This window comes from Anguilla rostrata, chromosome 1 (genome assembly GCF_018555375.3).
Source record: "Anguilla rostrata isolate EN2019 chromosome 1, ASM1855537v3, whole genome shotgun sequence".
NCBI classification, from domain to species: Eukaryota; Metazoa; Chordata; class Actinopteri; order Anguilliformes; family Anguillidae; genus Anguilla; species Anguilla rostrata.
Window position 1 is genome coordinate 37,068,298 of NC_057933.1, and position 576,716 is coordinate 37,645,013.

The window sequence follows — 576,716 nt, forward strand, 5'->3', positions numbered from 1 at the left end:
ATTCAATTAGTTATAAAATGTGGAACAATGACTTTTTGACCCAGGCTGATAACTGCATACCTTGTTAAGGAAATAGTTATTTGTTTAATTTTAGTGCAATGTCTTTTTCCAATGTATTGCTTGTTTCTGGACTGGACCAAGTATGCAGACATGAGTAGAATATAACACTGCTTAGAACTGTATTCTGACATTATCTGGCTGAAGATGTTCCATGATCAGTTGGTTAGGTATTGTCTATTAATTTTACAGACTTCCAACCAGTGGAAAAGGGCAGTTGTCTTGATCACACTACCTCAAAGAAGATGTGTCCAGATTTCACAAGAATGTGCAGGTATATTTTATTTCCTTTTCTGTTTCTGTTAAAGTCTGTGGATCCTTAAAGTCTTAAAATGTCTTAAATTCAGTTTTACAAATATTAGGCCTTAAGTCATTAAATTGTCTTAAATTTGAATGGATGAGGCCTTAATTTCAAAAAACATTTATCTATTTATTCATTTATTTCTTTTTGTCAGAATTAGTCGAGTTCTTCTGCAGCAGAATCTAATGTTTTGATGGTCTATAAAACCATTTACCTATTCTAGATAAACCCATACTTAGCTGTCATACCTGTAGAGAGACCACTAGCACCGGCCTCGATCTCTGAGATTAAAGGTGTGGTTCCCTCCGGACAGATACCGGACAGTCTCAACTGCACTCTCAGAGGGGTTGAGACGTGTACCACCGTGGGACCCAGGCACCCGGGTTTAGTATCAGCACTTATCAGACTCTGCTTTCAGGGCTGGAATTTATGAGCCTAGGCTATGCACCTGGCTAGTACTGGTAATTTATTTATTCCCCATGGGCACATGCCAAATCTGGCCAATCCTTGCCCATTTAGGGGGTACTCTATTTAAAGCTTTATAACTCCAGATGTGAACACCACAGAGACTTGAAAAATGGCTTAAATGAAGCAGGACATTTGTACCATTGACAATACTAGCTTAGATTACTTCATATTCATAATTTTGGAAGAAATAAAGTGCTACAAATGCAATTGTTTAGGCGTAAATCTAAAATGAATTTGCTCTTTTTTAGTTTGCAATGAAATACTGAGAGATTGCACATATACAGCAGGTTAAGCTATACATGTCCTTGATCAAAAAAGTCTTGATCACAAGTTCATAAAATCTAAGGGTGGATATGTAGAACTTCTAAAGCTCTATGAAGCAAAAACTAAGCAGTGTACCCAGCATCTGAATGCAGGACGGAGTGTGGCACAGTGGGTAAGGAACGGTTCGAATCCCGGGTAAGGACACTGCCGTTGTACCCTTGAGCAAGGTACTTAACCTGCATTGCTTCAGTATATATCCTGCTGTATAAATGGATACAATGTAAAGTGCTATGTAAAAGTTGTGTAAGTCGCTCTGGATAAGAGCGTCTGCTAAATGCCTATAATGTAATGTAATGTATCTCCAAATCTACCCAAAATGTCTAAATTATGCATTGTTGTAAATCACAACATATTCACATATTTCACTACAAATCAACTGTTTTTACTTAAGAAACTCACTGTTGCATCATTTTCTAGTGGTAATTGCAAGCTTTCCATCAGTACAGTGGTCTAAAATAGCTAGGGGTCCAGAAACATATCCAAAATCTCTCCAAAAAGGAATATAATGCTTTTTGTCCATTGTAAAACACATAAATGAGCCCATTATGAAGGTATAAGATGAAACATTGATATCCGATTTAAAAATAATGAAAAAATATTGTCACAATGCTGTACGGTACCTAAATGTGTAATAATTAACTTGTGTGTATTTCTATACTCTGTACTCTCGTATGTTTTCTTGTATGGGGATGGGATGACATGAAAACAATTTTCAACCTTTCACCACGTTTTGGCAATGTTCCAACTCTCACGTAGTCACTGTTGCATGCAAACTACTAGACTACCAACAAAGGCTTACATTTCAGTGTGAAATATCCTCATTATAAAATACCACTAACCTATTTAAAGACACCTAATTTAAAAAATAACGTATATAACCGAAATACTTTGAGCAGTAATACTTACATAGCAATGATTAAATCTTATCTGTCTTCAGTAGATAGAGTCAGAGACAGTAAATCAATGTTGAAGTTATATCCGCTTCTGTCTTACACCAGAAAACGATGTCAGCTACATATGGCTTAGCTATGCTCAGACGTCCTCAATAATAATAGTATTTTCCAAGAAATTACGAAAAATCGTTGACAAGGTTTCGTTAGGTGCAGCGTCTTTTACTGCTATCACAGAGTGAATTCTTGAATTCTTGACAGAGTGAATGTGATGATAAGAACATTTTCGGTACGCTGACATATAAAATGCTATTCCAAAAGCAAAATTAGACATGTTATACATCGTTAGAAAGCTTATACTCTCATCTACTGAATAAATGAACTGTCAGTCAAGCCAGACTACTAAAAAGGGCGACAAAGCCATAAACAACACGTGTGGTTTTACGCACAGCTATTTTGGAAGATACCCAGGCATCACAGATGCGCGTATATTTCACAAATGGATTGTCCAAGACAATATGACCTCTCGGTCTCAAAAGGGACATCTCTACGCGTAAAACCAATGGTAAGGTTGTATATTTATTCAATATTTAGTCCTAGATATTGATTGTAGGATGACATGGTATCGTTTATTTCCTTATTCAGTGAGCAGCGTTTTCACAGCTGTAGTGGCATATCTTAATGCTATTGTCGGGTTTATCTTGTTGCTATGATGGAATACGATTTTTGAGTGGTGAAAGAATATTGCGTGTTAAATGAACAACCAGAGCGACAATGGTGGCGCTGCAAAACTTCGTATTCGGCATAGTTGTCGTGTATCGTCTACTAATGAAACTAAAACAACACGTTTCTGTTTTTAACTCATACTTTGGTTGCAGTACCACTGAATGTCTGAGTTCAGTACTCAGTAATTCAGTAAACCACTAAGGGCTTTGTGCTAAGAGGTTAACCTTGTTACTGCACTCAGAGGTGTTTAGGTTAAGGACTAAAGCCTTTAAACTTGTTACTAGCCTTGTACTTAGAGGTTTTTATATTAAGGACTAAAGCCTTTAAACTTGTTACTAGACTTGTACTCAGAGGTTTTTATATTAAGGACTAAAGCCTTTTTGTACCGAGGTAATCAGTTCCGAGGCTCAAGAACACTTACGGCAGTGCCCTGGGACACCGCACCTCAGCCTGTATGCACTGATATTAGTGGGTTAGCATATGGCCGGTTATTATGTGGACAAAGTGAGGTTATTCACAAAATTATGGATCATACTGAAAACATAGTGGTTTATTGTCACAATATATGGAAAGTAGAAACATAAGTCTTCACACACATGTAAGTTCTAACATAGATACATTCTAATGAACACACATATGTCACAATGTAACAAAATGAAATGAGAGCAACATCCCGAGATGTTTCCGTACGGACAAGACTATGGTACCCAGAGGCTTCTCCCAGATCTGCATCTTTGCTCCCCTTAAATTTCATCCCGCCCACACCTCCCAAACTCCACGTTTCCCTCAATTTGCCCAAATAAGGCCGAACAAAAGTAGCACTGTGGCTCCACCAACCAGAGATCCTGTTCCTGTTTGTGGTTGAAAGAGCGAGGAGTTCGAAAAACTTTGTTACAGGCTAATATCGTGCTTTCAAGTGTGTATTGACACTATCTTGGGCTTTTGTGTTTAAACAAAACCTAAGTAAGCATCATATACTACTTTCTCAGGATTACTCGCCAGAGTAAATTGTAAATCGAACGAAGCGAACAACTAAAGAAAATACGGTAAGAGCGCATCATGGCTTCCATTCCCTGCACAGTTTGTTGCATGTTTAGTCTTAGCTCTGCTGCCAATTTTACGAGTAATGGTACTTGTACTAAGTGTCAGCTTAATTTAGAATTGGCACAGAAAATAGCTGAGTTAGAGACGCGCATCTGGACTTTATATCAGATTCAGGAGAGTGAGACTTTCTTAGACTCCCTTTTACCCGAGCCGGATGCTAGTTTAGATGCGAGTGTTTCTTCGCCGCCAGTGTCCTCGCTGCAGGACGATTTTATCACGGTACCAAAGAAACATAGTTGTCGGCCCAGGACCGCCAAGCACCACCCAACTCGCGTTTCCAACTGATATTCCCCACTCAGTAACACACCTACTGAGAAAGCCCTGATCATAGGGGATAGTATTTTGAGAAACGTGAGATTAGAGACACCAGGGACCATAGTACAGTGTATCCCTGGTGCCAGAGCCACGGACATTGAGGCAAATTTAAAAGTGCTGGCTAAAAGTAAACGTAAATACTTTAGGATTGTTATCCACGTCGGCACAAACGACATCCGATTGAGGCAATCGGAGGTCACCAAAAATAATATTATATCGGTGTGTGCAGTGGCTAAAAAGATGTGTCGGGAAGTAATTTGCTCTAGCCCGCTTCCAGCTCGTAGGAGCGATGAGGTCTACAGTAGGCTATCTTCGCTAAATCTCTGGCTGTCGGAGTGGTGCTCATCTAGTGACATAGGCTTTATTAATAATTGGCCTGATTTGTGGGGAAGGCCTGGCCTACTGAAGAGAGACGGACTCCACCCGAGCTGGAGAGGTTCTCGTGTCCTATCGAACAACATAGCTGCTAGTCTTAGTAAGGCCAGATCCTGACACTCCATCAGGGTGCCGGCCAGGCTGCAGGCTTCTAACCCTATGTGTTTGCCTGCTCGTTTCTTTATACCTGTGTCCCAGACATATGGCCATATGCCTCTGTCTGCAAGGTGCGTTTCAGAGCTAGCCAACAGAAATAGTATTTCAAAAGCCCCTTTAACTAATACTTTTAAACTAGAATCTAATATCTGTTATATTGAGACTGTGTCTGTTCCACACATCTATGCCAAACGTAAAGCTAACCGTGGTATTGATGTGGATAACATAATCGTCATAAAAACACGGCACGTTGCTACTAATCATAGTGAACCATCCTTAAAAATTGGACTATTAAATGTTAGATCAATCGCTCCAAAAGCAGATCTTGTCAACGAATTGATAATAGACCATAATCTCAATGTATTATGTTTGACTGAAACTTGGCTAAGACCTGATGAATATGTTGCGATTAATGAAGCGTCTCCTGTGGGTTTCATAGGTGCTCAGGTGTCACGTCCATCAGGCAGAGGGGGAGGCGTTGCAGCTATCTATCAGTCCTTATTGAGTCTAGCGCCTAAGCATGGATAGTTCTCCTCTTTTGAAGTTCTTATTACTAACTGTGTACAGCCCGATCTAGCTAATAAAAGTGCTAGCGGGCAGTCCTTTTTTCTTGTGTCTGTTTACAGGCCACCTGGGCCTTATTCTGATTTCTTAAGGGAATTTGCTGAGTTTTTATCACACCTTGCAATTTCAGCAGATAAGGTCATAATTGTTGGTGATTTCAACATACATGTGGATAAAAACGGTGACCCCCTAGGAACAGCTTTTGCCTCTATTATTGATTCCATTGGTTTTGTACAGAATGTTTGTGAGCCTACTCACTACCGTGGCCATACTTTAGACTTAGTTCTGTCCCATGGTATTAGTGTGGTAAATCTTACCATCGCACCTCATAACCCTATACTATCAGATAATTTCCTCATTACGTTTAATATTAAGGCATCCAATCCTCCTGTATCAGAGCCTAGACATTACTACAGCCGATCAGTAAACCCTGAGGTTATTCCAAAGTTTATAAATATGCTTCCGGAGTCATTCCTCTCCACAGAAGAAAAGGCTGATGAAAATGCTGATGAAGCTACACTGGACCAATTGACTAACCAGCTAACCCTTACCCTCAGGAACACTTGTTACCCCCCTTAAAAGAAGAAACCCTAGTCTGAAAAAGGACACTCCATGGTACAACGATACCACCCGGGCCCTGAAGCAGTCTACTAGACAATTAGAGTGAAAATGGCGGTCAATAAAGCTAGAAGTATTTCATCTTGCATGGAAAAACAGCTTTCTTCAGTATAAGCAAGCTCTTGCTTCTGCTAGATCTGCTTTTTTCTCAAAACTAATTGAACAAAACAGACATAATCCAAAATTTCTATTTAGTACTGTGGATAAATTAACTAAAAAACAATCATCAGAGTTTTCAACTTATCCCTCCAATCTTAGCAGCATTGACTTCATGAACTTTTTTGATCAGAAAATTGAGGCTATTAGAGACCAGATTTCCAAACTGTCTCCATCATGCACTTCCCCTGTTCATGTTAATAAACAGCCCCGCACCTGGTTACAACAGGAAGATTTACAGACAGCGGTACTAAACTGTTTTACGCCCATTAGCATGGTCGAGTTATCCGAATTAGTTGTGTCCTCAAAACCGACGACCTGTCTACTCAATCCTATTCCTTCAAATTGGATTAAAGAACTATTTCCAGTACTAGGCCAGCATATACTAAAAATCATTAACACATCCCTAGTCACAGGATACCTACCTGAGTCACTAAAAGTGGCAGTTATTAAGCCATTATTGAAGAAACCAAACCTAGAACCTGATAAATTGGAAAATTATAGACCTATTTCAAACCTTCCATTTCTATCAAAATTATTGGAGAAAACTGTTGCTAAGCAACTAAGTGCATACCTTAGCTCTAACAGTATCCTTGAAGTATTCCAATCAGGGTTTAGACCCCACCACAGCACAGAAACCGCACTTATCAAGGTTATAAATTATTTACTACTGTCAGCCGACCGTAACTGTGTCGGTTCTTGTGCTCTTCGACCTGAGTGCAGCTTTTGACACAATTGATCATGGAATTCTACTGGACAGACTCCAGGCCTGTGTTGGACTTCATGGACAGGCACTCGCATGGTTTGGATCATACCTATGTGACAGGAAACAGTTTGTCAAATTAAAAGAAGAAGAGTCCAGCTCCTCAATAATGAAATGCAGTATTCCACAAGGATCAGTACTAGGACCATTACTCTTAAACTGTGATGGTTGTTTGGCTAAACCTAATATGGTCGTTAAAGACCTTGGTGTCACCATTGATCCTGATCTATCTTTTGACACCCATATAAAAAACATATCCAGAATTGCCTTCTTTCAGCTACACAACATAGCTAAAATTAGACATTTCCTGTCAGTTGGGGATGCTGAAAAATTGATCCATGCATTTGTTACGTCTAGGTTAGATTACTGTAACGCCCTGCTTTCTGGCTGCCCTAATAACTCGTTAAAGAGTCTCCAGCTTGTGCAGAATGCAGCTGCTCGTATCTTGACCAGAACTAAGAAGTATGAGCACATTACACCAGTACTAGCGTCGCTTCACTGGCTACCGATTAAGCATAGGATAGATTTTGAGGTTTTGCTCCTGTCTTTTAAAGCTCTGCATGGACGTGCACCTGTGTACATATCTAACCTGCTCCTACCTTATAAGCCCACAAGGTCACTCCGATCCCAAGACACAGGCTACTTGGCAGTCCCAAGAATTTCCAAAAACCTAAAAGGTGGTAGGGCTTTCTCCTACAGGGCCCCACTACTGTGGAACCAGCTTCCAAAATTTATAAAGGAGTCAGAATCAGTCTCAATATTTAAATCTAGATTAAAAACGCACCTCTATGCTCAGGCTTATAATCAGTTGTAGTCTGGAGACAGGGTGCGAGAAGCCTGTAGTTATAGAGCTTTGTAGGTGGCAATCCTTTCCTTACTGTCACTTGTCAATCAGCTGTGACCCGACTTTACATGGGCTGGCTCTTGATAGGCGGGTATGGTTGTCTACCCCTCATGACTGCATGGGCTCTCCATCCCTGTCCTAGTAGCTATGCAGCCATATACTATTCCTGGCGGGGTCCCTCCAATATATACTACTACCACTTTACCCACTGTCTGCTATATTGCAAATTCCCTAATTGCCATTTCTACCCTCTTCCCCACGCTGCCGGCGGGGCTCTTGCCCCAACCCTTGAAAGTGCTTTGAGAGTCGTCTGGTCTCCCCCACCTCTGCGGTCCAGCCCCTCTTTCGTCATTGCCTTCACCCTGCCCACATCTGTCGCCACCTGCTGTTCCACATCACCGCCACCCGGCCCCACCCATCATCTGAGCCACATCATAAACCTTATAAAACTGACTGACATGTTGGTCACCGGTCGGCACCCTGAGCCGACCAGAGGAGGATGGGTTTCCCCCTCGAGCCTGGTTCCTTCCAAGGTTTCTTCCCATCTGCCACAGGGAGTTTTTCCTTGCCACTGTTGCCTTAGGTTTGCTCTTGTGGGGGTTTAGGCCAGGGTTGTCTGTAAAGCGTATTGTGACAACTGCTGTAAAATACGCTATACAAATAAAATTTGATTTGATTTGATTTGAGATCCCCTCCCCCCCCTTCTTCCCCTGTAGATGCAGGGGAGTCATTACAAATCCAGATGACAGTATTAAGATAATTTGTACGACGGCGCATGATCTTAAGATTATTTCTATGATACTTTTTGATACCTTTCTTTTGTGGAGGCCCCAGGTGGTGGTTCTTCTATGATCCAATCACTTATGTAGGCAAATTCATCTCGCTCACTCCTCAATCCTCCTTCAAACACCTTAATTCCTATCGTCTTTTCCATATTACCATAAGACCCACATCCAACCAAGCCTCTTCCACCTAATTACATTTTACATGTTTTAATAAAAGCTCATATTGTATTTAACTACAGAACATGTCATGCCCCAGAGTTATTTAGGATTCTGGTTGAGGGTTACCTGGCCCAATGACGCCATATGGAGGCACTGTGGCAGTGTCCGTGGGTGGTGTCCAGCCTCGCCTTGTACGCCTGGCATGTCCAAGCGGCAGGGGGGTGAGCTGTATGTCCACTGATCCCCAAGTTGGTATGTCCATAGCCCTATCTTCAAATATCTTCAATATTTATTCAATTTTGATATAGTTGCATAATTATTTAGCAATGCAAGAAAGGTGGATATACTTTGTACCCCGACCATCGTTGTGAGTATTAAAATATACCCACACCAAACATGATTACTTTAGGTTCAGGTTACGAGAAGATGAAGTATTATTTCTAAGTCGTGCAGGCTAGGGAACTCAGAAACGTGATACTGTAGTATTCTAATAGTCTGCACTCACTTTGAGTTTCTTAGACCTGTTGGATATTGTAATTGTATTTGCTAATTATTCAGTTAGACTTTCCTCGCTGGTGTGAATAGAGCGGCCTTGAAATACTGATGGTGCCCGCTAGTCGCCGATGGTGCTCTATAGGGATACGCAGCAGTTATCTAGGCGCTGAGTTGGCGCAGTCCCGAGATATCACACCGTGGGGGGTTCACACCGCAAGCATGGTTAACAGCGAATGAACATTTGTTACTATGCCTCCTCTACGTGCAAGGAGGTTGTTAATCCCCCCCAGTGTCATCTATAGCTTTGATTTTAGAATTATGAGTATCTGGCATGAGGGGTCTGGCGATCCTGAAGGGAAGTGGAAGATAGTATTGGAATGTTGAAAGTGACAGACACAGGCTCATTTGGGAACTTATGCAGAAATAAAGCATTTGAGCCCTCAGAGAGAGGACTGCAGAGAAACAACTTACTCAAAGTCAAAAGAAACTCTCGATCTTACAGATTTATGATTTATTTAGATTTATGATGTTAACAATTATCCCGTTTCTGCTTTTTTATTCCTGCTGAGGTACACAGCCATCTTAGCCTGTCCTAGCAAGAAATTAACAATGCAGCCCACTTTTTTTCTTGCTGCTTTGAATACCAAAAATAAACCTCAGAACTCTGAACACTACCCCAATCGCACCCACCAACAAGCAAACCATGTTTTTTGCCATTTTCTCCCCAATTTAGTCGTTATACCAATTCCCTGTGTGTATCACAGTCCTGGTCGATGCGCTATCCTCTGTCAGTTTGGGGAGGGTGTAGACTACCACATACCTTCTCCGATACATGTGGAGTCGCCAGCCGCTTCTTTTCACCTGACAGCGAGGAGTTTCACCGGGAGAGTGTAACACGCGTGGAGGTTCACCAGTAGGAGTCGCTAATGCAAGATCAGGACTCATACCCTCACCGGCTTCCCACCCGCAAACAGCCAATTGTGTTTGTAGGAACGTCTGACCAAGCCGGAAGTACCGCTGCCTGGGATTGAACCCGGTGCTCTGCGGTGGTAGGCGAGTGCTTATACCTGTACACTACCCAGACGGCCCAAGCAAAAAAAAAAGAGGACCAAGCCGAACACGGTCATTAAGAAAGTGGCACCTGACACTATATAAAAGGTAACCACTTGCCCACTGTGAGTCAAATGCATTGACTGGTACAACGCCATGGACAACTCTTCACTGCAAGTCCCATCCATCTATCAAGTTAATGGTCCTTTCCCAAGCTATTGTTATTTTCTGTGTTTCGTGCAGCCATCGTTGTCAATTCTGTGTTTTCCGAGCACAACCGCAGAACCTGAATCTGCTCTCTCCAGGTTGTGATGGGAAATTTTGTTCCTTTTCGTGAGCCGCCTCTGTTGGGTAAAGGTCAAGATTCTTAAATGATAAGGTCGTGGACTCCGAATGTCTCGTGCAAATTATATAGGTTACATCACAGCAGTATTATTACTTAACACAAATACTAAAGTCAGCTGCGGATAGTGATAATAAACATTTTATATTTCATAGCTTAATTTCAGGGTATATATCAAAATGATGAGAAGTTGTCAAAGTTTTTATCAGTCAAATATTTCAAATGTTCCAAGATTTCAATATATAAAGAATGTAAAATGGATATCAAGTGAGGAAATAAAGCATTTAGTATTACAATTAAGATAATATTTGATATACATTCTATTCCTTTGAGACAATTGTAAGAAATTCAAGTCAGTACCTTAAAAAAACATGATACAAGTATTCCGTCATAGCAACAAGATAAACCCGACAATAGCCCTAAGATATACAGCAGTGTAAACGCTGCTCATTGAATAACGAAATAAACAAGACAAAGTTTTTAAAAAATGATACCATGTCATTCTACAGTCAATATCTGGGACTAAATATTGAATAAATATACAAACTTACCATTGGTTTTATGCGTAGATATGTCGCTTTTGAGACTGAGTGGTCATATATTGTCTTGGACAATCAGTTTGTGAAATATATGCACATTTGTGATGCCTGAGTACCTTCCAAAATAGCTGTGTGTAATACTACACATTTTGTTTACGGCATTGTCGCCCTTTCTAGTATCATCTAGCTTGATTGACAATTAATCGATTCCAATAGGTGACAGAATAAGCTTTCTAACAATGTATAACATGTCTAATTTTGTTTTTGGAATAGCGTTTTATAGCTCAGCCTAACCGAAAGTTTTCTCATAATCGCATTCACTTACGTATTCACTCTGTGGTAGTAGTAAAAGACATTGCACCCGATGAAACGCTATCAATGATTTTTGTAATTTATTGGAAAATATTATTATTATTGAGGACTTATGAGCATAGCTAAGGCATATGTTTGCTGATAGACCTAGCTGACATCGTTATCTGGAGTAAGACATGTAGGGAAAAATACGTTTCTTGATTCAGTGTTTTTGGATGGTCATCTAACACAATCAACCTAATTCAATGATCAAGGGGGGGTTAGGATCAAAGCCTTGTGATGACTGTACCACCAGGGTGAGGCCAGAGTAATCAATGGGCGTGAGACAGGAGGTCTCGGTGACAATGACCATTTGGTTTCCTTCCACACCACATACATATGTAACAGGCATTCGTTTGCCTGTCACCCAATCAGGGACAGGAACCTGCATTTTATTTCAGTATTCTATTTCAGGTGTGTGCATAAAAGCTTGTACCCACGCATCACTATGGTGTGATTGAACTGTCTTGCTTTCACCCGGTATGCTGCATGCTGTATTAAAGACTATTTTTGCTTTGTTAATAAATTGTTATTGACCTGAACTCGGAGTTGTACTTTTCAAAGGACCAAATTCCTACAAACAGAACGGAGAGAACTGTATCATTGATTTACTGTCTCTGTCTCTATCGACTGAACACAGATAAAATTTCATCACTATGTTATATTACTGCTCAAAATATTTCATTTATGTACGTTATTTTTGAAGTTGAGTGTCTTTAAATTGGTTAGTGGTATTTTATAATGAGGATATTTCAATGTAAGTAAAAATAAAGCAGCAGGCCCTGATGGGATGTACCCTTGGGTATATAAGTATTTTTAGACAGTCTTTAGAAACTGGAGAAATGCCGAATGACTGGAAACAGGGTATTGTAATTGTCAGGGTCAGGAGCAGCCCCAGCTGACTTCCGCCACCTAACAATGCTTTTTTTGTACAGGAACCCACCCACCTCAAGGAGATCAGGACAAGGCAGGTAAAAGGCAGACTTATTTGTTTTTAATTCATAAAAACAGAGCACGCCACAATCTTGCACCAACCCCGCCCTTCCTACTTCCCCCCGGCTTCTTTTGTTACTCACCAACTCCGGGCCTCCCCTTCCCTTCCACGGATCCCCAACTCAGGTAGGAGCGTACACGCCCCTCACACACCACACACTCCTAAGCCACTGGGGTTACCCCTCACACGTGCCCACACTCAGCATACAAAGTGTACACACTCTGGCTCCCGTGTGCCTCAGCCCCGCCTCCGGAGGGGGGGAGACCTCACCTTGCCGTCTAACAGGGGAGTCACTAACACAGGCGGGGTCTCACACACACTCGCACCTCACACTCCCACACACACACCACAGACAAAATAATAATAGTCTGGCTCTGCACCCCTCCGCTCCTCCCAGAATCCCACGTTTTCCAACTCAGTCCGGGTGCAACTCGCTCCCCGTGGCTCCAGTGCAGCGTCACTCACGTCCGGGACTGCCAGCCAGCCACCGCCAGAACGGGAGACAGCTCAAACAAAAAAACAGAAATAGCATTAACAAAAAAACAAACAATCACAACAAAACCAAACTAACTAAAGCTAAAAATCCTTGTCTGAGGAACCCAATATTCAACCCTGACGTCTCTCGCGTTCTCCCTCTCACCTGCCTCCTTAACCCTGCAAGCTCGTTAGGGCAAACACGAAACAGCTGCGCCACGCCCCCAACTCCCGCAACTGGCGAATCGGCCCCCCGATCTGCATGTGCACCCAGACTCCAATAATCAATCCCCCAGCGAATCCGGCACAGCTGTCAGGCTACGTCCTGACATAATACCAATATATACAGTACTGTGCAAAAGTCTTAGGCACCCTAGATTTTTAAATATAATATATAGTATATATTTGGTCTTAGGTGTTCATTTTTTGTTTTCTGCATTAGTGTGTCAGTAGAAAAGAGCAAATTTGAGATTTCCAAACATGAATTTTCCAAAAAATGAAATTTTACAGATACATTTTTATATTTTGTTAGATAAAGTAATATTTTAAGTAATAGACTACTTTTCAGATAAAAACTTGATCAAGGGTCTCTGGGATTACCTGGAAAGCCAGAAGCAAGTGAAACAGCCAAAATCTGCAGAAGAACTGTGGCAAGTTCTCCAAAATGCTTGGAACAACTTACCAGCTGATTTTCTTATAAAACTGCCGGACAGTGTACCTAAGAGAATTGATGTAGTTTTAAGGTGAAGGATGGTCATACCAAACATTGATTTTATTTTGTTTTTAACTATTTACTGCTCTTTATATTATTTTTTCGATATTTATAACCTTTCGTTATTTTTGAAAGCATCTTAGCTGTACAGAATTTTTTTTACAGGTGCCTAAGACTTTTGCGCAGTACTGTAAGAAAGGGGACCGTACTGATCCAGGAAACTACAGGCCTGTCAGTTTAAGTTGCATCACATGTAAAATACTTGAATCTATCATTAGAGACAAACTAGAATTATTATTTGAAAATAATAACATCCTAAGGGATAGCCAACATGGTTTTTGCAAGGGAAGGTCATGCCTGACAAACCTTTTGACATTCTTTGAGGAAGCTACCAAGTGTATGGATGGGAGCAGGGCTTATGATATCATATACTTGGATTTCCAAAAAGCATTTGATAAGGTACCACATGACAAACTCATTATCAAAATGAGGACAGTAGGAATTACAGGAGGCGTTTCAGAGTGGGTTCGGAACTGGTTACGAGATAGAACACAAAGGGTAGTAGTAGGAGGGATCTTATCTGATCTTATCTATTGTGGGAAGTGGAGTTCCACAGGGATCGGTGCTGGGTCCACTGCTCTTCCTCATTTACATAAATGACCTTGACACGAATATTGAAAGTACACTAGTTAAATTTGCAGATGATACAAAACTGGGAGGTTTAGCCAACAATTTGGAATCTACTAAAGTAATCCAAGAAGATTTAAACAGAATCCAGAAGTGGGAAGAAAGCTGGTAAATTAAATTCAATATAACTAAATGTAACCTTCTACATGTGGGGAATAAAAACATAGGGCAGGATTACTTTGTGCACATGTAGAAAAAGACTTGGGAGTAATAAGCCGCGTTTCCACCGCAGGAACTTTACCCCGGAACTAGGAACCTTTTGAGGAACTCAGTGCGCTTCCTCCACAGGAACTAGGGTCTAAATTTAGTTCCTGGGGCTTTATTTTACCTCCCAAAAAGTTCCTGCTCGGGGGGTAGTACTTTCCAAAAGTACAGGAACCTTTTGGGTGGAGCTTGCAGCGCTGAACATTTCTGATTGGTCGAGTACTCGCAGCATTTTTTTGTATTTATTTTCAACCGCCATGTTTGAAAATATGCAGCCGCAAACCAATTTATTTTCATCATAACTTCAAATCAAACTTGTATGTTATGCGGCGCAGTAGTCTAGTTTTGGTTATAGCCTGCCAACGTCTTGGAATTATAACGTGTGCTCTTCTGTTCTTTTCTTGCTTTAGTATTCGTTTTATAAAATGCTAAGCATTCGTGCTGGGACAGCATATTACGTAGGCTACCAAAACATTCAAACGGATTAATTCGGTTGCTGAATATTTTCTTCCGTATTTTCTTTGTTAGCCCGTTGTAATTGACTCAAAACGTTTGATACAGTTATGTGAGGTATGCGGTAGTTCTGCGTAATTCACATTGGTGATACAGTAAAAGCAAACTGGAAATCACCTAATCGTCCCTTTAGCTTTTTCAGATTGCCGTAATTTTACTCCATTTTACTGCCATTCTTCAATTCCACGAAAAGACCAGGAAGACTATGGACTAATTTATGGTGCATGGTTCACATCTGGAGGGCACACTTCGCTGCTCGGCTAGCAGTAACTTCGAAGGAAAGCAAACGGTGGCTGTACCACTACTAATTTAAATTTTCACGCAAGTCCGAGTTTTCGTTCTATTCTTGTCATTTTGCGATTAGCCTATATGGACGATGAGAAAGTAATCAAATAGCAAATTGTTTACAACGTGTGCATGTTTTTTGCTGTTGTTGCCAGTTATATTGGAAATGTGAATGCATTCTGTCGCATCGGATGTCAAGACATGAAAGCGAATGTTCGCATAAAAACATAATGAATGTGTTTGAGAGGATATATAAAACAGTTACAATCTGACTATTGGCCTGTTATATACTATTTGTTGCATAACAACGGTCCAAGTTCAACTACCAACAACATTTTTGCTTGACAACGGTAAAATATGCCCAAACGGCTGCAGAAGAATATTTCAATTCCAGGTGATTAAATCGATAAAAATCAATAAATACAAAAGTAACCATATACAGTCATTGTTGGTAGCCCGTTGTATATAAGTGGAATAAACCCCTCCGGGCTGTCCCGGTTATTAGAAAATAATGTAGGCTACTTCGGTGGTAGTATGGGGTTACAGAAGAAATCATAGGACAGATGGACCGACGACAACGTCGCTTTTTCATACGTCAGTGGGCTAATTTGCCTAATCTTCACGGGACTTTAGACCGCGGTGGAAACGCAGACAACCATGGGCTGAAGGAACCTTTTAGTTCCTTGAAAAGTAGTAATTTTGGTGGAAACGCGGCTATAGTTGATCAAAGCCTATCAGGGTCTGGTCAATGTGCTGTAGCAGTAAAAAAAAAAAAACCCAACAGGATGCTGGGATACATAGCCATGAGTATTGAGTATAAATCTAAGGAGATCATACTCACCCTATACAATACCCTTGTCAGACCACACTTAAGTATTGTGTGCAGTTCTGGGGACCGTACTACAAGAAAGATATAGAGGCGCTGGAAAAGGTCCAAAGACGGTGTCGGACAAGCAAGGATTAATTAACCTCTTAGCGCAAAGCCCCTAGTGGTCGGCACGCCAGCATGCCAATATTACTAAACTCAGACATTCCGAAAATGTTCTTATCATCGCATTCAATTACGCATTATCTGTGGTAGCAGTAAAACAAAGACGCTGCTAACAAAACGTTGTCAACGATTTTTTGTAAATTCTTGGAAAATACTATTATTATTGAGGACTTCTAAGCATAGATAAGCTATAAGTTTGCTGATATACCTAGATGACATTGTTATCTGGAGCAAAACAGAAGCGAATAGAACAGTATCATTTATTTACTGTCTCTGTCTCCGTCTACCGAACATAGATAAGATTTAATTCATTGCTATGTAAGTATTACTTCACAAAATACTTCGGTTATATACATCATTTTTGAAATTGAGAGTTTTTAAATAGGTTCGTGGTATTATATAATGTGGATATTTCACACTGTAGTGTAAGAGTTAGTTAGGGCTGTAGTGTTCGTGAAGCATGCAACAGTGATGACGTAAGAGTTGGAACATTGCCAAAACATGGTGGACGGTTGTTTTCATGTTGTCCCATCTCCATACAAGAAAACATACGAGAGCACAGAGTATAGAAATACATACAAGAGTTAATTATTGCACATTTAGGTACTGTACCGCATTGTTTGACAATATTTTTGCATTATTTTTTAATCTGATAGCAATGTTTCATCTTAAACCTTCATAAGGGGCTCATTTATATGCTTTATAATTAACAAAAAGCATTTTATTCAAATTTTGGAGAGATTTTGGATATGTTTCTGGACCCCTAGATATTTTAGACAACTGTATTGACTGAAAGCTGATTTTCTTGAGTCAAAACAGTTGATTTGTAGTGAAATACGTGAATATGTTGTGATTTACAGCAATGCATAATTTAGACATTTTGGATAGATTTGGAGACGCTGGGTACACTGCTTAGTTTTTGCTTCATACATCTATAGTAGTTCTACATATCCACCCTTAGATTTTATGAACTTGTGGTCAAGAAGCTTTTGATCTAGAACACGTATTGTTTAACCTGCTGTATATATGCAATCTCTCAGTATTTCATTGCAAACTTTTTTTGTCAAAACAATTGCATTTGTGGCACTTTATTTCTTCCAAAATTATGAATATAAACTAATCTGCATTAGTATTGTAAATTGTACAAATGTCTTGCTTCATTTAAGCCATTTCTCAAGTCTCTGTGGTGTTCACATCTGGAGTTATAAAGCTTTAAATAGGGTACCCCCTAAATGGGCAAGGATTGGCAAGATTTGGCTTGTGCACCAAGGGGTTAAGAATATGTTTCTTTTCTGAATCCAGCGGTTCCAACCGACAATGTCCTTGTTAAAATTTTCAGCACTCTGAATACTGAACCAAGTGATATTGCATGCTAGAACCCCTCACTTAAAATATATTTAACATGTAGGTTATGTGATTTAATTTAATAATTATTATTTAAAATGAGAATTATCAATTAAATCGCCAAATGCATCGATAGATCAGTCTACAGTGCACTGAGGGAATCAACCAACAAGTCAAAACAAGCTGTATATCAGGTTTTCAGATTAAATAATTGAATTCAATAAGAAGCAGTCAATTAATGAATAGAAAACATACATTCTTTATTGAATGCAGGCACACTACTTCTAAATTACACAAGAGACATACAGCAAAACATTAAACAACTATCCTAGAAATACCAGAAAATAGAGAGAGAGAGATGGATTACAGAGAAACAGATCAGCCAGACCTTGCCGTTAGTATCACCCACTTCCAGTATACGCGCCACAAGGAAACCAGCTACAAACACACAACCAAGGAACCACCACCAAAATAAAAAGAGGAAAACTCTTTGTGGCAAACACGCCTGCCACAGGCCACCAAAGTGACTTTCCTAGTGGCCCTCCAGCACAGAGACACAGGGAGATGATGTTCCAGCAGTCCAGATTTATTTACAAGGGTGGCAAGATGGTACAGCCAAATGAGCAGATGTAAACCAGTCATGACCGAGGCTCTTTTGTGTGGGTGGGGATGGCAGATTTAACCTGTGCGCACTGATTGCCTCACTACGCACAGGTGCAGCCACCCCTGTTCCTGGGTCCAATCAGCCTGGCCAATTATCCAATTCCTAACCAATTAGATAACTAGCCAGGTCTAATTAGCTTGACCCAGGACAGGTGTGGCTGCTTAAACCAGCCATCCCCACACCACACTCTTCTTCTTCCAGGCTCCAAAACCAAACGCAACACAACACTTTTTCCTGTGGCAATCTTAAATACCTTACCCAGCGTGGCTTGAGGATGTTTGCCCTGTTTGGGTGATGCCGGGTTAAGGTTTAGGAGAGAAGGGAAGGGGGGTCATACTAATTTATGGCAAGGACTGGCCTACCTAAAGATTGCATTCAAACTTAAAGAGGACATGGGAAAGGGAAATGGTAGGCATGTAGGGTCTCCGACCCCCGATATGGTGTTCTGTGTCATCTGGTTTGTCTCTTCAGAGGGGGTGAGACCCATAGATTGTCTGCCTTGATTAGGGTGTCAGTGGATTTTATATTTCCCCAATCACATTTGCTTTGATGCTTGTGACGGGGAGGCCAGGCCACATTCTTATTCACTGATTCCCTCTCTAAGGCCAAAATCTAAACACTACATATCCTACAACGGGCAACCAGATTGATTCCTGTTATAAAAGATAAGTGTTATGAGGAAAGGCTTGAGATGCTTGGACTTCAAGCTTAGTAAAATGAGACTTAGGGGAGATTTGATTGAGGCTTTTAAATTTATTAAAGGGATTAACAAAGTGAACTACAGGAAATTATTAAAGTTGAGTTCGGTTAGCAGAACAAGGGGGCATAAATGGAAACTGGCAAAGGGTAAATTTCACACAGACATTAGGAAATATTTTTTCACACAGAGAGTGATCAATGTGTGGAATAGCTTGCCTGGACATGTAGTGGAGGCAGAAACACTGGGGGTATTCAAGGCCCGTGTTGATAGTATTAGATACTATATAGCTTTTAGGTAAACTAAGCATTAAAGTTATAATCTCGAAGATTTTAATTAAAATAAATGTCTGTTAAGTCACTATCTATTGCCGAATTAGGTAACACAATGGTGATTGAGCCTATTATTATATTAATTTATATTATTATTATTATTATAATTTATGATTAAAGAACTGGGTGTCTCTGGCGACATTCCTGGGAAAAAATCACAAGCAGCGCATAGTTAGTGACGCGTTTTCCATCACCCATCAGTGGTTGGTCCGCCAGAGAGGGTAGGTGGAGCTAACGCAACAGGCTCGCTCTTCAACTCACTTGTGTGTGAGGAGCATACTGTTTTTTCCGGTGTCTGCTAGCGTTACAATAACAGAGAAGGGGGGCGGGGGGGTGGGGGTTATGGAACCCTAAAAAGTTTTTGTGTAATATGAGAGGTCATATTATTTGTTGATGTAGATTTCGTATTACATTTGATGACATAGCTATTTGCACAGCTAACGCTAGCTACCGGACCATGTCAAGAAAGGCAACATCACTAGTTTAGACAACGTTGCACACCGTATTCGTCTCTCATATCATCAGGTAACGTTGTGTTAGCTAGCTAGCTAATGTAATTAACACAATCTAATGTCAACTAACAATTATAAAAAACGCTAGCTAACGCTACCGACCGGTACCGACCTCGCAAACCGTCTCTCGAATGTAATGCTACCTTGCTGCAACGTTGCAATGTAGCTAACTAAATCAATAATAAGCTATCAATGATTCGCAACGAGACTGGATGCAACTTGCAAAATTTCAAGACATCTGATTGTAAACGTTATAAAACTGCACTTGGCGATTTGACAAGGTGGGTCTTTTGAGACCCCAGGCAACGGCTTCAGACGTTCTGCAACTAACCAATTCACACCGCTGAAATTTTCTCTGCAACATTCTAAAACCGCTTCGTCTCGTTGCGAATCATTGATCTGAACTGGCCTTAACGTTACCATTATTTACATTGCCATCACGTTCATCAATATATTATAACGATCGGAATAAAGCCGGGGTAAGCTGGAGCAGAGCAGAGTCTGATTTCTGTGTGAAGTCAATGTCAAGCCGGAGAAAACTAAATAAAACAATACGGCAGTATGGATTAGCGCTGTTATTATTTTATTACGCTTCCTCATATGTTCCTTCAGCCTTGATGCTCTTTTTTGATGAAATCTCCTTTGTTTTTGTTTTATTCTTCTTGTTCTGATTGCTAATTTAACACCCAGCTCAGCTTTATTCTCGAACATTTTAGCTAGCAAAACCAGAAACACCAGGGGTAACATTTTGCAAGGCAGTTGTTTAAAAAAAAATCACACAACAATCATTCACGAAAAAGACTGTTTATTGTGCATGAGATACATAATTGCACGAGCCACAGCGAATCCCGCGAATTCTTCTCTGCAGTGTAAAGATGTTCATACCGGGCAAAAGGTGGATAAAGAGCGTTTGTGGAAATTGATCATCACTAATTCTACCCCAGGTCTGCTACAGCATTTTAACCCGGCTCGGCAGTGTAAAGACAGCTTAAGTTAGCCTAATGTTAGACAATGAATGAATATGTACATAACGTTAGTTTTATAACAATCACTTTTTATTCAGTAAATAGTAAGTGTTATAGTTGGCATGGCCCAGGTGCCAACTGACTGACATCACACAGGTGACACTGGTTGGATCCGGTTGGATCTATGGGAAGTGAGGTCCAAAAACACACCTGCAATTGCCGCTTCTCGCCATTGGTACCGCCAAAGAGAACGAAACGGAAATTTTTGAGATTGTAACTTTAACTACAGTTTAGTGGTAGGAATAGACGAGCAGTGTTGGTCTGAATGGCCTGTTCCCGTCTTGCATTATGTTATGTTGTGTTAAGTGTTCATTAGTAGCTTAGTAGTTTTTGTGCTACTGTATAATGAAATTACAGTATCGCCTTCAAATTGTGATACTCTTAGGTCCCCCGTCCTTCTACTTAATTTGGAGGGCTGGGTTTCAGATATTTTTACAGTTGGAACAATCTTCAGAAATATCTTGAACTTGACAAATTACTTTCAATTCCTGACTTCAAACATGTAATTCGTGACTGTGTGACTGAAATATGCTCCTGTTTTTAACTTCTGCACTGATTTTAACAACTGTTAAAGACTGCTGTCTCTTTCACAATTTGATGTCTGTAACTTGTTTGTCTACTGTCTTGTGTAATATTGTAACTTTGTGTTTTACGTCAGGTCCCCCTTGCAAGAGATTTCAATCTCAATGGGGTTTTTCCTAGTTAAATAAATGTTAAATAAGGGGCGATATAGCTCAGGAGGTAAGACCGATTGTCTGGCAGTCGGAGGGTTGCCGGTTCAAACCCCGCCCTGGGCATGTCGAAGTGTCCTTGAGCAAGACACCTAACCCCTAACCTCTAACTGCTCTGGCGAATGAGAGGCATCAATTGTAAAGCGCTTTGGATAAAAGCGCTATATAAATGCAGTCCATTTACCATTTAAATAAAAAACTATTTAAAATTGAATAAAAATGTGAAAATTGGAGATAAGGAAGTATAGTTTTGTGCAGTATATTGTAGTTATGTATAGGTATGTGCAGCCCCGTAAGAATCCCCATATTTTGAGGGGGAAATTTTCAACATCTTGAAAACTGAGATTAGCCATTTCCAGGCCCAGAAGAAATGTGCTGCTATTGGTGGTGATTTTAATGCCAAAACAGGCACAGAACCAGGCTGTGATGACACAGGAAACAGCCACATTTTCAGGCAGAACCCCCTATACATCACAACAGCATCCATTAAATGAAACAACCCAGTTGCTATAGTTAATTAAAATGGTAGGGTTAGTGCAGCTCTGCAAAGCCATTTTCCTGTACATTCATAATGGCAGGATCAGAGGGGACTCTTTAGAGTGGTTCACATATTGTTCAGTTCTTGGGACAAATTTAGTTTATTATGCAGTCACTGACACCAATCCCTTCTATATCAGTTCATTCACCATCAGGCAACATCCCATTTCAGATCATAACCAAATTAATGTCTCTGAATGCAACTGGGAAGCCATAAACAGTCAGGCACAGCCTGGTAAGCTGTTCCACTTGAAAGAATCATACAGGTGGGCTCCGAAAACAGACTTTAATAAAAACAGTTTTACATGGATTGCAAGTACATATGAAAATAACTTATAGCATTATCAACCAAACAGCCCTAAATATTGCGTAACTCTTTCAAATTACAAACGTTGAAACTGGGAGAAAAATAAAAGCACATGTACAAAACACTCAAGGAATAAATTGATAAAAATCAGTTATGGGAATTGTGAAATACATCAAGCACAATAAAATCTCAAGAATTGGTCATATACAATGGAGAAATTTGTGGGAAAATATTTTGAAGGCATGTATAATATAACCCCAAAAAACAAGATAAAATTCAGCCAAAAATATATTCTAGATTAACTGAATATTTAAAAATCTGACTTTTAAATGAACCAAAACCCACTAGATAGTCCAATCACAATGCATGAATTAACATCAAAACTCCAGTCTCTAAAAAAATTGAGTAGCATATCAGCATGGCAGCATCATGATGCTTAAAAACAACCCCCCTGGCACAATAGTGACAGTCCCTATATAAGTCAAGTTTTAAAAATATAACTTCATAAAATTAAAAAACATAAACAATGATACTGAAATCACTCTTTCTACAGTAAATGTATAAATCAGTGTTGGGACCAATGAAATGGACTACAATTCCCAGTAAGAGAAACCCCTCTGTCTACGTCATTGGTGACGTAATCGGTGCTGCCTTCTTTTGGTGACCTAATCGTTGCTGGCCCTTTACCGTAATTTCAACTGGACAATAGAGGGTATGCACATGACGTCACAGCAAGTGGAAGTCACTGCGGTTACACCCACTGAGTGGCAGAAAGACTGCTGAGTGGCAGCGTTAGCATTCAGCTTGAATGCCGTGAAAACACAAAAAACACATCTAAAATGGGAAAGAGCTGTTGTGCGATTGACTGTACAAATAGATTCAACAATAAATCGGAGCTGTCTTTTTACAGACTGCCGAAAGCTAAAGAAAAGAGAAGCAAATGAATTGCTGCAATTTGCAGAAACAACTGGAATCCAGGCACCGAAACATGGATTTGCGGTTGTCATTTTGTGTCAGGTATGTTGGATTTTTGGGTAAAATCATACCTTAAGTTAGGTAGCTACTGTATTGACTACTCATCAGTTAAATATTTAGCATCTTTCATTTATGTTATGTTTAACTGTAAAGTTTTTGTCAACATTTATTAAAAAACATCTATGATGATGAGCCTTGTGTTCTACAAACAAATGGGGGATGGTTACATAGTGTTTGCTAGCATATAAATTATATAAATAATTCAAATATTTCAAATATTGGTCTACGTCCAAGAGGGGTCATAGTCAGACGTCCAGATACTGAACCTGATTTGCACGTCGTGCAGACATACAGATATGGTCCTGGACCAACCGATGAAATATAGCCCCTTTTCCACCATAGGGCCGAACGGCCGAGCATGGAGAGGAACGGTTCCAATGGTGTTTCCAACTGGAACGGTTTGGCGCGGAACGCTTACAAACCATGCCCAGCATGATATTTTCGGCATGGTTAGACAACCATGCTCAGTGCAGCAGAACCGTTCGGGTGGGCGGGCTTAATGACGTAGGTATTCACTGATTGGTTTCACATCAGTTTTGTGACACCGCATACGGTCTCTTCACATCCTCTTTCGTAAGCTAGGTTGATAGAGAAGCTATTATAAATAAAAATGCCACTCAAAAATTGTATTCCGTCATAGCAACAAGATAAACCCGACAATCGCCCTAAGATAAGCCAATACAGCAGTGAAAACGCTGCTCACTGAATAAGGACATAAACGAGACAAATTTTTAAAAAGTGATGCCATGTCATTCTACAGTCTGGGACTAAACATTGAATAAATACATAACCTTACCATTGGTTTTACACGTAGAGATGTCCCTTTTGAGTCTGAGTGGTCATATATTGTCTTGGACAATCCGTTTGTGAAATATACGCGCATTTGTGATGCCTGGGTACCTTCCAAAATAGCTGTGCGTAATACCACACGTTTCATTTACGGCGTTGTCACAGCTTGGCTTGATTGACAATTCATTTATTCAGTAGGTGAGAGTATAAGCTTTCTAACGATGTATAATATGTCTAATTTTGCTTTTGGAATAGTGTTTTATAGGTCAGCGTAACCGAAAGGTTTCTTATCGCATTCACTTTACTCTGTGGTAGCACTAAAAGACGCTGCATCTAACAAAACGTTGTTAACAATTTTTCATAATTTCTTGGAAAATACTATTATTATTGAGGACTTCTGGGCATAGCTAATCCATATATTGCTAATAGACCTGTCTGACACAGAAGTGGATTGAACTGTATCATTGATTTACTGTCTCTGTCTCCATCTACTGAACACAGATAAAATTTCATCATTGCTGTGTAAGTATTACTGCTCAACATATTTCGGTTATACACATTATTTTGAAATTGAGTGTTTTCAAATAGGTTAGTGGTATTATATAATATGGATATTTCACACTGTAATATGAGCGTTAGTTAGTAGTGTAATAGTTTTTGTGATTCATGCAACAGTGATGGTCCATGGAGGATACGCTAAAAAGAAAAACCAAAAACAGACCAAAATACACAGAATCCTCATCCATATCGTCAGCCAACGAAACATAACATACCATAAAACAAAACAGAAAGGGGAGCGACGACAACAACTGGCGCATATTTATTACATACACAACGGGACGCCGTCGCTGATCCACTTGCTGTTGCCACTAGTTTTTCTTAGATACTTCCTAGTCCTGGTTTTAGCAGCCCGACAGATGGAAACAAAAAAAGTAACCGTTCCCACGAATCCTGAGCAGCGCGGAATGACATGGAGCGGCCCTGGTAACAGTTCGGCACCTACGGTGGAAAAGCGCTTATGATTGCTGGGTAGTGGCGTTTTGGAGACCTCTAGTCCCCTCTGGTGACTTTTTTGTGACTTCTAATGAGCTTTTTGTGACCATGTGACCTCTGGTGACCATTTGGTGACCTGGTGATCTTTAGTGGCCTCTGGTGACCTTTTGGTGACCTCTGGTTATCTCTAGTGACCTCTGGTTATCTTTGGCAAGTGCTGGTAACCTCTGGTGACCTATGATGACCTCCTGTAACCTTTTGATGACCTCTTATGACCTTTCTGTGAACTCTGGTGACCTTTTTGTGACTTCTGGTGGCCATTTTATGACCGCCAGTGACCTTCGATGACCTTGTTGTGACCTCTAGTCACCTCTGGTGACCTTTTTGTGACCACCAATGTTGACGTCCACAGGACCTCTGTACAAGGTTAAAAATTAGTTCAAAATGTAGCCTTGACCTGGAAACAAACCTGGTGATATTTTTGTGAACTCCTGTGATTTTTGGTGACCACTGGTAACCTTTTTTTGACATCTGGTGACCTTTTTGAGACCTCTTGTGACTTCTGGTGACCTCATGTGAACTCATGTGACCTCTGGTGACCATTTGGTGACCTATGTTGACCGCTAATGACCTCTGGTGACATTTTTCTGACCTCCAGATACCCCTGGTGTCCTTTTTGTGACCTCTGGTGACCTTTTTGTAAACTCTGGTGAATGCTGGTGACCTCAGTGACCATTCGGTGGCCTCTGGTGACCTCTGATGACCACTGGTGAGCTTTTTGTACACTCTGGTGACTTCTGGTGACCTTAAGTGACCACAGGTGACCTTTTGTGACATGTGGTGCTCTCTGGTGACCTTTTTGTGAACTCTGGTGACCTTTTTGTACATTCTGGTGACTTCTGGTGACCTTAGGTGACCACAGGTGACCATTTTGTGACCTCTGATGACCACTGGTGACGTTTTTCTGAAATCTGGTGACTTCTGGTGACCTCTGGTAACCTTTTTCTGAACTTTAGTGACCTTTTGGTGACCTCTGGTGGTCTTCTTGTGATCTCTGGTGATTGCTGGTCATCTTTTTGTGTGATCTCTGTTGATCTCTGGTTACCACTGATGACCTCTGGTAACATCTGGTGATTTCTGGTCACCTCTGATGACCTCTAGTCACATTTAGATACCTCAAGTGACCCTAGGAGACCTCTCTGACTTCTTGTGACTTCTGGTAACCACTGGTAAAATAAGTCATAGTGGTCACCAGACATCACCAAAAGGTTATCAGAGGTCAGTTCACAAAAAGATCAGCAGAGGTCCCTATAGGTCACCGGTGGTCAACAGAAGTACCCAGAGGTCTAAAACAGTTCAGAAATGTCACTAAATGGTAATTAGAGGTCAGTTTACAAAAAAGTTCACCAAACATCACCAGAAGTCAAGAGAGGACTAAAATATGTCAACCAGATGTCACCAGATATCACCAGAGATCATTTCACAAGAAGGGCACCAGAAATCCCAGTAGGTCACCGGTGGTCACCAAATGTCCCTATAGGTCTTTAAAAGTTCACAATGGTCACAAAACACGTCACGAGAGGTCAGTTTACAAAAATGTGACCAGAGGTCACCAGCAGTCACGGGAGGACTAAAACACGTCACCAGAGGTTTCAAAATGGTCACTAGAGGTCAGTTCACAAAAAGGTCTACTGATGTCAGTTTATAAAAATGTCACCAGAAATCTCCAGATTTCACCAGACATCACGAGAGAACTAAAACACATCACCTACTTGAATAGCCATTCTATTATTTCTGATATGGAATCCAGTTTTTGTCCTAAGCATGGGTGCCCCTCTGCAATCTTGAAAGTCTTGAATGACATCCTCACTGCCCTTGATCGTAGAGAGGTATGCATGGCCGCCTTTACTGATCTTGCAAAAGCCTTTGACCCTGTGAATCATCATTACATTACATTACATTATAGGCATTTGGCAGACGCTCTTATCCAGAGCGACGTACAACAAAGTGTATAACCATAACCAGGAACAAGTATGATGAAACCCCTAGAGAGAAGTACCGGTCCAAGTACAGGGAACAACCGCATAGTTCAACTTGGACCCTGATGGTTAAACTGATTAACACTAACAACAAGAACGGCAACAACGCAATCTATGGAAAAATAAAGATAAATAAAAATACAAGTAGTCGTTAAGACAGTTGATGCGCCTAAGTCACCTATGAAACAGCTGCCTAGTTACAACCCTAAGTTTAGTCATTTACAGGGGGGAAGGGAGGGATGGGGAGAGGTGCAGCCTGAAGAGGTGGGTCTTCAGTCGTCGTTTGAAATGGGTCACAGTCTCAGTTGTTCTGACCTCCACAGGGAGGTCATTCCACCATCGTGGGGCCAGAACAGACAGGAGACGTGTTCTGGAAGTGCAGGTGCGAAGAGGGGGAGGTGCTAGGCGTCCTGAGGTAGCAGAACGGAGGGATCTGGCTGGCATGTAGGGTTTGAAAATCTTGTGAAGGTATGCTGGGGCTGATCCCTTGACTGCCTGGTATGCTAGGACCAATGTTTTGAATTTGATGCGAGCTATAACAGGCAGCCAGTGGAGGGTAGTGAGCAGGGGAGTTACGTGGGAGTGTCTGGGGAGGTTGAAGACCAGACGAGCCGCAGCATTCTGAATGAGCTGCAGGGGTCTGGTGGCAGATGCCGGTAGTCCAGCCAGAAGAGAGTTGCAGTAGTCCAGGCGGGATAGAACCATTGCTTGGACCAGGAGCTGGGTTGAGTAGGTGGTGAGAAAGAGGCGGATTCTGCGAATGTTGTATAGGAAAAATCTGCATGCCCGGGTTACTGCTGCAATGTTGTTGGAGAGGGACAGCCTGTTGTTCATCATCACTCCGAGATTCTTGGCGCAGGGTGATGATGTCACTACGGTGTCCCCTAAGGAAATGGAAAAGTCGAGGAGGGGAGAGGTTAGAGCAGGAATAAAGATTAGCTCCGTCTTTCCCGGGTTGAGCTTCAGGTGGTGATTGTCCATCCAGCTCTGTATGTCCCTCAGGCAAGCGGAGATGCGGGCAGGGACCTGTGTGTCCGATGGGGAGAAGGAGAGAAAGAGTTGCGTGTCGTCGGCATAGGAATGATAGGACAAGCCATGGGCAGATATTACAGGGCCAAGGGATCTGGTGTACATGGAGAAGAGAAGGGGACCAAGGACTGAGCCCTGGGGAACTCCGGTGGTGAGGGGACGGGGTGGTGATACCTTACCCGCCCAGGCAACCTGGAAGGAGCGGTCAGAGAGGTAGGACTCAATCCAGTCAAGGACTGTGCCGCGGATCCCTGTTGCTGCCAGGGAGGACAGGAGGGTAGAGTGGTCCACAGTGTCAAATGCAGCGGAGAGGTCTAGAAGAATCAGGACAGAGGAGAGGGAGGCTGCTCGTGCGGCATGGAGTGACTCACTGACCGAGAGGAGTGCAGTCTCAGTCGAGTGGCCAGGCCTGAAGCCAGACTGGTGGGGATCAAGCAGGTTGTTCTCAGAGAAGAAAGCAGAGAGCTGGTTAGATGCAGCACGTTCAAGTGTTTTGGATAGGAAAGGGAGGAGAGATACCGGGCGGTAGTTCTGAATGACTGAAGGATCTAGTGTGGGTTTCTTCAGCAGCGGGGTGATGTGGGCCTTCTTGAAGGATGAGGGGAAACATCCAGAAGATAGGGATGAGTTCACGAGGGAGGCGACAAAAGGGAGGATGTCTGGTGTGATTGCTTGAAGGAGAGATGAGGGGATAGAGTCGAGGGCGCAGGTGGTAGGGCGGTGGGTGAGCAGAAGCTGGGAGACTTAAGTGTCTGAGAGGATCACATCTTACTGCAATGGCTGTGTAATGTGGGTACTTCCCAACAAACCTTGGCATGGTTCTCCAGCTTTTTGTGTTCGCGCATGAAGTGCGTCAAGGCTGAAAACATACTTTCCCAACCTCTTCCTATTCCTATAGGTGTGCCCCAGGGCTCGACTTTAGGTGCTACACTCAACGGGGGCTTTCTGAGATTGCAAGGGGGCGCTGGAAGCACAATGGATGAATGAGGGGCATTGAGGCCATTTCGGCGTTGGGGGGCGTTTGCCCAATATTAATGTTCAAAGAGCATATTGCAGGTTGGAGACCCCAGTGAATCAATGTGTAGGAAAATGATGTAGGAACTAGATATTCATGAAACATATACTTATATATACACTACACTACAGTGACTTCCGGAATAGTTTTTGTGAGAAAACTTTACTTCCGCATCTAAAAACGCCAAACCGGAAGTGACGTAACAGAAGGGAGAGTGGTCAAGTTGAACAATAAAGAAGAATGGATCTCAAGGATAGAATTTGACACTGAAGAGGTTGTAAATGTTTATGAAAACGCATATGACGGACCACAGCCTTATAATTATGAACCTGCTAGGCATCCAAGAGACTGGGAACAGACCTGGGTTAGAAGGAATAATGATCAGAGGAGAGAAATTGAGTTGTGGTGTGAGGAGAACCAGTGGAGAACTGGGCAGGTGTCTTGGTGAGTGACCAGCGTTAGCTTATAGGTACAGTGAGCACCATAATTCATTGGACAGTGACACATTTTTTGTTATTTTGGTTCTGTACTCTAGCACTTTGAGTTTGAAAAGATACAATGGCAATGAGGTTGACGTGCAGACTGTCAGCTTTAATTTGAGGGTATTTTCATACATATCGGATGAACCGTTTAGAGATTATAGAACCTTTTGTACATAGTCCCCCTATTTTCGGACATCAAAAAATATTTAACAGTTTAACATAATGTAGAATAAAGTAATCATTTTAATATTTGGTTGCATATCCATTGCATGCAATGACTGCTTGACAACTGAGCCCGTTCCACTGGCAGCCATACAGGCCCAAGCCATAACACCCCCTCCACCATGTTTCACAGATGAGGTGGTATGCTTTGGATCATGGGCATTTCCTTTTTTTCTCCACAAATTCCTCTTTCCATCACTCTGGTACATGTTAATCTTTGTCTCATCTGTCCACAAGACTTTGTTCCAGAACTCTTGGGGCTCTTTTAGGTGCTTTTTAGCAAACCGTAATCTCGTCTTTCTGTTCTTCAGGCTTATCAGTGGTTTGTATCTTGTAGTGTACCCTCTGTAGTCCTGCTGGTGTAGTCTTCTACGTATGGTAGACTTTGACACATCTACATCTGCATCCAGGAGAGTGTTTTTGATCTGTTGGGCTGTTGTCAGGGGGGTTTTCTTCACCATAGAGAGTATTCTCCGGTCATCCACTACAGTGGTCTTCCTCGGTCTACCGGATCTTTTGACATAATTGAGTTCACCAGTTGTTTTTTCTTGTAATGATGAACCAAACTGTTGACTTGGGCATGGCCAGGGTTTTTGCAATGTTCCTGATTGATTGATTTTCATTTCTGAGCCTTATGATGGCCATCTTAATTTGTATCGACGCTGCTGTCTTCCTCATGTTGTCACACCCCAACAACAATCTCCAAATTCAATTGCAAAGTCTAGAATCAAGACTAGATATCAACAGCTCTCTTCTGCATGCACTAACGACACAAATGAATACACCTGCCTAACGAAACGCATCTGTGAAGCCAATTCAACAAATACTTGTAGTACCTTAAAATGGGGGCACTATGTACAAAAGGTACTGTCATTTCTAAACGGTTCATCTGATGTGGATGAAAATACCCTCAAATTAAAGCTGACAGTCAGCACTTCAACTTCAATGTATCCTTTCAAACTCAAAGTGCTAAAGTACAGAACCAAAATAACAAAAAATGTGTCACTGTCCAATGAATGATGCTGCTCACTGTATATCCACATTATATAATACCACTAACCTATTTAAAGACACTCAATTTAAAAAATAACGTATATAACTGAAATATTTTGAGCAGTAATACTTAAATAGCAATGGTGAAATCTTATGTTTTCAGTAGATAGAGACAGAGACAGTAAATCAATGATACAATTCTATCTGCTTCTGTCTTCCTCCAGAAAATGATGTCAGCTAGGTCTATCAGCAAACAAATGGCTTAGCTATTCCCAGAAGTCCTCAATAATAATAGTATTTTCCAAGAAATTACGAAAAATTGTTGATAATGTTTCGTTAGGTGCAGCGTCTTTTACTGCTATCACAGAGTAAGTGAATGCCAGCAGCCATACCACCACGCACCACCTCTGCTCCTGCCGATTTGCTGAAGCTAAGCAAGTGTGGGCTTGGTTAGTACTTGGATGGGAGACCACCAGGGAATACTGAGTTGCAGCTGGAAGTGGTGTTGGTGGGCCAGCAGGGGGCAATCTTCCCTCTGGTCAAATAAACCCCAATGCCCCAGTGCAGTGACGGGGACACTGGGCTGTAGGAGATGCCGTCTTTCGGATGAGACGTTAAACCGAGGTCCTGACTCACTGTGGTCATTAAAGATCCCATGACACTATTCGCAAAGAGTAGGGGGTTCCCCGGTGTCCTGGCTAAAATCCCAGATCTGGCTCTCGCAAAAACTTGCCACCCAATCATCCCCTGACTTAATTGGCTAAAAAAAAGATCTATTCCTCCAGTGGAGCTACTCAGTGGCCAACAATAGAGGATTGTGATTGTACTGGGCAGCTCCCAGGTGTGAATGTGTATGAGAGTGAAGCAGGGCGTTGCTGCGAAAGAGCATCCGTGCTCAGCGAACCTACCCTGGGTAAATAAAGGTTAAATGAAAAAAAAAATTTTAAATGTGATGATGAGAAATTTTTGGTAGTGCTGACCTATGAAATGCTATTCCAAAAGCAAAATTAGACATGTTATACATCGTTAGAAAGCTTATACTCTCACCTGCTGAATAAATGAATTGTCAATCAAGCCAGACCGTACTAAAAAGGACGACATTGCCGTAATCAACACGTGTGGTATTACACACAGCTATTTTGGAAGGTACCCAGGCGTCACAAATGCGCTTATATTTCACAAAGAGATTGTCCAAGACGTCCAAGCATATGACCGCTCAGTCTCAAAAGGGACATCTTTACGCATAAAACCAACTGTGAGGTTGTATATTTATTCAATATTTAGTCACAGATATTGACTGTAGAATGACATGGTATAATTCTGTAAAATGTTTTTAAATTGTTTATTTCATTATTCAGTGAGCAGCGTTTTCACTGCTGTATTGGCATATCTTAGTGCCAGGGCTGGGGAACAATAGTTTACTTCAGGGGGGGAAGACTGAAAAATGGAGGGAAGAAGAAAAATGAAGGAAACAAAAGGAAAAGAAGAGGAAAAATGAAGAAAGAAAAAGAGTTTTATTTATTTATTTATTTATTTACAGTGGTGGACAAAGTACACAACTCCATTACTTGAGTCAAAGTATAGATACCCCTGGTCAAATGTTACTCCACTACAAGTGAAAGTTGTTCAGTCAAATTTTTACTTGAGTTAAAGTACTGGAGTACTTGCTTTTAAAAATACTTAAGTATTCAGAAGTACATTTTATTTTTAATGTCAACGCACTGTTGTATTGTTTCTACGATGCATTTACAGAAGCTCATTTACAGATGCATTTTTACTGTTATTAGATAGCAACACATGATAGACAGGTGTTAAATTGGGATTTGGGAGGTGGGTGGACCCTGAGATCTGGTGGGAGGTGGGTGAAAAAAGGTACAAACCAATGAATGTCTCAGCTCAAAATAGTTTTATCTTTAATGTATTGTGCACATAATGGTAATTAAGGAAAACAATGTTTTAAAAAGAATGTATACTACTGATGCAATATATTAAGTATGAGTGTCATTAATGCTGAGAATTTTTTTTACCCACGAAAATAATCGGTCATCTTTCTCTTGTCCAGACCTTTTCCTCCTTTATCCATCTTTCTTAAACTGGTGAGGCGCAAAACTTTCCTTTAAACTAATCATTGATCTCAAACGGTTTTAATTAATTTTCAGTGAATAACAAGCATGCAAACATCTGACTAATCAAATGGAAAGGGAAACAGCTTCTTCGCATTGTGTTAGGGAGATTAAATGATAAATGCGATTTAGAAAAATCAGTTTTAATCGCTAAGCAGTGGCGGAATCTTCCCCTGATTTTCCGTGAGTATCAATACAATTAATCCACAAAATTCAGCGAGTAGCCTAGGCCGTATATCCTACATTTATTTTCATTTGCAGTACAAAATTGTGCACATTTTTAATCAACATTATTTGAGGACACACTTCTTTCTCCGCACTCGTATTCATGGCAAATATCTGCAACGCGTAGGCTAGATTGTAAACACATTTGAAGTGCAGGTTTTGTTTTCGCTGATTATTCTGAGAGCTAACATAGTAGATAACAGACTGGTGTATCTTATAAGTGTAGACTACTTGGTGATTAAAACAGATTTTTAACGGATAAATTGAATTGATGATTTAATCCCCCCTAAAACGGTATGAAGACACTGTGTGTTAGGCTACTTGTCATTTGATTAATCCGATCATTGGCACGCTTGATTATAAAGGAAAATTACTAATGAAAACAGGTTGAGATCAATGATTAGTTTAAAGTAAAGTTTTGCGCCCTACCAATTTTCAGCTCACCAGTCGCCGCTGAATAAAACGTTATATGTGGGAAATATTCAATCCTAGCTTAGCTGCTGACCAGCAACCTGCTGATTTTGCTTAAGCAAAATTGCCGTTAATAATAGCCAGCGTTCGTGGGGGCTGTTTATTTACCTCTCTTTAAAATGTTGCACAGATGAAATTACATGTTAATGAAACTACCTACCGCATCTGCTTCTAATCAATCAAGGCAATCAACGATATTTGTCTTTTTGTGCTGTCTATATAACGACTGTTCCTCCTGAGTTTTTTTTTCTTCAGATTTTTGTTTGGTTGAGCGAGTAACTGGCTAGAGGGAACACATGGACTGGAGCCTAAATGGACTGGATTGTCATAGTTATTTGTAAAACTGCCGGTCAAAATTATTTATGTATTTACCAAAGGTGGGTGGACGCCGTCCACCCCAAATTTAACCCCTGATGATAGATAGCATTGCTTGACATGTGAAACAGTTGGATGACCCTTTGCTCAAATTCCATGAAATTTCATCTGACCAATCCTAGCATAAAAACTGCAACCACTACAGGCTCTGACAATATCATAATTAGCAAACGGGCTACTGTTAGCTAATGTTTACATACTTCAACATGCTTTTTCAGATTGGACAGCGAGTTTTTGAATGCAGCAATGTAGTTCATGCGCGGTAAGCAGAGAAAACATTTAAAACAATATGAATCTTTTTGAATTTCAGAAATCTCTAACATGGACTTGAGATATGGCCATGGGTGCTCTGGTGGCGAAGAATCATCCTTATCTTCTGCCGTTGCCATAATTACCGCCGCCAAGTTCAAATTGAACTGTTCAATCACTGGTGCAACAAGCAAGCACTTTGAACTTGACCGACAGCGTATTAGGAGTAGGCTACTGTGATTGGTTTTTCTCCTGTGAGGAACACAGCGTGTGGCCAATCGCATTTTAGAAAATAAAAACATATTCAACTGTTGACTTCAAAGCTATGCTTCAAAGTAACGAGTAACGACAACCTTCATAGAAATGTAGTGATAGTGAGTCAAAAGTACAATATTTATCTTTCAAATGTAGTGGAGTAAAAGTCATAAGTTTCCAAAAAAATAAATACTCAAGTAAAGTACAGATACTCGAAAAATGTACTTAAGTACTGTACTCAAGTAAATGTACTTCGTTACTGTCCACCCCTGTTTATTTATTATCCTTTATTTAACCAGGAAGGTCCCATTGAGATACAATATATTTTCTGCCAGGGAGTCCTGGTCAAGATAGCAGCAGAAAAATAAAAGTTTCATATTAAAAACATACCAAAAAACAAAAAAAAACAGAACAGACATACCAGGATCAGGACCTAAAGGCACTTGTTGCTAAAAGTAATATCATTGTTCAGTTAAAACTGATTTTAACATATTTTTAAACATGAAAAGAGAGGGTAAGGATTTCAGATTAAGAATGCCTTGTAACTCAATCCAGACATGTGGAGCATGAAAGGAAAAGGCAGATTTACCCAGTTCTGTTCGAGTACTTGGGAGGATGAGGAGAATTTAGAGGATCTAGTGTTATGGTTACTGGAGTAATATTTCAGTAAGCCGGATATGTACTGCGGTAGTTTACCCAGTAAAGCTTTTAAAATAAAAATTAACATATGGGTTTTTCTCCTTGAATACAATGAAGTCCATTGAAACATTTCATATAAGTTACAATTGTGTGTATGTACACTTGCACAAGTTACAAACCGCAGGGCAGCGTGATAGACTACATCCAGTTTTTTCAACAGAGATGAAGATGTATGCATATAAATTTCATCACCATAGTCTAATACTGACAAAAAAGTACTTTGAACTAATCTTTTCTAGCAGTAAAAGGAAAACATTTCTTTAAACGAAAATAAAAACCTAACTTTGGTCTACGTTTTTTTTAGAAGGCTATCAATATGGACGCTAAAGGTCATCTTGTCATCAATCCAGATGCCGAGATATTTGTAAGCGGTAACCCTCTCTAGCTGAGTGCCATCTAGTGTTAAAACCATACAGTGAGTTGGTGATGAACGGGAACGTGAAAAAATCATAAATTTAGTCTTTTTATAATTTAAAACCAATTTTAAATTAACAAGTGACAGCTGCAATAAATTAAAAGCAGTCTGTAGGGAATCCATTGCCACTTTTAAAGATGGCGCTATAGTATAAATAATTGTGTCATCTGCATAAAGGTGTACCTTTGCTGGATTTAATCCTACCCCAAGATCATTTATATGAATAGAAAATAAAATTGGTCCCAAAGTAGATCCTTGCGGAACATCCGTCTTTACGGTTAGAGGTACAGAATTATAATTGTCAATAGACACACACTGAGTTCTCTCTGTCAGATAATTTGAAAACCAATTTAGCACAGGGTTACTAAATCCTATACAATTGAGTCTTTGCAGGAGAAGACCATGATCCACTGAGTCAAACGCTTTGGATAGATCAATAAAAAGCGCAGCACATGATTTTTTATCATCCAGAGCAGTAATAATATAATTTGTGACTGATATGGCTGCAGCTATAGTGCTATGCCCTTGTCTAAAACCTGACTGAGTTTGACTTAAAATATTATTATCAGACAAAAAGTGTTTTAGCTGTTAGTTTACTAGGGATTCAAATACTTTAGCTATAATGGATAGTCTGGAAATAGGGCGATAATTATCCAGAACAGAGGGATCTCCTCCTTTTAATAAAGGAAGGACAAACGCTGACTTCCAGGAGCTGGGGATCAAACCGCTGGTTAGACTAAGATTAAAAATGGAGGCAATGGGTCTCGCAATCAGATCTGCTGCTGTTTTTTTTAAAATAATGTTCAATTTGGTCAGGACCAGCAGACTTCTTACAATCAAGACTTGATAGAGCTTTATCAACTTGAGTGGGAGAAATAGGAGAAAAATTAAAACTATTTCCCGGGCAACTTTCCAGGGTGGTGGCTACACTGTCTTTAGCATCTGCAGGGAGATTTGAGAGAGTGGCTAAGCCTGCATTGATAAAATGCTTATTAAATGCATCTGCTACATTATGCGTACCCTTTATTTCATTTTGATTTACCTTTAAAAGATCAGGAAGAGTAGAGGGTGTCATAGATTTAATCAACTGCCATAATTTACTTGGATCATTAAGGTTTTCATTTATTAAATGAAAGTAGTAATCACTTTTTGTATTTTTTATCAGTTTTGTGCATTTTTTTCTTAATGCTCTATACTGAACCCAGTCACTGGCATCATTACTTCTTTTAGCCTTGGCCCAGGCCTTATCTCTCTCTCTAATAGAAGATGAGATGGATTCATTAAACCATGGGTTGTCTTTACCACCAACTCTAAATCTTCTCAGAGGTGCATGCTTATTAATTAGGGCCAAGAAAGTTGTTTTAAAATAATCCCACGCCAAGTCACCGTCCGCCATTATACAGACAAGGTCCAAGTCATTATTATACAAATCATGCGCAAAGGCTTGTTCATTCAGATGTTTATAATTTCTTTTAAAAATTAAATGCGGCTTAGTCTTGGGTAGTTTGCAGTTTCTAACACAGGCAACTGTACAGTGATCACAGACGTCATTACTGAATATTCCAACTGCAGAGTATTTATGTGGAGAATTTGTGAGAATAACATCAAGCAATGTAGACTTATCCATGTTTTTGGAGTTTAACCGAGTTGGAGAGTTAATTAATTGTGACAGATTTACAGTGTCGCAGATGTCCTTTAGTGAATTTGAGGTCGTCGAGAGCCAGTCCCAATTTAAATCTCCCAATGAAACATACTCTTTGTCAGAAAACGTATGTAGGAATTCTGAGAGCAGTCTTACAGCTTCATGTGACGCTGATGGTGGGCGATAGCATCCTACTACTGTAAGATCAGCACCATTAGGAAGATGTAACTTAATTACAGACAGTTCGAAGCACTTTGGTTTACTGATCGATTCGACACAGGAGCAGTTCAACATTGCTTTTGCATAGACCGCTACTCCCCCTCCTTTGTTAGCGCGATCTGTCCTGTAGATATTATATCCATCAATGTGTATCATATTGTTCGTAATCGAGGGTTTCAGCCACGTTTCTGACAAAACTATAATGTCGCAGTCAGTCAGCTTTGTCCAGAGACGAATTACGTCTATTTTGTTTATTAAACTGCGAACATTTAGGTGAATGAAACATAATCCATTGCAGTTTTTAAGATCATCCGGATTTTCAAGCTGTGTCAGTTCAGGGCCTGGATTGAGGTGGGTGTTACCTGATAGAAGAAGTATGAAAATCATCCAGACCTTCTTCGCTGGACCAATTCTCCGACTGTGTCTGCGCACAACCGATGAGGCAAACCAGGCCGAAATCACCGTCCCGGTCCGCCGCTGTGTGTGCCGCAGGTGCAGGTCATCACACTCAAACAATCCAACGAGACACCCCGCTGTAATTCAGTGGTTTGTTGTAAATGGAGCAACATCCGAATGGGGCATGGTTACAGTGCGTGAGGAGGTAATCCACAGTGAAACATCCGATCCATTGTCATCCTATTAATCACTGGAGATGATAGCGCAATGCTACTCAACAGGTAGAGCAGCCCGGCTGGCCACACTGTTGAAGAGGGTTAAGTCAGTTTTGATTAATATTGTATTGTTTAACAGTCTATCAACTGCCGGTTGCTAGTAGCACTGATCAAATCGCGATTAAAAGCAATTTTTAAGACACAAAAAAGGCACTAAGAGGAGGACAACGTTAAAACAACTGTCCCGCCATCTTGATGCATGACTTGAGTTTAGGGTTCTTCTGCATGTGTTTTCATGTAGCAATTTTCTAAAAATGTGGGGCATTATTGAAAATCACTACATTTCTTTTTTTAGGGGAACATTGGTAGGGATGCAGAGGTCATGAGTTTGATCCCCACTTGTGACATATAGAAATCTGATTTTATTGATCATACAAACTCTTTCTTTTTTGTTATTTTATACTTTATTATTTTTATCTATGGTAAACAAACTAATTTTATGTGTATTGTGTAATAAAGTAGCCCAAATGTGTTCCCTTTGATTAAACAATTTGTGTTCCCTTTTCAATAAACAATTAATATCTATCAACTATTATAATAAGTTCAACACTTTTATTTAAATAACTTTGAAAAAATAAATGAGAAAACACAGTACAGCTATTAAACAAATTACAACCACAAATATATAACTATACAAAAATATGGCATGAGCAGATCTTACAAAATTTCACTAAGTATCAATATGAAGGATTCATTTTAAACTATTCACAAGATTAACTTGTGATTTAAAAAAAATGTTATATCCATCCATCCATTATCTATACCCGCTTATCCTGAGCAGGGTCGCGGGGGGTGATGGAGCTTATCCCAGTGTGCATTGGGCGAGAGGCAGGAATACACCCTGGAGAGGTCGCAATCTATCACAGGGCACACACACCATTCACTCACACTCATACCTAAGGGCAATTTAGAGTCTCCAATTAGCCTACCTGCATGTCTTTGGACTGTGGGAGGAAACCGGAGTACCCGGAGGAAACCCACGCGGACACAGGGAGAATATGCAAACTCCACACAGAAAGGCCCCAAGCTGAGATTCGAACCACTGTGCCGCCCCATGTTATATCCAAAAGATTTAATAAAATATTATTTTACTATAATATTATTTACAAAAGGGTAAAAACAAGTTATATTTTTTACATTGTCCTCTAGCCACTTTGGCATGGTCTCTGTGTTTGGGCAGTATAGTGTGCCTTTGTACTGGCTGTACCATGTTGCGTCAGTTCTGAATTGCTCACACTTTCTGTGTGAATTTACAGTTGTGGTCTTACTGAATAACTGGTGGGTTACTCTGCAGCCAGTGCACCTGAGGGTAATCATAAGGTAGTATTGACGGATGTTCAGGACCTGCCACACCTCTTATGACTACCACACCCAGGTAGCTGCTGGCCACACACTGGACTGTGTAACCTGACATTCCACTGGTGGTAGGGCATCCACACCAGGAGCCTGTGGATGAGGAAGTGCTCTGGTATTCTCACAGTGAACCTGCAATCGTCTTCTGGTCTGCCAACGGTATGTCTTGCCTTGTCACTGTGGGGATTGAGCCAGAGGATCAGCTGAAGCAGGCAGGACGGCACAGGGAGTGATCACAGGCAGGACAGCACAGGGACTGATTACAGTGCTGGTGGGAGCAGGTGCAAGACCAGCTGCAGCAGATCCACTCTGATAGTACAGGGCATATGTAGACTGTGACACACACACATATACATGCACGAACACACACACACAAGCACTGTCAGTTGAAAAATAATCCAGGTGGACTGGAAACAGGAGTAAGGAGTAAAAAGGCATACAAATACAATCACACAAAAGACAGCAGCTAAAGTCATTTCATAATATGTCACAATGGCTTCAATTATTATATATAAATGAATCAATATATGATCCAAAGATTAATTGCATTTAATACTAAACTATGTAATTAAATCACGTGTGCTCCAACAAACCTGACCGGCCTTTTTGGCCAAATTAAGGTTTGGCATTGCAGCAGCATTACATGTCCCACCAGGTCGAGCTTTTACAAACTGGGAGAGAATGACGTGAGAATATGGGGAAATATATATTTTTTTTTTACCCGAAAAGAACCATTCCAAATAAAACATAAAACATTCTTCATAAAACATAAAACAAGTTTGTTTTTGTGGTAAAAAAAAATTAAAAAGTAAAGAGATCAGCAGTAGGAAACTTAAAAGATGGTAGGCCATTACTATCACTAAATTCAGTGTTGGCTGTCGGGAGGATATGTGTGAGGTCACTGCAGTGGGGACAGAAGGAGCAGGAGCTGCAGCAGGTGATCTGACTTGATTTGTATTCAACTCATGTCAACTTAACAGGGAATCACCATCAGTGCAAGGAATTTTATCAGTCTATGTTTACTATATAATGCAACTACAATTTATATGACTATGTCATTGCTATGTCATTGCTCCACAGAACATCATAATAATAGCTAACACATTGATAATTACATCATGTAGCTAATTTACCTGATCTTTCAGGTAAATTTCCGTTAGCTACCTAGTCCAGCTAAATTGCTATCAGAGACGGCAGAATAAAAGTATATTGTCTCTGCTACTATCAAACGCTTGGTTTTCCTCTTGACCATTTAATGATTTAATAAAATTTTTTACCTTGAGAATAACGCAATATCCCGCTGCATTCTTGAATGCTGTCGCTTCCATCGGATTCTACCGCGATGCGTTTAAACGCTGTGTTGCTGCATTTGATTGGCAAGAAATGGATGAGCACGACGAGTCCCGATTGGTAAGAAATGGAGCTGCAGAAAAGGGGAGATTTGATTGGTAAGAAATGGACGGGCTGAACGAGACCCAATTGGTAAGAAATGGACCGGAGAGATGGGGAGATAGGATTGGTAAGAAATGGATGGGGCAGAGTGTGCGATTGGAAAGAAATGGAAGCGAAAATGGAACTGGGACCACGCCATTGATTTTCGGGAGCTAGACTCTCCTGCTCTCGGTAGCACCATTGTTGGGTTTATCTTGTTGTCATGACGGAATACGATTTTTGTGTGGTGAAAGAATATTTTTATGAATGCCCAGATAGACAATATTTTCCATTATGATATGGGTGGGGGTCTAAAATGAGCGCCACACATGACCGTGTTTTTTGTAACAGATGCAGCAGTGAAGTCCCGTCTCTTCACCTGCACAAAACTCACCCAGGCACGAAAGCTAGCACCGTTCCTTTTCCTGTCAGGAAAATTGTGTACTCGATGTCCTGTTGTGTAACCTGCACAAACACAATAATTTACGATTTTTGGGTGGTGAAAGAATATTTTTATGAATGCCCAGATAGATAATATTGTCCATTATGAAGTTCAGACCCTCCCCTCACTGATAAAAACTAGACCCAACATTTTACTTAGTTGCGTCGCCATGGACGTCTTCTAGCCGCTTGCTGTAAAGGAGTTCACTAGATGTCGTAAAACTTTAGATTTGGAGCTACAGCTCTTCTGCACCGCAACTAATAGAAAAGTCTAAATGGCGGGCAAACAATATGGCGGACATAGGTGGTCCCAATAGCAAAGTTGTAGAGCACATTCAGATGCATCGGTTGATTAAGTTTTGTGTTGATCTGACTTGTGGTGTGGGAGTTATAGCCTTTTACGCATGACCCTTTGTTATAGCACCACCATCTGGCCGACATAAGTGATTTGTAGTGCCTGAGTAGTGGGGGGGCCATAGGAACCCACCTACCAAATTTGGTTGGTCTACAACTTATGGTTGCTGAGCCTCAGACATTTTAGCGGAGAAAGCTTCCACGCCCCAACTAAAAAGTCAAAATGGCGGGGAAACAATATGGCGGACATAGGTGGTCCCAATAGCAAAGGTGTAGAACACGTTCAGATGCATAGGTCGATGAAGTTTTGTGCTGATCTGACTTATGGTGTGGGAGTTATGGCCTTTTATGTATGACCCTTTGTTATAGTGCCACCATCTGGCCGACGTAGGTGATTTGTAGTGCCTGAGAAGTGGGGGGCCATAGGAACCCACCTAACAAATTTGGTTATTCCAGGACTTATCCATACGTGATTTTTAGTGCCTGAGTAGTGGGGGTCCATAGGAACCCACCTGCCAAATTTGGTTGCTCCAGAACTTATGGTTGCTGAGCCTCAGACACTTTTAGCGGAAAAAAATAATAATAAGAATAATTAAAGCCGCAAGCGGCGTTGGGAGGGGTCCAAGCATTGGCACCATCGCGCCCCCTATGGAGCGCTTTTAAAAAGGCTTTGTCCTCATAATCATATGCCTTCACCCAACATATCTACTGAATATCATGATGAACAATGGATTGGAATATGTCTGAGGTAGTAAAATATTGATGACTTGTGGCCAAATTTGTGCTAAGACCTGCTGTCTGATGACTTAGTTGCGTCACCATAGATGTGTCCTGGCCGCTTCACATGAAGGCCTTTACTAGGGGGTTATTTTCAGTGCCTGAGTAGTGGGGGGCCATAGGAACCCACCTGCAAAATTTGGTTGCTGTAGGACGTATGGTTGCTGAGCCTCAGACACTTTTAGCGGAGAAAAATAATAATAATAATAATAATAATAATCTTAACAGATACAATAGGGTTCCACCAGCTTCGCTGCTTGGATCCCTAATAAAATATTTCCAAAATGGAACAGCTATTGCTACTGAAGTGAACTGAGTCAAAGCTTGCGCTGTATCAAAGAGCTGTGTACACAAGCGCAAGTCACCTCACTTGGCAACCTTAGTTGCTACTGCCATCTAGCGAAGATTCTGACAAATTACACTTTTCATCCTCTCAATCGGTAATGCGGGAGACACTTTTCCCTGGCTTTTACATTTGACGCAAAACTACGGAACGTCGGAAAATTCTTTTTTTTTTAAGTACCGAAAAAGTGCTGAAGTTTCGGTGTACCGTGCAACACTACATCAGACACAAACGTATACCAATCCATGGCTCATCTAAGCAGAGAATGCACATTTCAGAGCGCCTTAGAGACAGATAGAATAATAACACATAAATACACATTTCAAATAATAAATACGACATTGAGAAAAAACGAAGCAAAAGACGAGATATCAAGTCGCGACCGACGCGCAGAGCAGCCTATCGTTTTATTTATTTAGACATTGGCAGATGAGAAAATATTCGGTTACGCTGACCTATAAAACGCTATTCCAAAAGCAAAATCAGACATGTTATACATCGTTAGAAAGCTTATACTCTCACCTACGGAATGAATTAATTGTCAGTCAAGCCAAAGTGCACTAAAAAGGGCGACAACGCCGTAAGCAACAGGTGTGGTATTACGTACAGCTGTTATTGAAGATAGCCGACCAATCCGTCACAGATGCGCATATAACGGATTGTCCAAGACAATATATGACCACTCATTCGCAAAAGGGACATCTCTACGCGTAAAACCAATGGTAAGATTGTATATTTATTCAATGTTTAGTCCCAGATATTGTCCTATCCTATCCGCTTCTGTTTTGCGTCAGAAAACGATGTCAGATAGGTCTATCAGCAAAAAAATGACTTAGCTATGCCCCGAAGTCCTCAATAATAATAGTACTCTCCAAGAAATTATGAAAATCGTTGACAGCGTTTCGTTAAGTGCATCGTCTTTAATGCTACGCCACAGTGAATGCGCAAGTGAATGCAATAAGAAAACATTCTGTTACGCTGAACTATAAAACGCCATTCCAAATGAAAAATCAGACATGTTATACATCGTTAGAAAGCTTATACTCTCACCTACTGAATAAATGAACTGTCAGTCAAGCCAAATTGTACTAAAAACGGCGACAACGCCGTAAGCAACAGGAATCACAAACGGATTGTCCAAGACAATATATGACCACTCAGTCGCAAAAGGGACATCTCTACGCGTGAAACCAGTGGTAAGATTGTATATGTATTCAATGGTTAGTCCCAGATATTGACTGTAGAATGACATGGTATAATTAAAGAAAAATTGTCTCGTTTATGTCGTTATTCAGTGAGCAGCGTTGTCGCTGCTGTATTGGCATATTTTAGGGCTAATGTCGGGTTTATCTTGTTGCTACGAAATATTACATTACATTACATTACAGGCATTTGGCTGGCGCTCTTATCCAGAGCGACGTACAACAAAGTGTATAACCATAACCAGGAACAAGTGTGTCGAAAACCCTAGAGGGCAGTAGCCTACCGTTCCAAGTGCAGGGAACAACCGCATAGTTCAACTTGGACCCAGTTGGTTAAACTGCTTAACGCTAACACAAACAAGAACAGCAACAACGCAGTATATGCAAAAATAGAAGCAATAGTTAAGACGAGTTAAGACTAAGTCACCTATGAAACAACTGCCTAGTTACAACCCTAAGGTTACAGTCAATGTAGAGATTAAATTGAGAATACGATTTCTCAGCACAATGACGGATTTAAAGACTAAACGAACTCACCCGATATTGTCTTCAAATGGACCGTATTATTTATTTAGACATTGGCAGACTACAGCGTAAAATGCGTCTTTTGTTTATATTCAATATTAGTAATTGCAGCGAGAAACTGCAGCTGTAGGTCGTTATGTTATGGTAGCAACGGAACGAAGCGGACTATATATGTATTAGGTTACCGTCATTGTTTCATTATACCAGCGTGTTTTCGCGCGTTTGCACAGAAACTCAGAACCTATCAATAAAATGGTTTAGCTGTTTCTCAGCATAATGACAGATTTAAAGACTTAACGAACTCACCCGATACTGTCTTCAAATGGATCCATGCCAAAGAAAAGTAATTATTCATCCTCTCAAAGCTTTACCGTAGCGTATTATTTATTTAGACATTGGCAGAGTACAGCATAAATTGCGTTTTTTGTGAATATTCAATGTTAGAAATTGCAGCGAGAACTGCAGCTGTAGACATAAGATAGTCTGTTATGTTATGGTAGCAACGGAACGAAGCGGACTATATATGTATTAGGCTACCGTCATTGTTTTATTATACCAGCGTGTTTTCGCGCGTGTGATTTGGAGCTCCAGCTTTTCCGCACCCCACCTAATGAAAAAGTCCAAATGGTGTGCAAACCATATGGCGGACATAGGTGCTCCCAATAGGGAAGTTGTAGAGCACATTCAGATGCATCAGTTGATGACGTTTTGTGTTGATCTGACTTACGGTGTGGGAGTTATGACCTTTTAAAGTATGATCCTTTGTTATAGCGCCACCATCTGGCCGACATAGGTGATTTTTAGTGCCTGAGTAGTGGAGGACCATAGGAACCCACCTACCACATTTGGTTGGTGTACAACTTATGGTTGCTGAGCCTCAGACATTTTAGCGGAGAAAACTGCCACGCCCCAACTAAAAAGTCTAAATGGCGGGCAAACAATATGGCGGACATAGGTGGGGCCAATGGCAAAGTTGTAGAGCACGTTCAGATGCATAGGTCGATGAAGTTTTGTGTTGATCTAACTCATGGTGTGGGAGTTATGGGCTTTTACGCAAAACCCTGTGTTATAGCGCCAACATCTGGCTGACATACGTGATTTTTAGTGCCTGAGTAGTGGGGGGCCATAGGAACCCACCTGCCAAATTTGGTTGCTCTAGGACTTATGGTTGCTGAGCCTCAGACACTTTCAGCAGAGAAAAATAATAAGAATAATCCTAACAAAAACAATAGGGTTCCACCAGCTTCGCTGCTTGGACCCCTAATAATCCTAACAGATACAATAGGGTTCCACCAGCTTCGCTGCTTGGACCCCTAATAATCCTAACAGATACAATAGGGTTCCACCAGCTTCGCTGCTTGGACCCCTAATAATAATCCTAACAGATACAATAGGGTTCCACCAGCTTCGCTGTTTGGACCCCTAATAAGCGCGATTACAACGACCACAGCTAGCAAATGTAAGGCACTGAATACAAAAGATTAAACAAGACATAATTTGCTCATATGACACATAGCTAAAATAAAGTTCTTGTCTGAAAATTAAACAGCATAGGTAGGCTTGTTTGATTAAAAGAAAAATAACATAATATCACGAACATCAACAAATAACCTACATTTGGGGCTGATAATTAAATTTTTGTTTTTTGGGGGGCGGGGGTGGTGGGACTTGAACATTCGATAGGGGGGCGTTGGTCTACAAAAGGTTGAGAACCCCCAATCTACATAAATAACATTGCACAATTTACTGGTAATGCTCAAATACATCTGTATGCTGATGATACCATACTATATTGCTCCCATACTTCACTACACTCGGCACTCACCAACCTTCAATCATCCTTCCTTGATATACAGAAAGCTTTCACCGATTTACTCCTCAAACTTAAAGTTACAATCTCGAAGATGTCAGTTTCGTTCTCTTTGGCGGTACCAATGGCGAGAAGCGGTAATTGCAGGTGTGTTTTTGGACCTCACTTCCCATAGATCCAACCGGATCCAACCAGTGTCGCCTGTGTGACGTCAGTCAGTTGGCACCTGGGCCACGCCAACTATTACACTTATTATTTACTGAATAAAAAATGGTTGTTATACAAGTAACGTTATGTACATACTCATTCATTGTCTAACATTAGGCTAACTTAAGCTATCTTTACACTGCCAAGCTGGGTTAAAATGCTATAGCAGACCTGGGGTAGAATTAGTGATGATCAATTTCCACAAAGTTCTTTATCCACCTTTTGCTCGGTATGAACATCTTTACAGTGCAGAGAAGAATTCACGGGATTCCCTGTGGCTCGTGCAATTATGTATCTCGTGCATCATCATCGTGAATGATTGTTGTGTGATATTTTTGAAACAACAACTGCCTTGTTTCTGGTTTAGCTAGCAAAACTGTTCGAGAATAAAGCTGAGCTGGGTGTTAAATTAGCAATCAGAACAAGAATAATAAAACAAAAACAAAGGAGATTTCATCAAAAAAGGGCATCAAGGCTGAAGGAACATATGAGGAAGCGTAATAAAATAATAACAGCGCTAATCCATACTGCCGTATTGTTTTATTTAGTTTTCTCTGGCTTGACATCTTTACATAGAAATCAGACCCGGCTCTGCTCCACCTATACCCCGGCTTATATATTGATGAACTTGGTGGCAATGTAAATAACAATAACAATAATAATCTAAAATAACAATCTAATGTCAGCTAACAATTAGAAAAAATGCTAGGTAACGCTACCGACCGGTACCGACCTCGCAAACCGTCTCTCAAATGCAATGCTACCTTGTTGCAGAGTTGCATTTGCAAATCATTGATCTGAACTAAAGGCCAGTTAAGATCAATGATTCGCAACGAGACGAAGCGGTTTTAGAATGTTGCAGAGAAAATTGCAGCGGTGTGAACTGGTTAGTTGCAGAGCCTCTGAAGCCGTTGCCTGGGGTCTCAAAAGCCCCACCTTGTCAAATCGCCAAGTGCAGTTTTAGAATGTTTACAATCAGACATCTTGGAATTTTGCAAGTTGCATCCAGTCTCGTTGCAAATCATTGATCTGAACTGGCCTTTAGTTCAGATCAATGATTTGCAAATGCAACTCTGCAACAAGGTAGCATTGCATTTGAGAGACGGTTTGCGAGGTCGGTACCGGTCGGTAGCGTTACCTAGCATTTTTTCTAATTGTTAGCTGACATTAGATTGTGTTAATTACATTAGCTAGCTAGCTAACGCAACGTTACCTGATATGAGAGATGGATACTCTGCGCAACGTTGTCTAAACTAATGTTGCCTTTATTGACATGGTCCGGTAGCTAGAGTTAGCTGTGCAAATAGCTATGTAATTTAGTAACGTTACATTGTCATCAAATGTAATACGAAATCTACATCAACAAATAATATGACCTCTCATGTTACACAAAAACTTATTAGGGTTCCATAACCCCCCCACCTTTAACGCTAGCAGACACCGGAAAAAACAGTACGCTGCTCACACACAAGTGAGTTGAAGAGCAAGCCTGTTGCGTTAGCTTCGCCTACCCTCTCTGGCGGACCAACCACTGGTGGGTGATGGAAAACGCGTCACTCTCTATGCGCTGCTTGTGATTTTTTCCCGGGAATGTCCCCACAGACACCCAGTTCTTTAATCATAAATAATAATAATAATAATAATATAAATTAATATAATAATCAATCACCATTGTGTTACCTAATTCAGCGATAGATAGTGACTTAACAGACATTTATTTTAATGAAAATCTTTGAGATTATTACTTTAACACTAAGAAAACCAAATGCACAGTCTTTACCAAAACGAAATACACTCTGGACAACATCCATAAAATCACCACCATGGATAACTCATCCCTGAAATTTGTTACCTCATATAAATATCTTGGACTTTGGTTAGATTCTTCCCTCACATTTCAAACTCACATTACATTACATTACATTCATTTGGCAGACGCTTTTATCCGAAGCGACGTACAAAAAAGTGCATTTCATGATCGTAGACAACTGCTGAACACGGGTTCAGTAAGGTACAATTACTTATTTTGTACAGCTATTTCTAGCCGAGAACAATGAACACTATTCTGGTCTAACATCTGCAAAGCCAACTAGGCAGAAGAATAAGCTACAGTATTAGGACAAATACAAATTACCAAGAAGTGCAGGGATGGGGCAACATGTAACAAGTGACAGGAAAAAGGGTTTTGTTTTTTTTGTTTTTTAGTTTTTTAAAATTTTATTATTATACAGCGTGGTGGTGGTTAGTCTAGGTATAGTCTGAAGAGATGAGTCTTCAGGCCACGGCGGAAGATGGATAGTGAGGGGGAGGTTCGGAGAGGGACGGGGAGTTCGTTCCACCACTGGGGAGTTAGGGTGGAGAAGCTCTGTGATCCCTTTGGGCGGGTGGGAGGGGTTACAAGGCGCCCTGCTGCCGCAGAGCGGAGTGGTCGAGCAGGCACATAGAATTGAGTCATGTCCTGCAAGTAGATGAGGGCTGTCCTGTTGGCGGCAGTGTAGGCAAGGGTCAGGGCTTTGAACCGGATCCTGGCAGCGACCGGTAGCCAGTGAAGTGATCGCGGCAGAGGAGTGACGTGGGAGAATTTGGGGAGGTTGTAGATGAGTCGGGCAGCGGCATTCTGAATCATCTGTAGTGGCTGTATGGCACAAGCTGGCAGGCTTGCAAGGAGAAAGTTGCAGTAATCAAGGCGAGAGGTCACCGTAGCCTGGACGAGCAGCTGGGTGGAGTGCGTCGTCAGGTATGGTCGAATCCTCCTGATGTTGTACAGGAGGAATCTGCAGGACCGTGATGTTGCCTTGATGTGCTCCTTGAGGTCCAGTTGGTCATCCAGGACCACCCCCAAGCTCTTGGCAGAGTGAGAGGCAGTCACTGTGGTGCCGTCAACCGTGATTGAGAGTTCACGAAGCAAGGAGGTCTTGCACGGGAAGAAGAGCAGCTCAGTTTTGTTGAGGTTGAGCTTCAGATGGTGGCTGGCCATCCAGGTGGAGATGTCAGCCAGGCAGGAAGAGATCTTATCATTGACCTGTGTGGCCGAGGGGGGGAAAGAAAAGAAGAGTTGTGTGTCATCTGCATAACAATGATAGGAAAAGCCATGTGAATTAATGACTGAACCAAGAGATCTGGTGTATAAGGAGAACAGCAGAGGACCCAGTACAGATCCCTGCGGCACTCCCGTAACAAGTGGATGAGAAGCAGAGGCAGACCCCTTCCAGGTGACCTGGTAGGTCACATCAGTACATTACGAGACAAAGTTATGCCAGACTCGGATTCCTCTACTGTAACAAAACGTCCTTCACCTACACTGCTAAACTTACACTGGTCAAGATGTCAATACTTCAATACAAAAATACCCATTTTTGATTACTGTGATGTTGTTTACTGGACTGCTTCAAATACATTGCTGAGCAAACTCAATATACATTATCACTGTGCTATCCGTTTTTTTACTAATGCTCCTTTCACTACACACCACTGCACTTTATACTCCCTTAGCTGGTCATCCCTCCACTCCAGAAGGCTCATTCATTATTTACAGATCACTCATACACATCACACCTGCCTACCTCTCAAATCTTCTGCAAATCTTCCCATTACTCTTACAACGTTAGATCAATAAATTTTATCACCCTAGTCGTCCCCAAAACCTCAAAAATGTTTGGTCGAAATTCCTTTCGTTTCTCTTCTGCGCATGACTTTAACACTCTACAATCCATTCTCAAACTCCCCAATCTTAAACATCCTTATCCTCTTTTGAAAGACTTTTACAAAGCACATTTACTGATAACTGCACATGCTAATCCCCATCTCTTTGCTACTGCTGACTGCTCTGAACCTAAATGAATGCAATTTTCTGTCTTTTTATTTTTTGTTTTATCTCTGTAAATGTATTGTTGTTAACTTGGTTTTTTAAGTAATGTTTGTATGTTTTGATTGACACGTGCCTTCTTGGCCAGGTCAATGTTGTGAGAATTTGTTCTCAATCACTTTTTATCTGGTTAAATAAAGGTTAAATAAATAAGAATAAGGAGATTACAAAAAGATCACTAGAGGTCAGATCACAAAAAGGTCACAAAACCTTTTGTCTAAAGAGGTCTAAAACAGTTCACCAAATGTCACACAACGGGCACTATAGGCCAGATCACTAAGAGGTCACCAGAGACCTGTTCACTAAAAGTTCAGCAAGGGACACCAGAGGTCACGAGATATTACTACAGGTAACAAAAAGGTCACCAGACGTCACGACAGAACTAAAACATGTCACCAGAGGTCAGTTCACAAAATGGGCACCAGAGGTCCCAACAGGTCAACGGTGGTCACCAGATGTCGCCAGAGGCTTGAAAAAATTCACAATGGTCACAAAACGGTCACTAGATATCAGTTTACAAAAATGTGACCAGAGGTCACCGGAAGTCACAAGGGGACTGAAATACATCACCAGAGATTACAAAAGAGATAACATCCCCACCATTGGATTGATCTTGGACTTCCTGTTTGTGGTGGAAAGAGTGACGAGTGTTTGAAAAAGTTTGTTACAGGATTATATTGTGCTTTCAAGTGTATATTTGATATTATTTTGGGCTTTTTGTACAAACAAAACCCCCATATCACAAGTAAGTTGAAAGGTGAAGAGGATTGATATCCGTGAGCACCGTGTTTATTCAGCTAATTCTACCTAATCAGCCAGATAAAACATAAGTAATTTATGAGGTCTAATGGCTGTTTTCTGCCCTTCAGTATCCCCTCTTTCTCAACCTCTCTCTCCCTCTTGGGCTGTCTCCTGCTCTGTGTGCGATATGTTTAGTTATTCTTTCTCCACCGTTAACAATAGCTTTACCTGTGATAAGTGTAGGTTAAATGCTGGGCTGACGGAGAAGATTGCTGAATTGGAAACTTGCATCTGTACCCTACATGAAATTCGAGATAGTGAGAAGTTTATAGAATCCTTCTCGGTTCCGGATGCACCAGCTAGTCTGTCTACAGTTAGCACCCTGGCTGAGCCTTGCAGGTATTCCTCCAGGACTGGAAAGACAGTCTACTAATTTATAAACATGCCCTCTCCACAGCACGTTCCTCATACTTCTCTACTGATAGATGAAAGTAGAAACAATCCTAGGCACCTGTTGAACACTGTTGCCAGACTGACCAAGAATCAAGTTGATCCATGTGTCTCAATATCATTTGGTTGCAATGACTTTATGAATTTCTTTGATGACTAAATTATAAAAATCAGGGACAAAATTCAAAGTTCTCCTACCACCACTTATATAGGGTCGGCCCTTCCATCCGCTTAACGCATGGATGCAGAATCTTCAGAAGAATCTTCAAAAAGATGGGCGGCCTATCTGAACTCTTTTGCTCCAATATATCTCATGGAGTTTAATGCCATAGTTAATTCCTCAAAATCTTCTACTTGTCTTCTAGACCCTATCCCTAAGAAGCTTTTCAAGGAGCTACTACCAGTGATTGGAACACCAATGTTACATATTGTCAATGCGTCTTTAGCATCTGGACACATACCACAGACTCTTAAACTTGCAGTCATCAAACCCCTTCTTAAGAAGCCGAACTTGGATGTGAATGACTTGTCTAACTTCAGACCTATTTCCTTTTTAAAATACTAGAAAGGCCATTTCAAAACAACTTGGTTCATTTTTGCACTCCAATCATATATTGGAAGTTTTTCAATCTGGTTTTAGACCCTCTCATAGCACTGAAGCAGCCCTGGTCAAAGTACTCAATTACCTACTCCTCGCTTCAGGCAATGGCTGCATCTCTGTACTTGTGCTTTTAGATTTAAGTGCAGCATTTGACACAGTTGATCACTTCATCCTTCTGGATAGACTTGAAAATCTTGTAGGCCTCCTTGGACAGGCACTCTCTTGGTTCAGATCATACCTATCAGACCGATATCAATTTGTGCATTTTAATAATGATTCCTCCATCAATCCAGGGTTAGATATGGAGTACCACAAGGATCTGTGCTTGGGCCTTTGTTCTTCTCTCTTTATATGCTCCCCCTGGGGCAAGATATTTGCAAACACGGCATTAATTTCCACTGCTATGCAGATGACACCCAGTTGTATCTATCAGTTAAACCTGATGCAGTTGTCCAGCTGTCAACAATCAAAGCCTGTCTTATAGACATAAAGGAATGGATGACCCAAAATGTTCTCTTGCTAAACTCCAATAAGACCAAGATAATGGTAGTGGTATATCACTTGAGAAATATCTCGAAAATTCTGAAAATACTGTCCTTACATGATGCAGAAAAGCTAGTTCATGCTTTTGTTAATAGTGTTGGTAGTTGGTAGTGCTATGTTAAGCTGAACCGGTCATGGTCTGGTGATTACTGTCTCAAGCCTGCCCTCATGGCTGTGTTTGCCCCTGCCTCTGTTTCCCTTAGCTATGCTGCCATAGCCTTATTCTGCCGGGGTTTGCCTTGTCGCATGTAGGTACCTCTGTCTCTTCTGCTCTGCTTGCTAATCTACCTTTTGAACCCCCTAACAATGTTTTTTTTTCCTCCTTTTCCTCGGCTCTGGGCACCTGCCCGGAGCTCTAGCCCAAGTTTGCTGAGCACTCTCCCGGCCCGGAGTTCCAGCCCTAGACCAGCTAGACCAGCTGGACACCCCCGCCTCCTGCCACTGTTGATTTTTCATAACAAACCGGTGCCTGCCCACGGCAGATGGGTTCCCCCTCTGAGTCCGGTTCTGCTCAAGGTTTCTTCCTTTATCAGTCAGGGAGTTTTTCCTTTCCACTGTTGCCCTAGGCTTACTCTTTGGGGCCGGTTCTCGGTAAAGCTGCTTTGTGACAAAGCTCCTTTGTTAGAAGTGCTATACAAATAAAAATTTGTTGATTGATTGAAAATGGTCACCAAAGGTCAGTTCACAAAAAGGTCACCAGACGTCACCAGATGTCACCACAGGTCAGCAGAAGTTAGTTCACAGAAAAAGACAACAGCGTTCCCAATAAGTTACTGGTGGTCACCAGAGGTCTTAAATAGTTCACAAATGTCACAAAACGGTCACTATAGGTCAGTTTACAAAAAGGTCACCGGAGCTCACTAGAGGTCATGAGAGGACTAAAACATGTCACCAGATGTTACACAAAGGTCACCAGAGGTCACAAGATGCCACTACAGGTAACAAAGGTTAGTTCACTAAAAAGACAGAAAACGTCACCAGAGTTCACAACAGGTTTAAAACAGATCACCAGAAAGTCACCAGAGGTCCCTAGATGTCACCGGTGGTCACAAGAAGATCACTAGACATCACAAAACTGTCAGTAGAGGCCAGTTCACAAAAAGGTCAACAGAGGTCACAAAATTCCAACCATGTCACAAAAGTCATAGGGGCCACCAGACGTCACCAAAAGGTCACCAGAAGTCAGTTCACAAAAAGATCAGCAGAGGACCCAATAGGTCACCAGTGGTCAACAGTAGTACCCAGAGGTCTTAAACAGTTCACAAATGTACCAGAGGTCACCAGAAGTCTAAAACAGATCGCTAGACCAGTGGTCATGAGAGTACTAAAACACGTCACAAAACGGTCACCAGAGGTCAGTTCACAAAAAGGACAACAGAGGTCAGTTCACAAAGAAATCAGCAGAGGTCTCAATAAGGTCAGCGGTGGTCAACAGAGGTACCCAGAGGTCTAAAACAGTTCAGAAATGTCACAAAACGGTAATTAGAGGTCAGTTTACAAAAAGTTCACCGGACATCACCAGAAGTCAAGAGAGGACTAAAATACTTCAACCAGATGTCACCATATATCACCAGAGATCAGTTTACCAAAAGGGCACCAGAAATCCCAATAGGCCACTGGTGGTCACCAAATGTCCCTAGAGGTCTAGAAAAGTTCACAATGGTCACAAAACAGTCACAAGAGGTCAGTTCACAAAAAGGTCACCAGAATTTACGTAATTTCAGTGAGATTGTTAGGGCAGAGTAGAACCAGGTGAAACTATTCAATCAGCAAGACAATTAAACAGCAAGCTATTAAACAGTACCACGTGATTACATACACTGTGTAAATAACGCACAATTGTGTTCTCTAACTAACAACAGCTGAGACCAATTAAAGAGAGATTCTGAACTAACACACAACTATGTTCTCTAAGAGCAGCAGGAACAAATTAAGCAAAGCTACGCTTATCTGAAACACGTAGTAGTAACCGATGACATAATCAGATGCACACTTGATAAATCATGGGTTAGCAACACTTAAATAGCACCAGGTCAAACTACTTAATTAGAAAGACAATACAGGCCTATTTAACAGTACCACATGATTCCATACACTGTTACATTACATTACATTACAGGCATTTAGCAGACGCTCTTATCCAGAGCGACTTGCACAACTGTTACATATAGGCATATGTTTGATGCTTGTTGTTTTTGACACCTGTTCGTGTTTTGAGAAAGTACAGGTTAACCAGGATGTGATTGACATAAGAGTTCAAGGCCCTGTGTGTATATATATATATATATATATATATATATATATATATATATATATATATATATATATATATAAGCGCATACGCAGGATCAGTTGTCTTGTACAATAATAAAGCTACCGACTGAAACATGGTGTCAGAAGCGGTTTAGCTCAGTCAAAGAAAACCACGCCATGGCGAGTAACAGTATTCCAACGCCCGAGGGCATGCAAATGTCCGGGGATTTAGCAAAGAATTGGGAGGTTTTTCAGGCAGAGTTCGAGGACGTTTTGCAACAGGTCTGCACAAGAAGTTGAAGGAAGTTCAGGCAGCCTCGCTGAGATGGCTAATGGGTAACGAGTGCCGTCATATTTACATGCACAGCCTCACATTGACCGAGGAACAAAAGAAAGACCCAGTTGCTACCTTGAATGTTTTGGGGGGTTACCTCAAGCTGGCAAAAAATGTGATCTATGAGAGATACATGTTCGGGTGTTGCAAACAAGAAACTGATGTACCAGTTTTCTGATGAGGCTAAGGGAAAGAGCATCATCATGTGAGTACCGAGAGCTTACGGATGAACTGATTTGAGACAGGCTCATGCTAGGCGTTGCAAGTAAGGACACCAGACAGCGCTTGCTGCACGAACGAGACCTGATGTTACCTGCGGCAGTCGAAATCTGTCAGCTTGCATAACTGACAGAGAAACACATGAGAATCATTGAGGGTTCACAAGCGCAGACAGACAGTGTGAATGCCGTGGACAGGCAAAGCAAGAAGTGCAAAATTCAAGAAAAAATGGTGGGGAGAAACGGCCACCAGAGGGGCAGAGAGCAATGCCCAGCCTACGGTAAGATATGCTGAGCATGCGGCATTTCAAATCACTTTGCCAAAGTATGTCAGGCCAGTAGCAAGTCCGACAAAATAAAAAAGTGAATGTGCTTGAAGATGCTGAGCAAGGGGAAGGGGACTCAGATACTGACTATAGACAGTTTCTAGCCACTGAATGTGTTAGTACTGTGGCATCCCCTGGGCAAAAATAGTTTGTGCACATGCATCAGAATAATAAAAGGCAGACATGCCAGCTAGATACAGGCTCCACTTGCAATGTTATGAGCCACAAGATCAAAGGCTATCACCCGGAACAGCATTACACCCAAGCACAACCAAGAACTGTATTCCGGAGAAATTATGCCATCACTTGGGAATTTCCACACACAATGTGTCATTCAGGTAGAAAAGCACAACCTCATCTTTGAGATCATTGAAAGAAAATTGAGAAAGAGTGCTTGAGCATAGTTTTCGCCTACCAGAGATTCCAGCAATACTTATATGGCAGGGAAACAGTCACTGCAGAAACGGACCACAAATCGTTAATCGCTATCTTCAAAAAGCCCCTCCTGAGCGCACAAAAACGTCTCCAGGGCGTGTTGCTGCAGCTGCAAAGTTACAATCTCAATGTTGTTTACAAGCCAGGGCCCGAAATATGTCAGTGATACTTTAAGCAGGGCTGCTCCACCATGCCACGGGTCTGACACCCCAGTCGTGCAACATGCGGTGTGTACCATGGACAGCACTCAGACTGAGTACTCGCAGTTGGACCAAGCACAGCACCTGGATGTGACAACTTTCAGATTCCGCCAAATTGCGCAGCACACAGAAACAGATGATGTACTTCTAGAGCTAAAATCTGTGATCCTCTGTGGGTGGCCTGATTTCAAGGAGGACACCCCCTTGGCAGTGCAGGAATACAGGCCCTTTAGGGATGATCTGAATGTTCAAAACGGGGTGCTGTACAGAGGGCAGTGCATGGATGTCTTTTCATATGCTGGCAAAGACTTTCTCATCCTTGTAGACCACTACTTGGATTTCTGGGAAATTGACCATCTGCCAGATCTATCCGCTAACACACTCATCACGCGCTGCAATGCCCAGTTTGCGCGTTATGGACAGCCAGGCAGAGTGACCACTGACAATGGCCCACAATTTGCTTGTGAACAATTCAGGAGATTTGCAGCGAGCTGGGGATTTACCCATGTCACATCTTCACCCCGACATCCAAAATTGAATGGCAAAGCCGAGTTGGCCGTTAAAATAGTAAAATCACTCTGCAGGTGGGCAAAATTAGATGGCACGGATACATAGATGGCCATCCTTCACTGGTGCAACACACCTACAGAGGGGTTAGACAGCTGCCCAGCCCAACGTCTAATGTCACGCAGGCTCAAAACTTCACTGCCGGTCACAGACAGTTTGCTTCTACCACATGTAGTGGACGGAGTGACAGAGAAGTTGCGGTGGAAACGGGGGATTGCGAAATCAACCTACGACACCTCTGCCAGGGACCTCCTGGAGCTGAATGTTGGAGATCATATAAGAATGAGGCCTGTTCCAGGTGATCGCACAGGACGGTGGCGACTGGGCCAATGCCTTCAGAAAGTCACTCCTCGTTCATACGTGGTGGATGTTGACGGTACACTTTACAGATGCAACCGTGTGGATCTGCCTGTTGCAGAGCGCTCAGCCCAAACACAGCAGTTGGGAATTCCAGATCAGAGCAATCCTGACCAGGGTCATGTCACTGGAGAGACAGCCTCAGTCGAGACAAGGAATGTCTGAAGTCAGGATGAAGCAGGAAAAGTGGAACCTCCTCACACCCCAGGTGCACTGGCGCAAGAACAGTGCTTGACACCGGGAAAATCTGTATGTACAACAGACCATGCCGTCTACTCGTGTAATGGCTGCCTGTCACGGCCACCACAAAGACTGAACTTGTGACTTTTTGAAAAAAAAAAAAAATGGTGAGACATATAGGCACAAGGCTGTAAGCGGATTGCTGCACTTACAAAAGCCCACACACATACACATTTCCAGTATACATACAAAGAAAACATTTACAGAAGACTGCTGGACTGCTCCTTTATACATTGTGAAAGGACAGAGATGATCTGTAAAATAGGCTATACTATGCATTTTGTAAATTGTGAAATGTTTGCATGCACTTTAGAGAAGTTAAAGGGAATAGCCTATTGGTTAAGCATGTTTATATTTGTCAGGAGTCGCACACACTAGCTCATGACACCCAACAGTAACCAGGTTTTTTTTTTTCCCCCCCCAAAGGAACCCACCCACCACAAGGAAACCAGGACGAGGTAGGTAAAAGGCAAATTCTTTATTCCATTATACAAATTGTACAAGTAGGGTACGCCACGATCTCGCACTAACCCCTGCCCTTACTGCTTTCCCCCCACCCACTCCTATACCCCGCTACCTGCCAATGGCCCCCCTTCCCTCCCACGGAGCCCCAGCATAGGTAAGAGCACACCCCCCTCACACAGCACACACACGTAGGCCACTACAGGTTTCCCCCTCACACGTGTTCACTCCACGTGGGGGGGGGAATTACCAACACCAAAAGGGGTTCTCACACATGCTCCACAAATCTCACTCCCACACACATACCATGAATACACATTAAACAATAACAAAAAGAAAGAAAGATGGGTTGTAGTCCGCCTTTATGCCTTCCGACATCCCAAAAAATAAAAACGAAACCACAACGAAAACACGCTGCCTCCCGCCCATCCACACTTCATCTCTAGGCTTCTGGGCTGCGTCCCGGAACACTCTGCTGCACGCTGTGTTCCAACCTGGTCTCAGAGGCTGCCATGCGAGGATCTCGCTGCACCCCACACTGCTCAGGAGGGAGCAGGCACTGGTTCCAGTCCTGGTCCACTTTCGCCTATATCCCGGACTGCACCGCCGCACCCTGCACTCTGGCCCGGTCTCGATCGTGGGTACTGCCAAGCTGGGGGAATCGCTGCCTTCACCACCCTCTTCAGGGCCACTGCAGCGTCACCCCTCACGGGACCAGCGCAGCATCTTTGCTCATGGGACCAGTGTAGCGTCTCCCTTCACAGGGACAGTGCAGCGTTCCTCCCCCTCCGGGACCAAGCCACCGCTAGACGGACGAGAGACAACACACTCATACAAAAATAACAAACATCAAAGAAAGCAAAACCAAAAAAAAGAAGCTAAAAATCCTCTCACGAGGAAACCCATTCATTCATCTGGCATCTCTCCTGTGTTCTGCCTCTTATCTCCCCTCTTTATAACCACACAAACCACTAATTACGTACGGGAATCAGCTGCGCCACTCCCCCACCAGTGCAACCCGAATCAGCCAATTACCCCGGTGTGCATTCCACACGCGGATCCCAATTAACTAATTCCCCAGTGATTCCAGCACAGCGAAGCCGGCGGCTTGTCAGGCTCACCTCCTGACATATTCCAACAGCTAAAGGAAAGGAGAGGGTACATATAGGCATGTTTGATGCTTGTTGTTTGGTGACACCTATTGGTGTTTTGAGAAAGTACAGGTTAACCAGGATGTGATTGACATAAGGCCCAACGTATATATATGTATATATATATATATAGATATATATATACGCCAGTGTTTCCCACAGGTCTGAAATATACTTGTGGTGGTAGCCGGAGAAAAGGGCCGGCATTACAAGCCGGCACAAAAATGGTCTACTACATGTGACAAACAACAAATACATGTGACCTTTAACACAATATTTTGATTTATTGAATATTTTTCTAATTATTTCACATAATATATTTAACAGATCCTACCCCCCCCCCCCCCCCCCCCCCTCCATCTACCGACATGGGAAGAGTAAGACAAAGTTTAAAAAATTAAGAATAAAACACTCTTTAGTGTGCCCAAAGATGGCACTGTTTGTCAGAGCACATAATCTTTCCAGGTTTTTCAGAAGAGCTCCAACGCCTATGCATATGGGAACACCTCTGAAAAACAGACACCTGGAATTGTGAACAAGCTTGAATCTAGTTTGGTCTCTGCATTTCATCTCACTGTTGACTGCAATTGTAATTTCACGTCAAATGAACAGACACATGTAATTATAGAGGGTATGCACATGACGTCACAGTAAGTGGAAGTCACTGCGGTTACACCCACTGAGTGGCAGAAAGATTACTGAGTGTCGGCGTTAGCGTTCAGCTTGAATGCCGCGAAAACACAAAAAACACATCTAAAATGGGAAATAGCTGTTGTGCTATTGACTACAAAGCTGACTGCCGAAAGCAAAAGAAAAGAGAAGCACATGGATCGCTGCAATTCGTAGAAACAACTGGAATCCAGGCACCGAAACGTGGATTTGCGGTTGTCATTTTGTGTCAGGTACGTTGGATTTTTGGGTAAAATCATACCTTAAGTTATGTACTGTATTGACTACTCATCAATTAAATATTTAGCATCTTTCATTTATATTCTGTGTAACTGTAAAGTTTTTGTCAGCATTTATTAAAAAACATCCACGATGATGAGCCTTGTGTTCTACAAACAAAGGGGGGATGGTTAGATAGTGTTAGCTAGCCAAACATAAATTATTAAGATATGATTTTACCCAAAAATCCAACATACCTGACACAAAATAACAACCGCAAATCCACGTTTCGGTGCCTGGATTCGAGTTGTTTCTGCGAATTGCAGCGATGCATTTGCTTCTCTTTTCTTTAGCTTTCGGCAGTCTGTAAAAAGATAGCTCCGATTTCTTGTTGAATGTCCATGGACCACTGGTTCTTTGGTAAGTTGTAAGGATCACTGTCGAGTCCAACTGCCTTTAATTTAAGCAGATAATCGTTTGTTTTACTCCCGGTTTTGCAGTTTCCTCTACTAAAGGCAGCCATGTCGCAGCATGTTTTGCCACTCAGTCCCGACTGAGGGGGCGTATTCCGGTGGGAAAGTGACGTCAATGCATACCCTCTATTGAGGCATTTTATTGCAATTTCACGCTAAATGCTAACGTTGGCTAAGTTACCTGTGGTGCTATTCGTCTCTCTTCCTCATCCTCGCGCCGTATTACATTACATTACATTCATTTGGCAGACGCTTTTATCCAAAGCGACGTACAAAAAAGTGCATTTCATGGTCGTAGACAACATTAAAAGTATTCTCTTAAAATATTTTTGAATACTCATATCTGCTGGGTAAATACATGAAAAATTAGTAGTCCAACCTTAGCTAAAGTTAGTCTGTATCTTTCTAACTGCCATAGCCCGAAGAGAAAAATTATAATCTTTCTTAACACGGCGGCACAATTATATCGAGAAATACCATCTTTGAGAAAAAACGCTATATTCTGTGAATGCATTTGGATCAAACTTAGGCTATGTATAAAAACATAAAAACGCTCGTCAATCACCCACTTCTATTTATACCCTTATGCCATCATAGCATCAAATGCTCATAGATTCTGATCTTGGGGGCACGGCTTTAGCTGCTTCACACTCTGTGGTTGTTTTTAGTTGTTTGTAAATTATGTTGTAAATATCTCAATCCACTTTGATATACGTTCGTTTTGTGTTTTTGTACTTCGGCTGGAAACATGGAACTTTCAAAAAAATTGATTATGCTCTGTCTTACGCTCCTCCTGCTCTCGGTGAGTTTTGGAATAGTCAGGTGTCATGGGACGCTAACCTACACAAAGGAACACCTGTTGTCCCTCCAGTCCGGTGCCGGAGCTCTGGAACTTCAGCTACCAAAAGACTTCTTGGACTTATTAAGAAACATAAAGTGGAATACAAGGAATAAGCCAAAGAAATGCGGCTCAAGAGGTGGAGTACGGCAGAGGTTAATGAGACGCGGTTCCCGTTTTCCCTTACTGACAATCCAACGTACGCTCTGTCAATAATAAAATGGACGAATTAAACATAATATTGTGGCATGAAGAGGCCTTTAAGGGAAGCAATCTGTTATGCTTAACAGAAACTTGGTGAAACAGGAGACTGACATCTCTCTAAAGGGCTAGGCTATACAATCATGAAGCAGACAGATGAAGCAAAGTCACGTAAATCTATTGGAGGAGGTTTGTGTATATGTGTTGATAACAGGTAGGCAACACAGTGGCATATCCATAAGCAGGTATGCACGCCCGACTTCGAAATATTATCCGTATCGTTTAGACCTTTTTATTTGCCTCGAGAATTCGGGCAGATTACAATCATTTTAACATACGTGCTCGGACCTAATAACAACGAGGCAGCAGACTGTTTAGCTGAGAGTTTTAACAGCGCTCTCTCACATTCTGCTGACCAGCCAGTTTTTATCCTTGGTGATTTCAATACCTGCAATATCTCCGGTCACCTCCCAACATATCAGCAGTATATTGTCTGCCCTACGCGTCATACGCGAATTCTTGACCAACGTTTTGGCAATGTGCCCGATGCTTATAAAACAGTGTGCTGACCACCAAGTTTTATAGCAGATTTGATCCTGGAGGCTATGATATTGCTTGTGACAATGTATGCAGTGCTTTTACTGATTATAATTCTATTGAGTTTAATGAGAGTGAGGTTGCTGCCAGGCTGGGGTTTCCTTGTTTCCTAAAAAGGCTGGGGTTTCCTTGTTAAATGATTACAGACCAGTTGCCCTGACCAGCATTTTGAGCAAGTGTATGGAGAGAGTCATAGTTAGTCATCTAACAGCAGCTATAGGCAACCGTCTTGACCCGCTCCAGTTTGCCTATAAATGTGGTCGGGGCACTGGAGATGCTACTCTTACAGTAGTCAACACAATTACTAAACATCTACAGCTGTCTAAAAGCTATGTTAGAGTTTTATTTATAGATTTTAGTTCAGCATTTAATATGATGAAAACACACATTTTACTGCAGAGGCTTTTAAATATTGGTATTAATGTTGGCCTTATACTATGGATCAAAGTCTTTCTCTTTAATCGACCTCAGAGAGTCTCTGTTAATGGCATCTTGTCAGAGCAGACCATGTGCTCCCCAGGGTTGCGTCTTGTCACCAATATTATTTTCTATCTCTACTAATGAAATGCGAATTCAGGATTCTAATTTTTATTTATACAAATATTCTAATGACATGGCTTTGATTGGGCTACTGCAGGAGCTTGATACTGAGAGGGAAGAGTCATACTTTAATCATATTGGTGACTTGCTCAACTGGTGTGTAGGCAGTGCCCTGATCATTAATACAAACAAAACCAATCAGCTGGTTATCAGCTGTAACAGTAGTCTGCTCCACCCAAGCCAACCAGTTAAAATGGATGGCCAGACTGTAGAAATGGTAGAGAATTAAAAATATTTAGGCACTTTCCTGGATAACACACTGAGCTTCACAGCTAACACAGAATATATTTTTAAAAAGGCAATGCAACGTTTGTATCTTTTGAGAAAGTTAAATAGTTTTGGTGTATGCAGGGACATTTTAGAGCTGGTATACAGAAGTCTCATTGAAAGTGTTCTGACCTTTGACATTTAAACTTGGTACGCCAATCTTGGGAGCAATAACAGGAGTAAACTGGCAAAGATTGTAAACACGCCCAGTAAAATTACAGAGAAGCCACAGAGACAACTGTCTGGGATCTATGTGTTCCAGAACAGGTACAAAGCTCAGCAAATCTTGGCTGATCCTTCACATCCACTTCATAATGAGTTTGACGTGCTTCCCTCTGGGAGGCGCTGTAGAGTACCCAGAGCCTCAAAAAACATATTTAAGAAGTCTTTCATTCCACATGCCATTGCTTTGACAAATACTTAATATTTTGACCATAGCACGCTAATGTACTGGGAAGGTACTTAAAGCTCTGTTGTGTTGTACTGTCTATGTACTGGGTTGTTTGTGGCCTGTGTTGTCTAAACCTATATTGTTAATATTGTGTTGTTTGTAGCCTGTATTGTGTGACTGCTTGTTTTTATTGTAACTATGGTGAAGCCAAAGGCAAATTTCCATAAAAGAGGACAATAAAGTATCTATCTATCTATCTATCTAGCGCGGAGTGTTTAAAACCATAAAACCACTCCTTACCAAAAATTAAATTAAATTAAATCAATACTGTAGGGTACACATTTAACGTTAAATATAGACCAACTAGTCTGACTTTGACAACTTTGGGAGTAAGCTGGCTCTCGTTTTAGTTAATAACACTAAAAGTGAATTAAACATCCACTGAGCGCTAGTGACTTACTACTAGTTAAGTATTTTAATATTATTTCTGCAGCCTACTTGAGAATATTTGGTGTACTAAAGGTTGCAAAGAAATTAATGTGTAAACTTAAGTATATTTTTCTGATGTGTATACATGTCCCGAAGTGAACCAAGTAGACTTTCTTATTTTAAGAAAAGTATGCTATATTAGTGTGGTTATAAAACTATATTGGGTCCATATTTTCAAAGTTCCCTTCAGTGTAAAACTGGCTATTCAAGTAGTATAGTAGGATAATAGGAAAGCACCTTACTCCCAAATTCCCCTCCTCAGACAATGAGAATTCTTTTAAGAGCCCCAATCCTATAGACAAAATCAACAATGCATTATGTTATATCCTCCACTTGCTTAGACTTTAGTGGATATTCCGAGGCCCACTTTGTATTTCAGTCAATCATATGTACACATTGCCTCTTGGAGTTCCTGTCAGTTTCCCTGCAAGATCCATCCTGACCAGTAAAAATGGTTCAGACACCTGAGCAGTTCCAAAAGATTTAGGAGTGGACAATGACGTATTGGTAACTTTATGTACAAAGAGGCGTGAATACATGAAGCTTACTTAAACTGGGATTCATTTTTGGGTTGCCTGATGTTCTTCTTGGGTCAATGAAACTGTCTGCACAGGCAAACGTTATTATTGAGAAATCATTGAAAATGCATGGAAATAGGACAACCTTATTCCTGAACTCCCCTCATTGACTCAAGAACATGGCTGGTGTTCACTTAACTTTTCTTATGCACTAACTACAGATTAATTATGCTTGAACTTATTTACAACTTTTAGTACATCAAGTATAGCTACTCATGTAGGCTCCAGAAAATGATACTAAATTACTGAACTAGTAGGCTATTATGCTGCTAGTTCTGACTGGATGTTTAATCAAGTTACTTTTGAATTTTATTAACTAAAACATGAGCTAGTTTAGGCCCAAAGTTGTCAAGGTCAGACTAGTGGGTTTATATTTTAAATGTAGCCAGTTTACAGTTTAGAAAGTGCTGCGACGGAAACAGCGATAGATTTACTCACTAGCCACATCTGTCCAAAATGTAAAGAAGTCAGGCAGTTTTCGGGAAAAATTTTATGACAACGTGTGCTGAATACACTCTTGAGTCTTGTAGCTACCAACGCAGCATAGTTGCCGCTTTCTTTCATAGAATTTGAAGCTACTACCAAAGTCAGAGAACAATTACACAATAAAGCTACTAATAGCTTCATACTTTCCGCGTCCGCAAGTGTCCACTTTGGTCCATGTGACGTAAATGTCGTCATCCGCTCATGTCCGTGAGGGTCCGTGTGGACGTCTGCACACAGCCCAAAATTTGTGACCGTGCGGACTGTACGTATGGCAAGTGCGGTGACTGCGCATGCTCCAGATTACAAAATGGATGCTTGTTTTAAAGAGAGGTTGTGCGAGGAGATCCGCCGTTACCCACATTTATATAATTAGTCTTTGAAAGAATACAAAGTGCCTACATACCTCCCATTATTTCCATGTTAGGCCGACGCAGACCCTAATTGTAGTATGAATGGAACCGCGTGCGCATGCACGTCCGCGTGACCAGTACAAGTCCGCAGCTGTCTGTGGAAGCGGAATGCGGAATGTATGTCCGAGCCTTAAGATGAAAAGGAGTTGCGTCCGCGTCTTCTAACGTAATACCAGAGAACGTCTCTCTCTCTCTGTTTCTCTGCAGAGCATGTGCAATTGTCAGTAGACCCTTCTCGCGATAGCAGAACAAACAGGTACGGGAGGGGTAGAGCAAGGGGAGATTGTCCACTAGTTAATCAATCGCGGATGGCGTCGTTCTTTTGGACAGATAAAAAAAATAAAAAATAAAAATGCTAAAACGGGTCGCCAGATATACTTTGGTGGCCGTTAATATACCTGGGCGGCCCGCCAAAGTAAAGTCTATGTGTGGGAAAACACTGTATAGGCGCATGCGCAGGATCAGTTGTCTTGTGCAATAATAAAGCTACCGACTGAAACATACGCTGTTTAAATAACGCACAATTGTGTTCTCTAACTAGCAACAGCTGAGACAAATTAAAGAGAGATTCTGAACTAACGCACAACTATGTTCTCTAACTAACAGCAGCAGGACAAATGAAGCAAAGATATGCTTATCTGAAACACGTTGTAGTAACCGATGACACAATCAGATGCACACTCGATAAAACGCGGGTTAGCAACACTTAAATAGCACCAGGTGAAACTACTCAATTAGCAAGACAATACAGGGATATTTAACAGTACCATGTGATTACATGCACTATGTAAATAACGCACAATTGTGTTTTCTAACTAGCAAAAGCTGAGATCAATTAAAGAGAGAGATTCTGAACTAACACTTCGCTAACTAACAGCACCAGGAACAAATTAAGCAAAGATACACTTATTTGAAATGCGTAGTACTAACCAATGACACAATGAGATGCACACTTGATAAATCACATGATAGCACGACTTAAATATCACCAGGTGAAACTACATTGACCTCTGGTGTCATCTGGTGACATGTGACCTTTGGTGACCTCTGATGATTTTGACCTCTGGTGGCCTTTTGGCAATAATAATAATAAAATAATAATAATAACTTTATTTATATAGCACCTTTCATACAAAGTATGTGCTTTGACAGATCAACACAGTCATATATGGTGACCTCTGTTGACCTTTGATGTCCTTTTTGTTACCTCTGGTGATATCCAGTAACCTTTTTGGGACCTCAGGTAACCTGTGGTGAACTCTAGTGACCTTTTTATGACCTCGGGTGAACTCCGGTGACCATTTTGAGAGTTTTGGTGAGGTCTGATGACCTTTTTTGACCTCTGGTGACCTTTCAATGAACTCTGATGACCTCTCGAGACCTTTTTGTGACCTTTGGTGACCTCTGGTGACCTTTCAATGAACTCTGATGACCTCTCGAGACCTTTTTGTGACATCTGGTGACCTTTTTGTGACCACTGGTGACATCCAGTTACCTTTTTGTGACCTTTAGTGGCTTCTGCTGACCTTTTTGTGACCTCTGGGGACATTTGGTGACCACCTTTTTTGACCATTGAATGACTTATGGTGACCATTTTGTGACCTCCGATGACCTCTAGTGACCTTTTTGTGACCTCTGGAGATGTCTGGTGACCTTTTCATGACCTTTGGAGAAACCTGGTGACCTCTGGTGACCTTTTTGGGATCTATGGTGACCTCTGGTGACCTTTTTGTTATGTTTGGTGACCTCCAGTGACCTTTATTGGATCTCAGGTGACCTCTGGTGATTTTTAGTGACCTTTTTGTGACCTTTGGTGACCTTTGATGTCGTGACCTCTGGGAACTTCCAGTGACCTTTTTGTGACCTCCGGTGACCTCTGGTGGCCTCTAGTTACCTCAGTTAACCTTGTGTTCACCTCTGGTGACATTGTGACATTTTTTTGACCTTCGGTGACCTTTGGTGACTTCTACTGACCTTTTGTGACCTCTGGTGACCTCCAGTGATGTTTTGTGAGCTTTTTATGACCTCAGGTGACCCCTGATGACCTTATAATGACCTCTGGTGATCTCTTATAGTCTCTTTGTAACCTCAGGTAACCACTGATGACCTTTTTGTGACCATTGTTTACTTTTTTTTACTTTTGGTGACCTCTTATGACGGTTTTCTGACCCTTTTGACCATTTGGTTTTCTCTGGTGACCCCTGGTGACCTTATTTTGACCCTTAGTCAATTCTGGTGACCTCCAGTGACTTTTTTGTGACCTCCAGTGACCTCTAATGATTTTTTGTGACCTCTGGTTATGTCTTGTGACTTTTTGTAATCTTTGGTGACCTCTGGTGACCTTATTGTGAACTCTGGTGACTTCTCCTGACCATTCTGGGACCTCTGGTGACTATTGTGAAATTTTGTGGTTTTTTATGACATCAGGTGACCATTTTGTGACTTCTGGTGACCTTTTTTGACTTCTGTGACCTTTTTGTGACTTTTGCTGACCTCAGATGACCTTTTCTGACTTCTGGTGACCTTTTGGTGACCTCTGGTAACTTACCGTGACCTTTTTGTGACTTCCAGGTCACCGGTGGTCAACGGAAATCACGAAATGATCACTGGAGGTCACCAGACGTCTTAAAAAGGTCACCAGAGGTCACAAAAAGGTCAACAAAGGTCACCAGATCTCAATATAAACTTAATAGAAGTTACTAGAATTCACAAAAAGGTCACCAGAAGTCACCAGATATCACAAAATGGTCAATAGAAGTCACCAAAGGTCACCAGAGTTCACAGAAAGGTCACTAGAAGTCACCAGAGGTCACTAGATGTCACATAAAGGTCACAAAAAAATCACTGGAGATCCCCAGAGGTCATAAAAGGTCACCAGTGGTCACTAAAAGGTCACCAGAGGTCACCAGAGATCATAAAAGGTCACCAGACCTCACCAAATGTTCCAAAATGGCTACCAGAAGTCACCAGAGGTCACCATAAGGTCACTAGAGGTCAAAAAAGGGCATCATTGGTCACCAAAGGTCACAAAAAGGTTACCAGAGGTTCTCAGAGGTCACAAAAAAGTCACCAGAGGTCACAGAACGTCACAAGAAGGTCATCAGAGGTCACCAAAGGTCACAAAAAGGTCACCAGAAGTCACAAAAAGGTTACTGGGAGTCCCAGAGGTCACGAAATGGTCATCAGAGGTCACCAGAGGTCAACAAAAGGTCAACAGAGGTCAAAAAAGTTTATCAGAGGTCACGAAAGGTCATGAAAAAGTCACCAGAGGTCACAAAAAGGCAGCAGTGTAGTGTAATGGTTAAGGAATTGGTGTTGTAACCTAATGGTCGCAGGTTCGATTCCCCAGTAGGACACTGCCGTTGTACCCTTGAGCAAAGTACTTAACCTGCATTGCTCCAGTATATATCCAGTTGTATAATTGCATACAATGTAACTCGCTGTGGATGAGAGCGTCCGCTGCATGCTTCTAAACTAAACTAAACTAAACTAAACAAAACAAAAAGGTCACCAAAAGTCACAAAAAATCACCAAAGGTCACCCGAGGTTACAAAATGGTCAGTAGAGGTCACCAGATGTCACAAACAGATCAGTAGAAGTCACCAGAGGTCAACTGAGATCCCAAAAAAGTCACCAGAATTATTTTATTTTGAGCTCTGGGCTGCGTCTGATTAGTCAAAAAAATCACGTCCTTTGTCTTTTCTTAAATACGTTTCTTTGACCTCAATGGAAAACGTCATGAGGTTAAGGAAAGATGTGAAGGAGAATTCATAAGGACTTAGGGAAAAGACAACCGCGGTGCTATTAGAATCAGACTGCACATACACTAGCCTAAGTAATTATGCGACAGCGGATGTTATTGACGTGGGTCTTCCGTGGCGAAACTACAATGTTCCGAAGATGGACTACTAAAAGCGCATCTTAGCTACTTCGCCCCATGCGTTCTTACCATGTTGTTTCATGCAGGCTATATAAACGTGGACAACCCGGTGAAAAATATTACTTCATTACCAAGGTTGTAATTGAAATAAAAGAAAGGAATATGGGCTACCAGTCACAAAAGTGAAACGAAATGGTTGTCACATTGAGAATGGTTTCTCACACTCACCCTCCTGCCCTCTCATATTTATCGACATGAATCCCAATTAGTATGATTGTATGAAAATAATTGTTAAATTTAATGCAAGATTTAATGCATAAAATGTTAGGCCTACAAATCTGCTACTGTACATATCATCATTCTTAAGTTTCAAACATGTTGAATTAAAAACATTATCTGGCTAAAAAATGTCTCATATCCTTTTTTCTTGAAAGACAGACTTCTGTGTTATGGTTAATATGCTGATTGTGATCTGATTATAATCCTATGCATATAATAGCTTAAGAAACACCACACAACTCAGTCATGTTGATCGTTCGTTTTTGTGAGTGGCCGAATGGTGCGCTTTAAATGTTGCTGCCGCAAGGAATTGCGGGACGGCATTATCTCTTTTCCTTTTGAAAAGAACGGTCCAGTGTGCCCTATGCTAAAGGAGATAAGAAAGGAAGCATTGAAGCACCTTTCCTTAGCATTTAGAGAATTCGACCAACTCTTATCATGGCTGCCACTTAGATACTTCTGGGTTATTTCACTCAGTAACCTTCCTAAGCAAAAAAGACTATTCAGTCGCAGCCCTGGTAACTTCTAGTAACCTTCTTGTGAGTTCTTGTGACTTCTGGTGACCTTTTTGTTATTGTTGGTGACCTTCGATGACCTTTTATGACCTCTGGTGACCTCTGGTGACCTTTTTGTGACCTGTGATGACTTCTATTGATATTATTTTTAGCTCTGGTAACCTCTGGTGACTTTTTCGTGACCTCTGGTGACCATTTTGTGCCCTTTTGGTAACCTCTGGTGACCCCTGATTACCACTGTTGATCTTTTGGTGACCTTTGTTGACCTCTAGAGATCTCCAGTGACTTCTGGTGACCATTTGGTGACCTCTTGTGACCTCTGGTGACTACTTTGTGACCTCTGGTTGACTCTGGTGACCATTTGGTGACATCTAGTGACCTTTCTTGACTACTGGTTACCATTTGGTGACCTCTGGTGACCTTTTGTGACCACTGGTGATCTGTAGTGACCACTGGTGATCTTTTGGTGACCTCTAGTGACTTCTGGTGACCATTTGGTCATTTGTAGTGACTTCTGTATACCTTTTTGTAACCTCTGTTCACCTCTGTAGATTTTTTTGGTGACCTCTGGTTACCTTTTTGTGACCTCTGGTGATCTTTTAGTGACCTCTAGTGGCTTTTGGTGACCTTTAGCGACCTCTGGATACCTTTTGTTACCCCAGGCTCTGTAGACCGTTTTGTGACCTCTGGTGACCTTTTTGTGATCACTGGTGATCTCTAGAGACCTCTGTTGATCTTTTAATGACTTCTGGTAACCTCTGCTGATCTTATGGAAATTTCTGGTGAACATTGGTGAAATCTTTGTGACTTTTGGTGACCTCTGGTTACCTCTGCTGACCTTTCTATGGCCTCTGGTTACCTCTGGCGACCTTTTGGTTATATCTAGTGATCTCCAGTGACCTCTGGTGATCTTCTAGTGACCTCTGGTGACTTCTGAAAAGTCACCAGAGGTCTCCAGATGCTACCAGATTTCACCAGAGGTCACCAAACAAGTCACCAGAGGTCGACAGATGTCACCTGAAATTACCAGAAGTCACCAAAACTCACCAGAGATCACCAGAGGTACCCAGAGGTCACCTGACACCTCCAGAAGGCACCAGACCTCACCAGAGGACAGAACAGGTCACCAGAGTTCAAAAACGGTCACAAAAGTTCACCAGAACACCAGAACAAAAATATTTTTTTATTTATGGTATATAGTTCTTGGGAATTAGTTATATATATATTTTGTATTTCAATTGTGCTTTTGGAATAAAAACATATTTCTATCAACCTTTTTAGGTCTAGTGTCTTTTCTGGTACAAGGCTCAGGCGCCAGGCTCAACATGTACATAATGCCACATTGTGAAGCAATGGCAAGTTCAATTGACATGATATTTGGTGTGGGTACTACATACACCCTGGACTTACATTGCAGCATGTTTTCATTGTGGTAAGACATGTACTTTTGAAAATACATTACAAAAAACATATTTTTTCATAAAATGTAATTTTTTTTTTGCTTTGAACTGCTATTTTTGATTATCTAACTCATAGAAGTAGAATTTTTTGGTAGATTTGGGTTGCCAAGAGACTTCTGATAAAACTGGTATGTAATAGTCTACTAGGGGCTTCTTCTTAATTACCATGACTGTGTCTCCTTAGCGCTACGTAAGGTATACCTTAAGGTCTTCCATTAGGTCTCGAGCTGTTTCCCAGCGCCTCCTTAGCGAAGGTATACCTTCTGAAAGGTGGTCTGAGGCACTTGTAAGCTGTCCCTTAGCGATGCGCTCCGCTCATCCTGTCACCGTAGTAGTCTTATTATGCCAATATTTTGCTTTTCAAATCGACAGTTGTACTACAGTGCGCATCTAGTAGCACATCTGCTTGCAAAAATGACATAGTTTAATATTAACTTTACAAAAATGAATTATCCAATCAACGTTTCTGTGCATAGCACGTCAGAATGTTGTCGTTTCACCTGTCTATTCCCATCATGATGGTAATTAAGTATAATACTAATCCAATTTGTGAAAAAAAAAGTTTTTTTTATTTATACGTAGTGGAACTAACTGAGGATATGGCTTTTCTGACAGCACACCATGTAGAAATGAGTTTGTTTGTGTGTGAGTCAATGATCATACTGACTTGGAACAAACCGTTGGTTTATTAAGAATATAAATCCTGTGTGAGCAAAGCCGACGTTGAGTGAGTCTACTTGCATGACCGAACTAGAGCATGTTGATTGGCCTAGCCATAAATAGACATACAGGTACAGTGGCTCATTATGAACAAACATAGCCAAATTATCTACATCCCCTTCCTTTAGCTCACACCGCCTATATAAAACAAAATATCACTGGGTAAATATCAACATTACAGAACATTTCTTTCTTACTATGTTGTTTTACAATTTTCGGTAAACAACCCAATAATGATGTTCTTGGTTAAACTTAAGATTATCCAACAGCAAATCAAGGTGGATGAACATATCACTTTAACAGGTAGGCCTATTCATAAGGCATACCCGGTATAGAATTAATCATGATCAATTTCCACAGACGCGCTTTTGCCTTTCATCTACGATCATTTTTGCACTGCAGAGAAAAGTCAGCGGGAATCAGTGGGTATGCCGCTACAGTTGTCTATATATTGTGTGACAAAAACAAATTAACATTAGACCTTTGTTTCAATAAGAACAAAATAATTCACCCATATGTAGCCTATATCCTTTTTCCTGGGCTTCCACAAAATCTCAGACTATGGCTTATATGTCCCGATTGATGCTCTTTATTTTATCTTTTGTAGCCTATATGTACGTATTTATTGAAACTATCACAAGGTCTCGTCTTGACTCTTAAAGAGATTAGCAGATGATCTTTAGTAGGCATAGCTTCCTCTTCTGCAATATTAGATTGATGTAAAATGATTATGACAACACTTGTTATATTAAAACGTCATTCATAAGCCTTTACAAGTGAGACAATCGATTTGCTTGGCATCGATTGATAAACTTTTCTGCACCACAGTGAAGGACAGCTCCAACTTACAACGTACCTTTGGAAGAGTCCCTTAAGGCAACTGTTAAGGTATAGTCTGGGAAACACTCGTAAAAAAGCGGTTTCCCTTTGAAAGGTATACCTTAGAAACCTTCGTAAAACATTAAGGTACATCGAAACTCAGAAACGCAGCCCATGTAGACAAGACTAGGTCAAAACCTAGTATATGGCTGGTCCAGCCGACCAATGGTGTAACTTCATAACTCGGCAGACCAATGGTGTAACTTCATCACTTACTCAGTCACAGACATTCGCGTTTGTAGGGCTGGCCCTGCTGTTGCGGTCCAGCCAAAAACGGTAAAATAATGAAGATAGTGAAAAATGGCCAAAAGCCATTTCAAGTCCTAGAGGTTAATGCCACCACCTCTTTGGCAGTGTTTCAGACCATAGTCGGTAACAGCAGGGAAACATCGGCGCTAATTTAGCCAACTTGGTAACTTTCTGCAGCATTAAGTGGAAACCGGACGGCGGGGATCCAATCAAGCAGTAGTATTTATTTGGCGCAATATATATTCCATAGCAACTTTGCAATTAATCAAAACAACAATCTGCAGAGCCATAAATAAACAGACTGAGTTGTAAACTTTGTGTGATTTTTTTTTTAAGCTTAAAAACTGATACCATGATATACGGAAAATCGTGATATTGAGTAGTACGATTATCATACCGTGAAATTTTCATACCGTCACATCCCTACACCAGACATCACAAAAAACAGCACCAGAGGCCACCAGATGTCACTAAAGGTCACAAGAATTCACCAGAACACACCAGAGGTCAAGAGAGATCACCAGAAGTCACCAGGAATCACCAGAGATCATTAGAGGTCACCAGAGCTCACCAGAGCTAACCAGAGATTACAAAAAGGTCATCAGAGCTTACCAGAAGTCACCAGAGGCCACAAGAAGGTCACCAGAGGTCACTAACGGTAACTAGAGGTCACCAGAAGTCACCAGAGACCATTAGAGGTTACAAGGCATCACCAGAGGTCATCAATAGTCACCATAAGTCACCAGAAGTCATCAGAGATCACCAAAAGTCACAAGAAGTCACCAGTGGTCACAGAGGTCACCAGAATTCACCAGAACACACCAGAGGCCACGAGACATCACCAGATGTCACCAGTAGTCACCAGCGGTCACCAGAAGTCACTAGAAGTCACTAGAAGTCACCAGTGCTCACCAGAGCTAACCGAAAAAGATTACAAAAAAGGTCACCAGAGGCCACAAAAAGGTCACCAGAGGTCACTAACAGTAACTAGAGGTCACCGGAAGTCACTAGAGGTCACCAAAGGTCGCCAGAGATCATTAGAGGTTACAAGGCATCACCAGAGTTTAATAGAGGTCACTAATAGTCACCAGAGGTCACCAGAGGTCACCAGAAGTCATCAGAGATCACCAGAAATCACCAGATGTCACCAGAGATCACCAGAGCTCACCAGAGGCCGCAAAAATGTCACCAGAGGTCATCAGAGGTAACCAAAGGTTACCAGAGGTCACTTGAGATTACTAAAGGTAACTCCAGGTCATGAAAGATCACCAGAGCTTACCAAAGCTAACCAGAGATCGCCAAAAGGTCACAAGATGTCACCAAAGGTCACCAGAGGTCACAAAAAAGGTCACCAGAGGTCATCAGAGATCACTAGAAGTCGCTAGAGGTTACCAGAGGTCACTAGAGGTCATTAGAGCTCACCGGAGGTAACCAGAAATAACAAAAATGTCACTAGAGGTCACCAGAGGTCACCAGTGGACAGCGGTGACCACAAAAACATCACCAGAAATCACCAAAGGTCACCACAGATCACTGGAGGTCAGTAGAAGTCAGCAGACGTCACCAGAGGTCACAGAAAAGGCCATCAAAGTCTCCAGAGATCACCAGAGATCACAAGACGTCACCAGAAGTCACAAGAAGTCACCCGAAGTCAGCAGAAGTCACCAAAGGTCCCCAGAGATGACACACCCACCTGCGGCTGATTGCAGGAGTGTCTTCGGTCACTGTGGAGTTTAATCGTCCCTGTTATTCGCCCCGGGCCATTATAAAGTCCTTAAATACAAGGCTACTTGTTGACAATACACCTCCTAGACCACTGTAGTTCATAGAATGAATGTCTTTTTTATTAGTCATAGTGCTTTTGGTAGATTATTGGCGAATTTAGCGTAATAAACATCTTTACTGGCGATATGCAAGCGGACTGCTTTTCCCTAACAGTGCTGTGTTAAACCCCGCACCTCCGACTTATTAATACATTCACCAGCGACTGTTTGTGGCAGGGCAGGTCCACGCAATCTAATCGGAGGATGTGTCCCACATGTATATTGTTCCCAATTCCACAAAGTTCGTTTTAGAAGGACTGATTAATTATTTCTATGTCGAGAATTTTGAAATACGCAATTGCTATATGCGTAACAAACTGTTTTTAAAACAGATGACGCACCCACCTGCAGCGGATTGCAGGAGTGTCTTCGGTCACGAGAGTGTTCGTCCATTATGCCGGCATTAAAGTCTTAAGTTAGGTGACGACAGCCCGTTTGGTGCCATTTTTCTCCCAGGAATACTGAACATTAGGCTACTGATGCCAACTGTCTTCACACTGAATCCGGGTAAGGAGCTGGAAACCGCCGGCCTCGAGACCGTGATTTTAATCTGTCACCTACCATAAGTACAAAGCTGCGGTCCACAATACACCTCGAGACGCGTAGATCATAGAATTATGTCGTTTTATTAGTCAGCGGTTTTGGTGATTATGGCTAATTTAGCATATACCTTAGCGCACATGCAATTGACAACTGTCATTTCTTCTTTACCAAGGAGAAGACGACACTGTGCTAATAAAATTCAAAGTAAAGATATGTGTGTCATATGTCTACATTGCTACAATTTCTCTTTTACTAAACTGCTACAATTTCTCTTTTACTAAAACCCGATAAAGACCCGACCTCCCCATCAAGCTATCGCCCCCTTTCTCTCATTAACACAGACACAAAAATCATTAGCAAAGCTCTGGCATCACGTATCGATCAAGTATCACAGTTACTTAATTTATCATCCACTCAGACCAAACTGGCTTTATTAAAGGAAGACACTCATCTAACAACCTATGTAGAATATTTAACCTAATCCATTACACATCTCACACAAACTCACCAACAGCCATAGTCTCACTGGACGCAGAAAAAGCATTTGATAAAGTAAAGTTGGAATTTTTATTTTCTACACTAAAAAAATTTGGTTTTAGTGAATCATTTATCCACTGGGTGAGGATTTGTACACATCACCAATGGCCACGATCACCACCAATGGACTAATATCACAACGCTTTACTTTGCACAGGGGCACTAGGCAAGGATGCCCACTCTCCCCATCTTTATTTGCCATATTCATTGAACCACTTGCAGCAGCTATCCGTCAAAAAGTAAACATCACAGGAATCAAAACAAAAAGTATACACCATGAGATCAGTCTTTACGCAGATGACATTCTACTCTACCTTCCTCTTCATTACCTGATACCATCCGCCTCATAAACACTTTCTCTAAAATCTCAGACTACACTATCAACTGGTCTAAATCCACCATTCTCTCACTCAGCCCTAATAGCTGGGATGTGGCAGTCCAAACACCACCTCTTACTCTGCGCACTGGTAATATCACATATTTAGGAGTCAACATTTCCCCTAGGCTGTCAGAGTTATTTAACCTCAACTTCAACCCACTTTTCAAAACAGTAGAGGACAACCTTCAGCGCTGGATGAATCTACCAATATTCCTCATAGGCAGAATTGCCACAATCAAAATGACCATACTACCCATGATAAGCTACCTATTCTCAATGATCCCCATCAAGCCCCCACCATCCTGGTTCAAATCCATAGACTCCATCATCGCAGAATTCTACTGGAAAAACAAAATACCTAGAATCAAACTAGCCACTTTACAAAAATCCAAAACCAAGGGAGGTCTGGATGCACAAAATTTTCTCTATTACTTCATTGCCCACCAACTCCAATACATTCATAAATGGACCAATCAAAATCAATCCGACAACTCCGGGACAGACATAGAACAAACATTATGTAATGAAATCCATATATCAGACTTACCATTCATAAGCCGCTCCATTGCACACCATCCTTGTTTCATAAACCCTACCATAGCTACAACTCTGGCAGCCTGGTGGAAATTTCACCAAATAACTAACATCACATTCTCACCCACCAAACACACTCCCATCTGGAACAATCCTGATATTTTAGTTAACAGAAAACCACTAAACATCTCTTCTGGATTAGTAAAGGTATCATGCACCTCAAACATATCTTCCATAATAACACTCTGGTCTCATTCTCTCATTTGGTCCAGAAGTACAGAATTAGGCAGAATCACTTTTTTTTCTCCAGATTAAATCTTCTATTCAGACCAAAATCAACATTAATTCATCTAACTTAGATCTTCCCCCATTAACATCAGATCTGATCAACATCACTACTAATAAAAAACTACTATCCAAAATCTACAAGATAATTTCCACATAACAATATTCATCCCTTCAAATAAATGGGAACAAGACCTACAGATCATCCCCGGTGCCGATTTCTGGATGCTAATCTGCAAAAACATCTTCTCTATATCCACCAACACAAACATACAATTCATACAATACAAGATTATTCATAGAGTACATTACACAGGGAAAAGGATGTTTAAAATGGGCTTTATAGATTCTGAAATTTGTCCGCACTGCACACAAAACACCACAGATGGCTATATGCATGCCACATGGGACTGCACCCCAATCAAACAATTCTGGCGGCACATCACTGACAACCTCTCTCTTCTTTTAGGCTGCCACATCCCACTACCCCCTCCACTCTGCTTACTAGGAGACACATCCAACATCAACCTAAACAACACATCCAGTAGAATACTCCCCATAGCCCTAATCATCGCCAGGAAAACTATCCTCATGAACTGGAAATCAAGGAAAAAAAGCAATATAGCACTTTGGAAAAATCTACTAATCGAATACATATCAATGGAAAAATTAATTGCCTCCATTAAAAAACAAACCGCTGACAGTGACATAATCTGGAATCCATTCATTAATACCCTAAATTCTTAATTCCCGCACCAACTTCACTCATCACCCATTTTTGCCTGTCCACCATCTACAATAAACATGCTCACCGTCGTTCACATACACATATCCGCTATTATACCTACACCACGATCCCTACCAAATTTATAATCTGACATACACTTGCACACACACAGGCATCACACACCTACACCCAACAAACATATACACATTCAGACCCCTCCCAGCATTCTCTAATCTATCACTTCCCTCTTTCTTTTTTTTTTGTTGTCCTCATGCACTTTCCCTTTAACCTGCTCTTATCACTTCTTGTAACAATATCATTATTACTTATTATTTGTACTGTTGTTGCTGTTGTTGTTACTTTTGTTGCTATTATTGTTATTACTTTCATTACTATTTTGTTGTTATCAAGAGTTTTGGAGGACATGGCAATGGTGGTCGTGGGTGCTGCAGGTGCGTGCGCCTGCCGGGCGTTCCCTCTCCCTCTCGCTCGCTCGCTCGGCATCTTCCTCCCCCTTCTAAGTATCTCCTTGTGATATGCAGATGGAACCACGATCTAGTGAATAACGCGCCAGTCATCCTGAACTGAAGCGTCTGCAGGTCTCCACTTACGCATAAGTACGTCACCCTTTAAGAGGTATGCCGTCGGCACTAAAGCAACTTCCTCTTCGGGAATTGCCTTTTCAAAGAGAGAAGAAAGCTCTGAGTCTTTCTTCTGCTCCTCAACAAGCTGCTCCCGGGCTAGAGACAGCTTTCCAAACCCCTCAATACATTCAACCCTTTTCTCCCACACCGCAGCGAGAAGGGGAGGCTGCACATCGGGTTCTGGCTTCACAGCGAACAAATCACTTAAAGAGATCGCTGGCTACCCAATCTGTCGCCGGCTCACAGCTAGCCGTAGCGGAGTCAGGGCTACCCGCCAGTCACTTAGACATGGCACGAGTGACGGCACACGTAGGAAATACGTCAGGGTATTTCCGTGCGAGCTCATCAGGGCGATCGACAATAGGTACAGGCCTCACCTCAGGGCTAACCGAAACACGGCCATCAGCTAGGTCATTCCACCGGAAGACTGGGTCACATGCCCACCACGATGCAACCCGTCACTAGGTCGGACTTCAAACAAACAGCATGCAGTTGCATGTTAGTAAAGCCCATTTCTAAACCCTGCACAAGAACACTGGTGCCTAAGGAGGATTCTTCAGACAGGCGGCAAGATATCCTCCAAAATAAAAGACAGGCCACACCAGTATCCCCCAATATCTTAACTAGCCTCTGAGAACCAGGCTCACCAGTTAAAAACACAAAACCATCCCGAAGAGCACTACCCTTCTCAAGTGGTGAAGTCTAATCGAGCCCAAGCAAAGACGTTTTCACCAGGGAGACTCCTTTTGAGGAGTTATTCTTCCTCTTCAGGGCCAAACAGGTAGCCATAATATGGCCAGCCTTCTTGCAAAAGTGGCACACCACCCTTCCTTTGTTTCCCCACGCCTCCTGCCCCGCACCAGAAGCGGGACTACTGGCCTTTAACGGATCGACCGAGCTGTTAGGGAACTCCCTCCAAGGAGTGACGTCATTATGACATAGCAGAGGTTTCCCAGCAGACGAGCTTGTATGTGTGAGTGTAAACGTGTCCGCTAAAACTGCAGCCTGTGTGACCTGAGTCACCTTCTGCTTGTTCAGATAGGTGGCGACACGTTCAGGCAAACAGTTTTTAACTCCTCCATGATCATTAGAGCACAGAGTTGCTCAAAAAGTTTAACCCCCTGTGCAGTGCACCAGCGGTCGAACAAACTCTCCTTCTCGTGGGGAACTTGACAAAAGTCTGGCTGTCGGCTTTCCGAAAGCACCTAAACTTCTGGCGGTAAGCCAGACTCGTATGCCCTGAGCACAGCAGCTTTCGCTTCCTCATAGTCAAGGCATTGCTCCAAGGGCAATGATGAATAAGCATCCTGGGCTTTACCCATGAGCACGCACTGTAACAGCAGCGGCCAGGCGTCTTTGGGCCACTTGAGCGTGATAGCAACCCGTTCAAACAGGGAAAAGTACTTTTCCACCTCTGTCTCACGAAAGGGGGGGACTATCCTGATGTGCCTACTAAGATCAAATTTGGTTTGTTGCATTCTGCAACCGCCACTTACCCAAATGGTTTCCAACTCCATCTCTCTCAAACGCAAATTCATTTCCATCTCCTTCAGTCCTAAGCATTTCATCTCCAACTCGAATTGCTGTTGAACCACAGTGTCGGGGCACTCGGTCTTAACAGGGGACGACTCAACCTTACTAAGGGTCGATTCCTCGGTGTCAGCACCCACAGGCAGCACCTGCCATTCCGGCAGCACCTCCGTCACCTTGGCTTTAATAGCCTGTTTCGTCCCAGAGCGGACTACATCAATGTTAAAGTAGTCCACGACCAATAGGAGGTCAGCTTTCCTGCAGCTGTCCAGCTGTTCTAAGGTAGGACCATCAATGAACCTCTCGAGATTAAATTCCTTGGTAACTATCGCCCAAAGCGCTAAATTCGAACGCCAAGAAAGAAAACAGAGCTCTCCCACTGACGCGGTTGCCACGGCAACGTCAACACTCAACTTGTACAAGTGGTAGGTGGTAGGCAATCGCTACAAAGTAACACAAAGTAACTATCCGAAATGACACAAAACTAATGCTACAGGCAGGACGCAATGTGGTAACCAGCAATGAAGTAACATGGTAACGAACGACAAGGCAAGCACTACGTACTACACAAGGTAACATAACACAAAGTAGCGCTAAGCAACAAATCAACCGTGTGTCAAAACAACCCGTGCAATGTTATTATGCGTAAGTTGAAGCTAGCACCACATAGCCCCCAATGTAGCAAAAGCACGAAGCAGAAACAATATGTGGTTTGATCCCGGAAGAGCCCCCAACTTGTTACAGTGTTGCAGTGTTGCAATAACATAGAGGGCGGAATTGGTCGTAACATTAAACCACCACAACCACAACACCAAGACGCAATCGGTGCGCAGAGGTTTAAAAAGAGAAAATGATTATATATTAATACAGAGCTGAGAAGGGTTTCCTAAACTAGCATTGTCAGTCTCTAATTAAATAGTCATTGATGCGCGTTTTGTAGAGCCTCACCGGGTAGCTAATACAGCAGTCCGAGTACCCTCTGAGGTCGGTCCTCCACCAAGTCCAACAGCAGGGGTCCCGTGATGTTTTAGCGTCCCCTGCTGCTAGCTTCTGAACTGCCGGTTACAGCGTGCGCCTAATCTAACTTAGAGACTCTAAGAGGGTAGAGGGTATCTTTGGAAAAGAGCGAAAACGGTCGTGGCTTCCAGCGGCAGGTGGATTGTCGGTTATCTAAACGATGATGGCGTCCAGCTGTTTTATAGGTCAGCATCATTCTCCTATGCATTGCTCCGCAACAGTCCCCGGCATCCCCAGATACGGCCGCATCTGGTCCGGTCTCCATGCGACGACAACGGCGTCCCCATCTCCACGCATCCTCCAAGTCGGTTCCTCCGCAACAGTCGTCGGTGCGTCCTTTCCTACAGCATCCTCCAAGTCAGGTCACCCGGGAACAGGATGCATGCTCACCTCCACCTGTATAGGGGAACACAAACAAACACAGCAGTACTCAGTGAAAAACCCCAAAACAGCAACAGCCTTTAAAATAATAATAACTTATAACACACTGGGACGCAACATTAACATTTTCACTGAAGGGCCGGGGGGAGGGGGGGGGCACACACTGAGAGTTGGAATTTTCTCTCAATTCTCTCTTGCTCACTCTCTCTCGTTTTTTCATCCAATGCTTTGGGCCCTTTACCGCTATGGGCTCATGGGCTCAAGCCCCGGTAAGCCCCTTCGGTAAAACGGTCCTGGTTTTAGAGCCTGGGTCCTGAGTCTTACCCAGAAAGGTCCAGTGTGGGAGCACACACCTGATTCTACTAATCAACCACTCTTTTTTAAGCACATTGATTAGTAGAATCAGGTGTGTACACCCTCACTGGCAAGTTTTAGACTAAAGGGAACTTTGACATTATGGACCCTAAAATGTTTTATAAGCACAATAGCATGCATTCTTAAAATAAGAAAGTCTACTTGATTCACTTTTGGACATGTATAATACACACCAGGCAAATATACTTAAGCTTACACTGGAATTTCTTTGCAACCTTTAGTACACCAGGTATTCTCAAGTAGGCTGCAGAAATAATATTAAGATACTTAACTAGTAGTAAGTCACTAGTGCTCAGTGGATGTTTAAGTTGCTTTTGAGTGTTATTAACTAAGACGAGAGGCAGTTCTTTCCCAAAGTTATCAAGGTCAGACTAGTGGGTCTAGGCTATATTTAACGTCAACGTGTAACCTACAGTTTTTATTGAATTTTATTTTTGGTAAGGGGGTGGTTTTATGGTTTTAACACTCAAACTATGATGGCATTATAAATAGGTAAAATGGGTGATTGATGAGCGTTTTTATGTTTTTATGCATGGTAGGTTTGATACAAATGCATTTACAGAATATAGTGTTTTCTCCCCAAAGATGGTATTTCTTGATATAACTTTTCCGCGGTGTTAACACATTACTACGGTTGCAGGTCAGGCACTCTTCACGGTAAGAAGTTTTAGGATAGTGCTTCTGATATTGCTTGTGTCGAAAGTGCTGCGATGGAAGCAACGATAGATTTACTCAGGAGCCACATCTACCCAAAATGTAAACAAGTCAGGCAGTTTTCATGGTCGGGAAAATTTGGGAAAAAGCTTGCTGCAGGCAGACCCTTCTCGGTATATACGGCATTGATGGCGCAAGCTAAATGGTTACCAGGCTTAAGCCACTTAGTTTACGTTAGTCAGGCGAGCCGGCATAGTTGGTAATTAAAATAACGTTAGCTAGCAACACATAATTAACGACTGGTTTCGTTGCTAGCATTAACTGTGCAAACTGAGTGCAAGTGGCTGCGTATGTGGTCAGCTAAAAGCTTTTATTTTCTCTTTCATCATCTCGTTTCGAGATCCACCTATGGGGAATGACATCCGGTCATGACTCCTCAGAAGCATCCAATTGCACCAAGTCTGGCTCTGACAGACAGTAGCGCGTTCAATGCTACAGGAGGCTCTGCCCTCCTGTAAGAGCATATAGGACGCTGCAGTGCTACTACTCATCAGTTGACATTCGCTTCTCACGATCATCCGAACTGAGCTCACAGCCTCAACCTTGCATCTCACAAGAACCTTTTCACTTAACTGTCCGCAGGAGGACATATCCTCGGATCAGCCTCTGCCGGACATGAAAGGCTCGAGAGTTTGGTCAGTGCTGATAAGCTCGCTATCTTGCTGCCCTCACTCGCTAGCTCCCTTCTGTATCGGGCAGCCCACGCCTTAGATACACCTCCCTGCTCGTGCTAACACTGAACAGGACTGCTAGCTAACCACGCTAGCCTGTTAGTACTTAAAGCCAGCCGCCCACACTGCCTTTATTCGCTTAGCCAGCCTACTAGCTCCCCGCTACATGACTCTTTCTAAGCATGTCTCTCCAATTCTCCGAAGCCGCTTGCGGTGCTCTCATCGCCGCCAAAGATACCCATCCTCTCTGTATCATGTGCTTGGGTTTTCAACATGCCCAGGAGGCCCTTGACACTCCGGAGAGTTGCAGCCACTCCCTGGCTTTGCCCAGGAGGCTGCGGTGGTGGAGACTAAAAATCGCTGCTACCCACGGCAACAACCTCGGTCAGGAGGACTTTGATAAAGAGGACGATAGCACTACAGCTCCTTGGCCCCCACAAGGCCCTCCGACCCTGAGCTGGGCTGACCAGTCCGACCCAGACATGTTGGGCCTTCCCGTCTCCCTCTCCGGTACCCCTATTCTGGAGGAAAAGGCGCCTGAGTCGGAGCACAAAGACACGCCAGTTGCGTGTGATGACTCAGGTAAGGAGGACGCCATTCCTTCCGCCCAGTTAGCACCGGCTATGGGGATGGCTAACGGCTAACCCCATGCTGTGCTTCTGGAGGTGTGTGAGGGGGCCACCGCCCACCTACTCTCGGTTTACCAAGCCAAGCTGATTGAGGAGATAGGGAAACAGCTTGAGAAGGAAAGCCCTTCCCCCATACTGTGGCAAGCGATTGTCACTATTAACGACCTAGTTCTGTGCAATGCTCACCAGTGTGTCCAGGCCTGTGGTCTCTCTATGGCCCTAGCTGTTGCTGGTGAGCACAACCTGTGGCTTAATCTCTCTGGTCTGCCCGACTAGGTGCCCTAGTTGAGCCAGGACAGCCTCTTTATGGCAGCGGTGCGATGATAAAAAGAAAGAGGATGAGGCCATCAAACTCTGCCTCCCCTGCAGAGCTTCACCCTCAGCAGAAGCGGCCTGCCTGACCGGCTTCCCCGCTGGGGGGCTAAGTCCACGTTCTGGCGCGACCAGCCCTGTGGACACGTTTGTCTCTTCTCTCCAAGAAGAGGAGACTTCAAGTTCAGGGGGACGGCCCCTCTCCCCCTGGGGGTTCCCACCCCCATGTTCGCTATGTTCAGGGCACCAGTTCCCATGTCCCCCAGCCTTAGTCCCCCCTATCAATGCCCTGAGAGAGAGACGCTGTTCTAGCCACACAGGTAGTGTTACCCACATTCAGTGTGCAGAACAACACCAGGCCATTTCTAATAAAGGTTTCCGCCCTGAAAGGCCAAAAAATTAAAAACTGTGTGAAAAGATTCCCTTTAAAACACACGAGGTTTCCCTTGGTTTCGCCACTAGGTGAAGCGCCAACACCATTATTCGATTTGGCCTCACCCGGCTGGCCTAGGGTTTTACCCTGGGGCTTGGCTCTCCCCTGGCCCGGTTGGGCACGGCGGTTCACAGCCACGTGGAAGGTGGCGGCTGAGGCATAGCTCTGCGGGGGAGGCAGAGTTTGAAGGCCTCATCCTCTTTCTTTTTATCATTGCACCGGTGCTGCATGAGTCAGCGCAGGGCCGTAAAGAGGCTGGCCTGTGTTCCTTTATGCGTTTCCTCCCCTTGCCCTCATCTCTCCCACTCCTAGCCAGAGTGAGAGAACAGAGCTTGACACTGATCCTGATAGCACCCAGGTGGCCAAAATCATTGTGGCTGGCAGAGATTATCCCTCTCCTTAATGCACAGCCATGCGCACTCCCGTTACGCACGGACCTAATGTCTCAGGTGAACGGGGAAATACACCACCCCCACCCGGAGCGAATAGCTCTTTGGGCTTGGCCCGTGAGAGGTATAACCGTATTGCGTTAGGGGTCCCCTCTCGTGTGACTGCTACCATCCAATGCGCCTTCTACCTGGTCACTTTATGAAAATAAGTGGCAGGTATTTGAAGGATGGTGTGCCTCTCGTCAGTCAGTGCCTTACCAGTGCTCTGTTATTGACGTGCTGCGCTTTTTACAGGACCTTATGGATAAAGAGAAATCCTTTTCAACCATTAAGGTCTACCTGGCAGCTCTCACTGCTTGTCATGTTGGTTTCAAAGAGTATGCAGTGGGGCAACACCCCCTGATTGGCAGGTTTATGAAGGGGGCTCGCCATTCTCTGCCTGTTGCTAAAAAGCACATCCTTTCTTGGGATTTATCACTGGTGCTGGAGGCTCTGTCTCTAAGGCCATTCAAGCCTATAAATGAGATCAAGTTAAAATTGCTGCTCGCTCTAGCTTCAGCTAAGTGAGTCAGTGACCTCCATGCGCTCTCAGTGGCAAATTGTGGTCACTCACTGAGAGATGTTTAGTAGGACGGTGCTTCGTTTAGTAGGACGCATGTGCAGGTGCATCTCCCAAAATCATCACTTCGAACAGCACAAGATTTTTAAGCACAGCTTTATCACCTAACGTTAATCTAGCTAACCCTAACATGTTAGCGTTTTGCCTACTTTAGTTAACCTAGTTAGCACGTACCACCGATACAGATGTATGGACACGTGGAGGACAACAAATAATGTTACATAGGTGAGGACATGCTCAGCTAGCTGGCTATATGGTTAGCCATGTTTTACTCATGACACTTTGTACAGGTGCACCGTGGGTCTGGACGGTTTCATGCTTGTTTGATCTTACCATCGCACAATTTCATCATTCAAACTTTGTGCCACATCATAGTGTCAAATAACTAAAATTGCCTCATGCAAGACATTTAAATAAATGTACAAAACTGCTGGTGAATACCTACAAAAAGCTTATTCCTCCAGAAAAGATGTTTATACTTGGTTGTGAAGTTAATTTTACTAAATGTACAAGTTCTTGGATATTTGCTACTTACAATAAATACTGAATGTACAATAAATATTGTACATACATAGAATACTTCATGGGGACATTTCCCTCACAGCATGTAACATTCACATTTACAAACAGACAATTATACCAAGAAACATACAATAATTCACGTAACAGAAAGGCTGGGCAACTAAATACATACATACAGATAAAAACTGGACATATTAAGGCCTATTAAATCCATCTTGAGTCTCACAAACCTATCCACACATATCTTTGGCCTGTTAATGTACTGTATGCTTGTACACACAGGGACAAGTGACTTGACACAATTTCGGAAACATTGGGTAGCATTTGGAATACAGCTTGTTTAATTGCTGTGAGGCAAGATAGCCCATATTGTTTGTAGTACAGTAAATTGGCGTCATTTTGATATCAATACTTTTAATGGCAGGCCTAGTATGAATGAATGACTTGTAGACAGTGCTTTGTATGTGTGAGTAACTTGGCATTTTTGTACATTGAAAATGTGTTTTTCATAAGATTGGGATGGCAGGCATGCCATCCCGCCACGTTACGCCTTGGCGGGGAGGCATGCCCCATACCTATACAGCACCGAGAATTTGGCACTTTTCAACAGACAGAATTCATGCTAAGTTCACATGTCCACACAGTAAAGCCCCAAGCATTTCCTGCCAGAAATGCTCCTAGACCACAAAGAATATGTCTCCCCATTGGTAATTTTATGTACACCAGCCAATCCTTAACCAACACCAGCCAATCAAAATGTTGCATACACATGCAAAATGGACATCTTTTTACCCAAGAAAACTGCCAGCCACTACAGCTAGTCCCTTTGTGGCTGTGGTAATGTCAGTCTATGGATCGTTCAGTCACAGGTTCAAGCCCTATTTGAACTGAATTTCTTATACATGCTTATTTGCTCACTAATAATTGTCTTTCATTTCTCAACTCTTGCTTTTGCACCACATCTACCCACCATTCACTGAACGTATCTGCATTATGACATACAATCTGCAGGTTCACTTAACCTCCTACAATATCGCCAGGCCATATGGATACAACCGGAGCTCAGCTATGCTTACTGATCTGTCTTCTTTTATAAAACCACAGACACATTTGACCAAAAAATTCACGCTTTCACCTGACGGTGGCGCACTGCCAAAGTAAATGACTGCGAAGCGCAAGGTCGGACGAGCGAATCCTGCCTCGCCCAGAGGGAAAGATCTTTTCGCATCTTAAACTAGCATTTGCTTACACTCATATTGCTAACTAATAATTGTCTGTTGCTTTTGCACTTATCAAAATATCAGAATCTTCAATGCAGATGTTTACCTAAAGCCACTCGCGGCCAGCCAAATGCATTTCATTAAAAAGCTACACCAGCTGACCTGTGCCGTTTCTACTAACTACATTTCTTCACTTGGCTACTGTAGAAAACGTTCTTATCATATCAGCAATCAACAGTTACCTTGCCCTGTTTTCTATGTACCCGCATACAAACAATTACAACATATGAACTGTCCGAACACCCCATTAAAACATTACATTTTAAAAACATGACTCATTCATAATTATAACCACTAGTGCCGAATGTCAGAAAAGTACATTTATACTACAGTAGAACAGTGCAATTTCACACATTGCTTCAACAACTAATTCAACGTGTAACTAATACAGTTTGTTTTACATTCAATAATCGTCACTTTATTTTATTTGCACTATAATCTGTGATCATGTCAGACTTCACCTACGTGCCCATTCTGCTAACAACATATTGTTTCAACTACTCAATTTCATCATTTCCTCTCATTTCTCTCGTAGTACTGTTCTAATATGCAAAGATTACTGGGACATGCGTGTGCTGCTATTCTCCCATCTAGCTAAGGAAAACAGCGAACAGCTAAGCCTATCAAAATGCCGTATAACCCATTGATACACTGAAAGTGCATCTCGATGAAATAACAGAAAACGGAGCAGGACAGAAGGGTACACAAGTTGCGACCTACGGAGCCCGAATTCTATGAGCTCGCTGATAATTTTGTCAATCAATGCTTGTTGCATCGCCGTCAGACGAGTGAGTAGCCTACATACACTGGGGATATTTCTGTTCATTTTCTAATGGTGCAAGCTTTCTTTTTATACTTACACCACCGCACCCTTTGTCAGCCACTGTTTTAGCAAAGTGAAAGTACTAAACGGTACACGTTCATCAGACTGTACAAATTCACACAAGGACAGCCATAATCCACAACCGTTTCTTAAAGGGTTACTTCGCATTTTTACACCCAGTAAGTGTTGTGTCGTTGGGTGAACGAAGTGTACTGAATCACTTTGTGAAACGATTCGTTCGCAAACGTGAACTGGTAGTTAACTGACTGACTATCGTTCGCAGTTCCGTGATTCGTTCACTGAACGTACTGTGCCTGCCCCGAATCGTTCGTGAACGACAGTACACTTGCACGAATCGTCCGCGAACGACAGTACACTTGCACAAATCGTTCGCGAACGACACAACAATAGTTCGTTCCTCTTGCTGTAGCGAATGAGGAGTCTCTGGCGAGGAAAGTGAGTATGGAAATATGGATAATAAATTGATAATAATCGAACATCACTGTCAAGTGTGCTGTTTATTTTCAATGAAATAACAAGCCTTTTTTTTAAAAAAAAAACATGTCTCAAAGTAGGCTAGCCAAGGCTACTATTGTATCGACTACATTTTATGAGAAAACGATAGCCTATATCTACTTAGCCAACGTATATCAGCGCTTTCTCTTTCAAGCAGCCGTTAGAACAAGTCACGGTAAAGAAATCAGCATCTAGGGCTAAAACAACACATTTTGGGAAATTTAGTAAAATAAAATGGCCATATCAAACACATTTTTTCAAACTAAATTTTTTAGAATAAAATCGAAAACAAAATTTTATTAAAAATGTTCGGTAGGCTACTAACCGTCAGCTGTTTTCGGTACGATTTATCGGTACACTAGAACCCCCCCCCCCCCCCGTTCGTCGTCCACATCGAAGGGCATGTATCTGTGTATGCATAATTCTCATCGTCTACATTTGTATGCATTACTGTTCTCACTTTCTTATAATGAACACCTTGCAAAAAGAAATTATATCTCATAAAAAACATGTTTTCAACGTACAAAAATGCCAAGTTACTCACATACAAAGCACTGTCAAAAACTAATTAATTAAAACTGGCTAAATCAAGGCCTGCCATTAAAAGTATTGATATCAAAATGACGGCAAGTTACTGTACTACAAACTATATAGGCTATCTTGCCTCACCAAAATTAAAGAAGCTGTATTTCAAAGCAATGTTATCCCAATGTTATCTAAATTGTTTTAAGTCGCTTAGCCCTGTGTTTTTTCATTTTACCATCTTAAGCCCTATTCGCACGGGACTAGGATTACCTGGGGACCTCTAGTAACTTGTAATAATTGCGGAGGTCGTCTGTGATCTCAATCCCTTGTTAATCTGCCATGTCCGTAATTTGTAAAGTAAAAATTACACCGCAAATTACCTACCATATTTTGCCAAACACAGAGGTCAAGTGATAATATTAGTCCTGTCATGCCCCCGTGTTTCGGTTGTCATGTGGATTTCCTTGTGTTCCTGTTATTTATGTTCCTTGTGCTTTTGTGTTCCTCACCACGTCTTTGCTTTTCCCCACAGGGTGGGCGTGACCTTTCCCCATGCACTCCCTAATGACTTCCAGCCTTCAGCCATTTTCTCACTCGTTCAGGTCGCATTCCTCACACCCTCCCTTATTAGTTCTAATTAGTACCAGATTATAAAGTCACACTTTTTGTTTCGCCCCTTGCCAGATCGTTGATTTGTCGCCTAGCTTCGCACCACGCAATCCGCGTATAACCCAAGCCTAGTTCTATTTTCCGTACCCTGATTCTCTGCACCTCCTTTGTTTCCCTTACATTGCACTGTTCTTTTGGCCACTGAGTTCGGTTCATGCACTTTGTTTCAGTGTTCCCCTGTCTGTCGAACCTACGTGGTTGTCTTCGTCGCGTCTCGTTTCGTGTTCCCTTGTTCTCCCCAGTTTACCTCCCCAGCTCCAACCTCCCGGTCCAGCCCGTCCTTCGCCGGCCTCCCAGTCCCCAGTCCAGCTCCGCTGCCGAAACCGGGGGAATCCCGTCCAGCGCCACGCCCAGCCAGATCCCGGACCACCTCCTCACAAACCCTCACGGTCCCTGCTCCAAGCCTGCCCGGGTTTCTACCGTATCCCGTTCAGCGCCACGCCAAGCCGGATCCTGGACCTCCTCACCAACCCTCACAGTCCCTGTCCGAAGTCTGCCCTGGTCCCTACCGCCCTCTGCCCGTGTACTCAATAAAACCCCTTTCCTGAATTCCATCAAACTGCTGTCTCTGAGTCCTGCATTTGGGTCCAGGCCGAGCACGGCTCCTAACAGAACGATCTGGCCACAGATGGATCCAGCGGACCCTGAGCAGCTGAGAGCGGCCCTCTCCAGGCAAGGGGCTCTTGTGGGACAACATGACCAGTCCCTCCGGGATCTCTCAGAACAGCTACAGCTCCTGGTTCACAGCGTGAGTACTATGGGAGATCGGCTATCACAGCTAACGGCTCATTTCACTCCTCCAGCCCCTCCAACTCCTCCAGTTCCTGAACCGCCTGCCCCTGTCTTCCATGTGAGGGAACCTTACCTACCTGCCCCAGAGCGCTACGCGGGAGCCTTGGGGAAATGTAAGGCTTTCCTGATGCAATGCGACCAGGTTTTTTCTTTACAGCCCCTGACCTACCAAGATGATCGGGCCAAGATTGCATATGTCAGGAGCCTTCTCACTGGATCTGCTCTGGCCTGGGCATCAGCCCTCTGGGGAACGGCCTCGCCCGTTAACGTTGACTTTTCTGTTTTTATCTCTGAGTTCAGAAAGGTGTTCGACCACCCGGTGTGCGGCAGGAAGGCTCAACAACGCCTCCTATCCCTGCGGCAAGGATACCGTAGTGTGTCCGAGTTTGCGGTGGAGTTCCGAACCCTGGCGGCAGAAACGGAGCATAATGACTCCGTCCTCCAGTCCATCTTCTACAGCGGCCTCAACGAGAACATCAAGGACGAACTAGCAGTCCGGGATGATACCACAAACCTTGACGCCCTGGTATCCCTAGCCTCCTGGCTGGACAACCGGGAGTCCAGCCTCTAGGCCCAGTGCACCCCCTAGGTCTCCAAGCCCAAGCCCAGACTCCGAAGAACCCATGGAAATGGGGAGAGCCCGTGTTACGCCCGGCGAATGCTCCCGGAGGGAGAGGGAGGGCCTCTGTTTCTATTGTGGTCAGGCTGGTCACCTCCGGGCTTCCTGTCCCCTTCGGCCAAAAGATCAGGCTCGCCAGTAAGCGTGGGGGTCCTGACGAGCCGTATCACCACCTCACCCTCCACCTCCTCCTGCCTTCAGCTCGATGCCACTCTGCAGAAGGGTCAGGGTGGCCACTGACTCAGAGCTTTAGTGGACTCCGGCGCAGGTGCGAACTTCCTGGACGCCACCCTGGTATACCGACTGGGGATTTCTACCCGTCCACTCGAGGTCCCCTTGCACACCCATGCCCTGGATGGAAGTGCCCTCTGTAAGGTAACTCGCGTCACTGAACCCCTCAACCTCATCATTTCAGGCAACCACCATGAAACCATTGAATTTCACGTCATGCCATCCCCCAATAATCCGATCGTTCTCGGTCTACCCTGGCTAAAGCTCCATAACCCACAAATAGACTGGACCAATAGCAAGCTGCTAGGCTGGAGTACTGGTTGCCACTCATCTTGTCTCAAGTCTGCTCTTGCACCCACAGAGGTCACTGTTCCTCCACCTGTTCCAGAGCCTCCTGACCTGACTTCAGTTCCCTCTGTCTACCACGACCTGGGGGAAGTGTTCAGTAAGCACCGTGCTCTATCACTGCCCCCCCACCGTCCCTACGATTGTGCCATCAACCTGCTTCCTGGAGCTCCCCTGCCTTCCAGCCGTCTGTTTAATTTGTCACGCCCCGAGAGAAAAGCCATGGAAACCTACATCCACGATTCACTATCCGCCGGGATAATAAGACCCTCCTCCTGTCCTATGGGCGCTGGATTCTTCTTCGTGTCCAAGAACGATCCGTCTCTGCGTCCCTGCATCGACTATCGGGCCCTGAATGACATCATGGTAAGGAACAAATACCCATTGCCCCTAATTAATTCCCTTTTTGAACCCCTCCAGAAAGCCTCCATATTTTCTAAGCTGGATCTGCGAAATGCTTACCACCTGGTTCGGATCCGGGAGGGCGATGAGTGGAAGACGGCCTTCAACACGCCCCTGGGACACTTCGAGTACAGGGTAATGCCCTTCGGACTCATGAACGCACCTGCCGTCTTCCAGGCCCTGGTCAATGACGTTCTCCGCGATCTACTCAACCGATCTGTCGTTGTCTACCTGGATGACATCTTGATCTTCTCCCGGAACCCTCAGGAACATGTGATTCACGTAAGACAAGTTCTCCAGCGGCTGCTGGAGAACAAGCTCTTCGTAAAGGTGGAGAAATGTGAATTTCATGTGTCCTCTGTAAGATTCTTAGGGTTCATCATTGAAGAGGGGCAAGTGAGTATGGACCCAGAGAAGGTCAAGGCGGCAATTGAGCGGCCCACACCAGCCACCCTTAAACAACTCCAGCGATTTCTGGGTTTTGCACATTTTTATAGGTGATTCATCCGGGACTACAGCCGTGTGGTTGCTCCCCTCACCCACCTTACCTCGTCCTCCATTGCCTTTGCCTGGACCCCCGAAGCTGACACTGCCTTCACCGACCTCAAGAGGCGCTTTTCGTCAGCCCCCATCTTAATCCACCCAGATCCAGCCCGCCAGTTTGTAGTAGAAGTGGATGCTTCTGAAACTGGTGGGGGGGCCATCCTCTCCCAAAGGTCAGTGTCTGACAATAAACTGCATCCCTGTGCCTTCTTCTCTAGGAAATTTTCGCCTGCAGAATGTAATTATGATGTCGGGAACCGGGAGCTGTTGGCAATCAAGATGGCACTCGAAGAGTGGCGGCACTGGCTCGAGGGAGCGGAACAAACCTTTCTGGTCTGGACCGACCACAAGAACCTGGCCTACCTCCAGTTAGCCAAAAAAAGGTTAAACTCCCGCCAAGCTCGTTGGGCACTTTTCTTTGGGCGTTTCAATTTTACCATCTCTTATCGTCCCGGTTCTAAGAACACCAAGCCAGACGCCCTGTCCCGGCAGTTCTCCAAGGAGGAACGTCCGGCTGAACCCGAACCCATCCTGCCCTCAGCGTGTGTGGTCGCGGCGGTCACATGGGAGATCGAGGAGGCCATTAAGAGGGCTCAGCAGGACCAGCCTGATCCACGTCCTGACCCTAACAGCGCTATATTTGTGCCTGAGTCTGTTCGCTCTCAGGTCTTGCAGTGGGCCTATTCCTCACGCCTCGCCTGTCATCCGGGCATCCGGCGCACCCTATCCCTCCTAAAGCGCAGCTTCTGGTGGGAATCCATGGAGGCGGATGCCCGGGCCTTCATCCTCGCCTGCACCGACTGCGCCCGCAGCAAATCTTCCCACCAAGCTCCGGCCGGCCTTCTTCGTCCCCTGCCTGTCCCGGGTCAGCCGTGGAGCCACATTGGGATGGATTTTGTGACCGGTCTCCCCCCCTCGGAAGGTAACAGTCATCCTCACGATTGTGGACCGCTTTTCGAAAGCAGTTCACTTCGTGTCGCTCCCTAAACTTCCCACAGCCCGTGAAACTGCAGACCTGCTGGTGGCACAGGTAGTGCGCCTCCACAGGATCCCCGCAGACATCGTCTCAGACCGGGGCCCTCAGTTTGCGTTCCAGGTCTGGAAGACCTTCTGCTATGCCTTGGGGGCGTCGGTGAGTCTGTCTTCTGTGTACCATCCCCAGACTAATGGGCAAACAGAGAGGGCAAATCAAGACCTGGGCACGGGCCTGCGATGTATGACCAGCCGCAACCCATCCTCTTGGAGTAAGTTTTTACCGTGGGTAGAATATGCCCACAATTCGCTCACCTGTTCTGCTACCGGCCTATCCCCTTTCGAGGTCTCCCTAGGGTACCAGCCACCACTGTTCCTGGCCCAGGAGGAGGAGGTTGCTGTCCCGTCCGTCCAAGCCCACATACACAGATGCCACAAGGTCTGGAAGAACACCCGCGCCGCCCTGCTTCGCTCCTCCAAACATAACCAACGCTTAGCTGACCGTCGCCGGACCCCCGCTCCGGACTACCAACCGGGTCAGGAGGTCTGGCTTTCTACCCGGGACATCCCACTGCAGGTGGAATCCAAAAAACTCCAGCCCCGCTACATAGGACCTTTCAAGATCTCACGCATCATCAACCCTTCCGCAGTCCAGGTGAGACTACCACCATCCCTAAAGATTCACAACACCTTCCATGTCTCCCAACTGAAGCCTGTGTCCAGCAGCAGTCTGTGCCCTCCAGCTGTTCCCCCCCCACCCCCTCGAGTTATCGATGGCCACCTTGCCTACACAGTCCAACGGCTACTGGATGTGCGCCGCAGGGGCCGAGGCTACCAGTATCTGGTGGACTGGGAAGGCTACGGTCCGGAGGAACGGAGCTGGATCTCCCCTCGACTTATCCTTGATCCCTCCCTCATTCGGGACTTCCATCGTACCCACCCTGACAAGCCTTGTGGGCCGCCAGGAGGCGTCCGTTGAGGGGGGGGTACTGTCATGCCCCCGTGTTTCGGTTGTCATGTTGATTTCCTTGTGTTCCTGTTATTTATGTTCCTTGTGCTTTTGTGTTCCTCACCATGTCTTTGCTTTTCCCCACAGGGTGGGCGTGACCTTTCCCCATGCACTCCCTAATGACTTCCAGCCTTCAGCCATTTTCTCACTCGTTCAGGTCGCATTCATCACACCCTCACTTATTAGTTCTAATTAGTACCAGATTATAAAGTCATGCTTTTTGTTTCGCCCCTTGCCAGATCATTGATTTGTCGCCTAGCTTCGCACCACGCAATCCGCGTATAACCCAAGCCTAGTTCTATTTTCCGTACCCTGATTCTCTGCACCTCCTTCGTTTCCCTTACATTGCACTGTTCTTTCGGCCACTGAGTTCGGTTCATGCACTTTGTTCAGTGTTCCCCTGTCTGTCGAACCTACGTGGTTGTCTTCGTCGCATCTCGTTTTGTGTTCCCTTGTTCTCCCCAGTTTACCTCCCCAGCTCCAACCTCCCGGTCCAGCCCGTCCTTCGCCGGCCTCCCAGTCCCCAGTCCAGCTCCGCCGCCGAAACCGGAGGAATCCCGTCCAGCGCCACGCCCAGCCAGATCCCGGACCACCACCTCACAAACCCTCACGGTCCCTGCTCCAAGCCTGCCCTGGTTTCTACCGCATCCCGTTCAGCGCCACGCCAAGCCGGATCCCGGACCTCCTCACCAACCCTCACGGTCCCTGTCCCAAGTCTGCCCTGGTCCCTACCGCCCTCTGCCGTGTACTCAATAAACCCCTTTCCTGAATTCCATCAAACTGCTGTCTCTGAGTCCTGCATTTGGGTCCAGGCCGAGCACGGCTCCTAACAAGTCTCATGCGAATCAGCATCTCGGTGATTTGGGGTAGTATTTTACTGTTACGCAGAGCAGAGCCTTGACATTTTCAATCATATCAGGGGGGATAATGTCAATAAATTCGAGTAAAATACAGACTTCGCTTATCCCGTGCGAATGCGCCGCACGAAACTCAGACGTGCGGGGGTTGGGGGGGGGGTGGGGTGGGTTAATTTCTAAATAACATGAGGTCCCCAGGTAATACTAGTCCCGTGCGAATAGGGCTTTACAATGTAATTTATACTTTGTCACATCAAAGTGTCACATACCTCAAATTGCCTCATGCAAGGCATTTAAATGAATGTACAAAACTGCTGGTGAACACCTACAGAATGCATATTCCTCTAGAAAACATATCTTTATACTTGGTTGTCAAGCTGATTTTAGTAAATGTACTAATTAGCTACTTACAATAAATACTGCATGTAAAATAAATATTGTACATACCGTTGAAGTACATACAGTTGAAAATTCCAGAAAATGATGTCATGGCTTTAGAAACTTCTGATAGGCTAATTGACATTATTTGAGTCAATTGGAGGTACCTGTGGATGTAATTTAAGGCCGACCTTCAAACTCAGTGCCTGTTTGCTTGACACTATGGGAAAATCAAAATAAATCAGCCAAGACCTCAGAAAGAAAATTGTGGACTTCCACAAGTCTGGTTCATCCTTGGGAGCAATTTCCAAACGCCTGAAGGTACCACGTTCGTCTGTACAAACATTAAATGTCAGGAATTGTGAAAAACTGAGTTTAAATGGATTTGGCTAAGGTGTATGTAAACTTTTGACTTCAACTGTACATTCATACAATACTTCATTATCTCCATGGGGACACGTCTCTCGCAGCATGTAACATTCACATTTACGAACAGATATTTAGACCAAGAAAAATACAATCATTCACACAACAGAAAAGCTGGGCAGCTAAATACATACTGATACAAATTTCACATATTCAAGCCTATTCAATCAATCTTGACTCTTACAAACCCGTCCACACATATATTTGGCCTGTTCATGTACTATATGCTTATACACACAAGGCCAAGTGACTTGAAACAATTTAGAAAACATTAGGTAGCATTGATTTGGAATACAGCTTATTTAATTTAGGTGAGGCAAGATAGCCTATATAGTTTGTAGCACAGTAACTTGGCATCATTTTGATATAATGGCAGGCCTAGATTTAGCCAGTTTGAATGAATGAGTTTTAGATTTTTATGAGATTCTGATTTACTCTGTGCTGATATGTGTTCGATTAATGTAAAATATCCCTTGGGGTGATTGTAATAGTAAGATATAATCCCATTATTGAAGATAAAAAAAATGCCAAAATTTAAAATAAATAAATACTCAAGAAATTCGGATTTATTTATTGATTAATTCATTTCATTACATTACATTACATTTATTTGTCAGACGCTTTTATCCAAAGTGACGTACAAAAAGTGCATTTCATGGTCATAGACAACTACTAAACACAGGTTCGATAAGGTACAATACTTATTTTGTACAGCTATTTCTAGCCAAGAACACAGTTTAGTTCACACAGTGAACACTATTCAGGCCTAACATCTGCAAAGCCAACTAGGCAGAAGAACAAGCTACAGTATTAGGACAAATACAAATTACCAAAAAGTGCTGGGATGGGGCAGCATGTAACAAGTGTCATGGAAGGGGGGGGGGGGATTTAGAGTGAAATATACAGCGTGGTGGTAGTTAGTCCAGGTATAGTCTGAAGAGATGAGTCTTCAGGCCACAGCGGAAGATGGGTAGTGAGGGGGAGGTTCGAAGAGGGATGGGGAGTTCGTTCCACCACTGGGGAGCTAGGGTGGAGAAGCTCTGTGATCCCTTTGGTCGGGTGGGAGGGGGTACAAGGTGCCCTGCTACTGCAGAGCGGAGTGGTAGAGCAGGCACATAGGATCGAATCATGTCCTGCAAGTGGATGGGGGCTGTCCTGTTGTCTGCAGTGTAGGCAAGGGTCAGGGCTTATATTTACATATTTATTTATTTCTATGTATTTGATTACTTAATTAATATTTTTCCGTATTCATTTATTTTTGTATGTATGTATGTTTTTTTTTTTTTTTTTGGTCCTCCATATTTTTTTCCTCAGCGTGTGCCGTTGAGGTTGTTTCCAATCTCATTTTGCGCTTCACCATTTTGGCTCCTCCCGCCCTCTCGGTCCTATCCATAGACCGTACAAATAGGTCCTATCACAGTACTCGGGTCCTCTTTATGGTTGCGTCACGTGCAGCATTTTGTAAGAACAAACCAATCGCGGTGAAAGGAGTGAGTTTAAAACCAGGACACAGCAAGACACGCTTTATCTGTGTTTGTCGCCGTGAACTGTACACGATTGAACATTTCAAACCATATCATCGCCAAAATGTCCATGGTTTTGGATTCCTTTGGAGACGAATTAGTTTTCTTTGTGAATGGGAAGAAGGTACGCGCTTGTATTCCATCGGTTTGATTTGAATACCCTATATATAACTGTTCTGTTAACTTAATCTATTTAACCATGTAGGTAGCGTACGTGCTTATTTTATTATATGCAACATAACGGGAAAACTAATCTTATGCAACATGAACTAAACCGGTATCGTTTTTTTACTTTACGTACCTTTTATTGTACTTAACTGTGATATGAGGACTGATGCGATGTTTTCCTCCATTTGTGGATTGGTGCAATTGGCGTAGATCCACTGCCTTTGATAGCGACGTAGGCTAACAACTGGTTATAACATTGACGTTATTTATTGTAGTTTTCAGTTTTAGGTACTGTGCCGTTTCCATGTCTGTCTGATGTGTAACTATTGGCGGACACTACTCTTCAAAACGTACAGAACGATGCGATCTCATGTGCATATTATTCTTTACATTTTTCCGTGTGTGCTTCCCGCGATGTGCGATTGAGATGATTCTTTGTGCTTCTGCCATCAGAAAGACCAACGCTTAAAAGTGGTCATAAACAAGTCTTTCATTGAAGTAGTTTATTTCTTTTCAGATTGTGGAGAGAAATGCGGAGCCAGAGATGACTCTCCTGACATACCTCAGAAGAACATGTATCCTATTCTTTTTTTATTCCCAAGGGGGCTGATGGAAACTGGTTTTAGGGTATTTGAGAGAAATTCAGTGGATATACCTAGTGCTTTATTCTAGAATGTATATCTTTCTGGTCAAGTTAATCGTTGATCAAAGTTTATTCAAATTTACTTGAGGGGGTAAGGAAACTCTCTGCTTGCTCTGTTGTAGGACAGGCAAGGGCTTTTAAAATTTCACCAAACATGATTTAGGACTTTTACCCGTGGGCATTATGGCGTATGTTGTACTTTGTCCTGTTTGCTTAAATGTATTTACATTGCCTTCAAAATGTGTTGACATGTCCTGTAACAACTTTTTTTTTTTTTTTTTTTGCTAAATACTTGAAAAAAGTATTTTTTTGCAATACATTGATATTCTTTCTACTTTGCTCCAGTTTGTTTACCCAAGGTAAAGCTTTAAAAAAAGGCTTGGCCATATGATGGTGAGGCAATATCAATATTAATCATCTGGGCTGAATAAGGAACACCCTATTGATATTTGTGTCCTGCTTTACGGCTTCATATCATAAGCATAACTCAATTTATCTGCTCTTGTATCAGTAGCTTGTCTTGCGGGTAGTTTAGTGGTAATGGCCACAGAGAATTCTTCCCTGTTAATTTCTGTGTTTAGCTCTTTGTTAGAAATGCATACTTCACGAAAGTCAAAAGCCTAGTAGTTAAGTGGGCGGCAGTGTAGTATAATTGGTAAGGAACTGCTACTGTAACCCTAAAGGTCTCAGGTTAGATTCTCAGGTAGGACACTGCCATTTTACCCCTGAGCAAGGTACTTAACCTGCATTGCTTCAGTATATATTCAGCTGTATAAATGGATGCAATGTAAACGCTATGTAAGAGTTGTGTAAGTTGCTCTGGATAAGAGCATCTGCTAAATGGCTGTAATGTTAAGTTTAAAGGGAGGCATGCCAAATGACGCTGGACTGCTTTTAATCTCATTTAACATGTTGACCATTACCTCATTGCATGCACCCATTTGTAATCATTTCTAAACAATGGTTATAATGGCTTTCTTTTGTTTGAGTCACACTAGCTGCAAAACGCTGAGCGTTAGATAAGTTTAAACAAAAACGGAATGTCATTTGAAATTTGTAGTGTATATAATCTGAAACAATTTTGTACTCTGCTGTTCCTTAAACTGTCTTTCTCACAAGATCAGACATCCACTTTTAATCCAGGTCAACGGCCTTGCGGTCTGTTTAATTATCTTTGGGGGTTGCAGCAGCTATGACTCAATCCTGCTTCAGCAGCATTTATTCTGGTTAAAGATTATTGAAGTTTGGCTTTAGCAGTAAAGATGATAGTATGCTTTTATTTTCACACATTTTCAGATATTTTGTTCTCATATGTTTGTGTTTTGAATGATACAAACTTCCTCCTGCTAGAGACTTTGCATTGCTTTATATTATAAATGAGTTTCACAAGTCAATATCTTTAACATCCTGATTATCAGTGGGTCTTACCGGAACTAAGCTCGGGTGTGCAGAAGGTGGCTGTGGGGCCTGTACTGTGATGGTGTCCAAGTTTCACCGATGCCAGAACCGGATTGTGTATCCTTCAACAAACTGTGTAGTGCAGCGCAAGATTCTTCACCAAACTAAACCAGAACAATAATCTAGGCTTCTTGGATTTCTCCCTGTCCCACCATAAAAAAATCATAACATCAAATTTGGGGTAGGATTAAGTGCACGGCCATCAGTTGCCATATTTATTTACAAGTAGAAGAATTGTGGTGTTTTCCTCTTATTTGGGGAAACATGTTTGAAGTTCTGTACATTGTACATTCACACAGTTGAGTATTTATTAAAGAAGTTCAAGTTAAATACCTTTTTTATAGGTATAATAGAAGAAAGGACCGCTATAAACTTGGAAGTTGGAAACTCCTCAGGCATTCCCATATTTCTTATTCTGAATGTCAGATGAAATGGCTAGTATCTTTATTACGATTTATCCTGAATATACACTTCTTTTAACAAGATCATGGGAAAATCTTAATGTAAAGCATACCAATCACCACATGGTTATGAATAAAGCTCAAGCAGTTAGTGGAATAACCAAGGCCTTCCATGTGCATCCAGCCTTGTAAATCCAAAAGCATGACTTTTAAATGGAAAATGATGCATTTTTCCGTCAAACTAATTCTATGCCTCAGCAAAGCAGGTCAGAATCTCTGTTCTCTATGGTGTGGATTTTCAACACCCCTGAATGCCATTAGTGGCATGTAATCAGTTATATGCCCTTGTGTGTAGCTTTATATAATCTGCAGTTAAACTGTCTGCTGCTTGGTTTCAAGTCCTTAATAACCTCATTTCAGTCACCACTCTGTAAATGCCTGTCTGGCTCCAATCTGTTCCCTCCACCACTGTGCTGTTACGACTGTTGAGGGCATTGGGAGTGTGGCCACTAAGCTTCACCCAGTTCAGGTGATAACTGTGATCATAGAACCTCCCCCTCATGCTCTGAACAGCAGTTGAAGTAATTACTTGATATTTGGAAAAGTTTTGGTCAAATGATTATTTGTCATATTTGTTCCAGCGCTTTCCAACCTCAGTCTTGAGGATCCCGTGTATGCTGGTTTTTGTTCTAACCACAGTTGCAATCTCGGAATTTTAACAAGCTGTGCTCTAGGGCCACATTGTCAGAAATGGCTATGGATGCCATGGAAAATAAAAATCCTATGTGCATATTGTGCTTATAGCAAACAATTATATAATGGGTAACTCAAATTGATCAAATTAAATTCTGAGGTGAATCAACAGGCTCCTAATTAGGTTGTTGAACACATTTTTTTAAGCTCTTACATCGTTTTTTCTGTAACTCATTAAAACCTACTTAAAACCAGGACATTTTGTAGAATCCCCACTGTCTTAAACTCTTATCTCCAAAATTATATACAGTACATATGTAGTTCAAAGCTGGAAATAAAGAGAATGTTTGTACCAATATGACCAAATCCCTTGATCATACGGGAGTCTCGCTTGGATTTCTTTTTCAAATTATCATAAGAATAACCCGAAGGTATGCCGATACAGTGGTGAATCTTTCCACTAGGGCTGCCCCCTGAAAGTCGACGATTCGAATTATCTGCCAGAGACCCCTCAGTCGACTGAGATTCTTTGAGTCGAGCAGTCAGTTTAAAAAAAAAAAAAAAAAAAAATTTTTTAAGACCGTCAATTTGAATTACAATACTGGAATACATCATTATAGAATCTTACAAAAATGGACAGTGGTTATATTACAATATTGAATTATAAACAAAATAAAGGGAATTATAAATTTAGTGTTTATATTCTTGCAACCTGCGCGTGCTTGAAATTTCACGTGATAACATGCGCGGAAAACTGGAGGGAGAAGCCGAAACCTGAAGAACACTGCATAGCTTGGGGAAAGTAAGACCACTCTCATTAAATCATTCATTTTATAGGCCTATTATTTATTTTGTTGTGTCGGAAAAGCCTGAATACTAACGTTTGCTTTTTCATCTTAAGTAATTATAGGCTAATCCAAATTTGTGTTTAATTTGATTATTTAGGCTCTTACACTTGGTTTAGATTTATTAGTTATTTTTAGGCTGTGTTTAAAGGGAAATGGCCTACAGAAATAGAATATTCTTTTGAGGAGATGTCAGTTATTTCAGAGCGGACAATGCCGTGAATTTATTTAAACCGTTTGCATTCATTTTCATCTAAAATAAGTCTAATCTTAAATTGCTTAGTTTGTTAATTTATTATTTTACACGTGTATTTAGATTTATATATTACTTTTTTGTATTTAAGAGAGAGAGTCTTGTTGAATTTCAAGGCTGACAATACCGTTTATTTAAACTGTTGTATACAAACACATTATTTTAAACTAAAATAATTCAAATCTTAAATTGCTTCATTTGTTAATTTATTTTACATGTTTGTTTAGATGTGTAGGCCTATTTAGGCTTCTTATATTTAAAGAGAAATAAAGAAGTAGCCTAGGCCCCTATCCTGTTGAAGAAGATATGTCAGTTATTTCAAAGCGCACAATACCATGAATTTATTTAAACCGTTTCATTTGTTTGTTCATTTTTAATGTTTAAAGCAAAATAAAGAAGTTATAAGAGCTAGGTTTAACCAGAAATACCTGTGTACTGTCTCATTATTCCGACACATGATTCCGACAAATCCGCACGCAGGCTAATGCATTGTCGGCAATTCAGATCAGCCATCTGGCGTCATATACAGTTGTCTTAATGGATTTATTGATTTTTAAATGCTCAAAAAGATGTTCATATGACTCTGTTGCACTTGACTATATTAACGTGGTCTAAATCAGCACTGAATGTAGGCCTACTATTTTTCCAGAAAGTCTGATGGACCTTTATATATAAAACAAATCGTCATATTGAACTGCCGAATCCGATTCGACAGCCCTACTTTCCACTAATTTCATACGTGGAGATGTCTCTTAAGATCGATCATTTATTGTCTTGAGTTTGAAAAATAAATGCGCAAAAAGAAAGCAGGGGTAGGTATATACAATGTCCATGTGCAAAACACCACTAGCAGTTTAGGCCCAGTGTAACTCTGTTCATTTCCTTCTGGTTTGATTAATACCTCTTTTGTCCAGTGCAGGACAGTATAAACTTTCCAACAGCGTTTCACATGTCACATTTTATTTATTTACATTTTTTAGACTGGCTCAGACCCACGTGCATCTCATTTTATTTATTCTTTTTAATTTTTTAGACGGACTCAGCCCCACGCTTTTGAACTGTTGCTTCATCAGTGTTGTGCAGTAAGCTGTAACATTATGCAGAAATATACAAGCACTCGTTGCAAGATAATCGTTTATTTCCTTTGATTGTTTGATTTTACTCGTTTTGCCAACTTCTCTGCATAGCTAAAGCAAATTCTCTGGGGAGTGGGTCTAAAGACGAGGAAGCATGAGGTCTAGCCAGGATGCATATGACAATGTCTGTATTACTACTTGTAAGATTTCAGTTATTCGTCATTTTTGATATTGTTACATTTGCATTGGCCGTAAGAGACAACAGTTAGCCTTTGCTAATAATGCTCAAAACTTTTGAATTGGGGGCTAACTAACAGGCCTAGCTGTTTGTATAGTGGTATCATTAGCGTACACTGTGCAGTGTCAATGCAGTGTAATGGCCTGCTTTGTTAGATCTCATACCACTCACAATGAAATTTAAGAGGTTTGTGCTATTCTCTAATGCAGGGATTTCACGTGCTGTAATGTAGGTGTTCATAGGTGGCTCAGTGATGTTATATTTGCACTGATTTTCTGTGAAGCCCAAAAATCCCAAACCTATTTCTGATGGCGGAATATTATTTTACTGTATATAACGTGGGATATTAGTATCTCCATGGGCTATAACTGGCACTTAGGGCATGGGAAATACTCATTAAAACTTATTGTGTGCTAGGTGAATGTGAAATTTCCCTTGTGATAATAAATGGTAATATTTGTAAAATGTTGTCCCATCTCCATGCAACGAAAGATTACATACTGTAGAGTACAGAAAAACATACCTAAATATGTAATAATTCACTATTGTAAGTGTAACACTGTGTAGTCACAATTCGTGAATTATTTTTATGTGATTTAATGTTTCATCTTAAAGCATCATAATGGCCAAATTTATATGCTTTATAATGGACAAAAAGCATTTTATTAATTTTTGGAGCGGTGTTTAGACCCCTAGATATTTTAGACCCCTATACTTATAAAATGATGGTAATTCCCACTTGAATATGATACAAAAGTGAATTTCATAAGTCAAAGCAGTTGAATTGTTGTGAAATGATTATGCTATGTATTACAGAAATGCTCAATTTAGACATTTTGGATTAGTGGTGTGTCATTTGTGAATGATTCTTTCCTTTTGAACAAATCTTTTTAGTGAACGGAAGGAACTGACTTGCCTCCATCTAAGGATTTGTTCTTTTTGTTGAGCTCTCACTAAGTTAAATTTGGATTTTGCCATTTTCTGAAACTGCAGCTACTCCTATGTTTAACCATTTTTCACCATTGGGCTCTGTTGTCTGTAGTAGCCTATGACAGTATTGATCTGCTTGAGTGGGGCATGCTTTGTTCTGAGCCCCTCCCATTGGTGTGACCAAAGCAACAACAGTCCAGTTCCTGAGCTTACTTTTTACTTCAGTAGTTTTGCATATCACCCTCAGGTTTTGCACACTTGTGGTCAAGGAGTTTAAGATCCAGGATGTGTTTAGTTCTACGTGTTGTGTACATGATCTGTCAGTATTTAATTTCAAATTAAATACTGACAGATCAGTATATTTTTTGTATTTTCACCAAGATAATGTTATTTTTATTTAGGTAGAAATAATCAAATGTTGTAGTATTGTAACTGATACAAGTGGCTTGCGCCATTTTCCAAGTCTCTGTGATGCTCATGTCCAGTTATAAAGCCTTAAATAGGGGATTGCCCAGATTTGGCATATGCACAAAGGGGTTAAGAGGGTAAATAATCCTTCTAAATATGAAAAGTACCTAATTAAGAAAAAATTACAGTTTAAAATTTTGGGATTGTGACTGGTTGGTACGAAAACCAGCACTCAGAGGTGCCCCAGGAGTTTGGGAACCCCTGGTGTTTAGGTGAAATTCAAAGAATGAGATGTCACACGGGCTATGCTATTCCACAATTGAAAGTGGGAAAATTTTAGGTTTATCCTATGAAAACAATTTCTTCAGAGTGCGCTCTGGCAATTGAAACTAAATATAAATAAAATTAATCAAAGACCTCTTTGATTATGGGTGAAACCAAACACACTTAATTAGGCCCATTCATAAAGCACATTTGAAACTCAGCACTGAGGAAAATAGCCCAATATAGGTTTGCAAATACAGGGCGGAACACACTTATGTTCATTTTGGGGAAATGTGCAGGCTATATGTACCCCGCTTGCTGGAAGGTCCCTGAACTCCACTTTAAAAAAAAATAAAATAAAAAACATTTCAGCTACTGTCTGATTTACACTTCCAATTGCTCATTCAAGGCTGCGCACACATTGATGCATGAATAACTTCATGATTTATCGTGAAGTTAGTTGTAGTAATGTCCAAATCGATGAGGAAAGCTGCTTTATTTGTTTCTTGCCACACAGGTAAACTATTATAAAGCAAATGTACTGCCCCACAGTCCAATCTGGTGTCAGGGAGGTTGAACGTTCTGCCTGCAATGTAATCACAATGGGAGTTTCACACACAAAATTGGCTTCAAGGCTCACTTTAACAGGTCATTTAACAAGGAAATATACAAAATTGGAGTTGATAGAGCTATTTAAAAAAAAAGAAAAAAAAAAAAATTTTCACTTTAGAAGTCAGCAGTTATTATGCAAACCTGACTTAATGCTTCACTAAAATCAGTGGGTCATTAAAAAAAATCTAACCACATTGAAGGCATTATTACTCATTTCACAAGAAAAATTAAATGTGAAGTGTTTCAGATGTCAATTGGTTATTTATTGATACGTTCGTATATTTAGACGTCTTAAAAACTGGTAATGCTGCCAGTGTCCTGGGGGACTTCTACAGCTGTTTCAGAAGCGATATGGCACCAAAAAAAACTGGTGCTCGTTCTTGTTCAAAATAACCCCAGAAGGGATTTGGAATTGCTGAAATGAAATGTTATTCAAATTGTAGCTAACCCCTGTCTTGACATCATCCTGATTGTTCAATTCTGATTCGTCCAAGTTGTGCCAGGGAAGAGGCCCTTTAGGTTTTCTGACATAGCTAGACGGCTAAACGATTGAACAAGAAATTTTTTGCATGTATTTCTTCGCCAAGATCTTGTCTACAGTGAGGTATAAAGCATTTCAATTTTACGCTGGGTGTTTTTTTATTTTTATTAGGGTCAAAAAGGGGACATGAGCCTGGTCGATTCCAGTTCCCAACCTCAATGGAATTTTGAGACATTTTGGCATGTATTGCCTTTGAGAGTACACCTTTCATTAAATGTTGCATCCCATAACAATACATACCAGTAAATGCATACAGTATATTAGCTGCACTGTACGAATAACACAAAATATTGGTTCATGTTGTTGAAGAAAAACCGATAGCCCCACCCTAAAAGTCGCATAGGCGACGATTCGTTTCTCTCCAACGACAGTGAAGTGAAGTGGCTGATTTAAAAAATTGTATTAAAGCAAACGGTTATATTTTGGCAAGTTAGGAATTTATGTTATTTGATTATACTATAGAATTCATGAGATTAGGCATGAAGAATAAACTGTCAAAACATGTTTTCTGAAAGATGGCCAAAACGGTGTGTTTGTACTGGTGTGTGTTTGTTATAAATGCCTGGCCTGTGACCAGGTCACTGTTTCTTTTCCTTTAGTCACTTAGCATTATCTTCAGGATTGGTCCATGTCGAAACAGCAATCAAATTAGCTCAACTGTAACCTGTTTAACGCATTCTATTTGCTGTGATAGATCCCTTGTAGAATTTCTGATAAATTCCATTCCTCTCCGTTTGAGGGTTTGCTCCCCACTGGGAGTTTTTAAAATTATTTTTACCTCATGTACATGCTATTTTGGGGATCAGTCCTGGTGTTTGCTCATTTTGCTCAGTCTCTTGCCTTGCTACGCTGGAAAGTGTCTTTGTGACAGCTCTCTGTAAAAAGCACTATACAAATAGAATTGAATTGAATTAGCTAAATACATTTAACATTAGACATTCCAAAGTCTAACATTGATGGGTATAATTTATTTTGTAAATATTTAATATTATTACATTATTTATTAAACTAGTATATTTAATAATTTAATAAATATTAAACACCATTTAAAATGCCTAAGGTTTTCCAAAAGGAACAACAAATGAAGATGGTTTTAAACAGTGTCCCTAATCTCCAAATCTGAATGGTAAATGGGCTTCATTTGTGTAGTGCATTTCCCAGCAACTACTGCACAAAGCACACTTGCGCACTTACTGAGGCTGCAAGGCCGGTAGCAGTTGGTTAGTGTCCTATGTGAAACTGACATGGATAGTATAGACTGAGGAGGAGACTTCTTTGATTGTGAACTAAATATAACTGCAAGCGGTAATTAATTGGCTCCAAGCAGAGTGCAGTAATTAGGGCTCCAAGCAGCGAAGCTGGTGGAACCCTATTGTATTTGTTAGGATTATTATTATTATGGGTCCAAGCAGCAAAGCTGGTGGAACCCTATTGTATCTGTTCGGATTATTATTATTATTAGGGGTCCAAGCAGCGAAGCTGGTGGAACCCTATTATATCTGTTCGGATTATTATTATTATTATTATTATTATTATTCTTATTTTTCTCCGCTAAAACCAAGCAGCGAAGCTGGTGGAACCCTATTGTATCTGTTCGGATTATTATTAGGGGTCCAAGCAGCAAAGCTGGTGGAACCCTATTGTATCTGTTAGGATTATTATTATTATTAGGGGTCCAAGCAGCGAAGCTGGTGGAACCCTATTGTATCTGTTAGGATTATTATTATTATTAGGGGTCCAAGCAGCGAAGCTGGTGGAACCCTATTGTATCTGTTCGGATTATTATTATTATTATTATTATTATTATTCTTATTTTTCTCCGCTAAAACCAAGCAGCGAAGCTGGTGGAACCCTATTGTATCTGTTCGGATTATTATTAGGGGTCCAAGCAGCAAAGCTGGTGGAACCCTATTGTATCTGTTAGGATTATTATTATTATTAGGGGTCCAAGCAGCGAAGCTGTTGGAACCCTATTGTATCTGTTAGGATTATTATTATTATTCTTATTATTATTTTTCTCCGCTAAAAGTGTCTGAGGCTCAGCAACCATAAGTCCTAGAGCAACTAAATTTGGTCGGTGGGTTCCTATGGCCCCCCACTACTCAGGCAGTACAAATCACCTATGTTGGCCAGATGGTGGCGCTATAGCAAAGGGTAATGCGTAAAAGGCCATAACTCCCACACCATAAGTTAGATCAACACAAAACTTCATCGACCTATGCATCTGAACGTGCTCTACAACTTTGCCATTGGCACCACCTATGTCCACCATATTGTTTGCCCACCACTTAGACTTTTTAGTTGGGGCGTGGAAGTTTTCTCCGCTAAAAGGTCTGAGGCTCAGCAACCATAAGTCCTAGAGCAACCAAATTTGGTAGGTGGGTTCCTATGGCCCCCCACTACTCAGGCACGAAAAATCACCTATGTCGACCAGATGGTGGCGCTATGACCGATGCATCTGAATGTGCTCTACAACTTTGCTTTTGGGAGCACCTATGTCCGCCATATTATTTGCCCGCCATTTGGACGTTTTTATTAGGTGGGGTGCGGAAGAGCTGGAGCTCCAAATCTAAGTGTTACGACATCTAGTAAACTTCTTTACGGCAAGCGACATCCATGGCGACGCAAGTAATCCGACACCGTAGGGTCTAGTTTTTATCAGTGAGGGGAGGGTCTGACCGTCGGGGAAGGAATGGAAGACAGTTCCACCCAGAGTGCATGTATAATTACTTTTCTTGAGCATGGATCCATTTGAAGACAGTATTGGTTGAGTTTGTTTAGTCTTTGAATCTGTCATTATGCTGAGAAATGGCTAAACCATTTTATTGATAGGTTCTGAGTTTCTGTGCAAATGCGCGAAAACACGCTGGTATAATGAAACAATGACGGTAGCCTAATACATATATAGTCCGCTTCGTTCCGTTGCTACCATAACATAATGACCTACAGCTGCAGTTTCTCGCTGCAATTACTAATATTGAATATAAACAAAAGACGCAATTTATGCTGTACTCTGCCAATGTCTAAATAAATAATACGGTCAATTTGAAGACAATATCGGGTGAGTTCGTTTAGTCTTTAAATCCGTCATGCTGAGAGAAACCGTATTCTCAATTTAATCTCTAAATTGACTGTAAGCTTAGGGTTGTAACTAGGTAGTTGTTTCGTAGGTGACTTAGTCTTAACTCGTCTTAACTACTGCTTGTATTTTTGCATAGACTGCGTTGTTGCTGTTCTTGTTTGTGTTAGTGTTAATCAGTTTAACCTACAGGGTCCAAGTTGAACTATGCGGTTGTTCCCTGCACTTGGAACTGTACTTCTCTCTAAGGTTTTCGACACACATGTTCCTGGATAAGAGCGTCTGCCAAATGCTTGTAATGTAATGTTATGTAATATTTCGTAGCTACAAGATAAACCCGACATTAGCCGTTACAGCAGTGACAACGCTGCTCACTGAATAACGAAATAAACGAGACAATTATTTTTTTAATTATACCATGTCATTCTACAGTCAATATCTGGGACTAAACATTGAATAAATATACAATCTTACCATTGGTTTTACGCGTAGAGATGTCCCTTTTACGACTGAGTGGTCACACATTGTCTTGGACAATCCGTTTGTGAAATATACATGCATTTGTGATGCCTGGGTAGGCTACCTTCAAAAATAGCTGTGCGTAATACCACACCTGTTGCTTACAGCGTTGTCTCCCTTTTTAGTAGGCTACAATTTGGCTTAATTGACAATTCATTTATTCAGGAGGTGAGAGTAGGCCTATAAGCTTTCTAACGATGTATAACATGTCTTTTTTTGCTTTTGGAATAGCGTTTTATAGGTCAGCGTAACCCAAAATTTTCTCATCTGCCAATGTCTAAATGAGTAATACGGTAGGCTACTCTGCGCGCAGCACGCAGGTCGCGAGTTGATATTTCATCTTGTTTCGTTTTTTCTCAATGTCATATTTCTTATTTGAAATGTGTAGGCTATTTATGTGTTATTATTCTATCTGTCTCTGAGGCGCTCTGAAATGTGCATTCTCTGCTAAGCTGAGCAGTGGATTGGAATATGTGTCTGACGCCTATTTTAGTTGCGGCGCGGAAGCACTGCAGCTCTACATACACGCCGGACCATCTAAATGCTGTTTTATACTTTTCTGTAGTCTGCATAGTTTCCGTTGTGTCCGGCACTCATGAAGGGCCAAATCATTTGTGCGGCATATTGCACAGGTTGCGCATGCCACGTAATTTAGATTTTGTTACTGACCGTTATAGTTCAAAAGACAACACCTTCATTCATATTTTCAAACCTACTAAATACTGCACCAATGACCACAAAAATGCTCAGCTAGATGTGACTTGTTGCAACGACGACATTCACCTGACAAAAGCGCTTTTAGTTGCATATTTAATGTTACCTATCAGTTTTGTGAATCAAATGTTATAACCTGTTAGTCAGAGCCGTATACCAGTGACCTCATGTCAGCAGTCAACCAATCATCTTCTTTACGGCGTATGCGGGCACTGGTTACTAACTACATGCTTTTAATTTCTTGAGGAGGTCTGCGTCTGCAACACGGCCGTGGTCTGCAATCGTCGCACATGCCGCACAACCCCTACTCAGATCCATTTTTACGTGTACTATGCAGAAGTATAAAACAGCCTTTAGTGTTACGACACAGTAAAGGCCTTTATGCCAAGTGGCTAGGAGACATCCATGGCGATGCAGTAGATATGTTGGGTGAAAGTATATGATCCTGAGGACAAAACCATTTTGAAATCACTCCATAGGGGGCGCAATAGTGCCAATGCTTGTACCCCTCCCAACGCCGCCTGCGGCTTTAATTAGTAGTGATGTTGATCAAGTCTGATGTTAATTGGGGAAGATCTAAGTTAGATGATTTAATGTTGATTTTGGTCTGAATAGAAGATATAATCTGGAGATATTCTAAAAAGTGATTCTGCCCAAAGCTGTACTTCTGGATCAAATGAGAGAATGAGACCAGAGTATTATTATGGAAGATATGTTTGAGGTGCATGATACCTTTACTAACCCAGAATGAAAAGTTTAGTGGTTTTCTGTTAACTAGGATATCAGGATTGTTCCAGATGGGAGTGTGTTTGGTGGGTGAGAATGATGTTAGTTATTTGGTGAAATTTCCATCAGGCTTTCAGAGTTGTAGGGTAGGGTTGGTAGGGTTTTTGAAACAAGGATGGTGTGCGATGGAGCAGTTTATGAACAGTAAGTCTGATATATGGATTTCATTACATAATGTTAGTTCTATGTCTGTCCAGGAGTTGTCGGATTGATTTGGATTGGTCCATTTATGAATGTATTGGAGTTGGTGGGCAATGGAGAAATTTGGTGCTTCCGGACCTTCTTTGGTTTTGGATTTTTGTAAAGTGGCTAGTTTGATTCTAGGTATTTTGTTTTTCCAGTAGAATTTTGTGATGATGGAGTCTAGGGATTTGAACCAGGGGGGTGGAGGCTTGATGGGGATCATTGAGAATAGGTAGTTTATCATGGGTAGTATGGTCATTTTGATTGAGGCAATTCTGCCTATGAGGGATATTGGTAGATTCATCCAACGCTGAAGGTTGTCCTCTACTGTTTTGAAAAGTGGGTTGAAGTTGAGATTAACTAACTCTGACAGCCTAGGGGAAATGTTGACTCCTAAATATGTGATATTACCAGTGCGCAGAGGAAGAGGTGGTGTTTGGACTGCCACATCCCAGCTATTAGGGCTGAATAGGATAATGGTGGGTTTAGACCAGTCTGAGATTTTAGAGAAAGTGTTTATGAGGTGGATGGTTTTGGGTAATGAAGAGGAAGGATTTTGTAGGTAGAGTAGAATGCCATCTGCATCTTATGGTGTATATTTTTTGTTTGGATTCCTGTGATGTTTATTTTTTGACGGATCGCTGCTGCAAGTGGTTCAATGAAGATGGCAAATAAAGATGGGGAGAGTGGGCATCCTTGCCTAGTGCCCCTGTGCAAAGTAAAGCGTTGTGATATTAGTCCATTGGTGGTGATCGTGGCCATTGGTGATGTGTACAAAATCCTCACCCAGTGGATAAATGATTCAGAAAAACAAAATTTTTTTTAGTGTAGAAAATAAAAATTCCAAATTTACTTTATAAAATGCTTTTTCTGCGTCCAGTGAGACTATGGCTGTTGGTGAGTTTGTGTGAGATGTGTAATGGATTAGGTTAAATAGTCTACATAGGTTGTTAGATGAGTGTCTTCCTTTAATAAAGCCAGTTTGGTCTGAGTGGATGATAGATGAAGTAACTGTGTCGATATGTGATGCCAGAGCTTCGCTAATGATTTTTGTGTCTGTGTTAATGAGAGAAGGGGGGCGATAGCTTGATGGGGAGGTGGGTTTTTTATCGGATTTTAGTAAAAGAGAAATTGTAGCAGTGTTCATGTCTATGGGAATTTTGGATTTTTGTTTAATTTCAGCAGTTAGTCTGTTGAAAACAGGAGCTAGAATATTCCAAAAGTGTTTATAGAACTCAGCAGGGAAACCATCAGGTCCTGGTGATCTATTGTTAGGCACGAGTTTGAGTGCATTGTGGAATTTTGTTATTGTAAACAGTTTCTCAAGTGCATTTGCTTGGTCTTCAGTAAATTGTGGTAAATCAATATTGGTTAGGAATGTGTCAATTTCTTCTTGGCTTGGTTTATGTGTTGATGAGTATAAGTTGGTATAAAAATCTTGGAAAGTCTTATTTCCTCAGGTGTCTGCACGTTCTTCCCTGCTGAGTTCACAATCGTTTAGATTGTTTCGCTTGATTTGATTGGCCAGGTGTTTTCCAGATTTATTACTATGTTTGTGTCTGAGTCTTTGTAGGAGGATTTGAATTCTTCTATTTGTGTGTTCATTTTACTGTAAATTGTATTTCCGTAGGTCATTCTGGATTTGTGCTCTGTGATTATTTGCGTTGATGTTCTCTAGTTCTTTAATCTTTTGTTCTAAGTACGTGTCTTGTTCATTGTCTTTCTTTTTCTTGTGAGTGGAATATGATATGATTTTTCCTCTTAATACCGCTTTCCCTGTTTCCCAAAGTTAGTGATGATGGTATTTCCGGTGAATCATTTATTTCAAGGAAGAAAGCCCACTCTCTTTTAATATAATTATCAAAGTCGGTCGGGTCATCAAGTAAGGATGTATTAAATTGCCATCTGTTGGATGGTTTGTGAGAATGATTGATATTCCAGGTGAGTGAGACGGGTGCATGATCGCTAATGGCAATGGGGTGTATTAGTATGTCTGATATTTTGGAAATAATTGAGTTACTGGTTAAAAAGAATGCGAAAGTAGGAGTGATGAACTGGTGAAAAGAATGAAAATTCTCTATCAGTCGGGTGTTTTAATCGCCAACCATCGCCAAGACCAAAATCACTCATGAACTGTTTAATTGTTTCTATGGATTGGCAGTTATGTGTACTGTTTGAATTGTTAGATCTGTCTAAAGATGGGTTCAAGACTGTATTGAAATCTCCGATTATTATTGGGGAGTCAGACATATTGGAGAGAGATGTAAAAAAGGATGAGTCGTCTTTATTTGGGCCATAGATACATGCAATAGTGGTTGGGCTGCTGTGTATTGTGATATTTATTATGATAAATCGTCCTTCAGGATCTGTGATGGCGTTATAAATAAATGAAATGTTTTTGTGTGTTAAAATGGCTACCCCTCTTTGCCTGGAGTTGAAATGGGCGGAGAAGATTTGATTAAATTGTGGTGTTCTTAATTTATGATAGATTCAGATGTATGAGTTTCTTGTATCTGCTTGTAATTTGTTTATGTGGTTGAGTACCTTAAGTCTTTTTTCCTGTGAACCAATTCCACGGATGTTCCAAGTTGCAAATTTAAGTGAATTTATGGTGCCAGGATGTGGGAATCTGTTGTTTGAATGGTTCTTGTGTTTTGTGCATGTCTGTGTGTGTGTATGGGCATATGCACATGTGTGTCTGGGTATGTTTGTGGGTAGATGTGTGGGCAAGTGTTCTTCCATAAGTGTGGAGCATGAGTGAAGTGTGTGTGTGTGTGTGTGTGCATGTACATGCACGTGAGAGAAAGGGTAGATATGGGCCCTCTCAGAGATATAGTACATGGGTGTGTTTTGGATGATTTTATGAAGAAAAGAAGAGAGACAAAGAAAACGGAGAGTAAACAAAAAAATGGAAACATAAAATACAAGGACATAAACTGTAAAAATTTCACATGACAAAGGGAAGAAAAAGAAGAAAACAAAAAAACCGTTCAAGTGCAAAGGTGTCTGGTGAAACCAAGGTGCATTTTTATAAATACAAATCAGCATCGTTAAGTGACCAGAGAGGAAGTAAGCTGGCAGTATACTCAGTAAGAAGAAAGAACTTCAGGATTGAGAACCACCGGTGAGCATGTCCACGAACACTGTTGTCGGTATACTCAGTGAGAACACCGCACTGTTTAAAGTCACTCCACGCCGCTGGGGCGTGAATAATTATGAATAATAACGAGGCAGCTATTAACCGGGTCTGGAATCTCAGCTAGACCTCCGTCTCGCGGCTGCGCCATGGTTGTATAAAGAGAAGGGCTACGCGAGATCACACCACAAAACAAAAAGTTTAAAGTGGCTTTAGTTTATGTAGCTATGCAAAAGAAGAAAAAAGGGCGAAAAAGATGGTACGTTCGCCCTCTAAATCAGAGTAGGACGGAGAATGTAGAGTTTTGTCTGTACATTCGGCATATGCGAGTTTAGATGAGGGGGTCCACTTTCTCTTATTTCCGAATGTGTGCTAGGCGTTTTGATGACTTGCTGAAACGAGTAGCACCATTCATCAAACATGTGGGAACTCACAGAATTCCCATCTCTACAGAAGAGAGATTGGCATTGACTCTCCGTACATTAGCATGTGAATTCAGCCCTCCGAACTCAACCGTGACGTAACCAACTATGTGATATTTGGGCCAATAGCTGAGAGGGAGAAGTCGGAGAACAAGAAAGAACTTTTCGAAAGGTTCTCCCTGGAGGCCGTCGCACACTGCACAGAATACTCCAAGTGTGGTGTAACAAATGTATTGTATAAGATAAGTATAACTTCCTTTGATTTATACTAAATATACGATATATGTCCCAGCATCCTGTTGGTCTTTTTTCTGATAGAACCTGAAAGATTTGATTAACCATTACTCTCAAGTCTTTTTTGTAGGGGACATGCCGCTACTTCTCATAGTGGGGCACCAAACTGTAGAAGATATACGTCAATATCCTCACAGATGGTGCCTGCATTTTATGATCAGTCTCATTAATTAAATATACAAACTATACATTGGCAATTTAAATTAATAATTAAATTAATTATTATTAAAATTACACATTAATAGTCAATCTTAACCAAATCATAATATCATGCATTCAGCTAATACTAAATTAATATAAATGATTTAGCTAAGACGTGAAGGTATTCTAACAAGTTCTTTTGATTAGCAGCGACTGACTCAATTCAACGCAAGAGTAATATCAGTGCAGACAGCCTTGCAAATATAATTAAGTTTATTAAATACGAAGTACTGAAAAGTGCAGATCACAATTTTCTACAATGATGTATAATAAACTATGTGAGTGGCATGTGTGTGTGGATGTTGTGTGTGCGTGCATGCGTAGGGGCTGTGTACCACGGACACGTGTTCACAGAGAACAAAGGAACAAATGGAGTGTGTGAATGAAGAGGTTTTTGAAACTAGACAAAGCTAGTGAAAAAACACTGGTGCATGAAGCGTACCCAACAGATACAGGGTAACTGAATAGCTATCTATGTGTGTTTTTTGAGATCATGTCGTGTTATGACCAGTTAATAATAGATCACATGCGGGATCTGTTCTGTGCGTGATATATGAAAACTAACGCAGCACGGTGGATGGCTTAGAGCCAACCGAACATACAGAACATTTACATTAATCATTAAACACAATAACCGTCACAGTTACATACATCCAATCATAAATATGGGTACATTCGGTCCGTCTCTAATTATACTATGCCCAGAGTTACAGCTTTGACTCCTTTTGCTTTGGTTCCGTTGTTGGACATGATTCCTTGTTTCCAGTGTGAAGTCTGTGGGAGTTGTCGTGAAGAAGGGGAAGCTGTTCCCCCTTTTCTGGTTCCAAAACATGCAGCCTGATCCTTGTCACAGGTTTCTTGCCTCGTGGCAATTGCTCTGCAGGATGCGTTGGTCGTGCATGGCTCTCCTGGTTTTTTGACCACTGCTAATCACAACACAAGATATTGTGTATTTCTATACTCTGTACTCTCGTATGTTTTCTTGTATGGGGATGGGACAACATGAAAACAATTTTCAACCGTCCACCACGTTTTGGCAATGTTCCAACTCTGACGTCATCACTGTTGCATGCTTCACAAAAACTATTACACTACCATATAACACTTACATTACAGTGTGAAATATTCACATTATATAACACCACTAACCTATTTAAAGATACTCAATTTAAAAAATAACGTATATAACCGAAATATTTTGAGCAGTAATACTTACATAGCAATGATGAAATCTCCTCTAAGTTCAGTAGATGGAGACAGAGACTATCAATGATACTGTTCTATTCGCTTCTGTTTTACTCCAGAAAACGATGTCAGCTAGGTCTATCAGCAAACATATGGCTTAGCTATGTCCAGAAGTCTTTAATAATAATTGTATTTTCCAAGAAATTATGAGATATCGTTGACCACGTTTCGTTAGGTGTAGCATATTTTCTGCTAACATAGAGTGAATGCGTAAGTGAATGCGATGCTAAGAATATTTTCTGTTACGCTGACCTATTAAACTATAAAACGCTATTCCAAAAGCAGAATTAGACATGTTATACATTGTTAGAAAGCTTATACTCTCACCTACTGAATAAATGAATTGTTAATCAAGCCAGTCTGTACTAGAAAGGGCGATGATGCCATAAACAGCAGGTGTGGTATTACGTTGTCCAAGACAATATATGACCACGCAGTCTCAAAAGGGACATATCTACACGTAAAACCAACGGTAAGATTGTATATTTATTCAATATTTAGTCCCAGATATTGACTGTAGAAAGATGGTATCATTTAAAAAAAACTTTTTCTCGTTTATTTTGTTATTCAGTGAGCAGCGTTTTCACTGCTGTATAGGCATATCTTAGGGCTATTGTCGGGTTTATCTTGTTGCTATGACGGAGTATGATTTTTTAGTGGTGAAAGAATATTTTTATGAATGCCAAGATAGACAATATTGTCCATTATGTTAAGGGTGGGGGGTGTTTTTTAGATGAGACTGCAGGGTGGGGGTGCGTGTTAAATGAACGACCAGAGCGACAATGGTGGGGCTGCGAAACTCAGTTTTCAGCATAGTTGTCATGTATCGTCTACTAATGAAACTAAAACAACTCGTTTCTGTTTTTATCTCACACTTTGGTTGCAGTAGCACCGAATGTTTGAGTTTAGTAATCTCGGCACGCTGGCGTGCCGACCACTAGGGGCTGTGCGCTAAGAGGTTAAGGAATCGGTAATCTTTATTCTGAGAAAGCAATGCTCCTTTTTCATTCCTTAGGCACTTAATGTCCTCTTTGCCATTCCTTTTCCGTCTACAGTATTGAAAGAAACGTTTAGGATTACTTTTTGCATTTTGGGCAATTTGCCTTTCAAAGAGCCTCTTTGCTTCCTGTAGTTCTTCTTTAACCTTAGCATGCATAATACAATATTCATCCTTATTACTCTCACTGCTGTAATTTTTATAGAATTTGTGATGATAAATTTCCACAAACGTTATTTATTCACCTTTTGCTCGGTATGAACATCTTTACACTGCCGAGAAGAATTTGCGGGATTCGCTGTGGCTCGTGCAATTATGTATCTTGTGCATCATCATTGTGAATGATTGTTGTGTGATATTTTTGAAACAACTGCCTTGTTTCTGGTTTTGCTAGCTAAACTGTTCAAGAATAAAGCTGAGCTGGGTGTTAAATTGGCAATCAAAATAAGAATAAAACAAAAACAAAGGAGATTTCATCAAAAAAGGGCATCAAGGCTGAAGGAACATATGAGGAAGTGTAATAAAATAATAACAATGCTAATCCCTACTGCCGTATTCTTTTATTTAGTTTTCTCTGGCTTCACATATTTACACAGAAATCAGACCCGGCTCTGCTCCACCTGTACCCCGGCTTATATATTGATGAACTTGATGGCAATGTAAATAACAGTAACGTTAAAGCAAGTTAAGATCAATGATTCGCAACAAGTCAAAATGGTTTTAGAATGTTGCAGAGAAAATTGCAGCGGTGTGAACTGGTTAATTGCAGAGCCTCTGAAGCCGTTGCCTAGGGTCTCAAAAGACCCACCTTGTCAAATTGCCAAGTGCAGTTTTAGAACGTTTACAATCAGACGTCTTGGAATTTTGCAAGTTGCATCCAGTCTCGTTATGAATCATTGATCGTTGTGAACGCGTCACTATCTATGCGCCGCTTGTGATTTTTTCCCGGGAATGTCGCCACAGACACCCAATTCTTTAATCATAAATAATAATAATATAAATTAATATAATAATAGGCTCAATCACCATTGTGTTACCTAATTCAGCGATAGATAGTGACTTAACAGACATTTATTTTAATGAAAATCTTTGAGATTATTACTTTAAATTTTCTCACATCTTGTTGAAATTGGCTTGTCTAAAATTTAAAATTCTGGCCATAGAAGAGGCTTTGTTAATTTGCTATGATACATAAAATCTAACTGCAGAATGATTGCTAGTCGCAAGTGGCTCAGTTACCTCTATGCTACAGATTCTGTCCGGATCATTACATGGCAGCAGATCCAGAACTGATTTCACTCTTGTAGGCTGACTGATTTGTGTGAGCTAAAAAAAAATTGGAATACGGTATGTTAAACTTGTGTGAGCTAAGAGAGCCAATATTGTTTCTTGTAACTTGGTGTAATTTTGATATCAATACTTTTAATGGCAAGCCTATATCTGAATGAATGACTTCTAGACAGTGCTTTGTGTGTCTGAGTAACTTTGCTTTTTTGTACTTTGAAAATGTTTTTCATCAGATAATGTATTAAAATACATACAATTTTAATTCATTTTTAAGTTCTACTTTCAAGTTAGCTATGTTTTGGATGGATGGATCATTCAGCCTGATGTTTAAGCTGTGAAAGTCTTTTGGGATGACTTCCTTCAGATCCTGGAGATGCTTTGTTTTTGACCAGAAATCTGCTAGTGAACAGTGGGCATACTATGTTGCCAGCTGGATTTCTGAGGTTGTTCGAGGCTGTTCTATGGAAATGTAACCGAGTTGTCCTGCTGCTGAAGCTTGGATTCCATTGTCCCATCAGTGGAATACCTACACACACAATAACCAGTGCCTATGGTTATCAGCCTTTGGGGCTTTGTGTGGACATGTGAAGCTGTTCGTGAATTCTCCCTGTTTACATGAATAATTTAATGTTGTTATTTGTGGTTATTTCTGTAGGAAATCCTCAAAAGTGCCAAAATCTTGGTGTTGTATAGGTATGGGGAATGCTGCCCCGCCAAGTTGTAACTTGGTGGGATGACATACCTGCAGATGCAGGTATGCCATCCCACCAGGTTACAGTGATACCACTTCAACTGATTGAGCTAGTAAAATCAAACCAGGTCTGGAGAAATGATTTATAGCATAAAGGAATCAAATTAGTACTTTTATTAATTGGGATCAGAAAAATGTGTACTTCCAATGTATGTCCCTTGAGTTCAAGTTTCTGCAACAACCATAAATAACAAGAAAAACAATGAGCCTCTATGTGGAAACTTATAGATATGACAATGCGCAATTATATCTACATATTAGGATTTATTTAATTATCAAGTTCAATTCAGGCATTTACATAAAGAATACACTGGGTGTTTTCATGCAAGTAAGTGATATGGATCCATTAACTGTTAGATAGGAATGTAAAGATAGTATACATATGGCATAGCTCTCCTCATTTGCTTCTTTTCTTCATCTGTTTTGATATAACTTTCAATCCAATGACAATTCTCCAGGATAATGCCACAACTGATATGTTGAAACAATGATGATTTGAAATCAGTTTATTTGCCAAATGTGAAATGTGAAATTATATTGCTTTTGGTTTGCGCCAAAGCTGTAGTGTAATGGTAAGGGTGGGTCTAACTCTTGAGATTAGCAAGGTACTTTGCCTGAACTGCTCCAGTAAATATCCACTTGTATGAATTGGTTGTGTGTGACGAATATAAACTGTAAATTAATCTGGATAAATGCACAGACTGAATGCTTAAATGTAGGTATAGATGATGACTTTCCTAATACACAGTAGAAGCAAGCCATCACTGACAGGCCGACTTGTCTGGTGTAATTCCTGAGTAGGGTCTGAGCTGTATAGGAATTTCCTGTGAAATGATTTTGTAATTTTGTGCCACTGTCCAGGAGCGCATTGCCAAGGCTCATGGCTCGCAGTGTGGGTTCTGTACCCCTGGAATTGTCATGTCCATGTACTCCCTCCTGCGGAACAGCCCACACCCCTCCGTGCTGGACATAGAGGAGGCATTTCAAGGTACCTCACTTCCAACACCCCTTTAGTCATGCAAAAATGCCTGTAATGGTGTAGGAAAATGTTTGAGTTAGGTTCATTAACATTCAAATATAAGCAATACTTTGCTTGGACCCTTCGACATAAGACTGACATAGTATTGTCATACACATACCGTACCAGCTATCACAAGGTGGTATAACTGATGTGAGTTGTGAGTTCTACATAAAGTAACTACATATGTAGTTTATTCTACATAAACTGACGTCATCTGTTATGCTATCTTTTGACAGCAGTTAGTGGGCTCCAGAATTATTGGCACCCTTAATAACAATGAAGGAAAAAAGGCTGCATATAAATGACACAGATAATAATCTATCTGTTATGTTCAAGCATATGGGAAAACTATATACTTTATACTATTTCAATACATTTATTCTCATGCTTTAATGTTTTTTATTAAGTAATCAAATTTTTTCTGAAAACCATAGGTGCCACAATTATTAGCACCCCTAACAATTATTGTAATTAAAATCAAACAAAATGAAATTGGCAATACAATTTTACTTAATGTAGTTCATCTCAGTCTAAAGGAACTATATTGTGTCATTCCATCACTTCCAGTTTCACTAGAGAATAAAAATAAGGTAACAAGCATACAAAATCCCTTTGTCATCCATCAGCATGGGAAAAGCCAAATAACTGTCAATTCAGAAGAGACCAATGGTAATTTACCGTCACAAGTCTGGTAATGGGTACAAAAAAAGACATAAACGGTTAAACATACCACTTAGCATTGTAAGGACAATAATAAAAAGGTGTAAAACATTTTGAATGTTTGAAATTTGCCAGGAAGAGGAAGCAAGTGCATGGTGTCCCCACGGACGGTGAGGAACACTTATGTCATATGACTGAAATCTGTCTGAGCTGACTTTTTTTTTTTGATTTTCCCACACATTTTACTTTACAGGAAATTTGTGCCGGTGCACTGGGTACAGGCCAATACTGGAGGGGTACAAATCCTTCACGAAAGTAAGTCAGTTCCAAATGTTGCACTTTACTTTTCCTCATGAGCACATTGCACATTAATCAATGCCCTGCTCTGCTATATGCTTGACTGTTCTGTCACATCATGAAACCCAGTTATATGAATATTTTGCCCCCCATGAATATCTTTTCCCCTTCATCACTTCCATCATTTTCTGCTCATAGCGTAGCTAGTGAGGCAGTTTGATCTGCAAATGCTGAGTAAAATATTCAATGAGAAAATTAATTCAGCAGACTGCTGCTGAGCAGGTAGTCCTCCCCCCTTCTCCACTCTGATTCCAATTCTCCTCTACCACATCTTCTCCTATCTATCCTATATTTCTCTTCCCCCTCCCCCTCCCAAAAAATAAAAACAGACAAAAAAACATTCCAGTCTTATTTATTGCTACTTGGAATGTTGGTGATTTACAAATGTAAGCCTTTTTGTCCTGGACAAATTGTGAATAAATGTCAGCTAAATGCCTAAAATGTAAACGAAATACATATGTTTGTTATATCATGCTAGTTAGTTACTAGTTGCTAAATCTGGCTACTGATTGTCAAATCTCATCAGTTCACATTATGGTTCCATTTTACACTGGCATAATATACTAAAGTACTAAAATAATAACTACTAAAGTACAGTTCCTCAAGAAACTGTACGGGCTAACTAGTTTTCAGTTGGTCAGTTAGAGCAGACCGTGTAGGTACTGAGCTCGGAATGGCATAGGGGGAAAATGCTACTGAGAATTTTGTATTTTTTAATTAATTTTTTTACATTGATGACAAGAGTGCTGTTTTTTTTTTTTTGTTTTTTTAATGTGGGAGATGAGTTGAGTTTCACAATCTGGAGCTGGTTGCACCAGCTGTGCCTAAGATAGTTATAACGTAAGTGTTTACAAAGTTACGGTGTACATCAGTGGCTGTTAAGGGCAAGACAATTCAGAAAACAGAAAAACAATTCATAAAACACGTGAACAACCAAGAAAACCGAACTTTCATTTAAAAAAATAACATCTGAAACCGCAGTATAAATCCACAAAACACAATTACAACACAGAACACTGTACAACCACTTGGAAACACAATAACATTTCACAAAACAAAATGACAAACCAAAAAATGCATTGCAAAATACATTACGAGTTAGGAAACATTTTGTGAAGCATGCTCACAACTTAGCCCGAGTCTACACCGCCTGGTAAAAATGACCCAATTCAGATTTTTTGCTTACGTGGCACAGATCAGATATGTGCTGTCAACGTGTAGACAGGACAAAAGCCCATGGATTTAAATATTTTCAGATCTGTTTTGGGCCACATTGTGTGGAAATAAATGATATGAATCTGATACCTGCCATTGCGACCAGGGGCGTCATGCAAGCCAAAATTCTGGGGGGGCATAATTAGAGCAGGGGGCATGGGGGTCCTTCCCTGGAAAAAAAGAAAATAATGGTGCAATTTTCTGCAATTTGACATATATATTCCAGGGTTTCCGCCAGTGTATTGCAAGCCCGGCGGGCCGCCGGGCCTAAATTGACCCCCTGCCGGGCCTAAGCATGGGGGATTAAAAAAAAAAAAAGTATTTCTAAGATGTTTTTTAAACTACAGTTACAGCGGGGCGGCTCTGTTGGAAAGTTGACCAGCCACATCTGTTGGTTAAAACGTGAACGCACTATAGGAAAACAGCAGGTCTGAGATCAGTGTTTTTTACCCTCATTGTGCATAGAATGACGTTCAACACTTAGTGCTTCCAACTATCACAAGCTAACGGTACCAAGCAAGGCACCGTTTCTTTATTAGGCTAACTAACCTCGTTACAAACTGTGTTTTCACTTCATCTCATCGGTAAGTACATTCTTTTTATATTAACTGAAGCAGTGTGTAGGTAACGTTAAACTAGTAGCATGAATGTAACGTTCGATACATTGTAACATTACATGATTTATTAATCGCCATCGAAATAACGACTTCACTTGTTTATTAATAACGTTAGCTTGGTGACATTGATGTGCACGACAACGTGGTCATTTAGCTAACTTAGCTAGCTAGCCAAACAGTCAGTAACACAGATACATAGATATTTTGTTGTTGTTGAAATGTGCCCAGCATTCCAAGTCTGTACATTGTTGTAAGATTCAGTAGTCAATGAGTAGGCAGTGTTGTGCATATCCTGCTCTTACAGCTCGTTTCCAGCCCAAACCACTGCAAAGAGAGCAAACTTTTTTTGTGACATTTCCTTCTCACATCTACGATGGCAATCGCAACCACAACATTTATTTTGCCTTTTTGTATAGCTATTTCCATGGATGAGATCGCATTTATTATTATTATTTATTGGTAAAAACACTTACTTCATATCCAGGGAGATAGCCAACTACTTGCACGTTACATGACACGTGTAGCCATTTAGTAATATGATCACATTTCAGGCTAGAAAATAACCCATTAATCCAGAGAAATTGCTGAGTTGTCTTAGAATCTTTATCGCAAAAGAATGCATCAAGGCTGGCAGCCAGGATCAAATTTGTTGTGACAGCTGCCGTCCAAAACAAACACCTGAGAGAGGCTGCCTGTGTGTGTGCCTCCCCCAAGGCGTTACGTCATTGTTTTGCAATGTGCAGCTGTCGTAAAAACATCGATAAGCTCGGAGGCATGACGAGATTTTCCTCTGCATCTTGACCTTGAGATATCAAATGGAATTCAGTGTTTTGCTAACTATAACCTGTGATAGTGGCTCATGGCTCACTGCCATAAGATTCACCCAGCTCTCCTTTACCAATATTAAATAGGATGCTATGCTGTCACAAGTCACGACTAGCTAGCGAGCCAGAAGGCTAGACAGCCAGATTGAGGGATGGCTACTAACTTTAGCTGGTACTAGCCAACTATCTTGCAAAGAAAACTATGGCTATATTTCTCAAATGCAATTAAGTGTGTATGACTAATTGCATTTCATTTTTACATGTTTGAAAAAGGGATTGATGCTCTACTAATCACTTCAGCAACACACTGTTAAGCTGTAGCCTATATCTCCTCCAGCATTGATGCGCAACAGAGTGCTGTGTGTGTGCGTACTGCGTACCTGCTGTTGCAAACCAATTTCATCCTGCAATTTTTGGAAGAAACCAGTACCATAGGGAACGGGGTGTGTGACTTTTTGAGGTATGATCTATGACATAATTAGAAGAATATGTTTGACTCATAATATAAAATTATCATAAATACATATTATAAAAAATAATAGTAATAAAATAAAAAAACCAGATATCAAAAATCTGGTGGGGCATGTGCCCCCCCCCCCCAGCTTGAATGGGAATGACGTGTCTGATTGTGACGCTCCTCTGAATGCACAGATGGGAAATTACCGGTCATTGCGAATTGCACTTCATTCAAAAAAAACTTTTTAACATTTTGTTCTTGTGTGACGTAATGCGCACAACCACTATTTGCCGGGAGCGTTAAATGTTAAAAGAAGTAAAATTTTATTTTATTTATTGGTTTAATTTTCAATAATATATATAATAACGGAACAATCGGAGATGATAATATAGCCCCACGGTGTACTGAAGCAGGCTAATCAATTAATCACCTCTCGGCGGACGCACATTCAACTTTAGTCTACACACAAGCCAACGTTAGACTAACATCCAAATATACATTTATAAACGTGACAGAATAGCCAAAAACCCCAAAATTACGAGAGTCTGAATGTCCAGCAAGCAATAGAAATAATTCAAATACGAATAAAGTTAATCAAGATTGCGATCAAAGTTTGTGACGAAGGAGCGAGAAGCCACCGTTCTAAAAGGCAATCTCACCACTCCGACAAACGAGAAGAAAGCAATCCTTTTGCAACCACCCATATCTTCCGACTGAGAATAATCCACAAGGAAAGTTTATTCCAGCAGCTAAGAATCGTGACAGTTTGCAATTAGATGAGCCTGAACGCCGTGTTCACCTGCATGCGCACACTAATTTTCCCTCATCCCTGGCACTTGGCCTGTGAGGACGTCCTATTCGTGGCACTGTCATGCAAAATAAGATGAAAACACATTATTATACTAATGAAAACACAAAGTTCAAGTATACCTATGATTCTAAAGACCTGCCTTAAATTATCCCCGTACCGATTTTCAAAATTACACATACATGATATATACTTTTTTTTTTCATTTAAAAATAAAAGTGTCACTTTGACGCACTCTCGCCGTAATCCGCCGATGAACCTCGCCACAGTTCTAGTGTTAAATAGGCTATTGGTATGGACACTGTGAGCCCGGCGGCTGTATGAACCCTTGAGTTGTAGAACGTAGGCTATTTGAAAGGTGAACATACAGTTAATGACCCAACACAAATATTCATGTAGGCTTTCATAGATTGAAAACAGCATTGGAATTACGTAAAATGCTATTGGTCCCGAGTATTTAATTAAAGTGCACACTCCTGGGCAAAAAAAAAAAAAAGAAAATGGCCCAAGCCCAAAATGGCAAAATCTTAAGCTTTTAATGGTCTTAACAACAAATCATTGGTCAGAAAATGAGCAAGAATTAAACAAATGCACTCCTGAGACCTCCTGTGCCACCATTTGCTCGTTTACTTTTGCTGCAGTGAACTGTTTGGGGAAAAGCTAGAAATAGGGAAATTCACTTATACAGTAGACAAATTAACACAATGTCAAATAAGAGTCATGTTTTGTATTTGGTTGCATATCATTTGCATGCCATGACTTCCTGATGTCTGTAATCTATCAACATCATCAGTCTGGATATCTTATTTTCAGGTTGTCCTACAAGCGATACAAAAACTCTTTGCATTTGAATAGATCTCTATCGGAATTGGGGGGTGGGACTAGATTCAGCTGTAAATTATGCTGATACATTATGGAACACATTTGTTGGCTAAATGGCTATAAGTCATAAAGGGTCGAAGGTGTCAAATGAGCCTCAAACCACCGTGCTGCTACCAGATATGCAGTAGATACTACAAGCATTGTTTCTCCTGATTAATTTTCCTGTTAAACTCAATGGAAAAAATATTCAGGAGAAACAATGCTTGTAGTATCTACTGCATATCTGGCAGCAGGCGTCGAGGGCTAAGGGCTTGTACACACACTTACTTACACACTTACATGTAAACCTATGTGAAGTGACCACACGGTGGAAAAAAAGTAGCCGCTCTAAAAAGGTGGCGCATCACCCACCTTCCCTAAAAAAAAAAGAAAAATGCTGGACAGTGTGTGTGTACATGCCCTAATGTGGGGGCCTCCCCTGTAACTTGTTTTACAAATTGCAGAGGGGGAATATGCCTCACAGCCGGCGGTGGCTATGGACAAACATGCGTCTTGCCCACCCTATCAAAGGTTCCATCCAACAGACTATTCCCCCCCTCCCCCCCCGGTCGACCGGCCCTGCTTGGCCTGAAAATTTTTTTTTTTTTGCTTTAATCCCTGCCACCAGGGAATACTGAGTTGCTGTTGGAAGTGGTGTTAGTGGACCAGCAGGGGGCAGTCTTCCCTCTGGTCAAATAAACCCCAATGCCCCAGCGCAGTCACTCCACTGGCTACCAGTCGCTGCCAGGATCCGGTTCAAAGCCCTGACCCTTGCCTACACCGCAGCCAACAGGAGAGCCCCCATCTACTTGCAGGACATAATTCGGTCCTATGTGCCTGCTCGACCACTCCGCTCTGGGCGCCTTGTACCCCCTCCCACCTGACCAAAGGGATCACAGAGCTTCTCCACCCTAGCTCCCCAGTGGTGGAACGAACTCCCTGTCCCTCTTCGAACCTCCCCTTCACTACCCATCTTCCATCGTGGCCTGAAGACTCATCTCTTCAGACTATACCTGGACTAACTACCACCACGCTGTATATTTCACTATATTTCATATTTCATCATATTTCATATATCCACCCCCCCCCCTTTTCATGACACTTGTTAAATGTTGCCCCATCCCAGCACTTTTTGGTAATTTGTATTTGTCCTAATACTCTAGCTTATTCTTCTGCCTAGTTGGCTTTGCAGAGTCAGAATAGTGTTCACTGTGTGAACTAAACTTGTGTGTTCTTGGCTAGAAATAGCTGTACAAAGTAAGTATTGTATCTTATTGAACCTGTGTTTAGTAGTTGTCTATGACCATGAAATGCACTTTTTGTACGACACTTTGGATAAAAGCGTCTGCCAAATAAATGTAATGTAGTGACTGGGGACACTGTGCTGTAGGAGATGCCGTCTTTCGGATGAGATGTTAAACCGAGGTCCTGACTCACTGTGGTAATTAAAGATCCCATGACACTTAGTAGTAAGAGTAGGGGGTTCCCTGGTGTCCTAGCTAAGTCCCAGATCTGGCGCTCGCAAACTTGCCACCAAAACCATTCGCAGATTTAATTGTGTAAATAAATGGCCTTCTCTCTCCACCTTCGCTCATGTGTGGTGAGCTTTCTTGTGCAAAATGGCTGCCGTGCATCACCGAGGTGGCTGCTACACATGGTGGGTGAGGTGAGTTCCCCTTCACTGTAAACCACTTTGAGCATTCAGAAAAGTGCTATATAAATTTAAGGATATTATTATTATATTACTAATCAACAGTCAAACTGTAAATGAGCCAGACTTAGCCTGAAAGGCTAGTTTTCATCTGTCCCTGGCCAGATGTTTAAAATGCAACCTAAAATTTTAAATAAAATAGAATTAAAATGCAGGTGTTATAAAGATGAAAAAAAAACAAAATAAATGACTTGAGAGACAATAAAACATGAAAGAACAGATTAGCACACAGTGGCATGTAGACAAAACAAATGCACATATAAGCATAGCGTATATAAGACACTAAAGCAGTGTGGACACAATAACATGGACTATAGCATGCGTCGGACAGAACAAACACCTACAGTAAAAGCGCATATGACACTAAAGCACATAGCATACACATCAGCATGGACAATCGCATGCACTGAACAAGGCAAATGCACATGGTAGAGGCAAGACGAGCAAGCACGACAAGGCTGTTGGCAAGATGTGGGCAGAAGCAGCAGTTGTAGTACTAATTTACACATGTCTGGCTATTAATAAGCCATAATTTAAGCTGCCCTGTGAAGGAATGGTAAGTAGTAAGTTCTCCAATATGCACTGGTACTGAATTTCATTCCTGCAACGCCTTAACTGAAAATGCAGAGTGGCTAAAGGCGCTTTTTCTAATGGGTACAACATAGTCTCCTCGAGTTGAACCTCTGGTTGCCCGGTTAGTATTTGACCTCTGTGTGATGAATGATTGTAGCGGAGGGGGAGCAGTGTTATGCAAAATTTTATGAACAAGGCAAAAATTTGCATATTTAATTAGATTATCCCAACTCAAACGTTTATACTTTCTTAAAATGAGGCAGTAGTGGTAGGTCCTTGACTTCCGGTCCAAAACTTTGAGAGTCTGTTTGTACAATGTTTCAAGTGGCTTAAGTTGTTTTATTAGCTTGTGCCAAACTTGTCAAACAGTATGTGAGGTGTGAGATTATCATTGCATTCATATGTAACTTTGCTGCATCGGTGGTCATTGAATTTCTGATGAATCTGAAGTTAGGTAAGTTAAACTTAACCCTATGACATGAGATTTGAAAGATAGATGTGAGTCAATCAGGATGCCCAGATATTTGAACTCAGAGACAACTTGTAATTTTTCTCCGATAGCATTATGTCTGGTTCTGGAGTGGTACATGTCTTTTTTGGAGAAAAACATGCTGACTGTTTAGTTATATTGAGTTGAAGGCATGATTGATTTAGCCAGGTTGTGATGTGGCCCGGTGCATTGGTGTGTTTTGCTGCAGCCTGTTGTTTTGTGCTGCCATATGCATCGATCACCGTGTCATCAGCGTATAGCTGAATCTCCACATCAGAGCACACGGAGGGTAGATCGTTGACATAAAGGCTAAACAGAAGTGGTCCTAGTACAGATCCTTGTGGGACACCAGCATGGGAATTGAGAGCAGCTGATTGATGGTTATGGACCTTCACACATTGAGGTCTGTCATTTAGATATGACTCTGTCCACTTGAGGGCATCATGGGAGAAGTTAAATGTGGACAATGAGTACCTTATGGTTTACTGTATCAAATGCCTTTCTTAGGTCAAGGAATACAGCCCCAACAGCACCTCCCTTGTCCATCATTGATTTTATCTTTTCTAGAAAGAAGCAGTTAGCGGTGTCTGTAGAGTGATGAGCTCTAAAGCCAAATTGCATGGGATGCAATGAAAAGGGGCTACTGTTTAAATGGAAGATGAGCTGTTCTGCTACCCACTTCTCTGCTACCTTGGACACTACAGGCAACATGCTGATTGGCCTGTAGTTGCAAATAGCCTGAGGATCACCTGACTTAAAAATGGGGGGGGGGGGGGGCTAAAGATTCTTTAAGGCACTTAAGCATAGCTGAGTCCATCCCATAGATATCTTTAGCTGTGGAAGGTTTGAGTGAGTTTATAATCATTTGTACTTTACTCTCTGTAATATAATTAATGTTAAAAGAGGGCAAAGTGATATTCACTGGAGTAAGATTCTCACATGTGTTGGGGAAACATTGTGCAATCTCAGCGACAGAGTCAATAAAGTATTCATTGAAGGCTTTTGCTAATTCCGCTAGATCTTGCAACAGGTTGCCGTTAATTTTTAGTTCTAATTGCTTATTGCACCTAAGATGATCGGTCCCTATCAGCTTCTGAATCTGCTTCCACATTAGTTTTGTGTTGTCTTTAGTCTCACTAATGATACTGATGAAAAAGTTTGCTTTAGATTTTCTTATCTCTTTAGTAACCTTATTCCGCAGCATGATAAATTTGCGTTTATCGTTCACCTGCTTAAATTTTAAGACCCTTTTCAACACAAGATCCACCTCCTTCATCAGTTTCAGTAAATCAAAGATTTCAACCAGGGTAATGACCTCTTGATTTTTTTTGCCTTTGACTATTTTTGTGAATTTATGGGCTATACGCTGAATTTCATGTGTGAATATACTGCCGTCTTCCTCAGCATTTAACCCCGGCAGTAAGTCATTCCAATTTGTTTGCTGTATGGCACTTTCAAAATTTGAGTTCATTTTTAGGGATCCTGAGCTGCTCAGATAGTGTATGACCACTTTGGAACCAATTCTTTGTGAGTTTTCTAGATAGTAATGTCAGGTTGTGGTCCGAGAGCCCAGTGATAAAGTTGAATGTCTTTACTATTCTTTCAGGTCTATTACTAAAGATCAAGTCAATCTGTGTTTGGGAAGAGGTGGTTATTCTAGTTGGTCCATTAATCAATTGAATTAAATCAAAGTTATCTGTGATCTGTTTGAAGGCCCTCCTATTTGTCCTATCTTCCCAATTGATATTGAAATCACCCATCAATATGACTTCTTTCCTAGAATCGCACTCTTTAGCCGCGTTTCCACCGCAGGAACTATACCCCGGAACTAGGAACCTTTTGAGGAACTCGGTGCGTTTCCACCGCAGGAACTAGGGTCTAAATTTAGTTCTGGGGGCTTTGTTTTACCCCCCAAAACGTTCCTGCTCGGGGGGTAGTACTTTCCGAAAGTACAGGAACCTTTTGGGTGGAGCTTGCAGCGCTGAACATTTCTGATTGGTCGAGTACTCGTAGCATTTGTGTTGTATTTATTTTCCGCCATTACCCGCCATGTTTGAAAATATGCAGCGGCAAACCAATTTATTTTCATAATAACTTCAAATCAAACTTGTATGTTATGCGGCGCAGTAGCCTACTTTTGGTTATAGCCTGTCAACGTCTTGGAATTATAACGTGTGCTCTTCTGTTCTTTTCTTGCTTTAGTATTCGTTTTATAAAATGCTAAGCATTCGTGCTGGGACAGCATATTACGTAGGCTACCAAAACATTCAAATGGATTAATTCGGTTGCTGAATATTTTCTTCCGGATTTTCTTTGTTAGCCCGTTGTAATTGACTCAAAACGTTTGATACAGTTATGTGAGGTATGCGGTAGTTCTGCATAATTAACATTGGTGATACAGTACAAGCAAACTGGAAATCACCTTCCGCACTTTTTATCCGGGTAAAATAACAGGTTAATTCTAGTAATCTTCCCTTTAGCTTTTTCAGTTGCCGTAATTTTACTCAATTTTACTGCCATTTTTCAATTCCACGAAAAGACCAGGAAGACTATGGACTCATTTATGGTGCATGGTTCGCATCTGGAGGGCACACTTCGCTGCTCGGCTAGCAGTAACTTCGAAGGAAAGCAAACGGTGGCTGTACCACTACTAATTTACATTTTCACGCAAGTCCGAGTTTTCGTTCTATTCTTGTCATTTTGCGATTAGCCTATATGGAATTGAGGACGAGAAAGTAATAAAACAGCAAATTGTTTACAACGTGTGCATGTTTTCTGCTGTTAATGAATGTGTTTGAGAGGATATATGAAAATCAATAAATACAAAAGTAACCATATATAGTCATTGTTGGTAACCCGTTGTATATAAGTGGAATAAACCCCTCCGGGCTGTCCCGGTTATTAGAAAATAATGTAGGCTACTTCGGTAGTATGGGGTTACAGAAGAAATCATATGACAGATGGACCGACGACAACGTCAGTGGGCTAATTTGCCTAATCTTCGCGGTACTTTAGACCCCGGTGGAAACGCAGACAACCATTGGCTGAAGGAACCTTTTAGTTCCTGGTAAAGTAGTTCCTGGGACTGAAAGTTCCGGGTAATTTTGGTGGAAACGCGGCTTTTGAGCATGTTTTTCAGACTTTCATAGAATCCATTGTTAGAGGAAGGTGGGCGGTACAAAACAACAAGAACAAATGACATTTGAGGTGAGAGAGTTACAGTTAGACCAATGCATTCCAAGTCATTGTCAGATGACCATTTAATTTGATCACAGTGAAAGTTGTCTTTAATATAAATCATCACCCCCACCCCCCTTTCCCTTAGGGGGGGGCTCAAACACCACAGAATCACAACGAACCGTTTCATTTAGGTGCAGTCGTGGCAGAAAGATACACAAAGCCAAGGTAACTGATATCTCTCAGATATTTCTCTGTCGCTAGCTCGCTAGATAGAGCACTAGTTGGCAAGAGAGCTAGACAGTTGGATAGCTAGCGATCTATCTAGCTCTCGCTAGCTAGCGCGAGATGGAGGGATAGATACTGTGCTGTGGAAGTATTTCTCATTTCCTCTGTTATTGCATATTTGTCCCACTGAATGGTTTCAGATCATTAGACAAAATATGATATTAGAAAAGGAAACTGAGCATACATAAATATTTTAAAACACTTTTTATTAAATAATTATTCATTAATATTATTTTAATTATTAATGAGAAGTTATCAAACTCTCATCTGTCACTAGCTAGCTATATCTTTCGCTAGCTAATACATACACAGGAGTAAATAGACATGTATTGATTGTGACAAAGGAAATACTGAGTGTAGGTTATAGGTATTCACAAAATACATACACAGGAGTAAATATGTACCAGTGACAGAGGAATTGTGTGTGACAAAGGAATGACTTGAGTGTAGGCTGTATGTTCTTATACACAATTGTCCAGCTAATGCATAAAGAGGAGTAAATAAATACATATTACGGGCCAGATGTATGTGCACAAAACCCACAGCGCAAATTGTGGCCTGACGCAGTCTGCATTAAATTAATTTCTTATTTACTACGATTATAGTTAATTACGCGATCGTCGAATGGGACTGCCTACTAGTCACATTTTGCATATGAAGCAGAGCTTAAGACAGTTAAAAAAAGAGAAAAACGAACACATGGTGACTCTTTATAAAAATTATTTTGGTAAGCAATTTCAACATTCTGTTTCTAACAATGTTCTGTTAAATGCAAAAAAACATTGTTCTTTCCGTGATGTACCAAAGCGATTAAATGCACCAGCCAGTCAATCCATTAAGCAATTAATTATGAAGATGTGGACACCCATGTTCGGTTTAAGTTCAGGTGAGATCATATTATGCTAATAGCAAACCCCATATCTGCTGACTTAGAGCATTGGTCTAAACCATTCTGAAATGTTGGTGGCATTCGGTTGTCACAAGGAAATATCAAAATTGTTTGCAACAGCTGTTTGTGTAATTGGCTACCAGTGATATTTCTTCAGAAAGCACTTGTGTGCAAAAGGTTCTGTTTCAAACCAAAATTTATGGTTCAAAAGGGAGGTAAGAAAAATGGATTCAGTTCATGTAGGCTGCTTTCCATATATATTTCCAAGCACCAGTCTAACATTTTGTTGATTAACAAATTACTTATAAATTAATTAGGTTGAATGCACCACAAGTCAAAAGTCTTTTTTTAAAACTGTCTGATAATAAGGAGCTTGATATAGTGCAATGAACATAACTGCATTGTAAGTAACGAGGGCCAGTCGCATTTCAAGTGCTGGGACAGTTCTCATCTATGCATGAAAACATACTGGGTATAAAATGAAACTAGATTTCTTCTTTGAAACCATCAACCTACTAAGCACAGCAATCTAAGCGACACAGCTTGAACTAGCACCAAGAAAAAGTAGCAGTCGAACAGTGGTTTATGAAGAAAATGGTTTTGTTATTCCGAATTGTGGTATTCTCGCTAAGTAGGTAATGAACTATGGTGCAGATAGCATTCTGTGGGCTATAGAGCGTTACAGTGATTACATCTTTCTGTAGGCCAACTTGGGAGTTACTTCTGCCATATGTTCCCCCTGCAAATTTCCTATTCATTTTTCCCATAGGCATTTTGTTTTCTGTCGAAAATAAGGTCTGTTGTCAACGTAAGCAAATGTGAGCTTCACATTTTAATTTCTACGAGATAAATTACACCCATTAATAACTCAACTGTGATTTTCAAAACCGTTATGTGCTTTAAAATAGTAAGTTGCTAACAAGTTGCTATATTGAAATGGCCTTTCTACCTGCCTAGGGAATTCATGCCTGTTAATATCACCGCGGTCTATGTTCCTCCACATGCTAACGCTAAGCTACCTCTGAAAGACCTACACAGCTGCATCAATAAACAACAAACAACACACCCAGATGGAGCCTTTATTGTCGCGGGGGACTTTAATAACACAAATGTCAAGACTGTACTCCCGAAATTGTCTTTTGCCCGACAAGAGGTGAGAATACACTGGACCATGTTTATACAAACATTGCAGATGCCTACAAGACCGTTCCCTGCCCCCACCTCGGACAGTCAGACCACCTCTGTTTCTTCCTAGCCCCGTCAAACCATCTGTAAAGTCAGTTAGAGTATGGCCAGAAGGGGCTGTTTCAGTTCTTTGTCTTCTCCGCATGTTCAACGTGTTTCATCAAAATGGTCATCATAAATAAAATATTCGCCTTTGACCCAGGTTTTACTTCCTTCATTGTTACGTATATACATTATAAATGCATAAAAGTCTATAAATAATACATACAGGTGGGGAAAAAAAACATGTTTGTATCACACAACTTGTAACTTTAAGAAAATAATGTTGTTTGCATATGTTTTTGAGGTAATGTACAACACTGTTACAACGTGCCCCCACTACTTGTTCCATTGTGCTCCAGCCATGGGGCACGTGGGAACATTTTCACATCCGCCACTTTCGGCAAAACTGTAAGAAACTGGTAAGTGCTGGAAATCTAGTTTTGGTGTCTATTTGTAGCTAACAGACATGTGTCTACATGTATAGCAAGAATAGTAATAAAACCCAAATCAATTTTCAATAAATAAACTTAATTTAAAAAGTGTTCCAACGTGCCCCGGTCTCCCCTAGTTATTGGACCTCCGTCAAGCTTCATTTGTTGGCTAGTGGGTGTTCACTGTGTGAACTAAACTGTGTTCTTGGCTAGAAATAGCTGTACAAAGTAAGTATTGTATCTTATTGAACCTGTGTTTTGTAGTTGTTCATGACTATGAAATGCACTTTTTGTACGTCGCTTTGGATAAAAGCATCTGCTAAATAAATGTAATGTAATGTAGTTTATTGTGATAATGTTCAAATGATACACTTGGGGAACTCGCAAAAGTGATAAGTTCAAGCGGCCAAAACCAGACTTTTTTGAAGCTCGCTTTCTGGTCTTGTTGAGAGACGTTGCTCACTAGCGCCACTGCAGTTGGCTCCAGTATAAGTGTTTCCATATCCGGTTTCCATGTAAGTCTACGGTACACATGCGGTCAAAATAAAGTCAATAATTTTTTCTCACCAGAACAAATAGTCACTATGTGTATTTTATTCGTCTTATGACTGTCCTTGGGCCGATTTCATGATTTATTGTGTCATTTGGACTGTTATAATATTTGTTGTGGACCAATGAGGTACAGTTTGGAGGACTAAGCTACAGTAGGGGCTACCGTCTATGGTTACTGGGGTGGGAGGTGGCGCCTCTTGGCCTTGACATTGCAGCTCCGACTCATCGTCCACGATCCACCTGTGTGAAGTCAGAAAATGCAGGCATCCCATTTCGTAGCTATTTCATTATGGCGTGTGCTATTTACAGCTGCACTGATCAACCATAAAATAATCCTCCTCTGAAGTTTTTGTCGGTAGCCAAGTCATTTTTACTATTTCCTTTAGCCTACTTAACCAGATAATTAGTTGGCAGAAAGCATAATCAGCTAATGCTTATTTGCTATATTTGGTAGTCCAGTATGCTAAAAAAGTTCGCAACTTCGACTACCAAGCCATTTGACTAGCAAGCTAGCTAGCTAACCCTATCCGGCAAATATTAAATCTGTCAAACATGTTTGATGGCTTGTCAGTCGTGTACATTCCATAATGTCTACCTGGGCCATGCTTCACGGATGTGACAAAGCTACTATAATCCCGATTTTGGGATAAACTGCAGAATCTTCAGTTTCACGAAGCGAATTAAGAGTCTTAAGGTTTATGATTTAATTTGCTGGATAACATACAACACACAGTGAAATCACACACACAGAATTTAACAAAATTAACCATCATTGTAAGACTGGCATTTAGAAAGGAACATGTTTTTAGCATTTAAGAGACCGACAAGAGCATTTAAGCCAGTGGTTCTCAGAATCGATCCTGGGGGCTCCTTGCGTATGTTGGCTTTTCTCCATTGGTTTTGATGATCTACAAGAAAAAATAAATAATTCTAAATTCAATGTACATTATTTTTGTCTTCATGCACCAGGTGGAAAACTCCACAATGTGCGTTGTCATATTTACACACTTGCAGATCAGTTATTAATATACTTGGTAGATTTGTTAATCACCGCTGACAGTGTTAATTTTTATTCGTTTAAAAGCGACTTGCGAACGATCGGTCAGCTAGCATCACCCAGCGAGTGAACGCTACAAACAGCGGTGGAGTCATGGTTATTGGCTCATTAATGGACTGTGATAACTTGCTTGGTTAACAGCAGGTCTGCCAGACAGTTATATGAAAATTAGGCTAGTCAAAAATCACCAGTACACATTTCTGATTGATTGACCATCCGTGTAGTCGATGTTCTTCCCCTGTGGTTCATATTGCTAATGCGTGTGCTAACCACGGATAGCCTACCTAGCTCATTGGCAAGCTGATATGCTAGCTAAGCATATTTGGTGATGTTTTGCTGAGAAACATAAATTGAAGAGAACTGAACATAATTTTATTATTAATGTCATACATATAACATGATTACATGACACAGTACAGTCACAGATGGAAATTAAACTCCGTAAACATTTGATAATATTTTAAAACATAACGACAGACAGTCAGCTTACCTCTAGTTTGTTCTGTAATCGTTCGTTCAGGTTGATGGGCTTTTCTGCACCGGACTGTCAATCACACTGTAAAAATCACTGAACCACTGAACTCTATGGTTTTGGCTCCAAATCGAACATGGTCGCGCCCGCCATTGAGCTTCGAGACCCGCGGAGATTGAATGGGTGACGTCACAGTAGCTTTGTCCATATTTTTTACAGTCTCTGGATAAGTTACTTTTTATCCAAAGAGTTTGGTGGAGGATGTGATTTTCCCATTTCCAAAACCTGAATTAAACTCAGCAAAGTGTAGCCTTACAAATCAAAGCTATATCTGCACCAAAGAAACGTAGCTGTGCCCAACCTCACCATTTTTTCATCACTTCCACCTTTAGAAATATATTTTAACCTCTTAGCACAAAGCCCCTAGTGGTCGGCACACTGGCATGCCAAGATTACTGAACTCAGACATTCAGTGCAACCAAAGTATGAGTTAAAAACAGAAATGCTTTGTTTTAGTTTCATTAGTAGACAATACACGACAACTATGCCGAATACGGAGTTTCGTAGCACGACCATTGTCGCTCTGGTCGTTCATTTAACAGGCACCCCCTCCCTGCAGTCTCATCTGCAACTACAAACCCCACCCATGACATAATGGACAATATTGTCTATCTGGGCATTCATAAAAATATTCTTTCACCACTCATGAATTGTATTCTGTCATAGCAACAAGATAAACCCGACAATAGCCCTAATATTTACAAATACAGCAGAGAAAACACTGCTCAATTAATAACGAAATATCCGAGACAACGTTTTCAAAAATGATACCATGTCATATCTGGGTCTAAATATTGAATAAATACACAACCTTGCCATTGGTTTTACACGTAGAGATGTCCCTTTTGAGACTGAGTGGTCGTATATTGTCTTGGACAATCCGTTTGTGAAATATACACGCATTTGTGATGCCTGGGTACCTTGCAAAATAGCTGTGCGTAATACCTCACGTGTTATGACGTTGTCGCTCTTTTTAGTACAGTCTGGCTTGATTGACAATCTATTCAGTAGGTGAGAGTATAAGCTTTCTAACAATGTATAACATGTCTAATTTTGCTTTTGGAATAGCGTTTTATAGGTCAGCGTAACCAAACGTTTTCTTATCGCATTCACGTACGTATTCACTCTGTGGTAGCAGTAAAAGACGCTGTACCTAATGAAACGTGGTCAATGATTTTTTGTTATTATTTGGAAAATACTGTTATTATTGAGGACTTCTCGCATCAAATTTAAAACATTGGTCCTAGCATACCAGGCAGTCAAGGGATCAGCCCCAGCATACCTCCACAAGATCTTCAAACACTACATGCCACCCAGACCCCTCCGTTCCGCTGCCTCAGGACACCTGGCACCTCCCCCTCTTCGCACTTGTGCGGATAACCCCTAAATGGCAAAGATTGGCCAGATTTGTCATGTGCGCTAAGGGGTTAAAAGAAAGCAAAGGCACAGAGAATCATCACATGCCCCATTTTGAAATGCCTTTTATCAGCCACCAAAATGTCTATATTTATGCAAAACTTGTTTGTTTGTTCTGCCTGCATATTGATTTTGTGTGTGGTATCCTATGAGCTGAAACTCTCCACATAATTAATGATTGAAAATGCACCATCTTACATCTCGGAGAAGTTAACTAATTGCCACGAACGTTCGTGACATTTCTCAACATAAAGCAAAGCCTGTGGCTTTACCTTTTGAAATTCGTATAGCTACGTAAACATGAGTACAGTACAACTGTAAGGCGGAAAACCGAGGTTTACTGTGCTGACAGGGAGTCAGCAGGTGTGATAGAGATGGTGCTCAGTTGCGAAACATCCTACTGGATCAGGGTTATGTACAACTTGGGTTGTCCACAATATAATGTAATCATGTTTTGTATTGTTGGAAAACCAATGTCATCAAATGTCATGGGGAACAAGTTGGTGTCTTTGTTGGTGGGGTGCTGACTAAAGATCTTGATACCTATGGGTCGGCGCCCAGCCAGACACAAAGGTTAACCCAGTGCGGTATGCTTTCAGAGTTAGCACAAGCAGTATCATTAATGTACAATCTTTGTGTCTTTATTTGATGACTTGGTGTTTTGCTTTGATCTTAGAATACAGTGGTTTTTAGGGTTTCATTTGGCGCTGCCCCCATGAGAGATCTTCCTGGTAGAGGCAAATTTGCATATTTTTGGCAGGTCAGTTATAGGACATTTCAGCGCAAATATGAGCGCTGTTATGAGATACCGATCAGGTGTACCTAAATGCAGGACTCAGAGACAGGAAATTATGGGAATGCAAACTGAGCGGTTTATTGGAGACACAATGAATCAGGCAGGGAAATGCAGATGGCAATGCAGATGCAGTAGAGCACGGACAGGAAGGCTGGAACGGGATTGGGTGCTGAAGCGGGTTGGGCTGGCTGGATAGGACCGGACCGGACTGGCAAGACTGGACTGGACTGGGCTGGCAAGACTGGGCAGGGTTGGACTGGCAAGACTGGGTAGGGCTGGACTGGCAGGACCCGGTAGGGCTGGACTGGAAGGACCGGGCAGGGCTGGACTGGCAGGAGGAGCTGGACTGGGAGGCCGGTGTAAGGAATAGGCCGGTAACATCTGCCCCACCAAGAAACCCCCCTACTCCTCCAGAAAGAGAGAAACTGCACTTCCCCCCTACTCTGTAGACAGAGGAGAAGTATCAAAATCCAGTGACAGTAATAAGATACTTTGTACAATGGCACGTGATCCTATGATTTTACCTATCAATTCTCCAAATACTTCTCTATGGGAGTCCATGGTGGTGACCCATCTGTGACCCAGACACTTATGTAGGCATACCTATGTATAAATATACTATACTTTACATACTTGTGATCATAACCCCACATACCATGTCATACCCGTTCAGTTTGCTTGCCTATGTTTGATATTATTCACAGTCCCCCACATTTATCATATCATCCTTAGTTATCTGCATGCAAATACATATGATGCATTCTTTCTGTCCATGGTAGTAGTTTTGTCTGACCCAGGAGAGCCTGGGCCATTGTCCATGAATTTCAGAGCAGCCGTTTATGGCCCCCAATTGAAGTTCTTCTTGACCCTCCACCTGGTATGGCCACAGCTCCAAGAGGGTAATATCCTGTCACCTGATTCCTCCAACTCTTCCAGGAGGATAAGCCATTTGAAGACTGCTTCCCCATGGGTCGAAAAAGACAGGACCATGCAGCTTCCAGCTGCTGTGTCCATCCTGGGGCATTTTATGGCTCCACTCAGCTCCACTCATGTACGGCAGTGGAATTTTTACAACTCCACCAGTGTGCGTGCCATGGAAGAATATGTCCAGTTGTGAGGGGACAACAGAGTTGATTGGGAAAACTGAAATTTTACCTTACAGTCCCCCCTTTGACCACATGGGGCACTAGGCATTACTGACCCAGGGGGTCACAGATGACAAGTTTTCAGTCCATTGTGTAGAGTTGCAGGATCATGATACTTTACATGACAAACTGGAAGTGACGCATTGTTGAAGCCAAGCATGTCCCAGGAGTCTTCCTGGGTTCTGAAGAACTAGCCTGAATGTTCACTTTTCCAGGTTCATCTCTGTATGCCTCGGCATCATGTGATAGTCCATCTTCTGCAGTACAATGTTTGATCAAATGACAGGACGATTAACAGGACAGTTCACTTCACCATAGTTGAAGCATGTAACTTTTCCCTGTGAGACTGACACATTATGTCACAGAAACTTAAGCATATCAATACATGTCAATATGATAAATGTGGAGGTTTATTGAACAATACAGCACACTTTGCAGTTATGTATCTATCTTTATAGCCAGATTAATCCCAAAGTATTAAGGAATGAAGAATTATAGTAGGCTTACTCAGAATTGAAAATAGGGAAGTTGGTATGAAATCCAGAACATTTTTTAATTTATTTTATTTAACCATTATTTAATCAGAAAAAGTCCATTGAGATTGAAATCTCTTTTTCAAGGGGGACCTGACATGAAACACAAAGTTACCCAATAAGACTTACATCTAACAAAGTGTACAAACATCAAGTGGGGCATGAGACAGAGGTATAACAATAATTAAAAGTAGAGAAGAGGTTAAAAGCAAGAGCTTACTTCAGTCACAGAGTCATGAATTGCATGTTTAAAGCCCACAATTGAAATTAATTTATCAAGTTTAAAATTATTTTGCAGATTGTTCCAATTATAAGGTGAAAAATATCTGAAACCTATCTCACCAAATTCAGCAGTGGGACGAGGACTTTAAAGAGCATGACATAATATATATTGAACAATTGCTGTTTTGTACCATTATACCCCTATGTATTACCTGTATTTTGTTGCTAAAACATATAATGACAAGCACATTATTTTTAAATTGTTTAATTGGCATTTTTGTTTTACGTTATCTAATACCATCTTGTTTCTGTAAACCCCAGAATATACAGAAACTCCCATGTTTTGTACAAAGAAACTAAAGCGTTTAAACTTGTTACTAGACTTGTACTCAGAGGTTTTTATATTAAGGTCTAAAGCCTTTAAACTTGTTACTAGACTTGTACTCAGGTTTTTACATGGTCTTGGAATCTATTCACCCGAAATTCATATTATGTGCATTCTAAGATTGTACACACCTACTTGGCAGCAATAGACATTGTCAATCATTCTTTCATACATCTTTTTCAATCCTTCATACTCCACTCTTCCCTACATCCTGTTCACCTTCAAAACTCACTGGCTTTTCACCAGTGCCTCATTTTCTCCTGTATTTGAGCAAGGCTCTCTGCACCTCTGCGCAGTAACAGTAGAATAGTGCCTTGCATAAAAATCCCTTCACTTTCTATGCAATACTTCAATCTTTTACTTGCTTTTACTCATGCTCTAACCCTCTAATTTTTCTATTTCATTAGCTTACACCTCTTTATCATTTTGACCTATAATGCATATTGTTTTTATGACAGTAAAGTAAATAGCCAAGTAACTTTATCATCTTGCCTTGTTTTGCCTTCTTTTGGTTTATGCCAATGGAGAACCAATAATTATTTCATCCTCACCTGCTTCTATCTCCAGACCTCTTTGATTTAATTTTGAGAGTGTGCACTGCAACCTCTCTATTCCACAGATCTAAGAAAACTTTACACTTTTCTCTCTTTCCCTGACTTGCATTGTTCACTAGATACCCCGAAGGGCAGTAATCTGGAATGCGCCTGGTTTCTACAGTCCCAGGCCTATCCGGGATATGTCGATCCCCTAAACAGTGTCTATATGTGGTGAAACAACAAAGACTCTCCCTAGCATATGCTAATATATAGGTGAATTGTGCCACTCACCACACAAAGGATCAAGAAATCAGGGGTTAGAAAACACCAGACACCTCCTGTAAGAGGCATCACATCGCAGTCCAGATATCCCTGTAAGAGGTATCACGTCGGGATCACCAAACTGTAAGGAATTAAATTTAGTCGCAGGGAGGAAAACATGTTTATCTGACTCCATTAACTTCAAATCCTGTAAAGTGAAGACGTATGTGAATACGGGTTCGCATATATGTGCATTGGCTGCTCTGAAAGGAAAAAATTGTTGATTATGACACAATATTACTGTTGGCAATAACCGAAGATAGGCAGTTTCAATGATGGAAAAGGTGAACAATTTATTTTACAAAGCAAGACAAAAGACCGCTATGAAAAGAAAATACATACAAACTAACAAACTAGGACAAAGAAAAGGAACATAAAATGAGTATTGATGAATGCCAAAATATTCTGTACAGCAAAGACTATGGTACCAGGAGAACTGTTAAGCAGATTCTTCCCAAATGTTTCTTTGGACTTCCCTTAAATCCAATCCTGAGAAAGCCCTCCACACCCCACAGCTCCCTGGATTTGCCCAAATAAGGTCTGGACATGAATAGGCCAGTAACATCTGCCCCACTAAGAAACCCCCCTACTCCTCCAGAAAGAGAGAAACTGCACTTCCCCCCTACTCTGTAGACATAGCAGACTGGGAGCACTGGGGAGACAAAGTGAGAGACAGTGGTTAACGAAGAGAAGCACAAAACACTGAAAGGCAACGAGGGAGCAGGCAAGCGAGCTAGGCTACGGGCTAGGAGAATTTCCGAAAGATAAGACGGAATACGTTTCTTTTAACCGGACCGAGTAAAACACGTGACTGAATGAAGTACGATCTGGCAAAGATCTGCGGGCAAACAGAATATAAGCTGGGGAAAAAGCATACGGAATGCAGCGTAACCAGGTGAGGGAAATCAGCTGGGAATTGGTCATTGCAGAGCTGTCACGGCGGCATGCCTACTCTGCAGGGAGAAACAAAGACTGCGGAGAAAACAAGATACACAAGGCGAAGACAAAAAACATGAGGAATGAGAGGAATATCACAAGCGCATTTTCATGCTTGTGTTTAAATTGTTGGGCATGTGACACTTTACAATTGTGCGCCTGTTTTTTTTTTTTTTTTTTTCTTTTTATTGAATTTTCAAAATTTTCTGGTATACATAATACAAGGTCACCATATAATATACAAAATATAAAATCTAAAACCGCCCTCCTTTTCCCCAGTGGTCACTCCCACTCCTCCTCCCAATCCATCCCACCACCCATTCCCACCCCCAGTCCCATCTCAGTAGGCTACAACTGTCAATAATTGATTGAAATAATAGTAACAATGTTGATAATAAAAAATTTTTAAAAATTACACAGAGATGCATGTCTTTCAAAAAAAAAAGGGAAGAAAAGGAAGTCATACATACATACAGCTACACAAAGTGATCTACACGTTCTTGCATTCCTACATAGAGCACTAAGAGTCATTCCAATTTGTTATCCCAGTAACAGTAGTGAAATAGGGATATAAAAGGGGTCCACGTTTTACTGAACTCAGCCTTTTTCCCCCTTAGGGTAAATTTAATCTTTTCTAGTTTTAAATGGAACATGATGTCCTTCAGCCACCTGGCGTGGGAAGGTGGTTTAGGATCTTTCCAGTTAAACAGAATAAGTCTGCAAGCTAGCAAGCAAGGAAAGGCAGCTACATTATAAATATGTCTTGACCAGGTAGCAATCTCTGGTTTCACACTAAAAATGGCAATCAGAGGATCTGGTTCAATTAATATGTTATAGGCTTTGCTCAGGGATTTGAAAATTGAGCTCCAAGATGCATGAAGACAAGGGCATGACCAAAATGTCAATTAAAATTGCTGATGCAGATTTACATTTATCACAGGTGGGGTCCAGATTTGGGTAAATTTTAGCCAATTTGGCTTTTGTAAAGTGAATGCGATGCACAATTTTAAATTGTATGAGCCCATGTCTGTTACAAGGAGATGAAGCGTGTATCTGCTCAAGAATTTCATTCCAAGTTTCGTTTAGAAGAGGAGGGCCTAAATCCTGTTCCCATTGTGTTCTAAGTATATATTTACTGACTGGGGGTTCAGCTCACCAATGATTCCATAAATCCGAGAGATTATACCCTTTTTATCTGCATCTTGATACAGCAAATTATCAACTGGGGTAGCTGGGGGCTTGTTGGGAAAGGAAGTATATTGTTTCTTAACAAAGTTCCTGAACTGTAGATATCGAAAGAAGTGGGTACATGGTAGTTTATATTTTGTTGCTAGCTGTTCGAAGGATGCAAATATTCCATCCATATAAAGATACTCAATAAACTGAATCCCATTCCCATGCCAGGCGCGAAAGGCCATGTCTATCATAGCTGGTGTAAAAAGGTGGTTAGACATAATAGGTGCCTTAACAGACGGGCTTTGCAAACCAAAATTCTTCCTAAATTGCAACCAGATTTTAAGTGTGTGGGTTGTCACAGGATTATTGGCTGAGCTGCCTGTAGAGCTTTGTAATGCAGAGGAGACTAGGGAGTGAATAGGAAGGTTATAAGACTCTGCTGCGACCCAGTCTGGCACATTGTCATCAGAGCGAGCCTTGACCCAAAAGATAACTTTTTGGATAGAACTTGCCCAATACAAGAGATTGGGCATGGCCATTCCTCCCTCCATCTTGTGTCTCTCCAGGAAGCGCCTACTGATGCGTGGCTGTTTATTGTTCCAAATAAATTTTGAGAGAATTGTGTCAATTAGAGCAAATCGTTTCTTTGAGATGAATATTGGGATGTTTTGGAAGAGATATAAAAATCTAGGGACTATGTTCAATTTAATTAAATTGATGTGACCTGCCATTGATAAGGGTAAGGTGTGCCATCGTTCTAAATCTTGTTTGCATTTATCTATCAAAGGTGTTAGATTAAGTTGAAGAAGACCGTTAAAGGATCTGGGAACCACTATGCCAAGGTATTTAAAGTGAGAGCTCACTCTCCTGAAAGGAAAAGCAGAAGAAGGTATATTTTGAGCAGCAGAATTGACAGGGTATAATAACTTTTCTCCAGATTCAATTTGTTGCCAGACAATTTCCCGAAATGATCTAATTTGGACAGGATGGACGATATTGATGACATAGGATTACTGATGAACAAAAGAAGGTCATTTGCATATAACGCTGTCTTATATACAGTATTACCTCAGGTTATCTCCTCAAACGTATGGCACTGTCACAGTGAAATAGCAAGCGGTTCGATTGCAAGATCGAAAAGCAACAGGGAGAGGGGGCACCCCTGTCTGGTCCCTCTTTGTAGAGGGAAATACTTTGATTGCACATCACTTGTGCATACACATACCAAAGGAGCCGCATACAACAGTTTCTCCCAGGAAATAAAATTTTGGCCGAAGTTGAATTTCTCCAGAGTTTTAAGGCGTTTTTAAGGCACCTTTTTCTGCGTCCAAGGACAACACAAATTCAGGGACAGGTCACTGAAGATCAGTGTATATGATGTTAAAAAGCTTGCGAGTATTAAAAAAGGAGTATCCCCCTTGAACGAATCCTGTCTGGTCTGGGCATATTATGCGTGGAACACTTTTTCTAAGCGTTTAGCAAGACATTTTGCCAAAACTTTATAATCTCCATTAAGGAGTGAAATTGGTCTATATGACTCACGGAGCAACAAGTCCTTGCCTTTTTTAGGTAGAAGTCATTGAGGCCTGTCTCAGAGTGGGGGGTAACTGACCTTCTGATAATGCCTCCGAATACATAGCGAGGGGCAAAGGTGCAAGGTCATTTGAAAACATCTTATAAAATTCCACTACAAATTCGGGGGGGCCGGGGGACTTGCCTCTTGACTGCATGCTTCTTATAGCTTCTTGAATCTCCTCAATCGACAAGGGACTATCAAGTTTAGCTATTTCAGCTTCATTTAATTGAGGTAGATTTAGACCTTCAAAAAAGGAATCAGTCATGCTTAAGTTGTTTTCACATTCTGAGGTGTACAGTTTTGTGTAAAATTCAGAGAATGCATCATTAATCTGTACATGGTCTGAGACTGTGGAACCCGAAGAGGTCCTAATTTGCATTATTTGCCTTCAGACAAAGGACTGACGTACCTGATGGGCAAGCAGTTTGCCGGATTTATCACCATGTTCATATATCAGATAGCTTTAAGGATTAGTTGCACTGCTTTAGCTGTAGAGGCCAAATCAAATTTTGTTTGAAGGCTAATTCTTTTTTGATAGAACTCAGGGGTTGGGGATGTAGCATGCTGTCTGTCTACCTCTGCTATACCGTCAGAGAACTCCTTCAGTTTAGCAGCATTCTCTTTTTTTACTATTGGCTCCGTAGCTGATAATATGGCCAAGCAAAAATGCTTTTAGAGTTTCCCATAAAACACACTGGGACATTTCTGGGGAGGCATTAGTCTCAATAAAAAGCTTGATCTGACTGTTCATAAATTTAACAAATGTAGGTTCTGAAAGTAAAAGAGGGCTTAAGCGCCATGATCTAAAATGGGTGGGCTGGTTTAGAAAAATCAATTCAAGAGAAAGGGGGGCATGATCAGATATTACTATGCTGTGGTATGTAACCTGATTAATGAGAGGAATAAATCTAATGTCAATGAGAAAATTATCAATTTGGAAGAATGTATGGTGTACTGAAGAGAAGAAGGAATAAGCCCTACTCTGTGGATATTTGAACCTCCAGGGATCACACAGGCCAAACTGTGCAGTGGAGCTGTTTAAGGCAGTAGCCATTTTTAACGGTTGAGCAGGTCTGGTTGATGAGCGGTCCAGATCAGGATTTAAAGTACAGTTTATATCTCCCCCAATTATAAGCGAGTGGCTGTCCACATTTGGTAGGGTGGAGAACAAGGAATAAATAAAAGCTTCGTCATCCCAGTTGGGAGCATAGATACTTGCCAAAGTCACAGGTTTGTTGAAAAGTTGCCCGGAGGCAATGATATATCTACCATTTGAATCTGCGATAATTTCACTAATTTCAAAGGGAATGTCTTTATGGATAAGTATTGCTGTTCCTCTGGCTCTAGAGTCAAATCTAGAATGGAAGACTTTCCCAACCCAACTCCTATGAATCCTGTTGACATCTGCATTACGAAAATGCGTTTCTTGTAAAAACGCTATGTCTACATTAAGCTGCGAAAGGTGAGCTAAAATCTGGTGCCATTTACGAAGATGGTTTGCCCCTTTCACGTTCCACGATATAAAGGTTACTTTTCTATAATTAAATCTATTCATGAGCAAGAAAAGTGGAATAGTATAAAACAAGTGTCAAGGTTTGCCTCACTGTCTGCTAAAATAAAAAGTGAATGTGAACATTGTGACTGCAGTAAGCAAAAAACATAGTTAAACAAAAAAACAACACTGACAAATGCACCACAAAACACTGATGTACCCATCCCACCCCTCCCTCCCCTGCACTTACCCAAACTAAGTGCAACATAGCCCAACTGTTTACAAAAGCGCAAAAGGCACATTAAACCTCAAACTCACACGCCTTGGCATTCCTCTTTAACTCCAAAGGATAGAGGTATTCATTTAGTAAAGACACTAACAATATTTGTGGAATTACACTCAAAAAAAGTATGCCTAGATAAATAAAAAAAGAAAAATTCAAGTATTTTAAAGGAAACTGAGCATGGCATTATCTGCCCCAAACTATGGGGTTTAAAAGAGTAGAGACAACAGAATATTGCAAAAAAAATGGTATTAATTCACCTTATCAGAAGCGGCTGTAGTCCAAGCATGTGTCTCTCTATCTATTTCCATCCAACAGTCGATGGGGAAAAAAGCCAACTTTTAAACTTGGTTAATTGACCTCCCCGAATGCAGAGCAGCTATGCAAGAAATTTCAGTCAGCATGTTGGCAGAGTCAACTAGTAGAGTCTCACTCCTCCACGGTCACTCCTCCAGTGGAGGCATATCTTCAGGCTCGGTATCCGTTGTGGGAGCTGCTGCTGTGTGTAGCATGTAGCGAGTAATAAAGGCAGATTTTTAAATCTGGGGATTTAAACTCCTGCCTCGATTCATTGAAGGAGAAGCTGAGCGTAGCGGGATGGGCGAGGGAAAACTTCACACCAACCTGATGTAGTTGCTTCTTCACTGGGTTGAATGCAGATCAGGGAAGAAACTGACCTTGTTTCCTCTGTAGGTAAGTTGACCCGCTCGCTCATAAGACAGCTTTAAAACCACCTCCCTCGTCTTGTAGTGATGCAGGCGGGCTATCGTGGCTCTCGGGGGTGCGTTTGGTTGTGGTGGCGGCGGGCGCAGAGTACGATCAACCTCTGGTCTGTGGGGAAAACTGTCCTCTCCAAAAACTTCAAGAAGAACAGATTCCATAAAAATAGTGGGATTGCCTTTTTCAAGTTTTTCTGGAAGTCCCACCACTCTTATGTTCTGACGCCTGGACCTATTTTCCTGGTCATCCATGCGAGCTTGTAAACGTGTTTTCTCGGCTTGCAGCAAGGCTACTGCCCCCCAGAGCTCTGATACCGTAGTATCAAGGGCGGTCAATGTTGTTTCCATCTCCTCAATTTTCTGTTTGTTATTAGACACTTTGGTCTGAAGTTGGGTAATGGAGGTCCGTAGCTCGGCCAAAACCTCTGTGCACATTGCTAAGACATCGGATCGGATACCATCAATCAGTTCTTTCATATAGCCTGGAGTGACCACGTCGGAGCTAGCGTTAGCTTGTGGGCTAATGTTACTTTGGTTAGCTGACTCTTTTGTCTCTTTCGGTTTAGCATTTCTGGAGGGCTTGCTGGCCATCTTTCGACATTGGCGGTGTAAAAAACTTGAACACGTAGTACTTAGATGCTTTAAAAGTGTATTCCTGAGAAGCTACCTCACACTGAAATCATATAAATCGTTCATAATATGAGGAGCACGTGTGGAGACATCCTCACTCCTCCATGACACCGGAAGTCCTCTTGTGCGCCTGTTATTTCCTAAATTAAATCTAGGCATAGCATTTAAAAATGCAGCTAAAAACACAAAAGGCCTACTTCAGCCATTAATAAACCTGTCTGTTTTGAGTATGCACTCTGTAGCTAGGGTGATTAAACAAACAAAAACAACTTCACACTTCTCTCACAAAAGAGGTGATTGTGCTATTGTCATCAGCTGTGTTTTGTTCTGTGGCTGTCTTGGCAGGGTACTGGATCTTTAACCTTTAAAGGACTATGGGTGATACCTATAATTCGGTGTGTCAGAAACTTTTTGTTAGCCTAACCATGTTTGTGATATAGCCTCATTGTGCAATTAATGTGATCAGCCAATGAGCTAGATTTCTGTAACAAAGTGTGATATGCCGATACAGACGCTTATCATTGGGTCACAGCGATATTTCTAAAATAATCGGGTCATGGGGGCTCCCTAAACTGGCTCTGCACCCCCTGTCCTAATACACAAGCTCTGCCATTGTTGTCAAAGAAAATGTGTTTTCACTTGTGCAATGATTTTAAAATGGTAATAAATCTCTTAACCTATCGTGTCTCTTTGCTTTCTTTTTTCGAATCAGTGCCTTTTTTATCACAAAACTCACCAAGCAGTTTCCTTTTGTTTTGAAAATGATTAATTGTAGGTGTAAATTGGACAATCTACCATCAAAGAATTTGATGACGAGTGTTACATTCAGTCATCTATTGCTTGAAGTCATATAGATAGCCTAATCAGGCATGTAGTGTAGTGCCCATTATCTAGGTTTCACCAAGATCTTGTCTACAGTGTGGTGTAAAGCATTTTAGTTTTTACAAGTGAAAAAAATTACGGTGAAAAGGAAGACACATCTTTTTGATTACCAGTTCCCAACCTGCTGCTAGTGTGCCATGATTCAAATCCCTAAGGAGATCAAACCTGTTTTGGCGATTTTTCAGAAAACATATTTTGACTGTTTATTTTTAATGCCTAATGGCATAAATGCTATAGTATAATCAAATAACAATATATAAATCCCTGATTTTCAAGAAAATAACAGTTCAATTTCTTTAATACGATTTTAAAAATTAGCCCCTTCCCTCTGCATGTTATCACTATCATTGGGGGAAACACCATATTCTGTGCTACTTTTGAAGTGTGGTCATCTTTTTTCTGCATTTACTCGTATTGTTATGAGATGGAACATTTAATTATATCATTTTGAGCGTAGGTTACATATTTAAGTGCCAGAACCCCTCAATTTTAATTCTAGCCCAAGGCTTCAAAAATTCCATTGCAGTTGGGGACTCAAACCGACCAGGCTCACGTCTCCTTTTTCACCATAATTTAAAAAACATCCATTCAAAACAAAAATGCTTTATTCCTTGTGGTTGCAAGACCCCTAGCTCGGGAGACCCTTTTTCTGTAGAAGTTCCTCAGGACACTGGCAGCTTAACATTTTAGGACTCCTAAATATATGAAAGCATGAATACATAATAACCAAGTAACATGCAAAACATTTTACAGCGAGTTTAGGTTGTAACAGAAATGTTTAATAATACCTTCAACAAGTTTAGATTTTTTGCAATGACCCAATTGTTTTCGGTGCAGCCTCAACCACTTCACGCAATGCCCCTAGTGGTCGGCACGCTTCAATTCAGACATGATATCAATTCAGACATTCTTTACAACTGCAACTAAATTATGAGTTGAAAACACAAACTCGGTGTTCTAGCTTTATTAGTAGACGATTCAGGACAAGTACGCCAAAGACAGAGTTTATAAGCGCCACCATTGTCACGCTGGTCGTCCATTTACCAAGCACCCCCTCCCTCCAGTCTCATCTGTAACTGCACCCCCCATGCATGACACACTGGACAATAGTGTATATCTGGGCATATATGAAAACATTCTTTTACCACTAAAATTCATACAGACACTACGCGACCACACCATTTAAAAAGAAAGACAGTGTTAGGGAGATTAATTTGATTGACTTATGGTTTCATGCAGTTTTATTAAATAATGTAATGACAAAAATTACCAAAATTGGTGCTAATTGTATGGTGTAAAACGAGAAGGAACAATTTTTTCTTGATAGAATCATTGTTTTCATAGAATTAACGACCAGAGGTTTTTGCTTAACAATGGTGCAAATAGAACTACCAAACAGAGTTTTGCTTGACAACGGTAAAATAATATTCCCAACGCCCGTGGAAGAATATTTCACTTTCAAAAATCAATAAATATAAAAGTAACCATATACAGTGAGCACCATAATTCATTGGACAGTGACACAATTTTTGTTATTTTGGTTCTGTACTCCAGCACTTTGAGTTTGAAAAGATACAATGAAGTTGAAGTACAGACTGTCAGCTTTAATTTGAGGGTATTTTCATCCATATCAGATGAACCGTTCAGAAATGACAGCACCTTTTGTACATGGTCCCCCCATTTTAAGGTACTACAAGTATTTGTTGAATTGGCTTCACAGATGTGTTTCGTTAGGCAGATGTATTCATTTGTGTCGTTAGTGAATGCAGAAGAGAGCTGTTGATGTCTAGTCTTGATTCTAGACTTTGCAATTGCCTTTGGTGATTGTTGTTGGGGTGTGACAACATGAGGAAGACAGCAGCGTCGATACAAATTAAGCTGGCCGTCATAAGGCTCAGAAATGAAAATCAATCAATCAGGAACATTGCAAAAACCCTGGCCATGCCCAAGTCAACAGTTTGGTTCATCATTAACAAGAAAAAACAACTGGTGAAGTCAATTATGTCAAAAGACCCGGTAGACCGAGGAAGATCACTGTAGTGGATGACCGGAGAATACTCTCTATGGTGAAGAAAACCCCCCTGACAACTGCCCAACAGATCAAAAACACTCTCCTGGATGCAGATGTAGATGTGTCAAAGTCTACCATATGTAGAAGACTACACCAGCAGGACTACAGAGGGTACACTACAAGATGCAAATCACTGATAAGCCTGAAGAACAGAAAGGCGAGAATACAGTTTTCTAAAAAGCACCTAAAAGAGCCCCAAGAGTTCTGGAACAAAGTCTTGTGGACAGATGAGACAAAGATTAACATGTACCAGAGTGATGGAAAGAGGAATGTGTGGAGAAAAAAAGGAAATGCCCATGATCCAAAGCATACCACCTCATCTGTGAAACATGGTGGAGGGGGTGTTATGGCTTGGGCCTGTATGGCTGCCAGTGGAACGGGCTCATTTGTCTTCATCGATGATGTGACTGCAGGCAGAAGTAGAACAATGAATTCTGAAGTCCACAGAAATATTTTATCTGCTCAGATAAAACCAAATTCCTCCAAACTCATTGGATGGCACTTCATCATGCAACAAGACAGTGACCTGAAACATACTGCTAGAGCAACAAAGGGGTTTTTGATGGCCAAAAAGTGGAAAATCCTTGAGTGGTCGAGTCAGTCATTGGATCTGAATCCAACTGAACATGCATTTTACATGCTGAAGAGGAGACTGAAGGCAAAAAGTCCCTGAAACAAGCAGGAACTGAAGATGGCTGCAGTACAGGCCTGGCAGAGCATCACCAGGGAAGATACCCAGCGTCTGGTGATGTCTATGCGTCGCAGACTTCAAGCAGTCATTGCATGAAAAGGATATGCGACCAAATATTAAAAATGATTACTTTATTCTACATTATGTTAAACTGTCCAATATGTTATGATGCCTGAAAATGGGGGGGGGGGGGACTATGTACAAAAGGTTCTATAATTTCTAAACGGTTCATCCGATATGTATGAAAATACCCTCAAATTAAAGCTGACAGTCTGCACTTCAACCCCATTGTCATTGTATCCTTTCAAACTCAAAGTGCTAGAGTACAGAACCAAAATAACAAAAAATGTGTCACTGTCCAATGAATTATGGTGCTCACTGTATAATTTTTGTTGGTAACCCGTTGTATAAGTGGAATAAACCCTTCCGGGCTGTCCTGTTATTGGAAAATAATGTACTTTGGGGCTGGTTAAGCAACTCTCGGCTTCGCCTCGGCTGCATCACCACCCCCGTCTTACATTATTTTCCAATAACAGGACAGCCTGTTGTGGTTTATTCCTTGCATATAGTGCACAGAATTCCAAGGACAACTTGGCATAAAAATCGCTAGTTTGCTAGCTGATATAATGTAAGCTTCCTTTTGCTGACAAACAAAAAGTCTGTATCCATCTAAATTTAGCAACTGTACAAACTCACCTTTATATTAGGCTTTTTTCTCTTCCTCTTCCTTTCTCCGTTTTCTCCCCTCTGTCCCTGGCAACTTTGTTCTTTTCATTGTTGTTTTTTATGATATAACGTTAATTACAGACATTTAACAGGTGGGCTTAGCTAGCTATCTCGTCTAATCTGAAGAGGACGGGGATGACGTAACGTCAACGATGCGATCATACGTACTTGGCTCTTCCTCTGAAAAGGGGCTGATTGACGGTGACTGTGTGTGCTGTGTGTATCGTCGTGTGTGATTAGGAGAGAGGAGGGGGCAACCCGGGTGGGCGGCTGTGGGGTGCAATGATTGAATAGGAAGAAGAAGAAAAAATTTCTCCCTCCCGGTTTGCACCCTACCAACGGATGGCGCCCTGGGCGACCGCCCATGTCGCCCATGCCTAAAGCTGGCCCTGAATTCATATTCCATTGTAGCAACAAGATAATAGCCGAAAGTATGCCAGTACAGCTGTGAAAAATGCTGTTCACTGAACACTGAAATAAACAATTTTTCAAAAATTATACCATGTCATTCTTCTGTCAACATTTGCGACTTAATATGGAATAAATATACAACCTTACCATTGGTTTTATGCGTAGAGTCCCTTTCGATACTGAATGGTCAAATTGTCTTGGACAATCCATTTGTGAAATATACGCTCATTTGTGATGCCTGGGTACCTTCCAAAATAGCTGTGCGGAATACCACACGTTATTTATGGTGTTGTCATGCTTTGTAGTACAATCTGGCTTGATCGACAATTAATCGATCCAATAGGTGACAGAATAAGCTTTCTAACGATGTATAATATGTCTTATTTTATTTTTGGAATAGCGTTTTATAGCTCAGCGTAACTGAACGTTTTTGTGTCATTATAGCTGAATTACAAACTGGGAACATTGCCAAAATTTGGTGTACAGTTGAATATTGTTTTAATATCGTCCCATCCCCATACAAGAAAACATCACACACTGTAGAGTACAGAAAAATATATGCGAGTTAATGATTACACATTTAGGTGTTATACCACATAAATGATCTGTTAAAGTGAATATTGTTTTAATGTTAGTGCGTGGAACGCCCATGAACACATTGCGGGCAGAAACTGTTACCTCCCTCTGCAATAGAGTGACTATGCAGGAAGAGGAAAGTGGCTAATTTTTAAAAATGTATTAAACAAAACAGCCGTTATTTTCTGACGAGTTAGGTATGTATATGTTATTTGAGTAGCATTTATGACATAAAAAATAAACTATCAAAATACGTTTTTTGAAAAAATCACCAAAATGGGTTTGACATCCCTATTACAGTCTTACATGAATTTTATGTTGCAAACTGTCATAATATGACAAGAGAGTTACCAGATTCATAAAATGTATTTTAATGGCTTCTATGCTACCAGCCCAATATTAGTTGGTATTAGGACTTCGTTTTTCCCGGATACTAATGTTATCTTCGAATCACAGAGAAAATCATTCATCTTAAGATAGCGAATCAAAATGCAACGTGGTGTGACATCAAGTACAATGCAGAATGATGTAAGCTGTCTTTGTGAGGAAAAAATGACACACTGCTGCTCTCTACTGTCAGAACCCTGCAAGATTTGTCCTCTGGCCGGCAGAACCTCACCCGCAGTGGCAAATGCATCAACTGAAACCTTAAACCACAGTATGTAGAGGGAAAGGTGCAATGGTTCAAGGAAACTTGTCAATATAACCTCCTACGTGCTATTTGCATATAGCCACCTCACTATGCACACTTGTGTCTGTATATGACCATCATTGTACATACTGTAAAATAGACCGCGTTCACATAAACCTTAGACTGTTACTGCTGCACACCTAGGCAGTTTCAGGATCCTAACATTAGCCTAGAACTCAGGATATCTGCACCTCATAGTCACTCACCTATACACTGGTGCCATAGCAAGATACACAATTGTATCTATGCAGGATACACATGCCTGAGGTATGTCTGTGTTTACCACGATAGATAGCGATCAGTATAGAGGCACATTACTGGTAGATCACATGCAGTCTCCTTCTATGCATAACTGTTGGCACAGAAGAAAGGTTAAAACACTAATTTGGTGTCAAATAACCTAGATGACATTAAATTAATCTCGTTCCAGTAGCACTGGGTCAGATTACACACGTTCCTTCACCACTCAGATACTTTTGCGGTTTGCTGTATCTGAGGGGTTTCCTACACAACAAACCTGTGGAAACAACAAATTGCCAGGGGAAATATTGGAAAAATTTGACTTTCATCTTAAATGATTTTCAACTTTTACCCAAGAGACTCATTAGTCTGATCATTTACATTAATCCACCAACACTAAAGTGGATTCAGCACATCTATAAAGTTGCCTACAGTTAATATATAATGTATATTTTCTGTACCTTTAAATTACCATCTTAACTTATCTAGCCTGCTGTACAAGAACAATGCTGTTTCTTTAAATCACTACATTGTCACTAACATTCCATTATCACTCAACTTTGGTAGGCCTATTGAATGCTGTCGCTTGTAAAATATATAAACACGTAACAGATAAGTAGCCTACGCATAGCCAAATGAACTCATCAATGGAATGTTTGTAGTCCGCCCAGTTGGCAGCATACAGACATGGAAACATTGTACTTGTGTTTATCAAACTGTCATCAAATTTTTATTTTAAGGTTTGGCCAGTTGTTTGGTTGTCCATTTTATTTTTTTTAAGGTTTGGCCAGTTAATGTCTCACTGAAGGTAAATAAGGCCTTCCAGAGATGAAACATTCTATAATATTATTGTCATGACAACTAAGCCAGCGATGTGGTCAACGTACAATACAATTTTAAGTTTCCGCTATGGGCAAAATAATGATAGAGACTGTGACAAATCGTCTGTCAATTTAGTATAAACTGAAAGTTCTTGCGATCACCCAGTAAAGTGTGATAATCTCTGGTGGCAACAATACAAGCATACAACGCCAAACTGTAAACTGGCCTTTAGTGATGAGGTGACTGATTCTGAACTATGATCGGTAGGCTTATTTATTTATATTATTTGACCGTCGAGTCTGAATGTCATTACGTATGTAGAGCTTCAGAGGCATAGGCTACTACAGACATTTCTGTCTGCTTCTCTCTTGAAATTTAAGATGCATTATTTCCTAAAATTACTCTATTTTCTTTGGTAGTTTGCATGCTATCATGGTTGAGATAGAAAGCTTGATGGACAGCAACAATGAACAAGGGGGGGTGGGGCTTAGCAAAGGGTTGTCATGTGCAATTGCGGTTCATATATGACTATATATATATGTCGCAAATGCCAGGGTCATTTTTTAAAATCCCATTGCGTCACTACCAATCATCATGAAATTTAACATACATATGCAGTGATTGCCCCTGAGGCAGAATATTAATTTTGGTGGCCTCTTTCCAACAGCTGGCGCTGTAAGATGAAAATAAATTAAAAGTGTCTGACTCCTCAGTTGCTTGACCATTGAATTTGAAACATTCAAGTTGCAGGCTATGCCTTTATGTTAGCTTGTCTCCCATTGGTTGTACAATCTGTACGATCATAAAGTCATGTCTGAAATAATATGACTGCTATCAGTTAATCAGGTGTCAGTGGGCATGTAACGGGCTTAGCAATGGCTTTATCATCATGACTTGTATGTGTATTGACTTCTAAGCTAGCAAGTTTTGGGGCAAAGTTCTTGGCCATTCATCCAATGTGTCTTTACAGCTTAAAAACTCATAATTACCACCTGTTGCTTGGACCTAATTATTTAATTGTCTAATTATTGCTTGTAGTTATATTTTCTTATTGAGGTTCCAAGCAGCAAAACCACATTGCAAATTTTAATGAAATTTTTCACAGTGGTAGATCCTTGAGGACAACAGTTTCACCACAATTGGCCACACTGTGGTGTTATAGTAGAGTATTAAATGCAAAATTTTCAGAACATTATTACATTACATTACATTACATTACAGGCATTTGGCAGACGCTCTTATCCAGAGCGACGTACAACAGTTCATAACGAAAAGTTGACGAACCCTAGAGAGAGTACGTCCAGTACAGGAACAACCGCATAGTCACCTGACCCTGGTGGTTAAACTGATTAACACTAACAACGAGAACGGCAACAACGCAATCTATGGAAAAATAAAAATAAATAAATAAAAATACATTATCGAACTTTCACAATTTTGTTCACTTGAAGTTCCTATAAAAAAGGTGTTTATAATACAAAAAACATGGCCACAGTAAGTATATATATATATAGTATGGCAAGCCAAACAGGAATTATATATTGATCTTTGATATATATGGAATGAACATTAATATATATGGAATGAACATTGATATTTATGGAATGAACATTGATATATATTGAATGAACATGGATATTTATGGAATGAACATTGATATATATTGAATGAACATTGATATATATGGAATGAGCATTGATATATATGGAATGAACATTGATATATATTGAATGAACGCTGATATTTATGGAATGAACATTGATATATATTGAATGAACATTTATAGAATGAACATTGATATATATGGAATGAACATTGATATATATTGAATGACATTGATATATAGAATGAACATTGATATATATTGAATGAACATTGATATGGAATGAACATTTGATAGATAATGATCTTTGATATGTATGGTGAATGATTTATATTTATACAGTCAAAGCATATCAAATATTTATATTGAAAAAATGATTTAAGTATTTAATTGATATTGAATGAAAAAAGTCATATATATACATATACTTTGATTTGCCATTAGGCACTGCTCCGGTCAACTATGCGGGGTCCTCCACTGCTCAGGCCTGTGAGGCGAGCACAACGTGCGAAACATTAAATCTCAGTTATGGCAGAGCAAGCGAGAGAGTTAATGGAAACGCTCATGCAAAACCAGGAATTTATAAACAGTCTGGTGAATGCAGTAAATTGTAATAATGTACAGTCATCGCCAACATTTCAGGCTACAGTGGTCATTGGTTTCAGATGATGCTTCTGCCGTGAGACATCTTCCCAGCAGCAGCAAATTTGCATATATTTTCTTTGTATTTCTACAAGAAACTACTTTTGTTTGCAAAACCACCACCAGGTGGCAAATGTGAGCACTCAAAACCATATCTGGCAGTTAACACTTCAACTGTGGCACTCTCGAGCAATGTAGAACAGTGTTATCACCGCTCTTATTTTAACGGGAAAGGAGAGGAAAGGAAAATACATTTTAAAGATAAGCTGAAAATAGGGACATGCTTGTTTCCCATAACATTTGTTGTGTATTTGAGTGACATTTATGTCTATAAACGGTTATTCAACGAACTTTGTGGTAAGACTGTGAAACTTAATAGTAGTCAGATATTTTTGAGCAGTCTAAAGTCATCCATGTTAGTTTCACTTAGGATATAGGGTAGAGTTTGTATAAATGTAACGCATCATAAATGTAACACGGTAAATAACTTTGTTCACTGCTGCTAGTTGTCATTTGAGACATTTACATTTACATTTGTATATGCACAATTCAGTCCTGTACCAAATGATTAATGGAAAAGAAACAGCATTTATCACACATTTATTATAAGCACACACCAGATTGGTCTGCTTTGGCTATTTGGTTTTGTGTGAATTGTTTTAAATGAGAATGTATTCAAGGCAGATTTCCCGTAGTCGTTTCTCTCCTGCCAGCATCAAGTTCCTCATTTACCGAACAGGGGAATGGACAATTATTGAAATGACTAAATCATTTAAATAAACCATCATTGGTTAACATTTGAGTATTTGCTCATGGTTAAAGGGAAAATGAAGGAAGCACGCGTAGATAATGTCGGTTCATTACCGCTGTCTCTACCTTGGCATTCCCATGATTTGTTTTGTCAGATGTTTTTTTTTTTTTTTTTTGAGGCATTTTTGAGAGAGACTGCCAAAGATGTGCTCCGCGTACATAAGAACTTGAGATGGTAGGAGGGGTCAGGCGGTGAAGCCTAGGTAGTAACGGGGATCGAAACCATCCCTACTGCGCATACTTCTGGGCAAAAGCGCTTGCTGCTCATTGAAGTTAATGTAAAATCCAAGGTGATTTTACAACCAAGGAGAACCTCATCTGTCAATTTTTTTGTGATTATAAATTTCATTATGTGCAGCAGTTTCTGAAACAATGGTTGTTGTGGTTCAGAAGTCTTGGGAAAATGTATCGTCAATTTATCCTCAGTAGCACTGTATCCTACAGAAGCTTACAGTGTGTGTAGGAGCCATTAATTTATGTTGGTTTATAAGAACCCCAAAAAGGTATTATGAAGTTTATTTATTCTGTTCTACATTTAAGTTGAAATCATAATGGAATTTATTATACATTTGTTATTTATTGTTTAGTGTTCATTCATTATTGCATGAATGTGTCCCTCTATAGGAGAAGGGGGAATAAACTATATTTTAGATGGTGCGGTGAGGCGGGCCAGCAGGAGTAGATGGGTGCGAGCGGAAACAGTCATTGACCGTGTTTGCACAACCACACTGGACCTGTGGAATCTGTGAATGAATGGACTTTAAGTTTAATTTTGCGGTTTTATGTTAATTTATTTTGTAAATAAATATAACAAGAGGAACAACAATAATAATGCATTTTTATTTTTATTACAACACGCGTCAGACAATTGCACCCAACTCCCAATGAAGTGGATAAAAGTGGGGAAAGTTTAATGGAACATAGAAAACAAAAGGACAGAAACTTAACCTGTTTTTACCACTACAGTGTGAATATAGTTTATTCCACTGATAATGTTTGATGTTGGATCGTTCAGACACATTCGCACGTCCGCATTCTGTATCAGCACACAGAGCTCTGCAACAGATACATTGATCATCTGATCATCTGCGCTGAGTTGTGGAATTGCGAGGTGGACCAACTGGAATGTAGCCTTTGTAATTTCTTTGGAGCAAATTTCATCCCACTATATATGGTCTGGTGTTGCTGTTTCAATATCATTAAAATCCTTTTTCCTCAAATATATATTTTTTGTGCAAATTTATCGTCAATTTATCCTCGGTAGCATCCTACAGTAGCCTACAGTGTGAATATAGTTTATTCCACTGATAATGTTTGATGTTTGATCGTTCAGTTGCTAAATAGCCTACCAGAGGAGAGACAGTAGCCTACATCCGCATTCCGCATCAACACCTGGCTATTGTCAGGCAGTGGGGGTGTGAAGACAAGCCAAACTCCAGTAAACTGCCCTCAAATTTAAAGTCATCCTGTCAGACTTGGCCTATATTATTGACTTTGTTTGTTTAACACCCATATGTTTACCCAACTGTAAAAAACAAAAATGAAAACGTTGTAATTAGTAGGCTAACTGGCAAGTAATAACTTTCAGTATTAACTAAGTCTCCATTTTCACCGTAGCTTGACTTGTTTCTGATATAGCCTTGCTGCGCGATTGCTGTGGTCTTAGCCATTGAGTTAGATTTCTGTAACAAAGTGTGATGTGCCAATACGCGCCTGTCCTAATATCCAAGCTCTGCCACTGGGCAATGGTTAAAGAAAACATCTTTTCACGTGTGTAGTGATTTTAAAAGGGTAATACCTCCCTTATCGCCTATATAACAAAAACGCTATATTTCAGAAATACAACTATTGGAATTGATCCAGCTGTGTACTTTATTTCAAGAAAATGGTTTTGCAACATAAACTATTGTTTTATAATATGCATGAGCTTGTTGTGGGAAGTAACAGAAGTAATAAAAACGCAGCCTTTTAAATGTTTAACGACCACATATTTGTGTAAAAACCTATAGAAACATTTTTTAATGTTCTATTTGCTCGAAGATTTGTATGAAAGCGAGCAAAATCTCCGTTCGCTCGGCAGGTTCCTTCTGTTTCGCAAATGAGTAATTAGAGGCGTAAATCGGACAGTCTGTCATCAAAGAAATTTACGAAATGTTGGCGATGGCTGTACATTATTATAATTTACTGCATTCGCCAGACTGTTTATAAATTTCTGGTTTTGCATGAGCGTTTCCATTGACTCCCTCGCTCGGCCATAACTGAGATTTAATGTGCTTGCTTCACAGGCCTCTGCAGTGGATTCAATATCAATTAAATACTCAGTATATATAATCATTTTTTCAATATAAATATTTTATATGCTTTCACTGTATAAATATAAATCATTCGTCATATACATATCAAAGATCATCATCTATCAAATGTCCATTCCATATCAATGTTCATTCCATAAATATCAATGTTCGTTCCATATATCAATGTTCATTCCATATATCAATGTTCATTCAATATATATATATATCAGTGTTCATTCTATATATATCAATGTTCATTCCATATATATCAATGTTCATTCAATAAATATCAATGTTCATTCCATAAATATCAATGTTCATTCCATATAATGTTCATTCCATATATATCAAAGATCAATATATAATTCCTGTTTGGCTTGCCATACTATATATATATATATATATATATATATATATACTCACATACACACATCAATGTAGGTGTGGCTTATCACAAAAATTCTAAAAACTCCTAAGCACTTTTACATAAACTGATGAAACTTGGTATCCATATTGGCACTCTCATCCAGAGCAACAACCAAAATTATTGACCCAGTTGAAACACATAGTGGCACTATAGAGCACAGTTTTTTAAAAATTTATTCAGAAAAACACAAAAAAAATCTTTTAGAGATTAAAAGCTCTACTGATGAAGTTCTTCACGTGGAACCATTATCTTTACCTTATTTGTCACCATCTTGGATTGCCATCATTTTGGAAAGGCTATTAGCCATTTTCCTCTGTCCCCAGTTTTGGCCTCACCACACGGCTGAAACATGGAAAGTTAGTAGAACGTACATCCTTATGGTGACCTACTGATTTTAGCACTGATTGACAACTTGATGGCGCTATAACTCATTTGAATTTCCAATATTGAAACAATAGTAACAGGGCACATCAAGAAGGTCCCGGGTGAACTGACCAGGGCCTTTCTGTGTGGAGTTTGCATGTTCTCCCTGTATCCACATGGGTTTTTTTCCGGGTACTTCAGTTTCCTCCCACAGTCCAAAGACATGCAGGTAGGCTAATTGGAGACTCTAAATTACCTACAGGTGTGAGTGTGAGTGAATGGTGTATGAGTGTGCTGCGATAGATTGGCGGTCTGTCCAGGGTGTATTCCTGCCTCTCGCCCAATGTATGATGGGATAGGCTCCAACACCCCCACAACTCTGTATTTCCACAGAAACTTTGGTAGGGGCCAGAAATTACTGTAATATCCAGTGATACATTATTTCTTGCACTACATACTGTAAAGAGATTATTTTTCTATATTATGGAGTGTCTATGCTGAAATGATTTTGTGCTATTGCAGCCTGTTAGTTATGCAAAAGTGTCCTTGAAATGGACAGAGCTGTATGAAAGTTCTACAGCTTTCTCTCTCTCCAGTTCTCTTGTGTGTGTTGCAGGATGGCAGCTGCTGTGGGGGGAAAGGAAAAACAAATTGTTGCTGCATGGATAAGGAGAACAAGGACGAGTACACAAATGTGAGTACAAGCCAGCTTAAAGAATGTTGATTAGTAACTTATGAGCAGTGTTTTTCAAACATTGATAAATAACATTCTGTTCCAAGAACACTTACATCTTAACCAGTTATTACCTCTCTCAAGCCCAATGGTCTGAAGGTTTAGATGTGATATCCAGTTGTTCTTTTTAAACATTAAAGGGAGGATGTCTGAAATTTGGGGAAGTGATTCAAATATCCAATGCATGTGCTTTAGTTACAATGCCCTCCATAATGTTTGGGATGAAGACATTTCTTCCCTTGATTTGGCTCTGTACTCCATAGATTTGTAATCAAACATTTCATATGTGGGTTTTATACATTTTTGTTTCTCTAAATAGAAATTATGCCACTTTATACATAGCCCCAATTTCAGGGCACCATGTTTTGGACAAATGGCTTCACAAGTGTTTCCGATTTGTGTTCAGTTGCTTTCTTAGTGCACATATAAGAGAGTATCAGTATCTAGTCTTGATTCGCATTGGGTGCTGGAGCCTGTCTCAGCGTGCATTGGTCGATAGGCAGGAATACACCCTGGACAGGTCCCTACACACAATTCACTCACACACTCATACATATGCTTCCCCTTTTCCTAACTAAATTGTACCTAGTACTCTGATCACTTACACAGACTTGCCAACCTGCACGCATTTTGTGTACCAACCACGCAATTCTTGGTCAAAATACGCAGGTATGAAATGCCAGCTGGAAAAAAAAAGAAAAAAAAAATTGTAATTTAAATACGGAAAACAACCAATTAATACAAAACAATACCGTACATTTATATGGTATTTAAACTGCATCCCTCGGATTGAACCAGATGCTACGACCTTGTGCTTGTGGTTTTGTAACCCCTCCCCGACCCACTCAACATTCACTGATACGCAGCGGTACTTTATTATCCACCGAGGCGTAACGCGGCATTGCTGAGGTAAAATGGGAAGTGGGGAGTAATAATCAAGCACAAAAATGTGACCGTAATGTTAACATATAAAACGGTAAAACATGTTTGGTAACTTTACGAGATGATGCATTTCAAGGGGGGTTATATCCTAATGAGATAAATTTGTGTATATAGTTAGCCATAGTAGTAGCTCGCATGCGAATTAGCCTCGTTACGAGACGTGTGAATAACTGATGGAGTAACTTAGCTGCAGTAAATCAAACGCTACGGAGACTCCCTGTTCAAACTTTGAATCGCGCACGCTCTGTTGGAGCAAACTGACCATTGCAAAGGTGTTTGACTATAGACTGCTAACGTAGCAAATAATTCTTATTATTGCAGCTGGTCACCCGACCAGCCTTGCAGTTAGAAAATAAATATGACGTCAGATGACGAGGATACTAACAAGGAGAGAGAGAGAGAGCAGCAGACCTACTAAAAAGAAGCGAGTCCATGCCCCCCAGAAGTTCCTCGCAAAATAGCAGGAGCAATGGCCGTGCCTCCGCCCCTCAAAACTTCCGCACCATGCATTTTGCACGTTGTGCTATTATGATTTTGACATTAGCCACTAAGGAGCTTCAGGTAATAATTTGATTAAGCCTCTAGTTACAAAAGCCTACATTCCTAGGTAATTTTTCATTTGAATACTATTTTTTTCATTAGGCCTATATGATGTGTGCCTATGTAAGCTGATTCAATTATTTAATTATTAAATAAAAATGGAAATCATGAACAGAAATTTGGGTTTATTCACAATTGACAGTGTTTTACATCGCAACATAAGCTTTTTTTTTTTTACATTACAACATAATTTTCTGTAAATACTTGAAAATGAAAACATATGTTACAATATACAAGATAAATTATTTCAATTTTTATTAAATAAGTGAATGCAATTCACTTATGGTTATCAGTTTGTATCAGCGCACACATCATATAATTAAATATTAATCATGAACAATTGTTTTAAGCAGGTGTACTCAAACTTTTGACTTGAAAGTATATCATAATATAGCCCAGTGTAATGCAAGTGATATTTTAGAATCAGGTCAAATTATACAATTTTGCCTGATCACTTCTACAGTCAAAACTAGAATTATGAAGAAAGGCTAATGTGTGTGTGTGTGTGTGTGTGTGTGTGTGTGTGTGTGTGTCTCTTGCAGACTGTCGTGTGCAAAGCAAAGTGGTGCGAAAGCATGTGAACTAAGCGTTACACTGACTATTGTGGCACTCAAAATATTTTCCTAAGGTTGGCAGGTCTGCCTACAGGATAAATTGTGTCTAACATTTTATAAAGCCTGGTCTTGAAAATCCCCAGAGATTCAGCTATTCTACACATTGACTACTCTCTGCGTGGGAAAAATGCTTCCTAATGCCCGTGCGAAATTTAAATTTTGCTAATTTCTATCTAGATATCCCCTCATTTTACTAACAGAATTTAACCTTCATTATCTCTTGTAGTTCACTTTGTTAATCCTCTTTATGAATTTAACCCCCGCGTGGCCATGACGCTGGGATTTTGTGATTGTTCAGCTCAGTCTTTCACTGCTCCTGCAACAAACTATGCATTGAAAACACAAATTTTGTGTTTTATCTTTCTTAGTAGACGATGCACAACAACTATGCCGAATACAGAGTTTTTAAGCGCCACCATTGTCGTGCAGGGTGTCCATTTGACAAGCACCCCCTCCCCTGCACTCTCACCTGCAACTACGTCCGCCACGCATGACACACTGGACAATAGAGGGTATGCATTGATGTCACTTTCCCACTGGAATACGCCCCCTCAGTCGGGACTGAGTGGCAAAACATGCTGCCACATGGCTGCCTTTAGTACAGGAAACTGCAAAACCGGGAGTAAAACAAACGATTATTTGCTTCAATTAAAGGCAGTTGGACTCGACAGTAATTCTTACAACTTATCAAAGAACCAGTGGTCCATGGACATTGAACAAAAAATCTGAGCTATCTTTTTACAGACTGCCGAAAGCTAAAGAAAAGAGAAGCGATGCATCGCTGCAATTCGCAAAAACAACTCGAATCCAGGTATGTTGGATTTTTGGGTTAAAATCATACCTTAATAATTTATATGCTTGGTTAGCTAATACTATCTAACCATCCTCTCTTTGTTTGTAGAACACAAGGCTCATCATCATGGATGTTTTTTAATAAATGCTGACAAAAACTTTACGGTTACACAGAATATAAATGAAAGATGCTAAATATTTAATTGATGAGTAGTCAATAACTTACATAACTTAAGGTAATAACCTACATAACTTAAGGTATGATTTTACCCAGAAATCCAACATACCTGACACAAAATGACAACTGCAAATCCACGTTTCGGTGCCTGGATTCCAGTTGTTTCTGCGAATCGCAGTGATCCATTTGCTTCTCTTTTCTTTAGCTTTCGGCAGCCTGTAAAAAAGATAGCTCCGATTTCTTGTTGAATCTATTTGTACAGTCAATCGCACAACAGCTCTTTCCCATTTTAGATGTGTTTTTTGTGTTTTCACAGCATTCAAGCTGAACGCTAACGCTATCACTCAGTAGTTTTTCTGCCACTCAGTGGGTGTAACCGCAGTGACTTCCACCTACTGTGACGTCATGTGCATACCCTCTATAGTGTCTAGCTGGGCATTCATAAAAATATTATTTCACCACCAAAAATTCGGATTCCGTCATAGCAACAAGATAAACCGAACAATAGCCCTAAGATGTCAATACAGTGCTGCAAAACGCTGCTCATTGAATTACGAAATTACAAATTTTTCTAAAATTATACCATATCATTCTACTTTAAATATCTAAATAAGGAATAAATATACAATGTTACCATTGGTTTTATGCATAGAGATGTCTCTTTCAAAAATATTTCCAAATTAGAACACCTATTGCTACTGAAGTGAACTGAGTCAAAGCTTGCATTGTATCAACAAGTGAGTGCACAAGCGCAAGTCACCTCACTTGACAACCTTAGTTGCTACTGCCATCTAGTGAAGATTCTGACAAATTACACCTTTCATCCTCTCAATCAGTAATGCGTGAGACACATTTCCCCGGCTTTTACATTTGACACAAAACTACCGAATGTCGGAAAATTCTAATACTGAACAGTTTCTTTTTTTTAAGCACCGAAAAAGTTCTGAAGTTTCGGTATACCGTGCAACACTACGTCAGACACATATTCCAATCCATTGCTCAGGTTAGCAGAGAATGCACATTTCAGAGCGCCTCAGAGACAGAATAATAATAGGCTACACATTTCAAATAATAGATAGTACATTGAGAAAAAATGAAACAAAAGACGAAATATCAACTCGCGACCTGCGTGCTGCTCGCAGAGTAGCCTACCGTATTATTTATTTAGACACTGGCATATAAGAAAAGTTTTGGTTACGCTGACCGATAAAACGCTATTCCAAAAGCAAAATCAGACATGTTATCGTTAGAAAGCTTATACTCTCACCTACTGAATAAATGAACTGTCACTCAAGCCAATTGTACTAAAAAGGGCGACAACGCCATAAGCAACAGGTGTGGTATTATGCACAGCTATTTTTGAAGGTAGCCGACGCAGGCGTCACAAATGCGCGTATATTTCACAAACGGATTGTCCAAGACGATGTGTGACCACTCAGTCTCAAAAGGGACATCTCTACGCGTAAAACCAATGGTAAGATTGTACATTTATTCAATGTTTAGTCCCAGATATTGACTGTAGAATGACATGGTATAATTTTAAAAAACTTTGTCTCGTTTATTTCGTTATTCAGTGAGCAGCGTTTTCACTGCTGTATTGGCATATTAGGGCTAATGTCGGGTTTATCTTGTTGTTACGGAATATTACATTACATTACAGGCATTTGGCAGATGCTCTTATCCAGAGCGATGTACAACAAAGTGTATAATCATAATCAGGAACAAGTGTGTCGAAAACCCTTGAGAGAAGTACCGTTCCAAGTGCAGGGAACAACCGCATAGTTCAACTTGGAACTTGTAGGTTAAACTGATTAACACTAACACAAACAATAACAGCAACAACGCAGTCTATGCAAAAATACAAGCAATAGTTAAAACGAGTGCATTAACTAAGTCACCTACGAAACAACTACCTAATTACAACCCTAAATTTACAGTCAATTTAGAGATTAAATTGAGAATACGATTTCTCTCAGCATAATGACGGATTCAAAGACTAAACAAACTCACCCGATATTGTCTTCAAATGGATCCATGCCAAAGAAAAGTAATGATTCATCCTCTCAAAAAGCTTTTACTAACAAACTTTTAGTAGCAAAAAACTAAATATCAACTCGCCACCCCTGCTACCTGCGCTCAGAGCACCGTATTATTTATTTAGACATTGGCAGACTACAGCATAAATTGCGTCTTTTGTTTATATTCAATATTATAAATTGCAGCGAGAAACTGCAGCTGTAGACACAAGATAGTTTGTTATGTTATGGTAGCAACGGAACGAAGTGGACTATACATGTATTGCCATCATTGTTTTATTATACCAGCATGTTTTTGCGTGTGTGCACAGAAATTCAAAACCTACCAATAAAATGGTTTAGCTATTTCTCAGCATAATGACAGATTTAAAGACTAAACAAAAACAAAGGAAAGTATTCATCCTCTCAAAAAGCTTTTACTAACAAACCTTTAATAGCCTAGCATGCACTCTGGCTGGCACTGTCTTCCATTGCTTCCCTGACGTTCAGACCCTCCCCTCACTGATAATAACTAGACCCTACGGTGTCGGATTACTTGCGTCGCCATGGATGTCGCTTGCCGTAAAGAAGTTTACTAGATGTTGTAGCACTTAGATTTGGAGCTCCAGCTCTTCCGCACCCCAACTAATAAAGAAGTCCAAATGGCGGGCAAACAATATGGCAGACATAGGTGATGCCAATGGCAAAGTTGTATAGCACATTCAGATGCATCGGTCGATGACGTTTTGTGTTGATCTGACTTACGGTGTGGGAGTTATGACCTTTTAAACATGACCCTTTTGTTATAGCGCCACCATCTGGCCGACATAGGTGATTTGTAGTGCCTGAGTAGTGGGGGGCCATAGGAACTCACCCACCAAATTTGGTTGGTGTACAACTTATGGTTGCTGAGCCTCAGACATTTTAGCGGAGAAAGCTTCCACGCCCCAACGAAAAAGTCAAAATGGCGGGCAAACAATATGGCAGACATAGGTGATGCCAATGGCTAAGTTGTAGAGCACGTTCAGATGCATAGGTCGATTAAGTTTTGTGTTGATCTAACGTATGGTGTGGGAGTTATGGCCTTTTACGCATAACCCTTTGTTATAGCGCCACCATCTGGCTGACATAGGTGATTTTTAGTGCCGGAATAGTGGGGGGCCATAGGAACCCACCTGCCAAATTTGGTTGCTCTAGGACTTATGTTTGCTGAGCCTCAGACACTTTTAGCGGAGAATAATAATAAGAATAATAATCCTAACAAATACAATAGGGTTCCACCAGCTTCGCTGCTTCGACTCCTAATAATCCTAACAAATACAACAGTGTTCCACCAGCTTCGCTGCTTGGACCCCTAATTACGACAGTAAAACTCAGTACTCAATTTTTTCGCGCTTGAGTAGCTAGCAGGCTACACCATACAACTGGCAATGCAGCTAACGTTAAAAAGAGATATCGATAGCTAAAACAAACTTGCAATTTTACAAGATGTGTCCATAACATTACACAAAACATTGGCTAAAACACTAACACTGCAACATGGGGAGTCACATTAATTCCCTGCTTAGCAACCGAGTGCAGCTATCGCCAGGTAGTTTTTTTTACAAGACATAAGGGCGACAATAGCCCTAAGATATGCTAATACAGCATTGAAAGTGCTGCTCACTGAATAACGAAATAAACAATTTAAAAACATTTTACAAAATGATACCATACCATTCTACAGTCAATATCTGTGACTAAATATTGAATAAATAAACAAACTTACCATTGGTTTTACGCGTAGAGATGTCCCTTTTGAGAGTGGTCATATATTGTCTTGGACAATCTGTTAGTGAAATATATGCGCATTTGTGATGCCTGGGTACCTTCCAAAATACCTGTGCGTAATACCACACGTGTTGTTTACAGTGTTGTAGCCCTTTTTAGTACAGTCTGGCTTGATTGACAGTTCATTTATTCAGTAGGTGAAAGTATAAGCTTTCTAACGATGTATAACTAATATGTCTAATTTTGCTTTTGGAATAGCGTTTTATAGGTCAGCGTAACCCAATCATTTCTTGGAAAATACTATTATTATTGAGGACTTCTGAGCATAGCTAAGCCATATGTTTACTGATAGACCTAGCTGACATAGTTTTCTGGTGTAAGACAGGAGCGGATAGAACTTTATCATTGATTTCCTGTCCCTGTCTCTATCTACTGAAAACATAAGATTTCATAATTGCTATGTAAGTATTACTGCTCAAAATATTTAGGTTATATTTGTTGTTTTTGAAATTGAGTGTCTTTAAATAGGTTAGTGGTATTTTATAGTGAAGTTATTTCACACTGTAATGCAAGTACGTGCACAAGGCCGGGCTAAAGTTGTCCGAGCAACAGCCCATTTGCCCTCTTTGGCTGAGCTGCCCCTCTGGAGGAAATAATAATAATAATAATAGTTTTATTTTTGATGGTGTTGCTGTGTCACGCCAATTTTTATCCGGGCTGCCAAAATGGTCCGGGTGACGCAATGACATTCTAAAACACCTGTTATATCCATTGTGACATAGTTAACATTTCGTTACAGCCTCCATTTCTGTTGCAATAAAGATTCTAACACAACTCGGCAATTTCTCTGGTTTAACGGGTTATTTTCCAGCCTGAAATGCAATCGTATTAGTAAACGGCTACACATGCGATCTAACTTTCAAGTAGTTGGTTACCTCCCTGGATATTGAATAAATGTTTTTGCCAATAAATAATAATGCAGTTTTATCCACGGAAGTAGCTATAAAAAAAAGGCAAAATAAATGTCGTGGTCGCGATTGCCGTCGTAGATGTCTGAAGGAAATGTCACTGACTAAAAAAAGAATGTAAAAAAGTCGGCTCTCTCTTTTCCAGCGGAATAAACACCCCGAAGTGAAGCACATTACCTACTGATCATGGATAAGATCGCTGTGAGGTTGCTTTCCATAGCATACTCCCGTATTATCGAAAATGCTGTAGAGGTGGATAGCTCAATATTTAGAACACATGCATCCCCCCCCCCCCCCCCCACCTCCTGCCCAATAAAAACATGAACGAAGCATTTCCACTGTAAATTGATGCAGAAAAGGCACAAATTGGTGCATGAAGGGGGGGGGGGGTTGCCCTTTTTCAGAGGGTTGCCCCTCAAAATGTCTGCGCACGTCCCTGCTGTAATGTAAGCGTTCGTTGGTAGTCAATTAGTTTTTGTGATGCATGCAACAGTGACGATGAGAGTGTTTGAACATTGCCAAAACGTGATGGACGGTTGAAAATTGTTTTCATGTCATCCCATCCCCATACAACAAAACACACAAGGGTACCGTATAGAAATACATACAAGAGTTAATTATTACACATTTAAGTACTGTACATCATTGTGTGACAATATTTTTGCATTAATTCTGATATCAGTGTTTCATCTTAAACCTTCATAAGGGGCTCATTTAAATGCTTTACAATGGACAAAAAGAATTATATTCCTTTTTGGAGAGATTTTGGATATGTTTCTGTACCCCTAACCTATTTTAGACCACTGTACTGATGGAAAGCTTGTAATTCCCACTTGAAAATGATGCAACAGTGAGTTTCTTGAGTAAAAACAGTTGATTTGTAGTGAAATACATGAATATGTTGTGATTTACAGCAATGTATAATTTAGACATTTTGGGTAGATTTGGAGACGCTGGGTACACTGCTTAGTTTTTGCTTCATAGATCTTTAGTAGTTCTACATATCCACCCTTAGATTTTATGAACTTGTGGTCAAGAAGTTTTTGATCCAGGACATGTATACATTAACCTGCTGCATATATGCAATCTCTCAGTACTTTGTTGCAAATTAAAAAAAGAGCGAATTAATTTAGATTTTTTGCCTTGACAATTGCATTTATTCCTTCCAAAAATGTGAATATAAAGTAATCTAAGCTAGTATTTTAAATGGTACAAATGTCTTGCTTCCTTTAACCCTCTGGGGTCTAAGGGTAAAATGAGGCACACTGGTGATTGTGCCATGCTCTGACATTTGTGTAAATTTCATCAACTTTATATGCAGTGATTCCAAAGTGTTTCATATCTCTGTTTCCAGCACAAACTCAGCTACAATAATATGGCAGCAGTAAGTAGGTTACAATCATATGTGGATTGCAAATTGCTCTAAAAACACACAAACTGTAAACAGTAGTTTTGAACATGCACAGGAATGTTGTAATAAAACACACTAAACAATTGTGACTAAGATTTTGGTCACTGAAATGTGTTCATCAAGGTCTTGGGTATCAAAAGATGACAAAATATTTTAGCAAATCCAATGAGCAATATAAAATAAATTGCTAAAGGTTAGCATTGTGACTACTATTTTTCAACACCAGGCGAGAATGGGAGGGCAAATGGCCTTTCTGTAATGAATATGCATTGGGTAGGACTACCTGCCAGCTAAGTAGGCTATTCACACCTGGCCGCATGCCTCCCCACCACTAAGACAAAGACTCAGTGAGCCATTTAGAAGACAGAAACAAAGACATCTTTTGATTTTCAGAACATTTATTGAAGCAAACTATACGCATGGAAGATGAGATGAGACTGGTGTACTCTTGCAACGCTTGCGTGGCCTCTTAGCTAGTGGTGAACTAGGCCGTGTTTCCTGATCAGCATCTCTGTAAATATGATAAACAAAATTGTTAGGAAATGTGACATCAAATCAAACTTTATTTATATAGCACATTTCCTTCAACATGTGAAAATTAAATGTGCTTTACAAAAAAGGGGCAAACCACTAACTAATGAAAACAAAACTTAGGAAATGTGACATGGTTACATCATATACAAACAAAGAACCAAACAAACACAACCAGACGCAGAGAGGTAGCCTATAATTCTGAGAAGCAATGGTTAGAATCGTTCGTAGTGTGGGAATTTACAAGCGCGCATATTAGTGAATATTCCTACAAACACACAGAGAATGTAATACAGCACACATTTACAAATAATGCAAGCTATCAACGAAACAACATTAGCTAAACTAAATATACATTGATATTCCAGCTCAACTACACGCAACTCATCAATAACAATGCCTCAATCTGAAGTAGTCTAGGTCTGTTTAGCTAAGTGGTTATTATATTGCTATTTCCCGAATTTACTTACAGTATGCTAATATCGATTGTGCGAGGACATCAGTTTTAGAATCCTAGCCACGCCACGGGCTATTTATTACCAATATGATCGAAAAACATACAGTCTACCTGGTACTTCTAACACAACCAGACGCAGAGAGCCTAGCCTATAATTTTGAGATGCAATAGTTCGAATCGTTCGTAGTGTGGGAATTTACAAACGCGCATATTGCTGGATATTCCTACAAACACACAGATACGTTGCAATACAGTACACATATTTACCAATATGATCATAAGAAATATACTTACGCATGAAGTTGATCCTCAGCTGGATCAGTTCGCTGTTCGAAATGACACCGCTCTTCATCAGTGTCGGCTTCCGGACGGACCATTTTCCAAAATTAAACGAAATGTTCACCTCAAAAGAAGTGAATCAGGCGACACTTTGACATTCTATCCCGCTTTCGCAGACTTGGCATTTCTCACATGGATCTCGCATTGCTCCTCCTTTAGTCTCCTTCTATGGAGAGTAATTATAATGTTGTTAACATGTGAATGCGATTTGGGCGGACTTCCTGCTGAACGAAATTCACATAGTAATGAGTAAAGTTTAACGAAGCATACATGGTCTAATTAATCAAATTTAAAACTTTTAAAACAATTCATATTATTTGCCAATGGGCGCATTGGAAAGTCGCGATTCTAAGGTTTCTGTCAATGTTTTTGTTGTGTCTGTATGATAACAGCACGTGAAGTTAATCATCCAAGTAGAAATGAAAGTTAATTTCATCTTGTCAAGCTCCGCCGGCAGAGCTCTCGACCCCAGAGGGTTAAGCCATTTTTGAAGTCTCTGTGGTTGAAAAACATGACTAGAGTCCTTCACCATTGCTATCTTAAAATGATGACTTAACTATTTTAATGCTTACCATACATTCATGGTAAAAAGAAAGTACACCCTCCTTCAATTCTATGTTTTTATTTATCAGGGCCTAAATAACAATTGTGTGGTCCTTACCAACTTCTATAAACAAAAAAATAACCTCAGATGACAACAAAAAAAAACAGATTTCAATATGTAGTCATTGTTTCCCAAAGTAAACCAACATTCAGAATCCAGGTGGGGAAAAAATAAGTACCCCCTTCCTACTTCCACAATCATTAAGAGAGTAATTAGCAGCCAGGTGTTACTAATCGAATGCACAAGATTACTTAATCATCAAGAAGTGTGACTACCTCTATAAAAGCATAACTTCTGGCAGTTTGGTGTTCTGTAGCACTCAGGTGTGTGTCTACGTCGTGCCAAGAAAAAAGGACATCAGCCATGACCTCAGCAATTGTTGCTGCTCATCAAACTGGGAAGGGTTATAAAGCCATCTCCAAACAATTTAAAATTCACCATTCTACAGTGAGAAGGATTGTTTACAAATGGAGAGCCTTCAAGACAGTTGCCAATTTTCCCAGGAGTGGGCGTCCCAGCAAATTCAGTCCAAGATCAGCTCGTTTAATGGTCAGAGATATAAAGAAAAACCCAACAGCTACATCACATGACCTACAGGCCTTTGTAAGCACATTAAATGTTTATGTTCATGATAGCACAATTAGAAAAAGACTGAACAAGTATGGCTTTCATGGAAGGGTGGCTAGGAAAAAGCCCCTTCTCTCCAAAAAGAATATGGCAGCACGACTTTGGTTTGCAAAATTGCACCTGAACAAACCATAAAAGTTCTGGAACAGTATCCTTTGGACTGATGAGATGTTTGGTCATCATGCACAGCGCCATGTTTGGTGAAAACCAAACAGTGTATTACCACAAACACCTCATATCAACTGTCAAGCATGGTGGTGGAGGGGTGATGATTTGGGCTTGTTTTGCAGCCACAGGACCTGGGAAACTTTCTGTCATTGAGACAATGATGAACTCCACTTTATACCAGAATATTCTTGAGACAAATGTGAGGCCATCTGTCCAGCAGCTCAAGCTGGGCCGAAATTGGGTCATGCAACAGGACAATGGGCCTCATTCACCAATATCTTCCTAAGTTTTTTCTTAAATTTGTTTGAAAATTCCTAAGAAAAGTCAACGTCAGATTCACGATGTGTTCTTAAACCGCCCTGCCAATCCCCATAAAAGGGCATGATACTGCAGGGCCGTGTGCACACACATAAATCGAAAAGAAAATTTGAGAGCGAACAAAGTCAATAATGCCCGAACGAAAATCTAAAGATGGTGGAGCACCGGACTCCAAACGTAAGAAAAACTTCCATAGTTCTGAAGTGGAGGTTTTGCTGCGGGAAGTGAACAGCAAACGACCTGTCATATTTAGTAGTGTCAGTAGTGGATATAAAATAACACAAAAAAAAATGCATGGGATGATATTACTCGTTCAGTGAACGATGCATCCGGAGAAGGGCGCACAACTGATGAAGTAAAAAAATGGTTTGAAGTCAAATCTGAGGCAAAAAATTTAAAAAAAATACTGGTGGGAGTGGGCACAAGGAATTGCGTGTTATGCATTCAAACGACAAAGCGCTTCTCGTCACATTAATACCGCTAATTAAATCAACCGGCAGTAAACTGCATCGGAGTAAACCCGCCGCTGCACAAAACACTGCACAAAAAATGTATTGCCAGTCATTTTGGTGTCACCCCCTTAGTGATGTTCTCTTCTTCAACATGTCCATGTGTTTAAAAAGTGTTACTTAAGTGCTTAGTTTGTATTCAAAATTTAAACATTTGCTTTTGCAGTATAAACCAAACGTTGCATAATTGAAACCCCCCAAAATAAAAGGTCACTACAATGGTTTGATTTTTATCATTTACTTCCGCTGAGGCAGAACCTGGCACCTTAATGCTTTGTAAAATAATGAAAATAATTATTAAAAAATATTATAAATGATAAAAATATTATTGTAATTTAAATCCTATAATATCATACAACTGTAGAATTGAAGAAAACGCAATAACCAGTTATTTTGCACAAACATGTCAGTACTCAAATGTGCGTAAGTGTGCTCTTGAGTGTGCGTAGATTCTGTTCTTACCTAAGAACAAATCCCAAATAAGAAAACATTGGTGAATGTCAGAATCTTCGTAAAAGCTGCGTAAGTGGGTTTTAAGAAAATTCTTCTTAAGAACGGTTGGTGAATGAGGCCCAATGATCCCAAGCACACCAGCAAATCGACATCTGAATGGTTAAAGAAGAAAAAATCAAGGTGTTGGAATGGCCAAGTCAAAGTCCAGACCTCAACCCCATTGAGATGCTGTGGTGGGATCTTAAGAGAGCTGCGCATAAACAAATGCCCTCAAACATCAAGGAACTGAAGCAATGTTGTAAAGAAAAGTGGGCCAAAATTTCTCCTAAACGATGTGAGAGACTGATAAACTCCTACAGAAAACGTTGGTGCTTCTACATGTTACTGAATTATAGGGTGTACTTATTTTTTCCCACCTGGTTTCTGAATATTGCTTTACTTTTGGAAAACAATGACTACATATTGAAATCTGTTGTGTTTTTTTGTTGTTGTTGTCACCTGAGGTTATTTTTTTGTATATAGAAGTTGGTGAGGACCACACAATTGTTATTTAGGCCCTAATAAATAAAAACATAGAATTGAAGGAGGGTGTACTTTCTTTCTACCATGACTGTACTTTCCTAACTTGCTGATTTACAAAGCATTCTAAAATTAAAGTTTCTGACATGAAATGATTTATTGCTTATTGGTTAACTAGCTAGCTAGTCACAGACTAGGAGAAATGAGTTTCAGTGCTTATTGAAATGCACTCTTGCTACACTTATGGACCATTTATATTTATGTTTTTTATTATTTATTTTTTAATCCCTTTATAAGACTCAGCCTCTGTTAACATCAGTGACAGTCCACAAGTGATAGTACCTCATTTATGAAACATGGTGGTGGGGTTATTATGGTTTGTGCATGTATGGCTTATTTATTTCATCATCTACAAAATAAGGGTCTGCTTTACCTTTTTTTAGTTCTCAACTTTTATTGTTGCCAGCTATTTTATGGCATTTTACAATCTAGACTTGTAGCTTTCCACTGTATAGGCAACCACAGCTACTCACAGTATCTTCGTAATGAAAATAGTCCATGCAAATGACAGGAAGCAGTGGAGATTTTTTATTTGAATGGTTTTTTTAATTAATTAATTAATTATTTTATTCAGAAGGCACTGATGATTTTAGATATGGGAATTGAATTAAGGGAATTGTCTGAGGGAATTACCTGAACATTTATCTTTTTTTAATGGGGATTTTTCTTTTTAAAAAATCCCTAAATTGTTCATTTTTAATTTTTCTGACTTATTTTGGCAGGGGCATTCCATTTCACAGCTGTATGACCCATCTGAATTCATGCCTCTGGACCCAACACAAGAGCTAATATTCCCTCCAGAACTAATGGTAACATTGATGGTTGCTGAAGGCATTACATTTACTGTATAATTCAGATACACACTGACTGTTTCAGAGGGTGAGGATCGAGGCATGCGGTGTGTATTTGTGATCATTGAAATATCGATTTGCACAGCATTGTATATTCCTTTTACAGTCACAGAATAATGTCTGTAAATCCTCCTGTCATATAGGAGTCACTGACATTGATATTGGCCGTGTGTCTTTTCATTTTGCAACCTAATTTGCAACATCTTTTCAAATTGAGTATAAATTGATGTTTTAAAGAAAATAATATAAGTTGGTTGGTTACTGGATGATTGTCACTCTAATAATATTCTCTGCTGCACAGACTTTGGAGAAGAAACCTCTGAGACAGCTGCGGTTCAAAGGGGAAAGAGTCCTGTGGATTCAGCCGACTTCCCTCTCTGAACTCCTGGAGCTCAAGGCACAATACCCCACAGCCAAGTTAGTGGTTGGCAACACAGAAGTCGGTGAGGCATTTGCCTAAGAAAATATCTTTTGACAGTTAAATTGTATTGCTACACTTAAAATATACCAAACATATTTAAGTAAATTTTTATAAGTGAAAAAAATTCAAATATGCAATCTTGTGCATAGGGCTGTAGTGGTAAATCAAAAAATGAATTTAGAAAATTTAGAAAATATAAGAATTGCATGACAATTCTTTCATTATTATTATGTTTCCCAGTGTTGCACTATACCAAAGACGTTAGTGGACGGGCACTAATCGCCAAACCCCCATCAACAGTTTATAATTTACCGCAATGCAGATGCAGTCCCCCACCATTATTCCCCTCAACAACATCAACTTCAACACATAAACACAAAGAAAAAGCCCACAAACATCTTCTGAACTCTTACTTGTATTAAGTAATGAACTGATACTATACAAAGACTAGATAGCGTACATATAGAAATGAAAATGCATATGTGAAATAAAAGTTTATTTTACTGCAGCATATAATTATGAGTTTTCAAGAGAATAATCTGTAGCTGTCCAATTGTTATTTTGTCCATTAAACGTGACTGTATTTCCAAATAAATCTATCCAGAAAATTGTTGTTGCTGTTACTAGCCTGGATGTCACTTCTGGCTGTGGTAACTTATGGGTGCCTGGCAGATATGTACAAAGCATTGATGTAGAGTCAAAGCAAGAAAGATTGGCCTTTACTACCAAACAGAATTAAGCCATCTGTGTTCTGCTTTTGTGGACTGAGTTCATTGAAAGGCATGCCCCAGATTCTGTCTAGAACCTCAAGGCTATTGTACTTTCAAGGCAAGTGATTGTACTGTGTTCTTGATCCTTTGAATGCAATGCATGTTATGGCTATTATGCTGACCACAGATGGCATTCACTTTAGTCAGTGCACCATAAGCATCCAGTACAGCTGAAAATGTCTGAACAGAAATAATGAATTTCAATGTATAGTTGTACTCAGTCGGCCTCATTTATCAGTGTTTTGGTAAAGTTGGGTGTGAATGTTTTTGCAGTGTAAAAATCTAAGTCACACACTTCTATCCATGCAATTAAAATGATATATCCTTTTGAAAATCACCAACATGTTTTGAAGTACACCTTCAGGGTGTATCAATGGTATCTGTGGAAGCCTAAAACACACCTGTAAGCAATCATCTAATTATCCAATAATTAAGTTCAAACTCATATTTAATCTAAAACAGCTAATATAAAAGTTACAATATTACATGGATACCACACATTTCACAAACATCACCGATCTTCAAAATACAAAGTTCCTGCTCACAATACAAAGGACCATGTAATTTATAAGAAATATTTTCATGGAAATTCTTGGCATCTTCCCCACATATTGTCCTATTTTTTCAGGTTAAATCATTATCTAGTAAGAAGTGAAAAAAAATTAGTTAAGACCAAATTTATCAAATCTTACAGTACATTACAAATTTGAAGATCACAATATAGGTCAATACAATCCACATTATGATGATGACATTGCACATTTCAAGTACAAGTCAGTCACATTTTTAATAGATACAGTTGAAGCTGAAAGTTTACATACACCTTAGCCAAATCCATTTAAACTCAGTTTTTCACAATTCCTGACATTTAATCCTAGTAAACATTCCCTGTCTTAGGTCAGTTAGGATCACAACTTTGTTTTAAAGGAGTAACATGGTGGTTATGTTCTGTTTGCACAAGAGGCATTGAAGAAACATGACGAGTAAAGTATTAAATAAGTCCGTTCTTTATTTTTGGAGAAATATGCATTTTTTACATTACATTACATTACAGGCATTTAGCAGACGCTGTTATCCAGAGCAACTTACACAACTTTTACATAGCATAAATTTAAAATTTAAAATTTATCGTCCTATTTTCACCCGGTTGAGAATGTTATCGACTTAGTGCGTCACAAGTACAGTAACCACTTCCCTTTCCATGCCCCGTAAAGAAATATGACTGTACACACCGTCCTGCTACAAGTGTGCTGTGAAGTTTAGGTAGCAAACAACAAGGCTGAATCCTTCTGACGTAATTTACATAGAAACTATACACTAAGATCGCCTAGTTTCACTCACTGTGGCCAAGCGGAATCGATAACGTTTCAGAAAATATATAACTTTAAAAGGTTTAATTCAATCTTCTGCTGGGACTTTTGCCATTTATTGAGGGTGTGAAAGAAAATTTTGGTGCCGCTGACTATAATCGAAAGTTTTTCAGATTTACTGTTCGAATGAGCAAGTATCATTCAAAGTACATTTTTATGGGTTAGTGCTGTCCGATTGTCACGTTTGTCGCCTTTTTTTTTTTAGTTTATTACAGTGGTGATAAAAGTGACAATAATTAAGTGGTGCTGTGCTGTTAGCCTTTACTGATCACCGTACAAGGTTAATGTGAAGTAGTTAGCACAATCGGACAGCACTAACCCATAAAAATGTACTTAAAAATGTGACACTTGCCATTTGTCTTTAGGCAACAACAATACATAATTTTACATAATGCATAATTTTTTTATTATTCAGTCATTTAAATGTATTTTAAAACATATTTTTCTGAGCCTAAATTTCCCACTATAAAAGTTCACCTGAACCGTCTCGGCGTGGTGCCCTCCCTACTGTCAGTCAGATTGCTTTGATAGCTCATTCTAAATCATATTTGGGGACCCATGGATAACTCGTGACCCATAGTTTTTACCGCTGCCTTACAGGCAAGACAATGCAAATATTTGACTAACGTTAGGTTCACTTATTAGAGTGCCTTTTAAGGACTATTAGACTATCTCTGGTTGGTTATATTCATTTATAGCTAGCTAGCTAGCTAACGTTAGCTAGCTAGCTATGTAGTTTGCTTTCATAATGTAATGTTATCGATAACATTAGCTAGCTAATTTGCTTTCATAAGGACGTTATAGTTGTGGTTTTATCTTAACTTGGCTAGCTAGCTAGCAAAAATTATTATTGGATATGTCAACGTCCTTAGCTATCGATACCTGATAAACTAAGTTAGCTAGCTGGTGAAAATTTAGTCTCCCAAGATGAGCGCGTATCATGGAGGAAGCTATGTTCTGTCGATCATAGCTAACTGACAGTTCTCATTACCACGCCGAGACGGTTCAGGTGAACTTTTATAGTGGGAAATTTAGGCTCAGAAAAATATGTTTTAAAATACATTTAAATGACTGAATAATAAAAAAATTATGCATTATGTAAAATTATGTATTGTTGTTGCCTAAAGACAAATGGCAAGTGTCACATTCAGCCACCATGTTACTCCTTTAAGAATGTGAAATGTCAGAATAATAGTAGAGAGAATTATTTTTTTCAGCTTTTATTTCTTTCATCACATTCCCAGTGGGTCAGAAGTTTACATACACTCTGTTTGTATTTGGTAGCATTGCCTTTAAATTGTTTAACTTGGGTCAAACATTTCGGGTAGCCTTCCACAAGCTTCAAACATCAAGTTTATGGAATTTTGGCCCATTCCTCCTGACAGAACTGGTGTAACTGAGTCAGGTTTGTAGGCCTCCTTGCTCGCACACGCTTTTTCAGTTCTGCCCACATTAATTGAGGTCAGGACTTTGTGATGGCCACTCCAATACTTTGACTTTGTTGTCCTTAAGCCATTTTTCCACAACTTTGGAAGTATGCTTTTGGTCATCGTCCATTTGGAAGAACCATTTGCGACCAAGCTTTAACTTCCTGGCTGATGTCTTGAGATGTTGCTTCAATATATTCACATAATTTTCCTTATGAAGTGCACCAGTCCTTCCTGCAGCAAAGCATCCCCACAACATGATGCTGCCACCCCCGTGCTTTATGGTTGGGATGGTGTTCTTCGGCTTGCAAGCCTCACCCTTTTTCCTCCAAACATAACGATGGTCATTATTGCCAAACAGTTCAATTTTTGTTTCATCAGACCAGAGGAAATTTCTCCAAAAAGTAAGATCTTTGTCTCCATGTGCAGTTGCAAACTGGCTTTTTTATGGCAGTTTTGGAGTAGTGGCTTCTTCCTTGCTGAGCAGCCTTTCAGGTTATGTTGATATAGGACTCGTTTTACTGTGGATATAGATACTTTTGTACCTGTTCCCTCCAAGTCCTTTGCTGTTGTTCTGGGATTGGTGCTTTTCGCACCAAAGCACGTTCATCTCTAGGAGACTGAAAGCGTCTCCTTCCTGAGTGGTGTGACGGCTGCATGGTCCCATGGTGTTTATACTTGCGTACTATTGTTTGTACAGACGAACTTGGTACCTTCAGGCGTTTGGAAATTGCTCCCAAGGACAGCAGACTTGTGGAGGTCCACAATTTTCATTCTGAGGTCTTGGCTGATTTCATTTGATTTTCCCATGATGTCAAGCAATCAGGCACTTAGTTTGAAGGTAGGCCTTAAAATACATCCACAGGTACACAATTAACTCAAATAATGTCAATTATCCTATCAGAAGTTTCTAAAGCTATGACATTGTTTTCTGGAATTTTCCAAGCTGTTTAAAGGCACAGTCAATTTAGTGTATGTAAACTTCTGACCCACTGGAATTAAGATAAAGTGAATTAAAAGTGAAATAATCTGTCTGGAAACAATTGTTGGAAGAATTACTTGTCATGCACGAAGTAGATGTCTTAACTGACTTGCCAACACTATAGTTTGCTAACATGAAATCTGTGGAGTGGTTAAAAATGAGGTTTAATGACTTCAACCTAAGTGTATGTAAACTTCCAACTTCAACTGTATTGGCAGTGATCTCTTCAAAAGTTTAACTTTACATGCATATACATGCATAGCCTACAAGTTAAACTGTAGACGATAGACTAACTGTTATGGTTTGGGAAACCTACTGCAGTAATTTAGGTGGGTCAATTTTAGGGCTGCCACTAACGACTGTTTTTCTCTAGATTAATCTATGGACTATTTTACCGATATGTCAATTAATCTAAACGATTAATAATTTTCCTCCAAAAAAATCAAATTGACATTTTAATTTAAGTTCATTTTATTTAGACTACAACAAACTGTATGTGTCATTGTATAATGCAGCACAAAACAAAATGTAAACAAAAGTTTACATATTAAAGTGCAAAACTGTAGGCTTAAACTGGCAACTCCAACATGATAAAAATAAATAAAAAAGGGGGCTTAAATAATAAGTCAGTAGTGCAACTCCAAAATAAATCCAAGTTTCTATTAAACCCCTTATCAAAGTAAAAAAGTTAGGTCTGCATATTAAACAAAGTGCAACATGTTTAGAGTGTAAGAGACAATGGTGTCCAACTCAAAGTCCAACTCAAATATTGGAATCAAATGTCTGTTAGACGTGTGTTGTAATGTCAACATGTCCACATGTTCTGGACTTACAGTAGGCTAGCTCTTTTCTTGGAAACTTTTCACTACTAACAAATGCTTGCGTTACAGTGTGAAATATCCACATTATATAATACTACTAACCTATTTAAAGACAATTTCAAAAATAACGTATATAACCAAAATATTTTGAGCAGCAATACTTACATAGCAATGATGAAATTTTATCTGTGCTTATAGAGACCGAGACAGAACGGTCATTGATTTAGCCTACTATCTGCTTCTGTTTTGCTCGAGAAAACGATGTCAGATAGGTCTATCAGCAAACATATGGTTTAGCTATGCCCAGAAGTCCTCAATAATAATAGTATTTTCCAAGAAATTACAAAAAATCTTTGACGACGTTTTGTTAGGTGCAGCGCCTTTACTGCTACCACAGAGTGAATGCGTAAGTGAATGCGATGATAAGAAAATTTTCAATTAAGCTGACTTATAAAACGCTATTGCAAAATTAGACATGTTATACATTGGATTTTAGGTAGCTAGCTAGATGGCTAATCACTTGTTGGCGAGTTTCGCTTCATCATGGGTAAGGTAGTTAAATCCACGTTACTGAAGTTATGTCTTCCCAAGTATAACAACATTATCAGTGTTGCCTAACGTTATAGATTCTACTTTTGGTACTTTGGTCCTGGAGCTGTCAAAAGAAGGTTCCCCTGTAAACGTTACTTCAATACTACGGCTAGGACTCGGGGAAAAGACTGGAAAAGGTAACACAATGCTTTCAGTTGAAGTTGTAGCTAAATCACAAGCTAGATTCAAAATATGTCTTTTTGTCTCCTCATTGCCATGGTAAAGTTTACTTATAAAGAAATATTTTTCAGTAATGAAACCTTCAACTTATAGTTAACAAAGGGATAAAAGTAAATAATCCAAGCCATAATTTTTTTTCATCAGTTCCCCCTTTCATTTTTATGTGCTGTATGAAGTTTGAATGATAACATTCTCTTCAGATGGTAAGATGAGAACACAGGGCCAAGGCACTTATAATTTAGAAAACATTGTGTAGCACTGCTTTGGAATACTGCTTGTTTAAGTAAGCAAAGATAGCCAATATTGTCTATTTTAACATTTTTGTACCTTGAAAACATATTTTTCTTCAGATTATATGTTAACAGCACAGGAGGTTTCTAGCTAGTGGGCTGTTGTTAACATCCATAGAACAGTGAACTAGGTAGCTACTAGTCTAGTTAAGCAGGTGGCTAGTTAGCCCTCCAGTCCATCATTAATGCCATATATGGCCGTGCTAGATAACTAGCCACTACTCTTCAGTAATGTTAGCAAAAAGCATAAAGGAAACACTTCATTTTTCACTTTAACTGAACTGAGCTGAAATTAGCAAGCTAGCTAGCCATGCAGCTGGTTTAATGAAGCTGTGTTGCTAAGTAGCCAGCCAGCTGTATAAATGAAACAAACATGGCTATGTAGCTGGCTACATCATGTTTCGGTTAACGATTTACAAGGTTACGTAGCTGTAAAAGCAACATTTTTTATTTTTGGGCAATTATTAGTTAGCAAGCAAGCTAGCTTTCAATCCACATAGAACCAAGATGGTGGCCGCTAAGATTTTACAAAAATGCAGCTAAATTCCCAGTGCAGAGAATTATTGATTGTGGTACTGGAGTATTTGTGGTGATATAATTGGCAGGAAAAAGAAGGAACAAACATAAAATCCCTTAAATTTGGGGCTTTATTGTGTGGATGTGTAAACTGGTTTGTGAATTCTGTCTGTTTACATGAGGTGTAGGTACAGAAGTTAATTTTCTGAAGGGCTGAGTTTCTGGTCATTGTGACACGGGGAGAACATGCAAACTCCGCGTGGAAAGGCCCCAAGTCGAGATTCGAACTCCGATCTTCTTGCTGTGAGGCAACAGTGCTACCCACTGCACCACCGTGCCACCCAAATGCCCATGCCTAAAACAACTGATTGACATGTCATGATCAGATGTTTTGCAGCATCAAAATAAATATTAATAACTTTTTTCCCCAGTTACGGTAGGCAAAGCTTAGGTTACGCTCTGTGTAAAATCAACTTTGTAGAAAAAGAAGCAGAAAGTATGCTTTTCGTAAAATTCTAGTATCGGGCTACAGTGAAACTGCACATTCTATCAGTTGCACTGACATTGCTCATACACGGCATCCAAGGTTGTTTTCTCAGCCAAACCTAAAATCACACTATTCGCTAGTCCCTGTTGCACCTCCCGTAACAGACACACCAATAAGGGGCGACATAGCTCAGGAGGTAACAGCGATTGTCTGGCAGTCGGAGGGTTGCCGGTTCAAACCCCACCCTGGGCGTGTCGAAGTGTTCTTGAGCAAGACACCTAACCTCTAACTGCTCTGGCGAATGAGAGGCATCAATTGTAAAGCGCTGTATAAATGCAGTCCATTTTACCATTTTACCAATAAACCAATAATAGTAAACAGTACTTAGCGCCTTGGATTTATTTTCCTCCCCCTTTTTTATTTGACAACATGAGGAGTTGCATGGTCCCTAAAATAAATTTGATGTTTGTGATACAGAACTGGTTTGGGGTTTCCAAAACTGACACGGCGCAAAACAACGTTATTTGCAAAGTTTGCAAAGAAAATGTTTGCACATGGGATGGCAACACGACAAACCTTTTTAATCACCTCAAGAGAAAGCACCCCAAAGAGCATGTGGAAAGCCAAATAATCAGGGGATCTCACGTGAGTGCTTCAGGCACATCCACGCAGCTAGAGGCTAGCGGTAGCGGTACAAACTTAATACTTTGCAGAATTGCACTTGATTAAAATCTGGTACTTTGGCCCAAATGGTCTCTGTTATTCTTTTTCTTTTAGGTTTTGTTTCCTTGAAGGGCAATATTTTCTTAAATAGGGATATTAGTTTGATTGCACTGTTCATTAACTTGCAAAATAGTCTTAAAAACCAACATGAAAAGAATTGTGATAATATTGTGGATTGTGATCATGCCTGAAAAAAATCATGATATGATATTTTTGCCATATCGCCCACCCCTACTTTGAATAAGAAAAAAGTCTCTCCAAAGAGAAATGTGAAATGTGCTATATTCATTATGACCAAACTTTGTATCTCTTTAAGTAAGTCCATTCTATTTTCTGTTTTGTCATGCACATTTTAGTGCTTTTCTCAGTGTTTCTGTGATATGCCTCGATACATTTTCCTGTAGCCTATATATAACAAAACTGCTATAATTCATAAATGAAACGTAGAATTTTTTCAGCTTTTTGTTTCAGACTCATCTAAAAAGAGGCCCATAGCTGGTTTTGCAATTCAAATTGAGTTGTGACCTTTATTTCAAGAAAATAGTTTTGTAATATCTAATTTCATAATCTTTATCAAATCAGGTTGTTACTGGTGCATAAATTGATGCTGTAATCGTTGCTGACATATGCAATTGATACGTCTGACGCCACTGCCAGCTCATGTGCAGGAGCTTGTCTTCCCAAAAATACAACTTGGGGAAGTTTGAGTAAGAGCAATAATAGTCGAAGATGTATTCCACCCAGGGAAGCTTTTTGATGTTTTATTTAAATTATCCAAGTGTATGCAAATCAAGCATAAAGGTGAAGTATGGGTACAACAATGAGGGGAGAAAAAGTATTAACAAACAAAAGTTATTTAGTTAGGAGTTTGTGGTATACAGTAGTTCATAATGAAGATGAGGAGCTATTTTTTTAATTATAAAATTATTTTTTAAGTTTATAATTGACATCAGTGTCCATCAGGTAGGGGTGGTGGTGGAGTTCATGCAGTTCCTGATTTACAGTCCCCTCCAGAAGTATTGGAACAGCGAGGCCAATTCCTTTGTTTTTGCAATACACTGAATACATTTGGGGTTGAGATAAAAAGATGAACATGAGACAAGAGTTCAGAATTTCAGCTTTTATTTCTTGGTATTTACACCTAGATGTGTTGAACTACTTAGAACATAGCACCTTTGGTATCAGACCACCCAATTTTTAGGTGAGCAAAAGTATTGGAAAGGAGAGTATTTAAGTAAATGAAAGCAAATAACACTTAATATAACTGCATCAAGCCTGCGACCCATTGACATCACCAAACTGTTGCATTCTTCTTTTGTGATGCTTTTCCAGGCTTTTACTGCAGCCTCTTAAAGTTGTTGTTTGTTTCGGGGGGGTTTTCCCTTCAATCTCCTCTTCAGGATGTGAAATGCATGCTCAATTGGGTTAAGGCCTGGTGATTGACTTGGCCAGTCTAAAACCTTCCACTTTTTCTCCCTAATGAAGTCCTTTGTTGTTGGCAGTGTGTTTTGGGTCATTGTCTTGCTGCATGATGAAGTTCCTCCCAATTAGTTTGGACGCATTTCTCCGTAAGTTGGCAGACAGAATGTTTTTGTAGACTTCTGAATTCATCCTGCTGCTACCATCATGAGTTACATCATCAATAAAGATTAGTGAGCCCACTCCAGAAGCAGCCATGCAAGCCCAAGCCATGACACTTCCTCCACCGTGCTTCACAGATGAGCTTATATGTTTTGGATCATGAGCAGATCCCTTCTTTCTCCACACTTTGGCCCTTCCATCACTTTGGTAGAGGTTAATCTTGGTCTCATCAGTCCATAAAACTTTGTTCCAGAACTTTTGTGGCTCATCTCTGTACTTCTTTGCAAATTGTAATCTCGTCTTCCGATTCTTACTACTGATGAGTGGTTTGCATATTGTGGTATAGCCTCTATATTGCTGCTCTCTAAGTCTTCTTCGAACGGTTGATTGAGATACCTTCACCCCTGTCCTGTGGAGATTGTTTGTGATGTCACTGACTGATGTTTTGAGGTTTTTCTTCACAGCTTTCACAATGTTTCTGTCATCAACTGCTGTTGTTTTCCTTGGTCGACCTGTTCGATATCTGTTGCTCAGTACGCCAGCGGTTTCTTTCTTTTTCAGGACATTCCAAGTTGTACAAGCTATCCCCAATGCTTGTGCAATGGCTCTGATCGATTTCCCCTTTTTTCTAAGCTTGCTTTTCACCCAAAGACAGCTCTCTGGTCTTCATGTTAGTTTATCTTTTATAACACAAATGCAGTTTTCACAGGCAAAACCCAAGGCTAAAACCAAGAGAAGACATTCAGAACTATTTATTGTTTAACCAATCAATCTAACAGGACACATCTGGGCAACAAGAAACACCTGTCAGTCACATGTTCCAATACTTTTGCTCACCTAACAATTGGGTTGTCTGATACAAAAGGTGATATGTTCTAAGTTGTTGAACAAATCGAGATAAAAATACCAGGAAATAAAAGCTGAAATTCGGATCTGTCATCTCATGTACATCTTTTGACCTCAAACTCAATTGTCTTCAGTGTATAGCAAAAACAAAGGAATTGACCTTGCTGTTCCAATACTTTTGGAGGGGACTGTATATGTTTTGATTTATAAAAACATGTTTTGAACTTGATTTGACGGTGTTATAAAATCCTGGTATGGCTATATAACATAGTTCATTGTTTGTTAAACACAGCTTTAAAAAGCAAATTAACTGTTGTTCAACTGCTTTATCATTGATGTCTCTGGAAAATCATGACTTTAATGCTTTAATATCTCAACAATAGCAGTGCCAAAGATTGTAATGGTAAAAGTCTGGAATTTTTGGCATTTGATACAGCTTTGGGTTAAACTCCACACACTTTCGTTTTTTATCCTAATACAACTGCATCAGTTGGCTTTTGAAAGTCAACGGGCGCATTGGGGCCATCTTTGGAGAAACATCAATTTCAGGAACTCCAGGTTTTATTGGGGACATTGACATGCCACCAGTTGGACAAAATATTTGTCATTTATTGTTGGACTGTGCATAATTTTCATCAAATTCAGGCATGCAATGAAATATTTATTTAAATGACAATATCTTAATCTGTATTTAATCTAAATTGGATTCATTTATGGGAAATGTGATCTAGGCCTATAGCCTCCATCCGAGTCCAAATGAGAAAGTATAACACTGGTGTATGTACATGTCCCCTTTTACGTAACATTTAAACATGCTCAGGAGCTTAACGGGGTGTGAATTGACTGGAGGGAGAAGAGGATTTTCCTACCACTGCTCATGCCATACCACTGCTCTTCTGCTTGATGAATTGTCAACCCCCCCAACACTCCCCTACCCCTTGCTTGCATCTCATTCTGAACGTTTATTACAATAAATCCCAAAAAAAGAGTTCGAAGTTAATGGTTTCATACTTATTGTTTATATTACAATGTTAGCTTTTAGATGTTCAAAAATTACTGTGCCAGTAGGTCAGTTTAGTGAGTTAGCAGAGTCAAATTAGTAATGTAATGTGCTGGTAAACTCATGCTAGACCAGCTGGTACCAGTATGCTGGTCCCCAACATAACCCTTCAGTGATCTAGGCATTCTCAGCAGGATGTGGATTTACATTTCATGTAAACGCGTAAAGAAATATATAGGTATTCACACAACGATGATTATGCACTTAGTATTTATATTACTACATTTTTACCCTTGCTATAACATTGTTGATCTCAGATTGTTTGTTTCAAAGCAAATCAAAGCAAAAATATGTCCGATACCTGTTGAGTGAAAAAATTTTGCACCCTCAATAAATTACAACATTTTAAAAAACTTTGAAAATTTGGTTTATGATTTATTTTATTTGGGCTGAATGGTCTGTTCTCATTATATATTTTATGATGTTCTTATATGCTATGGTAGTATTATTCCAGGCTGATAATATTGTTGTAATTATTGAACTCTCGTCTTTAAGGTATTGAGATGAAATTTAAGAACCTCCTGTATCCCGTGATTCTGGCTCCAGCCTTAATCCCAGAACTGAACAAAGTCCAGCATACAGAGAGTGGTGAGTATAAAGTCATGCAGCAGCGCACAGTAGGGCCACTTTGTCAACTAGGTTCTCTGCCATCACCAACACATCGTAGAGGAAAATAATAGGTGTCTTAAGAGTCAGTAAATGTGATAAGTGGTCCTTCCCTACACTAGAGATTGACTAATATGCATTTATTTTCAAAGGGCCGATGTTTTGACAACGAGTGAGGCGGATAGCCAATATTATGCTGATATATTATTTTATCTGGTACATTGCACAAGTATGTCAAACTTAGTTTATTAAAACACTTTAGCCAAAATGTAGTTGCATGTTCCATGACAATTCCAGTATATCCAACCAAATCTTTACATGAAAAAATGCCTTTCAAAATTGAAAATATGCACAGAAACAGCATTTACATTTTCTTTTAAACGAAACACATGCAAATAAAAAATAAATTAGCGCATAACAAATAAATTTGTAGAAAAAAGAAACTTAACCAGCAATAAGCTTTTCAAGTCCAACATTGTTTTTGTTTTCTGTTTACTCATGTTTAAGAATTTATTCAGGTATTTATTTATTTTTTGTGCTTTGATGCCGACGGCAGATTCAGAATTGAACACCGACTAATGTCATATTGGCTTCACAGACAGCCAGCTAGCAGTGTGGTGTAGTCTTGGGTAACTAGCTACTAAGTATTTATCTAGGTAAATAATGTGAAGCTACCTAACTGGGTGCTATGTTTCATTCGCCCACGCTATCCACTGGTCTGCACTCTCTGTTCATTGGACCTCTCTCATGGGGTTTCAGTCTCTCTCTGAGGGTTTCAATGGCTCTCGCTGGCTAACTGGATTTCTCTCGTGCAAAGGTGGTTTGTTTCCTCTGCACCTCATAAGATGTCAGGCAGTGCATATGCATGTGTTTGGAGGGAATATGCTGTATCAGCCAGGCCGATCGATCAGTCGGTCAATTTCTACCCTACACACTTACGAGACCTCTCTATTTTGCTACCCCTGGGCAGGTTATGTTTCCTGTATGTTCTGGTCTCCCAGATGTGGAATGAGCTTCTCAATGCAGTTAATGGACAGTAGAATCCCTGCCCCTCTTCAACACAGGCTGAAGCCTGACCAGCTCACATTGCACCATGCTCCCCTGCCATTCTTTAGAAATGCTCTTATTCCTCTCTTTCTTTCAAAATTCTTTCAAATTTCTCAAAAACAAGTTCAAGGTAGGCTTTTGCCCCTACCTCGCCTTGAGTTCAAAGACTGCTCTAGCTTGTTTCCTCGCTCCATGGTCATGAACCACTTCAGCCCTGTTCCTCCCCTGCCTATGCGTTGACACAGCCTGGAGCTCTGAAATATCACCCGGCTCCTGTAAACTACACTATAGTGACTATACAATTTTATCTTCCATTATTCTTGTGAGCTATTACCTCAGCTATAACCTGCTTAACACATTTTTATTTGCTATGATGGATCCCTTATCCTTATAGCATTTCTGTTACATTCCATTCTATCGCTACTTTACACCAGGCTGGCCAGTGGAGGTTGGGCCGGGTAGCCTGTAGCCGGGTCCTCCTGGGATTTCTGCCCACTGGGAGTTTTTTTTTTTATTTTTTTATTTTTATTACCTCATGTACTTGCCATTTTGGGGCCTGGTGTTTGCTCTTTTTGCTGTTTCTTGCCTTGCTACTCAGTAAAGTGTATTTGGCATTTCTTTGTGAAAAATGCTATACAAATGAAATTGAATTGAAATAGATTTCTCTGGATTCAGGTATAGCTGTGTAAATATACCATCTATTCATACCTTCTTTTGTTGCAATACAATTAGCTTTTTAGGCTTGCATTACAATTATGGGGCATCATTCACAAAACTTTTCTTAAATCCTTCTTACCTTGTTCTATATGAAAGCTGCTATGAAAAACCAATGGAGGATTCATGAAACATGCACAGACATTTGATTTTGTGCTTATCCCAGGTATATCACATGATGAATGCCAATTGTTCTTAAATTGGACATGCATGCCTGTTCATGTTGATAAGCATAAGGAAACTCTCTAGCAATTCCATAGAAGGCAGGCTGACTTGCAGGATCATGTGCAAACCTGAGCAGTTAATGACTCTCCACAAAAGTATCTGTATGGCCCCTAGAGACACCCTCTCTTCCCAAGGCATGATTAGCCAAGTAATCCAAAATCAGCAAATACACTATTGCTGTGTTTGGTTTGGTTGCATGCTTGTTGGTCTTTATGTCATTATCAATCATCATCATCATCAATCACTTTCATTCATAAAGTAAATTAATTGTATGTGTTCCCATCGAGGTTATTATCATAAACTAAACTTAAAGGGAAAAAACTAGGTGTGGAAGAAAAACATTGTAATCGAAAATGAAAACTAAATTACAAATAGCAAACCTGGTCTTAAAACTGAATAAACTGGAACAAAATAAAAACTATTGAAGAATTTGGGTTTATGTAGATGAGCTATCAGTTAACAACATTAACTAACCTATTTGATATTCATGTAATATAATACAATTATTGTATTTATAAACATTTTGTTGCTGATATGCGGTCTGTAACTACTGAAATTGATTTTTCTTAAATAATAAAACTTTCTCTATGTAGGGACCTCATCTGCATATATGCCTTTTTGCAACGTAGATTTTGATCAAGCCAAAGAACAAAGGTATTAAATTCTTTTTTTATGTTAAGTGCAAAAATATTCATGAATGTTCATAAGCACAGTTAATGATCAAATCTGATCATATGCATGTTTCATGTATGATTAGTAATGGGGCTCTATACCTTCTGAGTGATACCACATTTCTTTATTCCTATACAAAAACACTGATGTTCTACGCTACTGTGTGAATAAAAACATCAGTGGTTGTAATATATTACATTTTTGGTGATAATCATATTCAAGCATTTCAAGGTGTATGAATGTATTTAACAAATTCTACAACAAATTGGACATCATATGCTGCAAAATTAAGTGTTCCGCAAATTCAGTAAGCATTCAGTAAACGGATCTCCTAAAGTGCAAGGATCATCCTAGAAAAGAAGATGAGAGTTAGTTAGCCTAAATGCAGTCTGACCATTGTAGGAGGCTCCTCATTCTTTCAGTATAAGCCTAGCTAGAGGAGCCACTGAGGAGGGTCTTGGTGTAGTCCAGTTGGGAGTCAGGAAGTAACATCAAGAAAGGTAGGACACAATCCAGTTAAACACTGTATTCTCTGTGGAGTTGCCAGCCCTGATGCAGTTTACAATTTAAAATTTACAATTTGGTCACCTAGCAGATGTTTTCAGCAAATGTGGATCAAAAGCAGATCAAGGATAAAGTAAGAATATACACATATGTTATATTCAAATATAACACTCAAAGGTTTTTGGAGAGAAATGGGAGCAAAGATACTGGGTGCTAATTCTGGTAAGAGTGATCAATAGTGGGTTTTTTTCTATGGGGGGGGGGGGACATGTTTTAAGGCATGTTTTTAGGGGTGTTATCCAGGAAGAATTTAAAACATTTATCTTAATAAAGTAAATATACATGAGGTTCTGATTATCAGAAATCATTATTAAGTCCTTGATTATGATAAACAGAATTGACTATATATCCTGGACAGTTTAAAAGTATAGAGGAAGTATATATTTATGGTTGAGAATAAGGTTATTTTGCCAACATCCTTCCTTCCTTCTTTGAAAGTATGTATGTATTGAAATTGATTCATAGTTTTCAAATGCCCTGTAATAAGTGCTGTACATTGTTGTTGTTATTATTACAATCATTATTAATCAAAGTTGTTGTGTGTGTTTTCATAACTACTCATGGGAATGAGGAAACCTTTAGTACAACATTGTTAGGGAAATATCTATAGCATGCCTGCAGTCACACTCATGCCTATAGTTTGTGAATTTTCACCTGATATGTTTGAGGACTGACACTCACCCACATGAACATGAGGAGGCTTCTGTTCCTCACTGTTGCAGGCATTGTGTTTGGAGCTGCCTGCACTCTAACTCTGCTGGCGGATGTGCTTCATGACAGCGTGCGGGACCTCCCTTCTCACCAGACCGAAATTTTCCAGGCAGTGCTGGAGCAGCTGCACTGGTTTGCTGGGCAGCAGATCCGCAATGTCGCTGTAAGTCGGTCGTCAGGCTGTTTTACTTTGTTCTGTGTGTGATCGTTGACTTGTGCATTTATCAGTACTGCAGTGCTATAACTTGCTCAAACAAAAAGTCAGTTGCTAAGTAGAAAGTGGGAACTATTTTCATATAATCCCTCTTGGTAGTTTTTGAAAAGGCCTTCTTGAACTTACTCATTTATTGTTGGCACTAGAGCCTGACCAACATTAGAGGGGGAAAATTGACCAATTACTATATGTTAGTCGAATGTGGTGAATGTTTGAGCTGGAATGCAAATACACCTTTTTTTTTATTTGTGCACTGATTTTGCACCAGTATGACTCAGCAAATGTACTGTTATTTTATTAAATAACATTTTTTTAAATTAATAACCGTAATCTGTGATGAATAAGGCAAATGAGTGGTCATCTGTCTGACAACCAATCCTCCAGCGGGCAGAAGAGCAACCAGTGAGTAAAAATATCAGTGAACCACTGGCTGGTTCCACCATTGGTCTGCTATCTTTGCCTACAGTGGACCACTTGTGACTCACAAAAAGCCTAATTTATGCTTGTTCGCAATATGCTTTTGATTAGTGCAGCTAGACAAAAATGACATTTTCTACTGAAAAATGTGTTGCTCTTTTTCCTCGATGTCTCCTACCTGTTTTTTTTATGGCAGTGGGAACACAGCGAGAGATAACACCAAAATTCATTGTCATAGATTATTCTATTTTTTTTTTTGCTTTACTTCTTTATTTTTGTTTTGACTGCTGTTCATAAACAGGTAGGGGATAGAGGAAAATCCCTGCAATAAGTAACGTTGTCTGTATGATTAAGCTTTGAAAGATTATAAAGTCACCAAAATGTCGGCTAACTCATGGCAAGATATTGCCAAAACTCTTAATATGTCCCTTCTGGAGTACAAATCCAGCTTTGGATTTCTAAGTCCTTTGCTCCCGACAAATAATAACAGATGCAGTGATTGATGCCAGTGCTAATGTAGTGATAAGATAATGGACACATCCTCAGGTGTTGGGTGTAGGGACAGATGTCGATAATGAAGTCATTGAACTGGTTGGCCAATGTTATGACTTTCCAACATGTGCAGGAAGAGATCTATGACATAATGGTCAGGTGAGCGATCAGGTGTGCAGGCTTCTTGGCAGGGCTGTACGCTTACTTTTTTAGGTGGTAGCACTGGTGCTAGTAATCTAAAAATTTCAGTAGCACAAAGAAAAATTTGGTACCACACACAGGTGGCAGTTAAACACATGTTTTATTGGTCAAAAAATTCATTTACTGTTGACTGGCATTTGAACTGCAGTATTTTCAAATCATTCAAGCTTTATTTACATGTGCGCTTTACTTTGTAACAGCAGAGCAGACAGTCTAACAGCTGCTTACTTTTCAACCTGTGGCCACAAATTACAGGATGTCTAGAGGTGTTTCTCTGACATAAACATGTAACCTATTCTTTAGTATGAACTCCAAAGTGTATTAAACGTCACATCTACATGCATACAGACAAAATTAATTGTATAAAACTTTCTTGAAGAGTGTGACATACAGTATTTATGGAACATGAGCTTTTTCCTTTTTTCACAAGCCATCTTAGCTCAAAATACAGGTCTGCTTTACCTCAATCTTATAAAAATCATCAACAAAAACAAACCTTTTACAACCTCAAAGTACATGTAAAACTGATGTTTAGCTGTCACATACTATTGTGAACTCACACAATCATTTTCAGTTGAAGAAAATGTCACAATGCAGCTAATCAAAACATAAACAAAGCCAGCAAAGGGGCCAAAGTGTTTCAACACAGGGGGAGCCTAACAGCAATCATGTAGCCGGCAGGGTGACCTAGTGGTGAGAGCAAATGTCTGAATGTTTCTTTACAAATAAAAAACAAAACAAAAATATTAAATATTAACTACCGAAAAGTACCTTTTCATTTTTGTTGATGTCTGAATAGTTTAATATCTTAACCCCTTAGCGCACATGCCAAATCTGACCAATCCTTGCCCATTTAGGGGGTACCCTATTTAAAGCTTAATAACTCCAGATGTGAGCATCACAGAGACTTGAAAAATGGCTTAAATGAAGCAAGACATTTGTACCATTTACAATACTAACTTAGATTATTTCTTCCTAAATTATGAATATAAACTAAAGTACCACAAATGCAATTGTATTGACAAAAAATCAAAAATCAATTTGCTCTTTTTTAGTTTGCAATGAAATACTGAGAGATTGCAAATATACAGCAGGTTAAACTATACATGTTCTGGATCAAAAACTTCTTGACCACAAGTACATCAAATCGAAGGGTGGATACACAGAACTACTGAAGATCTATGAATCAAAAAGTAAGCAGTGTACTCAGCGTCTCCAAATCTACCCAAAATGTCTAAATTATGCATGCTGTAAATCACAACATAATCATGTATTTCACTACAAATCAACTGTTTGACTGAAGAAACTCACTGTTGCATCATTATCAAGTGGGAATTAGAACTTTTCCGGTCTAAAATAGCTATGGGTCCAGAGACATATCCAAAATCTCTCAAAATTAATAAAATGCTTTTTGTCCATTATAAAGCATATAAATGAGCCCCTTATGAAGGTTTAAGATCAAACATTGCTGTCAGATTAGAAAAGAATCCAAAAATATTGTCACACAATGCTGCACAGTACCTAAATGTGTAATAATTAACTCTTGTATGTATTTCTATACTCTGTACTCTCGTATGTTTTCTTGTATGGGGATGGGAGGACATGAAAACAATTTTCAACCGTCCAACACGTTTTGGCACTGTTCCATCTCTCACATCACTGTTGCATGCATCACAAAAACTGTTACAGTACTAACTAACGCTTATGTTACAGTGTGAAATATCCACATTATATAATACTACTAACCTATTTAAAGACACTCAATTTCAAAAATAACGTTTATATCAGAAATATTTTGAGCAGTAAGACTTACATAGCAATGATGAAATCTTATCTGTGTTCAGTAGATGGAGACAGAGACAGTAAATCAATGATACTGATACTGTCTTATCCGCTTCTATTTTGCTCCAGAAAACGATGTCAGCTAGGTCTATCAGCAAATATATGGCTTAGCTATGCTCAGAAGTCCTCAATAATAATAGGACGTTTTGTCAGGTGCAGTGTCTTTTACTGCTACCAAAGAGTGAATGTGATAATGAGAAAATTTTGGTTACGCTGAGATATAAAACGCTATTCCAAAGCAAAATTAGACATGTTATACATCGTTTAGAAAGCTTATACTCTCACCTATTGAGTAAATGAATTATCAAGCCAGACTGTACTAAAAAGGGTGACATTACCGTAAACAACGTGTGGTATTACGCACAGCTATTTTGGAAGGTACCCAGGCGCCACAAATGTGCGTATATTTAACAAACTGATTGTCCAAGGCAATATATGACCACTCAGTCTCAAAAGGGACATCTCTATGCATAAACCAATAGCAAGGTCGTATATTTCTTCAATATTGAGTCCCAGATTTTGACTGTAAAATGACATGGTATAATTTTTTAAAACTTTGTCATTTTGTTATTCAGTGAGCAGCGTTTTCACTGCTGTATTGGCATATCTTAGGGCTATTGTCAGGTCTATCTTGTTTCTATGACAGAATACAATTGTTTAGTGGTGAAAGAATATTTTTATGAATGTCCAGATAGACAATATTGTCCATTTCATCATGGGTGGGGGGTGTAGTTTCAGATGAGACTGCAGGGAGGGGTGCTTGTTAAATGAATGGCCAGAGCGACAATGGTGGCATTGCGAAACTCCGTATTTGGTATAGTTGTTGTGTATCGTCTACTAATGAAACTAAAACAAAGCGTTTGTTTTTAACTCCTACTTTGGTTGCACTGAATGTCTGAGTTCAGCAATCTTGGCAAGCCGGCGTGCCGACCACTAGGGGCTTTGCGCTAAGAGGTTAAGGTTTCATTTGGTGCTGCGACCTCATGAGATCTTTCAGGCAGATGCAAATTTACTTTTTTTTTTCCCACCGGAACTATTTGTACTCTCAACCACCGCCAGGTGGCAAATGTGATCACTCAAATTCATAGCTGACTGTAAACGCTTTGACTGCAGGACTCCTGAACCTAGAACAGTGGCTTGCAGGCAAATGACCGCTGCTTTTATTTTAACAGGAATGGAGAGGAAAATACATTATAGTGACAAGCTGTAAATAGGGACAGGCTATGTAACAACGCATTATGTAAAAACACTGCATTATGTAATAACTCGACAAAATGCAATACATTTTCACTTCATTATGTAATAACACTAGCCAGGACGGACAGACATTATTGTGTGCCGGGAAACCAGTCGCTTTGAAATCTAGGGTTGATGGCATGGTAAACAAATGTCTGAATGACACCAAGGGATCAGGTGCAAGGAAGCTGAATAAGCGAATAAATGAGCAATACTCTGGAATTAGTGAAAGAAAGGTTCAAAGAATCCTGAACAGCTCCAAACTCTACCAACTCCCCAAGGCTAGATTTGGAAATAAACCCATTCCGAGGCCCATTAGGCATCAGATTGACCTCCTTGGTATGGGGAAATGGAAGATTATACATGGCAGTTTTACATATAGATACATACTCACTGTAGTTGATGTCTTTAGTCGATACACGTGGCTGAGACCATTAAAAGGTAAAGATAGCTCAGAGATTGCAAAACATCTTTATCTATTCTGAACATGGCCCACCTCAAGTTTTGTAGCATGATCAAGAAGGAGAATTTAAAGGAGCAGTGAGAACGCTGATGGAATCAATGCAAGTCAGAATAATTGAGAGTTCACCGTACCATCCCCAAAGCCAAGGAAAGGTAGAGAGGACCCACAGAGTGCTAAGGAAAAAGATCATACATGATCTTTTTCCTTAGCACTTTGTGGGTCCTCTCAATTCCAGAGTATTGCTCATCTAGACTTCAAAGCAACTGGTTTCCCGGCACACAATAATGTCTGTCCATCCTGGCTTAGAGAATAGAGATCTCTATTCCTCCACTGCCTCACTAGAGCATTTTGTTGCGTTCTCGTACGTTCGGCTACAGGAACATTGAACTCTCCCTTTAGTTTCTTAACTATGACATTGTAGACATCCTCACACATTGATTGCTGTTATCCATATCCCATACATAGGGCCCAAAGGGTACAGGTCACAATAATGGTTAACTGTAGATTTGTCAAAAAAAAGTAGTAATTGGATTGAATTGAATATATATCAAAAATTCCATTAAATATATATTGCATGATGATGCTCATACTTAATAAGTTCTAATATGTGGTAACTTAGATATTACCATTGTGGAAATGTGTTCTATTCACTTAATGTTTTCTGTGTTGTGAATAAATTGGTCATTTAACTAGCCAATGTAAACAAAGTGGAGGGGTATAACAGACAGCATCAAGAATGTTGATTGTAATCTTATTATTAATTTCCCTCATTATCACATTGTTTAATTAAATGTATGTAATACTTTCTAACAGGCCTGGTAGCTATTGCTAATGTTCTCTAAAATGCTCAAACTTACAAAAAAAAACATGTCAGCAACTTAGTTTGCACATAAATGAGTCAATAAACATGGAAATTTGTAAAATCTGTGAACTATTCCTATGAATACATTCATATGATGTTAAACAGAGTGAAGGAAAACAAAATATTCCTGTCAAAAACTTTCTAAGACCAATATTATCTGCTAGGTTAGCTAGTGGTTTAATTGCTAACCAGCACATGGTTATTGGCATAAAGGTTTGAGCTTTTATCTTTTATCTGGGTAAAGCATTTACCAGCTTATTCCAGAGTGCTATATGAGGACCCCAAGGAAGTTTTAAACTGGATGTCTCCATTTGAAGTATACTATGGGAGAAAAAGTAATAGGGTAATATGTCTCTTGGCAGGGTCTCCATCCAATGTCAGTAAAGAATCTGTGAACAATCCACAAACTAATTTACCCTCCCTGAAACAGCGACTTAAGTTTGAAGAGAAACGAAGCAGACTGAGAAAAAGCCACTGAGCACTGTAGTAAGCGGATGATCCGGCATGCATCTAAACAAAATCCACCATCTGTGTATCATGTTAATGATGCTGTTTTGGTCAGGGTGAAAGATGGTGCCCATTGAGTTTCAACAAGGTATCGGGTATTGCCTGGTAGAATCCTAAAACGAAATGTAAAGCTTTCAAAATACAAAGTTCAGTTTCAGATTCCTGGTGACCCCAACTTGCAAGAAAAATGGTTCTTTGTGTCTGATGTACAAGTACAACATGACAGCAAGAAAAAATGCGTTCTAAATCTTCAAAGTCTGCGCAACCATTACATCCACTTTTGATGCAGTACACACACAAAGACTGACTGAAGGACTATTAATCTTTGCAGTTGAGTGTACGGCTTGACCCAGCACCAGATGGAAATTGCCAGTTCACTGCCATGGCTGATCAGCTGGCCACACTAGGAATATTCAGATCAGCAGCTTCTCTAAGGGATGAAATTGTTCAAGATCTCAGGTCTAATCCATTTACCGGAAATGGAACACCTTTGTCACACTATGTTGATGGGAATGACTGGGATGCATACTTGGATAGTATGTCACGATGTGGGACCTATGGCGATCACATAACACTACAAAGGGCTGTTGAGATTTTCAATGTTCAATTTCTCATTGTCTCCACACTGGGAATTGATGACTCTTCTATTATATCTCAGTCTAATACTGTGACAGTTTACTATTGTTGGTCCTTGGACACATTGCTGAGGGGCACAGAGAAAATTACTTAAGTCTGGAAGGGTCAGTCCCTTCATTCATTGAAAACATCCTGGAAGCTGAGAGAGAAAGGATATTTCAAAGATATGAGAGTGAATCAGACCAAGAAGATGAACATGAGGAACCCACACTGGACAAAACCACAGGCCATGAACCCCTCCCTGATGGACCCCAAGATGATTCCCTGCTGGATGAACTCCAAGATGATGCCCTGCTGGATGGACCCCAAGATGATGCCCTGCTGGATGGACCCCAAGATGATGCCCTGCTGGATGGACCCCAAGATGATGCCCTGCTGGATGAACCCCAAGATAATGATGGAGATGGAAAACATGACATGCCCATCCTGCTGACAGAATTGCTGTCATTTATTGTGCAGTTGACCCTTGATGCAGACATGTCAATGCTTGGGGTATTCAACTAAGTTTCTCAACTTTTTTGAGACCTTGCGTCACCGTTCCATCCTCAAATCTATCTCAGGGAATCTTTAGCTGAAAGCCTTGACTTGGATTATGACAATGACAGTGTCATTAGTATGATGAGGCTCTACAAATCTGCTGGACATGGTAGTGGTCTTGCAATGAGACTAAGGGAGCTATTCAGCAAAAATAGCAAGTGGATGATGGCCTGGGTCCTGCTTAAGTATGTGGGCTATGGTCAATTTAAAATCAAGGACATCTTGATTTTAAAGAGATAGTATTATCTCTTGTGTTTTGCACTGTTGGTAGTGTGGCAAGGTGAGTGCCACTCTCTCTGCAGCCAGCACACAAACCACGCCCCCCCAACCACAGGTAGATTTTCTTGGTTAAAGCAACTTCGTGTTTGTAGTTTAGATGTAGTTTCCAGATAGTGTATTGTTAGGCTATATGTGTGTATAACATGTAAGCTATGGCCTATTTTAAGTGAAGGACATGGGAAAAGTTCTTTCTATCGTGGCTACTTGATAAGTAGTTTTTGCAAGTTAAAACTGAACTGTTTGTATATTAGAAATCCACTGCAAATCAGTGTTAGGCTATATGCTGTGGTTGTTTTTCACTTAATTACTTAAATACTTAAACATAATTAAAGATAATACTCGGTGGCGGGACGTGTATTTTACACCTAGGCCTTCAGTGCTATCTTCCCGCAATTAAACCGCCTTCGAATAACCTCACCATGACACTAGGGCTATAGGCTATTGTCATTTGATATAACCACCCCATATTCACAGTGACAGTAACCTTTATCAAGTGGAATAAAGTGCTTTAACACGAGGGTCAACACCTATGAGAGTTACAATACACTAATTGCAGAGACATAAGTACATGGTGACTGAAACCATCAAGGATGTACCACTATTACACAGTATGACAGGATGCTGCATCACAAATAGACACCACATAGCCCAAATCAATGTTATTACCAAAGAAACAAGAACAAACTCACAACAATCAGTCACATTTACTCATACGACCACCAAGCAAGCAAAAATGCCGTAAAACACAAATAACACAACCATGATTCAACAGGCTTCCCCACAGATTCCAGCCAAGTTGCTGGGCCTAAACGCACATGCCACCACACACACTCAAAGGCACAACCAGGCCCGGCTAGTAAAGATACATAAAAATCCATCAAACTTACTAAAGCTGCTAATCATTTGAAGACAAAGTCCATCCTCCTTTCTTTCTTTATAAAGAGTTCAATGGTTGTACAGTAAATCGGTGCGTTTCAGTTCCAATAAAAGGTCCTTCTCGATTGCCATGGAGGCCAGTGCTGACAGTCGAGCCTGCCCAGTCTTTCTTGAATACGTTTTAATGTGTTTTAGGGATGAAAATGTCTGCTTGACAGAGGCAGTAGATACTGGGATGGTCACCGCCAAACATGCCAATGTGTAAAGTTGACACATGCTCCCGCATAGATCTTTTTGCTGAAGGAAAGCGAAGAGGTCAGCAGGGCTTTTTCCTTCAAAATCAGTCATGGCATACATTACAGTCAGTTCTGTTTTAAGCCGGGGAAGGTCGAAGAGAGTTCTGTGGCTCTGCATTAAGCTGGAGAAGGCCGCCTCCGGGAATTTTTTCCGGTATGTCTGAAACTGCTGAGGGTCGAGGAGGGAGAGAAACATGACTCTTGTGATCTTTAAACCAGTTCCGTATCTGGGCAAGGATGTTGTCCAAAATGTCGCTTTGGAGTTTCTGGTATCTTGTGCCAATGTCCCCCTGCGCTTGGCCTCTCTGTGTGCTTGGCGCACCTGTTTCATCCACAGTGGACTCATAAATCTCACCAAATCGCTCTCTCTCCCTCTCAATGGTGTCACAAAACTCGTCCATGGAGTGTTTTGTTCTGCTGTATTCAAAAAAGCACATCCGAATACTCAAAAATCACATACAGTGGAAAGCAAAAAACGAAACTCAAAATCATCCAGATGTGCATTGTATCCATCAGCACAGCGCATAGAATCCTCGTCGTACTCATCATGGTGTTCTGCTATGTGCTCAAATAGCTCCTTTAGGCAGGGAGCAATGAGATGAACCTTGCAGGAATATTTCCAAAAAACTGTTTTTGAGCAAGCTATAAGTAAAAATTTGTTCTGGAAGTAATTTTTGCGTATAAGGCTTACCCTTTTTTTTTTTTTTAAACCGCAAATAAAATCAAGCATCATTTAAAGAAGTTACCTGTCTTTGAAAAGTTAGTATGGTTTTTGGAGTGTATTCTAGGGGAAATTTGGTGCTAGGTGACCAAAAAACAATTTTGCTGCCTCCGAGTTGATATAGCAAACAACATGCTTTTTTTTTTTGCTGTTCTATGCTTATAGAATGCAATCTAAAGCGAAAACAAGAGGGTTTTGCACTAGATTTGCTCAGATTTACATTAGGGACAATCGATGGTGCTGAAAACTGTCTACAGTGTTCTTTTAGGAGGCCTTAGGCATTTTAAATGGTGTTTTATTTCAATTCAATGCAATTCAATTTTATTTGTATAACGCTTTTTACAGAGAACTGTCACAAAGATCCTTCACAGAGCAGCAAGGCAAAAACAGGGCAAAAAGTGCAAACACCAGGTCTGAACCCCCAAATAGCAAGTAAATATGGTAAAAAAAATTCCCAGTGGGGAGAAACCCATTATTATTTATTAAAGAAATAGATTTTACTCATCAGCTTGTTTGTTAGTCCAGTGTTTAATGCTGTATGATTTCAGCTAATTTGCTTGCTGCATTAGCTTCAATTTTCTGGATGCTCCAAGTAATTAATGGAAAAGAAACAGCCACCTGGTTATAGGCATTTATAATAAGCACAAAACAGACTGGTCTGTGTGGTTGGCTATTTGCTTTGTCAAAGCTTACGTGGGTGTTAAGAAACAAGCAAAAATAGATTTCTTCATCAAATTTTACGTTACCACAACCCACTTCACGATAGGTTATGAAGTTGCTTGTGCGTCAATGTTTGTGCAGTCTTGTTTTCATGAATAAATTCCCATGCTTCTGTCATAAGGTTGATAGAACTTAGTTGAGTTATCAAATTTAAATTAATTTATATTATTTTATTATTTCAAATTTAATTAGGGGGTCACCCTCAGCTACCCTGTTAATGGCACAGCACTCTGAATACTAAACCCAGAAGAACTGGAGATCACCCTTTATCAACCTCAACACTTAAAATTATTTAGATGGAATTGACCCTTGGCACTTATTAATTCAAATGTCTCTATTTGACTTCGTTGGTGGATCATTCCATCAGCATGAGAGAGGAAACACAAACACACATAAAAAAATATATGCTTTAATGACCATTAATTGTTGTTATACGTTAAGCAGTTTGGTTGTAATATGGGATAGGACACTGGCACAGTATAGCACGATACAATTCAGTACATAATGTAGAATGTAGTGAAGAGTCAGATGTTATAGTATTAGTATTAGGGTTCATAAGCAATACGCTCTCTCAACAAGGTTGCTGGGTATCGCTACACAGATACTCACTATGAATTCACTACCATTTTACGGACATAGCCTATGATTAGTATGAGACAGACAACAATCAACTACGCTCGACTCATAGCAAAAAGTTCTTTAACCATACAATTGGGATGGCAGGTATGCCATCCCGCCAAGTTACGCCTTGGCGGGGGCATGCCCCATACCTATACAGCACCGAGAGTTTGTTTCAACAGACAGAATTCATAAACAACTTCACATGACCACACAATAAAGCCCCAAACTAAGGGGATTTTGCGTTTTCTCCTTCTTCTCTTTCTTCTTCTTCTTCTCATTCTTATTTTTCCTGCCGCCTATCCCACTAACAACATGTCTCACCATTGGACATTTCACTGACACCAGCCAAATCTTCACCTACACGACCCAATCAAAAACGTGCATACACACGCAAAATACCCATACCTTTTTACTCTGAAACATTTCCAGTTTAAACAGCTAGTCCGCCTGTGGCTTAGTGGGCAAGGTTACAGTCTTGGGAACATGGGGTCGTAGGTTCAAGCCCAGCTAGGAACACCTTTCTTTAAAGGAGTACCATGGTGATTTTCACACTTTCTCGGTTTTGTGTGCTATTTGCACAAGAGGCATTGAAGAAACACAGTGAGTAAAGTATTAAATATGTCCGTTCTGTATTTTTGGAAAAATATGCGTTTTAAATTTATCGTCTTATTTTCGACCGGTTGAGAAAGTTCTCAACTTGGTGCCTCATGAACACAGTAACTACTCCCCTTTCCACGCCCCATAAACCCATGGATAACTCGACACCCATAGTTTGCGCCACTGGCTTACGGGAAAGACAATGCAAATATTTCACTAACGTTAGGTTCACTTAAATTAGAGTGCCTTTTAAGGACTATTAGATTATTTCTGGTTATATTCATTTAGCTAGCTAGCTAGCTAGCTAACGTTAGCTAACTAGGTAGTTTGCTTTCATAAGGCAATGTTATCGATAACGTTAGCTAGCTAGTTTGCTTTTATGAGGACGTTATAGTTGTGCTTTTATCTTAACTTGGCTAGCTAGATAGCAAAAATTATAATTGGATATAAGTCAACGTCCTTATCTTAGCATCTATCGATACTTGATATACTACTAAGCTAGCTAGCTTGTGAAAAGTCCCCCAAAAATAGCGCTTATCATGGGGGTAGCTATGGTAACGGGGCACGGTCTGTCAATCATAGCTAACTGACAGTTCTCATTACCACGCCCAGACGGTTCGGGTGAACTTTTATAGTGGGAAATTTAGGCTTAGAAAAATACGTTTTAAAGTACATCGAAATGACTGAATAATAAAAAAATTATGCACATTTGTTTTGTTGTTGCCTAAAGACAACTGGAAAGTGTCACGTTCAACCACCATGTTACTCCTTTAACCTGCTTCGACCCTCACTAATAATTGTCTACTACTTATCAATTATTGCTTTTGCACCATATCTACCCGCCGTTCACTGTTCAGTTATTAAACGGCTACAATATTGCTAAGCCATATGGATTCAACGGGAGCTCTTCTGTGCTTACTGGCCTGTGTTCTTCTTTAAAACCACTGGCAGGTTTGCTAATGATATTTCACGCATTGCATAGCTATGGCATGGTGCTGCACTAACGAAGTCACAGACTGGTAAACCTCCGGTTTAAGGCTTGAATCCCGCCTCGCCCTCAGGCAGATCATTTCCTCTTTTACACTAACGTTTTCTTTCGCTTATATTTGCTTTACCAAAACTCACTCACAGCCACCCATATGCATTTCATGACGGCAAATGTATTCCTTTTATTAACAAGTTACACCAGTTCACCACTGTGCCATTTCTACTAACTATATTTCTTCACTTGGCTACTGTACAAAACCTTCTTATCAGCAAACGGCACGTTTCTACATTCATGTTACCTCGCCCTGTTCTCTATCTAGCCACATACAAACAATGACTACGTATGTACGTTCTGCAACTCCGCATTAAAACATTACATTTAAAATCATGATTCACTCAAATATAACTACTAGCACTGAACATGAGAAAAATACATTAGTGCAATAGATTGCACACGTTATTTAACCCTCCACTTCAACAACTAACGTTTAATACAGACTGTTATATATACCGTTTGATAAGGAAACTAAGCTCGCTCATGATCACTTCATTTACTTCGCACTATAGTCTGTGATCATGTCAACCTTCACCTACATGCCCATTCTGCTAAAAAAATATTGTTTCAACTACGCAGTTTCATCATTTCGCCTAATTTATCTCACACTGTTGTTATTTTCTCATATGCAAAGCCTGCTGGGATATAGGCCTATGCGTCTGCTCCTATTCTCCTACACAAAAAGGCAAAACAGCAGTGGAGTTTCCCTGCAATGATAACAATGGCACAGAATGATTTACATGGTCTTTATAATTTGTAGTTACCGTAATGGCTATCAAGAGACTCGCAGCGCGCCACATTAAAAGATGTAAACAAACCACAATGAACCAACCTATGGCGATGCAAAACTAGGAACAGCAGTCTGCCATCAAGCATGGAAACAGGGTCAATTACCTAGTTAGAATTATAAAATAGTACACGTATCAATAGAGTGAAGTAGCACAAGCACCCACCAGGATTACCGCTGGTAACAGCCTATTGGAGTAGCGAAGGATCTAACAACTGGATTACCAACACATTTCAGTAAATAAAACAAGTGTACCTCGAACGGGAGTCACGTTTACATCTGCCAATCGTTGCAGCTCTGGGAGGCGAAAAACAAGGTTGGCACCTGGACCAAAGTCAAAGCAGGAACTAGCTTCCGGTATGACTATGCTTTCAGGCTATATATACGTGAGTTAGTATTACATTACATTACATTACAGGCATTTAGCAGACGCTCTTATCCAGAGCGACTTACACAACTTTTTACATAGCACTTTACATTGTATCCATTTATACAGCTGGATATATACTGAAGCAATGCAGGTTAAGTACCTTGCTCAAGGGTACAACGGCAGTGTCCTTACCCGGGATTCGAACCTGCGAATTAGAGCAGGGCATGGGGGTCCTTCCCCAGGAAAAGCAATTTTACATATTCAAAGACTTTGGGGGGATTATTTTAAAACTTCACTAAATCAGCTCAGTAATCTCCCACTTTATATTAGGGTAAATACTGTATATTTATTTAGAGATTTTCATGTGCTTTTTGTGCTTTTTTTAAAAGAATGACAAGATTTTCCTCTGCATCTTGACCTTGAGATATCAAATGGAATTCAGTGTTTTGCTAACTATAACCTGTGATAGTGGCTCATGGCTCACTTCCATAAGATTCACACAGCTCTCCTTTACCAGTATTAAATAGGATGCAGTGATATCACAAGTCACGACTAGCTAGCGAGCCAGAAGGCTAAACAACCGGATTGAGGGATGGCTACTTACTTTAGCTGGTACTAGCCAACTATCTTGCAAAGCAAACTATGGCTATATTTTTCAAATGCAATTAATAGCATTTCATTTTCACACATTTGAAAAAGGGATTGATGCTCTACTAACTATTTCAACAACACACCGTCAAGCTGTAGCCTAAATCTCCTCCAGCATTGATGCGCAACAGAGTGCTGTGTGCATGCGTACTGCGTACCTGCTGTTGCAAACCAATTTCATCCTGAAACTTTTGGAAGAAACCAATAGCATAGGCAACGGGGGTGTGTGACTTTTTGAGGTATGATCTATGACATAATTCGAAGAATATGTTTGACTCATAATATAAAATTATCATAACTACATATTATAAAAAATAATAGTAATAAAATAAAAATATAAAAAATCCAGACATCAAAAATCTGGTGGGGCACCTGCCCCCCCAGCTTGAATGGGCATGACGCGTCAGCGAGCAAGGAGGCATAAAAACCTGACTGAGTTAAGGCTGCTTCATAGAGACAGAGCGCAACGCGTCATACTCTGAAAACCATGCCCCCGGAGGGGAAAAGAATCAGGGCCACAATATGCAACCAAGGGCTGAAACGCTAACAAAATCCCTTTAGCTAGCTAAAAACATTAGATTTAAGCATGTCAAAGGATTATTTTAGCACCCTATGTCTACCTGCATTAGTCTAGCTCTAGCTTGCTACTTCAGTGTAGCGACAACATTATAATGGTCTCTGAAAAACGGTATTTGCCTTTGGCTCGGGGGTCTTCTGGTGAAACTGATGCAGAAATTAACCGTAGTTTAAACATGGCAGCTAGAACTTAGCTAACGTTAGCTACTTATTACCTGCAATTTTATTAACGCAGGCAGACGAAAGTGACAAGGAGGCACCTTCACGCAGTACAAAGTCAATGGAGAGCGATGTGGGCGGGACTTAATTGAGCTCTGTCTTTATACTTTTCGCGTCCGCATGTCCGCGAGGGTCCGCGTGACGTAAATGTCGTCATCCGCCCATGTCCGGAGGGTCCACGCGGACCCCTATGCGGACGTCCGCGCAGCCCAAAATTTGTGACCGTGCGGACTGTACCAAGCGGCCAAAACCAGACTTCGTTTTTGAAGCTCATTTCCTGGTGTTGTAGTTCCTGGTTGCTCACTAGCGCCACTACGGATGGCTCCAGTATAGGTGTTTTCATATCCGGTTTCCATGTAAGTCTACGGTACAAATGCGATCAAAATACAAAGTCAATAATTTTTTCTCACAAGAACAAATAGTCATAATAGGTGTATTTTATTGGTCTTATGACTGTCCATGGGTCGATTTCATGATTTATTGCGTCATTTGGGCACAGTGCCAATATTTGTTCTGGACCAATGAGGTACAGCTTGCGTCACTTCCGGATTACTGCAGAGGACTGAGCTACAGTAAGGGCTACAATCTGTGGTCACTGGGGTGGGCGGTGGCGCTTCTTGGCCTTGCCATTGCGGCTCCGGCTACGGTCCGCCTGTGCTAAGTCTGAAAATGCAGGCATCCCATTTCGTGGTGATTTCATTATGGCGTGTGCTATTTACAGCTGCTCTAGACGACCATAAAATAATCCTCCTCTTAAGTTTTTCGGTATCCGAGTCATTTTTACTATTTCCTTTAGCCTACTTAACCAAATAATTACTTGGCAGAAAGCGTAATCAGCTTGCTATATTTGGTAGTCCAGTAGTAGCCTGTGCTAAAACAGTTCGCAACTTCGGCTACCAAGCCATTTGACTAGCTAGCTAACCTTAACCGGCAAACATTCAATCTGTCAAACGTGTTTGGCGGCTTGTCAGTCGTGTACATTCCGTAAATGTCTACCTGGGCCATGCTTCACGCATGTGACAAAGCTACTATAATCCCGATTTTGGGATAAACACTTTTTCAGTTTCACGAAGCGAATTAAGAGTTTCAAGGTTCATTTGCTGAATATACAACACACGGATGAAATCACACACACAGAATTTAACGAAATTAACCATCTTGGCATTTAGAAAGGAACATGTTTTTAGCATTTAAGAGACCGACAAGCTAGGCATTTAAGACAGTGGTTCTCAGAATCGGTTCTGGGGTCTCCTTGCGTATATTGGCTTTTCTCCATTGGTTTAGATGATTTACAAGAAAAAAATAATAGCCTAATAATAATAAAAAATTCAACGTAGGCTACATTATTTTTGTCTTCATGCACCAGGTGGAAAACTTGCCGTACAAAGTGCGTTGTCATATTTACACGCCTGCAGATCAGTTATTAAAATACTTGGTAGATTTGTTAATCACCGCTGAGTGTTAATTTTTGTTCGGTAGAAAGTGATTTGCGAACGATCGGTAAGATAGCGTCACCCAGCAAGTGAACACCACAAACGGCGATGGAGTAGCTAGTAGTAGCAGTTACTGGCTCATTAACTGACTGGCGAAAACCTACGACGATAACTTGCTCGGTTAACAGCAGATCTACCAGACAGTTATACGAAAATTAGCCTAGTCAAATCACCAGTAGCCTACACATCTCCGATTGATTGACCATCAGTGTAGTCAATGTTCTTCCCCTGTGGTTCATATTGCTAATGCGTGAGCTAACCACGGATAGCCTACCTAGCTCACTGGCAAGCTGATATGCTAGTTAAGCATATTCGTTTTGCTGAGAAACATGAATTGAAGATAACTGAACATAGCCTAATTGTATTTTTAATGTCATACATATAACGTGATTACATGACAGTACAGTCACGGATGGAAATTAAACTCCGTAAACATCTGATAATATATTTTAAAACATAACGGCAGACAGTCAGCTAGCCTCGTTCAGGTTGATGGGCTTTTCCGCACCGGACTGTCAATCAAATTGTAAAAATCACAAGACCGCTTAACTCTATGGTTTTGGCTCCAAATCAAGAAAATGGCCGCGCCCGCCATTGAGCTTCAAAACGTGTTTTAGAGACCCACGGAGAGTCAATGGGTGACGTCACAGTAGCTTTGTCCATATTTTTTACAGTCTCTGGACTGTACGCATAGCAAGCGCGCCGACTGCGCATGCTCCAGATAACAAAATTTAATGGATGCTTGTGTAAACACCTCACAGCTAGACCAATGAGGGTTTGTAGCTGGAGGGGAAGGCACCGCGTGTTTTCCCTTGGCTGGTGTGATTCAAAACCGGAGATGTTAGTTATTTTTCCTCTGTTCGTAAGAACAGGGCACAATTATAATTAAGAATGCACTGGTTCCGTTGCCATGGGTTAGATATGAAGGCGTTGCTTCATATCCCGCTTAAGACTGGCCTGAAACGGATCAGTAGCATTCTGGTTACTCTCCGTTCACAAACGGGGCTATGCTGTCATCATATATCTGATCTGTCGCCGGACTGTCAATATTCCAATGGGAGCATCAGAATATTCACAAATGCGTGGAATAACACATCAAATATATCCATGACCACAGCAAGAAAGTGTAACAGTTACTAGGTTTTACCCTCGTGATGATCTGACTCCATATTGAATTATAATTTAAAATTTGGGTTTAACTATACGTGGAACTTGGGAGTGGTTACACTCGACTCTATTTTGTGCCATCATTCCTCAATATATGCTCCCGGGTTTAGCACTATTGTTAAATCTCAGTTCGGTGAAGAATCCAGAGGGTAGGAGGCTGACCACCATAATACATGCCTTCCTTACATGGATAGTGCATCGATAGTTATGAGCCCAGGACGGTGCGTATCTATCAGCCTCCTTAAGGTGAATTTGACAAGAACCAGCGTACAAAGCCCATGGGTCCTCTTAAGTCAAAACACCAGAACCAATACCACCAATCCCGTTAGCAGGCAGATCGTGGTCGCCTATCTAACTTGAAAACCCCACTAAAGACGTTTGCTGTACTAGACCCCTGATCAGTAGGTCCTAGTCATAATTGTCTCCCTGAGTATTTAAGCGGAATTTCGGCTGAAAAGAAGATAAAATGGATTAGAGTCATGAAGACCACGCAAGTTAAAAATAAGAAGAATTTATTTAACAGGCAGGTAGGTCATTAGCTTCAAATTCAAAATCAATTATAAGGTTTAAAAACATAAATACAGAGTAAAAAGTTCTTACCCAGCCTGTTTAGCTACACACAAAATCACAGAGTCTGCGCAGTGTGGGAAGTCGATTGCGATCTTCCTTGTCTATCTACACACAGAGCACAGCGTATGTGCAATGTGGGAAGTCGGTTACGATCTTCCTTGTGCATCTACACACACAACACAGAGTCTGTGTAGTGTGGGAAGTCGATTACGATCTTCCTTGTCTGTCTACACACAGTGCACAGAGTATGTGCACTGTGGGAAGTCGATTACGATCTTCCCCGATTGCTTTGTCTCCCTTTCTTTTAAGCCAAATCCCGCGTTTGGTCTAGGCAGCATTACCATAACTTAACCTGGCCGAATCATAAATCTCGAATTTCGGCCCCCACCATTTGGAGGCTGCTGTTAGAACAATTAGTGGGGAAATGGGGAAAAGGAGATGATTACCAGAGAGGACATTCCATTGTGTTAGTTTTTCCCCGAGTTTCTAAAACTATGTTTTTTCAAATTCTATTTGGTATGAAACATATTTCATTCAATTGCTTAAATTATCTTGAATACGTACATACCAAACATGTCAAGTGGATGTAATATTATGGTGCAGTTGTCATGAAAATACCCTTTTGTTTAACCATTTTACATGCAATCCATGTTATTATTACATAAGGCATAATACAATAATACAATGAAAACATGTGCATGGTTTGTACGGTTTTCCAGGGTTTGTAAATAGGATAAACAGATGGTTTAAAGTCCAGATCCAGAAAAGAAATAAAAAAGTGTAATGGCAGAGGGGCCCACATAAGGGCACTGTGGTGCTGTTAAGCGCAGTTGCCCCACCATCTTGCCAGGGGCCGGGTGATCTTAATGACCCTTAATGACCCCCAACACATACCCCCACAACCATAGACAAAGAGACCAGTTCCCCTTATCTTAGGTGTGTCCAGATGGCAACATTCCAGAGGCCCAATGGCCTGCTCATCCCGGGGAAATCCGAGTAACTTATTGTTTTATCACACGGCTCTGGGTTCTTTGAAGTCCAGTGATGAGTCTCAGCCTGCAGGTTCATTCAAATGCCAGCCTTTTCTGGGTCCCAGTTTGATTTCCCTCTTACACTTGTTTTGAAGAGAGTTGTGCGAGGAGATCCGCCATTACCCACATTTATATTGTCTATCTGGGCATTCATAAAAATATTCTTTCACCGCTCATAAATCGCATTCCCTCCTAGCAACAAGATAAACCTGACAATAGCCCTAAGATATGGCAATACAGCAGTGAAAACGCTGCTGACTGAATAACAAAATAAACGAGACAAAGTTTTAAAAAATGATACCATGTCATTCTACAGTCAATATCTGGGACTAAATATTGAATAAATATACAACCTTCCCATTGGTTTTACACGTAGAGATGTCCCTTTTGAGACTGTGTGGTCATATATTGTCTTGGACAATCCGTTTGAGAAATACACGCGCATTTGTGATGCCTGGGTATAAATAGCTGTGCGTAATACCACACCTATTGTTTACAGCATTGTCGCCCTTTTTAGTACAGTCTAGCTTGATTGACAATTCATTTATTCAGTAGGTGAGAGTATAAACCTTCTAACGATGTATAGCATGTCCAATTTTGCTGTTGGAATAGTGTTTTATAGGTAAGCGTAACCGAAAATTTTCTTATCTTCGCATTCACTAACGCATTCACTCTGTGATAATGGAACTGGAATGGAGTGTAGATCGGGAAATGCGCATGCGGTCTGGAACGCCAGACCGACGCAGACTCTCAATTGTAGTATGAATGGAACCACATGCGCGCCACGCGACTGGTACAAGTCCGCAGCTGTCCGCGGACACGGAACGCGGAAAGTATGAAGCAGCCTTTACACCCGTTCTGTCAGGAGGAATTGGCAAAAATTCAGGCAATGTATTGTGAGAAGCTTGTGGAAAGCCACCCAAGCATTTGATTCAAGTAAAGCAATTAAAAGGCAATGGCACCAAATACTAACAAAGTGTATGTAAACTTTTGACCCACTGAAAATCTAATATAATACATAAAAACTTAAATAAATCTCTTGGATATTATTTTGAAATGACCTCTTATGGAAATAAAGTAGGTACCCTAATTGACTGGTTACATGGATTAGACATGTATGTAAACTTTTGGCCTCGACTGTAAATAAATACAAAAAAATAGAAAACTAGGGGAAAACTAATTGAGTTTAAAAATCAACCCCAGACAAAATGTGTAGTTTGATGTATATAGACACTTCCAGTCATTGCGTTTCTAAAAGGCTTATTTATAAATGCTTCGCACCTGCAGCTACATGCATGTAATTCTGTTGTATTTTTCTGTGGATGAAAGTTAATTGCCTGGTGATGTTGCCTCTGTCTTCACTGTGCTGTTCTTTGTTGTTAGGCTATAGGTGGAAACATAATGACAGCCAGTCCCATTTCTGACCTCAACCCTATGTTCATGGCTGCTGGCTGCAAGCTCACACTACTGAACAAAGGTAAACAGTTTTTGTACTGTGTGCATTGTTGCTTACTCTACTGATTAAAAGGTTAGTCCTTAACCCGTTCTGTATTGCCCTCTTTTTTTAACTGCAAGCCAGAAAATCACATACCCAAAATAAAGTGGTTACTATTTTTGAACCTTATTCACTACAGGCATAATCCTGAATTACTCATTTTTCTGAAAGAAAGTAATAGAAGCTCAAACATAGTGGAAGTGGAAGTTTTTTTCTCACCTAAAAGATTTTTTTTTTTTTTTCCCCGAATGGATACCAATGCTTGTAGGTGTGCCTGGTCAGTTGATCACTATAATATCTCTCCGCTGGCTGTGTACTGGGCACAATATATGGTAAAAGTGAAATAGTGAGTTAGTCAAGTTGTTGCTGGTGCATGGTGGGTCCCATTGGCTACTGAGGGACTGCTTGGCCAGTACTCATCCAAGAAGTATTTAGGTCGGCTCATCTTGAGTGAGTCTATCCAATCCAGAGATAATAACCTTCATATGTACATACAAGACTTTCGGAATTACGAAACAGACAAAAATGTTAATTCCTCAGTAGAACTGCTTAGTAAACAATGGAGATTTTATTAATGCTAATCTGCGTTGGCACGTTTTTTAGACTAAAGATTACTGTTGAATTTAGTTCATAGAATCTTTGTGATAAAAGCGTTGACTTTACCTTTATGGATTTCCGAAACGCATAGAAGGTGAGGACTCCCCAAGCTTGTTTCGCTACCCCACGTTACAAAACAAGGAAGAGTTGTCGCTATAACATTGAACCGTAAAATAGTTTATAAAGATAGAACCGTGAGTTTTAACTCTCAAATGGTATATCTTGTGACCAGACCTAATTGAAAATTTCACCATAAAAATGCTTGAGTGAATAAACCCACTCCGGCCCTGTGCAACATAAGGAGTTAAGTTGGTCAGACTGTGTTGGTCCCAGGGGCATAAGGACAGAGAGGGGAAATAATTAGCCAGGCTGCATTATACTGTATATCATTGCCTTACACTGGAGAAAGGCATAACTTTGTGGATAATAGTTATCCAATCAGCCACCTATCAGTGCAAAACATTTCAAGAATGTTGGAGAACTGGAAATTCATGTAGATTTCCTCTTGATTATGAGAGAAATTGTGTAGTAGTTGAAGTTGTGAAATAATATTAGGATGTGAAAATTTTCCTGCCTTTGGAACAATAAATATATTTCAAGGCTGTATAGGGTATATTTTAATCATTATGTTGAGAATGTTTTCTAAATTCCAGGGAATGTTCTGGAAACCTAAAATTTTTAGCTGCTTTCCAGAATGTTCCCCAAATACTGGAGAGTAGTAGCGCCCTTGCAATAATAAATAATACCACTTCTCAGCTGACCCTGGTTCTTGCTTTTGACAGAGTGAGAAAATTATTGCTTGACTGAGTTGATTATTGCTGGACGTAAAGCATGTTACGGAATGTGTTATGGGAAAAGTTTTCCTTGTTTTCACACATATGTTTCAATTTCAAGTAAGGACATCAAGTGTCATGCACTGTAGTTTTTATGTAATGTAATGTTTTGGTTCCATATTATTGTCCTCATACACACATTGGGACCAATAAAAGATATCACATAAACATCTTTATTGGTATAATTATTTGCCAATGCAGGTAACTAGGAACCACATAGAATGGTACATCGAAGGCAGGAAGGCATTTGCATGAAATCTGAATATAACAATAATATTGAAATAATAAGAATTTTAGTGCTAATAATAAAAGATAATATTAATGAGATTGCTGATAAGAATTTGTGGTCTAGGAGGAAAACGAATTCTTCAGATGGACGACAAATTCTTTCCTGGCTACAGAAGAACCGCTATGAAACCAGATGAGATTTTGCTTTCTGTAGAGCTCCCTTACACAAAGAAGGTGAGTAACTTGGCAAGATTACTGGCATGTCGCAGTAAAGTTCACTATGAAATGCCTAGATTACCTTCCTGTTTATATCCAAGAGAAAACGAAACGGGACTGGAGCATTGGGCTGACTTCTTAGAATGCACTTTTAAGTGTCTCTACTTGTTGGTATTTCACTGCTATGAGTGCTATGAAAATGTTTGGCCAAAGTTTTGGTCCTTGTTCTGTTCCAGGGCCAGTACTTCTCAGCTTTCAAACAGTCCCAACGTCGGGAGGATGACATTGCCATAGTAACCTGTGGAATGAATGTTGTGTTTGAAGAGGACACCAACACTGTGAAAGACCTTCGGCTCAGCTATGGAGGCATGGCACCAACCACTGTGCTGGCCAAGAACACTAGCAACCAGCTGATTGGCAGGTTGGCTTTCACAAAATTGTTAAAAGTACATTTTGCGACATATTTTGGATATAGAAGAAATATTAGTAATTTACCTTGCATTATCATATATGTAAATGAAACATAAGTAACCTAAAACAAAGTTTTCAGTTAATTATACGTCATGAAAATTGTCACACTATTTGAAAGTATACCTCCGGGTAGATGTTGGTCATAATAAGCCAAAAGTCATAATAATTCAAAGTGGTGCTTTTCGAAGCATCTTAGGTTCGCGGCAAACATCCCCTGTTCACTCTGACCCTTCGCCCCACATACTTAAAAGAGTGTAACCTTGGTTTTCGCCACTGGACAGGCCTTCATCCTGTTTAACTTCTTTTAGCATTCACCATTACCAGCGTAGAGTGGTTGTGCACATGATATACGATACGCATCATTTAAATGCGAAAAAAGTATGAGATTGTTGCTTTTTGAATGACGTGCAAATAGGAATGACCGGGAAATTCTGATCTGTACATTTAAATGACAGGCAGATATGTGATTCCTATTGGATTTATTTCCACATAAATGTGGCCCAAAATGGATCTGATAATATCTGATTCCATGTGCTGTGTCCTGGGTACACGTTCATAGTACATTTTTTTTACAGTGGAGCTGCTCAGTGGCCAACAATAGAGGATTGTGGTTGTACTGGGCAGCTCCGAGGTGTGAATGTGTATGAGTGTGAAGCAGGGTGTTGCTGCAAAAGAGCATCCGTGCTCAGCGAACCTACCCTGGGTAAATAAAGGTTAAATAAATAAATAAATAAATAAATAAATAAATAAATAAATAAATTTTGATCTCTGCCACAAATCTGAATTGGATCACTTTTGCCAGGTGGTGTAAACGTAGCCTGATTTGCCAGTTCTCAACAATACGAGCTTTCCTTGCAATCTGCACTAGCCCTCCTGCAATACGCTATGTGACTGTGGTTTGCAGTCAGGTGTATCAGAGGAGTGCAAATGCTTCAGGTCTAGTGCTCTCTGAGTGAGTTTCACTGGCGCATGCAATATAGTAGTGCAAATGGCAATTACAAAATGTGACAGGTGCTGGTGTTTTGGTCCTCAAGTAGGGCAAGGTCATTTTTCAGTTTTTTACAGATTATGAAAGTGATCTGAATGTTGGTACTCCTTTTCACACTTCTCACAGGGAGATAATGGGTGGGAACAATAGCTAGTTAACTCCTCCCCAACCACTCCCCCACTAGAGTACCTGTAAATCCTTGCCCATTTAGGGGTTACCCTATTTAAAGCTTTATAACTCCAGATGTGAACACCACAGAGACTAGAAAAATGTCTTAAATGAAGCAATACATTTGTACCATTTATAATACTAGCTTAGATTACTTTATATTCATAATTTTGTAAGAAATAAAGTGCCACAAATGCAATGGTCAAGGCAAAAAATCTAAAATGAATTTGCTCCTTTTTTAGTTCGCAATGAAATACTGGGAGATTGCGGGTTAAAGTATACATGTCCTGGATCAAAAACTTCTTGACCACAAGCTCATAAAATCTAAGGGTGGATATGTAGAACTACTAAATATCTATGAAGCAAAAACTAAGCAGTGTACCCAGCATCTCCAAATCTACCCAAAATGTCTAAATTATTAACACTGGTCTAAAATAGCTAAGGGTCCAGAAACAAATCCAAAATCTGAATCAAAAAGGAATATAATGCTTTTTGTCCATTGTAAAGCATATGAGCCCCTTATGAAGGTTTAAGATGAAACATAGATATAATTTAAACATAATGCAAAAATATAGTCACACAATGCTGCACAGTACCTAAATGTGTAATAATTAACTCTTGTATGTATTTCTATACTCTGTACACTCCTATGTTTTCTTGTATGGGAATGGGACGATATGAAAACAATTTTCAGCCGTCCACCATGTTTTGGCAATGTTTCAACACTCTCCTCATCACTGTTGTATGCGTCACAAAAACTATTACACTACTAACTAACTTTTACATTACAGTGTGAAATATCCACATTACATAATACCACTAACCTATTTAAAGACACTCAATTTCTAAAATAACGTATATAACCGAAATATTTTGAGCAGTAATACTTACATAGCAATGATGAAATCTTATCTATGTTCAGTAGATGGAGACAGAGACAGTAAATCAATGACAGTTCTATCCGCTTCTGTTTTGCTCCAGAAAACGATGTCAGATAGGTCTATCAGCAAACATATGGCTTAGCTATGCCCAGAAGTCCTCAATAATAATGGTATTTTCCAAGGAATTACGAAAAATCGTTGACGTTTCCTTAGGTGCAACGTCTTTTAATGCTACCATATATAGAGCGAATGCCATGGTAAGAAAATGTTTGGTTACGCTAACCTATAAAATGCTATTCCAAAAGCAAAATTAGACATGTTAACATCGTTAGAAAGCTTATACTCTCACCTACTGATTGAGCGTCCGCCATTGTAGCAACCTCACACAGTAAACAAACATAGGCTACTACCACACGGCTTTATTTATGGGCGGTGGCTTGACCGAAACAAAGTGACAATAGCCAACAAAATCAAACATGCTAATTAAACTGCACCCCCATCACGCCTCCAAAACCCGGCTGTAAGAATCACTAAAACAAGCCGACTTTGCTGACAAATTATAAGTATTTAGTGACCCTAAAAATGTTGTTTATTCTATTGAGTGACTTCTTCAACACTAACTTTCGTAATATGAAAAAAAGGAAAACAGTAAAAAAAAATTTAGCGCGATTTCAAGATTTGCAACTTGCGGACCTTTTCTCCAGCACCTGTCACAAATGGGAAGAAAGGAGGAAAACAGACATCCTTCATATTTAGTATGCTACTGAATTGCGCAATGCCCTTAGCGTTCAGCACACCGGCATGCCTAGATTACTCAATTCAGACATTCTGTGCTCCTGCAACCAAATTATGAGTTGAAAACACAAACTCTCTGTTCTGGCTTCATATATTGTCTTGGACTATCTGTTTGTGAAATATATGCTCATTCGTGACACCTGGGTACCTTCAAAATCGCTGTGCGTAATACTGCACGTTGTTTACGGTGTTGTTGTCTTCTGTAGTCCTTTCATTGACAATTAGTTGATCCAATAGGTGACAGAATAAGCTATCTAACAATGTATAATATGTCTAATTTTACTTTTGGAATAGCGTTTTATAGTTCAGCGTAACCAAATGTTTGTCTCATTATAGCTGCATTACACATTCAGTCTGTGGTAGCAGTAAAAAACACAGCACATGGCAAAGTTTTATCAATGTCTTTTGTCATTTCTTGGAAAATATTATTATTCTTGAGAAATTCTGAGCATGGCTAAGGCATATGTTTGCTGATAGACCTAGCTGATATACTGTTTTCTTGACTAAGTTAACTGAGGAACGGCCACGCTGATTCTGTCTCTCTTTCAATCTACTGAACACAGATAAGATTTAATCATCCAAATGTAAGTCTTACTGCTGAAAATATTTCGGTCATATACATTATTTTTTTTTAATTGAGAGTCTTTAAATAGGTTAATGAGGATCTAATGAGGATACTGTAACATAAGCATTCATTGGTTTAAGTCAAGTCGTGTTTGTGTTTAATGCAACTGATGTGACCTGAACTGGAATATTGCCAAATGTGGTGGACGGTTATAATGTCAAGTCAAGTCACTTTTATTTGTATAGCACATTTAAAAACAACAGGAGTTGCACCAAAGTGCTTTCCCATCCCCATACAAGAAAACATCACATACTGTAGAGTACAGAAAAACATACGAGACTTAATGATTACACATTTAGGTACTGTACCACATTGTGTGATCATGTCTTTGCATTATCTGATATCAATGTTTCATCTTACCCTCTTAGTGCAAAGCCCCTAGTGGTCGGCACGCCGGCGTGCCGAGATTACGAAACTCAGACATTCAGTGCTACTGCGACCAAAGTATGAGTTAAAAACAGAAAAGCGTTGTTTTAGTTTCATTAGTAGACGATACAGGACAACTATGCCGAATATGGAGTTTCGCAGCACCACCATTGTCCCTCTGGTCGTTCATTTAAAACGCAGCCCCTCCCTGCAGTCTCATCTGCAACTACACCCCCCACCCATGACATAATGGACAATATTGTCTATCTAGGCATTTATAAAAATATTTGTTCACCACTCAAAAATTGTATTTTTATTCCTTTTTGGAGAGATTTTGGATATGTTTATGGACCCCTAGCTATTTTAGACCACTGTACTGACGGAAAGCTTGTAATTCCCACTTGAAAATGATGCAACAGTGAGTTTCTTGAGTAAAAACAGTTGATTTGTAGTGAAATACATGAATCTGATGTGATTTGCAGCAATGCATAATTTAGACATTTTGGCTAGATTTGGAGACGCTGGGTACACTGCTTAGTTATTGCTTCATAGATCTTTAGTAGTTCTACATATCCACCATTACATTTTATGAATTTGTGGTCAAGAAGCTTTTGATCCAGGAGATGTATGCTTTAACTTGCTGTATATATGCAATCTCTCAGTATTTCATTGCAAACTAAAAAAAGTGCTCATTTATTTTAGATTTTTTGCCTAGACAGTTGCATTTGTGGCACTTTATTTCTGTCAAAATTATGAATATAAAGTAATCTAAGCTAGTATTCTAAATGGTACAAATGTCTTGCTTCATTTAAGCCATTTTTCAAGTCTCTGTGGTGTTCATATCTGGAGTTATAAAGCTTTAAATAGGGAACCCCCTAATGGGCAAGGATTGAAACTGAGGCTTGCTTACTTTGACCACTGTTAAGCTGTGCTTGAAGCTGTTGTCCTGTGAGCCGCCAATCACTCAATTCTGTTGTGGTTTTGGGTCTGCCAGACCAGAGGTTCCTCCAGTTTCCAAGTGCCTTTCGATGGTGTAGGAAACTGTATTCACTGACACCTAGGCTTTCTTTGCAATTTCTGTAAAGGAAAGACCTACACTTTTAAGGGTTATAATGGTCTGTCTGTCTTCCTTTGTTAATTGCCTTTTTCTCGCCATTATGATAGCAATATACTGCTTCCTGCAGTGCAATATTGTCCAAATCATGCTTCAGAGGGTGTAGTAATACAGTCTGTTCCAACACTGATTTTATACAGACAGAGGGTTTGTAAGTAATCAACAAAAGTTATGACACCTGTAGGAATTGTTTGCATCAACTGTCAAGGCTTAATTTACTTCCATTGCTGCAGAAAAGTTACCCCATTATTTGTTCCCTGAAAAAAGGCCTTTTTTATAACTCTGAAATGTACATTATTTTTCAGTTTTTGATAACCTAAACGTTTTTAACCTCTGGTAGTTTACCACTTACCTTTGTACCATTTCAGGTCATTCACTGGACTTGAAAACGGGGGTGTTCTAAACCTTCTGACCAGTAGTGTACATGATTATGTTGTGATTTACAGCAATGCATAATTTAGACATTTTGGATAGATTTGGAGACACTGGGTACCCTGCTTACTTTTTGCATCATAGATCTTTAGTAGTTCTGCATATCCACCCTTAGATTTTACGCACTTGTGGTCAGAGTTTTTGATCTCTCAGAATTTCATTGCAAACTAAAAAAGAACAAATTCATTTTTGATTTTTTTGCCTAGACAAATTGCATTTGTGGCAGTTCATTTCTTCACAAATTACGAATATAAACTAATCTAAGTTAATATTGTAAATGTCTTGTCTTGGTTCATTTAAGCCATTTTTCAAGTCTCTGTGATGCTCACATCTGGGTACCCCCTATTAAATAGGGTACCCCCTAAATGGGCAGGGATGGGCCAGATTTAGCATGTGCAAAAAGGGGTTAAGTAGTATATTGTGGAACAATAGTCCTCCAAATGAAATAAAGCATTTATCTGCCATCAGCTCAGCTACTTATATCGTGTAGCTCCTGCTTTAAGCTACAGTATGTTAGTTTAAGTTTTTAAACTAAATCTTTTTTCAGGGCTCCACATGGTGTGTAAAATGGTCACCAATGTGACTAAAAAATTCCATTGGCAATTTAATATTTAAGATTAGTTGCCAAATGCAAGCAACCCTGCCGGTCTAAATGGAAGCAGAAGTTTCATTGAACGCCTTATCCAGAATTGTTAAGCTATACTGCTGAATGCTATGCTAAAGCATGTAACCGCATATGGCAACAGCGAGAGCTTCATAAAAGCAAGTTAGGCATTGCATAGTTCTGTAAACACAAAGTTACAAGGCAGGGCTCGACAATAAGGAGTGCCCCCTGGCTCAGGGCCACTGTTGGTGTGGGCCAGATGATTGATCTGTCACTTATACAATTGGGCCAGTACCCTATATCTTATTCAGGTCAAAGAGAAAACGATGTTTCTGCCATCCTGGAATATATGCTACAACTTCCATCATTTCTGTACCAAGGTTTGATTAGCCATAACAAATGTTAAAGTTTGATCATTCCTTCATATCTGTACCAAGGCTTTCTTATGAATAACTTTACAGCTGTTCTTTCTCTATTGAACCTTTGAATCAATAACTAATGTTACAGCTTTATCATTCATTCATTTTTTTATCGAAGCTGCTTAAGTTACCAATAACTAACTTATGCCTTGCAGCTTGATCATTCATTAATATTTGTACCGACTAAAATGTCAATTGGTTGGACATATTTACTCGTAAGGTAAAACGGCTATATAAAGTATAAAAAAGTAACTGTCCAACTCAACTACCTTTATTTATTGCTAGCAAGCTACGCGACTAAGAGAACAAACTAACTAGGCTATGTATTAGCTTGAACATATTATTAGGGGCCAAGCACCGAAGGTGCAGGGCACCTATTGTAATCGTTAGTATTATTAGGGGGCAAGCACCGAAGGTGCAGGGCACCTATTGTAATCGTTAGTATTATTAGGGGCCAAGCACCGAAGGTGCAGGGCACCTATTGTAATTAGGGGCCAAGCACCGAAGGTGCAGGGCACCTATTGTAATCGTTAGTATTATTATACTTTCCGCAATGGGAGTCTATGGCAGCCCATAGAACCCATTGGTAACTTTTTATGAAATTTGGCACATTGATCAAGGATAGGCCAATGTATCCAGGCATCGAATTTGGGGTCAATCCATCGAACTCTGTAGCGCCACCAACAGGCCAAACTTCAAGGTACATTTTTGCTTATAACTTTTGAACCGTTTGTCCTAGAGTTGTGCAGATTGTTTTCCCTGAATCCTTGACCTACTTTTGCGAACTAGTCCTAGGGCGTTGATCCGATCACCACCAAATTCGGACCATATGATCTACAGATGGTCCTGACCAAAAGTTATTCAGAGAATTTGAATAAAGCAATGTAAATGGCCACAATGAGCCAATGAAAATTGAGGAGGGTGTGGCTTGTAACATGAAGGTGTGTAAATTCTGAACGGTTTCTCCGAAGACCATGAAACTTGGTAGGCACATCAGCAGCCATGAGTGGAGGCTAACCCTCGATTTTCGGCCTGATCAAGCGCTAGAGAGCTCATTTTCTGTTTTGGCATAACCGCTATGCCGATGTTTTCGAAACTCAGCACACATGTATTGGGGCACTCTATATGGACAGGGAGGAAATATGTGGCCGATTGGCCAAAAGGTGGCGCTGTCATGAGCAAAAAGGTGTTTTTCTTAGATAATTTGAACAAGCATATCTCCGGCCCCATTTGATCCACAGTCATGAACTTTTGCACATATGTGCAACTCGTCAAGGGTAACAAGTTTCCAATAAGGACCCATAAGCCCCGCCCATTGGATCTTCCGCAAATTAGACATTTTTTGTCCTAGAGCTGTGATCTTCCACAAATTAAACTTTTTTGACAAATGCTTCAATTGCTTTCTGCCATGGAAGTCTATGGCGGCCCCTACAGCCGACTGGTCGGTTTTTACAAAACTTTGTAGAACGGTAGAGGGTTGTGCCGTTCTCCCTGCAACGGACTGGTGTCGTCTTCAGGGGATGCTCCGGTTGCTTGTCGGCCTGGCGCCCCATTCGTGCTTGGCCCCTTCATTGCTGCTCGCAGCTATGTTTACTTTTATAATTGTTTTATCCTCGGTTAAACAACAAGTTCAGAATCTCCAGGCAAAGGAGAAGTCCATGATTTCCAAAACTTCACATGGATTGGTGGAAACTACTCAGAACGATGAAATTCATCCATACTTTAGTGGCACTAATTAGCTTTTTTTAACTAGTGCTGTAGATTGGCACTTTTTAATGAAAACAGTGTGAAAACTCTCCTTATAAAAGTAGTTATTTGACAGCTATGCCAGTGGCAATGTAGCTGGGGCAAATAGAACACAGTAGAACAAATTCTTAATGTTGAGCCCTGCAAGGCTTCACATCAGCAAAATCGATATGTAGATTTTTATTACTTATTGAGAAATGTCATAGTTATGACCAAACTATCAGATATTGTGTGACAAATACAACAGACTCTGATGACGTAATCCATCTTTAGCTGGTATGTCTCAAAACCAATCAAGTACAATCATGCCCTAGGGGTTTTTCTCCCGAAGCTTGATATTGTTTGCAAGTTTCTAGTCTTTGATAGAATACCTCCATAGAATCAAGTCTGAGAAATTGTCCTTGCAATTTAATCAGGCTCTTAAAATAGGGGTGGGTCAGGACAGCGGATCACAACAGACATTCCTGTTGGCGGCATTAGAATGGTTCAATAGAGGAAATTTTGTTGATCTGAAAGGTGAAGCATTATGGGAAACATAGTTTTAGCCTGTCTCAGTGATATAATAACACAAATCTGGTCTTTTTAATGTTTAACCCCTTTGTGCAGATGTCAAATCTGCCCAGTCCTTGCCCATTTAGGGAGTACCTTATTTAAAGCTTTATAACTCCTGTTGGGAGCATCACAGAGACTTGAGAAAATGCCTTAAATTAAGCAGGACATTTGTACCATTTCCAATACTAACTTAGATTCATTCATATTCATAATTTAGTGAGAAATAAAGTGCCACAAATGCAATCATCTTGGCAAAAAGGCTAAAATGAAGTTGTTCTTTTTTAGTTTGCAATGAAATATCATATATAAAACAGGTTAAACTATACATGTCCTGGAAAAAAAACTCCTTGACCACAAGTGCGTAAAATCTAAGAGTGGATAAGCAAAACTACTAAAGATCTATGAAGCAGAAAGTAAGTCGTGTACTCAGTGTCTACAAATCTATCCAAAATGTCTAAATTATGCATTGCTGTAAATAAATAATCATGTATTTCACCACAAATCAACTGTTTTGACTCAAGAAACTCACTGTTCCATCATTTTCAAGTGGGAATTATAAGCTTTCCGTCACTACAGTGGCCTAAAATATCTAGGGGCCCTGAAACATCCAAAATCTTTCCAGCAATGAATAAAATGTTTTTTGTCTGTTTTACAGCATATACATGTGGCCCTTATGAAGGTTTAAGATGAAAAATTGATATCAGATTTTAAAAAATAATGCAAAAACATCACACAATGTGGTGCAGTACCTAAATGTGTAATCATTAACTCTTGTATGTTTTTCTGTGCTATCCATATGTGATGTTTTCTAGTATGGGGATGGGACGATATTAAAACTATGTTCAACTGTCGTGTTGGCAAAATTCCAGTTCAGGTCACATCCGGTGCATTAAGCAAAAACACTACTTAGCTATTAAATGTTACAGTGTGAAATATGCTCATCATAGAATACCACTAACCTATTTAAAGACACTCAATTTAAAAAATAATGTATATAACCAAAATATTTTCTGCACTATATTTGGATGATGAAATCTTATCTGTGTTCAGTAGAGAAACAGAGACAAAATCAATGCTGCCGTTCCTCAGTTCTAACTTAGTCCAGAAAACAGTATATCAGCTAGGTCTATCAGCAAACATATGCCCTAGCCATGCTCAGAATTTCTCAATAATAATATTTTCCAAGAAATGATGAAAGTCATCGATAAAATTTTGCCAGGTGCAGTGTCTTCTACTGCAACCACAGACTAAATGCGTAATGCAGCTATAATGAAACCAAAACTTTCAGTTACGCTGAGCTAAGAATTCAGACCGTTTGCTATGACACTCAAAATTGAGCTCAGGTGCATCCTGTTTCCATTGATCATACTTGAGATGATTCTACAGCTTGATTGGAGTTCACCTGTGGTAAATTCAATTGATTGGGCATGATTTGGAAAGGCACACCTGTCTATTTAAGGTCCCACAGTTGATAGTACATGTCAGAGCAAAAACCAAGCGCTAAAGTCAAAGGAATTGTACGTAGACTTCCGAGACAGGATTATCAAGGTACAGATCTGGGGAAGGGTAGAAAAAAAATTTCTGCAGCATTAAAGATCCTGAAGAACACAGTGGCCTCCATCGTTCTTAAATGGAAGAAGTTTGAAACCACCAGGACTCTTCCTAGAGCTGGCTGCCCGGCCAAACTTAGCAATCGGGGGAGAAGGGCCTTGGTCAGGGAGGTGACCAAGAACCCGATGGCCACTCTGACAGAGCTCCAGAGTTCCTCTGTGGAGATGGGAGAGCCTTCCAGAAGGACAACTATCTCTGCAGCACTCTACCAATCAGGCCTTTACGGTAGAGTGGCCAGACTGAAGCCGCTCCTCAGTAAAAGGCACATGATAGCCCGCTTGGAGTTTGCCAAAAGGCACCTAAAGGACTCTCCAGTCCATGAGAAACAATCCTGATGAAACCAGGCTTGAACTCTTTTACCACAATGCCAAGCGTCTGCAGGAAACCAGGCACCGCTCATCACCTAACTAATACCATCTCAACGGTGAAGCATGGTGGTGGCAGCATCATGCTGTGGTGATATTTTTCAGTGACAGGAAATGGAAGGCTAGTCAGGATCGAGGGAAAGATGAACAGAGAAAAGTACAGAGAGATCCTTGATGAAAACCTGCGCCAGAGCGCTCAGGACCTCAGACTGGGGTGAAGGTTCACCTCCCAACAGGACAATGACCTTAAGCACACAGCCAAGACAACGCGGGAGTGGCTTTGGGACAAGTCTGTGAATGTCTTTGAGTTGCCCAGCCAGAGCCCAGACTTGAACTCGATCAAACAACTCTGGAGAGACCTGAAAATAGCTGTGCCGCAATGCTCTCCATCCAACCTGACAGAGCTTGAAAGGATCTGCAGAGAACAATGGGAGAAATACCCCAAATACAGGTGTGCCAAGCTTGTAGTTTCATACCCAGGAAGACTCGAGGCTGTAATCGCTGCCACAGGTGCCTCAACAAAGTATTGAGTAAAGGGTCTGAATACTTATGTAAATGTGATATTACAGTTTTTTATTTTTAATAAATTGGCAAAAAAATTCTAAAAGCCTGTTTTAGCTTTGTCATTATGGTGTATTGTGTGTATATTGATGAGAATAAAAATGAATTTAATCAATTTTAGAATAAGGCTGTAATGTAACAAAATGTGGAAAAAGTGAAGGGGTCTGAATACTTTCTGAAGGCACTGTAAGAAAGCTTATTCTGTCACCAACTGGATAGATTAATTGTCGATCAAGCCACATTGTACTACTAAGGATAACAACACTGTAAACAACGTGTGGTATTACGCACAGCTGTTTTGGAAGGTACCCAGGCGTCACAAATGCCTGTATATTTCACAAACGGATTGTCCAAGACATAGTATATGACCACTCAGTCTCGAAAGGGACATCTCTTCATGTAAAACAAATGGTAAAGTTGTGTATTTATTCCATATTTAGTCCCAGATGTTGACAGTAGAATGACATGGTATAATTTAAAAAAATTAGTCTTTAATTATTCAGCGAGCAGAGTTTTCACTGCTGTATTGGCATATCTAAGGGCTATTTTTGGGTTTATATTGCTGATATGACGGAATACGATTTTTGAGTGGTGAAAGAATATTTTTATGAATGCCCAGATAGACACTATTGTCCAGTGTGTCATGCGTGGGGGGTGCAGTTGCAGATGAGACTGCAGGGAGGGGGTCTTAGTAAATGGACGACCAGTGAGACATTGATGGCGCTTAGAAACTCCGTCTTCAGTGTAGTTGTCCTGAATTATCTACTAATAAAGCTATAAGACAGAGTTTGTGTTTTCCACTCATAGTTTGGTTATACTGAAAGTCTGAGTTGAACAATCTCAGGACTTGGGCATCATGGCCATTAGGAGGATTGCACATAGGGGTCAAAATGCCCTTGGATTCAGCACGCAGTGACACATTTGAACCCTGAAACATACTTTTCTGAGAAAACTGAAGGCTACATGCAAAACTAATGACCAGTAATCAATGCAGAAATATACTTGTGTGTGCAAAATGAATTAAATATGTTTATGTTTTAACATTTATATTTTTAATGCTAAAGTCATGAAGGGGTTATTGTGATAATTCGTCTAAATCCTCAAGGAGGAGGAAAAAACAGCACTTTCTTTGTAAGAAACCCCTCAGATACACCAAACAGTGGTAGTATCTGAGTGGCAAAGGAACGCATCTTATCCAGTGATACTGGAACGGGATTTATTTAATGATGTCTTGCTTATCTGACTACAAAATAATGTTTTAACCTTTACTCTGTGCTAACAGTTATGCAGAGAGGGAGACCACAAGTGATCTGCCAGTAGTGTGGCTCAATACGGATTGTTATCTATCTTGGTAGAAGCGGACATGTCTCTAGCGTGGGTAGCCTGCATAAATACAGTTGCGTATCTTGCTAGGGGTGCAGTTCTATTTTTATGTTCGGACCCTCAGACTGCCGCAGTAGCAGTCTAAAAGGAATGCCAGGTTAAACAGAATGCAGTTTATTGCACAGTGTGTTCAATAATTGTAATATTCAGTGGTGCAAAAGTGTGTGTAGTAAGATGGCTATATGCAAATGCGTGCAGGATTCTCCCTGCACCATTACACTTTTCCCCTTAATACCCAAAGATGAAAGGAAAACCCGAAGTCATCAAATGAACACGCAATCATGAACAAACTGCATATAAATGATCTTGCTTGCTCCATCTCTGTAAGCATACAACACCACATTAACTTTGGTATCTGGCTGTGCGCTGACCCATAGGTATCTTGTCATTTAGACAGCACCCCACCACCAAAGACTCCCACTTGTTTTCCATAATGTCAACTTTCCAACAATACCAAATACAGTTGCATTGTAATATGGAGAACATAAGATTTACATAATGCTGAGCTCTGACTCCCTGTCAACACAGTAAACACAGTCTATTTTCCTTTGGGGGTCTGATAAGGGGCACATTTCTGCAAACTACCCTACATCTTGTTAGATATATTAGGTAAGAGCTGTTAAAATTATATATATAAAATATATATATATTTTTTTTCCCCACAGCGCGCAGTAACTGGCGCCGTGGGCTATGTGTGGCAAATTGTGGTCACTCACTCACTCACTAACGGACGACCTGAGAGGGACGTTTAGTAGGACGCATGCGCAGGTGCTGCTTCGTTTAGTAGGAGTAGGCAAAACGGGACGCATATGCAGGTGGTGCTTCCTTTAGTCGGAGTAGGCGAAACGCGAACATGTTAGGGTTAGCTAAAGTGACGTTAGGCGATAAAGCCGTGCTTAAAAATGTTGTGCCGTACCACCTGCGGAACGGCACAACATTTTTAAGCACAGCTTCATCGCCTAATGTTACTTTAGCTCTCCCTAACATGTTCGCGTTTCGCCTACTCCGACTAAAGGAAGCACCACCTGCATAGCCTACTTTAGCTAACCTAGTTAGCACGTACGGATCACCTACTTTAGTTAACCTAGTTAGCGGATGCTATCCTGCACGTATCAGTAGGAGCTAAGGACACACAGCGACAACCACCGATACAGATGTATGGACACATGGAGGACAACAAATAATGTTACAGAGATGACGACGTGCCATAGCTAGCTACCTATATAGCACGGAGGGCAAAACAGAGCTTTACAATGTCACCAGCAGTGTATGCGCATGAGCTTGACAACACATTTCTCATAGAAAAGGTAGTTTGTAGCCTTTTTTTGTTCATTACAGTGGTGGTACAAGTGACAAGCAGTAACTGCTACTGTGCTGTTAGCCTTTATTGATCACCGTACAAAGTTCATGTAAAGTAGCTAGCACAGTCTGACAGCACTAACCCATAAAAATGTACTGCGCATGGTACTTGCTCAATCGAACGGTAAATGTGAAGAACTTGCCCTTACAGTGAGCGCCACCGAAATTTTCTGTCACACCCTCAATAAACGGCAAACTCCCAGTAGAACATTGAATTAAATCTTTTGATGTTATATATTTTCTGAAACGTTATTGATTCCGCTTGGCCACAGTGAGTGAAACTACGCAATCTGACCGTATAGTTTCTATGTACATTCTGTCAAAAGGATTCAGCCTTGTTGTTTGCTACCTAAACTTCACAGCACAGTCATTGCTGTTATCATGCTTGTAGCATGAAGTGTCTCTTTTCAAAATCTGTTTCAACCATTCACAAATGACTTGGGACATTGAAGTAAGGTTATATTATAAGGTGGTATCAAGTCTCCAGTGAAAATATTGCCCTGGCTATATCAGTCAGAATTCAAGTTGTGCCGTGGGTCTGGATGGTTCCATGCTTGTTTTTAACTGATCGGGAAATCCATTGGTGATTTTGCCCCCTAAGTCATAGAACTGGCCCCTAACATTTTAAGTTTAGGAGCCATTAGCTCCTGAGTTAATTTTTTTTTTTCAAATTATTTTTATTATAAAAGTCAATAATTTAACCCCTTTGCACAAGCCCCCTAGTGGCCCGTAAGCCAGTATCCTGAGATTGCAGAACTCAGACATTCATTGCTCCTGCAAATAAGTTATGAGTGGAAAAAATCTGTATTTTAGTTTTATTAGTAGACGATACATAACAACCAAATATGGAATTTATATGCTCCACCATTGTTACGCTGTTCGTCCATTTAAAAAGCCCCCCCACCCAGTCTTATCTGCAATTAGCATGACACGTTGGACAATCAAAATATTCTTTCACCCCCAAAAATTTGTACACAAAAATTTGTCATCGCTACAAGGCAAAGCAATAGCCCAAAGTTATGCAAATACACTAGTTAAAAACGCTCCTCACTGAATACAAAAATAAGCATGAGGAATTATTGTGTAATTATACCATCATTCTACTATCAATATCTATAAATAAATATGGAATAAATACACAATCTTACCATTGGTTTACATGTAAATATGTTCGTTTCAAGATTCGGTGGTTCTTTATTGTCTTGAAAATTTGTATGAGAAATAAACTTGCAATTAGAAAGTGGGGGTAGAAATTTACATTGGCCATATGCAAAACCCTATTTGATTTTATGCTGTTGTAACTTTTTTCAGTTTATTTTGGTTTGATTGATAACTCTTTTATACAGTATACAGAGGACAGTATAAGCTTTCCAACAGTGGCATGGATTATTAGAAGTTTATAACAATGATTGAGAACCCTGTGCAACACCATGAATGATTGCTACAGCTCAGTGTTGTTCAGTCAACCAGAACGTTACACTGTAATATACAATCATTTGTAGAGTAATGTTTTTTCCTTCAGGTTTTGGTAGATTTTACTAAATTAGCCAACTCATCAGCATGGCCGAAAGCAAATTTTTGTCATCTTGACATGAATTTAGTGAATGGATCAGAAGAGGAGAAGGAAGCTTGTCTACTGAGGATACATACAAACTTGGCGAAGATTACTGTTTACTGCTTATAACATTTCAGTTATTTATGTTGTCATATTTACATATTGTTATATTCACATTGGTCATAATGGACAACTGTTATCATTGTTGTTATTAATGCTCAGCTTAGAATATTTGTATTGAGGCTGGTAATTCAAACATTGCCCCTATACGAACAGCTATTGTGCTGAACGTAGAGGGGCATTGTTAGCGTACCCTGAGCAGTGCTAGCATAGTGGCTCACGGTGGCCTGCTATGTTAGAATTCATACTACTCACAATGAAATTGAATTGAATCTTTCAAGAGGTTTGTGCTATTCTCTAATTCAGTCAGTTCACATTCTGTAGTATAAGCGTTCATACTGTAGGTAGCTCAGTTGTTATGTTTTGTGCACCGGTTTACCTTGAAGCTAGAACATTTCCAACTATTTTATGATGGTGGACTATTTTATTGTAATCTTATTGTAAATAAAGTTAGGTATTAGTATCTCAATGGACTAGAACTTGTTATGTAGGGTATAAAAATAAATTAACATAAGAATTTCCCTTGGAGTGATCATAAATGGTAACATTTGTAAAATGTTGTACCATCCCCATGCAACAAGATATTACAAACTGTAGAGTATAGAAAAACATACAAGAGATAATGATTCCATATTTGGATATGTGTACCACAGTGTGTCAAAATGTTTTACACTGCTTACTTTTAGCTTCTTAGAACTTTATTTTAGCAGTTTTGCCAAACAAAACAAATCTACCTCAATTATTAATAAAAACTAATCTGCAATACAATAAATTAGCATTGTAAATGGTACAAGTGCTTCATATAAGCCATTTTCTAAGTCTCTGTGATGCTCACATCTGGATTTATAAAGTCTTAAGTACAATACTACCCAAATGGGTGAGGATTAACCAAATCTGGCATCTGTGCAAAGGGGCTAACAATTCCATGCCTGCATCACAATTCTGAACTGTAAGTTAACTGCAGTGGCTGTGAATGAACATTAGGATAAAATTAAATGGATTGGGAAAAAAAGTATTGGAACAGCAAGGCCAATTCCTTTGTTTTTGCAATACATTGAATACATTTGGAGTTGAGATAAAAAGATGAACATGAGACAAGAGTTCAGAATTTCAGATTTTATTTCCTGGTATTTACACCTAGATGTGTTGAAGTACTTAGAACATAGCACCTTTTGGTATCAGACCACCCAATTTTTAGGTGAGCAAAAGTATTGGAACAGAGAGTATTTAAGTAAATGAAAGTAAATAACACTTAATATTTGGTAGCATATCCCTTGCATGCAATAACTGCATCAAGCTTGCGACCCATTGACATCACCAAACTGTTGCATTCTTCTTTTGTGACGCTTTTCCAGACTTTTACTGCAGCCTCTTTCAGTTGATGTTTGTTTTGGGGGGTTAAGGCCTGGTGATTGACTTGACCAGTCTAAAACCTTCCACTTTTTCTCCCTAATGAAGTCCTTTGTTGTGTTGGCAGTGTGTTTTGGGTTATTGTCTTGCTGCATGATGAAGTTCCTCCCAATTAGTTTGGACGCATTTCTCCGTAAGTTGGCAGACAGAATGTTTTTGTAGACTTCTGAATTCATCCTGCTGGTACCATCATGAGTTACATCATCAATAAAAATTAGTGAGCCCACTCCAGAAGCAGCCATGCAAGCCCAAGCAATGACACTTCCTCCACCGTGCTTCACAGATGAGCTTATATGTTTTGGATCATGAGCAGATCCCTTCTTTCTCCACACTTTGGCCTTTCCATCACTTTGGTAGAGGTTAATCTTGGTCTCATCAGCCCATAAAACTTTTGTGGCTCATCTCTGTACTTCTTTGCAAATTTAATCTAGCCTTCCAATTCTTACTACTGATGAGTGGTTTGCATCTTGTGGTATAGCCTCTATATTGCTGCTCTCTAAGTCTTCTTTGAACGGTTGATTGAGATACCTTCACCTCTGCTCTGTGGAGATTGTTTGTGATGTCACTGACTGATGTTTCGGGGTTTTTCTTCACAGCTCTCACAATGTTTCTGTCATCAATTGCTGTTGTTTTCCTTGGTCAACCTGTTCGATGTCTGTTGCTCAGTACGCCAGCGGTTTCTTTCTTTTTCAGGACATTCCAAGTTGTTGTACAAGCTATCCCCAATGCTTGTGCAATGGCTCTGGTCGATTTCCCCTCTTTTCTAAGTTTCAGAATGGCTTGCTTTTCTACCAAAGACAGCTCTCTGGTCTTCATGTCACTTTATCTTTTATAACACAAATGCAGTCTTCACAGGCAAACCCCAAGGCTAAAACCAAGAGTAGACATTCAGAACTATTTATTGTTTAACCAATCAATCTAACAGGACACATCTGGGCAACAAGAAACACCTGTCAGTCACATGTTCCAATACTTTTGCTCACCTAAAAATTGGGTTGTCTGATACAAAAGGTGATATGTTCTAAGTTGTTTAAAAATCTAGATAAAAATACCAAGAAGTAAAAGCTGAAATTCGGATCTGTCATCTCATGTACATCTTTTGACCTCAAACTCAATTGTCTTCAGTGTATAGCAAAAACAAAGGAATTGACCTTGCTGTTCCAATACTTTTGGAGAGGACTGTATCTTAGCTAACATTTAGTTCTATGAGCTGGAAAATAGCCTTATGTTGAGGTCAGCTAATGTTACCTACCTACAGTGAATGCATGCTTTTTACCAACTTTTTTTTCCCACATTTTTATTATTGTGATGTGCTAACAGCTAGCTGTAAAAGATTGAAAATGTCTTAAGCTTGCTGCTTGGCCAACTTAGCTAGCCTAGATACTATTTATGCAATGTTGTGCACATTTAGCAAATGATGGTTTAAAGTACAGGAGTAATAATATTGTAATGCAGTTGTGTACATTTCTTTTGGGTTAAAAGCAGCATTTTACTGTTAGTACTTTCTCCTTATAAATTAGGTCTTTCAAATGCAGTCTTAGGCAAGCCAACTAAAGTTTGTCCTTTTTCTTATTTAAAATTGTATGTATCTAATGAGATCTCACCAGTATCAGGTATTAATGGTTCGATGCTCCTGTATAGGACATGGAGTGAAGAGCTGATGCAAGAAGCCTGTTCGCTATTGGCTGAGGAAATGACCCTTGACCCCTCTGCCCCTGGTGGATTAGTTGTATACAGGTGTACACTGACGATCAGCCTCTTCTTCAAATTCTACCTCACTGTCCAGAACAAGCTTGCAAAGGACCTCAAAACAGAGGTAAGGCCTGGTCAGTTGTGTAGGGCGGAACTGCACACTGGAGTTCAAGTGTCAATACGTCCTTTTGGTTGTACACCTTAGAGCATAAAGAGAAGACATTGAATAGAAAACAGTGGATTGCTTAGAACCCTGCCTACTGAAAAAAATGAAGAACTACATAGGATGGACACTGCAGATGTTTCTCATCCTCTTTAGTTGTTGCCTAGATAAAAAATAAAGAAGAAATGCATTCAGTTTCTCCAAAGATAATTTAAGCCATTTAGCAAGATAATGTTGGGTAGATACTACAGTGTGTCTACCCATTGAAAAGTATCATCTTTCGAGCAATAATGGTACAGGTCTTATTGAAGAATTACAGACTTAGCTGTTCAATTGCTTAGACATAACCCATTTTGTCCAGTATGTCCATTCAATTTTAAATAATGTCCCAAGGAAGAGTTTCTTTTTTATTAAAACATATCTAACAATATGTACATGACAGGAAAAATAAGCTTTGATCTCAGAAGATGAGGATGGGAACATGATGGTAACTAATGCATGCACAATTACCTGAGAGATTTCTACTGCAAAGAATAACATTCCTTTCCACATTGATAACGTTTGCCTCCTTCTCTGAAGGGAATTATTGTGGAAGATTTGAGACCTGCCTATGCCAGTGCTGTCAAGCCCTTCCACAAAGAGCCCCCTTCCAGTGTTCAGATCTACCAGGTACACAGGCCCCTGTCTCAGAAGTCCTTCTGGTTGAATGCATTTCCTTTCTTTCATATGGTTTGGTTGCTCCATGTTATGCCTAGCCCAAGTTTAATTTCCAAAGACTATTTTGAGGTTGAAGACATTATTAATGAGCTTACTTCTTCAATGTATTTTTAAAAAATTGTGTTCTGTTTGGGTAAAATAAGTATGATACTTTTTTTAGGGAAGTGAAATCGCAACAATTAGCCGTAAACGTGTATTATTTACTGTATACTGTTTGAAGAGATAAAGATGATGTACAGTGCCCTCCATAACCTTTGTGACAAATATCAATTTTTTTCTTGATTGGACTGTGTATTCTATTATTTTAGATTTCTAATCAAATAATTTTCATGTGGTTAAAGCACAGATTCTCAGCTTCTAGATATTACCATACCTTTTGTACATAACAACACCCCCCCCTAAATTCAAGGGACCATAATGTAAGTCTGTGACCCTTAGACATCACCAGGTGCTAAATGTCTTCTCTGGTGATGCTCTGCCAAGCCTGCACTCCCGCCATCTTCAGGTCCTGTTTGTTCCTGGGGCTAGTTGCCTTAAATGTTCTTTTCTCCGTATTTAGCGTATGTTCAGTTGCATTCAGATCAGGAGAATGACTTAGCCAGTCATTTTTTTTTTGCGTTTGGAAAACACATTTTTGTTGCATTAGCAGTATGTTTGGGATCATTATTGTTCTGTAGTATTATGAGCTGCCCAATGAGTTTGGAGGCATTTTTTTGAACTTAAGCAGATAAGATGCTTCTGTACACATCCAAATTCATTCTGCTGCTATCACCAGTTAAATGATCAATGATGACATGTGAGCCAGTACCTGTGGCAGCCATACATGCCCAAACCATAAGCCATATTCAGTACTCAGAATGTCTCAGCAGATATTGAGATAGAGGATAAGGAAGTACTGGATAAATTACATAAACTAAAGACAAATAAGACAGCAGGCCATGGTGGTATTCAAAGAGTTAGGTGAGATCATTTTTAAACTACTGGCAGGTATTTTTAGTCAGTCTTTAGAAACTGAAGAAATACCTGGAAACAAGGTAATATATCACCAATATATAAGAAATGGGACTGTACTGATCCAGGGAACTACATGCCTGTCAGTTTAACTTGCTTCACATGTAAAATAGCAGAATCTGTCATTAGACACAAGTTAGAAGTGTTTCTAGAAAATAACATCCTAAGGGATAGTCAGCACGGTTTTCGTAAGGGAAGGGCAAACCTGACAAACCTTCTGGTATTCTTTGAAGAAGCTTCTGTGTGTTTTGACTATAACAAGGCTTACGATATTATCTACTTAGATTTCCTAAAAGCATTTTATAAAGTGCAGACATGAGAGACTTATTAGCAAAATGAAGACCATACGAAATTCAGGAGACATTTCAGAGTGGATTTGGAACTGGCTAACAGAGTAGAATACAGGGTGTTTCTCCGTGTTTGTACTTGTGCGTTCTTGCGGTCTGGTGAACTTTTGAGAGATCATATTTAACAGCCCAAGTCCTGTTCCAAAAGCAAGAACACAGAAGCAAGAACGGTTAAAAATCCCAGAAGTGGTCTTCATTCCCCTCAAATATCGAGTCTGCATCCGATGCATCCTTGCCCAACAAGAATGGACCTAATATCCCACCATTCATTGTGCGATGGCAGACGAGACGGGCTAAGCTCACAATTAAATTTTTTTGTTTTCTCATTTCATTAATAAATGTTACGAAAATCCTTCTAAGAATGAAAATGAGGCGAGAAGTACATGTTATAGTATCTAAATTTCAGCTCATTTTAACGATACAACATATAACTAAAAACATTTAATACAGCTGGACAAACTCGTAGAGTTTAACCGGTTTGTGGAGGGGTGGTGTGGTTAGGGTGGCATCTGCAGGCAGAGAGGGAACAGTTTAGCTGGCCAGTAACCACATCTGTTGGCATTTTTCAGTGATTGCTAATTGTTTATATACTCTGTCTTCAGTGAAACTGGGGCGCTGGAATGAGAGACGCATGCGGGAGCGACGTGCCGTGTAATCCCCTTCCTTACTGTGTCTGTTTCTTTTCGTTTGTATATCCGTGTTTTTGTAACCAGCACACAATAAAGCTTGTGTGCATCCAAGAATGATGGGTGTGTGGTTTGCGGGGAGAAGGACTGCAAAGCCTGTTACACTGTCATCTTAGAGACCAGCTCATAGCCAGAGAATAGTATTACGTATCCAAGCCAAATTAAACTTTTTTAGTTTTCATTACACCAGTAAATGTGACTAAAATCTTCTAAGAACGAAAATTAGGTGAGAAATAGATGTTAAAATAGTTGTATTTTAACTCATTTCAAATGTAGCTTCTGTGAATAAGTATCGGCTTGTTGCCAGTATTAGCCTCTGTTGTAATGTGGGGTGCATCAACGAAGGCAATCGGAGTTGTGTGCTGTAGCAAACGCTGACTGATGTTGTTAGCTGTTACAGAGAGCAATATTTAATGATCGGAATGCCTTGGCTAACTTGTTGTTGGCACTAGCTTGGCTGCATTGAGTTAGCCAAGCCTGCCCTTGTTGCTGTAAGCACTAGGTACATTTTTGTTGGTGTAGAGTGTATTCGTGAATGAAGCAACCGACATGTATTAACTAGCTAGAGAACAGCGGATGAAAGAGATGTTTTGTTCTATTTCATATTTTAAGTAGGCTACAATGAACATTAGTCTACAATTGAAATGAAACTATACCACCAAATCAATGTAGAGCAACCTTTTAAAGAAGAGAAAGAAAGAATACACTGAGGACGGTGACTGTTAGGCAGCATAACCACACGTCACAAGCACGCATGGTATCTCTAATACATATAACAGTATTCTCTATCCTTGTGAGCTTGCAAGTGCAGTCTCCCACAAGAACAGATTTCACAATGTAGGGGACATGCCGCTACTTCTCATAGTGGGGCACCAAACTGTAGAAGATATACATCAATATCCTCACAGGTGGCGCCAGCATGTAATAATCAGTCTCATAATAATTATACAAACTATAAATTAGCAATTCAAATTAATAATTAAATTAATTATTATTAAAATTACACATTATAGTCAATCTTAACCAAATCATAATATAATTCAGCTAATACTAAATGAATATAAATGATTTAGCTAAGGGGTGAAGGTATTAAGTTCTTTGGATTAGCAGCGGCTGACTCAATTCAACACAAGGTAATATAAATACAGACAACCGTGTAAATATAATAAAGTTTATTAAACACAAAGTACTGAAAAGGCAAAGCGCAATTCTCTACAATTATGTATAACAAACTATGTGAGTGCATGTGTGTGTAGGTGTTGTGTGCGTGTGAGTATATGAGTGAGGAATGTTGGATGTTCTCCTACGTGGGGGGTTTGTGTACCGCGGACACGTGTTCACGGAGAACAAAGGAACAAGATGGAGTATGAATGGAGGGGTTTTAGACAAAGCTAGTGAGAAGCATACCATATGAAGCGTACCAAACAGATATAGGGTAACTGAATAGCTATCTATAGATGTTTGATAGAGATCAGCATGTCGTGTTTTGACCAGTTAGTAATTAAAATAGCCCAGAGTTATAGCCTTACTTGAGTGTCCTTTGCTTTGGGTTGGTTGTTAGAAAATGGTTCCTGTGTTCCAGTGCAAAGTCTGTGGAGGTTGTGGTGGAAAGGGGAAGCTGGTCGCCCTTTCTGTCCCAAAACACGCAACCTGATCGTCAGCTAGTCGGTTGCTTCTTGGGACTCGCTCTGCAGGATGCGTCGGTTGTGCGTGGCTCTCCTGGTTCTTCGACCACCTCTAAAAATAGCGCTTCGTAGCGCCTCGTTCCGCCAGCAGCCACCGAGGATATTCGGGCCTGGCTCCGTTGCAGGCCTTGCAAACTGTTCCTGGCGTGTGGACTCACGTGGGAGAGAGACGGGAAATGGGTGGCGAGTCCAGGGAGAGGACAATGGAAGCAAGAGCGGAATGGGAAGGAGAAGAATGGGAAAAAGAGAAGAGAGGAAAAGAGAAAGAGAGAGCGAAATGCCAGCAACCTCAATTTTTATTGAAGGCTGCGCGTTTCGAATTTACAGTGAGCTAATACTGTTACAGGAGAGGTGCGGAAGGGGGCATGGTTACGTGAGTCACTCTGAGGTGGACATATGGGCTTTGTAGTTCACTGTCTTTGTAGGCCATGGCACCTACAACAAGAACGCAAATCCGGAGTTTGTGTTCTTGATATTGAGAAGCAACCACAGCGTAATAGTGGAAGGGATTTTAACTGAGCAGGGAACTGTGGGAGGTGGAGTCCCACAAGGATCAGTACTGGGACCATTGCTTTTCTTCACTTATATTAATGACCTTCACAGGGACCCTTATTTCAATGATCTTGGCTCAGTTTGTTTACTTGTCTGATAGCTGAATTTTTATGACCGAAATTGAAAATGTTGTCCTATTTTTAAAAAACTATTATTATATTATTATATTACTATTATTAACAATTATTGTGATTTAATGAAATCAGTACATACAAAATAACATTGCAGACTGGCTAAATTGGTCTTTCTTTTTATATAATTTGCTGCAAGTGGATTCTCTCTAAGCCATAAAGGAAGCTTGCATGCAACTCTATGGTGTTTTAGCTTCTAGAGAAATAGGTCATGTCTACTCACCAATTTATTTTGCAACACCTGTGCCTTGTGGAAACACCTGAAGTTGACTACACGTATAACAAAGATTATCGTAAAACTCAGCCCATTGTTTCTTCTCACCCACCTTAATTAAATTTATTAGACATGTTAAAAATGACAAACACATAATTCAATCATTGCATTAATTGCATTTCAGCATTATAATAGAGGTAGCATGATCATTAATGGAACTTATCTTGTGATCATATTGTAGAAGCGCCCTTTGCGTAAAAAATGTTTATATGAGAAAGGGTGATCACTATCTGTGTTTCTAGCTGCCGTTGTACTTGACGTCATGCTACATTGCATTTCAGGGTGATTCAAAGACTTCCAACAATGATGTTCTTTCACTGACCTGCCTCAACTCTGAGGGATAACCTCTATTTCCTACCTGGGTTAGAGGGCCCTCTGCTATGATAACAGCCATGAGAACTTCCCTCTTTTTTATGTCTCGACCATGTCTCTATGATTTACTTTGTTTCGTCTATTTTGTTTACTCTTTTCTACTTCAGTTTTAAATTAGTCTGTGTTCTCTGTATGTTCACGTCTGAATACTTGCAGTTTTTCTTTGTAGCCTGGTACTCCGTTGGCCCGAGTCGTGCGCCGCCCCCGCACTGGCTGCCATGTTCACCTCTGAGTCCTCTCCAGAAGCGATTCCGGTTGTGTGATTACTTTTATCATCAATCGCCGGTCCGCTAGGTCCGTTTCGTAGGTTCTCATCCCATCTTCATAGAAGACTCTCAGCCAAGCTGGATACAGGGTCTGGAATCTTATGTTGTTTTCCTTCAGGACCCTCCGTGCCTCCGCGTATTCCCTCCTTCTAACTTGGATTCCCGGAGCATAGTCGTGGTCACGGCTGATTTTGCAGTGTGAAGCCTTTTTTTGCCATGCCAGTTTAAGCACTTCTTCCTTCATTCTGAAACTTAGACTAGAACTTAGAATTAGACTAGAATCGATGTGGGCTGAGCGCTTGTCGGAGGTTGTGGTGCTAACGCCCGGTGAGCTCTTTCTATCTGTAGGTCCTTCGTGTTGGGAATATCATGGTTCTCTCTAAGCAGCTTCTCCACAAAGGGAATCACTGACATGGGTCCACCTTCAGATCCTCCGGTTACTCCGTATATCCTCACGTTTTCCCTCCTTAGGCACCCCTCTTGTTCTGTTAGCTTCGACTAGATCTGCTCTTGTATTTTTAGCATCTCTGCTAATGCCTCTTCCGCGTTTTGCAGCCTCTCCTCATTCCCTACAATCCTCGATTCGGCTTCATCTAGCCTCAAATTATTTTTTGCAATTTCTCCTTTAATGACTTCAGGCTGTTTTTTGTTGTCTTGCCTGAAATTGCATATCTCTCCGAGGATCGGTGTCAGATTCACCGATTCTTCCTCGCCATCCATTTTTTCGCTGTCCTGGCTAGCCGCGGGGGAGCTAGCATCTTCGAGTTGCTGCACCTCGTTGTTTTTATCGGTATTCTGAGCTGTCTTTTTACTCCTATTCTTAGACGCCATTCTCACCCCCTTTCTAAGTATAGTAAAAGTAAACCAATACTTTTATTTTGACTTAGGGGCAGATTTCTTTCACTTCTGTTGAGAGACCTTTCCTTACGCTGCCATCCCTTAGTGACCCAGAACCGGAAGCCCACAATGAAAACAATTTCTACACAATTTAAGTCTTCTAAACAAGGATTTCATTCAAATTGACATATTGCAAGTGATTTCTTGCAACTGATACTGAAGATATATTTTCTGAATACCAAAAAGTCACCTATTTGAGAATTAATAACATTCTTCTGTGACAATACTATTTTGAAATGACATGAAGATTTCACAAGCAAGAACAATTTTATTGCATCATTCAGTGAGACTAGACACCCATTTTCTCAGCTATGGCTTTGGTATGGTTAGATATACTGATTGTGACAAAGACCCTGTTTACACTTGTTTTAAAATGCGTCTTGGTGATCCGAACACAAGTGGACAGCCGAGACACATCGCCGTTCACACCTGTGTCTATCATGCGTCTCAAAGGTGTCCAGCTGACCACTTGTGTTCAGATTTTGTTACTGCCTACATCACTTCTGCTAGAAGGTCAAAGGGCCCCACGCACAGTTATTACGTCAGTCTGTCGCCAGACAAGCGCCAGATTTGTTTCGCACAGGCTAGCTAAGAAAACAAAAATGTTTCAAGAACTAATATACATGTACAGGCTATTCCAACTGTTGAGACTGGCAGGACAAAGTCATTTGCGACTTGCAAAAGAGTGCAGGACAAGACACGCTGTCACCAAAATAACCACCACGTCTTCAATTGATGACATTTTCCTGTTACGTCCTTGTCGGGACGCATCAGGACGCATTAGCGTTTACACTACAAAAGATATGTGGTCAAATGCTTCCCAGACCACCTCGGGAAGTGGTTTGAGTGATCGGATCACAATGCGTCTTGGTGGTCGTTTACACTTGTATTTAGCGCTGTCCACTTGTGATCCGATCGCCGAAGACGCATTTTAAAACCAAGTGTATACAGGGTTAAATACAGTACATGAAAGTGTACAGTAGACCTGCTTTAAGATGTAAGTCTAAATAGCCTGGCCATTGAAGTTTTCTCTTTGCCTGGTTGGTAGTGTTGGGTTTCTATATTTATTTCTTTGGGTATTGTGTTCTATCATGTTCAAACCTTTTGCCAAAGTCAATACTGATAAATCTGAATTGATTGAGAAGCTACAGTTTAAGAATGTTAAAGTATTTATTTGCTTGCCACCAAGTATTTATCCCAAAATGAAAAAGATGGATTCGAAATAATTCTGCAAAGAGCTTAGATATACCCATTTTTCGCAAGTAATTAAGCATTTTAGTCTGAAACCGGTTTTCCGTATAGGATTCGTCTTTCCCTAAATTCAGTGTTATCTGATCTTGCTAGGGTACTTGCTTGGCATATATATATATATATATATTCCAACTGTGATATCCTGACTCATGTGACATGAGTTATTAAAGTCGGACTGAAATTTGAAATACTGTATCATTATTTATATTCTATACCATAGCAAAACTGTTTTTAAATGGTTTTAAAATGTTTGTTTTTTTTTATTATAAAAATTTATACTTCTGGACACACAAAAATGTTACTATCACTTTACTATGGAGGTCGGATACTGCGTGGGCGGGGTTGAGGGTGTACTCCTTGCGTTTTGAATGACAGCTAGTGGGGCCCCACTGTTCTGAAACCCCATCTTGGTTCCGTTTGACAACCCACATCACAGGTGCGTGTCTCGGGCTAGCAGGCGGCATCACTTCGTTTACCAATGAACTACAAAGTTATCAAATTATTAAAAATACATTTTAAAACAACAGAAAAGTAGACAGCTGAAGTCAGCATTCCCTCCCAGTAGCCTAGTACAATGAACTCGGGCAAACTCAAATTACGATGGCGGGAAAAAAATAAAAGTGCGGATGGTGGGAAAATGTTGACTGTGACAGCCATCAAGATAAAATAATAGGGTGACAGGTTACATTTCAGTAGATAGGTAAAGCTAAATGAGTTCTCATATTGCACAAAGTCAACAAATCTCCGTAGCTAGCTAGATAAATAATATCCGGCTTTCCTGAATTGTTGCTTTATATTTTGTGTGATAATTATGTTGATGCTAAGATTGCTTTTCAGCTATGCCAGCTAATGTTAGCGAATGTAGCTGTTAGCTATCCTCTTTGTCAGCCAGCCAGGTAATTCATACACTCAGTACTTATACATCCAAAATATAATAATATAAGAAACTTGCTTTATGGTTATCCTCCGTACTGCTCCGTACTGTGCTTGATCGAATTGTGGGGACTGCTCCAGGGTTCAGTCGCAGTTCTTTGCAAAATCCACTCTGTTTTTGCGCCCAATTCAAAAAGTCGTCTGGTTTAAAGTTTAGTCGGTATGCCATGTTGTGTTTGCCTGTCGGTGACATCAGATACTGGGGTTATTTGTATAGTTAGCAGTTCCATAAAAACAGACTCCGGAGTCAGAATAATCTCATAATTAGAAAGTTAAAAACATGTTTTGTATACGGGTCGGTGAGGGCCTATATCCCGACTGTGAAAATAGGTACTAGAGATGAAATAGTTAACTTTTCACTGAATCTAAGTTTTAATTATATATTTTCACAGTGACAATACAAAAATATTTATTTATACAACTTTAAATATATACTTTATTGTCAAGAAAAGAATATTTCTGTTGCTGATAGCCACAGTATAATGGTAGGCATAGCAGCTACTGGTTAATATTAGGACAGTATGCATAGGACCAACAGAAACATAGGCAGCCTACTGGTAATTATGACTCTGCTTTCTATTAACTACCCTGAAATAAAGTAGTATTAAATATTAAATATTAAATAGTATTAAATAAATCTACTTTATTTAAAGAAAAATTATTTTTTTAAATCATGACTCGTGAAAATAGTAAAAGGAATATCAAATTCCCTTTGCCGTGTCCCCTTTTAAAATTAGACTCCCTTCTATGATGCCATACCCAATTCAGATTGTCTGAATTCAAGGAAAATGGACTTGTATGCCTATCCCTTTAACTTCTCAAAAACTGCTCCTTTCTCACTCACCTGCTAATTCTTGTCTGTCAACATTCTCCTGTGCTCTCTCTCTCTCCATGTATTTGCCCTGCAAACATGACAGCAATTCAGAAAACTAGTGCCTACTGTTAATACACACAAGAAGGCCAAAACAATGATTTTTATAATGGTATTGTCTTAATTTTCAGTATTTTCTCCATTCTTTCTCACCTCCATGACACCTGCTCCTTCTGCCCTGTCACCATCTTCCTGTACTCTCTCTGTCCCTCTCTTTGCCCTACATCCACCAGAACAAGCATGACAGGGAGTCAGAACTAGTACCTACTAATAAGGTGGCCAACGTGAGTCTCCTCATGAGGGTCAGCTATCGATAGCCAAACTAACTACCGTTTATGTAAAGGAAATGCGGCCAGATTAAACATTGTCAGATTAAACACTGTCATTATCTTTGCTATAGCTAAATAGAAAACTGCAGGATTCGATTTTTTTATCCCAGGAACAGACAGCGTTAGCTAGCCTACTATACCGTTAATGCAACTAAAAGGTTTAACGTTAACTTATTGAATTTAATGAACAGCATTGTTTGAAAACATGAAATATAAATGATCGGTTAATGTGACAAAAAATTATTTAATGAGACATCATACATTTATTTAGTTAACATTTAGAAGGAACTTGACTAATAAATTGGTATAGTTACTTACCTAACGTTACGCCTTCTCTGCTTTTGGTGAGACAGAAAGACTCTCGCACAGTTTCCGTTGCACTTCAAAATGTCCTCATGGTTGTCTACTGAACTGGATATCAGATCCTGTACAAATCTGGCTCTGACCCATAGAATTACACCGTCACTGTCCATTCTGTAAGCCTACATAGTGTGACACCCTGTTAATAGGTCTGATAATAGGTCAGGGCCGTGCACAGACATTTTGGGGGGCAGGGGCTCAATTGAAAAAAAAAAAAAAAAGGGCAACCTCCACCCCCCATGCACCATCCCCACTATTTTCATCCTGATATTGCCACACGACACCATGTTCATAATCACACACTATGTTCATAATATGGGCCCTGTTTTGGGTCTTCTGAAACATATTTCCTTAAAGTAATACGTCATTCATTTTTGGACCCAATAAACTTATCCAGACATGTTCATGCTCTACAGATAATATCCCCCACAACACTACAACAGCATCTCACACAGACATCACATACAGTTTAGTCTTCAATGTTTTTTTACCTTTATTCCAGGAACAGGGATAACTAAACACAAAGCACTGTCACAAAGCACATGCAATATTATAAACACATTTCCTTAATCTCTCTTTTCTTGGCATTGCACTGCAACCAGCAGATGAACAAAATTAATTACTTGTATGTTCACCATTAATCGGACCAAAACAGCAGCATAGTATAAAATTTACTGACATGCATAGTGACCTGGAAGCAGTTTTACCTATTTGGCTCACTAAGAATAGAACTTATATTAAAACGTAGACCAATGTTCTTTTTTGTCTTTGTTTACATTTTATAAACTTATGTTTTTTCAAAATGAAAGCAAGTTAATGAAAGTGCACTGTTCTGACCCGGAGCACAAAAAGATTAGGCTAAAATTGAATGGTGACGGAGACGTTGCATTGCAAGCCACCTACATAAATTAAGAGAACGTGATTCAATATCATTTAGCCATTACTTTGTGCAGTCAAAATTAATTTTAGAATATAAGGCAAAAAACTACAAGTGTAACTTTAAATAAGATTAGATAAGCTGTGCCACTCTGAAATGTCTGATTTGAGGATTTCATAACTTCCATCTATTTTCATGTCTTGTCTCATTTTGTTATTCTGAGTATATTTGTGAAATACAGTACAGTTACAGCAGCATGATTTAGTAACATGTTTTGTGCATCACGAGAGGATAAACCACACAGCATGACCACAAACATGCTAATACGGCACGCATTCACTCACACACAGACGCGCAAGCACACACACTTACACAAAGACACACACACACACTCACACTAAACAGACTCATTTTTTACATGTGTTACGTCTATAAATATAAATCTCCAATTTCCCAGTGTATTTAGGTGTATTTGCCCATAATACCGGTGACGCCAAATCCTATTTCCCTTTTGTAAGTTCTGAGTAATCAATAACATGCAAAAGCAGGCTACTGCATTTTCTTTTTTGTTGCATTTTTAAAATTAGCAGCGTGCCACTACCACCCATTTGAAACAACCGGCTAAACAAATGGACTAGCCTACTGTGCGTGGCATTACTAAAGAAAAGGGGACACTTACAACATCACTTATCTTAGCGACATGCTTCAAACATTGCCTGTTTGTAAGTTGTCTTGCTTGACAAAGGGGCTGTCATTATTATTAATTATCGTTAACCATAATTAGCTAGACTAGCTTGATTGTGGGCTAGTAGCCTATAGGATAACTTAACCTCGTCTAAAGTTGGCAAATCCGATATAAACCGGTGTATTCTATTTTGAGCATCGTAAATGTTGTTGTTTCAACTGTGATGTTGTTTTATGACAGTGTAAAAGAGTACACAGTAGGAAATTCACAGTATGGTTGCCTGTTATCTACGGATGTACAGCAGCGTGCATCCATAACAAGTGGGCAACTGTGTCAATCAAGACAAAATAGCAGCGCTCGGTACTGCAGCTGAGGGGTCGCGATTTACGCATGACGCTAAAACTGCGGACCCGTGCATATATATATATATATATATATATAGGTTGGTGGTATTTATAAATTGTATTTTATATACAAGACAAATTATAAATGCCACCGATCAAAAGGGCACTCGTCGAGTGAGAGGGCAAAAGGGCAGGGGCTCAAGCCCCCATTGAGGTCTATCTGTGCACGTGCTTGGTCCGGCTCATATTGAGGGTGTAATAGCAAAAAATAAGTTGGGTATTGTTGAATAAAACTTGCAGTGAAATAGCCCCATCTAGCATATAATTTAGTGAAGCTAAAACGTGTCTTTTCGTCGTTGAACACAATCATAGGTAAACAAAAATAAATCTAAATGATATTTATAAATAATAATATGTGCATAGGCCTATTTTTTAATAAATAAAATATAACCAGTATTAATTTGCAGGAGCATTTAAAGCTGTATTTCCAACCTAAATATTTATTGTAGGTATGTCATGCAAAGTAGCTATTCCAGTCATGTGTTTTCAATAAAACTAAAATTAAATGTGCTGTAATGACTGGGCCATTAGGAAGTGTTATTCAGAGCACCCCAAAAATAAAGTTTTTGTTCAACAAGAAATGATTTCCTAAAAGTTCTTTTCGCAGGACGCAGCCAGGCTTAAAGTTACTGTAGATACCTGCACCCATTGGCGTAGGAACCAGGGGAGGACAGGTGGGACGTGTCCCCCCCAATGTTTGTAAAGAATCGAATTGTCCCCCCCAACCATGACTGATCCCTCTCCCATGTAAAGCTTTCATACAATAAATGCTTCAACAGCAATAAAAGATGACTTCAAAATTATGCGGAAAGGTCTGTACAACCCATAACGTGAATTATTGACTCCCCTCTTCACACAGTAGCAATGGTTTACCCCCATGGCCACGAAAAGTTTGAGCTTACGAAAGCACAAATGGGATATGTAGTCAAGAGTTAGAGGTGATTGCTCAAGCTGATCATACTATGGACTTCACTTCCCATAACCCTTATAGAAATAAAAACGCTAAGAAGAAATTTTAGGATAGTGCTTCCGATTTTGCTTGTGTCGAAAGTTCTGCGACGGAAACAGCAATAGATTTACCCACTAGCATCTATCCAAAATGTAAACAAACCAGGCAGTTTTCACCATAGACATATATACATGTCTATGGTTTTAACGGCCGGGAAAACTTTTATGACAACGTCAGCAAAAGTCAGTTACTCACAGCGGTTGGAAAGAATGATAACGGTAATCTTATATTTGTAGCGTTACCTATCAATATGCCAGCTAACGTCAATGTTAGCTGGCTAGTTGTCAATGAATGAACTATGATATCTGATAGTATGATACGTAGCTAGCTAGTTAATAGCTGTCGGTGCACTGTCTGAATGTGATGTTCACAGAACTTATAAAACTACCTGGCGATAGCTGCACTCGGTTGCTAAGCAGGGAATTAACGTGACTCCCGATGTTGCAGTGTTAGTATTTTAGCCAATGTTTTGTGTAACGTTATGGACACGTCTTGTAAAATCACAAGTTTGTTTTAGCTGTTGATATCTCTTTTTAACGTTAGCTCCCCCTCAATATTTAGAACATGTGCATTTGTCCCCCTGAATTTTGTGTTTTCCTTTACATTTCCACCATAAATTGATGCAGAAAAGGCACAAATTGGTGCATAAAAATTCACCAGAATGCAGGAAATGAAGTGTTTGACGCTCAAAATTTCCTGGGGGAGGACCCACAGACCCCCCGCTTAATGTGTCCCCCCCAAAGCTGTAGCTGCTGGACCCTTCTCCCTTGAGAAAATGGGAATCCGAACATAACACCATCAACTTTAAAATTGAGAGCAAGTAAATTTTTGTAGGCTAATTAAAAATGTAATTTTATGTTTAATATCAGTCAGCAACATGAATAACCAATTGATTCACATTTTTCGATTTCTGTTTTTAAAATGAATATCAAGCACCCATTAATTTCTTGCTTTTTAATGTATATATATATATATATATATATATATAATTTTAAAAATATACTTCTAAAAATTTTACATTTAAATATATGTTGTTATTTGATTATACTGTAGCACACAATACACAAACATACAAAAACTAGCAGCCCTGAAGTGCAGATGCAACATAAGCCGCGTTTCCACCAAAAGTACCCGGAACTTTTAGTCCCAGGAACTACTTTTCAAGGAACTAAAAGGTTCCTTCAGCCCATTGTTGTCTGCGTTTCCACCGTGGTCTAAAGTCCCGCGAAGATTAGGCAAATTAGCCCACTGACGTATGAAAAAGCGACGTTGTCGTCGGTCCATCTGTCCTATGATTTCTTCTGTAACCCCATACTACCACCAAAGTAGCCTACATTATTTTCTAATAACCGGGACAGCCCGGAGGGGTTTATTCCACTTATATACAACGGGTTACCAACAATGACTATATATGGTTACTTTTGTATTTGTTGATTTTTATCGATTTAATCACCTGGAATTGAAATATTCTTCTGCAGCTGTTTGGGCATATTTTACCGTTGTCGAGCAACACTGTCGTTGGTAGTTGAACTTTGATCTATTGCAACAAATAGGATTTAACAGGCCAATAGTCAGATTGTAATTTTTTTTCGTTTTATGCGAACATTCACTTTCATATCTTGACATCCGAGGCGACAGAATGCATTCACATTTCCAATATAACTGGCAACAACAGCAGGAAACATGCACACGTTGTAAACAATTTGCTGTTTGATTACTTTCTCATCGTCAATTCCATATAGGCTAATCGCAAAATGACAAGAATAGAACGAAAACTCGGACTTGCGTGAAAATATAAAAATATGTTGTCCCAGCACGAATGCTTAGCATTTTATAAAACGAATACTAAAGCAAGAAAAGAACAGAAGAGCACACGTTATAATTCCAAGACGTTGGCAGGCTATAACCAAAACTAGGCTACTGCACCGCATAACAAGTTTGATTTGAAGTTATTATGAAAATAAATCGGTTTGCGGGTGCAGATTTTTAAACATGGCGGTTGAAATAAAACACTGCAAGTAGTCGACCAATCAGAAATTTTCAGCGCTTGCGCCCCACCCCAAAGGTTCCGGTACTTTTGGAAAGTACTACTATTGGGGTAAAATAAAGCCCCCAGAACTAAATTTAGACCCTAGTTCCTGTGGTCAAAACGCAGTTTCTCAAAAGGTTCCTAGTTCCGGGGTAAAGTTCCTGCGGTGGAAACGCGGCTATACAAAAACAAAAACTAGTAGCCCCGAAGTGCAAAACAGAAACAAACAAAAACAAGCGGCCCTGCCCTGTCCTTTTTGATTTTGTATGTTGCACCTGCACCTCAGGGCTGCTAGTTTTTGTATGTTTGTGTTTTGCACCTCAGGACCACTCCTTTTTGTTTTTGTATGTTGCATCTGCACCTCAGGGCCAAAAGTTTTTGTCTTTGCATTTTCTTTTTCTTTTTATGTATTGCACTTCAGAGCCACCGTATAATCGGGATAATTTAAGAGGAGTAATTGCAGGAGTGCTGCCAGAAATATCAATGGAGGTCTTAAGGTGGAGGTAAAAGGAGGTAAAGTGGTTGAGGCAAGATGGCTGGGGAAATGAAGAGAAAATAGAGTAGAAAGTATAACAGTCATGCTAGAGTTTGAAGAAAAATTGACAAATTCAGCTAGGACTGATGAACATATCAGCACTGCTTAGATGCTTTAAGTGTCAGAGGATGGGCCATGTTGGTAGTAACTGTAAAGGGCAAATGTGTTGTACAAAATGTGGGGGGGCAACATGAGTATGGGTAATGTGGGGAGAATGTCAAAATAAAGTGTTGCAGTTGTGGTGGCGTACATAGTGCTGCATTTGGGGGGTTAGAGTTAATGTTGTCCGGGGGACTGAATCTTGTTTGGACCTAACATTAGCACCTGCATCATTGGTAGGGAGATGTGAATGGGTTGTAATAAGAGAAACCACAATAGGAAGTGATCACTATCCAGTACCCATGTATAAGATTAATGTGCATATAAGAATACAAAGTAGTGAACCTAACAAGAGATGGTGCTTTGAAAAAGCAAACTGGGAACTATTTAAATACTCGTGCGAACAGGAAGGTCAAAAGCTAATAATGGAGATCTGTAGATATGTGATTCTAAAACATGTATCAAACAATGTGATTGAAGCTGTATTAGAGTTATATAATAAGATTTGGAGGACTGGCCTGTTACCTAGGAGTTGGAAACATGCAGTGGTATTACCATTTACAAAGCCAAGTAAAGGTCCCTTTAGGACAGCCGGGCTAGAGGTCAATTGCACGAACATCTAATTTGTGCAAATTAATGGGAAAAATTATAATGAACAGGTTGATGTATTTTCTGGAAGCTAGGGGATTGATCAGTGATGGACAGAGTGGATTTAGGAAGGGAAGGTCAACTATGGATGCATTGGTGACTATATGTACAGAGATAAATAAGGCTCTGACAATGAAAGAAGTGCTAAGTGTTGTATTCTTTGACATTGAGAAGGCTTATGAAACCATGTGGAGGGTATAGCTGTTAATTAAATTGAATACTACAGGAATTGGAGGTTGTCTGTATAACTGGGTCATGGACTTTCTTTTTGATAGAGGCATTCAAGTAAGGGTGGGGTCAGAATTGTCCCATGTATTTGAAGTGGATAATGGCATTCCCCAGGCAAGTGTAGTCAGTCCAGTATTATTCACAATAATGATAGATGACGTATGTAAGAACATGGGGCAGGGAATGGGCCTTGTATGCAGATGATGGAGCAATATGTAAAAGAGAGGGGAATGTGAAATTTGTGATAAAGAACATGCAAGAAGCTGTTAATTGTGTGGAAGACTGGCCATTGACTTGGGGGTTTAAAATGTCTGTGGCTAAGTAATGTTTTATGATTTACTCCAGAAGGATTAAGGATGTAAAGCTGCTATAAATATATGGACAGGATATAGGAAGAATAGCAGAATTTAAGTATCTTGGTATGTGGCTGGATGAGAGGATTAAATGCAAGGAACATGTGGAGCATATCGAAGCAAAATGTAGTAAGGTGTTACATTTAGTGAGGGCAGTGGCAGGTTATGATTGCGGTGCAAACAGACAAACCTTGTTATGTAGGCCTATTTGTCAGGCATTGATGAGATAAATATTAGATTATGGGTGCTTCCTTTTTAATGAGACTCAAGTATCATGCGAATACACAGAATACAGGCAAGAGCTTTGAAGCTGTGTACTGGGGCCTTTAGGTCAATACCTGTTGAGGCACTGCAAGTTGAAACTGGGTAATGGCCACTGCAAGGCTGAAAGGGAGCTCTGAAAGTCATCCTGCAGTGACAGTGTAGGATATGTAGTGTTTAGATTTTGGCCTTAGAGAAGGAAATAGTGAATAAGAATGTGGCCTGACCTCCCCATCACAAGCATCAAAGCAAATGCGATTGGGGCAATTGTAATTTCCGCTGATACCCTAATCTAGGCTGACAATATATGGGTCTCACCTCCTCAGAAGAGACAAACCAGCTGACATAGGACACCATATCGGGGGTTGGAGACCATGCATGCCTAACATTTCCCATCACTTTTAGTTTGAATGAAATCTTAGGGTAGGCCAGTCCTTGCCATAAATTAGTCTGACCCTTCCCTTCTCTCCTAAGCCTTAACTCGGCATCACCCAATCAGGGCAAACAAGCCATGGGTAAGTTATTTAAGATAACTTAAATACCGGAAAAAGTTTTTGTGTTGCGTTTGGTTTTGGAGCCTTGAAGAAGAAGAGTTTTTATTTTTTATTTTTGGTGGTGGTTCCTTGGTTGTTTGTGTTCTTAGCTGGTTTCCTTTCGTCCTGTGTAGCTTATACTGGAAGACATTTGTACAATTTACAATACTAACACAGATTAGTTTATATTCATAATTTTGGAAGACATAAAGTGCCACAAATGCAATTGTCTTGACAAAAAATCTAAAATGAATTTGCACTTTTTTAGTTTGCAATGAAATACTGAGAGATTGCATATATACAGCAGGTTAAACTGTACATGTGCTGGATCAAAAACGTCTTGACCACAAGTTCATAAAATCTCAGGTGGATATGTAGAACTACTATAGATTTTTGAAGCAAAAATTAAGCAGTTGTACCCAGTGTCTCCAAATCTATCCAAAATGTCTAAATTATGCATTGCTGTAAATCACAACGTATTCACGCATTTCACTACAAATCAACTGTTTTGACCCAAGAAACTCACTGTTGCATCATTTTCAAGTGGGTATTACAAGCTTTCCATCAGTACAGTGGTCTAAAATTTCTAGGGGTCCAGAAACATATTCAAAATCTCTCCAAAAATGAATAAAATGCTTTTTGTCCATTATAAAGGTTTAAGATGAAACATTCATCTTTAAAAATAATGCAAAAATATTATCACACTATGTTGTATAGTACCTAAATGTGTAATAATTAACTTGTATGTATTTCTATACTCCGTACTCTCGTATGTTTTCTTGTATGGGGATGGGACGACATGAAAACAATTTTCAACCGTCCACCACGTTTTGGCAATGTTCCAACTCTCACGTCATCACTGTTGCATGCTTCACAAAAACTATTACATTACAATGTGAAATATCCACGTTATATAATACCACTAACCTATTTAAAGACACTCAATTTCAAAAATAACGTATATAACCGAAGTATTTTGAGCAGTAATACTTATATAGCCATGATGAAATCGTATCTATGTTCAGTAGATGGAGACAGAGACAGTAAATCAATGATACTGTTGTATTCGCTTCTGTTTTGCTCCCGAAAATGATGTCAGCTAGGTCTATCAGCAAACATGTGGCTTGGCTATGCCCAGAAGTTCTCAATAATAGTATTTTCTGAGAAATTACGAAAAATCGTTGACCACGTTTCGTTAGTGTTAGCGTCTTTTACTGCTACCGCAGAGTGAATGCGTAATTGAATGCGATGATAAGAAAAATCTCGGTTACGCTGACCTAAAAAAAGGCTATTCCAAAAGCAAAATTGGACATGTTATACATCGTTAGAAAGCATATACTCTCACCTACTGAATAAATGAATTGTCAATCAAGCCAGATTGTACTAAAAAGGGCGACAACGCCATAAACAACACGTGTGGTATTACGCACAGCTATTTTGGAAGGTACCCAGCCATCACAAATGCACATATATTTCACAAACGGATTGTCCAAGACAATATATGACCACTCAGTCTCAAAAGGGACATCTCTACGCGTAAAACCAATGGTAAGGTTGTATATTTATTCAATATTTAGTCCCAGATATTGACTGTAGAATGACATGGTATCATTTTTAAAAACTTTTTCTCGTTTATTTCGTTATTCAGTGAGCAGCGTTTTCACTGCTGTATTGGCATATCTTAGGGTTATTGTCGGGTTTATCTTGTTGCTATGACAGATACAATTTTTTAGAGGTGAAAGAATATTTTTATGAATACCAAGATAGACAGTATTGTCCATTAAGTCATGGGTGGGGGGTGTAGTTGTAGATGACACTGCATGGAGGGGGTCCGTGTTAAATGAACGGCCAGAGCGACCATGGTGGCGCTGCGAAACTCCGTATTCGGCATAGTTGTCGTGTATCATCTATTAATGAAACTAAAGCAACGTGTTTCTGTTTTTAACTCATACTTTGGTTGCAGTAGCACTGAATGTCTGAGTTCACCACTAGGGGCTTTGCGCTAAGAGGTTAGAACCTGGTATAGAGCTTGTTTTGACTTGTTGGTTGATTCCACCAGTGCACTGTAGACTTATCTATCAATGAATTTGGCGATTTAATTGATAATTCTAATTTTAAACATAATTATTAAATTAAATCAAATAAAATATTTTACATGTAGGTTAAGTGAAATGTTCCACTGTAAGGACTGGGTGCCATTTTAGTGCAAGTCACGTCATGATCACAGGATCACAGACACTGATCACATGGACTGGGTACTTCCTGTTGCTGCCTGTAAAAGATGCCTTTTTTGACTCTTCTTGTACCTTCTGCTCTTTGTTGCCTCACTGAAGAGACGTGCACAAGGCATTCTCTTAGGACACAGGCCTAATGAAAGTTAAGGCCTGTCTGTAAAGGAACACGCGGAGAGACACACTGGCTCTCTCCAGTTATATCCATGACCGGCGTTTATAACTAAAAGTAAACGTTTTAGCTGTACTGCAAGTAGGTTAAGGAAACGGATCCATGAAGGGATGAATTCATTTACTAAACTTTACACTTGCTATCGTTCTGCAACATGGAAACAAGTTAAACGCGTGTAGTCCATGTACTTTCCTCCGACCGCAAGTAAAGTAACTTCCAGCTCCAGGAGGAAAGAGAAGCAGAACGAGGACCAGCTTTTCTACTGACAGCAGAAAAGATTCACAGCAGGTGCTGAAGTCAGTTCCCTTGGACAAGCCAGCACGACACAGAGGCTACGTCCACACTAATACGTTTTCATTTTAAAACGGCTTTTAAAATGAAAACAATCTCCATCCACACAAGCATTTTAGCACCGTTTCACAAATGATCTCCATCCATACTAACACACCTGAAAACGCATATCACACTGGGCATGCGCATGCCGGTGTAAACAGGGAGCAGATTGTCTACTCTGCGGTTGCAGAAAATACTACGAACAGATACAGGAATTGTCGCAAATCGCTTGAATAATAGCTTGTCTCCTGCGCATGTAGGCAGTAGTCGTAGTATTATAAAATGCAGAATTTAACTGCACAACAGCTGCTAGCATAGACAACAAGGTTAGCAATGCCTGTAATTCGTTATCCATGTTGAATTAACCGCTGGTAGTCAAGGCTGATAGTTGTCATTTGTTTTCTTCCGGAAAAGGGTCACGTGATAGGGGCATGACGAATCAGGGAAGGACACGTTGTGACGGATAAGACCCAATCAGTAAGCGAATGTGGGTGTCTGTGTCATCGTTTTCAAAAGTCTCCGTTTCCACCCGTCCACACTAAAATGCAATCCCAGAGCTTTCAAACTAAAACGGGGTCAGCACCGTTTTCAAAAGTCTCCGTTTTAGGGGTTCAAAACGCTGGAGTAGTGTGGACGCTAGGCGTAAACGTAGCGAAACGTATGCGTTTTAAAACGAAAACGTATTACGGTGAAGCCACACTACACGTGGCGACGGCCGCCTGTCGCCGCGCCGCGTCCCCACAATCGGCTGTTTGTGGGCGTGTCACCATTTTTGACAGACAGTTGTGTTTGTTAAATGTTGACCGGGTTTAATATCGTGTTTCATAGGCTATTCATTGTCCTGTCTGAATAAAAATCATTTTTGCAGTAACCTAGATCTGAAAGATGTTAGTCAGCTGCCTAGCTAGGCTGTTTAATATCTAGCTAGTGAGTAACAACCAACAACAAAAATATTGTCTGGCTAATTAGCCAGATAATGCCTTCAAAGTTATATCTGGTCAGTTAGCTAGGTGGCTGGTAGAAACGAACAACTAGCAACTAATACATTAGGAAGATTTTTTTTGTTTGTTATTGTTTGTTGTTACTCGCTATAGCTAGACATTAGACAGCCCAGCTAGGCAGCTTATTAACATTTTTCAGAGCTAGGTTACTGCAAAAATGATTTTTATTCAGACTGGACAGTGATAGTAGCTAACGGCGATAACTACATTGCAGAGCCACCGACAATTTCAGAGACTTTTCTCCACGCTGCGTTCCTCTTATCAATGTCTCTGTAGGAGATTTTATTAAGTTGGGAAACCCGATACGGAAATTACGAGTTTGGTCCTTCATTGTGGAACGATAGAATGTGGAACTAAAATTAGAAAAAAATAGGGACAATTTACTTGACGGATCATTAGATCAAATCAGATTGGTTATCGCGACGCGGCGAGGGGGTCAAAGTTGAATTTTTGCCATCTCCCCGGTGGCCTCGCCGCCTCTCGCCGCGCCGCCGGCAATCCCAACATGCCTTGCGGGGTCTGGCCGCCACCCGCCCCCCCAGCGCGGCAGGGCCGCGTATAGTGTGGCTTCACCATTAGTGTGGACCAGTGGCGGCTAGTGACTCAAAAAATTGGGGAGGACTGGAAGAAAACCAACCCACGGTGTCATGTTATTTTACAATAGTTGGCTATTTATCTCTATTTTCTTATGTTCAAGTTATGTTATGTTATTATGTTCAAATGTAGCAATAATCCAACTAGCAATCTAATGCAAATTTACTATACAACTAAGGTAAGTAATGCACCTGAGGTTTATCCCCATCTTCCATAAGGAACAAATATCATATTATCATTTATACAATGGCTTGGCTGAATACTCGATTCTGATTGGTCCGAGGGTGGGCATTATTTCTCAGTAAAGGGACACCTCGGCCTTTAAACAGTTGTAAAATCAATGCACTACAAAATCCAGCATTCTAACGCAGTTTAAACAGCAACATTATTCTTTTGCTTTTGAATTGTTGTTACATCCCCTTCCCTTTTCAATGTCCAATTTCACAGTTGATGGCAACGTTGACTCACATTTCTAGTTACTGTTGCTAGCTTTATTTACGGTTGCCAGCCATTGCGCAAATCGGAATTGTCCCTTATTTGGACAGTAGAATAGGCATTCCACATTATAACTCATGGCTACGGGACTCATTTTCATCCGTATGTTTGTGAACGATTGCGTTTATAGTAACCGCCGTTTTAAATACAATTCAATAGTCAGTTAGCTAGCTAGCTGGGATGACAAGCATGCCGTGAGACCATTCTGACCTAAAACCAAGAATTTTAATATTGGCTAGGTGACTAGTGACGGCGAACCTGTCATGAAGGTAGCTGGAATTCAAAACCCGTTTCAGAGGGTTATGTCTACATTGCGCGACCACACCATTTAAAAAGAAAGACAGTGTTAGGGAGATGAATTTGATTGACTTATGGTTTCATGCATTTTTATTAAATAATGTAATGACAAAAATGACCAAAATTGGTGCTAACTGTATGGCATAAAACGAGAAGGAACTATTTTTTCTTGATAGAATCATTGTTTTCATAGAATTAACGACCAGAGGTTTTTGCTTAACAACGATGCAAATGGAACTACCAACCAGAGTTTTGCTTGACAACGGTAAAATAATATGCCCAATCGCCTGCGGAAGAATATTTCACTTTCAGCTGATTAAATCGATAAAAATCTATAAATATAAAAGTAACCATATATAGTCATTGTTGGTATAACCCGCTGTATAAGTGGAATAAACCCCTCCGGGCCGTTATTGGAAAATAATGTAGCCTACTTTGGGGCTGGTTAAGCGACCCTACATTATTTTCCAATAACAGGACAGCCCGTTGTGGTTTATTATCATATTACAACACAAAGGATGAATATAAAAAAGGGGCCAGGTGAACGAGAGGGAAAGACACATCTAATCACTGCCGGCTCTGGATGGGAATGAACCTTGTGTGTCTATAATGTGTCACTAGAATTAGCATTTTTGATCATGGTTATCTGTGGAGCTGGTCGTCCAGCAGTCTTGATTCTCACCTGATGCGTAATCCAAACTGTGGAATGGCTGTGACAACAAGTAATCCGTAAGATATTCTTCCCGATCCCACTCTCTGCGTCTGCGTCCATGCCTCTCCGTGACCCCCTCACTCACACTGCCGTTAATTGCCTCGTTAGCAATAGCAGCACGACTCCCCTCAAAATCCATTCTCGCTGTTAGCTCAGTCCCTCAGGGCTGCTACAACAAGCTAACTGTTAGCTAAGCTAGCTACTGCTCGATAAAAAACGGAAACGTAAATCTGAAAAAAGGAAATTTGGACAACCTCCTCTGCCTCTATGGACCAGCCTCCTCTGGTTGAAAAGGCTTAAATAAAATGAATTTTTTTAGTGATGTGTTTTAAAAGTAGTTTGCAATTTGCACGTTATAATACAATACAGTGGTAGAGAATTGAAGATGAAATTTGGAAATTATCTTTGGACTAAGACGATGTCAATATTGTATTCTGGTTGTTGATTGGTTAGGGAGGACGTCCTCCCTTGGAGCATCATTTTGTGTTTTAGCCAATAACAGATTAGCATGAAAAAAATGAAGTACATTAAATTGATATAGGAGATCCCGCCCTAAGGAGGACAGCAGGAGCCCGACCTCCTCTGCCCCCCACCACCACTTCACACAGACTGCCCTTTCCCCTCTTGCCTGCCCTGCAGGTGTCACTGTTAAAGCATTTTAATCAGAATTTCAATAATGGATTTTTTCCAAAGAGAGAAAAAATATTTTATAAATGATACTGAGATTTGGTTATGGTTTATTTCAACCAATTCAACCTTTTTTATATTTTGATCATCCTCTTGCCTCTCAAAAATAGAGGAGGAGCAACCTCCTCTGCCTCTATGGACCAGCCTCCTCTGGTGTGGACATAGCCAGAGTCATCTGCACTTCCCAGTAAGACTGACAAACATCCAGGCATCAAGTAGCTTAGGAAACTTATGTTTGTTCTTTGTTTTTAAGGAATTGTCATTGATTGTATGTATTGTTTGTGTTTAGATTATATTGCATCTCTTAATTAGCTACAGCCACCTAGCCCACAAAGCTAACGTATATACTCTATTACTAACGTTAGCTTACAGTTTGCCATCCTTTTAACCGAGATCTGTGATCTCTCATAAACTAACATATTCAACATGTGGTGTTGTATATTTAGAATTGAAAGGTATGCTGACATTAGGTAGACGTAGCTAACTTCAATAGCCTTTATCCATGCCGTTCCCCTGAATTCCAGGCCAGCTTTTAGCAGCACATGCTAAAAGCTGATTCATAAGTTCACTCCAACAGAGGAGCTTTTGTTCCCTGTCCCACGTGTGCTGGAGTACATGCATGACTAGATGCATGCAAAACAGTTTTTCTTTGATTTCATTTTATATTTGACCTTTAATGATTTTAGTTTGTTGTTTGTTTAATAAATTCTATTTTATTAAACCGTTATTATTCAGATAAATTCTTGAGCCTACCACCTAAAAGAAGTTATGCAAGTTATATCATTGGTTATTGTTTTAATATTTAGTATTTAAATTCATAATCATGATTTGATTAATTTTATGAGACTGATTATACTTTGTGAGGATTATTAAAACGGATATGTTTTCATTACTTGTCCTTACTGATCTACAATTCGCAGAGGTGTTTTTTCCTACACCATCATGGTTTTTTCCAAGACCTAGAGTATATTTAGATTTGATTGATGCCAGGAAAAAATGGGATGAGAGAGAGGATGTAAATAGGTGTGTGGGGAGGTATATAGATGGAAAATACTACTAATTTCTTAAAATATTCACAGACTGGTCTAAGGACCTAGTCAGTGGCAGGGTGGGAGTAGGGGTATACATTCCTGAATTTGACATCAGGCTGAATGCTAGGGTATCAGACTGTGTGTCAGTGTGTATGGCTGAGATGATGGCAGTGATCACAGGATTAAGATGGGTAGAGGAGGTCAAACCACTCAGTAGTGATATGCTCTGATTCTGCTTCAGTGTTGTGCAGTGATTCTGCTTCGGTATCGTAGGTCGGATAGGGGGAATTTGCTTGTGGAAATAATGGTGTTGCTGTTGGTGTTGGAGAGGGTGGGAGTGGTGGTCTGTTTTTGCTGGATACCTGCAATGCTGGGGTGGAAGGCAATGAGAACATGTATGCTGTGGCTAGGACTGCTGTAAAAAGAGAAAGCGTTGATATACAGTTAGCACTGGGATATAGGGAAGTCAAGTCCTTGATGTGTTCATCAGGGATCAATATCTGTCAAATGCAATGGGACAATAGCAGTAAAGGGAGGAATTTTTATAATACATAAATCAGTTAAAGAAGAGGTGGGGAGCTGCATCTGTAGGAGAGAGGAAATTATATGGAGTAGGTTACAAGATTAAATTCATCTCTGAAATTGATTGGTAGACAAAACAGGGTTATATGAGTGCTTAGTGGACGAAACGGTCAAACGTGCTGATGTCTTGCGAATTGTATGATCTAGACAGGGAGAGAATGTTTGAGGGTCAGAGAAACTGGGCGTGGATGGGGTATACGTGAGATAATAGGGGGAGGAAAGGGGGAAGAGGTGGTGGGTAAGGTTCTTTTTAATTTTCTTAGAATAACAGGACTAGGCAGAAGAATCTAATGTCGGTAGACCGTGACTGACCTCACACTCCAGCACAGTAGGTGGCGATGTAAGCAGCAATCCACCAACCAAATGCAAAGAAGAAGAAGATGGTGAGAGAGCAGCGGAGAATTAACTGCTGCAGGATGCCAACAACCCACCGAATGGTTAACTTTGTATTTGTTTTTGTGTTGCCCTACTAAGCTAAATACATGATATGGCCGCTCTGATCACATTGAGTGTTACCCCTCCAGTTAACAGGATTATCAATGTTCTGTACGCCCCAACTTGGTTGGGTAATGTTTGTCGGTGGTGTTGCCTGTGACTGGATAGTTTGACCAGTGTTGGTGGGTGTTCAGTGGCGTACAGCAGCGGAACCCGCCAGTGATACAATTTGTGTAATTGTTGAATTGACGCGGGGAAGAGAGGGCAGAATTCCCTCTGAATATTGCTTATGGGTGTGTGTGGGCATATGTGTACGCATATATGTCTGTAAGGATTGTGCATGTGGGGTCGAGTCAGGTTTAAACCACTTAGCAATGGTATATTGTAGGCTCGTCCTGATTCTCGTCCTACTGGCTTCGGTATTTTATAAACTAGTTAAATGGATGTTAATCCATAGTCTGTTTTGGTGTAGGCCAAAACAGACCATAGTCTGTTTTGGCCTACACTCAGTTCTTCAACCCTGTTCTGAAAGAACCACCTAAACTAGAGGGGGAGTATTTAGCCTGAGGATTGTGAGCTCCAACTTGCTGAAACGCTGCTGTAATTATGGGCATAATATTTAGGTCTCTAGTTTACACTATGCCTACATTTAGGTTAGGGAACAATAGACGCACAATTGTGAAGCGTCACATGCGCAACATGAACAAGTGCGAAAATGTGTTCATATCTGCACTGTGCTGTACTGTAACTGACCTGCTGGTTCTCTCCATTGAACTCTATATCCCAAATAAAAAGAAACTGGAACTGGTAACGTTGGCCTGACCTGACTGGCAACCAGTTAGCAAAAAGATACCCATTTCTGATGGATTGGTAGCTCAGGGTTACCATTAATGTCAAGCCCTGTAATGCATGTTTATGATGTGATGTAACTGCCACCATGCATTGCATGAAGCAATCAATCAATCAATCAAATTTTATTTATATAGCGTATTTTACAACAGTTGTCACAATACGCTTTACAGACAGCCCTAGCCTAAACCCCCACAGGAGCAAGCCTAAGGCAACAGTGGCAAGGAAAAACTCCCTGTGGCAGATGGGGAGAAACCTTGGAAGGAACCAGGCTCAAGGGGGAAACCCATCCTCCTCTGGTCGGCTCAGGGTGCCGACTGGTGACCAGCATGTCAGCCAGTTTATGCAGAAGATATGATAAGTGATGTGGCTCAGATGATGGGTGGGGCCAGGTGGCGGTGATGGGGAACAGCAGGTGGCGGCAGATGTGGGCAGGGTGGAGGCAATGACGAAGGAGGGGCTGGACCGCAGAGGTGGGGGAGACCAGACGACTCTCGAAGCACTCTCGAGGGTTGGGGCAAGAGCCCCGCCGGCAGCGTGGGGAAGAGGGTGGAAACAGCAGTTAAGGGATTTGCAATATACCAGACAGTGAGTAAGTGCCAGTGCTATGTATTGTGGGACGCCGCCAGGAGTAGAATATGGCTGCATATCTACTAGGACAGGGATGGAGAGCCCATGCAGTCATGAGGGGTAGACAACCATACCCGCCTATCAAGAGCCAGCCCATGTAAAGTCGGGTCACAGCTGATTGACAGGTGACAGTAAGGAAAGGATTGCCACCTAGAAAGCTCTATGACTACAGGCTTCTCGCACCCTGTCTCCAGACTATAACTGATTGTAAGCTTGAGCATAGAGGTGCGTTTTTAATCTAGATTTAAATATTGAGACTGTGTCTGACTCCTTTATAAATAATGGAAGCTGGTTCCACAGTAGTGGGGCCCTGTAGGAGAAAGCCCTACCACCTTTTAGGTTCTTGGAAATTCTTGGGACTACCAAGTAGCCTGCGTCTTGAGATCGGAGTGACCTTGTGGGCTTATAAGGTAGGAGCAGGTTCGATATGTACACAGGTGCACGTCCATGCAGAGCTTTAAAAGTCAGGAGCAAAACCTTGAAGTCTATCCTATACTTAATGGGTAGCCAGTGAAGCGACGCTAGTACTGGTGTAATGTGCTCATACTTCTTAGTTCTGCTCAGGATACGAGCAGCTGCATTCTGCACAAGCTGGAGACTCTTTAACGAGTTATTAGGGCAGCCAGAAAGCAGGGCGTTACAGTAGTCTAACCTAGACGTAACAAATGCATGGATCAATTTTTCAGCATCCTCGACTGACAGGAAATGTCTAATTTTAGCTATGTTGCGCAGCTGAAAGAAGGCAATTCTGGATGTGTTTTTTATATGGGTGTCAAAAGATAGATCAGGATCAATGGTGACACCAAGGTCTTTAACGACCATATTAGGTTCAGCCGAACAACCATCACAGTTTAAGGTGAGAGTAGACAATTTCTCCCTTAATATTTTGGGACCTAAAACCAACATTTCAGTCTTGTCTGAATTTAGGAGCAGAAAATTTGAAAGCATCCAAACCTTGATATCTACAATACAGGCCTCTAACCGTGAAAGCGGCAGTGCTTCGCCAGGTTTCATTGAAATATAAATCTGGGTATCGTCCGCATAACAGTGGAACTCTACGCCATGTCCCCGGATAATATTGCCAAGTGGTAGCATATATAGCGAGAAGAGTACTGGTCCTAGTACTGATCCTTGTGGAATACCGTATTTCATTATTGAGGAGCTGGACTCATCTTCTTTTAATTTGACAAACTGTTTCCTGTCACAGAGGTATGAACCAAACCATGCAAGTGCCTGTCCATGAAGTCCAACACAGGCCTGGAGTCTGTCCAGGAGTATTCCATGGTCAATTGTATCAAAGCTGCACTCAGGTCGAGGAGCACAAGAACCGACACAGAGTTACGGTCGGCTGACAGTAGTAAATCATTTGTAACCTTGATAAGTGCGGTTTCTGTGCTGTGGTGGGGTCTAAACCCAGATTGGAATACCTCATGGATACCGTTAGAGCTAAGGTATGCACTTAGTTGCTTAGCAACAATTTTCTCCAATAATTTTGAAAGAAATGGAAGGTTTGAAATAGGTCTATAATTTTCCAATTTATCGGGTTCTAAGTTTGGTTTCTTCAATAATGGCTTAATGACTGCCACTTTTAGTGACTCAGGTACGTATCCTGTGACTAGGGATGTATTAACGATTTTTAGGATATGCTGGCCTAGTACTGGAAATAGTTCTTTAATCCAGTTTGAAGGAATAGGATCGAGTACACAAGTCGTCGGTTTTGAAGACATAACTAATTCGGATAACTCAATCATGCTAATGGGCATAAAACAGCTCAGTACTGCTGTCTGTAAATCTTCCTGTTGTAACCAGGTGCGGGGCTGTTTATTAGCAAGAACAGGAATAGTGCAAGATGGAGACAGTTTGGAAATCTGGTCTCTAATAGCCTCAATTTTCTGATCGAAGAAGTTCATGAAGGCATTGCTGCTAAGGTTGGAAGGATAAGATGAAAACTCTGATGATTGTTTTTTAGTTAATTTATCCACAGTGCTAAATAGGAATTTTGGGTTATGTCTATTTTGTTCAATAAGTTTTGAGAAAAAGGCAGATCTAGCAGAAGCAAGAGCTTGCTTATACTGAAGAAAGCTGTTTTTCCATGCAAGATGAAATACTTCTAGCTTTGTTGATCGCCATTTTCGCTCTAATTTTCTAGTGGACTGCTTCAGGGCCCGGGTGGTATCGTTATACCACGGAGTGTGCTTTTTCTGACTAGGGTTTCTTCTTTTAAGGGGGGCAACGGCATCAAGAGTGTTCCTGAGGGTAAAGGTTAGCTGGTTGGTCAATTGGTCCAGATCGGCTTCATCAGCATTTTCATCAGTCTTTTCTTCTATGGAGAGGAATGACTCCGGAAGCATATTTAAAAACTTTGGAATAACCTCAGGGTTTATTGAGCGGCTGTAGTAATATCTAGGCTGTGATATAGGAGGATTTGATGCCTTAATATTGAACGTAATAAGGAAATGATCTGACAGTATAGGGTTATGAGGTGCGATGGTAAGATTTACCACACTAATACCATGTGACAGAACTAAGTCTAAGGTATGGCCACGGTAGTGAGTAGGCTCACAAACATTCTGGACAAAACCAATGGAATCAATAATAGAGGCAAAAGCTGTTCCTAGGGGTCACCATTTTTATCCACATGTATGTTGAAGTCACCAACAATTATGACCTTATCTGCTGAAATTGCAAGGTGTGATAAAAACTCAGCGAATTCCCTTAAGAAATCAGAATAAGGCCCAGGTGGCCTGTAAACAGACACAAGAAAAAGGACTGCCGGCTAGCACTTTCATTAGCTAGATCGGGCTGTACACAATTTGTAATAAGAGCTTCAAAAGAGGAGAACATATAGCCATGCTTAGGCGCTAGACTCAATAAGGACTGGTAAATAACTGCAACGCCTCCCCTCTCCCTGATGGACGTGACACCTGAGTACCTATGAAACCCACAGGAGACGCTTCATTAATCGCAACATATTCATCAGGTCTTAGCCAAGTTTCAGTCAGACATAGTACACTCAGATTATGGTCTATTATCAATTCGTTGACAAGATCTGCTTTTGGAGTGAGTGATCTAACATTTAATAGTCCAATTTTTAAGGATGGTTCACTATGAATAATAGCAGCGTGCCGTGTTTTAATGACAATTAAGTTATCCTCATCAATTCCACGGTTAGCTTTATGTTTGGCATAGATGCGTGGAACAGACACAGTCTCAATATAACAGATATCAGATTCTAGTTTAAGAGTATTAATTAAAGGGGCTTTTGAAATACTATTTCTATGAACTAACTCTGAAACGCACCTTGCAGACAGAGGCGTGGGGCCATAAGTCTGGGACACAGGGTTGTACAACCAGTTAACTTTAAAAACTAACAAAAAAGCGGTTTGCTTATGAATATTATATGTTTTTAGCCAATCAGCTAGCAAATACGCAAGAAAATTTGTTATAGTTAGTCTACCTGTTTCAAATAATTGATATTGAGTTTGATGATAAAATGCTATCTGTTCAACTGGCCTACTACAAGAAATACACCTCACTGAGGGAGCTATGTCAGTGGAGTTACTTAATCAGTTCTGAGAACTTCTGACAATTCTGAGCCTCTGGGGCTGTTTCTAATGATTTTTCTCTGTATTACAGAACGTTCAGTGCTTATTTGCATTGCATTAACGTTAATCAGTAGCTATTCATTGGTGATCATTCATAAGCCTGCTGCAAAGGCAATTATATGGACCAAACTTGCTTTGAGGCTCCAGGTATGATGTATGCAGTTAGACACGCTCCGAATTGCGGTCCAAACAAAGATTCTGAGAGACGATGTATTTTATAAAGATAAACAACATTTATTTGAAAGCAAAGTACGTTTTGTCACAACAGCCCCAATAACTTGCTGTAACTAGAAACAAACAAACAAAAAACTGTTCTGTAAAATAAGCTGATAAACTGACAATTAAGTGCGGTCAAAAACTGTATGTTACCGCTCTACCTGGGGCCTCCCTGAGCTCTGACTACCTGCCATCTTGTAGGAGTGGTAAAGGGGAAACATTGGGAAAAAAGGGGAGTAGACCCAGGCAAGGCTCTATATTGGATTTCCATAATGAAATATAATAATAAACCCATTTAATAATCCCAAAGCACAAAGAAGTTAATAAACTGAATATCTAATGGGGCAATAAAGATACAATTTTCACCATATTCTGAAATGAGGAATTTGGCTCCTACACCTGCCTTGCTCAGTAAATGAATAACTATTCCCTCATATAAGAGTTGATACAGATATTCTCCACATTTGGAAAAATTGACAAAATATGTTTGTTTTAGGTTAATTCATTGCCATTTTTTGTTGCTTTTCTAAAGAAGACATCACCAGAGAAACACGATCTGCTCTACTTGTCACTTTCATTAAATAAATACTGAAGTATGTGGGTCTGAGAAATCAGTTTGCAGTTCTACTGCCAGTTACAAATTATCACAATATTTACTGTGAAATTTTATTTCAAACAGCTGTGCCATGTCAGTAATCTCCCGTTTCAGTTGCTCATAATTTAATCATGTTGGATAATTTATGCTGGATCTTTATTACCATTACCATAAGTTACTGTTGCCTACATCAAAACTTCCATGTAGCCTATAAGTTATGTCCATTGTTTTACAGCATTGCGAAAGGATGCATTTATCTCATTGACAACAGCTCATTCCATTTTGACCAAGATGCGGTTTTCTGAAAAGTTTGATTAATTTGTCCCCATAGCCTATTTATGCAATAAAAGCAAATAGCAATAGCAGAAGCAAATCGTCTACTATACAGACCAATCTGGTGTGTGCTCATAAATCAAAGCATGTGACCAGTTTCTTTTTAATCATTTCGTATAGGACCGAATTGCGCGTATACAATCTTCAAAGGGCGACTAGCAGCAGTGTACAAAAAGTTTTTGACTGTATTGCATTTATGAAGCATTACATTTATACCAACTCTCCCCTACATCCTAAGTGAAACTAACATGGATGATGTTAGACTATGCTCAAAACTATCTGACTAGGCTATTGTTAAGTTTTACAGCGAAGTTCATTGAATAACAATTTAAATGCGTACATTTCACTCAAATACACACAAAAATGTTACGGGTAACAAGCACATCCCTTTTTACAGCTTGTCACTAAAATGTATTTTTCTCCTTTCCCGTTAAAATAAGAGCAGCGATAATTTGACTCAAGCCACTGTTCCAGTTTGCTTGTGAGTCCCACAATTGAAGTGTTAACTGTTAGAAATGGTTTTGATTGCTCACATGCCAAAACAAATATGCTGATTTGCTGCTCTCTTGCTCGATTGCTTGTGGCTGACACACACTTCCTGTTTGTGGTGGAAAGAGTGAGGAGTGTTTGAAAAAGTTTTTTACAGGACTGTATTGTGCTTTCAAGTGTATATTTGATATTATTTCGGGCTTTTGCTTTAAACAAAACCCCCATAGTAAGGTAAGGTAAGACGGTTTTGGTTCTAAGGTGAAAATCTTTGTCGCCGTTCGGGGACGGGGACCTTTCCACTTTTTTCTCCATTAAGCACTCGGCTAGGAAAACTAGCCGGTTAGATAATTCGGCCTCCTTCTTGCTGAACGCAAGTTTTTTTCTGTGGTTTTTGAACCCCCCAGGAGCAAAATATTATTGTAGTTAGATAGGTTGACCTTATTATTATATGCTAACATTAGCTGTAGTTTATTATAATATTATAATCTGATCCCGGGTAAATTTTAGTTTAGTCTGTTCTGAGATAAACAAAATATTTCCTAGTACAGGGGTTCCTCCAGTCATTACTATTTAGTAAAAAGCTAGCCAAGTTAGTTGATTGTAACCAGAGGGATTCTACTCCGGGTAGTTCTTTTCAGTGTTATTTATTCAACGCTTAACGTTAGATAGTTAAAAGTGCCTTATTTTTATTTATTCTTCGGTTTCTGCTGCTAGATGTCCGGAGCCACCTGCACACTTTTAATTTGAGGGCTTGGTGTCTCTGTCGTGGCATTTTTACATACTAGCATTAGCTGTAGTTTATTATAAATTTATTCCAGTTAAATATTTGGTTGTATTTTGTTCTGGGATATAATTAGAATATTGCCTAATACAAGTGTTCCTTCAGTCATTGCTACTTAGTATAAAGCTAGATAAGTTAGTTTATTATAACTGGAGTGATTCCAGGTAGTTTGTTTTCTTGTTACTTATTCAGCAGTTAACGTTAGATAAAAATGCCTTATTTATTTATTTATTTATTTATTTTTCCTCTTCGGTTTCTGCTGCTTGTCCAGAGCCACCTGCACGTTTTTTAAAGTGTGGTCTTGGTGCTTTCATTTCGGCAGTAACTTACTGTAGACATAGGGAGAGATAGGGTGATAGGGGCAGGGCCGCATTAAGAACACAAAGGGCCCTGGGGCTACACCCAATTAAAGGGCCCCCTCAAAATTATCACGCAATATTTTCAGGCTCTCTCAGGTCTTGGCCTTTTAAATGGAAAACAAACAAAGTGGCTGGGACGGAGCCATACACTATTGCAGCTAATCAAGACGTTGCTTCACTATTTGAGGCTATTAAGCTTAATTATCAACAACCTTTTGCCAGAATCGAGGACTGTACCTTCAATCTGAGTTGAAAACACAACAATATTAAGGAAGATGAGTAGGTATGATTAATTAGTAAACAATTTATTTTGTGGAAACAATTATTTCTAACTTGAGACAAGGACAACATCAAGGCTAAATGTACAGGAAACCACGGCACAACTTGTACATAAAGAAGGCTATATGACTATACAACACAAATTAAATGCTAGGTCCTCACAGGTAACACAACACATGCACACACATTTTACAGTAGCCTGGGCTATTCCATGATAACTACAGAAATTGTTAATAACCAGATGACAGAAACAGTGCAATCAGTCCAAATACTATCAGTACAAAAAAGAAAGGTAAATAGGACAAAAAGTGCGGAACACATTGCTCTTTCATTAATATTATACAATTTTTTATTTTATCAGTTTGACTCAATATAAATAAACAATATGGAATCAAGGTGTTTGAAGTGTATGTGTGAGTGTAACTATTGTAGTCTAGAGAGAGTGTAGATCACTAAAAGGTCTTCTTCCTGGCTTTGCGAAAGAGAAATCTTTTACAATTTCTGTGAAATCTAGTGCTCTAACTATGTCAGACTCAATGGACATGCGAGTGAGGTGGCATAATCTATCCTGTCCCATTGTTGACCGTAAATGATTCTTGATCAGTGATCATTTTGAAAAAGAGCGCTCTCCTGATGCATTGGTGATGGGCAATGTGAGATATATTCGGAGCGCTATGTCGACATTTGGAACAGTTTGCAAGTTGATTTTACGAATTAGTTGAAGAAACTCCCTCGATGATGTTTTTTTCTCGTTTTCGCAAAAGCTTTTGAAATGCACAATCTCGTCAGCAAAATCATCGTGCAAATCACTGGAGTATTTTTCTTGTAATTTCATAGCTGCTGAGCGAAGCTCTTGTCCAGAATGCATTTGGATATTCAAGACAGAAAAGCGCTCACTCACATCCTTGTAGGATGCGTATCTTCGTTCGAGTTCTCCTAATAGCCTGTCATTAATGACATTAAATACGTCCACAATAAATTTTTGCCTGCCGGTCATTGATAACTCGGACTCAGGCCTTTCATCGGCATGTATTTTATGCATACGCGTTCTCTGAGTCTCGTTTTTATATGTCTTGGACCCAGCTGGAGACATACTAAGTTTAGACAATGTGCTGCACAAGGAACCCACTCTGTGAGGGGATTTAACTCACGGATGCGAGACTGTACACCTTTGTATACGCCAGACACATTGCTTGCGTTGTCGTAGCACTGACCACGGTAGTTCTGTAAATTAATGCCCAGTTCCCCCAACACTCCCATCACGGCAATGAAAAGCGATTCCCCCGTGTGGCTTGTTATGGGGAGGAATTCTAGGAAGCATTCTTCTATTACACCCTCTGGAGACACATCACATAATAAATGTCAGCTGATCAACATGGGCCAAGTCTGATGCGGAGTCTACACTAATCGAAAAGTATTTAGAAAGTTTAACTTTATTGACAATCTCAGATAAAACCTTTTCACCCATCAACTGAATGAATATCTTGCATATAGTGCTGGACAAATAGGACAGCTCCCCCCTCCCACTGTTTCCATAACGGACAATGTGTTCCCTCAAGAAGGAATCAAACTGGGCTATCAATTCAAGACTACCCATGTAATTTCCATTGCGGTGACAAGCACTGTTTGTGATGCTCTGATCGCTCATGCTCTACAATAACCCTGTTGGCATGTTTCTAGTCGCTGAACCCACCACTCCCAGAGAATGAAGATGTGCCCCTCCCAAACAGCTTACATGCGAAACAAAATGCCAACCCCTTAGCAGGAGAATATAGAAGCCACTCTCGTGGCACCATCTCACCATTGGCCAAGTCCTGTTGAAGAGACTCTTGGGAAAAGCTCCGCTTCTGGTGTTTATTGTTTTTCAGATGCCGAAAAGTCACTGTTTCTGTTCTGGCATGGCACTGGTCCTTTAGTTGTCCAATAATTTCGGCTATCCTCATCAACGACAGCAGGCCAGCATCCTATGTCTTTGCTACGGAAATCCCCATTCTCTACTGAAACCTTTTTCCCACGGCAAGCAGGAACTGGCGCCGTGGGCTATGCGTGGCAAATTGTGGTCACTCACTCACTCACGGACAACCTTTGAGGGAGGTTTGGTGGGACGCATGCGCAGGTGGTGCTTCATATAGTAGGACGCATGCGCAGGCGGTATGGCACAACATTTTTAAGCACAGCTTTATCGCCTAACGTTACTTTAGCTAACCCTAACATGTTTGCGTTTCACCTACTTTAGCTAACCTAGTTAGCACGTACGGATCGCCTACTTTAGTTAACCTAGTTAGCGTGTACGGATGCTATCCTGCACGCATGAGTAGGAGCTAAAGACACAGCTACAACCACCGATACAGATGTATGGACACACGGAGGACAACAAATAATGTTAGGCTGCTTCACTCCAGGTCAGCTTGCCGCAGGGTTGTGCGGCAGAAACGGCAGTCTTCCCATTCATTTGAATAGGGGGTAGTGCGTTTAGGCTGCGGCAGTGGTTGGCCGCATGGGGTGCCGAAAAAAAACGCAGCGGCCTGCGGCAAGAAAGTTGAACCAGAATCAACTTTTGCCAGAACACAACCCGACGTCACGCTGCAGTAGCCAATCACGAGCAATAAGTTGTTTAAATTACCATGTTAGCAGTCCGCTTTTTACCGAGCAACTGTCAGATGAATTACTGACGCGATTCATTTCCTAAGATTTGATTTTATTATCGTCATCGTGATTTTACAGTACCGGGTAATGGGACGAGTACCGAAACAATAATTAGGCTACTAGCTAAATATCAATTCCGAACGTCGGAATTAAGCTGTATAAAAGATTCGCTATTTAGCAGTTCTTGCATGGTAGTTTATTGTACCTAGCACTATGGAGTTCATGGACCAAACGATGATACTCTCCCAGGTGTGTCCTCGCTTGGTTTATTTCGTGTACCCAGCTTTGACGCCTGCATCTGGCTGGCAGTCTACGCTGCAAAAATAACGATAGCAAGAAGCTTCCTTCGGTTGGCGTTTTTGTCCATTTTTCTTTTTTCTTTTTTTTTTTTGAGTTAGCATTAAAGTTTTGCGCTTGTTTAATCCTACTGCTGGTGCTGCCCTTGGTGCTTCCTCAATCTCACTGCCGAGACCGACCCTCTCTGATGATCCTACCGCTGCAGGTGATGCTCCTGGTGCCTCCTCAAACTCAATGCCAAGGCCCTCATGTTCTATGTCAGACAAGGAATAATTACTCTAAAACAACAACACTTCTTAGGCTACTTGTCTGTCCATCAAGCTAGCTAGATAACTAGATTGATTTTAGATGCCCCAATGCTAACTAGCTACTGAATGCCAGTCGGATATTGCCCTAGCCCAGCTAACTACACATGATGTGATTGATAAACAGAAATGAAGCAAAGTTACATTTTCACACGGACTAATCATGAGGCTGTGGGATGAGATAAAGATGCGCTAATCAATAACCCAGGCGGTTTCGTATAATTACAGTCAAATGCGCATCTAACTGGCAGATATACGATCTTAGTTACCTCGGGGGAGGGAGATATCTGTCCCGACCTCTCCTGTTTGAACAGACACTGGTGCTTCTGCTGTTTTGAGGCTAAAATACTGTGTCAGTCTGGGTATTTTATCTTTCAGCTCCTCTTCTCTTTTATGCTTTTCGGCCTTTAACTTCCTTTTTGTGCATCCACTGTCGCTTTTTTTGGACATTTTATTGGACGTTTAAACGGGAATACAGCTGGCTATACTGAATGTTTGAAATTAGGTGCTGTCACGCTAATTTTTTATCCGGGCTGCAAAAATGGTCCGGGTGACACAATGACATTCTAAAACAGCTGTTACACCCATTGTGACATACTTAAAGTTTTGTTGCAGCATCCGTTGCTATGCTGACGCTGCCAGCCTTGAGAGACAGCGACTGTACCAACCAATCACGTCTGAGCAGCTAAGCAACATTCAACAATCCAAAACAACACATAATAATTCTTGCACCAATGACATTACGTTTACTTGTTCATTGGACCGACTCTGGACTAATCAGGTAGCAATATTCGACAGTCCTAAACAACACATAATAATTTTTGCACCAATGACATGAGGTTTACTTGTTCTTTGGGCTGACTGTAGATCAGTCAGGCTCGCTTGCTCATCAGCTAAAGAAAGTACTGTTTCAGTTCACCCTTAGGCTATTTAACAATTACCTAGCGCTGGCCAGCGCTACGTTACCATTAACACAACGCACCTCAACCTCTATAGCTAGCCACCTCAACAGCATTTTCAGTAATACGGGATTATGCAGCTGAAATCCTCTATGGAAAGCAACCTCACAGCAATCTTATCTATGATCAGTAGGTAATGTTGTGCTTATTCCGCTGGAAAAAAGAGAGAGCCAACTTTTTAAAAAGAATTTAGTCAGTGACATTTCCTTCTGACATATACGACGGCGATCGTGACAACATTTATTTTGCCTTTTTTTATAGCTATTTCCGTGGATAAAATTGCATTTATTATTATTTATTTGGTGAAAACATTTACTTCATATCCAGGGAGGTAGCCAACTACTTGAAAGTTAGATGACATGTGTAGCTGTTTACTAATACGATTGGAATATAACCCGTTAAACCAGAGAAATTTGTTGTCTTTGAATCTTTATCGCAACAGAATGTATCAAGGCTGGCAGCGTTGGCATAGCAACGGACGCTGTAATGAAACTTTAAGTCACAATGGGTATAACAGCTGCTTTAGAATGTCATTCCGTCACCTGGACCATTTTTGCAGCCCGGATAAAAATTGGCGTGACAGTGCAACAACTACACGTCATCACTGAATTTGAGAAGAAGGAATTGTATTGGACCATAAATAAAAACAACCAGACAATTTGTCTAATCATCTCATCGTCTCTTTATATATATCCTACACATGAACAAATAACGGGCTGCAAATTTATAGGCTACCGAACCGATGTAGGGTTACTTCCACTGTCAACCAGGGCCCTGCCAGCCTGCCAGCCCTGGGGCTTAAGCCCCTCTTAGCTCCATTGTAAATCCGGCCCTGGTTAGGGGCTAAAAATGTGGCCAAAGCTGTGTGAGGGTTGCAGGATGATCATGCTTCTGGAAAGCGATTTCCAGGGCAAGTTTGCCACCACCGTTGCCAACTGGTTGAGCACCTTGAGAGCAAGATTCTTGATCTTGAGGGCCAGCTTGCTGGACTCCACAGTTCACAATTATCAGAGTTCCAGGAGGATTTGGTGTGCACGCCACACCTCATAAGGGGGGAGAAGCCAGAGCAGGCAGGGAGAGATAGATGGGTGGCAGTGGGGCGCAGCCGCACGTGCACACCACAAAGAGGGCATGCACACCACAAAGGGGCGTCATCTCCAGAGGTTGAGATATCCAACCGATTCCAACCCTTGCTGGAATTGGATCTGCCTCTTGACCCTGAGAGTGGGAGGACTGAGGAGCCACTGGGCACCCAGATGGCCACATCCTCTCAGAAAAGGGAGTTAGTGATAGTGGGGGATTCAATTATTAGGGAGGTAGACAGCATGGTCTGTTCACATGAAAAGGAGTCTCGTACGGTATGTTGCCTGCCTGGTGCCCAGGTAGGAGATCTCCTGTAGTGTGCGGACAAGCTCCTGGCCATAGTGGGGAGGGATCCAGTGGTCATGGTTCACATAGGAACCAATGACATACAGTAGGTAAAGGTAGGTTTGAGGTTCTGCAGGACAAATTTGTGGAGTTAGCAAAAAAGATTAGGAGCAGAACCTCCACGGTAGTTTTTTTCTGGAATACTACCGGAACCACATGCAAGTAGAGGAAAGCAAAATTTTATTTGGTGGTATAACATGTGGCTACAAACCTGGTGTAGGAAAGAGTGGTACAGGTTTATGGGGCATTGCGACTACTTCTGGGAAAGGGGTGACCTGTACAAGCGTTATGGGCTGCACCTGAATCAGAGGGGTACTGCTGCACTGGGCTAGCGTATGCTTAATGTAGCACAGGATTATTTAAATGAGGGACTTTGGGGGCAGGGAGGTCAGAAAGTGAAAAGGGTAGGGAAGTGCAGACTGCCAGGATGGAAGCTGTCAGGGCTTCCTATAATAGTGTGAACACTGATGAAAGTCTTGTTAAAGCAAAGTTGTAGTAAGGGTGGCATGGGACGGTTGGGGGCGAGGGAACAGGAGAGGATGTGTAGAAGTAATAATCTGAAATGTCTTTGCTTAAATGCTAGAAATATAAAGAAATACATTTTTGGAACTTGAGGCTGCTATTAGGAGGGGTTATGACATAGTTGGGATTACAGAGACATGGCTTGGAGATGAGGATGGGGATGAATATAATATAGAAGGGTACAAACTCATTAGGAATGATAGATCCAGTAAGAGAGTTGGGGGTGTAGCTCTCTATGTAAAATAAAATTTTGATGTGCAGAAAATTCCAGAAATTGACCAGCTTGTGCCTAGTGAAGATATGTGGATAAAGCTCATAGGGGAACATGAAAAGGGCCTTACCTTAGGAGTGTGTTACAGGCCACCAGTTTCAGACAGTAGTGTGAACTCAACGCTCTTTGGAAAAATAAGACAAGCTTGTAAGGATTGTGAGACTATTATTATGGGTAACTTAAACTACCCTGCTATTAATTGGGAAATGATGACAGGACAAGGAAAAGTGAGGGGACAGTTTTTTGGGACAGTATGTCAATCAGCCTAAAAAGAGGGAAATCAATTCTGGATCTGGTGCCATGTAATGATCTGGACAGAATTTATAGCATGGAAGTAATTGAGCCACTTGGGATTAGCGATCATTCTGCAGTTAGATTTGATGTATTATGTAAAATTAACAAGGCCTTCTATATGGCCAGAATTTTTAATTTTAGACAAGCCAATTTCAACAAGGTGCGAGCAAATATAAGTAATACTGACTGGGTGAAACTTCTTAACTGCAAGACTGTGAATGAAAAGCTGGGTAGGTTCAAAAGTGCTATTCTTGAGGCACAAAGTACATTTATTCCAAAGGTTAGAAAAAGTAACCTGAAAAAGTGCTCTCCCCAGTGGATAAACAAAGCCATACAGGAGAGTTTGAGAAAAAAAAAACGAAACCGTATAAGAAATAAAAATAACAGCGCTGAGAGTAATAGGGCTGAATATTGTAATATGCATGCGAAGGTTAAAAAAGATCTACGGGATGCCAAGAGGTTCTTTGAAAGACAAATTGCCGTAGATGCAAAAAGTAATCCTAAATGTTTCTTTCAATACTGTAGTAGGAAAAGAAAAGAAAAGTGAAAGAGAATATCAGGTGCATTAGAAATGAAGAAGGAGCATTGCTTTCTGCGAATGCTCCTTTCTGCGAAGACATAGCTGATGCCTTAAATAGTTATTTTGTTAAGAGTTTTACTGCAGAAGAGGTTACTAACAGACTGGAAGGCATATTCAGTACTCAGAAAGTCTTCTCAGATATTGAAATAGAGGATAAAGAAGTACTACATGAATTAGCCAAATGTAAAGTTTTGCGTGTGGGAAATAAAAATATTAGACAGGATTATTTAATGGGAGTAACAAAATTGGAATGTGCTCAGTTTGAAAAAGACTTGGGAGTAATGGTTGATCAAAGCCTTTTGCAGTAAAAAAGGCCAACAGGATGCTGGGATATATAGCCAAAAGTATTGAGTATAAATCCAAGGGACCGTACTACAAGAAAGATACAGAGGCTCTGGAAAAAGTTCAAAGAAGAGCAACAGAATTTATTCCTGGATTGAAAGATAGCTATGAGGAAATGTTATGGCCCAAGACTGCCAAGTTACAATAACTGGCTGTCAGCCCAAAAACACGTTCAAAACACACCACAACGTTCTTTCGCAAGAATACAAAGTATATATTTATTAAATGACACGAAAACAATACAAACCCACATACAAACAAGTAGACAGGGCAGAGCCAGCATGTCAACCTAATTCTCACAGTCCAGAACCGGACTGAGCTGTCTGAACAGAATATGATTTCTAGACTCACTTGCGCCGAGGAAGGGATAAAAGAAAGAACAAAATTAAAAGAGGAGAAATGGGGAAGTGAGTCTTCCGGACCTCTGCTAGTCTACCCTGGGTAATTACAACAACAAAGGTGCAAAAGAAAAGAAAACCTTACCACATGAATTCTACAACGTAATATTTAGATAAAGATCAATGACAATTAAACAAAAGAACAAAACACAGTAGTTGCAGCTTGTAGTGTCTCTACAAGAACAATAAGAGAGCGCGAGAGAGATCCTGCTGTCCCGAATCGCCATCTTTTATAGGGGAGGCAATTTGGTCATTTGCACCCGGAACCGACCAGTGCACATGCCTGCAGCCTGTGGAGAAAGAGCGACTCCTACTGGAGAAAAGAAGATAAATTACTACAAAACGAATTACAGCAGAAATAATAACTAGGAGCACATAACAGGAAAGACTTAAGATGCTTAACCTCTTCAAGCTTAACAAAAGGAGACTCGGGTGATTGAGGCTTTTAAATTTATAAAGGGGATCAACAAAGTGAACTACAAGAGATTCTTCAGGTTGAGTTCTGTTAGTAGAACAAGGGGACAAATGGAAATTAACAAAAGGTAGATTCCATACACACATTAGGAAGAATTTTTTTCACACAGAGAGTAGTCAATGTGTGGAATAGCCTGCCAGGTCATGTAGTAGAGGCAGAAACTCTGGGGATTTTAAAGACTAGGCTTGATACAGTGTTAGGTACTATCTAGTCTGTAGGTAATCAGAGCACTAATTTAGTTATGAAAATAGCAAGAATTGTTGGACTGAATGGCCTGTTCTCGTCATTATGTTACGTTATGTTATTTGCCACCTGGTGGTGGTTTTGGAAACAACAAGTAGTTCCTGTGGAAATACATGCAAATTTTCCTCTGCCAGGAATATCTCTCACGGCAGCAGCACCACCAAATGAAACCCTAAACCACTCTACAGTCTGAAGATGTCACGTAGTAGTGGCAGAAATGCTAGAATTTCATGACCAGGCTTAATACAGTGTTAGATACTATCTAGCCTGTAGGTAAATGTAGCATTAGGTACAATTTAGTCAGGAAAATGGTGAGAATTGTTGGGCTGAATGGCCTGTTCTCGTCATCATGTTATGTCATGACTCCCCCACCACCATGTTTCACAAATGAGGTGGTTTGCTTTGGATCATGGGCAGTTCCTTTTGGCCCCACACTTTCCTCTTGCCATGACTCTGATACAAGTGAATCTCATCTGTCCACAAGATAGGCTTTTTTGAGAACTCTGCAGGCTCTTATAGGTACTTCTTGGCAAACTGCAACCTGGCCATCCTGTTTTTGTGGCTAACTAGTGGTTTGCATCTTGCTGTGTAGCCTCTGTTGTTCTGCTTGTGAGGTTTTCTGCGGACAGTGGTCACTGGCACATCCATGCCTGCCCCTTGAAGAATGTTTCTAATCTGTTGGACAGATGTTTTTCTTCATTATGGTGAGAATTCTATGGTCATCAACTATAGAGGCCTTGCTTGCTTGCAGGCCCTTTGCATTTACCAGCGCTCTCTTTCTTCTTAATGATGTTTTAGGCAGTTGATTTCTGGTCAGCCTATGGTCTGACCAATGTCTCTGACTGTTCTTTTATCTCAGCCTCATAATGGCTTCCTTGACTGTCATTTTCACAACTCTGGTCCTCATGTTAAGACCAATAACAGACTCTGAAAGCAATCAAGACTAGATATTGAAAGCTCTCTTATACCTGCACTAAGGAAAAAATTGAACACACCTAACAACCTTATGAAGCCAATTGTCCCAAGTGTTATGGTTCCCTGAAATGGGTGGCATGTGTAAGAAGTGCTGTAATTTATACATGGAGAAACCAAAAAAGATGTGAATCTGTACTTAATCACATTTGAAGTGTATTGTTACATATCTAAAATTGTGGAGTACAGAGCCAAATCAAGAAAACCTCATCTTTGTCTCAATCATTATTGAGGGCACTGTATGTTGAGTATGTTTACATAAATTTTATATCTTTATTGCTTTAAAATCCCAATAATGTAATGGGTGCTAATTAGTAGACTAAACACAGGGGTTAAACATGGTAAATGGACTGCATTTATATAGTGCTTTTATCCAAAGCACTTTACAATTGATGCCTCTCATTCGCCAGAGCAGTTAGGGATTAGGTGTCTTGCTCAAGGACACTTCGACACGCCCAGGGCGGGGTTTGAACCGGCAACCCTCCGACTGCCAGACAATCGGTCTTACCTCCTGAGCTATGTTTCCCCGCTATCATCCATTCAGTGGATGAACTCAAATCAAACTTGGCACATGTCTTTGAAACTGAGGACATAGATTTCAAAGTGGCAGTGCTTCCAATACAGTAGTCCAGTCGAGACCACTAGTGTGGATCGATGGACTATAACTAAGAGGAAATATCATACAGTGGGTAAATGTATATGTCCTCCATTACCTTTTGATAGTATATAACATGTGCTACACCCTTAGGTGGTGCCCCCAGGGCAGAGCGAAATTGATGTGGTGGGACGTCCCATAATGCACCTGTCCGCACTGAAGCAGGCCACAGGGGAGGCGGTCTACTGTGATGACATCCCACACTATGAAAATGAGCTTTATTTGGCTCTTGTCACCAGTAGCAAAGCACATGCCTATATCCAGTAAGTGTGATGGTTATACCTTTTCCCCGTAAACAAGTTGCTATTTGTAATGAGTCGTGATGGATGGTGGGTATAATGTGTTTTCTGTGTTTTAAGGGCTGTTGCTGCCCCTCTTTTGGTTAAATATGTCATGATTTTAACATGGTGGTTGAACATGATGAATATGCTCATCATGTTAGATGACTGTGTTAAACTGTACAGTTAAACCTAGTAGTATTTGGCTTTACTGATACTAGACATGCTCATATTTTTTCCTATGAGCACAATGTTATTTGTGGTGGGTTATGATGGATAGTGGTTTACGAAGTTTTTCTTGTGTTCCCTGGGCAGATCTATTGATGAAATGGAGGCTTTGGCTCTTCCTGGAGTGCTCACCTTCCTCTCCGCCAAGGACATTCCCGGCAGCAACATGACGGGACCTGCAGTCTATGATGAGACTGTTTTTGCTGATAAAATGGTGATTTATCAAAATCATGAGAGAATAAAAGAAGGTTCACGTTCAGGATCTTTCCTGGCTCAAAATAGGGGCTTAGGTGGTGACTTTGCGTGTGAGCAACTGTGGTCAGTCCCGCTTTACTGCCACTGTCAACTTGACGTGTCGTCTCCCTATATTTAGAATGTAAATTTATGGTCTTCAGAATAAAATTTTTTAGCAATTTAAATATTTTTTAAAGGGTTACATTGTGCAAATTCCCAGATTGGGAGAAAAATATAGTCTATAGAGGGATTAACATATTGTAAGGGGGCATTCAACAGGAATAGTGGCATTTCTGTCTTGAAACGCATTTCATTTTTGTCACTCAAAGCTTAAGGTACAATATTAATCTTTTACATTAATGAATCAACACAAATGTCATCTTGATGTATTTCGGTTATTTTTATACATTCACTAAAAGAATTGTAGCACCATCCTTTTTGTCATTCTGATAGGCAGCAGTGTAGTATAATGGCTAAGGATTTGGTCTTGTAACCTAAAGGTTGCAGGTTCGGTAGGCCACCGTTGTACCCTTGAGCAAGGTACTTAACCTGCATTGCTCCAGTATATATCCAGCATGTTCTGGATCTGTATAGTTGAATATGATGTAACTCGCTCTGGATAAGAGCGTCTGCTAAGTGGAAAGTAATGTAATGTCATTGGTGTTACTCGTAACTTAAACAACGTTAAAGGCTTTTCAGAATTTTATTCCTTTTATAAATCTGCACATATTGGCATAAACAGTGATGATAATACAGTATAATCCACATAATTGCTTGACAGATTATCGTATAATTTGTATATTTGCGTACAATTGTAAAATCCCAAAACATTTCCCCTTCATTCTATTGTAAAGAGATTTTCATAACTATCACATATTTAGGATGTTTTTATGGAATTAATTCCAATTATATTGCGTAATAATTAGAGCCCGACCGATATATCGGTTTGGCCGATATATCGGCCATTATTTGACTTTTTTGACGACATCGGGATTGGCAGTTATGCAGCCGATGTGTCCCGATGTTTAAATGAGTATAATAAACACAAAAAACATTGATTATTTATCTGTACTTGTCTATTCGAACGTTGTAATTGTTATTTACTAGAATTATCCAGTAGAGGGAGCTCTAATACAAATGTGAACTGCAGCAGCTGACGCGCTACTTCTGTAATAAGACGTTTGTCACTCGTGCCTCATCCAGTATTCTCCACTGTAAGACTTGTCTGCACAGATTTGATTGCCGCAATAAAGGTATGTATATTTAGTGAAAGTTTTTAATTAAATGCGTTTATACGACCACTATGTTTATCAATCCTCATTATCCAGCGAGCGAGCTAGCTAACATATTTGGTTCACTTTAGCAAGCTAGCTGGCTAGCAAGCCTTCATGAAGTGGCAGTGAGCACATAAGCAGCGTAGGATCTACATTTCCAGAGGACATCGCTGTATTCTCAAATAAATAACCACCCAAAATAAAATGGTGATTGAATGCATCACACGTTTGTTTTTTATCTGAGATAATGATATTAGCTACTATATGATGCTGTGTCAATAGCCAACGTGTTATTGCAAGCAAGTGTGTCATCTAGTCACGCCTCATCGTAGCAAGCTAACCAGACAGTAAAAACGCAGATGAAACTCTTCTAACGTGGATCATTTTAAGCCATGTTATTTAGCTTTGTCGTGATAACATGAGAGAAGGATTGCTGTTGGCGAAGTGAATCAACCAACACTTAGCGAAATGGAAACTTAACCTGCACAAAAGCGCATTGTAGTTTTTTTCACCACCGAATTCTTATGGACAAGCCTCACGTTACATATTTCATCCAGTCAATTTAGTTTCATCTAACGTTACACTTGATTCACTCATTAGCTCCGCTAGATAAAGTCTTACTCTTTGAGATCATGTAGTAGGAATAAAATAAGAAAATATAACTCATTTACTGAGAATAGATACTAAGAAATAATAATAACAAATTAATAACAACAACAACAATAAAATAATATTCATAAAAATACATGTTTGAAAGATGGCTGGAAAAGAAAAGAGTAAAAGCAACGTGTGGAGTTATTTTGAATTCACACCACTTAAAGATGGTGTTAATATATATATTTAATTTAATATTATCTTTTACATTTTTTTATCTATCAAAAAGGTGTTTGTGTGTTTATTTTTATTTATTTGTTTGCTTATAAGTTAAATGTTCTCAAATATAGAAACTTTGATAAAATATAAGTTTTTCAAATTGATTTGAAAATGTTGCACTTTTTGACAAAATATCGGTCAAAACATTGGTAATCGGTGGGCTAGGACTCTCCAAAATCGGGATTGGCATTAGACCCAAAAATCTGGCATCGGTCGGGCTCTAGTAATAATCTATAAATTGTCTATACAGTCAATAAAAAGTCAGAAGATGTTGCATACATAAACCAACTATTGCGCTATAATGACACAAAATCGGCAAAATTTATGAAGGTCTATGTTGATAATCACGTCAATAGCGGAACACCCGAGTGGCAGGTGCGGTTGAAATTTTGTTGATGTGAAAGGTGAAGCATTATGGGGGACATAGTTTTAGCGTCAGTGATATAACAGAAATCTGGTCTTTTTAATATTTAATTTAGCATGTAAGGTTGCATGTAAACTTGAAAGTCAACTTGAAAGTCAAAACTTTCAAAAACCTGAAATTCTGTACCAATGCACGGACCATTTCTAATTGTTTTACAGGTGTTTTTTGTGCGATTTCTCCACTGCCTAAAACTTTTAAACACAGGAAAACCCCTGACACGATACATTACATTGAAAAGCTATCAGTAATTAAATAAAAGCCCTTTTTGGAGCAACAAATACGTCTTTTTTTCTCTACAGTGGTCACTGGTTTCAGATGACGCTTCTGCCATGAGAGATCTTCCCGGCAGCAGCACACTTGCATGCATTTTCTTTGTATTTCTACAGGAACTACTTTTGTTTGCAAAACCACCACCAGGTGGCAAATGTGAGCACTCAAAACCATATGTGGCAGTTAACACTTCAACTGTGGCACTCATGAGCAAAGTAGAACAGTGTTATCGCCACTCTTATTTTAACGGGAAAAGAGCGAAAACATTTTAAAGATAAGCTGAAAATAGGGACTTGCTTGTTACCCATAACATTCTTGTGTGTATTTGAGTGACATTTACGTCTATAAACAGTTATTCAACAAACTTTGTGGTCAGAGTGTGAAACTTAATAATAGCCAGATAATTTTGAGCACAGTCTAGAATCATCCATGTTAGTTTCACTTAGGATATAGGGTAGAGTTTGTATTGATGTAACGCATCATAAATGTAACACGGTAAATAACTTTTTATTCACTGCTGCTAGTCATTGAGAATTGTATGTGCACAATTCAGTCCTGTACCAAATGATTAATGGAAAAGAAACAGTATTTATCACACACATGTATTATAAGCACACTTATTATAAGCACATTTTCTATGTTCTATTTGCTAGAAGATCTGTAAGAAAGCAAGTGAAATCTCTGTTCACCCGGCAGGTTCCTTCTGTTTCGCAAATGAGTAATTAGAGGCGTAAATCGGACAGTCTGTCATCAAAAATTGATGACGAGTGTTACATTAGGCCATCTATCGGCCATGGTCATTACGTAGGCTTCACCAAGATCATATCTGCAGTGTGGTATAAAGCATTTTAGTTTTACAAATAGGTGTTTTTTATTTTTATTTTTTAATTTCGATTCCCAGTTACCAACCTGCTGCCAGTGTGTGATGATGCATATTCCTAGGGAGGTCAAACCGATTTTTCAGAAAACAGAGTTTGACAGTTTATTTTTAATCTATAATAGCATAAATGCTACAGTATAATCAAATAATAATATATAAATCGCTGAACAGAACATAAGAAAATAGTTTCCTTTAATACGATGTTAAAAAATTAACTGCTTCCCTCGACAAGTAATAAGAAAAGGATCTGCATACTTTTTTGTCAATCGTTTTCCGTTTAAGGAACAGAAATTAAAAAGCAAGAAATTAATGGGCGTTCGATTTTAACATACATGGTGCCAATGCTTGGACCCCTCCCAACGCCGCTTGCGGCTTTAATTCTTATTATTATTTTTCTCCGCTAAAAGTGTCTGAGGCTCAGCAACCATAAGTTCTAGAGCAACCAAATTTGGCAGGTGGGTTCCTATGGCCCCCCACTACTCAGGCACTAAAAAGCACCTATGTCGGCCAGATGGTGGCGCTATAACAAAGGGTTTTACGTAAAAGGCCATAACTCCCACACCATAAGTTAGATCAACACAAAACTTTATCGACCTATGCATCTGAAGGTGCTCTACAACTTTGAAATTGTCACCACCTATGTCCGCCATATTGTTTGCCCGCCATTTGGACTTTTTTATTAGTTGTGGTGCGGAAGAGCTGGAGCTCCAAATCTAGCTGTTACGACATCTAGTAAACTTCTTTACGGCAAGCCACATCCATGGCGACGCAAGTAATCCGACACCGTAGGGTCTAGTTTTTATCAGTGAGGCGAGGGTCTGAACGTCGGGGAAGCAATGGAAGACAGTGCCAGCCAGAGTGCATGCTAGGCTATTAAAGGTTTGTTAGTAAAAGCTTTTTGAGAGGATGAATAATTACTTTTCTTTGGCATGGATCCATTTGAAGACAGTATCGGGTGAGTTCGTTCAGTCTTTAAATCTGTCATTATGGTGAGAAATAGCTAAACCATTTTATTGGTAGGTTTTGAGTTTCTGTGCAACGCGCGAAAACACGCTGGTATAATAAAACAATGATGGCAATACATGTATAGTCCGCTTCGTTCCATTGCTACCATAACATAACAAACTATCTTGTGTCTACAGCTGCAGTTTCACGCTGCAATTTCTAATATTGAATATAAACAAAAGACGCAATTTATGCTGTAGTCTGCCAATGTCTAAATAAATAATACGGTACTCCGAGCGCAGGTAGCAGGGGTGGCGAGTTGATATTTAGTTTTTTGTTACTAAAAGTTTGTTAGTAAAAGCTTTTTGAGAGGATGAATCATTACTTTTCTTTGGCATGGATCCATTTGAAGACAATATCGGGTGAGTTCGTTTAGTCTTTGAACCCGTCATTATGCTGAGAGAAATCGTATTCTCAATGTAATCTCTAAATTGACTGTAAGCTTAGGGTTGTAACTAGGTAGTTGTTTCGTAGGTGACTTAACTAGTCTTAACTATTGCTTGTATTTTTGCATAGACTGCGTTGTTGCTGTTCTTGTTTGTGTTAGTGTTAATCAGTTTAACCTACAGGGTCCAAGTTGAACTATGCGGTTGTTCCCTGCACTTGGAACGGTACTTCTCTCTAGGGTTTTCGACACACTTGTTCCTGATTATGATTATACACTTTGTTTCACATCGCTCTGGATAAGAGCGTCTGCCAAATGCCTGTAATGTAATGTAATAGTCCATAGCAACAAGATAAACCCGACATTAGCCCTAAAATATGCCAATACAGCAGTGAAAACGCTGCTCACTGAATAACGAAATAAACGAGACAATTAAAAAAAAAATTATACCATGTCATTCAATATCTGGGACTAAACATTTAATAAATATACAATCTTACCATTGGTTTTACGCGTAGATGTCCCTTTTGCGAATGAGTGGTCATATATTGTCTTGGACTATCCGTTTGTGAAAAATACGCGCATCTGTGACGCCTGGGTTGGCTATCTTCATAAATAGCTGTGCGTAATACCACACTTGTTGCTTACGGCGTTGTCGCCCTTTTTAGTGCAATTTGGCTTGATTGACAACTCATTTATTCCGTAGGTGAGAGTATAAGCTTTCTAACGATGTATAACATGTCTGATTTTGCTTTTGGAATAGCGTTTTATAGGTCAGCGTAACCGAAAATTTTCTCATCTGCCAATGTCTAAATAAATAAAACGGTAGGCTGCTCTGCTGCCAGCACGCAGGTCGCGAGTTGATATTTCATCTTTTGTTTCGTTTTTTCTCAATGTCGTCTTTATTATTTGAAATGCGTATTTATGTGTTATTATTCTATCTGTCTCTGAGGCGCTCTGAAATGTGCATTCTCTGCTAAGCTGAGCAATGGATTGGAATATGTGTCTGATGTAGTGTTGCACCGTATACCGAAACTTCAGCACTTTTTCGGTCCGTAAAAAGAAACGGTTCGGTATTAGAATATTCCGACGTTCGGTAGTTTTGAGTCAAATGTAAAAGCCAGGGAAATTTGTCTCCCGCGTTACTGATTGAGAGGATGAAAAGTGTCATTTGTCAGAATCTTCGCTAGATGGTATCAACTAAGGTTGCCAAGTGAGGTGACGTGTACTTGTGCCTTCACTTCGCTGATACAGCGCAGGCTTCGACTCAGTTGACTTCAGTAGCAATAGGTGTTCTAATTTGGAAATATTTTATTATATTATTATAAATATGCTGTTTTTAGATCTATTTTACAGTGTAAGATAATTTACTTTACAATTGTTTAATTTTTGAAGTATATTTAATATAGTTTTCTATGGTTTAGTGTTGTAACACTATAGTCCTATGCTTATTGATATGTTGAACAGGCTTCAACTTAAAGGTTGTTAATAAACCAGGTTTTTAATAAATTGTGAATTCAAAAATGAGATCAACCCTTGTGGACATTACGTTTCTGATCTATTAAGGTAATTTCAGTATCGTTAGGTACCGAGTATTGAATCAGTATCGTTTCAGTATCAATTATCGTGATACTAAACCTGGTATCGGTATCAAAGTAAAAATTTTGGTATCGTGACAACACTAGTGTGACACCTTTTTTAATTGCGGCATGGAAGCGCTGCAGCTGTACATACACGCCGGGCCACATATGTGTTACGACATCCCATCTAAGTGTTACCACATCCCATCTAAGCGTTACGACATAGTAAAGGCCTTTACGGGAAGCGGCCAGGACTATGGCGACGCAACTAAGTCATCCGGCAGCGTCTCTTAGCACAAATTTGGCCATAAGTCATTAATCTTTTATACAATCATCATGATATTCAGTAGATATGTTGGGTGAAGGCATATGATCACGAGGAAAGAGCCATTTTAAAATTGCGCAACGGTGCCAATGTTTGGACCCCTCCCAACGCCGCTTGCGGCTTTAATTTGGAGAGATTTTGGATATGTTTCTGGACCCCTAGCTATTTTAGACCACTGTACTGACGGAAAGCTTGGAATTCCCACTTGAAAATAATGCAACAGTGAGTTTCTTGAGTAAAAACAGTTTATTTGTAATGAAATATGTGAATATGTTGTGATTTATAGCAATGCATAATTTATACATTTTGGGTAGATTTGGAGACGCTGGGGACACTGCTTAATTTTTGCTTCATAGACCTTTAGTAGTTCTACATATCCACCCTTAGATTTTATAAACTTGTGGTCAAGAAGTTTTTGATCCAGGACATGTATAGTTTAATTTGCTGTATATATGCAATCTCTCAGTATTTCATTGCGAACTAAAAAAGAGCAAATTCAGATTTTTTGCCTAGACAATTGAATTTGTGCCACTTTATTTCTTCCAAAATTATGAATATAAAGTAATCTAAGCTAGTATTGTAAATGGTACAAATGTCTTGCTTCATTTAAGCTGTTTTTCAAGTTTCTGTGGTGTTCACATCTGGAGTTATAAAGCTTTAAATAGGGTACCCCCTAAATGGGCAAGGATTGGCCAGATTTGGCTTGTGCGCTAAGGGGTTAAGATTGCGAATCACCCCGAAATGCAACACGGCGTGACGTCACGTACAATACAGAATGGTGGAAGTTGTCCTTATGAGGGAAAATTACACTCTGCTGCCCTCTTCTGTTATAACCCCGCATGCATTTTTTTCTCGCCGGCAGAACTGCCACCACAGAGGCAAACGCGTCATCTGAAACCAGTGAACATTGTAAGTCTCTACAAGCTTGTTACAATGGGATAGTCATTTTTTCCCCCCATTCAATCAAAGTTTCTCATCTAGTCATGAAACCATATACATTATCTCAGTAATATTTTACATGCTTGGCTGTAAACTCCATATGATATTTAACTGATGGCTTTCTCTTACTCTGGGACTGGGATATTGTGGATATATGAACATTGGCTTTCATCTCATAAACTCTTCTTGTCACTCACCGGAATTACAAACTATTTTTCTGCTTGTCTGCCTGCTCAGTTAGACTGCTCTGGAGAAGACTGAGTGGTTGGCTGCACATTATATATAAAAGATACAAATGAGATACTCTGTGTCTTCGAAATATTACTTGTGGCCTTCGTCTGACCTGTTTCTGAACTATGGTGACATTTTGGTCTCGTTCTCTCGGCCTGTTTCAAAAGCTCTTCATGGTTGGTTTGTTGATTTTGTGAGCTTTGGCTTGAAATGCCATATCTGAGAAAAAAGTTATCAATTTACTCTACAGTCAAGATAAACCATTTTGGGTTCACACAGACAGTTAAACCACTTTGTTTTCACACAGACAACATGTTGGCTTTATTGCTTTGGATATTGCTTGCCAGGCTCTGTCATCAAAGTGTTTGAAACCCCAGTTGGCAACAAAATGGGAGATTTTAAAGAAAGGTTAGTGGTTGTCAGGGAGCTGTGAGTGATTCAAACTCAGATAGTGGCTCATAGTATGGGCTTACATCGTTTGCAAATGTGTATGTAATTAGTTTTTCTCCGGGGGAACAGCTTTCAGCATCATGAACCCGTCATGAACTGGGGTATACCTGTAAATTACTTAGGCTGAACTAGTTTTGAGACATTATAAAAGGCCCAGTGGGGAAACGGCTTAACAAGACAAACATATATATATTATATTAATGGAAAAAGGAAAAGAAAAACATACAAAATATGATTGTGTAGTGAACAATGTAGTGAAGAATTTCTGAAAATGGAGCTTAATACAGTCAACCCTAAAAAGTTTTTGGCCGTTTTTCCACTATCTTCATTTTTTTTTTTTTTTTTTTTCTTTTACAGTTTTTTACATGGTAATTAAGAAGAAGCCCCAAGTATTACATACCAGTTTTTTCAGAAGTCTCGTGACAACCCAAATCTACCAAAGAATTCTACTTCTATGAGTTATATAATCAGAAATAGCAGTTCAAAGCAAAAGATTCCATTTAAGTTTTATGAAAAAAATATGTTTTTTGTAATGTATTTCCAAAAGTACATGTCTCACCACAATGAAAACCCCAATGTAAGTCCAGGGTGTATGTAGTACCCACGCCAAATATCATGTCAATTTCATTCCAAAAGCACAATTGAAATATATATATATATATATATATAGTAACTAATACCCAAGAACTATATACCATGAATAAAAATAAATTTATGGTATAAATTTTTTTTCTTTGTTTTCGAACAATAGCAAACTATAAAGAAAACAAAACTACTTACTTTACTATATTATTTTAACTGCTGTTGGAGTTACGGGGGAGGGGAGGGGAGGGGGGCAGTGCATTGATGTGCTGATAGCAGTTCCCTGAGAAAAAAAAGGCGTCAGACATATATTCCAATCCATTGCTCAGCTTAGCAGACAATGCACATTTCAGAGCGCCTCAGAGACAGATAGAATAATAATACATATTTCAAATAATAAATACGACATTGAAAGAAAATGAAATATCAACTCGCCATCCCTGCTACCTGCGTGCTGCGCGCAGAGTACTGCATTATTTATTTAGACATTGGCAGACTACAGCATAAATTGTCTTTTGTTTATATTCAATATTAGTAATTGCAGCTAGAAACTGCAGCTGTAGACACAAGAAAGTTTGTTACATTATGGTAGCAACAGAATGATGCGGATTATATATATATATATATATATATATATATATATATATTATATATATATATATATATATATATATATATATATTTACCATCATTGTTTTATAATACCAGTGTATTTTTGCGCGTTTGCAGAGAAACGCAAATACTATCAATAAAAATGGTTTAGCAATTTCTCAGCATAATGACAGATTCAAAAACTAAACAAACTCACCCGACATTGTTTTCAAATGGATCCATGCCAAAGAAATGTTATTATTCATCCTCTCAAACTAACAAACTTTAGCATGAACTGTGGCACTGTCCTCCATTACTCCCCAATGCGCAAATTTGGGCATTTTTGTTGACACAGTTAAAGCACCATAGATTGCCCTGGAATGGCTAAAGATATATGCCACTCAAAGTTCAGACCCTTTCCTCATTGATAAAATAAAGAAAACCGAGTCAGCTTCAAAAATTATGAAGATCTTTGTTGACGATGAATTGTATAGTGATTTATTTTTATTTAACCTTTATTTACCCAGTGTAGGTTTGCTGAGCACGGAAGCTCTTTTGCAGCAATGCCCTGCTTCTCACTCATACACATTCACACCTGGGAGCTGCCCAGTACAAACACAATCCTCTATTGTTGGCCACTGAGCAGCTCCACTGGAGGGAGAGAACATTTTTTAGCCAATTAAATCAGGGGATGATTGGGTGGCAAGTTTTTGCGAAAGCCAGATCTGGGATTTTAGCCAGGATACCGGGGAACCCCCTACTCTTTGCGGATAGTGTCATGGGATCTTTAACCTCTTAAGGCACAAGCCAAATCTTGCCAATCCCATTTATGGGGTACCCTATTTAAAGCTTTATAACTCCAGATGTGAACACCACAAAGACTTGAAAAATGGCTTAAAAGAAGCAAGACATTTGTACAATTTACAATACTAATGCAGATTAGTTTATATTCATAATTTTGGAAGAAATAAAGTGCCACAAATGCAATTGTTTTGACAAAAAAACAAAAATAAATTTGCACTTTTTAAGTTTGCAATGAAATACTGAGAGATTGCATATATACAGGAGGTTAAACCATACATGTGCTAGGTCAAAAACTTCTTGACCACAAGTTCATAAAATCTAAGGGTGGATATGTAGACCTACTATAGATGTATGAAGCAAAAACTAAGCAGTGTACCCAGCATCTCCAAATCTATCCAAAATGTCTAAATTATGCATTGCTGTAAATCATAACATATCCACGTATTTCACTACAAATCAACTGTTTTGACTCAAGAAAATCACTGTTGCATAATTTTCAAATGGGAATTACAAGCTTTCAGTCAGTACAGTGGTCTAAAATAGCTAGGTGTCCAGAAACATATCCAAAATCTCTCCAAAATTGAATAAAATGCTTTTTGTCCATTATAAAGCATATAAATTAGCCCCTTATGAGGGTTTAAGATGAAACATTGCTATCAGATTAAAAATATTGTCACACAATGCGGTACAGTACCTAAATGTGTAATAATTAACTCGTGTGTATTTCTATACTTTGTACTCTCGTATGTTTTCTTGTATGGGGATGAGACAACATGAAAACAATTTTCACCCGTCCACCACGTTTTGGCAATGTTCCAGCTCTGACGTCATCACTGTTGCATGCTTCACAAAAACTATTACACTTCCATCTAACGCTTACATTACAGTGTGAAATATTTACATTATATAACACCACTAACCTATTTAAAGATACTCAATTTCAAAAATAACGTATATAACCAAAATATTTTGAGCGGTAATACTTACATAGCAATGACGAAATCTCCTCTATGTTCAGTAGATGGAGACAGAGACAGTATCAATGATATTGTTCTATTCGCTTCTGTTTTGCTCCAGAAAACGAAGTCAGCTAGGTCTATCAGCAAACATATGGCTTAGCTATGTTCAGAAGTCCTCAATAATAATTGTATTTTCCAAGAAACTACGACATATCCTTGAACACGTTTCGTTAGGTGCATCGTATTTGTCTGCTAACAGAGTGAACGCGTAAGTGAATGCGGTGCTAATAATATTTTCTGTTACGCTGACCTATAAAACGCTATTCCAAAAGCAGAATTAGACATGTTATACATCGTTAGAAAGCTTATACTCTCGCCTACTGAATAAATGAATTGTCAATCAAGTCAGACTGTACTAAAAAGGGCGACGACGCCGTAAACAACAGGTGTGGTGTTACGCACAGCTATTTTGGAAGATACCCAGGCATCACAGATGCGCGTATATTTCCCAAACGGATTGTCCAAGACAATATATGACCACGCAGTCTCAAAAGGGACATCTCTACACGTAAAACCAACAGTAAGGTTTTATATTTATTCAATATTTAGTCCCAGATATTGACTGTAGAATGACATGGTATCATTTTTAAAAACTTTTTCTCGTTTATTTCGTTATTCAGTGAGCAGCGTTTTCACTGCTGTATAGGCATATCTTAGTGCTATTGTCGGGTTTACCTTGTTGCTATGACGGAATACGATTTTTTAATGGTGAAAGAATATTTTTATGAATGCCAAGATAGACAATATTGTCCATTATGTTAAGGGTGGGGGGTGTTTTTTAGATGAGACTGCAGGGAGGGGTTGCGTGTTAAATGAACGACCGGAGCGACAATGGTGGGGCTGCGAAAGTCTGTTTTCGGCATAGTTGTCATGTATCGTCTACTAATGAAACTGAAACAACGCGTTTCTGTTTTCATCTCACACGTTGGTTGCAGTAGCACCGAATGTTTGACTTTAGTAATCTAGGCACGCGGGCATGCCCACCACTAGGGGCTGTGCGCTAAGAGGTTAATGACCACAGTGAGTCAGGACCTCGGTTTAACGTCTCACCCGAAAGACGGCCAAAAGGCATCATCCGGGTTCATGCATTTAATGAGGACCCAGACGAACATGATCCAACAGACCCCTTACTGATGGTAAACAATTACAATGCACAGTTTACCCTGCCCACAATAGGGTTACTGCAACCTATCCCTGGAGCCAGGCCTGGGGGTGGTGTCTGCAGGTGAGCACCTGGTGGCCAGGCAGCCCATGTATCTCGGCCGGCTCCATCCCGAAAAAGACCATGTGGGACAACTGTGTGGGCCTACCACTCACAAGGTTCAGGGTAGGGGTTATGTACAATGCCCCTCGACCAGGGGGCAGGAACAGGGTAGATCCAGGCATCATCTGCCCAGATGAAGAAAACTGATTCTTGGTATGTGGAACATTACCTCACTGGTGGGGAAGGAGCCAGAGCTGGTGTGTGAGGCTGAGAGGTACCAACTAGGTATAGTTGGGCTCATTTCTACACACAGTGTTGGTTCCAAACTCCTGGATAGGGGGTGGTCTCTCTCCTACTCAGGAGTTGTTCAGGGTGAGAGCCGCCAGGCAGGAGTGGGGATACTCACAAGTCCTCGGCTGGTGGCCACTCAGTTGGAGTTTACTGCAGTGGAGGAGAGGGTTGCCTCAATGTGACTGCGTGTGGCAAAGAGAAAAACTTGCACCTAATAGCAGTTCATTCTAATAGCAGTATTCTGCCTTCTAGAAGAAGGTGGGAGGGGTGCTGGAAAAGGCCGCACCTACTGACTCCATTTTCCTACTGGGTGTCTTCAATGCTCACGCTGACTGGGAAATTTAGAGGAGTGTGATTGGGAGGAACAGCCTCTCTGATCTGAACCCGAGTGGTGTTATGTTATTGGACTTCTGTGCTAGTCATGGTTTGTCCATAACAAACACCATGTTGGAACACAAGTATGTTCATAAGTATACGTGGTATCAGAACACCTTGGGCTAAAGGTCGATGATCGACTTCAGTTGTTTCATCAGACCTGCAGCCATTTGTTTTGAAGAGATAAACAGAGCTGTCAACTGATCACCATCTGATGGTGAGTTGGTTCAGATGGTGGACGAAGCTGTAAGACAGACTAGTTAGGCCCAAAAGTGTAGGGTCTGCTGAGAATACCTGGTAGAAGAGTCTGGAAGGATTTCAACTGTCACCTCTGTTCTTAGCAGGAATGGTGAAACTGACCTCAACTGGGGATGTTGTCGGAAGGTGGAAGGAACACTTTGAGGAACTCTTGAATCTGACAGACACGCCCTTCTTTTTGAGGCTGCGCTGGAGCAATCTGGGGGATCAGAGTCCATTTCTATGGCAGAAGTCACTGGGGTGGTTGGAGAGCTCCTCAGTTGCAGAGCACCAGGGGTGGATGAGATTTGTCCAGACATTTTTTTTTTTTTTTTTTTTTTTACAAGTGAGGGAAAAAGGAATTAGGAGATCAACTGCCGTCTAAGTGCAGTGGCCACAGTAATGCCTCCTGGGCGCCTCACCTGGGAGGTGTTACAGGCGCAGCCACCAGGGAGGAGCCTCATGGGGAGGACTTGGGATATGCTGGAAGAATTATATCCAAAGGTTGGCCTGGGATTGCCTTGGGATCCACCGGGATGAGTTGGCAGAAGTCAAGAAGGGAAGAGGGTTGTCTGGGCTGCTCTGATTGCCTTTTTGCCACTGTGACCCTGATCTGGACTCAGCGGTTAGAAAATAGATGGATGGATGAATGGATGGATGAATGGAGTTTAATGTGGCATAATGGTCTTGAAGTGTGATGTGGAATGTTCTGAAATGCATTTCAGTTGTACTTAGCCATTAAACTGTACTATGCTGAGAAGGACAACTCCAGTTGCAACAGGAAATATTTTTGAAAAATCAACTAAATTTGAAATTGAAAAAAGAAAACTGAGCTTAATGTGGCTTAATGTCCTAAATAAAAATAGGAAAATGTGAATTTAATTCAGCCTTGAGGGGGATGGGATGATGGAGTAAGATTCAAAATTATGGCACCCTTGATAAAGATTTGAAAAGACTAATACACCATTACTGTGATGTATTGTAACTCATAGGGGACAATATTGTACTATTTACAAAACCGCAGGTTTCACATTTGTTGGCACCTTTATGATTGATTCACACTTGGTGCAGCATCTCCTGCCAAAAAAAAGCACAGAGCCATTTCCTGTAATATTTGCAATGGTTGGAGAAAACTTTTGGGGGGATCTTGAACAATTCCATCATGAACCATTCGCCCAGATGGCAGGTCGCCTCACTGCAGCAAAGCAAAGTGGTCAAGCAGGTGCAGACCTGGTGGCTGCAGTGTAGGCCAGGGTCAGGACTTTGAACCTGATCCTGGTGGCGACCGGTAGCCAGTGAAGTGACCTCAGCCGGGGAGCGACATGTGATAACTAAGGAAGGTTGAATGCAAGTTGGGAAACAGCCTTCTGGGTAAGTTGTAGTTGCAGTAATCTAGATGGGAAATTACCATGGCCTGGATGAGTAGCTGGCTGGAGTACGTGGTCAAGTATGGTCGAGTCCTCCTGATGTTGTACAGGAGGAATCTGCAGAACCATGATGTTGCCTTGTTGCGCTCGCTGAAGTCCAACTCGTCATCCCGGACCGCCCCCAGGCTCTTTGCAGAGCCTTTATACTTCAAGGAAAACAAACTGAATGCAGGTTTTTAATCTTTAAAAATAATTTGTGAGAAAATATACTTTACAAACAGGAATGCTTTGTATTCAGATTAATCAGGTCACAATCTGTGTTGGAATTTTATTAAATTAATTATTAATTCAGTTCAAGTTTATTTGTATAATGCTTTTACAGGGAACTAACACAAAGACTTGATATTATATGATGGACAGATGTCCACAAAGGTGCAGGTCCAGGACATATGAAGAAGGGAAAGTGTCCTTATATATGTTTTGCAATGTCAGCATGGAAAAGAAATTGTATACATCTGCGTATACATTTGTAACTTCTAAAAAAGTTACAAATGTATAAAAAAGGCGGTAAAAAAAGACCCAGTGTACAGTTTTTTAATAAAAAAGTTTATGTCTGAAATTGTAGGAGCAAGAATGGAAGCAAATGAGAGTCCAGTCTTTGTCGCTTAGATATTTTTGTAAATCCTTTTCCCCCTTTTTTAGTGCACCTATATTTTAAAGCGTACTTTTGAAGTTCCCTATAAATCATGGAGATACTGTATTGTATGGAGATACTGTATTGATACCGGAATGGTTTAAAAAGATGTCTGTCTTTGAAGATCTTGGTTCTATAAAAGAACCTTGCATTGATTGTATCATATGTCTAACCTGGGAAAAGGACTATAGATGTGTATCAGTTAGTGTATATTTATTTTATAATTCTTAAAGGAGTTGAATGTACGTACTATTATGAAAAAGATGAAATCCTTTCCTAATGCTGTTCTCATACCATTTTCATCATTGAAACTGGGCAGCAGATTAGGATTTCTCCTCTGAGGAGTAAAGGGTGATGGAGCCTTGTCATACCTAAGAGGATTGAGAGAGGTTTTTCATGCCCCTTCAAAATTCCTGGATTTTTAAGAATTTTTGACATCTAATATATGGTACATGTTTAAGTTAATTTGGAAAAGTTACAATGAGATTTTGTTTTTGTCCATGTACATACCTTGTCTCTTAAATATAGCAGTAAATAACAGGGTATCAAAAATAAGAAATTGGTGTAAAATACAAAATAATATATAACTAAGTGCAGTTTTAGTATAATATACAATGTAATTATGAAATATAAAACTATTTAAAAATATATAAAAACAAAACTACAAGGCAATACATTAACCCAGTACTCCATTAAATATCACTTCTGGGAAGTGGACATTACTTAAAAGGGTTTTATTAAAGTTCTGAACTCAGCCAGAGTAACCAAACTGTTCAATTTAAAATCTTGCTGTAGTGCATTCCATTTAATTGATGCAGCACATTTGAAAGCCTTTATACATAGGTCAGAATTAAAAGGAGGAACCTCTTTGGGGAGCCATTCTTGGGACCTTTTATGGCAGACTCTCACTCTGAAGTGTAGTAGGGATGAAATATAAAATGGAAGCTTCCCTAACAAGGCCTTGTAAATAAAAAGTAGGCAGTGATTATTTCTCCAGTCTGTGAGGGACGGCCAGCCAACACTTTGATACCAGGCACAATGATGCATCAAAAATGTATCTCTAGTAATGAATCTTAAGGCACTATGATATGCTGTATCTGTAGCTTCAGTGTAGAGGCTGCCGCATGCATGTAAAGAGTATCCCCGTAGTCCCAAACTGGAATTGTCTCATAATTGGAAAGTAAATAATGTGTTCCATATTGAACACATATAGGATGTGTTCTGTTCAGTATCTTTTAGAATGTCTATCTCATATTCAGAATTTTCATTTGTAGAAGTTGGCTGCCCTACCGTGGCTGCATTTATAGTTAAGCTTCTGTTTTGAATATAATTCAGTGTTAGCTGGTGAGTTAACTGTGAAAACAAACCACGGTGCTGCTGCCAGATATGCAGTAGATACTACAAGCATTGTTTCTCCTGAATATTCTTTCCATTGAGTTCAACAGGAAAATTAATCAGGAGAAACAATGCTTGTAGTATCTACTGCATATCTGGCAGCAGCACAGTGGTTTGAGGCTCATTTGATACCTTGGACCCTTGATGACTTAAAGCCATTTAGCCAACAAATGTGTTCCATACTGTATCAGCATAATTTACAACTGAAACTAGTCCCACCCCCCAATTCCCATAGAGATCCATTCAAATGCAAAGAGTTTTTGCATCGCTTGTAGGACAACCTGAAAATAAGATATCCAGACTCTGGTGATGATGATGATAGGTCACACATCAGGAAGTCATGACATGCAAATGATATGCAACCAAATACAAAACATGACTCTTTTATTTGACATTGTGTTAATTTGTCTACTGTATAAGTGAATTTCCCTGTTTCTAGCTTTTACCCAAACAGTTCACTGCAGCAAAAGTAAACGAGCAAATGGTGGCACAGGAGGTCTCATGAGTGCATTTGTTCAATTCGTGGTAATTTTCTGACCAATGATTTGTTGTAAAGACCATTAAAAGCTTAATATTTTGCCATTTTGGGCTTGGGCCATTTTTTTGCCCAGGGGTGTAGGCTAAAGACTCAGGGGTGTAGCTCAATTTTTCACAACTCCATACATTTCATGTTACCATACATTTCCTGTGTTAAGTCAATTAAGGTATCTACTTTATTTCCATAAGAGATCATTTCAAAATAATAGCTAACAGTGCACCAGTCCCTTTTACAGCTAAATACTCCCACAACATGATGCCGCCACACCCATGCTTCACAGTTGGGATGGTGTTCTTCAGATTAAAAGCCTTACCTATTTTCCTCCATACATAGTGTTGATCATTATGACCAAACAGTTCCATTTTTGTTTCATCTAACCACAGAACACTCCTGCAAAAGGCTAGCTCTTCGTCCGGGTAATCACCTGCAAACTTCATTCTGGCTTTATTACGATTTTATAAACGGTTTGGCCATAATAATCAGCGCTATGTATGGAGGAAAAAGGGTGAGGCTTTTAATCCAAAGAACACCATCCCAACTGTGAAGCATGGTGGTGGCAGCATCATGTTGTGAGGGTGTTTTGCTGAAAAAGGAACTGGTGCACTTCAGAAAATAGATGGCATCATGAGGAAGGAAGATTATCTAGAAATACTGAAGCAACACCTCAAGACATCAAAGTTAAACTGTGTCTTCCAGCAGGACAATGATCCTAAGCATATCTCCAGAGTTGTAACAAAATGGCTTAAAGACAACACAGTGAAAGTATTGGAGTGGCCATCACAAAGCCCTGTCCTGAATCCCATAGAAAATGTGTGGATTGTACTGAAAAAGCATGTCTGAGCAAGGAAGCCCACAAACCTGACTGAGTTACACCAGTTCGGACAGGAGGAATGGGCAAAATTTCTGGTAAAGTATTTTGAGAAGTTTGTGGAAGGCTAGCCCAAGAGTTTGATTCAAGTTAAGCAATTAAAAGGCAATGCCACCAAATACTAACAAAGTGAACTTTTGACCCTCTGAAAAATCTGATATAGTACATAAAAGCTGAAATAAATCTGTCTCTTAGCTGTTATTTTGAAATGACCTCTTAGGGAAATAAAGTAGATACCCTAATTGACATAACACAGGAAATGTATGGTGACATGAAATTTTTGGAGTTGTGAAGAATTGAGTTTGAATGTCTTTAGCGTAGGTATATGTAAACTTTTGGCCTCAACTGTATAGTAGTCTGGTAGCTCTTAGCTTCTCTCAGCTGAGGAATTGTGACATTGACCGGCACTATGCTTGTTCTCCTCCAGGTCACGTGTGTGGGTCACATAGTGGGAGCCATTGTTGCAGACACACGGAGCCACGCACAGAGGGCAGTCAAGGCTGTGAAGATATCCTATAGGGAGCTGAAGCCCATTGTCACAATTCAGGTATGGGTCTTTTCTATCCAAAGTTCAAAAGAGGTTCAGCGAACCTAATAATAATAATAAACATTATTTGAAGTGTTGTTGATTTGCTTGAATGAACTGCTGTGCTGCCAGGCTAAACAAAAGATGCTTTACAAAGACGTTTTACAGAGTAGCAAGTCAAGGAACATAGAAAAAGAGCAAACGGAAAACACCAGGCCTGAACCCCAGAACAGCAAGGACATGAGCTAACAAAAAAAAAACTCTCAGTGGGGAGCAAGCCCTCAAATGGTGGCATGAAAAAACTCTCCAATGGGAAGAAATCTAAGGAGGAAACCAGGGGGAGCCCATCCACCACTGGCCGCCCTGGTGTAAAGTAGCGGTAGAATGGAATGTAACTGACATGCTATAAGGTATCTGTCACAGCAAATAAAACTGGTTAAGCAGGTTACAGTTGAGGTACTCTTTTGTACTCTGTACACTCCTGTGCTTGTACTTGTAGTACTTATAGTTGTGAGAAATACTGACAGCTACACTGCATGGCCAAAAGTATATGGACACCTGACGCACAATCTTGTTTTACTCTGCAACAACTGGTAGGTGACACTTGACACTTAAGAGCCTAGACAGTCTGTGTGATGCCCACTCTTACATAGCGAGATTGTAGTCGGTAAAGCCTTCTATTAGAGAATTATGGAATTTTCACATAACCAGCATCTTGTGAACGTAATCTTGGAGGAGAGTAAGGAATAAGTAACTCAGTAAGATAGTCAGGGGCTAACCCTTTTAGGATGCAGCTGTGACTGAAGCCTTGTGAAGCGTCACTTTTGGAAAACTTGCAGTCAAGTACCAGACAGATAGGAGATGGCATTCCCAGAAATCCATCATTCTATGAATGAATGAATGAGTGAATCATTGTATTTATATAGCACTTTTCCGAGTGCTCAAAGTGATGAGTGGGTACTCACCTCACCCACTACCAATGTGTAGCACCTACCTGGGTGATGCACAGCAGCCAATTTGCGCCACAATGCTCACCACACATTAGCTAAGGTGGAGAGGCAGAGAACGTTTCTTTTAGCCAATTGAATCAGGGGATTATTAGGTGGCAAGTTTGAGAGAGCCAGGTTGGGAATTTAGCCAGGGAAGCAGGGAACCCCCTACTCTTTGCGACAAGTGTTATGGGGTCTGTAATGACCACAGTTAGTCGGTTTAATGTCTCATCTGAAAGACGGCATCTTCTACAGCACAGTGTCGCCGTCACTTTACTGGGGCATTGGGGTTTATTTGACCAAAGGGAAGATCGCCCCCTACTGGCCTACCACCATTCCAGCAACAACTTGGTTTTTCCCAGGTGGTCTCCCATCCAAGTACTAACCAAGCCCATACTTTCTTGACTTAAATGGTAAATGGACTGCATTTATATAGCGCTTTTATCCAAAGCACTTTACAATTGATGCCTCTCATTCACCCATTCACACACACTTACACAACAACGGTGAAAGGCTGCCATGCAAGGTACCAGTCAGCTCGTTGGGAGTAATTAGGGGTTAGGTGTCTTGCTCAGGGACACTTTGACATACCCAGGGTGGGGGATCGAACCAGCAACCCTCCAACTGCCAGACAACCACTCTTACCTCCTGAGCTATGTCACTATGTCTTCAGCCATTCGGCAGGAGCAGGGTGATATTTAATGTCCATTGTTTGCTTAGCAATTCTCCGAAGGAATTATCATTGTTTTCCGTTTTGCCATTGCATACACCCCAAAAGTTCTATGTACATAAATGTTATCTCCCAGCCCCAGTTCTAGACTGCTCTGACTGGGGGTGCAGTCACAGATTATTAAAATGTTTTAACCTTTTATTCAGGGAATAGGCTTTTTTCATCCTGTGTATGCCGCAGTGTTTATAATATACAGTGCTGTCCATAAGTATTTGAGCAGTTACACAAATTTTGTAGTTTTTGCTCTGTACTCCAGCTAATTGGATTTGAAATGAAACAATGAATGTACAGTTAAACTGCAGGCAGATAGCTTTCATTTAAGAGTATTTACATCCAGGATCCATGTAGGAATTACAGTCATATATAGCCCCCCTCCCTTTAATATCCATCCATCCATCCATCCATTATCTATACCCACTTATCCTGAGCAGGGTCGCAGGAGTGCTGGAGCCTGTCCCAGCGTGCATTGGGGGGAGGCAGGAATATACCCTGGATAGGCCACCAATCTATCGCAGGGCACACACACCATTCACTCACACACTCATACCTATGGGCAATTTGGAGTCTCCAGTCGGCCTACCTGCATGTTTTTGGACTGTGGGAGGAAACCGGAGTACCCGGAGGAAACCCACATGGACACGGGGAGAACATGCAAGCTCCATACAGAAAGGACCCCAAGCTGAGATTCGAACCCACGACCTTCTTGCTGTGAGGTGACAGTGCTACCCACTGCACCACTGTGCCACCCCCCACTTTAAATAAAGTCCCCATATTTAGTACTTGGTTGCAAATCTGTTACATTCCATAACTGAATTCAATTCAATTTTATTATAGCACTTTTTACTGCCTGAAGTCTGCCGCCCTCAGGCACCAGATTCATTCATTCATTGCTCAATTAAGTTATGAATGTAATTGAAATGGGTAATGAGTACTGACATGTTAAAGCTGTTTGATGAAAAATTTATAGTGCTAGGCTAAATATTTTTTGAGTAAATGAGCAAAATTCTAAAATTGTTACATTTTATACCGACTCTCCCCTAGTCTATGAGTAAAATGCATTAATAGGCTGGTACACTTAATAGCTTAATTCTGTCCAACATGGAATTAAAGACCATACGGTTTTGCCTTTTATTTAACAAAATTTTTATAGAAATAGAGCATGCTGAAATTGCAATACTAAACTAAACTTGAACATTTGAGAGGGGGCGTTGGTCTACAAAAGGTTGAGAACCTCTGATCTAAATGATTGAAGGGATGGAAATCTTTCACCGAATGTATAGACTGTTATGACATAGACCAGGGGTGCTCAATACGTCGATCGCGATCTACCGGTCGATCGCAAAGGTAGTATTGGTAGATCGCATGACATTAAAAAAAATAGACGTCAGCCTATCATCCATCCCGTCACTTGATTGATATACAGGGCAGCCAATTAGATGACATCTGAATTTTTCTGACACTTAGGTCACTGCGCATGCGCAAACAACGGCGCCAAGTGCAGCAAAACTAACAAGCTAGTCAGCGAGTTACCTCCAATTTTTAGCCCTCGGTTTTTTCTCTTACACTTAAAAAAGGGTATAAAAATGAGTGGGGGAGCTGGACCAAGTAAGAAGACAAAAACTTATCACTTTCATACGGAATGGGAGGAGGATGACATTTTCGAAGTGCGTTTGCCTCATCTGCCAGTCTGTGGCGTTTCTACTGTTTAACACATTTTTTTACGAGGCTAACGTTACCTGCAAACATCTCATTTCTAAATTTATGTTAGCTAGCCCTATTCTCTATCTACCGGCATACAATTACTGTAGTATGTCGTGTCTACAACACCCCATTAAAAACACTTCCATTTAAAAACATGACAATTTCATAACTAGCAGTAGTCTATGTGAAAAAGTACATATGTACAAGAGTTTTTAAATTGCATTTGAGATTCTCGTTAAACATCAGAAAATGTGATCACATCCGTTTTATATAGTGTTCTATAGACAAACTCATCTTGGTGATGGTTAGTATACTTTCTATGTAAAACTGTCTATGATCATGTCAAAGTGCAGAAAACATATTGTTTAAAGTAATAATATCGAAGATTTTCATTAAAATAAATGTCTGTTAAGTCACTATCTATCACAGAATTAGGTAACACAATGGTGATTGAGCCTTATTATTACATTAATTATTATTATTATTATTATTTATAATTAAAGAACTGGGTGTCTGTGGCGACATTCCTGGGAAAAAATCACAAGCGGCGCACAGTTAGTGACACGTTTTACATCACCCATCAGTGGCGTACTGTTTTTTTCCCGGTGTCTGCTAGCGTTACAATAGCGGGGGGGGGGATGGAACCATAAAAGGTTTTTGTGTAACATGAGAGGTCATATTTTTTAATGTAGATTTCATATTACATTTGATGACAATGTAACGTTATTAAATTACATAACTATTTGCACAGCTAACACTAGCTACCGGACCATGTCAAGAAAGGCAACATTAGTTTAGACAACGTTTAGACAAAAGCTTTTTTTATGAAATCTCCTTTGTTTTTGTTTTATTCTTCTCGTTCTGATTGCTAATTTAACACCCAGCTCAGCTTTATTCTCAAACAGTTTTGCTAGCAAAACCAGAAGCACCAGGGGTAACATTTTGCAAGGCAGTTGCACACAACGATCATTCATGAGAAAGACAATGTTTATTGTGCATGAGATACATAATTGCACGAGCCACAGCGAATCCCGCGGATTCTTCTCTGCAGTGTAAAGATGTTCATACCGGGCAGAAGGTGGATAAAGAACGTCTGTGAAAATTTAGCATCACTAATTCTACCCCAGGTCTGCTACAAGCATTTTATCCCGGCTCGGAAGTGTAAAGACAGCTTAAGCCTAATGTTAGACGATGAGTGAGTATGTACATAACGTTACTTTTATAACAACCATTTTTTATTCAGTAAATAGTTGGCGTGGCCCAGGTGCCAACTGTCTGACGTCACACAGGCGACACTGGTTGGATCCAGTTGGATTTCTGGGAAGTGTGGTCCAAAAACACACCTGCAATTATTGCTTCTCGCCATTGGTACCGCCAAAGAGAACGAAACGGAGATCTTTGAGATTGTAACTTTAAACATATTGAATAATTTGTGGTCATTTCACTTGGTACTACTGTTATTTTCTGATATGCAAAGATTGCTGGGAAAATGTCTATGTATGCTATTGTTCAATGTCAAGTGTCTATTTGTCACAACTGTTGGGTATTGTTTTGCCGGTCAAATTGTAAGGTCCGTTAGCTAGCTGATGAAAAGAGCAAAGAGGATTCCTAGCTACAGCTAAGCTTATCATAATGCCGTATGAACAAAAAAAGTGGATCTCAGAAGAGAAAACGGAAAACTGACCAGGAGAGAAGGGTAGACAAGTTGCTTCTCAGATGCCTGACAAATTAGTGAGTACATAAAGTGCTTTTCAAGGGAATTTGTGTTGGGTTTCTCATCATGCCAAACTGTTATAGATTTAATTAGCCCATCATGCTGTTTGTCTCCACAATTGTTTTTTTTATTTATATAGCAAAGCACCAGTGCTAAACGGTAAATCTTGATCATTTCTTAAAGGGGTAGTTCACATTTTTAGACCCTGGTCTAAACCCCCCCCCCCCCCCCCCCCCCCCCCCCCAATCTCTGTCTGCCCCCCCCCCCAATCACAGCAGTTTAGATCCAGGACTGGCTACAGTGTATGTGTGTTTGAATGTATGTATGTGTATGCATGCCTAACCTACATTTATATGCATTACTATTATCAGTTACTCATAAAAAACATAGGGCCAAGTTACTTTAAATAATTTAGGAAAAATTGGGTATCAGCATTGCTTTGAAATATGGCGTGTTAAATTTGTGCGAGCCAATAGCCAATATTGTTTCTTGTAAATTGATCTAATTTTGATATCAGTGCTTTTATTTGGCAGGCCTCGATTTTGCTAGTGTGAATGACTTATCGACAGTGCTTGTATGCACTTTTGTATGTTGAAAATGTGTTTTTCTTCAGATACACTTTATACCAAAGTACAAGCAGCCTGATGTTACATTCATACGACCTTGTCATAATTTGTAACAGCAAAGGAAAACACCGTATAATATGCATATGGCGGTTTTTTGATTGAGTACAATTAATTTCTTTAACAAATATTAAACAACATTTTAAAATGTCAAAGGTCTTTCCAAAAGGGCACTGCAAGTAGGTTTTCACTGCACTGTTGGTTTTCAACACCATCTAGTGTCTCTAATCTCCAAATCTAAAGCTCTCTCCATGACCTCCCTGGGTACTAACCCTCTTGTTTTCTTTTTAATTGGCATTCTGTAAAAATAAAATGCCAAAAAAGCACGTTGGCCGTTGCAAAAAAAGATTTCTAAACCTGTTTTCGCTTTGCCATTATGGGGTATTGTGTGTAGATTGATGAGAATAAAAATGTATTTAGTCAATTTTAGAATAAGGTGAAGGGGTCTGAATACTTTCTGATGGCACTGTATTTAGGGACATTTTTCCCCCCCTTTCTCCCCCCTCACACACTTTGTACCACCCCCTCTCTCTGAACTTATGGAGGCCTTCCCAGTCCACACAGTATTTAGGGTACAGCAGTTCAGTCTCACATCTCACACTAGCTTGCTGGGATTGCTAGCCAGGCAAAAGTGCAGCTAGAAGGGAAGCATGGTCATGTGGTTACATTCAATTTGATTCAATTCGATACTTCCGCATGTGGAAAATGTTTTGATCCGTATGTAGAAAATGTTTTGATCAAGGAAAAATGGAAAATGTTATTGCCTGCTTCTACTGATTACCACAATGTGAGCTTTTGGCACATAATTTGCGATGTAGAACTTTATTGAACTTGCTCCAAGACTCATTGGGGTGGCAGGTATGCCATCCCGCCAAGTTACGCCTTGGCGGGGGCATGCCCCATACCTATACAGCACCGAGAGTTTGGCACTTTCCAGGGTTCCCCACAGAAATAACCACAACATCCACAGACACGCAGTCCTTAAAAACATTAAATTCTGTACATTCTGACCCCATTTCAACAGACAGAATTCATAAACAACTTCACATGTCCACACAATAAAGCCCCAAACTAAGGGGATTTTGCGTTTTCTCCTTCTTCTCTTTCTTCTTCTTCTTCTCATTCTTATTTTTCCTGCCGCCTATCCCACTAACAACAAGTCTCCCCATTGGACATTTTACCGACATCAGCCAAATCCTCACCCTCACGACCCAATCATAAACTCGCATACACACGCAAAATACCCATACCTTCTTACTCTGAAACATTTCCACTTCAAACAGCTAATCTGCCTGTGGAGCTCTTCTGTGCTTACTGGCCTGTGTTCTTCTTTAAAACCACGGACAGGTTTGCTAATGATATTTCAGGCATTGCATAGCTATGTCATGGTGCTGCACTAACAAAGTCACAGACTGGTAAACCTCCGGTTTAAGGATTGAATCCCGCCTCGCCCTCAGGCAGATAATTTCCTCCTTTACACTAACGTTTTCTTACACTTTTATATTTTCTTTACCAAAACTCACTCACGGCCACCCATATGCATTTCATGACGGCAAATGTATTCATTTTATTAAAAAGTTACACCGGTTCACCACTCTGCCATTTCTACTAACTATATTTCTTCACTTGGCTACCGTACAAAACCTTCTTATCAGCAAACGCCACGTTTCTACATTCATGTTACCTTGCTCTGTTCTCTATCTAGCCACATACAAACAATTACTACGTATGTACGTTCTGCGACTCCCCATTAAAACATTACATTTCAAATCATGACTCACTCATAATTATAACTACTACTACGACTGAACATGAGAAAAGCACATCAGTGCAATAAATTTCACACGTTACTTAACCCTCCACTTTAACAACTAATGCTTTATACAGACTGTTATATATACCGTTCGATAAGGAAACTAAGCTCGCTCATGGTCACTTTATTTACTCCGCACTATAGTCTGTGATCATCTCAACCTTCACCTACATACCCATTCTGCTAAAAACATATTGTTTCAACTACGCAATTACATCATTTTGTCCTAATTTCTCTCACACTGTTGTTATTTTCTCATATGCAAAGCCTGCTGGGACATATGCGTCTGCTCCTATTCTCCACTATCAAGTTTTCCGGTTCTAGCTTAGCAAAACAGCAAAGAGGATTCCCACCTGCAGATAAGCCTATCAAAATGCCTTATAAACCTTACAAACACTAAAAGTGCATCTCCACGAAATAACAGACAACGGAACAGGACAGCAGGGTACACAAGTTGCGACCTAGGCAGCTCTAATTCTACGGGCTTGATGATTCTTTTCTCAATCAAGGCTCGTTGGATGGCCGTCAAATCCATGAGTACATACATACACTGTACCTGTGAGCAGGAAGCACATTGACAACATTACAATTGAACTAAAAACGGATCAGAACCAGAACGTAAATTTCCGTTATGGGAAAGTCATAGCAAAGCTGCACTTCAGACCGGTGAAACACCATTATCACAAGTAAAAGATGGCTAGGTCTGGCCTGCACATAGATCCATACATTGATTATTATACGGCGCAAGCGGGTAATGGGTTGCCGGGATTTAGTGGTGGGAGTGTTATGTATGGTGGGGGTCTTGGCAGTATTTTTCGAGGCTTATTCCAAATGGCTTTACCGCTACTAAAGAAAGGATTCAATATAGCCAAGCCCCATTTGTTCCCATCAGCTAAGAACATAGCCAAGGATGTGATCACTAATGTTGTGACAAGTCGTTTGAGCGCGGGCGGTCAGGAAGGATCCAGGCTCATTGTGATGACGCGATGTAGACAGAAAAGACCTCCAGGGGGGCGTGTCTCAAACAGGTCTAAGTCTAAAAAACGGAGGATTTCAAGCATTCAGCGCACAGTTGGTAAAAACAAGAGGAAGGTGAAAAAGCACACAAAGAAGGAGGTTACAAGGAAAAGTAGATCATTTTTTAAAATGGCCTACATACACAACATGTCAGAGGAATGCATGAAGTCGGAACTGGATCTTTTTGCAGTTCCGTATACACAAACAAGCATTGAGAACAACATCTATGTGGAGGTGCCCCCAGTGTCAGCCATTTCAGACACAGGACCTCTAGAGTTCTTTATTGCTGCTAATGGTGAAGATTACATTGACTTGAACAATACACTTTTATACCTTCGCTGTAAGATCACCCATGCGGATGGTAGTAACCTCGCGCAAGCGGACAATGTCGGGCTTATTAATGACCCCCCACTGGTTTCCGCCAGTGTATTGCAAGCCCGGCGCCCCGCCGGGCCTAAATTGACCCCCCGCGGGGCCTAAGCATGCACAGGCGCTATTGACCACTATTGATCGGGTCAGCATGAAGACTTTATCATTAGCCGCAGGTAGTTGATTTTGTAATCAGGAGAATTTGTTTTTGGGGCAGCTACCAAAAACGGTCATTATAGGTTTGGTTGATAACGATGCCTTTACAGGGGTTTACAACAAGAACCCGTTTAATTTCCAACACTATAATGCAGAATTTGTGGCAATGTATGTTGACGGGCAGCAGTTTCCAGCCAAGCCATTTCAACCTGATTATTACAACAGTAGCGCTATTCGAGAGTATTATAGCCGGGAAACATGCAACTGGAAATGAGATTCAGAAACACGCTACCCAGAACCATAAATGTGGTTGTTTATGCGTGTTTTGACAATATCAAGTGAACCAGAGGAGGAACGTGTTGTGTGACTATTATTAATCATGAACGCCAGAGAACTTGCTGCGGTTTTGAGTAACAACCCATCTACAGGAAAATACTTTAAAGGGGTGGTGGCCTGCGATGAGCTACCGGATAATAAACTGCACAATTTCCCCACTTTGTACATTGTGAATACACACCCCCAAAATAAACCTGGAGAACACTGGCTAGCTCTGTATATGTGTGCTGATAAAACGGGTGAATTCTTTCTTTAACCATAGTCTCCAGATTATGGTTATTTCCCCGACAGTATCAATACGTTTCTGCAATAGAACTGCGATTGGATTGTTTACAACACTGTACAAGTGCAAGACCCGCTCAGTGCGACGTGTGGCCAGCATTGTGTATTTTACTTATACCACAGGGCCAAAGGAATCCCTTTTAGCAGAATTATGTCATTATACTCTGATAATGAATGATGCAAAAAAAATTTCATCATTCATTTTTTTTTTTTTAAATGAATGATGCAATGGTTTCAAAAAAATAAAATATAAAAAGATAAAATATACCTGGATAAATGTGTGAAAAATATTCTATCATGTATAGAGACTGTAAACTCCTTTAAAACCTTAAAAAAATGTCATGCTTGTAAGTAAAGAGACAAAAGATCCTATGTAAAATTTAATGTAATTTTATAAAAACAAACACGAATCAAAATTACATTTTTTGTCACAGCGTATCATTTATACTACAGATGTTAAAAATCTAACCATGTTGAACGGTCTAAAACTGAGGATGAAAAAACAGGCTCTGGGATTTCATAGTCTTCTAGACTGTGTCTTCTTTCTTGAGCTTTCAACGGCGATCTGCTTGCTATGGAGGCCTTTGGTGATTTTTTGTGCAAGCTTATCATGCGGCGTACACCAAGATTAGGTATGACAGAAAGAGGCATATTAATTGTAGCTAAAGCCTCAATAAATGTTTGCCACCCCAGGGGTCGTCTAATATCAGCAACCTTGTGAGTCGCTGTAATGTTCTTTACTAGATCCGACACTGCAAACTGCTACAGCTTTACCCTTGAAAACAAACTCTCCTTTGTCGTTCCAAGTTGCAACATTTCTAGATTTAGACATTTTGCCTAAGACGTAGGTGGCATTTTTTTTTTGCTTCTAGATGGAACACTTTGAATAACATCTTGAACCAGTGTGGTATCTTCAGTATTGGTAACACCGCTAGAGGGTTTTTGACCATCTTTGGCTTCTGATTCTGAACCCCCGTCAGACAACATTCTGTGGCACGGTGGACAAAACATGAAATGTGTTTTCCAATATCATTTTCACAAAGACACTTTTACCACAGTTCGATGGTTCTGAGATGATGCATGAAAACGGATGTTGGAGACGGCTGTCAAAACCCTCATCCCCAAACACTGATTTAGAAGCCATATGGTAAGGTTGTGAAATGAGGGAACAGGACCCTTTTGTTGTACACTACTCTGATTTTTTTAGGAACTGAACAGTTGCTGAGTGAGAAGCCTTTCTTACACCTAACAATTTGCTGTGTGCTTGTGACAATTTCGTGGGCTGGCGCTTTTGGATTACGTACATGATGACGCACCAAATCTGTGAGGGATGAAAGATTGACAACCTGTGTGTAAGTACAATGCAGTGTTATACCTTTAGCTTTCATGCAAGATCTACCTAGCAGTGTTCTATAGACGTATGTCTTGGGCCCCCCCCCCCGACACAAATTCAACAATGTGGTCACCTGGGTCCAGTTCGCTTGTCAGCTCCCCCAAAAAGTCCCCCAGAGGAGGTACCCAGTCACCCGGCTGACTCACAAAGATGACAGAATCTGTATCGTGGTACAGAACCCTGTCAGGCAATTTATCCATGACGGAATAAAGCTTGAGCCGGGCATAAGCGGTGGTGAATGCCGCTATGAACACATTGCTGTATTTGGGCCGTTTTGGGAAACCCTTTGCATGTTTCCACTGGACCAGAGCCACGTCTTCTGTAAAAAATGAAAAATGTGAGATGATATACTCATTTGAAAACATGTATTGCAGGAACTGTTTGGAATCCCGGATCAAGCTCGTCTTTGGCTGATTGGTTTTCTGTCGAATTTACCCCAAAGACTATTTAAAAACAGTTTTGATATCTGTCTTTTGGCTTTTTTGACCGAAATATTGTTTGGGTCTAAGCGGATGCCCTCCTTCTCCCAGTAACTTTGGACATATTCCGCCTTTTCATTGTCATTAGACACCCAAGAGGGGTACCCAGAAGCTTCTTGTTTCCCCTTTAAATGCGTCTCAATGTAGTCACTAAAGAGAGAATCAGACCTTTCTGGAAAATGTCAAACTTCAAAAATTTTGTCACTTTTGTAGCCTTTCTAAACAGCCTTAGCCAAATCCGATGGTACACCATACACCTGTGAGAGAACGCAACTCATCAGAATGTCCACAACGACCTTGATACTCAGATTCCGCACAAGTCCTGCAAAGTGAAAATATTAATTTCCCTGAAACCCTGTATGGTAACACTGGTAGGTAAAGCTGTCTAGGGGGGTGCACCCTGGCTTTGACCAGAGCAAAATAGTCTTCGATTTGGTCAAAGTCACAGAAGGTGATGGTATGGTAGGGTGACCTGTCAGGTAAACTTTAGTCTTGTTCACAAAAGGGTATAGACTGGTGAAATCAAAATAATGTATTTGCTCATCTTCTTGATCTTTGTAATGAAGGTTTAATGCATTAGTTTGACCGCCAAACAGAGCATCACGCGGTTACAGACGTTCCGGATAATCAAGATATCGTAGGAACGTCTGTACCTCCACTCTCTCCTGCTTAAGTCTTACCCATTCGTGCTCCCACATTACAACCACATGCAGATTGTAGGTGTTACGCAGAGTATCAACTTTTACTTGAAATTTATTATACATTGCATTTTTGTCAGAGGGTTAACGGTGTTTGGGTCGAAGCATTCCGGACACCCGTGGAAAAAAACAGCCGGCCATTTCATATGCTGTACGCACCCCTTCTGAATCTGAATACCCATCTAGATAATAAGCACCCATCTTAACCTCACCCCGGTTCAGAGCATGCTGAATGAATACATTGTCATGGTGACTCAGATATTCTAACCACTGAATGCCAGGTGTGGAAAATTACTTTTGCTGTTGAATGTAGTTATTGAGCGGTTACAGCAATGGTGTCTTTTGGTAGGAAACTTGTGCAGTACTGCTTCATACATACCGAGGCTCTAGTTACGCACTGGAAAAGGTCTAGACCTGTGCTCCCGAGAACCTCGGTCCGGAAACTTAAGCACGCTTCATGCAAAATGACAACGTTGTTCTGACAGTTTTCTTTTCTAAAGTCAAACACACCTCCAGACACGTTATTATACCACCGCATAAATTCATCCCTCTCCTTTTCCATCATTGTATCGACCCCATAGTACTCGGGTGGTGGGTACGGGAAAATGAAATTCTGGTTACCAATTGTATTCCAGAAATGGGGAAAGTAGTCTTTTTTTTTAATTTTCAAAACCTAGAGCAGCCAGCTTGGCACTCTGCTTCATTGTTAGAAAACAAAGGGAGTCTCAATATACCTCTGGTTAAAAGCCTCGTCAGTAGTTTACTGCCCTGTACAATTAGATGCGGTGTTACACCTTGGTTAATTAAATACTGCATCAGCAGGTAGCTGTTGTACTCCTTTGATTTGTGTGTAATAAACCAGATTTTCAATCATAAAAAAACATCCAAATCAATTTCATCCCCGGTTAACTGCACAGTTAACAGACAGGGAATCCCCCCGCAACTCTAACTGTACAACATCATCGGGACTCGCCAGCTCGTGAACTTTATTCATTAAATGTTCTAGGGTGTTTAAAACATGAACATAAAACTCTGCGTAGTTGTCCACATTGTACAAAGATGCAAAGTTAAACCGTAACCTAATTTCTGTATTGTTGAAACGTGGTCTGCGTATCACCTGCATATCTGTATCGTTAAGACCCCCACCATTTTGGTCACCATCACCATCATCATCATTATCTGTAACCGCATGCACGTTATTGACGACAATGTTAGGTCTTATCTCTGGTTCTACGTTACTACCTAACTCACAGTTTACAGCGTCCAAAGCGCATAGCAGCCCCCCAAACACATCATCATCCCCATGCTCTACAGGTTCAGCCTCTGTATGCGTGTTAATTGAGCCTTGATTAATATAATTAATAATGTGTAACAGGTGAGGGTTAACCGCTCCTTGCTGCTGTTGCAAGTTTAAACTGTTAGTGGCGTGGTTAGTATCATGGTTAGCATCCAACATCCAGTTTTCATCATTGGGTCTTTTATTGCTCGAGATTCAGAGTGTGTATCTCGTGGGCTTTTCGGTGCCATTCAATATTTTTTCTAAAATATTCAAACGTTGTCTGGAAGCGTCCAACTCACAGTTCAACAGCTCCAAAATTTGCATACACAGTTCTGTTTTCTTGGTTTCTTGATCCTCCACGTTTGTCGGGGGCGCTGCTGCTGGCTTGCTCCCTCTGATGGTGTTGTGGATCCGGGCCTCAGTGTCACCGCCGACTGCCCGACAGGTTGAAGCAGCGCTTCATTTTGTTTGGGTCTAATCGATTCAATTCCATGTCTAGAAAATCCATGTCGGTGTCTGAAATGCTATCCTCTGCTGCATAAAGAAAGAAAGAAATTCATAATTAATTATGATTTGAACACATTTGTTTCTGCAGGGTCACAAATTACAAAATCACAAATTGATAAAATCTCACTGCGATTTCTCTTCAGACTTAGAAAGTGTACCGAAACGGTATCCGTCAAAGAAGTCGGGGCCTCTGTGACCACTTCTGCTTGACTTTCAGGGGCTTTAAAAATAAATAAACAACACAACTCAGATATATATATGTACTATACTATATATATGTACAACTGTAGATATATATATATATATATATCCTTTATTTAACCAGGTAAAAGTCTCATTGAGATTAAAATCTCCTTTTCAAGAGTGACCTGGCCAAGAAAGCAGCATAAAAATTGTTACAACAATAACACAAGAATACAAACAGACAAATACAACTGTCATACAATACAAATAAGTGAACACAATATCCAGTTAAAATGCAATACAAGGTCAAGGACATAAACAGGTACAATTTTCTAAAAACAATATCAGTTAAAATTGAGGAGCAATCACAATGACCAAGAGTACTATTTTCACGATCCTTTAAAATTGACTTAAATTTCCCCATAGTAACTAGTTCTGACAATTTCAGGTCCTTCTGTACCTTATTCCAGGAAAAAGGGGCAGTGTATTTAAAAGCTGTTTTGCCCAATTCTGTCCTAACTCTGGGAACCAACATCTGCAGGATATCGTGAGAATGCAGGCCATACTGATTTTGGTTTTTACACATGCAAGTACACAGATAAGAAGGAACCAGCCCAAGGAGAGATTTATATATAAAAACCAACCAATCTGAACGTCTGTGGCCACTTAGCAGCACCATACAGAGCACAGTGGTGCACAAGATTGCCACAGCCAGTAATAAAACGTAAAGCACAGTGGTATACAGTATCCAACTTCTTTAGGCACTGGTCAGGTGCATTCATAAAGAGCAGATCGCCGTAGTCCAATAAAGGTAAAAAAAGTTGCCGAAATCAAGTGTTTCCTTGCCTGGAGGGAGAAACAGGATTTATTCCTAAAGAAGAAACTTAATTTAAGTTTCAGCTTGGAAACAAGGTTTTCAATGTGTGTCTTGAATGAAAGTTCTGATCAATAATAATACCTAAGTACTTATATGTTGTCACCATTTCAACCCCTTGAGCAGTTAAGATCTTGGGGAGATTACATATCATCTCTTTGCCATTTGAAAATAGCATAAATTTGGATTTGTCTGCATTTAATACCAACTTAAGTTGAGTTAAATGGGGCTGAACAACATCAAAGGCAGACTGCAGGAATTCAAGGGTTTGTACTACTGACGGTGATGAGCAATAAATAACTGTATCATCTGCATAAAAATGGAATGCAGTATTTGATAAATTATCACAAAGATTATTTACATATATAGAGAACAGCAGTGGTCCTAGTATGGACCCCTGGGGCACGCCTTTTGAAACAGGAAGACCCAGCAAACTGGACACACTGTGTTCTAGCTGACAACTTACTGCATGCTCAGATAAGTCTATCCACCAAGGTGACATGATCAACTGTGTCAAAAGCCTTGGACAAATCAATAAAAAGAGCTGCACAGTATTTTTTGCAGTCCAGTGCCTCAATAATGTCATTCACCACTTTGATTGCAGCGGTTATTGTGCTGTGCTGTTTTCTAAAGCCTGACTGATGTTGTGATAAAATACCGTTTGTTCAAAAGTTGTTCACTAACAAACTTTTCAAGGACTTTAGCTAAAACACACAGTTTAGAGATTGGCCTGTAGTTATTAACAACTGAGGGATCCCCTCCTTTCAACAAAGGGAGAACATGGGAAGATTTCCATATGTTAGGAGTCTCATTGTTGGATAGGGTAAGATTAAAAATATGAGTCAGAGGTTCTGCTATAAAGTCTGCAGCTAACTTGAGAAAGCAAGGATCAAGCTTGTCAGGACCTGCGGATTTGTTAGGATCCAGTTGCTTTAAGGCTCTATGGACCTCTATCACATCAAGACAAGTAAAATTTAATGGTTGAACCATAGAATCAATTAGGGGTGGTGAAGATTCCGCCTGATTGTCGGCTAAAAGCAGATAAATAAATAACATTTTTAAAGTACACACAGAGAGAATTGATATATATACTCTGACAAATAGACCCTTCTTGGCTGTACGCATACAGTAAGTTTGACATGTCAAACGTGAAGCGGCGAATCGGGTGCGTCTGTCGAGAGCAGGAACTGTTCTAAATCTGAAATAAATCAAGACGTTAAGCCTGAATAATTTTCTTATACAAGTAGTTATATATGCAAAATTAAAATATAGGCCTAGCAAGTTATATACCTGATATGCTGCGCAGTTCTTCGAGCTTCCGGTAGGCAAGCATGCAAGATGGCTGACTAGCCCCTGAGCTCCCGAAAAGTCAGAGAAAATAACCTCCCTAAATTCACTATTACCACGGATTCAGCCGCAAGAAGCTTGAAAAATGAGCAGGGGGACTAAAACCAAAACTAGAAAGATGCAGGAAAAGCAGGGGAAAGATGATTTACCTCGAAAAGAAACGGTCGTGGAAAACATGCAACTTGAAGAAAGGGGAGAAGAGGATACAACAGAAACACTCGAGCAGGCCTGGCTAACATAAGCAATCAAATCAGTAATCTCAAAACAGATCTGAAAGCAGATCTCTCAGCTTTTAAAGAAATTAAACGAGATATGAGAAGAACTTGCTGAATTTCGGCAGGAGATTGATCAAAAGCTAACAGTAAATACACAGAAAATTAAGATACAAGAAGCGAGACTAGGTGAACATGCTATAGCTCACATGCTAACAGTCGCAAAAGGGGAGTTGCAATTCTGGTATCAAACTCAATTAAATTTGAAAACTACAAAGAAAATGATATGAAATGATAAAGAAGGAAGGTATATTATTGTAAAGGGAGAATTGAAAACACGATAACTCTGGCTAATATCTATGCCCCCCCCCCCTCCCCCGAAAAGTGAAAAATTATTTTTAAGATCTCTATTCAATGAAATAGCGCAACAAGCAGAGGGAATATGTATATGCGGCGGCGATCTGAATGTGGTCTTGAATCATGATTTAGATACAACCAGTCATAAGAAGAGCAAAAACCATTTAACAAAAATGCTCAATACTGCATGGGATGAAATGGGTTTAATTGATGTCTGGAGGTATCTTCATCCATACGAAAGGTATTACACCCACTACTCTTCCCCACATACGGTCCATTCTAGGATAGATTATTTTTTAATACAAAAAAAAAGATAGTTATAGAGTACTAGAATGTAACATTGGTGTAGCAGACGTGTCAGATCACAATGCAATATACTTAACCATTAAAATGGACAGCAGAAAGAAGGACACGGTATGGCAGTTGAATTTGGGTATTTTGAACAATAAAAAGACTGTTGAAAGGACCAAATTCAAAATCAAAAGGTGTCTAGAAGAAAATGACAATGGTGACATAAATCCATCAATACTGTGGGATACCTTGAAAGCGGTGATCCGTGGTAAACCAATAGCAAAGACAGCATTTTCCAAAAAAACCAGACTGGAAATGTATAATAAGTTAACCTTAGATTTAAAGGACTTAGAACAGCAGTATAAACATAATAAATCTAAGAAGTTACAACAACAAATGAAAATTGTGAGGAGACAGATAGATGATATATTAGGAAAAGAAATTGAGAAAAAGGCAAGATTTACAAAACAGGCAGGTTATGAACTGGGACCCAAATCAAATAAATTACTTGCTTGGTGGCTACATAAACAACAAGCTGAAAATATTATTCATAAAAGATACTCATACGCAACAACTGAAATATAAACCAGAAGAAATAGAATATATCTTTCAGGAATATTATAAAGAACTTCACGAGCAAACCGATTCGGCGGAGATACAATCAATGCAAAACTTCCTTGACTCATTAGATTTATCACGTATTGAAGAGAGTCAAATTAGGGGGAAAATGTCACCACCTAGTGTCCAAACAAAAGATTGTCCAGAGTCCTAACAGTATGAATGTTTTTTTCTTTCTTTCTTTCTTTTCTGTTATAAAAACAATAAAAAATACAAGTTATTTTAAAAAGCTGGTTACTCCAACAATGTTTTTATAAGTTATCATGGATCTCTGCAATATTTCTGTTTTGAAATTATGTTGTAAAGTATACTTGTTTAGAAACTGCAGACCTTCAAACACACCAAGACCCCTTCTCTCACCTTGATGGCATGTTCAGGTAAAATGGGTAATTCATTTTCAGTTCAAATATTTTTTTATTTGAACATACAAAATCACAAATTGAAAATCTCACTGCTTTCTCTTCAGCTTAAAAAAGGTGTACCGAAACGGGCCTTTTGGCCCCTTTTCCTTGATTTAGGGGTTTTAAAAAAAAAAAACAACCAACTCAGTTATATTTACTATACATATATATGTAAAAAACTGTAGATATATAAAATATATATATACCCTTTATTTAACCAGGTAAAGTCTCATTGAGATTAAAATCTCCTTTAAAGGGTGACCTGGCCAAGAAAGCAGCATAAAAATTGTTACAACAATAAACAAGAATACAAACAGAAAAAATACAACTGTCATACAATACAAATAAGTGACACAATACCCAGTTTAAAATGCAATACAAGGTCAAGGACATAAACAGGTACAATTTTCTAAAAAATATCAGTTAAAATTGGGGACAATCACAATGACCAAGAGTACTATTTTCACGATCCTTTAAAATTGACTTAAATTTCCCATAGTAACTAGTTCTGACAATTTCAGGTCCTTCTGTACCTTATTCCAGGAAAAAGGGGCAGTGTATTTAAAAGCTGTTTTGCCCAATTCTGTCCTAACTCTGGGAACCAACATCTGCAGGATATCGTGAGAATGCAGGCCATACTGATTTTGGTTTTTACACATGCAAGTACACAGATAAGAAGGAACCAGCCCAAGGAGAGATTTATATATAAAAACCAACCAATCTGAACGTCTGTGGCCACTTAGCAGCACCATACAGAGCACAGTGGTGCACAAGATTGCCACAGCCAGTAATAAAACGTAAAGCACAGTGGTATACAGTATCCAACTTCTTTAGGCACTGGTCAGGTGCATTCATAAAGAGCAGATCGCCGTAGTCCAATAAAGGTAAAAAAAGTTGCCTTGCCTGGAGGGAGAAACAGGATTTATTCCTAAAGAAGAAACTTAATTTAAGTTTCAGCTTGGAAACAAGGTTTTCAATGTGTGTCTTGAATGAAAGTTCTGATCAATAATAATACCTAAGTACTTATATGTTGTCACCATTTCAACCCCTTGACAGTTAAAATATTTGGGGAGATTACATATCATCTCTTTGCCATTTGAAAATAGCATAAATTTGGATTTTTCTGCATTTAATACCAACTTAAGTTGAGTTAAATGGGGCTGAACAACATCAAAGCAGACTGCAGGAATTCAAGGGTTTGTACTACTGACGGTGATGAGCAATAAATAACTGTATCATCTGCATAAAAATGGAATGCAGTATTTGATAAATTATCACAAAGATTATTTACATATATAGAGAACAGCAGTGGTCCTAGTATGGACCCCTGGGGCACGCCTTTTGAAACAGGAAGACCCAGCAAACTGGACACCTGTGTTCTAGCTGACAACTTACTGCATGTCAGATAAGTCTATCCACCAAGGTGACATGATCAACTGTGTCAAAAGCCTTGGACAAATCAATAAAAAGAGCTGCACAGTATTTTTTTGCAGTCCAGTGCCTCAATAATGTCATTCACCACTTTGATTGCAGCGGTTATTGTGCTGTGCTGTTTTCTAAAGCCTGACTGATGTTGTGATAAAATACCGTTTGTTCAAAAGTTGTTCACTAACAAACTTTTCAAGGACTTTAGCTAAAACACACAGTTTAGAGATTGGCCTGTAGTTATTAACAACTGAGGGATCCCCTCCTTTCAACAAAGGGAGAACATGGGAAGATTTCCATATGTTAGGAGTCTCATTGTTGGATAGGGTAAGATTAAAAATATGAGTCAGAGGTTCTGCTATAAAGTCTGCAGCTAACTTGAGAAAGCAAGGATCAAGCTTGTCAGGACCTGCGGATTTGTTAGGATCCAGTTGCTTTAAGGCTCTATGGACCTCTATCACATCAAGACAAGTAAAATTTAATGGTTGAACCATAGAATCAATTAGGGGTGGTGAAGATTCCGCCTGATTGTCGGCTAAAAGCAGATAAATAAATAACATTTTTAAAGTACACACAGAGAGAATTGATATATATACTCTGACAAATAGACCCTTCTTGGCTGTACGCATACAGTAAGTTTGACATGTCAAACGTGAAGCGGCGAATCGGTGCGTCTGTCGAGAGCAGGAACTGTTCTAAATCTGAAATAAATCAAGACGTTAAGCCTGAATAATTTTCTTATACAAGTAGTTATATATGCAAAATTAAAATATAGGCCTAGCAAGTTATATACCTGATATGCTGCGCAGTTCTTCGAGCTTCCGGTAGGCAAGCATGCAAGATGGCTGACTAGCCCCTGAGCTCCCGAAAAGTCAGAGAAAATAACCTCCCTAAATTCACTATTACCACGGATTCAGCCGCAAGAAGCTTGAAAAATGAGCAGGGGGACTAAAACCAAAACTAGAAAGATGCAGGAAAAGCAGGGGAAAGATGATTTACCTCGAAAAGAAACGGTCGTGGAAAACATGCAACTTGAAGAAAGGGGAAAGAGGATACAACAGAAACACTCGAGCAGGCCTGGCTAACATAAGCAATCAAATCAGTAATCTCAAAACAGATCTGAAAGCAGATCTCTCAGCTTTTAAAGAAATTAAACGAGATATGAGAAGAACTTGCTGAATTTCGGCAGGAGATTGATCAAAAGCTAACAGTAAATACACAGAAAATTAAGATACAAGAAGCGAGACTAGGTGAACATGCTATAGCTCACATGCTAACAGTCGCAAAAGGGGAGTTGCAATTCTGGTATCAAACTCAATTAAATTTGAAAACTACAAAGAAAATGATATGAAATGATAAAGAAGGAAGGTATATTATTGTAAAAGGGAGAATTGAAAACACGATAACTCTGGCTAATATCTATGCCCCCCCCCCCTCCCCCGAAAAGTGAAAAATTATTTTTAAGATCTCTATTCAATGAAATAGCGCAACAAGCAGAGGGAATATGTATATGCGGCGGCGATCTGAATGTGGTCTTGAATCATGATTTAGATACAACCAGTCATAAGAAGAGCAAAAACCATTTAACAAAAATGCTCAATACTGCATGGGATGAAATGGGTTTAATTGATGTCTGGAGGTATCTTCATCCATACGAAAGGTATTACACCCACTACTCTCCCCACATACGGTCCATTCTAGGATAGATTATTTTTTAATACAAAAAAAAAGATAGTTATAGAGTACTAGAATGTAACATTGGTGTAGCAGACGTGTCAGATCACAATGCAATATACTTAACCATTAAAATGGACAGCAGAAAGAAGGACACGGTATGGCAGTTGAATTTGGGTATTTTGAACAATAAAAAGACTGTTGAAAGGACCAAATTCAAAATCAAAAGGTGTCTAGAAGAAAATGACAATGGTGACATAAATCCATCAATACTGTGGGATACCTTGAAAGCGGTGATCCGTGGTAAACCAATAGCAAGACAGCATTTTCCAAAAAAACCAGACTGGAAATGTATAATAAGTTAACCTTAGATTTAAGGACTTAGAACAGCAGTATAAACATAATAAATCTAAGAAGTTACAACAACAAATGAAAATTGTGAGGAGACAGATAGATGAATATTAGGAAAAGAAATTGAGAAAAAGGCAAGATTTACAAAACAGGCAGGTTATGAACTGGGACCCAAATCAAATAAATTACTTGCTTGGTGGCTACATAAACAACAAGCTGAAAATATTATTCATAAAAGATACTCATACGCAACAACTGAAATATAAACCAGAAGAAATAGAATATATCTTTCAGGAATATTATAAAGAACTTCACGAGCAAACCGATTCGGCGGAGATACAATCAATGCAAAACTTCCTTGACTCATTAGATTTATCACGTATTGAAGAGAGTCAAATTAGGGGGAAAATGTCACCACCTAGTGTCCAAACAAAAGATTGTCCAGAGTCCTAACAGTATGAATGTTTTTTTTTCTTTCTTTCTTTCTTTTTCTGTTATAAAAACAATAAAAAATACAAGTTATTTTAAAAAGCTGGTTACTCCAACAATGTTTTTATAAGTTATCATGGATCTCTGCAATATTTCTGTTTTGAAATTATGTTGTAAAGTATACTTGTTTAGAAACTGCAGACCTTCAAACACACCAAGACCCCTTCTCTCACCTTGATGGCATGTTCAGGTAAAATGGGTAATTCATTTTCAGTTCAAATATTTTTTTATTTGAACATACACAGTACAATTGAACATAGTAAATCTTAGCTTATAGTAGGGCTGAACAGAGTAAAACAGGGAATCAGGTTTGTATGAATACAAAAATAATTACAATTAATGATATTATATAATTATAATAACAAAACTAAAAATCAACACTAAGTTTATACAAGGGCTGCACAGTGAAATAACTGCATTCATGTTATATTCAACTGCATTCCCTATCTAACTATACTCCCTATGTGTGTGTGTGTGTGTTGTAACTCTGCACAATACCCCATCATGTTTCCTTTTTTTTCTGTTAGTGCAACAAATCTGTGCAATCAGAGAGACCGTTGGCCTGCAGGCTCCCCACATGTTTCTGCTTTTTGCGTTCACGATTAAATTCTGCTAACTTGCGACATCAAAGATTGAGTTGGCTAGATAAACATTGGATTGTGTGGGCCCTTGGTGTCGTGTGTCCCCCCTAGTGGTTGTGGCCCTAAACAACCGCATAGAGCGTTAATGCCACGGGCCGGCCCTGGAGTTGGCCTGCAACATTGCTTTGTTAATGGTTTGACATATGGAAATAAGAATTATATATTTAATATTTATTTAGATAGGGATTGTGCTTTTTTCTGTACACTTGTGCCAACAAAGATTGCGTTGGCCTGAAACGTTGCTTTGTTAATGGTTTGACATATTATTTCGATGACTTATGGAAATAAGAATTATTTATTTAATAGGCTACTTATTTAGTTTAGGATTGATACATAAACATAGAGTAGCCTTGTTTAACAAACCGTCTGATGTCTACAGGCAGTCATAACGCTTGCCAACGTAAAAGGCATCCTAAAACATTTATTTTAAGACTTGGTGCATATAATTAATCCTATATTACTTTAAAAAGGGACATGGGCTATAGCCTACGTAAAAATAACGCCTGGAGACATAAAGATAAAAAATTAAAAATCACATTTTTGAAAAGACCAACCCCTCAAAGCATGCCTCTCCTCATTGGTTCCCGACACGCGGCACATGACAAACCACAACCACACCCCCCACCGAGCCTTCGTTGGGGCCTGGGAGAGCTCTCAGTTTCCAGTCGGCTCACAGACACCAGACAGAACAGCTCCAGCTCGCACTGTTGCTCTCTCTCAACAAACTACGGACTTCCTTCGAAGAAGGCTTTCCACAGAGAAAATAACCTTGTTTTGCTCGATTCTGTCTCTAAAGCTGCGTTTCCACTGCAGGAACTTTCCCCAGGATCTAGGAACCTTTTGAGGAACTCAGAGTAACTCAGTTAATTTACGGGACCAAGGTCTAAATAAAGTTCCAGGGACTTTATTTTACCCCCAAAAAAGTCCCTGCTCGGGGGTAGTACTTTCCAAAAGTACAGGAACTTTTGGGGTGCGGCGCAAGCACTGAACATTTCTGATTGGTCGAGTGTAAACACCTCACAGCTAGACCAATGAGGGTTTGTAGCTGGAGGGGAAGGCACCGCGTGTTTTCCCTTGGCTGGTGTGATTCAAAACCGGAGATGTTAGTTATTTTTCCTCTGTTCGTAAGAACAGGGCACAATTATACTTAAGAATGCACTGGTTCCGTCGCCGCGGGTCAGATATGAATGCGCTGCTTCATATCCCGCTTAAGACTGGCCTGAAACGGACCAGTAGCATTCTGGTTACTCTCCGTTCGCAAACGGGGCTATGCTGTCATCAGAGATATATCTGATCTGTCACCGGACCGTCACTATTCCAATGGGAGCATCAGAATACTCACAAATGAGCGGAACAACACAGCAAATATATCCATGACCACAGCAAGTAAGCGTAACAGTTACTAGGTTTTACTCTCGTAATAATCTGACTCCAAATGAAATTAGAATTTAAAATTTGGTTTTAACTATACGTGGAACTTGGGAGTGGTTACACTCGACTCTATCTTGTGCCATCATTCCTCAATATATGCTCCCGGGTTTAGCACTATTGTTAAATCTCAGTTCGGTGAAGCACCCAGAGGGTAGGAGGCTGACCACCATAATACATGCCTTCCTTTGTGCATAGATAGTTATGAGCCCAGGACAGTGTGTATCTATCGGGCTCCTTAAGGCGAATTTGACAAGAACCGGCGTATAACGCCCATGGGTCCTCTTAAGCCAAAACACCAGAACCAATACAACACCAATCCCATTAGTGGGCAGATCGTGGTCGCCTATCTAACTTGAGGACCTCACTAAAGACGTTCGCTGTACTAGACCCCTGATCAGTATGTCCTAGTCATAATTGTCCCCCTGAGTATTTAATCGGAATTATGGCTGAAAAGAAGATAAAACGGATTAGAGTCATGAAGACCACGCAAGTTAAAAATAAGAAGAATTTATTTAACAGGCAGGTAGGTCATTAGCTTCAAATTCAGTCAATTATAACATACGGAAGGTTTAAAAACATAAATACATAGTAAAAAGTTCTTACCCAGCCTGTTCAGCTACACACGAAACACATAGTATGCGCAGTGTGGGAAGTCGATTACGATCTTCCCTGTTCAGCTACGCACAGAACACAGAGTAGGTTATGTGCAGTGTCGGAAGTCGATTACGATCTTCCTTGTCTAGCTACACACAGAGCACAGAGTATGTGCAATCGAGGCGGCATTGCCATAAATTAACCTGGCCGAATAATAAAATCTGGAATTTCGACCCCCACCATTTGGAGGCTGCTGTTAAAACAATTAGTGGGGAAATTGAGAAAAAGAGATGATTACCAGAGAGGACATTCCATTGTGATAGTTTTTCCCTGAGTTTCTGAAACTATGTTTTATTAAATGTTATTTGGTATAAAACATATTTCATTCAATTTCTTGAATTTCCCTGAATACGCCCATACCAAACATGTCTAGGGGATGTAATAGTATGCAGTTGTCATGAAAATACCCTTTTGTTGAACCATTTTACATGCAATCCATGTTATTATTACATAAGGCATAATACAGTAATATAATGAAAACATGTGCATGGTTTGTGAGGTTTTCCAGGGTTTGTAAATATGATAAACAGATGGTTTAGAGTCCAGATCCTGAAAAGAAATAAAAAGTGTAATGACAGAGGGGCCCACATAAGGGCACTGTGGTACTGTCAAGCGCAGTTTCCCCACCATCTTGCCAGAGGCCGGGTGATCTTAATGACCCCAAAACACACCCCCACAACCATAAACAAAGAGACTAGTTCCTCTTATCTTAGTTGTGTCCAGATGGCAACATTCCAGAGAGCCAAATGGCCTGCTCATCCATAGGAAGTCCGAGTAACTTATTGTTTTATCACACGGCTCTCGGGTTCTTTGAAGTACAAGATGAGTCCCAGCCTGCAGGCTCGTTCAACTGCCAGCCTTTTCTGGGTCCCAGTTTGACTTCCCTCTACACGAGCAGTCACAGCATTTTATTTCAACCGTCATTTTTAAAAATCTGCAGCCGCAAACCAAATTATTATTTTCAAAATGATAACTTGAATTCAAACTTTTATGTTATGCGGCGCAGTAGCCTACTTTTGGTTATAGCCTGCCAACGTCTACAGATCAGAAATTAAGATTGAGGATTATATAACATGTGTGCTCTTCTGTTCTTTTCTTGCTTTAGCATTAAGTCTGTTTTATAAAATATTAAGCATTTGTGCTGGGACAGCATATTACATACCAAAACATTCAAACAGTTTAATTCGGTTGCTGAATATTTTCATCTGGATTTTCTTTGTTTGCCCGTTATAATTGACTTAAAACGCTTGACGCAGTTATGTGAGGTAGGCTATGCAGTAGTTCTGCGTAATTTACATTGGGGATACAGTAAAAGCAAACTGGAAAAATCACCTTCCGCACTTTTTGTCAGGGTAAAAAATAACAGGTAATTAGAGTAATCGTCCCTTTTGCTTTTTCCAAACTGCCATAATTTTACTCTGCGATTCTTCAATTCCACAAAAAGACCAGACTAGGTGGACTCTTTATGGTGCATGGTTCGCATTTGGAGGGCACACTTCAAGTATTTAGCTGCTCCGCTAGCAACTTTGAAGGAATCTAAAAAAGATGAAAGCAAACTGTGCAATATTAATTTAAATTTTCACGCTGGTCTAAGTTTTCATTCTATTTATTCTTGTAATTTTGCGATATGGAAATCAATTCAACAGCAAATTGTTTACGACGTGTGCATGTTTTCTGCTATAAATGTTGTTACCAGTTATTTGTAGAATGTGAATGCATTCTGTCGCCTCGGATGTCAAGACATGAAAGTGAATGTTCGCATAAAAACATAACAAATGTGTTTGAGAGGATATATAAAACAGTTACAATCTGTATATTGGCCTATTATATCCTGTTTGTTGCATAACAATGGTCCAAGTCAAACTACCAACGCAAATTTTGCTTGACATCAGTAAAATAATATGCCCAAACGGCTGTGGAAGAATATTTCAATTTCAGGTGATTAAGTCAATAAAAATCAATAAATACTAAAGTAACCATATAGTCATTGTTGGTAACCCGTTGTATAAGTGGTATTTACCCCTCTGGGCTGTCCCGTTATTGGAAAATAATGTACTTTGGTGGTAGTATGGAGTTACCGAAGAAATCATATGACAGATGGACCGACGACGACGTCGCTTTTTCATACGTCAGCGGACTAATTTGCCTAATCTTCGCGGGTCTTTAGACCACGGTGGAAACGCCGACAACAATGGGCTGAAGGAACCTTTTAGTTCCTTGAATAGTAGTTCCTGGGACTAAAAGTTCCTTAAATGTCTTCTGTCTCTAAATGTCTTTTCTGTCATAGTTTTTTAAAAAGAAACTCTCTTTTCACACATAGCCTGATAACTTACACCTGTCATGCTTTGAATTTGCTTTACAGACAATGCTAAGATGTAACTATTTGCTATTTTCACTTGTTTTACAATTTTAACACGCTTTTGCTTTGCTTAAAATCTATTTGACACAAAACTAATGCTCATACACACAACGCTGTCTCCTCATCTAACTAATAAACTAATCTACTTTATGAACCAACTACCAAACTTTTCTAACATAATTTCCACTTGTTTTAAACATTTTTAATGCATGTAACCCTATTAATGCATTTATTTGCCTGTTCGTGTGTTTGGTGGCGGATGGTATTTCAAAACAATAAAAAGAATAAAATGCTTTAAGCACTTTTACACAAACTACCTGTGGCAAACACGCCTGCCACAGGCCACCGAAGTGGCTTTCCTTGGGGCCCTCCAGCAGAGAGACACAGGGAGAAGATGTTCCAACAGTCCAGATTTATTTTACGAGGGTTTGGCAAGGTGGTACAGCCAAATGAGCCGATCTTAAACCCTGTCATGACAGAGAGCTCCCCTGTGTGGGTGGGGATGGCAGATTTAACCTGTGCGCAGTGATTACCTCACTACGCACAGGTGCAGCCACTCCTTTTCCTGGGTCCAATTAGCCTGGCCAATATCTAATTCTTAACCAATTATCCAATTGGCCAGGTCTAATTAGCTTGACCCAGGGCAGGTGTGGCTGCTTAAACCAGCCATCCCCACACCACATACCCCCAACGCCAAACTGAGGCCAGGGAGAATCCCTGGCCAAAGCCTACTCCCCCCCCCCAGCACTCCAACCAAGCAAAAAAAAAACCAAGCGCCCTTAACACTTTAAGGGCCCCGGAACAGTCCAGTACATAGCCGTGACCCTCCCCCGGACGATGAGGCAGCCCTCCCTCCTCCTCCTCCTCCTCCTCCTCCTCCCTCTCGGAGCGCGGGGATTCCTGGGCTGCTCAGCTGGCTGGTGGGGATGTCACCGGCTTGGGCTGTTCCAGGGGCTGTGTTGGGGTGGCTGGGCTGGTAGGCTGGCTGGGCTGGTGGGCTGGCTTCCTTGTGGCGCTGGGGGACCAGGAACCCTTGCAGGTGTGGTGGCCGCCAGTCGGCTCTGCTGGAAGGCTGGTGCAGGCTTTCCTCCCTCACGGGCTCCGGGCAACCCAACCAGGCCAAAACGACGAACTAAAACAACCAACAGACAAGAAAGGAAGCAATACGGCGCGGCCACTGCTTGTGCGCCGCCCGTAGCTGACCCGCCTTCCCGGCCAAGTCCAGCTCACGGCGCGACCACCTCTCGTGCACCGCCCGTAGCTGACCTGCCTTCACGGCCAGGTCCAGCTCCCCAGCGTCCCAGCTGAGGATCGCTTCCTTCCCCTCCGTGGTCATCTCCCACTCCCCGTTTTTGGCCCGGAGGATCCGCCCGAAGCCCTGTCGGGAACACCTCAGCTGTCCCTCCTCCAGTGTGCTTCCTGGCTGGCCCTCCTGTGCCTCTTTCCTGTGCCGGAGCGGCCCCACGTTGGGCGCCACTGTGGCAAACACGCCTGCCACAGGCCACCGAAGTGGCTTTCCTTGGGGCCCTCCAGCACAGAGACACAGGGAGAAGATGTTCCAACAGTCCAGATTTATTTTACGAGGGTTTGGCAAGGTGGTACAGCCAAATGAGCCGATCTTAAACCCTGTCATGACAGAGAGCTCCCCTGTGTGGGTGGGGATGGCAGATTTAACCTGTGCGCAGTGATTACCTCACTACGCACAGGTGCAGCCACTCCTTTTCCTGGGTCCAATTAGCCTGGCCAATATCTAATTCTTAACCAATTATCCAATTGGCCAGGTCTAATTAGCTTGACCCAGGGCAGGTGTGGCTGCTTAAACCAGCCATCCCCACACCACACTACCCTTTTCAAACACATTTAAAAAACACAAAGCTATTCAACACTTTCCCTCACGGATTCTTTTACTTTTAAAAATGGACATTTCCATTAAAATAAAATATAAACCAAATCAACGCATGTGCTACGCTAAAAAACCAACAACCCTAAATAAAAACGAACTCAACTCAAGTTGGACTCAAGTAAACTCGTCAAAAAACCACAGGGGGTGGGACAAGGGGCGGGGTTTCAATCCATCAGACTTTTTGACATTTACCGCATGCCATTTATACAGTGAGCACCATAATTCATTGGACAGTGACACATTTTTTGTTATTTTGGTACCCTCAAATTAAAGCTGACAGTCTTCAGCACTTGAACCTCATTGTCGTTGTATCCTTTCAAACTCAAAGTGCTAGAGTACAGAACCAAAATAACAAAAAATGTGTCACTGTCCAATGAATTATGGTGCTCACTGTATATCGTGTAAGAAATGGCCAAAAAAAAAAAAAACTCCATACAGAACAGTTAATTGCTTTTTAAATACTTACTCAAAGTTTAGGACAAACTTTTTTGTGGCTAGACTGAAGATTTTGTCCAACTTTTTTTCCATTTGCTAAATAACTGTTTGAGCTTGTGCATTAAAGTTGGAGAAAAGTTGGAGAAAAAAAGAAAACTCACAGTGTAAAACTCACAGTGGCCAAAACACACACTTAAAATACAGAATATTCTAATTGCTCTTAAAATCATCATAGTTAAAGAAAAAGGGCATTGTAGTCAGGCTTCACAGAAGCCTATGCAATGACATTCAGCTATTCTACCAGATTATGGTGGTTCGATTATCACATTTAATTTTATTTTTATGTTTTGTATTTTGTTTTTTGTTTTGTTTCAGGAAGCTGTTGCCTGTAAATCATTTTACCAACCTGTAAGAACCATTGAGAGAGGGAATCTTGCCCAAGGGTTTCAAGAAGCAGATCATATACTGGAAGGTGGGCATTTCCCTAAAAACTTCAAAGATAAAGCTTCAGGTCCGGTTTGCAAATAACCCAAAACCACTGCACATGCATTTTACTTTGTGCATGTTTTGCCATAGGTGAAATGCACATTGGAGGACAGGAGCATTTCTACTTGGAGACACACTGCACTCTGGCTATTCCTAAGGGAGAGGATGGGGAGATGGAGCTCTTTGTATCCACACAGTCCATTGCTAAGACGCAGGTAATGTCCTTTTGGTCAGCAGACCCCAGTTGTTCAATCACTGATAGTAACTGCATAGTTATCTAAATCTTGTTTATAAGGATCACATCAAAATGTTGGTTGAAATAAGTTGCTGAAACAAGTTTTCTTGCCTCTTACATATCTGTGTTGTACTGAGAGACCAATGTAGTTATTTCTTAAACTATACATTCATTTTCTACATATTGCTGTTTTGTGGAGTGTAAAACAGATTGCACTTACGTACTCAGCGTGTCTATGGGGTTTTCCATTATTGTTAGCATTAAGTTAAATGGTAGTTGAACGGAAATTCTTGGGCAGTTCACAGAAGTGTGCCTCAGACCCCCAAAGAAAAACAGACTGTTTACTGTGCTGACAGGTGTGACAGCGACAGTACTCAATGCTGATCCAGTAGGATATTTTGCAACTATGTGAACCTTAGCTTCTCCATAATACAATGTAATCATGTTTTGTATTGTTTGAAAGTCGATGTTATGGGGAACAAGTTGGTGTCTTTTGGTGGGGCGCAGACTAAAGATCTTGATCTTGATATTCAAGTCGTCAAGTAGTCAAGTCAAGTATAACTTTATTTGTCCCCAGAGGGGTAATTGGTTGTGCAGCAGTGAAAACAGTACCAAGGCAATTAAATACAACATATAATAAAAAGTAAAAACATAAAGTACAAGTAAAAACATAAAATACAGTAAAAAAAAACATAGAATACATAGAACACAACATAAAATGTATAATATTTATCAAGCGTGGTTGGGTGGTCAAGCGTGGGTGGCACCAGCAGGTGAGGCTGTATGGTGTTAAAAGCTGATGAGAAGTCCACGAACAACAGTCTGGCATGGTTCTTACTACCCTGTAAGTGCTTATAGATGAAGTTGAGCAGAGTTATAGTTGCATCCTGGACCCCCCTGTTGGTTCGATATGCAAACTGTAACGGGTCGAGATGATGCTCTGTCCTATCCAGAAGTTCCTTTTTAATCAACTTTTCAAATGATTTCATAACTAGTGAGGTCAAGGCTACAGGCCTTCTGTCTTACACCAGAAAATGATGTCAGCTAGGTCTATCAGCAAACATATGGCTTAGCTATGCCCAGAAGTCCTCAATAATAGTAGTATTATCCAAAAAATTACGAGAAGTTGTTAACAACGTTCCGTTTGGTGCAGCGTATTTTACTGCTACCGCAGAGTGAATACGTAAGTGAATGCGATGATAACAAATCTTCGATTATGCTAACCAATGAAACGCTATTCCAAAAGCAAAATTAGACATGTTATAGATGGTTAGAAAGCTTATACTCTCACCTACTGAATAAATGGATTGTCAATCAAGCCAGACTGTACTAAAAAGGGTGACAGCGACATAAACAACACGTGTGGTATTACGCACAGCTATTTTGGAAGGTACCCAGGCAAATGTGCCCCCTCTAGAGCCGTTTGTCCATTCTGGGCTACTGTAGAAACATGGTGATGCAACATGGCGGCCACCGTGGAAGACCCACTCCCTATGTAGATATAAAGGGCTCATTCTAAGGTAACGAAAACACAACAATTCTTATTTTCATGGGATTATACACTAATTAAAACATACTTGAATATTATATTCCATTTCTGCCATGTCCATTCCGCTAGATGCCACTAAATTCTACACACTGCACCTTTAAAGGGATGCTGGCAAATTATCAGTACATGTGATGGAAGAGTGCGCTGCTGAATGCAGTGCATGGCTACAATTCAATCTAATGGGAATCCTTTTAACCAAGACATGCCATAAGACCTAGTATTGCTTTTTTATGTGTACCCCCCCCCCGAATAAGTTCACTATTAAAAGGTAAGATTTTTATATTGAAATTGTGCAAAATTCCCAAAATTCCTGAGCTTAACTTCCCTTCCAAAATTTCCGGAAATTTACCGGAGATTTACTGGAAATATTCTGACCCTTTGCAACCCTTGGCAAGACACATGTTTGTAAAAGTTCCTGAGAGTTTTGTCCAGCGAACAGTGGTTGAAGTCGCCCAGAATTAAATTAGGAGCATTGGGGGACAGCAACTGTAGTTTCTGCACAGTCTGTAGGATCAGTTCAGAGAAGTGGCGTAGCCAGAAATGAAATTGCAGGTGGGCCTGAACAAAAGTGGGTGGGCCACACAATTAATTCCATAAATAGCTCAATAGCATTTACCATACATTACAAGCACGAAAGTGTTCTGCTATTTGATGGCCTGCTGTGTTACACTGCTGTTGTCTATCTATTTAGTTTTGCCTACTATGTGAATAGTTTCTCGCCAGGTTTATTTGCAGTAATACTGATTTGTCATTACTATTAGACTTAAAGATTGTGTTAAACAACTAAAATTACAGGTAACGTAAACTAATCAATGTCCTCAAAACATATCGGCTTGAGAAAGTCTCATAAAAAAGCTGCTGAAAATGAATGAAAATTTTAGTAGAAATATAAAAGTACTATTTTGCTATTTCATAGGCTATATCCACAATATTTCTGACAAAGCCTCTGTATAGCGAGATGTGTGCGGATCTTCCGGTTGGGAAACAGAAGTGTCGTTGTTCATTATTTTTAACGAAGCCGATGAAAGTTAGATAGCTAGGTAGCTAGCTTGTTTAACCTCTTTGCGCAAAGCACCTAGTGGTCGGCACGCCGGTGTGCCGAGGTTACTGAACGCAGACATTCAGTGCTACTGCAACCAAAGTATGAGTTAAAAACAGAAACGCGCTGTTTTAGTTTCATTAGCAGACGATACACGACAATTATGCCGAATACGGAGATTCACAGCGCTATCATTGTCGCTCTGGTCGTTCATTTAACTCCCTGCAGTCTCATCTACAACTACACCCCCCACCCATGACATAATGGACAATATTTTCTATCTTGGCATTCATAAAAATATTCTTTCACCACTAAAAAATCGTATTCCATCATAGCAACAAGATAAACCCGACAATAGCCCTAAGATATGCTAATACAGCAGTGAAAACGCTGCTCACATAACGAAATAAATGAGAAAAAGTTTTTAAAAATGATTCCATGTCATTCTACAGTCAATATCTGGAACTAAATATTGAATAAATATACAACCTTACGATTGGTTTTACGTGTAGAAAATACTTTTCAAAAAAAATTTTTTTTCCATAACTTTTCCAGGGCCTGGAAATTGCATTTTAAATTTCAATGACTTTTCCAGGTTTTTCATGACCGTACAAACCCTGATAAAGGCATACACCTCCTCTGCACAATTTACCGGTGATCGCAGCCTCCCGGTCGGTGCGTAGAGGCACACCAAACCCGTCTATCGCCAGCTCACAGTACAAGTCCTTATCTCCAAGCCACGTTTCTGTCAAGGCCAGAATAGAGGCTTCTTTAAACTTGTGTCGGTAGTGAACATGGGCCTAAAGTTTGTCGGTTTTGTTACGGAGGGACCGGGCATTAGCCAAGATAATAGAGGGCAGGGGAATACACGACAAGGGTTGCCGTCTCGCTCGTTCTCGTACTCCTCCTCTCCTACCCTGCTTCCTTCCTGATATTTGGTGTGTCTGAGGTGTTTCTTACACAGGTAAACTAACTGTATTTCTGTGTTGTTTGATTCCTGATAGCTTGTTTTCCAGGTAGCGAGAAATAGCTGGCATTGTGTTCTATTTGATGTTGTATGCCAGTGATCATTATGCAGATGACACCCAGTTGTATCTATCAGTTAAACCTGATGAAGTTGTCCAGCTGTCAAAGATCAAAGCCTGTCTTATAGACATAAAGGAATGGATGACCCAAACTTTTCTCTTGCTAAACTCCGATAAGACTGAGATAATGTTAGTGGGGCCCAAGTCCCTGAGATGCAAACTATCTGACGATATGCTTAACATTTTTTCTGTCAGTCGTGCTGGAATTTTTTGCACGACTGACAGACGGTCAAATCCCCCCTCCGACTGAAGCAAATCTCTAACTCATTACACTGGCTTTCTGGCTAACTAAAAACGAAACATTTAAACTATTGCTTTTGCCTCTGTAAAATCTTTGCGGGAAATTCATTTATATTTCTGAAATCCAAATAAAATACACCCACACTTTAGACAGTTCTGCTTTTTCCATTTTCATCGAGTTTAACATTAGCTACCTTGCCCACGAGACGACAGACTGAGTGTACAACATTAGTACACATACAGGCACCTCCGAAATTGATCTCTAACATCTGCATTGCGACTTTGGTCAGGTAGGTAACGTCACTGCTCAGATAGACACTGCTGCAAGATAATGATTTCACGCTAGGTATGTCGAGTTTCTTTAACTCAAACATGGTTCACATTCACCGCTGCCCCTGTACTGATAACTAGTTTTTAACTAGGCTACCTACTGTAGCTAACCCCACAACCCCTCCTTTCTAAATGAATGTTACCTAGTCCTATACATCCTCTGTCGACATACAAACAATTAGTAGGTCTGTCATGTACAATAGCCCATTCAAAATCTTACCTCACACAAATTAAACAAGCTGTATACCAAAGCACGGCTACCCAATGATTCCTAAATTGTTTCAAGTGACTTGGCTCTGTGTGTACAAACATACATTACATTAACATGCCAAACATGTGTGAATAGGTTTGTAAGAGTCACAATTGATTTCTTAGGCCTCAATAAGTCATTTTTATCTGTATGTATGTATTTATCCACCCAGTCATTCGGTTGCATGAATGGTTGTATGTTTCTTGGTATAAATGTCTGTTTGTACATGTGAATGTTACATGCTGCTAGGAGAATGTCCCCGTGGGGATAATGAAGTATTCTAAGTTCAAATTTTATTGTAGCTAAGCATCAGTGTTACTGTAGCTTGTCATTCAGCTAAGCGAGTAGCAAGCTAACGATAGACAACATGCCTGTGTGAATTATAATTTACTTCTGTTAGGACCCAGCTTCTTCCCGTGGAATCAAAGTCAGGATGATGCAGGAACTCACTAAGGCAACAAACACTTTACTGAAGAAAGTAAAGTTTACTGTAAATCACACTGGCCAGTGGGAAGTTCACTGAAACACAACACAAGTTTGCGGTACAGCGACCCACCCCGCACTGGTCTTCTAGCCAGGTTTAAATACCCTCTGGGGCCTTGACTGGGTACACATGTCCATCCTATCTGCGAGGGCCTATCTCTTTTGTACATAAACAAACTATGCCCTTAATATTTCCTGATACCATATGGCGTCACTACTTGCAGAGAGGAGAAACACTCCAAACCCATCACTACCTAGTGTTTATTGTTTAAACATGGATGGACAAGAAGACCGGTTTCATTAAATGTGGTTGGAGAATGAGCGTCTCTTCACGGGACAGTGGAACACCACCGCTAAGGATTTGATTTGGTAAACACTGAATAATGGTCTTGTTCTTTGCAATGATAATAATGCTACATTGGCACATGTAAAGAAGGTAGCAAACCAGTGTTTAACTTGCAATTGAACAATGAGTTTGGGTTGGAAATTGTGGTTAAAAAGTAGTAGTAGTGCGATATGTAAGGAAAAAAAGAAGAGCCACTCTTCCTCAGGTGGCTGAGAATGTCAGTGCAGGATGTGATCAGACTTGTCGGCAAGAACAGTCTGTCGGCAACTACATAGAGAGGGATATTATAGTATGGTTGCAGCGCATAAACCCCTCATTACAAAGACAAATTCACATTTCAGAGTTTGGTGGTGCAAAAACCATAGGCACTGGATGAGTCATCCTTCAGCATCAGGGTTTCCGCCAGTGTATTGCAAGTCCGGCTGGCTGCCGGGCCTAAATTGACCCCCCGCCGGGCCTAAGCATCGGGAATTATTATATATATATTTTTAACGTATTTTTAAGATGTTTTTTAAACTACAGTTACAGTGGGGCAGCTTGGTTGGAAACCTCACCAGCGACATCTGTTGGTTAAAACGTGAACGCACTATAGGAAAACAGCAGGTCTTTTCTTTACCCTCATTGTGCATAGAGTGACGTTCAACACTTGATGCTTCTAACTATCACAAGCTAACGATACCTAGCAAGGCACCATTTCTTTAGTAGGCTAACTAACCTCGTTACAAACTGTGTTATCACTTCATCTCGTCGGTAAGTACATTCTTTTTATATTAACTTAAGCAGTGTGTAGGTAACGTTCAATACATTGTAACATTACATGATGTATTAATCGTCATCTAAATAACGACTTCACTTGTTTATTAATAACGTTAGCTTGGTGACATTGATGTGCACGACAACGTGGTCATTTAGCTAACTTAGCTAGCTAGCCAAACAGTCAGTAACACAGATACATAGATATTTTGTTGTTGTTGAAATGTGCCCAGCATTCCAAGGCTGTACATTGTTGTAAGATTTAGTAGCCAATAAGTAGGCAGTGTTGTGCATATCCCGCTCTTACAGCTCGTTTCCAGCCCAAACCACTGCAAAGAGAGCAAACTTTTTTTTTGTCAGTGACATTTCCTTCTGACATCTACGACGGCAATCGCAAACACGACATTTATTTTGCCTTTTTGTATAGCTATTTCCATGGATAAAATCGCATTTATTATTATTATTTATTGGTAAAAACATTTACTTCGTATCCAGGGAGATAGCCAACTACTTGCACGTTACATGACGTTACATGTAGCCATTTCGTAATACCATCGCATTTCAGACTCGAAAATAACCTGTTAATCCAGAGAAATTGCTGAGTCGTCTTAGAATATTTATCGCAACAGAATGTATCAAGGCTGGCAGCCCGGATCAAATTTGTTGTGACAGCTGCCGTCCAAAACAAACACCTAAGAGAGGCCGCCTGCGTGCGTGCCTCCCCAATGCGTTACGTCATTGTTTTGCAATGCACAGCTGTCGTAAAAACGTGCTGGCTTCGATAAGCGGAATCGATAAGCATGGAGGCATACAATTCCAATGAATAGGACAACTTGGAACCGGTTCGAGATTCCCATCCCTATTTAAATGTGCCCAGCATTCCAAGGCTTGTTGTAAGATTCAGTAGCCAATCAGGACTTGAATACAAGTTTTTTGTGGAGTGCAAAAACTTTGATATTATTTATTTTAATTTAATTTAATTTCTTTTGTTGTTGTTGAAAACACAGCATTCCAAGTCTGTACATTGTTGTCAGATTCTTTGTAAGACTATGCTATGCTGTAAATAGTTGTTGATTTTTTTTAAATGTGTGTTGAATAAATTACTTATTTATAACAACATTCACATTACGTAGTTATATTTTCAAATCTTCAGTCAGCTTTTACCACTGACATAATGTAGGGCCCTATGGAATCTGTGTTATAGCTTTTATAAATTCTCAATTCCACGATTCCATCCGTGATTCTGTTATCACAGAAACTATAGGGCCCTACCTTAATGCTGCCATCAGTCTGTCAGAGGCCCGTGCAGGGCCCCCATCAAAAAAGACACTTGCCACCGGGCCTAACAACTTTTCTGGGGGAAACCCTGAGCATAGTACACAAAGAGAATGGTATAGGCCTGAATGCTTGACCCATACAGTTAGAGGGTATGGTGGTTCTGTTATGGTGGAGGGGGCATTTTCCCGGCCCGGTTTGGGTCCACTTGTCCCCTTAGAGGGAAGGGTCACTGCCGATCTATACAAAGCTATTCTGAGTGCTCACCTTTATCCTATAATGAAACATTTCTATACTGATGGGTGTGGTCTGTTCCTGGATGATAATGCCTCCATCCATAGGACATGAGGGGTCACGGAATGGTTTGATGATTATGAAAATTATGTGAATCATATGCTATGGCCTTCGCAGACACCAAATCTCAACCCATTTGAACACCTATGGGAGATTTTGGACCAACATGTTAAATAGCTGACCACTCATGTTGGGATAATATTTCTATATTCTCACATTGGGCACCACTTATGTAGGCGAAGCGGTATAACTACACAATTAAAAATCAGTCTCATAAAATGAGTTATCTGAGGTGCGTTCATGTTCAGCGAACAAGGCGAACATGTTTTCTTTGAACAGTTGAATTTGAACGGCTTTTTACGAACATTCCAAATTGTTTGCATTAAACATAAACAGACATGGCGACGAGAGCATCTCACAGTCTCACAGTCGCTTCTGTGATCATCAACGATTTTCTGGATGATCATATTTTGGATGTAGTCCCACTAGTACATAACGTGCTGCAACGTGTGTGACAACCAGTTGCGGTTCACACACATTTTCACAGACAACGTCGGGTCTGCACATGATGCACGAGTGTACCGAAACAGCGACATCAACAACTGCTGGACTCCAACCCTCTCTCTGAAAGATTCCACCTTTTGGGTGATTCGGCGTACCCATTAAATAGCAACATGCTTGTCCCTTATAGGGACAATGGGCACCTCACAGAGCTTCAGAAGCACTTTAACCATGTGCACAGCTCAACCAGGGTCCATACTGAGCGTGCCTTTGGGCTCCTTAACCCTCTGGGGTCTAAGGGTAAAATGAGGCACACTGGTGATTGTGCCATGCTCTGACATTTGTGTAAATTTCATCAACTTTATATACAGTGATTCCAAAGTGTTTCATATCTTTGTTTTCAGCACATACTCAGCTACAATAATATAGCAGCAGTAAGTAGGTCATAATCATGTGTGGATTGTAAACTGCTCTAAAAACACACAAACTGTAAACAGTAGTTTTGAACATGCACAGGAATGTTGTAATAAAGCACACTGAACAATTGTGACTTTTGGTCACTGAAATGTGTTCATCAAGGTCTTGGGTATCAAAAGATGACAAAATATTTTAGCAAATCCAATGAGAAATATAAAATACATTGCTAAAAGTTAGTGTTGTGACTACTATTTTTCAACACCAGGTGAGAATGGGAGGGCAAATGGCCTTTCTGTAATGAATATGCATTGGGTAGGACGACCTGCCAGCTAAGTAGGCTATTCACACCTGGCCGCATGCCTCCCCACCACTAAGACAAAGACTCAGTGAGCCATTTAGAAGACAGAAACAAAGACATCTTTTGATTTTCAGAACATTTATTGAAGCAAACTATACGCATGGAAAATGAGATGGACGGAGTGTAGCACAGTGGGTAAGGAACTGGGCTTGTAACCGAAAGGTTGCAGGTTCGATTCCCGGGTAAGGACACTTCCGTTGTACCCTTGAGCAAGGTACTTAACCGTAATTGCTTCAGTATATATCCAGCTGTATAAATGGATACAATGTAAAAAATGCTATGTAAAAAGTTGTGTAAGTCGCTCTGGATAAGAGCGTCTGCTGAATGCCTGTAATGTAATGTAATGAGATGAGACTGGTGTACTCTTGCAACGCTTGCGTGGCCTCTTAGCTAGTGGTGAACTAGGCCGTGTTTCCTGATCAGCATCTCTGTAAATATGATAAAAACAAAATTGTTAGGAAATGTGACATCAAATCAAACTTTATTTATATAGCACATTTCCTTCAACAGGTGAAAATTAAATGTGCTTTACAAAAAAGGGGCAAACCACTAACTAATGAAAACAAAACTTAGGAAATGTGACATGGTTACATCATATACAAACAAAGAACCAAACAAACACGACCAGACGCAGAGGGGTAGCCTATAATTTTGAGAAGCAATGGTTAGAATCGTTCGTAGTGTGGGAATTTACAAGCGCGCATATTAGTGAATATTCCTACAAACACACAGAGAATGTAATACAGCACACATTTACAAATAATGCAAGCTATCAACAAAACAACATTAGCTAAACTAAATAAACATTGCTATTCCAGCTCAACTACACACAACTCATCAATAACAATGCCTCAATCTGAAGTAGGCTAGGTCTGTTTAGCTAAGTGGTTATTATATTGCTATTTCCCGAATTTACTTACAGTATGCTAATATCGATTGTGCGAGGACATCAGTTTAAGAATCTTAGCCACGCCACAGGCTATTTATTACCAATATGATCGAAAAACATACATCTACCTGATACTTCTAACACAACCAGACGCAGAGAGCCTAGCCTATAATTTTGAGATGCAATAGTTTGAATCGTTCGTACTGTGGGAATTTACAAACGCAAATATTGCTGGATATTCCTACAAACACACAGATACGTTGCAATACAGTAAACATATTTACCAATATGATCATAAGAAATATACTTACGCATGAAGTTGATCCTCAGCTGGATCAGTTCGCTGTTCGAAATGACACCGCTCTTCATCAGTGTCGCCTTCCGGACGGACCATTTTCCAAAAATAAACGAAATGTTCACCTCAAAAGAAGTGAATTAGGCGATACTTTGACATTCTATCCCGCTTTCGCAGACTTGGCATTTCTCACATGGATCTCGCATCACCCCGCCTTTAGTCTCCTTCTATGGAGAGTAATTATAATGTTGTTAACATGTGAATGCGATTTGGGCGGACTTCCTGCTGAACGAAATTCACATAGTAATGAGTAAAGTTTAACGAAGCATACATGATCTAATTAATCAAATTTAGAACATTTAAAACAATTCATATTATTTGCCAATGGGCACATTGGAAAGTCGCGATTCTAAGGTTTCTGTCAATGTTTTTGTTGCGTCTGTATGATAACAGCACGTGAAGTTAATCATCCAAATAGAAACGAAAGTTAATTTCATCTTGTCGAGCTCCGCCGGCGGAGCTCTCGACCCCAGAGGGTTAAGTGCAAGTGGAGGAGACTGCACTACCTCGATATGTCCCTACTCGAGAAAATTCCTAGTGTTGTAGCGAGTACCTGTGTACTGCACAATTTTGTGCTTATCAATGAGGGACTCGGCGAAGATGCTGACCCTACAGCAGAGGAGAATGCTGTCCATACAACAGATGACATTGCTGCAGATGACACAGCAGACAACACAAGGGGGGCACAGAGGAGAGCAGCAGACCAGAAGAGGGAAGATATTGCTAGAAATTTATAATTAGACCAAATCTTAAAATTCAAATAATAAAAAAACCTTTAGGTTAAGTAATTTTTTTTTTAAATTTTAGTAGAAGAAAAATATTTAAAAATATCAACCTGAATCTCCATTGTCTTGGTGAACTGCTTTAATAATAAGTTTCTTTCTTTTTGAATTTCAGTGGTCTTCTTTTGCAATCTTATAATTTCATCCAGTTTTTCAAGGGTTTTATCAGCATCCTGGGGTCTGCTTCTCTTCTGGGCTCTGCCCCTCAGAGTCTCCACTACACTGGTTGCTGGGTTAATGGTGGGTTCTGACTGTAACAAGCTGAGGGGAGATGCCTGTGGCTGTGGGCATCTAGCAGGGGCTGACTGTAACAAGCTGAGGGGAGATGCCTGTGGCTGTGGGCATCTAGCAGGAGCTGACTGTTACGCACTGAGGGGAGATGATTGTGGCTGTGGGCATCTAGCAGGAGCTGACTGTAACGAGCTGAGGGGAGATGATTGTGGCTGTAGTGATGACACAACCTCTATGGGTGTCACAGCTGGATCCCCTTCAAACACTTCATCCAGTATTGCGAAGTATTCCCACTTTCGCCATCCTTGGCCCGTCTTAGTGTGTCCATCGACAATGGTTTTATACCTATGTAATTATAAAACAAAGCACATATAAAGAAATGTACCAATAGTTTTGTTTTTTTCTGAAAGAACATCAGTACCACGTGTCATAGTAATATATTGCAAATACAATCATTTGGTAAATGGTTACAATACATAACTTGTCTGACCAACTTAAAGGGGAGGTTCACCGAAATAACATCTTTTTAAAATGATTATCTTATGTTATAAGCAGTTCATAGAACGGATCAATGTTCTTGATTACACAAACTTGCCATATGGAATTCGTACAACTCATTATTTTAAGTTGCATACACGTCATTTTGAGATGATGTTTGCACTATAATTGTCATTATCTGTAGCTAGCTATCTGCTTACCTGTGCCTCAGGTTTCTCCATTTGCCAAGTAACACTGTACCCCTCCAACCTCAGGATCTGGGTCACCATCTCCCAGGCCTGTCTTCGTTTAATGACTGGGCTTTCAAAATTTTATTTTAGAGAATGCCATGTCTCAATTAGTAGCAATACTGCTGCATGGGGCCAGTTAAATCCACCTGCAACATATAACATAAGGCAACTAACAAAAGTATGTTGACGCTAGTATTTCTCGATGTAATTGTGTCGCCGTGTTAACACACTTCTACGCTTGCGGGTCAGGCACTTTTCACGGTAAGAAGAAAATTTAGGATAACGCTTCCGATATTGCTTGTGTCGAAAGTGCTGCAACAGAACCACGATAGATTTACCCAGTAGACACAAAATATAAACAAGGCACTGTTCACGGTTGGGGAAAAAAATTATGAAAAGTTTGTCAAGTGACAGTCTAACGTTAGTTAACGTTAGCTAGCGATATCAATAGTTATTGTAACATTGATGCTTTAAGTTGGGTAACATTATCTTAACTTAGCTAACCTTAGCTAGTTAATGATAGGTACGTCGTTAGATACTGTATAGATAAGTTAGCTAACGTTAACTTACTGAGAGCATTTGAAATGGCCGCACTCACTCGCTCTTGAAAAGGGTCTTGTTGCTGAGTGGTTTCGTTGCCTCCTACAGAAAAAGGCATTAAAGTTAGTTTTACAGTCTATTCGTTAGTTACATTAAATAGCTAGCTAGCGAACAATAATAACAATTATACGTAATAACATACGTGTCCCTTCGTCTGTGGACGAAAGAGGGAAGGGTAAACGATGGGTTTGCCACGTATGTGTGGGGTACAGTGTAACCAGCATGGCTGAATATCTTAGCTCAGCTACGAAGGAGTATTGCTCCCGGTAGTGCCGAAGAGGGAAGCGTAACTTCAGCTCTTAAGGAATACATGTAACCAAGCCAGTTATTCTCCAACTACAGACTATACAATGAGTGTGTTGTCATTAGGGTTGGAAAGTTAGTCGGGGAGAGAGAGAGACAGAGAGGGAAAGACCACGTGGGTGGTTGTGTTCTATCAGTTATATCTCCAGCGCGAATGATTTTAAAAGACAAAATGGAAACAATATCACATTAAACCCAGTATAGACTAAGCTAAACTGCTATTGTCTGGAAAGTTTGCTCAGTCTTACTGTACATTCACTCAGGTAGCGGCCTCCAGTGGTTGCTGTGGGGTCCTGGAGAGAACAGTCTTGGCGATGTGAAATTGTGGAGGTTTCCAGATGTGAGCTGAGCCCTTGGTCCCTAGCAGCAGCAATGTTGTTGTCGCCCCCCCCCCCCCCCCCTCCCGGTTGGTCATCAACAAGGTTCTTCTTCCAGTAGCTCGTTGTGGTTAGTTGGCGTAGCGCCGGGCGTGCATTGGCTTCAACGCGGGATGGATTAGGCTAAGTCGCTGCAGGCAAGCTAAATCGGCAGAGCCTGGTTACTGCGTACAGTGATGTCATCTTCACATATCAAGCATCAAGTGATGCCTCTGCTGTATATTCAGCCAATCTGCATTTATTCTACACTCATTTCCTATCATGTATTCTGGAAATGCATGGTTGTGATTGATACATCTTGAATTTCATCATAAACAATCAAGCCAAAATTCCATAATGCATAAAGGCTGAATCAGAAGGCAGTAAAGGCCAAATGAAATTTGACATGATGGTTTCAAAGCCAATAAGCACATTGGAAAAGTGCTTGTCCGATTCATACAATAGGTCTCAAGAGAATGCTAAGTGCTGAACTACATAAAGGTCAGAGTCGTCACACTGGAAGACTGAAGCTATTCTGTTTGGGTGCAAATTTAAACTTAATAACTCCCCAGGATTCAGAAAAGGGTTCAGTGAACTATCTAGGCTTTATTCTTGGTAATAATTACAGGTGAAAGAACTTCACAATGCATAAAACAAGATTGTTATGATTTGATTGAATTTTCCTGCTCTTACTCTTACTGTATTTTTCACAGTTAAAAACCCTGCAATCAAATTATGTTACGCATGGTACATTGGTTAATGTTTGGGAGGGTCCCTGCATATTTGAAGAAATATTTTTGTTGAGTACATAATAGACGTTTGTACTCCACTGTTGTTTCTGTTAGAAGCATTAAAAGGAATCTTCTTATATTCTGCTGCTTCCTTGTCACACCTAGTACATAAATATGGAAGCATAATTGTCAAAATTCAAATAAACTCCTCAAAAAAAGTTTGGAAATTTGTGTTTGGTCGATCATATCTCTGTTGTCACTGTATTATTAGCATTGTATGTTGTATCATTGGAAAGCCTGTTCATTTCCCTTTACAATGATGTCTCATTTGTAAGGATCATGCATTTGTGGGATGAGCAGCACAGCTGATTATGTGGGTGGGGTCCCAAGTGAAATGTGCCATTTTTCTTTTTTTGAGGAGTTTACAAATGCAAATATATTAAATTTTGGATCCATTTAATGTGTGCACAAACCCTGACATAATTCTAATGAAAATGTAAAATCCCAGTTTGTTCATTAAAGTTAATGTATGCACTTAATCTGACTATTTGAAAATTTAAATGCATTGCACATTTTATTTTTCTTGCCCTCTACGACACAACCCTGTCATAATTTAGATTAAAATGAAAAACTGCATTTTACATTTTTTATTGTAATCGCATGATCCATGACAAAAAGGAAATAATAATTCAGTTCACCTTTTATCATTTTATTGTCAAGTTTTTGTGGAACAAGAGTGATATAAATCAAATCACATGTCCCCCCTCCCCAGTTTGGCATCTCATGGCCAAACTCTGATAAAGCCTGTTGACATCTGACAGTGGTCACTATGCATTTAAAAGAAAATAAGCCATACAGTCATAGGTTACTTTAGAAAATAATATTTGACCTACCTTAACTTAATTGTAACTTTAACGCAACCAGTTTGAACATTATTTTTAAGTAATTAAAGCCATGCAGTTCCGTTTATTTTAAAGTTTCTGTTAACTGAAGCCAGTTTTATTATCACTGTCGAGTGCCATATTTTGTTGAGGGCAGTGGGCCTATTTATAATCCACTTTGGTTTTAGTGCAATGTAAAGTTTGTGGCTAGCAATAGCGACCCACTGAATGTGGATAAATATTGTAGCCCAAAACTTGGTAACTGGCCAGCGCATTAACTATCATTCCAAGATATTCCTTTCTTGGCCATTGCTTCTCCACATGCCTCACCAGTTCATCATCTTGGTAATCTTGACTTTAATCTAGGCTTTAAGCAACATACAAATGAAAACTGACATCTACACATTTTAAAATATATCTATTTTTATTTAATTATACACAATGCAAAACAATCCATGTCTTTGGTAGGCTAGGCTGTAGGTCCCATCCCGACTTCTGTCTCAGGCTTTCATGGCTGTTTCCTTATGATAACCACATGAACAGGATTGTGCATAAAATTTGCAAACAGGCAGCATTCATCATCTCATACACTAGGGATATGGACAAAAACAATGCACATGTGTCATGAATCTGTAAACACCTCACAGCTAGACCAATGAGGGTTTGTAGCTGGAGGGGAAGGCACCGCATGTTTTCCCTTGGCTGGTGTGATTCAAAACCGGAGATGTTAGTTATTTTTCCTCTGTTCGTAAGAACAGGGCACAATTATACTTAAGAATGCACTGGTTCCGTCGCCGGAAGACTTAAGACTGGCCTGAAACGGACCAGTAGCATTCTGGTACTCTCCGTTCGCAAACGGGGCTATGCTGTCATCAGAGATATATCTGATCTGTCGCCGGACTGTCAATATTCCAATGGGAGCATCAGAATATTCACAAATGCGCGGAACAACACATCAAATATATCCATGACCACAGCAAGAAAGCGTAACAGCATAACAGTTACTAGGTTTTACCCTCGTGTTAATCTGACTCCATATTAAATGATAATTTAAAATTTGGGTTTAACTATACGTGGAACTTGGGAGTGGTTACACTCTATCTTGTGCCATCATTCCTCAATATATGCTCCCGGGTTTAGCACTATTGTTAAATCTCAGTTCGGTGAAGAATCCAGAGGGTAGGAGGCTGACCACCATAATACATGCCTTCCTTACATGGATAGTGCATCGATAGTTATGAGCCCAGGACGGTGCGTATCTATCGGGCTCCTTAAGGCGAATTTGACAAGAACCGGCGTACAACGTCCATGGGTCCTCTTAAGCCAAAAACACCAGAACCAATACCACCAATCCCGTTAGCGGGCAGATCGTGGTCGCCTATCTAACTTGAAAACCCCACTAAAGATGTTTGCTGTACTAGACCCCTGATCAGTAGGTCCTAGTCATAATTGTCCCCCTGAGTATTTAAGCGGAATTTCGGCTGAAAAGAAGATAAAATGGATTAGAGTCATGAAGACCACGCAAGTTAAAAATAAGAAGAATTTATTGAACAGGCAGGTAGGTCATTAACTTCAAATTCACAATCAATTATAAGGTTTAAAAGCATAAATACAGAGTAAAAAGTTCTTACCCAGCCTGTTTAGCTACACACAGAACACAGAGTATGTGCAACGTGGAGAAGTCGTTTACGATCTTCCTTGTCCAGCTACACACAAAACACAGAGTCTGTGTAGTGTGGGAAGTCGATTATGATCTTCCTTGTGCATCTACACACACAACACAGCGTCTGTGTAGTGTGGAAAGTCGATCTTCCTTGATTGCTTTGTCTCCCTTCCTTTTAAGCCAAATCCCGCGTTTGGTCTAGGCGGCATTGCCATAAATTAACCTGGCCGAGTCAAATCTGGAATTCCGGCCCCCACCATTTGGAGGCGGTTGTTAAAACAATTAGTGGGGAAATTGGGAAAAGGAGATGATTACCAGAGAGGACATTCCATTGTGGTAGTTTTTCCCCGAGTTTCTAAAACTAAGTTTTTTCAAATTCTATTTGGTATGAAACATATTTCATTCAATTGCTTGATTATTTTGAATACGTCCATACCAAACATGTCAAGTGGATGTAATATTATGGTGCAGTTGTCATGAAAATACCCTTTTGTTTAACCATTTTACATGCAATCCATGTTATTATTACATAAGGCATAATATAATAATACAATGAAAACATGTGCATGGTTTGTACGGTTTTCTGGGGTTTGTAAATAGGATAAACAGATGGTTTAAAGTCCAGATCCAGAAAATAAATTAAAAGTGTAATGGCAGAGGGGCCCACATAAGGGCACTGTGGTACTGTTAAGCGCAGTTGCCCCACCATCTTGCCAGAGCCCGGGTGATCTTAATGACCCCAACACACACCCCCACAACCATAGACAAAGAGACCAGTTCCCCTTATCTTAGTTGTGTCCAGATGGCAACATTCCAGAGGCCAAATGGCCTGCTCATCCCGAGGAAGTCCGAGTAACTTATTGTTTTAGCACACGGCTCTGGGTTCTTTGAAGTCCAGTGATGAGTCTCAGCCTGCAGGTTCATTCAAATGCCAGCCTTTTCTGGGTCCCAGTTTGACTTCCCTCTTACAAATCCCAAATTGGTTTTTCTTTTTTGAGAAACAAAAGTAAGAATAATTTAAGAAAAGTTTTGTGAATGAGGCCCATTGATTCTAAATATCAAGACTACCATTTTAAATTCAAACTGTATAAACCAAATTGTATAACCTATATAAAACACAAGATACTTGTGCCCTAATGATAAGGATAAGCGCTCAATGAAGAAACCCAATCCCATTGCCAAAGGAAAGTCTAACATGCCTATAAATACTTATACTATGGAACTACACACTACGAATGTATTACATGGCCCATAGCAGCCCCCAAACAGCACTGCCAACTTCAACAGACCCATGCCCGTTGATGCAAGCTCCAGGTATTGACAATGCCGATGCTACATACCCTGCCACATGAACCCTAATGGCCATCACACCAAACATGTAGATAGATAGGCAGTGAGAGCCAGCATATCACCTCCCTTCACTGGTGTTTCGTCAATTTAAAATATATTTTAAAATATATTTTATTTGATTTAATGTCATAATTATGTTTAAAATGAGAATTATCAATTAAATCGCCAAATTCATTGATAGGTCAGTCAGTCTACAGTGCACTGGTGGAATCAACCAACAAGTCAAAACAAGCTCTATACCAGGTTTTAAGATTAAATGAATTCAATACGAAGCAGTCAATTATATTAATGAATTGAAATCATACATCCTTTATCGAATGCAGGCTCACTACTTCTAAATTACAAAACAGAAGACATACAACAAAACATTAAACAATTGATTATGAAATACCAGAAAAGAGAGAGAGGGACTGATTAGCCAGATCTTGCCAAAGTATCACCTACTTCCCGTATAAGCACCACAGGATTAAAGGAAACCAGCTACAAACACACAACCAAGGAACCACCACCAAAATAAAAATAGGAAAACTCTTCTTCTTCAAGGTTCCGAAACCAAACTCAACTTTTTCCTCTGGCCATCTTAAATACCTTACCCAGCATGGCTTTAGGATGTTTGCCCTGATTGGGTGATGCCGAGTTAAGGTTTAGGAGAGAAGAGAAGGGAGGTCAGACTAATTTATGACAAAAAGTAATGTGAAATGTTAGGCATGTAGGCATGCAGGGTCTCCACCCCCCGATATGGTGTCCTGTGTCATCTGGTTTGTATCTTCTGAGGAAGTGAGACCCATAGATTGTCTGCCTAAATTAGGGTATCAGTGGATTTTAAATTGCCCCAATCTCATTTTCTTTGATGCTTGTAATGGGGAGGCCAGGCCACATTCTTATTCACTGTTTCCCTCTCTAAGGCCAAAATCTAAACACTACATATCCTACAAGACCTATTTGTGGAATTTTTATTTTTCATTTAAAAAATTTTTTTTATCATTCCAGAATATTATGCAATCCGCAATCAAATAACTAGTGGACAGTCTCCTCTTGCTTCACCCCTCCCATCCCTGTTTATTCTGTTTTTGCAAGAAGGGGATCTAGAGAATCGTGCATGCCTTGCTGAGTTGCCATGTTCGCTTGTATTACGTGACTTTGGGCTTGCCCCCCCAAGTTGCTAGAAAAAAATTATATTGGTCAAGGAAACTAGCTAGCTTTTTAGTTTACTTTACTTTATTAATTTAGCTGATTTACCTATTAATATAGCTTGGGGGTTGGAGTTGTTACTAGGTGTTACGATGTGAAATTAAGAAAAATATTTAAAACTGTAAATAAGACTCCATTAGACGATACGCGACAACTATACCGAATATGGAGTTTCACCACCATTTTCGCACTGGTTGTGCATTTACCAAGCACCCCCTCGCTGCAGTCTCATCTGTAACTACACCCACCACGCATGACACACTGGACAATAGTGTTGATCTGGGCATACATGAAAACATTCTTTTGCTACTAAAAATTCATATTCCATCGTCGCAACAAGATGAAGCCAACAATAGCTAAAGGTATACCAGTACAGCTGTAAAAAATGCTGCTCATTGAACACTGAAATAAACAAGATAAATTTCTCAATTGATTGCATACATCTTTCGAAGCTCCTGAACACATCATCAGTGATAGAACCTGGGTTCATTGGGTGTTTCAGGTCTTTCAACATCAGACACCCTCTTCCAGGCGACCCAGCTATGATCAGACCATGACTTGTGTTCAGGTGGCATTTGCTCCTCCCCATGGACCTCCTCTCCTGATCCAGAGCCATCTTGAGACCTTCTCCGCTGCCTCTGTGATGTTCCTGATGGCTCTTCTCCTCCCCATTCCAGTGATGCCCAGTACACTCAAGGCTTTGTAGAGTAACTGCCCCGCAAAACTTCTACAGCCAACCTCGATAGGCATACTCTTAGCCCTCCAGCCCTTCTTACAGCAGTTGATGACACGGTCTTCGTACTTGGTCCTTTCCTCTCATGGGCCTCCACCAGGCGGTCCTCCCACGGCACTGTTAGCTCCGAAAGGATGATGTTTTTGTTCGCTTTTGACACCAGGAGGATGTCTGGCCTTAGGGTGGTTGTGGCAATGTGCCGTGGAAACTTCAGCTGTTTTTCTAGGTCCACCAAAAGCTGCCAATCTTGCGCAGTTGACAGGATTTCTACAGGCTTCTTAGTTCCTGTGGGCAGCCGCTCTCTGGCCTTCACGAAGGTGATTGCCTGGGTGGTTGGGCGTGCTCGTCTGCAGCTGCTGATTCCCATGCTGATGGCTTCCGCAATAGGTTTCAGCAGCTGGTCGTGGCGCCAGGTGTACCGGCCCTGCCCTAGAGCTTTTGGACAGCAGCTCAAGATGTGCTCCAAGGTCCCTCTGCCTGGGCATTGCGGGCAGTCCGGAGACTCCACTTTGCCCCAGCTAAAGAGGTTTGATGGGCTGGGCAGGACATCATACACCGCCTGAATCAGGAACTTGATGTGCTGCGGTTCTGCCTGCTAGAGATCTGTGCATGTGATTTTCCAGTCCACGGCATGCTCCCACCTTGTCCAGGCCCCCTGCTGTCTCATGCCTACAGCTCTGCTGGACCTCTCGTCCTCCACCGCTGCCCTCACTTCCTCCTGGACCAGCCTGCACCTCTCCTTCCCCTTGGCCTTGTCATACTGGGGAGTTCAGAATGTTCCCAGGCTAGCCCTTCCCTGGGTCACTGCTCCCACCAGGACACCATGGTGAAGCCACGACTCTGCCTGCAGCACAGCCTCATCCGCTCTCCATTTCCTCCCGGTCTTGACCACCACCCCTGCCTGTGCCACCTTTGGATTGCTGGATTCCTTGTACAGCATCACCTTTCTGACCCGAGTTACCTTAAACTCCTCTTCCAGGGACTTCAGGGGAAGTTGGAGCTTGGTGTTGTTCCTGTAGAGGGCAATGCTGCTGAGGCTCCTGGGCAATCCCAGCCACCTCCTGAGGAAGCTGCTGACCTTCCTCGCTAAGCTCTCTACAATGGAGATGGGGACTTCATAGACAAGGAAAGACCAGAGTATCCTAGGCAGGGTACCATTCTGGTAGATCCAGGCCTTAAACTGATCCACCGCTTTCAGCCAGCTCTCCAGCTCCTGACAGGTTGAACTGACGCTGTATCCTTCAGGCTGATGATGGGACTGACTCGGTGGTGACAGTCAGGTCGTCCATGAAGGCCTTGATTGGTGGCTGGCGGATCCCTGACATGGTTCGTGGGCCGCTAAGGCAAAGGGGATCACAGAGATGGTACAACTTGTGATGATCCCGACCTCCAGTCTGTGCCACTCAGATGTTGCTGCCCCTCTGCCCGTCTCTGGTTGGCTGTGACTTTGTAACCAGGAAGCAGTAAAGACACAAGTCTGAGGTGTAACTTTCAGCCATTCATTGACCTCAATGCTTGTGCTTGTTATTGAGGGCGGCATACGCCTAAATGAGATGCTCTTGACCTTGATATTATGCGTGAATTTGAATGGCTTGTATTAGAGTAATACAGTCATTTTAGATAAAATAAATGGCGTAGTGATTTTCAAAAGGGTGAATTACCTATACCTAGCAACTTTCAAGTCTCGTAGACTGTTTTTCCATACCTTTTCAACATGAATGGCAGTGAATGACGTCTGTCTGGGCAAAACGTAAACAAACACGATATCTCAAAAATAAAGCAACTTTGGGGAAAATGGTCAAGGTTAACTATGTGGCCGATGTTGACAATTGACAATGACATGTAGTAACACTGGTATGGTCCTTTAATGTATGTACCAGATATTCCAGGACTTTTCAAATTTGGTGGCACAGAGGGGACCAAGAACCAGTCGGGGGGGGGGGGGGGGCATGGGAAATCAGAAAATTCGATCAGAAATAATTACAGCGTTGAAAATTGGCTTTGAAAACATTGGGCATGATTTTCAGGCTCTTGTGACCTACCAAAACGTTGTAGGCCAATGCAAGAAACAATGTCAGATTCAAAAGAATGTGTTTGTGTGAAAGAGAGAAAATAGATGATAGCAGATGATTCTTAAATGATAAGATGAGATAAGATGGTTAAAAAACTGTTTGGTCTCAACTAAAGCTAGGACTCCCCTGTTCTAGCGTGTTTCCAACTTCCCTTTGTTAATTATACCATACCCCGAATTACTATGGGTGTGGCCGAGCTGTCAATCAAAATTAGTGAAATAGAACTATAACCAAAAAATATGGGAAGTCTTGAAATTATAATTATTATTCTTCAAATATAAACAAAAACTGCCATTTTGGATCCTACAGTGGCACTGCACAAGCGACTGGCAGCGAATCAAGCAGCGATTGACAGCGCTCTGATCCAATGGCTTTGGGCATTGTCAGATTGACAGTACTCTAGCCCAGTGGCATTGGGGGGGCACCAGGGGGGGGCAATCATATTTCAGGGGGGTCGGTGCCACCCCTTTAGATAATGTTTTTGCATAAAAAAAATCTGATATCAATGTTACACCTTAAACCTTCAAATGAGGCACATGTATATGCTTTATAATGGACAAAAAGCATTTTATTCATTTTTGGAGAGATTTTGGATATGTTTCAGTACCCCTTGACATTTTAAGTCACTGTACTGATGGGAAGTTTGTAATTCCCACTTGAAAATTAAGCAACAGTGAGTTTCTTCAGTCAAACAGTTGACTGGTAGTGAAATACATGATTATGTTGTGATTTACAGCAATGCATAATTTTGACATTTTGGATAGATTTGGAGACACTGGGTACACTACTTACTTTCTGCTTCATAGATCTTTAGTAGTTTTGCTTATCCACTCTTAGATTTGATGCACTTGTGGTCAAGGAGTTTTTGATCCAGGACATGTATAGTTTAACCTCTTAAGGCACAAGCCAAATTTTGCCAATTCTTACCCATTTGGGGGGTACCCTACTTAAGGCTGCATAACTCTGGATGTGAGCATCAGAGAGACTTGGAAAATGGCTTAAATAAAGCAAGACACTTGTACCATTTGCAATATTAATTAATTAGAGTTTATTTTCATAGTTTAGACATGAATAAAGCCTCACAAATACAAAAGAAATGTACATGAAAATGCAAAAATGAAGTTGTTCTCCTTTATTTTTCAACAAAATGCTAAGAATCACAAGTGCTAGGAGGTAAAACTATACATTTCCAGGATCAGAAACTCTTTGACAACAAGTGTGCAAAATCTGAGAGTAATATGCAAAACTACTAATGATCTACAAAGCAAAATGTAAGCAGTGTACCCTGGTGTCCTTTAACGTCTCCAAATCTATCCAAAATGGCTAAATTATGCATTGCTGTAAATCATAAAATAATCACATGTTAATAAATGTTTCAATAAAAATCAACTGTTGACTCATGAAACTCACTTTTTCCATACTTACCAATATGAGAATTACCATATTTTCATCAGTATAGGGGATGGATATCTCAGGGTCCAAAAACCTATCCAAAACCTCTCAGAAAATGAATAAAATAATTTTTGTCCATTATAAACCACTGAAATTTGTCAATTTTTCACCAGAGCCCCGTTAGCCAGCACAGTAACTCAACAAAGCAGGCATTTCCAAGGAAGAAAAAAGAATGCTGCTAGCTGAAAGACAATGTGCTGTTACCACCTCCTACGACGTGGACGAGGGGTTGGACTTTAGGAGGCATAGTAAATGAAAGGTGAAAACTCAAATGGTGAAAACTATGTACACAAGACACTGGGGCTGCATGCACAGTCCTTCACAGTGCCTGACTCCTCTGGAGGTCATGCCACTCTGTGAAGCAGATGCGGTCTGCCACAATGCAGAGGGGTACATCACAGGACCGGCACTTGTAAATTGTCCTGTTGTACAGATTCCTGCTGTGGCAGAGTACGCAGTGCCTCCTCCCCTTTGTGGCCTTGTCACGGGCATCAGAGGAGCTCACATCGGTCACTGGTACAGGGAAACAGCCCAGTGACCTTCTCTCCACTGCTGCCTCCTGTGGCTGGTGAGCCGCCATCACCATCTCCTCTTCTTCCACCTGCTCTGTGCTGCCACCCTTGCCCACGTCAGCCAACTGTGCACATAGGACCTCCCTGAACTTCTTCTGGGTCAGGGGAGTGTGATGTTTCTCCAAAGCCAGCTCTTTTTGAATTATGAAGCTGTTCACCACCGCGATGTCAACAAAGTGGAGGAACAGCTTCCGATACCAGCGTGTGGTCTTCTGTGTGACGCTGTAGTAGTGGATGAGAGCGTCTGACAGGTCAACACCGCCCATGTACCTGTTGTAGTCAAGAACTGGCTCTGTGACTGGAACAGCCTGCCGTGACCAGGTGCCATCAGGGCTCTTCACACGCCGCTGAGTTGTCCTCCCACTGTACGCCTTGTGAATGGAGGAACACAGTGACATCCCTACAGACCCTCCACTTCACATACAGCAGGGATCCATCCCTGATGCAGCGCATGTCCCCTCGCACAGCTGTCTTGGGCAGAGCATTCACCGTGGTCCTGGGAAACCCAATCCTGTTCTGCCTGATGGTGCCACAGGCCCCGTAGTGGATCCGGTAGAGCTGCCTGAAGAGAGCCGCACTCGTGTAGAAGTTATCCACATAGATGTGGTAACCCGTTCCAAGGTACGGCACCCGAATCAGGTTCATGACAGCGTCATAACTCAGCCCATTTCCACTAGGGGTGAGCGCTCTTCCCTGGTAGATGTTGAAATCACATGTGTAGCCAGTCTTGCTGTCAGCCAGGACAAACAGCTTGAAGCCCCATTTCGTTGGTTTATCCTTCATAAACTGCTTCATCCCGTGCTGCGCTTTCATGGCTACCATGCGCTCATCGATGGCAAGGCTCTGATGTGGATGGTAAAAAGCCCTGCATGCGGTCAGGATCTGGTCCTGCAGTGGCTTCACCCAGAACAGGCCGTCATAACCAGGCTGCCCTCTCAGCTGGTCATTGAGGATGTCTGCTGCTGGATCGCTCATGTGAAGGCAGGCACTGATGGCAACAAACCTGTAGCCTGGCATCACACTTGGTGGAAAGGGAAGTTTGTAAAGCCGATCCGCCCTCCACAGGTCCCGAACAGAATGGGGCCTCATCAGACCTTGGTAAAGGACAATGGACAGGTAGTGCAGCATGTCGTTAGCATCTACATCTGTCCACTGCTTCCGTTGCTTGTGCTGTGCGTTCTTGTTGGTGTTGTCACAAAGAACTTCAATGGCCTCCTTGCTAAAGAACAGCTGGAACAGTTCCAAGGGGCTGTATTCTTTTGTGACATCCAGCTGAACTCCAGGGGTCCTCTGTGGGCTGAAGGGGAACTGATGAGGCTCCTCATCCTCAACACGGATGTCCTGCCATTCCCCCTCTGAATCAGGCTCTGTGGCTCTTCTTTTGGCCTCACTTGTTCCTGATGAAGCCCTGCGGGGACGACCAGGAGCAGGAGTGGAAGAACCAGCAGCAGCCTCTGAACCTCTATGGGGGCGTGCAGCAGGGGTGGCAGAGGCAGCCCTGCGGGCTCGAGTGACAGGTGGAGACATCACAGGAGCGGGAGCAGTGGCAGCAGAGGCAGCCCTGCGGGCTCGAGTGACAGGTGGAGACATCACAGGAGCGGGAGCAGTGGCAGCAGAGGCAGCCCTGCGGGCTCGAGTGACAGGTGGAGACATCACAGGAGCGGGAGCAGTGGCAGAAGCTGTAACAATGGCGGTGGTGAGGGCGCCAGTCTTGCAGGCCTGAGGAGCAGGAGAGGGAGGAGCAGCAAAGGGCACTGCTAGAGCAGCAGAGGTGGAGGGTCCAGCATCTTCATCCCTGCAGAAAGTGAAATTTTTGAATAGGAACAATGACACAATGCAAAAGCATTATAACACACTGGTACACACAGCAACACATGTAATCTCACTCATGCAACTCAATAACACTTTCTCAGTACTCTACAGTATGTAATCTTTTTTGCACACTCTGGGATTTCTGTGTGTTTCACAAATGTTTCTATTTGTACACCAACTTTACATTCATCCAGTACATAACAGAATATAGAAAATTTGAATAAGTATTTCCCATGCCCAAAGGGACAAGTATAGCCCATGGAGACACTAATACCAAACGGTTTACCTTACCTACAATAAAAAGATAAAATTCCACCATCAGGAAAATGCTGACAATGTTCCAGCTTCACAGCAAATCGGTGCATGAAATATAACGCATACAGTATGTCAAATGTACTCATTAGAGAATAGCGTTAACCTCTAGAAACAGTCAATTCCATTGTGAGTAGTATGAATTCTGGCAAAGCTGACCACAACGAGCCACTACGCTAACTATGCGACTATAACAGCCATTAGTTAGAAACCCAATGCAAATATGCTCTGCATAATTCGCAAAGGCGAACAGTTGTCAACTATCAGCACTAGCTGTATCAAAAATATTGTAAAGGCAAAGGTAAAGTGAAAAAAACGTAAATAACTGAAATACTGCGAAAACTAATACGTACATGTCGAGGAGCACATCTTTGCCGAGTTCATATGCTTCCTCGAAGAGAATCAACGCTGTCCAGCTCAGAACAGCCCCCCTCGCTCTCCGCTTCCGAATCTCCCCAGAAATCAATATCCTCTTGCCTGGGATATGCTTTAGCCATGCTAAAATTTTTAAGTACAATAACAGTTTCCTAAATTCGGAAAGCAAAGATTCAGCTTGAGACCGAATGCGCACACGTGAGACAATATCACACAACTTCCTGTTACGCTGTGATTTATATTTACGTTCCGAACGTGAAATTAGTCGCGCCATACGTAATTGGAAAGCGTATACTGTCTGCTACTGGATAAAACAAGTGTCAATCAAACCAGAATTAACTCTAATTGACTACAGTGAAATTGACAGCATGTGTGGTTTTACGCACAGCTGTTTCAGATGCTATACTGGCGTTGCAAATGAGTTTATATTTCACAAACGGATCGTCCAAGACAATAAATGACCACTGAATATTTAAAAGGACACCTCCAAGCGTAAAACCAATTATGCGATTGTACGCTTATTCAATATTTAGTCCCTGATATTCATAGTTGAATGACATCAGATAATTATACTGTAATTAATCTTGTTTATTTCACTATTCAGTGAGCAGCATTTTTTCCTGCTGTATAAGCATTGCATCTGGCCAATCTTGGCTTTATCTTGTTGCTATGACGGAATACGAATTTTTGGTGGTGAAAGAATATTTTTATGAATGCCAAGATAGACAATATTGTCCATTATGTCAAGGGTGGGGGGTGTTTTTTAGATGAGACTGCAGGGAGGGGGTGTGTGTTAAATGAACGACGGGAGCGACAATGGTGGGGCTGCGAAACTCCGTTTTCGGCATAGTTGTCATGTATCGTCTACTAATGAAACTGAAACAACGCGTTTCTGTTTTCATCTCACACTTTGGTTGCAGTAGCACCGAATGTTTGAGTTTAGTAATTTAGGCACGCGGGCGTGCCCACCACTAGGGGCTGTGCGCTAAGAGGTTAACCTGCCGTATATTTGCAATCTCTCAGTATTTCGTTGCAAACTAAAAAAGAGCAAATTGAATTTTGATTTTTTTGCATAGGCAACTGCATTTATGGTACATTATTTTATATTCATAATTTAGGAAGAAATAATCTAAGGTAGTATTGTAAATTTCTTGCTTCATTTAAGCCATTTTTCAAGTCTGTGATGCTCACATCTGGAATTATAAACTTTAAATAGGGTACCCCCTAAATGGGCAAGGATTGGCCAGATTTGGCACTAAGGTGTTAATTGCCAAACAAAAATGCAAAATGCTTAGGAAAATTGCTAAATGATTAAGTTTTTAGGAAGTGCCAACGTAATTAAACTAATTTGTAAAATTGACTGAATATCAAACTTTCCTCATAATGTTTGCTCTTTTTGTTGTCTCTTTTGCTACTCTGTAAAGTGTCTTTGTGACAATTCTCTGTAAAATCGCTATACAAATAAAATTGAATTGAATTATGCTTTGCTCAGAATGGTACAGAAAAAGTGCCAATCTATCAGCTTGAGCCTGACCACATTTTTTTTTTTAAGATTGAGTAAACCCAACACTGTTTTATCCTCTCGATGCATTTGAAATGATCTTCTCTGTACTACTCATCATATAGTGCTTTCCATGATTTGCATTCTTATACTGACCACAGTATTTGCTTTTGAACTCTGATCTGTGGCTGCTTTGAAATTTTGTATTTAACCCTCTGGGGTCTAAGGGTAAAATGAGGCACACTGGTGATTGTGCCATGCTCTGACATTTGTGTAAATTTCATCAACTTTATATACAGTGATTCCAAAGTGTTTCATATCTTTGTTTTCAGCACAGACTCAGCTACAATAATATGGCAGCAGTAAGTAGGTCATAATCATGTGTGGATTGTAAACTGCTCTAAAAACACACAAACTGTAAACAGTAGTTTTGAACATGCACAGGAATGTTGTAATAAAGCACACTGAACAATTGTGAATAAGACTTTTGGTCACTGAAATGTGTTCATCAAGGTCTTGGGTATCAAAAGATGACAAAATATTTTAGCAAATCCAATGAGAAATATAAAATACATTGCTAAAAGTCAGTGTTGTGACTACTATTTTTCAACACCAGGTGAGAATGGGAGGGCAAATGGCCTTTCTGTAATGAATATGCATTGGGTAGGACGACCTGCCAGCTAAGTAGGCTATTCACACCTGGCCACATGCCTCCCCACCACTAAGACAAAGACTCAGTGAGCCATTTAGAAGACAGAAACAAAGACATCTTTTGATTTTCAGAACATTTATTGAAGCAAACTATACGCATGGAAGATGAGATGAGACTGGTGTACTCTTGCAACGCTTGCGTGGCCTCTTAGCTAGTGCTGAACTAGGCCGTGTTTCCTGATCAGCATCTCTGTAAATATGATAAAAACAAAGTTGTTAGGAAATGTGACATCAAATCAAACTTTATTTATATAGCACATTTCCTTCAACAGGTGAAAATTAAATGTGCTTTACAAAAAAGGGGCAAACCACTAACTAATGAAAACAAAACTTAGGAAATGTGACATGGTTTACATTATATACCGTAATTTCCGGACTATAAAGCGCACCTGAATATAAGCCGCACCAGCTAAATTTAGGGAAAAAACAAATGTGTACATATACAAGCCGCACTAGACTATAAGCCGCAGGTGTTTTAATGTTTAATTACCATATGTAAGGGTTCGTGCACAGAGGGGATTGTCAGGAAAGAGATGGCTGTTTGGGGAAGCTTCCATTTTATTAACATTTCCTACAAACAAGTTGCATATTTGCATAACTTATTCAAGTGTTACCATTTAGTGCAATAGTACGGAACATGTACCGTGCTGTGTAAACTGTACTGTATCACATAGCGTTTCAGACACACAAACTTTCACAGCATTCGAAACGTATTTACTGTCCAAAAATAATAAACGGTGCGCTCCCAGCGCACGTACCATAAACAAAGCTTACAGCGCGTGACGAGGCAATATCAATGGCTAAATTAAATGTGTTTTTTAAAAGTGCTAAATTAAAAGTGCCTGTAACACGGCAGTAGGCCTAAAGGTGCAGTAACACGGCTGCTTAAAATATAACCAGCCTACCAGAAAAGTCCAGTCCATTAATCCATTAATCCATTAATCCAGTAACACGGCTGTAACAAGAAAAGTCAGTCACTCATCCTCATCTTCGTCTTCTTCCTGCGTACTAAAACCACCAAAGTCCTCTTCTTCAGTGTCAGAAACGAACAGCCTCAGGGTGGCTTCGTCAGCCACTCTCCCAGTCTCTCCTTCGTCGCTCTCAAAACCAAATAACTCCTTTTCGTCAGTGTCGGAATCGAATATCCTCTTAAGGGCCTCAGCCGTTGCGGCGTCCTCCTCTTCATCACGCAGCAGTCCAGCCTTTTGAAACCCGTTGGTGATCGTGGATATTTTGACACTTCTCCACGCTGTCAGGATCCACTGGCAGACTTGAGCAAAAGTTGCTTTTCGCATGCGACCAGTTTTGGTGAATGATTTCTCGCCGCTAGTCATCCACGCCTCCCACTGAACGCGTAGTCCCACTTTGAACGCACGATTCACACTGATGTCGAGTGGCTGCAGATGCTTCGTTGTGCCCCCAGGAATCACAGCTGGAATTGAGTTTGTGCCCTTGATGGCTGCTTTCACAGAATCTGTTATATGGGCCCTCATGCTGTCCAAAACGAACAATGCTTTTTTTTGGCGAAAGAATCCTCCAGGTCGCTTCCCCTAGCACTCATTCAGCCACTCCTTCATTACGCTTTCCATCATCCACCCTTTCTTGTTGACTTTAACGGAGATGCCGTTCGGGATCTTTTCTTTTGGCATAGTCATCCGCCAGTGGCCAGTGGTTCTCAACGTGATGGTTGATTCACCTGTCTTGTTAATAGTCCTAGTGAGAGGCAGGTCAAACGTCAAAGGCACTTCATCCATATTTATGATCTCGTCCGGTCCGATGGAATATTCGTCTATCTTTCTTTGTGTGAATTCGCGGAAGTTTGTTATTTTTTCCTCGTAGTCGGAAGGGAGTTGCTGACACACAGTCGTCTGCGCCCTGATGGACAGTCCTTTTCGTTTCATGAATCTGAGACACCAGGATGGTCCACCTCTAAAATCTTCAATCTTCATTTCGGTGGCGACTGTTTTGGCTTTCAGTCGGATCTGCACGGTGGAAACACCTCGGCCGTCTGCTCTCTGTGTGTTCAGCCAATCTTCAAGAAAGTCTTCAAGTTCGGGCCATCTGCTTTTGTTACCTCTGAAAGCTTTTTTCGTCTTTTTGCATTGAGCCAGTTCTTCACGCTGGCGTCTCCAACGTCTCACCATTGATTCATTGATGCCAAGGGTACGTGCAGCAGCTCTATTTCCTTCTTTGACAGCCAGATCGACTGCCTTTAACTTAAAAGCTGCATCATATGCAATTCTTCGTTTCTTTTCCATAATGAGGGTTTGTGCATGACAACTTCCTTTGTGCTTCCATTTTAACTGTCTTGCTCTCGTAATTTCTGTCTTGCTCTCGTTCTGTCTCTTGTACTGCATTTGGTTCCACTTTTGCTTTCGTTGTTCGCGCAAACTGCCTGTCTCACTCTTTTCCGGTCTCCAGCATTTCCTGCTGGAGCCCGCCCCTTCAGGTGGGGGACGTGGACCGGCCATAGAGCCCATAGAGTTTAAAGGTGGTGGACCGTAACCTGTAAAATCCATAGGTTGAGAAGGTCCCCTAGTGGCCGTTAGCTATAAAAAAACCATAGATTAGCCGCACCGTTGTATAAGCCGCAGGGTTCAAAGCATGGGAAAAAAGTAGCGGCTTATAGTCCGGAAATTACGGTACAAACAAAGAACCAAACAAACACAACCAGACGCAGAGAGGTAGCCTATAATTTTGAGAAGCAATGGTTAGAATCGTTCGTAGTGTGGGAATTTACAAGCGCGCATATTAGTGAATATTCCTACAAACACACAGAGAATGTAATACAGCACACATTTACAAATAATGCAAGCTATCAACGAAACAACATTAGCTAAACTAAATAAACATTGCTATTCCAGCTCAACTACATGCAACTCATCAATAACAATGCCTCAATCTGAAGTAGGCTAGGTCTGTTTAGCTAAGGTTATTATATTGCTATTTCCCAAATTTACTTACAGTATGCTAATATCGATTGTGCGAGGAAATCAGTTTTAGAATCTTAGCCACGCCACGGGTTATTTATTACCAATATGATCGAACAACATACAGTCTACCTGATACTTCTAACACAACCAAACGCAGAGAGCCTAGCCTATAATTTTGAGATGCAATAGTTCGAATCGTTCGTAGTGTGGGAATTTACAAACGCGCATATTGCTGGATATTATTACAAACACACAGATACGTTGCAATACAGTACACATATTTACCAATATGATCATAAGAAATATACTTACGCATGAAGTTGATCCTCAGCTGGATCAGTTCGCTGTTCGAAATGACACCGCTCTTCATCAGTGTCGGCTTCCGGACGGACCATTTTCCAAAATTAAACGAAATGTTCACCTCAAAAGAAGTGAATTAGGCGATACTTTGACATTCTATCCCGCTTTCGCAGACTTGGCATTTCTCACATGGATCTCGCATCGCCCCGCCTTTAGTCTCCTTCTATGGAGAGTAATTATAATGTTGTTAACATGTGAATGCGATTTGGGCGGACTTCCTGCTGAGCGAAATTCACATAGTAATGAGTAAAGTTTAACGAAGCATACATGATCTAATTAATCAAATTTAGAACATTTAAAACAATTCATATTATTTGCCAATGGGCGCATTGGAAAGTCGTGATTCTAAGGTTTCTGTCAATGTTTTTGTTGCGTCTGTATGATAACAAGCTAATCATCCAAATAGAAACGAAAGTTCATTTAATCTTGCCGAGCTCCGCCGGCGGAGCTCTCGACCCCAGAGGGTTAAAATATATATTCAATTTAATATCATCTTTTACATTTTTTATCTAAAAAGTTCTTTCTGTGTTTATTTTTATTTGTTTGCTTATAAGTTAAATGTTCTTAAATATAGAAACTTTAATAAAATATAAGTTTTTCAAATTGATTTAAAAATGTTGCATTTTTTGACAAAATATCGGTCAAAACATCGGTAATCGGTGGGCTAGAACTCTCCAAAATCGGGGTCGGCATTGAACCCAAAAATATGGCATCGGTCGGGCTCTACTTGGAACTATCAACAATGTCCCAGTTCTGTGCTGATTTATGTAAAATATAATTTTTTTGTTATTTTTAAAAATCTTCTTGGGGAAATTTAACTGGCTGTGCTTTTAGGAACTAATCACTAATCCAGCAAATAAATTGTCCTTGTGGATTTAAACTTTGAGAATTTATTGTTGACATTTTGGCATAAAAATCTTTTTTTTCTTGACATAACCAGATTGCAACACAGGAAAATTTCAGCCATGGATGTACATGATAACAAGATGTAAATAAATAAAGAGAAGATTCTGCCTATTGTTCAATAAAGAAAGCAATACTGTTCTTATAAAAATCAGTTTCACAAACCAATAAAATGATGTATGTGTATGAAGTATGGTCTGATTGATATTTTGGTTTTTAAATGTCAATCTGCAAGGCCTTCATTCATTACCATTCTCTTTGATTTCATGTCCTGCTGGTGGGAGTGTAGCAACTTGTTGCCAAGGCTCTTGGAGTGCCAGCAAATAGGATTGTCTGCAGAGTGAAGAGAATGGGTGGTGGCTTTGGGGGCAAGGAGAGCAGGAGCACAATTCTGTCAACAGTGGTCGCCCTGGCAGCTCACAAGTAGGTGGAGGCAACATCCCTAAACATTCTGCTACAAGAAATATTATGAATTACTTTCCAAGTTAAAAGTTAAAGGGGAATTCCACCCTGCATTTTTCTTTTGTTTGTAGAAGAGTAGTCAGCCTGATTAAAACATGCTCTCCACAAACTCTATGTATAGTGAGTGCATAAATATAGCCCCAAACTACTGCGCATCTGCTTTACTATGGACTACAACAGGGCAGGCGCTTACAGTCTATGGATGGTTGTCAGACAATGCCAGACACAGGTTTCTACTTCTACCAAATACAAACGGACAGGCTGAACATTACTACCTGGCCTGGTAGATTTTATTCTACTCGCTAGCAAGCTAGCCACTAAAGAAAAAAAAAGTACATTTATGGTGTTCAGTTCATTCTTAAGTTCTACTGAAAAGAAAGTGCCCTGTGGCAAATTGCAAGGGCTTAACGTTGGTGAAGGAAGGAGTTAATTTTTTCCAGCTACTGCAAGATGAGGGTGAGAGAATACAATGACTGACTGAAACAGCAGATGTGAAATATCATTCAGATACACCTGAGATATAGCTAAAGAACGTCTGAGCGTGTAGCAGGCACTTTCACCCAGATGATTTTGAGGAGAAAATTCGTTTGAGACTATTGAACATACCAAGCGACCATTTGTTAGCTCTGTCTTCGTTTAGTAACAAAACTAGCAGCAACACACACTTTGCCAGGCAAATTAAACCTACCATTCACTGACTTGTGCCAAAAGAGCACAGCATCTTCCATGATGACATCATCTTGAGGTTGATCAGGCACCTTGGGCTCATACACTTATGGCCTCACCATCAAAATATTACCAGCACCACTATCGCTAAAATAACTAGTGATTTGTGATTTATTTAAATATCTGTGGAGTACCCATGCCATCCTGTAAAGCCAGGCTCAGATCAGAGACAGGGCAGTCGAAAATTTGGCAGTTTTCAAGGTTGATATTTTTTTCCCTCATATTGTAACATATTTAATTTAGCACATTTAACATTTAACTGTGTCACATCGTTGATAGAACACACACCTCTAGTATAACATTAAAATGATAAGATATAAGATCCAGGTTTCCTATAGCATTAGGGATCATACTTTTGACTGGAGAAAATTGTTTTGCAAAACACAGGGACATTGATGCTTTGTAATAACCCTCTCTCACTGAGGCTATAATTGGTTGCTGAAAAGCTTGGTCCCATAATTTAACTTTACCTTTAACCAGTGTGCAAGGGCAGGTGTGGTTTATATTATAAATGTATCATCTGTTTAATTCTGTTGACTTTTTAAAATTGCCAGTGTATTCTGCTATTCATTCACCAGACTGAAAAAGCCTGTTCGCTGCATGCTGGACCGTGATGAAGACATGCTAGTCACTGGGGGACGACACCCATTCTTTGGACATTACAAGGTCAGGACACTCCAGCCACAATTGTCAGTATACAGTCTTCATTTGGAACTATTTTCTCCTTTATTCCAGCGCTTTTATTAAAGTTGATCCCAGGTCAGCTTTTAATTAAAATGGCAATTCTGAAAAATGTGTGTTTTGAGGTTGTTCTGAACCAAGAATGTGCCGCATACAAGGTGTGTTGCACATTTCATAGGAGTTGACTCAGCCATATGTGATTCCCCACATGCAGGTGGGGCTTTGATCGCCTCCATGGTACTTTCTGAGCTGTGGTCCCTTAGCTATATGTTATCTTCTCTGCTTTCTATCTGTCTGAATAAAGCAAAAAATAGTCCAAAGGAGTATTCCTGCTCTCCTTTAAGAAATACCATTAAAATAAATGTGATGTATGAAAGTACCACTAAACCTACCTAGGGTTGTCAAATTATAGTTTGATATATGAATGCTATTTAATAATTTTTTTTAATGACAAAAAATGCTTCCTTTCATCTTAGATTGTGTAAATAAAACCCAAACCTTACGTTTTAGAGCCTCCTCTGTCCTTAAACAGAAGTCATTGAGTCAAATATAGCACAGGCAAAGATTGTTAGACCACCTGTGGTTTGTAAAACAACTTTAGGTCGAGAACAATTCGGTTAATATATGCACATTTATTCAATGACAAACCATAGTATAAACGCTTGTTTTCAATTTATACCTACAATAACACAAAAAGATTAGTTTTACTGAAAATAATTATCGTAGACATGACTTTCCTCAAAAATGCCTCCTTTGGCTTAAATTGCAATTAAACAAATGATTGGGAGTCCAATCATTTAAATCTTTTTAAAACTGCAGGTAGCCTAATGCATTCAGCTTGTAGTGCAAGTAAAATAGGCACTAAAGTTGCAAGAAATATGGCAAAGAAGGAGGAGTTAGGCTTAGATGCGCGGGGGCCAAGTGAACATACTGTGGTAAGAAAGATATTCCCAGAGAGAAATTGCAAAGAAGCTTAAGGTGTTTAGGTGCAGTGTTCAGTACACACTCAGAAGGGTCCAGCTGATGGGCAGTAATGTTAACAGGAGAATATCCAGAAGATCAAGAGGTAGAAGACAAATAACTCAATGTAACTACAGAGAAATCAATTTCCTTGCCTACAGTGACATGATGACTGTGATATGCTATTCTAAAAGGATGTGTTTCTGCGAAAAAGCACTTTCTGCATGCTACTAACAAGAATAAAAGACTCCAATGGGCCAAGCACCATCAACATTGGACCCAGAAACATTTGGAACAAATGACAGATAAAACTCACTAATGACTTCATTATTATATTTCATTTAGAATTTTGTTATGACGCTTGTGTAGCGGGATTAGCAAGATGAAGTAAACTACAAATAATGTTCAGTCATTCTGATCAAAACAACGCCACATAGGCTCATAATATTAGAAAACCCTAGGAGCGATTTCTGTTTTAATTTATTGATGCTGAGCTTGATCTTCATGTCATGCTCAACATTCAAATGAAGTGCTTTCTATTTGAATCACGCAATGCTACCAATGGCTGTGTAAGTGTTATCAATAAACAACACTGATGTCATACATGCAAAGATGATTGGCTTAAAGAAACAGGTATGATTATTTCTTAACACCTGTTGTAATAATAAAAAAAGACCTCAAGTCTGATAATAAAAAAGATCTGCTTTTATAGAACATGGTGTATTTTGGCACTTTTTTCCCATGTAAAAAATTTAAAATCCTGTGTTAACACGACCACTGCTGGTCCCTCGATGCGATCAGAATGCGTCTATGCCTCCGCTGGGAATATAGTGAATAAAAAAGACCCAATGATCCTCTCTTCGCAAGTGGACTATTGGGTGTTTTGGCAAATAACCTGCGGGCCTGACATTGGCATAAAATGGTTAAAGGGGAATTGCACTTTATAACACTTCTGCTTCTCATGGCTGATATTGTCCTTCTAATGAATGTGTCGCCCTTCATTTTTCGATTAGTTATTTAATTTTAAATGTCTAACGTTAGAAACAAAGACCTATTTTTTTTATATATCCACAGTATAAGTGGATTATAAGTCCACATAGTAGTAGTACGGTTTAAGGTTTTTCTTTTTCTTTGGTTTCGTTTCGCGGCAAATCGAGAAGAAGCGAAGCAAAACATTTCGTTAACTTAGCGTTGAAATTGAACAAAGTAACGTCTTCTAGCTTTTGATTGATGCAATATCGGTGTAATAATGAGGTGCATTGTACCCGGTTGTTATAAAGCTCCCGTTAAACTTGACTTGAAAGCACATTTTCATAGTTTTCCACGCGATGCAACTTTGTGCCAGACATGGCTGGATGTAATCAGACACCCCAACATAACAACTAAAGAAGTTTGCAAACGAGGACTAAGGGTATGCAGTGACCACTGTGAAGGCACCGACTACCAAGGTGACCGTCTGAAGCCTGGAGCTGTACCCACCGTTTTTCCATCGTTGGTTGAACCGCTCGAGGTAGGTACTATGCAGGCTGGCTACCGCTATCACGGCTATCTGTGATACATAGGATATCTACCACTGGTTGCCGTTTGTCCTGGGAATAGCCTGTGGTTCCTCAATCTCGGCCTGCTCCTGACTCGCTCTCGCACGATCAGCCTGAAAATCAGCCAGCACTTCTTCTGTGTATTCCGGCTCGAATCAATAGGGCACAACAATCCCATGATCAAAAACAAAATCTCCTTCGTCCTCAGACATTTTCGGTTTCGCTAGCTAGTAGTCATACAACACTATTTCTACGAACAACCTAATGTTATTGTCTGTAGGTACGCCCACATCAGAAGTCGCGCAATGATATGCATCATCGAGTTCAACACTAAACTGCCTGGGTCTACTTCCTGCATTTGTAAAGGAAAACAACAAAACAGCGTAAAATATTAACGCAATGAAATAACTAATTGAAAAATGAAGGGTGACACATTCATTAGAAGGACAATATCAGTCATGAGAAGCAGAAGTGTTATAAAGTGCAATTCCCCTTTAAGTTAGTTTTTACTTTTTCCACACTAGTATTTTGGGAATTATGGCATTTTGGGAGGATAATGCTAAAACTGTTCTAATCTTAGGTCCTTCTCCAAAAGGTCCAAGAAAGTACTTTTCAGTTTTTAATAGCCCATGTAAATTATCCATCTGTTCAAATATTTATCCAAATATTTTTTGTCACATTTCTCAAAATTGTGTGTCAAAATTTAATTTAAACCAAAGCATTATAAAAGTGTACTGTTTGTAGACCTTGAACGCCATCTCAAATGTTTGTTAATGGTTTTTTTTTCAACTTGACTTGAGTTCATGGTTATGTTTATATAAAATGCACCTATGCCCTGGTTATGTATCTCGTTGTATTGATTTTCCATCTTACTGACATACCACGTAATAACACAGCTGGTTAAATTCTGTAAATCATGTAAATTTGTAATATATATTTGAATTTATTCTAATTAGCGGTTTTTTTCATAAGGAATATTCAAATGTAATTTCTGGCAGATGTTGACAGACCTAACTGTATAAAAATATGTTCTCCCTTTTTTCCAATCTTCTGCATGTTATAACTAAGGAGAATTTCCTGTTTAGGTTGGCTTCATGAAGAATGGAAGGGTAATTGCACTAGATGTGACCTATTACAGCAATGCAGGAAACTCTATGGATCTCTCACTCTCTGTAAGTTCAACAGTATTTTTGTAAATGTAATGTAATAGCCATAGTTGGAAGTGGGACTTGCAAAAACATGAGTAGGAGGAAGACACTTCACATGCAGTTTAACATGCAGGCACTCGATTGAGCAGTGGGGATCACTGGTGTGCAATGAGGATTAATTATCCTGGCTGACTGAAAACTTTGCATCCCTGGGCAACATTAGAGTCAATTGCATGTTACCCTGCAGGATTACAATACCAGCCACTGTTAGCACTGGTCTGAATTTGATACATTCACAGTCGTAATACCAGACCACACCATGGGGCCCATCCATGCCCATCCATGCCCTTCCAACCTTTCTGACATTTTCTAGGTTTTTGTAACTTTTGATGCTTTTATTAATAATTAATGCTTTTTGGTTTTCTCTTTTTGATAGATTATGGAGAGAGCACTGTTTCACATGGAGAACTCCTATAACATCCCTCACATTCGGGGGACAGGTTATATATGCAAGACGAATCTTCCCTCCAACACGGCATTCCGAGGATTTGGCGGCCCCCAAGGCATGATGGTGTCAGAGAGCTGGATGAGTGATGTGGCTCTACATTGTGGCCTGCCTGCAGAACAGGTTAGTGTTGACAGGTAGTGTTTTTGCTATCATTAAAATTAGTAAACTAAATTATGTAAATCTAAAAAATCTATTTGATTATGTTGAGAATATGTTACTTGTTTCTTACTACCTAACCCTTCTGTAGCACCCCCTTTTTAACACTAGCCTGAAAATGACATATCCAAAGTAAAATGATTACTATTCTTGAACCCTTTTGACTACAGGCAGAATTATGGTCTCTTCTCAAAGGAAACCTTTGGGAGTTTGTTTTCAAGTGTCAGAATTACTGTAAATATTAATGAAACAAAGTAACAGAAGCTCAGACAGTGGAAGTTTGTTCTCACCTAGACTATTCTTATTTGAGTGGATACACATGTACCTGGTCAGCTTAGAAACACAGTGGAGCCACAGCCACAATGCTGGACACATCCTGATTCAAATTTGATGACAATACTGCCAAAAATGAGTATTATGCATTGTTTTTTTCTGAGCTGTGTCTAGACGGGTTTCCAAAAAGGCCAACTAGAGACTCCAAAAGGACACTGCGTAACCAAATTATATTATGGGTCTTTAGAGGTGCAAAATACTATATATTGTATTATATATGCTTATGGAAGTAGTGTGTTGAAATGAACTCCCTTTCCCCCTGCCTGTCACTCTCCTCCTCTCCTGCTCCTCCTCCCTCTCCATCCTCCTCTCCCTGCTCTTCCCTTGCCACCTCTGGCAGCAGCAGCAGGTCTGGAAAACTGCAGAAAATAACTACATTAGCTATATAGTTTACTATTCAATTAATTGAAGTTTAATAAAATACCCCCCCCCCCCCCAATCATGTGAAACACATCCCACAATTTCACGTCACATTTTTCAAAATTACGCCTACTTTTATGCATACATGTACTCAATAATAACAATAACGGACAGGTGAATTCTTCCAAGGGCTCCAAATTCTGAGTCTTCTGTTTAGACTTAGGCATTACAAAATACATTTAGGTTTCTAAGACAACACCCTTTTTGGGAATAAAGTCACAAACTTTTTTGCCAGTGCATGACAATCTCGGTGTGCGTACTGAAAAGGTTATGGTTTGTTTACACAGGAGAAACAATGCGTGTTCTTTTATGCAAGCCTAACAACCAATACACCATTAGAAACATAATTTAATTTGCTTAAATTTGTGTCAGTCGTGACTATAATAGTTTGCCCCTGCCTATTTATCCCCCCCCCCCCCCCCAGGACCAACACAGGACCACAGCAAGGCAGAAAAATCCTGCATAGTGCGCCTTTAATGATTAACTAAATGGCTATGAAAAATTAGATGCCACCTCCATGCCAACAAGTTATGTGGAAAGCTTTCCAGAAGAAAGCCTCTACTGTCATCAAACATTTGACCACAAACACTAAGATGGATTGGGCATAAAAATAGGATGGTCATGCAGAAAAGAAACTAATACTTACTGTGAAGTATGGTGGTAGATATGTGATGTGTAGGTATCATTTGAATTTTGATAATTCCAATTCTGATTTAGATTCTGCTTATTGAAGATAGTTCTGCTTATTCGAATCCTGGTTTTGATTATATTTTTGAATAAGAAAAGAAACTGAAATTTCAAAAGCAAAAACAAAGGAGGCAAATAATTTAGTCAGGTCACAGAGTAATTCAGCAATACAACTTTTAGGTGGCCAAATAGGAGAAACCATTCAAGCACTTATTCCAGAGTTTGAGAAGAGAGTCTCCAACTTCGGTTCGCAAGTTCTGCCTCATATCTTTCTGTAAGCTATGTTTAGGGGCAAAATTGCTCAGGAGATAAGAGCGGTTGTCTGGCAGTCGGAGGGTTGCCGGTTCGATCCCCTGCCCTGGGAGTGTCGAAGTGTCCCTGAGCAAGACACCTAACCCCTAATTGCACCCAATGAGTTGATTGGTACCTTGCATGGCAGCCTTTCATCGTTGGTGTGTGTGTGTGAATAGGTGAATGAGAGGCATCAATTGTAAAGCACTTTGGATAAAAGAGCTATATAAATGCAGTCCATTTACCATTCTATGAGGTAATTCGCATGGCATGACACTTTCTTACTCCCATACCAACTTTCTGTTTTCCTGAGAACCTTTTTGCTTCATCCCAGAAACCCTGATGAAACGTCTAGGTTCCTGGCGCTTCAAGGCAGGGGAGGGTGTTCTTATTCTCCCTTGCATACTATCTTGTTTCATACGGCTTATCTTCATTTTACATCATACAAAATACATGCAGTATTCAATAGAAATGCATAGCCATTGATTAGGATATGACATTTTGCATGGCAGCCTTTCACCGTTGGTGTGTGAGTGTGTGGGTGAATGAGAGGCATCAATTGTAAAGCGCTTTGGATAAAAGCGCTATATAAATGTAGTCCATTTACCATACATATACCACCTGATTATATGCTTATAGCAAAGGTGCTTTTAACTATGAATCCCACTTCATTTACAAAGTATCCTTCAAGTCATGTTTACATATTTGTGACCTTCTCAGACCCCTATGTCAAGCCCCTTGTCCCCCCTTGGTACCAAAAAGTATTGCTATTTAAACTTGGTGGTACACACAGATTGTTATCTATCTTAGCTCATCCACATTCCTTCCTCCTTGAAGGTCGTTTCTTCCCAGTACCTCTCCATTTTTCACACTTAGTTACATACATAATTTTGTTATAAACACATAAGAATAGTTAAACACAGTAAGCAAGCTTGTTTTCTCTGAAAAACAAATATCATTCTCTATCTTGCCATATAGAAGTTGGATGTCTGCTGTTTTGTGTTTCTGTGTGTTACCAGATGCCCTGTTCAGACCTGGCATTAAAATGTGTCTTGGGTGATCCGATCACAAGTGGACAGCTCTAACTACAGGTGTGAATCCACCCAAGACGCATTGAGGACGCATTGAGATCCGATCACTCAGACCACATTCGTAGGTGGTCTGGGTCGCATATGGCCACATTCTTTTAGCAGTGTGTACAGGAATGCGTCCTGGGCCACATTGAAGTCAACTCAAGTCACTTTTATTTGTATATTTATACACATTTAAAAACAACAGGAGTTGTGCCAAAGTGCTTTCCAGTCACTACAATACAACACAACGAACCACAACAAAATTACATCACAATACAGTACATGTATTAACAATACAACATAAAAAAATAAAAGAATAAGGAGTTATTGAAGGACTGCCTAGTCAACTGATGTCCTCTGCATAAGCGGAAGTACGTACTCATTCACACACCAACGGCATCATATTAAAATGCGAAACAACAAGAAGAAGCCACACTGAATAACGAAATAAACGAGCAACATTTTAAAAAATGATACTATGTCATTCTACAATCAATATCTTGGACTAAAAATTCAATAAATATACAATCTTACCATTGGTTTTACGCGTAGACATGTCCCTTTTGCGACTGAGTGGTTATATATTGTCTTGGACAATCCGTTTGTGAAATATATGCGCATTTGTGATGCCTGGGTAGGCTACCTTCAACAACAGCTGTGCGTAATACCACACCTGTTGCTTACGGCGTTGTCGCCCTTTTTAGTACAATTTGGCTTGATTGACAATTCATTTATTCAGTAGGTGAGAGTATAAGCTTTCTAACGATGTATAACATGTCTGATTTTGCTTTTGGAATAGCGTTTTATAGGTCAACGTAACCGAAAATTTTCTCATCTGCCAATGTCTAAATAAATAAAACGGTAGGCTGCTCTGCACGCAGCACGCAGGTCGCGAGTTGATATTTCGTCTTTTGTTTCGTTTTTTCTCAATGTTGTATTTATTATTTGAAATGTGTATTTATGTATTATTATTCTATCTGTCTCTGAGGCGCTCTGAAATGTGCATTCTCTGCTAACCTGAGCAATGGATTGGAATATGTGTCTGACGTAGTGTTGCATGGTATTCTGAAACATCTGCACTTTTTCGGTACTTAAAAAAAGAGAAACGGTATTAGAATTCTTCGGTATTAGAATTTTCCGACGTTCGGTAGTTTTGTGTCAAATGTAAAAGCCAGGGAAATGTGTCTCCCGCATTACTGATTTAGAGGATGAAAAGTGTTATTTGTCAGAATCTTCGCTAGATGGCAGTAGCAACTAAGGTTGCCAAGTGAGGTGACTTGCGCTTGTGCACTCAGCTCCTTGATACAATGCAAGCTTCGACTCAGTTCACTTCAGTAGCAATAGGTGTTCCAATTTGAAAATATTTTATTATAGATAGGTGCTGTATTGTTACTTAAATATGCTGTTTTTAAATCTATTTAACCCTCCTGTTCTGTTCATTTTTTAGGTAGCAAAGTTCCGGTCAATCCCATACGGGGTTGCAAATAATAATGACCATTTTCATTTAAAATGTTGATTACACTAATTAGGCAGTAGAGAGTTTCATACTGAAAAAATAATTTTAAGTATTTTTCCTAGATTTTCAAACTTTAAAAAGGGTCAATTTGACCCGCAACATAACAGGAGGGTTAAAGGTGAAAGACCTGTTTTAAAGATTATTACAACTGTTTAATTCTGGAAATATATTTCATATATTTTTTTTATTGTTTAGTGTTGTAACACTATAGGCCTATGCTTATTAATATGTTGAAGAGCCTTCAACTTAAAGGTTGTTAATAAACCATGAATCGAAAATGAGGTCAATCCTTATGGACAGTACGTTTCTGATCTATTAAGGTAATTTCAGTATCGTTAGGTACCGAGTATCGAATCAGTATCATTTCAGTATTGAGTATCGTGATACTAAACCTGGTATCAGTATCAAAGTCAAAATTTTGGTATCGTGACAACACTAGTGTGACGCCTTTTTTAGTTGCGGCGAAACTAGAAACACTGCAGCTGTACATACACGCCGGGCCATCTAAGTGTTACGACATAGTAAAGGCCTTAACGGGAAGCGGCCAGGACACATCCATGGCGACGCAACTAAGTCATCCGCCAGCATGTCTTAGCAAAATTTGGCCATGAGTCATCAATATTTTACTACGTCAGACACATATTCCAATCCATTGCTTATCATGATATTCAGTAGATATGTTGGGTGAAGGCATATGATCATGAGGAAAAAGCAATTTTAAAATCGCTCCATAGGGGGCGCGATGGTGCCAATGCTTGGACCCCTCCCAACGCCGCTTGCGGCTTTAATTTTTCTTTTGGAATAGCGTATTATAGCTCAGCGTAACTGAAAGTTCTCTGATCATCGCATTCACTTATGAATTCTCTCTGATCATCGCATTCACTTATGAATTCACTCGGGTAGCAGTAAAAGACACTGCACCTGACAAAACGTTATCAATGATTTTCATAATTTATTGGAAAATGTTATTATTATTGAGGACTTCTGAGCATAGCTAAACCATATGTTTGCTGATAGACCTAGCAGACATCATTGTCTGGAGTAAGACAGAAGTGAAGAGAAGAGAGCATTGATTTATTGTCTCTGTCTCTATCTCCTGAACACAGATAACATTTCATCATCGCTATTCAAGTATTACTGCTCAAAATATTTTGGTTATATACGTTATTTTTTAAATTGAGTGTAACCTTTAAAAGGTTAGTGGTATTATATAATGTGGATATTTCACATTGTAATGTAAGCGTTAGTTAGTAGTGTAATAGTTAGTAAGCATGCAACAGTGATGACGTGAGAGCTGGAACATTGCCAAAACGTGGTGGACGATTGAAAATTGTTTTCATGTCGTCCGATCCCCATACAAGAAAACATATGAGAGTATAGTGTTGTCTTTGTATGTTACTAAATTTCTGCCATTTTAAGACCTGTAGCACTTACCATAGCGTATAACATAACGTTTGTTTACCCCAAACCGGACGTTCTGCACATATTCCGCGCAAGGCATCAGACTTTGGAATATTGTGGATAGGCTACCAAAATTTTTACCAGAATTCCTTACCTGAAAGTTCGTTTTTTTCTTGGATCAGATAAAAGAATGTTTAAAGCCACGATAATCAAACCTCCTTGGCATTTTCATCCCTTTCACTTAGTCTTTCGGCTTCATTCCCTAGTACTGTAATCGTGGAATCTGCGCACTGAATTTGGATGAGTAGATGTTGAATAGATGAAAATGCTTTCACTTGGCTAAGTAGGGGGAGGGGTATCGTATCAGCAGGGAAATTACGCTTTCAAAGTAACAACGGTGAGAAGTCTGTGTCTTTTTTTTTTTTTTTTTTTTCGAAATGCGCATAGAGACATATTACAAGTGCGTCAAACATCTTGGGCGATTTGGTTTGCCTGGAACACGCCAAGGAATGTTTGTATAGTTATGTATAGTATGTTTTTGTTTTGCCCGCGCGCCAAGGTCTTTGCAAACTTCTTCTTCTTTTAATTTCCGGCAGACTAGGCAGAGGTAGTGCATTGCTGCCTCCCGCCGGTTAAAAAAAACAACACCTTTGGTCTTTGCAAATGGAAATGATGTACGTGTTTATTTGCATATTGAGTGGGGAAGTGAGATCCAATCCCAAGTGGTCACTGGAGACGCATGTGGAGACGCATTCTGATGCCAGGTGTGAACTGACATCCATGTCGACTGAATCTAGACACAATATGGATATATCTGGATACACAGTACAGGTCTGAACAGCTACTAGCACTAGCTGGACATCCAAAATGGTACTGAAGGTTTACATCATGCTGCAGTAAATGTTTTGACAAAGTGGAGGTGCTCCCTCACTTGCACAAAATTAATTTACCACAGTGATGACATTTTGCTGCATCTGCTACTTTCTCTAGCTTAGCCATACTAAAGAGTCACACTCACTCAGTGAAATGTTCCCAAAAGTGCAACACAGGTGAGGTAAGTAGACAGTTTACTCTGGTCAGACGTGTTGTAAAGTCTATGTGCTATGATGATGCACAATGTAAGCAGTGATAGCGAAGCAGGTCCTTCAGTATTAAATAATGTTTTTTTAGACCTTTTTAATGCTTATTACATTTCACTTGTTTTGCAAATATGACTGAACATACACTTTCAGGGTTCAATAAATGAATTTTAAACACCCTGTGAACCTTGTTAGGATCATGGACTGAATCAAGCACCAGGGGATTTTACACCTCTCTGGCTGCCTCTGCCAGGTGGCTAAAACTGGGTTGTGGTTGGATTTTACAGCAGGACAGGGATCCAAAGCATTCCTCCAAATCCACAAAAAAGTTAGCTTGCCAGAAAATCAAGGTTTTGCAAAAACTGTCCAAGTCCCCTGATCTAAAGTGAGGTGATCTGAAGAAGAGAGGTCACAGTCAATGACTATAGATATGGAGAGCAATTATGTAGTTTCACACTAGTATCACAATAAGATAATAAAAGATGTAGTCTGACAAAGATATTATATTATATAATACCTTTCTCAGACCACACTTAGAGCACTGTGTGCAGTTCTCAGGACCGTACTACAAGAAAGATATAGAGGCTCTGGAAAAGATGCAAAGAAGGGTAACTAAATTGATCCCTGGTAGGAAAGATAAAAGTTATCAGGAAAAAGTTATAGGGCCAGATTTATGTACATAAAACTTGCAGTGCAAAATGCAGCCTGATGAGGGTATGCCGGTACATGTGCAGTCTTCATGAAATTAACAGCCTTCTCCAGCCTGTGTTCAATGAGCATACAATTTGCGGGACCATTTGCCAGAAATGTAACGAGACATTGTGACATTCTTACAGGTGCGCCGGATTAACATGTATAAAGAGGGTGACATGACACCCTTCAAACAATGCCTGGAGCAGTTCACCATTGACCGCTGCTGGGATGAATGCCTCAGAATCTCTGACTACCATCAGCGCCAGGTCCAAGTTGAGCAGTTCAACAAGTGAGGATCTCTCTACAGTAACCCCCCCCCACAGGCAAAGGGAGTAAAACATAAAAAACTAAAAATAGCTGAAATATGTAATATTAGCCAGTAAAGAGTTTAGTGCATCAAGCTGTGCATAAAGCTTCATATATTTATTGAACATGGCATCAATTCGATACAACAAACCTTAGAAAAACAGCTTTCTCTGTAAATTTAGTGTACATACCATCAGCCAGGTGAGTATTAATTGAATGTGTTTAATTTTCTGAACCCAGCAGTTTTAACTGTTAACACCCTCATTTGAAGTCCAGCACTCTGAATACCGAACACAAGTGCATCAACAGTTAAAACTCTTCACTTACCCAACATGTAAAATATATTTATTTGATTTAATTTAGCAATTATTATCAAAGATATCAATTATCAATTAAATCGCCGACTTCGTTGATATGCAGAGCAAACTGTTTGGATCAACCTTTATCAAAATGTACAACTCGAAACCAGATTAAAATTAAGAAAATTATTTTGTTACGACAAATATTCACGTCTAATCTAAAGACAAGGTTCAACTACTGTAAAACAATTAACAAAGGTTATAGACATGAACAGTCACACAAGAAATGAATGAAAGAAGATAGCAAACCATAGCTTATTTGTCCCACAGTAATCCAAAATGCAAAAACCAACAGACAGCAGAATATTCCAATAGAACCACAGATTAAATTTAGAATGCCAGACCTAGATGCAGGATGCAAATGCCCACTTTCAACTCTTACCAAACTTCTTCTTTCCAAGTTGCCCAAAAAACTGTCTAACTTAACTCAAAGAAGGCCATATATTTTATGTATACTGTACAAAAATATAAATGCAACACTTTTCAATTTCGAAGATTTTATTGAGTTCAAACTTAAATCAATCAACTGAAAGATTCATTAAGCACTTATCTATTGATTTCATGTGATTGGGGATACAGATATGCATTTGTTAGTCACAGATTCTCCAAAAAAAAAGATACCATGAAATGAACAGAATACCAATCGGTATCTTGTGTGACCACCATTTGCCTCATGCAATGCAACAACGCAATCTCCTTCACATTGAATTGATCAAATTGTTGATTGTAGCCTGTGGAATATTGTCCCACTCCTCTTCAATAGCTGTTAGCAAAAAATAGAAAGTTGTTGGATATTGGTGGGAACTGGAACACGCTGTCGTATGCGCTGGTCCAGAGCATCCCGAACATGCTCAATGGGTGACATGTCTGGTGAGTATGCAGGCCATGGAAGAACTGGGAGAACATGGAAGAAGTGGCCATCGAAGGTGAGCTCTCGCCCACTCACGTCGATTGTGACGCCGAACTGCAGACAAATCAAAGACGTGAGGACGATGAGCTTCCCGATGCTATTTCTGACAGTTTGTGCAAAAAATTCTACAGTTGTGTAAACCAACTGTTTCATCAGCTGTCTGTGTGGCTGGCCTCAGACGATCCTGCAGGTGAAAAAGTCAGATGTGGTGGTCCTGGGCTGGTGTGGTTACATGTGGTCTGCAGTTGTGAGGCCTGTTGGATGAACTTCCAAAATCTCTGAAACAAAGCTGGAGAAGCAGCTTATGGTAGAGAAATGAACACCCATTACTCTGACAATAGTTCTACAGGACATTCCTGTAGTCAGCATGCCAATTGCACAATCTCTTAACTCAGGAGGCATCTGTGACATGGTGTTGAACAACAAAAAACTCAACATTTTAGGATGGCCTTTTATTGACCCCATCATAAGGAACACCTGTGTAGTGATCATGGCTTTTAATCAGCATCTTGATATGCCACACCTGTGCATGAGATGGATTATCTTGACAAAGGAGAAATGCTAGCTAACAGTGATATAAACAAATTTGTGGGCAAAATTTGATAGACATAAGATCTTTGTGCACATAGAACAAATCTTTGAGGTATTATTTAAACGCATTAAAAATGGCTGCAAAAATAAAAGTGTTGCGTTTATATTTTTCTTCAGTGTAGTTTAAAAGAGGGGCAGGGGCATTCACACTCACTCTGACACACACACACACACAACACACACAGATTTACACCTCAAATGGTAACCCCCCAGTTCCTGCTCTGTGTTATCTTCAGGCTATGCTGGCCGAGCACTTCCTATGCCTGAGAACGGCCAAATGATGAATTACATGTCTGACAATACAATTATTTATTATATTCATTTAGTAATCAAATGTATATATATATATTTTTTTATTTCATACTTTTGCCTTCCTAAACAAAATTGTAGTTATTTGTCAATTAAGGTTTAGGTCTGAATGTAGTTGCCTACCAACTCACAGTCATCTGATAATGTCCTTAAATTCGGAATCAAATAAATAATTATTTTCTGTCATCTTTTCAACCCAAGTCTGTGCATTTCTGTTGCCTTTTCTGTTACCTTTCTAAAGGTATAATACCAAAGCTCTTTCTGTTCCTGCTATGACATCACCCATCACAGAAGTAATTTTCTGCCGTGACATCGGGTGTTTCCACCCGAAGTGATCAATTTGCTAAATTTTAAGCCGTACTAATTTCATCTTAATTTAATGAGGAACCTCTAAACTAAAGAAAATTGGCCCAATATCTTTGGGGGATGCTATTATGTTTTTAATATTGTAATATAAAATAATATTTAGATTATTTTAATATTTTTCTTTAAGCAACAAAATAGAAACATACAAACTTGCCATGGGATCCCTTTTCCCACGTATGTAAATGGACTCAAGCATTATGTGAGAGTGTTAACTGATTTGTTGCATTTGCAGACAGAACCGCTGGAAGAAGCGAGGAATTAGCATCATTCCCACCAAGTTTGGGATTGCCTTCACAGCTCTGTTCCTCAATCAGGTTTGCATTCTGAATGCCGTAATCCAGCAGGAGTTTCGTCTTGTTTTGTAATGTGCAAAGTAGTGTGAATCCAATGAGTCTTTGGTAGCTAGCTGATAATTTATTATCATAAACAGAATAATAGATTCTATACGTGCGAAAGTGTTTTTTAGCTATATTTTTGTGTATTTTAGTTTGCTTGACTGTGAGGGCATACACTGATCACTGCATATTTCAGGGCATTAATGGTACTTGAAATGGGTCACTGATTACATATCTGTGCTCTTAACTGTATGGTTCGCTGTACACACTGAAGACACATGTTCAGAGACACTACAGTTCAGCAATGTTCTTCTGTCCTAAATTTGTTGTAGGTTGGTCTTTGTGATCCGTATGAGCATTAAAGTGTTATTGAATGTGAGTTTACAGAGAAGTCTTTGTATGTGTGTGCGTGTGCGCATTTGACTCTGTCTATTGTTTGACTAAGATCTTGTGCACATGGTATTATTATTGTATATTGTACAGGCAGGGGCTCTGGTCCACGTGTACACAGATGGGTCCGTTCTGCTCACTCATGGTGGAACCGAAATGGGACAGGGACTGCACACCAAAATGGTCCAGGTTGGAATTTGGTTGACACTCATTTATTGAGTGAACATAATTTCCTCTCAAAAATAGCCCACAGACTGTGCTTATCATTGAGACAGCTGATCTTGCATCTGAGATTTTGTTCTTTTATCACCACTTTGGACCTTTTAAAGACCATCCCTTGGATGAAATTCAACTTGGGAGAAATGTTTGGAAGGGCAAAGAAAGCTTTGTGACTCAATTGGTCTTGTATGCATGATGCAATTCAGCCATGCATTCCCCAAGGTGTAAGCTCCTAATATGTGAGCTGACACGAGCTTGAGATGCATGTCTCACACTCAGCCATTTCACAGGGGAAGCAAAAATGTTACAGAATTATTCGGTTTTAATTGAATTAATACCGGAATCACATTCCTAAAGATTGGATTTACCAATCACCTAAATTTCAAAATTCAAATTTGAAATTCTAATTGTTGTGTGAATATGTGAAATCTTGTTAAATATTAGGATTAGTTAGTCCAATAGATGTAAGAAATATTTTCTACTTTAAATTTGGAGTCCCAAACAAAATGTTTGCATGTTCAAATTGATATGGTTTTAAAGATGGAGATCATACTTTATCGCTTGCAATATAATACAGGTGCTCTATTGTTATGAAATATTTTTGTTTAATGACAGAAACAGCCATTTTTATTCTTTGTTGTCCATCATGAATCTTTTTTTCTTCTTCTGTGGTATACATCTCTATTCACTGGTCAGTGTGACATGACATAGTTGTTTTGGTTTTGTGCTGCTTCCTGAAACAGTCTTGGACTAGTTTTGTACATTTTGCACTTCAGTATATATGGCACATTGGACTTCCACATGTTGGTTACCTTATTATTTATTTTTCAATTACAGTATTGTGGTGTGTTGTCATCATTACACCGATAAGCTAGACTAACAACATTATTTGTTGGTGGAGTCATAATGCCAAGGCCAGAAAAGCTACATTGCTAATGTTTATCATTGCCAGTTAACCGGACAAAATTTTTTATTGTATGATTTTTATTATGGGTGGTTGCACAGTATATCTAATCGAACTCTTAAATATAAGCTGATGTAGGTACTGTTTTATATCCCTCAATGTATTTAAGACTCAAACAAGTCAGTATTCAAAAATGGTTTGCCTCATTCAGTTACCAAATGTTGTTAAACTGTCAGATGATAGATATGGGGAGAGTATTGGGACATTCCACCAGTCTGCCATTAGTCCTTGAAGATTCAGATGCAAATTAGTTTGGGGCATACAGCAGGGAGCGATTTTCCTCCAAACATTTATGTGCAAGGTATTGTGGGATAGCTACCAGGCACCTGTTGATGAGTGCTATCAAAGTTTTATAAGTATAATAATTTCATAAAATAATTCCTGGTTTGAGGATGTATTTTATGATGGTATAGAAATAAATTCTCGACAAAATCTTTTAAGCAAGTTCTCAAAACTGTGTTCTATATATTCAATATTCAAACAGTTGTAGCGCCCAACCCCTGTTCTGTGTCTATAAACACCGTGGAAGGGAATAGACTAGGAGGGTGGGGCTATGGGTTTGTGTACAGAAACGGTTTCCTATGGCTCTGAAATAACTCAACTTATTATTAGTTTAACTGAAATGACTAAACCAGACAGCGTCTCTATATGAAAAGATATTGTGTTGATTTAAATGTGTTGTCTTCAGTTAAGCAACCAAAGGCACAATACAAATATTATCTGGAGGAACTAGAAAACTAAAATATTATCTGTATGAAATAAAACACAAAAACCACCCAGGGACTTTTAGAAAAAAAGGAAAAGAAAAAACAATAATAGAAATTAACAGAACACTGTTTTATAATCCACTTGAACACTTAAAGTCCACTCAAATAATTCCCAACTCGCAATGGTCTCCATTCACCTTCACTAGGGTACTTGCTTTTTCTTAAATTGCAATATATACAAATGTATAAATATATATTGTGTATATATATATATATATATATATATATATATATATATATATACTATCTCTAATGCTTAGATCCTAAAATATATGTGCTATCTCTATAAAGCAATTTATACCTTGCTCAAAAATTTAACTGCCTGACAGCAAATAATTAAGATAGCAAATATCAGTATAATTCACACTATAGCAATGTGGGCCCACATACACACAAGCAGATACACTCACACGAAAACAACAAACCGGTGCAGGCCTGAACGATGCGTTGTGGCCGAGAACAGAAATGCCCCTTCACTCAGACTGAGCAGCAAAAATAAAAAGCGTCCAATTTACGGTTCCACGGTCTTGGTTAATGCAGATACAGCAGGGACTGGTAGTGCCACTAAATGACCTCACCGGAGACAGCACAACTGGAGTTCTTCATCAGAGGACTCACCCAGCTTTTCCGGTCGCAGGGGGTCTATCTGACGTTGGTACTGGAGTTCAGTTCCCCGCACACCGCCTCCAATTTATACGAAGTCGGTGCGTTACTCAGTTCAGATTACATGCAGGTAGCACTCACGGGTAACCAGCTAGATTACTAGGAAATGCAAAGCAATCTCAGAATTCGCTAGCGCTCCCTACAATAGCCTACTGGATACAACGTGAATAGAACCCAATTGGCTCTTAAACTTAAACAAAATACTTCCCTATATTAACGTAGGCCTACCTGTCTAACAAAATAATTAGTTAGAACTAATGAGGTAGTAACTTCTCACACACGGTTTTCATACACTCCAGCACGTTTTCAACGTACAAAAATGCCAAGTTACTCACACATACGAGACATACACCGTCAATAACTCATTCATTCAGACTGCCAAAATCCAGGCCTGCCATTAAAAGTATTAATATCAAAATGACGCCAAGTTACGGTACTACAAACAATATAGGCTATCTTGCCTCATCAAAATTTAATAACATGTATTGCAAAGCAATGCTACCCAATATTTCCTCAATTCTTTCAAGTCACTTGGCCCTGTGTGTATATAAGCGTGCAGTACATGGACAGGCCAAACATATGTGTGGATGGCTTTCTCACAGTCAAGATTGATTGAATAGGCATCTATATGTCCAATTTGTATTGGTATGTATGTATTTTGGTGCCCAGCCTTTCTGTTGCGTGAATGATTGTATGTTTCTTGGTATAAATGTCTGTTCGTAAATGTGAATGTAACATGCTGCGAGGGAAATGTCCCCATGGGGATAAAGAAGTTCTCTATGTATGTATGTAGGCTACAATATGTATTTTATTTATTGTACGTTGCAAATATACAATCACCTGTACATTTACTCTAATTCAGTTAAGAAACAAGTATGAACATATGTTTTCTGGAGAAATATGCTTCCTGTAGTGACTGACCAGCAGTTTTCTACATGAATTTCAATGTGTTCCATGAGGCAATACGAAATATTTGACACTTTGATCTGACATAAAGTTTGCATGACATTGGAATATGGTAAGATTACAAAACACAGGGCCAAGTGACTTGAAAGAATTGAGGAAATATTGGGTAGCATTGCTTTGGAATACATGTTATTAAATTTCGGTGAGGCAAGATAGCCTATATTGTTTGTAGTACCATAACTTGGCGTCATTTTGATATCAATACTTTTAATGGCAGGCCTGGATTTTGGCAGTCTGAATGAATGAGTTATTGACGGTGTATGTCTCGTATGTGTGAGTAACTTGGAATTTTTGTACGTTGAAAACGTGTTTTTTATGAGATATCATTTCTTTTTGCAAAGCGTTTTATTACGAGAGTGAGAAATGCGAAGTGACCCTGTAAGAAACGGTTGTGGATTATGGCTATCCTTGAGTGAATTTGTACAGTCTAATGAGCGTGTACGTTTAGCAGTTTCGGTTTGCTATATATGTAAAACAGTGGCTGTGACAATTGGTGCGGTGGCGTAATTGTAAACGCACCAGAAAAGGTGAAATATGGCCAGTGTATGTAGGCTACTCACAGATTTGACGGGCATCCAACGAGCCTTGATTGACAAAAGAATCAGCAAGCCCGTAGAATTAGAGCTGCCTAGGTCGCAATTTGTGTACCTTTCTGTCCTGCTCCGTTGTCTGTTATTTCGTGAAGATGCGCTTTTAGTGTTTGTAAGGTTTATAAGGCATTTTGATGGACTTATCTGCAGGTAGGAATCCTCTTTGCTGTTTTGTTAAGCTAGAACCGGAAAAGTTGATAGTGGAGAATAGGAGCAGACGCATATGTCCCAGCAGGCTTTGCATATGAGAAAATGACAACAGTGTGAGATAAATTAGGCGAAATGATGAAACTGCGTAGTTGAAACAATATGTTTTTAGCAGAATGGGCATGTAGGTGAAGGTTGACATGATCACAGACTATAGTGCGAAGTAAATGAAGTGACCATTAGCGAGCTTAGTTTCCTTGTCAAATGGTATATATAACAGTCTGTATTAAATGTTAGTTGTTGAAGTGGAGGGTTAAATAACGTGTGCAATCTATTGCACTAATGTGTTTTTCTCATGTTCAGTGCTAGTAGTTATATTTATGAGTGAATCATGATTTTAAATGTAATGTTTTAATGCGCAGTTGCAGAACGTACATACGTAGTAATTGTTTGTATGTGGCTAGATAGAGAACAGGGCGAGGTAACATGAATGTAGAAACGTGGCGTTTGCTGATAAGGTTTTGTACAGTAGCCAAGTGAAGAAATATAGTTAGTAGAAATGGCACAGTGGTGAACTGGTGTAACTTGTTAATAAAAGGAATACATTTGCCGTCATGAAATGCATATGGGTGGCCGTGAGTGAGTTTTGGTAAAGCAAATATAAGCGTAAGAAAACGTTAGTGTAAAAGAGGAAATGATCTGCCTGAGGGCGAGGCGGGATTCAAGCCTTAAACCGGAGGTTTACCAGTCTGTGACTTTGTTAGTGCAGCACCATGCCATAGCTATGCAATGCGTGAAATATCATTAGCAAACCTGCCGGTGGTTTTAAAGAAGAACACAGGCCAGTAAGCACAGAAGAGCTCCCGTTGAATCCATATGGCTTTGCAATATTGTAGCCGGTTAATAACTGAACGTACAGACGGTACGTCATAATGCATATGGCTTAGCAATATTGTAGCCGGTTAATAACTGAACGATGAACGGCAGGTAGATATGGTGCAAAAGCAATAATTGATAAGTAGTAAACAATTATTAGTGAGGGTCGAAGCAGGTTAAAGGAGTAACATGGTGATTGAACGTGACACTTCCCAGTTGTCTTTAGGCAACAACAAAACAAATGTGCATAATTTTTGTTATTATTCAGTCATTTCAATGTACTTTAAAACATATTTTTCTAAGCCTAAATTTCCCACTATAAAAGTTCACCCGAACCGTCTGGGCGTGGTAATGAGAACTGTCAGTTAGCTACGTTGACAGAGCGTGCCCCGTTACCATAGCTAGCCCCATGATAAGCGCTATTTTTGGGAGACTTTTCACAAGCTAGCTAGCTTAGTAGTATATCAAGTATCGATAGATAGCTAAGATAAGAACGTTGACTTATATCCAATTCAAATTTTTGCTATCTAGCTAGCCAAGTTAAGATAAAAGCACAACTATAACGTCCTCATAAATGCAAACTAGCTAGCTAACGTTATCGATAACATTGCCTTATGAAAGCAAACGACCTAGTTAGCTAACGTTAGCTAGCTAGCTAGCTAAATGAATATAACCAGAAATAATCTAATAGTCCTTAAAAGGCACTCTAATGTAAGTGAACCTAACGTTAGTGAAATATTTGCATTGTCTTACCCGTAAGCCAGCGGCGCGAACTATGGGTCTCGAGTTATCCATGGGTTTACGGGGCGTGGAAAGGGGAGTGGTTACTGTGTTCGTGAGGCACCAAGTTGAGAACTTTCTCAACCGGTTGAAAATAGGACGATAAATTTAAAACGCATATTTGTCCAAAAATACAGAACGGACATATTTAATACTTTACTCATTGTGTTTCTTCAATGTCTCTTGTGCAAATAGCACATAAAACCGAGAAAGTGTGAAGATCACCATGGTACTCCTTTGAAAGGTGTTCCTAGCTGGGTTTGAACGTACGACCCCATGTTCCCAAGACTGTAACCTTGCCCACTAGGCCACAGGCGGACTATCTGTTTAAACTGGAAATGTTTCAGAGTAAAAAGGTATGGGTATTTTGCGTGTGTATGCGTGTTTTTGATTGGGTCGTGTAGGTGAAGATTTGGCTGGTGTCAGTGAAATGTCCAATGGGGAGACATGTTGTTAGTGGGATAGGCGGCAGGAAAAATAAGAATGAGAAGAAGAATGAGAAGAAGAAGAAGAAGAAGAAGGAGAAAACGCAAAATCCCCTTAGTTTGGGGCTTTATTGTGTGGACATGTGAAGTTGTTTATGAATTCTGTCTGTTGAAATGGGGTCAGAATGTACAGAATTTAATGTTTTTAAGGGCTGAGTGTCTGTGGCTGTTGTGGTTATTTCTGTGGGGAACCCTGAAAAGTGCCAAACTCTCGGTGCTGTATAGGTATGGGGCATGCCCCCGCCAAGGCGTAACTTGGCGGGATGGCATACGTTCCATCCCAATACCTTGTGGAGCCATGTGGGTTTCACATGAACTATACAGTTTTAACATTGTATATACGTGAATGCATGACAAGGAGACATGCGCCAGTTTTCTGTGTTACGGACTCGCAACCACAATTCACCACTATGCAGTAGCTCTATCGCTCTCTCTTTTAGTGCAACTTATGTAGTTATTCTAATTAGTTAGAGCCGACTCATAATATTGTAACGGTGGGTCTAGGTAGTTTATTATGACCCGGGCTACACAGTCATATTGCCAGAAATATTTACTCAATCTCATCAAGCGGTACCTCTTTTTGTAATACTGGTTCTGAACTTTAACATGATGGAAAACTGAAAAAATCTCATTTTGAAACATCCAAGGTATGTATTCATTCACATATATATTTAACTAGTTTCAGACACTTTAAAAATAAATTCCCTACTATGACTGATATGTAAAATTACACTGGGATGCACAGTCCTGCCATTTTCGAGGAATAACATTGGTCCATTTAACCGTGCAAATATTTGTATCATATTCTAGAATGCTGAAGTTTTAGTAAAGATAAATATTAAAATATATTACTAATGTTAGGAAGTATTTTTTCCACACAGAGTAGTCATTAGAGGCAGAAACTATGGGAGATTTCAAGACTAGACTCGATACAGTGCTAGATACTATCTAGTTTGTAGGTGAACAGTGAGTAGTACAGTGCCGTGAAAAAGTATTTGCCCCCTTCCTGGTTCCCTTTATTATTGAGTATTTGTCATACTGAATGGTTTCAGATCTTCAGAAAAAATTTGACCCCTCAATATTTCCCCATTAAACTTGATGGCTGGTTGTACCACCTTTATCAGCAATAACTGCAACCAAATTATTCCTATTATTTAATTTCTGATTTTTTCTGTATTTTTTCACAACATTGTAGGTACCATTTAGTGATGGGAAAATGGCAAACATTGTTGGGCTGAATGGCTTGTTCTCATCATTATGATATATTATGTTATGTTACTGTATGCTGTATTCTTGTATGCTGTATGTTATGTTATGTTTACATGAAATCCATGTGTCATTATGTTTTAGGTTTTATTGGTTACAGATGATTCAGTAGTCCAAGTTTGATTTGACATGCTTATATACTGTATGTGCACTGCAGGTGGCAAGTAAGACTCTTGGCATCCCGAGCTCTAAGATTTACATCTCAGAGACCAGCACCAACACAGTGCCCAACACCAGTCCAACTGCAGCGTCCGCCTCCTCTGACCTCAATGGCATGGCTGTTTATGTAAGACACGCCTCACTTTGACCTTTACATTACATTTATTTGGCAGACGCTTTTATCCAAAGCGACAAAAGTGCATTTCATGGTCATGGACAACTACAAAACACAGGTTCAATAAGATACGATACTCATTTCGTACAGCTATTTCTAGCCAAGAACACAGTTCGGTTCACACAGTGAACACTGTTCTGACCTAATTTATGCCAAGCCAAACTAAGGAGAAGAACATTACAGGCATTTGGCAGACGCTCTTATCCAGAGCGACGTACAACAAAGTGTATAACCATTACCAGGAACAAGTGTGTCGAAGACCCTAGAGAGAAGTACCGTTCCAAGTGCAGGGAACAACCGCATAGTTCAACTTGGACCCTGAAGGATAAACTGATTAATACTAACACAAACGATACTTACTAGATAAGACGAGTGCATTAACTAAGTCACCTATGAACAGCTACCAAGTTACAACCCTAAGCTTAAAGTTAATTTAGAGATTACAGGGAGGTAGGGAGGGATGGGGAGAGATGCAGCCTAAAGAGGTGAGTCTTCAGTTGTCACTTGAAGTGGATCAGTGTCTCAGCTGACAATATTAGGACAAATACATGTACCAAAAAGTGCTGGAAGGGGGGGATTTAAAGTGAAATGATTTACAGAGTGGTGGTAGTTAGTCCAGGTATAGTCTGAAGAGATGCGTCTTCAGACCACAGCGGAAGATGGGTAGTGAGGGAAAGGTTTGAAGAGGGACAGGGAGTTCGTTCCACCACTGGGGAGCTAGGGTGGAGAAGCTCTGTGATCCCTTTACTCGGGTGGGAGGGGGTACAAGGAGCCCTGCTGCTGCAGAGCGGAGTGGTCGAGCAGGCGTATAGAATTGAATCATGTCCTGCAAAAAGATAGGGGCCATCCTGTTGGCTGCAGTGTAGGCGAGGGTCAGGACTTTGAACCTGATCCTGGCAGCAACCAGTAGCCAGTGGAGTGACCACAGCAGAAGAGAGATGTGAGAGAATTTGGGAAGGTTGTAGATGAGTTGGGCAGCGGAATTTTGAATCATCTGTAGTGGCTGTATGGCACAAGCTGGCAGGCTTGCAAGGAGTGAGTTGCAGTAATCAAGGCGGGAGGTCACCATAGCCTGGACAAGCAGCTGGGTGGAGTGCGTGGTCAGGTATGGTCGAATCCTTCTGATGTTGTACAGGAGGAATCTGCAGGACAATGATTTTGCCTTGATGTGCTCCTTCAGGTCCAGCTGGTCGTCCAGGACCACCCCCAGGTTCTTTGCAGAGTGAGAGGCAGTCACTGTGGTGCCATCAAACATGATTGAGGGCTCATGCAGTAGGGAGGTCTTATATGGGAAGAACAGCAGCTCAGTTTTGTTGAGGTTGAGCTTCAGGTGGTGGCTGGCCATCCAGGTAGAGATGTCAGCCAGGCAGGAAGATATTTTATCATCAACCTGTGAGGCAGAGGGGGGGAAAGAAAAGAAGAGTTGCATGTCGTCTGCATAACAATGATAGGAGAAGCCATGTGAATTAATAACTAAACTAAGAGATTTGGTGTATATGGAGAACAGCAGAGGACCCAGTACAGATCCCTGTGGTACTCCCGTAACAAGGGGATGAGAAGCAGGGGCAGACTCCATCCAGGAGGAGAGGAGAGGCGTGCGGCTCTTGGAATATATCCCATGCATTTTGAAATATTGCGGGTGGTCTTTTTTTAAATACGAAAAATTCTACACGTCCTGGAGCACCTGTTAAGTAGATGTGATCATGAACACCAATACGTACCAAGATATTTAAATAACAAAACAATCCACCCCCCCCCCCAATGAGCTTACAAGATTTCCATTTTCCATTTAAAAATCAAATCAAACTTTTGAATGCAATCCATTTAAGGTTATCTGCTTATATAAGTACATATATCATATAATGAAATATTAAGTGTTTATAGACAAGTTCATACAGTTTAAAGCATTTTTAATCATGAGAAAACTGGTTTAAGCAGGTGTGTCCAAACCTTTGACTGGTACTGTAAATATTGCTGTACAAATAAAATTCAATTGAAATTAATAGATAGACAGCAGGTGTGATGCACACATATAGCTTCACTCTACTGGTCTGAGTGGAAGGCCCTAGAACGTGGAACTTGGCCCAGTGGCCAAACAATAATATGTCATATCACACAATATTCTAGATATTCATGAAACACACCTCATGTGCATCAACAACTGTATAGTTTCATTATACTAAAGCTGCTACAGTCCTCTCTAGGATTCTGGCAGCTAAGTTGTTTCCCAGCTTCAGATCTATTGGCTGAAACTGAAAAATGACCAGGGTGGAATCAAAACACTGAAAAAATCCAAAAAAAGAAAAATCACTCCTCCAGTTGTGCTCATTGGGGAGGGTGTTTAGTCTACAGTGTGGAGTGCATCTGTTTTCCAGCATGGGTCTGCTCCATACTGTGCAATATATGCATATGGATTTATATAAAAGCTGTTTTCACCTTTTGTTCTCCCCAATTTGGAGTTGTGCCTCATGACGTGTCCTGCAAGATGTCTACTCTGTGCTTTTAGAATGCCTGTCAGATTCTACTACAACGCCTGGAGCCTTACAAGACCAGGAACCCAAAAGGCAGCTGGCAAGACTGGGTCAGTGCTTTGTCTGCTCCACAGTTACCAGTCTTTTTCCAAAAAAAAATTATATATGTAAATTCATGTTCACCAAAAAAACAGAAAATTTAATAAAATCAGTTTTAGCAGTTGTGAATAAGATTTGAAGGTATGTATGTATGTATGTATGCTCATTTAAATGCAAAAGTATTGGAATAGTGATACAATATATTTGTTATTTTGGCTCTGTACACTGGTGCATAGGATTTGAAGTGAAAGGATGAATATGAGGGTACAGAACAGACTGCCAGCTTTAATTTGTGGGTATTTAGATCCATATCAGGTGATCCGTGTAGGAATTACTGCCCTTTTTATGAAAATTAAGATTTTATGGCCTTACAAATTTTAATCCTGTTCCATGGCTTATTGCATACAATTTATAAACAAATCACAGCAGCTGAGGTTACCTGCAACGCAATTATCAGTACAAAAGTTAACCTGGAATTTCTTGCTTCTTTTTCAGGTGAGAGCTGCTTATTTTGACCGGGTGAACTTATCTGCAAATGGTTTTTACAAGTAGGTCAAACTTAGATGACACTCCTGCCAAGCTCCTCTTTTGATAAAATACAGTTCCCTCCAAACGTATGGGAACAATGGATTGAAATTTGTTATTTTGCTATATACTTAAGGTATACGGATTTTGGATAAAAAAAGATCATTATAAGACAACAGTACAGTCTGCTTTTATTTCATGGTATTTGTGTGCATATATGTACCCAAAACAGCTTTTTTTGTATTGAGTCCCCCCATTCTCAGTTGTGCAAAAGTATGTTATGGATTAGTTTTGGTAAATCAAAGGAATAAAGTCTAATATTTGGTTGCATAGCCCTTAAATGTAACAACTGCATCAAGTCTATGACCCATTGACCCACATCACCAATCATTTGGTATCTTCTTGACAATGCCTTTCCAGGCCTTCACTGCAGAAGCTTTTTGTTTTGGAGGGTTTCTGTCTTCAGTCTCCTCTTGAGGAAGTGAAATGCATGCACATTTGGACATTTTTATTAGGGGTCCTACGAAGTAGGAACCCTATTGTTTTCGTTGGTATTATTATTATTAGGGGTCCTACAAAGTAGGAACCCTATTGTTTTTGTTAGTATTATTATGGGTCCTACGAAGTAGGAGCCCTATTGTTTTTGTTAGTATTATTATTAGGGGTCCTACAAAGTAGGAACCCTATTGTTTTTGTTATTATTATTATTATAATTATTCTTTTCCTGGAAATGGTCAAATAACTCAAAAAGTCCTTGACCAAAAATGATAGTTGGAAGTTGGATCATCTCACACACGGGTATGTAGATTGTCCAAAATCCTGAAATCTATGCCGCTTGGACTCATTTCTACTTCGCCTTGTATTGGACATGTTCGTAGGGCCCCACATTGCTGCTTGCAGCTATACTTAGGGGTCCTATGAAGTAGGAACCCTATTGTTTTAGTTAGTATTATTAGGGGTCCTATGAAGTAGGAACCCTATTGTTTTTGTTAGTATTATTATTATTATTATTATTATTCTTTTCCTGGACTTGGTCAAATAACTCTTTTCTCCTTCGCCTAGTATTTACCTGGCTTGGACATGTTCGTAGGGCCCCACATTGCTGCTTGCAGCTATATTTATTATTATTATTATTATTATTATTATTATTCTTTTCCTGGAAATGGTCAAATAACTCAAAAAGTCCTTGACCAAAAATGATATAAATTACCAGGTCGAAACTAGAGATCATGAGTAACTATGCCAGAAAGAATGACCATGATTCGTCCATAGGTGGCGCTATAGTAACCGATTCAAAAACCGTATTTCAAAATGCTGGCATTTCCACCCCGATTGATGAAAATTCATGAAACCAGGTGTATTGTGTCATTCCTCATGAGGAACAAATATGCCTCAAGAACCCATAAAGTCCGCTATGATGGATTTTACTGCAGATTGAAAATTTGGCAAAACCTATAAAAAGTTTCTTCTAATAAACCGTAAGTCCGATTGGTCCGAAATTGCCCATGTACGTGTATGGTGCATGTCTCCCTATAGGGTGTTAACGGCTAAGAGATCCATTCCAAGATGGTGGAGAAACTGGTATTTTAAAAAAACAAAATTTACCCGGCTTTGACATGTTCGTAGGGCCCCACATTGCTGCTTTCAGCTATATTTTTATTTTTATTTCTCCTTTATTTAACCAATTTGCGCAATGCCCCTTGTGGTCAGCACACCGGCGTGCCTAGATTGCTCAATTCAGACATTCTGTGCTCCTGCAACCTAATTATGATTTAAAAACTCATACTCTGTGTTCTAGCTTTATTAGTAGATGTTTCAGGATAACTATGCCGAGTTGTCGTGCTGGTTGTGCATTTACCATGCACGCCCTCCCTGTCGTCTCATCTGTAACTACACCCCCTACGCTTGACAGACTGGACAATAGCGTCTATCTGGGGATACATGAAAAAATTCTTTTACCACTAAAAATTTGTATTCCATCGTAGCAACAAGATGAAGCCAACAATAGCCGAAGGTATGCCAGTACAGCTGTAAAAAACGCTGCTCACTGAACAATGAAATACACAAAAAGAAACGAGGAATTTTTCAACAAGCACGAATCCACAATAGCTGCGACCACACAAGCGCATGCATCCATGTGTGCATGCATCCACGCACACACCCTCACACAAACACATGACCTCTTCTTTGGCTCATGACCAACCTTTCCACAAAATCTTCTGCAAATCTGTGAATCTATTCGGGAGTTATGCGCCTTTTTGTGATAGGCCACGCCCATCGCCACACCCCCTCTTGGTTACATTACATTACATTTATTTGGCAGACGCTTTGATCCAAAGCAACGTACAAAAAGTGCATTTCATGGTCATAGACAACTACTAAACACAGGTTCAATAATATACAATACTTATTTTGTACAGCTATTTCTAGCCAAGAACACAGTTTAGTTCACACAGTGAACACTATTCTGACCTAACCTCTGCAAAGCCAACTAGGCAGAAGAATAAGCTACAGTATTAGGACAAACACAAATTACCAAAAAGTTCTAGGATGGGGCAACATGTAACAAATGTCATAAAAAGGGGGGAGGGTGGATTTAGAGTGAAATATACAGCGTGGTGATAGTTAGTCCAGGTATAGTCTGAAGAGATGAGTCTTCAGGCCACGGCGGAAGATGGGTAGTGAGAGGGAGGTTCGGAGAGGGACAGGGAGTTCGTTCCACCACTGGGGAGCTGGGGTGGATAAGCTCTGTGATCCCTTTGGACGGGTGGGAGCAGCTCAGTTTTGTTGAGGTTGAGCTTCAGGTGGTGGCTGGCCATCCAGGTGGAGATGTCAGCCAAGCAGGAAGATATTTTATCAACCACCTGTGTGGTCGAGGGGGGGAAAGAAAAGAAGAGTTGCATGTCATCTGCATAACAATGATAGGAGAAGCCATGTGAATTAATAACTGAACCAAGAGATTTGGTGTATAAGGAGAACAGCAGAGGACCCAGTACAGATCCCTGCGGCACTCCCGTAACAAGGGGATGAGAAGCAGAGGCAGACCCCTTCCAGGTGACCTGGTAGGACCTATCTGCAAGATAGGAAGTGAACCAAGACAGGGCAGTCCCAGCAATGCCCATCTCAGCTAAGGTGGAGAGGTATTTTATGGTTGACCGTGTCGAAAGCTGCAGACAGGTCAAGAAGGATCAGGACAGAGGAGAGGCGTGAGGCTCTTGCAGTGGCAAGTGCCTCCGTCACAGCCAGGAGCACAGTCTCTGTTGAGTGCCTGGATCAGGAAGCCAGACTGGTGAGGGTCTAGCAGGTTGCCGAAAGCTAAAGAAAAGAGAAGCAAATGGATCGCTGCAATTCGCAGAAACAACTGGAATCTAGGCACCGAAACGTGGATTTGCGGTTGTCATTTTGTGTCAGGTATGTTGGATTTTTGGGTAAAATCATACCTTAAGTTATGTAGGCTACTGTATTGACTACTCATCAATTAAATATTGAGCATCTTTCATTCATATTAACTGTAAAGTTTTTGTCAGCATTTATTAAAAAACATCCATGATGATGAACCTTGTGTTCTACAAACAAAGGGGGGATGGTTAGATAGTATTAGCTAGCCAAGCATATAAATTATTAAGGTATGATTTTACCCAAAAATCCAACATACCTGACACAAAATAACAACCGCAAATCTACGTTTCGGTGCCTGGATTCGAGTTGTTTCTGCGAATTGCTGCGATGCATCGCTTCTCTTTTCTTTAGCTTTTGGCAGTCTGTAAAAAGATAGCTCCGATTTCTTGTTGAATGTCCATGGACCACTGGTTCTTTGGTAAGTTGTAAGGATCACTGTCGAGTCCAACTGCCTTTAATTTAAGCAGATAATCGTTTGTTCTACTCCCGGTTTTGCAGTTTCCTCTACTAAAGGCAGCCATGTGGCAGCATGTTTTGCCACTCAGTCCCGACTGAGGGGGCGTATTCCGGTGGGAAAGTGACGTCAATGCATACCCTCTATTTTGGAAGGTATGAGGCATCACAAATGCGTGTATCCAGAGCTCCCTTTTCATCGTAATTACAGAAAACACCCATTCATAAAACTAAAATACTTTATACCACACTGCAGACAAGACCTTGGAGAAGGTCTATGCAAAAATATCCTTGTTCAAACGAGGATTTCCGGCGATCTAGCCAAATCTACCCTTGCATTTATTGCAAGGGTTGATGTATATGCAAGCATACAAGTCAAAGTAAACTCAACAAATAACCTCTGCTCTCCTTGCAATGTGTTTTTTATTTATTTTTGGTGGGGCGTGGGTTATACAGTAGGAAGGGGGGATAAAAGGGAGGCGTGTGTGTGTGGGTGTACTGACATATATCCTGGGAAAAAGAACTGAAAAAGTTTATGGAAATATGAAAATTTAGCTTGAGATTGACACCTTAGGGAAAAAACCTGGACAAATTTTGTTGCTGCTGGAAAATTTCTGTACAGTTGATGGACAATCCCACCCCCCAAAAAAAGAAAAATGCATTGCAAGGAGAGCAGAGGTTATTTGTTGAGTTTACTTTGACTTGTATGCTTGCGTATACATCAACCCTTGCAATAAATGTATCTTAAAAATTCAATCGAAAAAAAATGCTATTTTAAATAATAGGCTAGAAAGACAAGGACCATGGTTCTTGAAAGAAAAGCATACACAGGACCTAATGCTGCTCTGGATACAGGTAGCCTATATCGACTTGTATTCCTTACAGCTTTGAAACTCCCTTTATTTCGTTTTACAATGTCAAGATAGGCTAATCATAACTTCCCCGCATTTCTGTCCGCTTTATCCTATAATAATTTAGATTGTGGGAGAGCAGAAAATGAAGAATGGTGGCTAAATATGGTCTCAGAATGAAACAAAGTTTGACCCAATCAAATGTGAAAAGAACGACGTGTATATGCGCGTGCACGCGAGGGGGAGTCAAATTTCGGCAGGGAGTCAAATCTCGGCAGAACACGGCAACGAGGCTCTCCAAAATGTTTTCTAACATGGCTAGATCAGTAAATCTAGTTTGAACAAGGATATTTTTGCATGCAGATCTTAACAAATATGTTGTCTGCAGTGTGGCATAAAGAATTTTAGTTTTGCAAATTGGTATTTTTAAAAATTACGATGAGAAAGAGACATGCGCGTTGTAAATTCCAGCAAGCTACTAGAACAGAATGCCCAGCCAACCTGGAGCATGTACGTGATTTCTGGTACCTAGATTGCCGGAATCCTCGTTTGAACAGGGATATGTTTGCATAGATATCTTCACCATGGTCTTGTCTGAAGCGTGGTATGAAGTATTTTAGTTTGCGAATGGGTATTTTTTAAAATTACGATGAAAAGGAGACATGCGCGTTGTAAATTACAGCAAGCTACTAGAATAGAGTAGAATTACCTCCTGTGGCGACATGGCTCAGGAGGTAATTGCGATTGTCTGGTAGTCGGAGGGTTGCCGGTTCAAACCCCGGCCTGGGCGTGTCGAAGTGTCCTTGAGCAAGACACCTAACCCCTAACTGCTCTGGCGAATGAGAGGCATCAATTGTAAAGCGCTTTGGATAAAAGCGCTATATAAATGCAGTCCATTTACCATTTACCATTTTAGAATGCCCAGCCAACCTGGAGCATGTACATGACTTCTGGTGGCTAGATTGCCGGAAATCCTCATTTGAACAAGGATATTTTTGCATCGATATCTTCACCAAGGTCTTGTCTGCAGTGTAGCATAAAGCATTTTAGTTTTGTGAATCGGTATTTTTTTTAAATTACGATGAAAAGGAGACATGCGCGTTGTAAATTCCAGCAAACCACAAGAGTAGAATGCCCAGCCAACCTGGAGTATATACATACCTTGGCTAGATCCCCGGAAATCCTTGTTTGAACAAGGATATTTTTGCATAGATATTTTCTCCAAGGTCTTGTCTCCAGTGTGGTATAAAATATTTTAGTTTTACGAATGGGTGTTTTCGGTAATTACGATGAAAAGGGAGCTATGTACCGTCTCTGGATTCCGAATCCCCAGCAGATTAAAAAAAAGTATTCCATAGCCAGCTTAACTTGCTGTTAAGTGTAGTGTTAAGTGTATTATTTGTATTGTTGTTCACCCCTTCCGGTCGAGAGAATGTTGTGCGCAACTGTGTTGCCGCTTCTCGCCTCTGCTTCTTCTCCCTCGCCCTCCAAGCTCTGCGTGTTTCCTGGCTCTGTATTTCATGGCAATCGCTTGCCAATATACCGTTTATATTCCTACTCTACAGCGCATTTACATCTTCTAGAGCACTAGCTAGCGCCTCTGCATTTGCTTTTTATCTTATTTTATTTTTTATATGTGCAATCGCTCAGCGAATCAAATCGACCTGCTATCCTGCTCCACCCCTCGGCTCCATCCCCTGTTGAGTCTCCTACCCCTGGCTCACCTTTCTCCTGCTACTGACCCCGGATCCGGCCATCTGCTGCAGCCTCTATTTCGTCCTTCTGGATGATCGCTTGCCGTGGATTTCTTCCCGTGGATTGCCTATCCTGTCTGCCTCTCCGCCGCCACGGATTCTGTAGCTGTCGGTTCCCCCACCGGTTGGTATCCGACGCTGCCTGCTTCATCACCCGGCTCCATTCCAGCGAGTCGGTCTCCACTCTCTCGCCCGGTCCTCGAGCTGCTAGCTGTGCTAGCCTTCACGGTGAGTACGCTTACTGCTCCCTTGCTGTGCTGACTAGCTGGCTGGTCATGGTGATCGGTTTAGCCAGGTTCATTGCGGTTGTCTTACCAGCCGTGTTTGCGCTACCCGATCTGCTCTGGCCTACCTGTCTGGGAAAGTTGGACCTTCGCTAACATCAGCTAGCCATCTGCCGCTAGCCCGCTAGGCTATGGCTGTTTTCTTACTCTACTGTTGCTATTGAACACCCGCAACCACGACCGGATTTATCACCCCCAGGTTTCATTGACAATGTTACAGTACAGCCCTTCGCAACTCCTCACTCTCAATTCTCGCTACACTGTTGATTCACTCGTCTTCCTCTGGTGCAAAAAGTACGGTATTCTTCACACCCGATACCTCCACCGGGGGCGTTGTCGTAACACACATGCTGCCATTATAACATCAGCTCAATATATCCCATCCATTTGGACTATCGATCGCCCTGCTAGGACATGAGGAATCGGCACCTGCCTCGTGGATTATTCGGTTTTGTGTTCATTCCCCACAGCCCCTCCAGTAGCCAAACAGTCAATTCACCATGCCAGTTTTGTTTTGCTGAACATTCGCTCCATTAACAACAAATCCCCCCTGCTCCATGAATTATCAACAATAAATTGGACTTTCTTTTTTTGTGTGAGATCTGGCAGCAGCCAGGCCTCTTTTTCTCGTTAAATCAAGCCACGCCCCCAGGTTTTAGCTACTTCTGCAAACCCCGCCACTCTGGAAGGGGTGGTGGCCTCGCAATCATTTTTCATGTTCATTTCACCCCATCCAAAGTCTCCCTCCCGATTTCTGTTACATCTTTTGAATACATTGCATTTAAATTACACAATGTCATCACTGTTCTTATCTATCGCCCCCCTAAAACAAATAAAATTTTTCTGTCTGAATTAACTGAACTACTCTCATCTGCCTGTTCTTGGACTGTTTCAATCTTACTCAACATGTACACTTCCCCACACACTCTAAGGGCCACACACTAGTCTGTTCTACCGGTCTCAACATCTCAAACCTCACCAGCTCTCTGTTCACTTTGTCTGATCACAGACTGATTAATTTTCTCTTGTCCACCCCTGCCCCTCAGCCCAAACAGTCGCAAACCATATCCTTCAGGACCACCAACTCCATAAACCCTGCCCACTTTGCTGCTTCAATCACATCTGCCCTACCACTTGACCGCACTGTACACTCCCCTGAAGAGTTCGCAATTCAGCTGTCCACCACACTATTCAGTACCCTTAACTCTTTTGCCCCCTCAATACTAAGCTGGTCGCTTTTGCCACTCCATCCCCTGGTGTACCCCCGAACTCCGTGCCATGAAACAGACCAGCCGTCGCCTGGAGGGCCTCCACAAAAAAACAGGTCTCACTGTCCATGCCCAAGCCCACCAACTCCACATTCAGACATACAGAGATGCCTTTATCACTGCCCGATCCTCTCACTATTCCAACATAATCCAATACTCCAACGGAAACCCCCGCACCCTCTTCTCCACTGTTAACAAACTTCTCGACCCCCCTGTAAATAATACTACATCTGGTTCCCCATCACCCTGCAACTCCTTCCTAGAGTTCTTCCACACCAAAATCACCAACATACACCAAACTCTCACCTCATCCACACCCCCTTTTAGATGAACTACTCTGTACTACTGTTGCCACCACAACTTCTCCCCCCCTGGTTTTACCTTTACCCAGATTGACAGTGCTTCACTCACCAAACTCATTTCCTCTGCCAGATTCACCACCTGCTCATTAGATCCCGCCCCCACTGCCCTGATTAAAGCCTGCCTCCCTACTCTCTGCCCTTACTTCACCAAGCTCATTAACCTGTCCCTGACCCACTGTGCTGTCCCCTCCATCTTCAAGACTGCTGCCGTCACCCCAATCCTTAAAAAACCTGGCCTGGACCCAAACCCCCTCTCCAACTACCGCCCCATCTCCAACCTCCCATTCATGTCCAAACTTCTGGAAAAATTATTGCTTCCCAACTCCGTTCATACATGTCCGACAATAACCTCTTTAAGCCCCTTCAGTCCGGCTTCCAACCCCATCACAGCACTGAAACAGCCCTCACCAAAGTGGTAAATGACCTCCACCTATCCTCTGACTCTGGTGCATATAGCATTCTCATCCTCCTGGATCTCACTGCTGCTTTTGACCACAACATCCTCCTCACCCGTCTGTCACCCACCTAGTCATCACTGGCCCATCTCTCAACTGGTTTCATTCATACCTCACAAATAGGTCAGAATTCATATCTATCCATGGTCACACCTCCAATCTTGCTACTGTCACACAGTGTGTCCCACAAGGTTCTGTTCTTGGTCCCCTCCTTTTCACCATCTATATGCTTCCTCTTGGCCCCATCCTCCACAGCTTTGGTCTCAATTTCCACTTCTATGCAGATGACACCCAAATCTATATCAGCTCTACATCCACAAATCAGCCACCCACTGCCATAATTGAAACCTGTCTGACACACGTCAAATCCTGGATGCAACACAATTTTCTTAAACTCAACTGTGAAAAAACTGAAATCATTCTCATCGGACCAAAACCCCAGCTCACAAAACTACACAACTTCTCCCTCACCATTGACGGTACCCCTGTTTCACCCTCCCCCCTGGTCCGCAACCTCGGTGTCATACCCGATCCATCCCTCTCCTTTGAAAAGCACATCAACAACACTGTCAAGGTTTCATTTTTTCACCTACGCAATATCTCCAGACTGAGACCCTCTCTCACCCATCCCGATGCAGAAAAACTCATTCACGCCTTCATTTCCAGCAGACTGGACTACTGCAATGCACTCCTCACTGGTCTTCCCTCCCGTCTCCTACACAAACTGCAATTGGTTCAGAACTCGGCCGCAAGAATACTGTCCAGCTCATCCTCACATCACCCCTATCTTGAAAGATTTACACTGGCTCCCAATCACATCATGCATCACATTCAAACTCCTCCTCCTAGTTTACAAATCCCTAAATGGCCTCGCACCCACTTACCTCTCTGATCTCCTGCTCCCCTACCAGCCACCCAGACAGTTACATTCATCCACTGCCGGCCTCCTCACCACCATCCCCTCTCAGCGCCGTTCTTTTGGCGACCGCGCCTTTTCAGTTGCCGCCCCCAAACTCTGGAATGCCCTCCCCCCTGACATCCATACCTCTGACTCACTCACCTCCTTCAAATCACGTCTTAAAACCCACCTCTTTTCCCTAGCTTTCCCTTGATGTTTGTCTTCCCCCCCCTTTTTTTTGTTTTTTTTTTTGTTTTTTTTTCTCTGAATTGTATGTTTCATTGTATGTATGTATGTATGTACCACTTATTGTAAAGCGTCTTTGAGTTCATGAAAAGCGCTATATAAAATACATTTTTTATTATTATTATTATTTCTGATGGCTAAGTCACCGGCAAAACTTGTTTGAACAACAATATTTTTACATATATTTTTTTCTCCAAGATCGTGTCTACAGTGTGGTATAAAGCATCTGAGTTTTACAAATGGGTGTTTTTTGTAATTATGGTGATATGGAGACATGCGCAACCCTCTGGAATCCGAATCCCGAGCAGCTCAAATAGTATTTTGTTGCCAGTGTACATGTTTTCTAGTGGCTATGTCACCGGGAAAACTCATTTGAACAACATTATTTTTACATATATTTTTTCTACAAGACCGTGTCTACAGTGTGGTATTAATTATTTTTAGTTTTACGAATGGGTGTTTTTTTATCAGGGTGAAAATGGGGACATGAGCCTGGTCGATCCCAGTCCCCAACTGCAATGGAATTTTGAGCCACGGGGCCGCTATGTTTGAAACTGAGACATTTTGGCATGTATTGCGTTTTGAGAGTATACTTTTCATTAAATGACGCATCTCAATACAATACATTGTGTACAGTATATTCGTTTTACTGTAGGAATACCACAGAATATTGGTTCATGTTGTTGAAGGAAACAGATAACCCCTATGGCAAGCCATTTTAGCTTTAATTCATTTCTAGAGGATATCACAAATACAATTCTAACTAGTTGGAATGCAAATTCTTGATATCAGAAATTCAGTTGTAACTAGTTATAATTCAAGAGTTTTTCCCATTCATTTCAATGGGACCTTTCATCTTTGATATCAAGAATTGTATTTTAACTAGTTAAAATTGGGCATTCTAATTAAAACTAGTTAAAATTATATTATTGATATCAAGAACTCCATTTTTAACTAGTTAAAATTGAATTCATGATATCAGAAATAGGTATTTTAACTAGTTGAAATTATATTGTTGATATCAATTGATGTTATGATATCAGAAATTGGCATTTTAACTAAGTCAAATTCCAACTCCCATTGAAATGAATGAGAAAAAAGTTTTCAATCTGACTAGTTAAAATAGAATTTCTGATATCAAGAATTGGCATTTTAACTAGTTAAAATCGAATTTCTGATATCAGAAATACACATTATAACTAGTTAGAATTTGGATTTGCGATATCCTCTAGAAATGAATTAAAGCTAAAACGGCTTGCCATATAACCCCACCCTCAAAGTCGCACAGGTGATGATGCGTTTCTCTCCAACAACAGTGATTATGCAGAGCAAAGTGGCTAATTTTTTTAATCGTATTATAGGAAACAACAGTTATATTCTGGCTAATTAGCTATTTATATGTTGTTATTTGACTATACTATAGCATTTATGACATTATGCATGAAGAACAAATTGCCAAAATATGTTTTCTGAAAGATCTACTTTTAGGTGAGAAGAGAGAGACAGTGTGCTCTGAACAGAGTGTCACAGATTAGGCTGAGAAGACTCTTCTCCTAAAAGTGTAAAAGGAATGTAGGTAGGACCGGTAGCAGTGTCTACATTAGAAATAGAACACAGCTTTTGGTCTTCAGGGACTATATAGTTATTTATATCAGAGGAAGTGTCACTCTGACTCTGAGGACCAGTGGCTTCTCTCTTGCACCAATTTGTATCAGCTTGAGTTTGCGCAAGCTCTTGCTCAACTTTATGCAGCTGAATCTCAGTGCGGCTAAGTTTGTGCTCAGCCCTTTCCCGGTCTTGAGCTAGTGCACAATAGTTCTGCCTATGTACGGCTAGCTCCTGTTGACAAGCAATAAAATTTAATTTAGTGGACTGCAACTCTAGATGGCGCATATTTATTTATCTAGATGGTGCAAAACCTGGTTCTCTGTATCTAAGCAACTATTAGCTGCTTTTACTTTATGTAACTCAGCTGCCTGCTCATTGCTCTTATGAGCAGCGATGCTAATTTGCCTAAGGAGGTTTAAAGGTAGGCAGGAGAGTAGCTTTCGCCAGTCAAAGGACCAAAGTTGAGAATCGCATTCCTCGTTAATTAGGGCAGAAATTGCATAGCTACAATCACAATCTGCGTTTATCTATGACGTACAGGTAGTCTGGAGCCAAGCCGTGAGTCATGCTTAAACAGATGTTTTGACAGAGTCTGTTTTTAGGATGATTTATATACATTTGATCCAGTAGTGAATAGACAAGCCAAAAGTGAACCCACAAAAGCAATCACTGTCATTTGCTGTGAGAATTCACCCAGACCATTGTACTCACTGTATTTCAATTGTATATTAAGACAGATTCTGTAATTTTAATTTATATTATATTCTTAAATTGTATTTTTGTTTAAGCTTTTTTAAACTAAAAGTATGTAACATAAACATGCTATTGCAGAGTGCTAATTATTTAGTTATTTTCATGCTTAAAGAATTACCAGAATTCAGGAAACAAAATCCCTGAACCTCAAATGTTCTGCGAGAGGACCTTTAGACCTCCTGCATTGGTTTGCAAAACCTCCTTATTTCTGTGTTACCAAGGTTGGCAGGTATGTAGTACATGCAGCCTATAACCCTGTCAAAAGCAAGTTGAGTGCAACAATTGCAGGGAAAAAACCTTGATGTGCTTTGTGCTTTGAATTTTTTCCTACCAGAACTCCTGATCTGGGGTATAACTTTGTGACAAACCAAGGAAGACCATTTAACTACTTCAGCTATGGTTGTGCTTGCTCAGAGGTGGAGATAGACTGTCTGACTGGAGACCACGTGGTAAGAGGACTTCCCACGGAACCAAGTTCATTAAAAATGCAAAAGATTTTATAATCCTAATATCACTAGGAATCCACCGATCTAGATTTTTTGGCACTGGTACTGATACGGATGCTATGCAAACAGTGTTGGCTGATGGAGCAGTGTGGATACAATCTCTTTAAACTTTCAGTACAATGCCACTGTGAAGTTACAGATGTATAATTTACATGTGTACTGCCTTTGGACAGCTATGCAGAGGGAATTAGGCTATAGAAAACAAACTACAAGCAAGTTTGCACAATAAAACTATCAGTTAAACGTAAAAGTAACAATTTCTGTTAAAAAATTAAGCAGGACTCTATGAGTTGTGCATGTTTTTAAGTATGCTCTGAGAAGTTAGACAATCATCAAAGGCTGCACAGTGGCATAATTATTTTGCTTATTTGGCAGTATAAGAAGATAATTGAAATTCGGTCATAATGGCTAATACGAAGCTATTGGGTGTAAAATAAATTACAAACCTATGAAATAAAAAAGACCTGTAAAAATCAACAGAGGCTTCATTCTCTCCTGTATTTTTGCCCTATTATCAAGCGAAGCCTATTAAGTAGTGGCTGCTGAACTGAAAATTGATGGGGCGATAAGCTTTCCCTTAAACTTATTCTTGGTCTTGACCTCTTTTCAATAATTTTCTTTGATTAACAATCCAGTGATTAATTTGTATAACACTCTACTGCAGTCACATATATATATATATATACACACTACCGCTCAAAAGTTTGGGGTCACTGAAAAATGTCCTTATTTTTGAAAGAAAATGTTTTCAATTAAAATAACATTAAATTGATCAGTCTTTTTAATGGAAATACAGATTTTTAATGGAATACAGTATCTACATAGGTGTGCAGAGGCCCATTTTCAGCAACCATCACTCCTGTGTTCCAATGGCACATTGTGTTAGCTAATCCAAGTTTATCATGTTAAAAGGCTAATTGATCATTAGAAAACCCTTGTGCAATTATGTTAGCACAGCTGAAAACTTTTGTGCTGATTAGAGAAGCAATAAAATTGACCTTCCTTAGGCTAGTTGAGTATCTGGAGCATCAGCATTTGTGGGTTTGATTATAGTCTCTAAATGGCCAGAAAAAAAGAACTTTCTTCTGAAACTCATCAGTCTATTCTTGTTCTGAGAAATGAAGGCTATTCCATACAAGAAATTACCACGTAACTGAAGATCTCATACAACGTTGATCTCATACAAGATCTTCACAGAACAGCGCAAACTGGCTCTAACCAGAATAGAAAGAGAAGTGGGAGGCCCCGGTGAACAACTGAGCAAAAGGACAAGTGCATCAGAGTCTCTAGTTTGAGAAACAGACGCCTCACAGGTCCTCAACTGGCAGGTTCATTAAATGGTACCCGCAAAACACCAGTCTCAATGTCAACAGTGAAGAGGCGATTCCAAGATGAGATCTACAATACGCTGGAGATTCCTTGTGCAGATCCTGAGAACAGGACAGTGAAGGAGGTGATGAAGGCGTTTGAGAACTACTGTGCACCACGACGGAATACTGTTTTTGAGAGGCATCAGTTTTGGGCACACTAGTTTAATGAACAGGCAGGTATTGACAAGTTTGTCACTGAACTGAAGCAGAGAGCGCGCAACTGTGAGTTCAAAGAGACTGAGGACCTAATGCTAAGGGACAAAATTGTATTCAGTGTAACAGATGGAAGAGTTAGAGAAAAGTTACTCACCATTTCAGATTTGACCCTAGCTAAGGCCATTGATGTATGCCATGTGAAAGAAGTCACATCAGCTCAGGCTAAAGTTATGTCAGCTAGCAGTGGCGCAGAACAGTTTGTGCACGCTGTAGAGAAAAATGCCCACCGTGTTCTGCCTCAACTCAGTCTCATAAGCAAAGCATGCGTTCAACCAGTGAGCAGCAGGCAAAGACTTGTAACAGATGTGGAAAAACACACAAACCCAGAAACTGTCCCGCATTTAATGTTGAGTGCAGAAAATGTGGTAAGAGAAACCACTTCGCAGCAGTGCGTCGGTCAGGAGCAGGTGTTGTACCTATTGAGACAGAAGCCATGGGTGTAGACACACTGTTTATAGGTACAGTCACACAAGTGCAGGCTCGCCCAAAAGACACTAGCTGGCACACAACCCTGCGTATAGGAGGACAAATGGTCAACTTTAAGTTAGACACAGGGGCTGATGCTAATGTACTCCCACTAGCAATAGCAGACAAATTCCCAAAACAAGGCAAAGTGACAAAGACAGCGACTGTCCTCATAGCCTTTGGAGGCACCCGCATCACGCCCAAGGGTGTGATGTCATTGCTAGTGCACACCCAGCACAAACAGGCCCACTTGCAGTTTTATGTCACAGACGCATCCGACACACCACTACTTGGCAGGGAGGCCTGTGTGCAGCTTGACCTCATCAGAAAAGTAGGAACATTAGCATGCCAAGCGCCACCCCGCACCAAAGAGGAGCTGCTCAAGCGCTACGCTGCTGTGCTCAAAGGGCTTGGCAAATTTCCAGGCGTGCACCACATCTACCTAGATCGAAAGATCCCACCCATTGTTCATGGGTGCAGGAAAATTCCTTTTGGACAGGCTGAACGAGACATTGGACAATCAAGAACGGAGAGGGGTGTGTTGTAAAGTGACAAAACCGACGCCATGGGTGAGCAACCTGAAAAGAAAAATGGCACTCTAAGAGTGTGCTTGGACCCTAGGGACATAAACAAAGCAGTGCAGCGCCAACACTGCTCCATACCGACACCTGAGGATGTGCAATGCAGCCTAGCAGGCAAGAAAATATTCACAATCCTCGATGAAAAGGATGGATATTGGCAGATAAACTTAGATGATGAGTCAGCTGATCTGTGCACATTCAACACCCCGTGGGGGAGTTACCAGTTTACACGCTTGCCTTTTGGCATCAAAAGTACCAGTGAGGTGTTCCAACAGATCAACTCAGAGAGCTTTGGTGACATTAGTGGAGTGCTTATCATTGCAGATGACATGACCATAGCAGCAGCTACAAAGGAGGAACATGACCACATCCTACAGCAGGTGATGGGCAGAGCGACCAGGCTGAATGTGAAGTTCAATGCTGACAAGATACAGTACATGGTGAGTGAAGTGGTATACATGGGGCACATCATCAGCGCAGACGGGGTCAGAGCAGATGACTCCAAGGTGACTGCGATCACACAGATGCCCCCACCAGAGGATAAGAAGGGACTACAGAGGCTGCTGGGCATGACACGGTTCCTAGCCCAGTACATCCCAGACGAGGCCATGCTCACTGCACCACTGAGAACGCTGCTCAGAAAGGACATCATATGGCAATGGCACCCAGAGCACTAAGCAGCACTGGACAGGCTGAAAACAGCGATCTCCAGTGCACCGCAGCTCAAGTTCTTCAATCCACAAGAGGAGATTGAAATACAAGCAGATTCATCGAAAGATGGACTTGGAGCAGTCCTGATGCAAGGTAAACGCCCAATAGCCTTTGCATCCAGAGCTCTTTCTAGTGCTGAGCAGAACTATGCCCAGATAGAAAAAGAACTCCTGGCAATAGTGTTTGCACTGAAGAAGTCCCACCAGTACGTCTCTGGCGTCAGCATCACAGTTCAGTCCGACCACAAGCCACTTGAGGCTATAATCACTAAGCCTATTGGTAAGGCACCCGCACGTCGACAGAGAATGCTTCTCCAGATACAGAAGTATGACATTCACGTAGTCTACACCCCCGGCAAGGACAAGCTGGTGGCTGACACGCTTTCCAGGGCCGTGCTTCCAACAGCCACACGTGAGGACTGTGATCTTGGGGACGAAAAGGTAATTTATGCTGTCACAACAAAGGAATCATGGAGCAGCTGAAAGAAAACGGAAAGAGACAGTGAGATGCAGCTGCTGATGAAGCTGCACAAAGAGGGGTGGCCAGACAGAAAGAAGAGCCTGCCACTGGTAGCACAGCCTTGCTGGCACACCAGAGACAATATCTACATTGAAGATGGCCTACTCATGGTCAGCTTCCGCATGATAATCCCCAGAGGCCTCAGAGCTGAGGTACTGAGGCAACTCCACACTGCACACCAGGGCATCCAGCGATCCCTAGCACATGCTGGCCCGGTCTCACTGAAGATGTCAAGATGATGGTTGAATCATGCCCTTCATGTCAAGAAAAGTTGCCCAGCAATCAAAAGGAACTTCTCCTTCCTCACGCGGTGCCTGATACACCGTGGCAGAAATTAGCTGCTGACATCTTTGAATTCCAGGGACGCCCATTCCTGCTGATAGTGGATTACTTCTCCAAATATCTGAGGCTGAGGTACTGAGGCTGTCTGACAAGACATAAGGTACTGTCATAGCAAAGTTTAAGGCTGTTTTTGTGAGACATAGCATACCTACTGAGCTGATTGTGGATCATGTCCCCTTTTCTAGTGCTGAAATGTCTCAGTTTGCTAAGGAGTGGGGCTTTAAGGTAACACATTCCAACCCAGCCTTTCCTCAGTCAAACGGATTGGCTGAGAGGACCATTCAGTCTGTAAAGAACATGCTCAAGTTCACAGCACAGACAGGTGTTGACCCTCACATGGCTCTCCTGCACCTGAGAAACACACCAATCACAGGGCTACGATACTCACCTGCACAACTACTCATGGGATGTGTCCTCCGCTCTGACCTCCCTGCAAGCAAAGCGGCCCTTAAACCAGCGACACCAGAGAATGTCCAGCAGGGTCTGAGACAAAGACAGCTTCAGCAAAAGAAGAGCTATAACAAGTCCGCATCCCTGCTTCCTCCATTCAGGGAGAGTGAGAGAGTGTGCATGGAGACAGGAAAAGGATGGCAGCCAGCAACAGTGGAGAGAGTCAGGGATAAGCCGAGATCGTATGACATCATCACACCTGCAGGAGCTCGTTACAGGAGGAACAGGAAGCATCTCAGATCTGACAGAGTGGCCAAGTACAGAGACAATTATGAAATCACTGACATGGACTCTGATTCCGACCAGGAGATCGGGCAAGCACAAAACATGCCAAATGGCAGATCAGAACCAGAGCCGGTCACAGAGACTCAAGAGTGCCAGACGACCAGAGCAGGCAGGAGCACAAAACTGCCAGCTAGGTTACAGGACTATGTACTTGAGTAAACCAGTGGTACAGCCAGGTATTTTTGAGTGTTGCTAGGGTCACAGTTCAACATGACTCTACAGCAGTGTTATTACCGTGTGAGCGAATGTTGTTCATGTTTACAGGTCTACAAAGAAAGAATACAGCAAGAAACTGAAAGTGTTTCGTTTGTTAGTATGCTCTAGCTAAGAGGGGGGATGTAGAATATGGGACCAGGCAGTCCATTACTATGTTGTACTCTAACAGCCAATCACAATAGCTTTGGGGTTGAAGGTCAAGTATGACGTAAATGAGCGGAAGCAGTATTTGTTTGTTACGGGCCCGCGTGCACTGCTGTATGTTATGTCTGCCGAAGAACGACCTACATAAAGGGTTTATAAAAGAATGTCCGGTATAAGGTTGTCTGCCTAATTCCCACCATGCAGCATAGAACTCTACATTTTCATGGAAAACATGAAATTTTCTGGGTGACCCCAAACTTTTGAGCAGTAGTGTGTATATATATATATATATATATATATATATATATATATATATATATATATGCATTGCAAAGTTGCACACATTTTATCAACATTATTTAAAATTGTGGATAGTCTAGATGTACTTTTCATCCACACTGACATTCGGAGAATATCATGGCAAAGATCAGGCAGATTCTGTGATGTAAGCAATCTTAAAGAACAGGTTTTGTTAGCATTAAGGCCTATTGTATATTGTGCTGAAAACTAACCTGATAGTTTACTGAGTGGTATTTTTTTTCTTTGTTACATGTAGGTCTATTTTGTTATTAAAACTTTAAAAAATTAAATTTATCATTTAATCTCCCCTACATCACATGAAAGAGTCTGTTTATCTGCCAATTGATTAACCTATTCATATCATTGGGACACTTGTTAATTAAGGAAAATTAATGAAAACAGGTTGAGACCAATGTCAGGTTTAAAGTGAAGTTTTCCACCCCCTCTATTTTCTTCAGTGCAGTTTCTCAGAATTCTGTTCTTTGAATATGAGGCATTTACCCATGTAACAACAGAGTTTCTTACAATATAAATGATTGAAAGCCATTTCTATCTAATTGTGTGGGTCACAAATGTAAGCTGATTTAATTCACTAATTCACTATTGAATAAAATGTTAATAATCTATGACTGGCATTTAACTCACATTATAAGCCTCCTCAGCACCCTGCTTCCCACATCTATGCACTTCTCACATGCTGAGAAATTGGTAACTACTTTTGTGTTGTGTTATTGGCTATTTGGATTGGCCAAATAGAATATTTGAGATCAGCAGCCGATCTATCAGAGCATCCCTAACTATCACACAATTCTGTTATCACAGAACAAAATTTAAGCATTGGAATGTATTTGTACAGTAATGTGAACATTTCATTAAATACAATTATGCGAGGGAGATCATAGGTGGATGGCATACTGGTTTGTCTATTGACAAGACATGACTTTTCTCTCTCAGAATCTTCATACCTCCATTGTTATGGATGTTGGAAAGAGCCTTAATCCAGCCATTGACATCGGACAGGTATGGTACGGATAGGACTTCATTTCAAAACCCCACAGAACAAGATTGTATGCTGTATAAACCTTCTGAGAAATTATTTAAATGGTCAAAAAATATTCCTTTTTAATGAAACAGAAGTAGAAGCAAGAAAAAGCAGGAGCATGAGGGTGGTATTGTGTGATTGGTCTGTGCAGATAGAGGGGGCATTCATGCAGGGTGTGGGCCTCTTCACCCTGGAGGAGCTGCGCTATTCTCCCCAGGGGGTCCTGTTAACTCGGGGCCCCGGCATGTACAAGATCCCTGCTTTTGGTGACATTCCAACTGAATTCAAAGTGTCCCTGCTCAGGGATGCTTCAAATGACAAGGCCATCTTCTCCTCTAAGGTAAGCACCATGGGGTTCCTCTATTCTTTGTATCCACTAGGTCCTTTCCCAAGTTTCAGTCCACAAGCCATATACCGGGTAGAATATGGTAGGAAAAGGAGGAAAATTTAAGGATCATGCTTACATTTTTGTGGATTTCAAATCCCATAATTCAATATGCAATGAACAAAGGGTTTTGGCTCACTCACTTTGGAATTTAGATGTTCAGTTCCATTGTGAAACCACTACACAGTTACATGCAAATTGGTATACAAGCATGTACTGTATACAAGTGATGGTGTGCTTTTTTATTTTCTTTGTGACTACAAACAATTCTACAACTATCCATAAGGGTCTTTCTACATTAATGTTCCAGAATCAAGCTCCAGTAAGGCCCTTTGCATCTGTGGTGCTTTACATTTTAATGCACCTAAGTCTCATTTTGAAAAATCCCATCCTCCTTGATACTACACCCAATTATGTGTCAAGTTGCAGGTTCCAGAATCAATACCAGACCACAGGCCCATACACACACTGGAACAGTGCCTTACAGGATGAGTCACCCACCCAGCAGTCCCTGTATAATATGTTTATTATACTATGTCTATGTCACATACATTTGCTTTCAGTTATATACAAAATACATTTGTGTGCAATACTGTTTCTGAAAGATTATCTTTTATCTTGTCCAACCCAAGGGAGTTGTGGACCAAAATCTTCAATATTTTTTCATATATTTATATTGTGTGACAATTTTTTTATGTTTTGCATTACACATTCTTATGTTCTTCTGTCTCACTGTAGGCTGTAGGTGAACCACCACTATTTCTGGCAGCCTCTGTGTTTTATGCCATTAAAGATGCCATTGGAGCAGCCAGGGCGGAGTCTGGCCTCAGTGGTCCTTTCAGGCTGGACAGCCCCACATCCCCAGAGAGGATACGAAATGCTTGCGAGGACAGCTTCACCAAACTGGTGTGACACCCCGTCTCTGAGAGTATCTTTACATATTTGTATTGGCTTTGATGCTTATGCTTGCCTTTGGTTACAAAATTACCTTCAGACAGATTTAATTGCGTAAAAATTGGCGATAATCAATCACTTAGCCTAGGTGCTGGAAGTCGTTTTTATAAACTGAGTCTTTTTTTTCTGAACCCCCGCCTCACTTCTTATACTATCACTTAATATTACTGGCAACAAAGCTAAGAGCCAAATTGTTCTGGAACACGAGCAGAAGGTTTTTCCCCCCACATTGTTCCCAGTAGAATAAAATAAGCCAAACGATTCAGATTCAGGGATCATTAGTTTTTGCTTCGCCAGCCGTGCACACAATAATCGGGTAGGCTATATGTTACACAGTAGGCTTTTTAAGTAGACTACTGTGTGACATGTTTTATTTAGCTAGCAGCATCAAGGACCTTAGCATGCATATTACAATATTCAGCCATATTACTCTCAAAGCGACAGCACTGAGAGTAATAAGGCTGAATATTGCAATTACGTGCTAAAGTTAAAAAATAATTATGACTCTTTGAAAGGCAAATTGCCCACGATGCAAAAAGTAATCCTAAACATTTCTTTCAATACTGTAGTAGGAAAAAGAAATTGATTGAAGAAATTGCTTATGCCTTAAATAGTTATTTTGTTGGGGGTTTTACTGGAGAAGAGGTTACTAATTGACTGGAAGGCATATTTAGTACTCAGAATGTCTTAGCAGATATTGAGTAAAGAAGTACTGAATGAATTACATAAACTGTAGACAAACTGCAGGCTGTGATGGCATATACCCAAGGGTAATCAAAATGTTAGGTGAGATAATCACTGGCAGGTAATTTTAGACAGTCTTTAGAAACTGGAGAAATACCTGAGGATTGGAAGCAAGGTAATATAATACCAATATATAAGAAAGGGGACCATACTAATCCAGGAAACTACAGGCCTGTCAGTTTAACCCCTTTGCGCACATGCCAAATCTGGCCAATCTTTGCCCTTTTAGGGGGTACCCTATTTAAAGCTTCATAACTTCAGATGTGAGCATCACGGAGACTTGAAAAATGATTTAAATGAAGCAAGACATTTGTACCATTTACAATACTAACTTAGATTAGTTTATATTCATAATTCAGGAAGAAAAGTGCCACAAAGGCAATTGTTCAGGCAAAATGAATTTGCTCTTTTATAGTTTGCAATGAAATACTGAGAGATACGGATCATGTGACCGCCAGGCGAACATGGCCGCTTGCTGATCAGCTCCTCCCACACCCAGGCCTTTTCTTGTGATATTTTATATGTAGTTAACTGAAAACCTGTATCGTTGCTTGATATTTACTTTTAAATAAGCTTCATAATGTCCACTCATTGTTCGCCGCCCTCCCGAGAGTCACTACTTAGGACTCCTGAGGGTAAACGAAATAAGCGAGCAGCCGAAGATACCGACCACTGGGAAGATCGTCTCGCGCCCTAGCTAATTCCATTACTGATAACTGTATCCTGTTATCTGACCACAGCCCTGTTTCGTGCTCGTTAAAATTCTCTCCAACTGTAAGTCGAGAGAAAAGATGAAGGTTCAATGTTTTTCTTTTACAGGACGAGGGATTTGTGAAAAATGTTAAAGAGTGAATTTATTGCGCAAAATTCCTCTTCTCTGGTAACCCCACATACTGTGTGGGAGGTCACCAAATGTTTCATTCGAAGCTGCTCTATTTCTTATGCATCATATTTACATAAATCTAGACAACAACAAATTACTATATTATAGGAACAGATTCTTGCAATTGAAACTTCTTTGAAAGCTCAGATGTGTGACATTAAACTTGAGCAGTTGCAAGGTTTAAGAGCTAGATGCAAAAAGTTGCTTAGAAGTAAGGCAGAGTTCATGTTATATACATCTAGGCAACAGTATTATGAACATGGTGACCGCCCGAGTAGATTATTGGCATTATGTTTAAAACAGTCAGGGCAGTTTTCTGCTATAGATGCAGTGAGGGATCATTCCAGAAATATTAAAACCCATCCCCAACAGATAAACAATATATTTAAGAATTACTATGCCCATTTGTATACATCTGAAGGGAACAGCAATCACAGTGATACCCAGGTTACTGATTGTCTGAATAGTTTAGACCTGCCTTGCCTGACTCCTGATCAAGCAGACCTTTTGGATGCCCCGCTGAGTCTGGTCGAACTGGAGGGCGCTCTGCGCTCCATGAATAGGGGTAGAGCGCCTGGACTGGATGGAATACCGCCGAAATTGTTATTGTTATTGTGGCCTCAAGTGGGTCCATTATTATTAGATTCCATTAATTACTCACTCAAAATTGGTTCTTTTCATAGGGATCAGAAATCGGCCTTGATATTTTTGATACCTAAAAACGGGAAGGATCCTTTAAATTGTGACAGCTATTGCCCTTTAAGTCTTATAAATTCAGACATGAAACTCTATGCAAAGTGTCTGGTCCGGCGTTTGGAGGTGCATATTTCATCTTTAGTCCATCGTGACCAGACCAGATTTATGAAAAACAGGCTAGCATCGGACAATTTGCATAGATTGCTTCACATTATTGATATGGCTGATAGTCTTTCCCCAAAGGCTGCTATTCTGTCATTAGACGCCCAGAAGGCTTTTGACAGAGTGGAATGGGTTTACCTATGGGCGACCCTGCGGCGATTTGGTTTTGGACCCGACTTCATACATATGTTTAAAACATTATATAATGACCCTACTGCATGCGTGTCGACTGGTCCAATCTTATCCACTCAATTTTCTCTGACTAGAGGTACACGTCAGGGGTGTCCTCTTAGTCCTCTCCTCTTTGCACTGTCATTGGAACCGCTAGCCCAGGCAGTAAGGCAAAATATAGACTTCTCCCCCATAAATATTAAGGATACTAAACATTACATTTCATTATACACCGATGATGTATTGCTGTACCTTTCAGATGTTTCTAATTCCCTTCCCCCAGCTCTACGAATATTTCAGAATTTTGGTTCCTTTTCTGGTTACAGTATTAACTGGACAAAGTCTATGTTATTACCCCTCAATGTGACGATCTCAGAATCCTCCATTGCTCAATTTGCTAACACTATCAAATGTGTAGATAAATTAAAGTATCTCGGCATAATTATTTGTAATAACATCTCAAATATAAAATATAACTATGAGACCCTGTTACCGAAATTAAAATCTGACCTTGAAAGGTGGTCTTCAATTCAGGTTACTCTTCATGGTAGAATTTCTGCGATTAAAATGAATGTGCTGCCCCGTGTTTCCTTCTTCTTTTCTCTGTTACCTCTTTCTCTCCCTCCTAAATGTATCGATCAGATTAACGCTATGTGCTCTAAATTTATTTGGAATGGGAAACGCCCAAGGATTTCCTTATCTGTGCTCCAACGTCCTAAGTCAGCAGGGGGTCTTGCTTACCCAAATTTTCTACACTATTATTGGGCCTTTCAGCTCAGATCTATTAAGAATTGGTTCTACCCGAACATCTCTATCTCCTGGAAAGCTTTAGAAGAGTTGATTGTGCATTCTTTTTGCTTGAAGGATCTTCCTTTTTCTAATTTAAAACACAAATTCTGTGTCTCCCATTTTGGAGTGATTATTTTGAATGTGCTGCAAACATGGGACATACTTAACTACTGCTTGTATTTTTTCCATAGACTACGTTGTTGCCGTTCTCGTTGTGGTAGTGTTAATCAGTTTAACCTTCAGGGTCCAAGTTGAACTATGCAGTTGTTCCCTGCACTTGGACCGGTACTTTTCTCTAGGGTTTTCGTCATACTTGTTCCTGGTTATGGTTATACACTTTGTTGTACGTCGCTCCGGATAAGAGCGTCTGCCAACTGCCTGTAATGTAATGTAATGTGTTTAACATGGTAGTCCCCTTGTCCCCACAAGTGTTACTGTTGCTAGATGACTCGTCACTAAACTTAAATTACATATCAAGAAGGATCTTTCTTGCAGGCATCACCGCCGCTAAGAAAACAATACTCAAAAGTTGGCTCGAGCCCTTAATAAATTTCAGTGTTGTGTGGCAAAGTTACCTTCTGGACATAATTCTTTTGGAAACAACTATGGCCAGACTTAACGGGTCATCTAATGCAACTCTAAGGGCCTGGGAGACAGCTGGACTGGCATTGTCATTATTTTAAAGAAAGCATGAATTTCAGTTTACTACTATTTTGCAGATTATTTAGTAATTAATTTGCTTGTATATGTATGGAGTGTTTTGAGTACCTGTCCCCTTTTTGACGCCCCCATGTAAATGGTTCATAATAAAAAATTATTTAAAAAAAAATAATAATAATACTGAGAGATCCCATATATACAGCAGGTTAAACTATAGGCCTACATGAAACAAAAACTCTTTGACCACAAGTTCATAAAATCTAAGGGTGGATATTTAGAACTACTAAAGCAAAAACTAAGCAGTCTACAATTCTATCCAAAATGCCTAAATTATGCATGTATTTCGAATCAACTGTTTTGATTAAAAAAATTCACTGTTGCATCATTTTCAAGTGGGAATTAAAGCTTTCCATCAGTACAGTGGTCTAAAATCTCTAGGGGTCCAGAAACATATCAAAAAATCTCTCCTACAATGAATAAAATGCTTTTTGTCCATTATAAAGCATATTAATGATGCCCTTACTAAGTTTTAAGATGGAACATATGATATCAGATTTAAAAATAATGCAAAAACATTGTCAGACAATGCAGTACAGTACCTAAATGTGTAATAATTAATTCTTGTATATATTTCTGTACTCTACAGTATGTAATGTTTTCTTGTATGGGGATGGGACGATATGAAAACAATATTCAACCATCCACCACGTCATAACTGGTGCATGCAACACAAAAACTACTAAGCTACCAACGAATGCTTAAATGACAGTGTGAAATATCCTAATAATAAAATGCCACTAAACTATTTAAAGACACTCAATTTAAAAAATAACGCATATAACCGAAATATTTTGAGCAGTAATACTTGTATAGCGATGATGAAATGTTATCTGTGTTCAGGAGATAGGGACAGAGACAGTAAATCAGTGCTCTCTCCTCTCCACTTCTGTCTTACTCCAGACAATGATGTCAGCTAGGTCTATCAGCAAACATATAGTTTAGCTATGCTCAAAAGTCCTCAATAATAATATTTTCTAAGAAATTACGGAAATCATTGATAACGTTTTGTCAGGTGCAGTGTCTTTTGCTGCTACCAGAGTGAATTCATAAGTGAATGCGATGATCAGAGAACTTTCGGTTACGCTGAGCTATAATATGCTATTCCAAAAGCAAAATTAGACATGTTATACATCGTTAGAAAGCTTATACTGTCACCTACTGAATAAATTAATGGTCAATCAAGCCAGACTGTATTAAAAAGGGCGACAGCGGCGTAAACAACACGTGTGCCCACAGCTATTTTGGAAGATACCCTGGCATCACATATGCGCATTGTAAGGTTGTATATTTATTCAATATTTAGTCCCAGATATTGACTGTAGAATGACATGGTATCATTTTTGAAAACTTTCTCTTGTTTATTTCATTATTCAGTGAGCAGCGTTTTCACTGCTATATTGGCATATCTTCGGGCTATTGTTGGGTTTATCTTGTTGCTATACAATTTTTGAGTGGTGAAAGAATATTTTTATGAATGCCCATATAGACAATATTGCCCATTATGTCACGGGTACGGGGTGTAGTTGCAGATGAGACTGCAGGGAGGGGGTGCTTGTTAAATGAATGACCAGAGCAACAATGGTGGCGCTGCGAAACTCTGTATACGGCATAGTTGTCGTGTTTCGTCTACTAATGAAACTAAAACAAAGCGTTTTTGTTTTCAGCTCTCACTTTGGTTGCAGGAGCAATGAATGTGCCGACCACTAGGGGGTTTGTGCTAAGTGGTTAACTTGTGTCACGTAAAATACTGAAATCTATTATTACAGACAAGTTAGAAGTGTTTCTTGAAAATAACAACATCCCAAGGGATAGCCAGCATGATTTTTGCAAGGGAAGGTCATGCCTGAGGCAAAAAAGGTTTTTTAATTTTTTTTTTACTTTTTTCCTTTTTTTCATATTATGAAAGTTAAAGTGTTGAAGATGTCACTCGATAGAATAAACAACATTTTTAGGATCACTAAATACTCATAATTTGTCAGCAAAGTCAGCTTGTTTTAGTGATTCTTACAGCGGGGTTTTGGGGGCGTGATGGGGGTGCAGTTTGATTAGCATGTTTGGTTTTGTTGGCTATTGTCACTTAGTTTCAGTCAAGCCACCTCCCATAAATAAAGTCACATGGTAGTACCCTATGTTTGTTTACTGTGAGGTTGCTACAATCTGTTGCCACTACGGTTGGGTACGGAAAACCGGTACCTTAATGGCATCGGTTCCTATATGGTCAGCACCGACCAGACCGAATCACTACGCAAATTTCTGTGCCTCGTTTCGGTGCCACTTTTTAGTCCCTCCAGGAAATCCCGATCTTGCGTTCACAATAATTAATGCAAATTCAACCAACGAGACAAAAAAAGAAACTATATCATGTCTTTCTACAGCCGATATCTGGGACTAAATATTGAATACATATACAACCTTACCTTTGGTTTTACGCATATAGATGTCCCTTTTGAGACTGAGTGGTCATATATTGTCTTGGACAATAAGTTTGTGAAATATACGAGCGCTTGTGATGCCTGAGTTCCGACCAAAATAGCTGTGCCACACATGTTGTTTACGGCGTTGTCGCCCTTTTTAGTATAGTCTGGCCGATTAACAATTAATTTATTCAGTAGGTGAGAGTATAAGCTTTCTAACGATGTGTAACATGTCAATTTTTCTTTTGGAATAGCGTTTTATAGGTCAGCGTAACCGAACATTTTCTTATCATGGCATTCACTTACGCATTCACGTGATAGCAGTAAAACCATGACGCTGCTAACGAAAACTTGCCAACGATTTTTCGAAATTTCTTGGAAAATACTATTATTATTGAGGACTTCTGTGCATTGCTAACCCATATGTTTGCTGATAGACCTAGCTGACATAGTTTTCTGGTGCGGATAGAACTATATCATTGATTTCCTGTCTCTGTCTCCATCTACTGAAAACAGATAAGATTTCATCACTTCTATGTAAGTATTACTGCTCAAAATACTTCGGTTATATACGTTATTTTTTAAATTGAGTGTCTTTAAATTAGTTAGCTATTTTAGACCGCTGTTAATAATTTAGACATTTTGGGCAGATTTTGAAACGCTGGGTACACTGCTTAGTTTTTTGCTTCGTAGTTCTTTAGTAGTTTTACATATCCACCCTTAGATTTTATGAACTTGTGGTCAAGAAGTTCTTAATCCAGGACATGTATACTTTAACCCGCAATCTCCCAGTATTTCATTGCGAACTAAAAAAGAGCAAATTCATTTTTGATTTTTTGCCTGGACCATTGCATTTGTGGCACTTTATTTCTTACAAAATTATGAATATAAAGTAATCTAAGCTAGTATTGTAAATGGTACAAATGTATCACTTCATTTAAGCCATTTTTCTAGTCTCTGTGGTGTTCACATCTGGAGTTATAAAGCTTTAAATAGGGTACCCCCTAAATGGGAAAGGATTGACAGGTACTCTAGTGGGGGAGAGGTTGGGGTGGAGTTGACTAGCTATTGTTCCCACCCATTATCTCTCTGTGAGAAGTGTGAAAAGTTCAAGATCTTTCAAGGGGATTTTCTCTGCTACTTGATTTTAGGAGTACCAACATTCAAATAAGCATATCTTCTTCAACTATTTTCAGATTTCAATGTATGACACATTATTTGAAATCTTATAATTTGCACTTTCATGATCTGTAAAAAACTAAAAAATGACCTTGCTCTACTTGAGGACCAAAACACCAGCACCTGTCACATATACAGTGAGCACCATAATTCATTGGACAGCGACACATTTTTTGTTATTTTGGTTCTGTACTCTATCACTTTGAGTTTGAAAGGATACAATGACAGTGAGGTTGAAGTGCAGACTGTCAGCTTTAATTTGAGGATATTTTCATATATATCGGATGAACCGTTTAGAAATTATACAACGTTTTGTACATAGCCCCCCCCCCCCCATTTTCTGGCATCAAAAAATATTGGACAGTTTAACATAATGTAGAATAATATTTGGTCGCATATCCTTTGCATGCAATGACTGATTGAAGTCTGTGACGCATAGACATCACCAGACGCTGGGTATCTTCCCTGGTGATGCTCTGCCAGGCCTGTACTGCAGCCATCTTCAGTTCCTGCTTGTTTCGGGGACTTTTTGCCTTCAGTCTCCTCTTCAGCATGTAAAATGCATGTTCAGTTGGATTCAGATCTGGTGACTGACTCAACCAGTCAAGGATTTTCCACTTTTTGGCCATCAAAAACCCCTTTGTTGCTCTAGCAGTATGTTTCGGGTCATTGTCTGGTTGCATGATGAAGTGCCGTCCGATGAGTTTAGAGGCATTTGGTTTTATCTGAGCAGATAAAATATTTCTGCACACTTCAGAATTCATTCACTTCTGTCTGCAGTCACATCATCGATGAAGACAAGTTCCACTGGCAGCCATACAGGCCCAAGCCATAACACCCCCTCCACCATGTTTCACGGATGAGGTGGTATGCTTTGGATCATGGGCATTTTCTTTTTTTCTCCACACTTTCCTCTTTCCATCACTCTGGTACATGTTAATCTTTGTCTCATCTGTCCACAAGACTTTGTTCCAGAACTTTTGGGGCTCTTTTAGGTGCTTTTAAGCAAACTGTAATCTCGCCTTTCTGTTCTTCAGGCTTATCAGTGGTTTGCATCTTGTAGTGTACCATCTGTAGCCCTGCTGTTTAGCAAACTGTAATCTCGCCTTTCTGTTCTTCAGGCTTATCAGTGGTTTGCATCTTGTAGTGTACCATCTGTAGCCCTGCTGGTGTAGTCTTCTACGTATGGTAGACTTTAGCCGCATTTCCACCCAAAGTACCCAGAACCTTTAGTCCCAGGAACTACTTTTCAAGGAACTAAAAGGTTCCTTCAGCCCATTGCTGTCCACTGCGGTCTAAAGTCCCGCGATGATTAGGCAAATTAGTCCGCTGACGTATGAGAAAGCGATGTCGTCGTCAGTCCATCTGTCCTATGATTTCTTTTGTAACTCCATACTGCCACCGAAGTACGTTATTTTCCAATAACGGGACAGCCCGGAGGGGTTTATTCCACTTATACAATGGGTTACCAATAGCCTAATGACTATATATGGTTTAGTATTTATTGATTTTTATTGACTTAATCGCCTGAAATTTAAATATTTTTCCGCGGCCCGTTTGGGCATATTATTTTACAGTTGTCAAGCAAAACTCTCGTTGCTAGTTCGACTTGGACCGTTATTATGCAACAAGCAGGATATAACAGACCAATATACAGATTGTAACTGTTTTGTATATCCTCTCAAACACATCTCCCAGGGCTTTTGGGCTAAGGAGGTGTTCCAAAGATCTTCTTCCAGAACAACGAGGGCAGGCAGGTGTCTCACTTTTGCCCCAGACGTGAAGGTTTGCTGGACTTGGTAGGACATCGTAGACAGCTTGGACTAGGAAACTGATGCGATGGAAGTCTGCTTGCCAGGTGTTGGACCAGGTGATCTTTCTTTGCAGTACATTTTCCCATCTAGTCCATGCTGCTTGCTGTCCCATCCCTACCATCCTGCTGGCTGGTACTTCCTCCACACCTGCCCGCACTTCCTCCTGAACAAGATGTTGCCTCTCTTTGCTCTGGTTGTCATCGACCCTGGTCGCCGGGAAGTAATCTATTCCTGCCCGCCCTGTTGCTACGGACCCCACCAGTGCCTTCTGCCTCAGCCGTGACTCAGCCACCTCCAGAGATTTGTCTGCACTCCGTTTCCTGCCTGTTCGAACCTGGATGCCAGCAGATGCCACTTTTGGATCCCTAGATTCTCTGTACTAGACAGCTTCCCGTGTATTGTAACTGTTTTGTATATCCTCTCAAACACATGTTTTTATGCGAACATTCACTTTCATGTCTTGAGGTGACAGAATGCATTCACATTCCACAAATAACTGGTGACAACATAGCAGAAAACATGCACACGTCGTAAACAATTGGCTGTTGAATTGATTAATTCGACTCTCATCGTCATTTCCATATAATCGCAAAATTACAAGAATAAATAGAATGAAAACTCGGACTTGTGTGAAAATTTAAATGAATATTACAGTGGTACAGCCACCGTTTGCTTTCATCTTTTAAAGTTACTGCTAACGGAGCAGCTAAATACTTGAAGTGTGCCCTCCAGATGCGAACTATAAATTACAGTCCATATGTCTAGTCTTCCTGGTCTTTTTGTGGAATTGAAGAATCGCAGTGTAAAATTATGGCAGTTTGAAAAAGCAAAAGGGACGATTACTAGAATTAACCTGTTATTTTTGACAAAAAGTGAGGAAGGTGATTTTTTACAGTTTGCTTTTACTGTATCCCAAATGTAAATTACGCAAACATGTAAACTACCGCATACATCACATAATTGTGTCAAGCGCTTTGAGTCAATTATAACGGGCTAACAAAGAAAATCCGGATGAAAATATTCAGCAACCAAATTAAACTGTTTGAATGTTTTGGTACGTAATATGCTGTCCCAGCACGAATGCTTAATATTTTATAAAACAGACTTCATGCTAAAGCAAGAAAAGAACAGAAGAGCACACAAAATAATCCTCAATCTTAATTTCTCATCTGTAGACATTGGCAGGCTATAACCAAAAGTAGGCTACTGCGCCGCATAACATATTGTTTGAATTCAAGTTATTATTTTGAAAATAAGAAATCGGTTTGCGGCTACAGATTTTTTGAAATGGCAGTTGAAATAAAATGCTGCGAGTACTCAACCAATCAGAAATGTTCAGCGCTTGCGCCCCACACCAAAAGTTCCTGTACTTTTCAAAAGTACTATCTCCTGAGCAGGGACTTTTTGGGGGGTAAAATAAAGTCCCTGGAACTTAATTTAGACCCTGGTTCCTGCGGTGGAAACGCACTGAGTTCCTCAAAAGGTTCCTAGTTCCTGGGCAAAGTTCCTGCGGTGGAAACGCGGCTTTTGACACATCTACACCTGCATCCAGGAGAGTGTTTTTGATCTGTTGGGCTGTTGTCAGGGGGGTTTTCTTCACCATAGAGAGTATTCTCCGGTCATCCACTACAGTGGTCTTCCTCGGTCTACGGGTCTTTTGACATATTTTAGTTCACCAGTTGTTTTTTTCTTGTTAATGATGAACCAAACTGTTGACTTGGACGTGCCCAGGGTTTTTGCAATGTTCCTGATTGATTGATTTTCATTTCTGAGCCTTATGACGGCCAGCTTAAATATGCATGGACACTACTATCTTCCTCATGTTGTCACACCCCATCAACAATCTCCAAAGGCAATTGCAAAGTCTAGAATCAAGACTAGACGTCAACAGCTCCCATCTGTATTCACTAATGACACAAATGAATACACTTGCCTAAGGAAACACATCTGTGAAGCCAATTCAACAAATACTTGTAGTACCTTAAAATGGGGGGACCATGTACAAAAGGTGCTGTCATTTCTAAACGGTTCATCTGATATGGATAAAAATACCCTCAAATTAAAGCTGACAGTCTGCACTTCAACCTCATTATCATTGTATCCTTTCAAACTCGAAGTGCTAGAGTACAGACTGCCCAATGAATTATGGTGCTCACTGTACTTAGATTTCCAAAAAGTATTTAATATGTGAGACTTGAAGACTTTAGGTATTACAGGAGGTATTTCAGAGTGGATTCAGAACTGGCTACATGGTAGAACACAGAGTAGTAGTAGGAGGGATATTATTTGAGCAGGGAATTGTGCGAAGTGGAGACCCACAAGGATTGCTGCTGGGACCACTGCTCTTCCTCATTTATATCAATAGTCTTGACAGGGACATACAAAGTACATTTGTCAAATTTACAGATGATACAAAATGGGGAGGCCCAGCAAATAGTTTGGAATCTAATCCAAGAAGATTTAAACAAAATCCAGAAGTGGGAAGAAACCTGGAAAATGAAATTCAATATAGCGAAATGTAAAGTTCTGCATGTGGGAAATAAGAACATTAGACAGGATTACTTCATGGGAGGAACAAAATTGGAATGTGCTGAATTTGAAAAAGACCTGGGAGTAATGTTTGATCAAGGCCTTTCAGGTTCTAGGCACTGGGCTATAGCAGTAAAAAAAAAAAAAAGGCCAAAAGGATAATGGGATGTAAAACAAAATATACTGAGTATAAATCCAAGGAAGTTATACTCATCTTATACAGTACATTTGTTAGACCGCACTTGAGTATTATGAGCGGTTTTGGGGACTACTACTACTACAAGAAAGATATGAAGACAAAATTATGAAAGACAAAAGCTATAAGGAAAGACTTAAGATCTCTTCAGGCCTCGTAAAAGGAGATTTTGGGTGATTTAAGGCATTTAAATTCATAAAGGAAATTAACAAAATGAACTACCAGAAGTTCTTTAGATTTAGTACTGTTTATGTTATGCTATGGTAACAAAGACTATGTTACTTTATAGTTCAGCCTCTGTTTTGAAAATAATTAAATGGCTAATACAGCTATCGGCTATAAGAAACATGTTGTGAGTCCATTTTGATCTAGCCTAAATGAATTTTAACATTAGGTATGTGAGTGGCGCTGAAGCTAGCATATAACATCGTTATGTAAACCTGATTAAGAGAGGGACCAAGATGCATTTTTTGCAAGTGGTAGCCTATTTCGATTTAGTATATTTACTGGAATAAGCCTGTTTAAGTAATGTTTTCATTGGAATAGAATGCAATGCATATCTGGGGATGGCAGTGATCATTTTTTTAGATATTAGACCGACCCATGTGTTGCCAATGGAAACTAAATAAATCTTGTGAAAAGTTGTTTTTCGCAATATAAATAGGTCGGAAAGACGTTTTGATTACAGTTATGTTTTTTGTCGTTGTATAGTGGGATAATGTACCTTCACACCTAGCACTGTAGGACTAAGTATAAATGATAACTGCAATTATAACGAAAATGCTTCACAATCATACATACTGAAACGATATCATTCCACAGTGTTTCACTGTATCGTACTTTGAAGTACCATTTTTGGAAGATGGAGAACACAACTATTTCGCCATTCTGATGGTCAATACTGTACAATGGACTGTACAATGTGGCTACAGTATCCATTTCAAGTTTGTATTTCATGTGCAGTTCAGTCCACTACCTGCAAGAAATGAAGCAAGGCAATAACCTTTGCTCAAAGTATTTCCCGAAAAAAAAGTTTTTCAGCGAGCTAAGTAAAAATTGGAAGTAATTTTGGAGAATAAGGCATTGCCTTTTAATTGCTTAACTTGAATCAAACACTTGGGCTAGCCTTCCACAAGCTTCTCACAATACTTTGCCGGAATCTTTGCCCATTCCTCCTGACAGAACTGGTGTATCTCAGTCAGGTTTGTGGGCCTCCTTGCTTGGACACGCTTTTTCAGTTCAGTCCACAAATTTTCTATGGGATTCAAGTCAGGGCTTTGTGTTGGCCACTCCAATACTTTCACTTTGTTGTCTTTAAGCCATTTTGTTACAACTTTGGAGGTACAAACAGTTCAATGTTTGTTTCATCTGGCCAGAGAACACTCCTCCAAAAGGCTAAGTGGCTCTTTTATGCCGGTCTTTGAGTAGGGGCTTCTTTCTTGCATGACAGTGTTTCAGGCCACGGCGATGTAGGATTCTCCCAATGGTGGATGTACATATTTTGGTAACTGATGCCTCCAACTCCTTCACAAGTTCCTTTGTTGTTGTCTTGGGGTTCATTTGAACCTTTCAGACTAAAGATCATTCAGCCCTGGGAGTTAATTTGTGCCTCCTTCCTGAACAATGCAGTGTCTGTGTGGTCCCAAGATTTTTATATTTGCATACAATTGTTTGTATAGATGCATGTGGTACCTTCAGTTGTTTGGAAATTGGACCTAAGGAGGAACCATGCTTGTGGAGGTCCACATTTTTTATCTGAGGTCTTTGCTGAGTTGCTTGGATTTTCTCATGGTATCATGGCCAAAAAAGCAGTGGCTCTAAAGGTAGGCCCTTAAATACAGCCACAGGTGCCAATTAACTGCTAACTATGACAGCTGGCCAATCAGAAGCTTCTAAAATGTCATTACATCAATTTCTGGAATCTTCCAGACTGTTTAAAGAGACAGTCAACTTGGTGTAAACTGTAAACTTTTGCCCCACTGGAATTCTGATATAGTGCTGAAATAAATCTGTCTCTAATCGATTGTTATAAATTTACCTCTGTGAACAAAGTAGATGCCCTAATTGACTTGCCAAAAGAAATGTATGGTAACATAAATGTGCAAAGTTGTGAAAAACTGAGTTGGAATATCTTTAGCCTAGGTGTATGTAAACTTTTGGCCTCAACTGTACTTATAGTTATATTGTGGTTGTACTGGGCAGTTCCAGGTGTGAATGTGTATGAGTGTTAATAAAGGTTAAATAAATAAAATAAAATAGTGCTAGGTGGGAAAGGTGATACCTATGCATTTACCAATACCAATGCATTTTAGATGGCGCAGCAGGGTAGTCATGGTGATGATGACACATCCAGCAATGATACTGGTTTAATGATTTAAACCAGTAAAATCATTACTGGTTTAAATTTTTTTGCCAATACAGGTACAATTCTTCTTTATTTTGGAAATAGTTAAACTAAGCAGCACTAGCCAAGGGCTAACCTTTAATTCTAGTTACCATTAGCGCGCAGCAGCTTATTTTTCCTTCCCCTCCATGTAGGATCGTTAGTTGGAGTCAAATGTAGTTTTCTTCACAATCATTGATTGTTGGCTGTGTATTTTGTACTGTCAATTATTTATCATTTTAGGAGAAGCCAAAGTCTATAACCACAAAGCATGTTAGTCTACAAAATAACCGGTTTTAAAATAACCACACTTTAAGTAATTCTGTAGATTGATCGATCATTTTGCAACATAACCGCGTAGCTGGTTAGTCTGAAACATTACTGGATATTTAGCAAAATAACTGTGTGGCTGGTTATTCTGCAACATGAACGATTTCTCTCATTAATTTAAACATTTCATTGATCATAACACACACACATTAACAAGGTGTTCTTCATTACTTACTCTAGACAGGGTTCATGTTCTTTTTTTTAAACCACACATTTTGATTGAATTTGATCAGTTGATTTAATTGACGGTCAAACGCATAATGTCTGTTTCAGTGTCCCCCTGCAGATCCTGGAACTTTCACACCCTGGGCTGTCCAGGTTTAAGGGAGAGCAGAAGAGGATTTCCTGACCTCCATCTCATCCTCAAAAAATCTGCACTAGTCAGCTACTGTCAGGAGTACCTCGCCCCCCCAGTCCACTCTGAGCTGCTCAAAATTGTCATTGTATTTCTACCTGAATTTTTGTTGGTGTAAGTGATTCTGGATTTCTTGCAGTAACATGAGAGGCCAGCTCCCCCTCACATAGTAAAATAAAATGGAAAGGCTCGCATTTTTGTGCTGTATTTATGATTTTCCACATGCTAGCTTTAAAAGTAAAGAACCTGAAGCACATTGTGATTATTCTTTTTGCCAGTATGTGAGCTGCAGAGGCCTCTAGTGGCCAAGGTACAGCTATAAATAGGAGGTCATGCAAACACTTCAGAAAACACAAGGTACGTGTATAGCTGAGACTGGACTACTACACTGCAATACTGGAGAGTTCTAGAGAGTTTTTAACAGAATATGCCACATCTGGGAAACAGCATCAAGTTCATTCATTAGTGAGAGAATTGCATACTTTTTGGCTGGACCGCAGCAGCGGGGTAAACACAAAGTCTGTGACTGAGTGATGAAGTCACACCGTTGGTCGGCCAAGTTATGAAATTACACTATTGGTCAGCCGGATGAAGTGTGTTAGGTCCAGCCATATACTAGGTTTTGACCTGGTCTTGTTTTTTGTTAATTTAACTTGCATGTACTTCAAATTATCCTTTTAACTATTTGGATTTTAGTATTTGTCTAACTCATTTGGAAATTATATCTATGTATTTGAATTGCCTGGTCCATGGGTGTTGATGATTGAATAATGTATTGAAGTGTATGGAATAGCATTTTTAAATGGAAATCATTCCCCTTCGCTTGCTTGCTGTATTTGCTTTCAGTGATTCTTCTGGGCACGCAAATTTGTTATATGTAACTTGTTAGGCTCATATACTATGATAATAAAACTGAAATTGATTTCTTCAATACAGAATGTCTTTTTTTTAGTTAATGAATATTACAATGTATTTATTCAAAATTTTGTTGTAGAAAGCCATCCATTAGAGTACTGGTACCACCTGTATCCTTTGAATGTCATCTGACCACATTTCTATTTTCTTCATAACATCACTATTAAATATACTGCAGAGTGTTGTATTACCATGTCTCACAGGTCAAAATAATAGACATGTTCTGTGATTTTATGTGTGTTGTAATCAGCAATGCTTATTTGTCTATAATTGTGGAACATTTGGAACAACAAACTTTCAATAAATATAAGTTTGACTTGAGCATTGAGTTGATTTTGACTGGTGCAGAACAACTTTTTGAAATGCACGAAATTCATGAAAACATTACTTTCACACAGCAACAGGACAGCATGAACAATCACATGGACATTCAATTTATGCCGAGCTGATGAATCAGTCCGTAATTATTATTAAACCATTATTTGACTAAAAAAGTCACAATGAGAACCTCTATTACAAGTGATCCCTCCGAAAAGAAGACATGCTTCTGCCCAAGGTTAGATGAAACGTCATCAGAAGAGGACTTTGTGGCTAAACCAGGACTATCCAGCACAGTTCACCTGCTCTTACTTAGCACTTGGCCCTCAACTGCACTACATGATAACGCTTGCGTCATCCAGTTCCTGCTCTTGCTGCACCTTCTTCATCGACGGAACTTTTTTGTGGTGTTGCATCACGCTCCTGCTGCTCTTCTTCCTAGTAGCAGGAAAGCTATTGAAATTCCAAACTTTGAAATATTCATATAAAATTGCATGAGATGGAAATGGACAAAGCAAAAGCTGTGCGACCAGCGTCCATTGTTTGTGTACAATTTAAAAAGTGGAAATTGAAAGTTAAAATCCCAAACTAAATTTGTTTAAAATATTCAAACACTGTTATGAATAAACCAATGGCTGTGCAACATTCATGTACACATGTCAGAGTTGGGGAAATTGAATATCCAACTGGAATATCCAACTTGAAACCAACTTCACCATGGTTAAATTGGGGAGAAAATGGGAGAAAAAAAAAATTTAATCTGCAGAGCCATAAATAAACAGATCAAGTTGTAAACTTTGTGTGATTTTTTTTTTTTTTAGCTTAAAACCTGATACCATGATATACCAAAAACCATGATATGAGTAGTACAATTATCATACCATGATATTTTCATACCGTCACATCCCTAATTTGAATATGGGTTTAACATCAGCATACCTTTGAAATGCACTGTTTTGCATGTACGTCCACACGCCTATGACTATTTGCCTTCTTTGTTGGTTTGAAGGTTGGCTATGTAATCACACGGTACTGTTAATTAGCCTTGGATTGTCTTGCGAATTTCGAGTAGTTTCACCTGGTGCTATTTAACCGTGATTTATTTAGTGTGCATCTGATTGTGTCATCGGCTACTACTCCGCGTTTCAGATAAGCGTATCTTTAGGGGTCCAAGCAGCGAAGCTGGTGGAACCCTATTGTATCTGTTAGGATTATTATTAGGGGTCCAAGCAGCGAAGCTGGTGGAACCCTATTGTATTTGTTAGGATTATTATTAGGGGTCCAAGCAGCGAAGCTGGTGGAACCCTATTGTATTTGTTAGGATTATTAGGGGTCCAAGCAGCGAAGCTGGTGGAACCCTATTGTATCTGTTCGGATTATTATTATTATTATTATTATTATTATTATTATTATTTTTCTCCGCTAAAAGTGTCTGAGGCTCGGCAACCATAAGTCCTAGAGCAGGGGTGCTCAATACGTCGATCGCGATCTACCAGTCGATCGCAAAGGTAGTATTGGTAGATCGCATGACATTAAAGGAGTACCATGGTGGTTGAACGTGACACTTCCCAGTTGTCTTTAGGCAACAACAAAAGAAATGTGCGCAATTTTTTTATTCTTTAGTCATTTCAATGTACTTTAAAACATATTTTTCTAAGCCTAAATTTCCCACTATAAAAATTCACCCGAACCGTCTGGGCGTGGTAATGAGAACTGTCAGTTAGCTATGATTGACAGACCGTGCCCCGTTACCATAGCTACCCCCATGCTACGCGCTCTCTTTGGGAGACTGAATTTTCACAAGCTAGCTAGCTTAGTAGTATATCAAGTATCGATAGATAGCTAAGGTAAGGACGTTGACTTATATCCAATTATAATTTTTGCTATCTAGCTAGCCAAGTTAAGATAAAAGCACAACTATAACGTCCTCATAAAAGCAAACTAGCAAGCTAACGTTATCGATAACATTGCCTTATGAAAGCAAACCTCCTAGCTAGCTAACGTTAGCTAGCTAGCTAAATGAATATCCCGTCACTTGATTGATATAGGGTAGCCAGTTAGATGACATCTGAATTTTTCTGACACTTAGGTCACTGCGCATGCGCAAACAACGGCTCCAAGTGCAGCAAAACTAACAAGCTAGTCAGCAAGTTACCTCCAATTTTTAGCCCTCGGGTTTTTCTCTTACACTTAAGAAAGGATATAAAAATGAGTGGGGGAGCTGGACCAAGTAAGAAGACAAAAACTTATCACTTTCATACGGAATGGGAGGAGGACTTTTTTTTCACGAAGGTATTTTCGAAGTGCGTTTGCCTCATCTGCCAGTCTACCATCGCAATACCAAAGAAGGGAAATGTGGAGCGGCATTTTCGGACTGTTCATGGAAAATACGACACCGACTTCCCACCGAAAAGCGAGCTGAGAAAGAGAAAGGTGAAGGAACTAAAATCCCAGTTGTCCGGACAGCAGTCATTTTTCGCACAACATACTTCAAAAGCAAAAACCGCCACCGAAGCATCGTTCCGGGTGAGTCACATCATCGTTAATAACAAGAAGTCCTTCCAAGACGGAGAGATGGTAAAAGAGGCATTCGTTGAAGCAGCTGACTCATTGTTCCGGGACTTTAAAAATAAGGCAGAAATATTATCTTCGATCAAAGCTCTCCAGCTGTCAAGAAGTACAGTTACACGGCGCTGTGAAGCCATAGATGAGGATTTAACCCAGCAAATGTGGAAGGACATCGGAGATTGCGAGTGTTTCTCACTGCAGTTGGACGAATCTACGGACGTGAGTGACACGACCCAGATGTGCATTTTCATTCGTATGGTGTTTAGTGATATCACTGCAAAAGAGGAGCTATTAACAGTACAGCCCATGAAAGAACAGACGCGAGGAGAGGACATATTTCAGTCGTTCAAAAACTTTATCGAGAAAACCCAGCTCCCGGTGTACAAATTGGTGTCTATCACTACGGATGGAGCACCCGCAATGGTTGGCCGCGTGAATGGATTCATTGCCAAGTGCAAGCAGGACGATGCTTTCCCAGACTTCCTGAATTACCATTGCATAATCCACCAACAAGCGTTATGCGCTAAAATGCTCAACATGAAAGAGATCATGGATGTGGCAACGAAGATCGCCTGTTCTATTCGAGCCAGATCTCTTCAAAGACGGTTATTTCGTGCACATCTGGAGAAGGCTGACTGCGACCATTCTGAGTTGTTGCTACACACTGACGTGAGATGGCTTAGTCGAGGGAAATTCCTGCAAAGATTTCGAGAGCTCTGTCCGGAGATTAAGGAGTTTTTCCGTGTAGCTGGACATGCAGAATACAAGCACTAAATGACGGTCAGTGGCTGTTAGACTTGGCATTTTTAACCGATCTGACAAACATGTTGAATGACCTTAATCTAGAGCTGCAAGGAAAAGACAAAACAGTGGTCAATATGATCAGCTCAGTTAATGCTTTCAAACGAAAGATGCAACATCTCTCCTCAAAGCTGCAGCGCCATGATTTGGCAAACTTCCAGAACCTGGTGTCAGAGCTGGAGATGCAAGGGAAGGCCTGTGTGCAACTTGACAGTGCACGCTACACAGAGCAGATTGACAATTGTCTGTCAGAGTTTGACAAACGCTTTCAAGACTTTTCTTTGCTCGAGCCAGTCGCTACATTCATGTGCTATCCTTTTCGGGAAGATGCTGAGGTTGATTCACTGGCATCAAAAATTGCAACACTGTTTCACCTGAACTCTTCTGGAGTGGAAGATGAGATTTTGACACTACAAGCCGACATTGAGCTGAAGTCCAGAGCTCATGGACAGTTCTGGAACTTACTCACAGAGGTAAAGTACCCCAACATGAGGAAATGTGCTACCTCCTTGACTGCATTATTCGGCTCCACTTATTTATGTGAGTCAGCCTTTTCCCACATGAAGATCATTAAGTCCAAGTACCGTTCCACCATGACTGATGAACATTTGGAAGTGTGCTTGAGGCTGGCTGTCAGCAGCTACTGTCCGGACTATGTATCCCTGGCTGATTCAATTCAGTGCAAGTCATCAGAGTAAACTCAGGTAATGACAAAAAAATGTACATAGTTAATTATGTTGTGTTGTGTAATATTGGCTCATGCGGTTATGCAAGGTACATCAACATACATTGTACATATAAAGAATCCTCAATATATTTGTAAATAAATATATGTTTCGCATTTTTGTAGTGGGTAGATCATTTTGACTTGGTCATTTTATAAGTAGCTCGCATGCTGAAAAAGTGTGAGCACCCCTGTCCTAGAGCAACCAAATTTGGCAGGTGGGTTCCTATGGCCCCCCACTACTGAGTCACTAAAAATCACTTATTTCGGCCAGATGGTGGCGCTATAACAAAGGGTCATGTGTAAAAGGCCATAACTCCCACACCATAAGTTAGATCAACACAAAACTTCATCGACCTATGCATCTGAACGTGCTCTACAACTTTGCCATTGGGACCACCTATGTCCGCCATATTGTTTGCCTGCCATTTTGACTGTTTAGTTGGGGCGTGGAAGTTTTCTCTGCTAAAATGTCCGAGGCTCAGCAACCATAAGTTGTAGACCAACCAAATTTGGTAGGTGGGTTCCTATGGCCCCCCCACTACTCAGTCACTACAAATCACCTATGTCGGCCAGATGGTGGCGCTATAACAAAGGGTCATACTTTAAAAGGCCATAACTCCCACACCATAAGATCAACACAAAACTTAATCGACCGATGCATCTGAATGTGCTCTACAACTTTGCTATTGGGACCACCTATGTCCACCATATTGTTTGCCTGCCATTTGGACTTTTATATTAGTTGGGGTGCGGAAGAGCTGTAGCTCCAAATCTAAAGTGTTACGACATCTAGTAAGCTTCTTTACGGCAAGCGACATCCATGGCGACGCAAGTAATCCAACACCGTAGGGTCTAGTTTTTATCAGTGAGGGGAGGGTCTGAACGTCGGGGAAGCAATAGAAGACAATGCCAGCGAGAGTGCATGCTAGGCTACCAAAAGTTTGTTAGTAAAAGCTTTTTGAGAGGATGAATAATTACTTTTCTTGAGCATGGATCCATTTGAAGACAGTATCGTGTGAGTTTGTTTAGTCTTTGAATCTGTCATTATGCTGAGAAATAGCTAAAACATTTTATTGATAGTATTTAAGCTTCTGTGCAAACGTGCGAAAACACGCTGGTATAATAAAACAATGACGGTAATACATATGTAGTCCGTTTGTTCCGTTGCTACCATAACATAACACACTATCTTGTGTCTACAGCTGCAGTTTCTCGCTGCAATTACTAACATTGAATATAAACAAAAGACGCAATTTAGGCTGTACTCTGCCAATGTCTAAATAAATAATACGGTACTCTGAGAGTAGGAAGCAGGTAGCATGGATGGCGAGTTGATATTTTTTGCTACTAAAACTTTGTTAGTAAAAGCTTTGAGAGGATGAATCATTACTTTTCTTTGGCATGGATCTATTTGAAGACAATATCGGGTGGGTTCGTTTAGTCTTTGAATCCGTTATTATGCTGAGAGAAATCGTATTCTCAATTTAATCTCGAAATTGACTGTAAGTTTAGGGTTGTAACTAGGTAGCTGTTTCGTAGGTGACTTAGTTAATGCACTCGTCTTAACTATTGCTTGTATTTTGGCATAGACTGTGTTGTTGCTGTTCTTGTTTGTGTTAGTGTTAATCAGTTTAACCTACAGGGTCCAAGTTTAACTATGCGGTTGTTCCCTTCACTTGGAACGGTACTCCTCTCTAGGGTTTTCGACACACTTGTTCCTGGTTATGATTATACACTTTGTTGTACGTCGCTCTGGATAAGAGCGTCTGCCAAATGCCTGTAATGTAATGTAATATTCCGTAGCAACAAGATAAACCCGACATGAGGCCTAAAATATGCCAATACAGCAGTGAAAACGCTGTATAACGAAATAAACGAGACAAAGTTTTTAAAAATTATATCATGTCATTCTACAGTCAATATCTGGGACTAAACATTGAATAAATATACAATCTTACCATTGGTTTTACGCGTAGAGATGTCCCTTTTGCGACTGAGTGGTCATATATTGTCTTGGACAATCCGTTTGTGAAATATACGCGCATTTGTGATACCTGGGTAGGCTACCTTCAAAAATAGCTGTGCGTAATAACACACCTGTTGCTTACGGCGTTGTCGCCCTTTTTAGTACAATTTGGCTTGATTGACAATTCATTTATTCAGTAGGTGAGAGTATAAGCTTTCTAACGATGTGTAACATGTCTGATTTTGCTTTTGGAATAGCGTTTTATAGGTCAGCGTAAACGAATATTTGCTTATCTGCCAATGTCTAAATAAATAATACGGTAGGCAACTCTGCGCGCAGCACGCAGGTCGCGAGTTGATATTTCGTCTTTTGCATCGTTTTCTCAATGTCGTATTTATTATTTGAAATGTGTATTTATGTGTTATTATTCTATCCGTCTCTGATGCGCTCTGAAATGTGCATTCTCTGCTAAGCTGAGCAATGGATTGGAATATGTGTCTGACGTAGTGTTGTATGGTATTCCGAAACATCTGCACTTTTTCGGTACTTAAAAAAAGAGAAACGGTTCGGTATTAGAATTTTCCGACGTTCGGTAGTTTTGCGTCAAATGTAAAAGCCAGGGAAATGTGTCTCCCGCATTACTGATTTAGAGGATGAAATGTATAATTTGTCAGAATCTTCGCTAGATGGCAGTAGAAATAGGTGTTCCAATTTGGAAATATTTTATTATAGGAAGATGCTGTATTGTTATTAAAATATGCTGTTTTTAAATCTATTTAAAGGTGAAAGACCTGTTTTATAGATTATTTCGTTTACAACTGTTTAATTTTTGAAATATATTTAATATATTTTTCTATTGTTTAGTGTTGTAACACTATAGCTTATTAATATGTTGAAGAGGCTTCAACTTAAAGGTTGTTAATAAACCAGGTTGTTAATAAACCATGAATTCGAAAATGAGATCAACCCTTGTGGACATTACGTTTCTGATCTATTAAGGTATTTTCAGTATCGTTAGGTACCAAGTATCGAATTGGCATCATTTAAGTTTCAAATATCATTTCAGTATTGAATATCGTGATACTAAACCTGGTATCAGTAGCAAAGTCAAAATTTTGGTGTCGTGACAACACTAGTGTGACACCTTTTTTAGTTGCGGCGCAGAAACTCTGCGGCTGTACATACACACCGGGCCATCTAAGTGTTACGACATAGTAAAGGCCTCTACAGGAAGCGGCCAGGGCACATCCATGGTGACGCAACTAAGTCATCAGACAGCATGTCTTAGCACAAATTTGGCCATAAGTCATCAATATTTTACTACGTCAGACACATATTCCAATCCATTGCTCATCATGATATTCAGTAGATATGTTGGGTGAAGGTATATGATCATGAGGACAAAGCCATTTTAAAATCGCTCCATAGGGGGCGCGATAGTGCCAATGCTTGGACCCCTCCCAACGCCGCTTGCAGCTTTAATTGCTTAATTTGTTCCTGCTGTTGTTAGTTAGAGAACATCGTTGTGCGTTAGTTCGGAATCTCTCTTTAATTTGCCTCATCTGTTGCTAGTTAAAGAACACAACTGTGCATTATCTTGGGCAAAAAAAAATGGGCCAAGCCCAAAATGGCAAAATATTAAGCTTTTAATGGTCTTAACAACAAATCATTAGTCAGAAAATTAGCAAGAATTAAACAAATGCCTGAGACCTCCTGTGCCACCATTTGCTCGTTTACTTTTGCTGCAGTGAACTGTTTGGGGAAATAGCTAGAAACAGGGAAATTTACTTATCAGTAGACAAATTAACATAATGTCAAATAAAAGAGTCATGTTTTGTATTTGGTTGCATATCATTTGCATGCCATGCCTTCCTGATGTCTGTGAACTATCCACATCATCAGAGTCTGGATATCTTATTTTTAGGTTGTCCTACCAGCGATACAAAAACTCTTTGCATTTGAATGGATCTCTATGGGAATTAGGGGGTGGGACTAGATTCAGATGTTAATTATGCTGATACAGTATGGAACACATTTGTTAGCTAAATGGCTTTAAGTCATCAAGGTATCAAATGAGCCTCGAACCACTGTGCTGCTGCCAGATATGCAGTAGATACTACAAGCATTGTTTCTCCTGAATATTTTTTTCCATTGAGTTCAACAGGAAAATTAATGAGGAGAAACAATGTTTGTAGTATCTAGCTCATAGGGGAACATGAGAAGAGGCTTAACATAGGAGTGTGTTAGCGACCGCCAGCTTCAGACAGTAATGTGAATACAATGCTCTTTGAAAATATAAAGCAAGCTTGCAGAGGAGGTGAGACTATCATAGGTGACTTCAATTTAATTGGGAATTGGTGACAGGACAAGGAAAAAGTGAGGAGGATTTTTTAGATGTTATAAATGACCTTTTTTTTAGCACAGTATATCAGACAGCCTACAAGAGGGAATTCAATTCTAGATCCGGTGTTATGTAATGACTCAGACAGAATTTGTAGTATAGAGGTAAAGGAACCACTTGGGACATGTGATCATTCCAAAATTAGGTTTTATGTATTTTGGCAAACTAAGAGGGCATCTAACTCCAGGATTTTAAATTTTAGGCGTGCCAACTTTAAAAAGATGAGATCAGAATTAAGTAAGGTAGACTGGGTGCAACTTCTTGACTGCAGGACTGTGAATGAAAAGTGGGGCAGGTTCAAAAGGATTATACTTGATGCACAGTGTAAATTCATTCCAAAGGTGCGGAAAAGTATGTTAAAAAAAGGTGTCTCCACAGTGGATGAATAAAGCTATACAGAAGAGTTTGAGTAAAAAGAATAAACTGCTTGAGATATATAAAAATGGCAGTACTGGGAGTAATAAGGCTGGATATTGTAGTATGCATGCTAAGGTTAAAAAAGAACTAAGGGTAGCCAAAAGGCTCTATGAAAGGCAAATTGCAGAAGATGCTAAAAGTAATCCTAGGTGTTTCTTTCAATACTGAATGTCTTGGCAGATATTGAGATAGGGGATATAGAAGTATTAGATAAATTACATAAACTAAAGACAAATAAAGCAGCAGGCCCAGATGGCACATACCCAAGGGTACTAAAGGAGTTAAGTGAGATCATTTTTAAACCACTGGTAAGTATTTTTAGACAATCTATAGAAACTGGATAAATACCGAATGACTGGAAACAGGGTATTGTAATAACAATATATAAGAAAGGGGACCGTACTGATCCAGATAACTACAGGCCTGCCAGTTTAACTTGCATCACATGTAAAAAACCTGAATCTATAATTAGAGACAAACTATAACTATTTCTTGAAAATAATAATATCCTAAGGGATAGCCAACATGGTTTTTGCAAGGGAAGGTCATGCCTGACAAACCTTTTGACATTCTTTGAGGAAGCTACCAAGTGTCTGGATGGGAGCAGGGCTTATGATATTATGTACTTAGATTTCCAAAAAGCGTTTGTTAAGCTGCCATGTGACAAACTCATTATCAAAATGAGGACAGTAGGAATTACAGGAGGCATTTCAGAGTGGTTTCAGAACTGGTTACGGGATAGAACACAAAGGGTAGTAGCAGATCTTGTCTGAGGAGAGTATTGTGAGAAATGGAGTTCCACAGTAATCGGTGCTGGGTCCACTGCTCTTCCTCATAAATGACCTTGACACGGACATTGAGAGTACACTAGTTAAATTTGCAAATAATACAAAACTGGGAGGTTTAGCCAACAGTTTGGAATCTACTAAAGTAATCCAAGAAGATTTAAACAGAATCCAGAAGTGGGCAGAAACATGGTAAATGAAATTCAATATAGCTAAATGTAAAGTTCTACATGTGGGGAATAAAAACAGGACAAAATTACTTTATGGGTGGTACAAAATTAGAATGTGCACATGTAGAAAAAGACTTGGGAGTAAAAGTTGATCAAAGCCTATCAGGGTCTGGCTTATGTGCTGAAGCAGTAAAAAAAGCAGTAATCTCGTCTTCTTACTACTGATGAGTGGTTTGCATCTTGTGGTATAGCCTCTATATTGCTGCTCTCTAAGTCTTCTTCGAACAGTTGACTGAGATACCTTCACCCCTGTCCTGTGGAGATTGTTTGTGATGTCACCGACTGATATTTTGAGGTTTTTCTTCACAGCTTTCACAATGTTTCTGTCATCAACTGCTGTTGTTTTCCTTGGTCGACCTGTTCGATATCTGTTGCTCAGTACGCCAGCGGTTTCTTTCTTTTTCAGGACATTCCAAGTTGTCGTACAAGCTATCCCCAATGCTTGTGCAATGGCTCTGATCGATTTACCCTCTTTTCTAAGCTTGCTTTTCTCCCAAAGACAGCTCTCTGGTCTTCATGTTAGTTTATCTTTTATAACACAAATGCAGTTTTCACAGGCAAAACCCAAGGCTAAAACCAAGAGTAGACATTCATAACTATTTATTGTTTAACCAATCAATCTAACAGGACACATCTGGGCAACAAGAAACACCTGTCAGTCACATGTTCCAATACTTTTGCTCACCTAAAAATTGGGTTGTCTGATACAAAATGTGATATGTTCTAAGTTGTTTAACAAATCTTGATAAAAATACCAGGAAATAAAAGCTGAAATTCGGATCTGTCATCTCATGTACATCTTTTGACCTCAAACTCAATTGTCTTCAGTGTATAGCAAAAACAAAGGAATTGACCTTGCTGTTCCAATACTTTTGGAGGGGACTGTATATATATATATATATATATATATACAGTACTGTATATATACTGTATGTATAACTCGGCCTCCTCATCACCATCCCCTCTCAGCGCCGTTCTTTTGGCAAGTGTGCCTTCTCAGTTGCCGCCCCCAAACTCTGGAATGCCCTTCCCGCTGACATCCGTACCTCAGACTCACTCACCTCCTTTAAATCACGCCTAAAACCCACCTCTTTTTCCTAGCCTTCCCTTGATGTCTGTATACCCCCTCTGCCCATCACACCCCCTCCTACCACCACTGCACGACTGGTCCCACTGCATTTTCTGTATTGTATGTGTTTTTTACTGTATCTTTGTATCTCTGTCAACTTTTCATTCAACTTTTGAATGAAAAGTTGCCTGCCAACAGCCCAGATCTCAACCCAATTGAACATTTGTGGGATCAGCTCGGGCGTGCTGTACGTGCTAGAGTGACCAATGGAACCACGTTGGCTGACCTTCAACGAATCCTGGTTGAGGAATGGAATGCCATCCCACAGCAACGCGTGACCAGGCTGGTGACCAGCATGAGGAGGAGGTGCCAGACTGTTGTGGCTGCATATGGTTCTTCCACCTGCTACTGAGGCTCCTGACTGTTTGTTCAATGAATAAAGCATAAAATTACCAATATGTCTGTTTGTTCCTTGTTACTGCTAGAGAGTTCAATCATCCAATCCCCCAAACAACTCAAAACAATAGAGTCAATACCAACAGGAGAATACTCTGTTTGACACTGGCAGCGAAATTTGGCACATTTCACTTGGGACCCCACCCACATAATCAGCTGTGCTGCTCATCCCACAAATGCATCAAATGTATCAAATACATCATTGTAAAGGGAAATGAACAGGCTTTCCAATGATATAACATTGGAAATGTTAATGCTATTAATACAGTGACAACAGAGATATGATCGACCAAACACAAATTACCCTTTTCAGGAGTTTAAGAAAACCTGTTAAAAAATGTAAGGTGGACTGGGAATTGCAAAAAGCTGTGAATAAGAAAACCTTCAGCCTTAAACACCTCGTAGGTGACAAACTTTGTTCCTGAACAAGTTACAGGGGAGATTTGTTTTTTTTTAATATTTGATATAATGTGATGTGAAACGCTGGTATAGATAAGACAGCATCAGTGGGCCACTGTAATGCAGCCATCTGAGTCGGTGTTACAGATATGTGACCTAAAATTTATAACTGGCTCCACAGAAGTTTGCATGTGGAAAAAAAACATGCAATACGACCATATGTTTGTGTCTGTCTAAACAAAAGGCCATATATTGGATCCCTGCATGTATTATACCCAACAGTGAAACTTAGCTCAAGGTTACAACTAGTTCGAACAAAATGTAGGCAAAGTAGGTAAATCACATCATGGCTAGAGACAGTTGGACACTTGTTTTTCTCTCATTCCAAATTAGTTACACATGTGCACAGACACACACCACCTGAGCCAAATGGCCACTATCATGCTGAGTTTACTAAACTGATGATGCTGCGTATAACATAAATACATAATATTTTAACAGAATTTTTTAAATGAATGAAGCATCCATGCAAGATCAGTATGCAGATGCATGAATGGATGTATATGAGAGGTGTAACTGTGGTGTATGGCTGTGTGTGGATGAATAATAAAAAAAACATCAAAAAGAAAATAGGCATAAAAAATGTGAGGGACTGCTCAACAGCTCGGGGGGAAAAAATCCACCAGCCCAGAGTGCTAGCTATGTTTTGTTCATTACATTACATTACAGGCATTTAGCAGACGCTCTTATCCAGAGCGACTTACACAACTTTTACATAGCATTTTACACTGTACATATACAGCTGGATATATACTGAAGCAATTTCGGTTAAGTACCTTGCTCAAGGGTACAACGGAAGTGTCCTACCCGGGAATCGAACCTGCAACCTTTCAGTTACAAGCCCAGTTCCTTACCCACTGTGCTACACTCCGTCCCGTTGTTCAAACTGGTGCCGCCGATTACACATGATTGGGCCTGCAGATGGAAAAAGGGACAGGAACAAAAAAATACACAGCTGTCTTACATGTATCACACTAGTAGTTTCCACTAACAGCCAATGACTGCTGTTGCTTACATTGAGCTTTTTAAAGTGATCGTTCCTGGCCGTCAATGTATATTGGCTGATTTTGTACCTTTTTCCACTACTCTGGTTCTTCTTTGAAAGGGTTACATGCAATGAGAATGATGTGGTGTATGCATGGTCACTTTGCTTAAGTTTCCCTACCTACACGCCACATACCGCACACACCATCAATATTCATCCCATTTTAAATGTCAGTGTATTCTATTGTTTTTCTTTACACACATTTAAATCCCAACTGCACTTCTCTGAATACTACCATGTTGCCATTGTCATTCTTCCAACCACATGCCACTGTTCCTTTGTTCAATTTTGTAATCAAATTTCTTCGTTTCACTGAAAAAAACAAAGTTAAAGAGAAAAGCTTGTTGTTAATATTTGATTCTTGTTTTTCTTTTTTAAAAGATCTTAACATAGGCTACCTTACGTAAATTTCAGGGTCTTTCATGAACATCTCCTCTGTCTCCTGGACATGTGTTGTCCACACCCTGAAACAAATGCTTGAACTCTTCTTTGGCTCATGACCAACCTTTCCACAAAATCTTGTGCAAATCTGTGAATCCATTCGGGAGTTCGGGAGCCTTTTTGTGATAGGCCATGCCCATCGCCACGTCCCGTCTTGGTCAATCGGCCTTAAAAGTTACTCAGATTTACTTTGGTTATGACAAACGTCAATGCCAAATTTCAGCCTCCTGGGGCGAAAACTGTAGCCGCTACAGGGTGGGACACTTTTCGTGGACCAAACGACCAACCAACCTACCAACTGACAGACAGAGCTACAGAGCTGCGGTCGCAGCTAAAAACAGATTATATATATTGGAATTATTGGCAGCATGTAAAGCTCGTATGGGTTGCAATTTAAGTGCATAAAGATGGCAGAGACTGTACAAAAATCATGTCTTGTTGGTTAATAAAATATACCCACCTCTTCCCTGTGCCTTCTGAGCACTGATAAGCACAAACTTTGAGGTCGCTTGCCATGCATTCCTTCTGACTTGCCTTCGCTGGAATGGCAGCCTAGAGAGACATACAGTTAGGAAATTGTGCCAAATTTGTAATCCATTGATAACAAGCATCGTTTATCTCCACAAATTAGTTGAGACCCTTCTCACACTTACATTATAAGACCACATAAGAATTTTGACCTTGCCAGAATGGAGTATTGGCGGTAATTATCAACGGCAGAGTTGTTGCTCATTTACCATCTTACATTGTATCCACATGATTGACAGGTATTGACATTGACATTGATAACATTTCACATCCTTTCTAAACTAAATGCTCAAGAGTTGTTATGCCTTGTGGTGTCAGGGCTACACTGGCTTTTGGAACTAATACCTGCATCACCGTCAAGAGCAGTTAAAAAAAATAAATGTTGAGAATGCCAAAATTTGGCAAGATCAACTATGATTCAGCATACTAAAGGCACACAATTTAAACTACAGGTATCAGACTAAATTCCCAGGGAACCATAGTGTCTGCAGATTTCTGTGGTTTCCTTTCAATCAGCTGCCTATTAAGGCCTTGAGAACAATTTGTGTGGATTCTTTAGCCAACCAATGACTTAAGTTAACCACTAATGCCAAGAACACTCAGATAACCAGCAGACACTGCAGCCCTCCAGGACTGGAGTTTGACACCTGAGATTTAAACTGAGGTCTCTCAAAATAACAAAAGGTTGGCACAGCAACATCTTATGAAATTGCCAATATTATACTTCATATTGATTGTTTTTTAAGATCCTCAATGATTTGTTTGTTATCCTATCTAATCCAAAAAAAGGCAGCTGTGGGTGTAGGTTTTTGTTTCAGCTCTAAGACACCTGATTCTTCTAATTAACTAATCATGGTCTTCAATCAATCTTGGAGCTGGGCTAAAACAAAAAACCTGCACCCACAGCAGCCCTTTTGGATAAGACTGAACATCCCTGGTTTAAGTGAATGTGTCTTGGCACAACCTTACAACTTATCGAGAACCCCTGACAGCACACTTTACACACAGGCCATAAGAACATAGTCTTGTTAATACGAACAGAACAGAGTATATGTGCATTCACATGGTCAACAGGTTTCCTATTTTATTTAAATCAAATCGTCAAGTTGGTGAAAAATTTGCACACTGATTTTTCAGTGAAATGTCACTATCTGGGAAACAGGCACTTCCAACAAACATATGAATGGACTACAGCCCTTGAAAAAATGGAGACAACCACACATATTGATTGTTCAACCCTTCCTAAGCGAAGACGACAGATTTTTATTATTAATTTACCGATATAAACATTTAGTCTGCATTTTTCAATACATTACATTTGATGTATTATATTTAATATTTTGACTAGTTCTCATCTGAAAATAAATGTTCTGAATGACAATACATTTATTTATAATTAAAATCAAATGTGGTCAATAGTTCATGAAAGAATATAAAATGTTAGATTTTACACAGGCAGATACCCATAAACTCTTAAGCTGAAGATTTGATATGGAGTCTTACTTTTTTCCCCTGAGGTGTATATTTAAGACCATAAGAACATGATCTGGCATGCACAGCATTGAAAACCAAACAGGTCATGGAACGTTCCCGTCCTGTCCAGCAAGCTGTCACAGGTTACAAAAAATAAATAAATAAATAAATTTGGCAAAGTAGCCACAGCAACAAGTTCTATAACAGTCACCTATTACAGCTTGTCCCAAGTCCGATATGGTGATGCTTCCCAATTCTTCAAATCTGTGACCAGATTTTAGCTGTTGCTCCAGAAGCTGGCGGTTGGTAACAGTATTGCGGTGATGAACAATGCTTCTCATCATGAACACATGCATAGACGGATTCACATTGTTCAGAAAGTAATTACTTTTCTGCATGGCTGTGAAAAGCTGACTAAGAACTTGACTATTTAACCAACCCTGCAATTCTGGAACAAGCTTAATTGTTCTGAGTATGTCCTGGGGGTCTTTTGTATTTGTCTCATGAAACTTGTCATAAATTAAAGTGGTCAGCGGATCCTGTAATTGGATAGCTATTTTCCCCTGAACATTCTGCCTTCCATGGAAGCACACCTGCAGTTTTCCTTTCCGTGCAGCCTGGATGTTTTTCTCTGTGGATTCAGCCAGTCTACCCTCACATGGCTGGAAGGGCAGTTTGTCAGGAACATGCAAGTTTGCATGTGTTGCCAAACCTCGCACCAAGTCATAAATGCAGACGTTTGGAATGTGTTTCCAATAGAGGAGGAGGTCCTCAGGATTGGATTTAAGGGAAGTCCAAAGAACAATTTGGGGAGAATCTGCTTAACAGTTCTCCTGGTACCATAGTCTTTGCTGTACAGAATATTTGGGCATTTATCAATACTCATTTTATGTTCCGTTTCTTTGTCCCTAGTTTGTTAGTTTGTATGTCTTTTCTTTTCATAGCAGTCTTTTGTCTTGCTTTGTAAAATAAAGTGTTCACCTTTTCTATCATTGAAATTGCCTATCTTCGGTTATTGCCAACGGTCATATTGTGTCATAATGAACAGTTTTTTCCCTTTATCAGAAAAACCAATGCACGTATACGCGAACCTGTATTCACATACATCTTCACTTTACATGAAGTTAATGGAGTCAGATAAACATGTTTTCCTCCCTGCAACTAAATTTAATTCCTTACATTTGTATAAACAATGAAAAATATAAAGTTTTTTCTCAGTCCATGTGTACTTATACTTTAAAATTTCAATACGTCAATATAGTAACAAAGAATTCATCACAGAATGTAGACTTGGGTAGATTTGGGGAGGACAGTGTGTCGTAACTGCAGGCACATGCTCAAGGTTCACATAGATGTCAGGTGCCAATCCATGCCTGTCTCCTGCTTATTTCAAGAGGTAGGATATTAAGGGCATGTTAAAACATACTCTAATTATTTGAGCTTTTTAAAGTTTAGTTTAAAAGTTTACTTTCATTTAATGAATTAATCTATTTCTCTTTCATTTTGTCCATGTCACCCACTTACAGATTATTTCTGCTGTGGACATACTCATGTGTGCTGGCCTGGAGAGGGTCATGCTCCTGCCTGAAGTTCGTTTAGGCTATCTGTAGCACAAAGGGATTCAGACAGCATGCTTCAAAGCCTGAGTGCAGTGTCAGGCATGGAATACCAGGCCTGGGGGTGAGATTCACCAGGGCCCAGGAGGCATCCACTTCCCTGCAGCACATACACAGCTGAGGCCATGGGCTGCAAACCGCCTCCTGGGCTAAGCTGCGTTTAAGTCCTACTACATGTCGTAATTGTGTTAATTGTTTTTAATTTTGTCGCTGTCTGTCCAAGATGACTGTGTGTGGTGTGTAAGATGAATTATCTGTGGATTACACTGGTGGGGATCGTTGCCCTTTTGAGACTATGGCCTCTGGCTTACGTACAAACAGCAACACACCTGAGTGCCAATATGGATAGGTGATAACAGGATATACTCTCTTACAGCCGGGAGACTCTCCTGGAGTTACCTTGACCCCAGAGGACAAAAAGCACCGAATATCTCCCTCTTTGAGATAAGTGGATTTACTCTGGTGCGTGCCAACAGAGTCGCCAACTCAAGGAAATGCAAAGGTGGTGGGATCTGTGTATTGTGGCGCCCCGAGACCACAAAGATCACCATGGCAGCCTATCGCCAGGGCTGGCCTGTACCCAATCACGCTCTCATAACTGTTGTTCCCTTTGTCTCTCCAGGAGCAGCGTACTTGCCCTGGAGTGGAAGACTAATACCCCAACTGGGAAGGATTTCAGTTATTTTTTGCTTCCCCTTTCCCTTCCCCAAGGATATAATATCAATAAATTCCTTTTGTGTTAACTGACCCCGGGACTCACTGTACTGGTTTCTTGTACTGGTATGGCAACTGCAACCTCAGTTGGCCAGGAAGCTCACAGTATATATAAACAATCTCTGGTGTCGTCAGTTTACATTACATTACATTACATTACATTACAGGCATTTAGCAGACGCTCTTATCCAGAGCGACTTACACAACTATTTTACATAGCATTTTACATTGTATCCATTTATACAGCTGGATATATACTGAAGCAATGCAGGTTAAGTACCTTGCTCAAGGGTACAACGGCAGTGTCCTTACCCGGGAATCGAACCTGCAACCTTTCGGTTACAAGTCTAGTTCCTTACCCACTGTGCTACACTCCGTCCAGTTTAATGTAAGAACACAATCTGCGATGCTTTGCATGTCATTAAGACCTTTTTATTTACCACGGGAATTTGGAAGTGTCCTGCTGTGTGTGGTGTATGCGCTGCCCAGTGGCAAAGCTGCGCAAGCGGCCGCCACCACTGCAGAATGTGTTTCAACCTGATTCACCAGCCATAGTTCTGGGGGACTTAAATCATTGTAATCTGGACATCACATTGCTTGGCTACTGTTTTAAAAAATGATACCATGTCATTCTACAGTCAATATCTGGGACTAAATATTGAATAAATACACAACCTTATCGTTGGTTGTACGCGTAGAGATGTCCCTTTTGAGATCATATATTGTATGTGGTCATATATTGTCTTGGACAATCCATTTGTGAAATATAGGCGCATTTGTGATGCTTGGGTACCTTCCAAAATAGCTGGCGTAATACCACACATGTCGTTTGATTGACAATTCATTTATTCAGTAGGTGAGAGTATATGCTTTCTAACGATGTATCACATGTCTAATTTTGCTTTTGGAATAGCATTTTATAGATCAGCGTAACCGAAAATTTTCTTATCATCGCATTCACTCTGTGGTAGCAGTAAAAGACGTTGTTATCGTTACTCTGGTTTTATTGGTTTTTTTAATTAACTGACAGTGTGAAGACAGTAGTAGACAGAGCGTGCCAGGTTACAGTTGGCTAAGTACGATGTACTGTCTTGTGATTTCAGGTGAGCGACGACATCTAAATTTGCACAAAATTGATATTGCATTAGTACAGTGGATGTATAAGAATGCTAGGATGTCAATGATGCTAGTAGAGTGTGTGTATGAGATTGCTAAATGTTAGGAAATACAAGTACATGCTTATATCATGTAGTCGCTAGCTAACTGACTAGTAAGTCTCACTGTAGCAGCTAGTTAACTGTCTAGTTAGCCCCACTGTAGCAAGCTAGAAGGTAGAAATGTCTGTTTGTAATCAGTAATATGTGCTTACGTGTGAATGTCCAGTAAATATGTGTTTAGCTATGGTGTTGATCCGAATCTGAGAATTGCAAACTTTATTTTATTGAGAATATATGACAATAGATAATAGATCGCTGTGGACACAGTGGCTGTGACGATGGCAAGATTGTGTTGTGTGGTGCAGAAGCAGTGAACTTTCTATAGGCTCTGTGTAGAGGAGGCTCTGTGTGTGGCTGGCCTATCACGAGTACAGATTTTGACACATTTTACTTTTTTACACATTTTACACAATTATCCGTACCGAATACTCGTTTCATCCGAGTATTCGGCTCAACCCTACTCTCCAACCTCTGCTACCCGCCACTGACCCCCTGACGGTCACAGGGGGGCTATGGAACTGCCAGTCTGCTACGCGCAAGGCTGACTTCATTTCTGCCTATGCCTCCCTCCTATCCCTTCAGTTCCTTGCCCTCACAGAGACCTGGTGTCAGGACTCGTGGGGGGTACGGCCCCAAAAGCAGAGGGAAAAAAACACAAATCCAAAATGGGAGGGGAACAAAAGACTTTACTGACAAAAAGGCAAACAAACAGGGAACAGAAAAAGCCACGATGGGCAAAAACACAAACTCAAAAAATATCTAAATAAAACAGAAAACAAGAGGAACTCACAAACACGGGCAGGGCAGAACACGGTCAGGGCAGAACACAGGCAGGCAGAGCACAAGGGCATTTCAAACAAACACAAGTCAGGAACAAACACAAGGAACCAGCACCCGAGTCAAGGGAACAAAGAACTTAAATAGACAGGGGGTAACAAGACACAGGTGAACTCAAAAAACAATCAAACCAAAAAAAGGAGGGGATAACAAGACACAGGTGGGAACAATGATAGAATCACGAGACAATTGGAAACAATCATACAATTTACAGGGGGGAGCAGGACACAAAACAGAAGTGCCGCCATCTGGCGGCCCAACAAGGGAAACACAGACAGGAAAACACAGAACCATGACACCTGGATCACACCAGACAACTCTGCTACTCCTGCTGCCCTCTCTTCCTCCTGCTCCTTCTCCCACACCCACCGGCTATCTGGCCAGGGTGTTGGTACTGGTTTATTGATCTCCCCCACTTGGAAATTCTCTGTTCTCCCCCTCCCTGACCTGTCTATATCCACTTTTGAATACCATCTGTCCCTACTATCCTCTATATTGTTGTTGTTTATCGTCCCCCGGGGCCCCTGGGAAGTTTCCTGGATGAGCTAGACACCCTGCTCAGCTCCTTCCCTGAGGATGGCACCCCGCTGATCCTCCTGGGAGATTTTAACATCCACCTAGAGGCCTCCCAGTCTGCTGCCTTCCTACTACTACTCCACTCCTTCGACCTCTCCCTACAACACTCTCCCCCAACCCATAAAGCAGGCAACCTCCTAGATCAGATCTTCCTGAGGAACTGCTCCAGCTCCAATCTCACGGTTACCCCCCTGCATACATCTGACCACCACTTCATGTCCTTCTCCCTCCCTCTTGCTCCCCATCCTCCCTCTCCTCCTCCCACCCCCACTGTCACTGTCTGGAGGTTACCTCCGCTCCCTCTCACCCTCTTCTCTCGCTCCCAGAGTTACTGCTTCCCTCCCCCTCTTCAATCATTCTCCAAGCCCCCCACTAACTCTGCACCCTCCAACCTAACTTCATCTCTCTTCTCAGCACTCGACTCTCTGTCCACTTGTCCCTAAGCCAGCATGCTCATCCCCTCCCAGTCCATGGATGTCTGACATCCTACGCATCTCCAGGGCCAGCCTCCGCACTGCTGAGAGGAAGTGGGGAAAATCCCGGGACCCATCCGAACTTTCAGCTTATCAGTCTCTCCTGACAGTTTTCTTCTGCTGTCACTGCCGCTAAGGCAAATTTCTATCAAACTAAAATTCATAACTCCATTTCTAACCCTCATCAACTGTTCTCTATTTTCTCCTCTATTTTCGCACTCCGCCCTGTTTCTCCACATTTTCTCTCCTCACAGACTCAGAAGTTTCCCAGCTCCTGCTCTCCCACCGCCTTACCACCTGCACTCTCGACCCTATCCCCTCATCTCTCCTCCAGGCAATTACACCAGACATCCTCCCATTTGTTACCTCCCTTGTGAACTCCTCCCTGTCTTCTGGATGTTTCCCCTCATCCTTCAAGAGGGCCCACATCACCCCGCTGCTGAAGAAGCCCACACTAGACCCCTCAGTCATCCAGAACTACCGCCCGGTATCTCTCCTTCCTTTTCTATCCAAAACGCTTGAATGAGCTGCATCTAACCAACTCTCTGCTTTCTTAGAATAACCTGCTTGACCCCCACCAGGCCGGATTCAGGCCTGGCCACTCGACTGCATTCCTCTCGGTCAGTGAGTCACTTGATGCCGCACAAGCAGCCTCCCTGTCCTCTGTCCTGATTCTGCTAGACCTCTCCGCTGCTTTCAACACTGTGGAGCACTTCCTGGCAGCAACAGGGATCTGCGGCACAGTCCTTGACTGGATTGAGTCCTACCTCTCCGATCGTTCCTTCCAGGTTGCCTGGACTGGTAAAGTATTGCCGCCCTGTCCCCTTGCCACAGGAGTTCCCCAGGGCTCAGTCCTCGGTCCCCTTATCTTTTCCTTATACACCAGATCCCTTGGCCCTGTAATCTCTGCCCATGGCTTGTCCTATCACTGTTATGCCGACGACACACAACTGTTTCTCTCCTTCTCCCCATCGGACACACAGGTCTCTGCCCGCATCTCCGCTTGCCTGAGGGACATCCAGAGCTGGATGGACAATCACCACCTGAAGCTCAACCCGGGAAAGACAGAGCTAATCTTCATTCCTGCTTTAACCTCTCCCCTCCTTGATTTTTCCATTTCCATGTGACATCATCACCCTGTGCCAATAATCTCAGAGTGGTGATGGACAACAGGTTGTCCCTCTCCAAGAACATTGCAGTGGTAAGCTGGGCGTGCAGATTTTTCCTGTACAACATCCAGAGAATCCGCCCTTTTCTCACCACCTACTCAACCCATCTCCTGGTCCAAGCAATGGTACTATCCCGCCTGGACTACTGCAACTCTCTTCTGGCTGGACTACCGGCATCTGCCATCAGACCCCTGCAACTCATTCAGAATGCTGCAGCTCGTCTGGTCTTCAACCTCCCCAGACACTCCCACATCACTCCCCTGCTCACTACCCTCCACTGGTTGCCTGTTATGGCTCTCATCAAATTTAAAACATTGGTCCTAGCATACCAGGCAGTCAAAGGATCAGCCCCAGCATACCTCCACAAGATCTTCAAACCCTACATACCAGCCAGACCCCTCCGTTCCGCTGCCTCAGGACGCCTGGCACCTCCCCCTCTTCGCACTTGCCCTTCCCGATCACGTCTCCTGTCTGTTCGGGACCCACGATGGTGAAATGATCTCCCCATGGAGGTCAGAACAGCTGAGACCCTGACCCACTTCAAGCGACAGCTGAAGACTCACTTCTTCAGGCTGCACCTTTCCCCATCCCTCCCTACCTCCCTGTAATGTCCCTTAAATGACTGTAAGCTTAGGGTTGTAACTAGGTAGCTGTTTCGTAGTTAATGCACTCGTGTCTTAACTACTGCTTTTATTTTTGCATAGACTGCGTTGTTGCTGTTCTTGTTTGTGTTAAGTGTTAATCAGTTTAACCTACAGGGTCCAAGTTAAACTATGCGGTTGTTCCCTGCACTTGGAATGGTACTTCTCTCTAGGATTTTCGACACACTTGCTCCTGGATATGGTTATACACTTTGTTGTACGTCGCTCTGGATAACAGCGTCTGCCAAATGCGTGTAATTTAATGTAATGTAAAAGAAGAAATGCAGGTAGGTCAAACAGGCAAAAAACGCAAAAAGACTCTGGGACACTATGAAGAGGTTGACAGGAATGTCATCGTCGAACAAACCTATTGTACCGGGCAATTAACTTGTGTTTGCAAATGATCACTTCTCTTGTTTTGACTCTGGCGACAACCCTGAGAAATGTGCAGATCTACTTAAGACTATCACACCTACTAGTGCAGATAAGATTGTCATTACTGTGGATGAAATCAGGTGCATCTTCCAGCGTACCAACTCAAGGAAAGCCCTTGGCCCTGACTCAAGCAGTGCTCTTGTTTTAAAATCCTTTGCCAGGGAATTGGCCCCTGTCTGGCAACCTATCTTTCACCTGTCCGCTGACACTCATACCATTCCACTAGCCTGGAAAAACATCTCATATTAACCCCTTAGCGCACATGCTAAATCTGGCCAATCCTTGCCCATTTAGGGGGTATCCTATTTAAAGCTTTATAACTCCAGATGTGAACACCACAGACTTGAAAAATGGCTTAAATGAAGCAAGACATTTTTACCATGTGAATAAAGTGCCACAAATATAACTGTTTTAGGCAAAAAATCTAAAAAGAATGTCCTGGATCAAAAATGTCTTGACCACAAGTTCATAAAATCTAAGGGTGGACATCTATGAAGTAAAAACTAAGCAGTGTACCCAGCGTATCCAAATCTACCCAAAAAGCAATTATGCATCGCTGTAAATCACAAAAAATTCACGTATTTCACTACAAATCAACAGTTTTTTACACATAACATACATCTACGAAATGTATGTTATGTGTAAAAAAGGTTTCTCTCACCTCACGGGTGATTTACACTCTGCAATAATCGGCCATTAACCATAAGTGCATGGCTAGTCTTCCTGGTCTTTTTGTGGAATTGAAGAATTGCAGAGTAACATCGACAGATAGCGGTGGTATTTTACATAAGTCCAGTGTTTTACCCCTTGTGTGTTCATCAGCCGCAGTTGCTAGGCCACTATTTCGTAACTGTAAACCGTTCAACGGAGAATGTGGTTATGATTGGTTCCTGCATCCGGGTGAAGTTGTTCCTAAAGGCAGGGTATTTTTCGATCATACCCTTACAGTGACCAGTTACAGATTGCAAGATCACGCGAGCAATTTAATAACAATGCTTTTTTTAGCAGTGCAGTCTGATATCCCAGTTAATGGTGTGAAAGGACTAGCAACACTCATTTTACTTCCCTTGTTCGACATGGTTTTTGGATTTGTGCCATATTATATGCACCTCGTTCTGTTTGGAGTTACTAGACTCATTAGCCTTTGGCTAGACCCACTGAATTGTCTGTACCATGGTATATAGGAAGGGAGATCAGACAACTGGATGAAAAACTGCTCAGTTTAAAGCCACCCAGTGAAGTCACCAGAACACCACGGTCACTTAACACTCAAAAGTTCTGGAAAGCCACAGAATGGCAATTTTTCCTTTTGTTCTGTACATTATCTATTCTACCAGGTATTCTCCCAAAAATGTTTTTAGCCCATTTCTTTCTGTTAGTCCTCAACATGCACATTCTTCTCCAGGAAAGGATTTCAGTTCAGGACCCCCCGGTGCCCCCATGGTTGAAGAAGCATTGCTAAAATGCCCTCTAGAGTGGTGAAAACGAGAGGAAGAGCCCTATTGGCTGCCCTTCACATGGGGAAAAAATGATTGTGTGCCCTCTAGGGTGCCCCTTCATGCAATAAATTATGATGATGTGCCCTCTAGAGCAAATAAATTTGATAACGTGTCTTAATGAGTGCCCTTCTAGTGGAAAAAACGTGATGCAGTGCTATAAGGTGCCCTTACAATAGACAAAACTTGACGTTCCCTATGGGTGCCCTTCCAATGGAAAAGGGTGCCGTTATGAAGTGCCCTCTATCCTACATGACAGTGTCCCAAAGGGTGCCCTTTCCAGTAGAGAAAATTGGATGCAGTGCTATATAGGGTACTCCTACAGGTGAGAAAACATCATGAAGTGCCCAATTAGGTGCTCCCCTAATGGAGAAGTGCCCCTCCAGTGGATAAAATGTGATGCAGTGCTGTAAAGGGTGTCCCTACATGCGTGAGAAGTTTCCTAATGGATGCCCCTCCAGAGGAGAAAATGTGATGTGGTGCCATATAGGTGCCCTTACAATGGGATAAACTTGAGGTTCCCTACAGGTGCCTTTCTGATGAAAAAAAACTTATGAAGTGCCCTCTTAGATACCCTTCCAAGTGAGAAAACACGATGCATCATAGCTTTTTGCACGCTGGTGGGGCACCATGTCATGCAGTAGGTGCCCTTTTTATTTCTTCGCCCCCTGCCCTTCAAACAGCCTGAGTCCGCCACTGCCTGATACCGTGATATACCAAAAACTGATATTGAGTAGTACGATTATCATACCGTGAAATTTTCATACTGTCACATCCCTAATTTGAATATGGGTTTAACATCAGCATACCTTTGAAATGCACTGTTTTGCATATTTGTCCACACACCTCTGAATATTTGCCTTCTTTGTTGGTTTGAAGGTCGGGTATGTAATCACACGGTACTGTTAATTAGCCCTGGATTGTCTTGCGAATTTCAAGTAGTTTCACTTGGTGCTATTAACCGTGATTTATTTAGTGTGCGTCTGATTGTGTCGTCAGCTACTACTCCGAATTTCAGATAACCGTAATCTTTGCTTAATTTGTTCCTGCTGTTGTTAGTTAGAGAACATAGTTTTGCGTTAGTTCAGAATCTCTCTTTAATTTGCCTCAGCTGTTGCTAGTTAGAGAACACAATTGTGCGTTATGTAAACTCCTGGGCAAAAAAAATGGGCCAAGCCCAAAATGGCTAAATATTAATCTTTTAATGGTCTTAACAACAAATCATTAGTCAGAAAATTAGGAGCAATTAAACAAATTCCTGAGACCTCCTGTGCCACCATTTGCTCGTTTACTTTACCTGCAGTGAACTGTTTTGGGAAAAGCTAGAAACAGGGAAATTCACTTATACAGTAGACAAATTAACATAATGTCAAATAAGAGTCATGTTTTGGTTGCATATCATTTGCATGCCATGCCTTCCTGATGTCTGTGAACTATCAACATCATCTGAGTCTGGATATCTTATTTTCAGGTTGTCCTACAAGGTTGCATTTTTTTTTCAGGTAGAATTTTTTTTTAAAGATTAGATTCAACTTTATTGTCATTGCACAGAGTACATATACTGAGACATCAAAATGCAGTTAGCATCTAACCAGAAGTGCAAAAGAAGCAGTAAAGTGCAGTAAGGTGTATGTACATATGTGTAATATAAATATAGAATCTGGAATATGTGGACTTCTGGTTAGCATGTGTTACGTGCCAGGTTTGTTTTTTTCTTCCGGTCTCATTATTCCGTCAAGTCTGCTACAGGTCACTCCGCAATTGGTGAAGAAGAGGAAGAGTGCGTTGTTTACCCCCAATCCTCTTCTGCGGATCTGCCTGGCGGCCAATGAGGAACAGACCCACACCTATATATAGCGAATATTGTCAGTTACCCCCCAGTGACTTGGATTTGAATTTTAGTTCACTCCTGTATTGCTATTGTGACTTCGTGCTATTTTTACTTCTGTGTATCGACCGTAATTTCTGAAAAGACTTCGAGTTTGGGTTTGCGTCTCTGGTTTGGTTGCTGGTTTTGTGTTGGGTTAGGAGTGGGATTAAGGTTAGGTGTTTTTTTTCTTAACTGTCACTGTTAGTTTCACTTGTGTATATATATATAGATACGGGCGTGTACCACCCTTGTATGTTTTTGTTCAGTTTAGAATAGTCAGTGTAGTTAGTTAGGTTTGGAAGATTTTCAGGTTTCAGTTAGTTAGTTTCTTTCATTTCTAGAATTGTTAGTAGCTTATATATTTCTGTTTTGGTTATCTTCTTTTGTTTGGTACCGCCCAGTGTTTCCCCTCCTGATTGTTCATTGTATAGTAAATTCATTTTGTAAATAAAATTAATCTTTAATGATTATTCATTTTGTTACTCCCCTGTACCCCTAGACCACTCTGGGGACGTAACAGCATGTGAGCGGGGAAGATGCAGCTTGAGAGGCTCCCGAGGTTTTTACTGATATTTTGACTAAATCAAACCTTTATTTTAAATAGCACCTACTATTCTGAACATTACCGACTCTGGACGTAGGCCTATGTCTTTGACCATCATGGCAAACCGTATCAAACACAAATCTACAAAAAGTTTGTCTGGCGAAGCAGCAACCACGCTACCGGACTGTCATGGCGCCAATCTACCGCTGGACCTGGACAAACTTCGCTCTGTATTGATCGTCGACCTGACTAGTACTTTAACTTTGACGCTTAAAACAACTATTGATGAGGCGCTGAGACCTCTCTCCGCCACATTGGAGGAGATTAAGTCCACCACTGAGGCCCACACCCAAAAGTTAACAGATATGGATACAGCGCTATCAGATCACAGTGACCGGATTGTAGCCCTGGAAGATATTTGCTCTCGCCTGCAGTCAGACAACACACAGCTCAAGGCCAAGGCGGAGGATTTGGAATCACGTTCTAGGCGCAACAATCTGTGTGTGGTTGGAATCCCGGAGAAAATGGAAGGGGCAGACCCAGTCACGGCTGACGTTTTCATGGAGGTCCTGGGCTCTAACTTTTTCGCCTCTCCCCCGACCCTTGCAGCACGGGGCGGGCCAATGCACTCTGTCAAGTGGAGAGACCGATGTCAGGCCAAACATGCCATGTTTTAATTGTCAGATTTCATTATTTTCATGAAAAAAAGCATGTTCTGAGACGAGAGAGGGACCAACACCAGCTCTAGTACGGCAGGCACAACATCTTCTTCTTTCCTGATATGACTGCCAGTGTCGCTAAAAACGAGCTTCCTTTGCGGACGTGAAACGCAGCCTGTATGAGAAGCACATCAAGTTTTCTCTCCTGTTCCCCGCCCGCCTGCATGTAGACCATGGCGGGGTGAGGAGGGTTTTCGACTGCCCGAAGGAAGCCCAGAAGTTCTATGACCTCCACTTCTCTGGTCGGCAAATCGGGAGTTAACTCAGGACGCAGCCTTCTGCCAGACCGGACTGTAGCTTTCTAACTCAGGCCCATCACCCACTTTAAAGTTTAGCCAAGACAGGACTGAGTTTATGGCACTTCTTAAGTTACGCACAGGGCCCATCTCAGAACCATAGCCTACATGGCTTCGTACCCGGTCTACTAACTTTAGCCCTGGATTGTATTGCTATCTATATTCCTGGGCGGAAGCTTAATTGCTAGGCTAGCCACATGTATAATCTATGCCAGGATAGCTCCATCCATCGGATTTTCTCCCTTTTCTGACACAAGGTATGTTATTCAGCATTGGCTCTTGCCCCGGTCTGCTAAATCAGGAATGGACTGTAAAATTATAAAAATTATTATGCCCGTATTCTTCAAACTTTCTCTCTCCCTTCGTTCCTGGTCTAGTTATAAGACGATGCCATGGCCTTGTTTATTTTGAGTTACCTGGCCGTTCATGTTGGTGCTAACGGCAGCGTATTGCACATTCATTCTAACTTCTTTGTTTATTTAATTATCCATTTGCTCACCATAGTGCTGTGACTTACAATGAGTGGCCCTGGCAGCAGCCTACTTTATTTAGATGTGACCATTGCATGGCGTAGGGTTTCTTGTTATGATTTTGGCCATATTTTGAGATTTGCCAATACTTTTACCATTACTATTATTGCGCGCTTAGTGCATTCTTATATTGTTTCGTCTTTATTTTCTATTTTTCTCCCTGCTTGACTCTGCTGACATGATCTGTTTGTAGCCAATTGGTTTGCCACAGCAAATAGCAAAGTCCATTCACCGCCAGAGGGCAGAATTAATCTACTGTGTTTACAGGGAGTCGTATTATTTCTCACCAGGTGTTGTTTATAGGTTTAATTCACTATGTTATCAAGGTGTTATACACATAGCTGTGAACACAGCCTCTCTGCAAAAGAAGAGGAATGTGTTCTGTTAATATGCATCTGTTAATATAATCCAACAACGTATTAACCTGCAGTCTTCATCATTTGGGGATGAAGACATTGGGTTGGGGGGTGCAGATGGGGTTAATATCCTTGTTTTTTTGTTTTTGTTTGTGTGTGTGTTTTAACTCAATACTTGGTCTACCTACTCATCTAGTTTACTTATTTTCATATTTCTATATATTGGGACATTTCACTTTTCTATTCTCCTAATACTAAAATGGCTGATAATGCAGTAAATTCTGGTTCTCTTGGACCTGGTACCTCTGTTAGATTTTTGTCTTGTAGTGTGAAAGGTATGGGACATCAGGTGAAAAGATCCAAGGTTCTGTCACATCTTAAACATTTAAAAACAGACATAGCCTTTATTCAAGAAACGCATATGCGCCTCAAGGACCATCCCAGGTTATGCAAGTCATGGGTTAACCAGGTATTTCACTCCACATTTAATTCCAAGGCCAGGGGTGTTGCTATATTAATTCATGAGGATGCAATTTATCCCCACTAACATTATTTCTGATCCTAATGGGAGGTATTTAATTGTTGCAGGCTTGCTATTGCAGATGCCAATATTGCTTGTGAATGTGTATGCCCCAAATTTTGACGATGTGGGTTTTGCAAACAAACTACTGAGTAGTCTTCCCTGTTTGAACACTCACCTCTTAATTTTTGGAGGTGACCTTAATTGTGTCATAGATCCACAGTTAGACCGTTCCAACCCCAAGACAGCATCTCCGTCAGGGATGTCGAGGTCATTTTCAGATTTTATGCTACAGAATGGCTGCGCTGACCCATGGAGATTCCGCAATCCACATGCGAAAGAGTTTTCCTTTTTTTCACACGTACACCGCTTCTACTCCCGTATCGACTGTTTTTTGGTTGATGACAGTCTCCTTCCTAGTGTGACTTCCACAGAATATCTAGCAATAGTCATAAGTGATCATGCCCCTCTGACTCTTGATATGTCCTTATCATCTTATTGCAAAACTCAGCCCCCTTGGGGATTCAACTCTCTTCTCCCCTCAGATAAAGCTTTTTGTGATTATATTTCCTCCTCTATTGATACATTTCTTACCATCAACAAAACTGATTCAACCTTGCATTCTCTGGTATGGGAGACACTAAAAGCCTTTCTCAGAGGTCAAATTATTTCTTACTCTGCCAATCTAATCTAACCAAGCGGCATATGGCTGAAAAAATCAGACTCACTAACTCTCTCCTTAGTTTAGACCACCAATATGCCACAAATCCTAGCCCTGAGTTGTATAAGGAGTGCATGACCCTGCAAGCTGAATTTGATTTGCTCTCAACAAAACAAGCAGAGCGTATGCTTTTACAGTCTCGTGGGAACTATTATGAATATGGTGATAAGGCAGGTCGTCTGCTTGCGCACCGAATGGGCAAGCTGCTTCACGTCTGATTCCTCAAATTAGAGACTCCTCTGGTAACCTGCTGTCCGACCCCGCCGATGTCAATGCAACAGTTACATCATTCTACTCTACTCTTTACAAATCAGATTTTCCTACCGACATTCCTACCTACTATGGACCGATTTTTTGACAATTTGGCAACACTATTGACCATGCAACTGCAGGTGATTTGGACTCATCACTGGAGCTAGATTAAGTAATAAGAGCAATTAAGTCAATGCAGAGTAATAACGCCCCAGGCCCGGATGGCTATCCGAGTTTTTTAAGAAATTTTGCGACAAACTAGCCCCACTTCTTTTGGATGTGTACAATGAGTCAATGAAACGTGGTACATTACCACCCACCTTCACTCAAGCATCAATCTCTGTACTACTTAAAAAGGAAAAGGACCCCACTTCCTGTGGATCCTATATACCCTTGTCCCTTTTAAATGTGGATGTCAAGGTGTTAGCAAAGGTGTTCGCAGGTCGTCTAGAGGCGATTTTCCCTGACATTGTCTCGGAGGAACAGACGGGATATATTAGGGGTCACTATCCTTTCTTTAATATCCTTTACTCCAGGCAAACCTCAAAACACCCTGAAGTTGTTATATCATTAGACGCAGAAAAGGTGTTTGATAGAATAGAGTGGGAATATCGGTTTGCTGCTCTTAAAAAATTTGGCTTTGGTGACCGTTTTACCTCATGGATCCGTCTCCTATATACTAACCCCCCAAGGCAAGTGTCTGCACTAATGATATGCGATCTGATTATTTTGCACTGTCACGTGGGACTCGTCAAGGTTGCCCTCTAAGTCCCCTTTTATTTGCCTTAGCGATAGAGCCCCTTTCAATAGCAATGCGTTCCTCCCCCCTATTCCGTGGAGTTTGCCGGGAGGGTATAGAACATTGGGTATCTTTATATGCAGATGACCTGTTACTTTGTTATGAACCCTGCAGTTGCTATTCCCACCATAGTTTCAATCTTAGACAAATTTGGCTCGTTTTCTGGTTACAAATTGAATTTTCAGAAAAGAAAATGTTTTCCCATCAATATAACTGCTTCACAGCTCCAGCAGTCAAACTTGCCTTTCCACATAAGTCAATCAGGGTTCAAATAGGGTTAATATTACTCGCTCTCAGGCAGCTCTTTTTTCTGCAAACTTCACTCCCCAACTTTCTCAAACAAAATCTGACTTTCAGGGATGGATAAACCTCCCTTTGACTCTAGCTGGCAGAATTAATGTCGTAAAAATGACTATTTTACCAAAATGTCTCTATTTATTTCAATCCATCCCACTATGTTTACCAAAGTCTTTTTTTCATTCTTTAAACAAATTGATCACATAATTTATTTGGGTGGGGAAACATCCTAGAATTAATAGAAGCGTACTACAGGAAAGTAAATTGGGGGGAGGCCTTACCCTACCAAATTTCTTGTATTATTAGTGTCACGTACAGGAGGGAAGGACCCAGATGTGGAGTGGAAAAAACACAGGAACTCAAAAGGAAAGTATAAACAAAGACTTTACTATTAACAATAAACAAAACAGGGAACCAAAAAGAGGCCACGATAGGCAAAACCAAAAACTCAAACACTATAAAACACTTGACACAAGAAAACAAATGACAAGGAAAGAAACAGTAAACAGAAACAGGCAGGCAGAATACAGGCAGGGCAGAAAACAAGCAGGCAGAAACACAAGCAGGTCCAAAAACGCAGGCAGAAACACACATAAAACACAGGCAGAAACAAAGTCAGAAACACACAAACACAGGCAAGCAGATACATACAAGTCAGAAACAAACACAAGGAACCAGTATTCGAGTCAAGGGGACAAAGAACTTAAATAGACAAGACACAGGTGAACTCAATACATAATCAAACGAGAGGGAAGGGATAACGAGAGGCAGGTGGGGACAATGATTAAATAACGAGACAAATAATGGAAAACAATAATACAATTAACAGGGGAACGAGCAGGACACAAAACAGAGGTGCCGCCATCTGGCGGTCCAACAAGGAAAAACAGAGCCAGAAACACAGAACCATGACACTACCAATATCCAAAAGTTATTATTCTGGTTCCATGCAGCTGACTCCCCCTGGTGTTCAATCAAGGCCAAGTCATGCATGTCAACATCTCTCCCCGCTCTACTATGTTCCTCATACCCAATTTCTGTATCCCAGTATACAAGAAATCCAGTTGTGTTGGTTTCCCTAAAAATCTGGTATCAGTTCCGGCATCATTTCAAATTCACTTCTGCTTTGACTTTAGATCCCATCACTAATAATCACCTATTCCACCATTCTGTTTTGGACTCCTCTTTTTCCTTGTGGAAAAGAAAGGGAATTACCTGCTTTCGAGACCTTTATCATAATAATATTTTCTCTAGCTTTGTATCCCTGTTGAGCAAACATGACTTACCACACTCTCATCTCTTCCGTTATTTTCAGATACGTCATTATGTATCCACTCAGTTTCCTTCGTGTCCTTCACCACCAACTCCATTGCCTTGGGAGGAACTATTCAAATTTAGGCCCAATCAGAAATCATTCATCTCTCGGAATTTATCTTTGTCTTATGTCATTTAACAATAAATCTGTTGTCAAAGCTAAAGCTGCTTGGGAGAAAGAAATGAATGTTGAGCTTTCAGACAACTGGTGGGGTGAGGCAATTGTAAAAAAAAGTAAGCTCTACTACTTCATGTGCACGACTGGGTCTCATACAGTTTAAGGTCCTTCAAAGGATCCACTATTCCAAAGCCAAATTAGCAGAAATATACCCAAATGTGAATAGCAGATGTGACCGGTGTAGCCACGCCCCTGCCGACCTTAGCCACATGTTTTAGTTTTGCCCAAAACTACAAACATTTTGGGGCATCATTTTTAAAACTTTATCTGATGTTCTAAAAATGGATCTGCAGCCCTGTCCCTTGATTGCCATCTTTGGGGTCCCTGTAGACATGCCAAACGCACGTGCCAAACAGGCAGATGTAATTGCATTTTCATCCCTCCTGGCACGAAGGAGGATTCTACTCTCATGCAAATCATCTAGCCCTCCATTAGCGTCTTCCTGGTTGGGGGACATGATGTTTTTTTCTCAAACTTGAGAAAATTAAGTTTGCACTCAGAGGGTCAGTTGAGAGATTTAATGTCAGGTGGCATAATATCACATTTCAGCAAGCTAAAAAGGCTTCCGATTGATCAGCCATAACTATCTTATTTATCGTTTTGTCTTATTTGTATAATGTCCATGGATTACTTTTAATCCCAAGATAATGTTTTTTTGTTTTTTTTTTAAATTAATTTTATTAACTTATTTATTAGTGTGGTTGCCTTAGGCAAACACACGCGTATTATCCCACATATAATTAGTGTGGTTGCCTTTGGCAAACACACTTCTATTATCGCACATATTTAGTGTGGTTGCCTTAGGCAAACACACTATTATTATCGCACATATTTATTATTATTATTCCACCCATTTTTTGGACCGCTACTCCTCCCAGAGTTTTCGCACCACATACACGTGCCATGTGTCAAATTGACCAGCTTATTTGGGAATCGTGTGCTATTACTTTGTGGAAAGTTTCGCTGCACGGTTTTTGAGAAATATGACTTTTTTTGGCCAATTTTTCCCATTGAAAATGAATGGGGCTATGACGTCATACAAATGTGAATTATGAAGTTACACCATTGGTCGGCTTTGCACACGTGATGCGGTCCGCTCCACGGTCTCACCAGCCAGGATAGGATATAGCTGAATGCGGAAGTGAACGCGATAAAACGGTATTCCAAATGAAAAATTACAAATGAAAACGCTGTCAGCTAGGTATATCAACAAACATATGGCTCAAATGCTTTATACCACAATTTAGATAAGACCTTGACGAAGACGTACATGCACGGATTGTGTTGTTCAAAAGAGGTTTCCTGGCGACTTAGCCACCAGAAAGGATATAGCCGAATGCGGAAGTGAACACGATAAAACGGTATTCCAAATGAAAAATTACACATGAAAACGCTGTCAGCTAGGTATATCAACAAACATATGGCTTAGGCATACCCAGAAGTCCTCAATAATAATAGTATTTCACAAGATATTACGTAAATTCGTTGACGACGTTTCGTCAGGTCCAGCGTCTTTGAATGCTCGTGCTAACAAAGAGCGAATGCATTTAAGCGATGATGAGAAAAATTTCGGTTGACCTAAAAAAACGATATTCCAAAACCAAAAATAGACGTGCTGTTATGCCTGGTTAGAAAGCTTATGCTCTCACCTACTGAATAAACGAATTCACGCGTTATGCGATCCGCTGTACGTCCTCACCAGCCATCAGAAAGGACATAGCTGAATGCGGAAGTGAACGCGATAAAACGGTATTCCAAATGCAACATTACAAATGAAAACGCTGTCAGCTAGGTATATCAACAAACATATGGCTTAGGCATACCCAGAAGTCCTCAATAATAATAGTATTTCACAAGATATTACGCAAATTCGTTGACGACGTTTCGTCAGGTCCAGCGTCTTTGAATGCTAGTGCTAACAAAGAGCGCATGCATGTAGCCTATTGCGATGATGAGAACTTTCGGTTGACCTAAAAAAACGATATTCCAAAACCGAAAATAGACGTGCTGTTATACCTGGTTAGAAAGCTTATGCTCTCAGCTACTGAATAAACGAATTTTCAAACAAGGCAGACTTTACTAAAAAGTGCAACAACGCCGTCAACAAAACGTGTGCAGCAGCTTCAGGTCCGGTCTTACTCCAGAAAAAGACGTCAGCTTGTAATACCACACATACTGCATTGAGTGTTCTGTAACTTTGTAGTACAAACTGGCTTTATCTACACTTCATCGATCCAACAGGTGATAGAATAAGCTTTCTAACTATGTATAATATGTCACATTTTACTTTTGTAGTACCGTTTTACATTCCAGCGAGTTGGAAACTTTGGTCTCTTTATAACTGCATTGAGGCTAACAGGTAGGCCTAATAGATTATCCTCTGTCTATGAGTTGGTATCTAAGGTAACAGATTAAACTCTGAATTGCAGCCCACTTAAATGTTTTTAGTTGAATGGTAAAAATGAGCTGAACTTAACGTAAAACCATCAATCAATCAAATTAATCTACCTAGACCTGTCTTGCTTTTTTAAATGGTGCGGTCGCGCAGTGTAGATATAGGGTTTTTCCAAGACCCTCTGAACTGGCCAGCTAGCTTTGTGATTCGCCGTCACTCGTCACAGCATACCGTGAGTAAAACACTGATCTCAAGTACTGATGAAGGGTTAATTTAGCTCTGAATATGTGTGTTGCATATAGACTCTTGCCGTGATGTTATAGCATATATGCCATACTCTGTCTCTGTTTATACTACAGAAACTGTTCGCTCCGTTCAGCACAAAGTCGACTTTGCGTTGGCGGCAACCACACTTCACAATTTCTGCAGGAATTGTCTAGTTTTATTATTATTATTTCTTTCCACCCAGTTTTTGGACCGCTACTCCTCCCAGAGTTGTCGCACCACATACACGTGCAATATGTCAAATCGAGCGGCCTGATCGGGAATGGTGTGCTATTACTTTGGAAAGTTTGGGTGGACAGTTTTTGAAAAATTTGAATTTTTGTGGGCAATTTTTCCCATAGAGAATGAATGGCGGAATGTTCACCTTTGTGATGTCACAATGCTCTGTCTTCTCACCCTTGTGATGTCACAATGGTCTGTCTTCTAGCAGCAGTACTCTGGTCTCTCTCTAGATTTGAACATTCTGCCATTCATCTCTATAGGGAAAAAATGCCCACAAATTGTGCAATGCCTCATTGGCCATGGTAGAGAGTCCCTTGTCCATTGGTGTAGATCAGCCTCTCCCCCCTTCCTGATTGGCCGATGTTTGATATTCCATAACTTTCGAACCGTTTGTCATAGAGAACTATGGATCGCCACATTGGACTCAGTAAAGACCTAGCAACCGGCTCTAACTCCATAGCAACGACCTAGCAACACCATAACAACCAGCTAGAAAACCCAAGCAACCATCTAGAATTCCATAGCAACCACCTGGAACACCATGACAAATGCCTAGCAACACCCTAGCAACCGGCTATAACTCCACAGCAACCACCTAGCAACACCATAGCAACCACCTAGAACTTCATAGCAACCACCTATCAACACCCTAGCAACCACCTGGAACACCATAGCAACCACCTAGAAACACCCTAGCAACAACCTGGAACACCATAACAACTGCCTAGCAACAGCCTAGCAACCGCCTAAAATTCCATAGCAACCACCTGGAACACCATAGCAAATGCCTAGCAACACCCTAGCAACCGGCTAAACTCCATAGCAACCACTAGCAACACCTAGCAACCACTAGAATACCCTAGCAACCCCTAGCAACACCCTAGCAACCAGCCTGAACTCCATAGCAACCACCTAGCAACCACCTAGCAACACCCTAGCAACCACCTAGAATCCATAGCACCACCTAGCAACACCCTAGCAACCGCCTAGAACTCCATAGCAACCCCTAGCAACACCTAGCAACCACCTAGAACTCCATAGCAACCACCTAGCAACACCCTAGCAACCGCCTAGAACTCCATAGCAACCACCTAGCAACACCCTAGCAACCACCTAGAACTCCATAGCAACCACCTAGCAACACCCTAGCAACGGCCTAGAACTCTATAGCAACCACCTAGCAACACCATAGCAACCGCCTCGAATTCCATAGCAACCGCCTAGCAACACCCTAGCAACCGCCTAGAACTCCATAGCAACCACCTAGCAACACCATAGCAACCACCTAGAACTCCATAGCAACCACCTAGCAACACCCTAGCAACCACCTAGAACTCCATAGCAACCACCTAGCAACACCCTAGCAACGGCCTAGAACTCTATAGCAACCACCTAGCAACACCATAGCAACCGCCTCAAATTCCATAGCAACCACCTAGCAACACCCTAGCAACCACCTAGCAACACCATAGCAACTGGCTATAACTCCATAGCAACCAACTAGCAACACCATAGCAACCACTTAGAATACCCTAGCAACCCCCTAGCAACACCCTAGCAACCACCTATAACTCCATAGCAACCACCTAGCAACATCCTAGCAACCACCTAGAATACCATAGCAACACCCTAGCAACTGCCTATAACTCCATAGCAACCACCTAGAACTCCATAGCAACCACCTAGCAACACCCTAGCAACCGCCTAGAACTCCATAGCAACCACCTAGCAACACCCTAGCAACAATCTTGAACACCATAACAACTGCCTAGCAACACCCTAGCAACCACATGGAACACAATAGCAACGACCTAGCAACACCCTAGCAACCACCTAGAACTCCATAGCAACCACCTAGCAACACCATAGCAACTGCCTAGAACTCCATAGCAACCACCTAGCAACCACCTAGCAACCACTTGGAACACCATAGCAACCACCTAGCAACACCCTAGCAACCAATTGGAACACCATAACTGCCTAGCAACACCCTAGCAACCACTTGGAACACATAGCTACCACCTAGCAACACCCTAGCAACCACTAGAACTCATAGCAACCACTAGCAACAGCTAGCATCGGCCTAGAACTCCTTAGCACCACCTAGCAACACCATAGCAACCGCCTAAAACTCCATAGCACCACCTAGCAACACCTAGCAACGGCCTAGAACTCATAGCAACCATCTAGCAACCCATAGCAACTGCCTAGAACTCCATAGCAACCACCTAGAACTCCATAGCAACCACCTAGCAACACCATAGCAACGGCCTAGAACTCCATAGCAACCACCTAGCAACACCCTAGCACCACCTAGAACTCCATAGCAACCACCTAGCAACACCATAGCAACGGCCTAGAACTCCATAGCAACCACCTAGCAACACCCAGCAACCACCTAGCAACACCATAGCAACCGCCAAGAACTCATAGCACCACCTAGCAACACCTAGCAACCACCTGGACACCATAGCAACCACCTAGCAACACCCTAGCAACCACTTGGAACACCATAACTGCCTAACAACACCCTAGCAACCACTTGGAACACCATAGCTACCACCTAGCAACACCCTAGCAACCACCTAGAACTCCATAGCAACCACCTAGCAACACCCTAGCAACCACCTAGAACTCCATAGCAACCACCTAGCAACACCCTAGCAACGGCCTAGAACTCCATAGCAACCACCTAGCAACACCATAGCAACCACTTGGAACACCATAGCAACCACCTAGCAACACCCTAGCAACCAATTGGAACACCATAACTGCCTAGCAACACCTAGCAACCACTTGGAACACCATAGCTACCACCTAGCAACACCCTAGCAACCACCTAGAACTCCATAGCAACCACCTAGCAACAGCCTAGCATCGGCCTAGAACTCCTTAGCAACCACCTAGCAACACCATAGCAACCGCCTAAAACTCCATAGCAACCACCTAGCAACACCCTAGCAACGGCCTAGAACTCCATAGCAACCATCTAGCAACACCATAGCAACTGCCTAGAACTCCATAGCAACCACCTAGAACTCCATAGCAACCACCTAGCAACACCATAGCAACGGCCTAGAACTCCATAGCAACCACCTAGCAACACCCTAGCAACCACCTAGAACTCCATAGCAACCACCTAGCAACACCATAGCAACGGCCTAGAACTCCATAGCAACCACCTAGCACACCATAGCAACCGCCTAGAACTCCATAGCAACCACCTAGCAACACCCTAGCAACCACCTAGAACTCCATAGCAACCACCTAGCAACACCCTAGCAACGGCCTAGAACTCCATAGCAACCACCTAGCAACACCATAGCAACTGCCTAGAATTCCATAGCAACCACCTAGCAACACCATAGCAACTGCCTAGAACTCCATAGCAACCACCTAGCAACACCCTAGCAACCACCTGGAACACCATAGCAACCACCAAGCAACACCCTAGCAACCACTTGGAACACCATAACAACTGCCTAGCAACACCCTAGCAACCACCTATAACTCCATAGCAACCACCTAGCAACATCCTAGCAACCACTTAGAATACCCTAGCAACCCCCTAGCAACCACCTGAAACTCCATAGTAACCACCTAACAACACACTAGCAACCACCTGGAACACCATAGCAAATGCCTAGCAACACCCTAGCAACCAGCTATAACTCCATAGCAAATCCCTAGCAACACCCTAGCAACCACCTAGCAACACCATAGCAACCGCCTAGAACTCCATAGCAACCACCTAGCAACATCCTAGAAACCACTTAGAATACCCTAGCAACCCCCTAGCAACCACCTAGAACTCCATAGCAACCACCTAGCAACACCCTAGCAACCACCTAGCAACACCATAGCGCCTATAACTCCATAGCAAATGCCTAGCAACACCCTAGCAACCGGCTATAACTCCATAGCAACCACCTAGCAACACCCTAGCAACCACCTGGAACACCATAACAACTGCCTAGCTACACCCTAGCAACCACCTAGAACTCCATAGCAACCACCTAGCAACATCCTAGCAACCACTGAGCATACCCTAGCAACCACCTGGAGCTCAATAGCAACCACCTGAAACTTCATAGCAACCACCTAGCACCACCCTAGCAACTGCCTCAGACATCATAGCAACTACCTACCACTGTTCACTCCGTTCAGCACAAAGTCGACTTTGCGTTGGTGGCAACCACACTTCACAATTTCTGCAGGAATTGTCTAGTTAGTGTGGTTGCCTTAGGGCAACTACACTATTATTATTGCACATATTATTATTCTTATATTTTATTCTTTCCACCCATTTTTTGGACCGCTACTCCTCCCAGAGTTTTCACACCACATACACGTGCCATATGTCAAAATGACCGGCTTCTTTGGGAATCGTGTGCTATTACTTTGTGGAAAGTTTCGCTGCACGGTTTTTGAGAAATATGAATTTTTATGCCCAATTTTTCCCCATAGAGATGAATGGAGAAGGTGACGTCATTCATATGCGAACGGTGAAGTTACAGCATTGGTCGGCTTTGCACACGTGATGCGGTCAGCTCTACGGTCTCAGCAGGCAGGATAGGAAATAGCTGATTGCGGAAGTGAAAGAACGATATTCAAAATGAAAAATTACAAATGAAAACGCTGTCAGCTAGGTATATCAACAAACATATGGCTTAGGCATACCCAGAAGTCCTCAATAATAATAGTATTTCACGAGACATTACGCTAATTCGTTGACGACGTTTTGTCACATGCAGCGTCTTAGAATGCTAGTGCTAACGAACAGTGAACGGCTTTAATGCGATAATGAGAGCACTTTCGGTTGACCTAAAAAAACGATATTAAAAAAACAAAAATAGACGTGCTGTTATACCTGGTTAGAAAGCTTATGCTCTCAGCTACTGAATAAACGAATTCTCAAACAAGCCAGACTGTACTGAAAACTGGAACAACGCCGTCAACAGCACGTGTGCAGCAGCTTCAGGTCCGGTCTAACTCCAGAAATTTGGGTGAGCTAACACGTAGTAGGCTATCCTGTGTCTATGAGTTCGTATCTAAGGTAACAGATTAAACTCTGAATTGCAGCACAGTTAAATGTTTTTATTTGAATGGTAAAAATGAGCTGAACTTAACGTAAAACCATAAATCAATAAAATTAATCTCCCTAGCCCTGTCTTGCTTTTTAAAATGGAGCGGTTGTGCAGTGCAGATATAACGTTTTTCCAAGACCCTCTGAAGTGGCCAGCTAGCTTTATGATTCGCCGTCACTCGTCACAGCATACCGTGAGTAAATCGCTGATCTCAAGTATTGATGAAGGGTTAATTTAGCTCTGAATACGTGTGTTGCAAATGAACTCGTTGCCGTGATGTTATATCATGTATACCATACTATGTCTCTGCTCATGCTACAGAAACTGTTCGCTCCGTTCAGCACAAAGTTGACTTTGTGTTGGCGGCAACCACACTTCACAATTTCTGCAGGAATTGTCTAGTTAGTGTGGTTGCCTTAGGGCAACTACACTATTATTATTGCACATATTATTATTCATATATTTTATTCTTTCCACCCATTTTTTGGACCGCTACTCCTCCCAGAGCTTTCACACCACATACACGTGCCATATGTCAAAATGACCGGCTTCTTTGGGAATCGTGTGCTATTACTTTGTGGAAAGTTTCGCTGCACGGTTTTTGAGAAATATGAATTTTTATGCCCAATTTTTTCCCATAGAGATGAATGGAGAAGGTGACGTCATTCATATGCGAACGGTGAAGTTACAGCATTGGTCGGCTTTGCACACGTGATGCGGTCCACTGTTCGTCCTCAGCAGCAATCAGAAAGCATATTGGGCAATGCGGAAGTGAACACGATCTAGACGATTTTTCCAAATGCAAAATTACAAATGAAAACGCTGTCAGCTAGGTATATCAACAAACATATGGCTTAGGTATACCCAGAAGTCCTAAATAATAATAGTACTTCACAAGATATTACGCAAATTCGTTGACGACGTTTCGTCAGAATGCTAGTGCTAACAAAGAGTGCATGGCTTTAATGCGATAATGACAGCACTTTCGGTTGACCTAAAAAAACGATATTAAAAAAACAAAAATAGACGTGCTGTTATACCTGGTTAGAAAGCTTATGCTCTCAGCTACTGAATAAACGAATTCTCAAACAAGCCAGACTGTACTGAAAACTGGAACAACGCCGTCAACAGCACGTGTGCAGCAGCTTCAGGTCCGGTCTAACTCCAGAAATTTGGGTCGGCTAACACGTGGTAGGCTATCCTGTGTCTATGAGTTCGTATCTAAGGTAACAGATTAAACTCTGAATTGCAGCACAGTTAAATGTTTTTATTTGAATGGTAAAAATGAGCTGAACTTAACGTAAAACCATAAATCAATCACATTAATCTCCCTAGCCCTGTCTTGCTTTTTAAAATGGAGCGGTTGTGCAGTGCAGATATAACGTTTTTCCAAGACCCTCTGAAGTGGCCAGCTAGCATGTATAGCATACTCTGTCTCTGCTTATACTACAGAAACTGTTCACTCCGTTGAGCACAATGTTGACTTTGCGTTGGCGGCAACCACACTTCACAATTTCTGCAGGAATTGTCTAGTTCTTATTATTTTTCTCCGCTAAAAGTGTCTGAGGCTCAGCAACCATAAGTCCTGGAGCAACCAAATTTGGCAGGTGGGTTCCTATGGCCCCCCACTACTCAGGCACTAAAACTCACCTATGTAGGCCAGATGGTGGCGCTATAACAAAGGGTAACGCGTAAAAGGCCATAACTCCCACACCCTAAGTCCGATCAACACAAAACTTCATCAACATATGCATGTGAACGTGCTCTATACTTTTGCCATTGGGACCACCTGTGTCCGCCATATTGTTTGCCCGCCATTTTGACTTTTTAGTTGGGGCGTGGCAGTTTTCTCCGCTAAAATGTCTGAGGCTCAGCAACCATAAGTCGTAGACCAACCAAATTTGGTAGGTGCGTTCCTGTGGCCCCACACTACTCAGGCACTAAAAATCACCTATGTCGGCCAGATGGTGGCGCTATAACAAAGGATCATACTTTAAAAGGTCATAACTCCCACACCGTAAGTCAGATCAACACAAAACTTCATAAACTGATGCATCTGAATGTGCTCTACAACTTTCCTATTGGGAGCACCTATGTCCGCCATATGGTTTGCCCGCCATTTGAACTTTTTCATTAGGTGGGGTGCGGAAAAGCTGGAGCTCCAAATCCAAACGATTACGACATCGAGTAAACTTCTTTACGGCAAGCGACAATCATGGCGACGCAAGTAATCCGACAGCGTAGGGTCTAGTTTTTATCAGTGAAAGGACGGTCTGACACTGCCACCTAGCGTGCGTGCTAGGATAGGCTACCAAAAGTAAAAGCTTTCTGAGAGGATGAATAATTACTTTTCTTCGGCATGGATCCATTTGAAGACAGTATCGGGTGAGTTCGTTAAGTCTTTAAATCTGTCATTATGGTGAGAAAAAGCTAAACAATTTTATTGGTAGGTTTTGAGTTTCTGTGCAAACGCGCGAAAACATGCTGGTATAATAAAACAATGATGGTAATACATATATAGTCCGCTTCGTTCCGTTGCTACCATGAGATAACAGACTATCTTGTGTCTACAGCTGCAGTTTCTCGCTGCAATTTCAAACATTGAATATTCACAAAAGACGCAATTTATGCTGTACTCTGCAGATGTCTAAATAAATAATACGCTACGGTCAAGCTTTGAGAGGATGAATAATTACTTTTCTTTGGCATGGATCCATTTGAAGACAGTTTCGGGTGAGTTCGTTAAGTCTTTAAATCTGTCATTATGCTGAGAAATAGCTAAACCATTTTATTGATAGGTTCTGAGTTTCTGTGCAAACGCGCGAAAACACGCTGGTATAATGACACAATGACGGTAGTCCAATACATATATAGTCCGCTTCGTTTCGTTGCTACCATAACATAACGACCTACAGCTGCAGTTTCTCGCTGCAATTACTAATATTGAATATAAACAAAAGACGCACTTTATGCTGTAGTTTGCCAGTGTCTAAATAAATAATTCAGTCCATTTGAAGACAATATCGGGTGAGTTCGTTTAGTCTTTAAATCCGTCATTGTGCTGAGAGAAATCGTATTCTCAATTTAATGTCTACATTGACTGTAAGCTTAGGGTTGTAACTAGGTAGTTGTTCCGTAGGTGACTTAGTCTTAACTCGTCTTAACTATTGCTTGAATGTTCTCATAGACTGCGTTGTTGCTGTTCTTGTTTGTGTTAGCGTTAATCAGTTTAACCAACTGGGTCCAAGTTGAACTATGCGGTTGTTCCCTGCACTTGGAACGGTAGGCTACTGCCCTCTAGGGTTTTCGACACACTTGTTCCTGGTTATGGTTATACACTTTGTTGTACGTCGCTCTGGATAAGAGCACCAGCCAAATGCCTGTAATGTAATGTAATGTAATATTTCGTAGCAACAAGATAAACCCGACATTAGCCCTAAAATATGCCAATACAGCAGTGACAACGCTGCTCACTGAATAACGACATAAACGAGACAATTTTTCTTTAATTATACCATGTCATTCTACATTCAATATCTGGGACTAAACTTTGAATAATTATACAATCTTACCACTGGTTTCACGCGTAGAGATGTCCCTTTTGCGACTGAGTGGTCATATATTGTCTTGGACAATCCGTTTGTGATTCCTGTTGCTTCTCATCTGCCAATAAATAAATAAAACGGTCGGCTGCTCTGCGCATAGGTCCCGACTTGATAACTCGTCTTTTGTTTCGTTTTTTGTTTCGTTTTTTCTCAATGTCGTATTTATTATTTAAAATGTGTATTTATGTGTTATCATTCTATCTGTCTCTGAGCTGCTCTGAAATGTGCATTCTCTGCTAAACTGAGGATTGGAATGGAATATGTGTCTGGCGTAGTGTTGCACGGTATACCAAAACTTCAGCACTTTCTCGGTACTTACAAAACCGTTTTTTTTATTTTTTTATTTTTTATTTGAATTTTCCAACGTTCGGTAGTTCTGCGTCAAATGTAAAAGCCAGGGAAATGTGTCTCCCGCATTACTGATTTAGATGATGAAAAGTGTAGTTTGTCAGAATCTTCGCTAGGTGGCAGTAGCAACTAAGGTTGCCAAGTGAGGTGACCTGCGCTTGTGCATTCACTTCCCTGAAACAGCGCAAGCTTTGACTCAGTTCACTTCAGTAGCAATAGGTGTTCCAATTTGGAAATACTTTATTATAGATAGATGCTTTATTGTTATTAAAATATGCTGTTTTAAAATCTATTTAAAGGTGAAAGACCTGTTTTAAAGATTATTTCGTTTACAACTGTTTAATTTTTGAAATATATTTAACATATTTTTCTATTGTTCAGTGTTGTAACACTATAGGCCTATGCATATTAATATGTTGAAGAGACTTCAACCAGGTTGTTAATAAACCATGAATTAGAAAATGAGGTCAACCCTTGTGGACATTACGTTTCTGGTCTATTAAGGTAATTTCAGTATCGTTAGGTACCGAGTATCGAATTAGCACCGTTTAAGTTTCAAGTATCATTTCAGTATTGAGTATCGTAATACTAAACCTGGTATCAGTATCAAAGTCAAAATTTCGGTATCGTGACAACACTAGTGTGATGCCTTTTTTAGTTGCGGCGCAGAAACACTGCAGCTGTGCATGCACGCCGGACCATCTAAGTGTTATGACATGCCATCTAAGTGTTCCGACATAGTAAAGGCCTTGACGGGAAGCGGCCAGGACACATCCATGGCGACGTAACTAAGTCATCCGACAGCGTCTCTTAGCTCAAAATTGGCCATAAGTCATCAATATTTCATACGATCATCATGATATTCAGTAGATATGTTGGGTGAAGGCGTATGATCATGAGGACAAAGCCATTTTAAAATCGCTCCATCGGGGGCGCGATGCTGCCAATGCTTGGACCCCTTCCAACGCCGCTTGCGGCTTTAATCTTTATTTATTATTATTCCACCCATTTTTTGGACCGCTACTCCTCCCAGAGTTTTCACACCACATACACGTGCCATATGTCAAAATGACCGGCTTCTTTGGGAATCGTGTGCTATTACTTTGTGGAAAGTTTCGCTGCACGGTTTTTGAGAAATATTAATTTTTATGCCCAATTTTTCCCCATAGAGATGAATGGAGAAGGTGATGTCGTTCATATGCGAACGGTGAAGTTACAGCATTGGTCGGCTTTGCACACGTGATGCGGTCAGCTCTACGGTCTCAGCTGCCAGGATAGGAATAGCTGAATGCGGAAGTGAAGGGTAAAACGGTATTCCACCTGAAAAATTACAAATGAAAACGCTGTCAGCTAGGTATATCAACAAACATATGGCTTAGGCATACCCAGAAGTCCTCAATAATAATAGTATTTCACGAGATATTACGCAAATTCGTTGACGACGTTTCGTCACATGCAGCGTCTTAGAATGGTAGTGCTAACAAACAGTGAATGGCTTTAATGCGATAATGAGAGCACTTTCGGTTGACCTAAAAAAACGATATTAAAAAACCAAAAATAGACGTGCTGTTATACCTGGTTAGAAAGCTTATGCTCTCAGCTACTGAATAAACAAATTTTCAAACAAGCCAGACTTTGCGTATTTGCATGCTAGTGCTAACAAAGAGCGAATACGTTCTATGACATGATGACATAGCTTTCGGTTGACCTAAAAAAACGATATTAAAAAAACCAAAATAGATGTGCTGTTATACCTGGTTAGAAAGCTTATGCTCTCAGCTACTGAATAAACTAATTTTCAAACAAGCCAGACTTTACTAAAAAGTGCAACAACGCCGTCAACAAAACGTGTGCAGCAGCTTCAGGTCCGGTCTTACTCCAGAAAAAGACGTCGGCTTGTAATACCACACATACTGCATTGAGTGCTCTGTAAGTTTGTAGTCCAAACTGCCTTTATCTACACTTCATCGATCCAACAGGTGATAGAATAAGCTTTCTAACTATGTATAATACGTGACATTTAACTTTTGTAATGCCGTTCTATATCCCATCGTATTCGGAAGGTTCGTCTCATTATAGATGCATTGCGCTTTCTTTGTAAGAGTGACAGAAACATTTTCTCACCCCAACGCTACTGTACACTTCTCCGCTTGTCTGTTGATGTACACCTCGTTACAACAGAAGCTAGTACTACTGGCTACCAGCCGATACTTATTCACAGAAGCTGTATTTAAAATGAATAGAATTAAATTTTGTAACACCATTTAATATCCCAGCGCACTGGCAACTTTGCTTAATGCAGCTCTAATGAGACCATTCAGCCTGTTGTAGCAGGGAAAGCAATGCTTTCTCACCCCAACGCTTTTGCTAAAGTACACCGCTCCACTTGCATGTTGTTGATTCACCCCTTGCTGCTACAGAAGCTAGCTGACTACCACTGGCTACCAGCCGATACTTATTCACAGAAGCTGTATTTAAAATGAAATGCAACTATTTTTACACACATTTCTCGCCTCGTTTTCGTTCTTGGAAATTTGGCTCGGCTAACATGTAATAATCAATAAAATTAATCTCCCTAGCCCTGTCTTGCTTTTTAAAATGGTGCGGTCGTGCAGTGTAGATATAAGATTTTCCCAAGACCCTCTGAACTGGCCAGCTACCTTTATGATTCGCCGTCACTGGTCACAGCATACCGTGAGTAAATCGCTGATCTCAAGTATTGATGAAGGGTTAATTTAGCTCTGAATATGTGTGTTGCATATAGACTCTTGCCGTGATATTATAGCATATATACCATACTCTGTCTCTGCTTATGCTACAGAAACTGTTCGCTCCGTTCAGCACAAAGTCGACTTTGCGTTGGCGGCAACCACACTTCACAATTTCTGCGGGAATTGTTTAGTTATTATTATTATTCCACCCATTTTTTGGACCGCTACTCCTCCCAGAGAATTTTTCCCATAGAGAATGAATGGCGGAATGTTCACCCTTGTGATGTCACAATGCTGTCTTCTCACCCTTGTGATGTCACAATGCTCTGTTATCTAGCAGCAGTACTCTGGTCTCTCTCTAGATTTGAACATTCTGCCATTCATCTCTATGGGGACAAATTGTCCACAAATTGTGCAATGCCTCATTGGACATGGTCGAGAGTCCTATGTCCATTGGTGTAGATCAGCCTCGCCCCCCTTCCTGATTGGCCGATGTTTGATATTTCATAACTTTTGAACCGTTTGTCATAGAGAACTATGGTTCGCGTCATTGGACTCAGTAAAGACGTAGCAACCGCCTAACAACACCCTAGCAACCACCTAGAACACCCTAGCAACGGCCTAGAACTCCATAGCAACCACTTAACAACACACTAGCAACCACCTGGAACACCATAGCAAATGCCTAGCAACACCCTAGCAACCGGCTATAACGCAATAGCAACCACCTAGCAACACCATAGCAACCACCTAGAACTCCATAGCAATCACCTAGCAACACCCTAGCAACCACCTGGAACACCATAGCAACCACCTAGCAACACCTAGCAACAATCTGGAACACCATAACAACTGCCTAGCAACACCCTAGCAACCGGCTATAACTCCATAGCAACCACCTAGAACTCCATAGCAACCACCTAGCAACACCCTAGCAACCGCCTATAACTCCATAGCAAATGCCTAGCAACACCCTAGCAACCGGCTATAACTCCATAGCAACCACCTAGAACTCCATAGCAACCACCTAGCAACACCCTAGCAACAACCTGGAACACCCTAACAACTGCCTAGCAACCGCCTAGAATTCCATAGCAACCACCTGGAACACCATAGCAAATGCCTAGCAACACCCTAGCAACCAGCTATAACTCCATAGCAACCAACTAGCAACACCATAGCAACCACTTAGAATACCCTAGCAACCCCCTAGCAACACCCTAGCAACCACCTATAACTCCATAACAACCACCTAGCAACATCCTAGCAACCACCTAGAATACCCTAGCAACACCCTAGCAACCGCCTATAACTCCATAGCAACCGCCTAGCAACACCCTAGCAACCACCTAGAACTCCATAGCAACCACCTAGCAACACCCTAGCAACCGCCTAGAATTCCATAGCAACCACCTGGAACACCATAGCAAATGCCTGGCAACACCCTAGCAACCGGCTATAACGCCATAGCAAACACCTAGCAACACCATAGCAACCATCTAGAACACCATAGCAACCACCTAGCAACACCCTAGCAACAATCTGGAACACCATAACAACTGCCTAGCAACACTCTAGCAACCACCTGGAACACCATAGCAACGACCTAGCTACACCCTAGCAACCACCTGGAACACCATAACAACTGCCTAGCAACACCCTAGCAACCGCATATAACTCCATAGCAACCACCTAGCAACATCCTAGCAACCACTTAGAATACCCTAGCAACCCCCTAGCAACACCCTAGCAACCACCTAGAACTCCATAGCAACCACCTAACAACACACTAGCAACCACCTGGAACACCATAGCAAATGCCTGGCAACACCCTAGCAACCACCTAGAACTCCATAGCAACCACCTAGCAACACCATAGCAACCACCTGGAACACCATAGCAACCACCTAGCAACACCCTAGCAACAACCTGGAACACCATAACAACTGCCTAGCAACACCCTAGCAACTGCCTATAACTCCATAGCAACCACCTAGCAACATCCTAGCAACCACCTAGAATACCCTAGCAACACCCTAGCAACCGCCTATAACTCCATAGCAAATGCCTAGCAACACCCTTGCAACTGGCTATAACTCCATAGCAACCACCTAGCAACACCATAGTAACTACCTAGAACTCCATAGCATCCACCTAGCAACACCCTTATGAACCACCTAGCAATGCCCTAGCAACCACCTGGAGCTCCATAGCAACCACCTAGCACCACCCTAGCAACCACCTGGAACACCGTATCAACCACCTAGCAACACCCTAGACACCACCTAAAACACCATAGTTACCACCAGAACATCATAGCAACTACCTACCACTGTTCACTCTGTTCAACAGAAAGTTGACTTTGCACTGGCGGCAACCACACTTCACAATTTCTGCAGGAATTGTCTAGTTATTATTATTATTATTATTCTTTTCCTGGAAATGGTCAAATAACTCAAGGTCCGTCCATAGGTGGCGCTATAGTAACCGATTCAAAAACGCAAATTTCAAAATGCTGGCATTTCCACCCCGTTTGATGAAAATTCATGAAACCAGTTGTACTTGTGTCATTTCTCATGAGGAAGAAATATGCCTCAAGAACCCATGAAGTCCGCCGTGATGGATTTTCCTGCAGATTGAAAATTTGGCAAAACCTATCAAAAGTTTCTTCTAAAAAAACGTAAGTCCGATTGGTCTGAAATTGCTCGTGTACGTGTATGGTGCATGTCTCCCTATAAGGTGTTAACAGCTAAGAGATCCATTCCAAGATGGCAGAGAAACTGGTATTTAAAAAAAAAATACAATTTGGCCACAAATTTCAAATGCTTATAACTTTTTACAACAATAATCTAGGGACTTGAAACGAACTGGGCATGAAGAGGGCACTACCCTGTTCTACCATGCCGGCGTAGTTGCAGATATCTCAAAAAACAAGGAAATTACATGCATTTGAATTTTGGAGGGAAGCTAATGCTAATGCTAATATAATGAAAATTTCAAGTGCTTATACTTTTTTAAAACAATAATCTAGGGACTTGAAACGGACTGGGCATAGAGAGGGCACTACCATACAAATTACAGGCATTTGAAAATTTGGCAGAAAGCTAATGCTAATATAACGCTTTAAAACTCATGTTCTCATCAATGCTTTACCTGATTCCATCACCATCGCAAATGTGTACTCTTGGGTATTCTCTCCATCAAGGGTGATAAGGAAAAGTCGTTTCGTTAAAAATAGTGTGATTTGTGGTGTGACAAAGTTAGCACTTTATTCTAATGCACATTCACGTTTCGAAGTAATGTTTCTCATGAACCGGAAGTTCGGAGACGATCCGTCTCATGCACAGGTATGTAGATTGTCCAAAATCCTGAAATCTATGCCGCTAGGACTCCTTTCTCCTTCGCCTTGTATTTACCCGGATTGGACATGTTCGTAGGGCCTCGCATTGCTGCTTGCAGCTATATTTTTTATTTACATCGCTAAATTGTGCATGTTCAAACAAATGCATGCAGATACATTGTCCAGTTACCTAGGCTATATTCATTACTTTTTTGGGGGAGGAGGGTGGATTTTGGCTGATGAAAATACTGAGTGGCTAGTGACTTTGGGAAATACTTTCTTAGTGACTGGCGAGGCAAAAGTTTCATGTCAAGCTGTGGAAATACAGTTACTGTTATTCTGTTGGTAGTAGCTTTTAGCTAGCAGAAGGAATTGAATTTTTAGTTAACTTCACCCAAACCATAAAAAACAGTCCCAGACCCATATTTCTCCTCCACCAGACTGTACAGTTATCACTATTTGGGCCAGTGCAGTTGGCACTATGCATTCTGCCAAACCCAGATTCGTCCACCAGACTGCCAGTGAAGTGTGATTCATCATTCCAGAGAATGCATTTCCAACGAAAGTTCAATGGCAGTGTGCTTTACATTGCTCCAGCCAACGTTTGGCATTGTGTACGGCTACTCACCCTTGGAAACCCATTTCCTGAAGCTCTTGATAAACTGTTCTTGTGCTGACGTTATTTCCAGAGCTAGTTTGGAACTATGTAGTGATGCAACCGAGGACAGATGATTTTTACGCGCTACACACTTCAACACTCTGTGGTTCTGTGTGCTTGTGTGGCCTACTGCTTTGTGGGTGAACTGTTGCTGCTTCGATGCGTTTCCACTTCACAATACCAGCACTTACAGTTGACTGGGGCAGCTCTAGCAGGGCGCAAGGTTGACAAACTGATTGTTAAAAAGGTGACATCCTATGACTTTCAAGTGCCACACTGAAATTGTGACTGACCTCATCAGTACAAGCCATTCTACTGCCAATGTTTGTCAATGTTTGATTTTATGCACCTGTTAGCAATGGGTGTTGCTGAAATAGCTGAAACCACAAATTGGATTAGGTGTCCACATACTTTTAGCCAAATAGTGTCCCTTGCCTTCTGTTTTTTTTTTCCTGTTAAGCACTTTGAGCTGCAGTCTGTATGAAAGGTGCTATACAAATAAAGTTATTATTAAGACTTAATGCAGGTTAATACTGAATGCTCAATACAATACAAAGATCACATATTTATAGCACATAAGACTCTATATATCCTATTTCATAAACTTCTTCACCACAAGCATGCTGAGGGTGATGCGGAACTACTAAAGATTTATGAAGCAAAAATGAGAGCCCGACTGATATATCGGACGGCTAATATATCGGGCCGATATTTGCATTTTTGGATCATATCTGTATTGGTAGTCAAGGACGACATGTGGCCGATATGTAGGACAGATAATTATTATTATTTGTTTAACACTGACACATGGGTGCTCCTAGCACTTCATCTATTTCTCACTGCCCACAACATCAACAAGGTTCATGTGACCTGGAACTATTTTCTCAGTGTTCATTTCTATTGGCTGACAATGTTAATAATGTTAAATAATCTTTAATAAAGTTATTTGTTAAACCACTTAGCGCAAAGCCCCTAGATGTCGGCACGCTGGCGTGCCGAGATTACTGAACTCAGACATTCAGTGCTACTGCAACCAAAGCATGAGTTAAAAACAGAAAGGCTTTGTTTTGGTTTCATTAGTTGATGATACACGGCAACTATGCCGAATACAGAGTTTCGCAGTGCCACCATTGTCGCTCTGGTATTCATTTAACACACACCCCCTCCCTGCAGTCTCATCTGCAACTACACCCCCCACCCAAGACATAATGGACAATATTGTCTATCTGGGCATCCATAAAAATATTCTTTCACCACTCAAAAATCGTATTCCGTCACAGCAACAAGATAAACCTGACAATAGCCCTAAGATATGCCAATACTGCAGTGAAAACGCTGCTCACTGAATAACGAAATAAGAGACAAAGTTTTAAAAATGATAACATGTCATTCTACAGTCAATACCTGGGACTAAATATTGAATAAATATACAACAATACCATTGGTTTTACGCGTAGAGATGTCCCTTTTGAGACTGAGTCGTCACATATTGTTTTGGACAATCCGTTTGTGAAATATACGCGTATTTGTGATGCCTGGTACCTTCCAAAATAGCTGAGGGTAATACCACACATGTTGTTTACCACGTTGTCGCCCTTTTTAGTACAGTCTGGCTTGATTGACAATTCATTTGTTTAGTAGGTGAGAGTATACGCTTTCTAATCATGTACAGTATAACATGTCTAATTTTGCTTTTGGAATAGCGTTTTATATCTCAGTGTAACTGAAAACTTTCTTATCATCACATTCACTTATGCATCCACTCTGTGGTAGCAGTAAAAGACGCTGCACGTAATGAAAAGTGGTCAACGATTTTTTGTCATTTCTTGGAAAATACTATTGTTATCGAAGACTTCTGGGCATAGCTAAGCCATATGTTTGCTGATAGACCTAGCTAACATCGTTTTCTGGTGTAAGACAGGAGCGGATAGAACTATATCATTGATTTCCTGTCTCTGTCTCTATCTACTGAAAACAAATAAGATTTCATCATTGCTATGTAACTATTACTGCTCACAATATTTCGGTTATATATGTTATTTTTTAAATTGAGTGTCTTTAAATAGGTTAGTGGTATTTTATAATGAGGATATTTCACACTGTAATGTAAGTGTTCGTTGGTAGTCTAGTAGTTTTTGTGATGCATGCAACAGTGATGACGAGAGTGTTTGAGCATTGCCAAAACGTGGTGGACGGGTGAAAATTGTTTTTATGTCGTCCCATCCCCATACAAGAAAACATACGAGAGTACAGAGTATAGAAATACATACAAGAGTTAATTATTACACATTTAGGTACTGCACAGCATTGTGTGACAATATTTTTGTATTAATTTTAAATCTGATATCAATGTTTAATCTTAAACCTTCATAAGGCTCATTTAAATGCTTTACAATGGACAAAAAGCATTATATTTCTTTTTGTAGAGATTTTGGATATGTTTCTGTACCCCTAGCTATTTTAGACCACTGTACTGACAGAAAGCTTGTAATTCCCACTTGAAAATTATGCAAAAGTGAGTTTGAGTAAAAACAGTTTATTTGTAGTGAAATACGTGAATATGTTGTGATATACAGCAATGCATAATTTAGACATTTTGGTTAGGATTGGAGACGTTGGGTACACTGCTTAATTTTTGCTTCATATATCTTTAGTAGTAGAAAATGGAGGGATTGTGTGATTTGTCTATGATTAAATTTGACAATGGCACAATGCAATAGTATATATAATTTAATTGAATTTTTACTGCACTCTCAGGAGCTTAATCAGATGTAGTCTTTCATCAGGTGCTCTCACTTTTAGACTCTTCTGAAAATATTGCAGTGGACAAGATTATACAATTTTTTGTGCTTTTCCTTATACTCTTGTTTTGCTAATATCTTTGTCCTTGTATAGCATAGCTGAATTATCATGCTAGAACCTCCCCCAGGAAGAAAACACTTTTCTGCCCATCAGTACACAATTCCTAGTGAGAAAATGGAGAAAGAGAATAAATTCAGTGGAAGAGGTTGTTTGCAGTGACACATCATAATTCCTTGTTTGCAGCACTGACGTACTGCAGGAAAAGCACTTAGTTGTGTTCTTGTTCTGACATGTTCTTGTTATAGCCTTCTATCACCGGCAAGGGTCACACAACTTTTTTCAAGATAGCAACTCAAATTTGAGCAGACAGCTGTCCCCATGGCAACTGATCATATGGCACCTGGCTGCAGAATTTTGTATTGCCAAGCTGTGTGTGCCCCTAAACCTACGTAATTCTGTTCATATAAACAGTAATAATGGTGAAATATTGGTGTTACACTACATTCTCAAGTGATCAGATAACCACCAATTCCTGTACTCTTACAAAGTGTATTCTTACAGTACATTCTGAATTTCTAAAATGGTAGCAACACACATTGAAGTCCCTTCATTTCCTGGACTGTAATCTGGGTGTTGGAATGTGATCTGTAGCGTAATTAGCCTTTTTTCTTCAGTATCATGTCATTGAATGCACTGCTATCAAAATTACCCTTAATAAAGAGCATAACTTCTCAGCAGAACAGGAGATGACATCGCCTTAGGGGGGCGGCATGCCTCTTCATCTTCTTTCATCTTTTTGCCCAAGAAAATTTCCAGTCAAGACAGCAAGTCAGTTCATGGCTCACTGGTAAGGTCGCAGATTTGGGAACTGAGCATCAGGATTAACTCCCACCTGAGACTCCCCCCAATTTCCATTTTCTCACGCTTATTTGCTCACTCACAATTCTCTATTACTTTTGAACTATTGCTTTTGCAACTGTATAATTCTTCTGGATCTATGGCGTTTATATAGTCCCAAAACCCGCGCACATAAGAAACAGGCGCGTGCACTTGATACGAGCGCACAGAATAGTATCCGTGAGCAGAACACCATCCTCGCGAGGGAGCATTTGTGCTCTGCAAGTGCACAGAACAGTATCCGTGAGTGAAAAAGCATCCTCGCGAGGTAGCATTTGTGCTCCGCGTGCACAAATGCGGTCCCACGAGCACAGGGCTGTGACGAGCACTCGCTTGACCCTCCCTACGCACTTGCAACTGCTCAACACTTGCTCGCTCGTCAAGTTGACTTTTGGCACTTTGGAGGCGGGTGTAACGGATTATTATAAATATTCCACTTGTCTTTGTGATTGCTTGTGTTTGTTTGTGTATGTTTCTCTTGGCCTATGATGCATGCTGCTGGTTGGGTTGGGCGTTCACTGACTAGGGGCGGAAGTGACGTTGCATTTGTCCCAGTTGGTGAGCCGCACCTACTTCTTCATTGCATGCCAAACCAGCTCAATGGGATTCACATCAGGAGACCTGACAGAGAGTGCAAATAGCCTAGTAAATTTAGAATACATTCAGGGTTCCTGCGGGGTCTTAAAAAGTCTTAAATTTAATAATCAGAATTTTAGGCCTTAAAAAGTCTTAACAAGGTCTTAAATATGATTCTGATAGGTCTTTAAAAATTATTGTATTAGGAAGTTACTTCTATGTTGCGATAACTTCTCTGTATCGCATTTAAATGTTTGGGGGAAATGGCTGGGCTGCAAAGTAAGCAGTATGGTAATAGCCTATCAGTTCCTCCCTAACAATTTGTATGGAAATAAATCAACATGGAACCAATAATCACTAACTTTGCAGTCCCCAGTGAGAACTTATCGGAGAACACCCGGCTAGCAACTGCGTCTAGCAGTCTATGCTAGCAACCAAGCTTGAGCTAGCGTCAGTCAGAGCTTGAGGTAAAGAGAAATTCTGCTAGCATGTCGAGATCATATGTCTTAAAATCTTTACTTTTTGTAACTTTATGGGGAACTATGGGGAAGTGTAAGTTTGTTAAACTTGTTAATTGTTAATACGTGGTTGGAGAAAATCATGTTTATGCAAGAAAACAGTTAAACTAGATAAACTAGGAACATTGGGGTTAAAGGCTTTAGAATCGCATGGTCAGTCAGAGAAACACAAGATCCAAGTGAAAAACCAACAACAAACGCCTGCCGTCTCTTCCGTGTTTGCCCCTGCTTCGTGTTTTTACACAAATATGTGGTCGTTATATAGGTTTTTACACAAATATGTGGTCGTTTAACAACCCAGTTTAGCTCAAAACCCTGCCCCGTAGTGTGACAAACTGCCGTGGCCTCTGATGTCGCGCTGTGATTGGCTGAGATGCTCTCCACTCTGCTCTCCCTCTCTCTCTCTACTGTTCGTCAAACTGTTAGCTAGAGGCTAACATTATGCTGGCCAGCCTTATTGTTGCTAAAGTCTTCTACGATGGGAAATCAATTAATATAATCTGACAGAATGTTTGTTAAAATAGTTAGCTACCTAACTAGCCTCTGTCCAAGGTAATTTCAGTGGTCAGAAGCTAGCTTCTCAGTGTGCCGAGCTAGCTTTTTCAGGCATCATGCTTATGCTAGCTCAGCCTGAAGTACCCGCGCCCTATGTTAATTCCTTCCTTGCTACATGTAAGAAATTCAAATGTGTTGCTTCTTTCATTCAACAGCACAGGCAGCATGGTTATTAGCACTATAGACATATATGTCTATGATTAGCATCATATGGGGGCTCCAACAACACACCTCCAGCGCAGCCATGTTAAATTAGGCATGAACAATCGAATCAAGTCGATGCACCAATCAAAAAACAGTACTCGCTAGAGCCTGCCCTCCCTACTTTGATGGGTGAAAGTGACCATTTTAATTTCAAGCCTTATTTCATGTCGCACACGTAGTGTCATTGAAATAAATAAGTGGCGGTTTTAATTTCAAGCCTTATTTCATGTTGCACGTAGCGTCATTGAAATAAATAATTAAATAAATAAATAAATAAATAAATAAATACATACGTACATTTCGTGCCACATTTAATTATTTATGCTCACATTTCATGATGTAATTTTGTCCAAAATATTCCTCCATATAAATAGGACAAAGAAAATAAATATGTAATAATAAACACACACACACACACACACAAACTTGAAAGATTTCTGTTCACATACACTACAAAAAGGGAAGCAATAGACAAACACTGGAAAATCATGTGTAATGAGACCTTTTCATTACACATGCACTCAATTTACATTCAAGCTGGTACATCAACAAAATTAGGCAGATAGCACAATAATACAGATGCTTCAAGAATACTAATCTGCAGTGTAAACTAGGCAGAGGAACCCAGTAGTAGATTGCTTAGGCACCTATATCTTTTTTTTTTTCCATTTGTCTCCCATTTTCTCCCCAATTTAGTCGTTATACCAATTCCCGATGTGTATCACGGTCCTGGTCGATGCGCTATCCTTCTGTTGGTCTGGGGAGGGTGTAGACTACCACATGCCTCCTTCAATACATGTGGAGTCACCAGCCGCTTCTTTTCACCTGACAGCGAGGAGTTTCACTGGGAGAGCGCACTGTGTGTGGAGGTTCACGCTATCTCCCCCAGATCCCCTCCCTGCTGAACAGGCGCCCCGACCAACCAGCAGGAGTCGCTGATGCAATGATCAGGACTCATACCCTCACCGGCTTCCCACCTGCGAACACTGCCATCTGTGTTTGTAGAAATGTCTGACCAAGCCGGAAGTACCGCTGCCTGGGATTGAACCGGCACCTATATCTATTGGCGAAAATTGCTGAGACAATTTAGAGACAATGAAGTGGCTAGTTAGGTAGCTAACTATTTTAACAAACATTCTGTCAGATTACATTCATTGATTTCCCATCGTAGAAGACTTTAGCGACAATAAGGCTGGCTAGCATAATGTTAGGCTCTAGCTAACAGTTTGACGAACAGTAGAGAGGGAGACCAGAGTGGAGAGCGTCTCAGCCAATCACATTGCGACATCGGAGGCCACGGCAGTTCGTCACACTACGGGGTGGGGTTTTGAGCTAAATTGGGTTGGGAATCGCCAATTTATCCTCAGTAGTAGCCTACACTGTGAATATAATTTATTCTACTGATTTTTCTCAAATCATTAGGATGTGGGTGTTGAAAGTGACCAATCAAAGGAGCGGAGACATCAGCCACTGTCCATTCTGTCTCCGCCTCCAAAGTGGCAAAAGTCAACTTGACGAACGGGCGAGTATTGAGCAGTTGCGAGTGCGTAAGGGAGGGTCGAGTGAGCGCTTGTCACAGCCTCGTGCTCGCAGGACCGCATTTGTGCACGCAGAGCACAAATGCTCCCTCGGATGCTTTTCCGCTTGCGGATACTGTTCTGTGCGCTTGCAGAGCACAAATGCTCCCTCGCGAGGATGGTGTTCTGCTCACGGATACTGTTCTGTGCGCTCGTATCAAGTGCATGCACCTGGTTTTTATGTGCGCAGGTTTTGTCACTATATAAACGCCATATGGATCCTTCTGCACGAAATCGTGCAAGTCTTTCACCAAAGGTATACACTGTAGTATTCAGTTAACCCACAACATTAGCTTTCAATGTGAACATTTTCTCGCCGGCTACAATATAGCCAGGCCACATGCAATATAACCGGAGCTGAGTGAGTCTGGGTCTAAGAACATTGCACCAAGAAATTTCATACCACAGACTGCTACTTCCTTGGTGGCTCGCTGCTAATGTTGTTGCCTTAGATTTGCAAGGGTGAAGGATTGAATCCTCATGCAAATATTTACTTTAATGTAAATTTGTTTTCTAGCTATTAATTGTCTATTGTTTTTAAACTGTTGCTTCTGCTGGTCTCAGACTAACTGAATCTTCAATGCATAAGTTTAGCAAAAGTCACGCACGCCACCCATATGCATTTCATCCTGGCACATTTATTGATTTTCTTAAACAGTTACAACAGCTGACCACTGTGACATTTCTATTCTAACTCCTTTACTTGGCTACTGTACAAAACGTTCTTATCAGCAAACGCCACATTCATGTTACCTTGCCCTGTTCTCTGTCTACCCACATACAATTTGTATGTCTGTACTGTCTGCAACACCCCATTAAAAACATGACTCATTCATAATTATTACTACTAGTAATCTACCTGAAAAAGTACATCTGATTTTTTATGCAACATGACATGTTCATTGAATAGCTGTATATATAACCACTTGCTAGTACACTCTGTTTTATATACCTTTCAATAATGATATTCATCATGCTCATGGTCAGTGTATTTCTTTTTTTTGCTAGTCTATGATCATGTCAAACTTCACCTAAATGCCCACTCTGCTTAACACATTTTGTTTTAACTACTCAATTTAATAATTTCTGGTCATTACTTTGGTACTACTTTTATTTTCTCATATGCAAAGAATGCTGGGAAATATGTCTGTGCATGCTCTTGTCCAATGTCAACTGTTCTATCTGTAACCCTGGTTACCCTTTAATACTGTTACACTTACCAATAAAAGACTATGGACCAGTCTCAAAAGAACTAGGACGCAAGGAGCCCGAGTTTGAATAGCAGTAATGAGGATTTGACACCAGAATGAGTTTGCATGAACAAGTGTATTAATACACAATTATGACAACAGTTCAGACATTTAGACATTCAGTTTACCCAAAATAAACAAACTAAAATAATGAAGTGCGCACAAAAGAAACCCTCTTTTCCTTTGTGAACCCGGAGTTTGGTTTTAAATGCAGTCTTTAGATCGATCGTTGGGGCCCCATTAATTTTGTGTCAGTGTTAAGGTCTATCCTACCACACCAGGAAGCGAGGAAGGGAATCGCTCTTCAAAAGTCACAGTCGATTTGGCTCGCCATCCAGTTAACTGGAATCTCGGTTCTACAGTGGATGCTCCTGTGGAAATCTTTATCCTTCAGTGGACTTCTGTGGACGCTCTCCTGGCATCGGACTTGACACCAAACCTGTCGTTTACCAAAACCTGACCTATAGACAGGTTACATCCACAGTTACATTCACTCACTTGTCCATATAGGTTATATCTGACTTCTAATCTAGTGTGAAATATCACTAAGCATTAATACAACCTATAGTTCAAATGACATTTTCAATCTGATTCGCTGGTACAACAAAAATATAGTTCCAAATCAAATTCAGTGTGACATTACTTACTTCAAATACTTCTCCAAAATAACCTTGATTTAAGGCTTTAAGTAGTTTATTACACATATCAACCCTTATCACATAACTTTTTATACACTGTGAACCTTTTGGCACAGCGCCAAAAGCATTTCAGTCTCAATTAATAAGCACTTATTAGGATATAGCTAGCAGTGTATTAAAGCATAAGGAATTAAATTTACCAATGACAAAAAGAAAAAAGAACTGGATACTTTTTACTCTGAATAAAAAGTGCATTGTACCTGGCGTAACGTGTCACATGCTAAATGAACACCAGTTTGCCTGTGTATTCAAATTAACTTTGAATTCAACAAGTACACTATGTGCAGAAACAATCTGGGCACGTATAATTTCCTTTCTTTTAAATGATACGACATGGGGCTAGCTTACGATGCAAGCTTCAACAAGCTCAACACAAAAAAATGCAACATGCAGACACTCAGCGGTTATCAGGGAATTGATAACATCTAGCAAAGCGAAAGTGCTAAATGGTACACGTTCATCACACTGTAAAAATTCACACAAAGATACATGTGATTTACTATACAAACCATGGTGGAATTTTAAGACTACACATAACACTACACACATACTATCAGTGTTTGCTGCAGTGTTTGACACAGAGCATTGAAATAATCTTCAAATATTGATCCCACATATCCCAAATATCTCAAACAAATATGACAAAACAAATATTTTTGAAAGTGCTGTCGCAGACTTTACCTTCAATGGTAAGTAAAGGCAAAGGCAAGTAACTCAATCAGGTTGCAGAGTAATTCAGCAATACAACTTTTATTTGGCCAAATAGAAGAAACTGTTCAAGCCCTTTTCGGGGAGAATGTATCTATTGTCTAACGCTGTGTTCAACATCAATGGTATCAATCTAAAAGACCTAATGAACTACAATGGCTGCACAGTTCTTATTCTATCTACGGTAGGTTCTCTAGGTTCGGTAAGGAGATTGGCTTTAGTAAGACTCTGAAACACTGAAAGCAGTTAAGATCTACACCCCACAATAATGCACATGACAACAGACTTGATGAAGATGAATGAAAATGTATAAAATGTACTTAACTCCTTGTTCAATTTAACTCAGGAATCATTGTCAGTTTACAATTCTGTTAACCAATACTTTTTTTGTTACCTTCAGTAAAAAACTAATAATTAAAAAAAATAAAATCACAATTAAACTTGCACTTTTCAATTAGAATTCAACTGTACACATTCAACTGTCACCATTGCTACCCTTAAAAGTAGAATGTTTCACCCTTTTGGTTACCAGTTTGTCGTTTGTAGGGGAAAAAAGTCACTTTGTTTAAATTCTACAATTCAGTCCTCAATTCCATTAGTCTGCATTTGAGTTTAGTCTTTGAGTTCTTTAAGGTACCGTTGGATCTAACAACAAAAATTGAATAAAACCTGAGATCTCAGAAAAAAATGCAACTAAAATTAAGCCCTCCTTTCCAGTTTCCTACTGCTTCCCTTGGAACAGTACAGCAAAGTCCGGTGGCTGTGTCCACGGCGATGAAGACAGCGAAGATGACGATGGTTGCAGCCTGGATAAGGAATTATGCAGATGTTAACTTTTGGATTAAAGTTTGGAATGCAGTTTCACATTCAGGGATCCACTCCTCACCGAAAGGCTAATTGGTGTTCGCGGGGCAGTCTGCATAGTTTCTTTTGTACACCTTTCTTTGATGGACAATAACCAGCTGTCAGGCAGTTAAGAGGTTTGGCTATCCAGGAGAACCCTTCGACAAAACACTGATAATATCCTGCTAATTCCAGAAAACATTTCAGCTCCTTCCTGTTTGAAGGGCGAGGCCAGGCTTTTAAGGCAGAAGTTTTATCAGGGTCAGCGTGGACTCCTTGAGCATCCACCACATGACCAAGGTACTTAACCGAGGTCTTGAAGAAATGACATTTTTCAGGAGACAACTTTAAACCGTAATTTCTGAGGCGGTTCAGCACCTGCATGAGTCTGATCTCATGTTCTTCCAGTGTCTCCGAAAAAACAATTAAGTTGTCCAGGAATACGAGCACTTCGTTCAGGTGCAGGTCACAGACACATTTTTCCATTAGGCGTTGGAAAGTGCTTGGTGAATTTGTGACACCCTGCGGCATCCGATTGAATTCAAAGAAGCCCAGACGACATGCAAATGCAGTTTTAGGCTTGTCTTCTTCAGCCATCTCAACCTGGTAATATCCAGATTTGAGGTCCATTACAGAAAACCATTTGGCACCATTTAAGGCTGTGAATGTCTCCTCAATGTTTGGGAGGGAATATGCATCTTTAATGGTGCGTGCGTTTAAGTTTCTGTAGTTGACGCATCGCCTAATCCTTCCATTCTTCTTTTGCACTAATACTATTGGTGAAGAAAAAGGGCGCTCTGATTCTCGAATAACTTCTGTATCAAGCAGTTCTTTGAGATGTTGTTTGACAGCCTCCCTGTCACAAGGATGAATAGGCCTTGGCTTCTCCTTAAAAGGTGTCTCATCCTGCAGTCTGATGTGGTGTTTCACAGAAGTGGTATAACCGTATGAAAGGTCATCGACAGCAAAGACTTCTGGAATGGACTTAAGCTTATCAATGATGCGCTTTCTCCATTGTTCTGAGACTGGTGAGTCATCAAGGTCAAACTTGAGCTTGTCACTATCTGATTTAGTGTGACAAGAAGCACGTTGTTCAGAATCAAGTGGTGTGATATCATGGGTTTTTGTTTGGCAGGAATGGTGATGGAGTTTCTTTCGTGTAATCTAACAGGGCATGTCCAACTGTTAGCCCTGTGGGTCTGGGCAATATGCAGGAAAAGCAGTGAATAATTGTCACTGAAGTCAAGCCGGCGTGTAAACTCAAGACCACCTTGTTCAATGCCATGCTGATAAAGTCTGTCTAGGACATTAGTCCCAATCAACAGGGGGATTCTGCTATTAAAGTGACATTCTGGGACTACAAGTGCTAATGCAACTAGCTCTTCTTCCTTGCCAGTGATAATGTGGGGGAAAGAAATGCAAGTTTCTATGTAGCCAAGATAGGGAACATGCTGTCCCCCAGCACCCTCAATTTCAAGAAGGGCATGAATCGGCTGAATGGAAAGGGAAGATAGATAGTCTTTATGAAAGGATTCAGAAATGGTTGTGACCTGTGAACCGGTGTCCAGAATGGATTCACATGGCACACCTTCAAGGAAGACTGAAGCTGCACAATGGGGACCTATAGGTCCTGAAGGTAAGGGCTGATTTGTGCTTCTGCTGGTTTTCATCCTCTGTGTTGTGATTCTTTTTTGTGCTTTGGCACTATGGACTGTTTTTTAGGACTGAGGTGAACCAGCTCCCGGGTGTCCCACAGCAGGAGCTGCTACAAGTTTAAAGTCAGCTGTGAGGCAGCCTGCTGAATTCGAAAGTTCTCCTGCCTCTCTTTGAGTTCTGCATTTTTCTTGTGGACAAGTGGACAGTTTCTCTAATTCTTCGGGAACGATTGTTTGTCTTTACTGTGGTTTCTTCAAAATTAGAGTGCCTAACTAGAAAGCCTATTCCTTTGTTAATACAATTTGCCTTACCGGGGACAACTTCATGTGGATCCCCATCCCACAAAAACAATTGCTCTTCGTTTAGCATTACTAGGGCTGCAACCTGGGTGTCAGACACAAAAATATCGCCAATTACTATTTTCTAATATTTTTTGTGTCAGTAAAAATTCACTATCAAAAAATTTATTCGGACCCTCCTCACAGGAGATTGTAGGGTTGTCACCATACTAGAATTTCTAACTTCAATACCAATACCCAGGAAAATATCGATATTCGATACCATTTTCGATACCACGGGAAAAAAATGACATTAAGAGGCATAAAAAATATTTTTAATAAACATAATATGGGAACAATATTTTAAAGTTGTCTGAGTTTGAGCAAAATAAACCTTGCTGTAAAAGACAACAATATTTTTAAAATTATCTAAAGTAGTGCAAAAACCAACCTTATTGTACCATCAATGACAACAATATTTAAAAATTTTTCTAAGGCAGTGCAAAAAAACAACCTTACTGTAACATCAATGACAACAATATTTTTAAGTTCTCTGAGGTAGTGCAAAAAAACAAACAACCACCTTACTGTAACATCAATGACAACACTATTTTTAAGTTGTCTGAGGTAGTGCAAGACCACTTTAAATATTTAGGCAAGCCAACAAGTCACAGATAAATAAATAAAAACAGTAAAATTTACTAGAATAAAATAAAAGCTTTCATTTCTTGGCTATGCCTAGGTAGCAAGCAACTAGTTAACAACATCTTTGTAAGACAGTATTCTTATAGCAGCTACACCTATTCAAAAAGCCTGAGACTACAAAGTGCACAAAAAATATTAAAACACACAAAAGGCAATAAAGGGCAAACTATGTGTGCCAGCTGTTAATTCAGACTGACAATGGACAGATATCTGGCAGACTAACGGCAGGCAGATGGGGCTTGAATCCTAGCTTTATGGGGATAAATTATACCCCCTCAAGAAGGAAGGGAATGAGCAGGAGGAGAGGAAATCACTTTTTCCCAGTATGGTGAAACAACATTTTATCTGAAAGGTAAAAAAAAAAAAAAAATTGCCTCATTTCCACTGTGTATCCCCTGCATTACATACATTACAATAAGAAACTTAGCATTAGATGAAGTTTTCTCAGTGTCTTTAAGTCCATCCACAGGATTTTGTCTTCCCTCTATTGGCTACAAAAGGCAACAATACACATGCTAATCAAAGGTGAATGACTGTTTCTGTGGCCTGAACTTGCTTTGCAATTTGCTAATTTTTTTCGACAAACACAAGCACGTCAATGTGCTCCTCTGTAAGTCTTGCCCTTCTCGGGCTGCAAATGAGCCCTGATGTACTAAACACACGCTCCGAAGCACAGCTTGAAGCAGCTATGCACAGGTATTTCTTGGCACATTGGGCAAGGTGAGGTAGGGTGTTCTCATTTGTTTTCCACCATGTTAGTGGGTCCTGTTCAGCACTCAGCTCAGGCATATTTTCATACAATGTGAACTCATTCCTGATCCTGAATTCGGCATCCTCATCTGTGTAGATCATCTCCATGTTGTTTCTTTTTTTTTCCCCCTGAATGTTTGTTAATAGTCCCTTCAGATCTTTTCTTGTTTTCTTTGCAGGTTGGTTTGCACCCGAAGATGTTTGCTGACTTGGGCCTCTCAACTTTACATTATCCATAAGATGTTGTTTAACTTTCTCTTTTAATGTAGTATAACTGTCCTTGAATCGTGGGTCAACAAAGGTGGCTGTGTTCAATACCAGCTGCAGATGCCTGTCCTCATACCTGTGTTTGAGATCTTCTCACCTTCTTTAGGCTGCTGTCAGTCCTCAACTGTCAAAGTTGAATATATCTTCCAGGTTAGAGGTAGGACAGAGGAGAGAGTGGTATGCTTTTCTCCACTAAGAGCATCAGTGAAATAGCTTATTGGGCTCAGTACCTCTTTTACAGTCTCAATAAGTGTTATATCTTAATCTTTTGGCATGGGGTGCCACTTCTTCCTATCATCTGCTAAAACTGCACAGACCGCTTGTTGCTGTTCTAGAAACCTCTCCACCATTTCAAAAGTTGAGTCCCAGCGTGTCAGCTCGTCATGGATCAGTCTGTGTTCTGGCTACTGTAATTCGTTTTACATTACATTACATTACAGGCATTTAGCAGACGCTCTTACCCAGAGCGACTTACACAACTTTTACATAGCATTTATACATTGCATCCATTTATACAGTTGGATATATACTGAAGCAATTCCGGTTAAGTACCTTGCTCAAGGGTACAACGGCGGTTACAAGCCCAGTTCCTTACCCACTGTGCTACACTCCGCCCTTTTTGTTTCTTCTTTAGCTGTCAGACCACCTTTGTTGACCTGCTGAAAGCTGCCACTGTCTTTCTCAAACTAGATAATGCTCCAGAGACACGGTCTATATCCAGGCCCTTGTTAATGGCTAAATGCAGGTCGTGGCCAAAGCAGGGGACCCATGTGAAATCCTCCTGAAATGCTTTCTTATTATTTGAAGCACTGTCCGTAGTGATACCTGCCATATTTGAAATGTCCAGGTTCCATGTTTCCTGTAAAATCTCCTCCAAAGCCTCCCTCAAGCTGTCCCCTGTATGCTCTGAGTGCAGCCCAACACAGGCCAAACACCAGCTCTACATGTCCCAGGACTCAGTTATAAATTGCAGGGTTACTGCCATGAATGTGGATGTGGCTCTGCTGGTCCAAAGGTCAGTGGTGCATGAGAAGTAGGGTTTCCCCCCAAGCTGCTCCAAGATTGTTTGTTTTGTTGTATTGTATAGAGCAGGGATTTCAGTGTACGTGAAATAATTCCATGAAGGAAGGCCATACCTGGGATTCAGTTGTTGAATAAGTTGATGGAACCCAGGTTTCTCCACGGTGTAAACAGGGACCTGATCTATGCATAAATACTCTGCTACGGCCCTGTTTATTTTTTTTGCTTCTTGTGACTTTGCATCATATTTTCCTTGCTGTTCAAGTAGAGTTGGTAGGGTAGACTGCGAGTGTTTCGGTCTCGTCGCAGGTCGACTTTCCTCAGCTTCAATCTGGGACTATAAGAGAAACAACACTCAAACGGAAATAATTTTTTATCTTGTTACATTAACACTGTCGTTTACTCGCTCTATGTAACTAACGTTAGTAGCTAGCTCTATGTAGCTAACATTAGCAGCTAGCTCTATGTAGCTAACGTTTGGACTAGCTTAGTTTAACAAACGGCTAATGTGGCTGACGGCTAACGGCTAATAATAAACACGCTGACGTTTGATAAATGTTTAATGCTTCAGTGAATACGTTTACATGCACACTAATTTTCCACTATTATTCCGAAAATGACAATATTCCGAATCTGATACGGGTCATGTAAACAGCATATTCCGTTTGGGTATTCGGAATTAGGCCTTATTCCAAATGTAGCATTTTCCGATTAAGACGTGGGATATGCCAATATTATTCGGGTTTCAGGAGCATTCTTTGGACATGTATACAGCACATTCGGAATATGCGTCTCAGTTGGGGTTTTACCGCATTTTGTAACACATGGCTTGCCTGTTTACGGTCAGCTCTGTGCGTTGTAAACAAGCCAACTAGCCAACAGTTTGCAAGTCTGGGGTAGAGATGCATGCACAAAAGAAAAGCCCACATTTCTGGTCGGAAAGAGAAACTCAGCTACTTTTAAACATTATGAAAGGCTGGGATATCAACAGGTTTTTGGATATGCACAAATATCGCAACGCCGACCTTTTCAAGAAGGTAGTTGAACAAATGAAAGAGGGAGGCTGTGTTCGCATGGTCGAACAAGTCTGCCACCGGTGGAAAACTTTGAAAAAATCCTATTTTGACGTTATAAACGACATGTTAGGGCATCGATCATTACGTTAATCGGAGTATGCACGGCTGCATGTAAATGGGAATATTAGTGGAATATTCATTTTCATTAGCCATGTACACAGCTTAGTAGGAATATTGTCTTTTTCGGAACAAGGGCAAAAACCGGAATATTTTGTGCATGTAAACGTAGTCAGTGATGTTACATTACATTACATTACAGGCATTTAGCAGACGCTCTTATCCAGAGCGACGTACAACAAGTGCATTAGTTCAAGGTGCAGAGGTGCAAAAGAAACACACTAGAGTCAAGTAAAAATCGTAGTGCCAGAAGTGACCACATCGATCAGGACTCCAACCCTGTAGAGTAACCTGTTCAGCAAACAACAATCCTACCAAGTACAAACTAGCACTGGAAACACATTTGCCTAATCAGACAAAAAACAATCCTGTCAAATAAACTAACGTAATCGTATTACCTAACTAGGTACATTGAGCTAAACTATAGGCTAGGGAGGGGTGGGGAGAGGTGCAGCCTGAAGAGATGAGTCTTTAGTCTGCGTTTGAAGGTAGTAAGATTCTCTGCTGTTCTGACCGCCACGGGGAGGTCATTCCACCAGCGAGGGGCCAGGACAGACAGCAGACGGGAGCGGGAAGTACAGACGCGAAGAGGGGGAGGTGCCAAGCGTCCAGAGGTGGCAGAACGGAGAGGTCTGGCTGGTGTGTAGGGTCTGATGATCCTCTGGATGCTGGTGCTGAGCCTAGAGCTGCTGGTATGCAAGCACCAAGGTCTAAATTGATGCGAGCCATAACAGGCAGCCAGTGGAGGTCAGTGAGCAGGGGGGTGACATGGGAATGTCTGGGGAGGTTGTAGACCAGACGCGCTGCAGCATTCTGGATGAGCTGCAGGGGTCTGATGGCGGATGCTGGCAGACCAGCCAGCAGCGAGTTGCAGTAGTCCAGGCGGGACAGGACCATCGCTTGAACCAGGAGCTGGGTTGCATAGGTGGTGAGGAAGGGGCGGATTCTCCGGATGTTGTACAGGAAGAACCTGCACGTTCGACTCACCGCCGTGATGTTCTGTGAGAGGGACAGTCTGTTGTCCATCACCACTCCAAGGTTTTTTGCGGTGGGTGATAACACCACGGTGTCCCCTAGGGAAATGGAAAAGTCAAGAAGGTTAGAGGATGGAGCAGGGATGAAGATCATCTCTGTCTTACCTGGGTTCAGCTTAAGATGGTGGTTATCCATCCAGCTCTGGATGTCCCTCAGGCAAGAGATGCGAGCAGAGATCTGTGTGTCAGAGGGGAGGAAGGAGAGAAAGAGTTGGGTGTCATCGGCATAACAATGATAGGACAACCCATGGGCAGAGATTACAGGACCAAGAGATTGGGTGTACAGGGAGAATAGGAGGGGACCAAGGACTGAGCCCTGGGGAACTCCTGTGGCAAGGGGGCGAGGTGCCGATACTGCACCAGCCCAGGCGACTTGGAAGGAGCGACCGGAGAGGTAGGACTCGATCCAGTCTAGTGCTGTGCCACAGATCCCCATAGCTGCCAGGGAGGACAGGAGGATGGGGTGGTTGACTGTGTCAAAGGCAGCAGAAAGGTCTAGGAGGATCAGGACAGATGAATGGGAGGCTGCTTGTGCGGCGTGAAGCGACTCACTGACCGAGAGGAGTGCGGTCTCTGTCGAGTGGCCAGGTCTGAAGCCGGACTGGTGGGGGTCCAGGAGGTTGTTTAGTAAGAGAAAAGAGGAGAGTTGGTTAGAAGCAGCTCGTTCAATTGTTTTGGATAGGAAAGAAAGAAGGGAAACAGAATGGTAGTTCTGGATGACGGAGGGATCCAGAGTGGGCTTTTTCAGCAGTGGGGTGATGTGGGCCAGCTTGAAGGAAGAGGGGAAACATCCAGAAGACAAGGAGGAGTTCACAAGGGAGGTGTCAGGTGTGATAGTCTGGAGGAGAGAGGAAGGGATGGGGTCAAGAGCACAGGTGGTAGGGCGGTGGGAGAGTAGGAGCTGGGAAACATCAGAGTCAGTGAGGGGAGAGAAAGTGGAGAAACAAGGGGAGGGAACAGAGATGGGGGAGTGGGGAAGGGTGGCGGTGGACGTGAAGGAGCTGCGGATGTCTGCAATTTTCTCATTGAAGTCATCTGCAGCAAGGGAGGACTGAAGTGGGGAAGGAGGAGTGCTGAGGAGAGAGGAGAAAATGGAGAACAGTTGATGAGGGTTAGAGGCAGATTTATTAATTTTTGTTTGATAATAATTAATTTTGGCAGAGGTTACAGCAGTAGAAAATGTAGCTAGCATAGACTGGTAGGCAGACAGGTTGGATTGAGCCATGGATTTCCTCCACTTCCTCTCCGCTGCACGTAGGCTGGCCCGGTTGGTTCGGAGGGGGTCAGACATCCACGGACTGGGAGGGGACGAGCGTGCCGGCCTGGAGACTAGAGGACAGAGAGAGTCAAGTGCTGAGGAGAGCGAGGAAGACAGAGCGGAGGATGCAGAGTCAGTGGGAAGGTTGGAGAAGGATTCAAGAGTGGGGAGTGAAGCAGTGACACTGGAAGCGAGAGAGGAGGGAGAGCGGGAGGTTACGGCGGTTATGTTGAAACGGGAGCTTTCACTAACCTCTCAAAATTCCTTATAGAGACTGGGGTGTCGGTCCTTCAGGTGCTTTGCCAAGTTTGATGTGCTACTGTGCTTTGTCGTCACCACTTGTTTGCATATAGGCCTATCGATCCTTAGCCTTTCCTTGTTCGTTTGCCTCAAATGCAAAATACTTCCAAACAGAACTTCTGCTGTTTTTTGACCAAAACTGGTCGCGGAGGCTCTGCAGCACTTGCCATGTTGACAAGGCCATTTTCTTTGGGAATTGCACACTGTTTTGCTGGCGACAACCCAGCTGACGGCTGCTGACTGTGCCGGTCTGCAGCGGTGCGGGGTGGGTGTGTGTGTGGCTAGTGGAGGAGGCGGAGAAAGCGCTGTTGGCATTGATAGACACTGTTGCAAATGAGTATTGTATCCGTTTCAAATTTTTAGTATCGAGTATGTATCGAAGTATCGATATTTTTGACAACCCTAGTACATTGCCATCACTTGTAAAACTGAGGGCTGTTCCATTAGCTCTTCTGCATATTCTCGTAGCGTACTTAACATGTGGCCATCAGTTAAATCCCTGGAATAATAACAAGGTTTTTGTTAGGGTTTTTTAAATCTAACTTCTATCGGGAATATTCCTACATCCAGGGATGTTATACTACATCCTGCGCCGGTTACATTAACTTGCAGGTTTATTCTAGAAATTAAGTCCCTTCCTAAAAAATTAATAGGCCATGAAATATACATCAAAAATGAGTGTCTTAACACAGTATTTTCCATTTTTACTTCCAGTGGCTCAGAATAATGTTCCTCCGTTGTATGACCTGATGCCCCTATTGTCATTGTTTTTTCACCTGTTAGTTTTACATGTGACAAATCTCTTTTTCTGATTACAGACATTGTCACTCTTGTGTCTGCTAAAAAAGGCAATTTCTTACCTGACACCCAGATGCCTAGGAAAGGTTGAGTGGTTTCTTGTTAATTGTGTGTGTGTTGTTATGTGTACTGCGCTCTCTCCTCTGGCCTCATCCTATTGTGTCCCAAACTCTTGTTCTGTCCCAGGATTGTAGGCAGTCACTCCCAGTAGTGGTGCTTGCCCTTGCAATTTCCATTGTCTGCCCTGATTGTTTCTCCTCTGAGGACTGTTCCTGGAAATATGTCCTGTCTGCTGACAAGTATAGCAGATGCGGTTTTCACCTGTTTCTTGCATCTGTCTATTCCACTGTCCATTTTGTGGGCCCGGCGTTCCTCTTCCTCTGCATCTCTGGCCCCCTTTGCCTTGGCCGTCATTCACACCCTGCTGTTGACCCGAATAGAATGCAAACTGTGCTTGTTGTAGGCTCTTCTCCTGCTTTTCATCCTTTTCTCTTTGTTGTCTTTCAGCATGTTGAATATGTCTCCAGATTAGGGTTAGGTCAGTTTCCGGTTTTGCCGGTCCGGTCCGGTCCACAAGCTTAAACCAGTTTGATTATATGCGAACCGACTGAACCAGCATTTGTCATTATGAGACGTTCTGGCAAATTAAAAAGTAGCCTACATCAGAAACCTGTGCCGACGGCAGTAAATCAAACTTGTATTTCATTATCAGTAATAAGCAATATGACAACGTGATTAACATAATATTATGTTTGTTTATAAACGGAGCCACTAGTGTCTGACTGCAAAAAAAAAAAGATTGACAGACCATGCGCAATTTAGTGCCGAGGTCGGCAACAAGGAGATCAAATTTCAGTAGACCAATCAAATGTCGGTGGGGGAAGACGATGCACACGGCGCACGGTGTGTTGTTAGAAAGTTCATGTGTTTTTTGGGGTGACGAGACGAGACATGGCAGAGTTTTGTGTCAAAGAAAACAAAAACTGCGCCAATATGGCAACATTTTAGACTCTAAGCTGACGAAAGAGGTGACGCTACACTCTCATTCATGGGCTTTCATTATGTTCTGTCATACCTATTTTGATCCGGGCTGCTAAAATGATCCGGGTGACGCAATGACATTCTAAAACAGTTGTTATACCCATTGTGCCATACTTAATTGCGAATGTTATCTGTATTGTTTTCTTTGAAATAACCTAACTGAAATTGGGGTTATTTGGCTGCGTAATATTTACCATATTTAACTCTTTCTACACAAACTCGGTCTATAACTCTTCCGTTTACAAACACCTTTTTCCGTCTAACCCAGTGGGAATACGGCTTGGTCATTAGAACAATTACCACATTCCAGTCAACACTGCGTAATCAGTTATCCAAGTACTGAGTCGTGGACACGCTTATCAAAGCGTAAGTACTCGACCTGTCGGTATAACTAGGCTAATTCAATTGGGTAGGACCATAAAGGTCCCAGTACATTGCCTACATGTCCTGGCGGAACTTTTAGTCCCAGGAACTACTTTTCAAGGAACTAAAAGGTTCCTTCAGCCCATTGTTGTCTGCGTTTCCACCACGGTCCAAAGTCCCGCGACAATTAGGCAAATTAGTCCGTTGACGTATGAAAAAGCGACGTCGTCGTTGGTCCATCTGTCATATGATTTCTTCTGTAACTCCATACTGCCACCGAAGTACGTTATTTTCCCATAACGGGACAGCCAGGAGGGGTTTATTTCACTTATACAACGGGTTACCAACAATGACTTTATGGTTACTTTAGTATTTATTGATTTTTATCAACTTAATCACCTGAAATTCAAAAAATTTTCCACGGCCGTTTGGGCATATTATTTTACCGTTGTGAAGCAAAACTCTCGTTGGTGGTTCAACTTGGACCGTTGTTATGCAACAAACAGGATATAACAGACCAATATACATATTGTATACATGTAACTGTTTTATATATCCTCTCAAACACATTCATTATGTTTTTATGCGAACATTCACTTTCATGTCTTGACATCCGAGGCGACAGAATGCATTCACATTCCACAAATAACTGTTAACAACATTTATAGCAGAAAACATGCACATGTCGTAAACAATTTTTGGCTGTTGAATTGATTCATTCGACTCTCATCGTCATTTCCATATAATCGCAAAATGACAAGAATAAATAGAATGAAAACTCGGAACTTGCGTGAAAATTTAAATTAATATTGCAGTGGTACAGTCACCATTTGCTTTCATCTTTTAAAGTTACTGTTAGCGGAGCAGCTAAATACTTAAAGCGTGCCCTGCAGATGCGAACCATGCACCATAAATTAGAGTCCATATGTCTATTCTTCCTGGTCTTTTTGTGGAATTGCAGAATCGCAGAGTAAAATTGTGGCAGTCTGAAAAAGCAAAAGGGACGATTACTACAATTAACCTGTAATTTTACCCTGACAAAAAGTGCGGAAGGTGATTGTTTCCAGTTTGCTTTTATTGTATCCCCAACGTAAATTACACAGAACTACCGCATACCTCACATAAATGTGTCAAGCGTTTTGAGTCAATTATAATGGGCTAACAAATAAAATCCGGATGAAAATATTCAGCAACCGAATTAAATCGTTTGCATGTTTTGGTACGTAATATGCTGTCCCAGCACGAATGCTTAATAGACAATTTTATAAAACAGACGCAATGCTAAAGCAAGAAAAGAACAGAAGAGCACACAAAATAATCCTCAATCTTAATTTCTCATCTGTAGACGTTGGCAGGCTATTACCAAAAGTAGGCTACTGCGCCGCATAACGTAATGTTTGAATTCAAGTTATTATTTTGAAAATAATAAATTGGTTTGCGGCTGCAGATTTTTAAAAATGGCGGTTGAAATAAAATGCTGCGAGTACTCGACCAATCAGAAATGTTCAGTGCTTGCCCACGCACGTACACTCCGCCTGAAATACATCAAAGCTCCCTTTCCCTCTTTATTTTCATTTGTTTCACTTCTTTCATTCTTTCGGTTGTATTAGTAATTTCCTATAGATATCTGTGTTTTAAAGGGAACCCTGCCTGTTAAGACACGTAGGCCTTAAAATGGTCTGAATGCCTTCAATTATATAAACATGTCATAAAAACCATATAAAAGATTTTAGTTATTTAAAATAAATTACTGGTGATAAAACCTCCTTTAAATGCATATTCCCTAATGATAATCCATGCGGATACGATACATTTAAAGGAGGTGTTATCACCGATTTAAGATTTAAGGATGCGGATCAATAATTACGTTACGCCGTTTAAATTAATGACGGTCATGTATACATTTCAGTTTCACCAAAAGCGATAGTTTGATCCATATGGTCAACTGCTAAAAAGCAGAGCTCTAGTTCTGATACTTTTCCGTCTTCGTTAGTGTAGGCGAACAGTTGCTCCACAGACACCATCTCTTACACACTACTCTCGTCTCCTCTGGCCCCCCGATCTTCATCGTTTTTATTTATTTGATGAGGCTGTCCTCGGTGCTTTCCTGCTGAGTAGAGTCCCGCTCTGGCTCGAATGGAAAAGGCTGAACAGAAGACATTTTCAATGCCGCTCAATGGACAAGAGCCATGGACAGGAGACCCGTGCAACCATTTGACATCACTACCCAGAGTGCATTGTGACGGTAATAACAATGGCGACCTACGAGTCGATTTTTATTTTATGTTATTTTAAATAACTAAAATCTTTTATACGGTTTTTATGACATGTTTATATAATAATATAACCATTTTAAGGCCTAAGTGTCTTAACAGGCGGGGTTCCCTTAAATAAAAACTCTTTGTTGAAAACAATTCCGTTTCACTGTTTTTCGAACGTTGAATTAAGCCAACTGACTATGAAAGAACTTTGGGTAATGTTAACTGGGAAGCCTTCAATAGTGCTGTTTAATTCTGATGTTACATCTAAATTGAAACCAGTATTGTGTTATCGCTGACCACGTTATATTACACTGGTAATATGAATAATAAATGAGACTGATTTTTAACGTTATCACCAGTTAACCTGACAACTGTAACCTCATCCCGAAGTCCTCCTCTTATCATTCAATTAACAAAGGCACAGTCTGTCTAGACAGCGGGCACAATTGTCTCTGCCAAATGCTGTGCTTTCAGCATACCTTAATTCACATGCTGTCAATCATCTCACCTTGCATATTCAAAGAATGGAAGAACATTTTCTGGATGTTGGTATATTTCACATTGTCATGACTGATACTATCATTGCTAGACGAGGGGGTACCCGTCTTTACTGGTGTAAAGCATGTCAATGACCCACAACTGCAGCCTGCAAAAACTGAAAGTTCTGCTGTACCATCAGATGATGAATTCTCAGCAGACGTGTTTTAAACACTTTTAATGGTTCTGAAAAATGGATTGTGATTTGTGTACTCTATAATCTGCTCCATCACTCAAAGCTTTTACATTTTAAATTTAAACACTTGACTAATTCGTCATTCGTGCTATTTTATTTTATAATAAGCTAAAAGTTTTGAGGGATGCATTTTCCTGCTACACATTATGGCCATATATCTTGAAATGTTGATGCACATAACGTCTGCCTGTGATATTGGTAGGAGCATTTGTGAAGATTTAAAAAATTTGAAAGTGAAACTGGCAGTCCTTAATGCTATTTTAATATTAATTTAGGTCAAAATTAGCCTCGCGAGCCAGTCTCTTTTTTCAACAGAGCCTGCCGATGCCTTGATGTTCTAGGCATAAACGAAGGAGGCTACCTTCCCTAGATAGTTGTACTTTCCCAACCAATCAGAGTGCAGAGGGGCGGCGCTCCACATTTGGTGATGATTTTGGCCAGGCATGGTCTGAAACGTGCACCGGAAAAACATTACTGGAGGCAAACTTTTCCACAGACCGCATCAGTTCGCCACTATTTGGGGAAAATGGCTAACGTTAACGTCAGAGCACCGACCACACCATCAAAGTTTATCACCAAGATATGCAGAGTCTGCGGTTCAAGGTTCGATAATAAAACAAACAAACACAATTTATTTATCGGTGATAAATTTATTTAATTCCTTTTTGGTTCAACAATTCCACTTGCTCCTCCATTATTGAATGTAACGGGCAAACAATCAAAACCATTGCTTCTTCTGGCCATTTTTCTGGGTATTTATTTGATAACAAGTGGTAAATGGACTGCATTATATAGCGCTTTTATCCTAAGTGCTTTACAATTGATGCCTCTCATTCACCCATTCACACACACACTCACACACCAACTGTGAAAGACTGCCATGCAAGGTACCAATCAGCTCGTTGGGAGCAATTAGGGGTTAGATGTCTTGCTCAGGGACACTTTGAAACGGCCAGGGTGGGGGATCGAACTGGCAATCCTCCGACTGCCAGACAACCACTCTAACCTCCTGAGCTATGTCGCCCCCAGTAGCATACTGCATACCGTAGGCCACGCTTGAAAAATTGAACTTTTGCCAAATCCTGTAGGCAAGCAAGCGTGTACATCTCTGTTCGATAACAGCGTATCCAAACACGCGCTGGTCCTTCAATGAAGTCGCGCCATGTATTTGGCAAGTCTGTGATATAACGATATTGTCGATAGTTCTGTTTTTAGCAAATAATTTGAGTTAGCTTGATAGGGAGAACCGGCACACTGAGACAGTTCAATTAACCATTAGGGAAGCCGCCGCTGCAGCGGTAGTCGACTCCTCCCTTTTGCCCCGGAAAGTACATGCGTTCGTCCAGACTAGGTCAAAATAAGCTCAAATTTCATTTTAAGATTAAATCCTTCCCAGCTACCCCAGACCTCTTAGTATATAGGTACCTTAAGTGCATGTTATTATTAATAGGTAAATAAAGCATTATTAGGATGCTTTCTCGTTTTCTGTTAGCTCAGGATATTATTTTTATTTCAATCCTGTCAATACTTGCCATAATGTTAAAAATGCATGCATATATGACAGTAAAATATGTAATATGATATGCAAACATTTTATGTATACAAATGTAAATGGGTATGTGTGCGCAAATATTTGTTCAAGTGTGAGAGAAGTGTATTCCTTTTGAAAATGAAAAGCAACATACTTTTTCATGTAATCTGAGCCATTTTTCATGTATCTGTAGGATTTATTTATATTGAAACTTGGCATTTTGGTCACTTTTTTGTAAGTGTGCTGGACTGTAGAGTTTTAAAGTAATCCAAGTAGATTTAAACTAAATCCAGAAATGGGTGGAAACCTGGCAAATTAAATTAAATATAGCTAAAGTTCTACATGTGAGAAATACAAACATAAGGCAGAATTGGTTTATGGGAGAAATAAAACTGGAATGTGCTCAGTTTGACAAAGATTTGAGAGTAATGGTTGACCAAAGCCTTTCAGGCTACTGTGCTGTAGCAGAAAAAAAGTCCAACAGGATGCTGGCATATATAGCCAGAACTACTGAGTATAAATCCAAGGAAGGTTTACATATCTTGTATGCACAGGTATTAGGAAGCATTTTTTCATGCAGATAATAGTCAAATGTGGAATAGACTGTCAGGTCATGCAGTAGAGGCAAGACCAGACTTGACACAGTGTTAGATACTATCTAGCCAGTAGGTAATCAGTAGACTAGGTAGAATTTAATTTGGAAGATGGCAAGCATGGTTCGGCTGAATGGCCTGTTCTCATCATTATGTTATGATTTAAGGTAATATCATGCTCCTTGCATGGTGCTTATCACCAACATGGTGAAAATATGGACTAATTATATGTGGACCAAATAAGTCTGTATGCAGTTATGATGAACTTCAATGGTCACATCCCAAAAATGTTACAGTAAATCAGCTGCATACTTGGTATGCACATACTGTATTTTGGCCCTTACTCATCACATATAATGTGAAAGTGAGGACAATTATTTGAAGTTTCCTGTGCAATCTGAGATAATATTTTTATGTCTGCCCATACAGATATGACATCATATCTGTGAAATGATGAAACATCTTCCTATTTGTTATGCGTACATTTTGGACATTGGTTATCAGAAATCTAGTGAAAGTGTAGATGTGGCAAGGGGGGCATGGTTTGTGCGTTGGCTGCAGAGAGAGTGGGTGGGGCGGCTCTCGGACTCAGCGCCGCTCTTTAAATGTATAATTGTTTAACGATGTGCTGATTACCTTGACAGTGAGCCTGGGTGCTTAAAAATGAGTTCTCCGAGACAGACGGGGTGGCTGGTGATGGAGGACGTGTGGCACTACAGAGATTGTGCTTTAAAAACCCATGTAAACCAAAAAGCTGTGTGTTCGGCTTCAATAAAAAGAAGTGCATCCTACAAACTCATCTCTCTCTGTCTTTATACGCGAGCGGTGGCACTCACTTTGCCACAGTAGACTACTTAGGGGAGGTAGTAGCAGCATGGGACTGTCTGTGAATCTGTTGCCTCTGGTGGGACCTCTGGGTGGGGCTGAGGTCTCCAGGCAGAGCACAGTACCCAAAGTAGTAAGGGTTTCCACACCACTCACACCATCCAGACCCATCCATCCTCCTCTGACTCATCCAGAGCATACCAGTCATGGCCTAGGCAGGGGTCCAGGTGCTCTATGGGCCACCCACCCAGGTCCATCCTAGGCCCGGGACAGACCTCATCAACCAGAGTCAGGAGGTCCCCCAGGTAGTCCAGTGGGCAATCTTCAATGTCTTCCCAGGAGAAGGGCCCCATCAGCTTGTAGAGCTGGCGGCTCATTGAGATGGCTTCCACTTACATGGCACAATCTCTTATTTTTATTATTTAAAGAAAAATCACATTCTTCCAAAAAATTCTGGGGGAAAAAAAGAAAAATTACAAAAAGAAAAATCTGTCTGTCCACCAGGGGCGCTGTGCCTGCATTATCCACCTGTGTAACGCAGGGCTTGGAGTGGCCACTGCTCAGATAGGAGAAAACTGAGAAATCAAAAACACCAAAGCAAAAGGAATCCTCAAGAAAACACAAAAAATAATCTGGCAACTAAACAACTCAAAGGCAAAATTGAACAACAAAAACCCACTACACTGTGCATCACCCAGCTCCCAAGCACTTCTCCAAACACCCCTCCTTGAGGCCTGTGAACCAGGCCTTTTATTAGGCCCAGTGATAAGGTAATGGGCCACAGCTGCAGTGATTACAAAGCATTGCAGCTGTGGCCATACCTGTGTGTGGGGCTGGTGCTGCCCCCTGGTGGACAGCATCCCAACTTCCTTCCTGGCACCACAGCTCATATATCTCTATATCAGCTGGCTGCAGGCTCGGAGAAAGCAGTTGTGGACAAAGCAGTTCTGGACGAGGCATGCGCAGTTTACACAAAGCAGTTCTGGACAACACATGCGCAGTTTTAACCCGAACATGGCATCAACTATTTTGTTCTAATAAATGTTCATTATTATGATTCGTGACTCATTATTTATTTATTTTAACTTGGAGGGGTTTTGGGTCCGTGAATGAGAGTAAGTTGGACATGGCTTAACCCTCTGGGGTCGAGAGCTCCGCCGGCGGAGCTCGACAAGATGAAATTAACTTTCGTTTCTATTTGCATGATTAACTTCACGTGCTGTTATCATACAGACGCAACAAAAACATTGACAGAAACCTTAGAATCGCGACTTTCCAATGTGCCCATTGGCAAATAATATGAATTGTTTTAAATGTTCTAAATTTGATTAATTAGATCATGTATGCTTCGTTAAACTTTACTCATTACTATGTGAATTTCGTTCAGCAGGAAGTCCGCCCAAATCGCATTCACATGTTAACAACATTATAATTACTCTCCATAGAAGGAGACTAAAGGCGGGGTGATGCGAGATCCATGTGAGAAATGCCAAGTCTGCGAAAGCGGGATAGAATGTCAAAGTATCGCCTAATTCACTTCTTTTGAGGTGAACATTTCGTTTATTTTGGAAAATGGTCCGTCCGGAAGGCGACACTGATGAAGAGCGGTGTCATTTCGAACAGCGAACTGATCCAGCTGAGGATCAACTTCATGCGTAAGTATATTTCTTATGATCATATTGGTAAATATGTTTACTGTATTGCAACGTATCTGTGTGTTTGTAGGAATATCCAGCAATATTTGCGTTTGTAAATTCCCACAGTACGAACGATTCAAACTATTGCATCTCAAAATTATAGGCTAGGCTCTCTGCGTCTGGTTGTGTTAGAAGTATCAGGTAGATGTATGTTTTTCGATCATATTGGTAATAAATAGCCTGTGGCGTGGCTAAGATTCTTAAACTGATGTCCTTGCACAATCGATATTAGCATACTGTAAGTAAATTCGGGAAATAGCAATATAATAACCACTTAGCTAAACAGACCTAGCCTACTTCAGATTGAGGCATTGTTATTGATGAGTTGTGTGTAGTTGAGCTGGAATAGCAATGTTTATTTAGTTTAGCTAATGTTGTTTTGTTGATAGCTTGCATTATTTGTAAATGTGTGCTGTATTACATTCTCTGTGTGTTTGTAGGAATATTCACTAATATGCGCGCTTGTAAATTCCCACACTACGAACGATTCTAACCATTGCTTCTCAAAATTATAGGCTACCCCTCTGCGTCTGGTCGTGTTTGTTTGGTTCTTTGTTTGTATATGATGTAACCATGTCACATTTCCTAAGTTTTGTTTTCATTAGTTAGTGGTTTGCCCCTTTTTTGTAAAGCACATTTAATTTTCACCTGTTGAAGGAAATGTGCTATATAAATAAAGTTTGATTTGATGTCACATTTCCTAACAATTTTGTTTTTATCATATTTACAGAGATGCTGATCAGGAAACACGGCCTAGTTCACCACTAGCTAAGAGGCCAGGCAGACGTTGCAAGAGTACACCAGTCTCATCTCATCTTCCATGCGTATAGTTTTCTTCAATAAATGTTCTGAAAATCAAAAGATGTCTTTGTTTCTGTCTTCTAAATGGCTCACTGAGTCTTTGTCTTAGTGGTGGGGAGGCATGCGGCCAGGTGTGAATAGCCTACTTAGCTGGCAGGTCGTCCTACCCAATACATATTCATTACAGAAAGGCCATTTGCCCTCCCATTCTCACCTGGTGTTGAAAAATAGTAGTCACAACACTGACTTTTAGCAATGTATTTTATATTTCTCATTGGATTTGCTAAAATATTTTGTCATCTTTTGATACCCAAGACCTTGAAGAACACATTTCAGTGACCAAAAGTCTTATTCACAATTGTTTAGTGTGTTTTATTACAACATTCCTGTGCATGTTCAAAACTACTGTTTACAGTTTGTGTGTTTTTAGAGCAGTTTACAATCCACACATTATTATGACCTACTTACTGCTACCATATTGTTGTAGCTGAGTTTGTGCTGAAAACAAAGATATGAAACACTTTGGAATCACTGTATATAAAGAAATTTACACAAATGTCAGAGCATCGCACAATCACCAGTGTGCCTCATTTTACCCTTAGACCCCGGAGAGTTAAGTAATATGTATCCATTAAGAGCTCAGGTGTTAACGTTAGCTAACTAACTAGCGAACTTTAGCTAAATTATCACTACTCACTGTAGTCGGGTGCATGCACCCTTAGTTATGATAAGACTGAATGGCTGTGTTGGTAACATTAATTGTCAATAAAAATATGAATTAGTCCATTAGTCATCATCGCTAAAAATATTACGTTATGAGCGCACACTAAAATATAACGTTTCGAGCGCACACTAAGCAATACGCCATTGTGCTATAAATATTACAATTGAGGCATTTTATAGGCTAGTTTTAAAAACATTTACTAGCTTGCTATATTACAACATTACACTCCATTATAATGATTTTGTACTCCATAACTTAAACTGCGAATGCGTCGTCCAGAACTGCTTCGTCCAGAACTGCCCCTAACGTCCAGAACTGCTTCCTCCAAGCCTGCAACCAGTTGAGTCTCCATATTTAAGTTGTTGAACATGTATAATTTCTTTAATTATTTTTTTCCTTAAACTTAACACAATGCAGGTTTGGTTCTTTCTCATTTGCTTTGTCTTTTAATTCTTAGTCATTCTTGGAGTTTGCATGTTCTCCCCATGTTCGCGTGGGTTTCCTCTGGGTTTTCTCATACAGTCCAAAGACATCTAGGTAGGCTAATTGGAAACTCAAAATTATGTGCCCTGTGACAGACTGGCAATGTGCCCAGGGTGTATTCCTGCATCTCGCCCAGTGCACATTGGGATAGGCTTCATCACCCCCTGCAACCATTACCTGCAATAAGCGGGTAATAATAGCGGGCATATGATTTTAAAAAATCATATTAGACCTGTGTCAAATACAGATACAAATCAAATACTTTTTATTTGTAAATACATTCAATACTATTTGAAGTATTTTCAAATACATTTGCCAAAACAAATTATTTATATTTGAAGCATTTGATAATAAAAATTGAGAACCAAATAGTTGTATTTGAAGTATTTCAAAATATTCAAATACTACATTTTTGGATTATTTCAAATACAAAACAAATACAATTTCAGTATTTGAAAATTAAATGTCAAATACTTTCATTGAATACAGTGCCCAAGAATGCAGCAGCTTTAATTAAAATGTTGTGTTTTGACCCCTGCTTGTTTGAGAATCTTGTCTGGTTACCAACCCTTCTGAAAGCCCACTGACTATGATTAAGATTAACCCCGCTTGTTTGTTTGCATCATGGCACCTGTGAAGTCTAAGATCATAAGATTCTATGACCTGCCTGAGAATACTGAAGGAAACTTTAAAGCTTCTTGCAGACATTGCAACAGTCAGATATCCTTCTCATTAAGAGCCATCTCCAACCTTCATGCACATATCAGGGTAAGTCATTTACCTTAACAGCATTTTATTGTGTTTGATTTATGTTTCTTCTATGAATAGAGTGCTGGTTTAGTCTCTCTCTCTCTCTCTCTCTCTCTCTCCCCATTTCTCTCTCTCCATCTCTCTCTCTCAATCTCTCTCTCACCATGTCTGTCTGTCTGTGTTTATGTGTGTGATTGTTGGCTTCTTTGGATTTCAGTTGGGTATGTCCTGGTGAAACAAATTGGTGTACATATTAGGGGTCGACTGATACATCGGTTGCCAATATATTGGACCGATTTTTTGCATTTTCTGCCCTTGCTATATTATATCGGCTATATATCGGTAAATATCGGTAATCGGTAACTATATCAGCACATCGGCCTTCTGGTTATCTAAGATATCGTGTGGGAAAGAAATGTATTCAAAGAGCACTAGCCCAATGTATGTGGGAAAGAAATGTATTTGAGAAGTACCAGCCACCACCCCTGTGATGAATTATACGACTAGCAAAGGGTGTGCGTGCAGAGCTGACAAAGGCCGGACCTTGGCCAAAATATTAATGATCTGTCGCAGTGAGCACTACATACCAAACACATGCAGTAAAACCTGTAATGATAAAATCCAGCAGGAGATAAATTAGGTGAATACATGTCTGACGCCAAGTAGGGGAGGAAGACTTAGATAAGAGAAGGGAATGAAGGGGAGGAAGACTTAGATAAGAGAAGGGAATGCCTATTTTTTAATTAAAGAAAGGAAAGGGGGCTTGGAAATAATGGTGTCTGAAAAATGAGAAACAATGATGTATGGGAAAGAGTCAAGTAAAATGATGTAAGCATGAGCGAAAGTCCAAGCTTGAGCTCCACAACAGGAGGAGCTAACAAGATCGGATAAAAGGGAGTGTTCGGCTCCAGGGGAGTTCAGTATGTCTTGTATGTCTTGTGTGTGATTGTATTGATATGCGCAGATCAGCCCAGGTTCTTGCATGTTATCTTTGAATTACCTGCAATAAATCCAGTTGCATCAGACTCTGTGAAGTGTATATATAAGAAGTATTCAGCAATGTGAGGAGAACACCCAGCTCTTCTGGCCCAGGCTGGGTTTTTTCCACAATTAGAATCGGTATCAGCCTTGAAAGTCATATCGGTCAACCCCTAGTACGTATGCCTATATGTTTGCATGTGTGGAGGGTATGGGGGTACCCTTTCCTCTTTCAAGAAATCAGCTTTTGTCTAACATTTGACAATATTGACCTCATGTGACCTCCTGTATTTCCATTGCCAGGTCAAACAGTGTCTGTGATCTAAACAGTATCTATGTGATTTTCATGGTCATTAGCCCAATTAAGCTAAGCAGAAAAGTTTCGTGCTTAAAAAAAACTGAAGCATTATTTTAATTTATTTTTGAACAGGAGGGTTAACTTGCCACCAGTTACCATTTGTTGCTAGCTAACGTTAGCAGTCACTGATCATATCAGGTTTAGGTATGTTCTGTTCATTTGATTTTGTAACTTGACACTCCAAGACAACAATGAAGCAACCAACTTTTTATCCATTAATGTTGTATCAAGATATTTACATGCCTATGTATAATTATATATTTAGTGTATTTTTCTTTGTAGAGAAAGCACCAAACCCTCCTTGTGCCATCATCACCAACAGTGCCAAAAAGAAAATTATGCAACGCTGCAAATCCTCGTCAATTAAACAGTACAAACCGTTTGGCCAAAGTCATTGCAGAAAATATGTTGCCTTTAAATCTCTTGGAAAGTGCATCATTCAAGAATTTCTGCGAAGGCCTGGACTCCCAGTACTTGGTGCCAACTCGCAGAAGTATGACTGGATACTCAGTGGCCTTAAGTTCAAGGCAGAGAGTATGATTTCTCATCTACAGAGAGCAACAACAGTCTGGCTCATTCTAGATCTCTGGTCTAGTTGTCACATGAAGTCTTACCTCGGAGTGACAGGGCATTATCTTCTAGACTGGGATTTTCATAGTGTGATGCTTCAATGCAAGCGATTCATAGGGCACCACACAGGAGAACACATCGCAAACGCATATGCAGAAGTCGTGGAGCACTATAAGATTTTAGACAAGGTGAATACAGTGGTTACTGACAATGCAAGCAACATGGTTGCTGCCTTTGTTCAGTTTGATGAAGACCATGATGGTGGTGGTGATGATGATGACGATGATGAGGAAGGAAGTCTGCAACCTATCGACTCCACTGATATTGCAGGTCTCATTCCAAAACATGAGCGGTGCTTTGCACACACGCTTCAGCTCACCATCAAAGACGGCCTAAAATCCAATGATTATCTCAACAAGGTTGTTACAAAAGCGTCAACCATTGTCGCTCACTTTCGCAAGTCTACTGCCGCACAGGACATCTTGGAAGGGGAAAATGCAGCCTGCCACTGTCACAAGGTGGAACTCACAGCTCAAAATGCTACGTTCTGTTCTTAATGTTGATGAAACAAAGTTGGATCGGTTGCCAGTGACTAAGCTATCCATCCACGAGAGTAATGTTTTTGGTGAAGCTGTTGCTGTCCTTACCCCCTTCGAGGTAGCCACAGACTGTGTGCAAGGCTCCAACATTGTTACAGCCAGCTATTGTTATGGTTTTGGGTGGATGTATCACCCAGCTCGATTCCTTTCCCCTCCTGCTTCACTAATTCGAGTGTGCCACGTCAATTTAGCTAAATGAGTCTTACGCGTGCAGATTTCGCTCTGCCTGAAAGTCCTTGTGTGCTCATTGGTTAGAGGTCTGCAGGCATGTTTAGTGCGTTCGCGGTTGCACCTGTCGAACCTTACTTAAGGTCTGTGTTCGCAGAGAAACAACGTTTTAATGTCGCCTATACACGAGAGCCGGTACTTGTACTGAACGAACTACGAATATCCGGGTTAGTCTCAGGAGGTATTCATTGTAGAGAGAGAGAATTGCGGGTGTAGTGTCGCACTAGCTTATGTTAGCTGTCTCTAGGTCTCTTAGTTCCAGCTCCTGTGAGTGGAACTGTCGCTTAGTTCACCTTCGGGTGCATTTGCTTTCTCTGTTTTCTATAGGCTTTCGTTTACTCCTTCTCCTCAGTTCAGCATTTTCCGGTTTAGCGATTTGCCTTATTTATTTGAGATCTCCCGTGGAGTAAAACCTTTTCTTTTCTATTTTTCTCCCATATCCCTGTGTCTCTCTTCGAGACTTGGTGGTTATTCTCTTAGTGGGGAATAGCTTTTTGAAACCCTGTTCTGTCAGGTCTGGTCTTCCTAATTCCCCACTCCCTCACAGCTATATTATTCCATGCATCAGTGGATTGTCCAGCCATCTGAATCACTTCACCTGCAAGTACAACTATGAACTCATCAAAAGCCTGAGGGCAGCAATTGACAAGAGGCTTACCATCTACGAAGAAAATCCAACATACCAAATGGCTTCAGTACTAGACCCTCGATTCAAACTAGCGTGGTGTATTACCACTGAGATGGCAACACTCACAGCTCATCTTCAGCATCTTGCGGCTAAGTTCACCATCACAGTTGCTGAGCAAGGTGAACCTCCAGCGAAGACTGGAATGGAGATGCTATTTTATTTTATGGATCAGCCAAACCCAAAGCAATCTGGATGGGATGCTGTCGTCTAAAAGGAAATTGATGAATATCTCCTAATCCCACGTCTGTACCCAACAGCAGATCCTCTGCAGTTCTGGAAGACCGATTGCCAGATATATCCAGCACTTGCCAAAGTAGCTGCAGACTACCTGCATGTTCCTGCATCGTCCGCAGCTGTGGAACGTGTATTCAGCATCAGTGGCCATATATTTCGACCAGACCGCTGCTCACTTAGTGATCAACTGTTTGAGACACTTATGTTTCTGAAATGCAACAAGGCTCATGTATAATAAATATCAGTATCTGTTCTGAATAAAACATGCATTGAGAACTATACATTATCTTTGTGTTTTTTTCCCTTTAGATACACAGCTTTCCACCTTCTGGCATGCCAACATTTTGGTGAATACAGCTTCTGATTGATTTACCCAGGGTTAGGAAAGAAGGTCAATACTGTTCAATCTGTTCAGCACAAACATAGCAAACTAAACTCCTCAAAAAAAAATTGGAAATTTGTGTTTGGTCGATCATATCTCTGTTGTCACTGTACTATTAGCATTGTATCTTATATCATTGGAAAGCCTGTTAATTTCCCTTTACAATGATGCCGGTGACCAGCATGAGGAGCAGGTGCCAGGCTGTTGTGGCGGCGTATGGTTCGTCCACCCGCTACTGAGGCTCCTGACTGTTTGTTCAATGAATAAAGCGTAAAATTACCAATGTGTTGTTTGTTCCTTGTTACTGATAGAGAGTTCAATCATCCAATCCCCCAAACAACTCAAAACAATAGAGTCAATACCAACAGGAGAATACACTGTTTGACACTGGCAGGGAAATTTGCCACATTTCACTTGGGACCCCACCCACATAATCAGCTGTGCTGCTCATCCCACAAATGCATGATCCTTACAGATAGGATATCATTGTAAAGGGAAATGAACATGCTTTCCAATGATATAAGATTCAATGCTAATAATACAGTGACAACCAAGATATGATCGACCAAACACAAATTTCCAAACTTTTATTGAGGAGTTTAGTTAGCTTTAGCAACAACACTGCTTGTACAATAAATATGACAAAAAAAATCGATTCACAAGATTCAAAGAGTAATGAACTTAATACTTAAGTAATTAAGGTTTATTTCCTATACAATGCATGTAATCTTCAGGTATCCCTCTGCTTTCATTCTTTGTGCTAAAACTAACATGCACTAACTGTGAGAGAGTGGGGAACTAACATCAACATTCTTGTCTAACTCTGCGGAAGTCAATGAAAAAAGCCCAAAATATTGGGAGTGTTCCATTACAAAAAATAAGGACATGTGTTTAATTGGTTAATCCTGATTATTTGAAACTGAGAAAATGTGAAAAAGTGTTGCTGAAAAGTTTTAGAGGCACTATAACTACTGTGGACAAATGTGTTTGGCATAAAAGGGTTAAAGGCACTGAGTATTTGCAAAACATCCAAATAAATCAAATACTAAGTAATTGTACTAACCTTGTTTGAAGTATTTGGTATTTGATTTGCTTTGCTTTCAAATACCTCAAATAATTTAAATAGTTGTATTTTGAAACACGATGAGTAATAAAATACTTTTTTTAAATACATCTTTGTCTCCAAAAAATTCAAATACAAGTATTAAAAAGCCATGAAATACTGGAAATACGTATTTGAAACAGGTCTGAATCATATACAGATATGGTATGTGGTAAGATATGGTATGTGGAAAAAATGGTTTCATTATGATATGTTTAACAAGCATGATGATATGAATGAATCTATCTTATAGGGATAAAGCAAGCAAATTAGTTGCCTGAACAGAAAAGTACAGAAAAGTGGCCTGGATTTGATACTTTCAAACAAACAAAAAAAACAATGTCTTTTAATGGCACAGTATAATTTCAGTCTGTGTTTACCTACAGTTCCATTTCAGTTATGTTTATTGCAACTGATAGTCTTTTCTCTACGCATAAAACCAATAGTAAGGTTACATGTATATTCCATATTTAGTCCCAGATATTGACAGTAGAATGACATGGTGTAATTTTAGAAAAAAATGTCTTATTTATTTCATTATTCAGTGAGCAGCATTTCCCCTGCTGTATTGGCATATCTTAGGACTATTGTTGAGTTTTGTTGCTATGACAGGATACACATTTTTAATGGTGAAGGAATATTTTTATGAATGCCCAGATAGACACTATTGTGTCATGTGTCATGGGTGGTGGGTGTAGTTGCAGATGAGACTGTAGGGAGGGGGTGCTTGTTAAATAAATGACTGGCATGACAATGATAGCGCTGCAAAACTCCATATTCAGTATAGTTGTCGTGCATCGTCTACTAATAAAACTAGAAAACAGAGCTTGTGTTTTTAACTCATAGTTGTTTTGTAGGAGAAATGAATGTATGAGTTGAGCAATCTAGGCACACCGGTGTGCAATACACTAGGGGCTTGCGTGAAGGGGTATGGAACAATGGAAATCAGTACAATTGGACTGGGGCCGTCAGCAGTCACTAGATGCGTTCTCATCAAAATACTGTCCTCTAATTATACAAAATGCTCAACTTTCAGAGTTGATAGGTTCTCGCATATCCAGCGCTTTTCTAGTCTTTAAAAAGCTTGGTGCAATTGCACATGTTGCACCACTGGCCATTAAATCAAGCACTTCGTATTTGAAAATCCAGTATTTTAAATGTTTTTTTAAGACATATTTGAACATAATTGCAAATACATGCAAATGCTTCTTCAATGTATTTTCAAATACATTTTGTAATTTCTAATACTCTATTTGTAAAAAAAAAAAGTACTTAATAGTAATTAAAATACCTTAAACATGTATTTAACCCAGGTCTGATTAAAACACACTAGTTATATTCAACTACCGAAGGTTTGAGACATTAAAATTACACACGTTATAGGCATTTCATACCTTTTCTGTTGTGCAGAGCTTGCAAGGCTCGGCACAGAGCAACGGGTGTAGAACCAACAGAGACGGGGCTGTGGTAAGCGAGAACAGAAATGTAGGTGTTCGAATAACAGCACCTGTAAATGTATACCCCCACTACAAGCCCCACATTAAATTAAAACTATATACCTTTCGAATGCGAGAACTCACATGTCAGATCTCATTAAACAGGACTGGGCAGTTGCTTCGGCATGAGAAGCTGTGAGAAAACAGATTAAGCAGACATTGCCAAAGCAGTCAGTTATAAACATTAAGTTCCATTTATAAGCTCTGTACAAAGATTATTTTAGCTTTGAAACATACTGTATTTTAGTTCTTTCAGCCGCAACAATGACCCATGCACCAAACACTAACCAGACAAAGGAAAAGCCATATTATTGAAAGGAGAAGTTATGTATTTGTTAAGGCCTCTCTACCTGTCCTGTCTGTAGGATTCTGATACAGGTAATACCTGTTACATAGCTATGGTTACTGAGTGGACCCTATAATCGACAAGCATAGCTTACTTGGCCATTGTGGTGTGGGGATGGCTGGTTTAAGCAGCCACACCTGCCCTGGGTCAAGCTAATTAGACCTGGCCAATTGGATAATTGGTTAAGAATTAGATAATTGGCCAGGCTAATTGGACCCAGGAACAGGAGTGGCTGCACCTGTGCGTAGTGAGGTAATCACTGCGCACAGGTTAAATCTGCCATCCCCACCCACACCAGGGAGCTTCGGTCATGACTGGGTTACATCTGCTCACTTTGGCTGTTACCATCTTGCCAAACCCTCGTGGAATAAATGTGGACTGTTTGAACATCTTCTCCCTGTGTCTCTGTGCTGGAGGGCCCCAAGGAAAGCCACTTCAGTGGCCTGTGGCAGGCGTGTTTGCCACAGCCATGTTACTACATTTTGGTTTAAATAAATAATATTTTTAAATTAAGTTCCGGGGACTTTATTTTACCCCCCCAAAAGTCCCTGCTAGTACTTTCGAAAAGTACAGGAACTTTTGGGGTGGGGCGCAAGCGCTGAACATTTCTGATTGGTCGAGTACTCAACATTTTATTTCAACAGCCATTTTTAAAAGTCTGCAGCCGCAAACCGATTTATTATGTTCAAAATAATAACTCTGAATTCAAACATTATGTTATGTGGCTGTAGGGCCGTTGTAAGTTGTATCTTTGCAGTCCTCTCTCTGAGGGCTCAAATGCTTTATTTCTGCATAAGCTCCCAAATGAACCTGCGTCTGTTACTTTCAACATTCCAACACTATCTTCCACTTCCCTTCAGGATCGCCAGACCCCTGATGCCAGATACTCATAATTCTAAGATCAAAGCTATAAGCCGCGTTTCCACCGCAGGAACTTTACCCCGGAACTAGGAACCTTTTGAGGAACTCAGTGCGTTTCCACTGCAGGAACTAGGGTCTAAATTTAGTTCCAGGTGCTTTATTTTACCCCCCAAAAAGTTCCTGCTCGGGGAGTAGTACTTTCTGAAAGTACAGGAACCATTTGGGTGGAGCTTGCAGCGCTGAACATTTCTGATTGGTCAAGTACTCGCAGCATTTTTTTTTGTGTTTGTTTTCAGCCGCCATGTTTAAAAATATTCAGCCGCAAACCAATTTATTTTCATAATAACTTCAAATCAAATTTGTATGTTATGCGGCGCAGTAGCCTAGTTTTGGTTATAGCCTGCCAACGTCTTGGAATTATAACGTGTGCTCTTCTGTTCTTTTCTTGCTTTAGTATTCGTTTTATAAATTTTTTTTATAAAAAGCATTCGTGCTGGGACAGCATATTACGTACCAAAACATTCAAACGGATTCATTCGGTTGCTGAATATTTTCTTCCGGATTTTCTTTGTTAGCCCGTTATAATTGACTCAAAACGCTTGACACAGTTATGTGAGGTATGTGGTAGTTCTGCGTAATTTACATTGGGGATACAGTAAAGGCAAACTGGAAAAAATCACCTTCTGCACTTTCTGTCAGGGTAAAATAACAGGTTAATTCTAGTAATCATCCCTTTTGCTTTTTCAAACTGCCATAATTTTACTTTGTGATTCTACAATTCCACAAAAAGGCCAGGAAGACTAGACATATGGACTCTAATTTATGGTGCATGGTTCGCATCTGGAGGGCACACTTCAAGTATTTAGCTGCTCCAGTCCGCTAGCAGTAACTTTAAAAGATGAAAGCAAACAGTGGCTGTACCGCGGCAATATTAATTGAAATTTTCACACAAGTCCGAGTTTTCATTCTATTTATTCTTGTCATTTTGTGATTATATGGGAATGACGATGAGAGTCGAATTAATCAATTCAACAGCCAATTGTTTACGACATGTGCATGTTTTCTGCTATAAAGATTGCTACCAGTTATTGTGGAATGTGAATGCATTCTTTCGCCTCGGATGTCAAGACATGAAAGTGAATGTTCGCATAAAAACATAATGAATGTGTTTGAGAGGATGTATAAAACAGTTACAATTTGTATATTGGTCTCTTATATCCTGTTTGTTGCATAACAACGGTCCAAGTCGAACTACCAACGAGAGTTTTGCTTGACAACGGTACAATAATATGCCCAAACGGCCGCGGAAGAATATTTCAATTTTAGGTGATTAAGTCGATAAAAATCAATAAATACTAAAGTAACCATATATAGTCATTGTTGGTAACTCGTTGTATAAGTGAAATAAACCCCTCCTGGCTGTCCCGTTATTGGAAAATAACGTACTTCGGTGGTAGTATGGAGTTACAGAAGAAATCATACGACAGATGGACCGACGACGACGTCACTTTTTCATACGTCAGTGTCGGACTAATTTGCGTAATCGTCGCGGGACTTTAGACCGCGGGGGAAACGCAGACAACAATGGGCTGAAGGAACCTTTTAGTTCCTTGAAAAGTAGTTCCTGGGACTAAAAGTTCCGGGTACTTTGGGTGGAAACACGGCTTTTGAGGCATTTGGAGGATGGTGTAAAACAAATGTGGATGATAGGCACCCACTTTACTTTATCGAAGCCTTCTTTGCATCAACAATAGAATAAATTCAAAACATAAAAATATAAATATAAAATAACATACATTCTTGTACTCTCCTTGTCTGTTGTTTCAAGGCCTCTGCCTTGAGCAAACTTGGTCATCTTTTTCAAATTGAAATGTAAATTGTAGCGGAACTGTGATCAAATTCAGACACATGTTTGATGTTGAGGCCGATTCCAAACAGATTTTTATTTAAGAAAAGTACAATGTATGAATTTACAACTTGTCATGGTTCTGTCTTTTTGTTTCTGTTGCTCCTTTTTGGGCCGCCAGTTGGTGGCACTTCTCAGTTTTTTATTTCTGTTCATTCCTTCATTGGTTTCCCGTGTTAATTGTATTATTGTTTTCCATTATTGTCTCGTTATTTAATCATTGTTCCCACCTGTCTCGTTATTTAATCATCCTCCCCACCTGCCTCTCGTTATCCCTTCCCTCTCGTTTGATTATGTATTGAGTTCACCTGTGTCTTGTCTATTTAAGTTCTTTGTCCCCTTGACTCGGGTGCTGGTTCCTTGTGTGCGTTCAGTTTTCTGGATATCCACAGCAGCTTTCATGGCCTCAAAGCACAAAGTGTCAGCCAAAGCATGTCAACTCATTGGGTGCTTAAGCTAGGCCTATTTTGTCCTGTCCTTGTTCAACTGCAATGAAAGAAATAGTTTGGTCAAGTGTTGCTGTTTATACAAATATTATGATGATCCCACCTACTGGCGAGGATCTCATCTATAGATATTCCCCCCGACTGGAATACCTTTCATTGGACAACATAACATAAAAATTTCTAACTTGCCAGAAAATAACAGCTGCTTGCTTTTAAAAATTTAAATGCTTCACACCACACTGCAGACCGGATCTTGGAGAAGATCAAGAAGTAAAAATCCTGTTGTCCAAACTAGGTTCTTAAATATACGAAAGTATTAATAAATAATAAACAATTAGCATGTAAAACATTTGTAATAAAATGTTTAATAATGGCTTCGATGTGATTACATTTTTTATAATGACCCCATTGATTTTGGTGCAGCATTGAGTAATATTGTTGAACTGTCAGTGCAGTTTTGAAACTTGGCTTTATCTACCGTAATTTTGTTTATTTACTTGTTAAATGACCTCTTAAAGTGAGGCCAGATGCAATTTTGTTTGTGGGATGACCATTGCGATTACATTGTGGGCAGAAAGTTTGGTGTGGAGGGGTGGTGTGGTTAGGGCACCATCTGCGGGCGGAAAGGGAGCGGTTCTGCTGGTGCTACAACCCCAGGTGAGTGCAATCTCAAGTAATTGCTAATTGTTTATATGCACTGCCTACAGTGAGACCGGGGCGTGGGAGTGACGCCGAGTGATTCCCTTATCGTGTATGTGTTTTGGTTTGGTTTTGTTTTAGTTTGTGTTCATGTATGTATGGCCTGAAACCAAGCACAATAAAAGCCGTGTGTGTCCGAGAACAGAGGATTGTGTGGTTTGTGGGGAGAAGGACTGCAACACTTGTTACATTCGGTTAAAAATGACAATCCCGTTTGATGTCATTTTTAAAGGTTCAGAGAAACACCAAGACAGTCAAACATACCGTACACTACCCAGGCACACAAACTGAGATCTTCCACAGTTTCTGAGTTTTTTTTTTAAATAAATGTTTCATCCTAGGAAGAATGTGTTTATATTGCTTAGACTAAAAAGTATGATAAAGCTGTTCATCAAATGCATTTCTTATCATTTCAACAGTTGAAAATGATTTGTTTATCTGTACAACCAAGACTTTAATTTGGGGATTTGACTGAATCAATTTTTTTATTTGGATAAAATTAAGTTGCCTGTAGAGCACAAGTTTGAAGTTTTCAATTTGATTAAACACATATCAGTTAGGTTGTGCATGACTCGCACATGCCTAGTGATTAAAATCAAACCAAGAAATGTGCTTGCTGTCTTGAGTAGAAGACGTGTAAAATTGAGTTGCTTCATTCTGCCATTAACTCAAACCAGAAGATTGAGAGCATGAAATATTTTATCTCAAAACAATGGGAATAAAAATGCTGACCTTTAACTTGAAATTGTATTCTGAAAACTATACTTGTGGGGTTCTAAAATCTGAAAACTCCATGTAATGGTTTATGTTGGTGTTTTATATGTCCACATATTATCAATGCATCTTTCCTATACCCCACAGCTGTTTTTATGACCGAACTGACCAACAGACAAGTGTTGCACTACATGAAAATTAAACACAATACTTTGTAGAGAAGATGTGTACATAAATAAAAAGAGTCTATATATGATGAGATTGATCAATTTTAAATGCAAAAAATTGCAGGCCCTTGTCCTGAGGTATCTAACCTTGTAAATCATCTAACGTCTCTGCAACAGTGCTGTGGAGAATATCCCAGGTTCAAAGTGCTGCAGTACCATAGCCGTTCTGAGGATTAAGACCATCTGAATGAGTTTTCCAATACCACCAAATTAAGATTACTTTTGTGTCACTTTGGGAAAACTTTTAATTTCTCCATTAAATGCCTGTTTCCCATTCCAGGGGTGCAAGACTGATCCATCATTGTTTCAGACTTCTTGACTCGAATATGTTGTGAGCACATGGACAGTTTTCTGTGTGAGACAGTTGCCAATATCCTCTGTGTCATTATCTCCTCTTTCTTCAGATCATTGGTCTTTTATTTACTTTTATAATTGAACATTATTTCTATCCGACAAAAGAATGCCCTGCATGGTAAAGCAGAAATGTCATGACTATGGATGTGTACAGCACTGGTTACACTCTATGCTGCCTTTCAAACACTTGCCAATAATTCAACCTTTTTATTCAGGCTTTGTAACACCACTCACATCCTGACACCATAAAACAGCCATGTTTCAGGTTGCAGGCTCCACCAGTGGTGAAATATGTGTCAATCAGACAATTTTTAAGTCTTGGTGCCATCTGCTGGACAATCTGACAATTTGACAGTTTATGCAGGCTGTGCAGAGACTGCTTGTGTTAAAGATGAAAATGGTGTAGAAATTGTCAGGTGAGCCTGCTGTTTTTGCCAGATTTCAACAGGGTGAGGCAAGGGGAAGGGAAGGATGAGAACATTCCTGATGATGGTGGCTCTGATGTTCCATTGGGGTCTTCAGCAATCATACAGTGACAGCCTTCATGCAGTGACCATTCAGCCAATTCTGAATAAGATGCATTAAACAAACATGGTGCTCGACAAGCAATGAAGATATCCAGAGCCCTGATTTTATGGAGCAGCCCCAAAAAATACCACCTAAATATCATGGTACTCTCTTTCTACAATGACTTCTCTTTGAACCCAAAATAGTCATCTTATTGTTTACCCAAATATTCATGTTAATTCTTAAAATGAATTTGTGATATGTTTGAGTACATATGGTGGAGGGAAAGTGGGCTTGCATGAAGTAGTGTGTGTGATATGAACTTGTGTGTGCATGTAGGATGGTGTAAAAGTGGACCTGCGTACATTTTTTTTTACGTATGATGGTGTAAAAGTTGGAATTTGTGTTGCAGCTTGTGACTGTCCACATAATCTTGTTTGAAAGTACTCTTGTGTTTTGTGATGTTGTAAAAGTTTAAATATATGTGACAGACAGCTTATGAGTCTGTACATATGATGGCATGAAAATTGACACTTGTGCATGTTACATGATGATGGAAAGTGTGTTTGTGTAAGAATGATGGTGTGCACTCGCAGAGGATAATGTGCAGTGGTGTGTATGTTTGATGGAGGGACATAATTCTCCAGTAGAGAATCAGCAGCAGGCATTCTTCTCCTCGCTTTCACAGTGACAACAGCACGGCAAAGGTTATTAAATTACAGAAGCACATCAAACTGATTTATGGTTTGTGATCAAGGCCGCTGGGATAATTACCTTGTGTCATCAGCTGAAGGTGACAAAGACTATTGCCTTGTGTGTCTGTGCATGCACAACTTTATGTATGTGCTGAGGGGTAGGGGTAAATGAGAAACCAAGAGCTCTGTGCTGAACAGGAATAGGGATTTTGAAGCCTTTTAAAGATGATTTATTAATAAATCCTGTTGATAATGACTTGTGTGATTAAGGACACAAGAACTAAAGACTGCTGTATATATAAGGTTACGAGACTTTAATGACTTATTTTCAAGACTTATTATTTTCAATAAAAAATTGTGGTAATAGAAAATTAGAACAAGAGAGATGTTCATTCATAGTTCATAAAGTAAAGGCAATCATTGCAGAACTTTGGTGAAGTGACAACATTAAACATTTATAGATGTATAGGAGGGAGTGATTGTAAGAACTATCAAATCAGAAGAACTCACAACATTATGCTACAGTTGGCTACAGTCTGGTATCATCCAATGAAATTATATTTATCAAACTATTTATGTAGCACCTTTAGGGCAGGAATGTAATACAAATTGCTTGATGTAAAAACAATTTTGTTTTAAGAACATCAACGAATGCATACAATAATAAAAAATACATTAATAATAGAAATAGAACATTTAAAAAGCACAATAAAATATATAAATGTAATAGAAGTGCATAAAATGGGGAGCAGATGGAACACAGAGACAAATGCAGCATAGTAAAAGGGTGGTGTCGCACGCCGTGACTACCCTGGTCGTCACAGAAGAGCTGGACACAGGGAGATGCGTAAATTCCGGATATCTCCGGTGTTTTATTGGGAGTCGCGAGAGAGAGCTTAATCTTTAACAAACACAAACGAAAAACCCTTCGCCTGTCACCCTCATGGAATCTGGGCAAAAGCAACAAACCAAAACAACAAAAACAAAATAAATGAAATTATACGGTTGCTTTTCAGCCTTCTCTGTGGTACGTGCTCTCTCTCGCCATCGTGGGGGATCCCCGGTCTCAGTGTGGAAAGAAGCACACTTTAAAATCCTGGACTGATTTGTAACATCATCCAGGTGTGTGTCTACTTAACCAGTAGGCATGGTCCTCTAATTGCCCTGAATTCCTCCCGCAAACCAAGCCCTGCTACAAGTGGATTACAGCAAAATGGATTACTTAAAAACAAAAAATACTGTATGTCCTAAGATTATGTTCAAAGGTGTTTATAGATTGTGATGCCCTCAGGTCCTCCGGCAGGCTGTTCCGGAGGTAAGGACCATAGACACTAAAAACTTCCTCCTTGTAGGTCTTAGTCCTGGCCCATGGAACAACTAGAAGGCCAGTGCCAGAGGACTGGAGGGATCTAGAAGAAATATACTTTAAGAGCATGTGCGACATGTAATCAGGTGCTAGTAAATCTTAGCTTTTTTCTTTGTACATACTGCCTCTTGGGGGCATCATAAGCAGTCATGGTGTTAACTACTATGCAGATGACATGCGACTTTATATATCTTTTAAAGTCAGGCGATGTTGATCCGCTAGCCAAGTTAGAGGCCTGTCTTAAAGATGTAAAGGCTTGGATGAACCAAAATTTCCTCATGTTGAATTCTGTGAAAAATTGAGATGATCATAGTAGCTCCCAAATCTCTTAGAGATTTTTCCTTAAACATAAATGACTTCTCTGCCTCCTCCAAAACAGTTGTTAAGAAACTTGGCGTAACTTTTGGTTCAGATCTCTCCTTTCGGGCCCACATTAATAATACTATACGAATGGCCTTCTTTCACTGAAAAAATATATTTAAATTAAAGAAAATGTTGTCCCCCTAGAATGCTGAAAAAATGGTTCATGTATTTGTATCATCTCGGCTTTATTACTGTAAGATCGTACTGTCAGGTTCCACCAACATGGCCTTGAAACGTCTACAACTTGTACAGAATGCAGCTGCTAGGGTCCTTACTAGAACTAAGAAATGGGAACACATCAATCCAGTGTTTAAATCGCTTCACTGGCTGCCTGTCAAATCCAGAATCGAGTATATGATCTTGCTGTTAACGTATAAAGCTCTAAACGGTTTGGCCCCTGACTATCTTAGTGAGTTACTTATTTCTTACTCTGCTCCAAGGTTACTTCATTTACAAGATGCTGGTTATGTGAAAATTCCATGTGTATCTAAAATTACAATGGGTGGTAAAGCCTTCTCTCATAGAGCTCCTGTCTTATGGAACAATCTCCCTATGTATGTGCTGGCTTCAGACATACTCGCTGCCTTTAAGTGTAGGCTTAAAACTTCTTTAGTCAGTCCTATAGCTAGCCATTCATATAGTCCTATAATTCTGTCAAATGGATGTATAATCATGGAGTCTATGAAATTAAACACTGATGCCTGGGCTCGGTAGGGACCTAAGCATTAAGTGTCAAGCTCACATCAACGAAGCGGTCACACTAGTTAGCTTAGCCTCAAGTGTCAAGCTGGCCCTACGGAGTTGACACACTAGGTAGCTTAGCAAGTGTCTAGCTGACCTTAACCCTGTCTTCTCTGTTTCTCTTTCCATGGGGCTCCCACCCCTTACCTTGCCCTGAGTCCAAAGTCCGCTCCAGCCTGTTTCCTCGGCCTGAATCCACAAGATCGCTCCAGTCCTGTCCTTCGCTCGATGGTCATGGACTGCTTTAGCCGTGTTCTTCCCCTGCCCATGCCTAGATGCTGTCTGGAAGTCCAGATCCATCATCTGGCTCCTCTAAACTGCACTATTCTAACTATATCATTTGGTCTTGCACTATACCTGTTAGCTTTCACCACAGCTGTAACCTGTTCAACCCATTTTATTTTCTGTTTACTACTTTACACCAGGCTGGCCAGTGGAGGACAGGCTCCCCCTGTAAAGCCGGGTTCCTCTTGAGATTTCTTCCCATTGGGGAGTTTTTTCTCGCTGCCATTTGAGGGTTCCCTCCCCACTGGGAGTTTTTTAGTTTATGCACCTGCTATTTTAGGGTAGCAGGCCTGGTGTTTGCTCTGTTTGCTCTTTTTGGTCTGTCTCTTGCCTTGCTACTCTGTTAAGTGTCTTTGCAACAGTTCTCTGTAAAAAGCGCTATACAAATAAACAGGTGACCAGTGGAGGCATTATAAAACAGGTGTAATGTATGCTCTCCTTGTGATTTTGGTTAGTATACGCACTGCTGTATTTTCAATGATCTGGAGGGGTCAGGGCCAGTAATAACAATGCCTCCCTCTCTGGGCAGAGGGGCTGATGATCCCTAGAAGACACCCAGTCCATCACTGTCCCACCACCTCAGGTTTTGGAAAGTAGATCTCAGTAGTATGTATTGGGGGGACCCCACCAGGAGTAATATATGGCTGCATAGCTACTAGGACAGGGATGGAGAGCCCATGCAGTCATGACGGGTGGACAACCATACCCGCCTATCAAGAGCCAGCCCATGTAAAGTCGGGTCACAGCTGATTGACAAGTGATAGCAATTGTTCTATTCATAAGATATGATGATATGCAAAACTATGACAATGTCATACACTGAATAGTTTGACATTGACTGTCATGACAAATGCATAACAATGCTATGGAAGATTTCCAAGACCTGGAATGAAGTGGCATCACATTTTCCATTCATAAAATTGACATGAAAAAGTATGATACTGTTATATGCAGATTAACTTCACAATGCCTGTCATAACACCAACATGGCATGTTTAGGAATTCTAAGACCCTGAACTTTTTCATTCATTAGATATAAAAAATGATGATGCTGGCATATGTATAAGTATGTCATAACTATAAGATTAAAATATTTTACATTTTATAATACCTTTGTAACACCATACACTATTGTAAGAACTTGTAAAAACAAGAAGAAAGTCTCCAAGATTTTACTTTGTTTTTTCAAGAACAAGCAGCAGGATACAATAATTCAGTTCACATTTTCTTTCTCACAATAATTTTGAAAAACCTTACTTTCTTGTAAAAATATATAAACAAGAAAGTCTTAAAAGATTTTAGTAACATACAGAGCAAGAAAGTCTTGAGAAATGTTAGTTTCAAAATTTCAAAAATAATCACAAGGATGCTTAAGTTCACATTTCTAGGTTAAACACCTGTAAGGCTCTTCCATAAATTAAAAAAAAAAAAGTACTACTCAGTATCAGTACACAAAAAAATAGCTAACACATTTGCTGGTAGTGATAATGGTAGTGGGCACCAGACATGCTGGTATGATTATGTCAGAAATAGCAATCCTGATGGGGTTTTCACACACAACAGTGTTACAGATGTATCAAGAATGGTCCACCACCCAAAAAACATCCAGCTAACGGCAATCCAGTGGTTGGAAACAGGTTGTTGCTTGGGCCAACAGAGGCTGACGTGACTTGTGCAGAGTAACAGACGGGCTATAGTCAGTTATAACACGAGTACAACAGTGGAGCTGAAAGAGGCATATCAAAACGCGGAACTTGTCGTACCTTGTAATGAATGAGGTATGGCAGCCAACGACCTAAGCAAGTTCAACTCCTATCCTAATAAAGTGGCCACTCAGTGTAGTTATTACCTATTGCTGGAATTTTTTCAAATCATGAATCAGTCGTCCCAAAACACCCTCATGGTGTTGTGCTCCTAGCCAGTGCTGCCATTCAATCATTTTGAGGTGATCTTTCAGCAGAGATGGTGTGCGATTGCCCCTGTGACGGCATACCTCCACCTTGTATTTCCGCCAAGCATGCTCAATGTGCTGGGTATGGCTACCTGTCTCAGGATCAACATAATTGTCTCTGTGGCAAACTGAGAAGTGTTGATAGCCGTACTGGTTCAACTGACCCCGGTAGGCACGCCATTCATCACTGATAATGGCACTTCCTTGCTTGACATGGCGCCTTTTCAAGCCAACAAGAACAGGTCATGAGCGAGTTTTTACAAGTCTCAAAACTGGCTTTCTTGAGGTGACATCCACCTGCAGCATGCCAAAGACCCACTGACGCTCACGATGCCAAGTATTTCCATACCGTCCACGATTGTACTGGAAATAAACAGACAACAGTTTTAGAATCTTGATAGCTATAAAATCAGAAATTTACCAATATAGTACACAATTTCACAGTATATTGTAAATGTGAACCAAAAGCAGACACTACACAAACAGAACAGTAACAATTCAATCTCAAAAAGGGGCCCTCAGTGTGTAGGAAAAAGCAGTATGTATGCAGTTCACCTCTGCTCTGTATGGATTCCAGTGAGAAGATGAGCAAATGGAGTGAGAAACGGAACTAAAAATATAATTGAAATTGAGCCATGTCATGTTTAAGTGTTGGATTATGGCCCAATTTCTATCATCTTTTTTTGTTCAGTTGCTTACTCCACTTACCCACTCCGCTCATATGGAGCAGAGGTACACAACCCCAGTCTTAGAGGACCAAAGTGTTTTCTGGTTATGTCCTAGATTAGCTAGAGAGCGTACTCACTTACTACTGACAAAATATAAGCATTCGATTCATGATAATTGAACATAATTTATAATAATATGATTAATGGTTGATTACAATTAATTAATATGCTCAACAATAAAGCAAGCTATAATCAAAAACTTAGATGACTTGAGTCACAAAACAACATAAGCCTATATGTCAGGAGGTGAGCCTGACAAGCTGCCAGCTTGGTAAGAGCACCTAATTGGTAATTGGGAGCATGTGTGGGTATGTGGACTAGGGCTAATTGGTTTCCTCCACATTGCCAGGTAACAAGCTCACACAGCTGCCGCTTGTTTCCTTGGACGCAGGGAAGGGGATAAGAGAGCGGGGATTGCGGCAGTTTGGGTTTGGGCAGCCAGGAAGGAACAGGCTCTGTAAACTTTTTAACTTGGGGTTTCTTTTGGATTTGTTTTTTGTTTTTGTGCTTGGTTTTTTTTTAAACTTTTTTTTTTCTTTCCTTTAGTTATTGCGGCTAGGTTTTTGTTGAGGATTTTGGATTTGGTTTTTACTTTCGTTATTCTTTTTCTTAGTTATTTTCTTTTGGGAGAAAACTCCTTTGGGGGGGGGGGATTTCTTTTAGGTGTGAGTGGTGCGTGTGTGGGGGCGGGACTGTGGACCTGGAACCGTGTTGGCGGCCAAGTGAGGAGAGGAATGGTGGTGGCGGCTTGGGGAAAACACAAGCGGGAGAAGGCAACCTGAAGTGAAGCGTGAGCCCCGGGCTGGGCAGGAGGCGAGCGGGGGCGGATCCCCAGCTGAGTGAGGGATGTGCACCAAGGAACGCTGTGAAGCATGAGTGTGCTCTGTCCTGCCTAGTCCACAGTGGGGTGACTGGTGCTACGCCTTCTCCTCTCCCCAGTACGGCCCCGTTCCCCTGTCCGGAGGATTCTGAAGCCCGCGACGTCCGGCCGCAGCGGTTCCAGGGAGAAGTCCTTGCCTATTTTTCTTTGGGGTTTTGTGTTTTTTAAATTTATTTTGGAACGTGGAGGAGGCCCGGCATTTCTTGGCACAGGCCGAGTCATGTCCCACCTTTTTTGTTCAGTTGGTGTGTGTGTGTGACCTCCCTCTCCCTGTGTGTGTTGACCCCACCTGGGGTGGCCAAGTGGGGGCCGGTCTGTGCTGCACGGGCAGACCCGAGAGAGAGGGTCAGAGAACGAGCACTGTGTGGAGTGAGTGTGGGGAACGGGCCAACTTACCATTGCGTGTGACGGCTTGCGATGCGGTGACGGGGAGTCCCCCTCCTGGGGCTCGGCTCGCGCGGAACTGGGTCAGTCGTTGGTGGGGTCATCGTACAAGCAGGGGGGGAGTTAGAGAAGGGAGGGGGGGTCAGAGCGGGGCAGCTGCCTGTCCATGAACTGTTTTAATATAAATTCAATAGACTGCTTACCTTATCTCTGTGTCTGGTTGTTCGTGGTGGGTGGATCCTTGCACCTGTGGTGGGTAGGGGTAGCAGGGGGAGTGCAAGCGACTCCTGACATATATAATCAGGATAAGAGCAGAGGGTGGAGGTTTTGCTTAACAAAAATGTGGCAGCTCTTATGTTTTATGGAAAACTGGTGTTCCTAATGTTTTGTACACATTCTATACATGTGTTTGATATGACATCATAGCAATACATTACAACTTTCCTTGCAACAATAGTAAAGTAAAATACGTATTGTGTACTATGAAATTAAAATAATTGCTAAACAAATTGGCCTACCTGTAAATAAATTGAAGCCATTTCTCTAAACTCGAGTGTGAATTTGAAAAAATGGATCCGTGATGTGCAGATGTCGTCTTCCTCCAGTGATTTCTGCTGCAAGTCCTTGGGGAACCCCCTTAAAAAAGGCAAGTAATGAAAGCTAGCTAACATTAAGTAAGCTTTATTACTGGTAGGAAAGTATTTCGCCACTTTTGGTACTAATTCCTGCTCATTGCCAGAAGGCCTACAAAGAAATGTAGCTTTCTAGTTAGCTGGCTATCACAAACATGTTATGACAGTAGCCATGGCATTTTGTATCAACTAAAAACTGGCATGACATGTCATGTGAAACATATGTTCATGTTGGGCCCAAATTTCAATGAAATTAATTTTGATGAAGGGTTAAGTTATTTTCAGTCAGTTAACACTGATCACTTTCTCACCTAATTTGTTTGCATTGGCCGAATCATATACATTTTTTTTTGTTTGGTTCGGTTAGGTTTCACATGGCCAAATTGTAAGGGAAGCACAATTTGTAAACACAAGCAGGTATATGCTAAGGTTGTTCCTTTATTCAACAGAAATTATCTTTTTCCTTTGCCGCAGATGATCACGAACGTGATTGTTGCCGTAATGTTTTTACTTTCACGCAGCATGGTCAACCGTTTTATGTTTGTCTCCAAAGCGTGTTCTGTTACGAGGCTCGTTATTCTGTTTATGAAAATGACACCATCCCTTCACTAGCGTCTTGATCACATGAGTAGGCTATTTTTGTGTGTTTCTTCTGGGAGCTTGGAAATATGGTCATCGGCCCATATGTTCATGAGGCATCTGAACTCATCAGAGCTCCATTTCTGCCCTCGATTCATATTTTTAGCAGGTGTCAGCCCTTCATCTGGCAGGTTTCAACACTGTCTTCAATACAGAATATATCGCAAATTTTGTTTTGTTTCCTGTAATTAGGTCGGATTGCGTTCTCACGTGTAGCGAACCATACCAGGGTGCGATTGCAATCCTTCCCGAGACCATCGTTTTTAGGCGAACTACTTTTGGTGCGTGCCCGAGTTCGAACAGCGTTCTCACCTGCCCCAACGTATTGAACTAAAGGGCTAAACACTCCAGGGTTTGATTAAATCAATCCAAAAACAGTAGGTGTGAAAGCAACCTCAAATATTTTTTTGAGGTCAGGCATCAAATTATATTAAGGAAAATGTGAACATTGCTGAAAAGAAAAACCCTATAAACTAAAATCCTAATGTTATCCTAATAAATTCTAATATTAATGTGCACATGTTCATTCCCACTGCTGCTCTGGAGCTGCAAAAACAGGTTCAACTGGAGAGAAGCAGGGCTGAAAAGCTGGAGGAGAAGGTTAAAATGCTGGAAGAAGCAAACAAGGGCCTGAAAGAGGATAAAGAGTTTTTGCTTAACCAATTGAAACCAACCCAAGCTCCACAAATGAGTATGTGAAAACAAAATGTTATATAAACTATGTATGAACTCTAAATGTGTTAATGCCAACCCAGTAGGCCTACAGGTAATCGCTCATGTACGTTCTTCCTTTTAATGTATTTCCGCTTTAATGTATGACAATTTATAAACTTTCAGCAAAGTCTATAATGCAGTCATGTAGATCGCTTCATAAGTAGCCACACCAATGCAGCCACTCCTCCCACTGTGGTATTCATACTGGACCATACATGCAAGGAAGCCATTAGTCAGGTGGCTTTGTAGCCCTTGAAGAATCAAGGTAATCTAGGTTCTAGGTAATATTCTATGAGGTAATCAGTGTTTCCCTTATCATAGCCATTAGTGGGCGGTCCGCCCACCTGAACATAGCCCGCCACCCCACCCCCCCCGCACCCCCAATCGACGATGCGGCCCACTAATTGGTAATAGTGCAAATGTATTTATGTTGTTGGCAATTTTTTGGTTTGTTTAATACTTACAGAACAGAAGAAGCAAAGTGTGGAAGTGTCCTCTGATGATGAATTAAGCTCTTCATCATTCCACTCAAGCTCTACCGAAGAAGAGGAGATGCCAAAGAAAAAAAAGTACAAAAAGACTCATCGCCGAAGGGAAGACGATAGCCCACGGTTTGAGAAAAATTGGACCCGCAGTAAATGCAATTATAATATTGGTTGTGGAATTTCTTTCTTTTTTTAAACTTGGGCTCAGCTAATATTCAAACCTGAAACATTAAGTAATTGATAATTACAATACATAATTACAGTACATCAAATACAAAAAAAACATTATTTAAAAATAATTTAGCACAACTTATTGAGGTTTATTGATATTATATACTGGGACAAGAGCATTAATATTATTGTCACATATTTTCTTGCAGTGAAGACCATAGAGGGAGTAATTCAGCGGTGCAAGTCAGCTTTAAAGAGCTACAAGAGATGTGGCTCAATGAAACGGGCATCCGAGAGTGTTGACCATCGCACGAACCGCTCCCATTGCCGAGATTGCCATCGCATTTCCAGATGCATTTGCTGACGTACCTGAATGGGATGGGGCTGTTGAGAAGATGGCCAGCTATGCCGACCGTTGCAGAAAGGCAATAAGTGAGGACATGGCTGGAAAAATTAAAGGGATGAAGAACAAAGGCCAGCTTCTGCCAATCGTTTATAAATACACCTGATTACAATAGCATCCAATAATGTTGTAATCCTAACTCTTTGAATTTCTGTTATGAATGGATGTCAAAAGGAACTCAAGATATTGTTACCTGTTATAATTAAGGTTATACCAATTACTCAATAGTTCTCTTACTTTGTATGTAGTTAGTGGGACAGTAGTGTCTGCAAACTGCCCCTTGGCTTCTGCTGTTTTGCTGCAGCTAATGCGATCTTCATTATGGAATTTCAGGGTACATGGCAATCTAGGCCCAATGCATGGGGCCCTCAAATTCCATTTTGAAGCTAATATTAGCCACAACAGAAGCCAAGGGCCAGTTTGTGGACACTGCTGGTTCACAGACTACTTGGAAGGTAAGACAGTTACAGTTATACAATTTGGGTGAATGATTCCTTTAAAACTCTAATGTGTTTGTGGACAAACATCACAATGTTTCAAATTTTCTAGTCAGGATGCAAATGGGTTTGCTATTTTTTGTGTACTGGTACTGAGTAGTACTTTTTTTTATTTATTGAAGAGCCTTACAGGGGTTTAACCTAGAAATGTGAACTTAATTGTGATTATTTTTGAAATAACTAACATTTCTCAAGACTTTCTTGCTCTGTATGTTACTAAAATATTTTAAGACTTTCCTGTTTATATATTTTTACAAGAAAGTAAGGTTTTTCAAAATTATTGTGAGAAATAAAATGTGAACTGAATTACTGTATCCTGCTGCTTGTTCTTAAAAAAACAAAGTAAAATCTTGGAGTCTTCTTGTTTTTACAAGTTCTTACAGGAGTGTATGGTGTTACAAAGGTATTATAAAATGTAAAATATTTTAATCTTATAGTTATGACATACATATGCCAGCGTCATCATTTTTTATATCACATGAATGAAAAAGTTCAGGGCCTTAGAATTCCTAAACAGTATTGTCATGTTGGTGTCATGACAGGCATTGTCAAGTTAATCTGCATATAACAGTATCATACTTTTTCATGTCAATTTTATGAATGGAAAACGTGATGCCACTTCATTCCAGGTCTTGGAAATCTTCCATAGCATTGTTATGCGTTTGTCATGACAGCCAATGTCAAACTATTCAGTGTATGACATTGTCATAGTTTTTCATATCAATCGTATGAATAGAGAAATAAATATCACTTCACTTGAGGGTCCTAAAAATCCTACATAGCAGTGTCATGACAGCCAATGTCAAGCTATTCAGTGTATGACATCGTCATAGTTTTTCATATCAATCTTATGAATAGAGAAATAGATATCACTTCACTTGAGGGTCCTAAAAATCCCAAATAGCATCAAAGACGGCCTAAAATCCACTGATTACCTCAACAAGGTCATTGCAAGAGCATCAACCATTGTCGCTCACAGTCGCAAGTCTACTGCTGCACAGGACATCTTGGAGGGGGAAAACCGATTGCAGCCTGCTACTGTCACAAGGTGGAACTGTAAGAGGGAAGTCAAACTGGGACCCAGAAAAGGCTGGCATTTGAATGACCCTGCTGACTCATCACTGGACTTCAAAGAACCCAGAGCCGTGTGATAAAACAATCAGTTACTTGGATTTCCCCGGGATGAGCAGGCCATTGGGCCTCTGGAATGTTGCCCTCTGGACACACCTAAGATAAAGGGAACTGGTCTCTTTGCCTATGGTTGTGGGGGTGTGTGTTGGGGGTCATTAAGACAATCACCAGGCCTCTGGAATGTTGCCATCTGGACACAACTAAGATAAGTGGAACTGGTCTCTTTGTCTATGGTTGTGGGGGTATGTGTTGGGGGCCATTAAGGGTCATCTCTGGCAAGATGGTGGGGCAACTGCGCTTAACAGTACCACAGTGCCCTTATGTGGGCCCCTCTGCCATTACACTTTTTATTTCTTTTCTGGATCTGGACTTTAAACCATCTGTTTATCTTATTTACAAACCCCGGAAAACCGTACAAACCATACACATGTTTTCATTATATTATTGTATTATGCCTTATGTAATAATAACATGGATTGCATGTAAAATGGTTAAACAAAAGGGTATTTTCATGACAACTGCACCATAATATTACATCCACTTGACATGTTTGGTATGAACGTATTCAAAATAATTCAAGCCATCGAATGAAATATGTTTCATACCAAATAGAATTTGAAAAAACATAGTTTTAGAAACTCAGGGGAAAACTAACACAATGGAATGTCCTCTCTGGTAATCATCTCCTTTTCCCCATTTCCACACTAATTGTTTTAACAACCGCCTCCAAATGGTGGGGGCCGGAATTCGAGATTTATGATTCGACCAGGTTAATTTATGGTAATGCCGCCTAGACCAAACGCGGGATTTGGCTTAAAAGGAAGGGAGACAAAGCAATCGGGGAAGATCGTAAACGACTTCCCCACGTTACACATAATCTGTGTTGTGTGTGTAGATGCACAAGGAGAGACAAAGCAATCGGGGAAGATCGTAAACGACTTCCCCACGTTGCACATACTCTGTGCTCTGTGTGTAGCTAAACAGGCTGGGTAAGAACTTTTTACTCTGTGTTTATGTTTTTAAACCTTATAATTGATATTGAATTTGAAGCTAATGACCTACCTGCCTGTTCAATAAATTCTTCTTATTTTTAACTTGCGTGGTCTTCATGACTCTAATCCATTTTATCTTCTTTTCAGCCGAAATTCCGCTTAAATACTCAGCGGGACAATTATGACTAGGACCTACTGATCAGGGGTCTAGTACAGCAAACGTCTTTAGTGGGGTTTTCAAGTTAGATAGGCGACCACGATCTGCCCGCTAAGGGATTGGTGGTATTGGTTCTGGTGTTTTTGACTTAAGAGGACCCATGGGCGTTGCACGCCGGTTCTCATCAAATTCGCCTTAAGGAGCCCGATAGATACGCACCGTCCTGGGCTCATAACTATCGATGCACTATCCATGTAAGGAAGGCATGTGTTATGGTGGTCAGCCTCCTACCCTCTGGATTCTTCACCGAACTGAGATTTAACAATAGTGCTAAACCCGGGAGCATATATTGAGGAATGATAGAGTCGAGTGTAACCACTCCCAAGTTCCACGTATAGTTAAACCCAAATTTTAAATTATCATTTAATATGGAGTCAGATTAACACGAGGGTAAAACCTAGTAACTGTTACGCTTTCTTGCTGTGGTCATGGATATATTTGATGTGTTGTTCCGCGCATTTGTGAATATTCTGATGCTCCCATTGGAATATTGACAGTCCGGCGACAGATCGGATATATCTCTGATGACAGCATAGCCCCGTTTGCGAACGGAGAGTAACCAGAATGCTACTGGTCTGTTTCAGGCCAGTCTTAAGTCTTCCGGCGACGGAACCAGTGCATTCTTAAGTATAATTGTGCCCTGTTCTTACGAACAGAGGAAAAATAACTAACATCTCCGGTTTTGAATCACACCAGCCAAGGGGAAACACGCGGTGCCTTCCCCTCCAGCTACAAACCCTCATTGGTCTAGCTGTGAGGTGTTTACAAGGCAAATGGCAGCACGGCACTGAGCGCTGACATAAAACCCTCCTTTTTCATGTTTATTTGGGCTCATAGACAGTATTAACACAAGTTTGATTTGGAGAAAGGTTTAACTAAAGACATGGCCTCAAAAAAAGATCCAAGTTCAACTAAAAAACAAGATTTCAGCAGACGGCACCAAGCTAGCGATTCACCCGAGGAAATAGCTATGCTAATCAAGCAAACAATGGCAACAGAGATGGAATGTCTGCAAGAAACGGTAGCCAACATGCTAAAGGATTTGCTTGAAAAAGCTCTCGACCCCATAGAGAAGCATATGGTAGAGAATGGCAACATCCTCCAATCATTAAAAGAACAATCGGACAACCATGCTAAAAAATTTGACTTCAACAAGATGGACAACATTCAGGCTATTGCGCAAGAACGAGAAAGATACTAGCTCCTGTCTCGCGGAGGTGACTAAGTTACGGAAGAAGCTTAACGACTTGGAGGATAGATCCAGGAGAAACAATGTGCGGCTGGTCAACTTACCGACAGGCGCTGAGGGTGGTGATCCGATAGGATATCTTCAGAAGATGCTGCCTAATCAAATCCCATCGCTCGAGAGCTCTCATAACATTTCGTTGGAAATCGATAGAGCACATCGGATTTTTTCTAACAACACTTCGAGACCGCGGACCATGGTTTTCAGACTTCTACGCTATACCGACCGACAGCTTATCCTTGAGGGCGCAAGGAAAGCCAAACCTACTCTCCCTGACGGTACCCATCTGCAATTCTTCGCCGACTACAGTCCGGGGACGACACAGGAATGGCAGAAATACAAGGAGATCCGCGCTAGGCTTCAGCAGAAGGGGATCGACTCGTTCCTTATATATCCAGCGATTTTGAGAGTGAATCACAAGGGCATGAAGATGTTGTTTAACTCGGCAGAGGCGGCGAAAGAAGCCCTGAAATCATCGGTGCTGGAAGGTATGGAAGCAGATCCTGGGCAAAGAGCACAAGTTCCTCAGGAGGAGATGGAACTGCATTAAGAACTCTGACCAGCCTGTATTCACAATCTAACAGACATGGGCAAGTTAACTTCCTATGTGTGATGTTCTATGTTTATTATCTCATTGGAAAATCATTCTTTCTACTTAGTTAAATTAGTTAAATAAGGGGCCAATTTATTTTTAAGCATTGCAGGCTAGAGTCTAATGCAATGGCTCAGTTAACTTGTTACTACAAGGATAACATGGTAATGAGTTATAAGTCCGTCCAGAATATATCTTTTATTTCCAAGGTGATATTCAACACACCCAAATGTTATACTTTATCACGAAAGAAGCTGGAAAAGCAATAGTTTGTTCTAAATAACTTTAATTGCACATGTTCATTTAGGCTTATGCCTCCAGTAAACTTGTTTACATTCCTGGGTGCGAGATATGACGTCATTGACGTCATCGTTAAGAGACGGTCTATTAAAAAAACAGTCTCCCACAAGAGAGCTGTTGAGCATCTCACTGACTATGTGTTATACTATTTCTGAGATGGAAATGGTCTTAATTAGATAGTTTAATGGCTTTGACCAGGTGTTATTGTTTTTCTTTTTTAAATGACTCTCTATGGGAACCGTTTTGCCTTTCTAATTTTGTGATGCTAGAGGGGGGGCAGTCAGTGTTCAGTGTTTGACATTGCTAAGTGACACTCACAGATGTTACAAAGTAAGGGGTTAAATGGGAGGGGGTAACTCAGGGCTCCACCACCAACTCACAACAACAGATCCAGGGCAATATTAACAACACAGATAAATTGGAATGTTTCAATATTGTATCATTTAATGTTAGAGGACTAAATTCTCCCTACAAGCGTTCAAAGATTTTAGATTTCTTACCCAGAAAGAAGATCGATATTGCACTATTTCAGGAAACACATCTTAAGCCTAATGACATTTCCAGGGTTCAAAACCATTTTTATAAACCTATTGTGGCATCAGCCGGTGGTACTCGTACAAAAGGAGTTATGATATTAATGAGACGTAGCATGAAAGTATCAATTGAAAAGATTGGCTCCGACAGTGAAGGGCGTCTGGCTTTTTGCTGTACGTCCATTCAGGGCAAAAAAGTTGCATTTGTTAGCCTATATGCTCCAACTATATTCGAGCCTGAATTTTTTCCCTCAATTACTTCACAATTATTGAAGTTAAGTGACTACCAACTATATGTTGGATCGGACATGAACGCTTTTGTAAACAATAACCTTGATAAATCTTCTTCAACTCTATCAAGCTCTCAAGAATCTGCGTCCAAAGCACTTAATCTCTTTATAAAGGACTTAAACTTAATTGATGTGTGGAGGGTGCATAATCCATCTGCTAAAGACTATACCTTCTTCTCCACAAGACATAAAACTTTCTCTCGAATAGATTACATTCTTACATCCTCTGGTTTTCTGCCTTCGGTACACTCAATAGAATATTTGCCCAGACATCTATCTGATCACAACCCAGTCACATCTACTTTTAATTATGGGAATATCAAAAATAAGGCTACTAGATGGAGATTTGACTCCACCCTTCTAAAAAACGACGAATTTCTAACACAATTGAGAACAAAGCTGACTGAATTTATAACTTTAAACAAAAATAGTGTCTCAGATATGACAGTAGTTTGGGCCACCATCAAGGGTTTCATAGGAAATAACGCCATATGGTTTAGGTCCCACCTACATAAAAACCAGCTTCAAAAGATTTCCACCCTAGAAGAACAATGTAATGTTTTGGAGAATGATCTTAAAAGGAGATACACTATAACAAAAGAAAACGAGCTCAAAACAAAACAAGCAGAATTGAATGATTTATTAAGACGCAGGGCAGAATATATGATCCATATAACTAAACATAAGTATTATGCAGAAGGCAGCAGACCGAGCCATCTTTTGGCGCTAACACTCAAACAACAAGAAGCTAAAAGGTCCATACCAGCGATTAGATGTACTAAACGTGGAGTAGTATTCTCAAATGAGGAAATAAACAAGACATTCAAGAATTACTTTAAAGTGACAATCTCAAAGATTTCAGTTTCGTTCTCTATGGCGTTGCCAATGGCGAGAAGCGATAATTGCAGGTGTGTTTTTGGACCTCACTTCCCATAGATCCAACCGGATCCAACCTGTGTGAGTCAGTCAGTTGGCACGCCAACTATAACACTTACTATTTACTGAATAAAAAACGGTTGTTAAAAGTAAACGTTATGTACATACTCATTTGTTGTCTAAAATTAGGCTAACTCAAGATGTCTTTACACTGCCGAGCCGGGTTAAAATGCCGTAGCAAACCTGGGGTAGAATTAGTGATGATCAATTTCTGCAAACATTCTTTATCCACCTTTTGCCCGGTATGAAGATCTTTACACTGCAGAGAAGAATTTGCAGGATTCGCTGTGGCTCGTGCAATTATGTATCTCGTGCACAATAAGCAGTCTTTTTCGTGAATGATTGTTGTGTGGTATTTTTGAAACAACTGCCTTGCAAAATGCTACCCCTGGTGTTTCTGGTTTTGCTAGCTAAACTGTTCGAGAATAAAGCTGAGCTGGGTGTTAAATTAGCAATCAGAACAAGAAGAATAAAACAAAAACAAAGGAGATTTCATCAAAAAGGGCATAAAGGCTGAAGGAACATATGAGGAAGCGTAATAAAATAATAACAATGCTAATCCATACTGCCGTATTCTTTTATTTAGTTTTCTCCTGCATGACGTCTTCAGAAATCAGACCCGGCTCTGCTCCACATACCCGGCTTTATTCCGATCATTATAATATATTGATGAACTCGATGGCAATGTAAATAACAGTAACGTTAAGGCCAGTTCAGATCAATGATTCGCAACAAGGCGAAATGGTTTTAGAACGTTGCAGAGAAAATTGCAGCGGTGTGAACTGGTTAGTAGCAGAGCCGTTGCCTGCCCTGAGGTTTTAAAAGACCGTCCTTGTCAAATCGCCAAGTGCAGTTTTAGAACGTTTACAATCAGACGTCTTGGAATTTTGCAAGTTGCACCCAGTCTCGTTGCGAATCATTGATCTGAACTGGTCTTAAGTTAGCTACACTGCAACGTTGCAACAAGGTAGCATTGCATTCGAGAGACGGTTTGTGAGGTCTGTACCGGTTGGTAGCATTAGCTAGCGTTTTTTTCTAATTGTTAGCCGACATTAGATTGTGTTAATTACATTAGCTAGCTAGCTAACGCAACGTTACCTGATATGAGAGATGGATACTGTGTGCAACATTGTCTAAACTAATGTTGTCTTTTCTTGGTCCGGTAGCTAGCGTTAGCTGTGCAAATAGCTATGTAATTTAGTAAAGTTACATTGTCATTAAATGTAATACGAAATCTACATCAACAAATAATATGATCTCTCATGTGACACAAAAACTTTTTAGGGTTCCATAACTCCCCAACCCCCCCTTTCTCTGTTATTGTAACGCATGCAGACACCGGAAAAAACTGTACACCGCTCACACACAAGTAAGTTGAAGAGCGAGCCTGTTGCGTTAGTTCCGCCTACCCTCTCTGGCGGACCAACCACTGATGGGTGATGAAAAACACGTCACTAACTGTGCGCCGCTTGTGATTTTTTCCCGGGAATGTCGCCACAGACACCAAGTTTTTAAATCATGAATTATGATAATAATAATAGTATAAATTAATATAAAAATAGGCTCAATCACCATTGTGTTACCCAATGCAGCGATAGATAGTGACTTAAAAGACATTTATTTTAATGAAAATCTTTGAGATTATTACTTTAAAGAACTGTATACAAGTGACTCAGTTCCTTCTGAAGATGACTTCACCAAATTCTTGGACCAGTATGTTTAGAAACACTAAACTATGTTGTGGGAAGGAAACGCATTTAAGATCACCAACCATCACCACCAAGATGGAGTATATTATTAACAAAAGAAGTATATGTAGAACTAACAACGGCCAGATCTTGGTCAAAACAGTAATAATCTGTAGAGGTTTGCATTAAATATAAAACACAAGCTGTAAAAGTCCATATACAATGAAAGCACAGCTTCTGGCATACAAACTAGGCCTTTCATACAAACGTGTTGTGAATGATAAAATCCAGCAGGAGATAAATGAGGTGAACACATCTCTTATGCCAAGAAGGGGAGGAAGACTTAGATAAGAGAAGGGAATGAGGGGGAGGAAGACTTAGATAAGAGAAGAGAGAAGAGCCTATTTTTTAATTAAAGAAAGGAAGGGTTGTAAATAATGGTGTCTGAAAAATGAGAAACAATGATGTATGGGAAAGAGTCAAGTAAAATGATGTAAGCATGTGGGGAAGTCCAAGCTTGAGCTCCACAACAGGAGGAGCTAACAAGATAGGATAAAAGGGAGTGTTCGGCCCCTGGGGAGTTCAGTATGTCTTGTATGTCTTGTGTGTGTCTTGTCTGTGTGTATGTGCGTCTTATGTGTTTTCTGTGAAGTGTCTTGTGGAATGCTTTGAGAGTGTTTGCATTGATATGAGCAGATCAGCCCGGGTTCTTGCATGTTATTTTTGAATTACCTGCAATAAATCCAGTTGCATCAGACTCTGTGAAGTGTATATTTTGAAGAAGTATTCAACAGTGTGAGGAGAACACCCAGCTCTTCTGGCCCAGTCTGGGTCCTGTTTTTCCCACAATGCTATTGAAAATGGAATTTTCCATAGAGATTTAAATACAGCCCTGATCACTGTTATACCCAAACCCGGTAAGGACCCCTTGGAATGTGCCAATCATCGTCCAATCTCATTGATAAATGCCAACCTTATTTTCCAAAGTCTTAGCCAGTAGACTTGAGACAGTGGTTGGGAAAATAATTAGCGCTAGATCAAATGGGCTTTATCAAGGGACGTCTCGCCTCTGATACACATACTGAGTGCAACACATAAAATCCCACCTGCCTGTGGCTTGCTATTTTTGAACACTGAAAAGGCGTTTGATCGTCTTGAATGACCACATCTTTGGAGGGTTCTAAAAGAAGTTCGGAGATAAATTTATCAATATGATTCAAACACTGTATGCTAATCCTTCAGCCCGGGTATGTGTGGGAGGAGGCTTACCAGATTTATTTGACATAGAGGGTCCCCTTGCCGTGTGCCCTGTTCTGTCTCCTTCAATCTTTAATATATCCATCGATCCGCTTGCACAATTAATTAGAAACAGTCCTCAGATTTCCCCTATTACAATAGGTGCAACATCACACTCGATATCACTCTATGCGGACGACACATTAGTTTATATGGCAAATGTTCAACAAACTCTCCCCGTTGTTTTAAAAACACTGGAGCACTTTGGATATCTTTCAGGATACAAGGTTAATTTGTCAAAATCAGCACTGATGCTGATTAATACAGACAAAAGTAATTAATGTTACAAAAGAGGTCCTTTACTTGGGTATTAAAGTTAACACTTCCCTATCGTCTATAGCTAAAACAAATTATTCTTTAATTTTGAAAAAAATAGAAGAAGATATTAAAAGATGGAGACACCTGCCAGCATCAGTCCCAGCCCGTATATCAGTCATCAAAATGAATATCTTACCCCGCATTAATTTTATCAGGTCAATGATCCCACTTGCACCTCCAGCAGGATATTGGCAAAAACTGGACTCCTTACTACGATGCTATGTTTGGAATGGTAAACGACCCAATATAAAATGGTCAGCTCTTCAATTCAAAAAGTCAAATGGGGGATGGGCATGTCCAAATTTTAAACTGTATCACTGGGAATTTGTATTAAGAAGTCTCAGCTATTGGATGGAGGAAGATAAAATCTCATCTTGGAAAAATATGGAACAAGAATTAATAGCACCAATAAGATTAAAGGATTTTCTCCTTATAGGTATATCTACCAAAAAATGTGGTTTATATTACGGTCCAATTTTAACTCATATGCTACAAGGGTTTAGAACAGCAGAAAAATTCCTAAAATTTAAAAGCGTATGGTGTAAGTCATCTCCGATATGGAACAATAATCACCTTTTATCTGGGGGGAAACCATTCACTAACAAAGTTTGGGAGGATAAAGGTATTACAACTCTTCAAGATATTAATGGGGCAAACAATATCCTTAACTTTCAAGAACTTGTCTCTCAATATAATGTTGATAAACACTCTTTTCTTCTATTTCAGAATAAGGTCAGCCTGTAAAGCCTACGATGTTCTCTGGGGGCCAGATTTAACACTAGAAGCGCCGTGGGTTAGTTTGACCCAAACTGAGATATTTTGAAGTTTAGGATTTTTTTTCATTTAGTTACTAGCAAGCTACATCATCCGCATTCACTGACTTTTACTAAATATTTGTTCTTTACGTACCAGCGTTGTAGGAATGTCAAAGTCACGTTTGGAAAATGTTAAACACCTTATTTCACCTCCGTGTGTGTTATTATAACAGTGTTGTTAAATTCCGTCCGTCTTCAGACTAAGGAGTCAGTTTTCCTTCACCACACCAGGAGGCGCAAAGATTCACTTTTCATCGCGGTGGACAAGTTGTTGCATTTTTATTTGTACGAATGTTTTATTTCTTTTGTTATTAGAAATATTTGTTTGTTTATTTTGAAGAATAAATTATATAATGTTTTATGTGATCTTCAAAAATATTTTTATAGGCTATTGCATTCGTTTTGTGATCATTTGTTTATGCCTATGCCTTTCCCTTATGTTCTGAAATGGTCTTGCCGTGTGTCTCCCCGCCTGCTTGTCCCTTTGTCTGTCCGTGTAGATCTCCTGGTGTTGTTCCTGTGTCTGTCACTCCGTGTTTGTCTTGTACCCAGTCCTGTGTTGTGTGGGTATCTTTCATGTAGGGTCGTGGTGTTGTCCGTTCCTGTCTAACGTCCAGTCCGGTGTTCTGTCTAGTCATGTCTAGTCCAGTGTGTCTACCTTGCCCCAGTCTAGTTCGTGTCCTGTTCCTGTCCAGCCCCGAGTCCCTCTCCAGCCCCGAGTTCCCTTCCTGTCCACTCCAGCCCCGAGTCTTGTCTTGTTCCGTTCCTGTCCAGTCCAGCCCCGAGTCTTGTCTTGTTCCGTTCCTGTCCAGTCCAGCCCCGAGTCTTGTCTTGTTCCGTTCCTGTCCAGTCCAGCCCCGAGTCTTGTCTTGTTCCGTTCCTGTCCAGTCCAGCCCCGAGTCTTGTCTTGTTCCGTTCCTGTCCAGTCCAGCCCCGAGTCTTGTCCTGTCCCGTTCCTGTCCTGTTCCTGCCCCGAGTCTTGTCCTGTCCCGTTCCTGTCCTGTTCCTGCCCCGAATCTTGTCCTGTCCCGTTCCTGTCCTGTTCCTGCCCCGAGTCTTGTCCTGTCCCGTTCCTGTCCTGTTCCTTCCCCAGTTCTGTGTCCAGTCCCTGTTCCTGTCTGAGTCTTGTTCCCCCGTCAAAGTCCGGTCCAGAGTCTTGTTCCTGTGTTCTGTCCCTGTTCTTGTCTTGTCCAGTCCTGAATTCTGTCTCCAGCCCCCACCCTCTGTTGACTCCCTCCCCGGGTCGGCCTCCTTCACGGCCTGCTCTGTCCCAAGTCCCGGAGGGGCCTTCACGGCCTGCTCTGTCCCAAGTCCCGGAGGGGCCTTCACGGCCTGCTCTGTCCCAAGTCCCGGAGGGGCCTTCACGGCCTGCTCTGTCCCAAGTCCCGGAGGGGCCTTCACGACCTGCTCTGGCTCAAGTCCCGGAGCAGCTTTCACGGCCTGCTCTGCCTCAAGTCCCGGAGGGGCCTTCATGGCCTGCCCTGCCCCAAGTCCCGGAGGGGCCCCCAGAGCCACCTGGAGCCCCGGAGAGGCTCCCAGATTCGCCTCAAGCCCCGGAGAGGCCCCCAGAGCCGCCTCGAGCCCCGGAGAGGCCCCCAGAGCTGCCTCGAGCCCCGGAGAGGCCCCCAGAGTCCGCACTCCACCAAATGTTCCCACGCCACCCAGTGTTCCCAACCGTGTGTCTGTGTGTTCCCCGGCCCCCGTGTCTATTTGTCTGCCCGCCTGTTTGTCTGCCTGTCTGCCCACCTGTTTGTCAGCCAGTATGTTGGCCTGTCTGTCTGCTCCCCAGGCCGTCAGCTCGACAAGTCCCGGAGGGGCCTTCACGGCCTGCTCTGTCCCAAGTCCCGGAGGGGCCTTCACGACCTGCTCTGGCTCAAGTCCCGGAGCGGCCTTCACGGCCTGCTCTGTTTCAAGTCCCGGAGGGGCCTTCATGGCCTGCCCTGCCCCAAGTCCCGGAGGGGCCCCCAGAGCCACCTGGAGCCCCGGAGAGGCTCCCAGATCCGCCTCAAGCCCCGAGTTCCCTTCCTGTCCACTCCAGCCCCGAGTCTTGTCTTGTTCCGTTCCTGTCCAGTCCAGCCCCGAGTCTTGTCTTGTTCCGTTCCTGTCCAGTCCAGCCCCGAGTCTTGTCTTGTTCCGTTCCTGTCCAGTCCAGCCCCGAGTCTTGTCTTGTTCCGTTCCTGTCCAGTCCAGCCCCGAGTCTTGTCCTGTCCCGTTCCTGTCCTGTTCCTGCCCCGAGTCTTGTCCTGTCCCGTTCCTGTCCTGTTCCTGCCCCAGTTCTGTGTCCAGTCCCTGTTCCTGTCTGAGTCCTGTTCCCCCGTCAGAGTCCGGTCCAGAGTCTTGTTCCTGTGTTCTGTCCCTGTTCTTGTCTTGTCCAGTCCTGAATCCTGTCTCCAGCCCCCACCCTCTGTTGACTCCCTCCCCGGGTCGGCCTCCTTCACGGCCTGCTCTGCCTCAAGTCCCGGAGGGGCCTTCACGGCCTGCTCTGCCCCAATTCCCGGAGGGGCCCCCAGAGCCACCTGGAGCCCCGGAGAGGGTCCCAGATCCGCCTCAAGCCCCGGAGAGGCCCCCAGAGCTGCCTCGAGGCCCGGAGAGGCCCCCAGAGCCGCCTCGAGCCCCGGAGAGTCCCCCAGAGCTGCCTCGAGGCCCGGAGAGGCCCCCAGAGTCCGTACTCCACCTAATGTTCCCACGCCACCCAGTGTTCCCAACCGTGTGTCTGTGTGTTCCCCGGCCCGCTTGTCTATTTGTCTGCCCGCCTGTTTGTCTGCCTGTCTGCCCACCTGTTTGTCAGCCAGTATGTTGGCCTGTCTGTCTGCTCCCTAGGCCGTCAGCTCGACGGCCAATGTGTTTTCCCGCCTGTCTGCCTGTCTGTCTGCGTGTCAATCCGCATGTTTCTTGTCTTGTCTGCCTATTTGTCAGTCCTTGTGCCAGTTTTTGGGTTCCCCCATCTCCTTCCCTGTCTGTCTGTCCCTTAGTGTGTCTGTTGGTCTTGCCGTGTGTCTCCCCGCCTGCTTGTCCCTTTGTCTGTCCGTGTAGATCTCCTGGTGTTGTTCCTGTGTCTGTCACTCCGTGTTTGTGTGTACCCAGTCCTGTTTTGTGTGGGTATGTTTCATGTAGGGTCGTGGTGTTGTCCGTTCCTGTCTAACGTCCAGTCCGCTGTTCTGTCTAGTCATGTCTAGTCCAATGTGTCTACCTTGCCCCAGTCTAGTTCGTGTCCTGTTCCTGTCCAGCCCCGAGTCCCTCTCCAGCCCCGAGTCCCTCTCCAGCCCCGAGTTCCCTTCCTGTCCACTCCAGCCCCGAGTCTTGTCTTGTTCCGTTCCTGTCCAGTCCAGCCCCGAGTCTTGTCTTGTTCCGTTCCTGTCCAGTCCAGCCCCGAGTCTTGTCTTGTTCCGTTCCTGTCCAGTCCAGCCCCGAGTCTTGTCTTGTTCCGTTCCTGTCCAGTCCAGCCCCGAGTCTTGTCTTGTTCCGTTCCTGTCCAGTCCAGCCCCGAGTCTTGTCCTGTCCCGTTCCTGTCCTGTTCCTGCCCCGAGTCTTGTCCTGTCCCGTTCCTGTCCTGTTCCTGCCCCAGTTCTGTGTCCAGTCCCTGTTCCTGTCTGAGTCATGTTCCCCCGTCAGAGTCCGGTCCAGAGTCTTGTTCCTGTGTTCTGTCCCTGTTCTTGTCTTGTCCAGTCCTGAATCCTGTCTCCAGCCCCCACCCTCTGTTGACTCCCATCCCGGGTCGGCCTCCTTCACGGCCTGCTCTGTCCCATGTCCCGGAGGGGCCTTCACGGCCTGCTCTGTCCCAAGTCCCGGAGGGGCCTTCACGGCCTGCTCTGTCCCAAGTCCCGGAGGGGCCTTCACGGCCTGCTCTGTCCCAAGTCCCGGAGGGGCCTTCACGGCCTGCTCTGTCCTAAGTCCCGGAGGGGCCTTCACGGCCTGCTCAGTCCCAAGTCCCGGAGGTGCCTTCACGACCTGCTCTGGCCCAAGTCCCGGAGCGGCCTTCACGGCCTGCTCTGCCTCAAGTCCCGGAGGGGCCTTCATGGCCTGCGCTGCCCCAAGTCCCGGAGGGGCTCCCAGAGCCACCTGGAGCCCCGGAGAGGCTCCCAGATCCGCCTCAAGCCCCGGAGAGGCCCCCAGAGCAGCCTCGAGCCCCGGAGAGGCCCCCAGAGCTGCCTCGAGGCCCAGAGAGGCCCCCAGAGTCCGCACTCCACCTAATGTTCCCACGCCACCCAGTGTTCCCAACCGTGTGTCTGGGTGTTCCTCGGCCCCCCTGTCTATTTGTCTGCCCGCCTGTTTGTCTGCCTGTCTGCCCACCTGTTTGTCAGCCAGTATGTTGGCCTGTCTGTCTGCTCCCCAGGCCGTCAGCTCGACAAGTCCCGGAGGGGCCTTCACGGCCTGCTCTGTCCCAAGTCCCGGAGGGGCCTTCACGGCCTGCTCTGTCCCAAGTCCCGGAGGGGCCTTCACGGCCTGCTCTGTCCCAAGTCCCGGAGGGGCCTTCACGACCTGCTCTGGCTCAAGTCCCGGAGCGGCCTTCACGGCCTGCTCTGCCTCAAGTCCCGGAGGGGCCTTCATGGCCTGCCCTGCCCCAAGTCCCGGAGGGGCCCCCAGAGCCACCTGGAGCCCCGGAGAGGCTCCCAGATCCGCCTCAAGCCCCGGAGAGGCCCCCAGAGCAGCCTCGAGCCCCGGAGAGGCCCCCAGAGCTGCCTCGAGCCCCGGAGAGGCCCCCAGAGTCCGCACTCCACCTAATGTTCCCACGCCACCCAGTGTTCCCAACCGTGTGTCTGTGTGTTCCCCGGCCCCCGTGTCTATTTGTCTGCCCGCCTGTTTGTCTGCCTGTCTGCCCACCTGTTTGTCAGCCAGTATGTTGGCCTGTCTGTCTGCTCCCCAGGCCGTCAGCTCGACAAGTCCCGGAGGGGCCTTCACGGCCTGCTCTGTCCCAAGTCCCGGAGGGGCCTTCACGACCTGCTCTGGCTCAAGTCCCGGAGCGGCCTTCACGGCCTGCTCTGCCTCAAGTCCCGGAGGGGCCTTCATGGCCTGCCCTGCCCCAAGTCCCGGAGGGGCCCCCAGAGCCACCTGGAGCCCCGGAGAGGCTCCCAGATCCGCCTCAAGCCCCGAGTTCCCTTCCTGTCCACTCCAGCCCCGAGTCTTGTCTTGTTCCGTTCCTGTCCAGTCCAGCCCCGAGTCTTGTCTTGTTCCGTTCCTGTACAGTCCAGCCCCGAGTCTTGTCTTGTTCCGTGCCTTCAACGGCCTGCTCTGTCGCCAAGTCCCGGAGGGGCCTTCAGGCCTGCCCTGCCCAAGTCCCGAGCCCAGCGGCCCTTCCGATCCCTCACCGTCCGCCTCCAAGTCCCGGAGCGGTCTCTTCCACCAGGGCCTTCGCCTGTCCAGTGCCATCTGTCTCCGCTGCAGTCCACCGGAGCCCCAGCGAGAGGCTCCCAGATCGCCTCAGCCCCGAGAGCCCCCAGAGCGCCTCGAGCCCCGGAGAGGCCCCCAAGCTGCCTCGAGCCCCGGAGAGGCCCCCAAGTCCGCACTCCACCTAATGTTCCCACCCACCCATGTTCCAACCGTGTGTCTGTTGTTCCCCGGCCCCCGTGTCTATTTGTCTGCCCGCTGTTTGTCTGCCTGTCTGCCCACCTTTGTCAGCCAGTATGTTGGCCGTCTGTCTGCTCCCGGCTGTCGCTCAATGTCCCGGAGGGCCTTCACGGCCTGCTCTGTCCCAAGTCCCGGAGGGCCTTCACGGCCTGCTCTGTCAAGTCCCGGAGGGGCCTTCACGGCCTGCTCTGTCCAAGTCCCGAGGGGCCTTCACGGCCTGCTCTGCTCAAGTCCCGGAGCGGCCTTCACGGCCTGCTCTGCCTCAAGTCCCCGAGGGCCTCGCCTGGCCCAGTGGAGCGGCTCCCAGATTCGCCTCAAGCCCCGGAGAGGCCCCCAGAGCAGCCTCGAGCCCCGGAGAGGCCCTCAGAGCTGCCTCGAGCCCCGGAGAGGCCCCCAGAGTCCGCACTCCACCTAATGTTCCCACGCCACCCAGTGTTCCCAACCGTGTGTCTGTGTGTTCCGCGGCCCCCGTGTCTATTTGTTGCCCGCCTGTTTGTCTGCCTGTCTGCCCATGTTTGTCAGCCAGTATGTTGGCCTGTCTGTCTGCTCCCCAGGCCGTCAGCTCGACAAGTCCCGGAGGGGCCTTCACGGCCTGCTCTGTCCCAAGTCCCGGAGGGCCTTCACGGCCCCTGTCCAGTCCCGGCCTCAGGCCTGCGTCAAGTCCCGGAGGGGCCTTCACGCCTCTGGCTCAGTCCCGAGCGGCCTTCACGGCTGCTCTGCCTCAAGTCCCGGAGGGCCCCCAGAGCCACCTCCCGGAGAGGTCCCAGATCCGCCTCAAGCCCCGGAGAGGCCCCCGAGATCAGCTCCAAGCCCCGGAGAGGCCCCCAGAGCTGCCTCGAGCCCCGGAGAGGCCCCCAGAGTCCGCACTCCACCTAATGTTCCCACGCCACCCAGTGTTCCCAACCGTGTGTCTGTGTGTTCCCCGGCCCCCGTGTCTATTTGTCTGCCCGCCTGTTTGTCTGCCTGTCTGCCCATCTGTTTGTCAGCCAGTATGTTGGCCTGTCTGTCTGCTCCCCAGGCCGTCAGCTCGACAAGTCCCGGAGGGGCCTTCACGGCCTGCTCTGTCCCAAGTCCCGGAGGGGCCTTCACGACCTGCTCTGGCTCAAGTCCCGGAGCGGCCTTCACGGCCTGCTCTGCCTCAAGTCCCGGAGGGGCCTTCATGGCCTGCCCTGCCCCAAGTCCCGGAGGGGCCCCCAGAGCCACCTGGAGCCCCGGAGAGGCTCCCAGATCCGCCTCAAGCCCCGAGTTCCCTTCCTGTCCACTCCAGCCCCGAGTCTTGTCTTGTTCCGTTCCTGTCCAGTCCAGCCCCGAGTCTTGTCTTGTTCCGTTCCTGTCCAGTCCAGCCCCGAGTCTTGTCTTGTTCCGTTCCTGTCCAGTCCAGCCCCGAGTCTTGTCTTGTTCCGTTCCTGTCCAGTCCAGCCCCGAGTCTTGTCTTGTTCCGTTCCTGTCCAGTCCAGCCCCGAGTCTTGTCTTGTTCCGTTCCTGTCCAGTCCAGCCCCGAGTCTTGTCTTGTTCCGTTCCTGTCCAGTCCAGCCCCGAGTCTTGTCCTGTCCCGTTCCTGTCCCGAGTCTTGTCCTGTCCCATTCCTGTCCTGTTCCTGCCCCGAATCTTGTCCTGTCCGGTTCCTGTCCTGTTCCTGCCCCGAGTCTTGTCCTGTCCCGATCCTGTCCTGTTCCTGCCCCAGTTCTGTGTCCAGTCCCTGTTCCTGTCTGAGTCATGTTCCCCCGTCAGAGTCCGGTCCAGAGTCTTGTTCCTGTGTTCTGTCCCTGTTCTTGTTTTGTCCAGTCCAGAATCCTGTGTCCAGCCCCCACACTCTGTTGACTCCCTCCCCGGGTCGGCCTCCTTCACGGCCTGCTCTGTCCCATGTCCCGGAGGGGCCTTCACGGCCTGCTCTGTCCCAAGTCCCGGAGCGGCCTTCACGGCCTGCCCTGCCCCAAGTCCCGGAGGGGCCTTCACGGCCTGCTCTGCCTCAAGTCCCGGAGCGGCCTTCACGGCCTGCTTGCCTCAAGTCCCGGAGGGGCCTTCACGGCCTGCCCTGCCCCAAGTCCCGGAGAGGCCCCCAGAGCCGCCTCGAGCCCCGGAGAGGCCCCCAGAGCCGCCTCGAGCCCCGGAGAGGCCCCCAGAGCTGCCTCGAGCCCCGGAGAGGCCCCCAGAGTCCGCACTTCACCTAATGTTCCCACGCCACCCAGTGGTCCCAACCGTGTGTCTGTGTGTTCCTCGGCCCCCGTGTCTAATTGTCTGCCCGCCTGTTTGTCTGCCTGTCTGCCCACCTGTTTGTCAGCCAGTATGTTGGCCTGTCTGTCTGCTCCCCAGGCCGTCAGCTCGACAAGTCCCGGAGGGGCCTTCACGGCCTGCTCTGTCCCAAGTCCAGGAGGGGCCTCACGGCCTGCTCTGTCCCAAGTCCCGGAGGGGCCTTCACGGCCTGCTCTGTCCCAAGTCCCGGAGGCTCACGACGTCTGGCTCAGTCGGAGCGCCTCACACCTGCTCTGCCTCAAGTCCCGGAGGGGCCTTCATGGCCTGCCCTGCCCCAAGTCCCGGAGGGCCCCAGAGCCACCTGGAGCCCCGGAGAGGCTCCCAGATCCGCCTCAAGCACCGAGTCCCTTCCTGTCCACTCCACCCCGAGTCTTGTCTTGTTCCGTTCCTGTCAGTCCAGCCCCGAGTCTTGTCTTGTTCCGTTCCTGTCCAGGCCAGGCCGAGTCTTGTCTGTTCGTTCCTGTCCAGTCCAGCCCCGAGAGGCTCCCAGATCCGCCTTAAGCCCCAGAGAGGCCCCAGAGCTGCCTGAGCCCGGAGATGCCCCCAGAGCCGCCTCGAGTCCCGGAGAGCCCCAGAGCCGCCTCGAGCCCCGGAGAGCCCCCACAGTCCGCACTCCACCTAATGTTCCCACGCCACCCAGTGTTCCCAACCGTGTGTCTGTGTGTTCCTTGGCCCCGTGTCTATTTGTCTGCCCGCCTGTTTGTCTGTCTGTCTGCCCAGCTTTTGTCAGCCAGTATGTTGGCCTGTCTGTCTGCTCCCCAGGCCATCAGCTCGACAAGTCCCGGAGTGGCCTTCACGGCCTGCTCTGTCCAAGTCCCGGGGGCCTTCACGGCCTGCTCTGTCCCAAGTCCCGGAGGGCCTTCAGGCTCTCGCCCAAGTCGGAGGGCCCAGACTGCTCCCAGCCGGAGGCTTCAGGCCTGCCTCAAGTCCGGAGCACCCGGAGAGGTCCAGATCCCTAAGCCCCGGAGAGGCCCCAGAGCGCCTCGAGCCCCGGAGAGCCCCCAGAGCCGCCTCACAGTCCCGAGCCCCAGGCCACCGTCGGTCCCCAGAGCCCCGCAGTCGCCCCCTAATGTTCCCCCACCCAGTTTCCCACCGTTGTTGTGTTTCCTCGGCCCCCGGATTGCTCCGCCTGTTTGTCGTCCGTGCCCAGCTTTGTCAGCCCGGTAGGGCCTCGTTGCCCCGGCCTGCTCGACAAGTCCCGGAGTGGCCTTCACGGCCTGCTCTGTCAAGTCCCGGAGGGCCTTCAGGCCTGCCTGCCCAAGTCCCGGAGGGGCCCCCAGGCCTGCCCAAGTCCCAGAGGGGCTTCACGACCTGCCTGCCTCAAGTCCCGGAGCGGCCTTCAGGCCTCTCGTGCCTCAGTCCCGGAGCCCCCTGGAGCCCGAGAGGCTCCCAGATCGCCTCAAGCCCGGAGAGGCCCCAAGCGCCTCGAGCCCCGGAGAGGCCCAGAGCTGCCTCGAGCCCCGGAGAGGCTCCCAGAGTCCGCACTCCACCTAATGTTCCCACGCCACCCAGTGTTCCCAACCGTGTGTCTGTGTGTTCCCGGCCCCCGTGTCTATTTGTCTGCCCGCCTGTTTGTCTGCCTGTCTGCCCACTGTTTGTCAGCCAGTATGTTGGCCTGTCTGTCTGCTCCCCAGGCCGTCAGCTCGACAAGTCCCGGAGGGCCTTCACGGCCTGCTCTGTCCCAAGTCCAGGAGGGGCCTTCACGGCCTGCTCTGTCCCAAGTCCCGGAGGGGCCTTCACGGCCTGCTCTGCCCAAGTCCCGAGGGCCTCACGACTGCTCTGGCAGCCCCGAGGCCTTCACCCTGCTCTGCCTCAAGTCCCGGAGGGGCCTTCAGCCTGCCCTGCCCCAAGTCCGGAGGGCCCCAGAGCCACCTGGAGCCCCGGAGAGGCTCCCAGATCCGCCTCAAGCACCGGTTCCCTTCCTGTCCACTCCAGTCCCCGAGTCTTGTCTTGTTCCGTTCCTGTCCAGTCCAGCCCGAGTCTTGTCTTGTTCCGTTCCTGTCCAGTCCAGGCCCCGAGTCTTGTCTTGTCCGTCCGTCCTCAGCTGCTCCTGTCCCAGCCCCGAGAGGCTCCCAGATCGCCTAAGCCCCAGAGAGCCCCAGAGCTGCCTGAGCCCCGGAGAGCCCCCAGAGCCCTCGAGCCCGGAGAGGCCCCCAGAGCCGCCTCGAGCCCCGGAGAGGCCCCACAGTCCGCACTCCACCTAATGTTCCCACGCCACCCAGTGTTCCCAACCGTGTGTCTGTGTGTTCCCCGGCCCCCGTGTCTATTTGTCTGCCCGCCTGTTTGTCTGCCTGTCTGCCCACTTTTGTCAGCCAGTATGTTGGCCTGTCTGTCTGCGCCCCAGGCCGTCAGCTCGACAAGTCCCGGAGTGGCCTTCACGCCTGCTCTGTTTCCAACTGTCCCGGAGGGGCCTTCACGCCTGCTCTGTCGAGAGCCCCCAGAGCTGCCTCGAGTCCCGGAGAGGCCCCCAGAGCCGCCTCGAGCCCCGGAGAGGCCCCCACAGTCCGCACTCCACCTAATGTTCCCATGCCACCCAGTGTTCCCAACCGTGTGTCTGTGTGTTCCTCGGCCCCCGTGTCTATTTGTCTGGCCAGCTTTTTGTCAGCCAGTATGTTGGCCTGTCTGTCTGCTCCCCAGGCCATCAGCTCGACAAGTCCCGGAGTGGCCTTCACGGCCTGCTCTGTCCCAAGTCCCGGAGGGCCTTCACGGCCTGCCTGCCTTCCCAAGTCCCGGAGGGGCCTCTCACGACCTGCTCTCCTCATGTCCCGGAGCGGCTTCACGGCTGCTCTGCCTCAAGTCCGGAGCCACCTGGAGCCCCGGAGAGGCTCCCAGATCCGCCTAAGCCCCGAGAGGCCCCCAGAGCTGCCTCGAGCCCCAGAGGCCTCATCCCAGAGCCGCCCTCGAGCCCCGAAGGCCCCCAAGTCCGCACTCCACCTAATGTTCCCACGCCACCCAGTGTTCCCAACCGTGTGTCTGTGTGTTCCCCGGCCCCCGTGTCTATTTGTCTGCCGCCTGTTTGTCTGTCTGTCTGCCCAGCTTTTTGTCAGCCAGTATGTTGCCTGTCTGTCTGCTCCCAGGCCTCAGCTCGACAAGTCCCGAGTGGCCTTCACGGCCTGCTCTGTCCCAGTCCCGGAGGGGCCTTCACGGCCTGCTCTGTCCCAAGTCCCGAGGGGCCTTCACGGCCTGCTCTGTCCCAAGTCCGAGGCCTTTCACGACCTGCCTGCTCATCCCGGAGCGGCCTTCACGGCCTGCTCTGCCTCAAGTCCCGGAGCCACCTGAGCCCGAGAGGCTCCCAGATCCGCCTAAGCCCCAGAGGCCCAGAGCGCCTGACCCGGAGATGCCCAGACCCCTCGAGTCCCGGAGAGGCCCCCAGAGCCGCCTCGAGCCCCGGAGAGGCCCCCACAGTCCGCACTCCACCTAATGTTCCCACGCCACCCAGTGTTCCCAACCGTGTGTCTGTGTGTTCCTCGGCCCCCGTGTCTATTTGTCTGCCCGCCTGTTTGTCTGTCTGTCTGCCCAGCTTTTTGTCAGCCAGTATGTTGGCCTCTCTGTCTGCTCCCCAGGCCATCAGCTCGACAAGTCCCGGAGTGGCCTTCACGGCCTGCTCTGTCCCAAGTCCCGAGGGCTTCCGGCCTCCTGTCCACGGACCGCCTGCGCCTCAAGTCCCGGAGCGGCCTTCACGGCCTGCTCTGCCTCAAGTCCCGGAGGGGCCTTCACGGCCTGTTCTGCCTCAAGTCCCGGAGGGGCCTTCATGGCCTGCCCTGCCCCAAGTCCCGGAGGGGCCCCCAGAGCCACCTGGAGCCCCGGAGAGGCTCCCAGATCCGCCTCAATCACCGAGTTCCCTTCCTGTCCACTCCAGCCCCTAGTCTTGTCTTGTTCCGTTCCTGTACAGTCCAGCCCCGAGTCTTGTCTTGTTCCGTTCCTGTCCAGGCCAGGCCCGAGTCTTGTCTTGTTCCGTTCCTGTCCAGTCCAGCCCCGAGAGGCTCCCAGATGCGCCTCAAGCCCCGGAGAGGCTCCCAGATTCGCCTCAAGCCCCGGAGAGGCCCCCAGAGCAGCCTCGAGCCCCGGAGAGGCCCTCAGAGCTGCCTCGAGCCCCGGAGAGGCCCCCAGAGTCCGCACTCCACCTAATGTTCCCACGCCACCCAGTGTTCCCAACTGTGTGTTTGTGTGTTCCCCGGCATCCGTGTCTATTTGTCTGCCCGCTTGTTTGTCTGCCTGTCTACCGAACTGTTTGTCAGCCAGTAATGTTGGCCTGTCTGTCTGCTCCCCAGGCCGTCAGCTCGACAAGTCCCGGAGGGGCCTTCACGGCCTGCTCTGTCCCAAGTCCCGGAGGTGCCTTCACGACCTGCTCTGGCTCAAGTCCCGGAGCGGCCTTCACGGCCTGCTCAGTCCCAAGTCCCGGAGGGGCCTTCACGACCTGCTCTGCCTCAAGTCCCGGAGCGGCCTTCATGGCCTGCTCTGCCTCAAGTCCCGGAGGCACCTGGAGCCCCGGAGAGGCTCCCAGATCCGCCTCAAGCCCCAGAGAGGCCCCCAGAGCAGCCTCGAGCCCCGGAGAGGCCCCCAGAGCTGCCTCGAGCCCCGAGAGGCCCCCAAGTCCCACTCCACCTAATGTTCCCACGCCACCCAGTGTTCCCAACCGTGTGTCTGTGTGTTCCCCGGCCCCGTGTCTATTTGTCTGCCCGCCGTTTTGTCTGTCTGTCTGCCCAGCTTTGTCAGCCAGTATGTTGGCCTCTCTGTCTGCTCCCCAGGCCATCAGCCGACAAGTCCCGGAGTGGCCTTCACGGCCTGCTCTGTCCCAAGTCCCGAGCGGCCTTCACGACCTGCTCTGGCTCAAGTCCGGGCGCTTCACGGCCTGCTCTGCCTCAAGTCCCGGAGGGCCTTCACGGCCTGTTCTGCCTCAAGTCCCGGAGGGCCTTCATGGCCTGCCCCGCCCCAAGTCCCGAGGCGCCTCCCGAGCCACCTGGAGCCCCGGAGAGGCCCCAGATCCGCTCAATCACCGAGTTCCCTTCCTGTCCACTCCAGCCCTAGTCTTGTCTGTTCCGTTCCTGTACAGTCCAGCCCGAGTTTGTCTTGTTCGTTCTGTCCAGGCCAGGCCCGAGTCTTGTCTTGTTCGTTCCTGTCAGTCCAGCCCCGAGAGGCTCCAGATGCGCTCAAGCCCGGAGAGGCCCCAGATCGCCTCAAGCCCCGGAGGGCCCCAGAGCAGCCTCGAGCCCGGAGAGGCCCTCAGAACTGCCTCGAGCCCGGAAGGCCCCAGAGTCAGCACTCCACCTAATGTTCCCACGCCACCCAGTGTTCCCAACTGTGTGTTTGTGTGTTCCCCGGCATCCGTGTCTATTTGTCTGCCCGCTTGTTTGTCTGCCTGTCTACCGAACTGTTTGTCAGCCAGTAATGTTGGCCTGTCTGTCTGCTCCCCAGGCCGTCAGCTCGACAAGTCCCGGAGGGGCCTTCACGGCCTGCTCTGTCCCAAGTCCCGGAGGTGCCTTCACGACCTGCTCTGGCTCAAGTCCCGGAGCGGCCTTCACGGCCTGCTCAGTCCCAAGTCCCGGAGGGGCCTTCACGACCTGCTCTGCCTCAAGTCCCGGAGCGGCCTTCATGGCCTGCTCTGCCTCAAGTCCCGGAGGCACCTGGAGCCCCGGAGAGGCTCCCAGATCCGCCTCAAGCCCCAGAGAGGCCCCCAGAGCAGCCTCGAGCCCCGGAGAGGCCCCCAGAGCTGCCTCGAGCCCCAGAGAGGCCCCCAAAGTCCGCACTCCACCTAATGTTCCCACGCCACCCAGTGTTCCCAACCGTGTGTCTGTGTGTTCCCCGGCCCCCGTGTCTATTTGTCTGCCCGCCTGTTTGTCTGTCTGTCTGCCCAGCTTTTTGTCAGCCAGTATGTTGGCCTCTCTGTCTGCTCCCCAGGCCATCAGCTCGACAAGTCCCGGAGTGGCCTTCACGGCCTGCTCTGTCCCAAGTCCCGGAGGGGCCTTCACGGCCTGCTCTGTCCCAAGTCCCGGAGGGGCCTTCACGGCCTGCTCTGTCCCAAGTCCCGGAGCGGCCTTCACGGCCTGCTCTGCCTCAAGTCCCGGAGCCACCTGGAGCCCCGGAGAGGCTCCCAGATCCGCCTCAAGCCCCGGAGAGGCCCCCAGAGCAGCCTCGAGCCCCGGAGAGGCCAGCAGAGCTGCCTCGAGCCCCGGAGAGGCCCCCACAGTCCGCACTCCACCTAATGTTCCCACGCCACCCAGTGTTCCAAACCGTGTGTCTGTGTGTTCCCCGGCCCCCGTGTCTATTTGTCTGCCCGCCTGTTTGTCTGCCTGTCTGCCCACCTGTTTGTCAGCCAGTATGTTGGCTTGTCTGTCTGCTCCCCAGGCCGTCAGCTCGACAAGTCCCGGAGGGGCCTTCACGGCCTGCTCTGTCCCAAGTCCCGGAGGGGCCTTCACGACCTGCTCTGCTCAATCCCGGAGCGGCCTTCCGGCCTCCTGCCTCAAGTCCCGGAGGGCCTTCATGGCCTGCCCTGCCCCATCCGAGGGCCCCCAGAGTCACTGGAGCCCGGAGAGGCTCCCAGATCCGCCTCAAGCCCCGATTCCCTTCCTGTCCACTCCAGCCCCGAGTCTTGTCTTGTTCCGTTCCTGTTCAGTCCGCCCCAGTCTTGTTTTTCGTTCCTGTCCAGTCCAGCCCCGAGTCTGTCTTGTTCCGTTCCTGCCAGTCCCCGAGTCTTGTCTTGTTCCGTCCTGTCCAGTCCAGCCCCGAGCTGCTGTGCTGTCCAGTCAGACCCCGAGGCCTCAAGCCCTCAGCCCGGAGAGGCTCCCAGATCCGCCTCAAGCCCCAGAGAGGCCCCCAGAGCAGCCTCGGACCCAGAGGCCCCCAAGTCTGCCTCAGCCCCGAGAGGCCCCCAAGTCCGCACTCCACCTAATGTTCCCACGCCACCCAGTGTTCCCAACCGTGTGTCTGTGTGTTCCCCGCCCCCGTGTCTATTTGTCTGCCCGCCTGTTTGTCTGCCTGTCTGCCCATCTGTTTGTCAGCCAGTATGTTGGCCTGTCTGTCTGCCTCCCCAGGCCGTCAGCTCGACAAGTCCCGAGGGCCTTCACGGCCTGCTCTGTCCCAAGTCCGGAGGGGCCTTCACGGCCTGCTCTGTCCCAAGTCCCGGAGGGCCTTCACGGCCTGCTCTGTCCCAAGTCCCGAGGGCCTTCACGACTGCTCTGGCTCAAGTCCCGGAGCGGCCTTCACAACCTGCTCTGCCTCAAGTCCCGGAGGGGCCTTCATGGCCTGCCTGCCCCAAGTCCCGGAGGGGCCCCCAGAGCACCTGGAGCCCCGGAGAGGCTCCCAGATCCGCCTCAAGCACCGAGTTCCCTTCCTGTCCACTCCAGCCCCGAGTCTTGTCTTGTTCCGTTCCTGTCAGTCCAGCCCCGAGTCTTGTCTTGTTCCGTTCCTGTCCAGTCCAGGCCCGAGTCTTGTCTTGTTCCGTTCCTGTCCAGTCCAGCCCCGAGAGGCTCCCAGATCCGCCTGAAGCCCCAGAGGCCTCCCAGAGGCTCCTGCAAGCCCCGAGATGGCCCCCAGAGCAGCCTCGAGCCCGGAGAGGCCCCCAGAGCCTGCCTCAAGCCCCGGAGAGGCCCCCACAGTCCGCACTCCACCTAATGTTCCCATGCCACCCAGTGTTCCCAACCAACCGTGTGTCTGTGTGTTCCCCGGCCCCCGTGTCTATTTGTCTGCCCGCCTGTTTGTCTGTCTGTCTGCCCAGCTTTTTGTCAGCCAGTATGTTGGCCTCTCTGTCTGCTCCCAGGCCATCAGCTCGACAAGTCCCGGAGTGGCCTTCACGGCCTGCTCTGTCCCAAGTCCCGGAGGGCCTTCACGCCTGCTCTGTCCCAAGTCCCGGAGGGGCCTTCACGGCCTGCTCTGTCCCAAGTCCCGGAGGCGGCCTTCACGACTGCTCTGGCCTCAAGTCCCGGAGCGGCCTGGACCAAGGTCCCTAGTCGCCTCAAGCCCGGAGGGCCTCAGGCCAGCCCGCCAAGCCCCGGAGAGGCCGCAGAGCTGCCTCGGGGCCCCGGAGAGCCCCAGATCCGCCTCAATCACCGAGTTCCCACCGCCACCCAGTGTTCCAACCGTGTGTCTGTGTGTTCCCCGGCCCCCGTGTCTATTTGTCTCGCCCGCCTGTTTGTCTGTTCCTGTCTGCCCAGCTGTTTGTCAGCCAGTATTTGGCCTGCTCTGTCCTGCTCCCCAGGCCTCAGCTCGACAAGTCCCGGAGGGCCTTCACGGCCTGCTCTGTCCCAAGTCCCGGAGGGGGCCTTCACGCCTGCTCTGGCCAAGTCCGGAGGGCCTTCACGGCCTGCTCTGCCTCAAGTCCCGGAGGTGCCCTTCAGCTGCCTGCCCCAAGTCCCGGAGCGGCCCCTTCAAGTGCCCTGCTGCTAGTCCCCGGAGGGCTCCTTCATGCCTGCCCTGCCCCAAGTCCCGAGTGCCCCGCCCCCGGTCCCCAGCCCCAGATCCCCTCAATCAGCCTAGTTCCTTCCTGTCCATCCAGCCCCGAGTCTTGTCTTGTTCCGTTCCTGTCAGTCCAGCCCCGAGTCTTGTCTTGTTCCGTCCTGTCCCCAGTCCAGGCCCGAGTCTTGTCTTGTTCCGTTCCTGTCCAGTCCAGCCCCGAGAGGCTCCCAGATGCGCCTCAAGCCCCGGAGAGGCTCCCAGATCGCCTCAAGCCCCGAGAGGCCCCCAGAGCAGCCTCGAGCCCCGGAGAGGCCCCCAGAGCTGCCTCGAGCCCCGGAGAGGCCCCCAGAGTCCGCACTCCACCTAATGTTCCCACGCCACCCAGTTTCCCAACCGTGTGTCTGTGTGTTCCTCGGCCCCCGTGTCTATTTGTCTGCCCGCCTGTTTGTCTGCCTGTCTGCCCACCTGTTTGTCAGCCAGTATGTTGGCCTGTCTGTCTGCTCCCCAGGCCGTCAGCTCGACAAGTCCCGGAGGGGCCTTCACGGCCTGCTCTGTCCCAAGTCCCGGAGGGGCCTTCACGGCCTGCTCTGCTCACAGTCCCGGAGGCGGCCTTCACGGCCTGCTCAGTCGGCCCAAGCCCGGAAGGGCCTTCAGACCGTCGCCTGCCTCAAGCCCGGTGCGGCCTTCTGGCCTGCTCTGCCTCAGTCCCGAGGCCCTGAGCCGGAGAGGCTCCCAGATCCGCCTCAAGCCCCAGAGAGGCCCCCAGAGCAGCCTCGAGCCCCGGAGAGGCCCCCAGAGCTGCCTCGAGCCCCGGAGAGGCCCCCAGAGTCCGCACTCCACCTAATGTTCCCACGCCACCCAGTGTTCCCAACCGTGTGTCTGTGTGTTCCCCGGCCCCCGTGTCTATTTGTCTGCCCGCCTGTTTGTCTGCCTGTCTGCCCATCTGTTTGTCAGCCAGTATGTTGGCCTGTCTGTCTGCTCCCCAGGCCGTCAGCTCGACAAGTCCCGGAGGGGCCTTCACGGCCTGCTCTGTCCCAAGTCCAGGAGGGGCCTTCACGGCCTGCTCTGTCCCAAGTCCCGGAGGGGCCTTCACGGCCTGCTCTGTCCCAAGTCCCGGAGGGGCCTTCACGACATGCTCTGGCTCAAGTCCCGGAGCGGCCTTCACAACCTGCTCTGCCTCAAGTCCCGGAGGGGCCTTCATGGCCTGCCCTGCCCCAAGTCCCGGAGGGGCCCCCAGAGCCACCTGGAGCCCCGGAGAGGCTCCCAGATCCGCCTCAAGCACCGAGTTCCCTTCCTGTCCACTCCAGCCCCGAGTCTTGTCTTGTTCCGTTCCTGTACAGTCCAGCCCCGAGTCTTGTCTTGTTCCGTTCCTGTCCAGGCCAGGCCCGAGTCTTGTCTTGTTCCGTTCCTGTCCAGTCCAGCCCCGAGAGGCTCCCAGATCCGCCTTAAGCCCCAGAGAGGCCCCCAGAGCTGCCTTGAGCCCCGGAGATGCCCCCAGAGCCGCCTCGAGTCCCGGAGAGGCCCCCAGAGCCGCCTCGAGCCCCGGAGAGGCCCCCACAGTCCGCACTCCACCTAATGTTCCCACGCCACCCAGTGTTCCCAACCGTGTGTCTGTGTGTTCCTCGGCCCCCGTGTCTATTTGTCTGCCCGCCTGTTTGTCTGTCTGTCTGCCCAGCTTTTTGTCAGCCAGTATGTTGGCCTGTCTGTCTGCTCCCCAGGCCATCAGCTCGACAAGTCCCGGAGTGGCCTTCACGGCCTGCTCTGTCCCAAGTCCCGGAGGGGCCTTCACGGCCTGCTCTGTCCCAAGTCCCGGAGGGGCCTTCACGGCCTGCTCTGTCCCAAGTCCCGGAGGGGCCTTCACGACCTGCTCTGCCTCAAGTCCCGGAGCGGCCTTCACGGCCTGCTCTGCCTCAAGTCCCGGAGCCACCTGGAGCCCCGGAGAGGCTCCCAGATCCGCCTTAAGCCCCAGAGAGGCCCCCAGAGCTGCCTTGAGCCCCGGAGATGCCCCCAGAGCCGCCTCGAGTCCCGGAGAGGCCCCCAGAGCCGCCTCGAGCCCCGGAGAGGCCCCCACAGTCCGCACTCCACCTAATGTTCCCACGCCACCCAGTGTTCCCAACCGTGTGTCTGTGTGTTCCTCGGCCCCCGTGTCTATTTGTCTGCCCGCCTGTTTGTCTGTCTGTCTGCCCAGCTTTTTGTCAGCCAGTATGTTGGCCTCTCTGTCTGCTCCCCAGGCCATCAGCTCGACAAGTCCCGGAGTGGCCTTCACGGCCTGCTCTGTCCCAAGTCCCGGAGGGGCCTTCACGGCCTGCTCTGTCCCAAGTCCCGGAGGGGCCTTCACGGCCTGCTCTGTCCCAAGTCCCGGAGGGGCCTTCACGGCCTGCTCTGTCCCAAGTCCCGGAGGGGCCTTCACGACCTGCTCTGCCTCAAGTCCCGGAGCGGCCTTCACGGCCTGCTCTGCCTCAAGTCCCGGAGCCACCTGGAGCCCCGGAGAGGCTCCCAGATCCGCCTCAAGCCCCGGAGAGGCCCCCAGAGCAGCCTCGAGCCCCGGAGAGGCCAGCAGAGCTGCCTCGAGCCCCGGAGAGGCCCCCAGAGTCCGCACTCCACCTAATGTTCCCACGCCACCCAGTGTTCCAAACCGTGTGTCTGTGTGTTCCCCGGCCCCCGTGTCTATTTGTCTGCCCGCCTGTTTGTCTGCCTGTCTGCCCACCTGTTTGTCAGCCAGTATGTTGGCCTGTCTGTCTGCTCCCCAGGCCGTCAGCTCGACAAGTCCCGGAGGGGCCTTCACGGCCTGCTCTGTCCCAAGTCCCGGAGGGGCCTTCACGACCTGCTCTGGCTCAAGTCCCGGAGCGGCCTTCACGGCCTGCTCTGCCTCAAGTCCCGGAGGGGCCTTCATGGCCTGCCCTGCCCCAAGTCCCGGAGGGGCCCCCAGAGTCACCTGGAGCCCCGGAGAGGCTCCCAGATCCGCCTCAAGCCCCGAGTTCCCTTCCTGTCCACTCCAGCCCCGAGTCTTGTCTTGTTCCGTTCCTGTTCAGTCCAGCCCCGAGTCTTGTCTTGTTCCGTTCCTGTCCAGTCCAGCCCCGAGTCTTGTCTTGTTCCGTTCCTGTCCAGTCCAGCCCCGAGTCTTGTCTTGTTCCGTTCCTGTCCAGTCCAGCCCCGAGTCTTGTCTTGTTCCGTTCCTGTCCAGTCCAGCCCCGAGAGGCTCCCAGATGCGCCTCAAGCCCCGGAGAGGCTCCCAGATCCGCCTCAAGCCCCAGAGAGGCCCCCAGAGCAGCCTCGAGCCCCGGAGAGGCCCCCAGAGCTGCCTCGAGCCCCGGAGAGGCCCCCAGAGTCCGCACTCCACCTAATGTTCCCACGCCACCCAGTGTTCCCAACCGTGTGTCTGTGTGTTCCCCGGCCCCCGTGTCTATTTGTCTGCCCGCCTGTTTGTCTGCCTGTCTGCCCATCTGTTTGTCAGCCAGTATGTTGGCCTGTCTGTCTGCTCCCCAGGCCGTCAGCTCGACAAGTCCCGGAGGGGCCTTCACGGCCTGCTCTGTCCCAAGTCCCGGAGGGGCCTTCACGACCTGCTCTGGCTCAAGTCCCGGAGCGGCCTTCACGGCCTGCTCTGCCTCAAGTCCCGGAGAGGCCTTCATGGCCTGCCCTGCCCCAAGTCCCGGAGGGGCCCCCAGAGCCACCTGGAGCCCCGGAGAGGCTCCCAGATCCGCCTCAAGCACCGAGTTCCCTTCCTGTCCACTCCAGCCCCGAGTCTTGTCTTGTTCCGTTCCTGTACAGTCCAGCCCCGAGTCTTGTCTTGTTCCGTTCCTGTCCAGGCCAGGCCCGAGTCTTGTCTTGTTCCGTTCCTATCCAGTCCAGCCCCGAGAGGCTCCCAGATCCGCCTCAAGCCCCGGAGAGGCCCCCAGAGCTGCCTCGAGCCCCGGAGAGGCCCCCAGAGCCGCCTCGAGCCCCGGAGAGGCCCCCAGACCCGCCTCGAGCCCCGAAGTGGCCCCCACAGTCCGCACTCCACCTAATGTTCCCACGCCACCCAGTGTTCCGAACCGTGTGTTTGTGTGTTCCTCGGCCCCCGTGTCTATTTGTCTGCCCGCCTGGTTGTCTGCCTGTCTGCCCAGCTTTTTGTCAGCCAGTATGTTGGCCTGTCTGTCTGCCCCCCAGGCCGTCAGCTCGACAAGTCCCGGAGTGGCCTTCACGGCCTGCTCTGTCCCAAGTCCCGGAGCGGCCTTCACGGCCTGCTCTGCCTCAAGTCCCGGAGGGGCCTTCATGGCCTGCCCTGCCCCAATTCCCGGAGGGGCCCCCAGAGCCACCTGGAGCCCCGGAGAGGCTCCCAGATTCGCCTCAAGCCCCGGAGAGGCCCCCAGAGCTGCCTCGAGCCCCGGAGAGGCCCCCAGAGTCCGCACTCCACCTAATGTTCCCACGCCACCCAGTGTTCCCAACCGTGTGTCTGTGTGTTCCCCGGCCCCCGTGTCTATTTGTCTGCCCGCCTGTTTGTCTGCCTGTCTGCCCATCTGTTTGTCAGCCAGTATGTTGGCCTGTCTGTCTGCTCCCCAGGCCGTCAGCTCGACAAGTCCCGGAGGGGCCTTCACGGCCTGCTCTGTCCCAAGTCCAGGAGGGGCCTTCACGGCCTGCTCTGTCCCAAGTCCCGGAGGGGCCTTCACGACATGCTCTGGCTCAAGTCCCGGAGCGGCCTTCACAACCTGCTCTGCCTCAAGTCCCGGAGGGGCCTTCATGGCCTGCCCTGCCCCAAGTCCCGGAGGGGCCCCCAGAGCCACCTGGAGCCCCGGAGAGGCTCCCAGATCCGCCTCAAGCACCGAGTTCCCTTCCTGTCCACTCCAGCCCCGAGTCTTGTCTTGTTCCGTTCCTGTACAGTCCAGCCCCGAGTCTTGTCTTGTTCCGTTCCTGTCCAGGCCAGGCCCGAGTCTTGTCTTGTTCCGTTCCTGTCCAGTCCAGCCCCGAGAGGCTCCCAGATCCGCCTTAAGCCCCAGAGAGGCCCCCAGAGCTGCCTTGAGCCTGGAGAGTGCCCCCAGAGCCGCCTCGAGTCCCGGAGAGGCCCCAGAGCGCCTCGAGCCCCGGAGAGGCCCCCACAGTCCGCACTCCACCTAATGTTCCCACGCCACCAGTGTTCCCAACCGTGTGTCTGTGTGTTCCTCGGCCCCGTGTCTATTTGTCTGCCCGCCTGTTTGTCTGTCCTGTCTGCCCACTTTTGTCAGCCAGTATGTTGGCCTTCTGTCTGCTCCCCAGGCCATCAGCTCGACAAGTCCCGGAGTGGCCTTCACGGCCTGCTCTGTCCCAAGTCCCGAGGCCTTCAGGCCTGCTCTGTCCAAGTCCGGAGGCCTTCACGACCTGCTCTGCCTCAAGTCCCGGAGCGGCCTTCACGACCTGCTCTGGCTCAAGTCCCGGAGCGGCCTTCACGGCCTGCTCTGCCTCAAGTCCCGGAGGGGCCTTCATGGCCTGCCCTGCCCCAAGTCCCGGAGGGGCCCCCAGAGCCACCTGGAGCCCCGGAGAGGCTCCCAGATCCGCCTCAATCACCGAGTTCCCTTCCTGTCCACTCCAGCCCCTAGTCTTGTCTTGTTCCGTTCCTGTACAGTCCAGCCCCGAGTCTTGTCTTGTTCCGTTCCTGTCCAGGCCAGGCCCGAGTCTTGTCTTGTTCCGTTCCTGTCCAGTCCAGCCCCGAGAGGCTCCCAGATGCGCCTCAAGCCCCGGAGAGGCTCCCAGATTCGCCTCAAGCCCCGGAGAGGCCCCCAGAGCAGCCTCGAGCCCCGGAGAGGCCCTCAGAGCTGCCTCGAGCCCCGGAGAGGCCCCCAGAGTCCGCACTCCACCTAATGTTCCCACGCCACCCAGTGTTCCCAACTGTGTGTTTGTGTGTTCCCCGGCATCCGTGTCTATTTGTCTGCCCGCCTGTTTGTCTGCCTGTCTGCCCATCTGTTTGTCAGCCAGTATGTTGGCCTGTCTGTCTGCTCCCCAGGCCGTCAGCTCGACAAGTCCCGGAGGGGCCTTCACGGCCTGCTCTGTCCCAAGTCCAGGAGGGGCCTTCACGACCTGCTCTGGCTCAAGTCCCGGAGCAGCCTTCACGGCCTGCTCTCCTCAAGTCCCGGAGGGGCCTTCATGCCTGCCCGCCCAAGTCCCGGTGCCCCCGAGCCACCTGGAGCCCCGGAGAGGCTCCCAGATCCGCCTCAACACCGAGTTTTCCTGTCCACTCAGCCCCTAGTCTGTCTGTTCCGTTCCTTACAGCAGCCCCGAGTCTGTCTTGTTCCGTTCCTGTCCAGGCCAGGCCCGAGTCTTGTCTTGTTCCGTTCCTGTCCAGTCCAGCCCCGAGAGGCTCCCAGATGCGCCTCAAGCCCGGAGAGGCTCCCAGATTCGCCTCAAGCCCCGGAGAGGCCCCCAGAGCAGCCTCGAGCACCGGAGAGGCCCTCAGAGCTGCCTCGAGCCCCGAGAGGCCCCCAGAGTCCGCACTCCACCTAATGTTCCACGCCACCCAGTGTTCCACGTGTGTTGTGTGTTCCCCGGCATCCGTGCTATTTGTCTGCCCGCTTGTTGTCTGCCTGTCTCCGACTGTTTGTCAGCCAGTAATGTTGGCCTGTCTGTCTGCTCCCCAGGCCGTCAGCTCGACAAGTCCCGGAGGGCCTTCACGGCCTGCTCTGTCCCAAGTCCCGGAGGTGCCTTCACGACCTGCTCTGGCTCAAGTCCCGAGCGGCCTTCAGGCCTGCTCAGTCCCAAGTCCCGGAGGGCCTTCACGACCTGCTCTGCCTCAAGTCCCGAGCGCCTTCACGCCTGCTCTGCCTCAAGTCCCGGAGGCACCTGGAGCCCCGGAGAGGCTCCCAGATCGCCTCAAGCCCCAGAGAGGCCCCCAGATCAGCCTGGAGCCCGGAGAGGCCCCAGAGCTGCCTCGAGCCCCGAGAGGCCCCAGAGTCCGCACTCCACCTAATGTTCCCACGCCACCCAGTGTTCCAAACCGTGTGTCTGTGTGTTCCCGGCCCGTGTCTATTTGTCTGCCCGCCTGTTTGTCTGCCTGTCTGCCACCTGTTTGTCAGCCAGTATGTTGGCCTGTTGTCTGCTCCCCAGGCCGTCAGCTCGACAAGTCCCGGAGGGCCTTCACGCTGCTCTGTCCCAAGTCCCGGAGGGCCTTCACGACTGCTCTGCTCAAGTCCCGGCGCGGCCTTCACGCCTGCTCTGCCTCAAGTCCGAGGGCCTTCATGGCCTGCCCTGCCCCAAGTCCCGGAGGGCCCCCAAGCCACCTGGAGCCCGGAGGCTCCCAGATCGGCTCAGCCCGGTTCCCTACTGTCCCTCAGCCCCGACTTGTTTGTTCCGTTCCGTTCAGTCCAGCCCCGAGTCTTGTCTTGTTCCGTCCTGTCCAGTCCAGCCCGAGTCTTGTCTTGTTCCGTTCCTGTCCAGTCCAGCCCCGAGTCTTGTCTTGTTCCGTTCCTGTCCAGTCCAGCCCGAGTCTTGTCTTGTTCCGTTCCTGTCCAGTCCAGCCCGAGAGGCTCCCACATGCGCCTCAAGCCCCGGAGAGGCTCCAAGATTCGCCTCAAGCCCCGGAGAGGCCCCCAGAGCAGCTTCGAGCCCCGGAGAGGCCCTCAGAGCTGCCTCGAGCCCCGGAGAGGCCCCCAGAGTCCGCACTCCACCTAATGTTCCCACGCCACCCAATGTTCCCAACTGTGTGTTTGTGTGTTCCCCGGCATCCGTGTCTATTTGTCTGCCCGCCTGTTTGTCTGTCTGTCTGCCCAGCTTTTTGTCAGCCAGTATGTTGGCCTGTCTCTCTGCTCCCCAGGCCGTCAGCTCGACAAGTCCCGGAGGGGCCTTCACGGCCTGCTCTGTCCCAAGTCCCGGAGGGGCCTTCACGACCTGCTCTGGCTCAAGTCCCGGAGCGGCCTTCACGGCCTGCTCAGTCCCAAGTCCCGGAGGGGCCTTCACGACCTGCTCTGCCTCAAGTCCCGGAGCGGCCTTCATGGCCTGCTCTGCCTCAAGTCCCGGAGGCACCTGGAGCCCCGGAGAGGCTCCCAGATCCGCCTCAAGCCCCAGAGAGGCCCCCAGAGCAGCCTCGAGCCCCGGAGAGGCCCCCAGAGCTGCCTCGAGCCCCGGAGAGGCCCCCAAAGTCCGCACTCCACCTAATGTTCCCACGCCACCCAGTGTTCCCAACCGTGTGTCTGTGTGTTCCCCGGCCCCCTTGTCTATTTGTCTGCCCGCCTGTTTGTCTGCCTGTCTGCCCATCTGTTTGTCAGCCAGTATGTTGGCCTGTCTGTCTGCTCCCCAGGCCGTCAGCTCGACAAGTCCCGGAGTGGCCTTCACGGCCTGCTCTGTCCCAAGTCCCGGAGCGGCCTTCACGGCCTGCTCTGCCTCAAGTCCCGGAGGGGCCTTCATGGCCTGCCCTGCCCCAATTCCCGGAGGGGCCCCCAGAGCCACCTGGAGCCCCGGAGAGGCTCCCAGATTCACCTCAAGCCCCGGAGAGGCCCCCAGAGCTGCCTCGAGCCCCGGAGAGGCCCCCAGAGTCCGCACTCCACCTAATGTTCCCACGCCACCCAGTGTTCCCAACCGTGTGTCTGTGTGTTCCCCGGCCCCCGTGTCTATTTGTCTGCGCGCCTGTTTGTCTGCCTGTCTGCCCATCTGTTTGTCAGCCAGTAATGTTGGCCTGTCTGTCTGCTCCCCAGGCCGTCAGCTCGACAAGTCCCGGAGGGGCCTTCACGGCCTGCTCTGTCCCAAGTCCCGGAGGGGCCTTCACGACCTGCTCTGGCTCAAGTCCCGGAGCGGCCTTCACGGCCTGCTCTGTCCCAAGTCCCGGAGGGGCCTTCACGACCTGCTCTGCCTCAAGTCCCGGAGCGGCCTTCACGGCCTGCTCTGCCTCAAGTCCCGGAGGCACCTGGAGCCCCGGAGAGGCTCCCAGATCCGCCTCAAGCCCCAGAGAGGCCCCCAGAGCAGCCTCGAGCCCCGGAGAGGCCCCCAGAGCTGCCTCGAGCCCCGGAGAGGCCCCCAGAGTCCGCACTCCACCTAATGTTCCCACGCCACCCAGTGTTCCCAACCGTGTGTCTGTGTGTTCCCCGGCCCCCGTGTCTATTTGTCTGCTTGCCTGTTTGTCTGCCTGTCTGCCCATCCGTTTGTCAGCCAGTATGTTGGCCTGTCTGTCTGCTCCCCAGGCCGTCAGCTCGACAAGTCCCGGAAGGGCCTTCACGGCCTGCTCTGTCCCAAGTCCCGGAGGGGCCTTCACGACCTGCTCTGGCTCAAGTCCCGGAGCGGCCTTCACGGCCTGCTCTGCCTCAAGTCCCGGAGGGGCCTTCATGGCCTGCCCTGCCCCAAGTCCCGGAGGGGCCCCCAGAGCCACCTGGAGCCCCGGAGAGGCTCCCAGATCCGCCTCAAGCCCCGAGTTCCCTTCCTGTCCAGTCCAGCCCCGAGTCTTGTCTTGTTCCGTTCCTGTCCAGTCCAGCCCCGAGTCTTGTCTTGTTCCGTTCCTGTCCAGTCCAGCCCCGAGTCTTGTCCTGTCCCGTTCCTGTCCTGTTCCTGCCCCGAGTCTTGTCCTGTCCCGTTCCTGTCCTGTTCCTGCCCCGAATCTTGTCCTGTCCCGTTCCTGTCCTGTTCCTGCCCCGAGTCTTGTCCTGTCCCGATCCTGTCCTGTTCCTGCCCCAGTTCTGTGTCCAGTCCCTGTTCCTGTCTGAGTCATGTTCCCCCGTCAGAGTCCGGTCCAGAGTCTTGTTCCTGTGTTCTGTCCCTGTTCTTGTCTTGTCCAGTCCTGAATCCTGTGTCCAGCCCCCACACTCTGTTGACTCCCTCCCCGGGTCGGCCTCCTTCACGGCCTGCTCTGTCCCATGTCCCGGAGGGGCCTTCACGGCCTGCTCTGTCCCATGTCCCGGAGGGGCCTTCACGGCCTGCCCTGCCTCAAGTCCCGGAGCGGCCTTCACGGCCTGCTCTGCCTCATGTCCCGGAGCGGCCTTCACGGCCTGCTTGCCTCAAGTCCCGGAGGGGCCTTCACGGCCTGCCCTGCCCCAAGTCCCGGAGAGGCCCCCAGAGCCACCTGGAGCCCCGGAGAGGCTCCCAGATCCGCCTCAAGCCCCGGAGAGGCCCCCAGAGCCGCCTCGAGCCCCGGAGAGGCCCCCAGAGCTGCCTCGAGCCCCGGAGAGGCCCCCAGAGTCCGCACTTCACCTAATGTTCCCACGCCACCCAGTGTTCCCAACCGTGTGTCTGTGTGTTCCTCGGCCCCCGTGTCTATTTGTCTGCCCACCTGTTTGTCAGCCAGTATGTTGGCCTGTCTGTCTGCTCCCCAGGCCGTCAGCTCGACAAGTCCCGGAGGGGCCTTCACGGCCTGCTCTGTCCCAAGTCCAGGAGGGGCCTTCACGGCCTGCTCTGTCCCAAGTCCCGGAGGGGCCTTCACGGCCTGCTCTGTCCCAAGTCCCGGAGGGGCCTTCACGACCTGCTCTGGCTCAAGTCCCGGAGCGGCCTTCACGGCCTGCTCTGCCTCAAGTCCCGGAGGGGCCTTCATGGCCTGCCCTGCCCCAAGTCCCGGAGGGCCCCCAGAGCAACCTGGAGCCCCGGAGAGGCTCCCAGATCCGCCTCAAGCACCGAGTTCCCTTCCTGTCCACTCCAGCCCCTAGTCTTGTCTTGTTCCGTTCCTGTACAGTCCAGCCCCGAGTCTTGTCTTGTTCCGTTCCTGTCCAGGCCAGGCCCGAGTCTTGTCTTGTTCCGTTCCTGTCCAGTCCAGCCCCGAGAGGCTCCCAGATGCGCCTCAAGCCCCGGAGAGGCTCCCACATTCGCCTCAAGCCCCGGAGAG

The 576,716-nt window shown here is 41.6% G+C and overlaps 1 protein-coding gene and 1 long non-coding RNA gene across 3 annotated transcripts in view; one reads left to right on the top strand and one right to left on the bottom strand.

The window, feature by feature from the left end:
• Positions 1-98,613: 98,613 nt before the first annotated feature.
• Positions 98,614-432,510, top strand: xdh (xanthine dehydrogenase). Of its 2 annotated transcripts, XM_064308050.1 has the most exons (36): positions 98,615-98,817; positions 99,379-99,436; positions 100,923-101,019; positions 101,784-101,892; positions 121,699-121,825; positions 122,772-122,833; positions 164,616-164,693; positions 179,330-179,416; positions 179,760-179,901; positions 192,019-192,111; positions 196,074-196,225; positions 216,866-216,959; positions 218,760-218,869; positions 219,088-219,272; positions 238,018-238,192; positions 238,811-238,900; positions 283,761-283,930; positions 284,261-284,387; positions 303,436-303,555; positions 333,641-333,737; positions 333,842-333,966; positions 366,992-367,125; positions 368,469-368,556; positions 372,155-372,241; positions 372,654-372,845; positions 380,518-380,663; positions 383,448-383,529; positions 384,034-384,129; positions 391,821-391,949; positions 394,504-394,578; positions 395,063-395,115; positions 407,758-407,872; positions 414,483-414,548; positions 414,722-414,910; positions 415,694-415,861; positions 431,193-432,510. In XM_064308050.1, the coding sequence occupies exons 1-36, from the start codon at positions 98,758-98,760 to the stop codon at positions 431,241-431,243; spliced, it is 4,029 nt and encodes a 1,342-aa protein (XP_064164120.1). In that variant the 5' UTR covers positions 98,615-98,757; the 3' UTR covers positions 431,244-432,510. The 2 variants fall into 2 exon arrangements, with proteins under 2 accessions (XP_064164128.1, XP_064164120.1); XM_064308058.1 differs by lacking the exon at positions 179,330-179,416 and having other exon boundaries at positions 98,614-98,817.
• A 57,808-nt stretch (positions 432,511-490,318) lies between these two features.
• Positions 490,319-576,716, bottom strand: part of LOC135239505 (uncharacterized) — a 678,135-nt gene continuing 591,737 nt past the window's right edge. Inside the window, exon 2 of the long non-coding RNA XR_010325394.1 lies at positions 490,319-490,471. This is a non-coding gene — a long non-coding RNA (uncharacterized LOC135239505). The remainder of the gene's footprint in view (positions 490,472-576,716) is intronic.

Coding starts and splice junctions, on each gene's coding strand:
- xdh (XM_064308050.1), top strand. CDS start 98,758: ATGTCCATGGTTTTGGATTCCTTTGGAGACGAATTAGTTTTCTTTGTG. Junction 121,826..122,771: donor CATAGAGGAGGCATTTCAAG/GTACCTCACTTC, acceptor TTTACTTTACAG/GAAATTTGTGCCGGTGCACT. Junction 238,193..238,810: donor CAAAGGACCTCAAAACAGAG/GTAAGGCCTGGT, acceptor CCTTCTCTGAAG/GGAATTATTGTGGAAGATTT.